This window comes from Ceratotherium simum, chromosome 6 (genome assembly GCF_057802395.1).
Source record: "Ceratotherium simum simum isolate JZ-2026a chromosome 6, ASM5780239v1, whole genome shotgun sequence".
Lineage (NCBI taxonomy): Eukaryota > Metazoa > Chordata > Mammalia > Perissodactyla > Rhinocerotidae > Ceratotherium > Ceratotherium simum.
In genome coordinates this window covers 62,373,444-62,860,006 of record NC_141905.1, presented here as the reverse complement: position 1 = coordinate 62,860,006, position 486,563 = coordinate 62,373,444, and the positions used below count along the sequence as shown (strand labels likewise).

General features: G+C 47.5%; 15 protein-coding genes and 1 pseudogene across 37 annotated transcripts; 7 read left to right on the top strand and 9 right to left on the bottom strand.

Annotated features, from left to right (window-relative positions):
* Positions 1–13,011: 13,011 nt before the first annotated feature.
* On the bottom strand, positions 13,012–27,973 carry TRIM8 (tripartite motif containing 8). The gene is made up of 6 exons (XM_004428013.2): positions 26,416–27,973; positions 16,619–16,714; positions 16,039–16,272; positions 15,201–15,232; positions 14,952–15,067; positions 13,012–14,602 (listed from the first exon to the last, which is right to left on the bottom strand). Exons 1-6 carry the CDS (start codon positions 26,983–26,985, stop codon positions 13,995–13,997), a joined length of 1,656 nt encoding a protein of 551 aa, XP_004428070.1. The 5' UTR covers positions 26,986–27,973; the 3' UTR covers positions 13,012–13,994.
* Positions 27,974–37,382: 9,409 nt separating this feature from the next.
* On the bottom strand, positions 37,383–142,395 carry SUFU (SUFU negative regulator of hedgehog signaling). 2 transcript variants are annotated; one of them, XM_014785696.2, is made up of 12 exons: positions 142,046–142,395; positions 137,729–137,863; positions 108,188–108,324; positions 74,929–75,071; positions 73,893–73,978; positions 73,546–73,618; positions 70,484–70,640; positions 68,518–68,629; positions 53,708–53,842; positions 52,052–52,190; positions 43,109–43,177; positions 37,383–40,674 (listed from the first exon to the last, which is right to left on the bottom strand). In XM_014785696.2, the coding sequence occupies exons 1-12, from the start codon at positions 142,225–142,227 to the stop codon at positions 40,585–40,587; spliced, it is 1,458 nt and encodes a 485-aa protein (XP_014641182.1). In that variant the 5' UTR covers positions 142,228–142,395; the 3' UTR covers positions 37,383–40,584. The 2 variants fall into 2 exon arrangements, with proteins under 2 accessions (XP_014641182.1, XP_004428069.1); XM_004428012.3 differs by having other exon boundaries at positions 70,484–70,637; positions 142,046–142,394.
* A 2,002-nt stretch (positions 142,396–144,397) lies between these two features.
* On the top strand, positions 144,398–161,812 carry ACTR1A (actin related protein 1A). Its single transcript, XM_004428009.3, has 11 exons — positions 144,398–144,534; positions 152,481–152,545; positions 153,472–153,547; positions 154,306–154,431; positions 155,256–155,380; positions 156,790–157,006; positions 157,997–158,089; positions 158,681–158,855; positions 158,959–159,020; positions 159,733–159,773; positions 160,003–161,812. The coding sequence occupies exons 1-11, from the start codon at positions 144,487–144,489 to the stop codon at positions 160,103–160,105; spliced, it is 1,131 nt and encodes a 376-aa protein (XP_004428066.1). The 5' UTR covers positions 144,398–144,486; the 3' UTR covers positions 160,106–161,812.
* A 1,261-nt stretch (positions 161,813–163,073) lies between these two features.
* On the bottom strand, positions 163,074–182,501 carry SLC68A1 (solute carrier family 68 member 1). 2 transcript variants are annotated; one of them, XM_087432514.1, is made up of 9 exons: positions 182,344–182,501; positions 168,507–168,749; positions 167,971–168,053; positions 166,976–167,428; positions 166,699–166,822; positions 165,961–166,057; positions 165,236–165,407; positions 164,967–165,160; positions 163,074–163,903 (listed from the first exon to the last, which is right to left on the bottom strand). In XM_087432514.1, the coding sequence occupies exons 2-9, from the start codon at positions 168,672–168,674 to the stop codon at positions 163,641–163,643; spliced, it is 1,554 nt and encodes a 517-aa protein (XP_087288640.1). In that variant the 5' UTR covers positions 168,675–168,749; positions 182,344–182,501; the 3' UTR covers positions 163,074–163,640. The 2 variants fall into 2 exon arrangements, with proteins under 2 accessions (XP_087288640.1, XP_004428065.1); XM_004428008.3 differs by lacking the exon at positions 182,344–182,501 and having other exon boundaries at positions 168,507–172,035.
* Positions 181,721–183,221, top strand: C6H10orf95 (chromosome 6 C10orf95 homolog). The gene is given in 3 exon segments (XM_087432515.1): positions 181,721–181,784; positions 182,023–182,449; positions 182,452–183,221. Coding segments are annotated over 2 exon segments (612 nt in total). The 5' UTR covers positions 181,721–181,784; positions 182,023–182,088; the 3' UTR covers positions 182,703–183,221.
* A 9,515-nt stretch (positions 183,222–192,736) lies between these two features.
* Positions 192,737–200,246, top strand: CUEDC2 (CUE domain containing 2). Of its 2 annotated transcripts, none has more exons than XM_004428007.3 (9): positions 192,737–192,868; positions 198,281–198,367; positions 198,724–198,867; positions 198,961–199,022; positions 199,111–199,238; positions 199,324–199,506; positions 199,621–199,682; positions 199,768–199,828; positions 199,913–200,246. In XM_004428007.3, exons 2-9 carry the CDS (start codon positions 198,294–198,296, stop codon positions 200,057–200,059), a joined length of 861 nt encoding a protein of 286 aa, XP_004428064.1. In that variant the 5' UTR covers positions 192,737–192,868; positions 198,281–198,293; the 3' UTR covers positions 200,060–200,246. The 2 variants fall into 2 exon arrangements, with proteins under 2 accessions (XP_004428064.1, XP_014641177.1); XM_014785691.2 differs by having other exon boundaries at positions 192,799–192,868; positions 198,284–198,367.
* A 121-nt stretch (positions 200,247–200,367) lies between these two features.
* On the bottom strand, positions 200,368–202,732 carry FBXL15 (F-box and leucine rich repeat protein 15). The gene is made up of 4 exons (XM_004428005.3): positions 202,330–202,732; positions 202,003–202,156; positions 201,169–201,674; positions 200,368–200,699 (listed from the first exon to the last, which is right to left on the bottom strand). Exons 1-4 carry the CDS (start codon positions 202,380–202,382, stop codon positions 200,510–200,512), a joined length of 903 nt encoding a protein of 300 aa, XP_004428062.1. The 5' UTR covers positions 202,383–202,732; the 3' UTR covers positions 200,368–200,509.
* Positions 202,733–205,585: 2,853 nt separating this feature from the next.
* On the top strand, positions 205,586–219,513 carry PSD (pleckstrin and Sec7 domain containing). The gene is made up of 16 exons (XM_014785687.2): positions 205,586–206,837; positions 207,121–207,223; positions 207,712–208,072; positions 208,793–209,233; positions 210,431–210,625; positions 210,792–210,872; positions 211,052–211,164; positions 211,794–211,852; positions 211,966–212,055; positions 215,771–215,814; positions 217,248–217,438; positions 217,522–217,592; positions 217,702–217,859; positions 218,014–218,158; positions 218,441–218,584; positions 219,046–219,513. Exons 1-16 carry the CDS (start codon positions 206,184–206,186, stop codon positions 219,274–219,276), a joined length of 3,081 nt encoding a protein of 1,026 aa, XP_014641173.1. The 5' UTR covers positions 205,586–206,183; the 3' UTR covers positions 219,277–219,513.
* Positions 219,514–219,947: 434 nt separating this feature from the next.
* NFKB2 (nuclear factor kappa B subunit 2) lies at positions 219,948–226,550 on the bottom strand. 4 transcript variants are annotated; one of them, XM_087432512.1, is made up of 22 exons: positions 226,260–226,550; positions 225,904–225,988; positions 225,746–225,786; positions 225,387–225,485; positions 225,156–225,307; positions 224,794–224,900; positions 224,547–224,705; positions 224,160–224,264; positions 223,946–224,031; positions 223,732–223,870; positions 223,367–223,495; positions 223,028–223,237; positions 222,807–222,948; positions 222,304–222,418; positions 221,998–222,211; positions 221,677–221,846; positions 221,450–221,552; positions 221,169–221,320; positions 220,970–221,039; positions 220,565–220,737; positions 220,315–220,426; positions 219,948–220,209 (listed from the first exon to the last, which is right to left on the bottom strand). In XM_087432512.1, exons 1-22 carry the CDS (start codon positions 226,278–226,280, stop codon positions 220,088–220,090), a joined length of 2,706 nt encoding a protein of 901 aa, XP_087288638.1. In that variant the 5' UTR covers positions 226,281–226,550; the 3' UTR covers positions 219,948–220,087. The 4 variants fall into 4 exon arrangements, with proteins under 4 accessions (XP_087288638.1, XP_004428058.1, XP_087288637.1 ...); XM_004428001.3 differs by having other exon boundaries at positions 225,904–225,985; XM_087432511.1 differs by having other exon boundaries at positions 219,948–220,212; positions 226,260–226,549.
* A 7,524-nt stretch (positions 226,551–234,074) lies between these two features.
* GBF1 (golgi brefeldin A resistant guanine nucleotide exchange factor 1) lies at positions 234,075–352,633 on the bottom strand. 9 transcript variants are annotated; one of them, XM_087432506.1, is made up of 42 exons: positions 352,379–352,633; positions 344,862–344,917; positions 341,726–341,851; positions 340,228–340,333; positions 338,527–338,593; positions 264,569–264,700; positions 259,876–259,994; positions 259,239–259,347; positions 258,665–258,725; positions 257,361–257,415; positions 253,530–253,677; positions 252,970–253,193; positions 252,291–252,459; positions 251,638–251,849; positions 251,198–251,296; positions 250,197–250,391; positions 249,770–249,959; positions 248,817–248,957; positions 248,433–248,521; positions 247,268–247,470; positions 246,668–246,791; positions 246,259–246,384; positions 245,907–245,989; positions 245,032–245,268; positions 244,671–244,764; positions 244,131–244,307; positions 243,736–243,800; positions 243,525–243,648; positions 243,252–243,323; positions 243,010–243,104; positions 242,598–242,751; positions 239,336–239,561; positions 238,665–238,825; positions 238,285–238,531; positions 237,955–238,160; positions 236,922–237,072; positions 236,685–236,815; positions 236,379–236,480; positions 235,982–236,095; positions 235,652–235,832; positions 235,375–235,503; positions 234,075–234,906 (listed from the first exon to the last, which is right to left on the bottom strand). In XM_087432506.1, exons 4-42 carry the CDS (start codon positions 340,321–340,323, stop codon positions 234,626–234,628), a joined length of 5,589 nt encoding a protein of 1,862 aa, XP_087288632.1. In that variant the 5' UTR covers positions 340,324–340,333; positions 341,726–341,851; positions 344,862–344,917; positions 352,379–352,633; the 3' UTR covers positions 234,075–234,625. The 9 variants fall into 9 exon arrangements, with proteins under 9 accessions (XP_087288632.1, XP_087288631.1, XP_087288636.1 ...); XM_087432505.1 differs by lacking the exon at positions 341,726–341,851; XM_087432510.1 differs by lacking the exons at positions 341,726–341,851; positions 352,379–352,633 and adding an exon at positions 256,540–256,638 and having other exon boundaries at positions 344,862–344,913.
* A 12,710-nt stretch (positions 352,634–365,343) lies between these two features.
* Positions 365,344–367,308, top strand: PITX3 (paired like homeodomain 3). The gene is made up of 3 exons (XM_014785676.2): positions 365,344–365,477; positions 365,642–365,844; positions 366,373–367,308. The coding sequence occupies exons 1-3, from the start codon at positions 365,360–365,362 to the stop codon at positions 366,958–366,960; spliced, it is 909 nt and encodes a 302-aa protein (XP_014641162.2). The 5' UTR covers positions 365,344–365,359; the 3' UTR covers positions 366,961–367,308.
* A 634-nt stretch (positions 367,309–367,942) lies between these two features.
* On the bottom strand, positions 367,943–371,111 carry ELOVL3 (ELOVL fatty acid elongase 3). Its single transcript, XM_004427998.3, has 4 exons — positions 370,828–371,111; positions 369,756–369,887; positions 368,932–369,083; positions 367,943–368,678 (listed from the first exon to the last, which is right to left on the bottom strand). Exons 1-4 carry the CDS (start codon positions 370,926–370,928, stop codon positions 368,251–368,253), a joined length of 813 nt encoding a protein of 270 aa, XP_004428055.1. The 5' UTR covers positions 370,929–371,111; the 3' UTR covers positions 367,943–368,250.
* Positions 370,984–400,388, top strand: LOC101389360 (vacuolar-sorting protein SNF8 pseudogene; annotated as a pseudogene).
* A 29,660-nt stretch (positions 400,389–430,048) lies between these two features.
* On the bottom strand, positions 430,049–440,697 carry NOLC1 (nucleolar and coiled-body phosphoprotein 1). Of its 2 annotated transcripts, none has more exons than XM_087432502.1 (13): positions 440,385–440,697; positions 437,262–437,317; positions 437,009–437,151; positions 436,772–436,902; positions 435,388–435,559; positions 434,300–434,436; positions 434,037–434,175; positions 433,581–433,709; positions 433,277–433,387; positions 432,551–433,183; positions 432,260–432,366; positions 431,994–432,086; positions 430,049–431,819 (listed from the first exon to the last, which is right to left on the bottom strand). In XM_087432502.1, the coding sequence occupies exons 1-13, from the start codon at positions 440,637–440,639 to the stop codon at positions 431,661–431,663; spliced, it is 2,265 nt and encodes a 754-aa protein (XP_087288628.1). In that variant the 5' UTR covers positions 440,640–440,697; the 3' UTR covers positions 430,049–431,660. The 2 variants fall into 2 exon arrangements, with proteins under 2 accessions (XP_087288628.1, XP_087288630.1); XM_087432504.1 differs by having other exon boundaries at positions 437,009–437,148; positions 440,385–440,694.
* Positions 440,698–442,103: 1,406 nt separating this feature from the next.
* Positions 442,104–456,747, bottom strand: PPRC1 (PPARG related coactivator 1). 6 transcript variants are annotated; one of them, XM_004427994.3, is made up of 14 exons: positions 456,572–456,747; positions 452,493–452,681; positions 451,778–451,924; positions 451,557–451,658; positions 448,550–451,439; positions 448,191–448,244; positions 447,284–447,341; positions 446,434–446,504; positions 444,712–445,435; positions 443,600–443,746; positions 443,423–443,489; positions 443,190–443,311; positions 442,793–442,944; positions 442,104–442,506 (listed from the first exon to the last, which is right to left on the bottom strand). In XM_004427994.3, exons 1-14 carry the CDS (start codon positions 456,722–456,724, stop codon positions 442,403–442,405), a joined length of 4,980 nt encoding a protein of 1,659 aa, XP_004428051.2. In that variant the 5' UTR covers positions 456,725–456,747; the 3' UTR covers positions 442,104–442,402. The 6 variants fall into 6 exon arrangements, with proteins under 6 accessions (XP_004428051.2, XP_014641155.2, XP_014641156.2 ...); XM_014785669.2 differs by having other exon boundaries at positions 446,434–446,501; XM_014785670.2 differs by having other exon boundaries at positions 451,566–451,658.
* Positions 456,748–468,541: 11,794 nt separating this feature from the next.
* On the top strand, positions 468,542–482,083 carry LDB1 (LIM domain binding 1). Of its 3 annotated transcripts, none has more exons than XM_014785668.2 (11): positions 468,542–468,703; positions 476,993–477,095; positions 477,220–477,264; positions 477,375–477,450; positions 477,553–477,655; positions 477,853–478,025; positions 478,508–478,630; positions 478,846–478,929; positions 479,020–479,143; positions 479,347–479,489; positions 480,216–482,083. In XM_014785668.2, exons 1-11 carry the CDS (start codon positions 468,679–468,681, stop codon positions 480,444–480,446), a joined length of 1,230 nt encoding a protein of 409 aa, XP_014641154.1. In that variant the 5' UTR covers positions 468,542–468,678; the 3' UTR covers positions 480,447–482,083. The 3 variants fall into 3 exon arrangements, with proteins under 3 accessions (XP_014641154.1, XP_004428049.1, XP_004428050.1); XM_004427992.3 differs by having other exon boundaries at positions 479,347–479,495; XM_004427993.3 differs by lacking the exon at positions 468,542–468,703 and adding an exon at positions 473,835–474,174 and having other exon boundaries at positions 479,347–479,495.
* The last annotated feature ends 4,480 nt before the right edge of the window (positions 482,084–486,563 follow it).

Sequence of the window (486,563 nt, the reverse complement as noted above, 5' to 3'; positions counted from 1 at the left end):
GTGGGAAAGCAGGCCAGAGCATCACCCAGCTCCTGAGTTGAACTCTGTTCTGGTGCCTGAGCTCAGGGGTTTGCAGAGAGTGAACAAGAGACTGTCCAGTGGCTGGTGGGACCCAGGAGGCCAGCTGCCTTCTCATCCAGGGAGATGGTCCTTCCCAAACCCACCAAGGCATGTGAGCATTGTGAAGGGGCCACTCTAGCCCCTGGCCTTCAGCATCCAGCTATTCAGGACAAAGTTGTGCAGGTGGGGCTGGAGCATGGCCAGCTTCAAAGGCAGTCTGGAGTGAAAATCATTAATAATGCTAGACATGAAAAGGTGCCCTGGGGCTGCTGTGGACAGACCTGTAAGGACTTGCAAAACAAAAGAAGGTGAGATTTTTAAACCACTGAGCTAGCTGCTCCCTGCAACCTTCTCTGGCTTCTCTGTCTCACCCAAGCGCCTCTCTCGCTTTGAACAGAGGCAAAACAGAATTATAGGGAACCAGAAATTCCCCTTCTGTCAGGCTGGAAATGTGGCTCTAGCACTTGAAAATAGTTTTTCCCTCCAAATAGTGCACCAGGGATGCTATCTGAGGGGCAAAATTCCTGCTCTGAGGTCCATAATTTTGGAACACTGTGATATGGAACTTTAACTCTGGCAGTGGATGGTCTGTAAAATGTTTTTGTTCCTTTACTACTAACTTAGGGAAAGAGCCCACCAAGGCCTCGGCCAGTGGGCAGGAGCCTCTTGCCCTCCTCTGGATAACAGCCTCTGTGAATATTCAGAGAGTATGCTCAGCTTTTCAGCTAAAGAGACAGAGACGTTGTGGTTGTCACAAGCTTTTATCTTCCCTTTGAGCCCTACTGAACCCTCCCAGGGCTTATGGAGTACGTGAGTGAAACCTGAAAAATGCAGAGTTTGAAAGTGCCCATTTGTAAAACAAAATTCTTCTAAGGCCCCTTTCCTCTCCCCACCCCCACCCCCGGCCCCTGTGGCCAGGGCCAGAAGACAGAATTTGAAGCCAGGAAAGGGATACGCATTTTCCCATCCTCTCACCCTCCCTGAGTCTTAGGAAGACTTGCTCTGTGCACGAGTGCATCTGAATGTTCCGGGGGAGGGCTGGGCGCCAGAGGGCAGGCAAGGCCCGGGACAGGGGGCCCAGGATGTGTGCTCAAACCAGCTGTGGGAAAAACTCCATCCCTCCCCTCCTCCTGACCTCCCCCTTGTGGCTCCTTCTGGCTGGATTCCCCGAGCCCAGTGCAGCACACCCTTTCCCCTTCACTCTCCCTTGGTTACTATGGAAACAAGGGTGTCATTGATGTGGGCTGAGCAGGGGAACATGTCTGGCGCACAGCTGAAAGTCAGCGATTATGCCGGCGGGTAGAAGTGTGCCGGGGTTAGAGAAGTCTGCAGCTACCAAAACTGCTGGAAGGACACAGTCCTGCCCCTTCCTCCCTCCATCTCTACTTCGCTCTCTCCTGGCTTTTGACAAATTTCTTTATTCCCCTCTGGGCTAAACCGGTGGCTATTTTTGTGCCACTCTGTACCCCACCCTCACTGTCGGCCGCTCCTTATCCGGCCTGGCCTGGAGGGTGACACCATGTCACCCTTGCCAGGACTCGTCCCTTGATTCCCATCAGAGTTTGCTTTGATTTCTCTTTCCTTCTCGGGGGCCAGTTCTTACTTCCTTTTATTTTTAGCCCTGCGCTCCATGTGGTTTTAGGGTTCAGTCTGATCCATCGAAAGGTTCTTTTTTTATAGTCCCTTTTGAAAATGATAATCAAAAGAAAGGACGTGGTATTTGGTCATGTGGAAAATTCAATGTATAATTTAGATGTCTGTCAAAAATCCAACAAATAAAATTTAGCTGAAATGAAGGCAGCCTAGAATGCGTTGTGTTCTTTGCTGAAGCCCGGTGAGGGCCTGAAATGTGTTTGTCCTTTCAGAGGTTAGCATTCCTGAAGGGGCTTTTTTCAGAAGGAGGTAATATTAACACCAACAAAAACAACAATAAAAATAACCCTTTATTCAGCCCCTCCTACATCTCAGGCACTTTACATACATTATGGGGCAGCATTAGTCCCACTTCACAGTTGAGGAGACTGAGGCCCCTGCCTGGGTTAAGGAATTTGCCCAAGATCACAGAGCCATTAGTGTGACTGGGTCCAGGCCCCTGGGTCTGAACCCTGCAGCTGCCACCTCTGGAGGACAAAGAGAATAACAGCCCGTTTCCCAGCAGTCTCAGCCCCTACCCTTCCAAGCCCACACCATGGGTCTCCTCTGAGCAGCACTGCTCCCCTGGGGTTCCCTCTCCCAGGGGCTGGGTGTCCTCCATCCTCACAGCAGCACAAATGTGGATTTTGTACTATCGTTTGCACAGACAGAAGGAGGGAGAAGACATTAGGAATGTTTGTTAGGCTTGGCAAGGGTCCTTGCAATTACCTAGTCCCTGATACCGGGTCTTCCTTTTAGAGAGGGTTCAGAGAGGGGAACAGACTTGCCCAAAGTCACACAGTAGGTGGCAGAGTGGACACTGGTCCAGGGCTCTGCCCTCTGGAGCAGAGGAGCTTGTCTTCCCGTTCAGCAGCCTCCCTTGAGAAGTCTAGAGACGTACCAGCATGGCTGGTCCCAAGGGCCCACCTTTAAAGGCAAGCTGTTGGCAGAATAGAGGGGAGCTCCATGCAGAAGGAAAGAGAAGGTCTAGCATTGCCAAATAAACGACAGGACATTTAATTAAACTTGAATTTCAAATAAAGAATCGTTTTTAATACAAGTACATCCCATAAAATATTTCGGACATACTTATAATACTAAAAATAAAAAGTCATTATTTATCTGAAATTCAAATTTAACTGGCCATCCCTGTTTTTTGTTTTTGTAGTTTTGGTAAATTTGGCAACTCCATCCAGAATGCCCTGCTCAATAAAGGGACAGTGTGTACAATTAAAAAGCATGTTCTCTGGAGTCAGAGACCCAGGGTGCAATCCTTGCCCATCTAAAAATCGGCTCTGTGTTCTTGGGCAAGTTGCTTACTCTCTTGGAGTCCTGCCTCTTCATCTGTGAAATGGGAGTAAAGTGGTAGGGAGACTTAAAAGAGATCAAATGTAAAGAGGGGCCAGCCTGGTGGTGTGGTGGTTAAGTTCACGTGCTCCGCTTTGGCGGTCGGCTCGGGGTTCGCAGATTCGGATCCTGGGTGTGGACATACACACCACTTATCAAGCCATGCTGTGGCAGCATCCCACATATAAAGTAGAGGAAGATGGGCACAGATGTTAGCCCAGGGCCTATCTTCCTCAGCAAAAAAAAAAGAGGAGGATTGGCCAACAGAGTTTAGCTCAGGGCTAATCTTCACAAAAAACAAACAAAATATAAAGAAAGTACCTGGACCTAGGGCGATACCTAGCAGATAGTATGGATGCCCTGTGCCTCAGTTTCTTTGTGTGTGTGTGTGTGTGTGTGTGTGTGTGTGAGGAAGATCAGCCCTGAGCTGACATCCATGCCAATCCTCCCCGTTTTTTTTTGCTGAGGAAGACTGGCCCTGAGCTAACATCCATGCCTATCTTCCTCCACTTTATGTGGGATGCCACCACAGCATGGCCTGACAAGCGGTGCGTCGGTGCGCGCCCAGGATCCAAACCCGGGCCACCAGCAGCAGAGCGCATGGACTTAACCACTATGCCACGGGGCCGGCCCCAATGTGCCTCAGTTTCTTATCTGTAAAATGAGGTAATAATCATCTACCTCCTGAAGTTCTCCAGAGGATTAGATGAAATTATGGATGTCTGGGGCATAATAGGTGCCAATTCATTGGTAGCTTTTATAATAACTGGCAGAAATTCTGGAGTCCAAGCCTTCCCAGGCCCCCAAGACCTCAGCCCTCCCCACCCCCCCACCCCCAGCCTGGCTCTGTAACTTTCAAGGCTACAAGCAAGTGGCCAGCAGCCTTCCCGGAGGTGCTGGCAGCCCCCTCCTCTCCAGGGCTCCCAGGGCCACCCCAGCCACACCTCCGGCAATTAGATTTGTAAGTGGGAACAGGCTCTTGTCAGAGGCTCCTGATTGGCTCCGGGCAAAAACACAGTTTAGCGCTCAGTCAAGCTGCATTTTAGGGCCTCTGTCTCTCTCTCCCCCTTCTCCCCCCTTAGTTGCAATCTGTTCAGTAATTTCCTTTTCCAACACTGCACAACACAGAGAAGCTGCAGCACCAGGAGCCGGGCAGGGAGGAGGGAACAGAGCTCCTGCTCCCTGCAGTGAATCTGCTGGTCCAGCACTGTGTCGGGGTGTGTCTAGGTGTGTGGGTGTGTGGGTGTGTGGGTGTGTGTCCAGAACCAGCCACACACATGGGCATGCAGAGATATGGCCAACAAAGAGGCCCCCACAGGGTCAGACCAGGGCAAACTGTTAAGGGGGAGCCCACTTGTAGCGGGTACTTCACAGTTATTTAATCCTTGCAACAATGTTCTTAACTGTAGGTATTATCACTCAGTTTTGGCATTGGGCTCCCAGAATTTGAATCACTTGCTCAAGATCACACAGGAAGAACAGGGCAGAGTCAGGATTTGAACCCAGGTCTGTTTGACTGCTGGCTCCCAAGTTCATACCATGCTACCTTTTTCCCTTTTGTCTTCTAAGCTCAGAAGAGGAGCTAAGGAATCCTCCTGTACAAAGGAACATGGAGAGGTTTCTTTTCCCAGAGTGTACAGCAGTGCCTCAGGGACAAAAAGCCTTTGCAAAAGAAATGAAATATTAATGACAGAATTGCAGAGTGCAAGCCGAGTCAAGGAGGGGCAGGGTTTATGGGAAAACTTGCTTGGATACCTGAAGCTGAAAGCTACAAGGGTTGGGGGCAGAACTACCATGCAGCTAAGCAAACTGCTCCTTTCTGTGAGTCATTCACTGATCTGATCCTTTGATTAGCCCCACAAGATAACCATTCCTAGCCACATTCCCCAGTTGAGGAGACCAAGGCTCTCAAAGGTTAAGTCACTTGCCTTGACTCATACAACTAGGAAATGGCTTGACGGATTCCTGCCGACGGGAAAGCCCATTTTTCTCCAGGACACCATCTTGACTAAACGCAAGGCCCTGAACTACTGTGAACAGTGGGAGAGTGGGGCTCCAGGAAACAGGGAGGTGGGCCAGAGCACTACCTCTCTCTTTGCCACCCACCTCTTCAGGATCCACAAGACCCTTCCCCAGAGTCCCAGAGGTGGCTGCTGCTCTGGAGGGCACCAGCAGAGGGGACAGGGGGTCCCGGCCTCCCCCTACCCCCCCCCCACCACCACCCCCGACAACAAAGGAAAGAGGCTAGGGAGACTGTTGCTCTTTGGGCCCTGGCCTGGCATCTGCTGCCTCCATTCACAGCTGGGGTTCAGCAGCCCCCCTCCACTGCCCTGGCTCAAAATGGAGGAGAGGAAGTGCTGCAGCGAAAGGGCCAGCAGCCCCTAGAACCCACTAGACCGCTGGAGGGGAAGAAGAAAGGGCCCGCCCACAGTCTTTCTTTGCCTTGTTAACGGAATGCATGTTCCTGAGACTAGACAAGCCTGTCACCTGGGCCACCGCTGACCCCTATGGGAGAGGATGCCCCACACCAAGGTACAAGGCTTGGCACTAGCTGAGGGCCCCTCAGCCGAGCGGCCTTGTGTAGGGCACAAGCTGCTCAGCCATACTTGGTGGCCCTGCCTATTACACCAGCCAGACCCCTCCCTGGGCCTGGCTCTCAACGCTCACTCCCTCAACCTAGTCCCCGGTCCCACCTGGATGACCTGCTTTGGGGAGTTGGAGCCCACCAGCCTCCCTTTCTCAGCCTGCCTTCCTGCCAAGAGGTCAGAATCATGTGAAATCATGCTGGCACACCACCCCCATACCCCTTGCATCCTGTCTGGGGGCACAGAGCAAGCCTGATCTGAGGATTTCGGGTATGAATGGGGCTTCCCTGGGGCCTCCAGATGACAGGGCCAAAGCACTTTTCCTGCCTGGATGCTACAGAGGGCTTTTGGAGAGAAAGGGATAAGGAACTATGGTTTGTAAGCAACAGCCCATTCTGATCCAGGGGACACAATCCAGCCCAATTCTCCCCTCAATTCCCCCAGCTCTGAGGGGGATTCAGCCTGGATTTCACCCTGTCTCTCTCCCCAGGCCCCTTTCCCACCCTGAGACCTCCAGATCTGCCAGAGCGGCAGGTTGGGAGGAAAAAAAATAGGGAGGAAGGGGCATTCAGGGGCTGGGATGCTGATCCAGGCAGGGGGGAGGTGTCTGCACAGCTGCAGGCAGCACCCCCACCCACAGTCTCTGAATGGGCACATTGCCCCCTCCTGCCCCCCTGCCACCACTCCCGAAACAGTTGGTCCTAATGAACGCAAAGCAGGCAGGGCAGCTGTGTGCATTATCCATCTGCATGGGGAAGTGTCTATTTATCCTCGCGTCCCACCCCACCCTGCAGCTGCTGCCATCCCCTATGGGATGGCAGTGGGCACAAGCACCCAGGCTGCTCCCGGGCCCCGGGGCTTCCTCTCCTTCCAGCACTCCCTCCCCAGCCCACACCCACAGCCTTCATTCGACCCATTTTGGAGGCTGAAGTTTGTGAGCTTGTTTGCGAGAGAGAGAGAGAGAGAGAGAGAGAGAGAGAGAGAGAGAGAGAGAGAGTGCACACAGCGTTTCCCCAGTTGGGGCTTTTGATTTCCTCTGAAGTATCTTGATTGGGGACATACAATGGCATCTTGCTGTCAGTGCTCCCTCAGCAGCTTCTGGCTCTGCGCCGCCTCCTCCTCCTCGGGGCTGGGGTTTTCTGCTGACTCCCAGGCCCACGGCTGGCTGGCAGGGAAGGATCTGGTCTTCCATCCCTTGGCCTGAGCAGCAGGGCCTGGAGGCCTAGCCACAGTCCTTCCTGCTCTTTGGGCTGGGGCCAGCCTGCACCCACACCCTACTTCCTGGCTCACTTGGACCTCCTGCTGCCTAACTGGCCACCTTGTCTCCCCTGCCTGGCCGCTCATTCCCTTAGGGCTCAGAGCCATTGGTCTAAACCGCAGTTCTCCTGCTCAGATGACTTCAGAGGCCCTGCTGCTATGGGACACTCAAGGCCAAATTGTTTATCTGTCATTCAAGGCCCCTCTGATCTGACCCCAAACCTTTTTTGTAGACCTGTCAATCACGGACTGTCACACATCCCCTAAGCTTCAGATGAGCTCTCCTCACTGTCACCCAACCCAACCCCACAATTTTATTTCATCCCCTGTGCTCATAGCCACCTCCTCCCTGGGGTGTCTGCCCTCCCTTTTGTGCTTTTCTTATCCCTCCTTAGGGCATGAGTCAAGTTCCGCCTCCCCAGGAAGATGGCCTGGTCCTCTCTAGCCCACAGGCCTCCTCTGTAAAAATCCTAGAGCCCTGACAGCCTAGGCATTTGGCATTCATTCATTCATTCATTCAGCAAATATCTCTTGAGCTGAGGCAAAGTACTTAGAATGCCTGGGTCCTGGCCCTGTTCCCGCATGCCTTTCTGACCTCATCACTCCCTGCTCTGTCTTCACTCACTCTTTCCAGCCACACTCGCCCCCTTGCTGTTCCTGAAACCAGCATCATCTGCCTTGGCCTTTGCGCTTGTTCCTCTGCCTGAACACTCTTGCTCCAGATGTCCCCAGACCTTGACTCCGCACATTCTTGAGTCTCTGTTCCATGTCACCTTCTCAGTAAACCTGTGCCCGATCACCTCCCTATATAAAAACTGCCATGCCCCCTCACCTCTCTGTACTTATCCCCCGTACGGACATGCCCCCGTACTTCTCCCCAACTCACATTTATGGATTTGTTGTTTGTCATCCATCTCTTCCCGCTAACTTATCAGCTCCAAGAGGGCAGAGAGTTTGTTTGTTTTTTCACCAATGTGTCCCCAACATTGAAACAGTGTGCAGCATTCGAAGGTCCTCAATAATTATTTGTTGAATGAATGAATGAAAGAGGCACTGTGCCAGGCTCTGAAAAATCAAAAATGACTAATATTTCATGTTCTCCAGGGACACACAGGCTAGTTGGACATGTGAGCTATGCAGCTGGTATCCTGACATGTAAACCACAATTAGTTAAAAACATGAGAGCACTAAGTGCATGGGAGTGTGGTTGGCCCAAAGGAAGATAAACACTGTGATAGTTATCAAGGCGCGAAGGGGGACTATGCCAACACCAGACCTGGCACTTCACACACATCATTTCATTACTCCTCACACCCCCTCTGGAGAGGGTGGGGAGGAGTGCACAGAGGAGGCGAGACTCTGAGACTGGGTAGACAGTCCAGGCAGAGGGATCAGCAGAGCCACATGGGACCACATGTGCTGTTGGAGGACTGACTCTAAGCGTAGGATTTGATGGGTGGAGCTCGGGGAGCTGCAGCTGGTGGGATGGCATTTGGTGTGGCTGGAGAGTTCCTATCTGTAGGGCCATGAGCTGCCCATTTGCATCTGCGCCCCCTCCCTGCTCAGTGCCCCATAGTAGGCATAGACATGGAGAGTCTCTGATGACAACATCCAGTTCACAACCAGGCAGCCTGGACATCTATATGTCCAATGACTCACTGCCATTTTTTCAGGGTGGACCAGAAGTCCACACCACCCTTAACACTCAGTTCTTGGAAGCCGGCTCCCTCACTCCTTCTTCTTCTTTTTTTTTTTTTTGTGTGAGGAAGATCAGCCCTGAGCTAACATCCGTGCTAATCCTCCTCTTTTTGCTGAGGAAGACCGGCTCTGAGCTAACATCTATTGCCAATCCTCCTCCTTTTTTTCCCCCAAAGCCCCAGTAGATAGTTGTATGTCATAGTTGCACATCCTTCTAGTTGCTGTATGTGGGACGTGGTCTCAGCATGGCCGGAGAAGCGGTGCGTCAGTGCGCGCCCGGGATCCCAACCCGAGCCACCAATAGCAGAGCGCGCGCACTTAACCACTAAGCCACGAGGCTGGCCCAGCCCTCACACCTTCTTACCTGCCATTTTGAGATGTTGGCCTGTGCCACCTCTAACCCCCCATTCTACAAGCTGTTGACAGCTGTGCTGCACACCGCCCCACGCATCACCCTCTTCTTGCCTTAATGTAAAGAATGAAAAATAACCTGTGGCCCTGAGCAGATGGGCTGTCTCTCAAGAAAGCCCCAATTATTGAAGATCTAGTGCAAGCAGAAGTCATAAATATCCCAGTTTGCTGCAGTTGAGAGGAATTAACCACACAGCAGTTAAAGAAAACTGGTCGCTCGTGGAGCAAACATTCAGACTCCCAGTGCAGAACTCTGGGGTAAGTCCACTGCCAAGTCCCTGAGTCATAAATGCCAGGGGCAGGAGATTTTAGGGAAGAAGCCTCAGGCTCTTGAAGGCTTCCCTCACTCAGGGGTGTGATTCCCATATACCGTGGAGAATATGGGAGCGGCCAAATCTCCACCACCACCCTGATTTCTATGTGTTATGTGTAAGGGCTTTCACTGTGGAATCAGGTTGTAAGCTCTCTGTCACTGAAGGAATTCAAGCAGAGAGGGAATACATCCTGCCCTGGAAGAGAAGAAAACCTTTGGGGTGCAGGTGAAAAGGGTAGAGTGTTGGGGGAAGAAAGAGAGAAGGTGAAGGAAGAAGCTGATGTTCTTAAGGCCAGTCCCCCTCAAGGGCCAGGACTATAACCTCTCACCGTGAGCTCCCCAACCCTGGCTGCCTCTGCCCCACACTCTGATCTGCTTCCCATTCCCCTCAGCCTCTAAGGAAGTTTCTGGGATCTGAGCCCTGAATCCCAGGCCCCCCAGCACTTTTGCATAGAGTATAGGGAAGGGGCAATCCCAGAGCGCCCTCGGTTTCATTCCCTGCTACTTTAATTCGAAGAAACAGGTCTCAGAGGGTTTTAGAACCAGACCAGGATCCCAGGTTCTAGAGACCACTGTTTCTAAAGCACCTACAAGAAAGGGTTTTCCAAAACCATACAGGGAGACCCTCACTTTAGAAAAGGAGCTACAATGTAGTGGGGTCATCCAGGGATATCAGGAATCATTTTTCCACGTCCCTTTACCCCACAGTCCCAGTAAGGTCAACATCCCCCCTCTTTGTAGGTCTAGAGCGCTGGGTTGGGAAGGACATGTCCTAGACCCAACCCCCACCCCCCATCCCCAAATTGACAGGACTCAGAGGTGGGGTAGGGAATCCCCCAGGGGGCCAGGTCTGGTCCTGAAAGTGTTCATCAGTTCTCCCCCACCCTCAGGTGGGAGAAAATGAAGGCGTCTGAGGAAAGGGCATGGTGACAAGGACAGGGTCTGAGTGGGTGGGTGTGAACAGGGCTTGGAAGAACCCAGAAGTGAGATTAGACATAGGGTCTTGGCTGCGAGAGGGGCCCGGGGCGCTGACTCAGCGGCGTCGCTGTTCAGGGTGTTCCAGCTGCCCCACCCTCCTCCCCCGCCCCCAGGGTGCCCTTTGAAGCCGGGAGGGGGCTTTGATCCGCAGTCTGCCCGCTCTCAGCTGGCGTGGCCAGATGCGCTGGGGGAGGGGCAGAGGAGCCGGCCATCTCGCCCGGGAGCGCCTCGCCCTCCCCCGGCCCTGCACCCCCTCCTGGGCACCGAGACTGTTTCCGGCTGTTGTAGGGGGCACCCGAGCCTCCTCCCCCAACGCCTTGCAGCTGTTCCCCAGCTGCCCGGCCCCACCCCAAAGACAGCTGGGAGAGAGGCTGGGGGCGGGGAGCGGGGCGCAGCTGCTCGGCTCCGGGGCTGGGACCCGGGAGGGCAGCAACATGAAAGAGCTCGGGCCGGCGGGGGTAGCGGGAGGAGGAAACCCCCCGGCGGTCGCCTCCCCGCGGGCTCCGCACATCTGGGCCGCAGGAGCCGCCGCCCCCCGTCTGTGGGGTGGGGGATGCGCTCCGACACCCAGCCCTTCCCGGAAAGGGGAGGAGTGATGGCCTCTCGCGGAAGGCGAGAGGGCACCGCCTGGGGTGTGAGAGCCGGTATCGCTGAGTCGTTACCGGAGTGAGGCACAGGGTGCGCCTGTGGGTGCCCAGAGGTGTCTGAGGGTGCTCACTAGTGCGGGGGTTGGGGCGCCCCGCGCCTCCTCCGGCCGGCCCTGTGTCCTGGGGCAGGCAGCTCCAGCTCTTTCTAGGCCTCCTCTGCCCCTGACCCTTTTGGGAAGTGGATGACAGCTGCTTCTACAAAGCCAGGGACAGCTGGGTTGCTGGGGACAGCTGGATGGAGTTAACGTCTCCCTGCTTCTCTGGCTGCCCAGGCACCCCCAGGCCACACTACGGGCAGCTGGCTGCTTTGCCTACAGCCTGTGTGGTTGAGTGTGTAAGTGTCTGGAGTGGCCTTTCAAATCTGGGACCTGGTGGGGCTCAAGCCGATCTCACCCCCACCAGAGTCTCCCTCCATATCCTGGTCTGCTTGATGTACCTGGAGAAAGGACCCCTCCCATCAGCGAAAACAAAACTAGGCCAAGTGGGAAAGAAATTGGGCAGCTTTCTATCTTGGCTCTCAACTCTTGGCAGAGAAGATGTCCCAGGGTTCCTGATAACTAGAAAAAGGGACAGCAAGACAGGAGCAGATGTGAGTGGAGTTCAGTGTCTTATCTGTCCACCAGCACCTGCCCCCAAGTGTCCCTCCACCCTGGGCTGGAGGGGCACTGAGCTCCAGCCATCTGCCTCCTCTCTTTAGCCCTGAACAGGTGCAGGGGAAGAGAAGGGGGAAGGCCAGCTGTTGTCAACCTGCTCCTGTCTCTGGCTCCCTGCCAAAGTGGGGAAGGGGGAGCAAAGAAGCAAGGGTCCACCCACCTCACATTGAGTCATTTTCCACTCCCACAGGATGGGAGGACAGAGGCATTTAGCAGGACCAAGACTCTGGTTTGGCCTGGCCAGCCCAACTGTCCAGGGGACATGGCTTGACCAGGTCCTCCAATCTGGGTCCTTATTTTTCTGAGAAGAGGGGTGAGCAGGGGTCGGTGAGGCTGGGACACCTGGCATAGGCCTTACCCATGGCTCCTTTGCTCTGGGCTTCCTGGGCTGGGAGGTTTTTAGGCCCTGATTCTAGCCAGACAAGGGGAAAGAGAACTAGGCACCCAGCAATGCACACTGCTCCTACTAGTATGGAAGGGCACAGGCTGCTTTACGACATAAGAGATCCATGCAAAGTGTTCGACAACAAACGAGAGATCCTTTTTAAATATCAGGCCCACCGCAACAGAGGAGGGCCTTAGTGTGCCCCAACCCCTCCTTCCACCCCAGGGGTCCTTGTAACAAGCAGGACCCTGGCCAGTCCCTCGTGGCAGCACTTCTCAAATCCCAGGATGTGTCAGAATTACCAGGGGGTTAAAAACACAGATTCTTAGGCCCTCCGCAATTCCCACTGAGTCTAAGTGGGGGCCCCAGTTATCAGCCCTTTTAACAAGCTCCCAAGACACGCTAGAGACTTTGAGAAGCTCTGCAAAAAGGGATGGGGGTAGGATGTCCTTTTCACTTTGCTACCCTCTCTCCACACCTCCCAGAGTCAAAGATTTTCCTGCCTGGTCTTCCTCCATGCTCAGGGGCAGGGGCCAGAGCCCAAGTCAACAAAGGAAGTATGGGGCTGAGTGACCCGCCCCCCACACCCACCCCCAACAGGGGCCAAGGCCCAGTTAGACTAAATTCCAAGGCAGGGTCTGCTCTGCTTTCATGCCCAGGGCCCTGCACAGTGCCTGGTGCTTAGCATGTGCTTAATAAATATTTGTGGACTGAAGGAGGTAAGCTTTGCAAGACTCATAGAAAGGTATTTCTTCCTGTGTCTGCCCTAGCTAAGAGCATGTTGGCAGAACCTCAAAGAGATGCCAAGGCCCATGTAGCAGGGGGCTGGGCCTTGGAGGCCCTCAGCAAATATTTGTCAAATGAACCCAAGGCCGAGAGTAGATGTAGATAGTGCCTGACAAATTGACACTCACAGGCCTGGAACAGGCTAGACCCGGGAGAGTCAAGGCAAAGAGGCAGGAGCTTCCGTACCTGGAGGGCCCCCCAACCATGCCTGAAGACCCCAGGCCTGGGGGAGTTGGGGGTAAGAGGCGAGGCAGGGAGCGGGACTGCGCCATTATGTTTATTAGAAGGTTGGATTTCGGTGTGTGCTCTAGACAGATTACAGAATAAATACCTGCGCCTTGAGAACAGGAAGTCCACGATTCATACAAAGTGCTCACTACAGGAAGTTGCTGTGTCAAACTCTAGGCAAGAACCCAACTCAGGGCAGCCCCTCCTCCCCCACTGACCTCCACAAGGGCTGTGCTATGGTTTTTTATTTTATTATTTCTTTTATTTCTCTTTATTATTATTAATATTATTATTATTCACTTTTGCTGTGGTCACTATCATTGGCAAAGTTCCTTTTCCCCTTTCCTGGACATGGGGTTCCTGTCTTTAAGATTCCACTCTGAGGCTGAAGGTGCCAAAAGCTGCTTGAGAAGTGGCCTTTGAACTCCGTCTGGGAGGATGGTGAGAAGCAGGAAGCAGGAGAAATCATTCTTGGTTTTAAAAAAATTAAAAAAAACAAAAACAAAAGCCCCACAATCTACATGTCATTCCTTACTCAGTCCGTGATCAAACCGCCCAAAAGAAAAACAAGAGGAGCTGCAGGCTGGTGGGCACTGGCCCTTCCTCCCACGGCTGGGTGAGGAGGGTTGGACCCTCCTGCCAAGGCTGTAGGGGCAGCTGAGGCTCCTTCCAGCCACAGGGGTGGGAAGGGGAAGGAGTGGAAGAAAAAAGGAGAGACAGAGAGAGAGAGAGCTCAGCGCCTTGAGGTAGACGCTTTCCCAACTCCAGGGCCACCTGTGGCCCCAGCCCAGGCCAGCTCCCACTGTCACCTCTGTGTCCAGGAGATTCATAGTAAAAAAAAAAAATCAAAAACAAAGCCCAAAACAAAACAAAATCCAAAAGGAGCAGACTTGGGGGAATGAATGAGGAAGGGAGGGAGGACAGGAAGGTAGAAGGGCAGGTCTCTGGATGCATAATTCCCAAGCCTGGGGGCTGGGGGGGAAGACTCCCCAGTGCCCCACTGCCCGCGTGGCGTTAGCTCGTCACGTAGTGTTTGGTGGACGGCTGCCCATACACCCTGTAGAAATCCTGGTGGCCAGGCTGCTGGGAGGCGTCGAGCCAGTCTCTGACCGCCAGGCCAGGAAGGGACTGGGGGACGGAGGGTGTGGGCGGGAGTGGGTGTGAGTACTCTTGCGAGGGTACTGTCCAGGGGAAGTGGCCGGAGCGGGGGTAGGGCTGATGGCCGCCATGGTTGGCCACGGAAGAACAGTAACAGTTGTCCACAGAACAGACGAGAATCTTGCGGCCGCCATACTGGGGGAGCATGGGCTGCTGGGCGGCGGAGCCATTGGGATACTGCGATGGGGGGAACACAGGACTTGAGTGTACTGGTTGGGCGCCGCCTGGCAGGGCCACCAAGTGCTGCGTGGAGCTGCAGGGCCCCAGGGGCTGCCCTGACTGGCCCTCGCCGCTGGCTGTGCCCGCTGCCCCATACTGGCCGCCCACAGGGCCCGACGACGTCTCTAGGAAACTGGCCTCAGGGAAGGCCGTTGAGTGCTTGCGCTTTTCCGCCCCAGAGCTGCTCACGCCACAAGGGTACAGGGGGACGCTTTGCAGGAAGGGCACCGGTGTGCTGAAGGGGCCTGTGGAGAGTTTGGGGCAAAAGTCGCCGAAGCTCCCGCCCCAAGCAACCCAAGCCTCCTCTCCCTTGGGGACCTTTTCCATCTCTAGGACCAAGCACATTACATCATGCACCATCTTGGTCCATGCTCACTACTCCATTAGCAAGTAGGTACTATTATTATGCCCACTTTACAGCTGAAGAAACTGAGGCTCAGGGAAGTAATATGGCCTGTCCCAGGTCCCATAGCTAGAAATGGCAAAGCCACAAAGGTCTATCTGACTAGACCATGCTGCCTCTCAGAGGGAAGGTGCTGGCATTTAACCCTGCTCAAAAGGCTCTCTTCCTCCGATTGAGGACCCCACCCTCACCTTCTAGCATCTTCCGCAGCTGCTTCTCCTTCTTGGCCACCTCGTTCAGGAAGAGCTTGGAGTTCAGATGGCCGATCTTAGGGGGAGAAAGGCTGCTGCCCGTGCAGGTCTGTGTCCTGGGGGCAGTGGACGGGGCGTCTGCTGTGAGGAGGTATCACCAGTGAGCCCGCCCTACCTCCCCGCCACAGGCCTGGCCCTCCTGCCCTCCCCCAGACATGTTCCCCTGAGGGCTAGCTGCCATCTGCTCACCTGTCCATTAGGATTTTCACAGACTTGGTGTTCTAGGGGGAGAGAAAATGGTTAGTCAGTGGGAAAGGCAGCATGGGAAAGGGAAAGACAGAAGCTGCCCCATCCTCCCTCTCCCCAGGTGGGGCTGACCCTCTGATTCTGGCCAGAGTGTGGCGAGTTGGGGGGGCGGTAGGGGGAGGAGTGTCTCTGTTTTTAGAAAATAAGAATAGCTAACATTTATTGAGCACTTTCTATGTGACAGACAACATTGTAAGTGCTTTCTATACATCCATCATTTTATCCACACAACTACCCTAGGAGGAACGTTCTGTTAAGCACTCAACTCTTTATCTGAAATCTTTGGGGCCAGATGTGTCCTGGAATTGGGAATTTTTTTGATTTTAGAAGGGAAATACGGTGCCTATACCGTATATTACGGTAGGACACCACAATCTAATACATCAAAGTTTCTGCAGCAAAATGTTTCAATACTCGTACCAAGATAAATAAAGACCATAAATTGCCAACATCAGTTCAGGTCAATTTTTGCTGTTAAATGAGCTGCCAGAATTTTTTTCTTTCAGAGATTTTTAGAATTTGGAATTGTGGATGAAGGATAGTAGATCTATATTATCAGCCCTATTTTATAGGGGAGGGAACTAAGGCAGAGGGAACATACATGACTTGCCCAAGGTCACAAAGCTACAAACAGCAGGGTGGGAGGGTTTTGAATCCGCGCAGGCTGGCTCCAAAGCCGTGAGCACACTGGTGGAAGAGACTGGTCGGGGAGCAAAGGACTGCAGACTTCAATTTAGGAATGTCCCCTGGGTCCCACCAGCCAGTCCCAGGCCCAGCCCACCTTCATGAAGCTGACATCCTCCGTCTTGTCGAACAGCAGCTGCAGGGAGCCCAGGAGTTTCTTGGCCTCCTGCATGCGCTCCCCGAGGTGCAGCGCCTGCGCTGCGTTCTCGCTGCAGAACTTGGCCTGGGCCTTGTCCAGGACCTCCACCGTCTGCCGCAGGTCCTCATCCAGCAGCTGGTGCAGCTTCTCGTACTGCAGCCGCACCTCCTCCTTCAGCTGGCTCACCTTCTCCTGCGGGCACGGGGAGCAAGAGTGGGTGGGCAGCTGAGCACTGGAGATCTCTGGCTACCACAACTGTCTGTCTACGTTCTGGATGGTGGAGTCGGGGACCCAAAACCCCCAGGCTGCCCAGGGCTCCCGAGGGCTAGGTCTGACCTGCCAATTCCCCGCTGATAGCATAGGGCTCTGTGCCAGCTACCCCTGGCACCAGTGGGGGCTCATCCACTGACCACTGAATGACCAAGAGATTCCAGCACAGAGCCCACCACACAATAGACTCTAGCACAGGTAAGGAACCAGCCCAAGGCCCTGAACCCAAGCCGCCCCCACCCCAGACCACGGGCTTGGGCTTAGCTACCTCCACCAGGCGCTTGTCTGACTCGAGTTTGTATAGCTGGTCCTCAATGTCCTGCTCTCGCTCCTCCAGCCGGTCCTGCTGCTTCATCAGCATCTTCTGCAGGGACAGTTGGGGTGGGGGCATCAGTGGGGGCTGCAGCTCCACCCCTCACCAAGGATGGGTGAGCACCACCCTTCCCTCCATAGACCAGACTCGCCCTATACATCCTTTGACCCAGATGACCTAAAATTTCTGCCATCCAACCCCTTCTGGCCCCCATGCAATCCCAGAGGCCTGATGACAGCTGTCTGGCCAGCCTGTTCCCAGGGACAGAAAGCCTGGAATAGCTTCCCACACATATCTAAACATGAGCTTTCTGAGGGCAGGGTCAGGCCAGCCTCTGTTCTAAGCACTTTTCCTGTATAGACTTATCCAATCATCCCAGTAATGCTATGAGATAAGCACTATTATTACCTCATTTCTGAGAAGAGGAAACCAGAGAGGTTAAGTAATTCGCCCCAAGTCACACAGCTAGTAAGTGTCAGAGCTGGGATACAAACCTAGGCAATCTGGCAGTAGGGTCTGTTCTTATCCAAGTCGTGATACCTTTCTCTGGGGAGCCCCATCTCAGGGATGAGTACCCTAAGATGCAGAGGGTCAAACAACCTTCCAAGACACACATGCCCTCTGGCTCAGACCAGAGATCCCACCCTATACTTGCCTCACACTCAGGGGCATCAAGCCAGCCATGCCCTCCCTTGTTCTTGACGCTGAGGCCTAGGCTTCCGAAGTCCTTGCTAGCTCCCTCAGCCCCTCACTTGGACTCAGGTGGAAAGGAGACTCTGGCTCTCCCTACAATCTAAGGCCAGTCTGCTGGAAGGTGCTGGACCAAGCTGCTCTTCTCAGCCCCGAATCTCCTGTCTCCACAACCCCTCTCCTTCCAGCTCTGCCCATCCCAGCTGCTCCATCCATCCTGTCATCCTCCCTTGCCAGACACACCTCTTCAAACAGGGTCTCTCCCCTGCTCAAGAACTCTCAATGACTCCCTTCTTCTAAACACTCTGGCATGGCAATGAAGGCTCTCTTATGACCTGACTCTCCCAGCCAGGTCAGCTGGGATCCTGTCCTCAACACTCTGTGCACATTTGAACTCCCTACACCGTGCTGATGTTTTCCTGCAGGAAAACATCCTGCAGGGGAGGGAGGAGGCACTGTGAGCCTCCTCCCTTCCCTTGTCGAAGGCCCAACTTAAGGCCCCACTCCTCAGGGAAATGTTCTATGGGCCCTGCTCGGAGTTTGTGCAGGCCCCTTCCTGTCCTGGCCACGCAGTGGGGCTTTCACATTCTGCCCTCCCTCTACAGCTGTGCTGTCCAATATGGTAGCCACTAGTCACATGTGGCTATTTAAATTTAACTTAATTAAAAATAAATTGTTTTAATTAATTTTAATTTAAAAATAAATTAAAAATAAATCAGTTCTTCAGTTACACCAGCCTCAGTTTACATGCTCAATAGCTACATGTAACAAGTGGCTCGGGCCGGCCCTGTGGCTTGGTGGTTAAGTGCGCGCGCTGCGATGCTGGCGGCCCGGGTTCGGATCCCAGGTGCGCATTGAGGCACCACTTCTCTGTCCATCCTGGGGCCGAGTCCCACATACAGCAACTAGAAGGGTGTGCAGCTATGACATACAACTATCTACTGGGGCTTTGGGGGCAAAAAATAAAATAAATAAAATCTTTAAAAAAAAAAAAAAAAAAAAGTGGCTAACATACTGGACGCTACAGATACAAAACATTACCATCATCACAGAAAGACCTACAATCTATCTCACAAACTGTGATCTGATCTCCCTACAAAACCCAAGGCCTCTTGAAAATAGGGCTTTGCTGCTGTCTTTTCCCACCTCCTTTCCCAGCCAGCCACACAAAGGCCCCAGCACCCTATAGATGTATAACGTGTTTACTGAATAAACCCAGGGGTTTTGTACATGAACTAAGGTTTGCAAAGCAGACTCTACAGAGCCTAGCTCACAGTAAGTGTCCAATCAACAAGGAGTGGTTCTTTTTCCTTCTCTCTGTGGGCCTCAGAGTGACCCTCAAGCTTGACCCCATGACTCCCACTCCCATCCACACCCAGCTGGCTTCCCAAAGATGAGCTGCCACCAATCCCTTCCTCGCTCCTCCAATCCATCTTACACATATGGAAACCAAAGCCCACAAGAAAGTTCAGTGACCCCATTTCGTGTTGGTGGCTAGCCTGGAAACAAAAAACCAGGACCCCGGGGACAAGAGCAGGTGGGGGGGTGAGGTTCTCAGATTCTAAGCTGAGGAAGCTGGGGCACACCCCAACAACTTGACCTTTCCATGACCCAGGACAGGACCTCTAAGAACCAGCACCAGGAGACTTTGCCCTGCCACCAGCACCTCGCCCTTCCAGCAGGCCCCCACCCCAGCCCAACATGCACAGGGATCTGCTGCCAGCCTGTAAAGAAACATAGCTGGGTGGGGGGCAGGAATAGAGGTAGTTGTGCATCCTCCCTGCCTGTGAAACTGCCCACGGCTGTGTGAAGAGGGCAGGCAGCACCCCGCAGTATCGCCCAGATACGTGCGTACAACTGCTCACACACAAGCACACATCACCACCTGGGCCCTGAGACCACCTTGTGCACACTGTTGCACACAGCTGCACATATACTTGTACCCAGCCCCGTGCACAATGATGGCTGGGCCTCCAGAAGGCCCAAGACAATTGAAGGAGACCTGCCATACAGGCAAGGTGGCCAGGACTTCCCTCTAGGAACATTAGGCCTCTTTACCTCCTCTGTAACAACTGGCCCTCAAATTTTTGCCTGCTGGCTGCCTCGTACCCACACTCAGGAGAACAGGCTCTGCCAGGCGCATCTCAGACTCCAGGTCACTCTTGCCTTCTTAGCCCCCACCCACCCACACACAATCTGTGCACCATGGTCTCCCTGCCCGACTACTTCTCATGACCAAACCCATCAGTGTCAGATTAGGAGCTGAGTCCCAGAGACAGGGCAGGAGAGAAGCAGCCCCAGGTGGGGTCTCACCTCTGTTGCCCTCAGAGGAGAGGAATGGGGCTGTTCCACTCCCACCCTCCAGACCAGTGGGAGCTCCCCACCCCAGCTCTGTCAGGGAGTTCATGGCTGACTTCTCAGGGTAGAGCCAAAGGAGGCACTTCCTGTCTAGTACTGGGGGTGGGGCTCAGCTCCTTCCCTCTTCTTCTAGGCTTTTCTCAGAGCCTTTCCTGGCAGCACATCTACCCTGGGACCCTGCGGTGTCTTCCCTTAGCTTCACAGTCCCAGGTCTTGGTCCCTGTCTGCCCAGAGCCCTCTGGGGTGGGAAGCCAGTCCAGGCCTAGCAAAGGCAGGGGCCACCCTCCCTAGCAGGTGGCTGGGTTTCATTTCCCCTCCCCCAGCTCAGATGCCATTGGACTCCTGCGTCTGCTGCAGGCCGAGGGGAGGGGGCAGGAAGGGGAGGAACCGACCAGAGGTTGCCTCCAGGGAAGGCTGGGAGGGGGGGCCCACACCAGCCAGCTCACTCTGCAGGGACTGCTCTCCCTTGGAGCCACGTGATCTTTTTTTTTTTTTTTTTTTTTTTTTTTTTTTTTTTTCAAAGATTTTATTTATTTTATTTTTTCCCCCCAAAGCCCCAGTAGATAGCTGTATGTCATAGCTGCACATCCTTCTAGTTGCTGTATGTGGGACTCGGCCTCAGGATGGAGGGAGAAGTGGTGCCTCGATGCGCACCCGGGATCCGAACCCGGGCCACCAGCATTGCAGCGCGCGCACTTAACCACCAAGCCACAGGGCCGGCCCTAGAGCCACGTGATCTTAATCCTAGCACAGACAACACCTGGGGGAAGCAGGGGGTTGGGGGGATCACTGGTACCTCAGACACCGGGAAATTGGGGGGAAGGAGGAAAATATCCACTTGCTGCTCTTTCATTACCCCGCACCTCAATTCCACCAAATGTCTGAATCAGGATGCTGAGAAGCTGGAAGATGGAGAGCAGAGGAAGCAATGCCTGGATACCTCCCCTCTACCATCAGCATCCTTCCCATCCCAACCCCCAGGGAACTGCTAAGAGCTGAGGCCCCTTTTCCCACCTGGGAAAAAACTCACAGCTGAGAGATAGGACCAGATTTCTCAGCTTGATTCAGAACAAGAGCTCTCAATGTGTGTGTGTGTGGGGAGGAGGACAGGGGGACACAAATGACTTTACAAACTGCTCCCAGCCCACAGTGAGTCACCTGGACTGTGGCACACCTCAAGTGTGCAGGAGCAGGGAACCATGGTCTAGACCAGAAGCACTTGAGGGACTAGGCCTCCAGCAGGAGGAGGGACAATGTGAGGGCCAGCTCCACTTAGCAGCCCCTGGCCCAGGTGGAACCTGCTCACTCCTGTCCCTGTCCTCGTCCCTTAGGACCTAAGGCCTTCCATGGTCTGCTCCTGGGCCTGTGAGGGCAAAAGCATCAAGAAGACTTGGTGGCACTCCACTCCCATCCCTCCAGGGTCCCCGAACATCCTGCTCCTCATACCTGTCGCCCAATGTTCTAGACTCTGCCTTGAGCTGCTCCTCTATGTGCCCCCCAAATTGGAGAGGGGACAATTGTAAGCCTCTTACATTCCTGCCCCAGGAAAGCCTCATACCCCTTTGGAGCCTGACTGGTCAGGCCCAGCTGGCATTTTTGATGCCAGACTGGACTGGGCAGACAGGGGAGGCCGTGGGGACTCTAGGCTGTATAAAAATTAATAAATAATAATAATAAAACCCACAAGTCAACCTTGAAGAGATGCAAGGTCAGGAGGGAACAGGGCTCCAGGGGCCGAGCCAGAGGCAGGCCTGAGGTTTCAGGCAAGGCCAGGGCTGGGTCCAGCAGCACCTGTGGTGGGGGCAGGAAGAGGGGCTGCTGGAGCACCTCTTCCTGCTCAGACCCCTGCCCAGCTGACTCTCATGCCAGCTCCAGCTCTGGCTGCAGCCCCTGCTCAGAGCTCCCACGTCCTAACCTCTACCCAAGCTGCCAAACCCGCCCCCCACTCTCCCACATAAGCCCATGTCCCAAGAGTACTTTAGTCTCCTCTCTCCCTTGGCCAAAAGCACTCTCCCCTTGTCTCAGAGCAGCTTCTGCCTGCCCTAGACCCCCCTAACTGTGCCTCAGCCCCTGTCTTGTGCTACCGTGAGGACTCCCAGGCTGGGGCAACCACAGACCGAGAGAGAAGAGGCTATAGGACAGGAACCAGGGCAAGGAGAGAGGCAGCATCTCGGAGGCAACCCCAGCAGACCCCAGAGAGGGTTTCCCAGCTGCAGAGTGGAATTAGCTTTTGCCATGCAGAGAGCAGCGCTCTGGGGCAGCAGAACAAAGAGGCGAGAGAGAAAGCCCCCCTTTGTCTGGGTTTGAATGCCAGGCCAGCCGGGAAAGAAGGCTTTCCCAGAGCCAGGGAAGAGGCCAGCCAGGCCTGCCTGCTTAGTCCAGGGCAGGGGCCCAGGCCGGGCTCCCCTTCCTCCTATGCCCACCAAGACTGCCCCCAACACAGCATCCTGCCATCCATCCAGGCTTCTACCTCCAATACTTGCCACAGGCAAAGAGCTCACCCTAAGGTGAATCCCATCTTCCCTTCCCCTCCCCAACACCCCCACCAGCTGAGAAAGTCACACAAGACTCACAACCACCAACCAACCACCGCCCGAGCGGGCAGTCACACACCAGCATCGTCACACTGACAGTCCTGCAGGCACCTCAACTTCAACTCGCAGGTGTACGGCAAGCAGGGCACACAGACACCCTCTTCCCTCTCACAAACACCCTCTTCCCTCTCACAAACACGCACGCGCACGTCTTCCTGACCCTGCAGCCACACGCAAGACAACTACATAATAGTCAGTCACTCACGTTGTACCTTCTCAGAGAGACACACACGAGATACAAAAAATTAGTCACATGTGAGATACACAACCAGACGTGCTGGTTACACACACACACCTGCAGACATGGATGCACAGCCACCCAGAGCTGCAGGAGGCAGAGTAATCGATAGGGCAAGCATGACGGGCGCCTGGCTGTGTCAGCAGGATCCTGGGGTGGAGGCGGGGGCCTGGGCCTCTGCCTGGGGCCCAGGGAGGAGGGCCAAGCCAGGCCGCCCTTCTGTGCAGACTCAGGATGGTCAAGGAAGGGGCAGCTACATGACCCTCACACCTCACTTACACACAGTCACCTCACCCCAGCTCCCAGCCCATCTAAGACCTCAGGAGTATGGGGTGAGGGAGGGGAGAGCAGTGGGGTCTGCCCGGCCTGAGTCGTCTGAGTCCTGAGAGGGCTGGGCCAAGGCAACCCTCACTGCCACAGCCTGAGACAGACACATGGGGCAGAGACATAGGATCTCCTCCAGGGTCCCCATGCAACCCCTCCAGCCAGGGGCAATGTGAGCAGGGTAACCTCACCCCCAGCGGCTGCAGGCCCCAAAGTGGCCCAAGCAGTGGGATCCCCTCCCCAGAGAACATCTTTTCGTACCTCTAAACCTCAGAGAATGTAAGGAACAGGGTCCTGGCAACATTTCCAGCCTTGATCTGGGGTCCTAGGAATGGCACAGAGGTACAACTAGGACCTGAACACACACACACACACCCTTTCCACAGAGCCCCTCATACACATAACTAGGACTTTTGTTGGGTCTTCTTTCCATGTTGAGGGAGGTCATGAGACAGGGGTGCTCCCAGCTCACACCAGTCCCCCATTGATCAAATGAACCCCTAAATATGGGGGCTGGAAGGATGTTTGACCACCTAGGGCTGCTAGACCTGAGCCCACCTGGATATCCCAATCTTGAGCCCTCAGCCTCCCACAGGCCCAAAGGAGAACATATTTGGGGTCTAGGCATGTTCCAGAGAGTAGTCCCTGGGGCCCACCCAGTGAGCACCCAGGCCTCAGAGCAATGCGGCCTACACACTGGCTTCCCAAGGGCAGAGTAGGGCAACAGACTTCGCAGGCCTGACTCTCAGACCCCCTGCTACTCCCCTGGGCTGCCCTGTTTGCCTTCCTGCTGGGTCCCTGCGCTAGGCTGCTGGCCCAGGCACATGTGGGTGCTTGTGAGTATGCAAGTGGGGGTCACAAGGGAGAGCTGATCAGGGTTTCCTATTTCCAGCCAACCGGGCATTTCAGCAGCCCCCGCCCCTCCCCCTGGAGGACAGAAGAGGAAGCACAAGAAGCGGAGCTATATTTTAAGGCATGTGCCAGGTCTCCATGCTTCTGCTCCTACATCCGGGAGAATGCTGTTGCCCTCATCTGCAGCACCAGCACTCTTTAAGAAAGACTTTCTCTAGCAAGGAAGAAGCCCAGGAAACGGCCCCTCTTTCTGGCTGGCCCAGAGAGGATGGAGAGCGCAATGGGTTCTTCCATGCAGGTTCCCCATTGCTCGCCCCCTCCCCCAAGTTGGGGCCCCTCTTCCTCCATATTCAATAAGTCCAACTCATACTGAGTGGCGCTGGGCTATTGAAGGGTTTCCAACTCCAGTGCCGTGGGGCACCAGGAGAATTCAGAGGGCCTGGGGTAGGGGAGCCTGGAGAGGGACAAGGCTCAGGCTGTGGAACACAGATGCTGAGCGCACAGAATTGCACATCTGGCCCTGATGCAACCCACTACTTCTGAGCCTGCCCCACACTGGGTACAGGAACAAACATGAACACGCACGCGCGCGCACACACACACACACGGAGCTGCTGACAAAGTTCAGCGCCTGCTTCCACCCAGTCCCTTCCACGTGTGGGGAGATCAAGGACCTGCTGGTGGGAACCCCAGGGTTTACTCTGCATGCATGGGCCACCCCCCCATCCCCCAACTATACAGACGGGAGACAGGTGCATTTGAGGGCGAAGCAGAAAGCGTCCAAGACACTCGCAAACACAGACACACATCTAAAGACACCCTCCTACTAACCAGTCAGGTACAATTACGTTTTCTCCCCCACCCAAATGAAAGACACTGCCAGCACTCAGACACAGCTAAGGGCAAAATCGAGGGTGTGGGCACACATTCACTCATCACCCCAACTGCTGCCCCCTCCTCTGTTCCTTTCAGCCAAATCTCTGTCTTTCCCCTCCTCTCGCTTTCCACTGCCAATCCCAGGACAGAGAACTGGACAGCCCGTCTTTCTCCTGCCTCTGCACTTTTCCCAGCCTCCTCCCCCAGCCCTTCCATCTTTATTAATAGCAGCAGCTTCCCAATACTGGGGAAAGTCTGGGCCCTGCCCGCCCTGAGTGGGGGGTGGAGTACAACAGGGGCTCGTCTGCTTCCCCAAGGCCTCTGCCTTTTCCAACCCTAGAGGGGGGAGGGGGAACCAGCTCCTTTCTCCATCCCCCACACTTCAAGAAACCAGAGGCCTGGTCCTGGCACAAAAATCCAGAGCTAGCCCATCCGATTGGAAACTAATTATACAGCAAATTTTATTTGTTATCCCTGCCCTCAGCCTGTGGTGCCCCTCCTGCCTTTTGTTAGTTGTATGTGTAGGTTTTTTAATTGCTAAACAGTGACTCATTCTGACTGGTTCCCCCTCCCCACAGGAAACAACCCCCATCTACAACCATCCCCTGCTCAGAGCTTCCTCATACCCAAACTCCCCACTGGCCTCGACTAGCCTCCAGGGGCCCCCACCCACACAAACACTCCCAGTCCTACCAAAGCCCAGCCTCACCCCCGTGATATCACACCCAGGCTCCAAGCTGGGGCTTCTGAGCGGGCTCAGACAGTCTCAGGCCAAGCCCTTCCTTCTGGTATGACTCAACCCTGAAAGCCAGGGGACAAGGGAGGGACCTAGGAGGAGCCCCCCCTCCACTGAAGGGGACGGAAGTATTGCCTCAGTCAGCTCCAAAGCCAGGCCCAGAGGCCTGAGGGGGGAGGCGGTTTTGACATTGGCCGCTGCTGCAGGGTGTATACAATGGGAGGGGACGCAGTTCCGTAATCACCCAGCCGGCAGCCCAGGGGAGCCAGCTGCCTGAAACCAGATTGCAAGGCGGCTCAACCTTAACCCACAGGATTCTTTTTCCGTCTTCCACTTCCCCTCCCCAAATGTGGGAGGGCTGTGATAGAGGGCTGGGCTGGGAGAAAAGGGCTCAGGGTGATGAAGACACATACTTTAAGGTTTGTTCATGCAGATGCGAGCAACACACACAGGCACACAGAGGGCAGTGATTCTCATGGAGAGTGGGCTATCGGGAATAATCCAAATGGCTGAGACACTGTCCATGACGCCACTGGCTGTCCAGGCCTTGTCCAGATAGATACCGGGAGTTCTGCTCTCCCTCCGGAAGCTCCCCTCCACCCCCCAATGTGTTTCCAATAGGGCTTGAAACTAACATGGCTGCTTTTGTTTACTTCCTCATTGGTATGCCAGCATCACGGATCATGTCAGCCACAGCAGCAACACCAGGACACTCATTACATAAACAGCAGCTGGAGAAGCAGGACCTGGGTCACCGCCTTGGTGACTTCCCGTAGGGCCTACAGAAACAAGTCTGGGGGAGGGAGCTGTGCACAAAACAGAAAAGCAACACCCAAACTCTACCCCTGTCAGCCCCACACCTCAATTCTATAAATGACTCACAAGATGGACCCTATGAGCACAGGTGCAGGAATGCATCAAGTAGCGATGGGGGACCCTTCTTCCCAGGACCTTGCCCCCAAACTTTCAGAGTATTAGAGTTTGGAATGGGGCCTCTGGCCTGATGTCACAAGTCAGCCTGTCCGGATGGGTGGTCCCCAGGCGGTAAGGAGTGTGTGTGTGTATGTGTGGGTAGGGTACTTGCCCGGATCTCATTCCTCCGGATCTCCACGTCGCACACCGAGTGTCCCTGATGCGCACCGCTGTAGTAGCAGCAGTACTGGCACACGGCCACCTGCTCGGCCTCGCAGTGGTAGAGGCGGTAGGCGTTGTGCTGCGGGCAGCTCCAGGCCCGCACGTCGTCCGCCTCCACCAGGAGGTGCCCGCGGGCGGTGGAGGGCTGCTGCAGGTGCGTCTGCACGTGGGACTGGCAGCAGGGCGCCTCGCAGCGCAGGCAGACCTTCTGCGCGGGCAGCGGGGGGCCGCGGCGGCAGAACACGCAGTGCAGCGCCGCCGGCGGCTTCTCCACGTGCAGGGCGTTGAACTTCTCCACGATGTTGGTGAGCTTCAGGTTCTTCTCCAGGCCCGGCTTCTGGTTGTAGGCCTGGTTGCACTCCGGGCAGCGCACCAGGCCGCTGTCCTTGGCCCACGCCTCGCCAATGCAGCCCCGGCAGAAGTTGTGTTTGCACGGCAATTGCACCGGCTCCACGAAGACATGCAGGCAGATGGGGCAGATGAGCTCCTCCTCGAAGCAGTTCTTCCAATTCTCTGCCATGGCGGCTGCGGGCAGGGGGCCCGGGGAAGCCTCCCCAACTCCCCAACCCTGAGGGCCCGTCCGGTGCAGCTGTAGGCCCACGGGACCCCAGGCGGCCCTGACAGTCACTCAGTCACCAGCGCCTTCCGCGCGCCGGCCCCCAGAGAAGGGAGCCTCGGTCCTCACGCCGCGCGCGCAGCCGGCTGCGTCTCCTCCTCCTCCCGAGCGCCTAGCGGGAGGCGGCGGACTGCGCCAGGGCCGAGGCCGGGGCACCAGCCCTGGAGGGGAGCGCCGGGGTCCAAATTCCATATAAGAGGCCGCCTCCCCGTCGGTGCGGCTAGGGCAACGGCGGCCCGCGGCCTGCGCTTGGCCCCGCGGCTGACATTGGGGCGCGCCCCACGGCGGACAGAGCCCGGGAGCCGCACACTTCCTCTAGCGACGGCGGAGGCAATGGTGGCTCCCTCCTGGCTCGCCGGCGCCGCGCCTCCCTCGCCTGGACCGGGGTCCGAGAGCCGGGGAGGCGAGTGCGGCCGCGCCGAGGGTTGCTAAATCCGGACCCGGCGGGCGAGGCGACCCGGCTGTCCCCGGGCCGTGGCGCGGGCGTCCCCCGACTGACCGGCCGTCTGCGGGTGCGGGCTGCGGGGCGCAGGCGGGCCGACTCCGGGGCGCTGCGTGCGCGCAGGGGCAGTCATTCAGATGAAATTCCAGTCCCCGGCCAGAGACACCAGCCCGCCTCTGCCTTCCTCCTCCCTTCACAAATAGAAACGGAAGGGGGAGGGAGAGAAGTGGAAAAAAAAAGCCAACCAGAAAGGGAGGGAGGAGAAGCCTCGGCGGTGCTCCGGCCTGACCCCCTCGTCGCTACTTCCGCGCTCCCCCGAGGCCCGGCGCCCCCGCCGCAGAGAGACCCCGCTCTCCGTCTCCGCGCTGGGCGGGCGCCTCGGCTCTGCCGAGGAAAACAAGGATTGATCAAACTAGAAAGGAATTTTTCTCAACTGCTAATGAACAGGAGGCTCGGCTCCCGGCCCTCCCCTCCCCCCCGCCCCGGCCCTCCCCCTTCGCCACCCCGGACTCCCTCCCCCCCACTTTCTTTTCTTCTCGGCCTCTGCTCCGGCCTGGAAGGCTCGGGGCTGCGGTCGGAGCCAGCCTGCGGCGGCGGAGCCGGGCCGAGCCGGCCGGGCCGGGCTTCCTCCTCAGCGCCCAGCCATCTTGGGCTCCTGGCGGCGGCCGCGGTGGCGGCGGCGGCCGGGGGTCCGGGCGCGCTCGCTCGAGGGTCCTGCAGTGTTCTTTCTATCTCTCCCTCTCTCTTTTTTTGGTGGGATTTTTTTTTCAGGGGAGGGCTGGCGGCCTCCCTCAAATTAGGAGAAAGAGGGGAGAAAATGCCAAGTCCCGATTTCTCTCCACCTCTGCTCCACCCACCCCGGTTCTTTCCAAAAAATAAAAAAAGATTAGAATTGGAAGAAGTCGGCAGAAAGGCGAGCGCCCGCGTCCCCCGGCTGCTGCCCAGGCGACGCGTCCGGGGCGGGCCCGCGCCAGTCGCTCCGTCCGTGGGTCCGTTTGTCCGCCCGCAGCTTCTCAACTGAGGGGAGGGCACTCCGGGCAGGGTCTCCGCAGCGGCTGTCGCCTCAGAGCTTTATCCTCAGATCAAAAAAAAAAAAAAAAAGAGGAAGAAAAAAACCCCCAACCCCAACACTCTCATCACAGCCACCTTCAGCCATCTTGCGCGTATTATTATTATTTCAGGAATAATCTGTTTAATTAAAAATAGCTGCGTCTCTAGCCCCCTCCCCCGCATCCTGGGCTCCCCGCCCCCTTTTAATAATAATCTCGATAATAAAAATGATCTGCGGGCCGGGCAGTCCGCGGCTGCCTTTTCCTGCCTTGGCTCGCTCGGGCTCCGGCTCTCCTTCCCCCAGGAAGGGGGCGCGGGGGGGGGGTGCGTCCCTGCTGCCCGCCAGTCGGCCCCCTCCGCCTCTTCAGGGAGGGAAGGGCGCCACCGCCGCTACCGCGCTGTTGCGAGGAGGGCGAGCGAGGGAGGGGCTCCAGCTCGCAGGACCGGCTGGAGGGGCGCACAGGGGTCCCCGATCTTCCCGCCACGGCCGGGCCTCAGAGTCTGCAGCCGGAGAGGGGGCGATACAATGGGCTCGGGGCAGAGGGCCGCCGGCAGGGCGGGGACGCGGGCGGGCAGGGGGCTGCGGTGAGCCGGACTCCCAAGATAGGGCGGAGAGAGGAGGAGGGTGGTGTCCCTACATCAAGGCCGGTCCCGCTACTCGGGAAGGGGGCGGGGTGTCGGGGAGGGGGAGGCGCGGAGAAAACAGCAGCGCAGCGGCTGCACCTTTAATCAGCACCCGCTGGTTCGGCCCACCGGCACTGAAGAAACAAACCGACGGGGGAGGGGAGGAGGCGGGGGCGGGGCGTATTGTCCGGAAGTGCTGGTACAGCGGCCCTGAGGCGCCCGGCTCCTCCCCTTTTCCCTGTCTGGAGTTGGGGGCTGTTCCGAAGGCTGCTCCTGCTATTGGTCCCCAAGCTGAGGCTCCGCCTATTTAAGGCGGGGCAAGCCCTAGAGCCTCACGTGACTCGCACTAACTTCGGTATATTAAACATTGGGCTGGGGGCGGTGGAGTTCCGCGCTTCTTAAAAGGGCGATGATGCCCCTGCGTAGTGGGACCACCTCCTCCTGGGCTTCTACACCCGTAGTTCATTTTACCTGAGGGGTAAAGAAGGGTTTGTCAGTCTGCTCATCTGTCTGATGGAACTGAGCAGGGAATTGGAAAGGTTCATTGTTGGGGGAACAATTTCCCCATGTCCTTAATACTTTCCTCCACATTTATGACGCTTAAAATTACCAAGCAAGAGAGGCATTATTATCCCTCTTCTGTTAATAAGGAAACGGAAGCTTAAAGAACTGAAGTAATCTGCTGGAGGTCAATCGGTCAGTTAACAAATATTTAACAAAAGCCTTTATATGCCAGGAATTTTTCTAGTCCCTGGGAATTCCCTGGAGAACATGTACAAAGAGTTTTTTAAAAATTAAATATGTAGGATAATTTCTGTGATAGAGAATAAGCGGCACACACAGGGCTCTCTGAAAAAGTGACATTTGAGCTGAGACCTGAATGTTCAGGGGGAGTCAGGCAAGTGACAATCTGGGGGAAGAGTGCTGTAGTCAGAAGGAAAAACAAATGTGAAAGCAATCGATTAGGCATGTTCCAGGGCAGAAGGAAGGCCTTGTGGGGAGGGAGAAGACAGTAGGAGCCAGAACACACAGGGCCTTGGCTGTCATGGTGGGGAGTTTGGACTTGAAGCTGGTTGTGAGAAGCTGTCAGATTTGGGATATATTTTCAAATTAGAGCCAAGAGGACTAGATATGGATTAGATACGGGGTGGAGAGGAATCAATACATAATAGTAATAGGGTAGGAATGGGATCAAGATGTGCTTATCACAGTATAGTCTATCCTTCTGAACTTTAAACACATTCTTACCAGGTATATATATATATATTTTTACACCACCCCCCCCCAATGTTTTAAAATGTTTCCTAGGATTTGGGTCTCAACAAGAAGCTGGATAGTGGTGCCATTTACCAAGAAGGAGAGGATTAGATTTGGGTGGGGAGATTTTCAGTAGTTCTAAGTTAAGTTTGAGTTGGCCCAGATATCCCAGTGGAAATCTTGAGGGGACAATTGTGTGTACTGACTTCAGGGCGGGGAGAGGTTTGTACTGGAGATTATGGATTTCGGAGTCATCATTGATTTGTTCTAAATGGTAGAACTGAGATTCAAATCAAGTTCAATATAACCCATGGGTCCCTGAACCTTCCATAAAACCAGAGGTTCTCTCTGCTCCAGGACCTCGATCTCCTTTCCTGATGTGGGGGTTAATATGGGTCCTTCAAGGACAGAGCCTGTGTCTTTTAGCACTTTGCATCTCCTCACCTGGGAGGTCTTATGCTGAACAAATGAATAAATAAATAAATGCATGCATGTCTGAATGAACAAATGAGAAAATGGTGTTCAAGTCCTAATCCTCATTTCCGTGCTCTAAAGATGGTGCAAAGAAACAACATGGTCTAGCTTGGAACACTTGAAAGTAACTTCTGTGGCCTCCTTGCCAATGACCTCCAGGATAATAAATCTAAAGAATTCATTTCATTTCTCACCTTTCTAGACCACTCCCTTTGACTTGTAAGACATCATACTCTTCTGGTTTTCTTCTTATCTTTATAGCCACAGACTTCTCCAATTTCCACGTCAAAAATGTTGGCGGTCCTCAGAGTCCTGCTCTCCATCCTCTTCTCTTACTAATCTACCCCTGCTCCCTGGGGCATCTCATTTACTCCTAAAGCTTTATTACAGTCTGTATACTGATGACTCCCCAGTTAGTGTCTCCAGCCCTAATCCTCACCCTTCTGATTGCAGATCCATGTAGCCAACTGTTTTCCACCCAGATGTCCCACCAGCACCTTGAATTCAATATATTGAAAACTAAACTCTTCATCCTCTTCAATTTCCGGCCTGTTCCCCCTCCACTGTGTTCCCTATCTCAGTCAGTAAACCTGTCACCCACTTAGTTACCAAGCCAAGGATCAGGGAGGCAACATTGACATCTCCCTGTCTCTCACTTCTGTTATCCGTTCACTGAGTCATCAGGTCCTATAGATCGTTCTCTTCGATAGCTCTCAGATCATCCCCACTTGTAGACTAGTTGCTCACTTGACATCTTCACTTGGAGATACAATGAACATTTCAAAACTCAACATGCCCAAAACAGTTGTGATTTCTGCTCCTCCCCTAAACTGCTGCAGTCTTCTGCTTCTCGGTGAACATCCTATAGCCAACTCTTCAGCAGATCTTGACTACTTCTTAACATCTCCATTGCTTCACCATAATCTCTAGCCTGGATTATCTCAATAGGTCCCAACTGGTTTCTCTGCTTCTGCCCTTACCTCCTGAAGTCAATTCTCAACAGAGTAGCCAAAATAATCCTTTTATTATTTATTTTATTTTGTGAGGAAGTTTAGCCCTGAGCTAACATTTGTTGCCAATCCTCCTCTTTTTTGCTGAGGAAGATTGGCCCTGGGCTAACATCTGTGCCTGTGTTCCTCTACTTTATATGGGATGCTGCCACAGCATGGCCTGACAAGCGGTGCATCAGTGCGCACCCGGGATCTGACCCGGCGAACCCTGGGCCGCCGCAGCAGAGCGCGTCCACTTAACAGCTTGCGCCACTTGGCTGGCCCCCCCAGAATAACCCTTTTAAAATATAAATTACATTATGTCAGTTCTCTGCTCAGAATCTTCCAATGGCTTCCTACTTCAACCAGAATAAAAATCAAAGCTTTATACAGTCATGTACTGCATAGCGACCTTTTTTCGGTCAACAACAGACTGCATATACAATGGTGGTCCCATAAGATTATAATGGAGCCGAAAAATTCCTGTCACCTAGTGATGTAGTAGCTGTCGTAACATCATAGCACAACACGTTACTCACGTGTTTGTGGTGATGCTGGTGTAAACAAATCTTCAGTTCCTTCAGGAGGTATTCCAGAAGAAGGCATTGTTATCATAGGAGATGACAGCTCCATGAGTGTTACTGCCCCTGAAGACCTTCCACTAGGACAAAATGTGGAGGTGGAAGACCGTGATATTCATGATCTTGACCCTGTGTAGGCCTAGGCTAATGTGTGTGTTTGTGTCTTAGCTTTTAACAAAAAACTTTAAAAAGTTAAAAAGTTAAAAGTTTTAAAAATGGAAAAAGCTTATAGAATAAGGATATAAAGAAAATATTTTGTACAGCTGTACAATGTGTTTGTGTTTTAAGCTAAGTCTTATTACAAAAGAGTCAAAAAGTTTGAAAACATTAAAAAGTTTATGGGCCAGCCCCGTGGCTTAGCGGCTAAGTGCACACGCTCCGCTGCTGGAGGCTGGGGTTCGGATCCTGGGTGCGCACCGACGCACCACTTCTCTGGCCATGCTGAGGCGGCGTCCCACATACAGCAACTAGAAGGATGTGCAGCTATGACATACAACTATCTACTGGGGCTTTGAGGGGAAAGAAAATAAATAAATAAAATCTTAAAAAAAAAAAGTTTATAAAGTAAAAAAGATACAGTAAGCTAAGGTTAAAAAATATAAAGTTAAAAATATTTATTATAAATTTAGTGTAGTCTAAGTGTCCAGTGTTTGTAAGTCCACAGTATCGTACAGTAATGTCCTAGGCCTCCCCATTCACCCACCACTCACTCACTGACTCACTCAGAGCAACTTCTAGTCCTGCAAACTCCATGCATGGTAAGTGCCCTCTATGGGTGTACCATTTTTTATCTTTGATACTGGATTTTTACCATACCTTTTCTATATTTAGATATGTTTAGATACACAAATACTTGCCATTGTGTTACAATTGCCCACAGTATTCAGTACAGTAACATGCCATACCGGTTTGTAGCCTAGGAGCAATAGGCTATACCATCTAGGTTTGTGTAAGTACACTCTATGATGTTTGCACAACAACGAAATCACCTAACAACGCATTTCTCAGAACATTTCGCCGTGATTAAGTGATGCACGACTGTAATTGCCTGCAAGGTCCTCCACAATCTGGCCTCTGGGTAAGTAATCTGTTATTCCCCTTGTCACATTCTACTCCAGCCACATTGGCTTCCCCTGTTGTCCCTTAAATACACTTGGTGTGTCTCCCCAACACCCCAGGGTCTTGGCGGTTGGTCTTCTCTTTGCCTTCTTTCCCCAGATGTCGCTATTGCACATTTCTTCCTGTCATTGAGATCCTTTGTTCAGATGTCACCTATATAGTGAGGGCTTTCCTGGCCTCCGTATTTAAAAACGCACCACTCCCCCAGCCCTCACTATCTCTCTTCCTCTGCATTATTTTTTCTCCATAGCACATATCTCCATGTAGTATGTATTCTAGTTTTAAAAAATATTATGTATCCTCCATCATTAAAACATAGGATCTGTGGAGGCCGGCCTGGTGGCATAGTGGTTAAGTTCGTGCGCTCCGCTTCTGTGGCCCAGGGTTCGCAGGTTCAGATCCCGGGCGTGGACCTACACACCTCTCATCAAGCCGTGCTGTGGCGGCATCCCACATACAAAACAGAGGAAGATGGGCACGGGTGTTAGCTCAGGGCCAATCTTCCTCACCAAATATATATATGATCTGTGAAAGGAAGGATTTTCTTTCATGCTGTATCTCCAGTGTCTAGAATAGGACCTAGCACATAGGAGGGGCTCAATAAGGATGTGTTGAATCAATGAGTGAGTCCCATTCTCTCCATCTGTATGGCTTCTACGCTGGTCCAGTCTTGACTGGTCCCCTTGCCTCTCGTCTTGCTCTCTTTCAAAATGCTCTCCATCTAGCAGGCAGGGGCACAGTCCTAAAATGAAAGCTCGATGCCTTAAACCATATACTTTGGGCAATTTGAACTCTACAGTTCCCAACAGGAGTTTTGGGGCTTTTGCCCTTGTTGTTCTGTCTGCTTGGAGAGCTTTTGAAAGTAAAGCCCCCTCTTCTTTTGTCCAGTTCGTCCTTAAGCATCCTTCAGGCTTTGACTTAGATGTCACTTCTTTCAAGAAGCCTTTTTTAATCTCCCCAGACTGGGCTGGGCACCTTTTCTGTGTTTACCTATAAAGGGTAAATGCTAATTGAGCAATTTCTATGTGCTAGGCATCTTAGATGTATTATCTCATATAAGACTTGCAAAAACTCTGTGAAGCGAGTATCCCTTTTCAGATGAAGAAAAGGAGGCACAGGTTAGTCAACCTGTCTAAATCACACTGGTAATAAGTGGTGGAGCTGGGGTAGGACAGAAAGCAGCTTACTGGCTTCCTTTTTGTTTTTTTATTTTTATTTTTTGGTGAGGAAGATCAGCCCTGAGCTAACATCCAATGCCAATCCTCCTCTTTTTTTACTGAGGAAGATTGGCCCTGAGCCCACATCTGTGAGATTGGCCCTGAGCTCACATCTGTGCCCATCTTCCTCTACTTTATATGGGACGCCACCACAGCATGGCCTGACCCGTGCGCGCTCGGGATCCGAACCTGCGAACCCCAGGCCACCGAAGAGGAGCGTGCGCACTTAACCGCTGCGCCACCAGGCCGGCCCCCTGGCTTCCTTTTTAAATTGCCCTCTCTTGTAATTGTTTCCTTGTCTGTTTTCCCCCACTGCGCTATGAGTTCCTTAAGGCCAGGCCTGTGTCCAGTCTCTCAGCACATAGCAGAGTGCCTGGCATGTTTGTTGAAAGAACAAATGAATGAACATATTTTCTAGTTCTTACCGTTCCCACAGTGTTATTGTAGAGGCTCAACGATGCAGGTGGCCTTGCTCTGTCTGGTAAACGTTGTGACCCAGAAGCCCCATCCTCCTTTCTTTCAGTGCTCTCTGGACTGAGATGGGGTGTAGGGTGGCAGGGGTGAAATTGGAAAAACAAAGAAATAAGGGGGACTACCCCCAGTTCTCTGGCCCCAATAAGGCCACTACTCTCATCACAACCCCCTCCAAGTCTCCCTTGCCCCTCAAGTTCCTCAGAGAGCTATGCTCACACAAACCATGGACACCCACCAGCACTTTTCTTGCTCCTTCCCCCATCCTGCCGTTAGTTCTCTCCCAAGGACTTCCTGGCACTAAGAAGAGGGGACTGGGTCAGTGTCACCATGCCCTCATGGAAGGGGCCTGGAGATGGTTGCCCCTCCCAGACCACATCCTGACCTGCCCATGCGGTCTTGGGACACATCCCTCCCTTCTCCTGCCCAGCAAATCACTCTTCTCTCCCCTACCCTGGCCTCCCCACCTCCTCCCCCTCTAGTGCCTGGCAGGCTGGGTTGAGTCACTTCCAGCTTGCATTCTCCTTCTTGTCAGGCCAGTTTGGTAAATCTCTCAGGATCCTCAGCCCCATGGCTCTGGAGCCAATGGGCACCCCTCCCCAGGGCCCCTGACAACCCCTCCCCGCAGATGGGGCAGAGCAGACACCTGGAGGAATGTACAGGCCTTTTGGAGGAGACATTAAAGATCACATGGCAGATTTCTCCCCTCCCTAAATCTAGGGATGGGGTCTCTGCTCTAGGCCCAGGAGCCCTTCTCTTTCCAGAAACAACCCCAGCCTAGTCCTGTCTCCTGGAACCACCTAAGCACAGGATCTCGCTATTCTGTACTTTGTGGGGCAAGAACTTCACCCTGACCCTGGGTCCTTCTAGGCTAGTCAGATGAGGAGGATTAGATCCCTGGTCTCCAAGCTCCAAGGAGAAAGGGGTGTGGCCTGGGCCACGCTGGGGTTGTCAGCCTGGCTTCAGACTCTCCCAGCTCCCTTGCTCTGACTGCCAGAGGGACTGAGGGCCCCAGACAGGACTTGCCCCAGGGGACTTTCTCCAGGGCCAGCCACAGGTCAGTAGGAGGTCACAGGGGAAGGAGTGCTGACCTCCTCCAGGGGAAGGTCCTCCAGATACGGCTGGTTCTCATAGAGGACAGGGAGGGGAACAAGAGTCCCTTCACAGGAGCTGACACCGCCGCCCCCCGCCCCCCGGTGATGACTCCAAGACCTCTGCCATCAGCCCTAGCAGAACACCTTGGGTGCTACAGCTCCATCCTGAGGACCAGGAGAAAAGGCCCTGCCACTCTCCAGGACAGACAACCAGGCCTAGCAGGAAGGGAAAGAATGCATGAGGGCTGAGAGCAGTCCTGCAGGTTCTGGGAACCCTGTCTGGGTGTAAATCTCTCCTGCCTGCCTCTAAGGCCGTTGTTGCCTCCTCTCCCCACAGGTATTAGGCTCTGTTTTGCCCCATCAGGCCCTGGAGAGTCAGGAGCTGGGCAATCCAGGGAAGAAAATCCACCTGCCTCCTCACCAGACTAGGACCAAAAGAGTTGACAGGAAGGGTGGGCTGTCTTCTGTGTCACCCAGTGGGTGTGAGGGTTCTGTGGCTGCCCCTCCACCCTGCCCCCTGGCCCTGGATTAGGAGGTTGAATTTAGATGCCTGGTGAAGGGAGTGGCTGTCTCTTGGCCCTAGCTGGAAGGGGATACAAGGACTCCAAACTGGAGGTGAGGAAGGCCCACTTTCCCAAGTTTTGGTTAGAGGAGGGTAGAAGAGGAGTGAAGTGGCAGAGAGGATCTTACCCACCCGTTCCTCTCCCTAGACTGTGTTCCACACTCCTACCCGCTTGACCTTAGAAGAATTCAAGACCAGTGAGAGAGAGCCCGTCCCTGCAAAGTCATTTCTGCATGACTGAAGAGTCACCAGCTGTGTGATCCTGCTCCTTGACACCCCCTCCACTCCTACACAGTCTTGGGGCCTTTCCCCATGCTGGCTTCTTCTAAGCGGCCGAGTCCAACCCACCCCCTCTGCCAGGGCCCCAGGCTTTCCACTCCTTTACTCCAGGCAGCCAGAAAGGAGCACAAGACACAGGCACTTCTGCAAATATGTTTAATGCACTTAGATTACACAGAGGAAAAGGGAGCAAGAAGGAAACGACATCTAAGTGAGTCACCCAAAAATTCTTACAAAAGTCCCAGGCTGGCTGCAGCCCCCAGGAACTGAGTCGCCATTGACATTAGAAACTAATATAAAATTTTACAAAAGTCTGCTCATTGCAGCATTCAGGTACTTGTACAAAAGGAGGCCTCTCTCCACAGGGCTCCTAACTTGTAACAGGGACCCAGGTACCTCACCTGGCATGGAGGACCTGGAAGCCAGAGAGGAAAGACAACCAGATAAAAAAAATACAGTCAAGGGAATTCTCTACTGGTCTGCCCCATAGGGGCACTGACCTTCAGGTTTTTTCCCTGCTCTCAACTCAGTCTCAAAACCCAGTCCCAAGATCCTGTGTTTATTTTTAAAAATGCCCTAGCCCTTTAGACTCTCCCTAAGGCTTCCAAGTCCCTGCCCTGAAGCCTTGCCTTTGGAAGAGGAAGAGAAGGGCAGGAAGAGGCACCAGCTCCCGGCCAGACCTGAGACCTTACATGAGCCTCTTCCCCTCTGAATGACAGCTGGGTCTGTGGTCCTCTTGCAGCCCACACTGAATGTGAGGAGCCACAGGAGTCTGCCTTATGTAGCAGGCAAACAGCACGGGGAAGCCCCTTCCTCTCAGAAGCTTTAGCCATGGGGACCTGGAGGGAGAGGGTAGGACTGAGCAAGCCTCAAAGAAGCCTATGGAAGAGGCAGATTTAGAGAGGGAGGCCTCTTACCTCCCCAGATCACTATGAGGTCAGGGCTCCCAAAAAGCTTCAGGGAGGGAAGGGAGGGGTACATTTAGTGAGCACTCCCATATGCCAGGTGCTGTGCTGGGCCTGCTACACGATCAGTCTCGCTTGAGCCTCAGTGAGGGTCCCCTCTCACCAGCCAGAAGCTCAATGGAGAGTTCTCTCCCCAAGAAACCTCCAGAAGGCACCTCTGCCCAAGGGAAAGGAGGTCTGGTCAGAGATGGCGGATGTGCTGCCACTCCCCCAGAGCCAATGCACTGTAGGGAAAGGAAATGGAGGCCTGGCCCTAGCCGGACCTTGGAGGTTCCTGACATGGTGGGGCAGGAAGGGGCCACAGCCTTCACGGGCTCATCATCTCAGAGCTCACCTGCTTCCCTCCTGCCTCCCATACTGATGACAAAGCTTAGCTCAGAAAATACCCTCCTTCCCACCAGCCAAACCAGGCAGGTGGAGGCAGGTCCCCAGAAAGAGCATTTGTGGAGAGGCAAGTCAGGGTGCCAAGGAAAGGAGGCAAGCTGGTGGCACCTCTCTGGCCATGAAATGTCAGAAGCCAAGAGCTTCAAAGGCAGGGATGCCGTGGTGGGCAAAGGCCAGGAAATGTCCTTTTGGAAAAGTCCTCGGAGCAGAAGGCACAGCTGCTGCCAACATCAGGTCCAGAGGGGCTTCCGTCTTCACTGGTGGGGGTCTGGAGCCCATCTCTTCCAATACTGCAGACTGATCTGCCTTGAAGCTCTGAGTTTGATGGAGTTAACCAGGTAGCCCTGAAGTGTGTGCAGAGAAGGAACCAGGCCCTGGTAGCCCCTTGAAAATTCAAATCCTGCTCCCTGGAGAGCCCAGCCACTGCCCTCATGGCCTCTGGAGGCAGCTCTTTGGCTGGATCTCTCATCAGATCCGGATCTTCTGTGGCACTCCTTGTGGTGGCCGTGTGTGGTGGGTGCAGGCAGGGGCAGTGCATGGTCTTGTGTGGTCCCTGACAGACAAAAGGACTTTGCTTTGGAAAGGCCTGAATGGTGAACTTGAAATAGTGGTCCCTAGAATCTGGGGTAAAAGGGCATGGAAGGGGCTTGTGGGTTCCAGGTCAGAAGGGGGAGATAACCCAAGAGGACCCCCAAACCATAGGCCAGCAATAGGTTGGCTTCTGGGAGGAAGACCATGAGATCTGCAGTATTGGGGCGAGGGACCAAGGACCACGAGAAGCCAGGATGCAGGAAAGGAGACAGGTCAAGGAATGGGGAATGAAAGATGAGAAACGAATGGATGCAGGGAGGATGGGGGGGTGGCAGAGTGCCGTGTCTGCAAAATCAAAGTGAAAGACATGTTGAGAGGTTGATTTTTCCGTTTTTAATAAGCCAGAGTCCTGCAGCCTGGAGGCTGGGAGGCCCAAGGGATGACGACATGGGCCAGGAGTGGTCATAGAGCTGGAGCCCCAGGCCCTGAGTGGCAGGTGGGGATGGTCTGTGAGGTGCCGGGCCTCACCCTCTCCCAGGCAGGGCTGGTTGGGTGGAAAAGGCCTGGAAGATGAGGCTGGGGCCTCAAGTCTCCGAGAGCCTGATGGTCCCTGAACTTTGTGAGGGCCCAGTCCACTTGGGAACCAGCAGCACCCTTTCCTGGCCCCAGCTAAACTGGGCTCAAGGCTGCCTGGGGGAGTGTCTCAGCTTTCGCCCTGCCCAGGCTCCCCTAGGCCCAGCCAGGAAGAAAAGCCTCTCTGTGCAGCTGGTTCCTTGTGCCAGGGCTGGCGGGCGAACACCGGCACCTTCTCTCGTGGCGGCTCAGGGGGAGATGGCCCCCGGCCCCTGTCTGAGACAATGAGAAAGTTCATCTGGGAATAAAGTTGTTTAAAAAACATTATATACACGGCTTCTGGACATCTTTGAAGAACAATAAAATACCATCGGTTTCTACAAAATAAAATGAGGAGGAAGAAAACCAAACATGATCAGAGAAATTGTTCTGAGGCCAGAGAAGCTTGAATACCAAAGGCTTCCCAGAGTTGAGCTGGGCAGTGCCCCCACACGGCCACTCCATCTCCCTTCGGCTGTGCTGTGTGGTGAGGCGTAGCAGGGAATGAGGCCTTTGTCCACCTAAGGGCACAGCAAAGTTCCAGAGGCAAATCTCAAACCAGAACCTGTGGCAGCAGCAGGAGGGGAAGGTTTGCCTTTGCCGGCTCACGGCCTCGTGGGGCCAGGGCCTGGTCACATGGGCTTGGCCGGCTGAGAGGTGAGGCCCCTGAGCTGCAGGTGAGGTGTGGCCTGTGGCCTGTGCACGGCGTCCCACCGGCTGTGGGTGCGGTGGCTGCGCAGTCATCCTCACACTGTCCTTTCATTTGTGGGAATCTCTCGCACGCAGTTGTTTCATTGGAAGTCACCGGGGAGCAGCTGGGCTCTCCCTTGGCCCCTGCAGGGCCCACCCAGGCTAGTGCAGAGGACTGTCGAACACTACGTCGGGTAGGATGGAGACTTTCAGCTTCTTTTCGGGCCAGCTGTACTCTTTGGGAAGTTTGAACTGTGGAGAGAGCAAGCACAGAGCCAGAGGGCAGTTAGCAGGACCCACCGCCTTCTTCCCGGATTGCCTAGAGAGAGGTCAGGATCCTCACCCAGGCCCTATCCCCTGGGTACTGGGGGCAAGACAGGCCCCTGGTTGCCTGGCTTCAATCTCAAATGCTAGACCCAGGTGGATGGCTGGGGTCAAGTGGCTGGAGTTTGATGACCCCTTTTGTCCCCTTGCCCTGCCAATAATTAACCAGGGTTGGAAGAGGCCTGTTTTCTAACTCTTTCTTGACTGTGCTGACCTCCCTCCAGCTCACTTCCTTGGTTCTGCCTCCAGCCACAAGCATGTCAGGAATCTGCTCCCTGAGGCCCTGGGGCTGGAGGATGGGGGGCAGGGGGAGGGTGCAGATGCTACAGGGAAGTGGCTAGAGGTCTGGAACTCTGCGGTCCTGTCCCCACCATGGCTTCTCTTTCAGAGGCTGGTGAGGAAGGACCCTGGAACCTGCCCTCTGTAGCCTTTGCAAAGGCTCGGCCTCAGTGGGGGGTGGAGGAGCAGAGAGTGTGGCTGGAGGTGATTTCTTGGGCTTGGTGCATCCTTGGGAGGCACAAACTCCCATGCTGCTCCCCCTTGTTCATTCTCATCTGCTTCCCAGGGTTAGTAGTCCCAGTGGTGGCCAAGGAGACCCCAAGGCCTTCCTGCCCCACCAGGGGAATCACTGACTTGCTTACAGTTTTGTTTCTCAAGCTTCTCGAGGGGATAGGGGAAGATATCTTATTCCCTCTGTATTCTAGGACCTTGCATGTGGTCTGGCACACAGCTGGTGCTCAATAGATGCTCACTGACTTGGAAACAGGGTCTGCTTTTTATGACTCTCACTGTCCTGGGGCTCAAAGAGAAGTCAGGCCAGGCTGGAAAGGAGGAAGAACAGAGCCCTCTGCCTGCCTAGAGCTGGGGCGGGAAGTGGATAGGCCTGACACTTCCTGGCTGGCTCTGTCTCTCTCCCTCTGATGGGGGAGTGTCCAAGCCAGGACCAAAGTAGAGAATGGGGCAGGGTGTGGGGACAGCCTCTGGACAGGAAAGCAAAAAAAACCCCTCATTTTTAGTGACCTACTTTCCTAAGTGGCCCCTGGCTCTTGTCCCTCCTGCCTGGACTGTCCCCCTCCCATCCCCTCAACACCCAAGCTCAAAGCAGCAGTCTGGCACAGTGCCATTCCAGTGCAACATGGCCTCTCTGGAAGTGCTTCTGGGCAGCTGGCTCCGGTCTAACTGAATGGGAGCCAGGCCTCAGGGACCAGTGATCTGTGGGGGTTGATTGGCTGGCACAGATTGGGTGCTTGGTGATTCTGAATGTATAAATGAGTTAATTTACCAAGCTGCATCCCAGAGGACAGAGAAGACACTATCCTATTAGGGGTGACTTCAGGCTCTGAGGAGTTCCTGGAGACCTGGACAGGACAGTCCCACCCTCTGCACTCTCCTCTACCCTGTGGACGTCAGAGGCCACCGTGTCCTGGCTGACTCGGCCTTGGGAACCCTTGCAGCTGGAAGTTCCAGTGCTGGCTGAAAGCTAGCTGCTGCCTGGCCTCCCTGTGGCTTGAAAGCCTGGCCCCTGGGAGGTAAAGAAGCTCTCCCACAAACACACTTCCCGGCAGACAGGGCGAGAGAAGGGTCTGTCTCTGCCATAGGCAGAGGAGGGCCCAGAAGAGCTTTCTAGAGGCCAGGCCAGCTTGCTAATGTTCCACTAACCTATCAGGCATTGGGGCCAGGAAGGCTCAGATCCTGCTGGGGTGCTGCTTAGTAGGAGGCCGGGGGAGGGGAAGGGACTTTCCAGGATGAGGTAAGTCCCCACAAATGAGGATGCCGGGAACAAGGAAGAAAAACAAAGGGGATTATGGGCTCCATTCCTGTACCCCAGAGGAGTAGCCAGGGAAGGCACAAGCCCCCACCTGGCCTGCCAGCTCCTTGGGCTCTGGGCTAGGGCTGGAAGAGGCAGACCAAGAGGGGAGAGCTTATGGTTGGGGAAGGGAGGAAGGAGAGTGGCTCCTGGGTGGCCTGAGGCGAGAGCAGGAGTCCCTCACTGCCCACCAGAACTCCCCAGTGGAATGTTCTCTGGCAGCAGGCGTGGGCTTTCTGTTCAGAACCTGCCAGGGAACAGCAGGGGCTGGGGAGAACTCGTACTAGCCTGAAGGCCCTGGCTGCCTCTTCAATGAGGTTCTCAGGAGCCGGCAATTCAGACAATTTGCTGGGTGTCCTTACGAGGGCTGGGGGTGGGGCAGGGGGTGGTGGGAAGACAGAAATAAAGATATTTAACATCTCCAGGGTCTCCTTTCCAGCCTATCCCCACACCACACACACACACACACACAGAGGCTCACATGCACACACACACGCACACACACACGCTCCTGGAAACTGGAACCCACTATCAGAGAGAATCAAACAGGCTTACTTCCTCTGGAGAAGTCAAATCTTCTAAGTCCTCCAACATTTTCTCTACAAACTCTCCGGTCAACAGAATCTGGGAAGAAGACACAAGACAGGCTTTTATTTTTTTTAATATATGGTCTTTTTGCCAACTGCCAAGCTATGGACCTTTCTTCTGGCCATGGAGGAGATAGGAGCCACAGTGATCTGTTCTAGGGACAGAGGGAAGTGCCTGAGGCCTATCCCCGATGGTCACCCCCCACCCCCTGCCTGCAATTCTATCAGAGGGACTAAGAGAAGGAAGGGCATCAGAGGACAATGGGGAAGCATGGGGACATCTGGTGGGATGGAAGTGTGGGTCACAGAAGGGACATGGAAATGCGTGGGAATTTACCCTATTTTGGCTGTTCGGGCCTCCTGCATGTTGCAGTGCGGCAGAGGGGAAACAGAAAAACCGAGGGGCAGAGAAGAGCAACTGCCAACATCCTCCGTGCCCAACCAGGCTCATATGTCACCCCCCCCACCCCGACTTGATAGGACAAAAGGAATCTGTTTGGATTTGGAACACAAGCCTTGTCTGGAATCTGGAAATGCCCTGGAAGGTACATCCAAGAATGTCTGAGTTGGAGAATTTGGAGACTGTGCACCAAGCTCTCTCATTTTACAGATGGGAAAGGGAATCTCGACTCCCATTTCCATCAAGGCATCCACATTCTCTCAGGCCGGAAGCTCCCAAACCCCTGCCCTGTAGGCCCCATTCAGCCACTGAGTTCTTCAAAACTTCCTTTGAGAAAACTCTTCTCCAGGTCACCTCCCAGCTGTCCCACTTTGCTGCTCTAGTCCGATGCCTTGTCACTTTATGCTTTGATGTCTGGGACAGCCTGGCTCCGCTATTCGGCTGGCACAACCACCGCCCTTAGCCCCTAAAGAAGTTTTCACAGCTAATGGGAATGTCCAAGGGCACTCAAGCCTTCCTCAATCTGATGGCCTGGTTTCCCAACAGGCTCCTCTGCTCAGGCTGGCTCTGCAGAGCCAGGCCAAGCTCACCCCAGGCCTGTACCATGCTGGGCCCAGGCTGAGGATGTCGTTCCTTTTCCCAGTCTGACCCCTTCCTCTACCCCTCTTCTCCCTGTGCTGGTCCATGGGGCCTTCTGCCCTCTGCACTAGAGCCTTCTGAACCCCTGGCTCTACCTGCCTCTGCTTTGCCTCCTCCAGCAGACTTTGAATGCCCTGGGTGGGGCACAGAGGACGAAAGACAATGGGGTGAAGACCAAGGTGAGGGGCTCCTCTGAGGAAGACCCCCCTATGAGAAGGATGGGGATCAAGAACTTGAGAAAATACCCTGGGAGTTGTCCACTCTATCTGTTCATCTCACAAGCTGACTATATCCCAAATGTTGTCCAAAAGTTTCAACATTTGGAAATAATCAGCTTGTGAGATGAAGTGAAATGGCAGAGAAGAGCAAGCAGGGTTACTAGGGACCTCACAGGATGGAAGACTCCAAAGGAAGGAAGTTGATGGGGTGGAGGTGGGGGCAAGGAATGAGAAAACCACCCAGGTGAGCCGACAAACCACCACCATGCCAGGCACTGTGATAACTGCTCTTATATCTTATCTCCTTCAGTCTCCTTACAGATGAGGAAACTGAGGCACAGAGAGGTTATGTAATTTGCTCAATGTAACAAAGCTTGTGAGCGGCTGAGACAAGACCATACTCCTGGTCATGTCTGGACTCTAAAGTTAGTGCCTGAAGTATTGCTTCCAAACCCTGAATTCTTACTCACATGACATTTACTCATTTATTCATTCTTCCATTCATCTGCCCATCAATCTATTCACTTCCACAGCATTCCCTGGGAGCCTCTGCTAGGCCAGGCCCTGGGTGGAGCCCCAGGGACACAGGCAGGAAGGCAGTCCATTCCCACCTGGACATGCACCCTCCCTTGCTTGACAGGGAGCCAAGGATGTCTCCTTCCCAGGCTGCAACCCCACATCAGGAACAAAACAGCTCTGACCACTGGCCCGGATCTCCACACCAAAGTTTCTGTTTGAGGAGCTCAGGCCTCAAGTGAGGACAGAGACAAGGTTTAGACAGGCAAAGTCGGTACACGGAGATGCCACCTAAGGTGCCGCTTCCCAGCCCCGTTCTTCCTCCACGTTCCCCCAGGAGGGGCTGGCTGACTCCTCTCCCAGACTGCAGTGGCCCTTTCCCAGTCACCCTGATCCTCCCACAGCCTGAGCCCTTGCTCCTCTTCCTCTTATCCCAGGGGTTTTCCCCCCCAAAAAGTCCAGAGTTTCTCTACCAGTTATCACCAGTCTGCTTGAGTAGTATAAAAGTCACATTCATATTTTTGGCATTTCTAGGGCTTGTTGCCATCTCTGCAAATGCTAGCACAAACAAGAGCATACCTAAAACCCAATTATATTACAATGGCTCCAGTCCGGGCCAGGCCAGGCTGATTTCTAACCCACAAATAATTTGAAGGAGGGATTTTCTGCCAGAGAGGTAAATAGGTCTGGGGCTGTAACTAGTGCTGGGGCGGGGGGAGGGTTCACAGGAGCTGTGGCCACCCAGTGAGACTTGAGAGAGCTGTGTCTCAACAATGGGAAAGGTAACCCCACCAACACGGAATTCAGTCCTAAGCCAGTTCCTCTGACAAAGGTCTGGAATTAGTGGTAGAGAGAGGGTGAGTTATGGCGGCTTTTAGTAGAGTAATTACCAAGTGTGTACCATCTGTGTATGGACTCATTTTATACTCAGCTAGGGGAGGGGATGGCAAGATCACAAAAGGGGACAAACCCTAGTCGCCCCTCAATTTTCACTTTTGGTGATTTCCTGGTTCCTGCTGGAAACTTCACATTATTTTAAAAGAATTAAACAGGGAAAATTATACATGAGATCTGCATGATATTAAGGGTGACGTATCCTGCAAAGAAACACGACAGACTGTCATAGCTCCAGGCACCTAATTTAATTTCCTTTGAGAGTTAAACCTTAGAAGCTTGGACTGAACAAACAGGCCCTGTTCTTTGTATATTTCAGACCTGGAACTGAGAATGTTAACAGATCTTATCAACAGGACACTGGAGATAGACAGCTATGATGGAGCGGCTCCTGGGTGCTCTCACAAGTAACAGACTCGCCGTTGTGATGCAAGTGTGGGAAAAGCCTGTGCAATTCTGGGGCTTGAGGCTCTTGAAGCTCGCTGAGTCCCTATGGAGCTGCCTGGCTCTGCCACAAATAATAACAGAAATGGTTATGACAATGACAGCAGTAATGATAACACCACCAATAGTAGGAGCAATGCTGTGTCCATGTGCCAGGCATAAGTGCTTGACAGTATCATTTCACTGAATCCTTATGGTGGTCCTGAGAGGGAGTTAACTAGCATCTCCATTTTGCAGAGGAGAAGGTGTCAAGAGGAGGCAAGTCTCCTCAACTTTAGAAGAGCAGTGATCTGACCTCATGGTGGTAGAGGATGCTCTTTTCCTGTCTGAGGAAAGTACTCTGATTCTAGAAGCCTTGTGTACTCAGTGCTGAGTCCTCTCTCTCCTCTGATGGGGTAGGTGAAGGTGACTTTGCCTTTGACCAATGGCCTAGAAAACCAGCAGTCCCAACCCCAACCAGCCACACATCTCTCGGCCACCTGCTCCACTCAAGGGGCTGGAACCCTGAGTGTCAGAGACACACAACTGCTCAAAAACCAGGTTGGCCACCTGGAAAGGAAGGCAAACCATGCCCAAAGATGGTTTTCAAGGGGGAATAGTGGGGGAAATTTCCAGGCCAGCTTGATGAATGCATACATAAGGCAACAGTTACTCTAGCCCTGAAAACAGTTGTGGAAATAATAATAACAATAAAAATGATAATAGCACTCATTGACGTTGCACTCACCAAGAGCCGGGCATAAAACGCTTACATTTGTGCACAAACAGTCCTTGGAGAGAGGAGACTCTCTAGTGAGAGGGGAAAGCCCCCCAACCAATCTGAGCAGCAAACTCCCCTGGGAAGCTTTTGAAAATATGAAGATGCTAGGACCTATCCAGATCTTCTGAATCTAGACCTTCTGAGGCACAACATCCCAGGCAAAGCCAAGGCATCTGCATTTTTAAAGGGCACCCCAAGAAATCATGGTGGGGGGAGTGCTGGGAAATACTGAGGCTCACAGGGGAAGGGGTTTTGCACATAAGCTGAACCAAGATGGCTGCAGCTCCCCCGCCATCTAATTGGCCAAGCTGTGAGGGGAACAGTGGCTCCCTGCCCCCACCCCCAACCCCCACCTTGGGTCAGGGAGGGGGCTAGGAATCTAGGCCAGCAGCTTACTCCAAGGTGCTCACAACTGGTACCTTAGGACAGCCTGGCTAGTTGGTGACAAGGGAGGATTGTCAACAATCTCCCAATTCCCCAGGCCCCAGCAAGTTCCAGAAGGAACCCAAAAAGTGATGTTTTGTCAGTGCCTGTCCTGGGCAGGCCCGGCTGTGCTGCAGGCAGGAGTGCAGCTGCTGCAGATCGGATTCAAATGTCTGTGGTCAACGATATTTCTGAGTCTGCAAACAGCGCTGACAATGCCCACCCCTTCCCCTTGGTGTGACAATCCACACTTTGTCTGGGACCTTGTTTGCTCTTCCTGTTGACACGGTGTTCTTGCTTCCCAACAAGTTTGGCTTTCTTTTTCCCTCCCTTTCCTTCTCTCAGGGAAGGAAATGTGTTGTTTACAGGGTAGGGCCTGCCAAGGAGCTGCTCTGGCACCCACAATGACAGCGGAGGAGGCAGGGACGAGGAAGCAGTCCAGTCTGCGTCCCACCCCGACAAAAGCCAGAAAACAGCCCAGAGACCCGCCAGGCTTGGGGGCAGAGGCGTGTGTGGCAGGTATGGCTGCAGTGATGGCAGAGTGAGGCCTCACTCATTCCTGTTCTCGGTGAGTGTTGAGAAGTTGGCCTTGGTGGCCAGGAGCAGGCTCAGACTCCTCCTGCTCTGGCTGTTGGCTGGTGAGGGCACAGCAGGCCATCACAGTCCTCTCCTGAAAGGCAGGGTGCTGTACTTCCCTGGGTACAGTGCTGGGACTTAAACCTTAATGGGTGTATCCCTGGACAATGAGGTCCCCGTGACAGCTCAAGCAAAGGTCTCCAGGGAGAACAGGCTGTGGCCAGGTTCACCAGTGGAAGGAGAAAAAGTAGAGGCATCAAAGAGGAGCCACCCAGGGCCTGGGCCAGGGATCGCCAAGCGTCTTCCACACAATGTCCAAATGGGTGGTTGGGGACAGGAGATGGCGGGGCTTGTCCAGAGGATAGTGGTGAGTCAGCCACTGGGCTAGGAGGAGAGCCCAGCAGTTATTCCCCCAGCCTGGCCTGGAGCAGTGGAGCCCACTCGGAACAGCTGCTGGGTGTCTTCTCCCAAGCCTGGGGCCTCCCATCAGGGCTGGTGGGGAATGGCCAGGAATGGGGGCGCCACCTGGGTGAGCTGTCAGACACCACACAGCTGAGAAAGCACTGCAGGGCTTAAAAAAATATTCTCATATTTGGTGACGTGACCCCTATGTGACCTCTGGGGCCGAATTCTCCCCCTTCAGATCAACCCTGGCTGGGGATGGATGAACGACTCATCTCTGGGCTGGGCTCCCGCTCAGAGGACTAACAGCCCGGTGTTGACAAACTGAAGAGAGAGAGGCTTGCTGAAGCCACTGGGATGAGGAATGCTGGGGGAAGGTGTGCAGGAGAGGATGCTGGCAGGCCTCCCTCAGGGTCTAAAGATGCTCCTGCAAAGCTCTGAAGTTGGCTGACAGGCTTTACCATCTCAACCAGGATGAAAACAACAAATGGTAGGGCAGATGGAGTCAAGGTGTCGACCTCTGGAAACTGAAAAGCCTGTGGAATTGGAGCAGGATTCCTGCTTCTCCTGCTCCTCCAGGAAGCAGGAAGTGGCCACTGCACTCACCCTGGGATTGCAGATGGCCCTGCTTTTCTGTATGCTGGGGCCTTGATGTTCCTCGAGCTGGAGAGATGAGGACGGGGTGCTTGGAGGGCAGGTACAGGCCCAGGAGTAGGTAGGTGTGGAGGCCTGTCTGGGGCCACCCCACAAGCTCCGGAAAGGGCCGATTCCCTCACCTGCCTTTTTCTCTCAGCCTCTCCTTTGTCACTCTTCCTCCATGTGGGGTGTCTTTGCCATGCCTTTTCCCCAAGAGGTAAGAGGCCTGGGTTGGTAGCCAGAACAAGGTGCCAAGGCTGGGAGTGAGGGCTTCCAAGGCTGTTGAAGGCTCACGCAAGAAAGTCATCCCAGTTCCTCCCAATTTAGCTGGGACCAATGGGGAATGCTCAATCAGTAGCTAAGAGAACAGAAGTCTGGGTCTCTTCAAGTCCTAGGTCTGCTGCATTCAGCAACTTCCTGTTCCTCTGCCCCCAACAGGCCTGGGCACACAGGGGCCAAGGAGACATCTCCGATCCTGGGAGTAAGAGCAAGAGAGTCCTACAGGGGTGAAGGCAGGCCTCTCTGTGTTGGGATCTCCCTCGAGAGGGGCCTGGGGCTCACTGGTGACTATGAGCCTAACCCTAGGCCTCCAGGAGGTCCTGCAGACTCCCAGAGAGACAGCCAGCCCCAGAGGGAGACACAGAGGTCCACAAGTAATTACAAGCCCAGGTTCCCACAAGCTAGGGAGCTGCCTGTGACCACAGTGGCAAGACCCTAAAGGGGAAGGCAGGCTGGCAGTCAGATGCAGAAAACACTGACTGCTTTGGGGGCGGGGAGGAGGGCTGGTGTGGGTATTGGCTCCACAGCTGAGGACTGGCTGGGCTGGGGGCAGGGGCAGAGGGTTTCCCAGGGCTCCTTGGAAAGGGCCTGAGAAACCCCTTAGTGAGTGAGGGTGCGTGCTTGGGGAGTGGGGCCCCAGCCAACCTTCCTGGGAGCTACCCTGTAAGCTGGCCCGTGTGGTGGACCACACTAATGAGCCCATAACACAGGCCTTTGATTAAGCAGCTCCCAGCACAGCAACTTTACTGAAACATGCCGAGGCCAGCAGCTGGTTCCCACCGCTCCCGGTTCCCAGGGCAACAGCGCACCGGAGGGGACCATGTGCTGGGCGTCCGCAGTGCTGCCCAGTGCTCAAGCTCACTGAGGGGCTGCCAGGGAGGCGAGCGGGAGTGGAGCAGGAGCGGAACATCAGCAGGGTATAAGGGGCTTGGGAACTGGGGTTGAGTCCAGAACTCTGGGGGGCCTAAGGGGCAACATGATATCTGCTGATTCCTCTGGGGGCCAAGGTCCCCTGGCTGCTGAGAATTGGAGATGCTAACCAACCCCTCCTCAGGGTAGGAAGATGGAGATGGCAGGACTCCAAGGACAGGTTCAGAGTTGAGCACGTGAAAGGTAACTGGGTGGAATTTCTTCTTGAGTTTGGGGCGACCCCAATCCCAACTTGCTCAAGAAAATGTGCTTGAACCTTCAATACACACAAATAGCTATCTGAGGACACTTCTGCTGAGACCTGCTGGTACACTGTTGCCTACTTGGAATGATGACCTGTGACCTCTTAGGGGCTGGGGTCTCCTGTACTGTCCCCACCTCCCTGCTCCTTATCAGCTCTGCCCAGGCAAGAGGCCTACTCCCTTCCCTCTCTCCACAGAGGCAGCCTGGCGGCCTGGGGTACGGCTGGGGGTGGGGAAAGGCCCTTTCCACTTCTGCTGGGCTAATTTCAAATGTTACACTTCAGCGCTTTTGCTACAGTAACTACCAACACCACATGGACAGAAATCTAATGTTACCAAGTAGGACTTTTAAAATGTATTTATAACTTTATGGTTCAAAGTAATTTTGTTATGAAACAATGTAATACCAACAGTGGAAAAGGCAAGATAATTTATGGAACACAATATCCCTAAAGCACCAGCTTCCATTTTGACCTTGGCTTATTCTGGGGAGTGTGGTTGGTGTCCTTTGTTTGCTGTTTGTTTTAATTAAGGGTTAGTATTTTGGTGGGGGGGGTAGGAGGGAGCTGGCCTGAAGGAGGAGAAATTCGGCTGCAAGCCGGCACACACACACAAAAAGCATGCCCATGTTAACAGTATACGTGCTTCACAGACCCCCCAGACCGGGTTAAGCCCACAAAACCAGCATAATTCTCTTCCCCTCTACTATAATCCCCCCTGCTCCCATACACCACAAACAAGGCAGGGTCACCTTTTGGACTAGGGTCAGATTCCATTTCTGGATACTCCTGAGAGAGGTAAGGTGGAGAGTTCCTCCTCCCACACCCCCAAGAAACAAGAAAGGATGTTGTTCCTCTAATACATCTGGGAGTATGCTGGACCACGTCGAGCAGCCATTAGAGACCTGGGACAGGGTGAGGGCTGGAAGGAGGCCTATGGCTTTCAGCACCCCCAGCACCCCGCTTGGCAGTGGCTCGGAAGCTGTGCTCCAGCCAGAAGAGCAAAGGAGGGACAAAGTGTTCTGGACAAGCCAGCAGGTTTCTGTGCAGAGAAGCTGGGCTTCCATCAGGAGGAACAGAAGAGCCGTTAGACAAGGGGAGAAGGGGAGGCTCTGTCTGCTGAGGCCTGCCCATCCCAGCCCCAGGTCCAGGTCCAGATGCCCACTTTCTAGGAATTCTGGTGGGATTTCCATATAGCCACTAGAGAGAGGCGTCCACACTTCCTCCCATCCCGTTTCACCCTCGGTTTCCTGTACCTTGGTTTATCCAGGGTACCCAGAGTGCAGAAAAGTCTCAGCTCTCTCAAACCTGGATTTCCATGGCAAACAGATCTACCAATGGTCAGGGCCTGGGAGTAATCACTTGTGTCTCAGGTGATAGGCGGAGAGGCCAGAAAATGCTCCTGAGCTGGTGGGATAGGCAGCAGCATCCATACTCCACATGGCATCTCACAACCAGCCCCTCAGGAAGGGAGCTGCCAAAGGAGATGGAGGGGGCAAGGACGGGACGAGCCCAAGGAAGGGAGGTAGGGAGAAGAAAAAGAGCCTTCTCACTTGTAACCAGGGTCCATGAGCTGCGTAAGGGTGCTCCTCAGTGGCAAAGGCGCCTTCCACTCCCGTGGAGACGAATGTGATGGCCATGTCACCTGTGATACTTTTATATGTAAAGTGCCGTCCATGCAGGAGCCTGCCCCTGGGGATGGGAACACGGAGACAGTGAACAGCAGGCCTAGCCAAGGCTCAGGGTCTGTGGGGGCTATGCTCCCTGGGACAAGGTGCCTGGCAAATGCCCTCCTAACCACTAACCACCTAACCACATGCCCACTCACAGGCGACCATAACCAAGCATGTTCGCTTCAACACCTTCCAAGTTCTCTACTGTCATTCGCCTGAAGTGCTCAAAGCTAGCAGAGACACTAGATCAGCATTCAAAGCGCCTGCAGGGGTAGTGAATCCACCTCCTTCATGTCCTGGTGAGGAAACTGAGGCCAGAGAGGCAGTTAGCAATGTGCCCCAAGGTCATGCCCAGAACTAAAAGGGAGGTCATGTCCCCCTTTGTCTGGAGGGTGGGCGTGAAGTTGTACCTAAACAAATTTCCCTTCCCCTGGATGATAGCGTAGTGCCTTCACAGCACAACCCGTGTCCAGGGCAGAATCTTCCACCTGCTCCTGGGCCCTCCCACAAGATTTAAATGGCTGGCTCCAAGGCCAGGAGCACACCTTAAAAAAAAAAAAAAAAAAAGGCTGAAGCCAAGTGGGGTCACTCTGAGGCAGCCACAAGAAGTTACTGTTAATCCCCAGTCTGGAAATACACCTGGGAGAAGGGCAGGCAGGGGCAACCAGTGGGGCAGAGATGCCAGTCAGCAAAGGAAGCGAAACCTGTTCTCTGCTTTCTCAGGCTGCCTCAGATTAACCCTTCACCAGACTAAAGGCCCTGAGCCTGGGCCAGAGAGGGAGCTGGGAGGAAATGGCTGGGGTCCTGGTGGGGGTGCCCTGCCAGCCCCTATTCATTCTGACCATTGTTGTCTTCGCCCTGTTGCCCAGGGTGGCTGGCCAAGGCTGGTTAGCATTCAAGCTCCTTCCCCAGGCTCTGGGGACTGTGGGGAGGGTCCAAACCAGGGTAACTCCTTTCTTCCTTGTCACTGATGTCTGAGTTGAGTTCTTCTTGTTGCCTTTCCTACTATAAAAGTGCTGGTGGAAACCCTGAGGGCCGTGGAGGAAGCCAGCTGCAACAGATTCAGCCCTTTGCAGCATCCCCAAGCAGAGGGCTGAATCCTGGCCACAGGGCTGGGTTTCTGGCACTGTGGACAGCAGCTGAAGGGACAAGGCTGGGCTTCCAGGTCCCTTAAGGAGTCTGCTGGCCTGGCCACTGGATTTCGAGAACTGAGTGTTTTGCATGGGAAAAGCAGCAAGCAGGAGAAAATAGAACCCAGCCCACCAGAACCCCTGCCCTGCTACCCCAGTGCTACTGGGGACCCTGCCACCCCTGACTCTGGGCTCATGGGATGGCAGGGGCATCCAAGACTCCTAGGTCATTGAACCTTCCTAAGGGAGCAGGACTGAGGGACACTTCTCTGGACAAAGAAGAGGCTCCCCCACAGGCCCAAGATGGAGCTGCCTGACTAGGCCCCAGACTCCACTAGGTGTGGGGGAGATGGCAAGTACAGGCCTGGGGGCTCCTTGAGGCCAAGATGTGTGATGTGGGGCTCACCTTAGGCAGAGAGGAATAAGGGCTCCTGACTCTTGGTTGAATTTCAGATGGACACTCTCGAGTTGCCGGGTGCGGATCAGCTCATGGGGAATAATGGCCGTGGAGCTGTCGCTTTCTAGGCTGTCTTTGCGGCTCCTGCGAAGCAAGCACAGGAACAGGTTCAGCACAAGGTAAAGACTGCAGGGAGGAGCAAGGTAAGAGTTTCTCAGGCTGGGTTCCTGAATAATGACAATGACGGTGACTGATGGTAATAATAACAACAGCCACCATTCACTCTGTGTCTGCCAAGTGCCAGCCACTGTGCAAAGCTCTCTTCACTGACACTACTCCTCACAATGCCGCCATGAGGTGGGCACTATTCTTTTTTTTTTTTTATTGATGTCTTAATAGTTTATAACTGTGAAATTTTGGTTGTACATTATTGTTTGTCAGTCACCATATAAATGTATCCCTTCACCCCTTGTGACCACCCCCCAGCCCCCTTGCCCCTGGTAACCACCATACAGTTCTCTCTGTCCGTGTGTTGGTTTATCTTCTACATATGAGTGAAATCATGCAGTGTTTGTCTTTCTCTCTCTGGCTTATTTCACTTAACATAATACCCTCCAGGTCCATCCATGTTGTTGCAAATGGGACGATTTTGTCTTTTTTTATAGCTGAGTAGTATTCCATTGTATATATATATCACATCTTCTTTATCCAATCATCACGAGGGACATTTGGGTTGCTTCCATGTCTTGGTTATAGTGAATAATGCTGCAATGAACATAGGGGTGCATAAGCCTCTTTGGATTGTTGGTTTCAGGTTCGTTGGATAGATTCCCAATAGTGGGATAGCTGGATCATAGGGTATTTCTATTTTTAATTTTTTAAGGAATCTCCATACTGTTTTTCATAGAGGCTGCAGCAGTTGGCATTCCCACCAGCAGTGAATGAGGGTTCCCATTTCTCCACAGCCTCTCCAACACTTGTTGTTTTTTCTCTTGGTGATTATAGCCATTCTAACAGGTATAAGGTGCTATCTTAGCGTAGTTTTTTTTTTTAAGATTTTATTTATTTATTTTTTCCCCCTCAAAGCCCCAGTAGATAGTTGTATGTCATAGCTGCACATCCTTCTAGTTGCTGTATGTGGGACACGGCCTCAGCATGGCGGGAGAAGCGGCACGTTGGTGCGCGCCCGGGATCCGAACCTGGGCCGCCAGCAGCAGAGCGCGTGCACTTAACTGCTAAGCCACGGGGCCGGCCCTTAGTGTAGTTTTGATTTGCATTTCCCTGATGATTAGTGATGTTGAACATCTTTTCATGCACCTATTGGCCATCTGTATATCTTCCTTGGGAAAGTATCTGTTCATATCCTCTGAGGTGGGCACTATTCTTATATCCCTTTTACACATAAGGACTGGGGATCACGGAGGTTGAGCAACTTGTCCAGGTCGCATAGGCGGGGCATGTGGAGCTGGGATTTGGTTGCAGGTAGGTCTGGTTCTAAAGCCTCATCTTTGGCCAACATATACAAGTTTATGTCACAGTGGCTTGTTCTTCCCTATGAGAGTGGCGGGAGCTTCTGGAAGCCCTTCTTCCCCTGCCCTGAAGCCTCAGACTCCAAGTTCTCCAAGGCTAGTACTCCAAGAGTACCAGGAGATGCGGCTCCAAGAGCTTCCTTCCAGCTGACCCTGAAAAGTCTGTGACATCAGAGCAGGCTCTGAGCACGCACAACCCTACTAACGGCCAGGAGCTGCAGTGACATACATATCCTTCATCTAACCAGGAAATGACACAATCCTCACTGAAGGAGTGGAAACCAGACTCTCAGGACTCAGACCAGTGGGCTTGGCTGGGCAGGAGAACCAGGCCACCACCCTGCTGGGCTTCAAGGCCCTAGGAGCCCTGTGCCAGATTCCTCTAGACTGTGCCCCGGCCACAGTGAGTTGTCACTGCTGCCTCCCATTCCCTCCTGTCCTGCTTCCCACCCACAGCTTGTTCCACAGCTGGGCCACAGGGTCCCTTTGCAATCTAAGATTTGCTCTTTCAAATTCAGCTGCCCCCACTGACAACCTCTCAAATCTGCCTCAGCCGGAAATGAGGGTTACCCACTGATCCTATTCAAAAGGCCGGATCCTGGTTTGGGCTGTGAATCTCAGAACAATTCCCCAAGTGTCCATCAAAATACTGGGTGAGAGGCTCTAGTTATTTATCATTCAAGGGGCAGGAGCCACCTAGGATGTCTGGGCTTGACAGACAGCCGGTGGGGGCACAACCTCCTCACATACTGGGGGACTGAGCACTGGGGCCTGTGGCCAATGAGGCACCTCGACAGGCAGAGCCCCTCCCCAGAGGGAGGGTGTGAGGTCAGCAGGCAAAAGGATGGAAGGTGACATCAGGCAGCACAGGGCTCCGCTGAGGCAGTGGTTTATAAAAGCCCTTGAGGTAATGGGGACCATTCCCACCAGCTGGGTGGATCCACCCAGATGCAACTGCTCTCTCACAAAGCAGTCCCTTCCTCTGGTTTCTCAAAGCCAATTCTGAAACCGCCCTTTGCCCTAGCTTCTCCTTTGACAAACCCTTTCACAAGACCTGTGAAGGAGACAAACGCTATGGCCAAGAGGGTCATGGAATTTCAGGACTGGAAGGAAACTCTGAGATTGTTTAATCTACCTCTTTCCTTTACAAAAGAGAGCCAGTAATGCGTCTAAGGCCACAGAGCTGGTCTGTGGCAGGCCAGCGTGGAAGCCTAGGACCTCGGACCAGCTCTCTTTCTCTTACACCTCGGCTGCTACGCCTCCCTTTCGAGGGGGAGGACACCACCAAGCACCACCTCTTGGCGGGTGCCCGGGGCCCAGACAGGAGCAGAACCCTCCTGTGGCAGGCCCTGACTTTGCTCCCCAGTATAGAGTCCATAGATGCACTCGCTGAGTCCTCACAGCAAGCACCCCAGGCAGCATCTATGGTTAAACATTCTTTTGCAGATGAGGAAACTGAGGCTCAGAGGTGAGGTGACAAGCCTAAGGTTACAGAGTGAGTTTAAGTGGAAGAGCCAGGGTGTAACTCTTACAATCACTTCTGACAAGGGGTCCTCAGGGAGACAGCCCACCACATTCCGAACCGCCTGAGGCCTGGCTGCCAGGCTGGGCCGCTGAGCGTGTGGGGCCTGCTAGAGGATCCCCGCCTCTCTGGCACAGGAGAAAACGCTGATGAATAGCAACTGGGGGTGGGGGTGGAGGCTGGGAGAGAAGAATCAACAGCACACAGGGCTAGAGACGTCTCAAGCTGGAGGGAAAAATAAATTGTTGAAAGTCAGCTAAAGTCACCTTGGTAACTGCTACAGCACACTCACCCGGAACGGGGACATCAAACCCCACTGCAAACAGCTTTAAAGAAATGGAAAAGAACTTAATCATCTGAAGAATTAATGTGACAAGTGCCCACATTTACACCTCCCACCAACCTTCAATCATTTGAAAACGTACTTTAATCTTTTAAGAAAAAAAAACTGCAAAATGCTAGATCTGCAGTCCCGGAGCCTGGGTATTTCCGGCATGCTGCTTCAATGGAAACGCGGCTGCTCCACACACACGCAGGAGCCCAGCTTTTTGCTGATTTGTTTTTTCTGGACATCGATGCAGAAGCATGAATTATTTGTGTGGGCTGGGTGAGGTATTAAATCTGCAGCCGACACAGGTTTGCAATGTTTTGCATGGTTGTCAGCTTAATCTTAGTCATAAAAAAATAAGTAGTGTGCTCGCCAGCGTGGCCTAATTTTTCAGCTGGGCTGTTTTCTCCCTGAGTTCCCAGTGGAAGGGAAGGCAGAGCTTCGGGGGGCTGGAAGGGAGAAGGGCCCACACCCGCTAGGGACTGCTAGGGATATGGGGCCAGGGGATGAAGGACGAGCTATTGTTCCAAGAGGCAGAATGGCTAACAGCATAAGTTCTGGGTTCGAGTCCTGATGACCTTGGGCAAACGACTTAATCTCTCTCTAAGCTTCACCATCCTCTTGATGGGAATAAATAACAATACCCTTTCATTATAAGAATTAAATGAGATGACTCATGTGAAGCACCTAACAGTGCCTGGGATGTAGTAGGTGCTCAAAATATATCTGGAATGCATTAACAGGATGTCAGCTGGCTGCCTCCAGAAGTCTATCTGCTCCTCCTGCAAGAATGTCGATAGCTTAACAGAGACTTATTTGCCTTTACCATGGGCCCAGAATCCAACTGCCTCTGGCCAGGTCAGTTCCCCTTCCGAGCAACGGAGCAACGGTCCTTACACTGAGCTTGGGAGCGAGGACTTCTGAGATGGGGCTTGAAAGGGCTCCTGACTCCCTGAGCAGACACTGTGGGCCGTGGTCAATTGGTGGTGCTCTGGGAAGGCCTGAGCAGAGGCCAACAAAAACCCTTGAGGCTTCTGTTCTGCTGAGAGAGGCACTGGCAAGGCCATCTTCCTTCTACAGAGCACAATCAGCCTTCCTGCAATTCTCATCTACTAGTCCTCAAGTCCCCCAGAAGTCGTTTAAGCCAGGCTCCAAGACAGCCTTTCAAATCCCTGAGGCTGCTCTCACAGTCCAGCAAGTTTCTCTTCTCCAGTATTTGTGGCCCCAACTTTTTTTTTTTTGTGAGGAAGATCAGCCCTGAGCTAACATCCACGCCAATCCTCCTCTTTTTGCTGAGGAAGACTGGCCCTGGGCTAACATCTGTGCCCATCTTCCTCCACTTTATATGGGACGCCACCACAGCATGGCTTGACAAGTGGTGCATCAGTGTGTGCCTGGGATCCGAACCTGCGAACCCTGGGCCACCGCAACAGAGCGCGCGCACTTAACCACTACGTTTGTGGCTCCAACTTTCAACCATATTCTTAAGACAAGGTTCTGAAGTCTTCCACCCATTCAAATCACTCTCCCTTGGATTCACTCTAGCTCGTCAAAGCCAGAGAGTCATAAAGTGCTGTGTGCGGAAATAAATATGGTATGTGGTCTAACCAGTGCAGATCACAGAGGGACTATGAGCTTTCTTGTTTGGGATACTTTATTTCCATTAAAACTGTCTTCAAATTGCCTATTCTTTGTAACCTCTCACACTACCAACTCATACTGCCCTCCTTCTGTCAACGAAATCTCCTTCAGGCTTTCTCTCATGGGCTGAGTTTAGACCTCTTCTCCCCCATCTTATATGTACTATGGATTATTTGGAGCTAAGAGCAAAACTCTGCATTATCTGGCTAGTGTTTCAACCAGTCTGGATATTTCTGAAACCTGACTCTGGCATCCATCATATTGGCATTCCCTCCTGACTACACGTGACTGACAAAACTGATAAACCCGCCATGGATGTTCTCATCCCAGGCTTTGATTAAACAGCGAGGGAGCCGGCCTGGTGGCGCAAGCACTTAAGTGCGTGTGCTCTGCTGCGGCAGCCTGGGGTTCGCCGGTTCGGATCCTGGGCGTGCACCGACGCACTGCTTGGCAGGCCATGCTGTGGCGGCGTCCCACATAAAGTGGAGGAAGATGGGCACGGATGTTAGCCCAGGGCCAGTCTTCCTCAGCAAAAAAAGAGGAAGATTGACAGATGTTTTAGCACAGGGCTGATCTTCCTCACAAAAAAATAAATAAATAAACAGTGAACAGGACAGGGCCAGGCAGACAGGCTGACAGACTGACATCATTACTCTTTGGGTATGCTCATCCAACCAATTATAAATAAACCCAACCATCCCATCACCAAGCCCCTCACCCTCCTGGATGCTCTGTGGACATTTCCCTGTCTTGGCAACAATGATGTCAGAAAACATTCTCAAAACGTGCTGTTAAACCCCACCTATATAAGGTCTACAGCATTTCCTTTGTCTACCAGGTAAAAATACGTAACTATTTCTAAAAAGGCAGTGAGGACTCTTCGTAAATCTATGTTGACTCTCAGGGCTCACTCTTTCCCTTAAAGGGTGTTCACGGCCTACTTGCTGAATAATCTAGTCCAGAATTTTCCCTAGAGTTGACACAAGGCTCACTAGTATAGAAAGTACAAGATGCTCTTTGCATCTTGAAACTTTTGAGTGCTTTCAGTCTGCCAACACTTCTCTCCCATTCCCTTAAAGATTTCCAACACCAGCTTCATGAGTCTCATCTGCCAATTCTCCTGGTATTCTGGGGGAACAATACACGTGGACCAGGAGATCTGAAATCATGGCTTCAATCCTCTTATCAATGCCTGTGCAACCCTTCCTAGTTTGATAACCATTCTTTTTGAGATGGAAGCATAATAGAACTCGAGTAAATTTTACTTTCTCTTCACTACTGATTAACACTACTCTGTCCAAACAATTAGGCATAGGTTTTCTTCTTGTTCCAAACAGAAGTACAAAAAATAAAGTCCTTTTTGCTGATCATAGCACTTTTTTGCAAGACTAAGTTCTTCTTGAGTTTCAGCTTTTCTTGATCCTGTTCCTTACAGTCTGTGCTGGTACATCATACTTCTCCTTCCAGCTTTTGTTCAAATTTCAAAATAAAAATCTGAGTTATATAAAGGATTTTCTACATACCTATACCAGTCTGTGGAGGTATGACACTCCTTTTAGTTTTCAGGGGACTATTCACAATAACAATATTAAGAGGTACCTTTTATTGAGTGCAGATTATGGTGCCAGCCAGGTCCCATGCTAAACTATTTATATACTTTGCTTCCTTTCATTTCCATAACAACCCTATAAATAGATATTATTTTTCCCATTTTACAGACGAAGAAACTGAAACTCCGACTTAAATAACTAGCCCAAATTCACACAATGAGCAAACAAAGGGCTGAGACAAAACCCCCAGGTCTTCCTGATGCTAGCTAAAATGTAACCACAATATTACTCCTCAAGAACCACCCATCCCTTTGAGTGATCCTTCCTTCTGGGGTTTTGAGCCCATGAAGACATCTATTTTTTCCCTGAACTCTTAAAAGAACTGCTTCCTAGAAGCCAGGGCAGGGCTTCCCAAAGGGTATTTGATGGAATTTTAATTTAAGAGAAGCTTCTAAAAAAGCAGATGTGGCAAGGGCTGGATGCAATACGCTGTATCTCAGATTAGAGATTCACAAAAATGTTGGCATTTTGAAGACTCTGAGGAGGACTACAGAGGCCAAACAAACCAGTTTCATTTTGTGTAAGCCAGTATCTTCCAAACCTTAGCCACAGGAACCGCTTTTCACTTAATACCCAACAAAACTCCCAGAAGGCTGAGGCATTGCTCTGACAGGGCCCAGGGTTTTCCCTCCTGAACCCTGCTCTGTCCAAGCTGCTTTCTCCCAAGGCCCAGTCAACCCTAGTCCTACTCATCCTACTCCATCAACTTCCTTGCTGCTCAGAATTAGGTGCACAGCTGAGTGCCCCTCCTCATTTCCTTTACCCCAAGACAGATGAGCTCAGGAGGCCTGTCGGATGGTTACACCCTGCTCACCTTCAGCTCTTAGCCTGATGCTGGGGTAGCTGCAGTTTCTCTGCACTGACCAGGGCTTGCCATGGTGCCAATTTTGTGATTTTTACCTAGAGTGTGTACCTTTCTTTTTACTGGGCAGGGCAAGCTGTAACAGCTCCTACAATATCACTTCTTTGACTTTTTTTACTATTCTTTTTTAAAGTTTAAAGAGTCAAATAGTTCTATAAGGTTCATTATAATAGCCAGCAGTCTTCCCACTCCCCACTCCTTAGAGACAACACTTTCATCTCTGTTAGCTGATTCTTTTGGTATTTTCCTCACTATTTCTAACATACTTTATTTCTACTTCCCGGTATTCCTTTTTCAGCTTTACCTATTGACTTCTCACTACGGAAGATGAGCTTTCAGTTCCCTTCCATCTCACACTGCCACCTTCCCATCTTCCCAGGATAACTGTGTCGTAAGTTTGTTTGGATCAGTACTAAGTGTTTACATTTTTATCCTACACCAATTCTATTTACAACTGAGCCACATAGTATATACTAGGATTACTTTTCCTTTCTGGTGTAATTTTCTATTTTCCTTGGATTTAATAACTGTCTTGGTTTTCTATGTGTTTATCACCAGTTCAATCCTAAACTAACTACCAATGGTCTACAGATTCTCCCAAGACATACAAATACATCAAGTATTTATCAATTTTATCTTCTAAAGACATTTCTTCAGAGGATCCTCCCAAACTACTTCAGTCCCAATTGGTGCACATCTGTCTTCATGGGATCACTCGTCCCTCTAACCCTGATGATTCCTCTTGCCTCTTTCTCATGTTGGACCCCATTTCCTGTGCCCCATATGTCTTCCTCACTCATTTTGATGGAGCATATCCTCTAGCAGATTTCACTTTATTTTGTAAAAAGTATGCTTCTCTCAGCCAAATGGCCCCCTCTGACCTGCCACCCTCCGGGGTTTCCAGGCAAACTAAAATACCAGCTTCACTCTGTGCATTGGTATGTAGACTTCCAAGGCCCTCTTTCCAGTTATTTTTTCCTGTGAATTGGCAGGCACCTCCTCCACTTTTATCCTCTTTTACAGGCAGTACCCAGTGGTGAAGATGCCGGATCTGGAGTCAAATAACCCAAGGTTCAAATCTTGGCTTGGACACTTATTCCAGCTTATTGACCCTAGATAAATTGTATAATCTTATCTAAGCCTCTGTGTTATAATTTGTAAAATGGGGACAACAGCAGCCCTCAACACAGGGCCTGGCACATGGTGATACTCAATAAAAACTGCCTACTCGGCCACAAGAACCTGTCTAGCCCAGGATTCTTTCTGTATTGGGAGCGCTGAGGGGTGGTTTATGGGATGGTTTAGAGGCACACCTCGGTAATTCAGGGATTAAATTTTTCTGTTTATTTCTTCTTTACCATGTCTCTATAACACATTCTCTATTTACACTTCCCACTGCAAAAGGTGACTTTTTAAGTATCCAAAAACACCTTCTCCTTCCAGTGTCAAGATAGACTCCTGATTTCTAGTGCCGTACAGTTTATAGTACATGCCCTGTTCACCCTGCCCACACTTTACAGACTAACAACCTTATCCATGTTTCCTCTCCACTCTGGTCTCTTCAGATTTAAAAGTCTTAATTTTTCCATTTTAGCCCAAAGGAACTGGTCATATTCTATCAATGGCAGCAGGCGTGGAAAGGAGAGGAGCTGAACCACTGAGACTCCTTTTAGCCACAATCCCAGTCCTGTGACAGTGGTGACGTCTGCACTGGCCACATGACTTGGGGCCTTCTCCTTGGGGACGCCCGGGAGCGAGAACCAGGGCATCAGGATTGGCAACTATTCAGATGTGAAGTGGGTCTGGCCTGCTGAGCCCAGCCCAACCTCTGGCTTCTGCTTCTAGCCTAGGAGATCATTCCTTTTGCTTTCAGATTGCTGACGAAAGCTCTGAACTTTCTAGAGAAAGAACCACTTGCAGGTCTCCCCTCAGGGCAGGACTGGAACAAGGTGTGGGTGGGGGTGAGAGTACTGGCTCAAGTCCACAGTTACTGTTAAGCACAAGGCTGTATCACCTGGTCATTCTGACAAATTCTCTCATAGGGAAGATACAAGGAGTAAAAGGTCTCAAAGGTTATTAGTAAACACCAATAACCAAATGATAAAATGCAATCATTTCACTGTGAACATCCCAAGGATAGAATGTAATAATGGAACAGTGGGACAGACTGTGGCTGAAGAAGACAGGGTGAGGAAAACTTGCCTTAAGGTTGTGGACTCCTTAATCAACTCTTAACTCCTCTGGGCAACAGTGCCCTCCATCCCCAGCCCTGCACTCTGACTTGGGTGGGAGATTAGGACCCCTGCTTTCCTGAATGAGCCTGCTCTAGCCAGAGCCCTTGGCTTTCTGTTTTCTGAGATGTTGAGTCATTTCCTCTCTCCAGCTCTCACCTTTGAGCCTTCCTTTTCCCTTCTCTGGAGAAGTGACTCACTGCTAAAGTGTTGGGTGACACTGAGGATCAAGGATGAGCGATAAAAATACTCCTGATTGTGCAACTCGAGGAAGGGGGATGCAGTTTGGACTGAGAATTCAACGTGTGGGCCATGAACTCTGAGGCTGGGGTGTTAACAATGGCCACGGCTTCATCTCTTTGGGGAAGTGGAGCAGAGAATGGAGTTTAAACAGGAATTCACCCGTGCTGGACTTGCTGTGGAGCCCCTTGTCCTGCCCTTTCAAATGTGTACTTCTGAGAAACGCACATAAAGGCAGGCACTTAGCAAGACAAACGTGGATTACAGAGGCCTGGGCCCTTCCTCCCTTCAGCCCTGCGGGGCCTGGCTGGGGCCCTGAGAGCAGAGCTGTTTCTCTCTGGGTTCTCTCTCCAGTGAAAACAGCCGTACTTCCCCAGCGTGGGAGTGGTGAGGGAAGCCAATGTGACAGACGCAGGCTCCAGGCTGGCTGCTGCCCTGATGCACTAGATCCCTTAGAGCAGGGTTACCCAAGACTGCCCTGGGAGCAAGCAGCCATAGCAACAGCCCAGCTGTTTTCCCAGATGGAAACTCACCTTCCTTCACTCATTTCACTGGAGGCAAACTAGAAATATTCTTCTTCTAATTAATCTTCATGGGCCTCATAGGTTGAGCAAAACAAAACACAATTTTCTCTAAAGGATGACTCCCTGGCCAGGTCACAAGCTATTCAAGATGGGAACAGAGGCAGCAAAGTCATCCCATCCAAAAGGCCAAACAGATGGGAACAGAGACACTCCTAAAAGTGGAGAGAAATGTATGTGTCTACTTGTGTGTGTGTTGTGGGGAGGGTGCAGCTGAGAATGTCACAACAGGAGAATTCATGCTACAACACTTTAATTCTCCAGAAAATTAAGGCAAAAAGAAAAAAAAAGGCCTTATAGGTGCTGGTGCAATTCCAGAAGACCGAGAAACTTGGCTCAGCAATGATGGTTAGTTTGCTTTTTAAAGGTGCCTCAACTAAAAAGTGCTTCTCCCACAGTCATGAACCTTCCCCGCGAACATGTGTACATACATGCATGAGCCCTGCTCCTCTTTGGGAGGGTATGCGACCCAGAGAGCTCCCCAAGGTCCCCCAAGCTGAGTCCATGAGTCACTGGCAGAGGGAGGAGGAGGTCCTGGTACACCGATGCAGGTTCCCAGCATCAGAGCAATAGTTTATAGAAATGCAAACCTTTCCATGTGATGCACCTGACCACGCATGGCCTCCAAGTCACTGTGGAGAGGCTGGGGAGCAAAGGCCAGACTCTGTAGAACAGTCCATGTCTAACCAGGCAACCTCAGATAGAGAGGATGCCCAGTGACCGCCACCCCCACCCCCAGGTCCTTACAAATGTTGGCAGGCGCAGTCCTTAAGCCAGGCTCCCAGTGGCACAAAGGAATTGCTTCCCATGCTTCCCAAACTCACCCAGGCAGGCAGTGGGAAGGGAGGCGCCAGCAAGCCGAAGGAGGCTTTTCTCAACTGATCATCTTGGGAAAAGCCAGATACAAATTTCACGGCTGGAATGTAAGGGTTGTGAAATGCTGGAAGAAGCCCCAAAGAGGGCCAAAAACTCTCCTTCCAGGAAGGCAGTGGGAGGAGGGCTGGTAAGGGCGAGTGAGAGAGAAGCAGGTTACCCAGCGGGGCCTGCCTTTCTGGGAAGCAGGAAGTAAGGCCTCAAGAAAGATAGAAAGAAATCCCCTAGCCCTGAGGTGGTGGAGGGGCTGGAGATAGGGTTCGTTTTGTTTCTGAACATGAGGAAAACAAGGCTTTGTGTCAAAAAGTAATTCTGGTATAAATGAGCCAATTATGAAACAGCTTGTTTTCTCTGGGATTTGGAAGCACTGAGGCTGACAGTATGTCCTTCCCTAGAGTTAAATACACACAGTGAGCTTCTAACATAGGACTTTAGCCTTGTCCTCGGTGTCATGTCAGAGGTCTCCATTCATGCTCCAACTAGTTAGATGAGGCCCATCAGTGAGGCCTATTACTACCTCAGAGACACACAGTCACACAGACACACAGTCCAGTGTGTCCCTCACGGGGTCCCTGAGAATGGGGTAAGAAGACCACACCAGGTTAATGGCTGACGGACTGCCCTAAGCTCTACCCTTTTCTAACCTTGGCCAAGTTACTTTCTAGCCTCTCTGCACCTCAGTTTCCTCATCTATAAAAGGGGGATAATAAGATTATCTATTCATTCACAGAGCGACCATGAGGATGAATTAAATTAATATGGAATAAAGTACCTGGAACATTCCCTGGCACATGTTAAGCACCATATAAGTGTTAGTTGCTGTTGAGTTGTGAAAAGAGCAAGTGCCTGACTCTCCCAACTAGGCCAGAGCCCAGCTCTAACGCCCAGGTTCCATCAGCCCTTCTGAACCTCTGGTCTATCTCCATAGCCTCTTCAGACCACGTGTGGACCCATGAAGACCCATGCATCAGAGCGCCCCAGCCCAGAAAGCCTGACTAAAGGAAAATCAGACACAAAGACATAATAAGGCCCGCGCTGGATGCTCCCTGATAGGGAGAGAGCAAACACAGATGACAGCACATTGTGGGTCGGCTTTCTTAGTCGCAATCCATGTGGTTTATCTGAAATGGGGTCAGGTCCCAGAGTGGGCAGCACAGATATTACAATTGTGCTTGCTAATCTGAACTGAGTCCATCGTCATCGATCCTGAGATAACAGGGAGCTGGAGTCTTGAGACTTGAGGGGTGTGTTGGAAAATGTTCTGGGCAAAGGGGGAGGAACCATTTCTCAACCAGTTGCTAACCAGCACCGAGCACCTCAGAGGAGACATTCTGATTCCCCCCAGACTGCAGATTCTGGCACCTTGGAGACGTGACTGGGTACTTGAGCTGCAGGGAGGGGAGACGACCCGGGAGGGCTGGCAGCTCTGATCTATTCCCACCTATCTCTCTGTAGCTCAGCCAACTCAGGCCAAAGGGTGGAGGCTGCAGCCTCTGCCTTGTGACTAAAGATAGCTCGTGGACCAGATCTGATGCCCCACTGCCCAGTTAGAGGGTAGGCTGAGTCTGGGCTGTATGTGTGCATCCAGGAACCCAGAGCCTTGTGCACCCTTACAATGTCTGGGAGGTGTAGCAGCTAGAAGTATGCCCAAGACAGTGGGTGAGACCTCAGGCCCTTCCCAGATATACAAGAGTGCTGGCAAGTGAGGTGTCTCTCCGCAGGAGCCCCTGCCCTTCTGCCCAGAAACCTGGACCTTCCAGAGGTGGGAGGACCATCTGGACTGAAATTGTCTATAAGTTATAGGGCAATCTGCTTGAGCCTTTAAGCCTTCAAGTACCTCCCGGCCTTCTACCAGTACCAATGGGGCCCAGAAGAAGAAGCCAAGCTCAGGGCATGGGAAGGAGTGTGGCCTTGGGACAGGGTCCAGAGTCACAGGTGGAGAGTTTCCAGATGCCCCATGACCCAGCCTGGCCATCTGCTGCTGCCAGGGCAAGATCATGGTGCCTTAAGCCATCTACTTCAAGGCAGCTGGCTGGAGAAACCCATTGTTTGAGTTGAAAGCTGCTCGAAGATGGCCATGGAGGTTTCTCTAGGCTCTTGCCAAAGAGCTCAACTCTCATGGCTTCTGATAGCAGATTCTCTAGGGAGCCATCTTGGGCAGCCGGAATAATTCTCCCTTCTCCACAATCTGCTCCCAGGTTGCAGCCTCAACTTTACCCAACCAGGACGCCCCTGTCTCATCCCGGTCAGCTCCTTCCCTTGCTTGTTAATATTCTAGGGTGCCTTCAAGGTCCATCTCAGGTTCTTCCTCCTCCAAGAAGCCCTCCCTAACTACTCCAGATCATGCTGTCTTGTCTTTTCTGGAGTGCATTAAATCACTACCACTTCTGGGGATCATGGATGAGCAATTGGAGCTAGAATTCAAAGAAGTAGCTATTTCTAACAAATTGTATCTACAGCCAGACTCATGCCAATTAATTAATTCATTCACTGTTTCATCTCACGAACCCCTAAAAGAGCGTACACCACAGGTGGCCGCCTGGCCCTAAGCTTGCCACAGAGCAAGTGTGTAATAAAGACTTCTTAGAAGAAGGATGGATCACCCTGGTCTTGCAGGAGTGGTCTGCCTCCCTTTCAGCCGAGGGCACAGCAACTTCCTCCCTGGCAGGCAAGGTTCCTGCTCTGGGCTGCCAGCTCCCAGGCATCCTCTGCCAGCAGCTACTCCCTAGAGCTGCCCAGGGACTAAAGGCAGAAGGGGTGCCCAGCTCCAGCCCTGCCCACCATTTGTCCCCTATCAGAGAGGAAGAGAGGTCAGCAGGAAGCAGATCTGACCTCTGGGGTGGCCACAGTCTCTCCCAAGGGCTATAAGGGCCCCTGCACAGGCAGCAGAGGCCTGCAAAGGACTTCCCTTCCCTTCCCTAGGCCCCATGGAAGGGAGGCAGGAAGAAGGGCCTCAGCAGCAGGCGTCCAGTATGAGGCTGGCCAGACAGGGAGGCCCCTGGGGTTGCAGCTATCAGCCGGAGACCAGGCTCCAGGAAGGAAGGAAGGGCAACTCTGGCTGAGGCCGAGATAAGGAGGGGAACTGTGCTCAGTACAATGGGCTCCCACAAGGCTGGGAGGCCCCAAGTCAGATTTTGCCCCAACCTGGCCTCCTGTCTGCTCACACAGCCCATGTAAATATTTACTGATGTTTATATTCCTGGTCCGCTGGGTCCCCTCTGAGGCCTTTTCCTATGACCCACAGATCTGTGTGCTCCAGAGACCCTGGGCCCATCCAGCAAGGGCTAGGGGCATTGTTCTCTCTCATGCAAGCCCTTTAGAACAAAACTGCCCCCTCGTCCCGGCTCCGGGACACCGCTGTCAGGAAGCAGTACTAACCCCCTCTACGGGGGGGAAACTTACGGGGCCCGGTCGTGGGTGAGGCCGTTCTGCCGCTGAGGGTTGATTGGCGGAAGGACAGGTTTGCTGTTGATCTCAAGTCCTCTCCTCAGGGTCTCCCGGATCTGCTCTGTGTCTGAAACAACACCACTAAGTTGCATGATGGCCCTTGGGGCTCCCAGCATCCCCCAACTCTGCCCTTGGACCCTGGCTCTGCAGATGTGCTGGGGCAAGGCCCCCATGAAGGCTGGTCCTGAGGCCGCTTAAGGCATCAGCTGTGCGATCTGAGTGAACGCAGAGGGAGGACACAGGGCAGATGAGACACTTCGCTCTCAAGAAATTTTTGGTCTGAAGAGTGCCATTCTTGTAGAACACAAAGCGTGGCCTCCAGACTTCAGAAGGGCACCCTCCAAAGCAGGGCTCTTCTCCACTGTCCTTTCCCTTCCTCATCACAGGTCCTAGATTTACCCTTAACATAGCTCCAGTCAGTGAGTGACAAGGCCTTTGCCACTGCCCAAGACCACCCAGGGATTCTGTCCACGGAAATGGATGCCATTAGGGGCTACACATGCCCTGCCAGGAATGCGCAGATGCCTCTTACACAAGTTTCTGGGTTCTGGGTGGTCAGCTGGTATCTGTCTCTGTCAACTCTTCCCCTTGGGCTGGGTCAGTGAGATGCTGAGGTTGTCTGCCCACCTTGGTCCTATCCCAGGGAACTCTGCCTCTCCATGGGTCTGCCAGGGGCCAGGAGGTGAGAGAGGAGTCCCTTGGAGGGATTATTTCTTTGTGAGGTGCTTTGCTGGTCTTTGGGGTGAAGCTTACTAGTCTGGTCCCCTATATTGAGATTTTGGTCTAAGATTTACTTCCATAAACCACAAACACATACAAAAAAGCAAACTAACGGTGGTTGCTCAAAGGGTGGGCTTAGGGTAGATGATGGAGGTGATTATTAACTTTTCTAACTGTTTGACTTGTTACAGTGGCATGGATTACCTTTATAATTTTTAAAAAATAGCCAATAATGGTTCAAATTTTGGACGAAACTATGAATCCCTCCTTAAATTACCTCTTTTGTCAAAAGCAACTGAATGATTCTATTAACTGTATACTTTCTCTCAGAACCTCCCATGGGTTTGGCACACCATTAAAACAAGCAGGAAGGAAAGAAAGGGGTCAGATATTTGCACTAGGGGTTTAAGTTGTTCTTTACGGAAAAAGAAAAGCTTTTATAAATGCTATCACATGTGAGGTATTTTATTCAGGACTGTAGGTATCTTATTCTTCAAAAAATAAGAGAAGGTAGAGAAATAAAGAAAGGAAGTAGAAAAAGAAACTGTAAACACATGTATATGTAAATGGATGCTTTTCTATTGGAGTGAGTTAGGGATGCCCTTTGTTTTTCTTTGGCCAAGACCAGCATGGTGAGCTTCCAACAAGAGAGCCATACCCTCCTTCCCCAAGGCCCCACCCAGAATGCAGAGGATAAGGTACCCTGCCTATGGCCCCTTACACTGTATCTGCAGGACAGTGGGGTGGGGAAGTTTGCAAACTGGCCTTACGCTCAGGCCTCTCTTGTCTAAGGCCTGGAAAGGCCTGAGGCCAGAGTGATCCTCGGGTCTGGCATGGCTTTCAGGCTAGAGCTGGGCCCTGTGTCAATTCCGTGGGTGGCCGACGCTTGTTCTCTTGCACTTGGGTGGACTATGGCCTTTTCCTGTAACTGTTTTATGGCTTCCACTCACCTCTGTGACCTCAGATTGCAAGGGGCAAACCTAAAACACAATGCCTCTCCTGGTGGTGCATTTGAAATACACAGAGGAAACACGGGAGAAATGGGTCAATAGAGCTCCCTTAATTCCACCCTGCTGGGAGACTTCACTTGCTGTTTAAATCCTGCCAGGAAATAACCTATTGAATGGGCTGTTTTTGTTAGTGACCCATCCTAGAGAGCCCGAAAACCAGGCCTGGGGAAAGGGAAGGGGACAGCTCCTACCTTTGCCAGAAAGCCGCCGGGGCTGCGTGCCAATGCAGATGCTCCGGCTGTCCTCGTCATCCTCAGGGGGCCGACTCAGGTCATCCCAGGCACACTTGGCACTGACACCGCTCAGATTGGAGCCGTCCATCTCGATGCCTTTGTCAACTCTCTCCTGCTTGGAAAGAACCAAAGAGCCAGAGTTCCTTCAGCAAACCGGTGGCCCAAGGTCACCACCACCTTCCAGTATTTACTGAGCCCTTGTTAAGTGCTGAGCATGGGACAGGTGCTGGAAGAGCAGGATCTCTGATCTTACTCTACCTGGTTAGAGTGACCGTCTCGGCCACCAATGGACTCCTCCAGGGGAACCAGGAATTAGGGTAAGCTGGGAAGAAAGAAAATCCCAAGGAAGCTTCTCCTCTAGCATCAACCTTCCAGTAAAATGACCTTCACCCTTGTTTCAGAGCCCTGACTCTGCCCACCCCAGGCTGGCCTGTGAAGCTGATGTGGCAGAGCTGGGAACGACTTCCCTGAGGAAAGTCACAGGCCTTCCTCTCCTCACTGATCATCTAGGTAGAACCCGCCAGGCGATGCTACAGAGGCCAGGCTAGAAGCCTGCCACAGGCGGGAGAAGGCAGGACTCAGCCCAATTCCCGCCCCCCCCACCCCACCCCCCGACTCTACACCTGCAGTTCTCTCTTCTAACAGCAGAGGGTGTGGTCACGCGGTGAAGCGCCACCAGAGAGCAGAAGGGCAGGCTTTCCGCTAGCTGCATCGCTAACTTGTTTGGCAAAGGACTTTGGATGGAGTTTCTTTTCTACTTCTTAGACTGAAATGGCCTCGAGGGCAGTGACCATCTGCAGACCCCACCAGAGGCCCTGCCTTCATGCAGGTCTTGGCACTGTTGAATCCAAACACTCCCCAAATGGCCTCAAGGAAGAGTTGTACCCAAACATCCCTGGGATTTCTGGTAAAACTTACTTCTGTGATGGGCTCTGGATTAAAGGTCATCTGGAAGGCTCTTGCAACCTTGCTCATAAACAGCCATGTGGGCCAAATAAAGCTCCTGAGTGGGCACCTCCATAAGAGTCTGCACCTCCCTGTCTGCCTGACCTTCTCCCCATGGCTCCACAGGTCCAAACCAGCCTGCTACTTGGCTAGGGAGCCTATCTGGGGAAACACAGGGTAAGCTTACATAAGGTCCTTATTTCTTGAGACCCGTCAGCAAGTGGCCCTGCCCTGATGCCTCCTTCCCATCGATCACGCTCCCCTCCTTTCTAGTGCTACCACCAGCCTGGGCAAAGCTGAGGATTCTGAGCAGAGTCAGGGAGAGGCTGATGACAGGGAGCAGTGCTCTAGGCAGGAGCATGTGGGCTCTGGTTTGCTTGGGGTGGAGTCTGAGCTTCTCCCTCTCCACTGCTACCCTGAGGCCCCTCACCTAAGCAAAGAGCTAAGGACACTCTTGGCTCAACTAGTTCAGCTCACTTACTTTATAAGTGAAAAAGAAAGAGTTAAGATCCAGAGAAGTTGAAGGACTTGTTTAGGCATACAGCTGGCTAGTGGTGGAACTGGGAGCAAAGGAACAGGAGCCTGCTCTAAAACGAACAGCCTGCAAGCAGGCCCCAGAAAGGCACAAGAGAGAGTAGAGGAGTTCCCACTTGGTGCACAGAGCCACCAGGAAAGAAAGCTGAACTTTCTCACCAAGGCCCCTTGCTTGCTTTTAAAGACCACTAGGTGCTCTGGGTTCTACTGGCTGGTCTCAGGGGAGGCTGATGACGAGGGAGGAAACTGTTCTTGGCATGCAGGGAAAGGACAGGCTTCTTACCCTACCAGCTCAAAGGATCGGGTTCTTTCTTAGTACTTGGCACTTACAACAGGGGCCAAACAGCAGCCCACAGTGCCCCATGCTGGATCCCAGTGTGGCTGCAGAACAAGGGCTATGGAAACATAGCCTTCGTGGTTCCTGGTTCTTGCATAAGCAGAAGCTACAAGGAAACCAAGTTTAAAGTAGAGGTAACAGGATCCTGGCAGCAATTTGAAAACTTCAGTGTTAAATGCACTAGGAAAATAGAGGAGCATCATCTGTGAATGAGTACAGTTTCTGTCCAAGAACTCACAGGTCTGCAGTCAAGAACCCAAGGACTGCTGGCTCCATATCCACTTGCTACCTCTCCCCTGCCATCTCTTATTCCTCCTAAAGGACACGTAACTCCTGGGAGCTGCCTGTAGCCCACCAGATTTCTACAGAGGCATAAAAGGTTCAGAGACGGCAATGACCTGCAGTTGGCAGGGGGAAAGTAGAAGGAGGCAGACACATGCCAGCCACATTATTAGCTGTCTGCTGTTCCTGCTTTGTGAGCAGCTGGAAGAAAGAATGTTATGCTCTACGTGGCTTTCAAAATTCACCTGCACACAAAAAGAGTGCTGCTTCTAAAAAAACCCAAAGATGACACTGAAATCCTGTACAGGTGGGCCACAGTGAGTGGGCAACTGCAGGCATGTGTATATAAAGACTTCCTTTTACATATCAAGAATGTCAACTTACCCAGGGGAGGAGCCCAGTGTTTGACTGCCCAAGATGAAAAAATGTACCTAAAAGGGGGATGGGATCATTAGACCAATCAGCGTCACCCCTGCAGCCGGGCTGTGGGGTCAATATCATCTATTCTCCTATCTGTTACAGGATGGTGGTGGCGGTGAGGTGGCTCCCTGAAAGAAAGTCTGTGTTCTTCTAAGAAAATGTGGGAGGATGAATACTGGGCAAGCAATATCCACTATCTTGATTTTCTTTTGTTGTTGGTGATCTTATTTTTTAAAGTCAGGTTTATTGATGTATAATTTGCATACAATAAAATTAATCCTTTTTAAATGCAAAAATAAATATGTCTGAGACAAGCTTTCCTGGCCTGAAATCTCTGCTCTCTTATGTGCTCTGCAGAATTCAGGGGACAAGTTCCAAATCATGCCATATTTCTACTCACTCACAAATAAAGCTCCTCCGTTTTCCCAGGATGAAAGCCAGTGTTATTTGGAAGAGGCCTAGGCACAGTGGGCTAGAAAGGTTTTCCTCACTCAAGACATACTTGCAGGTGTGGATCGATCTCAAATATGGTCTCTCCCCTCCGCATGTCAGTTATCAGCCAGGGGCCGCCAGCGCTGTGGACAAGGAAAGGGGACAGGATGGTAACTGAGGGTCTGGGGCTGAGGGCTGGGCGTATAGCCTGCCCTGTTTGTTGTCCCAGGCCTAGAACACAGGGGAGTGGTCAGCAGTCAGGAACCACCAGGGAGAGTCATCAGGAAGCCCTGATGTGAAAAAACCAGCGCCTGAACAACAGTGTAAGGGGGATCCCACATGCGAGGGGAAGGAGGGACTCTCACCCCCAGTCCTAGGGAGCCAGGCCCCCACCTCGTAGGGCAGGGGTATACTCACACGGGCACTGTCCGCAGCAGCTCCAGGATGCCCTGCCCATTCCACTGCTGAGCTGCATGGAGCTCCTCGGTGCAGACACCAACAATCTGAGACCCGGAGACAAGATGCCATTGTGCATTAATGGCCATTCCTCCCACCCATCCAGAAAGTCAGCCACCCAGGCTCTCTCAGTGTCACTTAAGTGGCGGGACTACAGGCAGGATCTATTCTCAAAGGCTGGTGTGTCCCAAATGGGATGGTTCCCTTAGGAGGGAATAGCTGCCTGGCAAGGAGATGGATGAGTCCACAGATGGGGCACTGAGGCCTGACCCTTGCTCTGCTGTGACGGGTCGGGTGTCTGGGTGACACAAAGTTGAGCTCTAGACTGCAGAGGAGAAAAATCAGGGCCCTGCCAACTCAGGGTGGGGCCCCAGCCCCTGTCTCTGGAAGCAGGGGAGGTGCAGGGGGATGTTCCTGCCCAGTCTAGGACCACAGGGAATGTAAACAAGAGATTTCAAGACCCTTCAAGCTCAGAACAACGACCAAAGGGCCCCAGCAGCTTGCAGAGAAGCTCCCTTCCTTATCAGGGGCTGAGCCTTTGAGTAAATCTCAAGAGAAACAACTGAACCTGCACAGACCCCATCATGACCACTTCAAGCCCAGCTGCAGCCAGGGTAGATGCACACCCCTCCTGGTAAGGGCAAGTCCAGCCCCAAGCTGCCCTCCTGCTGGGAGCTCCTATGCCTGTGGCTGTCTCCGTCTTCACTAGTTCACAGAAGTACCCTCCCTGTTGTCCCTCTCAGCTACAGCTGTTCTCTCCTACCCAAATGGCCCTTTCTCCTTCCCCTCCCTTTTCCCCTTCCCCTTCCCCCTTCTCCCATCTCAGCAGGTTAAATCAGACCATCTGAATCTACCTGAAAAACCATCAGAGGGAAGGGAAAACGGAAGAAGATCAAAGGAAATCTCCTATTCCCTTCACTCCCTCTACCCAAGCCTCCTGTCTCCCAGGACTTTTTCCACAGGGAAGGCTCGAGCCCATGTCCAACCTGTGCCTCACCTGGAGGAAGCTAACTACCCCAAACGGTGTCTGCACGGGTTGCATCTGCGGATCCTCTGTCAGCAGCATGTGCTGAATTCTCGACTCACTGTTATCCAAAGGGCTGTGCCAAGACACGTGGTCCCCGCTGCAGAAGGTGTTCTCTGTGGGAGAGACATGAGGGCCCTCAGCGTTTGAGGCCCTGCATCCAGGCCTAGAACCTGACCTGAGATCTGAGAAGCCCAGGTTGAGAGGCTCACCAGCCTTCCAAGGTAGCCCCTGTGAAGGAGGGGAAGCATTCACTTGAATGGTAGCAAAGAGTGTGGATATTTCCCCACTGTTCCTGCTTGCCAGTTCTGCCAGCCTTCAGTAGAAAGGGACAGGCTGCTAGTGTGGATGCTCACTCGGCCTGTAAGTCCAAAGACTTCTGGTACCTTCCCTTCTTTGGAGGGGGGCAGGCAGCCATGATCAGGTCTGCCAAGAAAGAATGAAGTGCTTTACTGAGGGGCCACCTGGTCAGAAGTCCTCGGGGAGGCTGGAGGGCAGTGAAAACCCTTCACCTTGGAAACACAGACCAGGATTTCTGTGCTGCTGAAACAGTGTTCGAAAGGGAACTGCTAACCCTGGAAGGCCTTTGAGATTTGTCACCGGTTTCCCACAGGTAGATAAATACAGGGATTTCTGAGGAATGCTGGAGGCTTCAAGTAAATGGAGGTCTGGATCGTGCCTCACACACCTCAGCAGAGATGGATAGTCTGCAGGGGCAGCTGTTTCCATGAGGACACAGATGTTGTGCTCAGGCTGCCCAAGAGAAACGTGCAAACACAGCCACCTCACAGCCTCACCATTGTACTTCACACAGGCTTCTTAACTTAAAAAAAAAATGTGTTTAAGGTAGCGTAAGCACAAGGAAAAAAACACTCCCATGGCATGAAGTCTCCCATGACCCGACTCTGATCTTGGGTGCTCTGCATGTACCAGCCTATATGCATTTATAGGTTCTCTCCATTTTCTTCCTTCTAATATAAATGGCAACACACTGTTTTGCACATTTCACTTAATTATATATCCTGGAGATCATTTCATATCAGCACATAGAAAACTACCTCATTCTTTAAATGGCTATATGGTAGTTCATTGTGGTCTATCAATTACAATCTGAGAATCTCAACAGCTGAGGTCCCTTCCCTTTTTATCAATGTTTAAGGCAAGGCAGAACATGAACACACACACACACACACACACACACACACACACACACACACCAGCCTGAAGGCTCCCAGGAAGGCCTGAGAAAGCTTCTGCTCTTACTTGTCTTGGTTTGAATACTAACTCCTAACTCCTTCCTGTGTCAGGTGAAGTTATACAGCCAACTTTTACATCCAAGAGACAGGCTAACCTCAAAAGCATTCACTCAGGAGGGAGAAGGAAGACTGCTTCCGCTAAGAGATATGGGCTAGTAAAGGGGAGAGAAGGCATAGCTCCAGTCAGAGCCAACCAGAAACCCCCAAATTTCCCAATTCCTGCTGGGCCCACTCATCTCAGATTCCCTCTTCTTTTACAGAAATGTGTGTCTACAAGCAGTTTGCATGATATACAAGTAAGAAACAATGCAACAAGTAAAAAGATTGAGTTAGTAATTAAAAGCCCCTCCCACACATAAAAGTCCAGGCCCAGATGGCTTCAATGGTAAATTCTATCAAACATTTAGAAAAGAATTAATACCAATTCTTCACAAACTCTTCCAAAAAATAAAAGAAGAGGTACCACTTCCCAATTCATTTTATGAAGTCAATATTACCCTGATACCAAAATCAGACAAAGGCCTTACAAGAAAATAAAGCCATAGACCAATATCGCTTATTTGTACAGACACAAAAATCCTCAACAAAATACTAGCAAACCAACAAAGCAACATATAAAAAGCGTTTACACAATGACCAAGTGGGATTTACCCCCAAATGTAAGGTTGGTTTAACATTAAAAAAAAATCAATTTAATATAATATATCAATAGAATACAGGTAAAAAAAAACACATGATCATCTCAACAGACAGAAAAATCATTTGGCAAAATCCAGTACTCTTTCATGATAAAAATATTCAAACTAGGAATAGATGGGAAAGTCTTCAACCTGTTAGAGGGCATCTACAAAAACCCTACAGCTAACATCATACTTGATGGTAAAAGAAAGGATTAATTCCCCCTAAGATCAGGAACAAGAGAGAGGTGCCCACTCTCACCACTTCTATTCAACATTGTATTAGAGGTTCTAACCCGGGCAATTAGGCAAGAAATACAAATCTAGATAGATTGGAAAGTAAATAAAATTATCCCTATTTGCAGATGACATGATTTTGTACATAGAAACTCTAAGGAATCCACTAAAAACACTATCCGAATAAACAAGTTCAGCAAGGTTGCAGGGTATAAGAGCAATATACAAAAACCACTTGTATTTCTATACACTAGCAGTGAACAATCTGAAAATGATATTAAGAAAACAATTCCATTTATAATAGAATAAAAAAGAATACAATACTTAGGAATAAATTTAACAAAAGAAATGTAAAACTTGTACTCTGAAGACTATAAACATTGTTGAAAGAAATTAGAGAAGACCTACATAAATGGAAAGATATCCAATGATCATGGATCAAAAGACTTAATATTGTCAAGGTGGCAATATTCCCCAAATTGATCTACAGATTCAATGCAATCCCTATCAAAATGTCAGATGCCTTTTTTGCAGAAATCCACAAGCTGATCTTAGAATTCATATGAAAATGCACGGGACCCAGAAGAGCCAACACAATATTGAAAAAGACCAACAAAGTTGAAAGACTTAATTTTCCGATTTCAAAACTTACTGCAAAGCTACAGTTACCAAGACAGTGTGGTACTGGCACAAGGATAGACTTTTGATCAATGTTAACAGAATTTAGAGTCCACAAATAAACCCTCATATTTATGGCCAATTAATTTTCAACAAGAGTGCCAAGACAATTCAATATAGGCAAGAATAGTCTTTTTAGCAAATGGTGCTGGAACTGGATAGTCACATACAAAAGAATCAAGTTGGATCTCTTCCTTACACCGTAAGCAAAAATTAATTCAAAATGGATCACAAACTTAACTGTAATAGTCAAAACTCTAAAACTCTTAGAAGAAACATAAGAGTAAATCTTCTGACCTTGGATTAGGCAAGTTTTTAGACAAACACCAAAAGCACAAGCAACAAAGGATAGATAAACTGGACTTCATTAAAATAAAAACCTGTTGTGCTACAAATAGTACCATCAAGAAAGTGAAAAGAAATGCACAGTGCAACATTTCCCAAACTTTTGAGTCATCCATAACACCTGTCAGGATTTTCGACATATCTGTGTGCCACCTGTATCATTACCCACCTGTATTTTTCCCCCTAAAATTGACTCACTTTTTTAACCTAAACTTATTTTAAAAGGAAACTTAATATCACTATACTAAATAAGGAAAATAAAGGGAAAAAATCAGTGTTGCTTACCATAAAGAGAAAGATAACTTTATAACTTCGAAATAATTCAATGAAAACAAAATATTATGAATTTATAATTGATACTGTTGCCTACCTACCTTTGTTAAAAACTGAAATGAACAAGGGATAAAGAACTGTTAGAGGTTTAAAAAGTCATATCAAATTGACAAAACCAGCAGGATTGAATTAGAGAACTGAAAGGGGAAGAGAGTCGTCACTAATCATTTTATTTAATGTCTTGTCCAGTTACCACCTAAAATCTCCTCTGGCTTTGGTAAACACTGACAGACTGGTTAACTTTGCAGTTGGGAAGGCCCCGCTCCTATCCGCCTCTGCCCCTTACTAGTTGTGACCCTGGGTAACTTGCCCAATCACAATTTCTAAGCTTGCTTCCTCATCTGTAAGCAGGAAACAGTGTGCCTACTCAGCGTGCTTTCCACTGCTGCACGTTATTATTCCTGTACTGGAATACAGTACAGCTACTCTAGTCCCTTTACCAGAAAAGAGGATCGGCCACAGAGCCTGTAGTTAATAGTAAGTGCCAGTAGGTGGCACCATTGCTCATGGTTTAAGAAAGAGCTGGGCCAGTTCCCTCCAGTGCCCCTGTCTAGCTGATGTCCAGTCTGTAGAAATATATACCCCAAACCTGACAGGGATTTAGGCTGGAAAGGTTTGGAGTCATGATCTTTTATTAACCAGAATTGACAATGATTTAAAAATAATCTTGTGCAAACCCAAACTGTTTAAATAAGAATGAACAAAAGGTATTTTGTAGATTTAATTTGGGAAGGGGCTTAATTTAGGCAGCTGGGAGGGGAGACTCTAGGGCAGGCAAGGGAGACAGATCAGTCGCTGCTCCAGGACCAACATACTCCATCCCAAGCGTGCGTGATCAAGAGGGAGTTAAAGAGGGGAGGGGGAGGAGAAGGCATAACCACCCACAGAAAGGTTTTGAGAGCACGATGCTAACAATCTTCCAGCCTGCGGCAGGGTCTTTCTTCCCCAGCCGTGTCTGGTGGGGGAACCGGACTTATTAGCTCTGCTGTGGCCGAGAATCAGTCTTTCTTAACAAAGAAAGAGCCTTGGTCACAGTTTTCAAGCCTAGGACAAAGCCACAATGGGCTCATTCTCAAGTCTGGTCTGGTCTTTATGCCCTGGATGCTCGGCCCCATTCTGTGTGGAGCCACCGCAGGTCTCAGCACTCAGGCCCCAGCGCCCACCCCAGGAAGCTCTCAGCCCCTTCAGAGGGGTTTTCAAATGCTAATGCCTCGGTCAGAGGCCCAGCTGTTCAGTCGAGAGGTTAGAGGAGCTGGCTCCCTGTCCCTTCCTCTCTCTGGATCCCTGATGTGTCCCTACCAGGATATTAGGATGCTAATCCCTGGGACACCCACCCAAACCACACAGCAGAGGGGCCACCTGGGGTCTGAAGGCAGGCCATTCCAGGTGAGGCCTGAATGCTCACTTTCCATTCCCTTCCCTCTTCCTCTGGGCTCTGCCTCCAGGTACCATGAGAAACCTCCCTCAGCTGCTGCCTGTCTGGCAAATTCATTGGAGGGGAAAGACCTCTCCAGGCAGCAAAAAGAGTCCAAACACTGCCAGGTACAGTTCTGCCCCTTGCTTAGTTGAGAGAAAGGTTTCATTACTCTATGTCTCGTTCCCCATTAACAAACAACTCCCTGGTAAGAACTCTTAAAAGTTGGGGAGGCTGTATGGGTGTGCAGATTCTAACTGGGCCCTCAAACTGGCCGTCACTCTACCCCCAGCTCCCAAACATCCAGCTTTAGGCATGGTGGTTTGAAGTTGGACTGTGCCAGATATAAAAAGTTAGTAAAATCTAGGAAAATGGGTTGCAGAAAAAAACAGCTATTGTTTGCAAAATAATTAGTGCTGCCTTTGAAACACTGAGAACCAAATACATTCTTCAAGAGTTCTTAATTCATCCCAACTCTGGAGAATGACTGTCTCCATTCTGTGTGAAAGTACAGGCCTAGCGATGTTTTATACAATAGCTCAGAAAGCAATGCCCCATGCCCCATCTCAGGGGTCAGAATTAATACGCTCAGTCCAAGGAGAACAGGTTAATGTCGTCTTTTGGAGCCCAAGAGAGTGGGTTTCTCATGGCTGAAGCTTGGAGTCCCGAAGTTAAACGCCCTTTTGAGTGCTCTGAGATGGTTACACGTTCCAGGGATGGAGGGCAAGGGCAGGAGACCCAGCTGAACTGTGCCAGGTGTCAAATGAGTGGGTGGTCTGCAAGAGGTGTTTTAGAGAGAGCAGGAAGATGGGAGGTGCCCCAAAGCAGGCTTGAGTTTGTCAACTTTAAGGTCAAACTTCTGAACAATGGGATAGCCATCAGAGCCTCTCAAGAAACAGTCTCCATCCTTCTTGCCTTCTCGGTATTCACAAATCACTTTAACAACCAGGGCCTAAGTGTCCTATATGAAGACACAGAGCTGGTTTAGGAGGGCTTAGCAGTTCTTTCCTAAAATGCCAGATGTGCCTGATATGCTCCCAGATGCTCCCAGCAACACAGACTGCTGACAGGGAAGGGTCAGGTAGCCTATCCTCCTGCCTCCAGAAAGTCCGAGGATGAAGCCAACACACATGGGGAGAATCTGGCAACTGCCTAGCCTCACCCTCCTTCCTCAGAAGGGCCAAGCTGCTGCTGCAGCCACTGAGGGCTGGTCGGCAGAGATGGGCCCAGAGAAGGTGTCCTCTGAAATTGGTGAGAGCCCTTTAAAGTCAACTGAAGGCCCAAGAACTGAAATATATTCATGAGGGCAGAAACACAAGTCTGCAGAGGCCCAGGCAGCCTCATGACCCCCCAGTGAGAGAAGACAACCTGGAGGTTGGCTGAACAAACCAGCCCGGGTGAGGCAGTGGAGGAAGTAAAGTTCAAAGTCAGTCCTGTTGGCCTTTGCCCAGCTCAGATGCTCCTAACTGGGGCCACTTAGTGTGCCCACTGCCCCTGCTGGACCCCTCACATAATCGTATCCCAATTTCTGAAGCCCAGGTGCTTTTTCCTTGCTCTAAGCCAAGCTGGGGGGAAGCGAGTGGGGATGTGTGTGCTTAGTCTATTTGTTTCTTGGTATATTTCCAGAAATGAAGAGCCTACAAAATTTTAGGAGGTCATAGGGTGTAGGACTGATGTCTTGTAATCTGATGTCACTGCCACAGATTACATTTCTGGAGCCTTTAACACACCCATGGGATGCTACACTCATTCTGGGGAACGGGTGACCCCAGGCATTGCATAGAGGGCACTGCCCTCACTATCCTAGCACCCTAGATCCCAGAGCCTCCACCACCTCCAGCTAACAGCAACCCCCGAAGGAAGGGCACAGGCCCTCTTCCCACTGGGGAAGATCAGCACTCCCCTCTTCCCAGTAACAGCAACTCGCCTTCCTCCAGGGATCCACAGAAAGCTGTGAATGAGCACTGCCCTGCCTGCCTGCCCCTACTCCCCATCCCCCAAGCCAAAGCTAAGAGTTCAGTTCAGAGCCTTGCAGCAGTGGTGAGGCAAGGCCCCCTCCAGGAACACTGGATAGCAGTTGAGAGCAATGATGTATGCACATTACACAGGAGCAAAAAATAAAGATGTCCCGGGTAGGTAGGGCCGGCCCCATGGCTTAGCGGTTAAGTGCGCGCGCTCCGCTGTTGGCGCCCTGGGTTCGGATCCCGGGTGCACACCAACGCACTGCTTCTCCGGCCATGCTGAGGCCGCGTCCCACATACAGCAACTAGAAGGATGTGCAGCTATGACATACAACTATCTACTGGGGCTTTGGGGGGAAAAATAAATAATAAAAATTAAAAAAAAAAAAACAGATGTCCCGGGTAATTCCCCTTTAACACTTGAGCGCCGCGAAGAGAGGATAAGAGTGGGCTACTCTGCAGCTTAGGGGCTTCAATTGGTAGAAAACAACAGAATTTGGCACCCTTGCCCTTTTCCACATACATGCACAGCAAACAAGATGCTTATAGAGAAGGAGATTCTGGGAGCATGATGGCACAATAGCCCCACTGCAGGGCTTCAAATCAAACTCCTCCCAAGAAAGGCCAAGACAGAAGCCTTTCTTTAAGAAAGACAAAATAACAATAAAACAAATAAACAGTGTGTGGGGGAGGGAGACATTCTCTGCATGGGTGTTAAGGAGGCTTTGTGGGTAGCAGGCGAAGATCTTCATAGCTGGGTGGGTGGCGTGGATGGTAGCCAGTTGTTGTTCCAACCTGGTCAAGTGGTGGAAGCAAGAATTAAAGCCCTCTCCCACCATTTTAAAGTTCTGAAAGCAGTTTCATGACCTGAAAGTTAATTTGAGTGTTTGGTTAGAGAGCGTCCCTCAACTAGTTCTGTCTGATATTAATTTGGCTAAATGTGGTTGCAAGACACTGTGCGGGAAGTAGACGTGCAGTACCACTTGATTAAATAAAGAGCATGAGAAGACATGTTTGTTCTTACAAAACTGAAAGGAACCATAAAGGATACTCCTTCTAGGTTTTGCCCACAATCAAAGAAATCACCAAGGATTAGAAAGCCAGTCCAAGGAGACTCAAAATTGTTTCCCTATGTATTTTCTTAAAAACCTCTTGCTCTCCAGCTTCCTCTCTCTCCCTTAAAGCCACAATCACAAAGGCAAATACTGAAGTATAAGGAAAATCTCTTTCACAAGCAGAGAAGCTCAGCAAACTGGAATAGGGGTTGCAGCAGGGGAGGTAGGAGGCTGGTGGGCCGCTGAGGCCCTGGGGCTCTCACCCAAAAACGAGTCTCCAGGAGGCTGCAGACCTTTTAGGACCGGCTCACCACCCAGCAAAGGTGTGGTTCTCCCAGAGGCAGTCTGCGGATGCCTGACACTCACCTTGTGTCTGCACACACAGGGCCACAGCAGGACAACCTCTTCTCCCCACGGTGACGGTGAGTACCTCGACCGCAAACAGCTTGGTAGGGGTTTACCCGCCACAGCTTGTGCTGTCACTAGTCAAATCCTATTCATTCATCCACTATGTGCCATGCCCTCCTGTAAGGCATACAGGTCCTCGCTCACCATTTCAAGGGAGCCTTGAGTCCTAAGCTAGCAGGTTCTTTCTCTTTTCTTCTAAAGCAGCTCCATCTGTTTAGACACCTGTCATTATGGGAAGGAAGAGTCTTCTGCCCAGAGGCTTGTAACAGGGGAAAACTTGCCCTTGCTCCTCTCACTCTCCTTAACTGACACAGAGGGCCCACCATCTACATGCAGGTCAGATTCCAAGCTCCTTTGTCCTTAAAGCCAAAGTGACTAAGGGGGTTTTAAACTTGCAGTCCATACACACATTTCAACCCCCCAAAATGCCAGGAGATCCTGTGAAGCTTTAAAATCAAGCATATGATTCCACTCCTTCCATCTTTTTCCTGAAGAGACTAGTTAGTTAAATCTACAATGAAAATCTGTTTAGTTGCTAGGCACATATAAACCAGTACAGTCACTTTGGAGGGCCACACGGTAGAATCTATTAAGATAAAACCTAATCATTCTACTTCTTAGTATCTACACTAGAGCAAAACATGTTCACCAGGAGGAATGAACAAGGATGCTCACAGCACCTGTGCACTGTTGGCAATAGTGGAAAAATGGAAACAACCTAAATGTGCATCACTAAGAGAACAGTTAAATTATGGCTTATCCATACTACAAAACCACAGGCAGCAGTAAAAAAGAATTAGATCAATCTTTATATATTGACACGGAAAGATCTTTAAGATATACTGTTAATTGAAAAACCCAATTGTGAAGGACAGTACAGTTTCACTTACATTAAAGAAGGAAAAAAAATATACAAACCCAAACCGCTTCTATAGGTACCTAGTAGGAGGTGAATACAAAGAAAAAAGTCTAGCAGTTGCAAGGACCCACACCAAACAGATAAAGCAGTTCCCTTTAGGGAAGGGCCTAAGATTGGGTCATGTGATCAAGGAGGACTCTGACTATCTGTAGAGTCTGAATTTTCCACCTCCAAAATGTATTTATGTATTATTGGTATGCTTAAAAAAATAAAATTACAAAGAAAGGGCCGGCCCCGTGGCTTAGCGCTTAAGTGCGCGCGCTCCCCTACTGGCGGCCCGGGTTTGGATCCCGGGCGCGCACTGACGCACGCTTCTCCGGCCATGCTGAGGCCGCGTCCCACATACAGCAACTAGAAGGATGTGCAGCTATGACATACAACTATCTACTGAGGCTTTGGGGGAAAAAAGGAGGAGGATTGGCAATAGATGTTAGCTCAGAGCCAGTCTTCCTCAGCAAAACAAGGAGGATTAGCATGGATGTTAGCTCAGGGCTGATCTTCCTCACAAAAAAAAATAAAATTACAAAGAAGAACTCCTCCTTGATACCTCTGACATGCAGCAGGAAATCCTCTAGCAGCTCCAGCAGCCGACATACTGGCTACCACGCCACTCACTCTGAGTGCAGTCGTACAGATCTGGATGCGCCTGGAATCTACTGCACCATCCTTAGCTCATATCTAAAGTCACCAGCTAAGCTTTTAGGTTCTTAAACAAACGCCCCACCTTCTCCTAAATTAACCAAATGAACGATGCTGGTCCTCTTGCTACAGACTTCAAACTTTTCCCATTTCTTTATTTTTCTTCTTCTCTTAGTGGTTATGGTCAGTTCCCTAAAAACAATCCCCTTTCTCTCCCTTGCAATTTTTGTTCTTAGTCCTATTTCTGTATGCTGTACGTTGTTACTTATTAGTACTTTCAGGATTCTTACTGCTTTGCAGCTCAGGGTTAACACTGCCCTTAAAACATCTAAAATCTAAGATCAAAATGGTAAACATCTATAGACCAACAGTCGGATAGCCTGGTGAAGAGGACTGCACACACCTGCTAGCCCCATTTGTTAGGGGTGGACAGAGCTGATGCCCTTCTGCTCTCGAGCAAAGCTGCATTTGTATCTATAAGCATTCCTGAGTCAAAGAACTTTAGCACTGCTCTCATTTTGCCTAAATTCCAAAGTGAGAGGGCATTTTGCCCCTGTGCAGAAGTCTGGAAATCTGGAGGGATACACTACTCTAGGATAAACTTGCTTGTTTTGCTGTTGCTTTGTGTTTGCTTTGGGAGTGGAGAGAGTTGTGTTCTTGACATTTAAAAGCTAGGGAGGTGCAGACTAAATACGCAACTCTGTTTTTCCTTCAGGAGAGAGGATAATGAGGACAGAATGTGGCTCTGGCACATTTCAGGAGAAGACCATGGTTCTGCCCTGGCCGTATGTACATAAAGCACTCAGTTTCCAATTAATATGAAGAGAGAAACCTTCTGGAGCCAGGTAAGAAGTTAAGTAGATCAAAAAAGAAATTCTTCTCTCAAGTGCTGTCCTGATCACAGAAAACAAGTCTACCCTCATCCAGACTACGAGTTCAAATGTAATCCACAGTGGAACCGTTCAAGGGCAGGCATGGTGTAGCTCAGGGTTTCTACCCCAACACTCTCAGGGAGGAGTCACCAATTTAGTCTGGCAGCAGAGAAAACTGGATGAATTAATCAAACCAAACCAACAAACTTCAATCCTTCTTCCCAGCCACCAACCATACTGAAACAGTCTGAGGAGAAAGGAAAGCACCTCGTGGAGGTGACCTGAGAACAGGAGAACATGGTTTCTAAGGAATTCTTTGTCACTTAATCCACTAGGGCTTGGCCAGCTCACCATACAGCTTTGTACTTCAAACCTCTCCAAAGCACGTTGGAAAAAAATTTTTTCACTCCTGGTCTGAAACTTAGGTATTAGAAACAAGCAAATAGGGGCCGGCCCCATGGCTTAGCGGTTAAGTGCGCGCGCTCCGCTGCTGGTGGCCCGGGTTCGGATCCCGGGCGGGCACCGACGCACCGCTTCTCCGGCCACGATGAGGCCGCGTTCCACATACAGCAACTGGAAGGCTGTGCAACTATGACATACAACTATCTACTGGGGCTTTGGGGGAAAAAAAATAAAATAAAATAAAAATTTAAAAAAAAATAAAAATAAAAATAAAAAAATTAGAAACAAGCAAATAAACAAATAACTTAAGGTGAATTTTCAACCAAAGTAGAGAAAATAATACAATGAACTCCCATATACCCAGCACTTGGCTTCAATAATTATCAACTCATGGACAATCCTGAATCATCTATACCACGCCCACCAACTTCCCACCCTATGCCCACAGGATTATTTTGAAGCAAATCTCAGACATCGTATCATTTCAGCCATAAATATTTTAGTATGAATCTCTAAATGATAAGGACTTTTAAAAAACATAACCACCATTACAAGCAGCATACCTAAAAAATTTGACACTAGTTTCTGAATATTATCCAATATCAAAGTTATTGTTCAAATTGACTTTCCATAAATGTCTTTTACTGGTGGTTTGTTCAAATTACTATCCAAACAAGGATCACAGTGTATTGGCTGGTTTATTTTTTAAGCCTTTTTACTCTACAAGTTTTTCCCTTTTCCTCTTTTTTTTTTTCTTGCTGAAGGAATGAGGTTGTTTGTCCAGTGGAATTTCTCACAGCCTGAATTTTGCTGACTGCATCCCCATGGTGTCATTTAGCATGTTCCTCTGTCCCTTGGTATTTCCCGTAAATACCAAAGGTTTTCAAACTAGAGGTTGGGATGTTAGCAGCCAGTGATGACAACTGCCTAGATCCAGTATTTCGTTAAGAGGTTCCAAAACCGATTCTATCATTCTTTACAATTTTTTAGCTGGAAATCTTCTCTAAAGTTACCCTGAGGTAATTTATATAGGAAAGGCAGATTAAATGTGTGGTCCTTTTCCTTTATTCACCAGTTTCAGAATAATAAATTGTTATATCTTCTAAAGATGATCAGTGAGGTTTTTTTGTTGTTTGCCTCTTTAAGTATTATTATGAACATAGATTTTAATATATATGATGTGTTTCAATCCACTGCAGTTGTGATTGTATTTACTTACATTGTCCCATCTTTGGCTGGTGGAAGTCTCTACAATAGACTCCTGGGTCTGTTGATATGACCCTAGTAATCTTTGGTGGCTTCCTTGTTTTCTGGTATAAAAAGATGGTGTAGGTTCATCTTGTATATTTTCTGTCCCAGATCTGGAATCAGCCATTTCTCCAAAAAGACCTGGTTTCTCTTAATGAGAAATGGTAAATAGCAACCATGATCTGGACCCAGAATTGCCTACTGCTACTGGATTGATTATTGTTTCAAGACTTTTTTGGTGAACAGAGATTAAATACTTTTTTTTAAAAAAGAGAAAACACATCTTGAATTCATCCTGATGTTTCCAATTAAAATTTAAGACTACAGCATTTTGGGCCGGCCAAGTGGCTTAGTGGTTAAGTGCGCGTGCTCTGCTGCTGGCGGCCCGGTTCGGATCCCGGGCGCGCACCGACGCACCACTTCTCCCGCCGTGCTGAGGCCGCGTCCCACATACAGCAACTAGAAGGATGTGCACCTATGACATACAACTATCTACTGGGGCTTTGGGGAAAAAAAAAAGGAGGAGGATTGGCAATAGATATTAGCTCAGAGCTGGTCTTCCTCAGCAAAAAGAGGAGGATTAGCATGGATGTTAGCTCAGGGCTGATCTTCCTCACATAAAAAAAAAAAAAAAAGCATTTAAAAAAAAAAGAATACAGCATTTTTATTTATTTGATTTTTATATTTGTACTTTTTTCTCTTATGCTGAAAAATCTTGGTTTCTAACATAATTTCTTATTTGCTCTATCCTATTATATACATATACTAGTTTCAGAATAATAATATCAATATTATTATTAACAATATGATTACTGAAAACAGGCTTTTTTTTGTCTTTGTGATATGTCTATTAGGGATATACAGTTAAATAAATTACTGTGTTTTAAAATCTATGTGTATTATTATGACATCACATTCATATGCTGTGAATTTCATTTGTTTCATTTTGCTTTTAATATTTAGGAAATGTGGCAGGCCAACTTTAAGGTGGCCCTCCTTATCCCCACCCCCCCAGTGTTCACACCTTGTGTAATTCTCTCCCCTTGAGTGTGGGCGAGACTTATAATTTGCTTCTTGCCAATAGAATATGACAAAAGTAAAGAGATTTTACAGATGTAATTAAGATCCCAAATCAGTTGATTTTTCATTTATTTTTAATTTTTAGTTGTAGTAAAATACACATAACATGAAATTTACCATCTTAACCATCTTTAAGTGCACAGTTCAATAGTGTTAAGTACATCCACATTGTTGTGTGGCCAATCTTCAGAATTCTTTTCTTGCAAAACTGAAACTCTGTACCCATTAAACAATTCCTCATTCCTGCCGCCACCCCCACCCCAGCCCCTGGCAACCACCTCTCTACTTTTTGTCTCTCTGAATTCGACTACTCCAGTTACCACATATAAGTGGAATATTCCAATATTTGTCTTTTTGTGACTGGCTTATTTCATTTACCATGATGTCCTCAAGGTTCATCCATATTGTAGCATCTGTCAAAATTTCCTTCCTTTTTAAGGCTGAATAATTTTCCATTATATGTGTATACTATATTTTGTCTATCCATTCATCTGTTGATGGACACTTGGGTTGCTTCCACCTTTTGGCTATTGTGAATAACGCTGCTATAAGCATGGGTATACAAATATCTCTTTGAGACCCTGCTTTCAATTCTTTCGGATATATACCCAGAAGTAGAATTGTTAGATCATATGGTAATTCTATGTTTAACTTTTTGAGGAACTGCTGTACTGTTTTCCATAGCAGCTGCACTATTTTACATTCCCACCAGCAATGCACAAGGGTTCCAATTTCTCTACATCCTTGCCAGCACTTACTATTTTTTTTTTTGGTGAGGAAGATTAGCCCTGAGTTAACATCCGTTGCCAAGCCTCTTCTTTCTGCTGAGGAAGATTGGCCCTGGGCTAACATCTGTGCCCGTCTTCCTCTACTTTATACGTGGGACGCCGCCCCAGCATGGCTTGATAAGCGGTACGTAGGTCTGCACCTGGGATCCGAACCCGTGAACCTCAGGCCGCAGAAGCAGAGCACGTGAACTTAACCACTACACCACTGGGCTCGCCCCATGTTTTTTTTTTATAGTAGCCATCCTAATGGGTGTGAGGCCAAATCAAATGATTTTGAGATAATTAAAAGGGAGATTATCTTTGGGGGACTTGACTGAATCAGGTGAAAATCCTTTAAAAAAGTACTGTACACACACACATACACACACACGTCAGAGACTCTTTCTCCATTGTTGATTTTGAAGAAGCAAACTGCTTTGAATCCTACAGCTGCAAGGAAAGGAATTCTGCCAACAACCTGAGGGAACTTGGAAGCAGATCCCTCCCCAGTAGAGCCTCCGAATAAGAACACAGCCCAGCAAACATTTTGATTTCAGCCTTGTGAGACCCTGAGCAGAGGACCAAGCAAAGCTGTGCCCAGACTACCGACCCAAAGAAACTGTGAGGTAATACTAAATATGTGTTGTTTTTAAGCCATTAATTTTGTGATAATTTGTTTTATAGCACAGGAAAAATGTTCATGTTCATTTTGACTTAATTTTGTCTTATAATTATATAAAATTTTACATGGTCCCAAAGTCATAAATCTAAAAAACAAAGTATATTCAGAGAAATCTGGTTTCCTGTCCTCCCCATTCTGTTCCCTCCTTCTCCCACAGATCACCATTTAAAAAAATATTATGGTTTATCCTTCCATTTAAAAATATAAAGAAAAACATGTTTTCTTATGTAAATGATAACTCACCACACATACTTTTCTCCACATTGCTTTTTATTTCTTTCTTAAGATTACAATGGCTATAGTTTTATTCTAGTCATGGCACCGCCTTGTATTTGATTCTATATCACTGAATATTCAACAACTTTTAAGGCTGTATGAAAAAGAAAATGTTTTGCATTGATTCATTTGCTTGCCATTTTAAACAACAATTCTGAGGACACTGCACAGACATTCTTTTTTTTTTTTTTAAAGATTTTATTTATTTAATTTTTTCCCCCCAAAGCCCCAGTAGATAGTTGTATGTCATAGCTGCACATCCTTCTAGTTGCTGTATGTGGGACTCGGCCTCAGGATGGACGGAGAAGTGGTGCCTCTATGCGCACCCGGGATCCGAACCCGGGCCACCAGCATTGCAGTGTGCGCACTTAACCACCAAGCCACAGGGCCGGCCCTGCACAGACATTCTTGATGAGGCAGTTTTCCAGTTATCCTCACCAACATTATCATTATTACCATCAAGTCCTTTATGGCACAGATAGAATGATGAGTATTCATATTCCCAAACATACTGCCTAATGTATACTGAAATATCTGAAATACAATAGTTGGGTGTATACATTTTAAGAGACATCTCATTAACCAAGACTGTATTCTATTTATAATATGACCAAGATCAGAGATCTATAAACCGTGCTGTATGAATTACAAGAAAGACTGTAAGTTCCCTGTGATAAACTGATTGCATTAGTAGCCCCAGTTAACATCCTCTCTGAATTCATGCATTTTACCCATATCTTTGTAGTCTCCTCCTTCTCTGACCCTAGGCTTGGCCAAGGGACTTACTTTGGCCAATGGGACAGTAGCAAACACAGGCAGAGGCTTGATAAAGCGGGCACACATTTCCACTTCTTCCCATGCACCCATCGCTGCTGTGAGAAGATGCCTGTGCTGGTCGTTACAAACAGTGCTTCAATTAACGGCCATTTGTGAATGTCTTTTCATATTTTTGCTCATATCTCTGGGATTCCTAGAAGTGGGGTTGCTGTGTCAAAGGGTAAACAGATATCCATTTTTCTAGATACTGATATGTTCTCTTCTACAGAGCACCATTTTGCATCCCTCCCTGAATGGATGAAAGTGCCTGTTCCTCAGAGCTTGACAACAGGGTATGCTATCAAACTTGGATTTCTGCCAATCTGACAAGTGAGAAGTTGTATCTCAGGGCAGTTTAACTTGCATTTCTCTTATTATGAGTGAGACAAACATCTTTCTTTTCATGTGTTTATGGGCCATTTGCTTGAAACATCAACTTTTAACCCAGAGAGCTTTTTAGTTGACCTCATCTCCAACAACCCAAAAAAAGCTAAATTAATAAACCTCTGACTTCTCTTAGCTCTGTCACTGGCCACCATAGTGTAATGCGAGAGCAGCACTTACCAGTGATTAGTTTTCTTCTACCAGATCACGGGGGCAAACAGTCACTCCAAATGTATTATGTTTACCCTCAAGTCCAAGGCAAAAACAGATCCTCAAGTGAAGAGTCTCCATGCAATGGCACTTCTCTTTGCTTTATTCTCAGATTTTTCTTTATTGTGTAATTTTAAATGAGTCACTTAACTTCTCTGTAATCTTTCTTTATGTATCAAAACATGATGATACTGTCTACCTTGCAGGGTAGTTTTTAGAATCAAATATTGCCTTGTGTGATGAAAGTACCCTACAAATTAAGCAACTGTTATGTATTTGAAAGATTCTACCACTGGAAAACATGGCTACCATTTACAAGAAAAAGACTGAAGGCAGAAGGGCGCAGTGGAAAGTGGGACATAGAGTCCATCCACTGGGGCAAAGTAGACAACTTCCTCAGGGAGCCAGGATTCTCGTTTTTGGCTCAGGAAACTAACCCCCCTCCTTCCTTAGTCTACATCAAGAAACACAGCTACAGTATTTATGAGTGTTCTCAGAGATCACCCAGCTGGGTCAGACCCGGAGGAGCCTGGAACAGAAAGCACCAGGAAGGGGAAGGAGGCAGGCTGTTTGCAGGAAGCCACATTGGAGCTCAGGAGAAGTGTGGCTGGATTAGAAGAAAAACAAGCATGTACCAAGTTGCCTCTGGGTTCAGTGGTCTGAGCTCCCAGATCACCAACCCCACCCCCAGCACTTAATGCCCACCTACAAAGGCCTGGGCCAGCAGATGCTCAGACTTCACTAGGACCACTTCAGAGATGGCGAGTTTACTGCCTCCCAAGGCCTGTCCATGTGAGGAAATGCTTTCACATCCCAAAGAATAGTTAACAGCTTTCTAGTTATCTCCTCTGGGTAACACAGAAAAAGTCAAATCCCTCTTCCATATGGCAAGACCTCAAAAATTTTTAAAACACCTGTTATGGGTCATAGTTCACCACTCCCCACACCTCATCCCAAAGTCTTTACTTCTTCAGACCAAAACGTTTCAGTTTCCTCACTTTTAAAGCCATTCCTCACAGACCACAGTTTAGAAAGCTTTATGTCAGTCTGAAAGCCACTCTTCTCTGGGTATGCTCTGAGTTGTCAATTTCCCTGGTAGAATGTGGCACCCAAGAGGGGCTGTTGGGTTGGAGATGGAACATGAAGCAGGCACTTAACTTCTGAATGTATGTGTAAAGACCAGACCCCTACTGTCTGCGTGTCTGCCCATGTGCTTCCAAGGCTCCCTACCACCCAGATACAGGAAGGGGGTTGGGGATAACCAGTTTTGGGTGATCTGGTTATAGGAAGAAGCAGCAATAAATTGTGAGTGATAACATTTTCGTGTTTAGGCCAGACTCCTTGCCAGGATGTTTATTCCTGCTTGGAGGAACGGAGGAGGGACTGAATGGTGAGGGTGAGCTTGGAAAGTGCATTTAGCTGGAGCTTCTGAGAGCCATGGAGCCTGCTCAGCCTATGGGCCTCCAAGCCTCAAAGAATTCCTTGACGTTGGAATGAAGCCAGCCTTGAAGTTATCAAAAGCTGGAAGACTCCTGTGACTCATTTTGTCGACTTGAAAGGCTACACAGTGCTTCCTCGGCGCCTGGGCTGCCAATTGGCCATGACTGCAGGTGAGGGCACAGTAGCAGTCGTGGCTAGGGGCCACCCAGCCTCATGGAATCACTTTCAGGGAGGACAGCTGGGCATAAGTAACAAACTGCAAAATGTGCAGACCTTGTGACCCAGCAACCCCACTTTAGAATTTTCCTCTGAGATAATTGAACATGGTTGCCAAAATGTACATACATGGATGGTCCTTCGAGTGTTGTTTAAAATGAGGAAAACTGGAAACTATCTGAAAGTTCATCAAGAAGGGTCTGTTTATACTGGAGGGGTCTGTTATCTTACTATCTGTGATATAAGAAATATATATTTTGGTCTTTGTCTCTGGCTCCTGGCCAGAGCTCCAAAAACCTCTGTAATTTTCTAAGCAATAAAAGTGCTGGAAGCATCTTTTGTTCTTGGTCTTTGACCTCGGTTCCTGACATAGAGCTCCTAAATCCTTTGGAATTTCCTGGAAGCTGGGGGCATCTTTTGTTCTGAGGCAACTCTTAGCAGGCTCCTAGACAGCTTCAGGATGGGTGCTGGACACCAGAAAGACCAAGCCATGATTAGAAGCTTGGAACATTCAGCCTCACTCCTCATCTTCCAGGGAGAGGAGAGGGGCTGGAGATGCAGGTAATAATCATGCCTATGTGATAAAGCCTTTGTAAGGATCCCTAAAGTATGGGGTTCAGAGAGCTTCTGGGTTGGTGAATATGTGGAGTGCTGGGAGGATGGCACACCTAGAGAAGGCATGGAAGTTCCGCACCCCTTCCCACATACCTTGCCCTACGCATCTCTTCCACCTGGTTGTTCCTGAGTTGTATTCTTTTATAACTAACCAGTAATCTAGTAAGGAAACTGTTTTCCCTAGTTCTGTCAGCTGTTCTAGCAAATTATCAAACCCAAGGAGGGAGTCATGGGAACCCTGATTTATAGCTGGTCGGTCAGAAGTGCAGGTGACAACCTGGGACTTGTGACTGGCACGTCTGAAGTGGGGGCAGTCTTGTGGGACTGAGCCCTTACTTGTGGGATCTGACGCTAACTCCAGGTAGACAGTACCAGAATTGAATTGAATTGGACACCCAGTTGGTATCCGCAGAGAACTGGAGAATTGCTTGGTGTGGAAAAACCCACACACTGGTCACATAAGTGAGTAGAGCAGCAGAGAAAAACAGCGCATTTTCCTTTTGCAATCATACAATGCAACATCATACAACCATTACAGACATTGCTATTGATCTCTATTTACTTAGCTAGAAAGACTTCCAGGACATGATGCTGGGTGAAGAAAGCATATACGTACAATACTAAGTTAGTAAACTTGTCTAGTTATTTTATGCGTAGAGACATGTCTAGAAAGATGGCAACCAAATGTTAAGAGTGGCTGTCTCAGGGGCTGGGATTTAGATAATGCTTATTTTTCATTTTCAATTATATATTTATTTAAAGTACAAAGTAATACAGGATTATTATAAGAAATTCAAACAGACAAGTGTATAAAGTAAAATATGAAACTTTTTTCCCATCAGTCCCATTTCTCAGATATAACCACTGTTAATGTTTGACATGCATTCTTCAAGATTTTCTTAAAAGCATATATAACCAAATTCATGTTTTTTAAAGTAAAAATACAACCCCACTCTACCCATTGTTCTGTGACTTACTTTTTTCACATTTTCAACATTGCATGGATTTTTTTAAACATCATTTTTTTAACTGGAAAAACAATGAGGTTATTTTTATTTGGGAAATAAAAGTGTATCCAGTCAGGACAGAACACAATGTATGTGTAATCTGAGAGGCCCAGTGAAGAGAGGCACAGGACGAAGGCTTCCTGTCTTCAGGTCACCAGACTGGCCAATATGGGTGGGGACCCAGAGAAGCCCAGCTGGCCCAAGAAGTTGATAAGTGTCCTCTTCTCCCTAAATCTTCAAACCCAAAGAGGGACTGCCAGAGCAAGGCCCAGGGCTCAGGAAGGCCCGGCCACTGGGCTGCAGCCTGTCCCAGAGATGCCTCCCCGCCCCAGTGCAATGCCCCAGGCTGCAGCTTCCACTGGACCAAGCAGCGCAAGGCAAAGGAAGACCACCCCACTGCTGTTTTAGATGCCCCCTGCCACATGCCAGCAAAACAACCCATCGCCTAGGCTTGCTGCAATCTCTCCTGAAAAGCACTCCAGTTCTTTTCTTTTCCTCCCCTGGTTCTAGTTTCAATTGTCATATTCTTGGAGAAGGGGCACTGTGAAGGATCAGAAATGCTGCTGGAACCTCATCAGAACTCTGCAGGGAGGGGCAGGCTGGCCTCCCGGCCCCTGAGTTCTGTAGAGAAACCAAACAACCAGCCCATCACCGTGCCTGCCCTGCAAGGCAAGAAGACAGGCTTGCCTGCGGAGACCCATTGCCAGGGGAGCTGCAGCAGAGCTGTGTCTGGCTTAGGGGAGCCACTTACTTCCCACTGAGAGAGCAATGAAGAAAGTGAGCAAGAAAGTAGAACCCCTTGCACTGGCAGATCACTGCATGGTATTCAAAGGTGCTCCAGTAACCGCACCAGAGAGCACACCCTGAGGTGGTATTGGTCCGGGGCTGCTTCTCAGGGCTCACTGTCCTGTCCTCTGGGAAGTTCTTTGAAAAATTCAGTCATGGTTATCCTTTTGGTTTTTCTTTTCTGATAATAAAACCCATACTTTATGCAGAAAATTCTAAAATGGCAGGAAGGTACCAAAAGGAAAATGTCAATGACTCATAACCCTAAGATGGCCTCTGAGTACCTTCTTGAATCTCTTCTAGCCATCTATGTGGATGTGTACATACTGTTAACAGAATTAGGACCCAACTCTATAGGATATTGTAATATGCTTATTTTTTTTTCTTTTAAGCCTGTTTCCGTTTTTTCTGCAACATGTTTCTTAAATGACAACATAAATAATATTAATTGTTTCCATATATTATGTCAAATACTGTACTAGGGTAATTAAATATATTATGAAGTGGATATTACTATTACCCCATTTCATAGATGAAGTAACCAAATCTTGGAGATGTTCAGTTTTAACCCCAGGTCCCACATGGCCAAACTGGCAACCTGCCTCTTGCATTCCTGCGCTGTTGTTCTCTAGCCCTCTTCACTGAACATTCTATATGAGCCACTTCAGGTTACCAAAGGGCTTTACCACCTGCAGAGGTGCTGGGTCTATTCCTAACTCTCCAGCTGCCCTGCTCTACTTGCCAGAGGCCTTTACTGCCCCCTGCAGGGAGCATCCCTGAAATGCAGGTTCTAGAGACAAAGGAGCCACATTCTGCTGAGCCAACCAATTAAGACTCCACAGGGGACCAGCAATGAGAGAACTAGTCTGAGGGTGCATTATCCCAGCTTAATGGCTGTATCCAATACCCCCTTTCTACTGAGAAACTCAAAGCATTTCATGCAGTTCTCCAAGTAAGATACAGACCCATGGAAGCTGAAGGAATTTGTCTCACATCATGTAGCAGCTCAGCAAGAGATGCATTCCCGCCCCAGCTAGGGCGATTCATTTCACAGGGCCTCTGGATATCTCACAGAGATTTAAAGATGGTCACCTCTCCACTTGGGTCATTATTCAGAATGGAAAACACTCTCCAAGTCAGAGGTCAGCAGACTTTTTCAGTCAAAAGCCAGATATCAAATATTTTAGGCTTTGAGGGACACGAGTCTCTGTCATAACTACTCAACTCTGTTGCTGTAGCACAAAAGAAACGATAGATAATACATGATGGGCTGTGGTCCAATAAAATTTTATTTACAAAAACAAGTGGCCATTAGGATTTGGCCCACAAGCTGTACTTTGCCAACTTCTGCTCTTAGGGTTTAAGTCTTCCCCCAAAACACCCAGATTTAGATATTGGCTAGATTTTAATTTACATGCAAACCACTTAAATTTTAGGGCATAAGCTCATTTCTGAGGGGTTGACCTGTTTTTCTTCAGTGGAGTGGGAACACAATCTTTCAACTATTAATCTAAAATCTTGGGAAAGTGCAGAGAAATCAAGGATTGTTTTGCTTTATAGTTGGTCAGTATTACTAACAGATGAAAGAGAAAATATTTTACAGACCCATAGCAACCAGAAAAGAGGATAAATCAGGCTGAGGGAAAGAAAATGTCAGGAAAATAAAAAAGTGTCTGAGGAAGAAAAATGATATTAATATAACCAGGCAGCTCCATTTGGCTTCAGTTAGCTGACTGGGGCAGTGGGCAGCTTATCCAAACCAGGAAACCAGAGAACTCGACAGGTCTCATTGGTAATGATGGAGCATCTCCTTTCAGAAAACTTGACTTGAGGCAAAGATATTAAGATCACGTACACTTGGGACATGCAGAGAGAAGAAAGCCAGGTAAGCTGTTGATGAAAAGCTGAACTGCAGCCCAGCAATATCTCACACCTGGGGACATGCTCTAAGCTCCTCACTCAATCTTCCTGACTTCTTCACTCACCTGCAGAGCAGGGATGAGGAAGCATCTGGAAAGACAGCCCTGTGGTGTGCTGTTGGGCATAGGTATGCAGAGGCTGCTAACATGCCCAAGAGAGAAGAGGGGTCCCCTTCCCGGGCTGGAGAGCCTTGGAAGAGGCAGGTTGGGGGCAGATTTCTACTGAGGTTAGGTCCTGAGGATTAGAATGGCAGAGCTGAGAAGCATGAGCTCCAGGTGCTGCAGCAGCCCCAGCACCTTCTGGGGGAAGAGCCACTCTCAAAATGCAGGCAGAAAATCTCAAATACTTCAAATTCAAGCATGTCTTAATTAAAAAAAAAACAAACAGGTTTTTCACTCCCCAAACTGGTCATTTCACCTTCCTCCTTAAAATGCTTTCATAGCTTTCCACTGCCCTTAGAGTTACATCCCGACTCTTCATCCCGACTTTGAGGGCAAGCGTGAAGCCCAGCACTTTCCCATACCTGCTAAGCCTCCAGCTGTCCCTGAGCCCTTTCCTCTCCCTCACCTCCCTCCAGCCACAGGAGCCTTCCTCCGGTTCCTCATATTTCTCAAGCTCTTTCCCTCCTCAGGGGCCTTATACAGCCATTCCCTCTGCCAGAAAAATTCTTCTCCTCACTCTTTGCCTTTAGTCCTATCCTTGCTCGACTCTACAATCTAAAACGAGTCCACCACTTTATTCTTTTGGAGCACCCCATCTCTCCCTATCAACAATCATGGAATCAAATATTCATTCGCCTGTGTTTTCAGTGTCTTTCTCCCTGAGGGCAGGGATCCTATCTGTTTTTCCATACTGTTTACCCAGAATCTGACAGAGTCCCTGGCATGTAGCAGGTACTTAAATAAAAAACACAACCAATGAAAAAGAGCTCCTTTCCTCCAAGTCCTCTCTCTCCATTTAAATAGATCCTTAGAGGCTTGGAGGCTATAGGATGCAAACCAGCGCTGGTTAGGGTGTCCCAGGCTTGCTCCTGCCACTCACCAGCTGCAGGAAATTCTGCAAGGCCCACCACCTCTCTGAGCTCATTTCCTCATCTGAAAAGTGGCAATATCAGTATCTTCCTCATCAGGCTACCTACCGCAAAGGTTAGATAAGAGAATGTAAGTGTCTAGAATAGCCTGGTGTTCAATATCTACTGTCATCTTACTTTTAATTAAAGTCATCCCTTGGTATCTGTGGGGGATTGGTTTCAATACCCCTGCAGATACCAAAATCTCTGGATGCTCAAGTCCCTCATATAAAATGGTGTTGTATTTGCATATAACCTATGCACATCCTCCGGTACACTTTAAATCACCCCTAGATTACTTATAATACCTAGTACAATGTAGATGCTATGTAAATAGTTGTTATACTGTATTGTTTAGGGGATAATGACAAGAAAAAAAAACTGCACATTCAGCACAGATGCAACCACTGTAGGCCTTTTGATTCGTGGTTGGTTGAATCTGGGGATGCAGACCCTGTGGATATGGAGGGCCAACTGTATAAAAAAGCAGGTTAAAAAAAAAAAAGGCCTCAAGAGGAAAAGACTGAACTGCATGGGTAATTTTAACTTTAGGAAAGGTAGGAGGAGGCAAAACTCAAGAAAACCCCACAATACATTGAGATTCTTTATATAAAACTTGATCTGCTGTCAGTATCTGGAAAAGTCTCTGACTTCAGGCAGCAGGCTGGGTCCCTCACCACTTCCAACTTCAGAGACTGGAAGCATGATGGATGGGTTCTTGTGCTAAATCTAAACTGCATGAGATACTGTATAAGGGCTTGCTCTCTTTCCTAACCCCCCAATGTATGCCATTTAACATGTATTAATGATCTCTCTCAGGCCAAGTAACTTAAGAAAGGGGACCAATTTTCAGGGACTCAGAAGAGTACTCTGTTGCTATAAAAATCATTTTATATAATAACCATTCTGTTGTTTGTTGAAAACAATTACAACATTTACCGGATGATCACAACAGTATTATAATAATATAATCAGGGCCGGCCCCGTGGCTTAGCGGTTAAGTGCGCGCGCTCCGCTGCTGGCGGCCCGGGTTCGGATCCCGGGTGCGCAGGACACACCGCTTCTCCAGCCATGCTGAAGCTGCGTCCCACATACAGCAACTAGAAGAATGTGCAACTATGACATACAACTATCTACTGGGGCTTTGGGGGAAAAAAAATAAAATTATTAAAAAAATAAATAAATAATATAATCATTCATCTGCAATGGCTATTAACATGCAAAATGTTCATTTCCCTTAACCTAGCAATCCTACTTCTAAGAATTTATCCCACAGAAATACTTAGGCAAGAGTGCAAACCCAGATATATACAAGGTTGCTCACTGCAGGTTTGTGGGAGGGAAAAAGTGGAAATCACCCAAATGCCCAACAACAGGAGACTGATTAAATAAAATACAGTATATCTAGATAATAAATAAGTGTAGAGTTAGAAAGAACATACTAACATGGGAAGATGTTCAAATGATATTAAGTGAAAAAAGCAAGTTAAAAAACAGTATGAAAAGTATGGCTCATTTCTATAAAATAATGATAATTCTATATAGATATACACATTGAAAAGAAAATGTGGAAATAGGAACACCAACATTTTCCCAGTGGGGCAATGAATTATGAAGGATTTTCACTTTCTGTGTCATATATTTCTATTTTTCAGTTTTTATAATGAGCAAGTATTTCTTTTATAAACGTGAAACAGAAAGAAAATGTAAAAAAAAAAAAATCTCTGTTAGCGTTAGTCTGTCAATACCACTGAGTTCAATCAGCCGTGAGCTCTGATGGCTCAGGATGCTCATGCAGTGCGCCCATCTCCCTGCTTGGGCCCGAATCACAAATTGAGCTGACTCAGCACATGCCATGAGGTTGCCATTAAACAGCAGCAAGGGAAAGCACTTGAATTTCCACAGTGTCAGTTACCAGGTTGGGGGGCCATGTTTCTCCTAAAACTCAAGTGAAATTGCCTTGGAATTTGTGGTTAAGGCCTACCAACGGCAGAACTAAGAGCAGACAGCCTCTCCAGCAGAATTCTAAAGCGCAGCTCAGAAATCAAGCCCTGCTGAGTTGGGGAATGGTTTCTTTCTAATGAAACCCGGGGGGGGGGGGCAGGGGAGCAGTCACTGGCAATCTGAGAAGAAAGAATAAGCTGATCATAAAATTAAAAGGGAATGGGGAAGTAGGAGAAACTGGCTGCAAAGTAGGAAGGAAGAAGTTGAAGTGTCTACTGGTGAAGTTATTGATGTATTTACTGCAGAACTTTCCAAATGATTCATGCTGGAGGCGGGATTTGGTTCTAAGTCTGCTGTAGCAGGTGAAATGACAGCCACCCTGTCCTTGTGACTGGAACATTCTCTTTCCACATGACACTTCTGTACTGGCCCAGCGTCCTGATCAATAATGAAAGGTTCCTCTGACCCCAGGCAGGGCTGGGGCTTCTTGCGAGTACACATACTGTTTTGCCCACCTGGTGGCCATTCCCCTCCTTACTAACAGAGCCCCAATTTTTTTCCTCTGCTGTTCCTTGGCAATGACCTTCAAGAAACCAGGGCCCATCCCCAGCCCTAGGAAGTGGATATTGACTAGTAAATCAACGTGACTGTCTCACTTTCCTGACATAACTCTAGCCAATGAGATGCAAGGAGAGATCAATAAGAGCAGTCCTGTGGAGGTTTTGATTGGTCTTTAAAAGAGACACAGGACAGAAATGTCTCTTGTACTGTTTGTAGACTCTGTCAAGTGTGATTCCAGGATGCTAGGGATTATGGCAGCCATCTTTGGAACATGAGGAAACCCATTTGAAAAGACAGGCCTTCTTGTGAGGCAGGCACAGCAGGAAGTTAGAAAGAACTCAGGTCCTTAACATCATTTAGCAGATGACAACCAATCCTGGAACTGCCCACCTCCAGGTGACTTGCTATGTAAGACAAGAGCCCTTACTCTTAGGCCATTTCAGTCAGGGTGTTCTATTACTTGTAGTCAAAACCATCCCAACAGATACAAGACAGAACAAAAGTTACCCGCTCCATCTATGCATTCTCCAGTGGTTCGACTTCCAGGCATAACTGCACACCACAATTACTGAGGTAATAGATGCCCCTACGGTCCTGTGAGAGCAACCGATTCTGCGTACCAAGACCTATACCTATTCTTTTTCTGCCAATAGGCACCCTTTGCTTTAGGGGACTTCTCTCCCACTCCATGTGGTTGGAAGTGAGGAGGGGGGAGAACTTTAAACAGAAATCCTGGTGCTCCATCTGGACCATTGCCACCAACCGGGGTGGTCACATGACCCAGGCAGAACTAATCTGAGTCCTTCCCTAGGACTGATATAGGAATGTTGGAAGAAAAAAGCCGTCTGCGTGCTGGGACTACAAATGGAGAGAACCGGAAACTCTGACTGGTGGTGTTCATCTTTCCTGGCACATGGAGAGAGTCAGTCTGCAGTACAAGACCAACACAGGAGTCAGAGCCATGAGGACACTGTTTCAACATACAGATCAAGCCATACCTGAAACCCTGGATGTCCCAGTTACCTGAGCTAATAGCCTGTTATTGTTTAAGGTAGTTTGAGTTGGGTTTCTGTCATTTTCTTTTTTTTTGTTTATTGAGGTAACATTGGTTTATGACATTATATAAATTTCAGGTGTACATCATTGTCATCTTCATATAACTAAAAGCATCCCAATTAAAATAAACACTAACCTGCCCCATCTCCAGATCTCGAATCCTTCACCTTCTCTGGATACTCTGCTTTCCCAGGCCTCTCTCATTTCTACTTCCTTCTCTCTACAGCTCAGCTCCCCACTTCTGAGCACCAACCGAAAGGTAATCATCCTCTGGCAGGTCGGGACTAAGTTACAGGACCCGTCCGAGTCATTCTTCAGAGGCAGTCTCACACAGCCCCACAGCTGGACATGGGCATCACCCCCACCACCACACCCCCACCGAGTCTCGTCGTTCCCCTTTCCCTTGCCTACCACTGCCCTGATGCTACTTCCAAGCCTGGATGGTAAAGCTGTGGATGCTGTTTAGACCTGGAAAAGCAGGTCTAAGCATTCTACTTACTTGATGACACTGCTCGGCATGTTCTCACATGCAAATGGGCGGGGTGCTCCACATAAAGGCACTGAGTTTAAAGTGGACAGCACAGGTGAGGCAAGACCATCAAACAGAATTACGCTGCTAGTTACACATGTAGCTATATCTATGTACACATCAGACATAAAATACGTGTGCTGTACAACAGCATATGCGTAACCCTTGTAGAGTGTAACCACTCGGGGGCAGGGCAATGCCTACACGTCACAACGGAGGTTCTCTGCAGCATCAGGAGAGTGTGTCCTGCTCTGAGAAAACCTGAAAGGCCTAAACCCAGTCTTACAAAACAGTTACAATAAGGGGCAATTATTCACACTGTAAAAAGTTTCTTCACTTTATAAAAGGATTTACCACAAGGTCCCACTAAACTGTATGGGCTCTATTGCATTTAGAATAGGACTTGATTTGTATAAGACTTTACAGGCACTATCAACCACATAAATCAAAGAACCATGTTTGAACTAAATTTGTTTTTTGGTTATACACTATGATGTAGAAAACAAGGTAATTTTATTTGTGTCACTATTATTGATTTTCTGTGTGGGAGAAAGATAATGGCACCAAATGTCATCATATCAGCTGAGGCAGGTATTTGATTCAGGAACAAGCAAGGCATTTCCTTCCTAACAGGGTTTTGCTGTTAAATGGGGTCTTTATTGTCACTGCAAAAAAAGACCAAGGTACCCAACTTCTCAATCCATATAAAGTTTTTAAAGACTGAGTAATAATAATAATTGCAGGTAATACTTATATAGTACTTACTATGTATCAGGCACTGTTCTAAGTGCTCTGTAGATATTAAGTCATTTCATCCTCTCAATAACTTCATGCATAGTTACTATTATTATCCCTGCTTTATAGATGAGCAAATGTGTTGTGTTGTCCAAGATCAGGAGGAGGTAACTGGGAGGGCTAAGATAAGAATACAGGCAGTCTGGGCCCAGGGGCCATGCTCTTAACCATCATACTATGCTGTCCCCTTGATCTTGCAGTCACATGCAGGATGGCAAACAGTACGGGGAAAGGAGTGGAAATGCGGGCTCCTTAGCCTATTACCAACGAGTTTAGGCACATGCTTCTGAGGACCTGTACTATGCAGTGAAATAGAAAAAAAAAAAAAAAAAGAAGGGATGATGACTAAAAGGAGGCACAAGGGAGGTTTCTGGAGAACTAGTCTGTTTCTTGATTTGGCTGCTGGTTATGTGGATGTGTTTGGTTTGTGAATTCTCATCGAGCTGTACTTTTTATATACATATTTTCATAAATAAAAAGTTAAAAGATGAAAGGATGGATTTAAGAGGATTTGGGCAATATGAATGGCTTTTGCCCTCCTTTATTTTCCAAATGTTCCAGAACGCCCAAGCAAGGCATCATGGAGCCTGGAGGCCATGTGCACAAATGTAGCCATCCATGCAGATGATTCTCAAATCTCACTGTCCAGGGCCGGCCCGTGGCTTGGTGGTTAAGTGCGCGCGCTCTGCTGCTGGCGGCCCAGGTTCGGATCCTGGGCGTGCACTGAGGCACCGCTTCTCCCGCCATGCTGAGGCCGAGTCCCACATACAGCAACTAGAAGGATATGCAGCTATGACATACAACTATCTACTGAGGCTTTGGGGGGAAAAAAATAAATAAATAAAATCTTAAAAAAAAAAAAAAAACTCACTGTCCAGCCTGAGCCATCAGCAGCCCAGATGTCAACTGAGCTACAGGCAACATGGCATCACGGTTAAGAGAGCGGCATTAAGAGCTACAACGCCTGGGTTCAGATGTGGCCTTTGCAGCTACTAGATGTGTGATCTTGAATATGCTACTTCACCTCTCCGTATTGTCTTGCTTTCTGCAACTGTAAAGCTGGTATAACATACTGCCTAACTCACAGAGCTTTACTGCATGTTAAATCAGCACTACAATCATGCCTGGCAGAGAGAACACACTACTAAATATTAGCTCTTATCCGCACCATTTAGGCCCATAGCTATGGTTGCCTATCTTACATCAGTTACCCATTATCATTTTCCCATTATTTATTCCCTGCCATGTTCCAAAAAGAATTTCAGGTAAATTTGTTTTAGCTATTATTTAAGTAGTACAATCATATTACAGGAATTCTGGCAAACAGAAAATCAAGTATTATACTTTTAGAAGTATAGTCATCCTGCCGCTACTGTGAAATGCCTGAAGTGGTCGGCAGGCACAAACTGTAGCCATCACATTAGAGGCACCATAAAAGGGGCCACTGGTGCAGAAGGGATTATGGAGCACACGCCAGGCAATGTACACTCAGGAAACAGCCATAACTTTTTATTTTGAGAATTCTCGATCCCATAGAAAAGTTAGAAGGACAGCACGATGAATACCCATATACCCTTCACCTCGATTCACCAGTTGGTGACATTTTGCCACATTTGCTTTCTCTTCTTTCTCTCTCTCTCACACAGACACTTAATTTTTTTGCTGAATCATTCAAAAATTAAGTCACAGACATCATGTCATTTTATTCATAAATTCTTCAGCTTTGATCTCCTAAGAACAAGGACATTATCCTACATAACCATAATACCATATCACACCCAAGGAATTTCAGTTTCACTGTTATCTAAAATACAGTCTATATTTATATTTTTCCAATTGCCCTAAAAATGACTTTTTTTTCATTTCAGGATCCAATCAAGGATCATAAGTGCATTTAAACTGTCATGTTTCCTTTAATGTAGGACAGCCCCCGCCCTCTTCCTTTTTATATCTTTCACAGCACTGACATTTTTGAAGAGTCCAGGCAGCCGTCTTGTGAAATGTCCCACAATATGGACTTGTCTGACTGTTTGCTCATGATTTAATTCAGGTGAAACATTTTTGGAAAAGTGCTACATAGTTGATGTTTTATACTTCACACTGCAATACCTGAGGAAGTACATAATAATAATTTGTTCCATTATTGGTGTTGCTATTTTTGATCATTTGGTTAAGGTGATGTCCACTCAAATCTTTGCATTGTAAAGGTATTCTTTTTCTCTTTGTAATAAAAGTAACCTGTGGGGGATTCTTTGAGAGTCTTCGTGAATATCTTATTCCCCAACAATCTTTTTATCCAATGGTTTTAGCATCTGTTGATAATCTGCCTGAATCAATGGGCACATTAGTGTTGCAAAACAGTCACTAGTGATGCTTACAGTATGGGTGAAATGAACCCTTGCAAATCAAATCCTATTTTTCCAGTCACTTGCATTATTATTTCAGAACTATAATATCAGAACTATTTCAGAAGTTCATCTGCTTGACTCCATCTGACAGTGACTCATAACACCTCTTTTACATTCCTCTGATCTCTATCCACCTGAGCAGGTACATTAAGTAGAAACAAGCATATAAATGCATTGGCTTAAGCAGTGGGCAAGAAGTTACCTATCTATACAAGCAAGAGGCTTCCTAGTCTTTAGAGCCTCCTTTCCCATAACAGATCAAATTCCACACTGAGAAAAGTTTATTTTCCCAAAGACAGTTCTATATTGGAGTCAGCTTCAGGCATCCCAAGAGGGGAGAAAGGGGGACACAAAGGGTTCAGGCAGTAGACTCCTGGAACAATTTTAAAAGATTGTGCAAACCACACTAGGAAAATACCAAATCACATGGGCCAGCTGCTTCAGGCAGCCTGCTTCCCCTGCCCCTGTGAATGTTACTTCTTCCTGGTCAACAGTCTGTTAGAGCCCAAATACCATCCCAGATCAGCTGCATTAGAATCCCCTGGGAAGCTAGTTAAGAAACATGCCCTGGTCCCACCTCTGGCCAACTGAATCAGAGCCCTGCAGAGGGTATTGGGAATCAGTGTGTTGACAAGCTTCCCAGGGGATCTCATGAGCAGCTAGGTTTGGGAACCCTTGCTTAGAGAAGACCCATTGTAGCCTCCAAAAGGGGACTATCCCACAGACACATAATGGTAGATGGTAGCTAAGGAACAGTCTCATTACATGACAGCCACCCTGCCAACATCTGATTCTCAGGGGTCTCGAATGAGGGCAGAAGGGTTCAACTTAGAGGATCTATTGCATTCCCAATTTATAACCTACTCAGGGCTGAAAAAAAAGTCACTGTATTTAGAAAAGCTGCCAGATCTATGGTTCCCCAAATTGAGTCTCTACAAGAAGCATCTGGGAAGATCACCCCAAAGACTCAAAGTCAGAGATCTCCTGTGGGACCCAGGAATATGCGTTTGCAAAGCTCTCTAGGGCCAGCCCCGTGGCTTAGCGGTTAAGTGCGCGCACTCCGCTGCTGGCGGCCCGGGTTCGGATCCCAGGCACGCACCAACGCACCACTTCTCCGGCCATGCTGAGGCCGCGTCCCACATACAGCAACTAGAAGGATGTGCAACTATGACATACAACTATCTACTGGGGCTTTGGGGGAAAAAATAAATAAATAAAATTATAAAAAAAAAAAAAAAAGCTCTCTAGGTGCTTCTGATGCAGGGGGTCCGAGGACCACACTTTGAGGGACCCACCTAGATGTCACTTTGCCCTTGTTTATAGCAGTCAAAGAGCAAAAGAGTTGGATAAAAGTGTCTTGGCCTTCATTTGAAGGCTACTTACCACACCAAAGAAATAAAATCTGAGGTCATATGGGAAATGTTTCTGAGCAATTAATTAGCCACATAAACATTCAGATGATATGAAACCTTCCATAAAAGGTACTAAAAGTTGCTCCAACATTTCATCCCACTGGAGGACTATAGGCAGGCTGAGCCAAGAGTGACAGACCAAGGCTCCCAGCACAAAGCCCCAACTTCAGGTTCCATATTAGCAGTCTCTAGAGGGGCACCAGGAGCACAGGGCCATCCCCTGGTGGGCACTTGAATCATCTGAATCAAACAATATTTCTGACTGTTAAGGTCCTGCCTGATTCCAGCTTCCCCTTGACACTGTGAGGGAGCAAGCTCCTGGCAATCCTTTCTCTCTCTCTCTACCCCACTCTCTACTGTTAATCCAAGGCTCAGCCAAGATTAACACATGTGCTTGTGGCCCCAGAAACAGAGATGGCTTGGCCACCGGGAGCAGGGAGGAAGGACCATGCTAATTATGGGAAATAGGGCAGACAGAGAAAGAGCTTGTCCGCTCCATGCTGAGTTGGCCTTTGGCTCATTGGGAATCAGAAGTATGGCTGGCAGACTGCAACAAGGGCTCAGGGTGTCAGAACAGTAGCAGGGACTCCCACTTGCTGCTGGAGGTCACAGTGACATATCCTTCTCTTCCATGGCCCAGGTACCTTCCCACCCAGGAAACACCAGGCAAAACAAGCCACCATCATGATACAAATGGGGTACAGTACTCTCAGGAAAGGTCACTGTGCAGACATCAAAATATACTGCGAGTTCCCAAAGCCAGTCAGGCTCATGGCAGAAGGACCACCACACCAGCCAGCTCCTGGGGCTCTTACCTGACTGGAACACGTATCTGGCCAAGCCCTGCATTAGCTCTGCTGGCCATGTTGGAGGGGCAGACTCCCCTGTTTCTCTCTTCAGACGAAATGTTAACTCAAAGCCAAAGCCACTAGGTCCGTCTGTTCCTGTAAATCTGAAAGGAATAAAAAGCAAATGTTTTTAGTTCAACTACCTTAGGAAAAACACTGTTTTGAAAGTCTAATTAAATTTCTCCCCTATTTTTGATGGCCCAGCATCCAAACCCCTCATTAGAGGAATCTCTCAGGGTATGAGCCTTGAGGGGAGGAAGGATCTCGATAGCCTGCAGGGAACCAGAACTCCAGCCTCGCCCTCCTGCCAGCCACAGTATACATGTATGACCTTTGTCCAGCCAATCAAATTGCCCTGCTGGCACTCTGAATTATAAGTTCCACATTTTGTGGCTCTGGAACATTCTTTTCTGTGTGATTGAGGCTCCATTACTGAAAATCTTCCTTATTCATGCTCCTTATTCCTTCAAGCTACTAATAAGCACTTATTTAGTTTGCTAAGGATACACGTCCTGGTGTATGATCTGTGAGGACAAGACCGTTTCTCCACTCCCAGCTCCACTCTGCCCCACAAAGGTATAATCCTTGGGCTGAGCTGGCTGGCCCCCAAACTCGGCATTTGTGGATGGGTCCCAAGGCAGATTCCAAATACTGGGAGAGACCACGTTCTTCCTGAAACCTAGCACCCCACATGCACCCATCAATCAGTACACGCTCTTCCTGAAACCTGGCACCCAATGTGCACTTTCAGTCACTGGAACCTTGAGGAAGCACGGTTTGCCCTCCCTCCCCATCCCCAAGTGGCCCAGAATGATGAGGGTTACTGCCTCTGTGGCCATACTCATCATGGTGATGATGAGGCAGCAGAGGAATGCCTGCCTCCCTGACTGCTAGGAAACACTTAGGAGCCCTGAGTCTCCAGGGAAGTCCCTAAAATGGACTTCTGCCAGGGAGGAAAATGGTGCAGGTTAGAGAACAAGGCCTGATTTGGGAGGTGACACCTTCTTGGGTGAGGGAAGCATCCAGGGAGGAGTTCCTGAGAGCTACAGGAGGCTTATCAGCCTGGGAAGGGTTAAAAGTTAAATATGTTTATGATATAATTTTCAGTAATTATATCTTGTAAAAACATGAGCCACAATGATTATACACATGTAAACTCTTCAGCATACAAATACAAACCATGAACTAAGATGACAGCCAATACCTCCTTGCTAGCCAAGCTACCAGAACAGGCGGTCAGAGGGGAGAATACTAAACGGATGATGATGCAGTCAGTGCCCAACCCTGGAGTTCCACATGGAATTTTTCCATCATCCTCATCATCACTCCCAAGAAGGCAGGCCAGGAGACTGGATAGAAGGAGACTCCAGATTGTCAGAAGCTCTGACACCAGTCCTAGCCTTGCTTGTGTGCCTGGGGGAGCTCAGCCCTCAGCACTTGCTGCAGGGGGAGGTCACCTCTGATAAGCTAAGTTCTCTAAAGGACTGAAAAGGAATCCTTAAAATCATCATGGTCATACCCAATTATATTTAAAGGAGATGTCCATAGTTTGCATTTCCTCTGGGTATCTGGCAATGTGGGAAGCAGAATCCATTTTGAGGGTATACACCTAGAATTCTGGGAGAAGATGCTTGAAGAAGGACTAGCCAGGCTAGAAGAAGAGCTTGGCAGCACAAAGTGTAAGCTATTTTCTTTTCTTGTTGACCTGCCCTGTTTGGGGCAATTCTGTGCAGGGAGGCTGAGGTAGAATAGCTAAGCAAACTGAGGCTGGAGGAGCTGCCTCCCTGGGGCTGCAGGCTTGAGAGAGGTGTGAAAACCTGGGGAAATGCAAGACTGCCTCCGAGTTAAAACGCTACAAGAGGAGATGGGTCACTAGGGCAAAGGGAAGACTTCAGCAGCCACCAATTAGAGGCAGCTTTGTAAAATGTATTAGCCCCTTACCCCGGGGCTTTCATCTTGGGCCAAGAAAAATACACGATTTCTAACCGCAAAATACTTGAGAAACAGACTAAAAAAAACACGTTCCTCAGGCTGCACAATGGGGAGAACCCTTAGATGCAGAGAGAGAAATCATACACATCCAAGCAGCACCACCTCTCTAAGAGGGCTGTGTACACAGGCACACGCACGTATGGGTGTACATGCGCACACATGCACGTGTACCCCATCTGCCTCCACACGGGGTGCTTTCTGGGCCAGCTCTGCGGTGGGCAGGCCAGCCCTCACTTGGCTAGCTAGGAGGGACAGGCCTGGCCAGATGGTCTCCACCTGCGTTTGATTACCACCCACCAGGCTGGCTGGATGCAACATCTAAACTCTGAAACACGAGTTTGGAAAGGCCCAGCTTCAGGATAAACACACAACCTGGAGCCTGTCAGAAGGTCTCTTTTTCAAAGCAGACTGCCCACGCAATAGCCAAGTGACAAGGTCATTTAGTCTTTAAAGTCCCCTAGAGGGGCCTGGCTTGGTCTGGACTTCCTCACGTGAGGGCTTCTCCAGCCAAAGCAGTTTTGTCTGACCAGAGGACGAAGCCCCTCCTAGGGAGCGGCTGTCTCTCACATCCTCCAAGAAAGGAAAGCATGAGAGGAAACTGGCATGTGTTGCAGAAGGTGGGATCTGGGTCAGAGCAAAGAATTTTTCTAACACACAAGGCTGCTAAGATATTGGCTGGTGGTAAAGGGGGCCAGTGGAATTTCTTCCTAGAGGGATTTTTAAAGGAATACATTACAGATTCTCCCTAGTCTGGTAGGGAGAGGGTAGGGGTCCTAACTGTCTTGTTGCAGATGGATGGATGAGATAGCCTCTCAAGATTGTTTCCAGCTCAAGAACTTCCGATCCTGTTCACTGAGGTGCCCAGGGGAGAGGCTGGCTTTGTCTCAGCAGTTTGGTGAGCCTAGGGATGGCTGTGTCAGCCTCAAGAGTAACATCAAACCTGCCGACAGGAAGAGCACGTGCCTTGAATCTTAGACACAGTTGCCCGACCGCTGGAAGCTGCCCAAAAGTCTGCCCCAAAGCACCTAAGAAGGTACCAATCAGCCTCGAAGATGCCAAAATGACCACTAACTACAGGCAGAAGATGACTAGGAACCCAGAAGAGACTTTCTGGAGGAAACACAACAGCTGAAGTGGGCAGAAAGAGCTGACCTAAAAGTTGGCAACTCATGCTCAACATCATTAGTTATTAGGGAAATTCAAATCAAAACCTCAATGAGGTACCACTTCACACACTCTAGGATGACTAAAATTAAAGATAGACAATAACAAGTGTTGGCGAGGATGTGGAGAAACTGGAACACTCATACACTGCTGGTGAGAATGTAAAATAGTGGACCTGCTTTGTAAAACAGTTTGGCAGTTCCTCAAAAAGTTAAACATAGAGTTACCATATGACCCAATAGTTCCACTCCTAGGTATGTACCCAAGAGAAATGAAAACATATGTTCACACAAAAACTTGCACACGTGTTCATAGCAGCATTATTCATAATAGCCAAAAAGTGGAAGCAACCCAATGTCATCAATGGATGAATGGCTAAACAAAATGTAGTATATTCACACAACAGAATAAAAAGGAATGATGTACTGATACTTGCTACAACATAGATGAACCCTGAAAACATTATGCTAAGTGAATGAAGCCAGATACAAAAGGCCACATATTGTATGATTTCATTTATATGAAAAGTCTAGAATAAACAAATCCATAGAGACAGAAAGTAGATTAGTGGTTGCCAGAGGATATGGGGAGGAGCGAATGGGGAGTGACTGCTAATGGGTACAGTTTCTTTTTGGAGTGATGGAAATGTTCTGGAATTAAATAGTGATGATGGTTACACAACCTCACGAACATACTAAAAACCACTGAAGTGTACACTTTAAATGGGTGAATTTCATGGTATATGAATTATATCTTACAAAAAAAAAAAAAAGCTGGCATCTCAGGGTCCACCTAAATGCTAGGGGATGCAGGGCCAACCACACCAAGTAAGCCAGGTCCTTACCTGGCCCTACCTATTAAGAACCATTATGATTAACTGAATACCTACTAAATTTGAGGCCCTGGACTAAGCACTTTTCTTATGTCATAGCATTTAATTCTCCAACAACTCTATGACTCAGCCATTGTCATTCTCATTTAACTAAACATATCTGAAAATGACACTTGAGAGAGTTTAAGTAATATTCCATAAGTCACACAGCAAGCAAGCAATAGAGCTCGGACTTGTGGTCTGTCTGACTCCAAAGCCCATCTGCTTATTGCTGTGTGACCTCAGGCAAAATATTTAACCTCTTGGTGCCTCAGTTTCCTCATCTATAAAATGGGGATAATAACTGCAACAGTAACTATTTCAGAGTTGTTATGAGGATTAAATATTTAGAAACTGCCTGGAACTAGAATAGGTAAATCTATAGAGACAGAAAGTAGACTAGGGATTGCCTAAGGCTGGGAAACTGAGGACAAATGTGGAGTGACTGCTAATGCGGGTGGGACTTCTTTTTAGTGTGATGAAAAAGTTCCAAAATTAGATTATGATGATGGTTACACAACTCTGTGAATACACGCCAAACCACTAAATTGTACACTTTAAGTAGATGAACTGTATGGTATGTGAATTATATCTCAATAAAGCTGTTTTTAAAAACTGACGGAAGAAGGTGGCCCCCTGGCTTAGCGGTTAAGTGTGTGCGCCCTGCTACTGGTGGCCCCGGTTCGGATCCCAGGCACGCACGACGTACCACTTCTCTGTCCATGCTGAGGCTGCATCCCACATACAGCAATTAGAAGGATGTGCAACTATGACATACAACTATCTACTGGGGCTTTGGGGAGAAAAAGGGAAAAAAAAAAGGAGGAGGACTGGCAACAGATGTTAACACAGGGCCGGTCTGCCTCAGCAAAAAGAGGAGGCTTGGCATGGATGTTAGCTCAGGGCTGATCTTCCTCAAAAAAAGAAAAAATGGAGGGAAAAAAACCAAAGACTCAGTAGTAAAAAAAATTCAAACTGTAGTTACAGATGTATCTGCCTTAGGCATACAATAAGATGTTTAACCTCAATCATGATAAGAGAAATGCAACTTAAATACAAATTAAGACAACAGTGAGATACCATTCTCACCTATCAGACGGGCAAAAATTAAAAAGGATGATATCACATTCTGTTGGTGAGGATATGGAGAAAGAGGCATTCTCATACGTTGCTGGTAGGGATGCAAAGTAGTACAATCGTTTTTGGAGGGGAAGTTAGCAAGACCTAACAAAATTACATATGTATTTACCTTTTGACCCAGCAATCCCACTTCTGAGAATTTGTAATTGCAAAATATTGGAAACAACCTAAATGCCCATTCGTAGGAGAGTGGTTCAAAGAGTACTATGCAGCTATAAGAAAGAATGAGGAAGAGCTCTACACACTGATATGGATACTGTTAAGTAAAAAAAGGAAAAAGTACTATAATATGCTACCTTTTGAGGAAGAAAGAAGGGCAGATAAGAAAATATACATATATCTGCTCATTTGTGCAAAAAGCAACAGAGGAAGGATAAATCAGAAACTAATAAGATTGGTTCCCTACAGGTGGTAGGTGAGAATGAGAGGGAAAGGACTGCGGGGCAGGGGGTGACATTTCTTTGAATATATATCCTAGTGCATGATAGGTGCTCAGTAAAGACTTAACGAATGAGTTAAGAGGCTCAGGCAGCAGCCCTTTCCATGAAGATCCAGCCTGACCCCAGAGGAAGTGGCCCCTGCTGGCCTCCAGTTCCTCTGATACCCAGTAGAAGTGCTCTGGCAATCCTAGAGTGTAGCTAGCAACAAGTCTTACCCATGTCACGTCACAAATGTGACCGCCCACCTATCTTTTCAAGATGTGTTTGCCCACTGTAAGCCGCAGCCTGGGATGTTGCAACATACTTGAGCTGCAAGGCAAACATTCTTAGCATTGTATAATTACACCCAACTGGGCTCTGGGCTGAGGAGGTGTGCTGCAGGGGAAGGCTGAGGTGACAGCCAGCCCAAATGTCCACGGTTCTTTTACTTCTCTCTCCAAAAATACATAATCTGACCCACTGCTCTGTCTGGGCAGCTTAAATTCCAGAACACCAAGTAGGACCCCTGGTCAGTCTGCCCAGAAACAAATGTGGAGAGGCTAGGAAACAAGAAGTGGATCCCGCCCTTCCCCTCATCCTTCTCCGGGCCATCCAGACTCCATGATCTGGGGAGGCTCCAGCTCTTGACCTAGTTACTAAAAAGACTTCATCGTGGGCCCCAGGACTGGTGTTCCTGAAGTAGGGTGACCAACTTGTCCTTGTTTGACAACGACTTTCCTGGATTTAGAATTACAAGCCGCATGTCCCAAGAAAGCCATTAGCCTCAGACAAATTGGGACAGTTAGTTACCCAACACTGAAGTATCACTATCTGACCCAAACAAAGGAAAATGTTACCACATCTAAAAAGCCCCAAATATGCATCAAGAGCCAGGAAAATGTCAGCAGTGCAGGAGCAGAGTCTCTGGAGCCAGGCTGCGTATGCTCAAGTCCTGGTTCCACCGCTTCCTGGCTGTGTGACCTTAGGCAAATCACTTATGCTCTCTGTGTCTCAATTTCTTCATCTGTAAAAATGGAGATATGAAGAGTGAATCCTAGGGTAAACTATGGACTCTGAGTGATGATGATGTGTCAGTGTAGGTTCATTAACTGTAAGAAATGTACCACTCTGGTGCCAGATGTTGATAGTGGGGAAGGCAGTGCATGTGTGGGGGCAGGCGGTATATGGGAACTCTGTACCTTCCACTCAATTTTGCTGTGAACATAAACTGCTCTGAAAAGTAAGGTCTATTTTAAAAAATGTAGATATGAGCAGCTATCATGTGATAACTACTTAAATGAGTTAATATACATAAAACACTTAGAACAGTGCCTGGAACACAGCAGGCACTATCTAAGTGTCAGCTATTATCTATAGTAGTGGTTCCCAGTTCTAAGAATTTACCCTAAAAGAATAACCTTGTATTTGGAAAAAGTCTTTTGCGTAAATACATTCATTCGTATTTATAAGAGCATAAAATTTAGAAACAATCTAAATGTTCTACAAGTAAAGGTATTATAAGTTCTGGAGCACTGTGTGGTGGGACATTACAGTCTTTAAAAATGAGAGTTCTGAAAGCAGGAGGACTAATCTCTGAGCCTTGAGAGTCAAAGGGCTTTCCACCTCTGGGGAGGAGAAACAGGAAGTTGACGTTAGAATCCCACTCTACAGCCTCTGTTGTTTGCTGTTCACCTATTGTTAACTATAGGATAAAAACATAAATAACTCTTTCTAAAATGGTCACGAAATTGGAACACTTGTGCATTGCTGGTGGGAATGTAAAATGGTGCAGCTGCTGTGGAAAACAGTATGGCAATTCCTCAAAATATTAAACATAGATTTATTATACAATTCAGCAATTCCACTTTTGGATATATGCCCGAAAGAAGCGAAAATGGACTTAAACAGATATTTGTACACCAATGTTCACAGCAGCATTATTCACAATAGCCAAAAGGTGAAAACAACCCAAGTGTCCATAGATGGAGGAATGGATAAGCAAAATGTGATATGTCCACACAATGGAAATTGTTCAGCCTTAAGAAGAAAGGAAACTCTGACACATGCTACAACATGGATGAACCTTGAAGATATTATGCTAAAGGAAATAAGCAAGACACAAAAGGACAAACATTGTATGATTCCACTCATATGAGGTACCTACCATAGCCAAATTTACAGACACATGAAATAGAATGCCGGCTGCCAGAGGTAGGGGGAAGGAGGATTGGGGAGTCATTGTTTAATGGGTACAGAGCTTCAGTTTGGGAAGATGAAAAAGTTCTGGAGATGGATGGTGGTAACAAGCACAGTAATGTGAAAGTACTAAATTTCACTGAACTGTACATCTAAAAATGGTTAAAATGGTAAATTTCATGTTACATATATTTTACTACAAACAAACGGTCATGAAAAAGCATGAAACAAAATTTAATATAAAGTGTGATTCAAAATATGTGTGTATACACACACAAAGTAAAAATACATGAGAAAAAATATATATGAGAAAAAAATAGGAAGAAAATGCAATAATATTATAGTGGCTATCACGTGCAATTTTTCCTTTTCAAATTTATTTGTATTTTCTAAATTTTCTACCATTTATAATCTCCAGTCTAGATTGTAAACCTCACAAGGGCAGGACTGTGTCTTGTTCACTACTATATCTGCAGGTCTTGCCTGCCAGGGTTCTCATAGAATCTGTTGGCTAAGTGTTCATATTGGTGCACCAAGGGTATGACAGGAGAAACTGGTCATGCCTCCTTTCTCTGGGGGTGGCCTAGACACTTCCATTGGTATCTGGAGCAAGGAATGCTGGGCCAGCTAAGGCTGCCACTGACCTTGTGAAGGTGGTACCTCTAAAGTCAGGTCTAGGGACTGTGGCTCAGTCTCAAGCTCAATCCTGGTGTCAGAAGAAAAAGACAAGGGAACCATTTGCTTCAGGAAACATATTGCACAGAAGGCCAGCCCAGGCCAATTCCAGAACCAGGGGGGTAATGTCACGTCATTCCTTACAAAGGGTCCTGTTGTCCCTCCTTCCCTACTCCCTGGTCCCAGGCGGGCTGTAGAAATGGGCACACCAGTCCTTCATCCTAGGGTTGGTCTTCCCTTCCAACCAGCCCTCCTCCTTGGGAATTAGCCTTAGTTCCCTGTCTTGTTGTCGTTAGTGCCTTTCCAGATGATCCAACTCCTAGCAACCCTGTGTACATTAGAGCGGAAGCCTGCCCAGTCTTTTTGTGCCATTGTCTCACCTTCTGGCGCTATATCAGACAATGCTCCACTACTATTCATACAGTTTTCATGGCCAATTTTTTTCAGAAGTGGGTGGTCAGGTTCTTCCCCCTAGTGTGTCTAGTCTGGAAGCACTGCTGAAACCTGTCCATCATGGGTGACCTTGCTGGCATTTGAAATACCAGTGGCATAGCTTTCACCATCACAGCAACATGCAGCTGCCACGGTATGACAACCACTAGACGGGTGGTGTGGTTCTCTGACCAAGAAATGAACCTGGGCTGCGGCAGTGAGAGGGCTGAATCTTAACCACTAGACCACCAGGGCTGGCTAGTTCCCTGCTTTACTGGGTTGGATGTTCACTCCCAGAAAAATGGAGCCTGTAGGTCCTGTCCCAGGGGAACATAAAGCATACCTTTTCCTTCCAAAACCTCCGTCTAAGTGCACACACACATCCTCCATGCACGTCTCTAACAGGCATAGGGCGAATCCTAGCCTTAGCCCCAGCTGGAGCCAGAGATTACAGCAAGTCCTAAACCAAAGACCGCCAGTAGCTCTGGGGCTCTACACAGGAGGCTGCCCACCTCTTCTACAGAAGCTCTCTGTCTCCCAGGGCAATGCCAAGCAATCCCAAGGAGCACTCATCCAAACGCCAGCACATGCTTGGATTGCCAGCTGCCTTTGCCATTTGCACTAAGTTTCTCGAGAAGGTCAGTCTGCTCCAAAGCCCTCAGTGCTGCCCCAAGCCCCATGATGCCCTGGAATTAGACACTGCTCTGCCCCTTACACGTATGCAGAAAATAAACAGCTGCCTGGCAAAGAGAGTGCACCACTGGAAACCACTTCACTAGGGAAAACAGAATGTGAGCATTTCCCCATGCATGGCCTCCACCTGTCCCCTAAAGGACTTCCTAGGTGAAGAAAGAGGGACAAAAGCCAGAACCTTGCTTTCTCCAGGGCTTGGTTCCTGCCACCTCCTTACCACACACACTCTCCCCGGGTAACCTCTTTAAAATGGCTTCAGGCACCACGCCTCTGTTGAGGATTCCCAAATCTATCCCCAAGCAAATGACCAAACCCAGACACCTCAAACTCAGTATATGCAAATCTGAACTCAGTATCTTCCCAAATCTGATCCTTTTCCATCTTTCCCTAATTGAAGAAGAGTACCACTATGGTAGCCTGTACAATGGCTCCCCAAAGACGTCCACATTCTAATCCCTGGAACCTGTATGTGTTACCCTACATGGGAAAAGGGACTTTACTTTGCAGATGTGAGTAAGTTAAGGATCTTGAGATGGGGAGATTATACTGGATTATCTAGGTGAGCTCAATCTAACCACACAAGTCCTTAAAAGCGGAAGAGAGAGGTTGATGAGTAGGTCAGAGAGATGTGACGTGAGGACTTGGCCTGCCGTTGCTGGCTTTGAAGATGGAGGAAGGAGCATAAGCCAAGGAAGGCGCGTGGCCTTTAGAAGCTGGAAAAGGAAATAGATTCTCCCTTAGAGCCTCTAGAATGGAAAGCAGCCCGCCTGACACCTTGATTTTAGCCTAGTGAGACCCACGTCAGACTTCTAACCTCCAGAACTATTAAGATAATAAATATGTGTTGTTTTAAGCCACTAAATGTGTGGTAATTTGTTATGGCAGCAATAGGAAACTAATATGGCCATCAAGCCAGAATCCCAGGAGTCATCCTCCAGTCCTGCCTCGTCCCCCTGTGCAGCCAGGCAGGCAGTCACCGAGTTCTGTTGACTCTTCCTCCTCCCTCCTCAGCAGCTCTCAAATGTGTCCTCCTCTTGCCATCCTAACTGCCACACCATGGTTAGTCTTCTTCATCCTTCACTTGGACGGCCAACAACGTTCTTCGTCACTGATCTCCTGCCTCCTGCCCTATTTATTTATTTTTTTTTAAAGATTTTATTTATTTTATTTTTTCCCCCCAAAGCCCCAGTGGATAGTTGTATGTCGTAGCTGCACATCCTTCTAGTTGCTGTATGCGGGACTCAGCCTCAGGATGAACGGAGAAGTGGTGCCTCGATGCGCACCCGGGATCCGAACCCGGGCCACCAGCATCGCAGCGCACGCACTTAACCACCAAGCCACAGGGCCGGCCCTCTCCTGCCCTATTTAGTTCTTCACTCTGACATTCCCCAAATGGAATGTGATATACCTCTCCCCTGTAAAAAATTCTCCAAAGCCCACTCCCCATAAACCTTTAGGATCAAGTCCAGACTTCTCAGCAAGTCTCACAAGACCACCATGAACTGGGTCCCATTCACCTGCTCTGCCTCACCCTCTAAGCACCAGGCCCAATGAACAGACTGGCAGATCTCTGGACACACTAACAACTTCCTCACCTCTGAGACTCTGCACAGGTTGTTCCCTTTTTCTTTGCCCTTTGCTAATCTTCAGGAAGGCTCAGGTGTTACCTTCTCTGAGCTGAGTGCCCGTGCTGAATATCTTCTGTTTGCCCTTCAGGTCCACCCCCACCGTGGCAGGCAGATCCTGAGGCAGCCCCCACAATCTCTGCCTCCTGATGTTCATACTTGGTAGAATCCCCTCTCCTTGAGTGAGGGCAGGACCTGCAACTTGCTTCTACCAACAGAATACGGCTGGGTGATGGGATATCCCACCACCACTCCCACAATTATGTTACATTATATAAGACCACATCTTGCTAGCAGCTACCATCTCCATTCCTGGCTTTGAAGAAGCGTCCATGACTCCTGCAAGGAAAAGAATTCTGCCAACAATCTGAGGGAGTTGGAAGCAGATACTTCCCCAGTGGAGCATCAGATGAGAATGCAGCCCAGCTGACACTATGATTACGGCATGGTGAGACCCAAAGCAGAACGCTCAGCTGAGTACACCTGGACTCCTGACCCAAAGGAGACATGAAATTATGTATGTTGTTTTAAGCTGCTAAATTTGTGGTAATTTGTTATGCAGCAATAGAAAACCAACACACTCACCTTGCTCTCTGCCCTGAAACGCTGACCTGTGTGGGGCACCTGAGCCCTCTGGCTTCCAAATGGGTTTAGCCAGCGGAAGCTCTGACAGGAAATCAGAGGGAGGGAGGAGAGAGAAGCAAGGGCTCCCTCCCTGCAGCATTGCCTGGGGCTGGTGGTGCCCCTCACCAAAGGTTACTGCTGAAGGTCACTCTAAAGACGGACACTCTACACAACTCTTTCCTTCTAGGTTTTCGAATCTCACTCCCCACTGTGGTCCCTTCAGTGCCAGCCAAGCCAACCATGAGCCCCGTGTCACTGCACTATCCTCTATGGTACCATTCTTTCATAAAGAAACTCTCCTCCAGTTATCCTATTTTGGAGGTGCCAAACTCTTTCTTGTTGGTACCCTGAAAAATATAGGGCACCTACCATCTCTTCCTCACTCCTGTGCAAACCTCCATCACAGAAACCAACTTGCTGCATTATAAAGGCCTTCCTAGCTCCTCTGTTAAAACTGGATTTGCCCCTTTTTGCACCCCTAGTGCCCAGCACAGTACCCAGCACAGTGCCCAGCACAGGAGGGCTCAGTGAAGGCTTGCTGAACACGGGAACAGGCATCAGCCCAGTGAGATAAGTAACCTGCTCGGCAAAGCCAGCTGGGACTATGAAGGCCAGGCCGGGGGGAGTAAGGAATCCGAACCAGTGCCACAACTTAGAACTTCTGACACTGACTTAGAGTCTGACACCTTGGTCAAGACTCTCAAACAAATATTTTTAAAAGTATTGATCTATCAGTTTACACAACAAAGAAATTACTATTTTCTTGGTTCACAAATGAGGGTAAATTTTTCATATTGTGATTTGTTTACCCCATTATGAAAGCAGTATAACTATCATCTATTACAAAAACAGGAAATCATATATGGTCCTTTACTCAACCATTTCTTTCTTGTTGGACATGAGGTTGCTTCCAAAGCTGCACTCTTTTGTGCTTTGACAAACATCTTTATGCATGTGGCTTTTTCCCCACAAAGGATTATTTCCTTGGGTTTAAGAGTCCCAGAATAAGAGATTTTAAAAGTTGGTTTGTGAGTACTTAAGAAAGGAGGTGGTATCACTAGGATCCAGCTGTGTGTGTGTGTGTGTGTGTGTGTGTGTGTGTGTGTCTGTGTGTGTGTGTAACCAAGACTGTATCACGGTATCATCTGTGGCTACCTTCATCCCCCTTTTTGGGTAGGGTCACCGAATTAGTGGGTCAGAGAAATGCGGCAGGCCTGTGCTGTGACCCCCAGCCGACCCTCATTCCCCAAACACATCCCCAACCCCACGCCATGGCTCTGCTGACCCCTCAGCCTGGAAGGCCCTTCTAGTCCAGCCTTACCTTCTGAAGTCCTCTTGTCAAAGCCCTTCTCAAATCACATTACCATGTCTTTAAGTGAAATCATTTTCTTTTCCCACGCCATGTTCTCTCAAAGTACAGTTTTCTCGCTAATATAGTACCTCACGTGGTCTCCCTTACATTTTAAGCAGGGATCTCTCACAGCATAGTGTGGACTCTTGCCATTCTTCTACTTCTTTGTAGTCCCCCAAAGTGACAAACACTGAACACAGAACGACGCTGGGCACTTAGTAGGTGCACAATAGATGTTGAGTGACTGACTACTGGTGACATGCACATGCTGAGACTTAAATGCATGTTTAGTAACTAGACTGAATCCGAGAAAAGGCAAAGTTTTACAAGATTTAGAATAGTGGGTGAGGGGTAAGATGGTAAATGCCAGCCCAAGGTTATGGACTGAAGGTCTCAGGCAGAGTGGTGAGCCTACCAGCAGTGCAGAGAAGCTGGGAAGTGAGGAAGGTAGACATTAGACAATATTAGTCTTGGGTTCCCAGAACTCTTTGGAGGTCCCGGGTGGTACTTAGGGTAGAAACTGCATAAAATTATACCACCCTAGGATCCCAATGAGATGCTAGAGAGGAATGCAGTGACATGGGCAAGAACATAGGCAGTGGAGGTTGCCCCAGCTGACAAACCCCAGCTCCACCACTCTCCAGCTGATCCTTGGGCAAGTTAGCTTCCACATGCCCCGGTTTCCTCATCTGTTAAACTGGGACAAGAATACCTGCTTCACAGGGCAATTGGGAGGCTTGTAATGGTGTGGCACAGGGTCTAGCGTGCAGGAAACTCCCACACATGGAGGCTAGTATTCATCCTTCCTTTGCTTAGTGCTCACTAGAAGCAGTTTCTGCCTCATCATTTCTCCCTAACATTAGAAGATGCCTCTCGCTTCCCTAACTTCTGGACTCTGAAGGTTAATCAGCCCCATCCTTCAAGAGCTGCCCGGTCTTCCAGCTTTGCCCAAGTTCCTGACCTTGGATCCCTCCCAGAAGCCTCAATCCAGGCCCCAGATTCTTCCTGACTGATACCACACTTTGACGGACAGCCATTAAAATAGAATTCAATAAACAACTACTATATAAACATTTGCAAAGATGATGTTTTTATTTTGAACAATTCACAATTGCTGATACTCCATTAGCTGTTTTGAAATGGTGTTTGGTGACTACACAAGTAGTTTACTGGGTAGTAAAACTTTCTAAATTCTTTGGAAATATGTTTATATGGTAATATTCTGATATAACTAAGATTTTTAAAAAAATCTTCCAGCTATCTTATATTAATTTTGTATAATCTTAAAAAAAGAAAGAAAGAAAGAACAAAAGTACATCAGCTGAGACTCTGCTCCCTCACACCGAACTGGGAGTTTGGTGGGCTACAGCACAGGGCAGCTGCCTTTGAGTTTAATTCTGAGTAGTAGATGCTCTTTCCACTACACACCAACCAGCCAGACTCATGGACTGCATTTGCCTCACTCAAGTAGATGCTGCCTGAGATCCCTTGCGGGGAGCCAAGGACCACGTTCCCACAGCATCCCTCAAGTTTAAAAATAGTAGCTCCCAGGACTGATTCGGCTGAAAATCCAGCCAAACTCACCTGGCTCCCAACACTTAGTGTGACTTAACTCTATCTCGGGCTTTCAGTGAGCAAAGAGCTTCCCAGATGGAGACACTGAATCTAAGAAAAGCACCAAGCCAAGAACAGTAGACCCTTCCTCTGCAGGGTGGTGAAAGCTCACAGTTCACCCTCTCCTAGCGGAGACCGACTGCACCTTCTTCATTCTCTACTCCCAACCACCACCAAAGAACCAAAAGGTCAGTCCCCAGGGGGATTCCAAGCCAGCCAAGCACTCTACAGGAATTCTGGGCCGAGGAAGAGCCTGGTACTTGGGTTTCTTGGCATCACTAAGAAAGTTCCCACTCTTGGCTTTGGCTTAAAGCAACATCTATACAAATATCTTTTTAAAAATAAAACAAGACAGGCTAAGCCAATGGTGGCAAGATCACAGTCTAATCTGGGAAGCGAGGTGCCAACTGCACACAGGTGTACAGCTTGGGGGCTTCCTGCAGACCCTAGAGCCAGGGCATTCTGCCCAAAGGCCTTTTGTCCACCCACAATCCTCCAGGACTCTGAGAAGCCAGCTGCCCCAGAAGTAGATCGAGACACTTGAAAGAGGGTAAAGGAAAGAAACAAATCTTTTCAGCATCTCAGTTCCCCAAGAGTGAGGATTATACTTTTTGTGTGTTCTGTACATGGGCACATCATGTCACAGTTGAGCAAATGCCAAATGGTAATAATATTCCCATTGCCATCCAAAGAGATGATCAGGCTGAGACAGTCAATGACAAGCAAGATAAGACAGTATTAAAAAGCACTGAGCCTTCCTCTCAGTCACTATGAAAGTCAGACTCAACTATTTTAACGGCATTTCCTTTGAGCCACTTTTGAAGCTGTTTCCTTTTTAGGAAAATAAAACCCTCACTCAACTCTGTTCTCTTGCCTTCATACCAGGTCTGAGGTCCCACATTACTGGAAGTTTCCTAAAACCCCACTCCTGCCCCCATCACATCATCCCTTTGCTTCCCTCATCAGTCAACAGATAATTTGTTGAATGTCACATTCTTTACATTGCCTTCAAACTCTCCAACCTCATCTTGCTTCACTGTCCTCCTCTCTTACCAAGCCCCAAACATACTGGCCTTCTTTTTGTTCCCTGAAAACCTCAAGGTCCTTCCTACCTCAGGACCTTTGCACTAGCTATTTTCACTGCCTACAATCTTCACATGGTTGCATAACCAGAGCATTGTGTACAACTCTAGGGAGCACCAATTGCATAGAATAATATGAAGAGTGCCCCTAGAGCTCTACAATGGGATGGCCCAGGCAGCCACTTTGTCACTGAGGTCTCAGTTCAAATGTTATATCTTCAAGGAAGCCATGACTGATTACCTGCTAAATGTACCCTCTCCATCCACCTCAACCCCTGCTTCTACCTGGGTTCTCTCCAGCACATCATCCCTGCTTTATTTTCAACATGGCACCTGCATTATCTAAAACTATATATACTTTTACATGGTTCTTCTATTAAAATGTAAGATCCATAAGAGCAGAAACCTTGCCTGTCTCACCCCCATGATACCCCCAGCCTTTAACAGAGCACCAGACATTCAGGCAACATGCACTCAACTCTTTACAAAATCAGTTAAGGGCTGACCATGTACCAAGTGCTGTGTCAGGAGCTGGGGGTACTCCCCACCCCGATAAAGCAAGGTTCAGACACTGTTAACAAAATCACACCCCTCCTCCCAGAAAAAGGCTCTTGTTCCTATGAAAATGCCTGTGGTATGTCAATCCTCCTATGGGAATAGGGGTCCAGGCTGAAGAAAGCCCCCTAAATGAGCTAAATGCTCAGACTTGGTGCTGGCCAGGAGAATTCTTTGCCTCTGGTGTGAGAACGCTTTCCCAACACGTGGAGAAACCTCAAAGCAAGGGCTGCCTCCCCCTTATTTATTTATTTAATACATATTTGTCAATGCACTGAGGAAACATCAATGCATAAAACAGATACACATCCTTACCCTCTGGGAGCTGACATTCCAGGGGGAATCAGGGGAGAGTGACAATAAACAAGGCAAAAAAGTAAAATAAGTTAGATGGTGATAAGTGCTTTAAAGAAGAATCAGGCAGGAAAGGGGGACAGCGCTTCATGGAGAGGGTGCAGGGTTCCCATTTTAAATAAGGAAGTCAAGTAAGGCCTCACTGAGGGTGATATTTAAGGAAATACCTAAGGAGGTGAGGGAGTAAGGCACAGAGCTATCTGAGCATAGGGCTTTCTAGGCATGGGGAGAGCAAGTGCAAAGGCCCTGAGGCAGGAGAGTACCCAGCACTTTGGAGGAACAGCAACGGGACTGCAGTGGGGGCCGCAGAGTAAGGAAGGAGGAGAGCAGCACAGGATGAGGTGGATTCAAGGACCTTGGAGGCTCTGGCCATTGGTTTTTACTCAAGTGAGATGGGAAGCCACTGTATGGTTCTGAGCAGAGGAGTGAGATTCTGTGGGCACTGCCCCTGGCCACAGAGCTAGCACAGAACTAAGAGAGCCATATGAGCAATGCTCCTGCAAAGCTCCAACCCCAAAGGCTCCCTGCTCGGCTACTGCCTTCCTTCTGGGCCCTTTCTCTGTGCAAAACCCTGGCTACAGGAATGAAAAATGGCCAGACTGGCTCCAGGAGGGTGGGAATCCAGCATGTCTGCAACCTGATATACTGGAAAAGCTGAAGCAGGAAGGAGAAGGGGTTAGGGCAAGCCATGGTGTCGTCTGTCGGTTTTCACTACATTTTTTTCCCCTAACCAACCAAGCTTTTCAGAAGCATTTAGGAGGCAAATCCATCACAGGCAGAAAGCACAGCCAGCCAGCTTGACCCTCTGGGACTGGGAGCCTGCGCCAGGCCCCATTCTCTAGTAGTCACCCCTCCCCACCGGCATGGCTCCTGAGCTCCCAACCTCATGTTGAAAAGCTTGAGATCAGAATAAGGGAAACTGGTGGTCAGAGGCAGGTCTCCAAGTGCCCCCAGGTATTCTGTGAGGGTCAGCACTGGAAAAACAAAAACATCTCCTGGATTGGCCTTCTTGTGGCAAAGCTGGTTCTATGACTGGGGACTCAAGAAGCCTGAATAACATGAAGGGAGTAGGAAGGAAAGGGATCTTCGAAGGCCACTATCTCCGACTAACATGCTAATAAAGGGCCTGAGGTCCAGTGAACCATATCTCTTTGAGAAGCTGCTATATAACCCAGATTCTCACTGGCAAATGGGCAACTGGCCCAGCCCCAAACATAGGCCTGGCCATGTTTCTGAGCCTCAGGACGCCTGTTAGCAAAGAGCCCTCCACCAGGCCTCAAGGCATGGACGCAGAAAAGGAGGCTTGATGACCTTAGGCTCCAAGGCTGTATCAGGCCCACCTCCCCACAGTGTTTTCCAGGGGTCTTTCCAAAGACCCTTCAGTCAAAAAGACTGGAGGCTCCATGAAGACCAGGACTAGGAGTCTGCTGTTTACTACAATATACCTTATGCTCAGAACTGTTCCAACAATGACTATCTCTGTAATGAATGAATGGCTGGCTCTCCAAACGAGGCAGAGAGGCCAGTGACTGATGTTGGATGGGAACCAAGTGTGCCCACCCATCACCTGGTAGACCCAGTGCTAGGAGAGGACAGTGGGCCACCCTTTCTCTTAGATCCATTGATGAGATCCTGCTTCAAACATACAGTATCATTATATTATTTGATTCCTATGTATGGCAGAAAGCCTCACAAGCCCTAAATGGTGGCCCATTTATTTCAGGCAATTACCTGAAAAGGCTCTCACCCATTTCTTGGTCTTTGTGCTTGTCTATACTTGTGAATCTTCTGTATACCTTGGGAACAAGGAGCCTGGGGCACTCTGTAAACCCAGTCTCAATCTTCTGTATCCACACAGCCAAGAAAGGGAGAAATAAGGAAGCATATGGTGTTTATTTCCAGGTGACACTGATCACCAAATCTAATCACTGATCACCTTTCTAAAGGGAAAACAACAACAGGAACAACACACTCTTGGGACTACCGCCACCATGCATGGTGATTTGTATTCAAAGGATCGAGGTATTAACTGAGAGGTAGGAGGCCAGCACAGTCGGTACATTTACTACCTAAACTGCTCTTCACTTCTATGAGAAGTCAAGTAGCAAAAAAACGGATGTAGTGAATGCAACATGGCAATGGCGAGGCGCCCTCTTCCCAAGCAAATGGGCTGTTTTCACAATTTGGAAACCCTAGCAGCCATGGGCCAGGTGAATTTAGAAAATAGCAACAGCCAGGTAGTGGGGAAGCCTTGGAAGACGTTAAGTCCCAAACTAAGGGGACTCACACGAGACAGAAGCCCTAGGCACACCTGGGACGGCCATCACTCATGATGGATTGTTTACAGAAATCATCGTGAGAACACATACAGGATCGCAAACAAAAGGTGATAGCATTAGGAATGATTTTTTCTTCCCTTCTCTAATTTCCAACATTTTTGGTAAAATGGTTCAACTGTCTTTATAAAAGAAAAAAGCACATTTATAACTAAAAAGTGACAATAATAATGGATGGAAAGGAAAAGCACAGGCCAGGAAAGTTTTGGATTTTGGAAAGTCTTCTTGATGCTGGTTCAACTAAGACAGTTTGCGGTCTGGCTGGGGCCTCAAAAGCCTGGTGTACTCAATTCTCATCTAAGTCAAGGTTAAGCTCGCTAGGGTCTGGAGTGGACAAGTTTGTACACTGGCCTTCCTACAGTCTCTACTGGAGGGTACAATCAATCTTGAACCTTGGGATTGAGGCTGTAGGCCCCAGTACCAGCTATAGACTTTATGGAAGACATCACCACTGGGGAAAAGAAGATATAGAACTCGTGAGCCAGCCCCAGTTAGAACCAACAGAGACGGAGGAATTCAGATGTGGACCCAGCATCCACTCACAGGAACTAACTCACATAATGGTTGGAGAAGTGACCAAAAGGAAAATATGCCAGAAAACATAATCAGCCCCACTGTATGAACCCATGATGTGAGAAAAAGGGTATATATGGTCAGGGGTGAAGTAGAGAGTGGGAGGAGGTGAGGAACAAAAACGAAGATATGTCACCCAAAGAAGAGATACAGATGGCAGATGAGCATATAAAAAGATGGGAACTGCAAATTAATACAACAATGAGATACCACTCTACGGCTATTAGAATGGCTAAAAAAAAAAACAAAAAACTGACAATACCAAATGCTGGTGAGAACACAGAACAAGAGGAACTCTAATTCACTGCTGGTGAGAATGCAAAATGGTACAGCCCGCTTTGGAAGACAGTTTGCAGTTTCTTACAAAGCTAAACATAGTCTCACCATACGATCCAGCAATTTTACTCAAATGAGTTGAAAACTTATGTCTGCACAAAAACCCACATATGAATGTTTATGGCAGCTTTATTCCAAATAGCCAAAAACTAGAAGCAATCAAGATGTCCTTCAATAAGTGAATAGATAAACTATGGTACATACATACAATGGAATATTACTCAGTGATAAAAGGAAATGAGCTACCAAGCCATAAAAAGACATGAAGGAACCTTAAACGCACACTGCTTAGTGAAAGGAGTCCGTCTGAAAAGGCTACATACTGTATGATTCCAACTGTATGACATTTTGGAAAAGGCAAAACTAAAGAGACAGTGAAACAATCAGCAATTGCCAGGGGTTTGGGAGGAGGGAAGAAAAGATACAGTGGCCAAGCACAGGGCATTCTTGGGCAGGAAACTGTTCTGTATAATACTCTAATGGTGGGTACAGGACAGGTGTTTGTCAAGACCCATAGAATTGTATAACACAAAAAGGGAACCTAAATGTAAACTAGGAACATTAATTAATAATAATGTATCAGTACTGGTTCATCAATGGTAACAAATACACCACACTAATGCAAGATATGAATAATAAGAGAAACTATAAGCAGAGGAGAGAAAGGGTATATGGGACTTCTTTGTACTATCTGTTTAATTTTCTGTAAACCTAAAGCTTCTCTAAAATATAAAGTCTAGGGGCCAGCCCCATGGCATAGTAGTTAAGTTTGGGGCACTCCGCTTCGGTGGCCCAAGTTCATGGGCTGGGATCCCGGGTGGGAACCTACACCACTTGTCAGCCATGGATGTGGCAGCGACCCATATAGAAAATACAGGAAGATGGGCACAGATTTTAGCTCAGGGCTAATTTTCCTCAAGCAAAAAAAGAGGAATATTGGCAACAGATGTTAGCTCAGGGCAAATCTTCCTCAGGAAAAAAAAAAAAAGTCTATTAATTCAAAAAAATCATTATAGAAATTAAACTGTTAAAAAAAATGACAATCTGCATTGATATATGGACAGAGGGAAAAATATCCTCTGCAGGGTGACAATATATCTTTATATCAGAACAGAAATCCTTGGGCCGGCCCTGTGGCTTGGTGGTTAAGTGCACGCGCTGCGATGCTGGTTCGGATCCCGGGTGCGCATCGAGGCACCACTTCTCCGTTCATCCTGAGGCCGAGTCCACATACAGCAACTAGAAGGATGTGCAGCTACGACACACACTATCCACTGGGGCTTTGGGGGGAAAAATAAAATAAAATAAAAAAAAAAAAAAAAAAAAGAACAGAAATCCTTCCCAGATTGGCACTATAGACACCCCAGCTAGATGGCGAGGGTACTCCCAGCTTTGAAGTGTTCCTCATTTCCACCCCCTCTTCCCTCTGAGAGAATGATCAGATAGTCCATACATCCTGGTCAAGACATGCTCTGAGCTGTTGGAATGCTGCACACATCCCTGGCCACACAAGAAGCATGACCATGTGAACTGGATGTCCAAGCTGCAGAAGCCCTGACTTGAGAGATGACCCAGGATCCTGTCACCTACTCTCCTGTTTCACCCTCTTGCCGTTATCTAGCAGGTATCTTCTCTGCAAAACTCCTTCAACATCCAGCTCAACATTGCCCCTACAAAGCACTTCTTGCTTAACTATTCACACTCCATTAATCCAAGATACCTTTGAACTGAGGTGCATAATTGTAATGGAGGTCTCCAGGCCCCGCCCCCTTCTCTCTCTGCACAGGTGAAGGGAAAGGTGAGGACTGCTGTAGCCAGACTGCCTGGGTTTATAGCCCAGCTCCAGCTGGCTGGGCTGGGTGGATAAGTCCCTTAACAACCCTGTGCCTCAGTTTCCTTGTAAAATAAGATTAATAATACCTATCCCACAGAGCTGTTGTGAGGATTAAATGAATTTATATAAAGCACTTAGAATAGTGCCTTGCACACAGTAAGAGCTTTAAGTGTTTGCAATTATTATTACATGTTTTAAGCTTCTTGAAGCATGGACGATCACAGGGTGAGGGCAGACAGCCTCAAAGCCACAGAAGTCAGGCAAAGCCAAAAGCTGCTCCCAGCCCCAATTCTCGTTGTCTCCTTCTTTCCCAGGGACTTTGCCATCTCTTACCAAGCAGATGTTGGGTTTTTCAAGGACAGGGGTAGGTATGACTTCTCATTGTCCCTGCCCCCGCTCATCAGAACACATCATCTTCTCCAGTGTTTGCCTGTACCAGGGACTCAACAGAGCTCTGATAGTGCAGTGTGTTGCACAGCCCAATGCTCTGTGGCAGAGAGCTCGGCAGGCAGGTCAGCGAGCTGCAAAGGTATGTGCAGCGGTGAGGAGACCATTCCTACGGGGCCCAGATCAGGAGGACAGATCACTCCACACATATCTTAGGACCGGACATCAGGACTGAGCTACTGAAACAGGAAACATAGCTGACTGGGATACCCTAGAGGCAGGATGGAGGAATGAACTTAGGAGTCAAAGGCCAAAGTCCAGAGTCAGAACCTCTGAGTCAGAACACTGGGCAAGGGAGATGCTGGCAAACCCAGACCCAGAACATGGCAGGCATGCGGACGAGCACTCAATATGGAAAAAGCCGCAATGTGGAAGATGGGAGCCTAGAAGGGTGGGCAGAACAGGGAATAATCTTGGGATGAGAGATCCGATCATGTCAAACCCATAAAGCCTTCCGAGTCTCTGCAGGAAGAAAAGGAAATCTCTCAGTGTTAACCAGTGCCACTCTGGCCTGGCAGTCCCTCCCCAATGATCAAGCCTCTCAGACGTTCTAAAGTGAGTTTGACTGGGTCAGCTCAACGAATCTCTTCCCAACTCTCCCCTTGCTGCTGGGAGACTCTTTGAATTGGAGAATTTGGAATCCCTACCCCATGAGGAAGAGATAACCCACGCTGCAAATGAAATGTTTTAAAAAGGATGAAGCCATGTACCCAGAGATCTGCTGGGAACCCCACAATGCCTTAGGTCCTCCTGTGGTTACAAAAGAAAAGGAATTCTCAACCTTTCAAAATTCAGAGATCTGGGGCCTGAAATCCAACCCAGAATGGTGGTTTCAGCTTCAGAGAGAGCTCTAGCCCTGCTGCTGGACCTTATTCCCAACCTGGGCCAAGACCAAGGGCGCCCCACTCTTTCTAGGTGGCCCAGATCCCCTGCCCTTAGCAGAGAGCACTACCATTTCACACAAACAGCAATCCTGAAACTAAACACTCTGAGATGAAAGGGAGGGACCAAAGCTTCAGGGAGGCCTGCCTCCAATGAGCCTACAGAGCACTTCTTCAGCCTGCTGTGCCCGCTGGGGGCAGGGTCAGGACCTGCCATCTGTGGGTGGCTTAGAGAAGCATTCCAGTTGTCAGCTTCAGGGGAGCTTTGGGAAGAAAGCAAAGGGCCAACCAGAGGAGGGACCATACTCCCCAGACAGGTGTTATGGCAAAGGCAGGATTTCCACTGGAAACCCCAGGAGATGAAATGGCACATTAAAAAGTTCCTGCAAACCAAGCTTTGAGGAGGGAAAATCAGCATTTCCCAACTGCAGGGGACCAAGGCCACACAAAACAAGAAGTGGAAAAGTTAATCTGTATCCAGTGTTTTAATAAATAACTCATTCGTGCAGAGCCCAGCTGAGAGGAACCTGAAGGGAAAAGGAGGGTCTCTGCCAATCCAGGAGAGGCAGCCACAGAAAACCAGTCCATAGCAGTTCCAGCCCTAAGGGGGGCACGAACAACTCCACACTCCGTGGACATACCCACCAAGAAGCCAGCGTTTGTGCAGCAGAGCCCAGATCGACCGTGGCGGTAGAGGTGAGGTGTGGGCCCTACCCTGTGGAACTGCCAGCCTTCGGGCCAACGCCACACAAAGACTGTCTTTGGAACCAGCCTGATGTGTACAGCAGATGACCAGCCCTGTGGAATCCCACCAGGGAAGGTTGCCTGAGATCACAAACACACTCTGAAACTAGCCGGCCTCTCACACCTTGGTTAGGCCCCCTATAGTTTGGGTCCAGCCAGGGCTGCTGGCAGTACTGCGGGCAGCCAGAAATCCTCATGGAGAGCAGTGCTGAAGCCACCTCTTCCACAGCCCTACAAATCGCCACATTCCAGTCCACAGCTGCCTGGCCATAAAGGCAGGGGCCAGAGCCGCAGGCTTCCGACAAGCACTCGGCAGCTGAAGCTCAGCTGTCTCACACCTCCCAAGTCCAGGGGAAGAGCAACAGGACAGCCTCTGCCATTGAAGTCAGTTGGGGGTAGCCTTGGGGTTCCTAGAAAAGCACTCCATTCTCCCCTGTGGCTGCTCCAAGCTGCAAGTTGTTCCATCTCTCCAACTTCAGAAACAGCCTCCTAAGAACCTTTTAATCCAAACAAGTGCTCTCTTGTCCTGTTTCCTTTAGTGAACGTGAACAGGGAAAGAACTTGGTGGAACCGGCCATCCCAGGGCTCATCCACTCAGCTTGCTCTTCACCCATCTTGGGGCTACCAGGGTGGGGCTCCCCTCCTGCCTCCAAAGCAAGCCTGCCAAGAGCAAGAAGAAATGCAGGGGACCCCTAGGCTTCTGGTTGTCCCTATCCTCAACAAGCTGTGAGGAGAAGGAAAGATCTTAATGGGAGAAGGTACACAGGAGGCATTTAATAAATGCTGTTGACTGATTAAAATGGAAAGGCAATACAGCATAGTAGCTAAGAATACGGGCTTGGCTTCTAATTTACCAGTTAGTGTGGTAAGTTCTCTAAGCCTAAATTTCTTTATCTATAAGCAAGAGGTAATAAGAATTCCTTATGTCACAGAATTACTATGAGGATAATATAAAATGGTAATTTTACATAAAGAACTTAGCACTAACCTGGAATATAGTAAAAACTAAAAAAAAAGGTTGCTTATATTATTATGTTAAAGACAGACAATGCCCCATACATTCCTTTTTCCCAATCATGAGAGAAAGCACAGAATAGTGGGGATGTCAGGAGACCCTGCCGCTCTCATGAACTTGCTGGATGGCCTTCAGCAGCTGTACTTTCCTCAACTGTACAACTGAGGGAGATGGACTAGCTCAGTGCTTCCTATTTGTCTGTGACAATAAAAAATACTGAATCATACTTTAAAAAAAAAGCTCCTCTTTTCAATTCTCTTTCAATTTTTCTAATCATGCCTAGGGTCAGGTTCTATTGGTCTTAACAAATCTTTTTGTGTGTGTGTGAGGAAGATCAGCCCTGAGCTAACATCCGATGCCAATCCTCCTCTTTTTTGCTGAGGAAGATTGGCCCTGGGCCAACATTCGTGCCCATCTTCCTCTATTTTATATGGGACGCCGCCACAGCATGGCTTGACAAGCAGTGCGTTGTTGTGCGCCGAGATCCGAACCTGCAAACCCCCCGGCCTCCGAAGCAGAGCCCCTGCACTTAACTGCTGCACCACTGGGCTGGCCCCAGGATATCTTTTTAACACCTCTCTCATACTAGCTAATCTATCAAACAAAGAGAAAGCTGCCCTCACTCTTAGAATCTTCTGCGACAAGCCACAGTATTAATCTAGAATTTAATAACATTGCTTTGTTATCACTGTGTTTATTTCCATAATTACCTTTAAATTACTGGTTTTCATATATGGTAGTGACTTAACTTTTAAAAATATATTTATACCAGCTTTTAAAAAGGGAGAGAACACAAAGTAGGTAATATACTACAGGTGGCAAAAATTATGCAGGTGGCACCAGAAGTTTTGGAAACACTGGGCTAGAAGATTTTGAAGCCCCTCTCAGTCCTCAAAGTGAATGTTGGTGCCCTAGAGTGGCAGGCTGCAGATTTCACCCCAGCCTCCTTCCTTCAAGGGTCCCCTCGAACTTCACCTCCTCCCTGGAACTTCTTCTGATCCAGCAGCCTGACTAAAAGTCACTCGTTCCACTCTACCCCCAGAACATGTTCCACATCCATGGATTGTAGCATTTATTATGCAGTACTGTAACTGTCTCCTTACATTTATCTCCCCTCTAGAATATGAGCTCCTTGAGGTAAAAATTATGTCTTGGCATTTTATGGCATTTTACATCTATTACAACCTTCTGTGTCTGGTACAAAATAGGTGCTTGATGAATGTATGCTGAATAAATGAACCAATGCTTCTGCCCTTTTCTCACTAACTGAGAAGACAAAAGACAGCAGAAGAACAGTGCCAGAGATTCACTCGTCATAATTCCAATTCAACATCTCCTAGTACTTAAGCTGGATGGTAGAACACTCACCCTTCTGACCTCAGCTTCAAGCACTAAATTAAATGAGAATCCATGAATCTGTTTCAAAGAGGCCTCGCCACATGAAATGTTTGGAAAAGCAAACTTTTCTTCAAGAAACTTACCAGGATTGAGAAGAGACCATTCACACCAGCACAAGGCCAATTACAAAGGTACTTTTGACTTCTGCAATATAGACCAGAACTGGGTAAATATCCAAGAACATTTCTTCCATGTCCTTCTAGTGACAGGATTTAATACCAGAAACACTAGGCTTGAGTGGTGAAGTGAAAGCCCAAATGGAGGTCTCACTGTTGTCATAAATGACATATGAATATCAAAGAGCTTAATCATATAGAAATGATACACATATATGGGGTATGTTAAACAAAGGAAGGCCCTCTTTCAAATTCAGAGGTTGTTCCTTCTGAAATAGAAGGCTTTCTCAATTATGTTCTTTATGTCATTTTGGGCCTTGGACCCATACCTGATAAGCAGGTAGACTGTAAGAATCTTTAAGCCACGTAGGAAATGGTATTCTTTTAACTGGAATAAATTTGTCATCAAGAAGGTACAGGCTAGGGCCGGCCCCGTGGCTTAGCGGTTAAGTGCGTGCGCTCCGATGCAGGCTGCCCGGGCTCGGATCCCGGGCGCGCACAGACGCACTGCTTCTCCGGCCATGCTGAGGCCGCGTCCCACATACAGCAGCTAGAAGAATGTGCAACTATGACTTACAACTATCGCTTGGGGCTTTAGGGGAAAAATAAATAAATTAAAAAAAAAAAAAAAAAAAAAGAAGGTACAGGCTAGCTGCACTAAATACCCTCTGCAGGTTCTTATTAAAAATATAAATTAAAGTCCAGCACAGTCCTTTTACTCTCTGCATCTGTTTGCTATTCTGTCTCCATTATTAACACTGTAATGCAGGGTCCCCATTCAGGCAAGATTAATTCCCTGTTCCCAAAGCCTTCTGTGACACTGCAATGGATACTTCTGGAAGGCTGTAAAGGCAGGCCCAGGCATTGCTCCCCACATGTGATCAGTAAGGAGATGAGGCCTGGGCCTCTGAGCTTAACAAAAGACAAGAGGAAGTTGGGTTGGGCCTGTGATCAGAGAGGTGGTATAGCTCAGTGGTTAAGAGCTCAGACTTTGGACTCAGACAGCTCAATTCAATCCTAGCTCTTTTACAGCCTAGATGTGTGACTTTTCTTTTTTTTTTTTGTGAGGAAGATCAGCACTGAGCTAACATCTGATGCCAATCCTCCTCTTTTTGCTGGGGAAGATTGGCCCTGAGCTAATATCCGTACCCATCTTCCTCTACTTTATATGGGACGCCGCCACAGCATGGCTCTACAAGCAGTGCGTCAGTGCTCGCCCGGGATCCAAACCGGCGAACCCCGGGCCGCTGCAGCGGAGTGTGCGCACTTAACTGCTTGCGCCACCAGGCGGGCCCCTAGATGTGTGACTTTAAGCAATTTATTTAACTCCGTAAGGGACTAGGTTTCCTCATCTATAACACGGAGACAACAAAAGAACCTGATAAGATTGTAAAGCATCTGACACAATGATATGGAAGACAGTAAGAACTAAAACAAAGTGGGGTAGGGAGACTATTATCATCTTCTTCATCTTCAAATCATCATCTCCAGAATCAGCCTCTTATGCTGGGGCAGGCCAGGAAGAGCCCTGCTACTCAACCTACACATGCTAAGCAGCCACCACCCAGATACCAAAAAGATGGTATAAGGGGCAAAAATGATAGGACAAAAGCAAAACACAGAAGAGGATATGATAATAGAAATAGAATCAGTTCTTGATTAACCATGCTAACGAAGAGGAGGGAAGACTACATTTAAATTGAAGAAAAGAACCCCTTCCTCAACAGAGTATAGATGGAAACAAAATGTTTTTTTTTTAATTATTGATAGTAGCTTATTGGAGTACGTGATATAATTGTTTGAGAGACAACAGAGCAGAGTCATGAAGAGTATGGACTCTGGAGCCAGACTGCCTGCATTAGAATCCTGGCTCCACGACTTCCAAGCTGTGTGACCTTAAGCAAGTTATAGAATCTCTTTGTGTCTCAGTTTCCTCATCTGTAAAATGGGGCAAATATTAGTACCTACCAGTATTAGACAGTTGTGATGAAAATAAAACTAGTTAATACATATAAAGTGATTAGAAGAATATCTGGTTCATAATCAATTCTTAATAAATGTTAGCTTTTATTATTATTACTGTTGCTGTTATTGTTTTAGCTGATTTAATACTAAGTTGATTATGTTTAACTTAATATTAAAATTTGTTTAAATTCAGTAATTATAGAGGGAAGTAAGGGAGGCAGGTAGTAGGATTTAGAAGTGTCCAGGGCAGCAAATGGAAGACAGACTAGGGTAAAAAAAATGTACTGTTGGGCTGGCCTGGTGGCGCAGCGGTTAAGTGTGCATGTTCCGCTTTGGTGGCCTGAGATTCGCAGGTTCGGATCCCGGATGCGCACCAACGCACTGTTTGTCAAGCCATGCTGTGGCGGCATCCCACACAAAGTAGAGGAAGATGGGCATGGATGTTAGCCCAGGGCCAATCCTCCTCAGCAAAAAGAGGAGGATTGGCATCGGATGTTAGCTCAGGGCTGGTCTTCCTCACACACACACAAAAAAAAAATGTACTGTGGATAATCTGAGCACAGATAACCGCAGGTTAAAAGGAAGTAGGTAAGATCAACACAGGGATAGATATGCATATATTCATAATAAAGCAAATACAGTAAAATGTTAATGATAGAATCTAGGTAGTGGGTATATGCGTGTTCACTGTAAAATTCTCTCAACTTTGCTTCATATTTAAAATTTTTCATAATAAGCTAGAGGGAAAAAAAGGAGTAGACTTAGAGGCATCAACCCAAGTTCTGGGTCATAGCTATGCTGCCTGTCCTCTGAGCTCAAACACCAGAGCAAGCTTGGAAAAACCTGATGGTTTTGGAACTCTTGCTCATCATTGACATTTTCCTGCACCAGATAAGCAGAACTCAGGTGCTGACCTGGACAGACAGAAGCAGAGAGCAGAAACCCAGAAGTTCCACCTGAGAAGTGCCAACCTCACAGGACTATGACATTATCACCCCTGCTCAGGAAAACCTCAGAAATAAGGCTCAAGGTGAAGGAACGGGGAGGTGGAGGGTGGGCAAGTGGCACACACTCACTCATGGACTCTGCTGTCGCCATAAAGATCACTTAGGCCGAAGCTGATGTAGTGCCAGTGCTCGGGGATGTTGGCAGAAGGGCTCCCCATGTTCCTGTACATGCTGACGTAGTCCAAGGGGTCTGGGCCACCCAACCTGCAAAAGACAAAACAAAAGGGTGAGCCTGAAAGCAGACAATGTGAAGCTAAGGGGCTCTGCCTTACAAAGCTAAAGGCCCCATCCTGGAGGAACCTGGGGCAAAAGATAACTAAAGGGAGGCCACACCTCTCTGGGATAAGACCAAGGGATGGACAGCTGGAGTCTGCCCAATTCCACAAGCACAAGAGGCTCCCTTCTATCCCCAACAGGCAGGCTTCTTTTAGAAATAAAACAGACCAAGTGGTTGCCCCTTTTGCTTCTTCCTGTTTCAAATTACCAATCCCAAATGGGACTGGCAGGGATTATCTCTCCTCCATGGTTCCTGTAAACACACCAAGCATCAAGGCAAGAGGTGCATCAACCAATTGGCCTCTGTTAAAACACCATCCTGAGCATCCCCAATGGGCATTGTTCCTGGGATTAGAAGCTCAGCCCCACTCCTGCCCCTTAGACAGCTAATTCCTGAAAGACTAGATTGTGCCCTATGTTAAATACAGTTTGTTCTAAACAAACCCAATGCCTCCAGACCCCAGCCCACGCCCCATGGACTAAAGCTAGTCTTTTATCACGCGAGTGACAAAGGCCAAACTTAGGCTAGCTCAGCTCTGCACAGAGAACTGCAGCAGGAGCCAGGCTGAGCCCTGTGAGCACCTGCATCCGGAGGATGATCCCAGGAGACTGCCGCCTCAAAGGTAGAGCTGAAACATTAAATGATTTGGGGCCTCTGTGGACCATGTTAAACTTCCCCCATAATTCCAACAGAGAGGCAGCTGAGGAAGAGATTCAGTCATTATTTCACTCTGAGGATTTAATTCAATAAGGGTTCCCTTTAGTAGAGTAATTAGTGCTCTTTAAAAAATATCCTGCTTTTCTTCAGAACGGATAGGGAAACTTGGTAGATTTGAGAAACAGACAAAATGGAAACCATCAGTGGAGGGAAGTCTGCATTTAGCCCACAAACACTCTGCATTTGAGATGCCTTGGCCACATGACTGTTCCACAGACTGCAAAAACTTTGCCTGCCGCTGGGACATTGATGGAGTGTGCTTTGCAATTGGGATCGTATGCTGAAAGGACGTTAACAATCAAATAAAAGACATGTTACATGTGATCCCAGCAAGCATGACAGTACCATGCAATTTAAACACTATTTAAAACCAGTAGGTCTGGTTTCATCCTCTTTTGCCAGAATATTATTTGCCTTTGTAGAAATGCTTATTCTCTGCTAGGAAACGCTAAGTTATTTATAGAACTTGTAAGAAAGTCACTACAAATAGCTTAGAATCTCAACAGAGTGGATTAGGAAAAGGGGCAAATCTCCATGTCTTTCCTTAACTCTGATTTTGCCAAATCATTTGACTAATTCCACAACCAGTTAGATTTAGAAAAGTTTGTCAGGGGAAAGAGGCAAGAAAAGGGAAGCTCTCCCAGGAAGGACCCCATGAAACTGCAGAACTCTGGAAAAGATGGGAGTGACTGCAGGCTTCATATCTGCTCCAGCTTCCTGCTGCATATTCTCAGTCTTGCCCCTCCCTCAGCCGAGGTCCATCCAGCAACAAGTGGCAAAACTATGTCCACTCTTCCATGCTCCATCTGTGACCTCACTGCAGCTCTCTTTCTGGCCAAGTCTCCCAGGAGGTATTGCATCAAGGAGAGAGGCTTTACCTTAAAACCCCACTGCAAAGAATGACCAAGAGTCAGACAAAATTAAGCTAGTCCCCAAGCACAGAGTGTAATATTCTACTTACTCAGAGACCTGACGGGAAGCAGACGAGTATACAGAAAATAATCATATTTTGCACTTAGAGAAAGATGTTATTGAAGGACCCAGAGCATCCCTCAACTTAATTCCTACAACACTTAACTCTGCAGGGCAGGTACAGGACTGGAGTGGCCCCAGAGCACAGGCTCTGCCTCTCTGCTTCTGCTCCCTGCTCACTAAAGTCTCCGCTTTCAGCCAGGATGTCCCTGCTGGCCAAGGACCACTAGCCAAAGAGCCACCCTTCTGTTGCAAGAAAAGGAATCCCAAGGTAACCTGGCCCACAGCCAGACCCAGGCAGCCTCAGTCTGTCATCCTGCCATGAGAACTGAAGAGGCCTTGTGGGACCCCAAATGTGAGGGATATCAATGAATTAATTTCAGGATCTTAATTATGCAACCCCCTTTGAATCTTAGAAAGAATCATTTGCTGAGCTGTCCCCTCTTACGTTTTTCTTCATCTATGCAGCATTTCTAATTTCACAATCCTTTTTAGTCATCATTACATGCTGGCCCATCTCTGGCCTTCATCATTCACCGAGTCTACACCATTAACAAGTTTGCAGCAAGAAGAAGAAAAAAAGTTGCCCAAACCAGTCTTAGTCCTTTGCACGTGCTTCAATACCTTTTACACACAACTCTATCCTTCATGGCCAGTTGGGTGACATAAAAACAGTTGCCCAAGTCCGTGTAGGGATTTCTCCCTACACTCAAATGCAGCCTGAAAAAACAGTATGGCAGAGGCAGGCCCACTTTTCTCATGACACAATCCAACAGAGTTCATCACAATACATATTTAAATATAGAGGTGCAATTAGAATGGGTGATTAAGTTATCAAGAGCTGCTTTTCACTCAGAAGCTCTCTTCAAAAACTCCTCTCAACCAAAGAACAGTGTGCTTGCCAGAAAGAACTGTACCACTGGCCACACCTCCTCCGGCTACCAGACAGAGACAGGCTGCTCCCCGTGGCCCTCCCTAAGCAGCAGGTGGCTGGTCCTCAGGCCCTCCACACTGTCAGCCTCTTCACATCCTCCCATCGACACAGGGAGCTGGCCTCAGCCCTATCCAGCCTAGCTTCTGCCATCTCTGGAGGAAGTAAGAGGTTGTCATGTAGGAGAAAGACTCAGTCTTAAAGGGAAAGGTAATCAGCAAAGACATCCCCTTCATTCACTTCTACCTTGGGTCTACCTACTCCCTCTGCCACAGGCCAAGCAGATACCTGAAAAGTCTTCCAGGATTCAACAAAGGGACCATCTAATACAATGCTTGCATGAATGTGGTTCTGGACAGATTCAACCAATTCTTGTCAACTTTTGGTCCAGAAAGACCATGAAGACAGGCTCTTTTCCAGAGTCCCCAGAACACCTGTTTTGCCCAGAGGCTGCAGGAAGAGACAGGTTGCAAACAGGAATGAGAAACTAGAAAAGACCATTCCTACCCCAAGGGCAGCCCATCTGTAAACAGGTCTAATCCTTAACAGAGCTACTTGAGGGTTACTCTCAGCTTCCCTGAGAAACTGCTGCCTAAATCCTAAAGTTCGTGGCCAGGAAGTTCCTCTTAACATCACACTGCACTTCTTTCCTCTTTGTCTAACTCCCAGGTCTTCATCATTTACCAAGGTCTCCTTCAATCCTGAGCCAAATCATGGATCTCCCTGACCCTGCCTGCCTCTGTTCTAACCAAGGACCTAAAGCAAAGCAGCTGCAGAGCCAGAGGAAGCTCTGCATGGAGAAAGAGAACTGTGCAGAGTAAGCAGAAAGTTTATCAGGAAAAGTTGCCCGGTGAAACTTCAAACGCAAAAGCATTGCACTGATATGATGTCTGAGCTCACTGGGAAGTATCAAAATGAGACCTCCTCCTCATCTCTTCACAAGCACGACGCTCACAGCTTGCTCCCCTCCTAACCCACAGGAGAGCCCGGGTCCCCAGACCGGCCCCAACCCTATGCTGTCTCGTGCCCTCTGAGCTCCTCCAGCCCGGCTCCTCCAAAGCTCTCTCATATGCTCCCCAGGCCCCGCCTCGCCTCCCTCATCCCGCTTCAGCCGCCCCTCCTTGGCTTCCCCTCGCCCACTAATGACCCCCTACAGGCGCCCCCTCCTTTCACCACGTTTACAGTTCCCTCTCTCCTACCGTTCCCCTCTCAGCTCCTACACACACCCCCAATTCACTTTATTCTCCTAATCTCAGTTAACCCTTCAGCCTTCCCTCCTTCGTTAACCCTTCGCTACCCACAGGCTCCGTTAACCCCTTTGTCCCCATTCGCAATTTGAGCCTTAACTCCTTCCCTCGCAGCAGGAAGCCCTCCTTCCAGTGCTTTAACCATTCTCCGTCTCCTCCTCCAACCTTGCAAATTACTTCGCCCCGGCGCTTTAACCCTGCCCAGCCCGCCCCTGTCCGTCTCCCCGCGGCCCAGGGCATACCAGTACTTGACGATAGCGGTAACCTGGAGCGGGTTTGGCTGGTCAGGGTAAAGGCGGCGGCACTCTCCGTAGATGGCGTGCAGTCCCGGGGGGAAGAGCGAGGCGAAGGCCGGGGGGGCAGTAGGGCCAGGGGCCGGGGGCGCGGTGGGGCCGGGGGCGCCACTAGGCCGCAGCTCCGCCATCGGGGCGTGTAGGGCGCTGGGGAAGCCAGGGAAGGCGGACGAGGCGAGAGCACTGACGCGCCAGCGGCGGACTCCGTGGGTGCGACTCCCCGAGGGGACGGGGGCTGCAGCGAGGTGTAGGCTTCGCGCCTGCGCACGGCGCACCGTCCGCCCTGGCAGTCGCCGCCGCAGAGACCGCCAGAGGGTGCCTCGGCGGCCGCGGGGCGCTCAAGGGGGCGGGGCGCCGGCGCGCCCTATCCCAGCATCCATTGGCTAGTGTCTGTGCCAGTCACAGGTAGGGAAGGCGTGACTTGACCATAGGTCCCGCCTCCCTCTTCCTGCGTTTGGGGTGTCCCAAGGCTCTTGGCCTCCCCCTAGTGTTAGGAGGAACCTAGACTTAAATAGAGATGTTGTGGCATGCTTCTGAGGTGCTAGGGTCTCACGAAAGCCGTGGAAAGTGCACCGACGAAAGGCTTCTCACTGTTTTGCTGACACGCTGCTAACAAGGATTTAAATATAAATCTGACAATAGATTGATTCATTCGTCCGTGTGGCATTAGTTTTATTTTATTATTATTTTTTTGTGTGTGTGAGGAAGATCAGCCCTGAGCTAACATCCATGCTAATCCTTCTCTTTTTGCTGAGGAATACCGGCTCTGAGCTAACATCTATTGCCAATCCTCCGCTTTTTTTTTCCCCCCCAAAGCCCCAGTAGATAGTTGTATGTCATAGTTGCACATCCTTCTAGTTGCTGTATGTGGGACGCGGCCTCAGCATGGCCGGAGAAGCGGTGCGTCCGTGTGCGCCCGGGATCCCAACCGGGGCCGCCAGTAGCGGAGCACGCACACTTAACCGCTAAGCCACGGGGCCAGCCCCTGGCATTAGTTTTAATAGATAACAAATCTGAATGTTACCTACCGTCTTTGAATGTCCATTGACTATATCGACTGACACTAACACCGCCAAATTCAGGGGTCATATTTTGAAATACCTATTTTGGAATTCTGTCAGAAAGTAACAAGAGTTAGGTAAACTAGGATCGATTAAAAAGACTTGGTAATTATTTAAAAAATGCTTTTAGTGAAGATGACAATCTCTTTTTTCTTCTGTTTTAGGCAGATGTCTGCAGATTACTTTGAGGAACATCATTATCTACTGTGGCCTGCCCTTCCCCATTACCTTGGCTCTCTGTAACTGGAAAAAAAGTTAATTCCGAAGGCACTGAGTTGGGAATTACTTTCCTGTTTACAATAACTTTTCATATAGTAATGTCTTCCACTCAATGATCTGGAAATTCCAAGAGAAAGGGATAGAAGGGAGTCCTGCTTACCAGTACTATTGACTAAAAGATCCCTGCAGCTTGAAGGCGGGGAGGAAATAATCTAGAGAAGAATGCACTGGGCTCATTTGAAAGCAGTGACACATAACCTCTCTTCACCTCCATTTTCTCGCTCATCAATGTAAATTCTAGCTCCCCATGAAAATTAAAGAGATAGAGCATTTTCTGAAGTTATTAGATGAACGATGTTTTAATAGCCAAAAAATCATCTATACCAGTAGCTTCAAATGCCAGTCTTCGGACCAATGTTAGCCTGTTGCAAAGTTCACACCTACCCAGGAAAAACGCGAAAAGCAACAAAAATGTACCGTTTTTTCTAAAAAGCAAATTTTATGCAATTTAAATTATTTTCTTTTGTTCTGGGAATATGTCCTTTCCCGTGTGTGTGTATTAAAATTTCCTTTAGTCGAGTGTGATGGCGATAGATTTTTATTAATGTCTTATAGACCCAAATAAAAACATGGCAATCTTATATCGTCCAGGGGAAGTGGTGGGGAGTGGCAGGAGTGATCTGTAAAATCCAAATATGCACGAATTACTGACCAATCCAAACCGAACTACAGACACGTACTCAAGAAGACTACTTTCATACAACTTTACATATTTCAGCATGCACTGCTAATCCCTTCAAGCGGATTACAGATCCAAGCAAGCAATACTCCCATCAATCGGCATCCGTGTCTATTATCAATGGAGACTACAAAGCCCAGGGTACTGTGCGTCATAAACGCGACGCCCCGTCTCTTAAAGCAGGCGGGGCTCCGAAGTTGCCTGGCTCGCTAACCCTGGTGCAAGGCATGCTGGGGTTGTAGTTCTTCGGAGGCGAGGTCGGGCCGCTCCCTGCCGCCCTCTACCAGCGGCTAGACTGCGCATGCGTGTCAGTGGCGTTAGCAGCGGACCCGGCTCGCAGTTCCTTCCTCGGAAGGAAAGATTCCTCTGCCATGGAGTCCTACGATGTGATCGCCAACCAACCCGTCGTGATCGACAACGTGAGTTGCGTCTTTCCTATCTCTAAAGGGACGTATGCTCTCCTTCCTGAAGGGATTGCTTCCCGGGTTTCAGCCCGGGCCGCCGGCTCTTTGTCACTGGCCCGGCCTGTCAGGCGGGTTCAGCCGCCGCCGCCTCCGTCCACCCCACCCCCACCCCCCAGTCCGCAGGCAGGGCGGCCGGCCAGCAACCGTGGGATGGAGAACTTTGGGATGGATAGAGGGAAGAGCTGTAGTGCGGGCCGGGTTCTTGGGCCGTTGGCTTGAGGGGCCTTAACCGATGTGAGCGCCCGGCGCCCATCCCCTCCCCGGTTTCCGATAACTCTATTGGCTGCTCTGGCTGTCCATCTTGACTGATGACCCCGCCTCTGGGCCTTGCCGGATAAGGGCAGCCCTCTGCAGTGATTGGCTCGCGCCCCTGCCGTTTTTCCGGGCCGCCATAGTGTGTCCCCTCTCTAAGGGGCGGGGCGATGCATGAGGGTTGTGAGGATTGGTTTCGGGATCTCCCGGTGTAGGGGCCTGACGGGCTAGGGCCTGCCCGCGGGTAGAGAAGGGGTAAGTTTCCCTCTGTCTGCAGCTGGCCGGAGGCTTGGCGGTGTATCTGGGTGGGGCCCGAGAATCTGGTGCGAAAAATAGCCATAGGATTTCAGTTATTTCTGTGATTATAAATTATAACGTGAATAAAGGTCGAGAAGAAAGGAGAGTGACAAAGCAAGCAGGGAGATACCTTCCTCTTCGGAACGCCTAATTGCTGGGGAAAAAAATTACCAAACATAACATTTGCCAGGCGCTCTAGCGCTGACGTGGGTGGGGGGAGTGCACATCCATTCGAGTGGATCCTCACAAAAACTGGGTGAATGGTTAAGGCAGGACGTTTGATCCTCGTTTTACAAATGACAAAACTGAAGCGCGAAGTCTAGTGAGCCCAGGGTCGCAGAGTAGAGGTGCCCTAAATCCAGTGCTTTATCCGTTAGCATCAATAGTGACAAATGGAAAGAATCTAAATACTGCTCTTATTTGGGGCGGAGGGGGACAATTGTAAAACAACTGTTTTACGTTTCTGTCTTCCACTCAAATGTTTGGTCCCACCGAGATTGGTTGATACCTTTTCTGTGCCTCTTCTAAATGGCTCCATGGAGGCAAAACTGCCTATTCCCTGTCCGGAGCTGACTGTCAGATGCCCTCTGTTGACCCAGCCCTTGGGACATCTTAGGCATGTTACAAGGTTGTTTCATTTGCATCACCTCGTTTAAGCGTCCGGTAGGTAGATAGGAATTACTACCCCCAGTTTATGCAGGAAAGTGAAGCTTGGAGAGGTTTAAATAACAGTATTCAAACTACCTGGTTTATGAGTTGAAGAGCCAAGACTTAAATTGAGATTGAGTTCCAAGGTCCTCACTTTTTCCAAGGAAAGGTGCTTTTTTTGTTGTTAGCTTTCCTTCTCTCCAGGGGTATGAGGTTGAGCTCAGTGACACACCTCATTTTGGGGAGGACTTTTTTTGTCTCTCTCACTAGACTATTAAATCTTTGTGGGAAAAGATAGTATTCCTTCGTTTTTCATTACTCTCGTCTTCACCTCACTCTACACACACACTACCTAGGTCCTGGCACCACTATGTGCTCAATAAATGTTTTTTCATTGGATTGATGGGTGAGTGGATGAATGATTGAATAGCTTTATCACATTAACAAAGAAGTCCCTAAATAAAGAGAGGTTGGGGGTGGGGCGGAGGACCCTAGTTTGTTATGGCAGAGGGTTAGGTATAACTGCTGGATCTTGATGTTGAATTTCAGAGAACACCACTATCTCTGTCTTCAACCAGTTTGTGTGTGCTTCATCTGCCTTTTTTGTTTTAAAAAGAAAATACAAATAGAGATTAGCCATTTCCTGTTTTCATCAGCAGTGCAGAAGGAACGGTCTGTCCATCCCACCAGATCCTCTGCTTCTTGAATTGTTTGGAAGGAGTAGTTCCATCTCCAGCCATTTTCTTTAATGTCACTTAAGCAAATGCTTCTTAGTCTCTCCTTCCTCTCTCTTGGTAGTGTATTTTGAAATGCATCAAATCAGTGGTGAATTTTCAGTTTTAAAATTTAAAGAATTGACTTGTTTTTTCTCTGGGACAACATTTTCTTTTTTTTTTTGTGAGGAAGATCAGCCCTGAGCTAACATCCATGCCAATCCTCCTCTTTTTGCTGAGGAAGACCGGCTCTGAGCTACCATCTATTGCCAGTCCTCCTCCTTTTTTTCCCCAAAGCCCCAGTAGATAGTTGTATGTCATAGTTGCACATCCCTCTAGTTGCTGTATGTGGGACGCCACCTCAGCATGGCCGGACAAGTGGTGCGATGGTGCGCGCCCGGGGTCCGAACCCGGGCTGCCAGTAGCAGACCTCGCACACTTAACTGCTAAGCCACGGGGGCCGGCCCCTGGGACAACATTTTCTTTATTATGCCAATAATTCTGCCAAAAGGTAAAGTAGGAGAAACTTAAGTAATTTTCCCATTAGGATTTACTGAGCATCTGCCACATTTTTAGATTTCAGGCCTCAAGTAGTTCTTGCTGTTTGACATTTATAAAGTTTTGTTTTGTTTCAAAGTGAAAAAGGGATAGGAAAAATCATTTGAAATATTTGAGCCAACTTTATATTATAAGAATAATATGTCTCTACCAGATTTAACAGCTCCATAGCTTAACATGTTGCTACAATTTTATTTTCTGGGTTAAGGAGACTGTAATTAAAAGAAAGGAGAACAAAGAAAGCAAGGAAAAGAGGGAAGAGCCCCAATATCAGTCCACTGCCTTTCCCAGTCTTCAGACAGTTGTTGACCATTCCTTTCATCCTGTTCTGGCACCAAACCAATTCTCAGAATTTAATGAGGAAAATGGAGGGGTGTCTGTGCGTGCTTTAATGACAACAATAAAGTGATAGGTATTTTTAAAAACTAAACATAAGTCATTCTTCCCAAAGGCATATCATAGATAGTAATACAAGAAGAGGGCAGCTCCTAAGCCACATTTTGCGGACTATAACACTTTGATCAGAATACTGTGTTTATTCTGAAGCTCAAATCTTTGCTAAGATCCCAAAGCCTAAGTTCTGTCCTAAAATGGATCAATATTCTGGTCAATCTTAAAACTGTCTTTGTGACTATGTGGGCCTAAATACAGAAACAGTATTAGATCTTTACAAGTTCATCAATAAGCTAAGAGTTTCACTCTTTTGGGGGGATGTTATGCTGCTTTAGCCCCCTTTTTAAAAAACAAGATACTTTAAATATACAGAAAAGTTCAGAAAACTATATAATAAGCACCCACGTAGCACGTGTCTACCACCCAGATTTATTTGTTTTGTTTTTGTGAGGAAGATCAGCCCTGAGCTAACATCCATGCCAATCCTCCTCTTTTTGCTGAGGAAGACTGGCCCTGAGCTAACATCCGTGCCCATCTTCCTCCACTTTATGTGGGACGCCGCCACAGCATGGCCGGAGAAGCAGTGCGTCGGCGCGCCAGGGATCCAAACCCGGGCTGCCAGCAGCGGAGTGCGCGCACTTAACAGCTACACCACAGGGCCAGCCCCCACCCAGATTTAATAAATGTTGGCATTTGCCATATTTGCTTCAGATTTTTTGCCGGGGGGAATAAAGCATTACAGATATAAACGAAGCCTCTTTGTACCTCTCTACAATCTCGTCCTTTCATTCTGTTCCAGAAGTAATCCCAGAAGCAAACCATCGTCATGAAATTGATGTGCTCCTTTCCATCCATGATTTTATGGACATACATATTTTAGTGTGTGCGCGCGCGCATGCGCGGGCGCCCGCGCGCACAGTATTGGTGTTTCGAATTTTTACTTAAGTGCTATCATCTTATTCACTAGCTCTTATTCTTTTTATTAGAGAAAATTTCAAATATAAATAACAGGAGAGGGAATAGTATAACAAACATCCACATATCCATCACCTACCTGTAGCAGTTATCAGCTCCTGTCCAATCCTTTTAACCACATTCCCACCCACTTCCTGCTGCCACACCCTTTAAAAAACATAATCAACATACTATTATCAAAACCTAATATAATTAACAATAATTCTTTTTTTTTTTTTTTGTGAGGAAGATTAGCCCTGAGCTAACATCTGCCAATCCTCCTCTTTTTGCTGAGGAAGACTGGCCCTGGGCTAACATCCACTCCCATCTTCTTCCGCTTTATATGCGACGCCGCCACAGCATGGCCTGACAAGCAGTGCGTCGGTGCACGCCCGGGATCCGAACCGGGAACCCCGGGCCGCTACAGCAGAGCGCACGCACTTAACCGCTTGTGCCACCAGGTTGGCCCCCAGTAATTCTTTAATATCATCAAATATCCAGTCAATATTCCAATTTTATTAATTGTCTCAATTTTTTTTTCACAGTTTGCAGCTCTTATAATCTGCTGATTCACTTAAGTTTAAGGGACACTAGAATTAACCGAGGAGATGAAGTCAATATATTTAACACTGTCACTTGCAATGTGACGTTCAGGCTATTTGTACAACTTCAGCAAGAATCCATTCCTAGCTTGATGGAAAGGGTGAAGAGGAGGTGACTTGTAGAGAGAGCTCACTATTCAATTATGTGTATTTTGAGAGCCAAGGATGTGCTTCACACCAAGCTAGGTGCCCTGAGGGTAAGAAAGAAACCAGATGTCATGTGGAAGGAGAAACATCTTGAATTAGTTGCTGGGAATTAGAGGGAGGAAGAGGGTAGCCTTAAAGACAGTGTGAGGAATCTGGAAGATGCATTAAGCATGCCTGACCAAAGGGCCAACTGCTTTTCATTTCCAGCCAGCTGTCCCCATACAAGAATGCAGACCCAGTGTTGCCAGATCTTCTGATTTTTCAAGAGGAATCAGAATTATTAAATGAGTAAATTGTATGGCATATGAATTTTATCTCAATAAAGCTGTTTTTTAAAAAGTACTTTGTGGGCCAAACAAAATATGTCTTTGGGCCAAAATGGGCCACCAGTGTCCTAGACTCTGAGGCTCCACCTCTCAGCTTCCTTTTCCCACTTGTAAAATGGGAGATAACTAGCCTCCTTCCCAGAATGTAAAGAACAATCAAGAGTGCTTAGGATAAAGGTTTCCTAAGCCACAAGGCCGATAGCCAGCAGGTACTGGGAGAGTCTTACGGAGAGATTTGCTATTTGTTTGCCTGCATCAGGAAGAGAATGGTCATTGGTGGCTGGCAGCAGACTTGAGTCCTCAAAAATTAAATGTGTAATGAGACTACTTTTTCAAGAAACCTCTACAAGGCATTTGTTTACTTGGCTTTGCCAGAGTGAATAGCGAAGAGAGTGGCAGCTCATTTGTCAAGTACACAGTTCCTAGTTACAAATACAGTTCAAAAAATTGACATGACCCTTTTATATGCTCTCATGATATGGTGGAGCACAACAGAGGCAGCTCAGCCGCCTCCCCCATCCCCACCCATTCTTCACCCAACTACTGCCCTGGCAGGCCAGCTTGTGGGGCTGCAGGGACAAGCTGGGTCTGGTTCTACCTTGTGCATCATTCTCAATGCTGCCTTCACCTTTCTGGCACCACCTCTGCCTGGGGCTTCTGGAATTCAGCTGCTCATTCAGGTTCCATACTTTAGGCTTCATCTGCCAATTGTTTGAGCTTGATTTTAATTTTAGTCAGTCAGTATCTATTTGAGGACACTGCAAATGCCAGATACTGCTGATCTGCAAAGTCTGACCTCAAGGAACTTGGGCTGAAAAGAGACAAAAATGGAAACCACAAATTCAAATAGCAGAACGAAATGCATGCTACCTAGTGGTACAGGTAATGGTGATTTTGTGAGATGATAGGAAGAGGATAACTAATTCCAGCTGGGGATTATTCTTCAGGAGGAAGGCAGTGATATTTGAATGGAGCTTGTTAGACTCTTGCTGAGAAGGAGAGAGAGGAAGAAATGAACCTGACATGTTAATCTGCCTTGTTACTCAGACTCTAGTCCTTTTGCTAGTAAACTCAAAATGAAATAGCCAGGAAAATCATCTCTTAAAGATATCCAGAGTCTGAAGTACAGGTCTCATCTTTACTTTTCTTGTTTGCAACCTCTACCTGGAGATCCAATTAGTCTGGCAGCATCACCACACCCAGGTGAAGGCAGTGAGCAATTACTGGAAGCTTGAGCTAACAAGTTCTCCCAGTTCTCTTGTACAGTGCTGTTCTCACTATCCATGTCCCTGAGCCCACAGGTTTGCAGTAGGATGGTCCTCCCTCCTTCCCAGTCTTTCAGCTCAGTTTACAGCTGCACCTTTTCCAGGCTCCTTGCTGTTCTGCCCAGGCCGATGAGTTTGCACATTGTCTCTTATATTCTCTCTTTTCTGTTGGCAGAGCTTCCTGCTGTCTTAGAGAACTGGCTTGCCCTGCTCTCCCCACAAACCACTCTCCCTGTTCTTCAACCATTTCTTACGTCCTCCCTCTGTCTTGCCAGAGTCAGGCACCCCACTTCTCCTATAGAAGAACAGGAATGAGAGACAGAGAGGGAACCAGGGGAGTTGCTGGGAAGCCTTTGGTGCAAAATAACCTTGGCTGTTGAGCATCTCCTGATATGTTTACTGCTTGCTGTGTGGGTTCTGGAAATATCACACTCCACCCCAGGAGAAGTGGTTGACAGGCAGCAGGAAAAGGCTTGCCCCAATTACATGTGCAGCTGTAAACCGTGTTGGGGTAGAAGGGTGAAAGTATCAGGTGTGGTGGTAGAAGGACGGTTAAGGAGGAGAACAGGGTGTATCTGCAAGCAGTATCAAGCCTTGACATCTGTCCTGCACAAAGTTGGTATCTGTGTCTCGAGTCAGTGTTTACTTTGGTTGGGCCCTGGGTAGTACCAGAGCTGCTGGAGGAAGAAGTCAGATACTTTGCTGGGCACCTCACCCAGCATACCAAAGATTGGAGTAGCAGGATATAATCTTGGGTCTCTTCCCAGACAATGCTTTAGGGCTTACCTGCTCTTTACCATCAGGAGACCAACGAGTAAAACAAAGCATGGTAAAAACAAAACAAAACAACTACCACAAACACCCTGCAAAGCATAGTGCTGTACCCCTGCAGTAAGAACCAGACAACGTGTGTTCCATCAGAGTCAGCTTCAAGCATGACAATGCTCATGGTGGTGTCTGTCATCGAGGCCCTGGAGGACCGGGAGAGTTCAGGCCTGAGCTGGGAAAGGTTGAAAGCATCCCATGGTGGTGTAACAGAAAGCATCACGCGCCCTTCCCACCTTGGTTATGTTCCTGAACTTGGCTGCTTTGGTGATTTTAGGTACTTTCCTCTTCTCTCCTCAGCTTTCCTCTTTTTCTTCCCTTTTTAATATCATTTTTAATTCCAAAAGCAAAACATGTTCAATGTAGAAAAGTCAAAGAATAAAGAAAAATCAAATAATACTTTAAGTGTACGGTGAAAGTTCTCCTCACTATGCCCAGTCCCACGTCCCTCCCTTTGGCATGCACTGTACGGTGCTTGCGCTATACAAATGTTCAGAGAAATGGATACATTATACACAAATATAAGGTCTCTCTCTTTTTTTTAATGCATCTTTTTTTTTTTTTGCTGAGAAAGAGTTGCTCTGAGCTAACATCTGTTGCCAATCTTCCTCTCTTTTTTTTTTCTCCCCAAAGCCCCAGTCCATAGTTCTATATTCTAGTTGTAAGTCCTTCTTTCTGTGTGAGCCGCCACCACAGTATGGCTACTGACAGACGAGTAGTGTGGTTCTGCACCCAGGAACCAAACCCGGGCTGACCGTGCTGCCGAAGCAGAGCATGCCAAACTTTAACCGCTAGGCCATGAGGGCTGGCTCGTCTCTCTCTTTTTTAAATAAAAATGGAACCTTACTATATGTATTGTATGATATATATCTCCTCTTGTTTTTGTGATACTTCTGACTTCTCTTTCTCCTCTCTCCTCAGGGATCCGGTGTGATTAAAGCTGGTTTTGCTGGTGACCAGATCCCCAAATACTGCTTTCCAAACTAGTAAGTCATTCTGTAGCTTAGTCAGAGCTTGGGAGGCTTGTCAGCTTTGTTACGGAGTCAGACTTCCATCTTTTAGGGAGAAGAGAGCTCTCATTAGGGTCAGCCTTGGTACTCAAAACAACCATGAGCAAGGGACAGCAGCTGGCTTTTGGAGTAAACAAAGGAAACAATTGCCTACATGGTACAATTTAAGAGGCACAGGCAAGAGACCTCTTTTTAAGTTTGATTTTATCTGATGCCAAAAATGTTACCATTGGTGACTCATTGGTTTGGGTGACTGCCTCTTCCTGAAGCCCTCTTTTTAAAATTCTCCTGTCACCTGGGATGGGGTTTAACATTGAACCATACCTACCATCTTCATGAGAATGAGTTTCTCAGTGCTTGCCTCCTAAGGCAGAGAGACTGCCGGCAGGAGAAGGGCACAGGTGCCTGGGGAGGGGGCTTAAAGGGGGAGAAAAAGGAAGAAAGCTATCTATCCCAGTTACAACATCACAGTTTTGCTTAGTGGAAGTCCTGGACAGGGAGCTAAGGAGACTAAAATTTTTTGAGTTAACCATTCATTTAGAAATTCTTGTTTCCTTGTCTCTCTTGGTCCACACATACACTGGGGAAAGAGAAGAACTAGAAATATTGAATCATCTAAAAATTTTTAAAATAACTTATAAAAAATATAAATATAATAAAAATGTGAACTAATATACAGATAGCTTAAAATAACACATGTCCATTGTAGAAATTGTGGGAAATGCAGAAAAGTAGAAAGAAGACAATCAAAGTCAACTGTAATCTCACTCCTCAAAGATAATCACAGTAGAATTGAGTGTATTTCTTCCCGTCTAAGTATGTGTGTCTACACTTCCTTCCTGTGTTCTGTTGTGTGTTCTGTGGTGAAATGAAAAGTGATGGTCCTCCTGACTTTCTTGTAGTGTGGGCAGACCCAAGCATGTTCGAGTCATGGCAGGAGCCCTCGAAGGCGACATTTTCATCGGCCCCAAAGCTGAGGTAATTCCCAGTTCTATTGAAGAAGCCTCAAGCCAGCAGAAGACCTTCATTATTCCTCACATGGGCAGTGTCCCAGCAGTGGGACATAGATATGAGTAAAAGGAGCACTTTCTTCTTCAAGTCTCCCCTTTGGTTCTCTCATCCTAGGCCTAATCAGTTGATTTCTCCCAGGAGCAGCCTGTGGTTTTGGAGAGGAAATATATGAAATCCCACTTTGGGAAACAGAGACCAGTCTAGAAAACAGGGCTGATGCCTTCCTTCTGTATTCTGTCGCTACCTTGCCAATGATCAAATTGACTGGTTTGGTTATTTTTTTGGCAAAAGGGATTTGGAAAGAGATCGTCGCTGGGGTACCCTGGGGATGCGTTAATTAGTACAGTTTGGCAGAGCCCTCCGGCAGCCTCTAGAAGCAGAACAACAGAATCATTGTTGCCAACCTTGGCTTCAAGTGCTGAGGCCCAGAGGTGGGAGCCAGGAGATTGTGTCCTAGGAGGAGGCAATGAGGAGGGTGCCTCCTGTCACTTGCCCTAGGGGCACCCGAAGGTCCATGGAAAGGCAGAAGCCCTCAGCTTTGCCAGCTAATTGGACAGTGAGAGCAGTTTGCAGCATACAGTTTAGAGACTTGGAGAGTGGGTGTCCCCCCTTAGCCCTGGGTGAGGACTGCTAGGTGGGAATTCCTAGTCCTGGAAGAGCAGGGTCCACTGGGCAGCCCGGCTGAAAGGCTGGCTGCTGCTGTAAGTCCTGCTCTCTGCCCCCAGGAACACCGAGGGCTGCTCTCCATCCGCTACCCCATGGAGCACGGCATTGTCAAGGACTGGAACGACATGGAGCGCATCTGGCAATATGTCTATTCTAAGGACCAGCTGCAGACTTTCTCAGAGGAGGTGAGGGCCCTGTGTGCAGGGCACCCCTCTGGGGTGTGCAGAGCTGTGCAGAACCCCTACCCCAGAGATAAGGAGGATGACGATGATAACTGCCAAGAGTATTTGAGTCTCACTACGTGCCAGGCACCGGGTCATGTGCTTCTCAGACATGTTCGCAGTTAATCTTCACACCATTCCTATGAGGTGTAGGTAGTATTATCTCCATTTCACAAACAAGGAAACAGAGGTTCAGAGAAGCCAGTAGTGTTTCCAAGATCACCCAGTGAATAAAGTGGTAGAGCTGGGATTCACACCCATGTCTTTCAGACTTCAGAGCCTATGCTCTTTAACTTGTAAAGAAGTAACTCTCAACTCAGAAACACAAAAGAAGGTGCATACTAGGCACTTCAGAATTTCCATGGGAGGGGTATGTTCCGTTTTTTAAAAGTACATTCAATATTGAAATTTAATATTCTATTTTGAAAATTTTTTAACTATTTTTTTATCATAATAAATCCAAATTTAGAGTTTAGCAAAATATTCTTGACAATTGGAGCTATACAGTAGATACAGGGCCAATACAAGAATCTTGGCGAACAAGGAGTGGGGCGTAAGGGGTAGAGGGGAGGACAGAATGAGACTTTAAAGGGGGCATGAATTTGGAAAGTTGAGAAACTGACTTGGGCAGGGGTAGGTGACAGACCCAGCTTGCCTCTTTTTTGGGGGGAGGCTGACAAAGGTCCCCTCCCTGGGCTCTAGCCAGCCACGCAGGGACTTCTCCTCCAGTACAAATGAGGGGTGGGAATGTGGCCTCGCCCTGATTACCATCTGGGCATCTTTCACAGCATCCGGTGCTTTTGACGGAGGCGCCTTTAAACCCGCGGAAAAACCGAGAACGAGCTGCTGAAGTTTTCTTCGAGACCTTCAATGTGCCAGCCCTTTTCATCTCCATGCAAGCTGTGCTCAGCCTGTGAGTAGCAGCCTGGCTGGCTAGCCTGGCCTTTTGGGAGGGAAAGCAGGTTCTAGACTGCCTCTCCTTTGGGTTGGTTCAGAGCAACTTGAGTACCCCTGCTAGGGAAGGGTTAAAGGTGGTGGGAAGGGGAGTATTGAGACTGTCTCCCAGTCTGGTACTCTCAGCAGGTTTGGTGCCCAAGGCTCTCTGCTCGGCCTGCTGGGAAGGCCCCTGTAAATGTTCAGACATTTATTCAGTGCCCGCTTGTGCCAGGTGCTCTGCGAGGCTGGAGATAGGGTGAAGACACCACCATGGTCTCTGGTCTCACACCCCTGTCATTCCTGTCATGCTCCCAGCCTGCCTCACGCCAGGGTTAGGTCTACTGCCGAGATTATACACTGGTGACCTGCAGATGGGATTTGTTTGACGCCATTAAAAATTGTGAGCTAGCATTTAAAAATTGGTAGATTTCCTGTCAAAATCCAAATTTCTGGCTTCTCTGAGAAAATGGTAAGATGTGGTAATGCTGGGCCTGCATTCCTATAGGGCAAAAATTGGCAAGAGCTGAAATAGCAGCCGCCATTTGAGATAGAGTTTGCAAGCTTAACTTCCCCACAGTCCACTCCATTCCCTGTTGTCCTCCCAACACGAAGGCAGAGTATCAGCTGCTGTTTGTCTAACATGGTGGGTTTTTCCTCTCATATCACAGAAGTACATGTCTGGGGCCGGCCCCGTGGCTTGGCGGTTAAGTGCGCGCACTCTGCTACTGGCGGCCCGGGTTCGGATCCCGGGCGTGCACCGACGCGCCGCTTCTCCGGCCATGCTGAGGCCGCGTCCCACATACAGCAACTGGAAGGATGTGCAACTATGATGTACAACTATCTACTGGGGCTTTGGGGGAAAAAATAAATAAATAAAATTTAAAAAAAAAAAAAAAAAAAAAAAAAAAAGAAGTACATGTCTGTACCCTTGTCTCTACCAAAAGAGAAAAAAACTATGGACAGACCTAGAGGGCCGTGTGGGAAAAAAGCTAGTTTTTTGTGAAAGTGAAAATATTCTTATTTTCCTTTACTCATTTACTTTTCCTGCCTGGCCCCTGTAGGCATTTGGGTTTTTTCCTCTTGTTTAGAGAGTAAAAACTGCCCCTCGGGCTGGGTCCCTGAAGCAGTTTGAAGGCCAGGGCATCTCTTGAGATTGGAAGGCCTGCTCTTCTGGAAGTGGGGGAGGGAGCTTGGAGAGGTTTAGCTCCTTTCATTCAGGTATTTCAAGGCTGGCTTCAATGCTCAGGCTTCCTTAGTACTCAGTCCAGTGTAAGGCCCCTGGAGAAAGGCGGCTTTAGTGTAGCTGACATTGGACTCTAAAAAGAGGTGAATTTCTTCCCAGAGTGAGGCGGCAGGGGTAGTGATGGTTTGCCCCCTTTGCTTCAGTTATGCCACAGGCAGGACCACGGGTGTAGTGCTGGATTCTGGGGATGGCGTTACCCATGCCGTGCCCATTTATGAGGGCTTTGCCATGCCCCACTCAATCATGCGCATCGACATCGCTGGCCGAGACGTCTCTCGCTTCCTTCGCCTCTACCTGCGTAAGGAGGGCTATGATTTCCACTCATCCTCCGAGTTTGAGATTGTCAAGGCCATAAAAGAGGTGGGTGCTGCCCCATGGGCCCAGAGATGGGATAGGGAACGGGAACAGAGCAGCCAGGGTGTCCATGACCTAGAGTGAAGAAAGGCGAAGCTCCTGTCCTGGGGGTCTTGGGTCAGGCTCTGTTCTTCCCAGCCAGGCCTCCTGGCAGCTGTGTGATCCTCCAGCTGCGCCCCTCACATTGACAGATTCACCTTCCTGATGTGCTGCCATCTTGTGGGGGAAAGGGAGCTGTTTCTATTTCTTAACGTGGGTGATAGGTACACCAGTGTTCATTATGGGTTTTTTTTTTGTGTGTGTGTGTGTGTGAGGAAGATCAGCCCTGAGCTAACATCTGTGCCAATCCTCCTCTTTTTTTGCTGAGGAAGACTGGCCCTGGGCTAACATCTGTGCCGATCTTCCTCCACTTTATGTGGGATGCCGCCACAGTATGGCCTGACAAGTGGTGCGTCCGTGTGCACCCAGGATCCGAACCTGGGCCGCCAGCAGCGGAGCACGCACACTTAACTGCTACACCACGGGGCCGGCCCCCATTATGTTTTTTTTATACCTTGTGTACATACATTCTTTTACATCCTTGAAGAAGTCAGAATACATTTTTCTTTTTAAGTAAACTGAATCCTCCTGCCACCTGTGACTCTAGGGAAACCTCTGAGCTCGGCAGGCAGGACCCAGAACCATATGAGTAGTAGAGGAGAAAAATGCCTAAGTCTGAACTAAAGTGAGGTTATGGTCTCAGACCCAGATCCAAAGAGCCAAGTTTCCATGCTTGCCCACCAGGAAGGTGGAACAAGTAGGAACTCATATCCTAAATGCTACCCGGTGAAGGCTGACAGAAACCTCTCTGCTCCTCCCCTGGGGCAGTAGCTCTAATGACCTTTAAGGCAATCACTGTAGTTGTGCAGATTTCTGCAGCAGCACATCATTCCCCTAGGATTCTGACCAGGTAGGTGCCAGGTTTCCTGTCTGCCTGACTTGTGCTTGGTTCCACAGAGAGCCTGCTACCTGTCCATAAACCCCCAGAAGGATGAGACACTAGAGACGGAGAAGGCTCAGTACTACCTGCCCGACGGTAGCACCATTGAGGTAGGCAGCTGGACCTCACCCCTCAGTCCCCTCGGGCCCCCAAAAGCTCTGGGCCCAAACAGAACTCCACAAGGGGAGGCTGGAGTCAGATATACCAGTCATTTTACCCCTCTGCCTGGAGCAGTGTAGCTCTTGAGCAGCACCGTCTCCTACAGAGCAAGGCACCAGGGACTTTGCTTTTCCTGTGTGGGGTGCAGGAGGCACCAGAGGCGTTTTCTTAGGTCAGGAAAGGATTAGGAAGGGGGATGGTTAGTGCTGTCCTAAACCACTTGGGCACAGTATAGGGCAAGTTGCCTCTCCCTGTACCTCCATTTATAGGAAGAAATTTCCACGAATGAATGAATCCATACATTAATGCCAAAGGTCTCTTGGCTGGAAAATGCCAGAGCTAAGATTAAATGTAGGAGCTTCCTCTCTCTAGTTTCCCAGGAGCCCTATCTTTGTACTTTGAGGTCCTTGACGTACAGGGTCTTGCCTGAGCCGAGCCTTCATAGCCACCTGATTACTAAGAGATGGGACCTCTTCCGTTCCCACCCCGAAAGGGACCTCGGCCCCAGTCCCAGCCTCTGAAGCTTGCCCTCCACCCTGCAGATTGGTCCTTCCCGATTCCGGGCACCTGAGCTGCTGTTCAGGCCAGACCTGATTGGCGAAGAGAGTGAGGGCATCCATGAGGTACTGGTGTTTGCCATCCAGAAGTCTGACATGGACCTGCGGCGCACACTTTTCTCTAACATTGTCCTCTCAGGAGGCTCCACCCTGTTCAAAGGTTGGTCTTTGCTCTCGGGTCCCTTCCTGAGGAAGCTTCCAGATCTTGCTGGACCCAGACACCCAGAGAATTGACTCGAGATTCTCCTTCCTTGCCCATTCAGGTTTTGGTGACCGGCTACTGAGCGAAGTGAAGAAACTGGCTCCAAAAGACGTCAAGATCAGGGTAGGAGCATGGCGGGGGCAGGGCTGGGTGGAACTGGGCCTCCAAGGGTCTAGAGCGCCACGTGGTATGGCCTCTCCGCCAGCTTTGCCCAAGCTTTTCGGGCAGCCAAGGCCATAAAGGCACTGCCAGATGGCTCCCTGCTTCTATGCTGACCCTGAGGTCTGCCAGAGGGGAGCACCCATGCTCACTCTCCCTCTTCACAGAAGGATGGCAAGTCTGATACCCAGCTGTGGCAAGGTGCTAGGCAGAGGGGCCCTCGTGTGGTCTTTCAGGGAAACTGTAACATTGACAGGAGATTGGCTTTCGCTGCTCCCCTGTGATACAGTCCAACATCTTTGTCACAGCTGAGGGGAGCTAGCCTGGCTGAGGACAGAGGGATCCTAAATGAAGGAGTATGGCTCCTGCCATGGAGTCCGTTTCCCCTGGCCCCTCACAGAGCCAAATCTTGCTCCCACAGAGCCCCAGCCTCCCTGGGAGCTATGGATACTTAACGGTTGCTGGAAGCCTGCTTCTCCCAATGAGTGTCAGGCTGGTCACAGTACCTCCAGAGAGGCCACAGGGTCCAGCAGGGGCACAACTTAAAGCCTATCCTGTGAAATGTATCCATTTGCCTTGGGCAGTGAGAATTGGCCATAAAGACAACAAGCCTTGGAAGGGAAAGGGAGAAGGGAGGATGCAAGTCTCAGGTTCCTCTTTCTACTCACCCTTGCAGATATCTGCACCTCAGGAGAGACTGTATTCCACATGGATTGGGTGAGTAGCTTTTCTGGGAATAAGAGCGGAACAGGAAGTGAAGGCATTGATTACCCCTCACTACCCCACCCCTTTAAAGAAAAGCCTGATCTAGTTTGGCCCCATGGGGACTGGCTGGCTCCACCAACACTGGAGTTCTCTCGCACGTGCTCTCTCTCTCTCTCTCTCTGTCTCTCTCTCTCTCTCTCTCTCACACACACAATGTTCCTTTGGATTCCCTCCACTCCAGGGGCTCTATCCTCGCCTCCCTGGACACCTTTAAGAAGATGTGGGTCTCAAAGAAGGAGTACGAGGAAGATGGTGCCCGATCTATCCACAGGAAAACCTTCTAATGTTGAGACGTCATCTTCACCTCTCTCTGAAGTTAACTCCACTTTAAAACTCGCTTTCTTGAGTCGGAGTGTTTGCGAGGAACTGCCTGTGTGTATGAGTGTGTGTGTGGGTACGAGTGTGTGTACATACGCGAGTGCCGTGTGGCCCAGGGAGCCCAGGGCCCAGAAAGGACGATGAACTACCCACGATGGCGATGGCCTGAGGCCTGGGGTTGACCACTAACTGGCCCCTGACAGGGAAGAGCGCCGGCAGAGAGCCCCACTCCGTCAGCTGGGCCTTTGGTTGTGTGGGACTATGTTTACTACCATAGAAAGACAGAGAGGGAGGGAAACCCAACCCCCAAGAGACCTTGCTGCTGCCCATCCTAGGCTGGGCTAGCCCCACCCCCACTGCACCCTCAGGGTGCCCTGAGGCCCAAGGCAGCTGCTTCCTCCCTTGCTCATCATTCTGTTCTCAATGCTTCTTGATCATGGACTAAGGACTGGGGCCGGGGTTGAGTTCTGTCTGGTTTTGTTGCAGTTTGGGTTTGGGAGGCTGGAAAAGCACTCCAGGAGTTACTAAGACTCCAGAGTCGGGAGAAGGCAGGATGCCCTCCACTTCACCTGGGGACCAGGACAACACAGGGCATTTGAGAAGGGCAGGAGTAGTGCTACTTCTGATGGCGGTAGAGTCAGTGCTCCAACCCCCAGCCCCATCCAGGGGGTCGCAGGAAAGTTTGAGAAGCCTGTTGGCCCCACGCCCTCTTACTTGCTTTCATCTATCTTTGGGCAATGCCATCTTCAAACAGTTTTATTTATTGAAGTGTTTGTTCAGTATGAGGACTGGAGAGAGGGAGCTCATCGCCTCCTGCCTACCGGTCACCATGTTCACACTAATGTTTACAGCACCTAAGCTTAGCATAGCATCCAGGGCCCCGCCACTCCTTGCTAATGGACAGTATCCATAGGCCTCAGGACCATTTGGGATCGGAGGCTACATTCAAAGGCACTCCCACAGCCTCTTTCTTTCTCCCTCTTCTACTTGCTCACTGCCTGGAATCAACAGGCTGGTTGCTGGTTGGATTTTCTGAAACAGGAGGTAGAATCACTCTTTGGCAGAGGCCCCTAGCAAAAGATGGGTATTGGGGATCCAGCCCCCTTAGGACTGGAGAAAGAGCCGCAATTAACCAAGTTGCCTTTTCCCACTCTAGCTGACCCAGGGGGCTAGATTGTAGAGGCTAAAAGGCCCCCTCTGGGCTGACCTGTGCCATTCTTGACTTTGAACTTGTTTGGTTAGGGAGGGAGGGGGGCAAAACCAGAGTGCCAGGAGCTGATGGGCTCAGGCTCATCTCCTCTGGTCCAGTGGGGCCAGGTGCCTACCCTGGACTGGGCTCGCCTAGCAGTGGTCCAAAGGCTCCTCAGCCCAGATGGTGCAAAGCTGGGGCTAGCAAATCTTCGCTGGCACCCTCATCTGTAACACCAAGACCTGCCCCAGTTCCAGAGTCCAGGCAGTATTCTCCCCCATGCCGTACAACGACCAAAGGCCCTGCCAGGTGTGGGCCGCAGCAGCAGGTGTGTGTGAAAGCTATGTGGCGACCCGCGGACTGCAGTGTGCTTAACCAGCTCACCTCCCTTCTCTTAGCCCAAGCCTGTCCCTTGCACAGCCTCGCACAAACCACGTTGCCTGGTGGGGCCCCGTCTACTTAAATAAAGTCGTTCCAATAGACACATCAGCAGGTCCTCTGTCTGTACACAGTGCTGGGTGGGAAGAGGGAGCTGTGAGCCGTGAATCTGAGGCAGTGGCTGGACCTGGTCTGTCCTCTAGAGGGCACTGTTGCACCAGCCAGACTTAGTCAGACCTTAGCCTAAGTCCCAGCCTGTCATGTGGACGCCAAAAAGATGGTGTTCACCCCAAAGCCCAGGTTCAGGTACTGAGGGTCCCAGGCCTGTGCACACACTCAAGCCCATGGGTGAGATTCCACCCCAAATGAGGGGAGCCACTCTTGACATCCCTGAAGTTAGAGGCTCTTAAAACTTCCATGTGGCTAAGAAGCTTGAGAGCTTATTAAAACGTAGTTCCGATATTGTGATTAGTCAGTTCTCCATTTTAAACCCATATGGGGCGGGGGGGGATTGCCAGGCACTTTACAAATGTTAACCTATTTGAGCCTCCCAACAACCCTATGAAGTGTATTTTTATTATCCACTTTACAGATAAGGAAATAGAGCCACAGAAAGATTATGTCATTTCCCAAAGCTCTGCCCTTTATTAGCTAGAATTTGAACCCAGGCAATATAGCCCTAGAGCCTACATTTTTAGCCATTATGCAGACCCCAAAAAAACCACTGGCCTAGAGCAGTGGTTCCCAAACAAGGTCAATTTTGCCTGCCAGGACACATTTGGCAATGTCTGGAGACGTTTGATTGTCACAACTTGGGGGGAGATGCTACTGGCATCCAGTATGCAGAGGCCAGGGATGCTGCTAAATACCCACAACAAAGAACCATCTGGCTCCAAATGTCTCAGTGCCAAGGCTGAGAAACGCATCCTAGAGCAGAAGTTCTCAGTCCCAGCTGCAGGGTAAAGTCCCCACAGAGCTTTCCAAAACCCCAGTGCCAAGGCCGTACCCCAGACCTAAGAAATCAGAATCTTGGGGAACAGGACTCAGACATCAGCCATTTTGAAAGCTCCCCAGTGACTCCAAGGTTGAGGACCTCTGGCCTAGAAGCGGCTGCTCTTCCTTGCCCACCACATCCAGTGGTGGTACATGGGAAATGCACTGGGGCTGCGGCCCAGGTTTTTGCTACCAAGCGTCCACACAGCTACAGGTCTGCATGCGCTCCCTGCTACCTCAGTGAATCTCATGCGGGTGGCCCCCACTCATCTTTGGAAAAATGCTCTCAGGGTGCTTTTCCTATTAAGTGAAGAATCCTGTTCCCCAGCCCACCACCAACCCACCACTTCCACACACAGCACAGACCTCAGGAATGGGAATAGAAATGACTGACTTTAATCAGTCTGTGATGAGATGAACCTCTTTCAGAGGCCAGGTCGGGGTGGGGGAGCCCTGCAGCAGTGGGGCATGCTACTTCAGGCACAACTGAAGCAGAGAACTCTGAGAGAAACCACTGGAAGGGTGGCAGAAGGGGGTGGGCGGGACTTATAGTCAGCTTCCCCTGACTAGGTGGAAATGGTTCCTGAACCCACAGAGGGCTAGCCCCAGCCATGTAGTGGGATAAGCCTCCACACCCCACAGCTACCCCATGTGACCACAGGGCAGCCCCACCCCTTCTTGGGCCTCTTCTTCCTGCCCCATAGGAAGAAGCAGGTTCCTGAGCACATACGGCCCAGCCCTTGCCCAAGCTGGGCCAGACAGCCAAGCAGGAACTTAGACCTCAGTGACGCTCCTGGCTCAGTCCCAGGAGCTCCCACTCTGCCATCTGTCATCGAGGCAGCACACCAACAAGGCAGAGGAGCAGGACGCTGGGCTGGCAAAAGCAGCTCCTGCCCAGGGCTGCAGGCAGTGTCCTCAGCAGGGTGGCGTTGCCACACCTCTCACACCGTCTTAACATCCAGGGTCTGAGCCTGTGACAGGTTCTGGCGCTGGGCTTTGACCATGTGCAGGCGTCTCCCATGCAGCGTGAACTGAGACCAGGTGAACAGCTGCAGCAGAGCACAGGTGATGGGCACCAGCACCAGCAGGTAGAAGCAGCCCTGGCGGAGCGTCGGGGCCTGTGCCGGAGGTGGGGCCGGGGGCTCTGGCCAGGGCTGGGCACTCCCCACAGGGGTCAGTGGGGGCTGCTGGAAGAGATCATGACCTAGGGTGAGAGCACGAAGAATAGGGTCAGCCCTGGTCTCCTCCCAAGTCCACAGAGCCACATCTCAAACATCAATGTACATGTCCAAACTACACCTCTTCATTCCTCCCCCAAACTTGCTTCTCCCTGTTCTTCCTTCTTGGTGAATGGCACCACCATCCACCCAAGACCTCAAAGTCTTCCTAGATTCCTCAGTCAACTTCACCCTTCCCAACAGCCAATCCTTCACCTCCCCCCAACTTCAAAATACACCCAAACCCAAACACTTCTTCCTAACCCTTGGTACCACCTGCTCCAAGCCTCCACTGCCTCTGCTACAGCCTCCCTGCAATCCAGTCTCCATAGGGCAGTCAGAGCAAACTTTAAAAAATGTAAATCAGACTATGTCACTCCCCTGTGTAAAACCCTCCCAATAGCTTCTCTTTGCACAGAGAAAAATCCAAACCCTGCCCTGATCTACAGAGGCCTCCTCTCCTAACCACTCCTGATACCTCAGGCCTTTGCACTTGCCTCTCCCTTTGTCTAGGATTCACTGAGATCTTTCTAGACCAAATCCTTGCCATTCAGTTCACATCCTGGTGTCACCTCCTTGGAGAGACCTTCCCAGACCACACTAAGTAGCTTCTCAGTCACACGGTCTATTTTTTCCATGGCACTTACCACTATCTACTATTTTCTTGTTTGGCTGTTTATTGCCAACCCTGCCCCTCTCCCGACTAGAATTTGAGCTCCATGATGGCAAAGACCTTGTCTGTCTTATTCATTGTTACCTCCCTAGAGGCACCTAGAGCAGCGCCTGGCAGGGAAGATATTCTAGATATATTTGTTGAATGAACAAAGGAAGTATTGAAAGAACCAAAGAACCTGAGACCCAGTTCCTCTATCCTCATGGGGAGAGGCAAAGAAGGGGTGGCAGCCTGGAGCAGCCCAGGCCCAGCCTCTGTCGGCCAATTGCCATTCACTCTCTTTCACTGGACCTAGAGCCCAGGCTTATCAGCTGGTGCGCCACGTAAGCCGTGCCCCCTGAGCCTTGAGAGCCCCATGCCAGCCCCTGTGCCCTCACCTGTGTAGAAGCACAGCAGCCAGGTGCCCAGAAGTGGGGCGAAGGTCTGGCCTGGCTTGGTCACCAGGGCCACCATGCCAAAGAGAAGCGCCGAGGCTGCCTGCTTGCGGTGGTTCAGCACCAGGTCCTCGTCCACCAGGTCAGTGACCACCAAGGTCAACAGCTTACAGGTGCCCTCAGTGAAGACACGGTTGCTGTGAGCAGAGAGAGAGCGGGCAAGAATGAAGGGGTGGGACAGAGGTGTGAGGGTGAGAGAGGGCAGGGCCTACCTGGCAATGAAGAGGCAGAGCAGGCCAGGGCGATCGGGGCCAGCCAACAGCATGAGCAGGCTCAGGCTCAGCTTGAGCAGGAAGAGCCCCCGCACCACGGCGTAGACCCCCCAGCGCCGGCACAGGGGCAGGAAGTAGAGGTTGTTGAGATGGGGAGCGACATACGAGATGCCTGGGGAGAAGGGGTGCAGCCTTGTCAGGGGACACCGACACAGCTTGCACAATTATCTGCATTTTAACAATCAGAATCAGAGTTTGCATTGATTGAACACTAACAACATGCCAGGCTCTGTGCTAAGAACTTCATATCTTTTTATTGAATCCTCATAACCCTTTAAGGTAAGTACTATTATTATCCCTACTTTACAGATGAGAAATGGAGGCCCAAAGAGATTAAATAAAAACACCCAAGGCCACACAGTGAATAAGCAGTCAAGACACACACTCGGGCCTGTCAGACTGTAATCTTCACTGTTAACCAGTCACTCCAGCACATCACCTCCGGGTGGCACCATTGCCAAGAGGATCACCATAAGAGCAGCCCTACCTCCTAACACCCACAAGAGGCTCCCGATTCTTCCTCCAGAAAACAGAGCTGGGGGCTGGAGGTGCACCCCCACAGCAGATTGTGCCCTCTGCCACCCGGGCCCCAGCTGGAGACATGGCTGTGCCTGCAGCTGGGCTAGGGGTTCTGGGGTGCAAGCCTCTGTCCTTCCAGTACTCACCCAACAGGAAGGAGCCCGTGGAGAGGGAGATGTGGTCTGACAACAGATGCTCCAGGAAGAGGGGGAAGAAGTTGCTGTTGAAGTGGCAGTGAAAGACCTGCAACCCAACAGGGGCAGTGAGGAGGCTGCCGGGAAAGGGCGTGCCAAGAACAGGGTGCAAGCCAACGGGGAAGCAGCAGGAGTAAGAGCAGCCTTTATCCCCATGTCCCTCAACATGGAATGTGCCAGAAAGCCTAAAACCAAATTCCTATTGCTTATCTAATTTTGCTAAAAGTTAGAAGGAATGATAAAATTGTCATTAGAACAAGTAAAAGTTTTTTATTTTTATTGAAAACACCTTAGTAAACCAAGCTTAATGACATAAAAACAATCTATTTCTAAATTTGGCTAGCTTACATACTACATGTGTTTTAGGTGTGGCACTTGCTGTTTTAAAAAGATTGTCACAGAGTCCCCAAAGGGGCACCTCTTTCTTATATCCTCACTTTGCTGATGAAGACGCAGCTGCCCGGAGAGACTGAGACCTGCCTAAGATCACACAGAGAGTTAGGAGCTCAGATGGTGCTAGAATCCAGGTCTTCTAACGACCCAACCTGTGTTCCTGCCATCAAATCACCCAGCAGGCCTCACTCAAGGCCCAGAACTGACTTCCCAGCTTTCAAGGAGCCTGTTCCCTTGAGTGAGACATACCCTAGCCATCCCAGGTGGGAGTGGGGGGTGAGGGGACTGCTCCCATACCTGCACTAGGTCCATGCCCACGAACCACAGGAAGTTCCGGTGGTGTGCCAGCTGCCAGAGGTACTGGCCTAAGGTGATGTTGCCTGCCTCTTCACCGCCTACGAGCAGCTCCTCTCCACACAGGCTATGGGGCACAGGGGAGTCAAGAAGGGCCTACAGCTGGGCCATGGCCACCCCCTACCCTGGGGCAGCCACCCATCAGCCAGGGAACCCAGCGTTGAAATCACACTCGGTAGAGTACTGGTGGGATCCTGGAGAGCTGGGGCTGGCCACTCACCTGCCATCCACAGCCAGGGCTGGGCACCCTGGCTCCCTGCCAGCCGCCTCAACCCGCTGCCTCAGCAGCCGTGTGGCCCCCACAAAGCCCAGCCCAGAGCCAGCGGCCAGGGCCACGCAGAAGGCACGGAAGGAAGAGAAGTCCTCTTTGTTCCAGAAGGCATAGGAGGCAAAGACAGAAAGGGAGCCAGCCGCACTGAAGAGGGAGCAGTAGAAGTTGAGGTGGGTGCGGTCGTGGGCTGAGAGGGCCAGGTCAGCCAGCAATGCGTGATGGTGCAGGTCCACGAGTGTCAGGAAGCCATCATAGAGGCACAGGCACAGCAAGAACTGCAGGCCTGCTGGGGCCCAGGGCACCCAGAATGCCAGGAATGAGAGTGCCAGCAGCGGCCCATGCCAGCCCAGTGCGTGCACCCGTGCCAGCACCACGGCCCTCGAGGAGAGCCCGGTGCCAGACCTGCCAGGGAGAGGAGGGCTATTGGGAGATGCCCTTGCAGCCTTGGCAGGCCCCAGCTCCCCCTGCCCCAGAGGGGGGACAGAGGCCCAGATAGTGGGACTCACACAGGGTGGTGCCACTGAGCCCCAAATCCTCAGCCTCCAATTTAGGAAGCATAAGTCACCAGTGGCTACACTCTCTGCTCCCTTGCCAGCCTGCCAGGGTTGATGGCCAAAGGGTGGGGGGATACCCATTTCTCAGTGTTAGGGGCAGTGATGGGCCCAAGCAGAGATGGGTTAAAGGAATCTGCCAGAAGCAGCACAGCACCCAGTCCTGAGGGCCCAACGAGCCAGGCTGGGGTAGCAAAGCAACAGTTAGTCAAGGCTACTTCTCCATCCTGGACAGAGCCTGCCCTGACCCTGGGGAAGGGAGGAAGCTTGGATAATACCTGAAAATAGTCTCCCTTTCTTTCCCCACCCCAAACACAGGCAGGGGTCCTCCAGCACTGGGGTGGGGTCAGGTGGGACAGGACCAGTTATGAGCCATCCCCAGGGCACACAAACCGAGGCTGGGAGCTGAGGAACTGACGGTCACTCAGCCAGCCGAAGAGGGGGTCGTTGAGGCTGTTCCAGAGAAGAAACACCGTCTGTAGGCAGAGGGGAGACAGGGCAGGTGTCCTTTCCAGGCCTTTCCCTACTCCAGCCTGCTCGCCACCCCTCAAAGATGACTCCAGCTTTCTTGCCTGCAAACCTTTGCTCAGGTCAGTCCCTCTGCTAAAACCCACTCTACCAGTCACTGCCCCCATCAAAGTCCCACCCTTCCAGGGCCCAGCTGGTAAATGCAACCAGCTGATAAATTAATATATGTGAATATACTATATTATATATGTGAATACATGGAACAGTGCCTGGCTCACAGGACAGTGGCCAGGAGAGCTGGTGTAATCCCCACTGAGGAGGAGTCATCAAAGCTTCCAGCTCCAGCTTTTCTTGCTGAGTCTCTGCAGGCAACCTGGCCTGCTCCATGCTCCCGACAGGGCGGGATCCAGCATTGCCATCTGTCCAGCTCCCCTGGGCTGGCCACCCCAGCACTGGCCTACCTCTCCAACCCAGAAGGCAGCTTTGTTGATCTTGTACACTGAGAGAAAGGTGTCCACGTAGTAAAGAAGGAACACGTTGTGCAGGACAGAGATGAAGAGGGCCAGGGAGCCATAGACCACGGCTGTGGGCAGGCCCAACAACCAGGCCTGGGGCCTGCCCAGCCCCATGGCTGCCAGCCCAACCTCAGCCCCAGAAGCACCGAGGAGCACTCATGGCCACAAGCAGTCTGGCCATCCTTGTCCCTGGGGAAGAAAAAGCCAGTTAGCTGCAGGGATCAAAGCCAGCTCTGCTCCTAACCCCAGATCTCTGAGTCATTTAAAAACTCATTTCCACTGGGAGAAAGTTTGTGCGTAAAACAAAGCTGGGGAATCATTAATGACATAGAGCTGAAACAACGCTGGGCTAGATACCACTACCCGGGAGTAACCCAAGGAAGCTGATAAAGGCGTGGGAAGAGAAAGTAGGCATCCAACAAGTGCTGAGCCAGGTCGTCTGCTGGGCGGTGTGCTCAGTATCTTCTTTTATCCACACTATCTGACCTTAACAGTCCAGATGTGACAACCCTGAGGTTGGGCACACGATGTACCTACGGTATAACCTCAGGCAAGCCACTTAACACAAGCCTCAGTTTCCTCTTCTGTAAACGGAAAAAGGGAGGATCAAGGCTTCTCTGCAGAGGAATGTAAGGATTAAATGAGGTAACTCATGGAAAGTGCTCAATAAATGGATGTTGGTGGTGTCATTATTATCTTTATAAAATCCCTACAAAGTTTATAGCACTATTACAATGTTATAGGAGAGCAACCTCAAGCTCAGAGATGTTAAGTAATTTGCCCAATGTCATACAGCAAGAGTATCAGACTAAACCCCGGCCTGTCTGGCTCTAATCAGGTTCCTGTGAACTGCTGGGTGGAATGGAGAAAGCTGCTATGATGTCAGGTTCCAGAAGTTTATAAGAATGATAATATGTGATCAGAGTCCACAACTGTTCACACACTTTGATTCTGGAAATTCCACCTGAAGGAACTAACCCCAAAGGAACGTGTAGAGAGATTTTGTGGCAGCAACATTTATAAACAGCAAAAATTTGGACACAGCCCAAGCACGCAACAAAGGGATTGGCGCAACAAGCCTGATGCTCTCCAGAAAGGGCAAGCACTTGGGTGACCTCCACATATGGGAGAGAAACTCAAGAACACGTTACATGAAAAGAGAGAATGAAGGACAGCAAGGGTGCCTGGCTTCCAACCAGGCAGACTCATGCACAGACTGGTAGGCTAGACTGACCACGGGTGGGGAAGGAAATAAAAAGTCAGATTTTTATTAGAACAGCGCTTCTCAAACCATAATATGCTTTCAAGTCACCTGGGGACTTTGTCAAAATGTAGATTTTGACTCAGTAGGTCTGGGGAGTAATCTGAGATTCTGCATTTCTAACAGGCTCCCAGGTGATGCCAATGTTGCTGGTCCATGACCACACTCTGAGCAGTGAGGCATTAAGTTTATCTGTCTCTTTTTTTAGACTCAAAGCTGCTGTTCTCTTTTCAGAAAAATAATCCCATGTGTGCTTGTCCTCCCCGCAGAGGGAAGCTATGGTGGCTTCCTTCTCTCAAACTCCCTGTTGTGAGTTGAACTGTGTCCCCAAAAAAGTATGTGCAAGTCCTAACCGCTAGTACCTATAAGTGTGACCTTATTTGGAAGTAGGATCTTTGCAGATGTACCCAAGTTAAGATGAGGTCATACTGAATTAGGATGGGCCCTAATCCAATGACTGGTATCCTTATAAGGAGAAGGAAATCTGAACAGAGACAGACATACACAGAGAGGAGAGAAGACAGCCATGTGAAGACGGGGCAGAAACTGGAGTGATGCAGCTACAAGCCAAGGAATGCCAAGGATTGCAGGCAACCACTAGAAGCTAAGAGGCAAGGAAGCATTCTTCCCTAGAGCCTCCAGAGGGAGCATGACCCTGCTGACGTCTTGATTTTGGACTTCTACCCTCCAGAACTATGAGAGAATAATTGGCAGTTTTAAGCCACCTGGTTTGTGGTAACTTGTTACAGCAGCCCTAGGAAACTTATACAAACCTTCAGGGGCTGTGCCTCTGCGAGTCCTTGTGGCCCACGCCTGCCTATGGGCCTCATCTACATGTCTGTGCACACACACTCACACACAAAGCCAAAACTTCTGTTTCCCATCAGGGTCAGGCCCTGGAGAGCTGACTTCAGCCCCAGTCCAAGAGTAATGATCCACAGGACCTGTCCTTGTCCCATGGCTCCCCCTCCCTGCCCAGCCTTCGAGGGCCTCTGCAATCTGGCCTCTCCCAGCCTGTCTAGCCCAGCCTCCCTTGGATTTTCAGCCACCCTCTCCTCTGGCCAGGCCTTTGTTCTTGCTGGTGCCTCCCACCAGAAGCACCTTCCCCATCTCCTCATCTCCATCTCACTCATCCTTCAGGAGCCAGCACTGTATTCAGGAGACCTTCTCCCACTCCTTGGGCGCTCACTGATGCCTCCTGCCCCTGCACAGCAGATGCTCCTGCCTGCCCCCACTCCAACCTGACTGGGGGGTTTTCGAGGGCAGGGCCTAGGTCTTCGCCTTCTATCTCCCTCTCAGGGAGAATGGGCTGGACTTGACCACTCTTGCTGTAGAAGGGACCGGCTGGTAGAGAAAGAGGCTCTGAGGGGAGAATAAGGAGAGAATTTCACTGGGGTCTGTCTCAGGCTCATTGGAAGCTGAGTAGCAATCACTCAAGAGATATCTATGCAGCCCCACCCCCACCCCTCTGCCAACCTTGTGCCAGTCTATGCCTAGTGGTGGGGGAATGAGAGAAGAAGTGGACAAAACTACCTGAAACCAGCTGTTAAAGTCTGTGAGAATACTCCCCAGGCCACAGTGATCCTACATTGTCCCAAAGCAGGAGGATGGCCAGGTGGCCTCTCCCTGGGGCCCTTGAGCCCCTGAAGGAACGCCGGGTGGGAAATGCTTCTCTTTTTTTTTTCACAGCTTTATTGAGGTATAATTGACATACAATAATCTGCACATATTCAAATTGTACAGTCTCATCAGTTTTAACATATGTATACACCTGGGAAACCATCACCACAATTGAGACCATGAACATATCCATTACCCTAAAGCTTCCTCGGCACTTTCTAAGTAACATAGAGGAAAGAAGACACACTGGAGGTCCCCTGAAGTCCTGACTCTACCATTTACTACCTGTGTGACCTGGAGCAATTTGCTTAACCTCTCTATGCCTGTTTCTTGATCTGCAGTATGGGGCCAATCTTCCTAAGGCTACTGTTAGCAGTCAATGAGAAGATACTTTAAAGCTCTTAGCATGGTAAGTGCAATGAGCACTTTAAAGATTATTACTATTGACCTCTCAGGCCTTCCATATCCACCACACAGGGATGGGGCGGGGATTAATTATGTACACAACATAATTGTGTGTGGGGATGATAATACCAACCTCTGTTACTGTCCTTAACTCGTCAATTTCTCTGATTCCCCAGGGCCTTTCAGAACTCCCCTACGTCATCTCCAAAGCCTTTGGCCAAGGAAGTGAAGCCCCACCCCCCTATCCGTCCCCTGCCCCTACCCAGATGTCCAGTGACCTGCCCTGGTTGCTGGAGAAGGTGAACCCTGCAGGCAAAGTCCTCAGCCTCCACCAGCCGGCTCCCTGCACCCACGCTAGGGCAACGGTAGAAGAAAACCTCAAAGAGTGGTGAGATGGAAAGGGTACGACTTTTGCCATCAGAAGGGCCTGGGTTTAAATCCCAACTGCACTTTCTACTACAAACGTAACCTCAGGCAAGTCCCTTAATGCGTCTGAGCTTCAGTTTCCTCACCTGTAAAATGGGGGTAATAATGCCTATCTTTATAGAAGTGCAGGAAGGATTAAACTAATGTCCAGGAAGCCCAGAGCACTGTGCCCATCACATGGAAGATGCTCAGAAACTGCCTTTTTCTTGGGCTCACTTATAACAGATTAAGGTAAGAGCAGGAGAATATCCTGGTAATCATACCCCTGCTTGTGGTAAGGGAGTTCAAGAAAAATGACAGGGCACAAAAGGGAAAGTCAGAAGAGGAGGGCCTGCAAGGAGCAGGAACACATACGATGTTCGGGAGTGCCAGAGACCAACCCCCAATACAGACCAGAGCTGGAGGCAAAGCAACCTGTCCAGGTAGGCCTCTGCCCTGGAGAGGCAGCTGGGGGAGGAGTGTGCAGGGTCACTCCAGCGGTTTCTCTTCCAGATTCCGCTTCTCTATCAGGAAACATCTTCTCCTACTAGCCCTCTCCACCCTCAATCTGCCTCAGCAGAGAACAGCCCTGCCTCTTCCGGGGAGGAAGAGCTTGGAGCCCACACCAGCCTAGTTGTATAATCTGGGTGAGATATCCTGTAACCTGCAACCAGCTCCACCCCCACCTGGTACCTTACAGGAGAGCCTGCTGGAGGCCAGCACAGCCTATCGCTCCCCACTGCTGGTATGGTCCCAGTTGCGTGGCCTTGAGCCAGCCACTCCCTCTCCCTGGGCCTCAGTCTCCTCATCTATAATGTGGGGATGATAATACCAACCTCTCAGATTGCTGTGAGGTTAAAATACAAAAGGTATACAAAGCACCAAGCATAGTACTTGGCACATAGAAGACCTCCAATAAACAGTAGCTATTATTATTATTCCTTTTCATGTCTCTGAGGTCTGGTGTCATGATCTTTAAAGGGTTTTAGTCAGTGTCCCCTTCTGCCAAATCCATGATTGAAGTTGTCTTTCCAGGACCCAACGCTGATGCTTCTCGCTGCCTGGTATATCCCGCCATCCCTTGAGTTCTTTTTTAAATGCCACCTCCACACCTTTGCTCATGCTGTTTCTTCCACCTAAAATACTCTAGATGTAACTACAGTCACGCGTCACTTAAGCAGAGGGGTACGTTCTGAGAAATGTGTTGTTAGGTGATTTTGTTGTTGTATGAACTACATAGAGTGCACTTACACAAACCTAGATGGTAGAGCTTACTACACACCTGGGCTATATGGTACTAATCTTATGGGACCACCATCTTATACGCAGTCCTTCATTGACCAAAATGTCATTATGAGGCGCGTGACTATATATACCATTTCTCACGCATATAGGACATACCTGGCTTTTACATCCATCATCATGAATCTTTACAACTATTTACGTTACTATTTACGTCCTCATTTTATAAATAAAGAAACCAAGGCTCTGAAGGTTAAATAACTGGCCCCAAATCACAGAGCTATTAGGTACTGGAGCCAAGATTCAAAACAGGTGTTTTTGACTAAAAAAACTCAGCATTTCTCACGTCACCATGCCCACCCTCCACCACCATCTTACCAAATCCTGCTGATCCAAGGCCCAGTTCAGTGGCACAAGCCTTCCCCAGTATACCTAGTCAGGTGTTCTTGCCCCTTTTTGGGTCCCTTGGCTCCTATATCAGCATCCAAATGCCCCCCTACCCTTCTCCAGCCCCCAAGCTCCAGAAGGGCAGGGGCAGGCTCATTCACCACACAGTAGGTGCTCAATTAATACCTGCTGGGTCGATTTGCCCCTAAAAGGCCAATATGGACATCCCCAGCCCTAGGGAAGAGCAGCAGCCACAAGAGGAATGTCACCCCCAGATCCCACTGTGCCCCTCAGCACTGCGTTCTGCTTGGCCGTGGGAGTCACAGAGAGGTAACCTGGGGAAGCTTGAGGTGCCCTGCTGAGTAAAACATGTCCAGCAAGGCAACAGGTCTACAAAGAGGAATAGTGATAATAACAAAAAGTAACATTTATTAACCTTTTACCACTGCCCAGCACTGTGCTAAGAAAAACAGAAACAGTATGGGAAGAGAGCTCAGAGCAGGGAGGTAGAAAGACAGCAGATCAGGAAGGGTTTTGTAAACCACACACAAGATTCCATCCTGAGGACAATGAGATGGGGGCCCTGGGGGTGCTGACGTGATAGAATCAGATCTGTTTGGAAGGGGTCTCCTGGCATCATGTAAAAACTCTCCCCTCTTCACCCCATCAGGTTACTGGGAGATGAAGAACTAAAAAGGGATGGAAATAGTAGCATCTCTCTGATTTCTAAGCCAACCTATGGTGGGCGCAGGGCTGATGGATTTGGTGGAGGAAACCAAGAATGCCAGACCCGGCCCCCTAGAGTGAGGAGGCATCAGAAGGAGGGTGGGTGTTTGCTTCCAAGTCCCTTCAGAAGAACTAAAGACTATATGAGAAGCAGTTAGTACAGAGGGAAAAGGCTACTAATAAGCATAATTTGGAGCTGGGAACCCTGGGTCAGGTCTGAAAGTTATCACTAAGTAGCTATGTGAGTTTGTTCCTACATCTGTGAAGCAGGAGAAAATTCCTCTCCCTGCCTGTCCTCAGGGGTATCAAATGCACCTGAAAGGTATACTTTCCTACACAAACATTAGGTGTGTCCTTTTCTCAACAAGCAGCTGACCTCTGAATTGTGTGCTGTTTCCTGTCTCACACCCCAGAGCCTTGTCTTCCTGCCCAGCCTCCCCACAGCAGGGTCCAGCCCACCCTCCATCCCCAATACTAATGGGCCCATCCTCCTCCTCAGGCAAGAAATGAACTTTCACCTTATTGGAGGAGGGACCTTTTCCCTCTCCCTCCTCGGTAGGTTACTACAACAGCACTGGGGGCTCAGCAACTTCACCCTAGGACCAGCCGTTCCTCCCACGCCACTGAGGAGTCTGGGATCAACCCAGGAGCTCTTTACTCAGTAGCTGGCGCTGAAACATGTGTTGGTCCTCCAGCCGATCTGCACATTAAAATCACTTGAGGAGCTGCTGGTATTATTATACCGAGGCCCAGGCCTCACCCCTGACCAATTAAATCAGAATTTCTAGGGGTGGGACCCAACACATCCCTGTTCTTTTAAAGCTCCTCAAGCGGCTGCCCAGTGGCTTAGCGGTTAAGCGCGCTCAGCACCGCTGCTGGCAGCCGGGGTTCGGATCCCAGGCGCGCACTGATGCACCGCTTCTCCGGCCTCATGGCTGCATCCCACATACAGCAACTAGAAGGATGTGCAGCTATGACATACAACTATCTACTGGGGCTTTGGGGGGGGGGAAATAAATAAATAAAATCTTTAAAGCTCCTCAAGTGGTTCTACTACGCCACTAGGGTTAAGAGCCAATATCTTAATGAACTGGATCCCGGCCTGAAGCATCCCACGACCCCAGCCCCAGGGAGCCCTTCTGCAAGGATTCCACCCTCGCCCCTTGAGCTTCTCCCACCCAAAGACTCTCTCAACCCACAACCTGATCACCTCAGGGACCCCCCCGCAGACAGCCCCCAGGACTCCCAGAGAGGACAGCATTCCCGTCCCCCTCGGGTCTGTCCTTCGCGTCTGACAGGCCCGCGGTCCGGCCCGCTCCTGCCCCTCAGCGCCGGCAGCGGACCAGCCCCTCACCGCAATCCTGGCACGCGAAGCCTAATCCCACGGCTGCCCGGAGCCAGATGCAAGCCGGTGCGCCTGCGCGCACGCCGCCGGCCGCTTCCCAGCCCCTCCCTCCGCCCCCGCCCCGCGATTGGCCCCGCGCGCCTCCCAGGACCGCCGCCCCGGCAGGTGCCCGCTCCCGAGGCTGCTGCCGCCATGTTTGTCATGGGCGCTTGCCGTTAGGGACCAAAAAGAGAAAGTGGGTAATAGCAAGAAGCGGGCAAGTTGCCTGGATTCCTGACCGAATCATCCCCTCCCTTTGACCTCCACGAAGGCTTAATGTCATTTCAGTTCAAACCACAAGGTTTTTCTAAGCGCCCCCCTTCCACTCTCCCGTGCCTCATTAATTCAGAGAATGAAGAGAGTTGGGCACCTTCCTTCAAGCCTTGTGGTCTGACTGGATGCACAGCTGAGCCCATAAGGAGATGGCAGTGGCACAACCTGGGACTCGCTGATGCTGCATTGTGAGCCCCACAAGATTGGACAGGCCCAGCTTGAGCTGTGGGCACCAGGGCTCAGGCCACAGGTGCCAGACCCTGAAACAGCAACCATGCAGCCCAACCTCGTCGTATTAGTAATAGTAATAATAAAATATAAGGAGTACTAAGCTCTTACTATGTGCCCAGTACTGTGTTAAGCTCTCTACATGCATTATCTTTTTTTTTTTTTAAGATTTTATTTATTTTTCCCCCCAAAGCCCCAGTAGATAGTTGTATGTCATAGTTGCACATCCTTCTAGTTGCTGTATGTGGGACCCGGCCTCAGCATGGCCAGAGAAGCGGTGCGTCAGTGTGCGCCCAGGATCTGAACCCTGGCCGCCAGCAGCGGAGCACGCGCACTTAACCGCTAAGCCACGGGGCCTGCCCTCTACATGCATTATCTTGTTGAGTCCTCACATCATCCCTGGGAGGTAGGTGCTATTATCCCCATTTTACAGATGAGGAAACTAAGGTTCAGAGAGATTCAGTGACTTTCACACAACGAGCAAGAGGTCCAGACAGCTAGAACCCAGCTCTCCTGACTCCCAGAACAGGAGTCTTTCCTCTTCCTGTCCCTGCCCAGGCCCTCGAAGTTTTGTTTTGCTCAGTCTAGTCTGTTAAGGATGTCCCACGTGTTCTGCCAACAGGTCTGTAAGCCTGGTTAGATTTTCAAACAATCAAATAGGACACACTCCAGACCTGCTCTTTCCCTCCCCTGGGAGATAGGGCAACAAGCATAGCCTTTGGCTACTGGGGGACCTGGGACTCAGTCCCCTAGCTCCACTGCTTCTTTGGTTAAGGGACTCTCCTTTTGTGAGCCTCTGTTTTATGCCTTATAGGAGTTTTGTGGGCATCAAATAAGAAACAGGGGCATAAGAGTTTTGTGAACTTTTGGCCCTTACACCTTTGTTGATTGTTGTCAACAGGAATATTGTTCTCGTCCTCCTTCCTGACAATCTAATAAAGGGCCCACTCACAGCAAATCGCCCACTCAAGAGCCCAGAAGCTAGAGTCTGTTGAACCGGTTCCTGGGGACACCCAAGGAGCCCATGAACCGTACCCCCAGCACCCATCTCCCACCAGTCTATCTCATTTCCTTTCTCCCCAATCCTGCCCCTTCAGACCCTCTTCTTACCTCCTATGTCCCCTCAAGCTGCACACACATCATCTCTCTTCTAGACTTCAAGCAATTGCAGAAACCCTTCCTGCTCTAGAAAGCTCTCATGACTAGAAGGAAGGTGACCATTTCTCCCCCAACCCTACCCCTCACCCTCATCTCTGTGCTTCCTCGGCTCTGAGAATAGAGGGCAAGAAACCCAGCAATCAGCATGGAGTCTGGCGCACTAGGGCCTCTGTAAATTGACTAAAGGAGTCCTCCTGCCTCTCCATCTCTGGCCAGTGTGTGCCTTTATGTCAGAGAAAAGCCTGAGTCTTTACTTAGTCCTTGCTGGATGTCCAGTTGGGGAATGGGAGAATGGGGGAATGGGGAAGGCTGCCAAGGGCCAGAACTGGATGTGACCTAATAGGAAAGATTTTGTCTCCTATGTTGCACTTAATACCCCGTGGTTACACTCTGAGGTCCCTCAGCCCTCTGATTTTACAGACAATGTAACCAGTTACCCTTTTATGTCAGCACCAGGGCTAGACCTTGTATAATTTTATTTATTTGTTTATTTTTTCCCCAAAGCCCCAGTAGATAGTTGTATGTCATAGCTGCACATCCTTCTAGTTGCTGCATGTGGGACGCGGCCTCAGCATGGCCGGAGGAGCGGTGCGTCGGTGCACGCCCGGGATCCGAACCCAGGCCGCCAGTAGCGGAGCGTGCGCACTTAACCGCTAAGCCACGGGGCCGGCCCTAGACCTTGTGATTATCTCTGATTTCCCTTCCCAGCTGCCAAGCACAGACCTAACTGGGAGGGGACACGGGGTGCAACTGGGGTCATATCGCCTGCCTTCTTGAGGTGTATCCGAGTCCCTGGATCATGGGACAGATAGATACACAAGCACTCTCTCTCCTTGAAATTCTCTCCTCCCTTGGCTTCTGACCTCTCTGATTTAGGTTCCACCGTGTTCTCCTCCTAACAACTCCTCTTCAGTCTCCTTCACTGGGGCACTTTTTCCCAGGGCCTTCTAAAGCCCTTGAGGGAGGGTCCCCCAGGTTTCCATTTTCAAGACTCTTGATTTATTCACTCAAAATTGGCAGGCCATAGACTGTATGGGGTAAAAGAGACTTCAAAAACAAGATTGCTGCCCTCAAAAGGCGTGGCACCCAACAAACTGGCAGCCGTGATGACACAGTGTGATTCGGGCCAGGGTAGCAGCTATTCTGGTAACTTCACCTGTTACTTTTCCCTTCATGACTACTCCCCCCATCTCCAGCCTGAATATAAAACTGCTTGCTGGACAGCTCCCCAAACGCCCGATTTGAACCTACCATTCCTTCAACTTCCAATCACCCACTAGTGGTTTTTATCACCAGGATTGCCAGGTGGCCAAGCCAAAAGGATGTGCATCCACCTCTATCCTACCCTCTCCATCCAGGCAGTTATACTGGATCAAGTCCAGGCGAATCCGCTCCCACCTCTTTCCCCTCCCTTGCGCCTGTTTTGATTGTCAGTGTTCCTGGGCTAATGGAGAACTTCCTCTAAGACTGGCTTCCAGCATCTCTCTTTCGCCAATCTATTCTCTACTTTGCCCACAAGTGAGCTCCTGATCAACTCAGGTTACTGAATTTGGAAATTTTGCATAATAAAATGCTGGGAGAAAAATACTCAGGGGTGTATTGTTGATGCAAGCAACAGATGACTCCACTCAAACTAGATTAAGCAAAAAAGGAATTTATTGGCTCATGTAACTTTAAAGTCCAGAACTCAAATGATGTCATCAGGACTCAATTTCTCTCTGTCCCTTGGCTCCACTGCTCCTGTGGCTCCATCTCAGTCATGCCTTCACCTCTCAACCCAGACTGCATTCTTTCAAATTTCTGTCCTGGGGAAAAAGAGCACTTCTTTCCACCCAACAAGAGAACAAAGTCCTGGGATTGGCTCCCATTGGCCCAAGTTGAGTCACATGGCTATCCCAAACCAATCACCATGGCCAGAGGGATGGCAGTGCTGACTGGTTTAGCCCTAAATCACTGGCAACTTAAGGATGGAATAGAACCAACTCTTCCAGAACTGCTTTACTGAGAGTAAATAAGATGTGGCACCTAAAAAAATCAGCAGTGGGGGGTGGGTGGGCTGTAACTGGAATCAGGGTGCATGAATGTGGAGAGACTCACAGCTTAGGCCTTGTTTTTCTCATTTTGCCTGAAAACTTCCTCCCCAGACCAGCAAAGGTCTTCAGCAAGCATGTGGGAACCAATATTAAAATACAGGCTTCTTGGGGCCAGCCTGGTGGCACAGTGGTTAAGTGCGCGCACTCAGCTTCGACGGTCTGGGGTTTGCAGGTTCAGATCCCAGGTGCGCACCGATGCACCGCTTGTCAAGCCACACTGTGGCAGCATCCCATATAAAATAGAGGAAGATAGGCACGGATGTTAGCTCAGGGCCAATCTTCCTCAGAAAAAAAAAAGAGGAGGACTGGCATCGGATGTTAGCTCAGCACTGATCTTCCTCACACACACACACAAAAAATACAGGCTTCTCAACATCCTAGGCTCCAACTTGATCTTGGTCTCACACTCTCCTCACCTCCCCCACAGGTGTGACCAGATCCACCTGGGGGAGCAGGAGCAGGTGGAGAAACGGGCCAGTCCCACAGGGCCCATCATTGAGATCCAGGCTGGGGTGAGGTCAGTCTATAGGTAGCCTTGGACATTCCTCAGGTGCTGGGATTTGGAGGAAGGGCAAAGTGATAAATAGGAGAGGTGTAGTAATTTCCTATTGGTGCTGTCAAAACTTAGTGGTTTAAAACAATACAAATTTATTATCTTACAGTTTTGGAGGTCAGGAGTCTGAAATGGGTCTCATTGATTAAAATCAGTGTTGGCAGGACCGTGTTCCTTTCTGGAGGCTTTAGGGGAGAATCCATTTTCTTGCCTTTTCCAGCTTCCAGAGGCTGCCTCCATTCCTTGGCTCATGACCCCCTTCCATCTTCAAAGCCAGCAATGGCTGGTCGACTCTCATATTACATCACTCTGACTCTTCTGCCTCCCTCTTCTACATTTAAAGACCCTTATAATTATATTGCGTCCACCCAGATAATCCAGAATAATCCTATTTTAAGGTCACCTAATTGGGGCTGGCCCAGTGGCATAGGGGTTAAGTGTGTGTGCTCCACTTCGGCGGCCCGGGGTTTGTAAGTTGGGATCCCGGTGCACCCCAACACACTGCTTGTCAAGCCATACTGTGGCAGCATCCCATATAAAGTAGAAGAAGAACATGGGCACGGATGTTAGTCCAGGGCCAATCTTCCTCAGCAAAAAGAGGAAGATTGGCATCGGACCTTAGCTTAGGGCTAATCTTCCTCACCAGAAAAAAAAAGGTCAGCTAATTAACAATCTTAATACCATCTGCAACCTTAATTCTCCCTTGCCATGTAACATAACAGATTCACAGGTTCCCAGGGATTAGGTCGCAGACATTTTAGGAGTGGGAGGGCACACATTTTTCTGCCTACCACTGGAGGCCTCCCCCAGCAAAGGCAGCCCAGCAGCTGGGAGAGAGTACCAGTTTTAATCATCCAGCAACTACCACCCACCCCACTGGGAAAGAGAGAGGTGGAGGGTTGTGACCTGCAGCAAGAGGGGACTGGAGCTCTTTCTGGATGAAGCAATCTTTCCAGCTTCTGGGCTTTGGAATCAGTTGGACTGCGTTCAAATACCACTGTGCTACTTAAGACTGTGTGACCCTGGGAAAGTGGCTCACCATCTCTGAGTCTCTGGTTCTTTATCTATTAAATGAGAATAATATCACCATGTTCTTCACAGTTAAGAATTAGAAGTTCTTAATGTAACATCCTAAAGCAGAAGGACTGTGAGACAGTCTGAAAGAAGCATGGATTGGTGATAAGGCTACATGGGGTTGAATTCTGCCCTTACCATAACTGGCTGTGTGAATTTGGGCAAGTTGTGGTGAGGGCAACTCTGAGTAAAGGCCTCAGCGTCTAGCTTGGGGCCGGCAGGCTCATCCAGTGTAGACACAGGCTGCCTGGCTCTTGGCCAGCTCCAGGTGTTTCCCTTTGCCTGGAAACCGGGAGGTGTGGCTAAGACAGAGCATGGAGGGCAGTTCAACTAAAAAGTGGTGGAGAACCCCGCTCTGGACCTCTCTGGCTCCCCCAAATTCTGGGGACCAGCTCCCCGGGGCTAAAGGAGACAGGTGAGTGTGGAACTATCTAGGAAGAGCATTTCAGGGCTGAGGGCTTGAAAAAGCCTGGGGTCCTTATTGCCTGCTGGGAGCCTGGGGTTCGGGCCCAGCCCTGGGACATGAGGTAGGAGCTGAACACCTTAAGACGCGTTCCCCAAAGGCACTAGGCACGCGCATGGGCTCCTGGGATGACCCCGAGCCTTGGGTAAGAACCAAGTGTATCCACACACACACCCCCCCCCCACCACAGGTGTGGACCAGGCCCCGGCCCAGGCCCCGGCCCCAGTAAAAATGCCCGCTGCCTGAGCTTCAGACCATGTACTCATACAGCAGCCTGGCTCCCGGAGATGGCGTCTGGCCTTCGCTGCAGCCCCTCACCTACACCTACCTGCCCGCCCCTCTGCTGCTGCCCCCCATCCAGGCCCACAACTTCTGCAGCCGGCCCCGGAGCCTGAGCGCGGGCGAGTGGGGCGCCCCGCGGGAATACCACTGCTTCCACGGCCCGGGCGCGCCCCTGGGGGCCGTGCCGCCCTTGTGGGTCTTTCCGCAGGCCTATGCCGCGCCCTTCTACCTGGGGCCGTCGCTGCATGCGCCCGTGGCGGCGGGGACGGTGGCGGCAGAAAGCTGGGCGCCGTGGCCAGAGGGCGGCAGCCTGCAGGCGGAGCTGCGCTGGGGCCGCGCCTGGAGCTGCCGGACTTCGTGCGCCGGGAGCTGCGGCGCGTGTACGGCACGTACCCGCGCACCGACGTGCGCGTCACCTACAGCGGGGGCGAGTTCCTGCTGCAGGCGGCGCCGCGCGTGCGCGAGCCCGAGCACCGCGTGCAGAGGAGTGTGCTGCGTCCGCCCGCCAGCAGCGGCAGCGGGGACAGCAGCCCAGCGCGGAAAGCGGCGGAGCGCGGCCGAGGGAAGAAGAGGAAAGGCCGGAGCTGAGGGCGCCGCAGGGCCCGGCGGCCAGCCGGGATGCGCACGCGCGGCTCTCATCCCCTGCGCCCGCCGCCGCCAGCCTGCGAGGAGGGAGATCTCAGCTGTGCGCTGCAGGCTAGTGCGCCTGTCACCTGTGGAGTTTTTTTGTCTTTTTTTTTTTTTTTTTAAATGAAGACTGCCCGTTGCCCACCTCCTGCACTTCCTTGATTTCTCTCACGTTATTGCTGGATGGTGGGGGAAGGGCGAGAAGGGATCAAGGACATCCCTGAGTAGGTGTCCTGTTACTCTTCCCTTCTACTTAGGCTTGGGAAGCCTGGGTGTGGGATGAAAGAAGGGCCTAGACCCTTGTTTCCTCTCTCCTCCTCCGCATCGTCTTCCCCTTAGAAGCCTGCCCTGCAATAAGGCCCCATGTTCCCTTTATCCTCTCCTCCCTCTAGCAAAGCTCCCAGGACTCCCCAGCCTGAGGGCCCACCTATTCCCAGCTTGCAAGGAAAAGTGAATAAATGAGTGAAGTCAAATATATGCTGCGAGATCACTTTTATGTTTGGGGGTGGAAGTGTTTCCCCATTTGTGTAATGTTAGCCTTACTTCCCAGCCTAGGGTACAAGGAGTTGGGGGTGTGTGGAGTGGGATTAGAATGGGCCTGGGGGAAAAGTGTGCCTCCTCACTGGCTAGGCCTAGCTCCCCTCTTCACCAGCTCTCCTCCAGTGTGTAGGACAACACCCTCCTAGGTACTGCAGCCCACCACCCACAGAGAGATTATGAGGACATAAGCTTTTGTTGGAGCATGTGTGATAGGCATGGCTGAGGAAGGGATGCCTACGTCATAGATTTAGGGCTGGCTCTGATATTTTCTAGTCATGTAACTAGGCTCTCTGAGCCTGAGTTTCTTCATCTGTAAAAGAAGCATAAAACCTACCCAGCCTACCTGAAAAATTCACGAGGGTGGAAATTTAAGATGAATGTCACTTCTTGTCTCCTGATTCTTGCTAACAGTCTTTAATAGGCTGAATTTGCAATATTCTATGAGTTTGCTGGAGGGTTAGGCCACATATCTGGTTTTAGCTATGGGTCTAGCCAGACCACCAGATCTGATGCCCAGGCTGTGTAAATTTGGCTCTTTATGGAATTGCTCTTCCTGAACTTCCATTTGTAGCTGGCCATCAGCTATCTGGGTATACAGGTATGTTACTGAAGCTGTAGACCACTTGATTGAACAGTGCCTCATGGGAAAGTCCTCTCAAACCTCAGCGCTTGGGAAAGGTGTTTCTCCTGATGAATGGTTTGCTTTTATCTTTGAAGCACCAAGGATCTTATAACTGATCATATTTTTTCTCTCGGCCCTGGTATCTAGAGAGCTCAGAGACAAATTTGCTTAGGATCTTTTGTGTAAAGCCTCGATCCCGAACTGTTACCCCTAGTTTGATCTTATTCTCCTTCCTTTTTTTTTAAGTTATAAAAACACAGGGAGGAGTCTGGCCCAGTGGCGCAGCGGTTAAGTGCGCGCGCTCAGCTTCTGCAGTCCAGGGTTCTGATCCCAGGCGCGCACAGACACACCGCTTGTCAAGCCATGCTGTGGCGGTGTCTCATATAAAGTAGAGGAAGATGGGCATGGATGTTAGCCCAGGGCCAATCTTCCTCAGCAAAAAAGTGGAGGATTGGCATCGGATGTTAGCTCAGGGCTAGTCTTCCTCACAAAATAAATAAATAAATAAAAATAAAAACACAGGGAGGTGGTATAGTGTGATGGGTCTGCTATGTGACCTTAGGTGAATTACTTGATGTCCCTGAACCAATTTCCTCATCGAAAATAGGGATGATGGTATTAGGATATATCTCATAAGATTATTGAGAAGATCCATGAAATCCTGCCCACAAAATGTTTACCACAGTGCCTGGCATGTACTAAGTGCTCAAATGTTAGTGTTTGTTTAAAAAAAAAAATAGTTTGCAATACAGAAATGTATAATATAGGAAGTTAAAATCTTTTCTAATATCCCTCACCCCCACATGATCACTGGGCTCCAATCCATTATTTTTCCTTTTTTTTTTGCTGTGCACTAGTATTAATTACATAAAAGGAATTGGACTGTTTTGCCTGTTGCATTTTACATTAAGTGTATCTTGGACATCATTCCATGCCAGTGCACATACCTCATTCTTGAACAGCCAGCCAATATTCTATAGAATTTGGATTCTTTCCAGTTTTTAGCTATTAAAAGTCCATCCAACAAATTTCTTGAGTGCGTATTATTTGCCAGGAACTGTTCTAGGCCCTGGGGATACCGTAGTGAATGAGATAGCCATGGCAGTCTCTACCTTTATGGAGCTTGCATTTTAGTGGGGAGACAGGGGGATGGGGCAACAGGCAAACAGATAAAGGGAAATTGTTATCAGTACGACAGCCAGAATAAGAGGCTGAAATAGAAAATGCAAGTGAGGTAGTGGAACTTAACTTAGAATAAGGTAATCAAGGAAGGCTTCTCTGAGGAGGTGACATTTAAACTGAGATCTAAAGAATGAGAAGAAGCTAGCCATGCAAAGAGAAGGGTGAGGGGGAAGCCAGGCAGAGGGCATGATGGGTGCAAAAGCCCCAAGGAGTGAAAGTTACCTTCAATCACTCAACAGGCATTTGTGAGTCCGCAATATGCAGTATTCTAGGCATTGGGGCTATGGGAGAAAACCAAACCAGTCCCTTCCCTCAGGGAGCTTACTTTAGAGGTATAATGTAGAGAAATAGAGACTGACAACAGGAAAATGGGTGAATATATGATGTAATGCAGATAGTGATGCATGATAGGGTGCTGTTTTCAATAGGATAGGTAGGGAAGGCTTCTCTGAAAAGGTGACTTGAGTGGAGACCTAATAAAGACCTTTACAACCCATTTGAATACCTCGGGGAGAAAAGCAGGTACAACAATCCTGTGGCTAGAATGTCCTTGTCTTGCGAGCAAGTAGGAAAGTGGTAGTTAATGAGGTTAGAGATGAAGCCAGATCCTGTGGTGCTTGAAGCCATGTTGAGAGTTTTGGATTTTATTCTTAGGGAGTGGAGGGTTGTGAGCAGGGGAGAATGTGATCAGATTTTTAAAAAATTATTATTCTGGATGCTGTGTAGAAAAGACACTGCAGAGGGGCCATTGTGGAAAAAGGGAGACCAGTTAGGAGGCTTTTGAAGTAAAAAAGGCAAAAGAAGATGATGGCTTGGGCTTATTTGGAAATAGTGAGGGTGATGAGAAAATAAATGTCCTTGAATGTGCATCTTTGTTCACATGTATAAGAGTTACATTGTAGAATCTAAAGTCTTAGAACTAGAAATGGAATCATTGAACAATGACACCCTAGTAGCAACAAGCACAGCCAGCACCCAGATCTCTGGTTCTAATTCCGTTCTCCACTAAGAGAAACCAGGCCCCTTGGGAAAATGGCTGATTCCACAGCTGCAGCAGGGAAGATACAAGATGAGCCTGGAACAACTTGTGCCAGAAAATAAAGGACTGCTCAAAAATGTCAAAAGAACGAAAGAGCCAGCTTGAAGGGACTTTCACAGGCCAAATCAAGAACAATTTAAGCATCAAAACAAATTATCACAGTAACAGATTATAACCTACTGAATAGAATAAGGAACCATAAGTCCATACTCATGTTAACTAAGGAAATAAATATGAAGGGAAAGCTTTTCCTTACAGTAAAAGGAGTAATGAAATTGGAAAAATCACCATTCTCAACCATCATAGTAATAATTGATTCAGGTGAGAATCGTTCATGGATACTAAAATTAATGGGTGAAAGTTTGATGAGAAACAGGATATTTATATATAGTTTCAAAGTATGTTCCAATAAAATATTTACTAATTACAAAGTGAAAAATAGTAACCTAGTAGTGTAGTAGGGAAAACTGGTGGATGACACTTTAACCCTATTGCAGCAGTCTTTCTTTTTTTTTTTTTAAACAGTTTTATTTATTTATTTATTTTTTTGTGAGGAAGATCAGCCCTGAGCTAACATCCATGCTAATCCTCCTCTTTTTGCTGAGGAAGACCGGCTCTGAGCTAACATCCATTGCCAATCCTCCTCCTTTTTTTTCCCCCCAAAGCCCCAGTAGATAGTTGTATGTCATAGTTGCACATCCTTCTAGTTGCTGTATGTGGGACACGGCCCGGCATGGCCGGAGAAGCGGTGCGTCGGTGCGCGCCCGGCTCGGAATCCCGGGCCACCAGTAGCGGAGCGCATGCACTTAACCGCTAAGCCACGGGGCCGGCCAGCAGCAGTCTTTCTTTTTTTTTTTTTTTTTTTTTTAAAGATTTTATTTATTTTATTTTTTCCCCCCAAAGCCCCAGTGGATAGTTGTGTGTCGTAGCATCCTTCTAGTTGCTGTATGTGGGACTCAGCCTCAGGATGAACGGAGAAGTGGTGCCTCGATGCGCACCCGGGATCCGAACCCGGGCCACCAGCATCGCAGCGCGCGCACTTAACCACCAAGCCACAGGGCCGGCCCAGCAGCAGTCTTTCTTGAATAGAGTCTTTCTTACCATATTTATCAAGTGTCTTGAAAATTTTTTCTTTAACAGAGACAGATTGACATCATGTACTTTCTGATATGTTAAACTGAGAAAACACAACATCAATTCAGCAGTAATGTATAATTGTGAGGAAACATCAGACAAACCTAAATTGAGAGACAACCCCACTTGTCTTTTTTTTTTGTGAGGAAGATCAGCCCTGAGCTAACATCTGCTAATCCTCCTCTATTTTGCCAAGGAAGACTAGCCCTGGGCTAACATTCATGCCCATCTTCCTCAACTTTATATGGGACGCCGCGACAGCATGGCTTGCCAAGAGGTGCGTCGGTGCACACCTGGGATCCGAACCGGCGAACCCCGGGCCGCAGCAGTGGAGCATGCGCACTTAACCACTTGCACCACAGGGCCGGCCCCGCACTGGTCTTTATTGTTCAAAATGTCAATGTCGTAAAAGACAAAGGACGTCTGAGAAGATGTTTCAGGTCAAAGGAGACTAAAGAGACATGAAAACTAAATGCAATGCAAGATCCTGTTTTGGATCCTGGACCAGAATGAAAATCATTATGAATTACATTATTGGGACAGTTAGCAAGATTTGAATAAGGGCTATAGATTAGAGAAAGCAACATGGCAAAAGGGTAACAGTTGGTGAATCTGGTAGAAGGGTAAGCAAGAATTCTTTGTACTATTCTGGCAACTTTTCTGCAATTTTGAAATAATTTCTAACTAAAAATAAAAATAGTAACAATAAGTAAACTGAATCTCTGGGTCAAAAAGGATACACATTTTAAATGTACTACATATCTATGTCACAGATTTTATGTTTTCATCTTGGAGAATTGTCTGCATGCTGGTAAGCCTCCTCAAATCCTTTTTGGAAACAAGGCCGGTCTCAAGTAAATCATGAGTCTCATACCAAATAAAGTGCGTTCAATATCCCCTTCCCTCTCTATCCTCTGAGTCCAGACCCTTGAAGTCTCTCAACTTCCCCCATCTCTGAGCAACTTCTGCATTGCTTACAGACATTCTTCCCTGAGGCTTCCACTTATGCCCTGGAAATGTTCATAGGTTGCATACAAGTTTACCCCTATCCCCCAGCCCCCATGAGGGAGGAGGGCCCCTGATTACAGGTTTTTTGAAGGAGGTGCTGTCACTCAGCTCAGTCCAGCATGCCACACGGGTACTTCCAACCCCAGAGCTTGCTCTCCAGGCCCTGTGGGTATAAGGGAACCCTGCAGGGAGCTGAGATGCTTCCTTCTTTGATCTTTCCTTTGAACTTAACCCTTAGAAGCTTAGAACTCATAAAACATCTAGGCTGCCGGGGACCTTGCTGTTCACTTGGCCCAACCCCCTCAATTTACATTATGCTGGGAAACCAGAGCCAGCAAGGAGTGACTCACCCAAGGTCACACAGTAGGTGGCAATCCAGAGCTCCTAGATCCCAGCAAGGCTTGGGCCACCACACCCAAGGCTTGGGCCACGATCCTGATGGCCTCCTCCTCCTGGCCTCACCCCAGCCTTACCCAACCCTGGCATCTGATCTGAAGCCCTTCACTCAATAAACCCTGACTGACCAATTTTAAGCCCTATCCTACCTCCCAACTGGGTAGCTCACATTCTACTTAAGGGAGGATAATAAGAATTATAACAACCTCACACACTTAACTGAGAACTTACTAGGTGCAGGCACTGTGCTAAAGCTCTGTACAGAAACTATCAACTCACTGTATGTCGATATAATTAATAATAATAATAATAATAGCTGTAGCTTTAACCTGTAGGCCAAAGTGCCTCATCATACATGAGACACACTCAACAAAATGCAAGGAACATTTATTGAACAGCTACTAGGTGCAGAACACTGGAGTAGACACCATGGGGCTCATGAGTCGAGCCCCATTGGAGAGGAGTGTGGAGGATTTGCAGAAGATTGTATGCACCACTGGGGAGTTGAGAGAGGCTTCTTGGAAGAGGCATCTGAGAGAGGCTTTGAAGGATGTATAGGATTCCACAGAGAGGGAAAGAGGTGTCCCCAGAGGAACTGAGGAGAGATCAGCATGAGTAAAAGCATGGAGGGCAGGTTATGACCAGGGAGCAATGGAAGATCAGGCTTGAAAGCTAAGTGGAGGCCATACTATGAAAGACTTTAATGGCAAGGTAAGGAGTTCTGGGGAGCCACTGAAGTCTTTCAGCAGAAGAGTAGCCCAAATTGAAGTTATTAAAAGATCTGGCCAGTGGCAGGATGGGTGCCTGGAGGAGCACCTCACTGGGACGCTATGAACCTGAGCCAGCAGCTTCCCCGTGGCCTTGGTATGGACGGTGTAGCACAGCCGGGCACCAGAACTGAGTCCCTAGGGCATTTGCTAGAGCTCACAGCCTATGGAATTCAGTTCTCAGAGCCAGGTGGCTGAAGTTCTCTCAGCCTTGATGCTGCCCTCTCATGCTCTCTTCTGTGAATTTCCTCCATTCCCAGGACGAGTCAGATGAGGACCCTGAGATTTCAAGATTCCTCCTATCCCAGGCAGGGCCTGAGCCTGGAGCTGAAAATAGGGCCCCATAGCTAGAGAAAGGGGCAAGGGTTCTCTAAATTCCAAGAGGAACTGATGTAGGATATGAGGGGAGTAGGCTCAGGGCTGTGGTAGGAATTCCATGGGTACTTCAGAGTCAGTCCCATCACCTCCTGCCCAGATGTGCTCCTGGTGGGGCTAGATGTGGAGCTGGAGGGGAAAAGGACTGGAGGAAGAGCCAGAACATATGCACTGAGAAGGGCATCTCTCTAGAGACTGAGGGGCTTCCTGAACCAAAGGGGACCCCCAAAATGTGGATCCCCAACATAGGAGCCCAGGAATCCCAGCTCCCTGAAAATCTCCACACCTGAAGGGAAGAGCTGAAGTACCTGGGATAGGCAAGGCAGTGGAAGAGAAAGATTTCCTGAAACGCACTTTCACTTTCTGGAGAGTTAAACTGAGGGCTGGGGTGCTATTCCCACTCACAAGGCAGAGCTGCAGCCTACCCCTGGAGAGGGAAAGGCAAGCTGGCAGGCTCAGGAGCCACCCTAACCCCACCCTGCTCGAGTTGAGAGAAAGGGGCCTGCACTTACCCATGAAGCCTCCTCTCTCTCTCCTGGGCTGGATCTGCAGTGATGCTCTCCGAGAGTGCTCCTTAAATAGGGCCCCCACTCCGCCCCATCCAACTCCCACCCCCGCCCCATCCTGGTTATTCTGAGAAAGGAGGAAGGTGTGGGAGGGCCGGGCACCCTGCCCAGAGAGCCCTTTCTGACCTCAAGCAAGAGCGGGGACCCCCTTCTAGCCGCCCCCATCCTTCGAAGTGTCCCCTTCCTCACCTCAGTCTTTGACTGAGTCCCTCCCACCCCTTGAAATCAGCCAGCTGGGTTCTTTCTCTGCTCTTAATATCTGGGAAACTTGACCTTTAGGCCTAATTCAAGCCTAATTTCTCACTCTGAGGTTGGATGATGGGGCATTGGTGTGGGAGGGGAAGCCTCAGCACAGGCTTCTAGCTTTTCCCATCAGGTGAGGAGACCCCACCTCCCAAACACCAGCTGCAAACTTCATTTGAGGGGATGGAGAGGGGACACCACTCACTTCCTTTCACCCCGTGTGGCTTCAAGGTGTGGCTTCAAGCAGCACCCAAAGGGCAGGTGGAGTCTGCTCCTGTCTTGGGGAGGGAGAGACTGAGACCCAAGGGGACAGAAAATCAAGGGCTTAAGGTCCAGCCAGCTGCGGAATGCCGAGCAGGACAAGTGTTCCCTGGAGCCCCTGCCTTACAGTCTGCGTGTGTCCTTGTGTCTGTGGTGGTCCCTCTCCTTAGCCCACCCTCTGTCCTCTGACCCCAGAACCTGACCCCTGCTGCACAGAGTTGGGACCCTCCGGAGTTTGAGCTAGGAGTTGAGGGCCTCCCCCTAAGAGTTCTTTCCCATCATCCCTCCCCAAAAACTCAGGAAGTTCGTTCCGATAATGTTATCTAGATAGCTACATCCAACTGCCATCCAAGAAACAGGCAGTGGGGGAGGGGGGAAAGGCACAGCGACAGGGATGGCTGCAGGGGTCTTGGGCCAGGACTAGGGACAGCTCTAGTGAGGAAACTTGAAAGTTCCCATATGAGGGTGGTAGGGAGAGAAGAGTCATCAGTATTGTGCAATGGAGGGGGAGGAGGATGGGGGACTTGGGGCAGGGGTTGGGGGGTGGGGGGTCGGAGAGGGTAGGGACGGTGGCCACGTCTTTAGAGGGCTGGCAGAGGCCTGGGGCTGACTGACCTACCCATCACCCCCTTCCCAGGGGCCTGTCTGGCCAGAGTTCAAAGTGGCTGTCACCCCACCCCTCATTAACCCCAGCAGCGCCAGGCTGGCAGCAGCAGTGTTTTTATGGGAGAAGCGACGCCAAATGTACTCCTTACTTCCTCCCTCCCCTTTCCTGCCTCCTCTCCACAGCAGCCAACGTCTTTCTCTTTTAGAGGCCAGAGAACCCTAGTGGGGATATGGGAGCCTGCAGTGAGGGACAGGGCTGGAGGAGGGAGCAGGGATCCCCTTTTCTCCATATGTTGGCACTGCCTCAGTCCTTAGTGGAGAGGATGGGACTTTCTACCTCGGACTGTGAGCTCCTGGGGGCAGGGACAGTCTCTGGGTCCCCAGCACCCTACAAGAGGACTAGTCCTGAAAAGAGATTCATCCCTGCTGATTGGGGATGAGCTAGCTCATCCTTTAAGGGAACTCTTTCCCTCATGACCCATTGTGGGGTTCCTGGGAAGGGATAGCTGTGGGTTTCCCCACAGGGTAGCACCAGGAAGCTGAGGCAGCAGGAACAGAAAAGAGGAAGCTGAGGCCTGCTAGGTCCTGGAGTTCAGCTGTCCTGTTTTAAATGAGAAGCCCTGCCAACATGGGCGTCAAGGCACTGGGGTAGGCACGACCTGCAGGCCATCCTGGATCTGGGCTCAAGTCAAGCCTCACCCAGATCACCTGCTGCCCTTCCCCCAATCAAACCAGGCTCCATGGTCCCAAGACCCAGACCCTGTAACCCACCTTGATCTTGAGATATCGCTGTTAAGGGAATGCAAAGGGGACAGACAGGGTGGGAAAGTCAGCACCTAAGAGTTGATTGGGTGACTGGGCTTGAACCTGGACTGGAAACGAAGGGGAAAACACACTGGGATTTGGAGAACACCAGGCCTGGGTCCACCAGATCCAACCAGGGAGCCATGGGTCTGTGGAACGACTGGAGACACAAGGAGACGGGGAGAAAGCTACAGGATTTGAGGGCGGAGATTCTGGGGTGAGGAAATAAGGCGGACGGGAAGACACTGGGGTTGAAAGGTTCTCAGTCCCGCGCAGATGACAAGGAAATAGGCGGGGATGCACTCAGCCACTGCGACTCCCCCCACTTGCAGGACCTCCACGCCTAACTCCTCCCTATACGCAACAAAAATGGCCGCCGCGAGAGCCCGTCCAAAACCCGGAGACAAACGAGAGTGGGAGCAGGAGCCCCGCCCAGTTGTGGGCAACTGCCCTTCTCAAAAATGGCTACCGCTGCGCTTCTGGAAGGCAACCGCTCTGGGCTCCGCCTTTGATCTCGTTGGTGGGGCTGGGGGATGAGAGCTGCACCGCGCGGGACAAGTCGCCGGTGGCGCCCGACGGAGCAGGTGATTCCCCCTCCAGCCCCCGACCCAGGGCTAGGAGAGTCGCGGAGAGCGCTGACCCAGGGTACCCGTCCTGTGTGTTCCCCCACGGTACCCCCCGGGGCCCGCCGGACCCCCTTTTCTGATTCTCGCCGTGGCCTGTATCAAGGCACATCCCAGCTTGCTGAGGCCTCCCTCGTCATGTGTCCCCTAGGGCCGCAGCCGCATCCCCGTGCCCTCGGGTCCCCTGTTCTGGCCCCTTACGGGTACCCCGCTAGCTTGTTTAGGGAGCTTCTGCTTCAGGGGTCCGCCATCATCGCGGTGCCACTTCCTGTGTTCCCTCCCCCCGCAGTTTGTGCTCCCGCCTGACTTTGGATGCCTGAATCCCTTGTACCCCTCAGTGTCCTTGGCGCTTCTAAGACCTGACTTGGGGGTCAGGGGACAATGATGTCCTCTGGAACCTGCGTTATGGGACTAGGGCCCCAGGAGCCGGGTTTCACAGGGGCTAGGAGAAGCAGTGAAGACCTCCATGCTAGATCCTCTGAGTGCCCCAGGACTCCTCCCACATGGCCTTCTGCCCTCCCTCCACCTTGAGCACCTCCCCACCCCAAGGGAACAGCATGGTACTCTTAACCCGAGTCTCCCTTAAATTGGTCCAGAGAATCTGTATCAAGCATCTGGAGAGTCCAGGCCTGTGCTTGATCCTGAGGACGCTCTCAGTCCCGCTGGGGGCAGTGAGGATGGGACAGTCAGAGTTGGCTGCAGGAAAGAAGTGAGTCCTGCAGAATGAGAGGCAAAAGGAAAGACGTTCTGAGTAGGGAGAATGGTGTGAGCAAAGATTCTCAGTTAGGCAAAAGGGCCAGCCATGCAAGAGAGGAGGATCAGAATATAAGCTGGAGCCACACCGTTTGCATCATGAGAGGTGGTGTAGTGTAGTGGTTAACAGTAAGGGTTCTGGAGCCAGACTGCCTGAGTGTAAATCTGCCATTAACCTGCTTTGTGACCTTGGGCAAGTTAGTTAACCTCTCAGTGCCTCCATTTCCTTTTAGGTAAAAATGGGATAATATGATAATATTAGTATCTATATTTTAGGGTTATTGTGAGGATTAGGTAAGTTAATACATGTAAAGTGTATGGAACAATCTCTGGCACATTGTAAGCAGTCGGTAAATGCTAACTATTATTACCGTCATCAGAGGTGTTTAAACAGGACTCATGACGGGACAACAGTCACATTTTATGGGTGCCACTAACCAGTGAGCCCTGACTTGGATTCCCCAGGAAGTAATGGAGTTCTGTGGGCTACATCCAGAATTTGAAAAGTCTCTTGGAAATCATGTTTTAACCCTGCAGAAGGCTGGCTGCTCAGGCCGCAGATTCCCTGACTCCGGAACTGTGGAGGAGAAGCCTCTGGGCAGGAAAGAAATGCTGAGGAAGGCTAGGGGGATGGAGAAGGGTGAAAGTAAGAAGTGGCAAGCTTTGAAGGGTGGGTACAGTTTGGGCAGCCCAAGAACAGGAGGAAGGAGGATGTTCCTTTAGGAGACAAGCTAGAGCAAAAGCTCAGGGGAGGAAGACTTTTTCTTTGGGCACAGTGAGGAGTGTCCCAGTAACAACTCCCTGGTCCTAGACCTTGATTAGAAACCTAGAGGCATCAGACACATTCCTGAGAGCTTCTTCCCTAGAAACCTGGCTTTCTTGCAGCATCCATGGCCTTTGTCCCAGCAGAGGTTGCTAGGCAACTGACAGCAACCAGGATTTGATGTAACCCAGGGTGGATGTAGGTCTCCGTAGGGGGCTGATCTCTTGGGAGAGCTGCATGATGGGATCTAGTATGCCTTATCTGAACAGTTCTGCTCCTCCCCAGGGCCCATGCTGGAATCTGGAGCAAGAGGCAGGCATTCCCCTGGTAGGCTAGGGCTTCTCAGTCCTGCTGTCCAAAGTGATCCCTGTGCTGTCACAGCAACTCTCTGTTACCACTGGGGACCAAGGAACTGTGATTATAGATGGTAGCCCTGTCTCAACCCACTTGGAAGTCTTGCTATCCCCCCATCCCCAGAGTAGCCCCTAGAATATACACTCAACTAGGCGACTTGGATTTAAATCTTGACTACCACGGTCAAGCCAGGTGACTTTGGGCAAGTCAGTATACCCACTGAGCTTCAGTTTTTTCATCTGTAAGGTGGGGAGTAACTGTTTATTGATTGTCTACTTTACGGGAGATACGGAGTGTACTTTGATGAATAAGCCTGGGGTGTAGTCCCTGCCCTCGGGAAACAACTAGAGGAAACATGAACATTGCCCAAATAATTATTTAATTGTAACTGTGAAAGGTCCTTCTAAGTAAGGAAGAGTGCAGTCTGCAATGAGGGTGTAGGATGGAAGGGACCAAACCAGTTCTAGAGGGTCAGGGGCAGCATCCTTTGAGGAAAGAAATTTTAAACTGAGACCTGAAAGGTGAGGAGTCAGACAAGTGAAGGGGTGGAGGTGGAAGGTTGGCCAGGCCGAGGAAACAGTTTGCACGAAGGCCTTTACCATGAGAGAGCTTGAGTGTTGGCAAACTGAAAGAAAGGGTGGAGGGGAGTGATCCGGGGAGGGTGTGGTGCGTGGTGAGGCTGGAGAGATGTAGGCAGGGGTAAGGCCTCGAATCAAAGGCCACAGAAAGAATCTGGACTTATCTGAAGGGAAGGGGGAAGATTTTAAACAGGAAAAACATGATTTTTGGTAAAGATCACACAATTATGATCTTTGTGGAGAATAGGTTTTGGGGGGCAAGATGGTAGTGGGGAGAAGGGTTAGGAAGCTCTTGCAGTTAAGGCAAGAGATGGAGCAGAGTGGGAGTAGAGATGGAGACAAGTAGATGTGCTGAGAGAGAATGGTCAGGGCTTGGTGACTAATTGCATTTGGGAAGGCAAGGGGTAGGATGACGTCAAGGATAATTCCCAGACTGTGGCAGGAACAGCTGGGTGCGTGGGCATGAATTTACTGAAGAGGGCCTTGGAAGAGTAAAAGATTTGGGGAGGGTCAGTTTGGGACATGTTAAGTCATCCACATGGAGGTGTTAGAGAGGTCGATGTACAAATGTGTAGCTCAGAGAAGGAGACTGGACTAGAGGATTGGACATTTGGGAATTGATGACATGGAGTTGGTACATAAAGATGTGGGCCCAGATGAGATCTTCTAGAGAGAGAGGGTGCAGAGTGAGGAGAGAGGAGGAGCAGCTTTGAGCCTGAACTTTGCCGCCACATTTAGAGGGCAGTAGAGGAGAGGGGGAAAGAGAAGGGAACCTGGGAAGAAATGGCCAGAGAAGTAGAAGAGAAACAGGAGAGTGTTATGCCTCAGAAACCAACATTGATGCTGCTTGAGAGGGCAGATATTGTGAAACCATAGGAAATTGCCCCTTTCTTCCTTCCTCCCTCCCTCCTTTCCTCTTTCCTTCCACTCCTTCTCCTCCTTCCCTTCCTCCCCTTCCTTCCCCTCCTTCCCTCCTTCCCCTCCCTCCCTCCTTCCTTCCTCCCTCCCTCCCTTTCCTTCCCTCCCTCCTTTCCTCTTTCCTTCCCCTCCTTCCTTCCTTCCTTCCCTCCCCTCCTTCCTCTCCTTCCTTCCTTCCTTCCTTCCTCCCTCCCTCCCTCCCTTCCTCCCTCCCTCCCTCCCTTCCTTCCTTTCTTCTCAAAAGCAGGCAGTATTGGCAAGCTCATTTGGTTTAACCTCATTAGATCAAAACCTGAGAAAGTAACTCTTGACCTTAGCCTGAGAAATTTTGGGAGAGCTTTTGGAGCAGAAGCCAGACTGGAGTTGGAGAGAAGTGGCTAGAATGGAGACTAATAAGGGACTAGAATCTAGGACTTGGTGGGGTTGAGATGGGGCACAATCAAGGGTAATCCCCAAATTTCAGGTTTGGCAGCTGAGTGAGTGAATGGTTGTGTCAGCCGGTGAAACAGCAAGAGGTGCATATTTGGAGGGGGGATGTACACAGATGGGGAGGATATCATGAGTTTGGAGTAGGTGGAATTTGAGGTGCTTCTGAGTCTTCTGAGTGGGTTGATGAGCAGACATTTGGACCTATGGTTCTGGAGCCATTCATTACCACTTACATGTTCCTGACTTCTAAATACAGACTTTTGGGAGTCAAAAGCATGTAGGTGGGAATGAAATAAGTCAATAAATATTTATTGAGCACCTGCTATGTGCAGGCATTTTTCTAGGTGCAAAGGCTATACTGATGAATAAGACAAAGTCCCCCTACCTCTCTCTTCTTGGAGCTTACGTTCTATGGGGGAGGACAGACAATAGGCAAATAAACATCAAATAACATTAAGCTGCAGTAAATGCTAAATAGAAAATAAAGCCAGGGGCCAGCCCGCTGGCACAAGCGATTAAGTGCGCACGCTCTGCTTTGGCGGCCCGGGGTTTGCAGGTTTGGATCCCGGGCACGCACTGACGCCCTGCTTGTCAAGCCATGCTGTGGCAGCATCCCATATAAAGTAGAGGAAGATGGGCACAGATGTTAGCTCAAGGCCAATCTTCCTCAGCAAAAAAAAAAGAAAGAAAATAAAGCAGGGTTAGGGATTAGGGAGTGTGAGGAATACCTATTTTTGGTAGGTTAGTCAGGGAAGGTCTCTCTGAGGAGGCAGCATTTGAGAAGAGCCCTGGAGGAGGTGAGGGGGTGAACATGTAGATATCTGGGGAATAGGTAGGAAGAAGCTGGACAAGTTTGAGGAACCGCAAGGAGGCTGGTGGGGCAGGAGTGGAGTGAGGAGAGAGTGGTGAGGTTGGAGAGGTAGGCAAAGGCCAGATCTTGTAGAGCTCTGTAGACCTTGGGAAGGAGGATGGAAAGTCCTTTGTAGATAGGCCCAACCTGCTGGAAGGGCAAGGATTGGGCAGGAAGAGAGAATTCATGAGAGACTTCCCCTTCTAGCTGGGCCCCAGAGCCAGAAAAGACCCTTTGTGCAGAGGGTGGGTGGCCCATTCTGGGTGGGGGAAGGGCTGTGCTCGGTCCTGAGGCCTGCTCCTTGCGGGGCTGGACAATGGGCCACTTGTGGTTGGACTTGGGGGCTAAGTGGCCCTCTCAATGATGGGATTCCTCAGCCAGGAGGCATGTGACCCCAAGACCTTGCCTTCTTGCCAGAGGGTCTGGGCCTGCTGCTGGGGAATGGGGTGGGGAGCTGGGGAGAGGTCAGGGGGAGGGGCGAGGGGAACCTCCACTCTGGAGGCCTTCTCCTGAGACAGTGCCCTGCCCTGTCTCAGGCTGGAGGAGGTGGAGAGATGGGCAGGGGTCTGTGGCTCTGCTTGAGGGAGTGGGGGAAGGCTGGAAGCTGTGGGCAGGATCAACAAATGGTTTCCATAGCAGGGCGGAGGGAGGAGCTGGCCACCCCTGGGCCTAGTGGGTAGGGGCAAGCAGAAGATGGCTTGACGAACCTACATCTTGTGTCCATTCAGAAGAGGAGAGAGCATGGAGCTGGAGAGGATTGTCAGTGCAGCCCTCCTTGCCTTTGTCCAGACACACCTCCCAGAGGCTGACCTCAGGTAGAAGCAGCTCTCCTAGAAGGATCCTGCTAGGGCCAGGGTTGGAGCTGCTGGGCAGTACTCTGATCTCTGGCCAATGGAAAGAGCGGGGTGGGAAGCACTCTGCCTCATTCCTGAGGTGGGGGAGGGCTGATTATGATTTGCTGGTATGGCCTTTCCTCTTATCCTGTCCCTGTCACTTTTGTTGGACAGATGAGAAACCAAAGCTCTGAGGGAGGGTGGGATACTCGCTGGCCTCAAGGCTTGAGGTCTGGCTCATGGGACCCATGAAGCAGAGGACTGGAGTCTCAGGGTGGGTGGGGGTGCTGGAGGTATCCAGTGTCCTACCCAGGGCTTGTCCTATCTCCTTCCTGCAGCGGCTTGGATGAGGTCATCTTCTCCTATGTGCTCGGGGTCCTGGAGGACCTGGGCCCCTCAGGCCCGTCAGAGGAGAACTTTGACATGGAGGCCTTCACTGAAATGATGGAGGCCTATGTGCCTGGTTTCGCCCACATCCCAAGGTGGGGCCTGGCTGGGGCCAAGAGGAGGAGGGGGCTAGCTGATTGTGGAGGGTGGGCAGAGTTGTCCTCTTACCACCTTCCTTGTCTTTTTAGGGGTACAATAGGGGACATGATGCAGAAGCTCTCAGGGCAGTTGAGTGGTGCGAGGAACAAAGGTGCGTCTGGAGATCGGGCACTTGGGTGACTTGTAACCCCCATTCCCCAAAGCCCTGGCAAACCTGATGCTCTCTCTGCCTCTTCAAGAGAACCTGCAACCGCAGAGCTCTGAGGTCCAAGGTCAGGTGCCCATCTCCCCAGAGCCCCTGCAGCAACCTGAAAAGCTCAAAGAAGAGACTAGGTCTTCTCCTGCTGCTGGGGACACCCAAGATGAGGTAGTGGTAGAGGAGGGTACTGATGGGGGAGCTCGGGGGCAGGAAAGGAGGAAGTACTGCCTTTTGCCAACATTTATGCCCACAGGCAGCCGGCACTGAGGAGGAGCTGCTGCCAGGGGTGGATGTCCTCCTGGAGGTATTCCCTACCTGTTCGGTGGAGCAGGCCCAGTGGGTGCTGGCCAAAGCTCGGGGGGACTTGGAAGAAGCTGTGCAGATGCTGGTAGAGGGGAAGGAGGAGGGGCCTCCAGCCTGGGATTGCCCCAACCAGGTATCCTCTGCCAGACGCCCCCCACCAAAGTGTTAAGCCCCCATCCTGAGCCTATCCCCATCTGCTCCTCCTGCTGGTGCCCTGCAGCCTAGACCAGGCTTCCCCTCTCTGCAGGACCTGCCCAGGCGCCTCAGAGGCCCCCAAAAGGATGAGCTGAAGTCCTTCATCCTGCAGAAGTAAGTCTGGGCTGGGCTGGGCTGGGCTGGGCCTTAGAGGGTCTTCCCAGGGTGGCAGAAGCTTCACCCAGCCAGTTTTTGGCAGGTACATGATGGTGGATAGTGCAGAGGATCAGAAGATTCACCGGCCCATGGCTCCCAGGGAGGTGAGAGGGTTGGGGCTGCTAGGGGTGTGGAGTGGGTGGGACTGTCTCCTGGCTTCTGTGACTCACTGCCTGATTGCCTGACAGGCCCCCAAGAAGCTTATCCGATACATCGACAACCAGGTAGTGAGCACTAAAGGAGAGCGATTCAAAGATGTGCGGAACCCTGAGGCTGAGGAGATGAAGGCCACATACATCAACCTCAAGCCGGCCAGAAAGTACCGCTTCCACTGAGGCATTCACCGGACTCTGTCCGAGCCTTCTAGGCTCAGATCCCAGAGGGATGCAGGAGCCCTACACCCCCACACAGGGCCAGCCCTAATCCTGTCCCCCTTCTCCACCCCCTTCTCTACTTCCTTGCTCCACACTGTTAACCTCCTCTTGGAGCTGCCCATGGACACAGTAAAGGTGGCCCCAAGCAGGTTTGAGTGCATTCTGGTCATTTCTGCCTCAGAGCTGGGGTGCTGGGGTAGTGTGTCTGTCTTACTTTCTCTCCCAACCTCACGTCCCCTGTCTCCAACAGGGCAGCAGCGCCAGGCAAGAAGAGGTAAAAAAGCTCTTTATTTGAAGCTCAGGGTGGGGCAGGGCATTGCCCTCTCACCAGAGGCCCCCACAGTCCAGTTTCCCTACAGTTCATAGCCAGGCACCGCCACACAGTCCAGCTGTGCCCCACTGGCGGGCGGGTCAGACCTGCAGGTTGACAAAGGGTGCAAAGCCCGCCATGTCCTGCAGCAGCACCAAGGCCTGATGCAGCGGCGGCTCCACGTCTATGTCCACGCCGCGCTTCCGCAAGCGGCTCAGGCTGGGCTCGGCCACATGGTGGCAGTGCCGCACCCGCAGCGACCGCAGCGCCGGGCAGTACTCGGCCAGTGTCCTGCGGGAGGAGCGCGGTGAGGCTAGGGGCACGTAGTCGCCAGTAAAGCTCCTGTCTCCCTTCAGCTCCGGGCATATGTTTTCCCTCCACGCACGAGGGAGGGGCCTGGATTGGGGTCATACACTCTGCCTCCAGTGAACCGGAGACTTCCTGTCTTTTAAAGGGGGAACCTGCTGCTCCGCTCCGCCCAGGATTGCAAGGTTCTCCCCTTGTTGAAGAAAAGCCAGAAATCTGACTTTGCATGTGAAATTTCCAAATGTGTAAATAGTGGTTCAAAAAGTTTTTAAACTGCTGGCGCTCTGGCCTACGCAATCCTAGAGGCCTTTCCTGTTCAGAATGGGGGTGCCTTGGTAGCAGAAAAATCCAGAAACCCCAGTTCTGCCTTTTGACGACTACAGCCCGCCCCTACCCTCAGAGGCTAAGCAAGTGATTGCCCTCCTCCCATCCCACCGACTCCAGGCCCAGGCACCTGACGCCGTCGCTTCCAACGCGGAGGCAGCCGGTTAGGTCGAGGTGCTCGAGTTCCGGGCAGTTCCGAGCCAACTCCTGGACGGCGGCGTCCCCCACATTGGCGTTGACTGCCAGCGAGAGGCTGCGGAGGCCCGCGCCGCGCCTCTGCACCAGGTACACGATGGCCTCATCCTTGAGCTGACGGCAGGCGGTGAGGTCCAGCTCCCCAAGGGCCGGACAGCGGTCGGCGAGGCCGCGCAGCGCCAGCCCGTCTACCCAGTCACAGTGTGCGAGCGACAGGCGCTGCAGGCGAGGGCAGCCCTCGGCCAGCGCCCCCAGCGCGCGGCGGCTCAGCTGCCCGCAGCCCGCCAGCGACACAGTCCGCAGCTGCGGATTCCGCGCCAGCACCGGCACCAGATCCTCGTCCGACAGCCATTCGTGACACGGCGCCAGCGCCAGCTCCTGCAGCCCCTCGGCGTCCCGCAGCAGCCAGGCCAATGCAGCCCGCGGGATCTGCGGACCCACCTGCGGGCGGGGAGGCACCTCGACCCTCAGCTGGCCCCGAGGGCCGGGCAGGCGCTGCCTATCCGCCCCTGAGGTCTTTCCTGGCAGCTGTCCGCCCTCGGGACTCGCCACCTGCCCCCCCTCCCCAGGAGAGAACCCGCGCGCCCTCTGAGTTGATACCCGGTACTCGCCCTTTGAGTACTTCTCGCTGGGTGGATGCTTCCCGGGCATTCCTGGAGGCCCAAGGGGGTTCGGAAGCGTAGACAGCGGGGCTGGGGGCTGGGGGCTGGGGGCTGGGCTGGAGGCGGGGTGGGGGCGGTACCCTGACGGGGGCGGGGCTCCGGCTCACCTGAGCGGCGTCGAATCGGCGCAGCCCCGCCAAGTGCAGCTGCACTAGCGCCCGGAAAGCCCGGCTGACGCGCTGCAGCCGGAGCAGCTGGCGCAGCGGCACCCGGCTCAGAATGTATGGGAGCAGCACGTCTTCCCAGGGCAGGTCCAGGAGCCTGCGGGTAAAAGGGCGTTGGCGGCGGCGTCCCCGGGCCGCTGTTACCGGCGAGTCCACCTCCGTTATGCTCCTGCGCCCCGCCTCCTAAAAGCGGCCCCCAGACCCGGCCCCGGTTTAGCTCCCCTCCCCCAAATCCTTCTTCTCTCTCTCGGCCCCTCCGGTGCTCGGTACCTGACGGCTCCTGGCACTTGCTCCCCTCCGGACGGCTCCATCGGTGGCTCCATCGGCTGTCTACTGCGCGTGCGCAGTAAGGTCTTCTCGCTTTGGCCTTGAAGCGGTCGCAGCGAACCCGCCTCCTTGGGCGGTAGAGACAGACCGATTCAATCGAGTGCCATCTCACTGAGGATCCTATCTGAAAGCGTTCGGGATGGATCCCGAAACTGAGGGCGGAACAGACCGGTGGTGTAACGTTAGACCTCTCCTTCTCAGCTGCTACATGGCCCGAGACCCGAGCCTGGAGAACGCGATGGTGCAGCAGAGACTGGCTTCTTTTTTCGTCTTGGGCCAGTGGCCGCCTCTGAGTGAAGTGGTGATGGGAGGAGCAGGCAAAGCCAAACGCAGAAGGGGCGGAGCCAGGACTCCAAGATTCGGGTCCTACCCTCTGCCCTCCGGTCGCGTTTAGCGACTTTGAAAAATGGGGAGAAACTATTGAGGCTCTTACTGTCTGGCACGTAGTAAGTGCCCAATAATTGGTGAATGAATTGAATGGGCGAAACTAGCGTTTTTCTTCTTTCATCAAGCAAACTTGCCCAAATCTCCCATTCCTGGTTAACTGTGAACTACAGGGCTATCCAGTCCCTTCCATTCCCGGACGATTTGGAATGGGTTTACACCTTGGGGAGAGATACGTAGAGGGCGCTAAGAAAGACTATATCTCCAGCCTGGTCCCTTTCCTTTCCCCAGGAGGTCTAGAGTCCTGAGAAGAATGAGTGCTCAGCTTAGCCCGCCAGGAGTTCTGTTTCTCGGTTGGCCTGGGGGTTTAGTTGTGGGGTATGCGGCTAGCCCTTCCTGGGGCAGTGACGCTCCAGAGCTCTGGGCTCAGACTAGGGGCCGCTCTCACCGCGTCCCCAGGTCCTAGTTCCAGGGTCCGCTCCGGGGAACCCCCGGAGCAGTGCTTTTTTCCCCATCATCCATTGGTGGGGAGGGTGTGAAGAACACCGAGGGCTAACCCTGTCGCTGGGAGCTGCCCCAATCCCCACCCCCCCAGCAGGGTTGCACTCTCTTTGGTGCAACTGCTTCACCTGCCTCTTCATAAAGAAAACTGCTTCCCATCCATTATCTCATCAGGGCTTCGGGCACTTCTGCAAGGTGGGCAGGTCTGTCACTTCACTTTAAAGATGAAACCGAGGCCCTGGAGAGGAAGCGCCTTGTCCAGGGTCAAGCGAGTCGGGATAGAGAACTCAGGCATCCTGGTTTTCCCAGAATCCCTTCCATACTCCGCCCCTCCCCCCCAAGGCAGCAAGAAGGGAGAAGCCATTAGCCGGGAAGGACCAAAGAGGGTCAACTTGGGTGATGGACTTGCTCCCTCTTCGCCAGCCAGCTTGGGGAGGGGGTAGCTGGGTAGACCTACCTCTGCTAAGATAGAGCCACAAGGGCGCGCACCACTTCGGGCCGCGCGCCTCCTCCCCCTCTCCGCTTTGTTCGAGCCTCTGCGCCTGCGCAGTGCGACAAATCTGGCGCTGTCCCCTTCAGCACCACGCCGAGCCCGCGCCGCCCCTCCCCGCGGTGAGCCCCGCGCGCCCCCGCCTCGCAAGTCCTCGCGCCCCCTGGCCGCCCGAACAGACCCCTTCCTTCCGAGGTCGCCGCTTGCCTGCCCTGGCATTCCCAAGGAAAGCAGTCGCCATAATAACTCTAGCGGCGCTTTCTTAAAATAGCAGGGCCCTCTTCTACCTTGGCCAAGGGCATAAGGGTTGCCTGTCCCCCACTTCCTCCAGTCCCGCTTCATCCCATCCAACCTCTTACCCCAAGTCGGACAAGAGACCTAAGTCAGGCAACAAGGAAGTTCTTTCTGAAGTCTGACTAACATCCCTCCTGCTGCATCCTGGGCGAATGGTCAGGGTTGGGTCTCCTGGGTCCGAGACTGAGAACCCCGGAGGGTTCGAGGCGGTGTTCCCTAGATCTCTCTTCCATAAGTTAGTCTCCTGGATTTAGGGCGCGGGTCCAGTCTACACCCATACCGTGTGCTTGGCGCGGCCGCGTGCTCGTGGGGGCGGGAGCGCGTGTGGCATGTAACAGGTCATGTGGCAACCTCCTAGGGACACGCGTGGGGTCTGGAGCGGGACACGCGTGTGCAGCTGGGTCCTGCCTGTGGCTCAGGGGGCGGTGGACGAGAGGCACGTGGACACGATTGGGGTGGGGCAAGTGAGGGTCTGGGGAACAGAATCAGGGGTTCCATACGTCCTCCCCCTCGTCAGGGGCGGGTCTCAGGTTGGCGGGAGAGCCCAGCAGGGACCTAGCGTCGAGAAGGGGGGCAGCCTCCGGGGCTCAGGGCCCCAAGAGAGGGCGAGGGGGTGGCTGGGGGGATTAGCTCTGCCTGAGCCGCGCGTAGGGGGGAGGAGGAGGGACTGAGAGGTGGGAGGGCCGGGAGCAAGCAGGAGCAAGCGGGAGCCGCGCTGCCTTCACAGCTAAGCTGGGCCCAGCCTCTCCCCTGCCTCTCCTCGGCCCCAGCTCCGGGCGAGCAGCGGTGAGTACTGAGGCGGCTTGAGTCCGGGCTGCACTGGGGAGGAGGTGGGCCCCGATTGAGCTTCAGGAACCCGCCTGGCAGGGTTGCTGCTCCTGACCTCTGCCCCTACCCTGTGTTGCCACCAGAGGCCCCTTTACCCCTTTATGGTCCCTCCTGGGCTGGATGAGATCTATCATACCCCTGGGGGGTACGGGGGAGAGGGGTCTGGTGCAGCCTTCCCTTCCAGAGACCAGTGACTAGTGGGGGTTGGGGGAGAGAGTGTGTGCTCCTCGAGTATGTGTGTAAGTGTGCATCTGTTTTTTGTGTGTGGTTGTGACCAATAGGTCTCTGTGAATGTCTGATATGCCTGTGTCTCTGTGTGCATTGGAGAATGAGGGCCTGTGTGTATATTTGGGTATCTCTTTGTGTGTTCCTGTTTGATGACAGTGTGTGTGTAAAACAAGCATGTGTCTTTCTGTTACACACATATTTGTTATGACTGTGAGAGTGTATGAGGGTGTGTCTTTGAGCAACGTGTGTGTGCGCCTGTGTCTGTGTGTGCTGGAGGGTGGTTTCTATGAATGTGTTTAACTGTGTACTGACATTGTTTGTCCTTATGTACATGTGTGTGCATGAGTGTGTGTACCTGGATGGAGAAGAAGAATGTTGCTTTCCCATTCAGCATGGATGTATTAGGGGTAGGGGCCTCTGTTCAGGCCTTTCTCCTCCCCTTCACTCTATGCCTCTCAGCCCCTCATGGTCCCTGTATAACACCCCTCCCCCCATTCTTCCTCCCTCTCCTTCCAGGGAGCCTGACTTCTATCTCCCTGAGTGAGGGGCCTTCATAAGAGGGACTGTGGGGGATCCCTGGCTGTATGATGGTGATGGCTAGCTGACACTCCTGGTTCGGAGGGTGGAGTACCAGCCTTCCCCTTCCCCCACCAGAAGTAGTTCCAAAATGCCACAGTGACTCTGGGCTCCCTCAACTTTTGAAATAGCTTCCTCTCTCTTCCCAGGGTGATGCTCAGAGCCCCCAGGCAGAAGGAGAGGAGCCAGGGGCCCATTGAGGGTACAATTCTTTTCTCCTCAGGCCTCCATGGAAGTAGCCCAAGCAGGAGGCCTGATCACCCCCAGGGGTGGGATCAATGATGCCATATACCCAGGGTGGGCTAGGCCCCTGGTGCTCAGCTGCCCCAGCCAGCTTTCCCCTCACCATCTCTGCTCTCCTGCCCATCCAACTCCCTGACAGTTCACCCCCTGCTCCCCTTCCTCTTTTGCAGGCCTGTCTGAAGAGCATGCTGCCCCCTCACTCCCCGCCTGGCCTCGCCATCCCTGCCCCCCCAGCCTGACCCCCGGCACCAGCATGGCCCAGGGTGCCATGCGCTTCTGCTCGGAAGGCGACTGTGCCATCTCCCCGCCACGATGCCCACGCCGCTGGCTCCCCGAAGGCCCGGTGCCCCAGAGCCCCCCAGCCAGCATGTATGGCAGCACAGGCTCCCTGCTACGGCGGGTGGCTGGTCCAAGTCCTCGAGGCCGGGAACTGGGACGTGTGACAGCACCCTGTACACCCCTGCGTGGCCCCCCCTCACCCCGTGTTGCTCCTTCACCCTGGGCACCCTCTTCACCCACTGGGCAGCCCCCACCAGGCGCCCAGAGCTCCGTAGTCATATTCCGCTTTGTGGAGAAGGCCAGTGTGAGGCCATTGAATGGGCTACCTTCTCCTGGAGGCTTGAGTCGGAGCTGGGACCTGGGTGGGATCTCTCCTCCCAGGCCCACCCCAGCCCTTGGGCCTGGCTCCAACCGGAAGTTGCGGCTAGAGGCATCCACATCAGACCCACTCCCAGCCGGAGGAGGCTCACGCCTGCCTGGCAGCCAGGGCCTTTCACATGGTCCACCAGCCCAGCCTCAGGTTGGGGCAGATGGCCTTTACTCCTCTCTCCCCAATGGACTGGGGGGACCCTGTGAGCACCTGGCCACACTATTCCGAGGACCTGCTGACACCGGACTCCTGAACCAGGTATGTCATGACCTCCCTTGGGCTCTCTGGAACCCCAGAGTCCCAGCAATGGGGTAAGGCTTGGCCCCTTGGTGATACTGGGCCTGTTGGCTGTTCACTCTGAATCCTTCAGTCTGTCCTAAATCTCTTTCTTGCACTCTGTTTGTCCCTGTGTCTCTGCACCTCCATCTCGGTCCCTGTGTGTTTTTATTTCTGTGTTTCTGTTTTCTGTCCCATTCTTGTGTCTTTGTATGTCTGGCTTTATCTTTGGGTGCCTGTGTCTATCTCTCCCTCCTTGGCTTAGGGGGACACCTGGTTCTCCCCCCGAGAAGTTTCCTCTCATGCCCAGAGAATCGCTCGAGCCAAATGGGAATTCTTCTATGGCTCCTTGGACCCCCCCAGCTCAGGTGAGGTCCAGAACTGAGGCAAGGGTAACAGGGCAGGGCCTTCTCCACAGCAGCTGAGACGTGGTAGGGAGCCTTCCTTTAAACCTCCCCCAATCCTTTCCTGGGCTCTTGAGTCGGCTCATGCCTCTCCAGGCCTCAGTCTTTCCATCTGTGTTATGATGGGTGTTGCGGGATGGTGGCTGGGTTGGACCTGGAAGAAGCCCGGTGGTGGAGGGAGGGGGTGGCAGGAAATCAAGGGCCATTCCTTGGAGTAGAAAAGAGACTGGTCTCCCTCAGGCCCCTCAAACTTGTTTGACAAGAACTTGATTTGAAATGAGCTCTACTGGCACCAGGAACAAGCTGAATTTGTAGCAGGAGGAATGGTGGCTAGACAGTGAATGAACTTCCTGCCAATATGAGGCAGTGGGGGAGAGTTCCTTCCTAGAACAGAATCAGGACAGGGAGCTGACCTGGATAACCTCCTGACTGGGATACTATGCATACTGCAGGTGCTAAGCCCCCAGAGCAGGCCCCCCCATCTCCACCTGGGGTGGGCTCAGGGCAGGGCTCTGGGGTGGCTGTGGGGCGAGCAGCCAAGTACTCCGAGACGGACCTGGACACGGTGCCCCTGAGGTGCTACCACGAGACCGACATCGATGAGGTGCTGGCTGAGCGGGAGGAGGCTGACTCGGCCATCGAGAGTCAGCCCAGCTCTGAGGGCCTGCCTGGCACTGCCCGTCCACCTGCCCCACGTCCCGGCCCATGCCTTGGCCTTCATTCCAGCCTGGGCAGTGGTAATGAGGACGAGGATGAGGCAGGTGGGGAAGAGGATGTGGACGACGAGGTGTTTGAGGCCTCAGAGGGGGCCCGGTGAGTGGGGGAGTGGGAGAGGAAAGTGACTTGCTCCTTCCCACTGGCTCAGAGGCAGAGCTGGGGTCAAAGGGACTGGAATAGAGACGAGAGTGGGGTGGGAGGGTCAGGGCCAAGCTGGTGGTGCCCTGGGTGGTGGAGCAGGAGAATCTGGACAGAGGCCTGAGGCCTGGGAGAATACTGGGGATGTGGGGGGCATCAGCAAGAACCCAGGAGGGTAGGGGGCAACCTGGACGGAGGAGGAAAGGGGTGCTAGTGAAGAAGAGGGAGCAGAATGAGAGGCCAGAGGCTAGAATCAAGCTGGGGAGGGGAGGGAACATCAATCTGGGTCCTGGATCCTGGTGGGAGAATGGGGAGTGTAGGGGCTTTCCTCTCTGTCTCACACCCCATTGCAGCTTGGAGCCTCATCTCCTTCTCCTAAGATGTTGCCAGAAATAGAAATGGGATGGCAGGAGGGGAGAGGATCAGAGAGAAGGAGGAGAAGGGAGATTAGCAGGGAAGGAGAGAGGAAAGGGATTGGGTGCTGGGGCCAGGTAGGCACTGAAAAGCTTGGCAAACCTGTGGTGGGGACCCCTTACCCAGGTGGCATTTTTTACGGGGGTGGGGGCCTGTGAAAAGGAGATGATAATCCCCTTCACAGAGTCGGTATGAAAGTTCAATGAAATGCTACCCGAGAGTTGTCCTCTGGGCCCCTGATCAGAGATTCTCCCTGCCCTGCAGGCCAGGCACCCGGATGCCTCATCCTGGGCCTCTCAAGTCGCCTGTGCCCTTTCTTCCCGGGACCAGCCCCTCGGCTGATGGGCCTGACTCTTTCAGTTGTGTGTTTGAAGCCATCTTGGAGTCACACCGGGCCAAGGGCACCTCCTACACCAGCCTTGCCTCCCTGGAAGCCCTGGCCTCACCTGGCCCAACCCAGAGCCCCTTCTTCACCTTTGAGCTGCCTCCTCAACCCCCTGCCCCCCGGCCTGACCCACCTGCTCCTGCCCCACTTGCCCCTCTTGAGCCGGATTCTGGTACCAGTTCTGCTGCTGATGGGCCTTGGACACAGAGAAGGGAGGAAGAGGAGGCAGAGGCCGGAGCCAAGCAGGGCCCCGGGAGGGAGCCCCCTAGTCCCTGCCGCTCAGAGGACAGCTTTGGGCTGGGGGCGGCACCCCTGGGCAGGTGAGTGATTCCTTTGGTTCCTTAGAGCTGAGGCCCTCGGGGCCCCAGGAACATTTGCTCCGAGGGCCAGAGCCTAAGTGCGAAGATGTAGGCTGACCCCTCTTAGGGTGGTTAGCGGATGCAGGTGCCTGGTTTCCCATTTGGAGGACTGCTTCCATTGGCTGTGAGGGGGAGCCCCTCACAGCCCGCCCCCTTGGTCTCAGATCCAGTGACTTGAGAAACCATGATTCAGGATTAAAGGGTCCCCAGAGAGCACCCTCCTTTCTCTCCTGGAGGGCCCTTCCCTCCCCAGGTGGAGCCTCTAACCTGCTTAGAATTCTTGTGACCTTATCCCACCCCCCAGCCTGGAGGCTTCTCCCAAAGACGCAGCTGCCAGCTCTCCCATTGCCTCCCTCCCATGTCACCTCCCCACTCCAAGCAAGAGTCTCTCACCCTTCTCCAGGAAGTCCTTTCACCAGTCTAACCTTTCTGCTCTCCCCTCTGCCAGCTACCCTCTAGTCATGGAAGCCATGGCAACAGAAGCAGGTGGCCAAGGAGACAGGGTTGCTTAGCAACCAGGAGTTTCCGGCCTCTGTCTCTGGGGTGACAGGTGGCTTTGCGAGTAGTGCAGCTGGGGTGGGAAGGGAAGGGGAGGAGGAGACAGGGGATGAGGGGGTGCACTCTGACCCCCAATCCCCTCTACCCTAGAGCCTACTTCTTTGTGGCTGGAAGAGAAGGACCAAAGAGGAAGCTCCTCTCCCTAGAAGGCGGGAGGAGGAAAGACATAGGAATGGGAAGGTGTCCCTGCTGCCCTCATATCTTTGTTTGACCCTCCACTGTTCCTCCCTGGGAGCCTATCTATCCCACCTTTGCCCATATTCTCAGAGATACAGGACTAGGTTCTGAGTAGGGCCAGTGTGGGGATGGGGAATCTATGTCTAATAGCAAACTTAGGGATCTTTAGGGAAGCAGCCAGAACTCCCATAGCAGCAAGATGGATGTGGGTTAGATTTGAGGCAGGATTTCCACAGAGAGGTGGTAATGATGGAGTAGGCTGATGGAGGGAACCTGTACAATCTCCTTCTCTGGAGAAAAGAAAACTGCCTTCCCCATGTCGCAATCTCCCCTTCTCTGTCTTCCGGTCTGGAGGCAGAGGAAGAATCTGGATGACCCCCAGAGGGCCTGCCCCACCTCACAGCTGGTGTTCTACCCTGGCAGCGAACCACCCCTGAGCCAGCTGGTGTCCGATTCGGACTCAGAGCTGGACAGCACAGAGCGGCTGGCCCTGGGAAGCACAGACACCTTGTCCAATGGGCAAAAAGCAGACCTGGAGGCCGCGCAGCGCCTAGCTAAGAGGCTGTACCGACTAGACGGCTTCAGGAAGGCTGATGTGGCCAGGCACCTCGGCAAGAAGTAAAGCCACTGGGCTGGGATTGAGAATGGGGGGAGAGGGGATGCATCCTGTGGGCAGCACCTCCACATCCCCTCTATCTGATGCCCCCAGGTCTCTAGGTAACCCCCACCTGGCCCCCTGACACTTCCCCTTGAGACTCCACCTGTCTCTCTGCCCTGCCCACAGCAATGACTTCAGCAAACTTGTGGCTGGCGAGTACCTCAAGTTCTTTGTCTTCACGGGCATGACTCTGGACCAAGCTCTCAGGTGGGTGTTGAGCCTGATGTGTGCAGGGCCTCAGCTATGCCTCCTCTGAGCCCCTGTGCCTCCCCTAAGCTGCCCCAACGTCACCCTTCCCAAGCTGGCTGGGCATGGTCAAGAGCTGGGGCTGCCTGGTAAGGGGACCTTCGGTGGGAGTGACATGCTCCCTCTCCCCTTCTCCCCAGGGTGTTTCTGAAGGAGCTGGCCTTAATGGGTGAGACCCAGGAACGGGAGCGTGTGCTGGCCCACTTCTCCCAGAGATACTTCCAGTGCAATCCTGGAGCCCTGTCCTCAGAGGGTGAGGAGGCCGGGGGCAGGGTTTTCCCAGCTCGTCACTGAGGCAGACGGCACTGCGTGTGTGCATAGGAGCACGAGTGTGTGTGCAGGAGTGAATGAATGCACGAGCTTGCAGGCATGTGAGCGTTTGTGTGTGCAGATAGTGCTGACATCGCTGTGGAAATGTGCATGCCAGCAGGCATATTGCTAGAGTCCAGTGTGTGCTGTAAGAGGCAGGTAGCAGGTATGTTTGCATACCGTTGTTCACATACATGTGCAAGACAGTGCTTGGCTCGAGTGGAGATTCTGTTTGGCTGCACTGGTCTGCATAACTGTGTGGGGCCCACCTACTTATATTTGGCACACAGACACAGAGGCATGTGGGTGCTGGGGGCAAGCAGTGGGCAGCCCCCAGCACCTTAGGGAGCTAGGGAGGGTGACCAGAGAAGAGAGTTTCCTTCTGAGGGGTCTGCTGGAAAAGAGAGGTCTTTGCTTGGGATTGGGGTGTCACTAATGGGGTTCAGGACTTAATGCAATTGTGGGCCAAAGGGGGTCCTGAAAGTTGGCAAGGGATGAACTGGAAGTTGGGGAAGACAACTGTGGAAAGAGCCCTTGGGAGGTAGGCAAGGCTGAACGTCAATTCTCCCCTAGATGGTGCGCACACGCTGACCTGCGCCCTCATGCTACTCAACACCGATCTCCACGGCCACGTGAGTGGGGGGCTGGCGGGAGGGAGCCCGGAAAACAGACCCAGTCCGGAGACTTCAAGGCCTGGGAGGCCAAGGGCCTCCCCAGACTCACAGGCCTCTGTGCCCTCCCTTAGAACATCGGGAAGCGCATGACCTGCGGAGACTTCATCGGGAACCTGGAGGGCCTCAATGAAGGCGGCGACTTCCCCAGGGAGCTGCTCAAGGTGGGCGGCGAGGCAGGGTAGAGGTTGCTAGAGGAGAGGGCTAGGGGACCCGTCGGCGGCGGCATCGGAGGGAGGTGAGGTGAGGGACCTACCAGCCCCCAGCTCCTGCCGCGAGAGCCTGGTCTCTGACTCAGCCTGGCGACCGCCCCCTCCCCCCAGCACCCACACGTAGCCGCTCCTCTCCCGGAACATGCGCACTCGCGTGCAGTCGCGGCCACGCGCAGCGCGCAGCGGGGGAGGGGAGACGGCTGTGGGAAACACGTGATCAGGCGGCCCTGGACCCTGCTTTTGCCTCCATCAGGGCCCCTCCTCCTGTGTTCACTGAGGATAGGAGGGGGTCCTTGCAGGGGGCGGGGGGCACACAGGTACATCGCTTCTCTCCTCCCCTCCACCCCCTGCCCCAGGTTATAAAGCCACAAAGGCCTCCCTGGTACCGCTGCGCGGGAGGAACTGGGAGGTAGAGGGGCCTGAGAGGGACGAAGGCTTTTTCAAGGTCTCCCAGCGAGTTAGCGCCAAGCTGGGATTAGATACTGCGCTTTTGGCTCCCTGTGGGCAGGCCCCCGCGCGCGCCCTGGCATCAGCATTTGAGGGGTCAGCTATACAGGGGCTGGGAGGAGGAGGGAGTGCCCCAGTCACTTGGGTTCACTCCTTTCCCTGATCCGGTGGTGTTTTATCCAGGGAGGCTTGGACTCACTTGAAACCCCCAGGGTTGGCAGGGTCTCTGGGCCACCACATACATGTGACTGCACAGGAGTGTCCTTGGGTGTGTCTGTGAGCTTGGGGTTTGGGAATGTCTCTGAGTGGGGGGTGTCCATTGTGAGTTGAAGGGGGTCAATGAGTTGAGGTGTATGCTGGAGTTGAGTTGCGTATGTATGATTTAGGGTGTTGGTGAGTCAAGGGGGTTTGTCTGATTTGGGGTGTGTTTGTGCTTTAGGGCTTATGATTTAGAGTGTGTCTGAGTTGGGGTGTAGGGTCGGTGTCTATGTATGTTGGGGTGTACATCTACAAATTGGCTATCTGATTTATGACGTGTCCGTGATTAGGGGGTGTATGTTCATTAGGTAAAGACTAAGTTTTGAGGTGTACATCTGAATTTGTAGTGTCTGTGAGTTGGGGTGAATGTGAATTGGTGCATCTGGTTAGCTGGGGTGTGTGTCTGTAAACTGGGGTTTGAGTACGTAAGGTGGGGTATATACACGGGCATTTGAGGTAGCTGAGGGTCGTTAAGTTGGATGAGGCCACTGTGATTCCATGGCTGCCTCCATCCTGCGCCGCCTTCACGCCTCGTGGCCCCTCCTGGCTTCGTAAAAAAGGGCCGCAGAGAGGCGTTCCGACCCTCACTCTCCCCCAACCCTGACGAGCCAGGAGGGAGTTCCAGACCTTACAGGGTCAGCCCACCTCCACAGCCCCAGGCCTAGGGGCTCCCAGCCCAACCTCCTAGCATCCCTAAAGCAGCCCACCCCCACGCAAGTGCCCCCCCACTGGCCTCCTCAGGCCCCTCCCTCCTGGTGGCGGCGCTGCAGGCCCCCGTCTTGGTCGGATGCCTCCAATTTGCGCCGTCCCCGCCCCCAGCCCTCGCCCTCCCCTCCCCGTCGGCGCCCCCCCTCCCGCTCTCGCCGAGCTGCAGAGCAGACAGCGCCGCCGCCGCCGCCGCCGCCGCGCGCGCTCCGTGCGTCGGTGGGAGCCGGGCCGGGCTCGGGCCGGGCCGCTCGCGCCGGCTGTCGGGGGAGCCGTCCGCGGGCCGTCCGGGGCCGAGGGCGGGCGGGGGCATGGCCGGGGGCCGCGGCGCGCCGGCCGGGCCAGTATGATCGGCGTCAACAGCATCCACAGCAGCGCCGGGCGGCTGCGCTCGCGCTCGCTGTGCTCCGTGCGCTACGGGCGCACCCACCGCGGCGCGGAGACTCTATGCTACGGCTGGCCGCAGCGCTCGCGCAGTCTCAAGCCCGTGCTCTACACAGACCTGGTGGTCAGCCGCCTGCAGAGCCGCAAGAAGAAAAAGGCGGTGAGGGCGTTGGGGCCGCGGCCCACGCCAGGCTGGGGGGAGACCGAGTGGGTTGCCGAGGGCGGCTCAACTGGGGGGGTGGCTTGAGGGAGGCACGGAAGGCGGCACGAGCCGAGGGGAACATCAGTGGGTCTGAGGGGGGAGCCCAGCAGCGACAGAGCCCATGGGTAGCCAGGGGTGGGCATGGACTGGAGGGGGAAGGGCAGAGACCCTCGGATCAAGGTGGGCATCTCAAACCAAAGGGTCTTTCGGGTCTTCTAGATAGGAGCGTGACGTAGGACTCACCAGCGGGGTTTAGGACTTTCGAACGAAGATGTGGTTGTGGGCCAAATGGGGTCCTGAGAGAGGGCAGAGGATGAACTGGAAGGCCGGAGGCGAGGATTGCAGGTTGGATCTCAGTGGTCACTTCAGCCTCCTGGCCAGAGAGTTGGAGACTGAGGGTTTAGGGTCTGAGCTCTGCTGGGTTTGGGCTGGGTGTGTGCTGGGAGGGCTATGTGTGTATAAGCATGAGTTGTGCTGTGTGGGAGATGGATGTTGTGGGGTATACCCACCTCCGGACAGGGTGTGCACATGGGGGATGCTTGGCTAGCCTGGAGGCTGGGCATGGCCGTGGGCAGTGAGAGAGTCAGAGACTGTGGTGTGTTGTGGGGGGTGCTGTGTGTGTCCCATCACGGAGAAGGTGCCGACGTCACCACTGCACCCAGCTCACACGCAGGCAGCATCACACGCCACACGCTTAGCCCAACACGCACATGCTGGGGACACACCCACTCACAGACAGGCTGGCAGAAGTGCCCCCACAGTGGGAGGCACTGGTGTAAGACCCATGTTGCGGGCCACTCCCAAGAAGTGGAGTCCCCTATGCCACTCCTGGAGCCCATTCTCTCTTCTGACCACGCCAAGGCCCTCACAGGTCCCTCAGGCCACATGTACAGAGGGGAAGTGACTGGTTTAGGAGCACACAGCGAGTTTGGAGTGTGCAGGGTTTGGAAGCTAAAACTACTGCCTTTTAGACTAGTGTTCACTCCCTAGTAACATGAAGTATGGGAGTGGGCATGGGGGCTGGACCACCCTGGCATTTGGCTTGATGGGGCTGTCTGGGTTGGGGGAAGCTCTCAGCTTGTTCTGGGGTTGGGAGTCATGAGAGTGTGTTCTCCATTAGCTAAGGAAGGGGGTGACATGGTGAGTTCCTGTTCCTAGGCCTCAGTTTCCCCATATGCTCTGTGTGGGTTTATCCTGTGGAAACAGGCCAGAGCACATAGTTGGGGAAAGGAGGGTTTCTTGGGCTGCTCTTTTCCATTCCCTCTAGGGTTGTGCTTCTCCCACCCAGGATCTGAGCAGATGACCCTTAACAATAACAACAACAGTAAAGATAATAATAGCAGCTGCCATTTATTGTGCATCAACCATATACCAGGATGCTCTGTGCTAATTGCTTGCTGGTTGTTAAACACCTGTTACCACATTTGCTCTCCCCATGGATACTTGCCCAAAGTCATGCAGCAAAAGTGGCGGAGCTGGGGCTGGGTTCTCTACTCTGTTCCAGAGCCTGTGTTCTTGGTCATTACACCCTGCTGCCTCCCCCTCCCCAGCCCTGTTCTGTCTTCTCCCCCAAGTTGGGAGGGAGGGCTCTGAACTCCGGCACTGGGGTGCATGGTGCACCTCCTCCCCAGGATTGACCCAGACCTCCCTGATTTGTTCCTCCCTTCCCAGGCCTTGTACAGCTCCATCAAGAATGAAAAGCTGCAGTGGGCCATGTGAGTCTTGGGGCTGTGAGGCGGGGGTGGGGATGGGGTGTGGGGAAGGGGCTGCCTGGAGAGGCCAAGAGTGTGAGGGGTGGGCCCTGTGCGTCCTGGGGCCGTGGGGCAGGGGAGGCGGGCAAGGCCGTGAGAGGCAGTGAGGCTGCCTCACTTCCTTCTTTGGAGATGCCTGCCTGGACTTGGGGTTCTGTCTTGTCTCTAGCTGGGTTGTTATGACAAGCTGGGTTGGGGTGGGTGGCCACTGTCAGCTGGCCTGGGAGGAGGGTGTGGAAACACAAAGAAGAGGTCCCTTGGCAACCCAAGTGGGAAAGCAGAAGTCTCTGGAGGTAGGGCCTAACCAATAGTGTGAGAGCCCCCTCTCGAGTGTCACAGAACAAAGGACCACATTGTCTACTCTTGGCAGCCTCAGTGGAAAGAGAGACTCAGTGTAAGTCTTGGAAGAGTCCAGTCTGAGGGAGGAGGTCCAGTTTTAGCCTTGGGTCCTCCAGTTTGAGGGTAGAGCCTCATCTAAACAGTCAGTAGATCACTCATATTTGCTGTATCTGCTGAGAGTCCAGTCACTGCTCAGTTTAGCTAGGAGCTCCCTGTCTGCAAGAGAGAAGACCTCAGAGGAGGCAGAGCTCAGGCTTGGGGTGCAAGAGGAGATCAGGGAAGGCTTCTTGGAGGATTGAGACTTGGGGCAAGCCTTGAAGGAGGGGGCAAGTATTCGTTTGGAGAGAGAAAGAGGGAAGTTGATATTTGGGAGACAAATGTGTGGTGGCTGAAATGAGTGTAGGGCGGGGAGACCAAGAGGAGGCAGGCCTGGCTGGAAGGGAGAGTGGAAGAAGAAAGAGACACTGTTGGCAGGGATGTAGTATAGGCTCCATGTGGGAGGCAATAGGGAGCTACTGCAGGTTTCTGAGCTAGGGAGTGACAAGATAGATGGTATCTTTAGATGATATCTGACAGAGCCTGCAGATTAGGATGTACTAGGGGACCACTATGAAGGTACTTCTGCCACCATTTAGCCAGCAAGCCATGAGCAAAGCTTGGTGCTAGGTGTGGTTGAGACAGCTGAGTGAGACATGGGTCTGCCCTAGTAGAGAAGGGTGTGAGGGTTGGGGATGTGCATGCAGAAACGGAGAGGATGGGGCTGGTTACATGTAAGGGGAGGAAGGGACAGGCCTGGCCTTACCCTTGGGAGCTCCAATCTGAGAGACCCCTGATCTGAGCAGGGAGACAAAGCTATACCCTAGGGAGACCTGGTCTGAGGCAGTAGATGAGGCTCCAGGAGCCTCAGGTTGACGGGAGCCACACCCTATGAGAGGAGCAGTTCCCCCACCCCCATCTCCACCAACACTGGAGGAGCCTTCCTGGGTGGGCAGAGGCCAGGACTGAAGAGGGGGTTGTGGCTCCACAGCCAGCCCCCTCTGAGGTGATCACACCTGCAGAGACGAGGAGGAGCTGAGACGCTCTCTGTCTGAGTTGGCCGACCCCAACCCCAAGGTCATCAAGAGGGTCAGCGGGGGCGGTGGCAGCGGCTCCAGCCCTTTCCTGGACCTGACTCCTGAGCCTGGGGCCGCAGTCTACAAGCACGGGGCCCTGGTGCGAAAGGTGCACGCAGACCCTGACTGCAGGAAGAGTATGTGGCCGGGCGTGGGGGTCTGGGGGATGGATGGGAGTGGGCCTGTCTCAGGCCCCCCTGACCTGTCTTCCTTCCCCCAGCACCTCGGGGCAAGCGGGGCTGGAAGAGCTTCCACGGGATCCTCAAGGGCATGATCCTCTACCTGCAGAAGGTGCGGGGCCAGCCCAAGGGGTTGGGGCTGAGCTGGCTCAGGGGAGTGCGGGTGGGCTGGGCTGGGCTAGGCTGGGACTGTGGTCAGGACAAGACGGGCACCCCCCTAGGAGGAGTACCAGCCAGGGAAGGCCCTTTCAGAGGCAGAGCTTAAGAATGCCATCAGCATCCACCACGCGCTGGCCACGCGGGCCAGCGACTACAGCAAGAGGCCCCATGTCTTCTACCTGCGCACAGCTGACTGGCGGGTCTTCCTCTTCCAGGCCCCGTGAGTGCCCTCCTCCTGCCCATCCCAGACCCCTTCACCCCTCCCTTGTCCCTGGATTGCCTCGTTCCTTCTCAGGCCACACCCTGAGCCAGGACTGGCATCCCTGGATAGGAACCCTGGGCCCAGGTCTCAAATGGCTGTGCTGTCTCCCCAGGAGCCTGGAGCAGATGCAGTCCTGGATCACTCGCATCAATGTGGTAGCTGCCATGTTCTCTGCACCCCCCTTCCCAGCTGCTGTTAGTTCCCAGAAGAAGTTCAGCCGTCCTCTGCTGCCCAGCGCTGCCACCCGCCTCTCCCAGGTACCCCCTAGCTCCGTCAACCTGGTGCCAGTGGGATGGAGGGGGGAGGTCCAGGCCGACTGCACTCAAGGCTGCGGTGTATGATTACATTTATGCCCACTGCCCCAGGACACTGGCCATGGTGGGTGAATGGAGGCTGTAATCCAGTCTCCACTTCACTTGCCAAACTGTTAACCCAGACGTGGTGCTTTGTTCGTCCAAAGGAAGGGGCACCTTTTTAAAAAACTTACACAAAGGCACCGTATTTGCTAGTGACCCTGACCCGCTCCCCCTGGCCTCCAGGAGGAGCAGGTGCGGACCCACGAGGCCAAGTTGAAGGCCATGGCAAGTGAGTTGCGGGAGCACCGGGCTGCCCAACTGGGTAAGAAGGCCCGGGGCAAGGAGGCTGAGGAACAGCGGCAGAAGGAGGCCTACCTGGAGTTTGAGGTGAGCCTCCCTGCCCAGCATCTCTGTGGCTCCTTTTTCCATCAGCACGACCTCTGTGTCCCCACACACAGGCTCAGACTAGTGGTTAAGGGCACGGCTTCTAAGAGTGGGACTAGCTGGGTGGCCTTGGGCAGGCTGCTTAATCCCTCTGAGCCTCAGTTTCCTCTTCTTTGGGACAGGGGTAACATTCTACACCCCCCAGGGTAATGAAGTGAGATGCTGTCTGTTAAGTGTTTGGTTTTCCCAACTCTGGTAAAGGCTCAGAAACATTAGCTGTTACAATTGGCACCCAGAGAGGGTCACCAACCTACCAGGGGATCATGTCCTTGGGTGCTTTTGGGGCTTCAGAGGTAGGTAAGAACCTGCTATCTCCTAGCCTTGGGCATCTCTCCCCGGTCTGGATGGGGGTGGGATGGGCGGAGGGTGGAGAGCAGGCTCCCAGCCCTGACCCTCTGCCTCAGAAATCCCGCTATGGCACATACGCAACGCTGCTTCGGGTCAAGCTGAAGGCAGGCAGTGAAGAGCTGGATGCAGTAGAGGCAGCACTGGCCCAGGCCGCGAGCATGGAGGATGGACTCCCCCCACCTCATTCCAGTCCTTCCCTGCAGCCCAACACCTCCAGCCAGCCCCGGGCTCAGGGTCATGGCTCAGAGCCTCGGGCAGGCGCAGGCAGCGGGCGGTGGAAGCCCTGAGTTGGAGATGGGAGTGTAGGGGGGTGGTGCCCACTGGGTACCTGCATGACATGGCCCTGCCTAAGCCCGGGCCGGCCTCGGGCCACCTACAAGGGCCCCTCAGCCCAGGGCCCGACCGCGCCGGACGCGGTGTCCGGGGCAGGGCAGGGCTAGGGCATGGGCCTTGGGAGCCTAGGCTGAGGGTCCCTCCGAGATCTCCTTTTTGTGATAATGTTTTGCACTTTTTCGTATGGGGGGCTGGGGTGGGAGGGGCCAGGGCTCCTGGACTTTTGATGCTTTTTTTTTTTTTGTGGGGGAGGCCTGACCTTTCTGCTTTCTGCTGAGACCACTCCCACCCCTGACACCAGCAATCCCCCTCCATCCTGGGGCCCGGCTCAGACAGAGGCCAGGAGTTGGGGCTGAGCTGGTTTTCCCTCCTTCCTCCCTGAGGGTTCACCCTCTCTCTTTCCAGAGGTGGAGGAAGGGCGTCCATGCCGAGGCCCCATACACAGACTGGGGGCAGCATGGCCTTGCTCTCCCTCCGTCAGTGGGCCCTGCCCTTGTACAGCCTCCACTCCCATTAAAACTGCTCTGGACTTGCCGGCTGGGCCTCCTTCTCTCACCGTGTCTGGCTTGGGGCCAGGATAGGCAGCTGGTTCCGGGGACAAGAGTCACATTGGGGCTGCCATAAGTTGGGAATAAGAATCCTTTCCCATGAGAATCCTTTATTTGCCCCAACTGAGGGGTGGGCATGGGGTGTTAAATAAGAACTGGAATAGGCAGGGATGCTGTACAGAGGGGCCCAGGAAGGGGGCTGGTGGGTGGTGGCAGTTCAGTGCACCTGAGGCTGCGGGTGTCCGTGGCAGAGCCCTCCTGGTGGCTCAGGGGGCGGGCCCAGCTTCTCTGCCTCCTGTTCCACTGACTGGCTCCCGTACGCACTGTCCTCCTTCGCCTCTGCTGGGGGAGTGGACACAGGAACGGGGACAGGGAAGAGTCAAGGCCTTACTTAGGCCTCCCACCCTCCAGGCCCAGATCCACCTTCCAGATAGGACCCTTTACCTGTGCTAGGCAGCTTGTCTCGGGCCTCAGGACCCCTCAGCAGCCTCACTCCCTCGTCTAGGCCCATGTCAGACAGGGCGTCCAACAGGCCTGCCAAGTCCCCACCAGCCAGCTGAGGAGAAGGAAGAGGCGTGAGACCTGAGTGATGGTTAGGGTGTGGGGTCAGGAGCCCAGAGGCCAAGGAAGCACCTGGGATCTAGACTGGGGAAAGGAAGCTGAAGTGTGGAGCAGGGGATGGGGACCGACTGACCTTGTAGCTGCGCAGGAGGCTGCCACTGGGCGAGGCCGTCTTTCGATACGTGTCCACCAGACTGCGCAGCCCCAGCCGTTCTGCCAGCTCTGCCCAGCTGCCCTGGGCTTCTGGCCCATCTAGCAGATGCTCCAGGTTCTGCAGGACTGTATCCTCAAGGGGCAGCTCTGGCCCTGAGGGCAACACAAACAGACACATTAGTTACCCCCAGAGATGGGCACAGGCACAGATACTTGGATACCACCTTTCTCCCGTGGTAATCTGACAGACAAGGCAGACAGGGCTATTGGGGCAACGGATGGAGGACAAGGATGGAGAAAGAGAGGCCTGCTTCAGAGGTCCTGAGGGAGAAGAGACCTCTGTGAGCAGGGGTCTGGGGTCTGGCAATGGGTGAAGAGATCTCACCTGCAGGGCTGGGCGGAGTCAGGGGGGGTGCCATGGTGTCCTGAGCAGCATTTAGCAGCAAGGTCTTCACCTGGGGAGACAGCCTCAGCCTTGACTATCTCCCATCCCAGTCTTTAAGCCCAGGTACCAGATACTCTGGACCCCATCCGTAAGCTCAGCTGCCCATTCCCTGGTACTTCCAGTCCGGGGTTGGCCTCACCTTGGTGCTGCGAGTGAGGTCAAGAGGTGTGTGGCCCCGGAAGCTGCTTCGGGTGTCCCTCTCAGGCCCCTCGGAGTCTGAGTCACTATCAGAGGTGGGGGGTGAAGGTAGTGGGCACAAGGGCTCCTCGTTCTCTGCGTGGATGTCGGCACCTGGGGGAGGGAGGAAGTCATGGGGAGGCAAAATGGGAGCGCACATTAAAGACTGCAAAGTGTGGGGACTGGGAGGCACCCCTTTTCCTCCCAGCCCTATGCACATGCCCCCCAGAGGGTGAGACTGACCAGCTTTTAGAAGGAGGCGGGTAAGGGTTGGGGATCCCAGTCCAGCTGCCAGGTGTAGGGGTGTGTTTCCCGCAAAGGTGCGGGCATTCACATTGGCACGGAGCTGTGGGGTGCAAGGGAGTGGTTGATCACAGCACCACTGATTGGCTGCCCCTCCCCTGTACCTTCACCATCCTTGGTCCCTCCACAACCCCTGGCCCCGCCCCTTCCACAATCTTCATTCCCACCTTGGTGACCAGATGGGTGACCAACCCCAGCTCCTCCATCTCTGTGGCCAGATGCAGGGCTGTTCGGCCCCCCTGCCGCTCTGCAGCCTCCACTTCAGCCCCATTGTCCACCAGCAGATCTAGGCACTCAGGGCTCCGTGCACGGACCGCCAGGTGTACTGGGTACAGCCCTAGGGACACAAGATACTCAGCCTACAGCTGTGACCCCAACGTGGCCCCTGACCAGCTGACCTCGACACCTCATGTCCACTCTAGGCACTGACCAGTTACCCCCCTGGTCCCCACCCTTGCCCCCTGGTCCAGATGAATTGATGAACTCACCCTCGAAGTCCGGCACGTGCAACAGTTGGGGCATGGCGGGAACCCCACTCTGCAGCAGGGCACGCAGCAGGTCAGGGGCACCAGCACCCACCCGCAGCGCCAGGTGCACCGCTGAGTCTCCGTGCCGATCCAACAGTGCTGGGTCTGCGCCTACCTGCAGCAGGAAGCTCACCACCCTCGTCTGCCCGGTGATCACTGCCAGGTGCAGGGGTGTCTGTGGACGCAGGCAAAGTGAGCCAGGCCTGCCCCTGGTGGAGACCCACCTGCCTTCCACCCTCTACCCCCTCACCAACAGGTGCCCCTCACCTGGTGCAGGTGGTTGGTGAGATTGACAATGCCCAGGTGCTGGGCATGGTAGATAACGTGGGCTATCTGCTCGATGACACTGGTCTGCCCGTGGATGATGGCCAGGTGTAGCGGCCTGGGGGTTGGGGAGTGAGACTCTAGCCTAGCAAGCCCAGCCACTCAGAGCATCCTCTACCCTCAAAACCCCACTGCCTCCATAATCTTCCTCGCGGGGGCCTGTCGAGCCCAGACGTCTCCAAGGGCATCGCAGCACGTAAACTTAATCCTTCCGAGCACCTTTTGCGGTAGATAAATACTATTATTGTGCCCCTTTAAAGTCGACAAAACTGAAGTGTGGAAAGATTAAGTACGTGAACAGAACTAGTATATAGCGAAGCCGGACTTAAAACTGGGTCTGTCCAACTTCAGAGCCCTGGCTCTTTGCAGGTCCCTTTCCTGCCCCGCACCCCACGATCTTCCATCCACCCTGGGAGCCCCCGTTGTCCACCCTCCCGCCCACCTACGTGTCTCCGTTCTCATCCTGCGCCGTCAGCAGGTGGCGCTGTCCCGCCAGCAGCGCGCGCGCGTCCGCCGTGACGCCGTAGTCGAGCAAGGCTCGGGCGCTGCGCTGCGCCAGGCCGAACAGACGCGCGTTGTACTCCCGGGCTGGGGGCGACAGGCGGCGTGGGCGAGGGCTAGGTTCCCACCCCCAGCGTCCCGTCCGCCCTGATTCTGGAGGCCATACCTCGCTGCAGCAGCTCCGGGGCCTGCGGTTCCTGCTGGGGCATCACGGGGGACGCGCTCGGCTCTGCTGCTTCCTCCCCAGCATCCACGTTAGGCGCCCCGGCGGCCATCTGCGCCCCGCCCCCGCCTCCCGGGTAGCAGCCCATTGGGGCCGCACCGGACTGATAGGGGTTGTAGGCCAAGGAGGAGGAGAAAAAGCCGAGGCTGCCACCTGTAGAGACAGGCAGGGCTGTGGGGAGGGGGCACCAGCCAGGACTCTCCCAGATTTCTTCCCCCACAACCTCTCTCTCCTTTACCCCTCCCTCCTCCATCCCGCTTCCCCCCACAAGCACCCCCTCACCTCCTCCTCCAGCTCCTCCGTAACCCCCAGCTGAGCCCCCGGAGCCTCCACCCATGTGGGAGCCACCCCCGAAGTGCTGGGAGAAGGTGGGCAAGGCTTTCCTCCGCTTCCGCTGCACCTCCTCCTTGTCTGGGGGCAGAGGGAAATGAGATGTTAAAATCCCAACTCATGGGCCTCTAGAGACCTGTCCCAAGTTTGGTAATGGCTCTTCCCCCAAAAGCCCCCAGGCCGGCTCCTAAGACGACCTCTTCCTGGGACCTTCCCCACTCCTGACTTGACTCATGGGTGCCCTGATCTAGTTCTTGGGACCCTCCAGCCCAGCTCCCACCCTCCAGCCCCCCCTGGGATCTTCAGCCCAGCTCCACCTTCTACCAGAGGGTAATAGGTGAACTGTTTGGAGTCAGAGACATCCCCCCCACGCTTGCGTTTCAGTTGCAGGAACACGGTTACAGGACGCTCAATCTTCATCTTGTGATACGGAGGTGTCCTGAACACGATGGCATACTGCGGGAAGGAGAACAAAAGGTGTCATTGAGGCCTCGACCTAGCCTTAGGCCCCCAGCCCTGGCCCTAGGGTACCTGTTTATGAACATCTGTGGGAGAGAAGTCCCCAAAGGCCTGCCATCCATTCTCATCATCCTCGTAGAATCGAACTTCAATGTCATCTACAGGGAAAATTGAAGCTTTGCCACAACTCCTCTTGGAATCTCCAGGGCCATTTGTCCTGGGGCTGCCCTGGCCCCCAATCTTGACAGCCAGCATCCATAGCTCCCAGCCTGGGCTCCAGCCTCACCTTTCTGCACCTTGTCACAAAGCAGATAAACTTCATCTCCACCCCGCACAGAGCCAGCTGTCTTGTCCATTCGAGAAATCTTCAGGTTCGAGGCCCCAGGAGACTCTATGGGGGTGGGATATCAATTACTTGAGATGATATAATAGCCATAGCCCCATTTATGGAGCCAGGTGCTTTGTATTATTGTCTGAGCAACCCCAAGAGGTATAGGAACTGCTAGGATCTTCATTTACTCAAGACAGAAGCCACACTCAGGGGAAATGACTTGCTCAAGATCACTCAGCTCATACGTGGCAGGGCCAAGTTCAAACCCAGACCAATCTGACTCCACAGCTTGAGGTTGCCCCCATTTCCCTGTGGGGCACGCCAGGTGGTCAGGATACTCACTGCTGTCATGGATGGGCTGGGAGATAACTGGCTTCAGGGGCAGGGAGAAGGAGCCGTCGCTGGCTCGAAGGAAGGCGGAGAAGCGCAGTCGCACAATGCTCAGATCCATCACCTTCTTCAGCTCCTTGGCCTCCTGCTCCAGCTCCCGCCGCTCAGTCTCTGGGCAATGGGCACAGACGTGACCCCTGGACTCCTCCTCTACTCCTTCCATGACCACCTCTCATGGCTCCCTCCCTCTCCTCCATACCCGTAAGGCCCTGGGGCCTGGAGCGGAGTCGCTGCCTCTGAAGTTTTTGTATCATAATCTCCATCATGTTCTTCTTCGTCACATGCAGGACGCCCAGGTTGTTAAATCTGGTGGGGGCAGGGGAGTCAGAGGCTTTACAGGCAGTTCTTTCCTCCTAAGGCACCCTCCCCACCACCAGGGCTCAGCTCAGCCCCACTTCCTCTAGGAAGTTTTTCTGGTTTTCAGTTGGGGCCTTGGGTTTTGGGGCCAGCCTAAGTCTCTCCCCTTGGTCAGATGCTAAGCTCACAGAGGTGGGCTGGGGCCTCGGACTGGCAGGCAATGAGGGGGCAAGCCAGTGGGGGCCAGGGGCAGAGGGCACCTACTGGGCAGTCATGTCCTTGGGCCCCACAGACACGGCACAGACCCCCAGCTCCGAGCACTGCTTGCCCACCAGGCTGTGGGCGTGAGCACGAGGCGGGTCACTGTGTGTTACCAGGTCCACCTCGATCTTGGCTGGTCCCTCGTAGTTACAGATCTGAGAGGGGTGAGGGCTGTCAGTAACGCCCCTGGACACACTATCCACTAGCCCACCCTCCAGCACCATCCTGGCTCACCTTGACAGTGGGATAAGTCTTCCGGCCCTTCTCGCTGGAGGCACCTGGCAGTCCCCCGTGGGAGGGGCCTTCACAGCCATATCGAAATCGGAAGCCTCGCTGAAGGTCCCAGGGCAGAGTGACATTGTGACCAGGAGAGACTCCCCCCAAGCCAGCCATACCCCCAGCCAGCAGTGACCATAATGACTGGTAGTGTCGGTCTTGAACCACAACCACACCACTGTGATCAGCAGCAGCCAATCATCCCAACCCAAAGTGGCCTCTGTGGTCAGTGACCCTCCCCATGGCCACCCAGCTACAACTACCCCACTTGCTCCCAAAGCTGAAGCCATCCTACACCATCCCTTCCACTCACTCACCTGCTTAGGCTGTTCCACGATCACCAGGTAGGGACCATCAGCTGGGGACAGAGGGGCCTTGCTAAGCCAGGATCTCTGAGCCCATCCCCAAGGCAGAGGGCACATGCTCCTCCCTCCCCCTCCCTCTAAGACAAGGGGATGTTAGGGGACTTACTAACCTGTCTCTGGGGCCGGCTCCTTGGGCTCTACAATGGATGGGTTGAATTTGAAATCATCATATTCAATGATACCATCCAGACCCTGCTTTGGAGAGAGACAGGTGGCAGCTGATTCTGAGCCACCTCCAGAGCCCTCCACTTCCCAGCTCTCGAAGCCCTTACTAATCACTCCCTCTCCTTCCCAGGCCCATAAGAAAGCTCCTATTGGAAACTTTGCAGACAGACTGATAAGCAGGCTGAGGTAATCCGAGGGCATTACAGGCGTAGGGGAGCAGAGGGGACTCGGACAGACAGGCAGACAAGCAGACAAACACAGGGGGGCAGCCGCCGGCTTCAGGTCAGGTGGCGTGACTCACTGGGTCGTAGCAACTCTCCATGTCTCTGGGCTAGGCCCGGCTCTATCTGGTGGCTCCGGCCGGGTTCTGTTTCCCAGAGTTTCAGGCGCCCGCCTTAGGTGGGGGGGAGTGGCGGGGAGAGAGAGAGATCAGGACGAGAGTGGGGGGAGAAAGGGGGGCCCAGATTTGGGGGAGGGTCCGATCTCCTCCAGCCACCCGTCCGGGTGTGGCGGGCGAGATCCGGTGGAGGGCGAGATCCGGAGCTGGGCTGGGCTGGGCCGGGGAAGGGGCAGGAAAGTTAGAACAGCTTAGGAAAGTCCCGAAAATACCAGCGGGGAGGCGGGGCCGGAGGGGGCGGGCCTGGAAATGACGCCACTGGCCACGCCCCCGCGGCGGGAGGGGCGCGCGGTCGTCTCTGGCCTGCGGGCGCCCGTAGCCTCTCAGTGGGCAGAGGGGCAACCAGACCCCAGGGAAGCCCCCGTGTGGGTTGGGCCCCCTCCTCCCTCCAGGCAGGCGCCGGGGACCAGAGGGTCTTTCATGGCCGGGGGAGGCTTCCAGTCCGGGTCCACGTCTGCCTCCATCCCCTCCCCCGTCCTGGAGCAACCTTGGGATTTTCTACCCCGAGGGAGGCCACGGCTGATTCACCCTGGGGGCTTTTGGGGGGACATTCCTGCTGTAGGAAGGCCTCCTCCCCGAAGGCCTGTAGGCGGGGGCTCTTCCCAGTGGGGGGCCCCGGGGTTCTGCCCCGAGAACCGGACTCTGGGGCCACCGGGCGGGGGGAGGAAAGGTGTCTCTTCCTTGGGATGGGCTCCTCTATTACCTCTCCCCGAAACATCTTAACAGCTGTTGCTTCTCCCACTGCACCTGCTCTGCGTGCCCACGACCCCCGCCCCAGTCCCAGAGCCGTGTGTAATACATGTGTGTCTCTCCATCACAGGTATACCAGTGTGTTTCGGCCCATGTGCTTGCGTGCGTGTTGTGTGTGCATGGCGTCAACATGCGTGTGCCAGTCAGCATGTCTGTGTACAGGTGAGCGTCCTTAAACTTCTCAGTGTGGACACATGCCTGAGCATGTCTTGATATGTAAGGGCACAGGTGAACCTGTCTTTGAGTTTGTACGTGAATAGTATGGGTCCAGACATCTGTGGGAGCATGTTTGCGTGTGCATGTGTGTGCGAGTCGACTGCATGGGCAATGCTATACACACGCTGGCATACGTGTAGGTGTACGTACGGGTCGGCATGTCTTTGTACATGGATGTCGATGTGTATCTGTGTGTCTTGTTCGTGTGTGTGATCTGTGTGTGTGTGTTCGCGCGCGCGCGCGCGTGCATAAGCCGCTCTCCAGCCCCGGGCTCAGAGTCAGGTAAGGGCCCTCTTCCCGCCCTTCCCCGTGTCCCGGGCACCCGGGAGGTCTGGACCTCGCCACTCACCGCGGCGGCGGCTCCGGTTCCGGCTTCTCTCCCGGCCCGACCCACCTCGGACGGGTCGCGACACCTCTCCAGCCACCAGGGCTCCAGCCGGGAAAGCCCCTTTTCCGCCCCCGGGAGGGGGGAATTCCCGTGACGTGTGCGTGCGTCACGCCCCATGCCCTTTTTCATTGGCTGAAAGTTTAACTCCCGGACTCGCGCAGCCAATCGGGAGCGACTCAGGTGCGCCTCTTAGAGGGGAAAAGATTCGCGCAGCGCGGGGAGCCGGGAGTGGGGATGCCTGTCACCCAGCCGTGAGCTCTGGCTGGGGGATCAGCCTGAGGCGGGATCCGCTGACTGACTGTCATTCCCGGGCCGAGGGCCCCGGCTCCGGTCTTCTCACCCACCCAGGCCTGCCCCAGACGGCTGGCAGCCCAGTCTGCTACTTGGCTTATGCTGTGCCTAACGCTTGGCCACCTCTGAAGCTGGGGAACCCCAGGGGGAAGCTGGCGGGCCCCAGCCCTGCGGTGCCCCGCTCGGAGCGGGACCCTGCTGCCAGGAAGAGTTAGGGGAAGAGGAAGGAAGTTGATTTTTCAGTCGGTCGCAGGGCGCCATCTGGCGGCCTTTCTGGAGCCTCACGGAATCTCCGTAATCCTCCCCTGGAAGGGACAATCCCGACCTAAAACCTCTTATATAAATGGCAGGTTCATAGCGAGCCAGACTTTCAGACCCACTTGAGCTCAGGAGCTCATATTAGAATTGAAAATGCGTGCAAAATCTCAATAGGTCAAAATTCTTCCGATGTAGGAAATTGCCTTTTATATATTTCTCAACTTCCTCTTGAACACTAGTGGGCAGCAAGGTCAGTATAGGATTTCACAAAGTACTGACTCCTAGGCTGGACATCTCTGGTTGGTAGAGTTTCTCTTTAGGCGATTCCGTGAGTAATCTCCATTCCTGGAGTCATCCTCCCTTAGGCTCACGGTGGAACACAGGCTGTTGTTTCAGATCTTTCCCGCAATTTATCCCTGCCCTTCTTCCTAATGGAATTACAGGCCCGCACTAGCTCTGCATAAAGGGAGATCATTATGGCCCTTAATTTGGACTCTCTATTTCCTGTTACTTCCCCCTCCTCTTCATCTTGCCGGAAAATGGAATGTGCTAGGTACTGTGTTAAGGTACTTTAGTATAAGTTCTTATTCTTCCTCCCAACAACCCTAGAAGGTAAATGTTACCTTTACTTTACTGATGAATAAATTAATTAATGCTCAGAGAGGTGAAGTAACACAACCAAATACACAGCTAGAAAAGGAAAGAGTGAGAATTCAAACCAGTCTGTTAACTCTAGGACGAAGCTCTTTTCCCCAAATCTGTATAAAACAAAGCAGGCCTTTCCACCCCACTGTGGGCCTCTCAAGTAAATATAAGATACTATCAAACAATTTGCTGAAATCCAGGGATATTGTCCACTATAGGCCCCTGGTAAATCAGATCCTTAACTCTTAACCTGGAATGAGGTTAGTTTGGTATACTCCAACTTTGTGAACCTGTGCTGGTTGCCACTGATCACGACTGTCCTTTCAAAGTGCTCATAAACCACCAGTTGAAATTGGCATGAATTCTTCCAGTCTCCACAACGTCTCTAAAAGTACCCAAAGAGGTAGAGCTATTTTAGTTATAAGATTCTGAGATGTAATTTACCTGAAGATTTTTAAAAAGCAAAACCTTTATTATAGAAAATTTCAAACATATAAAGAGTGGAGAAATAGTATAATGAACCCCTATTTACCCATCAGTCAGCTCCACCAATTCCCAGTGCTGGCCTGGATTTTTTAATTTTTTTATTTTTGTGAGGAAGATCAGCCCTGAGCTAACATCCATGCCAATCCTCCTCTTTTTGCTGAGGAAGACCAGCCCTGAGCTAAAATCTATTGCCAATCCTCCTCCTTTTTCTTCTCCCTTTTTCTCCCCAAAGCCCCAGTACATAGTTGTATGTCATAGTTGCACATCCTTCTTAGTTGCTGTATGTGGGACGCTGCCTCAGCATGGCTGGACAAGCGGTACATCGGTGCGCGCCCGGGATCCGAACCCGGTCCGCCAGTAGCGGAGTGCGTGCACCCAACTGCCAAGCCATGGGGCCGGCCCATGGCCTGGATATTTTAACTGACTTGAAGTTTATTGTCAGTTGCTATAGCCTTTTCTATCTAGGCTTAAGAAACCTCTTCATTGTTGGTTCCACTAATTTCCAACCTAATGATTGTCTCTATTTCTGTGCCCAGCCCTAGCACTAGGCCTAGCCTGGAGCAGAGGCACCATAAATTTAGTCCACTCATTCAACAACAAGCAGTGAGGGCTTACGCTAGAAAACAATGTCCCTGTTTTCAAAAATCAAATGGATGTATAATACGTCAGTTGGTGGTAAGTGCTATGGAGAAAAATAAAGTAGTTTAGGGGATAGAGAGTGACAGGGTTTTCTGTGTGGCAGTCAGGACATTTTCTCTGATGAGGTAACATTTCAATAGTGACTTGAAAAAAGTGAGGGAGTTCTGTGGATATTTGAGGGAAGAGCATTCCAGGTGGAGGGACTAGCAGTGGAAAGGTCTGATATGAATGTGTTTGGTATATTTGAGGAACAGCAAGAAGGTTAGGTAGGTGGGATAAAGTAGGAACTCTGGATTTTATTCTGAATGAGATGGAAAGCCAGTGAAGGGTTTTGAACAGTGGAGTGAAAATGATATGACATGTTTTAAACAGATCCATTTGGCTGCTGTGTGGAGAGTAGAGTATAGAGAGTGTGGAACTAGAATGAAGGAAGGAGACCAGTAGTCCAATAGACCATGGCTTAGACTTGGGTGGTAGTGGGTGAGGATGATGAGAAATAGTCACATTCTAGACAGATAAGAAAGAAGCAACAAGACTTGCTGAGGGATGGGATGTAGGATGTGAGAAAAGGGGGGAGGTTTTTGGCATAAGAACCTGGAAGAATGGAGTTGCCCTGTAGTGATATGGGGCAGACTGGGGGAGGAGCAGATTTGTAGGGGGTGATCAAGAATTTTTCATTCATTCATTCATTCATTTGTTCATTCATTTATTGCGGAAGATTAGCCCTACACTAACATCTGTTGCCAATCTTTCTCTTTTTTCTTTTTCCTCCCCAAAGCCCCAGTACATAGTTGTGTATCATAGTTGTAGAGTTGTAGCTCTTCTATGTGGGATGCCACCTCAGCATGGCTTGATGAGCGGTGAGTAGGTCCGCGCCCAGGATCCCAACTGGCGAACCCTAGGCCGCCGAAATGGAACACGTGAACTTAACCACTAAGCCACCGGGGCAGCCCCAAGAATTTTTCTTCTTAAGTTTTTTTTTTTTAATAATTTTATTTATTTATTTATTTTTCCACCAAAGCCCCAGTAGATAGTTGTATGTCATAGCTGCACATCCTTCTAGTTGCTGTATGTGGGACACGGCCTCAGCATGGCCTGAGAAGCCGTGCGTTGCTGCGCGCCCGGGATCCGAACCCGGGCCGCCAGCAGCGGAGCGCACGCACTTAACCGCTAAGCCACAGGGCCGGCCCTTCTTAAGTTTGTTATATTTGAGAGCCTACACAGCATGCAAGAGATGATGAGGGGTAGTTGGGCATAAAGTCAGTGTAATGGATGGTATTTATTTTTTATTTTTATTTTTTTGTGAGATCAGCCCTGAGCTAACATCCATGCCAATCCTCCTCTTTTTGCTGAGGAAGACCGGCTCTGAGCTAACATCTATTGCCAACCCTCCTCCCTTTTTTTCCCCAAAGCCCCAGTAGATAGCTGTACGTCATAGTTGCACATCCTTCCAGTTGCTGTATGTGGGACGCGATGGCATTTAAAGTCTTGACAGTGGACAACATCACCCAGCAATTGAGTGTAGAGAAAGGATTTGAGGAGAAAGGCTAAGCTCTGTGGCATTCTAATGTTCAGAGGCTGTGGAGATGAGGAGGAGCCAACAAAGGAAATTGAAAAGGCATGGCTAGTGAAGGAGGGGAGAACTAAGAAAAACTAGTGTCTCAGAAGCCGAATGAAGGCTATTTCAAAGAGGGGGTGATGAAATGTTTACTTGAACTAAAGTTCCTTCTCCTCAGCTGAAGCCCAGGGGCCTCTGAGTGGTTCCTGTTTTCTCACAGCCACTATCTCCCAAGCAGTGAGCCCTCAACAAAGGTAAGTACCTAAGGGCTCAAGTAGCCACATTTTTGTTGTTCCTAGCATTTTTTTTTTTTGGTGGGGGGTGGGGAAGGTGTGTGTCCATTGTAGCTAATTCTGTAGTTCATCCTTCCTGATATCATTCTTATGTGCTTGGAAAATTCATTAATTCTTGGTTATGTGCTTCTCTTTCCAGTTTTCTAGTGAACTCTTAGCTCACTAGGTAACAGCCTATTTCTTCAGATGCTCAACCTTTTATTCTTCATGAGAAGCTACAGAAAACGTGTGTAGCTCTGGAGGGTTTCCACACTACCACCACCACTACTTTTGAATTGAGGAAGTGTCATAGGAAAGACCATGAGGTTTAGAGTGAGACAGACCTGGGTTTGAGTCCCAACTCTCTAACTTCCCAGGGACTGGGACTGGGCCTCTCTGAACCTGTTGCCTCCCTTGTAAGAGGAGTAAATACAAGGTTGTGTGAGCAGTGCACTTAATATTTAGACATATAGGTGCTCCCACAATATCACTTCTCCATGTTAGGGTCTTAGGTCTCTAGCTTTCCTCTGGCCTTTTTGAAATCTGCTATCCTAGAGTTCTTACAGGAGATACCATTAAGACCAGTATATCCCTCCAGATTACACTATTACTTTCCCACAAAGTTTTTTGTCACTTCCACATCACCAAGCCATTCTTCCTTGTTGGTCAGAATTAAGGCCTTTATATTAGTTTCTCTTGTAGCTTCCTTTCCCTTCTCAGAGACATTGTCAACAACACAAGTCATGTATGTGTCAGATGATCTTTCTGTAACAGAATGAGACTTCTGACAAATGTTTTTCTTTGCTAAGAAGCCAGGAGAGGGTCAATTTGCAATAACTCCAGCTTCTTTCCCAATATTTGCAGACTGTGGGACAAAGGCTTGTCATATTCCTTTGTTCATAGGATGGCCTTCAGAGTTCTCTGCAGCAGCCAACATTATTTCCCCCACAGGAAAATACGTGGAAGCTTCTAAAGGCAGAGCCTGTGGGGTTCAGATGGGAAAACAGAGACATCATAGCTGAAGCCAAGGGCCCTAGTATCTACCTGACTATAGACCCAGGCTTTTCTGTACCCATTCAGAAAAGTGCAGATCCAGAGTGCAGTCATACTCCTAATTTTCTGAGGGGTAGGGTCAGGTGAGGCTTCTGGTGAGTGTGGAAATCAGTCATGGTCTGGACTACTTGGGGGAGAAGGAAGAGAAGAGAGAGAAATTACTGTAGGAGCTTCAGGTCTCATGTCAGTATTTTTCCACATCAGGCTGTCCCCATTTCCAAGGCGCTCTTTTCTACACCCAAGGGAGGCACTTACAGAGGTCCAAACTCCCAGCAACATCCATGAGCTTGTGCTAAGCAAAGGGAAGCCTGAGGTGCTGAATGATCACATAGCCAGCTGGGCCCAAATGAAGAGGGTGAGTGCCCTTAACTCTCCATGGGGGAGGCCAGCTGGTAGTACAACAGGGTACCACTCCCTGCCTTCCCCTTTCCCCAGAGCAGGAAGGGACCATTGTGGAGAAGGAAGCCAAGATGGTGTAGATGCTTTACTTGGCAAAGCTTAATATATAGCATTCTGCATCCCACCCACAGTACCTCGGCTCTGCAGGAGCCACACTGCCTGCCCCATGCACACTCCCACTTGTCTTACCCTGACACAAAGGGAAAGAAGGGGAGGCGTCCTCCAATCATGCTTCAGTGACTGGGATGGATGGAGGCTGTGGGGCAGGAAGAAATCGTCCCTCCTCAGTTTTGGGCCAAAATGAATGCCCTGTGCCCAGAAACACATGATCACAGCTGTGGACAAGATGGTCCCCCACTCCTAAGCCCCATGGGCTCCTTTGTGCTCCTGGACCACGAGGCACATTTGAAGAAAGACTTCTGAATAACTACAGCTCAGCTCTGGTTCACCTTCCTTTTGACCCCAGCCTAGGCTGTCTCAGGTGTCTCCCTTGGAGCAGTTAGGGAAGCGGACAACTGCCCAAGCCCCTGACACATCTTGAGTGACAAGGGCGCACTGCTGTAGTGGTGGTGGTGGGGGTGGCAGCAGTGGTGAAGGAATCCTGACCCCAGTCCTGGTATCTGGCTGGCTGGTAGCCGGGGGCCACATGGCCAGAATGTTGGTAGGCTCGGCCTCACTTCTGTTGATGCAAGGCTCAAGTCCTGAGTATCCCTTTAACATGGCGCCCTCAAGCTCCAGAAGGAAAACAGAAGGAAAGGCAGTGATGTTGGTACTAAGACATTTATTACATCATAAAAAGTCCATTGTTGTCCTGTTTTTCCATATGTACATGCTCCTGTGGGCAGTCCCCCCATCCAGGCCCACCTGCCCACCCTCTATGGTGCCAATCAACTCTCCAAACTGACCAACTAATTAATAAAAGGAAGAACTGGAGGAGGTGGCCCAGGGCTGATATGAGTGGGAATGGGAGAGGGAAACAAAGTGCAGAGTGGTTGGCTTGGCTCTCAATGCCTGACCACAGGCAGGAGGGGGTGAGGGTGGGCATTGCAGGGCTGGCACAGTGATGCCTCCCCAGAGCTGCCAGACTGCAGATGATACCTGAGTGCACTCTCAGGTTGGATCCCCAGGAATGGAAAGCAGAGGAGGATGAAGGTCCTGCAGTCTGATTGTGGGTCCCAGGAGGGGCTATAAAAGTTCTCTGTTTCAGGTCCCCATCCAAGTAGCAGCGACAGCAGCTTGGGCTGGGCCTGAAGAGTTTGTGGCCTCTGGGACAGCCTGCTAGGAAGTACTGGTCCTGATCTCTGAGGGGCTTGCCTTAGTTGACCTCGGAGGTGGGCATGGGGTCTGTGGGGCGGGGTGTGGCCAGGAGGGGCACTGGTGAGGTGGCCTCGATGAGAGCAGGGTTGAGGATGATGGGCAGAGTCATGGGTGGCACGCCCACCTGCAGTGGGGAGGCCAAGGGCTGCAGGATCAGTGGGGGCTGAGCCAGGGGTGGAGGCCCATCTGGGGTAGGGCTCAGCCTTCTGGGGCTAGACGCCACAGATGATCCAGGGGAGCTGCTGTTCGCAGGTCGGGGGCCCTCGGGCTTCTCAAAGTCTATAGGGAGAGCAAGGTGGCTGCATAAGACTCCTTGCCTCCCATTCCCCAGCCGTTCCTCCTCCCCATTCCTGTGAGCAAAATGACCCCTCTCAGGCTAAATAGTTGGGAGTCTCCCCTCAAAACCCATTCCAATGTCCAGCTACCTTATATTTACCCTCTACTTCCTTTGCTGTACCTCCAGTCAGGTTAATTTTGGTCTGGTCTTTACTAGAATCTCTGCATATTCATTCCAAGTCCCCGATCCAGCCTTCTCCTCCTAAGCCTGAAAATCTCAAGCTGCAGCTCATCATAGCTTATTTGATACTGCCATTTCCCACAGAAGAGCAGGCGAACAGGATTCTCTGGTTCCCTCCTTCCCCCTGGCTCACAGCCCATGTTCAGCAGCAATCCCAAGCTGCCCTGGGCCTCCTCCTAGGCTTCCTACTTCCTGCTTAAAACTGAGCAGGCTAGCCCAAAGGGACTCACCACAGGCCCCCAGCTCAGAGGGCATCTCTGGAAGAGGTGGGTGGCCAGGTGTCCTGGTGTCACCAGCAGCAGGAGTCAAGTGGGCTGAGGCCAGAGGTTTTTGGGCATGAGGCTCCACAGGTATGGGGTCTGGGGAGGGTAGAGAATCCAGATGGCAGCTCTTAGTGCTTTCTGTCAAGCAGAACCCTGGCTCCCCAGCAGTCTTCCCACCCTGCTAGGGCACAGAGAACTAATTAGCTCTGGACTCTTTTTGATGAAGTTGGGCTGAGCCCCTTACCCTGGATGACAGTCTGCTTGAAGAGCTCATCTCGTAGGTGGGGCAGAAAACAGTCAATGCGCTCCCAGGTGATCTCCCAGAGGGCTGAGGGTTTGCCTCCTCGGGCATCTGCACTGTGGAAAATCTCCGCTGTGTCCATCACCAGAAGCATGTTCTTCAGAGACTCAGGGATGGCCTCTGACTGCAGCCAGCAGTGGGACCATGAGAATAGGAAACAGGGCATGGTGGAATATGGTAAGGAGGAGGTAGCCACCAAGGGGAAAACAGCAAGTCTTCCCAACAAGTGGGAGAGGAAGCAGGCAACGGGAGTTGGGCTGACACAGAACGTACTAGTAAGTCGCTGGAGCCTGCGTGCATGTACTTGTCCATGAAGTCCAGGATGGTCAGCCAGAGGGCCGCAAAGGTAGAGAGTGACAGCAGTGGAGACAGGTGCTGCAGGAAGACCTATGGCCCACCAGCCCCTTTCAGCCGAGGGTAGGGTGGGAGCCTTCTGCACCCCTCTCCAAGGCTGGGAGGCAAGCCTACCCTATCTTGCAGGGAAATCTTAGATCAGAGATTCCTCTGAATTTCAGAACCCTCCCAAGTCCCTGGGTCCTGCTGAGTCTCCATAGGTGGGGGTCCTGAGCATCTATACTGCATCTCTAGGTCCTGCCAGAAGCTGTGGCTTCCCTCCTTGGGAAGAGGCAGCTGTAGGGAGAGTGGGTAGGTGCCGGGTGGTAAGCAGTACCTTAGAGAGCAGTGTGGAAGCCCTCATCCGGGTCTCTTCCATCCCGCCCACATCTGCAGGGCTGATGTTCTCCAAGAGCTTGGTCAGTAGAGGAAACAGCACCTGGTGGGTAAAGAGCCAATGTCTCCCTAGTAGAGTCCGTTGGCAGCCTTGCCCCAAGGAAGCCAGGGGCTGGGGTGAATGAATAAAGAGCAGAAAGGAAGGTATGATGCAGGCTGAGGACTGACGTTAGAGGCTCTTCAGGCTGCCTGGCTCTCCTTGTCTTAAGGATTTGAACTGTACCTTAATACCAGAGGGAAGTCCTACCTTGTTAAAACAGGACTCCCATTCCAGGGCGTCTAGCTTTTGCAGATCATGTACCAGTAGTGCTCGCTGCAGATAGGTCAGCGCCTGCATCCGCACCTGGCGCCGGGCGTCACAGCACAGGCAGGCAATGCCTGAGAGCGAGAACAGGCTCAGGATCCTTCAGGCATCCTGATCCTGGTACTTCCCAAGTTTCAGCTCCACCTCTGCCCCTGCCCTGCTTGCTCCCTGGAGGTTTACCCTGCAGTAAAGGGCACCAGCAGCGGGCCCAGAGGGTGCGTGAATCCGCTTCAATCTTCCGGCCACCTGTCTCCAGGTGGCCCTGCTCCTCTGCCCATGAGCTGTAGATAGAGGCTGCCCGCGTGTGCAGGGTGTGCATCAGGTCTAGCAACTGGGGTCACAGGAGGGGCAGGACATGAGTGGGGTTAGGTGTGGTGGAACCACCCCCCCGTCCCCCTCACTGTCCCTGACTGAGTTCTCAAGGGAGCTCCTGGTACCAATCACACCATACTCCACCCCCTCACCACTCTGTTCTCCTCGAACTTTATGAGCTGGTTGCCCCAGTCCTAGCCAGTGTTTCTCAAAGTTGGATATTACTTCTAGTAGAGGAGACTTGAGGAGACATGTGGACTAAGTATTTAATGACGCTGAGTACACAGTGAGAAAGGTACTTTCTTTTCAATTCTTTTTGACACCTTCTGATGACAGATAAAGCCTCATCTTGTTACTCTCATTTTAAAAACAGAAAGCAAACCTCAGGCTCAGAGGCTTTGATGGGCAATAGTGTCTGGCCAGATTTAATAATTTTTTCTTTTCATCATTTTTCTAAAGTCATTCTATTTAAGGCAATTAGTTCTCCATTTATTTAGTGATATAAAGTCTGCTCATAAAATAAATTTTATATGCCTTGAATAGACACAGAATAACTCTGGAAGGATAGAAAACTGGTGGCAGTGGTTGCCTCTGGTGAGGGGAACTTAGTGGCTGGAAACAGGAATGGAATGGGACTTAACTTTTATCTATTTACCCTTTTGTACCTTTTGAACTTTGTACCATGTGCATGTCTTACCTATTCAAAAAATAAACCTGAATTTAAAAATTAAACAAAGACTTGCAAATGGTCTTGCGTAGAGGAACACTGTGGAGGTGGTGGCCAAGGGCCTGGGCTAGAAAATATAGGCCCTTCCTCTCAGCCCTGGCTGTCCCTGGCACTGCCCAGGCTCCCAATGTCAGGCGCGGGGAGAGGAGAGGAAGTAAAGGGTGCCATACTTACGTCCTGACTGACCTGTAAAGACACCGTATGGTAGCTGGCAGGCACGCCTTCATCCTCATCGTCGTCACTGTGCCCGCCCCGAGCAGCATGTTGGCTGGAGGTCCTAGGCCGCCGAAGCACTGAGCCGTCCTTGGATTTCTTCTTGAAGCGGTTCCCTTTGCTGTCATATTTGTGAATCTTGCCACGTTTCTCCTGAGACTTGCACCCTGAGCAGAGCCAGACTGAGGTCACATTTCCACATCCATGGGCAGAAATGACCTGCTTTTTCCTCCCTTTTCCCCATATATTCACATGGCTACTCCCCAACTGCCCCTTCATCAGGTGACCCACCGCCATTCAGACTGGCCTCCACAAAGATGCGGAGAGTCTTGACGCAGAGCTCAAAGTTGTCAGGTGTGATGTGGGCAGCGTCACGCACGATGAAGGACAGTGATTCCACACACTTAAGCAGGGACTTAGTGTCATGTGGCCCAAGGTCCAGCCCCACTGTTAGGCTGTACTGATTGACCAGGGGTGAAGGGCCTGGCCGGCTGGGCGCCGGCCCTGGCTTGGAGTTATCGATGTCATCCTTCCCCACCTGTAAAGTACACAGAGGATCTGGGAACCCAGGCTTCACCCCCATCTTCCCCTAGATGCCCTCTCAGAAGACCAGTATTCTTTCCTATAGGCCAAGGAGGGAAGACTCACTGGCTGCCCATATGCTCACTTACCACTAACCAACCGCTGTTGACGACGTCAGCGTCTGTGGCTGATCGGTGGATCTTGCCAGGCCTGCCATGGTCAGTGTAGACCTCTGAGTCAGAAGTGTACCCTCGGTCCAGGCTTACATCATTTTGATGGTAGGATGGAAGTTCACTGTCTGATTGGGCCCCTGAGCCGGCAGGTAGAAGGGCAAGTGTCAGGGTGGGGATGGGGACATTGGGATGAGGGATAATTTCAGCTCTCAGAAGAAAGGTGCTGAAGCCTGGCCTCCTCTCTCTTGATCTGGCTTAGTTTCAGCCCTGTCACCAGAGGGCTGAAGGATGGCCTGGACAGCTTCTCTCTTGACCAAATGCGGCAGCAGACTAATTTGGGCTCCTGATGGCATCTAGTAGCAGCTGTCAGGGGAGGAGGTGGCAGTGAGGACAGTTTCTGAGAAAACAGTCCTCAGGACAGTAGGAAGCCTGGCTTCATGGCCTTCTCTGTTGCCTACTTGCCTTCCTGCTGTTTAACCTGTGGGTGCTGGGGAGAGTCCAGCGGGCACAGGAAGCTCTGGAAGCAGATGGCAGAAGCCAGGGGTGTTTAATCTGCTGAATGCAATAAACTGTTTTGTTTTTTGTCTCAACCCCTGGGGCCATAACTGTTTATCTGCCAGCGTGGATCTCCCTGGGAAAGGGCTTACCGGCATCAGGTGCATCGGCCCGGGCTGTGGCCTGCAGGGCAGCTGGAGGCTTGACGCCCGAGCCAATGCACTCCAGCAGCGTGAAAAGAGTGGCCCAGTCATCACTTGAGTGGATGTTGGCTGCGTTGGTCTTAAGGAGTTCATGGAGCCCATAGGCTACCTGGTGACTGACTCGGGACAGCACGCTGGGCTTCATTAGTAGCAAAATTCGCAGCGAGAGCAGTACCTGGGGTGGAGGTGGGGAGCAGGAAGTAGGAAGTGGGCACACAGATCCTTGTCTCATCTCCTTCCCCATCAGTCTCCTTAGGCCAGTGAGGACAGTTTGGCTAGGACCCAACTTAGGGTACTGCTGCTGGTTTTCTTTTTTTTTTCCGATTTTTTTTTTATTGAAATTTTTACGGAGATAACTATAGATTCATATGCAGTTGTAAGAACTAATACAAAGAGATCCATTATACACTTTGCCCAGTTTACCCCAATGGTAACATTACATAAAACTATATAGTATAATATCATCACCAGTGATATAATCCACTGATCTTATTCCGATTTCCCCAGTTTTACTTGTAGTCATATGTGTATGCATGTGTGTTAAGTTCTACACAACTGAATCACCTGTGTAGGTTTGTGTATCCACCACTAGTCATGATTCTAAATAGTTCCAACACCACAGGATCCCTTCTATAACCACGTCTGCCTTTTTCCTGTCCCCATCCCTAACCCCTGGCAATCTGTCCACAACTTCTAAAATTTAGTCATTTCAAAAATGTTCTGTGAATGGAATTATATAGTATATAACCTTTTGGGATTGTTTTTTTTCACTCAGCATTATTCCTTAGAGATTCATCTAAGTTGTTGCATGTATCAAGTTTGTTACTTTTAATTGCTGAATAGTATTCCACTGTACATATGTAACAGTCTAACTATTCACCTGTTGAAAATCATCTGGGCTGATTCCACTTTTTGGCTATTACAAATAAAGCTTCTATAACATTCATGTATAGGTTTTTATGAGAAAGTAAGCTTTCATTTCTCTGGAATAAATGCTCAAGAGTGCAATTGTTGGATTGTGCGGTAATTGCATGTTTCGTTTTAAAAGAAACTACCAACAGAGTAGCTGTACCATTTTACATTCCCACCAGCAATGTATGAGGGACCCACATCCTTGCTAGCATTTGGTATTATCACTATTTTTTTTTTTTTTTTTTAGGAAGATTGGCCCTGAGTAACATCTGCCAATCCTCCTCTTTTTGCTGAGGAAGACTGGCCCTGGGCTAACATCCATGCCCATCTTCCTCCACTTTATGTGGGACGCCACCACAGCATGGCTTGACAAGTGGTGCGTCGGTGCGCACCTGGGATCCGAACCGGCGAATCCCGGGCCGCAACAGCAGAGCGCACGCACTTAACCGCCTGCGCCACCGGGCCAGCCCCTATCACTATCTTTTACTTTAGCCATTCTGGTAGGTGGGTAGTGATATCTCATCATGGTTTCAACTTGCATTTCCCTGCTGGCTAATGATGCTAAATGTCATTTAATGTCTTCATGTGCTTATTTGCCATCTGTATGTCTTCTTCAGTAATATGTCTGTTCATATCTTTTGCCCATTTTCTAATTGGATTTTTTTTTACTGTTGTGTTTTGAATTCTTTTATAGTTCAGATATTAGTTTTTTTTCAGATATGTGATTTGCAAACATATGCTCCTTGTCTTTTCATCCTTTTCACATGTGCTCTCATAAAGTCAAAGTTTTTATACTGATGAAATCCAATTTATCAATTTTTCTTTTTATGGATTGTGCTTTTGGTGTCAAGTCTAAGAACTCTGCCTAGCTCCCAAAGGTCTCCTCCTATGTTTCTTCCTAAAAGTTGCATAGTTTTACATTTTACATTTTTTTTTTTTTTTAAGATTTTATTTATTTATTTTTTCCCCCCAAAGCCCCAGTAGATAGTTGTATGTCACAGCTGCACATCCTTCTAGTTGCTGTATGTGGGATGCGGCCTCAGCATGGCCGGAGAAGCAGCGCGTCGGTGCGAGCCCGGGATCCGAACCCGGGTCGCCAGCAGTGGAGCGCGCTCACTTAACCACCAAGCCACGGGGCCGGCCCCTACATTTTACATTTAAATCTATGATTCATTTTGAGTTAATTGTTCTATAACGTATGAGGCTTAGGTCAAGGTTTATTTCTCCCCCACTCTCCCCATGAATTTCAATTTCTCTGGCAATTGAAAAGGGCTATCTTTCCTCCATTGAATTGTTTTTGCACCTTTGTCAAAAGATTAGTGGAGCATCTTTGTGTGGGTCTATTTCTGGGTTCTCTCTTCTGTTCCATTGATCTGTGTGTCTATCCCTCCACAAATACCACACAGTCTTCATTACTGTAGCTATATAGTAAGCCTTAATATCAGATGAGTGATTCCTGCCACTTTCTTCTTTCTCAAGATTTTTGGCTATTCTAAGGCCTTTGCTTTTCCATCTAAATTTTAGAATAAGCTTGTCTATGTCTACAAAAAAACCTTGCTGGGATTTTCATAGGAGTTGCATTAAACTTGTACAACAATTTGGGAAGAACTGACATCTTTAGTATGTTGAGTCTCCCAATCCATAAACATGGTATACCTCTTTCATTTATTTTGGTCTTCTTTGATACCTTTCATTAGCATTTTGTAATTGTCAGCATATAGATCCTATATATGTTTTGTTAGGTGTATATCTAAGTATTTCATTTCCTTTGGAGCACTTGTAAATGGTACTGTGTTTTTGGTTTTATTTTCCATATATTTATTATTAGTATATAGAAATGTGATTAGTTTTTGTGTGTTGATCTTATATCCTATGACCTTGCTGAACTCACTTATTAGTTCTATGCTGGCTGTCTTTTATAGTTGGACCAAGAGATCTCAGGAGGGTCCTAAGCATGAGAGCCAGGAAATCAGGTATAGGGCTGGGACTGCCATAAGGTAGCAGCTGTCCAGCCCTACAGAGCAGATTCAGAGGAGCCTGCAGAGGTGTTGAGTACCAGCTTCATGCCTGAGGCCACACTACCCCCAACGCCACCTGTTAGACTCCCTCAGCCCTGTGGTAGGTTACTGGGTTCATGCTATGGGGCACTAAATGTATACTCTGTCAGAGTATACACTGGAGCTCTTGCCTTGTTATGGTCAACTAGTCTCCTACCAAGAATTACCTCTACCATAGCTTTGGACACTGTCGCTTTGGTCCCCTGCATACCTTCCTGCCTTCCCAGCTGCACTCTCCTTACCTGGCCACTGATCTCTTCTCTCCGGAGTAGCCGAATGGCCAGGCGCAGCAACCCCACTACCGCCCGCTCCACAAGGAAGCAGAAATCCTGTGCCTGGACACACAGGTGGTACAGATGGTCTCGAACAGTCTGCCACACACAGCCCACACGGTCCCTGAGGAACATAAGGGTTGAGGATAGTCTCAGCTGGAGAGGCCACTGGGCAATAACCCTCTCTTTCTGATGCAGGCTAGGCCTTTCAGGGCTTATTGGTATTATACCCTAAGTAGGCAGGTGTAATGAGCAAGCTTGTCCTCCACCGCTCACAGCTTCATGTGCTTCTTGCCCCTAGAGCTCACTCTGCAAGATGGCCCCAGGCTTCCATCCCTTTGGCACAAGCCAGTATGAGGCCTGCCTAGAGACTGCCTTCTACCTGTTCTCTAGCACAATCCTCAGCAGCATCTCCAGGCAGAAAGCAGCATCCTCCTCATCATATGTCTCTTCATCTGGTGTCACTGAGACCAGAGCCTGGAGAACAACAGCAGGAAAGTAGTCATGGAGGAGAAGCTAGCCACTGGCCCTGCCCTGACAGAAATTGAGGCATATACCACTGTCCCTGACTCCCCTCCCAGACCCAACCAGTCCTTTCATCCCTCTTTCCTCTTCATTCTGTACCTTCATGAGTTCCTGCAGTGACTCTAGCTGGAGGAACTTGCTTTCTGTGATCATCTTTTCTGGGTCACATTGCTAGAGGGGGCACAAGAGAGAGGGGGGTGAGTGACAAGGGCTGGAGGGAACAGAATGTTCCCAAGAGCGAGGGAGAGAGGGCAGAAGGACTCAGCTCTGGTCACAAGCCCTGGATAATTCTATTCTTTGGTTCATAGGGTAGCGTCTGTCCAGTAGGGAGGGGTCTAGGCTTGTTCACCAAGGGTAGGCAGGGGTAGTTACCTTGATACAGTCCAAGGCCACTCTCTTGGCCTCTTGGTTCTCAGTGGACGGGCCCCGCACACTAGACTGCTCAGTACCACTTAGTGTCAGCCAGCTCACGAAGCTCAGCACTGTCGACTCTCCTCTGTAGAAAAAAAGTACAACCCCCAGTGAGCTCCAGAGTTTTGACCTTCCCTTCCCCCAAGGCCTTCAGCCTCTGATCTGCCCTCACCGGTTTGATGGTGTCTCCTCCCGCTGTAGAGAGATTTTGCCATTGGGATCCACGAAGTCTTCTACCTGGAAAATCGGTTAAGAATAATTTCTTTCCATAGGCCCTTTGCATTTCCTGCTCCTCCATGCAAAGTTCTCTGGCTTTCTTCCTGTAGCTCTCCGCCCTACACTATTGACTAGGCCCCTTCCAACTGGTGACTGGCAATGGCTTCTACCAGCCTTCCTTTACAGCTATCCCCCCAACCCAAGATCTGTGGTCTTACACTTGAGGTGTTCCTGGTAAGCTTCAGCAGGCATCAGACCCAGTGCTACTCTCAACCAGTTCTATTTACAGACAGCACATAATCTTGGAGCTCTTGCCTTGTTATGGTCGATTAGTCTCCTACCAAGAATTACCTCCACCATAGCTTTGGGCAGCAGTTGGGCTCGGAAGAGCTGTAGCATGGCCTCCATGATATTCTTCCAGCCCTCCCGTAGGATGTCACCATGACGATGGGCCAAATGGAATACTGTCTTGGCTGCAATGTGGGCTTTAGGGTTGCTTCCAAAAACACTGGGCAGGTTCTCAATAGACTGGAAAAGAAGAAACGAAGAAGCTTAGGGCCTGGCAAATGTCTGGAAAAGAGATTCTCTTAGGCCCTTACCTATGTTTCCCTGAGGGTCGTTATGCTGGCTCCGCTTCAATTCCCCTTAATACTAGTGGGAAGGGCTAACCTGGTTAAGGCCTTCCCCACTATTGCATCTTCTCTCCCATCTCCATCACATTGGGATGTCTCCATTTCTGTGCGAGACAGAAATGGCCTAAGCTCTACTGTAGTCTAGGGGGAGTGAGGGAATATGCTGAGGGAAACCAGCTCCACAGATAAGGGTAGATCCATGGCTAAAAGAGAGGTCCTCCTTTGGAACTCCAAATGCATAGTTCCTGCCCCTGCTCACCTCACTGCTGAGAGCTGTGAATTTGCACAGAGAGATGATGAGATTGTCAAACACATCGCTGAGGCCATAGTGGGCGGAGATCATGGCGCATTTCCTGTAATGTCACATCCCAGAAACAGTCACTGGAAGGCTGGGCAGCCCTTCCAAGTCCCTGAGGAGGCTTGCTTGGGATTCTTCCCCAATCAGTCCCAGGAAGAAACCTTTTACTCTTGAGTCTGTCCTAAGCTTTAGCCTCCCTCCAAAAACTCAGGAGGAACCCCATTCTACAGAAAATAAGAGTAGGAGTCAGAGAGGCATGGAGGCAACCATGTTAGCTCAGAGAGGTGGGAGGAGGTCAAGACTAAGGCCAAAGCCAGGTTACCTGAAGCCTGAGATGGCTTTCTGGATGATTGTCTCCTCAACGCTTTTGTCAAAGACATAAGAGAGAGCAGCAATAGTGGGGCCCCAGGTCATGGTGAAGAGGTCAAGATCGTAGCTGCCAGCAGGCACACGCAAGAATATGCCCTCTAGGGTGGCACCTCGATGAAGCAGCACATTCCACACATAGTTTTCCCGAACCAAGCCTGTCTGCTCCTCAGGCATCACAATTTCCTCATTCCTGTAAGGAGGTAAGGGAAGGAGGAGGTGCACTGCTGTGAACCTGACTGGTTCCAAACTAGGACAAGGGGCTTCACCCATACTGGCACTTTCCATCAATGAGAGGTCATCAAAACTGCAGTTCAGTGGTCAGCTTCCCACCCAATAGTGGGACCAGGGAGAAAGAAAGGAAGCGTCCCATAATCCCCAATAATCTCAAAGCCCTGTCTCTAAGTGGGGCCTTTAGTACTATAGTAAGATCTCACATTCTTTCTGGGTATGAGAGGATGAACAATTGTCTCTACCTTTTCTGATTTACAGTAGAAAACTAAGTGTCCCATCTCTAAACTCTGACCCAAACCTCACCCTCCAGCAGCCATCTTGGGTTCTCTACCAGCCCCAGAAGGCTTTGGGTTTGAAAAATGACACTCCACTTCGCAGGGACAGTTTGAAGATTGGCTCAGAATACTAGAGTTCCTGTATTGTTCAGGCTTCTTTAAGGAAGAAAAATGAGTTGGGAGAGAGGAGGCTGCTCAGTTAAGTCCCAAGGCTAAATCCCAGATATGTGAGTCATTGCAGTCTGATGTGACTCTAAAATCTGGAAAAGGAAGCAGTGTGCTTCTCCTTAACAGAGATGCTACATGCTCCACACATACTCACTTGATGGCATGGTACATGTCTTCCAGGATGTCTTGCTCAAAGTCCTTGCCTCCATTCACACCTTTTAGGTTTTTGCGAAACTCCTAGAGACAGGCCAATAAGCTTTTCCCCCCATGTGTCAATGCTGAAGCCCCACCCAAGGAACTCCCGGGTCTGTGGTAAATAGGACTTAGGAAACAGTAAGTGAAAGGACCCACCTCCCTACCCCAGTTTCCCTTCTGGATTGGTCAGCTCTCCCTGATTCCGTTGGACAGAACTCTGTCCACTGTGCCCACTGGAAATCCCATGTCCTTCCTGCTACCTCCAAAGCTGTGCTGAATCTTCTCTGCGTTGGCTGGGAAGCCAAGCTTACCTCCAGGGTCATGGGTGCATTCTGTTTGCGAACATTGTGGTTGTGCTGGTCAGTATTAAGCATGATGACAGCATAGGCCAGAGCAAAGCAGGCATCGCTATTGGCAAATGGGGAGCCATTACAATTCTGAAAAAGCAAAGACCCCACCTGTGTCAATGCCCTGCTCTGGCCAATCAAACCCTCACTACCAACCCACTGGTCAATGCTGGTACAGAAGGGAGGTGCCAGCCAGAAAGCGGCCAACCTCTTGCCAACTCTTTAACAGAAGCTGGCTTCTCTATGGAAAGTTCACTGATGTTGCTCTCAGCCTTCTTAGGAGACAGCAGCTGGGTCCTTCAGTTGGAGCCATAGAAACCCTCAGTCAAATTAACTTGAGATGCTGGGCTCAGCCTCTGCCACTCAAACTCACCCTCCAATGCTCTGTGAATGCCTCCAGCAACCTCTGGATGACTGGTGCTTCCCCAGGCAAGCGGAAGGCTTCCAGATAGAGACGGAGAGCTTCATCCAGTCGTAGACCCTGAAAGCTGAAGGTACTACATGGAAAGGAAGAAGAATGAAGAGGCTGAAGATGTATAAGCTGCAAATGGTGGGCTCTCTATTAGTTACAGTCCCTCTAACCTTCTCCTACTGGAATAGAGGAGGCTTAGGGCTCTGGTAAAGGGAGGTGTCTCCTGGTCATCTCTAACACAGACCAGAATTTACAACTCCTGACCTTAGTACTTTTCACATCAGTGCATTCTTGCCTAGAAACTTCATCCCTCGGAACCCAGAACCCTGTGCTCAGGAACCCTGATCCAACCCTTGCCAACGCTCTCTATGCAGAATGGAATGGCTCTTAAAGCTATCTTGCTGGAGACTGTTTCAGGTCCAACAGATATAAATCATGGGAAGAGGAAGAGTTTGTGACCTGGGTCACCAGCAGGAACTGACTGAGACTGCTTTGAGGGAGGGATGCCGTCCTCTCAGACTGATCACCAACTATGTCCCACATTCCTTGCAGCTTCCTCACCTCACAAAGCTCTCCAACAGGTCAATGTTTTTGCGGTCACTCACAAACTCTCCAATCATTTTCTTGTCCAGCCGAGGGTTCTCTCGGAGCCACTGGGCTACCTCTGTGCTGTCCATTGGGATGGTGAGGAGGCCCTTCTCCTGCAGAAACTGGATCCCTTTCTTTGGTTTCTGGTTGAACTGCTCTGTGCCAGTGATCAGCAGCTGGAGAAGAAATACTAGAGGTGTCACAAGCTGCTCTGCTCCTAAACCAGACAAGGCCAGGCTGGACTCCATAGTCTGCAGCTGGTCACCTAACAGGCTCCTAGGACATGGTTCTAAGTGACTCCAGAACTAAGGCTGGATCATACTGGCCCTAGCTTTCCCCAGTCTTCATGTCTAATTAGAACTGGCTGAGAAGCTCCTTTCCATTCCTTTTCCGAGTTCTCAAGATACATAGGACAGTCCCCTCTCCTCCAACCTCAAGATCAAGAAAAAAAGTAGAGGAAAGGGACTAGAGAAGGTTTTCTTTTCTCCAGTTTTACAGCCATCCCTGGCATCTGTTGACAGCCTAGCTTGGATTCCCCTTTTTTCTTTGGTTTCCTAGCTCTTTAGGCCCTGGGGTTTGAAGGACAAGGTGAGCTAACTGTGATGATAACTCAGCTTTTTGTCTGTCTAGTCACAGCCCTGAAATCAAGGGCACACATAAACCAAAGTCATTCAGCTGGCCCTAAGAGGACGAAAGGGTTAAATAGAAGGTTTTCTTTGTGCTAAGAAAACCAAAAAGCAGTTATCTGAACTTTACTAAAGCACCAGAATAAATGTCAATTCCCTTTTATTGCCAATCATCATGCCACAGCTTGAGATGACCAATAACCTTCAGTGACCTACATGATACCAGCTTCCAGGGCTCCTGTCACCACCAGTAACACCTGGCTCTCCACTAGGGAAGCACTTGCCCAGGGGCACACAACAGGGTACGCCTAACTATTACATGGCTTAGGAGTAAGGGAAGGGCTTCAAAGGAGACTGGGGGGTTGCTGAAGTCTCAATAAACCCAAAGACTAGCCTTAGGAAGCTGTTCAATGAGCTGCTAGACTCTCCCTCATCCTCTGGGACAGAAACCCTACAAAGAATGCCCAGACAGACGTGGGCAGAGGCTGAGCTTTGGGGATATCTGTATATACCTTCTTTTTGTTTTTAATTTCAATCAATTCCCGTGGATCTGGCAGGAGACAGGAAAATCGAAGTGGCCTCCGGGTAAACTTTTTGTCAGCTAGGAATGGGAGGAAGAGAGGGGAAAACCCATAAGACCTCTTTTACCAGGATAATGACTTTTGGAAGGTTGCCGATATACTCTCTAGTGAAGTATATCCTCAGTCTTCCACTTCCCTAGAAGTCCTATCTTCTGGGGATCCAAATGTTTTCTTTCCTCTCTCTGGGTCTGAAGGCATGATGAGCAGCCAAGCTTCACTGAGGTACTGCCCCAAGTGTCTCTGCTCCCCTCCCCTCTGCTTTCCACCAGGCCCTCCAGTTGAAGGGACTTAGGATAAAGGACACCCAGTACCCACCCCCAGAGTCACCAGTTTCCTCCAGATCACTGCATCCTGGCTTCCCATGTTCTGCTGGCAGCCGCCCTCCACCTGGCAGATGCAGGCCTGGGATGTCTGGGGCCATGCCCACAGCTTTCCCATCACTGGCTGCTCTCTCAGCTGGTAAGAGAGAAGAAGATAAATGAAGACTTATGGGGTAGGAAGCCAAGGCAGAGCTGCAGGAGAAGTTGAGTCCCAGGCCAAAGAGACCTGCATGCTTCCACATAGGTCACCAGACTTGAACAGGACAAACCCAAGCCCAAATAAGTAGTCACTGTTCCAGGTCAGCCAAGCATTAGATTCTATAATTTAATAAAGAGATTACCCAGTCACTTTCCTTGATCTTCTGCAACCTCAATCTCAAGGGGAAGTCAGAGAAGATTAGAGTGGAGGCAGATACTGGGGGTGAGGGAAAGTAGGGCCTGGAGCTTTTAGGGACAGAAGTCCTATAGCCTTTTGATTATTTTATTTTATTTTTCTGTGAGGCAGATTGGCCCTGAGCTAACATCTCTGCCCATCTTCCTCTATTTTGTATGTGGGTCACTGCCACAGCATGGCTTGATGAGCAGTGCCTCGGTCCATGCCCAGGATTTGAACCTGTGAACTCTGGGCCACCTAAGCAGAGCATGTGAACTTAACCACTACGCTACCGGGCCGGCCCTCCTATATCCTTTAATCTATGTTCTCTTTTCTCTCCATAAAGAAATAATAATTCTGTAAAAAAGCCCAACTGTGGAGGAGGAGAAAGGGAAAAAATCTATGAGTCCTGCTAACCTGCCTGCCTGGCCTATGATTCAGTCCACCAAACCTCAGAAACACAGAATTGGGAGTGCCCCAGAGGAAGTGATATAAGGGCAAGAGAAAGGATTCAGTGAGTAGAGAAGGGATAAGCATAGAAGCCGGGGATCCTCAAAGAAAGAAATGCCTCTCACTATTGCTGGTTTCTTGGATGCCATCTACTGCCTCGTAGCCAGGTCTGGGTGCCTCTTTCTTCTCTTGCTGGGTAAGATTGTTAAGGACTTTGGCCTGGCAGTGGGCCTCAGTGCTGTCAATCACTGTCAACAAGGCATCAAGAGACAGTAGGTGTGTTGTATACAGCTGACCAGACACAGGGAAGGCATTCTGGAAAGTAAACAGATCCAGTAGACTGGAGGTTAGAATACTTTACACTTGAACTGATCCTTTTCCAAAAATCCTGAAACTTCCTATAATTTCTACATTGCCCTGAGAAAATGCCTTTCTTCTTCCTGTTCACCAACTCTTAAGTATTTCCCTCCTTGTATGTAGCATCCTCACTACCACCAGAGAGACTTCCTTAATAGCCCCTTCATTCTAGAGGCTGGAAATAACGCTCAGCACCTTGGACAGCAGCTTGGTGAGGTCTTCAAAGAGGTTGGAACAGTAGTAGTCACAATCATAGTTGATATAGAGCTCGGTGACAAAGCTGGGGATGTGCCAGAGCTGCACAATAGCCTCCAGTGCCATCTCCTTCATCTCATAAGGCATCTTGGAATTCTCCACAGTGATGATCTCCATGAGCTTTTTGATGTACATCTGGCAATAACCCAGTAATTGCCATTTGGGTGGGGAAAGGATTCAAGGAAGAGACAAATTGGATAGGAAAAACATTAATCAGGAAGAAGCCCAGCCAGGAGGCATGCAGTAAGACACACTTAAAGGTATTCTATCCCCTAAATACATCCCCCTCTTTTGCCTCCATGTTAGGGGAGGCCTGGCTCTCTACCTCACATCTGACCCAAAACAAGTTGCCTATTGCCCTTTTTGTGCTCTCTGTGTGAGCATGGCCTGACCCTACTCAGAGGTCCTTTTTGCAATTTAGTGACAAAGCCAGCTTGGCTTGCCTGCCTGTCTTGCAGAGGAACTGCTAGGTAGAAGAGCTGTACCCACTCATGGTGAGGTTACCTGCCAGTCCTCATATTTGGGTTCTCCCATTTAATAGCCAGCCAGTTTTCTCTGGGGTCTTTTTTTTTTTTTTTTTTTGCTGAGGAAGATTCGCCCTGAGCTAACATCTGTGGCCAATCTTCCACTATTTTGAGTGTGGGGTGCCACCACAGGATGGCTGTAGGACTGCACCTGGGGTTCCAAACCCGTGAACTCAGGCTGCCAAAGCAAAGCATGCTGAACTTAACCACTACACCACTGGGCCAGCCCCCTCTCTGGGCTCCTTTTAACTTCTTCACTAAAGAAGCCAGCCAATGAACCAAACTATGCATGTTAAAAGTACTCTCCTACAGAAGCCCCTAAATCCACCCCCTGAAGCATGACAGAGCTGGGCCCACTGAAGATGCCATACATCTTCCTATTCTTTTTTCTTCTTCTTCCAAGTTCAAGAAACTCACCTCCAGTTGGAACTTGAGGTGCTCCCTCATGCTCTCAAACAGTAGGAAGCATACTCGCAGGGAAGCAGCATAAAGGTTCAATCGCTCTACACTGAGTAGCTGGAGATGAGAGTAGGGTAGGCTATTAGGTTTCTGAATCGGACTATGGCTCAACCAAGAGAAAAGCAGGAGAATAAACTGTGTGAAGTTGCCACTAAGGTCCTGTGCTCTGCGGGAACTCTATACTTAGCCATTCCTATATTTCTCTTTGGCTGCCAGAATCCCTGGAGAACTACTGGAGTCCTCTCAACTACGGCCACTGGCCAACTGGGGAGGGAGGTTCTTTCCTCGGTCCTATACTCTTCGTACAAATCAGCCAAACCTCCCTGTGCTCCCCTGGCCCTTGAGAGACTCTGAAAAACAGCTAGGGGTTTGGAGCCCCTCTAGAAATCCAATCTTACCTGGAATAAGTGGCGGCACATCTCATCCTTGATGAGGCCCAAAAGGGTTTGGCACTGGGCTACAGGAGCTGATTCAAGAGCCACTGTCAGCAAATGCAGTCCCATGTGGATCATAACCTCTGAGTTGTGGCGGTCGTGTGGATTGGTGAGGGAGATGAGGAAGCGGAAGAGCTCGCGAATGCAGGGAAGACCATAGGGGACCAAAGCTGTACCTGGGGAAGGCCAAGAGAGAAGTGAGACTTCTAAGAAACAACTGGCTTGACACCCTGGCCTAGCCTGCCCTGCATTATACAAGACAATTTCAGATAAGTGATTCTCTTCAAGTAAAAAAAAGTTTTTTCTGGGGCAGTAAGGAGACTAGTCTCACTTATTGAAGGGAATCAGAATTGATGATCTTATCTTTTTGTTAAAAGTCTCGAGCTTTCTATTCTTCCCTCTCACTTCCTATTGTCCACCAAACTCCCTCTCTTTATAAGTTAGGGAAGGACTCCATCCATTCCAACAGTCCTCTGGCTTGATTTCCATTTCCTGACTAGAAAATGGCCTACAACTTGGACCAGCAGACACCTTGGGTCCAAGATGGTCTAGGCTCAAGCAGCTTAGTGGGTAGGATACAGAAGGTGAATGGGCAGAGCCTGCTAGAGAGTACTCACCTTCTTTCTGGGAGGACTGTGTGAAGCGCACACCCCGGGGATTGACGTAATCCATGTCATGGACAGAGGCAGAGTCAGAGTGGTCAGCAGGGGATGTGCACTCCTCTAATACTTCAGGGATGGATTCCACGGATGCTGATTGGCCCTTTTCCACATGGGCCCCTTCCTGCTATGAACAAAAAAGGGGATATAGGAATAGGGATGAGGCACGAGCAACTTGGAACTTACTACCCCGAAGAATCTGTCCTCTAAGTGTCTCAGGTGTAGGGCCAGCTCAGTGGGCTATGAATCAATGCAAGATGGCTCAGGACAGGAGTATGATGAAGGACTCAGAAAACATCTCCTAAGGCATCACTGACCTACAGTGACCAGAACCCTAGAGGCAACAGAGGCTCTCATAGGCTTGGGATTTAGATTACTACCTTCCAGAAAAAGCCATGGCCACTCTCTCACCTTTGCCAAGCACACCTGTATGCATAACTTGATAAATCCCATGAGCTACCTTTCACATGAGTCATGCTGTGGGTTTTCTAGGCAGCACAGCTAATTCTAGGAAACAGAGAAGAACCCCCCTACCCTAAACTTCTTTTGAGCAAAGGCCTGGATAAAGGATCCAAAGGATCAAGCCAATTCCCACAGTAGTAGACTAGAGAGGGGCCTTTAGAAAGCAAACCCATACCTGGAGTTCAGGCTGCTCAGGAACCCCTAGCTCGCTGCTGCCAGGCTCTGCAGCTGTGCTGTACCCTGGAGAGCCAGGTTGCTCCAGGTCAGTGAGGTCCTCCTTGGAAGTAGTCTGGGAGGAAAACTCCAGGCCGCTGTCTGTAGAGGGGCTGACCACTGCTGAAGCAGCTTCTGAACTTGCAGAGGAGATGGGAGTGGGCACATCAATGAAGGGCATGCCACCTGCCAAGCAAAGTAAGTGAGGCCTGAAGAAGACAGATTCTGTGGGAAACACATACACTCTATGATACCAGGGCTCTGTTTCCTAGACTGCATACTAATCTCCACACACACTGGTCTCTAAAGTAGTCAGAGTCCCTCTGGAAGGATAACAACCTTAAGTCAAAGCAGAATTGCCAAATGGTTAAAGTCTGATCTGATCTGGAGTTTTCTCTTTTTGCTCTCAGCAGAAAGACCAAAACCCATCAGTCGGTTGGTCTTCAATGTCAAAATCCCTAAGAAAGGAAGGAGCTTTTCTTCTATCTATTCTAATCAGAGGAAGCAGCCTAGGGCACTCACCAGTGAGGTTAGAGGATAAGGTGGTTCCATTGGGGGTGGGTAGCTCTGAACCTGGTGTGACTTTGGTCATATGGCGTGGGGGCCGGGGGGATCTCTTCTGTTTCTTCCACTTGGATGAATCACTCATGCCTCCTGCTCTCATTTTCAGCTGCAAATATCACACCTCATTAGCACTGGTATTCAAATTAATACTCTATTCCTAGAAATCTCCCTTCTCTTAGTCCTACTAGTCCCTAGAAAACAGCCTACACCCCACATCTGTGCCAAAGGAAGAATCTAGACCATCAGAACACATTGCTACCCCTCTAACCTGGCTTCTACTCTTGCCACTTTACAGGTCAGCCTGGCAGCCTCCACGTGGAAGGTGACATTCTGCTTTTAGGCTGGTCATTGATAAGGCCAGCCCTCACACATCACTCTGCTTCCCTGAGTCCTGGGTGGCAATCCCGAGTCCTGTAAATGGTGCCTGACTCTCCTGCAGAAAGGGTAAGGGCAGGGGCTCCTTTGCCCGAAGCTTCAGACCTATAGGTCCTGGACTCCTGGGCTTTCCTCCTCAACTACCTGCAGAGCAGCCTCCTACTCCTAGTTTTTATCCAACTATGAGAGCCTTACTCTCTGGAATTTCTGCATCAAATTGGTCAAAGGCTCATTCCTTGGAGTTAAGGAAGGAGTGGTATCCCAGTTGATTTGTGGAGTTAAGGATGGAGAGTGATGTCACGCTACTGTTCTGCTCTCTACTGCTCTCAATTTTGGTATATCAATGAAACCTCCTGTACTCACTGTTGGTCTTTCTAAATGCAATTTTATGTTTTCAGATGGTAAGGCTACTGATTTTTTGGACTTTTGCTCTATTCCATTTCCCTCTCTCTTGCTGTATTTCTATTTCTCCTATAGCTTCCTTTTAGTCACAGAGGAAAATCTCTATCATCTGTTGACTACTCTAGGATGTAAGTCTTTATGCATTTTCTCCACCCTAGGTTCACAGCTGCTTTGTTTAGTTAGGCCCATTTCATTTTCCTTGTCCTGCTGCCTTCTCAGTTAGCATTTGAACCCAGTCCCTCTACAGAGCTAAAGTAAACTATTCCTAGGCTGATGGACCATTCCTGGATTGGGCAACAGCAATTCTCTTCCAGGAACCATTAGAATGACTCTAAAGAGAGTAGAAGCACTTTTCCTCCCTGCCTCTGTCTAAAGGCTGAATATACCCATATTATCCTTGGCCTGCTCAATTCCTTCTGATATTTGGGGGACATGTCCCCTTCCTCAACCTCCCCCAAGCCCTCCAGAACCTGGGTAACCTTTGATCCCTTGCTTAGAAACCACATAATTCTTCCTTCCCTACCCATAGCTCCACCCATAAAGGAGAGAGGCCCAACAGCTGAGCCTCGCCCCCAGCTCTTAGTAACACAGCAACAGCCTGCATTGGGTTTACACTTCTTGTCCCTCCATCTCCAAAATGCCTGCAGTCATATGCCTAGAATGGAGCTTCAAGTGCTCTGAGCACTGTGGCTGAGCAGGAACCAAGATGCTCTCTCCAGGAACCATTGAAGCTCATCTGGGTCAAGTTCATGGTAAAAAATGTTCTGGGGGTAAGAGTCAGCCAAACATGCAGACAGGCAAGAAGCCCAAGAGACCAATGAGGAAAAATAAGAACCCCCTGGCTTATTGGCAATTGTCACTGAGCTCCAAAAAGTACTAATATCTGGATCCACTTTTGTGAGATATCTCTTCTCTCCAGGCAGCCCCTCAATTTCAGGGAGTCCAGGCAGTCCTACTTCCACTGAGAAGCCAGTCACTCATTGAGATTCTTGCTACACTAGTATCAATCCTTCCTAACTGTTTCCTTCTATATTCTCTGCAAAGCTAGTCCAACCTGATCTTTTCAATGAGTGTTCTCTGCCTCCTGGCTGAAGTAGGGGCTGAGAGCCTGCCATTTCTCACAAAAGTCTCAGCCCTTAAAAAGTATAGCTGTGCTCCCTGTCCTAAGGTCCTAAGGTGGAGGGGCAGTAGGTGTTCATGGAACCCTACACCACATTATCCATATATTTCCAAAGGACAGTATAAACTTTGCAGAGAAAGGGCAGGTCTTAGGTTAAGAATCATGGCAAATTGCTGGATAGCCAGTGAAGCAGCAACTTGAGATTAGGCAAGCACACAAATGAAACTTGAGACAATGCATGCAAAGAGAACACAGGCCTATGGACTGTCTAGCTAGGTCTAGACACACACAGAGTTCTCTTTATCTTCAATGACCTGGATACCTACAACCAAACCTCTAGCACGCACAGTCTTGTGACAGATAACCTAGACAACCCATACCTCCTTTTCTTCCTCCTTTCCCTAAGGCAGGGATATGGGGATTAGAGTAATCTTTAGTTTGGATCCCTCTCCTAAGCTCCCCTACATTTTGACTTTTAAAGGACAGAAGGCATCTTTGCAGATCCCAAAGAATTCCCAGTGTCCTGAGCTATCCTGGTACCTAGCTCCCTTCCATCCATCCAGAGTCCTAAACCTTGAAATGACCCCTTTAATGGTAACCAAGAAAAAAAAGACCCCAACTAGATGGACTACCCTTTCCTTCCAAACCCCGTTAGGTATCCAAATAGAGTCAAGGACTTTGCTGAAGCTCTCTCTGTGAGCTCTGAGACAGGGAGAGCGTAGAGAAGGGAAGGGTCTTGCTTGGAGGTCCTTCATGGTTCCCCTAGAAATGGTAGATATTAAGCGTCCCCACAAGATGTCAGCAGGACCCAAGCTCTCCATCTAGGCTCACTACATGATGTATCACCAGTTCAAGGCTTCCTTCTGGATCCAGGCAAACAGACTCCCCAGGAGGATTCCCAACATCGCAAAGCTATAAACACATGCAACTCTTCCAAAGCCGTGCTGTGTTACTAGGGAGGGGTAAGTTGTGCTCTACACAATGGAAATGTGACCCAGATGTTACATATAAAAAATAAACATTTAAATAAGTAAATAAAAAGGGGGAAAGGAGAGGGAGAGGGAGAGAGACCTTGAGGTTCTTAAAGAGTAGTACCCTCTCTAACTGGTTCAGGGCTTTGGTCTGCTCCCCACTACTTAGCTCCAGTTTGTTGAGGAGACATGGAGAAATCTGTGAAAGACAGTCAAACGAACGATTTAAACAGAGTGAAATAAACTTAGACACACGCCAACAGGGCACAAAGCAGGAATGGGGATGGATGGCAGGGGAGAGGAGAAGGTCAGGTGCATGCACCAAACAGCCAAGGGTCATCTCCATGGGCAGAACCTCTTAGGGCTGCAAGCAGAATCCTCATCAGAGGGCTGTGAAGTCCGGGGCTTCAGTTCAAGATAGAAAGAGGCCGTTCTTCTGACCACCACTCTTCTCCTAGCAGTTTGAGAACCTTCTGATCTGGAGTCAGGCTTGATTTGTCTTGTCAACAGAGACTAGCCCAAGCGAGCCCAGCCTAATCCAGCACTAGGGTGGGATTTGGGGCATAGCTTCTCTAGGCTTCCTACCTGCTGACAAAGCTGGGCCCTGAGGACATGGCAGGACTTTGACTTCTGTCAACATACATATTTAGCCTAGCCTATTGGGCCTCACCCAGTTTCTGTGAAGGACTGGGTCACCAGCTTATGTGTGGTCAACAAAGATAGGCTGGAAAGGAAAGGATGGGGAAGGAGAGGTATCTGGGAAAGAATAAATTTCTCACTAAAAGAGTGATAGCCATATCTAGATACCAAGCAGACCTGTTTAGGCAAAGGCACGTATTTGCTAAGCAAGGGTATCCAGGAAAATCCCCATAGCACTGAAGTTGGGAGATTAAGGTTTGGATGAGGGACAGCAAGTCATACCTTCTTCATGTTGGTCCCCACATAGTTCTTGGGTTCTTCTTTAAACTGAGGTAACCTATAGAATAGAGAGACCCATGGATGTCATTAGGGATAATAACAAACCTCCCCCTCCACACCAGCCACAGCCCAAAGATGCTCTGGGCCAGAGCATACCCTGTCTCTCAGGAAAAGCTAGGAAGAGAAGCAGGCTAATTTCACCATATTCAGGGCTTCATCAAAGAGCCACAGGAACTGGGGGATGCATGACATAGACACTTTCTAAAAAAGAAGGTAGTCATCAGGACAAGGTGACTAAGAGCTACCGGATTGTGAGGGCTCTTCATCCTTAAACGACTCCTTCCTACTTGTGTTCACTTGGCAAGTATTGCTGAAAGCCACGAGATGGGGAGAGTGCAGTCTATCAAAACCCCAGGAGACTGGGGACAGGGTGAGAAGTAAAAGGCAGGTTGAAATTTTGAAACTAGTAAATTTGAGCCTGAGGAGTAAGAAAGTCTTTGCAGCAGGGTCCAGGGGCAGGTCTAGTTTGTAGATAATAAGGATTATTATTTACAGATCTGAAAGCAAAAAGAAATCCCAAGGGGAGCTTTTTTTCTTTAATAGACTATTTTTTAGAGAAATTTTAGGTTCACAGCAAAACTGAGCAGAAGGTACATTGATTCCCCATATAACCCCTGCCCCCAGACATGTATAACCTCCCCCATTATCAATATCCCCTAGAGGAGGCTTTAAAGCCTTTACCTCAGCTCTTCTCAAAATTAGTCTATTGAAAGGAGGTGTAGGAAACAGACAGTTAGGCATAGTATAGAAAGGCCTCCTAGGCCCTAAGTTGAGGGCCTTGATGATGGTTACCAACAGTCTTGGTTTGCCCGAGACTTTCAGTGCCAAAATTGGGACAGTCTGGGCAAACCAGGACTGTTAGTCACCCTAGCCTTGGTCCTTCTTCACAGAAATTTAGCTGAGCTCTGGGAGCTCAGCAACCTATCCAGGGTCCCTTGAGTTTCGCTTCCTCTCTGGGTTCCCTTTCCCAGCTGCTACCTGTACAGAAACAGACACAAGTTTGGCAAGCAGAACGAGGTCTGTCAGCCTAGATCAAATAACCCTCTGTCTCCCCCTGAGGCCAAGCCAGCTCCCTCCTCCTTCTCCCTTGCTCGGCAACCCTGGGCCCAGAGAACTCCCCCCATCCATAATCCCAGTGGCCTCTGATGTGGCTGTGGGGTTGGCCAGGTCCCTGAAGTGGCTGTGTGGAAGCAGGCAGGCTCAGGAGGCTTGGGCAGCCAGGCTGAAGCAAACAGCAGCAGGTTTACCTTGTGAAGAGCAGCTGCACCATGTCTACGAGAGTGTGCTCTGCGGATTTTCTCAATAACTCTGCCCAGGCAAAAACAAATAACACAGGTGTCATTACTTGCTGTGCTATTATCAGGAGGCTTCTCAGAACAGACTCCCCTCCAAACCTTGTTTACTAAGGATTATGCCAAACTTATTAAAACCAGCTCGAGCTCAACCCGGCAGCCATGACTTCACTGACCCACTAGGTGGCACTACTGAGTCAGGAGAAAAAGGGGCGCAAAGATGTGTTCTCAGGGGTTGCAGGCTGGTGTCAATCCCAGAAACCCCAAGGAAGGGAGATTTAGTGCCTGGGCTGAGTCAGTCTGGGATCTATCCCAATTCCTGCCCTGGCACAATGAGCTAAGGTCTCTATTCTAGCTGTACAACAAACAACTAAGTACAGAGACTTCTAGAACCCTATGGCTCCTCAAGGTAGGTGATAGAGTAGTCCTGAGTTTTCCATCCTTCTGGGGTTCAGGGACAGCATCCTGTACACATACTTACAGACACCGTTCCCAGGAATGGTGAAGGGCCCAATATTTAAGTACCTACCACTGAGCCTCATTTCAAAGCAGATCCGGAAACAAGACTGCATAATCTCACACACAGATTCATTGGTTAGGTGGGCACCCACTGGGGTCAGCAACAGAGTCCGCAGCACCTAGCACGAAGAAAGAGGAGATACTGTAATAAACAAGGCAGGCTGGGTGAAGAGGGTACCTGAGGGGAGAGAAGCTGCCTCCTGTTCCTCTAGTCTCCTACGGAAGCACTCGGGTGAGAAGGAGAGGTTAGCCAGAATGTTGACCTCGTTTCAGTTGGTAGGGGGATCTCCCAGGAGCTTGTCTTGGGAACTGTCTTTACTCTGCGTGACCCTGACATAGTTCAGCACTCATTCCAGCCCTAGCCCACAAGCCCAATAGATGATGGCACAGATACAGTCTGCCAGAGGTACAAATGTATTAAGGACTTCCGATATTTGATATCAATTCATTAAAGCTTTTAATTATTTTCCTTAGAAAAAGCTTTTACTTTGGGTACCTGAGCTGCTAGTTTGGAAACAAAGTAGCTCCCTAAGCCCCAGTGGAGTCAAAACACAGCTTCATGCTGCCGACAGACCCGGGTACGGGTAAGTAGAGCTGGCGGCACCAGCTCCTGGCCATTAGCCTAATTGCTCTTCCCCTCCATTTACCTGAAGGATTTTCATCAGGACAACCTCATCGCTGGCAGGATCCGTGCCCACAAAACGGGCGTGTGTGACAGCATCTGCCATGTTTTCCATGCCCTCTGCTGTGCCCTCATGAGTGGGATCTGCTCCAGTGAAAAAGGAAAGACTAAATGATGTGGAGAGAAAAGACAAGACATCCTGTCTAGGGACCGCTTTAAGAGACTTTGGTTTTCTCCTCTCTATTCCCTAACCAGTTGCTCCTTGAGCTACCTGAGAATCTTTGCCCATAACCAGGTTTAATGAGCTCCTTAACACGAACTTCACTGTGTAAAACAGTGGTTCTCAAACTTAAACATACATCAGAATCACTTGGCGGGCTTGTTAAAAATACAAATTGCTGGGCTCACTCCCCAAATTTTTGATTTAGTAGGTCTAGAGCGGGGCCTGAGAATCTGCATTTCTAACAAGATTCCAAATGAAGTTAACAATGCTAGTCAGGGGACCACACTTTGGGAATCACTGGTGTAAAGCTATTCATTTCATAGAGGAAGGGCCTGAAAATATGATTTTGGCCCAAGCAAGGGCCGAATAGGGCCAGAGCTTGGAATGCCAAGGTTGCTGCCTTTCTCTTTTCGTGTTCTTTTTTTTTTTTTTGTGAGATCAGCCCTGTGCCAAGGCCTCCTTTTTTTGTTTTCTTTTTTTTTTTTTGCTGAGGAAGACTGGCCCTGGGCTAACATCCATGCCCATCTTCCTCCACTTTATATGGGAGGCCACCACAGCATGGCTTGACAAGCAGTGCATCAGTGTGTGCCCGGGCTCCGAACCGGCGAACCCCAGGCCGCTGCAGCGGAGCGCGCGCGCTTAACTGCTTGCGCCACCGGGCCAGCCCCTCGGGTGTTCTCTTTTAACACACATCTCTCTCTGGTTGCTTCTGGAATTTTGTGTTCAGATGCAACTGAGGTAGAGGAGTAGGTGGAAGAAAGTCACTGCTGCCAATACTCATCTCTGGGTGCCACATTACAGCAAATCAGAGACCTCTTCCTGCTTTGGTTTCATTCTTATTTAAAACAATATGACACAGAGCAAGAATCCTGTTACCAAGCTTAACTAAACAGGACTGGAGGCTGGCTAACTGAAGGAGGGAGAATTCAGCTGTGAATAAGAAGAGGGGAAAAGGTAGCTCAGACAACCAGAACCATGCTGGAAGCTAACACAAATGCTGCCAAGGGGGAAACTCTGCTCCCATTCATGTGTTAAATATCCACAAGGAGTAGCCAAAGAGGCCTTCATCAAGGCCTGCAAAGGTTCTGCAGAACTGCCTGCATTGTCCTTGAAAGGGGAACATACGTAGGAAAAAAAGGCAGTGACGTGACAAAGCTTTGCGAGTGACAAAGTTGCTCCAGAGGTAGCACAGTGTAATGTAGGAGCACCTAGTTTTAAGTGGTGGGAATTAGAAAAAATTCTTACCATTTTCTCTTTCCTGGTACCTGAAATTAATGGAGTTCCTGAGCCTAAAGCTCATGGGATGGCTAAGAAATCAGAATATTTCTCTTGCAACAATGAGCCAGAAGACTTTCATTAATTGTGAGTGGTTTTCATTTGTTTTCTTCTTTCTCTTCTGTCCTGCTTAGTCTCTGACACCTAGTCAAAGACTCTCTTTGTCCTATTTACAGCATGCTTCTGCTCAGCACCAGGAGTGGCTATTTTAGAAGTCACGCAGAAGGAAGCCAATTTCATGATGATATATAGTACATGGGGTGACGCAGCTCCTTCTATCATGACTCTCCGTGTTTCTCCCAATCAACACAGAAAATCCTATACTCTCAAAGCCCTTGCCTGAGTCCTCTTTCATAGCCCTGCCTGATGGTCCCTATTCAGCTCTCCAGGGTCCATAGCAGGACCTTTCTTTGCACAGGAAATCCAAGTCCTTCTCAGTGTTGTGTAGTGTTTCAGAGCTCAGTGAATGGCAGCCTTGCTCCCACGTCACAAGGCTCCCAGAGGTCCATTTCTTCCTCTCTTTCAGTAATCTCCCTTGTTAGTTTAAGCTCTACTGATCTTTTTGTAGCTCTTATCCTCTGAGCTTGAATGAAGTAGCCAAAGTTAATTTTCTAAAAAGGCAGGTAAGAGTGACAGGTCTTCAGAACCACAGGCAGGGCCTGCCAGCAAGCCAGGCAATCAGTGGCACAAATCCTGGTCTGGCAGCTGTGTGGGGCCAAACAAAAGGCTGGTCCTTGGAGTAGGACCTAAAATAATCCTAGAAGCCTTGGGTCACAGGCTTGAGAGATGGGGGGTAATTTCTTCTAGAAGGGCAGCCTAAACAAAATATTGTTTAGCTTGGGCTCACTTAGCAGACTTTGTCTTTCCCAGGACCCCTTCCTTAGAATGTCTTCCTTTCCTGGCCACTCTGGAGCACACTACAGGGAAATTTGCCAGTCTCATCTCCTTTGCTTTCTGGCTTTCATACACTCCTTCCTGCTTCTTTTCTCATGCCCACTGCAATCACCACCTCCAGCATTCTCTTTTCCCACCACAGGAAACTGCAATGACCAGCTGGTCTGAAGTCTCCAATGACCAGCTTGTCTGCCAAGCCCAGGAAGGGGAGAGAGTAACACTGGCAAGAGAGCAGAGGGAAAAGGCACAGGGGGCAGCTGCTGGAGGCTGTGAAGAGAGATGACCTGCAGGTGGTGCTCAGGGCATGGCTGGAAGCAGCTGGGCCTGAATTTTGCTTAGAAAAACTATGACGCTAGGACTAGGGTACCTGGAGAGGCTGATGCACCTATTCAGAACCTAGCTGGCACCCAAGACTCCTGCTCAGGATCCTGAATGCTTCAGCTAGGCAAATCCAACTTTCTAGAAAGGGTTTTCTTGCCCTGAACCGAAGGCCATTTTCCTTTCTGGCTAGCAACTTTTCTTGTGTCCCTACTTAGAAACAAAGACAGCTGCCTGTTTTCTATGTTCCTCACCCTTGTACATGGGCTGGCAATAGGGGAAAAGGAATTCAGGATCCTGAGTGACAAGACCAACTAAAAAGGAATCCAAAAAAGACACCATAAACAAATTCAGAGATAAATAATAGACTGGATAAAATATTAGGGCTAGATTCAGAGAAAATATTTGTAATACTATGATAGATGATGGGTTAATATTTCCATTATACAAACAACTCCTACAAATTGATAAGAGAAACAAACAAAAAACTCCATAAAATAGGCAAAGGAGAAGAAATTCAAATGTTCAACCTCAAGGAAATAAAAACAACAAAATATCAGTATTCATCCACCAAATTAGCACAAATAAAGAATACTGATAATATTCAGTGCCAGTGACAGGGTGGGGAAATGGAAACTCTCAAACATTACTGTTGAAGTGCAAATGCTGTAATCTTTTGGGAAAGCAAGTTGGTAGTACCTATGAAAATGTAATGTGCACATAGCCTTTAACCTAGAAATTCCAAGTACAGGAATCTATCATACAAAAGGAAACTTAATAAATAAGGACATATGAACAAGGATGCTTATTTGAGTATTATTTATAAAGGCTCAAAATAGGAAACAGCCTAAATATTAATCAATAAGAGAATGACTGAATGAATTGTGTTATATCTATACTATGGAAATTATATGGTTACTACAAAGACAAAAAAATCATACCAGGGGCTGAGGGGAGGGGGAAATGGTATATTATTGCTTAATGGTTAGAGTTTCTTTTTGATGTGATGAAAAAGTTTGGGAAATAGATAGTGGTGATGGTTGCATAACTTTGTGAATGTAATTAATGCCACTGAATTATATACTTAAAAATGACTAAAAAGGCAAATTTTATGTTTTTTACCACAATAAAAAAAGAATACACAAACTTCCACTTATAAGATTAATTAGTTCTGGGGATGTAATGTGCAGCATGACCTATATTTAACAATACTGTATTGTATATCTGAAAGTTGCTATGAGAGTAGATCTTAAAAGTTCTTATAAGAAAAACAAATTTGTGACTATGTGAGGTGATGAATGTTAACTAAACTTATTGTGGTAATCATTTCACAACATACATATATCAAATCACTATGTTGTACACCTTAAACTAATACAATATTATAAGTCAATTATATCTCTAAAATTAGGGGAAAAATAAATCGGATAATTATATCATATACATCTTTCTAAGTTAATATTACTAAGTGAAAAATGAAAATATGTAGCACATAATCCTATTTTTATTTCTTTTTTAAAAAAGTGGTGCTTTGTATATATTTATATACACGTAGAGAAAGGTATAGAAAGACTCAAACCATGCTGTTAACATTATTTACTTAAAGGAGGAGGAGAAGCATTCAGAAAGATAGAGGCGAGACCATTAACTTTTCTTTTAGGCAACTCTTTATTGTTTATCTTCTTAAAATAAGCATGCTTTATATTTGAAAAATAACTAAAAATAAACCAAACCAAACCAAACTTCCAAGGGCACCATACCCTTAACTCCCTCCAAAGCAACAAAAAACCAGAGTCCCAAGGACACCTCCTCTCCCTCTCCATTCTGCACAACCTGAGTCAATTAGCATGATGAGTAACCAATAACAATCCTATTTCTCTTCTACAAGGAAACAGATGCTGGGGAGAAAAACTTTTCAGTATCACCAGCTCACTGCCTAAAGCCTGACCACACCAGGAGAGGGAGTAAATGAAGTGCTGTGGTCATCCAACAAAGCCTGAGCTCTCACCTATGAGCGCATAGGACAGGAACTTGTTGACAGAGGTGAGTGCCAGTCCAGTGATAGGGCCAGTGGTATCTTCAGAGCGAATCACCTCCAGAAATGGACGAAGGAATACATTGGGCTCAATTTCTGCGAGTTCTGCAAGAAAAGAAACAAGAATGAAGAGATGCCATCTAACAAAAAGCTAAACCCTAGAAAAAGGCCCTTCCTATCTATGCCACGGGGCTAGAGTTCTTAGTAGCTGGGTCCATCTTCTTCCCTCTGGATTACCTTGAATCAAATCCCAGACACTATATCATTTTATCTGTAAAATTTTTAGTATGTAGCTCTAAAAAGATTAAGCTTTAAAAACCACACTATTATGTTTAAAAAATTAACTATAAAATGGTTAAGATGGTAAATTTTATGTTATATTTTACCACAATTAAAAAAAATTAACAGTAATTCTTTAATATCATCAAATATTGCTGGGTCAATTTTCCATGTCCATTTCACCACCCTCCCTAGTGATAACAGGTAAACCTCATCTTGAGTACAGCCAACATGGCCAAAGAGATCCTAGGATGAGGTGCTGCTGTCTTTGTCTTTTGCTGTTATGGTCAAGGTCACTTCTCTTAGAGCTAAAGAATGTAGCACATCCCAGGAAGGTGAGGGGAAAACTTGAGGATTATAGTCCTTTGCTGAAAAATAAGCCTAAAAGGAACAAAAGACTGCGCAGTCCCTACTCAAGGAGGTAGTCTGCCATCTTGGAAGGTCCTAAGCATTTTCCAGCCTCCATTCCGCAGAGAGCAAGCAGAGGGCTAACTGCCCTGAGATGAAGGGGCAATTTATAATCTTTATTTTACAGATGAGAAAAATAAGGCTCAGATAAGATACATGACTGGCCCCCAATCACACAGCTAATAAGAAGCAGAGCTGGGATTTGAACCCATTCTTATAGATGGTGCCAAAACTTGTAAAACCATTAGATATTTCTACCTAATTACTAGCACATACTCCTGAATATAGAAGGTTTCATTCCAGGTCTAAGAAGCTACACTACACTGGACTTGCTTCCTACCCGACTCTGCCCAAGGTTTAATTTGTTTTTCTAGAGTCTGCTGTGCTTCCATCTTTCAGAGACCAGCTTCCTAAAAGACTTCTTAAATAGGCCAGAAAGATTTAGGGACATGATCAAGGCTGCGCACCTTTGGACACAAAAGGAAGCTGCGTTTCCTAAGCACTTTCATTTTCATGCAAATACAGGAAGCTTCCCACTCAATTCCTACCACCTCCTTCTCTGGGTAAACATTCCCTGGGCCCGGCTGCTCCTCAGATTAATGCTTTAATTAATTGGCAGATTGGGTAGCATTTTCCAAGCTTGTCTGTACAGCGATTACATCAGCTGTATAAAACCTGCTTCTCATCCCTCATACCCCCACCTAGAGATGTACAATTTGCAGAAAAAATCTAGAGAAACACCTTTGCGTGTACAAGGTGGTAGAGGGTTGAGAAGTAAGGAACAGAAATATTTGGAAAAACTGAAATATATAAAATAATTTTTAAAAGCATATTAAAAAATTTAAAGTCATCTAGTCTTGCTGCTTTAGCAACACAACTGTATCATACACATTTTGGTCTGTCATTTAAAAAATGGTCATGTTTAGGGCTGGCCCCATGGCTTAGCGGTTAAGTGCGCGCGCTCCGCTACTGGCGGCCGGGTTCGGATCCCGGGCGCACACCGACACACCGCTTCTCCGGCCACGCTGAGGCCACGTCCCACATACGGCAACTAGAAGGATGTGCAGCTATGACATACAACTATCTACTGGGGCTTTGGGGGAAAAAAAAAAGGAGGAGGATTGCCAATAGATGTTGGCTCAGAGCCAGTCTTCCTCAGCAAAAAGAGGAGGATTAGCATGGATGTTAACTCAGGGCTGATCTTCCTCACAAAATAAATAAATAATAAAAAATGGTCATGTTTGGTATATTTGAAATATAAAAGACTAGATGGAAAAAAATATTTAATCGAGAGGCAGGACAGGGGACAGATTTTCTGAGCTTTATCCAGTTGCAATAACTATACTTGCTTCATGTCTTCCTTCACGGTGAAAGACTAGGGCAATTTTACAGCCATGGTTTGACACTACCAAGGCCATGTGCATTCTGCCTCTTTTGTTAAATTTTTTAATTTAGTAAAACTGACTCTTTTCTGGTATAGAGTCCTATAAAAATTTTAACACACATGTAGATCCCTGTAATCACTGTGGCAATCAGGATACAGAACAGTTTCATCGCTCCAGAAAACTCCCTCTGTTATCGCTTTGTAGTCACACCCTCTCCATCCCTAACCCCTGTCAACCACTAATCTGTTCTCCACCAACATAGTTTTATCAAAAAGGTCATATAAATGGAGTCATACAGTATGTGACCTTTTGAGACTGGCTTCTTTTACTTAGCATGAAGCCTTTGAGATCTGTCTAAACTATTACATAGATCAATAGTTTGCTCCCTTTTTATTGCTGAGTAGTATTCCATTGCACGTCTGTACCATAGTTTATCCATTCACTAGTTGAAGGATATTTGGCTTCTCCAGCTTGGGGAAATTATGACTAGAGCTGCTATAAATATTTGTGTACAGGCTTTCGTGTGAAGACCATTGGTTTTCATTTCTCTAGGATAAACACCCAGGAGAGGGATTTCTGGGTCAAAGGGTAAGTGTATGTTAGGCTTTATAAGAAACTGCCAACTGTTTTCCAGAATCTCTTTGCCACTTTGCCTTCCCACAAGCAATGAGAATTCTGGTTTATCCACATCCTTCCCAACACATGGTATTTTCAGTATTTTTATTTAAGCCATTCTAGTAGATAGGTAGTGGTATCTCTATGTGGTTCAAATTTGTGTTTCCCTAATGGCTAGTGACATCAGACATCTTTTTTGTGTGCTTATTTGCCATCCATGTATCCTTTTTTAGTGACATATCTGTTCAAGTCTTTTGCCTATTTTTTAATTGAATTGTTGTTTTCTTACTGTTGAGTTTAGGGACTTCTTTATCTATTCTGGACTCAAGTCCTTTATTGGCAATAAAATTATTTACAAATGTTTTCTCCCAGTCTGTAGCTTGTCTTTTCAATCCTTTCCTAGTATCTCTCATAGAGCAGACATTTTTACTTTTTTATTTTAGTTGCATTTTATTTTTTATTTTTCAATTATTTTATTGAGGTCATATTGGTTTATAATGATCACCATTATAGTGATCACTACCAATAGTTTATAGCGAATAGCACCAATAGTCTAATTTTTATCCATCACCATATATATGTGCCCCTTTATCCCTTTCGCCTTCCCTTCTGGTAACAACTAATCTGTTCTCTTTATCCACATGTTTGTTTATTTTCCACATATGAGTGAAATCATATGGTGTTGGTCTTTCTCTGGCTTATTTCGCTTAACAGAATACCCTCAAGGTCCATCCATGTTGTTGCAAATAGGATGATTTTATCTTTTTTTATAGCTGCGTAGTATTCCATTATATATATGTACCACATCTTCTTTATCCATTCATCAGTTGATGGGCACTTGGGCTGCTGCCACATCTTGGCTATTGTGAATAATGCTCCAATGAACATAGGGGTGCATAAGTCTCTTTGAATTGTTGATTTCACGTTCTTTGGATAAATACCCAGTAGTGGGACAGCTGGGTCGTATGGTATTTCTATTTTTAATTTTTTGAGAAATCCTATTTTCCACATACTATTTTCCACAGTGGCTGCACCAGTTTGCATTCCCACCAGCAGTGTATGAGGGTTCCCTTTTCTCTACATCCTCTCCAACATTTGTTATTTTTTGTCTTGGTAATTATGGCCATTCTGACAGGTGTAAGGTGATATCTCATTGTAGTTTTAATTTGCATTTCCCTAGTAATTAGTGATGTTGAACATCTTTTCATGTGCATGTTGGCCATCTGTATATCATTTTTTATTTTTTATTTTATTTTATTTATTTATTTATTTTTTTTTTAAAGATTTTATTTATTTATTTATTTCCCCCCCAAAGCCCCAGTAGATAGTTGTATGTCATAGCTGCACATTCTTCTAGTTGCTGTATGTGGGACGCGGCCTCAGCATGGCCGGAGAAGTGGTGTGTCGGTGCGCACCCGGGATCCGAACCCGGGCCGCCAGCAGTGGAGCGCACGCACTTAACCGCTAAGCCACCGGGCCGGCCCTGTATATCTTTTTTTAGAAAAAAGACATTTTTACTTTGGATGAAGTCCAGAGTATCAATTTTTTTCTTTTGTGCATTGTGTTTTTGGTGTCATATCTAAGTACTCCTTGCCTAATCCCAAGTCACAAAGATTTTTCCTGTTTTCTCCTAAAAGGTATACAGATTTATGCTTTTCATTTACACATATGATCTATTTTGAGTTAATTTTTTGTATAACATGTAAGGTTTAGATTGAGGATTTTTTTTCGCATATGGATGTCTAATTGTTCCAACACCATTTACTGAAGAAAACGATCCTTTCTCCATTGAGTTGTCTTTGCATCTTTGTCAAAAGTCAATTGGCTTTATTTGTGTGAGTCTATTCTAGGTTCTCTATTTTGTTCCTTTTTTTTTTGTGAGGAAGATCAGCCCTGAGCTAACATCCATGCTAATCCTCCTCTTTTTGCTGAGGAAGACTGGCTCTGAGCTAACATCTATTGTCAATCCTCCTCCTTTCTTTTCCCCCAAAGCCCCAGTAGATAGTTGTATGTCATAGTTGCACATCCTTCTTTGCTGTATGTGGAATGCGGCCTCAGCATGGCTGGAGAAGCGGTGCCTCGGTGCGCGCCCGGGGTTCCAAACCCGGGCCACCAGTAGCGGAGCATGCGCACTTAACTGCAAAGCCACCGGCCGGCCCCTATTTTGTTCCATTGATCTGTGGTCTAAATCTCTGACAGTTCTGCACCATCTTGATTCCTATAGCTATATTCTAAGTCTTAAAATCAGGTAGTGTGATTCCTCCAACTTCATTCTTCTTTTTTCAATACTGTTTTCCGTATTCTAGTTCCTTTGCCTTTCCATTTCAATTTTAAGATAAACTTGTCTCTATTTACAAAAAATCTTGTTGGGAGTTTGATAGGAATTACACTGATTCTATAGATCTGTTTGGGGAGAAATAACATCTTTACTATGTTGTGCCTACCAATCCATGCACATGGTATGTCTCTCCATTTATTTAGATCTTCTTGATTTCTTTCATCAGTGTACTGTAGTTTTCAGCATACAAGTTCCGTATATGTTTTGTTAGATTTATACCTACGTATTTAATTTTATTTGGCATGTTTGTAAATGGCATTGTATTTCAATTTCAGTTTCCAGACCTTCATTGTTAGTATATAGAAATGTGATTGATTTGTGTGTTTACTTTGTATCCTTTGACCTTACTAAACTCACTTATTAGTTCTAGGATTTTTTTTGTAGATTTCTTGGGGTTTTCTACATAGACAATTATGTTATCTGCAAATAGTGACAGTTTTATTTCTTTCTTTCCAATTTACATGCCTTTTGTTTCCTTTTATTGTCTCATTGCACTGGCTAGGACTTTCAGTACTATGAAAGTAGACATCTTGCCTTATTCCCAATTTTAGGGTAAACGCATTCAGTGTTTCACTGTAAAGTGTGATGTTAGTCATAAATTTTTTGTAGATGTTCATTATCATGAATGACTATTTTGTCAAGTGCCTTTTCTTCATCAATTGATATAATCATGTGGCTTTTCTTCTTTAGAATGTTAATATGGTAGGTTAATTGGTTTTCAGATATTGAATCAGCCTTGCATTCCCAGGGTAAACCTCACTTAATCTTGGTATATTATTCTTTTGATATATTGCTAGACTTGATTTGCTAATCTTCTGCTTCTTAAGATAAAAGAGTTCAATATGGCATTGAGAGGCTTGGAGGGGGCAGGAGTGATACTATACAGAGGCTTAGACAACGTCCCATGGAGAACTCTCTGGAGGCACATACAGCATACAATCCAGTCAATGGACAAGGGATCATCTGTCTTACTCCTACCAATAGCCAGGCATATGATACTCAAGCTCATCTGTCAAATTAGGTAGTTGGAATCTATGATTGCTAAAATACATTCATTCTAGCACTTCCATTCTGTGAGTCAATGCTTTATAGAAACTTAGTGATGGAAAACTAGAAGGGCAGGACTTTTTAATGAGTCCACCAGGAATCTTCACTAATCACCCTCATTCCCTCACTCCTCTAAAAAAAGAGAATTATGGTATATAAAAGTAACTTGCCCAAAGGAGTTTGGTCTAGGCAGAATTGGAGTTTTGCTCTCTAAGTTCCACTGCTGATTGCTAGGAGCATCAGAGAAACTAAGAGGAACAATTCCTGCAGCTTTTGGTGGTGGGGAGGGGACACGGCAGGGGAGGTTGTGCTCCTAGCAGGGCACCACTAGTAAGGACATTTCTAATTTAAGCAGTACCTCTTTGTAAACACATAATTAAAAAAAAAAACTAGAATTTTGATTCATAATTCTGGTAAGATGTTCAGATGTAGTCCTCTAGAATAGTGCTTCTCAAACTATCCGGGGTGAAGGGCCAGGGTTTTTTTGTGTGTGTACGTGAGGAAGAGTAGCCCTAAGCTAACATCCGTTGCCAATCCTCCTCTTTTTGCTGAGGAAGATTGGCCCTGGGCTAACAACTGTGCCCATCTTCCTCTAACTTTATATGTGGGATACCTGCCACAGCACGGCTTCATAAGCAGCACGTAGGTCCGTGCCCGGGAGCTGAACCCGCGAACCCTGTGCAGAAGCAGAGCGCGCAAACTTAACCACTACAGCACTAGGCTGGCCCCTGTTTGTTTGTTTGTTTTTTTAATGTCAATCCATTGCAGACCCATAGTTTTATAAACTACAATAAAACTAATTACCAGAAAATGAAATTTAAAAAAGATATAATACAAACTCCACTTTTTTATTATTAGAATCAACATACAAAAAATTACTTTGTCAAGATGTTATAAAAATTTCTAAATGCTCTCTCTCAGTTTCTGTATACACCCAGTGTGTACCAACCAAGCAGCAGTTTGTGAACCTAAAACGGTTTACAGATTATACTTTGAGTGATAGTGCTCTACATAAATAAGCCCTAATTTTCAACTAGTCATTTCAGAAAATCCTCCAAATCCTAAGATATTATAGCTAAAACAGGCCCTAAAAATAATTTACAAATGAGGCAGTAATTAAGATTTAGGGAAGTTAAATAATTTCTACACAAAGCCAGTTAGTGTTAGAACCAGGACTAGAAGTTGACAGCACTAGGTAAAAACATGGGCTTTAGAGTAGGGTTCAAATCCCAGTTCTGCAACTTAATGGCTATGTGATAGATACTTAACTTTTCTAAGTCTGATTTTATCACCTATAAAATGGGTGTTAATTAAAATAAATTACATTTAAAAATAAATAACAGCAGGGGCCAGCCCCATGGCATAGTGGTTGGGTTCAGTGTGCTCCACTTCAGCAGCCCAAGGTTCATGGGTTCAGATCCCAAGCAGAGACCTACATCACTCGTCAGCCATGCTGAGGGGGCGACCCACATACAAAATAGAGGAAGACAGGCACAGATGTTAGCTCAGGGCTAATCTTCCTCAAGCAAAAAAAGAGGAAGATTGGCAACAGATGTTAGCTCAGGGTGAATCTTCCTCAGCAAAAAATAAATAAATAAATAAATAAATAACAACGGCTAACATTTATTGAGCATATACTATGTGCCAGGCACTGTGCTCAGCAATTTACATACATTATCTCATTTAATACATGTACAACGTGGTACAATGCATAAAGTAAATGTGCAATAAATATAACTAAGATATTATTATTCAAGTTTTTTTTTTTTGGTGAGGGAAGATTGGCCCTGAGCTAACATCTGGTGCCAATCTTCCTCTTTTGCTGGAGGAAGACTGTCGCTGAGCCAACACCTGTGCCAATCTTCCTCTACCTTATATACTGGACACCACCACAGCATGGCTGGATGAGCAGTGCGTAGGTCCATGCCAGGGATCAGAACCCATGAACCCTGGGCCGCCAAAGCGGAGACCGCGAACTTAACTACTACGCCACTGGGCCGGCCCCTTATTTGAGTTTTTTGGCTCTAGAGTCCCAGTCCAATGTTCTTAATACTATAAGTTTATTTCTTAATATTTAAGTAAATTCAAAAACTTCAAAGGGAAGCCTTCTACCTTTGATTACTAAACCTTAAAAACGATACAAGTTAAGGATAAATACCAAGATAACTGGTGGTTGTTATTTATGTACGGTGCAACTTGGATAGCTCTTTTAATTTCTCAGAGTTTCAGCTTTCTCCAAGGTATACATAGTTATTAGAGAAAGGAATAGGCTTCCTTTTTTTAACGAATGATTGAAATATTTATCCTCCTTTTAGAAGAGATAAAAATAACAATAATAGCAGCTACCATTTATTACCTTGAACCATGTCGTGTGCTAAGCACTTTATATACCTTCTCTATTCATAATTATCCTCATTTTGAAGATGAAAACGAGACTTAGAAAGGATAAGTAGATCCACCCACCAGCTAAGATCATACAATTAGCATGTGGTGGAAATGGGAATCAAATCCAGGTTCACCTGACTCCAAAATCTGTGCTCCTGGCCATTGAACTCTATACTTCCTACGAAGCCAGAACAGAAAAGTTTCTAGTGTTCCACCTACTGGCTCAGCCTGTGTGGGGACTAAGATTCAACTGTCTAGATCTTCTTCAGAAGAGTAAAAGTTGCCTGAGTCCTTCAGGGGAAAGGGGCCATGACGCTGCTCATAGTAAGCAGGCTGAGTAATTTCACAACCAAGGAGATATCTGATACCCCTCCCAAGCAGCCAAAATTCCCACCCTGGCAGGCTGTCAACTTCAAGGCACAAACAGTCCAGTAAACAGAGAGTACAGATCAGGTAGAGGGGTGCTCTAAAGGAGACTGGTTCATGTTCTAAGATGGGAAGAAAAAAAAGGAATGGGTACAAAAAGGAGGGGAAATTCTACTCCCCATTGGAGAAAGAATACTTGGGATCCATCTAGGACTAAGCCACCCACTTCTAAAATGAAATGCAGGTCCAACTTCTGGCTAATCAGTGCTGAATAAGAACAATTACAACAAGAATTATTAAACCATTTCTGGAGAAGCTCATAGGCCACTTCAATATAAAGCAAAGTGAAGCCCTTTGGAGATGTCTTAGTGGTGTTCTGCTCATACTCTACTCAACACCAGTTAGCAGGGAACTCAACTCCCTATATTATGACATTAAAACAGAGAAGTCTCAGTTTGGCCCAATGTCAGTTTGAGAATCTGCAGACATCCCCCAAGTCTCCTGTCTTCTCAGATGACAAGGTGATGTGTCCAACAGGGGATGAATCCTCACACTGTTTTCTCTTTTCATGTCAGAGCTGCCACCCTCTCCAATAATCAATGTCAAAGGCCTCAACATGTGGCATCAAGCACTGCCCTTATTAAAAAGGGAATGCTCTCTTCCTAGCCTACAGGAGAGCAGTCACCATCCTCCCAGGAGGCTTGTGTTCTCCAGCCTGCAACAGCCTTTTCTCATTTGGCCAGCATTGGGTTGGCACATTCCTGAGCCAAAATGCACACATAAGCTGCTTTCCCTGGTAGCGGAGCTCTTCACTCCTGAGTGACTCTTATCAGGGGCCGTTGGGCATTCTCAATTGGATTACGCTGACAAGGAAAAAGGCCTGTGGTATATTATTTCAACACCATTTGGCCTCAGAAATGCCTGTCTCGACTCTTTTGCCCTCAGAGCCTACTTCCCCCTTCTTGCTTTCTAGAGGGTCACCAGCCTGCTCCCATCCTACCTCTTCATCCTGCAAATATTGGCTCATGTTCCTGGAGAGAGAATATCGGCATTCACAAGGTGGATCATGTATAACAGACTAATAAATTAGAGCATGATAAAAGCAGAAGTCTAGTTCATTTATTCCTCTTGACATTTCTGTATCCAGAGACACAGGACAAAATTATTTGAGCATAAAAAGCTTTTTGGTTTTTGGCTTTTCTGTCTATGCCTGCACATTCCATTTTAGGAGAAAGTGTTAGGTCCTCATATTTTACTTTTCTGACTAAGCTATACCTAGGAATATTTATTGTAAAAGTCAAAGTAAGAGATTGAGAACGCTCTGCAAATGGAATTTTTGAGATAGTTGAAGTTCAAGAGGAAGCAGCTGTGCTCTTTTTGGTCAGTAGGGGACATAAAGAGTAGTGGTCCAAAGAATGAAAAAACTAAACTTTGGTGAAGCCAGAAGCCCCTGGAATACCTGCCACACCTGCAATGCCTTTATTTCTAGACCTTGAATGGTCAGGTGGGGATTTAGGCTTGATTTCAGGAACTGACTTGAGAGAAGACTTCCAAAGGGTCGCTCTCAGAGAATGTATTACCTAGTCTGCACTTAAGGGTCAAACCTAGACAAGCCTTTGCAACTCTGTCCTCTACAACAGGAGAAACGGAATAAAGAAATGCACTAGGCCCAGTCTTGGTCTGTCACTATGTGACCTTGGGCAAAATACTTCACTTCTCTGGGCCATAGTTTCCTCATCTAGAGGGTTTTCCTGGGGAAGGTAGTGGTGGTAGTAGTTTAACTAAATTCTTTAAGGCTCCTTTAGATCCCTAAAACTTATTCTAAATGCAAAGAACAATTTGGAAGTAAATGCACATGAATACAGACAGTCTGTTACAAAGGTAGCCCTGGGGGAAAGTAAGCCTAGTCTAAACTCCTGACAGTGGATCCTCTTTTTTCGGCTATCACCCAACAGTTTCTCAGATCTGTTTCCTTTTCTCAAACAATGCTTAGTTTCTCAAGGTGCCTTTAGCCTGGTGGGGTGGTAGGCGGGGAGGAGAGAAATCATCTTTGATATCATGACCCTTTAAGAGACAAAGTATGGTGATGGCTTAATCACTACTGCATCCAGGTACAAAGTGGGTCCATGGGTCCACCTAGGGCCAGCAGTATTGGATAACAGTACCAACCGCCTTACACTAAGAAAGGCAAATTATTTCTAACACTTGATCCTTTAAAAACTCTTTGGGAAGTATTCATTTTTCAGGCTGATCTATCCCTGAAAGGTCAACCAACCTGTTTTTATGACTCAAAAAACCAAATCTTAACTCTCTCTGATTAAACATGAGCAATTTCTGAACTTAGCCATCTTGGGGTTTTACTGAAAGTCTGAAAACCTTAAGGATTAGAAATCACAATTTTATAGTTTCCCCTGAGCTGTCTTTCATAAGTCATTTCTCCCAACCTAAGCCAGAGATGACATAAGAACCTCCTCCTCCCTAGATATCTGGCCCCAAAATGTTCAAGATGGCGTGGAAAGAAAATGGTTTTTGGCATTTACATATGCTCTCTGGCTCAAGCACTTTGTCAGGACTTTGGCCACCTCTCTGTCCCTACAGCAGGTCCACCTCTCCTTAAGGACAGGACAGGAAGAAGATGTATTTTTTTCAGGATTGAAAACCCTGAGAGCATACAGAGCCAATAGCAGGCTGCTTTCAGTAAATCTCTGCTCCTGAAATCTTCACGTTTTCCATCTCCTCCTTATTGAATAGGGCCACCCTGGTCTGCCTGAGGTCAGATGTAGCCTTCACTTTCAGAAGATAATACAGGCACTTAAAGGCAGCATACACAGGGGAAAATACTATACTGCATGACTTTCTCCAATATGATGCATGAATCTTGATTGCAAGAGAAATGTGCATTCCTGCTAAATAGCCAGTTTAGCTTGCTGCTAGGAGCTGCTGTCTACCACACTCACAAGAAGAATCCCATCCCATTGCCCAGGACAACGACCTTAATTTGCCTCAGACATCGACAACAGCTGTAGAGATTATTAAGCACAATTATTATACATAGATTATTTATTTTATCCTCCCAATAACCTTGAGAAATAGTATTACTGTCCCTATTTTATAGATAAGGAAACCAAGGCTCTAAGAGGTTAAGTGTCCAAGGTCACACAATAAGTGGAAGAGGTAGAATTTAAACCCAGGTGTGTTCTGGACTCTGAGTTGATGCTCTTAAACACTGCATTATGTTCTTAAATATTATACCATGCTATTGCTACAGGTTTACTACTAGATATACTAACTACATGACTTGGATGGCAAATAAAAATTTAAAACTCAACTATCCTAGAATTGAAGTTTCTTCTGTACCTTTCCTCCTCCTAACCAATGACTAAAGACTGTTAGTTATTGATTTTAGTACAACCATACAAATTAAGCATCAGGTTTGCCCAGGTTCCCTCCTAATCCAATAGGAAGAATGAGGCCCCTTTAACAAGGTCAGCAGGGCTAAATGAGGCCCACAGGGACTGGCCTCAAAAATATCACAGAGGCCCGAGGATAGACTGATCCATCTGTCTTAGTGAGAGCACAAGTCTGATGCGTATCAACTCTAAACATTAGTTGTCTTCCTTCTAGAGGAAATTGGCACATATTGAAAGGAAAGCAATTAGGTTGTAACACACAGGCAAACCAGAGCTGCTATGGTCCTTTACTCTGCCTTGCCGTTTTCTGCATGCGTTGTACAAGACCAAGCCCAAACTTTAAGCAGGCAATTTGAAAGCCCAGGAGAAATTAAAATATTCTGTGGCTATACTTTAAAAGAGAACAATTCACCCCAGCTTTATGCAGTCATTACACTTGGAGCTACTTTTTCAATCCAAATTCCTCTTGTAGTCTAGTAAAAAATTTCGTTGTTCAATGGCAGCAAGAAGAAAAGACAATTATAGGTTTATTACCAATTATCACCCTGTCAGGACTCCTCTAGGGGCCTGAAGAGAAGTAAAAGGAAATAAAAAAGAACTAAATTCTGAATTGACATTATCAAAGTCTACAGATGATGGAAAAGACTGAAGGGTCAACAGCCAAAGCTTTTGAAAAAGAACCAGAGAATCCCCAAAGAATATCAATTATGGGACTGGTAAGCAACCTCTCCCTGTCCCTTAAGTGCACAGAATCCTACTTATTCACCTTTTTCCAATAGCTGGATATAGTTTCTACAGCAGCATATCATAAATTCTTAGTGACACTAAGACAGAGGAATCTTATTCTGCCTCAGCACCCTTTGTGCTAATGGGCTCAAGAAATTTACGATGAGGGACATTTCCCATTTTACTGATGGGGAAAACAAAGGCATCAAAAATGTAGCCCATAAGGGCCAGGACAAGTACTCTAACCACTTACCATTGCTGCCTCTAAAGACATGTCTTTGAGCTGGAGAATGAACAAATAAAGTCTATGGGAGAAGCAGTACTCTGAGAAGTCACACATTATTTGCTCTGAAAGGTACCCAGAGAACCTTTAAGACAGCTGAATCTGGAAGAGCAATCCTGAAATGGTTGGGGAAAAACCTGAGAAAACATGGGACAGAACCCGAGTTCAGCCAACACCTGTTCCTCCAACAGTATCTATCTGTCTCTCTCTCTCTGTCTCTCATTTTATCCCAACTGCACACAATACAAAAGCTGCATTATTCTGGTAAAGTTGCATTCCAGCCCAGAGTGCACAGCTAATGTTTTTTACAGCCCACATGCCTCCTTGTGATGGATGACCACTTTATAATGAAATACTTTATGCTCAATCAACTTATAAATAGTGCGTGTTCCATTACATGGCTTTAAAAACAAACCCAAATTCAGAAAGACCCAGAAAGAAACAAGGGTGACTCCTGAAAAGAGAGGAGGAACCGAAGAGAGAATCCTAAATCCTTCATTCCTAAAGGAAGAATGAGTCCTAGGGAGAATTTGGTATCTAAAAAGGCACTGATTTCAACAAATAGTGTTAGAACAATTGGACGTCCATATGTAGAAAAAAAGAGCCTGGTGTAAACCTCACACGTTACACAAAAATTAACTCAAAATAGATCATACATGTAAATGAAAAGCATAAATCTGTACACCTTTTAGAAGAAAACATAGGAAAAATCTTTGTGACGAGGGATTAGGCAAAGAGTACTTAGATATGACACCAAAAGCTCAATGCACAAAAGAAAAAAATTGATACACTGGACTTCATCAAAAGTAAAAATGTCTGCTCTATGAGAGATACTGGTAAGAGACTGAAAAGACAAGCTACAGACTGAGAGAAAACATTTGTAAATAATTTTATTGCCAATAAAGGACTTGAATCCAGAATAGATAAAGAAGTCCCTAAACTCAACAGCAAGAAAACAAACAATTCAATTAAAAAATGGGCAAAAGATGGGGTTGGCCCAATGGTGTAGCAGTTAAGTTTGTGTGCTCTGCTTCAGCGGCCTGGGGTTCGCAAGGTCGGATCCCGGGCACGCACCGACGCACCACTTGTCAAGCCATGCTGTGGCGGTGTCCCATATAAAGTAGAGGAAGATGGGCATGGATGTTAGCCCAGGGCCAATCTTCCTCAGCAAAAAGAGGAGGATTGGCAACGGATGTTAGCTCAGGGCTAGTCTTCCTCACCAGAAAAAGAAAAAAGGCAAAAGACTTGAATAGATACATCAGTAAAAAAGGATACGTGGATGGCAAATAAGCACACAAAAAAGATGTCTGATGTCACTAGCCATTAGGGAAATGCAAATTTGAACCACATAGAGATACCACTATCTATCCACTAGAATGGCTTAAATAAAAATACTGAAAATACCAAGTATTGGAAAGGATGTGGATAAACTAGAATTCTCATTGCTCGTGGGAAGGCAAAGTGGCAAAGAGACTCTGGAAAACAGTTTGGCAGTTTCTTATAAAGCCTAACATATACTTACCCTTTGACCTGGAAATCCCTCTCCTGGGTGTTTATCCTAGAGAAATGAAAACCAATGTTCTTCACACAAAAGCCTGTACACAAATGTTTACAGCAGCTCTAGTCATAATTTCCCCAAGCTGGAGAAGCCAAATATCCTTCAACTAGTGAATGGATAAACTATGGTACAGACATCAATGGAATACTACTCAGCAATAAAATGGAAACGGACTATGATCTATGCAATAGTTTAGATGAATCTCAAAGGATTCATGCTAAGTAAAAGAAGCCGGTCTCAAAAGGTCACATACTGTATGACTCCATTTATATGACCTTTTTGATAAAACTGTGTTGGTGGAGAACAGATTAGTGGTTGACAGGAGTTAGGGGTGGAGAGAGGGTGTGACTACAAAGGGATAACAGAGGAAGTTTTCTGGAGCGATGAAACTGTTCTGTATCCTGATTGCCACAGTGCTTACAGGAATCTACATATGTGTTAAAATTCATAGAACTGTACACTAAAAAAAGTCAATTTTACTACAGTCATGTGTGGCATAATGACATTTCAGTCTACGATAGACTGCATATATGATGGTGGTCCCTTAAGATTAGTACCATATAGCCTTGGTGAGTAGTAGGCTATGCCATCTAGGTTTGTGTAAGTACACTCTATGATGTGCGCACAAGGACAAAATGGCCTAATGATACATTTCTCAGAACTTTTCCGCATTGTTAAGCAACACGTGACTGTATATAATTAAAGAAAAAAAGGTATTGAAAGAATCTTAGTCTAAGAATCTCAACCTAGTTTATGCCAAGAATGGCATCCACAAGATGCAGCTCAATACAAGGCCTTGCCTTCCAAGACTGACTGAAGATATACAGATTAGGTTTAAGGGAATGGCCACCTGTAAAGGTGGACCTGAATCCAGAAATGCCCTTTCCCCTCAAGGGTTTGTGGAAAGGCTAGACTGGCACGCAGAGCCTATTTCTTCTCTCCCTGGGCTCTTCTAACCAATATTAGAAAAGATTTGGAACAGGAACCTATTTTTTCGAAATCTTTAGTTGAAGTAGCCCTGTAAAGACAGATCACCCTTCTATCAATTTCAACCCACCGAGCATGGTTAGAGAAACTACTGCTTTGGTACATCAAGTCACTTGGCTTTGGGAGCCCACATCCTAACCTTCAGTTTCTTGCTTTAACCTTTCGCCCATGAGAATTAGTTCCCCAAGGCCTAGGTAAGATAGAGGCATTAAAAATACAGAGAAAGAATTTACCAGGGCATAATTTATCTCCCATAATATTTGACACACAGGATACCAAATCCTACCTGGCTAAAGGCCCTTGGCAATGTTAACGTCACTAAGGGAAGTGCTGACTTCTACTGCACACAGCTTCAAGGGGAATTGGTGGGGGGTAAGAAGCAAGGGTGAGGAGGGGCTTTCATCTGGCACACAGACTACTCCATGCTCAAGAAGCACTTGGGCCACCAAAGGCCCCTCTCCTTCATGAAGATGTTCATTTACCTGCTTTAAATGTACCAAGCCACAGTATATACACTATTATGTAGCCACATCCTGAAAAAGTCTCTAATTCAGCATCCATTAGATTAGGTCTAAATTCTGCTGGCCAAGTCCCAGCCTCTCAGGGGGCTGGCATCAAATAGGGAGGCTGGAGTAGGGTTTCAAACACCTGTTTCAGCTTTTTAAGTGTCCAATTCAGGCCACTGTGCTCTGGCAGCAGGGACCCTGATGATGTGGGTTCTCTTCTCCTGCCAAATCCTCAACTTAAAGAGCCTAGCCCCTCAGAGAAGGAAAAGATAGACTGGGGGGCTACAGCCATTTTGAAGAACTGTTTCCTTTAAAGTTAAACACACATCTACTCTATGATCCAACAATTTCACTCAAGTTTTTATCCAAGAGAAACCAAAACATACGTTCATAAAAAGACTTGTATAGGAATGTTTATAGCAGCCTATTCATAATAGACAAAAACTGGAAACAATGCAAATGTTCTTCAAAAAGAGAATGAGTAAATTCTCTTACAGTTTATCCATAAAATTGAATACTACTCAGTAAAACAAAATGAATCAAAACAAAACAAAACTAGTGATACAGGCAACAACATGGATGAATTCCAAAAACATGCTAAGTTAAAAGAAGATAGATACAAAAGAGTATATCCTATACGATTCCATTTACACGAAATCCAAAAACAAAACTAATCTATGGTAATAGAACACAGAAAGTGGTTTTGTGTAAGTGTGTGGGGGGTAACTTAAAGGGGTCATGAGGAAATTTTCTGGGGTGACGAAACGTTCTGTATCTTTTTTTTTTACAGTTGTTACATGAGTCTATACAATTATCAAAATTTACCAACTGAACACCTAAGGTCTGTGCATTTTATTGTATGTTAATTATATCTCAATTAAAAAAAAAAGAAAAGACAGCTGGGGGTTTGGAGTGAGCCTTCTCTACTTGGCATTATTTGGGAGAATGAAGATATAGAACAGAAGAGACAAATTGCTTCCCAACTCACCATTCTGGGAGCAGAGGCTCAACAGCCAGCTGAGCTGCCACCTCAGTGTCCCTCGGATAATCTTTGGAGAAAGAAGAGATTTTCAGGTGGTAACTGATATACCCTCAATGGGGCCCTGTTGTTCCCCAAAGGAGTGTCATTGAAATGTCTTCAACAGTGTTTACTTCCCCACTACTAAAAGTATAATTGGGGTTCCAACTTAGAAGAAGAAAGTTCAGATATAACAAAAACTAGGCCCTCAGTATTTACAACTCATATGGTCTTCAAAAATTAAACTATAACCATAGTAATAGACAAGTTAAGTCATAGCTTTAGTTCCAGAATTGCCACTACTCTGTCACGAGGCCTTGCACAAGACATGACTTTCTCTAAGCCAGTTCTTGCTCTATAAAATAGACTAGATGAGGGCTGGCCCCGTGGTTTAACGGTTAAGGGCACGCGCTCCGCTGCTGGCGGCCCGGGTTCGGATCCCGGGCGCGCACCGACGCACTGCTTCTCCGGCCATGCTGAGGCCGCGTCCCACATACAGCAACTAGAAGGTTGTGTAACTATGACATACAACTATCTACTGGGCTTTGGGGGAAAAATAAATAAATAAATAAATAATTAAAAAAATAAAATAAAATAAAATAGACTAGATGACCTCTATGTTTCATTTTAGGTCTACCACTGTATGATTTTAACTCTTAAAAGTTGATGTGGCCTCCAGGATCAGATGGGGAAGGCAAGTCTTGTAATCCTTCTTAGCATTGTTACAGAGACTTATCCTTTAGCTTAATGAGGATTTCCAGAGGGATTATGTATATCATGAGAAATGATTTCTCCCCTCTAACACACTTACAGAGTTAGATTCAGGGAGAAAAGCAACAAATCTAAGATGTGAGAAGCTGCTTACACGGCAAACCCAAGGTGGCACAGGATAAAAGAAAAGTAGATATCCTCAAAATCCAGTGGTAAGATTGGGAAGGAAACAAACATGTATCGAGTGTCTACTATGTGCAACGTATGCATTGTACTAGGTACCTTGCACACATTATCTCATTTAATCCTCCCAAGAACCCTGTAAGACAAGTTTTTAATCTTCATTTTACAGATGAAAAATGGAGGTTCAAATAGGTCAAGTAAATGTTCAAGACCACCCAATGGGAGAGATGGGATTTGAACCCAGGTCTATCTAACTCCAAAGTTTATGCTTTTTTCCACAACCATTTGGCAGGAAATAAGTTGGAGATCCTAGATCTCAAAGGGGCCCTGTGAAATCCTAGCATTTTCTCTTCTTGCAAATAACCCATTTCACACATCTCGGGTAGCCCTTGGCACGACATAGAAGAAAGGGTTAAACCTTCAGTTAGGAAGAGGAAATTCTCTGGAAAATTGAAACACATGCTGTGGCTCTGACTAAATTTCACACTCGTTCTGTTGAGCAACATCCATAGTGTGTGAGAAAAAGATTCCTCCCCCCTACCCCCAGCGCCCCCATCCTTTATGCATTCCATCACCTGCTGCCTTCCTTCAGACTAAGCTGAGGGGGAGGAAGGGAGGAAGACTTTACATCTTCGCTTGGTACATATTTAAGCCAGAGGTTAATAAACCCAGGGTAGGAAGAAGTACTATGTGGAAAAAAAAAAGGGATAACACTTTCTCGTTTCTACTTGGACCAGCATAGGAGGGAGCTCTTATGACAAGCCATAATAAGGAAAGGGGCTGGACTTCTGCTGGGGAGGAAAGGGGAAGGCTGTCCTTCCTTGAGAGTAGGCCGAACTCAAAAGAACAAGGTCAATTTACACGTCCCCTTGTCTGGTATTTCATGCTCAAGTGAAATCTGTATTTGTGTCCATGAGAGCTATGCCTCACCTAGGAGAGCAAATGAGAAGGTGGAAACATTATTTTTTTTTTGTCCTCTGCTACCCCCTTCAACCAGATTCCTATTTATAACAATGAATATAGTTACTTGGTACTGGAAGTTGACTGGATAAAAGATGCTTACGGGAGCCTAAGAATCTAGGGTAGCTACTTGGTATAAAAGAAGGAAGAAAAAGAAGAAGGTAAGGACAAATGAACAAATGCCATTATGATAATTAGTCTCCAAAGACAGTCCCATACAATGCCACCCTTCACCTGCCCCTGCTCCAATCAAGAGGTGGAGCTTATGCGTGCTCCCCTTGAATATGGTCTGTGACTGCTTTGACAGATAGAAAGTAGAGGAAGTGACAATCTGGGACTTCCACGCCCAGGCAGTAAAAAGGCTTTGAAGCTTCTAGTTCTTCCATTTTGGAGATCTGTACTGCCACGTACAAAGTCTAAGCTATCCTGTGGGAGAGAGAGATCATGAGGAAAAGCCCTGGAGACTGAGGCATCACATCAAAAGAAGCCACATGGCACCAGACATCCAAGCCACAGCCATAGCTGACTGCAACTGCAGGAGACCCCAAGTGAGACCATTAGAAGAACTACCCAGCTGAGCCCTAGTCAACCCATGGAACTGTGAGATATAATAAAATGGTAGTTGTTTTAAGCCACAAAGTTTTGGAGTGGTTTGTTATGTAGCAATAGATAACTGAAACAGCTGGCTTTTGTTGAAAATGAAGCTAGTAGTTCTTTTGTCCTGGGCATATAACATAAACTGTATTGCAGGAATACAGGAAAAGCTACCAGGTTTTAGTTAAAAAAAAAAAAAAGGTGGGGCCGGCCCCGTGGCTTGGTGGTTAAGTGCACGCGCTCCGATGCTGGTGGCCCGGGTTCGGATCCCGGGCGCGCACCGAGGCACCACTTCTCCGTCCATCCTGAGACCGAGTCCCACATACAGCAACTAGAAGGATGTGCAGCTATGACATACAACTATCTACTGGGGCTTTGGGGGGAAAAAATAAATAAATAAAATCTTTAAAAAAAAAAAAAAAAAAAGGAATTTATAATGGGAGGAAATCCCATTCCTATTAGCAATTAAAAATAAAAAATACAGTAGTCTCCCTTTATCCCCAGTTTTGTTTTCTGCAGTTTGTTACCCGCAGTCAACTGCAATCCAAAAATATTAAATGGAAAATTCCAGAAATAATTCATAAGTTTTAAATTGTGTGCCATTCTAAGTAGCTTGGTGAAATCTTGTGCCATCCCACCCAGGACGTGAATCACCCCTTTGTCCAGTGTATCCACACTGTATAGGCTATCTGCCCATTAATCACTTAGTAGCCATCTCGGTTATCAGATCCACTGTCCTAGTATCACCGTGCTTGTGTTCAAGTAACCCTTATTTTACTTAATAATGGCCCCAAAGTGCAAGAGTAGTGATGCTGGCAATTCAGACAAGCCTAAGAGGAGCCGTAAAGTGCTTCCTTTCAGTGAAAAGGTGAGAGTTCTCGACTTAATAAGGAAAGGAAAAAAATCATATCTTGAGGTTGCTAAGATCTATGGTAACTTTTATATGGTAACTTGTTATAATTGTTCTATTATTAGTTACTGTTGTTAATCTCTTACTGTGCCTAATTTATAAATTAAACTTTATCATAGGTATGTAGGTATAGGAAAAAACATAGTATATATAGGATTTGGTACTATCTACAGTTTTGGGCATCCACTGGAGGTCTTGGAACATATTCCCTGAGGATAACTGGGGACTACTGTACCTAAGAATAAACTTAAGAAATTTATGGCACATAAATGGGGGAAAGAAGAACCTAAAAATTTTACTAGAGTCACAAAAGAAGTCTTGAATAAATGAAGAGGCTATAGCATGTTTCTGGATAGGGACGCCAAATATATTTATAAAGATGTCAACTCTCCCCATATTAACTTATGTTTTTGAATCAAAATCCCAATGGGAATTATAAAAAGAACTTGAGTAAGTGACTCTGTATTTCATGTGAAAGAATAACCAGATGAGGATAGCCCGAATATTTTTAAAACAACTAATGAAAGAAAGTTTGCAGTACTGCAGTTTTAAAATGTACTATAAAGCTATAACAAATAAATAAGTAAATTACTAGCAAAAGAATAGGTAGGACAATATGTGGTATATGACATATGATAAAAGAATATTCAATAAATGGTCCTGTAACACATGGTAAATTATTAGAGGGTAAAAGCTTAATTCCTATTTCATTCCACTTGAAAAAATAAATTCTATTTGACTAAAGAAGATAGCAATTAATTCACTCAACAAATATTTATGAGCATCAACTTTGTGCCAGTCACTGGGCTAGATAATAGAAATATAGTGGTGCACAACGCAATGCAATCTTTGCCCTCATGGGGTTTCCTGTGCAGTGGAACAGACAGCCATCAGGTAAGGGTTCACACAAGTGAAGAAGAAGTGCAAGGTGCTAAGAGTGTTCAAGAGTTAAATATAAAAACTGAAACATATAATAGGTAGAATAAAGTGACCTGAGGTGAAGAGAAAGTGGTAAATGAGATTCATCAACATATTCTTAGCAGAAGAAAAGGAAATGGAAACAGAGCTGAAAAGGCTGGATACCAAGTGTCTTGAGAGATAAGCACCAATGAGAAACAAGCTCTGAAATGGAAGCACCAGGTGGAGGGTGAGAAAATAGGAGGACCAGTTCAGAGAACAGGAAAAAACGGAAGAAGGGGAAATAATTGAAGAACGAATATAAGATCATCTCCCAAAATCAAATGACACGATTTTCTAGATCAAAAGGACCCTCACTAAGAACCTAGCTCAATGAATAAAAAGAGACCCACAACAAATGTTTTAGAATACTGGGAACAAAGAGACTGTAAAAAACTTCTAGTTCTAATACAAAGGATTGAGAATCAATATGGCACCAGACGACTCAAGATCAACACTGGAAATGAGAAGACAAAGAAGCAAAGCCACCACATTCTGAATGAAAATAATTTCCAAACTAGAATTCCTTATCCTGTTCATCTTCAATCGAGTATCAGTACAGAATAAAAATCGTTTCAGATATTCAGAGTCTAAAAAAATTTATATCCCAGGTGTTCTTTCCTAGGGGCCTTTGGAGAATGTTTTTTAAAAAACCAAAATGAGAGAGTAAACCAAGAAACAAACAGACATGGGATTCAGGAAAAAGGAGTCCAGAATGACCGTTGTGCCTGATGCCTAGAGAACAACCAAAGCAAAGTGGAAGAGGTTAGCAGGCTCTGAGAAGGATGTCTCTAGGAAGAGACAAAAATGGAATAGAAGAGCTGAATGTTTGATCATGTAGGAAAATAGTATTCAGAGAGTTTTAAAAACTGTATTCTAGAGCTTGAGAAGAGAGAGTGATAGTAACATAGAAACTAAGCATATTTTTTAAAAAGGGAGGAATACTTGACTTAGTAGTGAATAATACCTAAGATCTTAATAGGGTAAAGACGAGTATTGGTTTACCCAATTGCAGAGATAACTATTTGGGGAGGCTGGAGGGAAGGAAAATGGGAATACTGAGTACTGCAAAAGTGCTATCTCTGCATGTAGGAGTAAGAAGTTAGGGCTGGCCCCGTGGCTTAGCGGTTGAGTGCGTGTGCTCCGCTGCTGGCGGCCCGGGTTCGGATCCCAGGCGCACACCGACGCACCGCTTCTCCAGCCATGCTGAGGCCGTGTCCCACATACAGCAACCAGAAGGCTGTGCAGCTATGACATACAACTATCTACTGGGGCTTTGGGGGAAAAAAATAAATAAATAAAAAATTAAAATTAAAAAAAGTCAATAGATATTGCTTCAAATGTAAAAATTCTATTTTAAAAAAGGTGGTATCAGCATATTATCTAAAAATATAAAAGTAAATATCTGAACAAACAGCTAAAAGTTTAGGGAGGGGACTTTAAAAGGTTGAGGAGGGGCAGTATTGGTTATATGCCTTGTAGCACTATCTGACTTTTCAAACTACGTATTACCTAAATAGAAATAAAAATAATAAAAAGAATCTATCAGAAGGAAATAAGAGTGTTAGGCAAAAAATTTTGTACAAAGATATTTATACTACATTGCTTATAATATTGAAAAACTAGAAATAATCTAAATAACCAATGACAGGAAACTGTTTAAATAAATTTTGAAACATTCATATAATGAATATCATTAGATCTTGTTGTCTAAGAATGTGTAATGATGTGGGAAAATGCCCAAAATATATGATAAAAGAAAAAAGAAAGAGGCAAAAATATATAGAATATGATCCCAATTTTGCTAAAGGGTGTTATTGTGTACATGTACGTGAGTGCATAAAAAAGATAAAATAATAGTTATTTCTAGGTGATTGGACTATGGATGGTATTTATTTCCATCTCTTTATACTCCACTGTATTTTCCAAAATTTTTTACATAGAATATTATTATATAATTATTGAATATTATTTTAAACATTTTTTAAAAAGCTAGTTAGAAAAAAGAGAGAACTTGGAAGCCTAAATCAGAGTCTGATATAACATTATCACTAAATTTTAGTAAAACTGTCACTTAATATGAATACTGATTTTGTTATTCATGAATAGCTAAGAATGAGTTTTTACTATAATCTCTCCATTTTTAGAAAATTTTTAAAAATCATAAAAATGTGGCACTTATAAGATCACTGAAATAATACCGGCCTTTCTGTATTCAAATCCCTCATCCTCTCCTTCAACAAGTACACCTCCCGTGGGCCTGGCCCTATGCTAGACTTTGGAGATACAAAGATGAATAACCCACAGTCCTTGCTTGCAGACTACAGACTACACCAGTGTGTACGACCATAGCCAAACTTCAAATTTTCTGGGTCTTAATTATCAGTTTTTCTGTCTGTGTGTCTGTCTTTAATCTAAAAGGATGGGAACTGGAAATGACTATACAGCTCTAAAATTAATGACTATGATTTCTAATTGTCAGGCATGCCAAGTGTTCCTACTTGTTAAACGGGAATTAAACTTGTTAAATGTTAAATTGTTTAACTCTGTAGCTCACACAGGACCTAAATGGTGGTTCTGTTTCTAACGCTTGTTGAATAGTCACTAATACTAGGAGGAGACAGAGTATGGAGAAAGGGGAAGGGGAAGAGGACAACCGAAATTACGAAGAAATATAAGCAGGCCGTGTCCTCACTTAAACTATTCATTGTTAGTGCCGTCAAGTCAATTCTGATTCCTAGCAACCCTGTGTACAGCAGAGCAGAACTCTGCCTGGTCTTTTTGTGCCATCCTCTCACCTTCCAGTGCTGTATCAGACAACGCTCTGCCGCTATTCATAGGGTTTTCATGGTCAATTTTTTTGGAAGTGGGTGGCCAGGACCTTCTTCCTAGTCTTAGTCTGGAAGCTTTGCTGAAACCTGTCCACCATGAAGGACCCTGCTGATATTCGAAATACCAGTGGCATAGCTTTCAACATCACAGCAATGACAACCGACAGACAGGTGGTGTGGTTCCCTGACCAGGAAACAAACTCAGGCTGCAGTGGTGAGAGAGTGCCAAATCTTAACCATTAGACCACCAGGACTGGCCACCTAAACTATACTCAGTCAAAAACTAGACAAGTAAAGACTCTCAAGAGTATGATCTAAACACAGAGGTAACTGACAAGAAACTATTCTCATCTAATATGAATTGGTATGCCACTTTGAAATAAAGCGGATAAAGGGAATGGCAAAGAAAACTGGGGAGTACAAGTGATGAAGAGGATTACCACTGCCCACCTTGCAATAAAAGTAGGAAGTACTTATTGCCACCATGAAGTGTCAACATCCCTATTCTGGGTTAGTTCTTATCCATTGGTTCGGGGTACACAAGGTCTCTGCTTTGATGACAGTAACAAAACCAAGATCTTTCCAAGAATCTAGGCCTGGCTCTCTCACTACTCACTTTCTCAATTTCAGCAAAGATAACTATCCTTGATTTCCTGCTACCAGAATTGATCTCTTCCTTCTTGGTACTTCTAGAGTGCTATTGCTTTAGTATAGCATACTCTGGTTTATGGAATAGCTAATTGTAGTCTGTAACCCCTGGAAGGCAGAGAGGGACAAGGCTTCTTTGCTTATGTGTTAACTACAGTGTCTAGTAGACGGCCATGAATATAGTAGTGCTCAACCAATGTTTCTGAATTAGCTGAAAAAGGTCACAGGGAAGTACTAAAGAAATTCATACTCCAATATTCCTATCAAAGATTTCTTGTCATTTCCATGAAAAATGGGTAAAAAGTAATGTTTACAAGGAATAGGGCAGCATCTGAACAGAAGGTCCCCCCATATGTGACCGATGGCCGTTGGCCAAGAGTGCGAGTTTAGAAAAGTAACATCTCTGAGAATAGCCTGCCAATAGTGATGGAAAGCAGCCTAAACTTTGAGGTGGCTGTATTGGGAGGGGAGATGGAGGAGAGGCCATTTTGTGCTCTTTGGGGAAAATGTTAATCAGAGGTTTCACAAATGTCAGACTTGCCTGATTAAACGAAGCCAGCTAGGTAGATGTTTTTCATATTAATGCCATCTCTGCTAAAGAGCAAAGAGGGGGAAGAAAAGGAGGTTTGAGAAAGGAAAATGATAAACTTCAATTATTTACAAAAGAAATTATGCTTCTCCTAGCTTGGGCAAGGATATCAAAGAAGAGAACTGTTATCTGGCAGGCTTGGCTGCTCTACCTCCTTGCTCCTTTTAAGAAGAAAAATTTAAGCCCTGAAGCCAGGAGGGGAGATAGATCAGTGCACTCAGTGCCCTGCCTAGGGTGTCTACTGATTAAGAACTCAAAGAATCTAAGCAAGTTAAGTCACAGAGAAAGTTCTATTTGAATAGTTACTCTTAAAACTTAAAGGAAGAAAAAGTAGAGGAGAAGTCATTCAAATAATTGATATGTTTAAGGGATGTCTTCCTCTTTCATTTGGGCCTATCTCTTTAGAGTTTTTATAGTTTGTGCCACCTAAATTAAAGGCTACGAGTGGGCTAATGCTGTTGATTAGAGAGCTCAGCCTCCTTTTGCCCTTGTTTCTCCCCAGCCCAGCCTGCAATTGTGTCCCAATCAACCAGCATTAATACAGATACACAGAGGTATTTATTTGCTGCTGATTCTGCCTGGCTGTATTCAGACTCAATCTCCATGTGTATTTAATAAATCACACTAGTTAGGTGGACAGGATTAGTTCCAAGTCACCTAATGACTATATCATGAACTGCAGTATTAAAGAGATTAATATTAATCTGAGCCGTTGCAGTTCAGTGGGAAAGGCCAGTCCATTCTCCAACAGGAGCTCCGGCCGGCAAGAAATCTGCAACAAGACCAGGAAGATTAATGAGGGCTTCTACATTCTGCCTGCAAATCTTCACCTACCAGGGTGTGCAGTAGTGAATCCCAGCCCAGACTAGCTCATAAATAATCCACAATATCACAAGTATTTGGGGCAGCTGAGCCCCAGCAAGGGAGGGCCAATTAGCCCTCTCCATCTTCTCCTCCTGTAACCCACACCACTGAGATGGCACAAGAATTTTACAGGTCCACACAGCAGCCGGTTTTGTTTTCTTTCATGTAATGGCCTACACCTCATAAATCACTTTCTTATTTCAGGAAAAGAAGAGTACTAACTGCAGTTTGGACTGGTGTGTACTCAGAAAAATATGAAGTTTTTTATTGTAGTGTCACTTCCCTGAATTTGGAAAAATAACCTGGCCTCCACAATACAAGGAACCTATTTTCAAGTCACAAAATTTTTCCTTTGCCCTGCAGCACAATTCCTCTTCATTAGCACCCACAGTATGTTACTCTTGTGTAGGCCTCTGGAGCGCACATTCAGAACTACTTTCTGGTCCTAGTAAAGTGAGCACTCACTAGGAAGGACTACAGTCATGCACTGCATAACGACGTTTCGGTCAATGACGGACCACATATACAATGGTGGTCCCATAAGATTAGTACCATATAGCCTAGGTGTGTAGTAGGCTATGCCATCTAGGTTTGTGTAAGTACACTCTATGATGTTCAAACAATGACAGAATTGCCTAACGACACATTCCTCAGAATGTATCCCCATCGTTAAGTGACACATGACTGTATATCCACAAGATACCATAGGAGACAGCATTTCCTTGTGCTTTGGCCCTAATTTCTCCATTAGGAGACCACCAAGATGAGCCTAGCCAAGCCTCACATCTCCACGGGACAAGGCATATCTTTGCTTTAACTGGCTTAGAAAGCAAACTAATGGTGCCAGTTGAAATGCAGACAAAGAAAGCAATAGGCCACGATTAAACTCAATTCACTGGAAACCTGTTTCTTCCTTAGTGACTCCAGAGGCACTTGAAGAAAACACCTAGAGCAAAGTTTCATTAGCAGAGTTGTTTCTGCTGGAGAAACCAAATTGAAACAGCTGTTTCTACCTTGCAGCATCACAGTTTCAGTTTGGGAACACCAAAAGTATGCGTTTACTCCAACTAAAGACCCTTAAACTGCATAGACAACAGTGGATCAGGTGCCAAAATCCCCTTGCAATGGATGAGACTGCCAACTAGAATAGTTAGGCCCCTACCAACAAAGGTTAATGAACTAAAAGCTAAACTTCAATAGCATTAAAATATAAGTGAACCGAGGGCCTGGTGCCAGGTTATCTGAAGTTTATAAATGCTTGCTAAGCAACCTAAGCACCGAGCTGCCATGGCTGCAGCTGAGCAGAAGGGAAGGGACTCATTAAGCGCATTATACCTCAACTCCACAGTAGAGTGAGGGCAGAGAACAGATTTAACATTTTCTAAGCTTGTAAACATTCCATCATACTTGTAGGAGGGATGTCTGAAAATGGGGCCCACTCAAGCTCTTCATTAAGTAAAGGAGGATCTGACGGAATTGTTAAGGCTGGATCTCTGTTCTCCAGTTTCTTCCTGCAAGGGAAGAAAACTCGCATTTGCTGGGAAAATGCTCTGATAAGCTAGGGAACCTGCAAACTCTCAGTTCTACTGGAGTAGTTCAACTTGAGGAAATTCACAGGGCACAGGAATGGTTGGTTCTACAGCCAACAAAGGCAGTTCACTTAAGTGAGAAAAGAAGAAAATTAGGCCCATATCCACGATTCATATTTTCCTGACAGGCTGGTTAGCATGAAGTTCTCAAGGGATTGATGGAGTTAAGTGACAGGGGCCTTCTTATTACCCTTACCAAACTAAAGCTCTTAAGCTCCTATCAGACATCCAAGCCTCATTCTCCACAAGACAGATACATAGGAATTGCAGCATGAGATCCTCCTGGAGAAAAAGATGGGTACATGAAGCAACCTTCCTTGATGGTTGCAAAAGGCTCAATTCTCTCTCTCCACCTTCATTCCCTGTACCATTTCTCCACCTTCCCATCCCTTGCAGCCTCTCTCCTGGTTCTAAGAAAATTAACCACTCCACACATAGGGTCCAAACCCCTCTCTTCATAGCCGAGTCAGCCCAACTTAAAGCTCAAGCCAGTGGCCTCAGGACAGCTAAGGACATTAATCAGAAGTGTTACCATGCTAAGATCATGTGTATACACCACAGCAATCAGCTTAGAGCTTCAGCCCCAACACAGAGTGACCAGGAGAATTTATAGTACTTAAGAGCTCCTCTGTCTCTTGCCAGACATTGCTGTCCTTCTAACAAGTAAGTCCTCAAACCATCAGAGGAAAGATGCTCCACAGACATAAGGACCCCGTGTTACATAAGTCTATGGGAAGGAGACTTCTGTAAGCAGCAGCAAACTTTTTTTCCTCAAAGCACTCTCTAAAGGAGAGCACTCTGCACACTGCTGAGTCCCCAGGCCATCATGTACACAGGAACAGAGCCATCCAGCAGGATGCATCAGGCTCCAGGAATGCTGAAGTCTACATATTTGCCATTCAACACCAAAATGGCTTTTCAAGTTCAATCAGCTATAAATGTTGCTTTGTTTTAATTTTCCACTGAACTTCCTGGAACCTATTATCCAACTGTCAGGGATGTATATTTAGCAAGAGCAACACGGCCTCTTTGCCACTGCCCCACTGCTCATGTCACCTCTAATAAATAGAAAATCAACCCCTTCCTCAAACCCTCCTCAAACCCCTATGGCTTGGGGCTGATAAGAACAGTCGTGGTATAGAGGTCACAAACTGACCAACCCCCCACAGTTACCTGCAAACCCCAAATCTCTCCTAGGTTACTGCTGCTGCAAGGTTTTCTAACAGTCCTAGGAAAAACCCCTAGTCTTTGTACTCATCAGAATACAAGCATGCATGCATGCATGCCTCTATTTTAGGGGATGCCAGCAGTAGAAATGACCTAACAGAGACCAGAAATCTAACACAGATTAATCAGAATCTCAACCAATATAGGCATAGCAGACTCTGAAATATTCAATGCTAATATAATGTATCATCTTTAATAGGAAAGATTTCAAAAACCAAACTCAGAGCTAAGAAGAATAAGCAGGGCAGATGTACCACTTCAGTTTCATCTCAGGAAGCTAGTTTGAAAATATAAGCTCCTCTAGGTCAACAGAACATGAGGCACGACTTTTTCCACTCTGTCAAGATGCTTTTGCCTTTTCAAGCTACTGACACTTTTTACTCTGACATCAAACAGTAAGAATAGACTAGACTTGAATGAGAAACACGTGTACCCTACCACTTTTCCAATTCACCACTTCTACGAACCACAAATCCACCTAAATCCCATAACTATCCACATGGCCTCTTTCCAGTTCCACAATATCCAATACAGCTCTTTAAGTCCAACAGAAAAGACAAGGCCTACACATTTCCTATATTATACAAATGTAAACCAAGAATCACAAAATGATATTTTTCTATAACCCTGAAACAAAGAGTAAATTAAACTAGAATTGAAAGCAATTTCTAGCACTAACTCAACATCAATAAATTAGCTTCTAATTAAAGCTTTATGACAGCATATCTACAATAGGGATAAAATTGAGGAGAACAAAATATATCTTGCCTTTCAGTCCACAATTAATAATAAATCAAGTTCCAGATCCACAAACATGGACACATAAAAATCATAACTAGAAAGACCAAAAAGAAAAAAAAAAAAAAGACAGCCTAATCTGAACAAATACAGTGCACAAGAGCTGCTTATCAGCCATGGAAGGTGGGCAAGCAATATCTTACTTACAAATAAGGACAGTGAGGCAAAACTAAGAAAAACCACACACTGAGCTGCCTAAAGAGAAAGAGCAAGCTTCACAGTTACAACCCCTGGAGCCCGACTCTGACGGGGAAAAATTAGTATTATCAGGGGAAATAGTAGACCTTCTCTTGCCATTTCATTTTAGTGATCTTATACTCATTTCCCCAAAATCCATCTTACTAGTATTGATGACCAAAATAATATATACCCTTGTGTCCAAAGATTTAACATTTACTATTTCAACTGTTTAAGAGTGACTCTGAAGATCCAAGACAAATCATAATTAATAACTTTTCTGAGACAAAAATTTGAATCCTGCTCTAAGGCTAACTTGTAGCAGTAAGTTATTTAGCCAGTGAGTAAGACTGGCTGATCGCTCAGCATCTGCAAATTTAAGCCCTCCCTCTCCTTTTAAGGAAACTTTCAAAGTACATAACATCATTAAGTGTACAGCTCAATGAATTTTTACAAACTTAACCACCCATCTAACTAGCACCCATATCAAGACACAGAACATTACCAAGACCCAGAAGTCCCAGTCATGACTTTTTCCAGTCACAATCTCTCCAAAGGTAACCATTATCTTAACTTCTAATACCACTGATTTGCTTTGCATAATCAATACAAAGCATTTAATATATAAATGATATCATGTATCATCATGGTATCATCAAAGATATGGACTCCTTTGTGTTTGATTTCTTTTGCTTAATATTACATTGAAAAAATTCATCTGTGTTCTACTATGTATGTTGTAGTTCACTAATTCTCCTTCTGGTATAATACTCCATTGTGAGAATATACCACAGTTTACTTATCCATTTTATTTCTGATGCACATTTGGGTAGTTTCTCCTTTTTTGTCTTCTATGAACAGCACTGCTATAAACATTCTTATACACTTCTTTTGGTGAACATATGTATGAATTCCTATTGGGTATATCCCTAGATATAGAATTGCTGGCTCATAGGGTATGGGCATATTCAGTTCATTTTAGTCATTCTGCTCTATGTTGCAGTAGTATTCCATTGTGGCTCTGAATTTTTCTACTGACTAATGAAGTTGAGCACCTCTTCTTATGTTTACTGACTATTCAGATATCCTCTTGTGAAGTGTCTCTTCAGGTGTTTTGCCTACTTTTCTGTTGGAAAAATCTGCCTTTTTCTTATTGATTATACAAGTTCTTATAGAGACTTTTTATTTGCCAAGTTTGGTGATTTGTAAATATCCCTGATATTCCTCTCAAAAATCAGGAGTTAACTGTATTTCATACGTCTCTATCATTCTCTGGATAAAACTCAACTCCCACTAAGCTCGTATTCCAATTTTTAACCAGCAGTTCCAACCTCTGATTGTGTCATCATGTGGCCCTTGGCATCTAAGAATAGCAGGAAGCACTAAAGTGCCAGGTCCCAATAAGAGCTGCAAATCATCTTCCCAATATAACAGGGACAAAATGTGGGGAAAAAAGAAGAGAGAAAGCAATACTTTTCCTGGGATGAAAGGCCCTATAGCACACAGGCCTGATTAGTAAATAGAAATTCCAGATAGCCTCTGAATAGAATCCTTTTCCACCTTTCAAATAATTTACAGCTTAATGTCAGCTAAACTTAGTAACTTCTCCCATTTGTCCATGGCAAGGAGATTCTTGGCTGGCTTTCCACGGTCATTACAGGCCTTCTCATAGATCCCTGAAATATGATGTGGCCATCAAAGTGTCAGCACTTACCTGCTGCCCACATTCTGGACACAGGGTCGAGCTCTCAGGTCAGTGACTGATAACACGAAGAAACAAGACTAGCTTTAGATCTGATGCAAGAACAGACACCTGATAGTTCCCCTGTTCTTGATAATACAACCTAATAATGATAATGATGGCCAATTCCTTGACCACATCAAGAACTAGCTAAAGTGACAGTTCCAAGCCAGCACTGATGGTCTAGTGGTTAAAGTTTGTTGCTCTCACCACTTTGGTGGCCTGGGTTCGTTTCCTGGTAGCGGAACCACACCACCCATCTGTTCAGTTGTCATGCTGTGGTGGTGGCTCACAGAGAAGAACCAGAAGGACTTATAACTAGGATATACAATCATGCCTTGGGGCTTTGGAGAGAAAAAAAAAAGTGACAGCTCCTCCAGGGCAATCATATAAGGGTGGAAGAAGCAGCATTAATAAATAGGAGCATCCAAGCAGCAAAACAAGCAGTAACACTGCTGAAGAAAACTCCCATGCTCAGAAACTTTCAATGACTTCCCACTTCTAACTGAATTAAGGAGAATAATAGAATTTTAGAGCTGTTAAGAAACAAGCACTCATCTAGCCCATTTCCTATCCCATTTGTGGGGTGTGTGTGTGTGTGTGTGTATGGAACGAAACTGAAATCAAGAGAGGTTAAGTCACTTACCCAAGATCACACACATAATTAAGACAAAGCCCAGGGCCAACCCCATGGCTTAGCGGTTGGGTGCACGCGCTCTGCTACTGGCAGCCCGGGTTCGGATCCCGGGCGTGCACAGACGCACTGCTTCTCCAGCCATGCTGAGGCCGCGTCCCACATACAGCAACTAGAAGGATGTGCAACTATGACATACAACTATCTACTGGGGCTTTAGGGAAAAAAAAAAAATGAGGAAGATTGGCAATAGATATTAGCTCAGAGCCGGTCTTCCTCAGCAAAAACAGGAGAATTAGCATGGATGTTAGCTCAGGGCTGATCTTCCTCACAAAAAAAAAAAAAAAAAAAGACAAAGCCCAGTTTATATCTCAAGTCTTCAGATTTCCGGTTAGGTCTCTTTTCACTATACCTAGTGGCCTTCCTCAGTTGGCAGTTAAGACCCTCCATAACATGAATCCAATCTACCTATCACCCTTCTCTTCCACTGGATTCCTTGCTCTTCCCCAAACCCTAGATTGTCCTATCTTCATCGTTTTGGCAGGAATGCTCTCTTTTTACCCTTTACCTGTCCAGAATAGTACCTGACACTAATAAATACTATTTCACTGAGGTAACCAAGTTTAAAGCTAACACTTCCTCTGGCATGTGGAACCAAGAATGCCAACTCATAGAGAAAAGGAAGTCTTAACACCAGAGTTGGAAGGAAACTAGGGATCACAGGATAGCTCCATCATTTTATAGGTGAAAGAAAATAAACCACAGAAAGGTAAAGTTACTTGCCCAACTTCATGGAGATTTAGAACCTAATAGCTTCCACTGAGATTCTGATGAGATATGGATTTTCTCATATATGTGCATACGCGCGCGCGCATGCGCACACACACACTATTCTGCATATAATTTCAGGGGGTATATTAATCTCCTGAGACCCATTCCTAGACGCCAGATCAGAATGTCTGATCTCAATCCTTCTCTAATCAATCTCTCATATAAAATTTCATAAATTTATTTACAACCACACAAAGAAGAACTTTTTCAGGGCCGGCCCCGTGGCTTAGCGTTTAAGTGCGTGTGCTCTGCTGCTGGCGGCCTGGGTTCGGATCCCGGGGGCGCACCGACGCACCGCTTGTCCGGCCATGCTGAGGCCGTGTCCCACATACAGCAACTAGAAGGATGTGCGGCTATGACATACAACTATCTACTGGGGCTTTGGGGGAAAAAAATAAATAAATAAAAATTATAAAAAAAAAAAAAAAAAAGGAAGAAATTTTTCTCATACCTAATTCCAATTTGAAGATTATGTTCCTGAATTCTAATATTCCAAGACTTAGAACTCCCTTCATTTTATTTTACCCTTCTCTGAATTTTTTCAATTTTTATATATATACACATACACACGTATCTCTCTCTCAGATGCTGTAACCAAAACCACATTTGGTATTCAAGGCGTTGGCATGCTATAAGTTTGTTTTCAAAATCCTGTAGGATGAGGCCCACCATTGTAAGGACCTCTTTAGCTACATGGCAAATAAGAAGCCAATGTATTCAGAGAACAGTCTACATTCCCTTTCTGGGTCAGAAAATAGACTACAAAAGGTCAATGAATCTTAAATATAGTTTAAATTCCCCCCCAAGTATATATTGGCTTAAACTTAAATCTCATGTACCATTTTTTTGTTTGCATCCATTTTTGTAGTTATTTTATTCTTATTAGAAGAACTCAATTTTACATGAAGATGGAGACCTCATTATATGCTTTTTAAAGGCAGTAGCTTTTGGAGTCAAAAAGACCTAGATTCAAATTCCAGTTCTGGTGCAACCATGGCAAATAAACTTCTCTAAGCCTCAATTGCTGCATCTGTAAAATAGAGGTTTAAAAACCCTACCTCATAGGCCTGTTTGAGAATTAAATACAGTATACAATACATTCAGATAAAGAATGGCTAAGAAAATTTTTTAAAAAGCTAGGTACTAAGAGGGTACTCGCTTTGCATATTAAAATGTATCATAAACAACAATAATGTTACACAGAATTCAGAGTACTTGGTAGAGAGTTGGATTAAATGATCATTAAGGTCTTTTACAATTTTAATGCCATACTTTAGCCTGGGGAACCCTAAGGCTACATGACTGCCTAAATATATGACAGGAGGAGGCTTAGAGATACCCTAATTCTTAACCTGTTCTCACTAAGGTGTAGCAGCATCCATATGGAAACACCCTGAGTTATTCCTTAGATAGCTGAAGCAATACAGAGTCACCAAGATTATCTAAGACCTCAGGGAGGCTATGTAAGAGTTTTCTAGGAGAAATCTGTATACATACCAAAGTCATTTTACACCAGGGTCATTTATGGTCAATTGATTTTGACAAGGGTGCCAAGACGATTCAACAGGGAAAGAATAGTCTATTTAACAAATGATGCTGGGACAACTAGCTATCCATGTGAAAAGAATGAAGTTGGATCCCTTCTTCACACCATATACAAAAATTAACTCAAAATGAATCAAAGACCAAAATGTAAGAGCTAAAACTATAAAACTCTTAGAAGAAAACACAGGTGTAAATTTTACACCAGGGGTTCTCAACCTTGCCACTAATAATTGTTTGAGCCAGATTAATTCTTTGTTGTGGAAGGCTATTCTGTGCATTGTAGGATGTTTAGCAGCATCCATCCTGGCCTCTGCCCACTAGATACCAGCAGCACACCTCCTTCCCCAGTGCTGACGACCAAAAATGCCTCAAGATATTGTCAGATTTCCCCTGGGAGGCAAAATCGCCCAGTTGACAATCACTATTTTAGATTAAATGATGCTCCTTATCCTCCTCCCTCGCAAAATTACCAATGTCTATGTCATGACTACCTGAATGGTTATGGTTATTTGCTTAGTAGATGAACTCTTAAGAACTCTTTAGGAAAGTGAATTAATACTCCATAATCCATCATTTTGGGATGGTCTCAGGACCCTGTCTAAGTGCCAAAAGACCCATTTTGAAAAGTTCTTAGTCTAACTCCTTCCATTAAAAGGTCACAGATGATGGGGCCGGCCCAGCGGCACAAGCGGTTAAGTGCACGCGCTCTGCTGCGGCGGCCCAGGGTTCGCCAGTTCGGATCCCGCGCGCGCACCAATGCACCGCTTGTCAGGCCATGCTGTGGCGGCATCCCATATAAAGTGGAGGAAGATGGAAATGGATGTTAGCCCAGAGCCAGCCTTCCTCAGCAAAAAGAGGAGGATTGGCAGATGTTAGCTCAGGGCCGATCTTCCTCACACACACACAAAAAAGTCACAGACGAGTATGATTTTTTTTTGGTATGACACTTTTGGTTTTGGTTTTGGGTAACAGCTTTATTGAGATATAATTCCCATGACATATAATTCACTCCTTTAAAGTGCACAATTCAGGGCCGGCCCCGTGGCTTAGCGGTTAAGTGTGCGTGCTCCGCTGCTGGCGGCCCGGGTTCGGATCCCCTGCGCGCACCGACACACTGCTTCTCTGGTCATGCTGAGGCCGCGTCCCACATACAGCAACTAGAAGGATGTGCAACTATGACATACAACTATCTACTAGGGCTTTGGGGGAAAAAAATAAATGAATAAAAATTAAAAAAAAAAAAAAGAATTACTATCACAAAGATTTAAAAAAAAAATAAAGTGCACAATTCAATGTTTTTTAGTATATTCAGAGTTGTGCAACCAAGCACAACGATTTTTGAAAATACCGATCCTCTTATATTTTAAACCATTGTCCTAACCAACTACTCAGCATAACTACCAGGGAAACCAATTACTCAGCATAACTACCAAGGAACTAAAAACCAAAAGCAAAACAAGAAGCTAGTTACCTTGGCACTGTCTACTCACAATCTAGAAAAGACTAACGTTCCTCACACCAATCAATGACTTAGCAACATATATACAAGACAAGCTATGAGAGAAGCAAATCGAATGACAGAGCTTAGCTTGAAATTTAGTATCATTGCTGTAAAGAAATCAGGAAAAAATAAGTCATTCCTAAACCAAACCTCTATTCCAAGAACCCCAAACATTCCTTTTTTTTTCTGCCTCCTGAATTCCAGTGTCATTATCTAAAATGAATGTAATTCACAGATCAGTAAGTGCTAGTAACACTAGTAAGTAACTAGTAAAGCAGGTATTGTACGGTCAGAATCCTTTTTACTATCAATTCAACTTGTTTTGATTCAGGTTCTGAGCTACTGTACAAGACAACCAACCTACATGATGGAAAGGTCAAGGTTTCACTTGAGAGCCTCTTTTTCAATGCTAGTACAACTACAATGCCACTTTGATCTTAACTTTTTTTTTAGCTCTTGAATAATGCTTGCCCTGCTCTGTCACTGTCTAATCCAGAAACTCTGCCTGGCAGGAGGAAATGGCTCTGGAAGCCACAGTTGTTATATGCACCAGCTACCATCTTCCAAGTATGAGAACCACTTCCAGCTCCTTCTTTGATCAGTTTGCTCAATCAAAATTTTGGATCTAATCCGAAGCCAGTGAAAGGAGTTGCGGCTTCTGAGACCAAAGCTATTTTGTTGAAGAATAATATCAAGGGAACTGTACATGCAGCCAGAAAAGAAGCCAGCTGCAAGATACTCCAGAAATACTAGGCCTAATCTTCCCCTGCCTTCCAGAAGACCTCAAGCCCCTTGCCAAGTCATGTGAAAACACATACTCTATCTGACTCACAGTTACTCATTTTTCTCACTGTTTACTGACTGTACCCAGGCAGATGGTGTGAAAGTTTATTCCATCTTCCTTTCAATGAATGTCACTATATTTAATATCATACTTTTAGTGATAAAAACTACAACCATTTAGTCATTGTGTACTATATACTAGGTACTGTGATAAACACTTTAGTTATATTATCTTATTTTTAATTTTCACAATAACTTTATGAGAAAGGTTTTATTACTATCTCCACTTTTTACATTTATTTTCTAAAATTAACATAAATAAATTGACTTTTTTTTCGGTGTACTGTTCTATGAGTTTTAACATATAAACAGAGTCATATAACCACCACCACAATGAGGATATAGAACAGTTCCATTACCTCAAACATTCCCTCTATTGCCCTTCTTAGTAGTCATACCCTCTCCCCACCTCTAACCCCTGGCAATTATAATCTGTTCCTTGTCTCCATAGTTTTGCCTTTTCCAGAATGTCATATAACTAGAATCATTCACTCAGCATAATGGTTTCAAGATCCATCCAAGTTCGTGTGTGTATTCCTTCTTATTGCTGCCTAGTATTCCATACTGTCCCTGTTTTATAGATAAGGCAGCTGAGGCTCAGAAAGATTAAGTAACTTGCTGAAGGTCACAAAGGTGAGGCCAGTATTCAAACTCAGGTCTGTGTGGTTCTAAAACCCATACTCTTAACCATTATGCTATACTGCCCCCCATTAGCCTACACTCTCAGAAGAGCAGTCCATGATCCTGATTTAAATATGAAGGGCTCTTCTGGAACAACAGAATAAATGAGTTTCATATTTACCAGAAAGGAGGCTGAGAATTGTTTCCCAAGACTTCTGGCAATGACTCCAAAGCTCTTAAGGGAGCATGACATGGAGGTAAAAGAAGGAGCTGTTATCAGTGAAACAGACCTAGGTTTAGAATCCCAGTTCTGCCACTTACTAAGTATGTAACCTTACACAAGTTCCTCACTTTTTAGAACCTCAATTTCCTCTTCTATAAAATGGGGATAATATTATGTTGAAATATTCTCGGAAGGATTAAATAAGATGATATGTAGAAAGTTCCTGACACACAATATTATTGCTACCTACATTGAATAGAACCAATAATGTCATGCTAAACAAAATCCCTACTAAATACATAAGTCAGTATTTATTAAGCTCTGAAAGACATAGAAGGCATGGTCCCTGACTACAAGGAGCATATATTCTAGCTAAGGAAACAACCACTTTCCTAAAAATAGAATCCATGCCATTATATATGATGCTAAATTGTGTGGCTGGATCTATAAATAAAATATAGAGATAAACTCAACTTAATTTTAGTCAATAGCTTTAACGTTCTATTTAATTTTTTTAAAAATCAGAATTAAGATTCAGGTGTGGGGCCGGCCCCGTGGCTTAGCGGTTAGGTGCGTGTGCTCCACTACTGGCGGCCTGGGTTCGGATCCCAGGCGCACACCGATGCACCGCTTCTCTGGCCATGCTGAGGCCGCGTCCCACATACAGCAACTAGGAGGATGTGCAGCTATGACATACAACTATCTACCGGGGGTTTGGGGGAAAAATAAATAAATAAAATTTTTTAAAAAATGTAGTATTAAAAAAAAAAAAAAGATTCAGGTGTGGAATCTATCTGACTTCTAGTCTAGAACATGCCCAAGGTATAGATAAGAACCAAGTCTTTACTAGTCAACATCTAGAACGTATTCTAAAAACTATTGGTTCCAACTCTCATTCCTGGTTTCTGCATCAATTTCAAAATGGTAAATATCTGTCCTAATAATTTTTGAAACTTGAGAGGAAGAAAAATCATAACGGCCCGAGTTCTGTGACACTTGATGAGTGACTGGTTTAATAACACTTTCGGGTTCTTTACAAAAACAGTGTATGCTTCACAAGGGTTATTGAACTAAAGTCTAAAAGAACTAAAAATCTCTGCCCAAAGGAATTTTGTAAGATCATTTCCTCCCTCCTGCCTCTGTCTGGTCTTGGTGGGAAAATATATAAATAAACAGGTGTAGGGTAGGAAGGTAAAAAGAGGAGAATAAGCTGGAATGGTGGAAAGACTACTATCTCTCTACAAGAGTCATTTTACTTTCTTTTGGTGCTTTCTATAACTGATGTTTACTACGTGAATCTTTCCAGTACAGCAATAACTCTTTGTCAGCTCAGGTTTATTAGGCTTTTAAATTAAGCATGTAAAATAAAACATATACAAAATAAGACTGCCCAAAGCCTTATTTTCCAATTTGACCTGGGAGCAAAACATAGTAATAGCTCGATAGCAAAGCACAGACATAGTTGACAAGTCTATACACCTATGCTGCTGGCTTGTGCTTTGGACTTGAAGAAAACAGCTAAAAAAAAATTTTTTAAGGGGGCCAGCCTGGTAGCGTGGCAGTTAAGTTCAGGCGCTCTGCTTCGGCGCCCCGGGGTTCGCAGGTTCGGATCCCGGGCGTGAACTGACACACCACTTGTCAAGCCATGCTGTGGCGGCGTCCCATATAAAGTAGAGGAAGATGGGCATGGATGTTAGCCCAGGGCCAATCCTCCTCAGCAAAAAGAGGAGGATTGGCAATGGATGTTAGCTCAGGGCTAATCTTCCTCAGAAAAAAAAAATTTTTTTAAAGTTAAAGTCCACACAGAAATAGTTTTTAGTGGTAGTGAAATCTCACTTGGGGATCAAATAGAACCAAGGGGTTCATTTTTCCAGTCTTGCCTCAGCTAAAGTTTTATGCTTATAACTTACCTAAGCTCTGCAATTCCTTATCATCCTAAGAAATATCACCATCCCTAGGCTGGATTTCCACCAGACTTCACTGCTGAATCTCTTATGCCTATCACTTTACGAAAAGAGAGAGAAGCCAAATCTCTAGCCAATATCCTAAAAACAAACAGCTAAGGTTAGGAAACAGAAGAAAATGCCAGGCAAAACCATAACCTTTTTTCTTATTTAAGTGAGCTGGGAAATTTTCTCATAAGCAGCAATGGATATGGAATCAGGAGACCTGAGTTCTAGCTTTCCCCACTAATAAGCTGTGTGACCTGGTCAAATCATAATCACTCTGTGCTTTAGTTTCTTCTTCTCTAAAATGAGAAGGATGGAACAGACTTAGGAAACACAAATTGAAGGCCAGGTAAAAATTTGGGCTGGTCCATAGATGTATTTTGTTTGGTGTACACTGTGAGTTTTATTTTTTTGTAACAATGAATGAATTTATCAAGTATAATTGAAACCACATTTTGGAATGACATGTTAAGAATACCCACTACTTAAAATACAAATATTTATTTAACTGGGTATGCAAATAAATATTTAGGGGCTGGCCTGGTGGTGCAAGTGGTTAAGTGTGTGCACTCGCTGCGGCAGCCTGGGGTTCGCCGGTTCGGATCCCAGGCACGCACCCACGCATCGCTTGTCAAGCCATGCTGTGGTGGCGTCCCATATAAAGTAGAGGGAGATGGGCATGGATGTTAGCCCAGGGCCAGTCTTCCTCAGCAAAAAAAGAGGAGGATTGGCAGATGTTAGCTCAGGGCCAATCTTCCTCACCAAAAATAAATAAATAAATATTTAACAGAATATACTAGACAAATGAATATAATAACAAATAGTTATTTAAGTGAACGTATTATTAAGTGTCTGGTGACAACCTTTAAACAATATGGCTAATAGAATTGCCTTTATTTTAGCCTATTCTGGATTCCTTTCCTCCTCATTTTCATACTCCTCTGCTAAGGGGACAAGGTTCTGAACCATATAATTTTTTTTAACATTTATTATGAAAATTTTCAAAATTAAGTAAAAGTAAACAGACTAGTATAATGAACTCCCATGTACCCCAAACCCAACCTCAATAATTAGCAACTCAGGGCTAACCTTGTTTTTTCATTATCCCCTCCCACTCCCATTTTATTTTGAAGCAAATTCTGTACATGGTATCATTTCATCCATCTTGAACATAACCATAATATCATTAACATCACACCTAAAAGAGTAATATTGCTTTAGTATCAAAGTTTTAGTTAGTGCTCAATTTGCAACTACTCAATTTCTATAATTATCATAAACTTTTGTTTTATGTTGTTTGCATGAATCAGGATCCAAATAAGGTCCATATACCGCAAGTGTTTGATACATGGAGTTGAAAACAGAACTGAATGTCTTCAGAGGGGGTAGCCTTCCAGTTTGCCATAGTCCACACTGCTCCCTATTCTTGTGCTCATTTAAGCTACCTGCTACGCCATTGAAGTTTTTTGAGTTTGGGTCTCTGGAGCATTTAAAGTCTCTTCTAGTTCTAAGATAACTTGACTCTTGTAAACATTAACAGAGCGATAAAACAAATAAGTGGAACTTCATGCTCAAAACTGAAAAACCGAGAAGTTGCAATATAAGTTTGTTACTCAGAAATGTAAAAGTAAAATTCAAAAGAATCCACTAAAAGAAATCAAAGGAGTTGCCTCTGGGGACTAGCAAGTAACGGAAAGAATAGGTACTGGGGACTATTCCACATCCTCATGCCTACCTCACTGGATTGTTGTGAGGGTTAACTTCTGCATATATATTAATATATAAAATGTAAGATATTTTAATACGAGTAAAAACTTTAAAATCAAAATAGGACATATTTGCTCAATATTCATGCAATATGAATCCATTTTCAAGAATTATTGAAAATTTTAAGAGATACAAAGATCTTAGAATCATTCACTTGGAAATTATATAACAAGTTTGAGGCACAGTTCATCTGAAAACTGACCTAACTGGATAATAGAAAGACAAAGGGAAATTGTAAAGTTAGACTACCTCAAAACTACATCAAAAGATTATGTATATTTTCTTCTTTAAATTACATTCTGTAATATTTTAACATCAAAATTTTCATTACAAATAAAATGTGATGACTTTCCTGTAGAATAGAATCTCTCTGAAAGTATTTCCAAACTTGCATGAGAAGACAATCAACCCAAAGAATCTTAGGACTTTAGGGACCTTAGAGATCATCTGGTCCACTTCTCTCATTTTAGAGAAGAAACTGAGAGCCCAAAGAGAACACAAGAAACTAAGACCTTAGAAAAAGTTCTAGGAGTCTGGGCCTCTAATTCTCTGCAGGGAGACCAATGAGAATGATTGAGCATGGCAGCCTATAACAGAGGTGAAAAGGAACCTTGCTCAATGATGAGGAGAATGACACATGCTGGGTTACCAGCTCCCCTTTCACGCAGTCAGTCTGTCCTAGGCACGGTGCCAACGGCAAAGGGATACAAGGCCTTTCACCGTTTAGATTTCCACTTTCTTACTTACGAAGCTGGATATCATGTCTAATTAAACAAATTTCCAAACCCAGAGTTTTCACTCAGTCATCTCATTCTAAGAGAAATAAGAAAACAAGAGGCAGAGCTGACCAATATCAGCACTTTTCACTGTTCTGAGAGCTAAAAACCGTAACGTTTTCTCCAAAAATCCGAACGCCTCCTCTTCATGGCCAACCAGTAAATAACTTGGGGAAGACAATAAAAGTGACCTAATTCCTATTTCAAAGTACAAAGCTAACCCTTAGGTTATTTATAGGTCTGGTGTCAGCCTTGTCCTCATCTCCCCTCCTTATACCTTGGATTGCCCGCTCTCCACACAGGGAGGCTCCTGTGCACGCTCATGAGCCAAAGACTCTCATAGGACCTCTCATGTCTATACTTCAAATGCAAATAAACTAGTTGATGCCTAAGCACCTTTCTGTAAGGATCAAAAATACCACTACCTACCTAAGTTTCAAATAGCCCACAGTAACAGGAAAAAAAAAAAGACACTGGCAATACATATGACGAGATAAAAAAGCATTATCCAGATATGAAAGGAACCGATACAAATCTGAAAGGATATTATCCAGTTTCTGTCAAATAAATGGCCAAGAGTTAAGAACAGATAATTCACATAGGAAAAAATCCAAACAGAAAAACACTTGAGAAAATGCTAGTAATTAAAGAAATGTAAAACAAATTATAAAGGTATCACTTTGTCAACTAAATTAGCAAAAATAAAAAGAAGTTAGAAAACTCAATACAGGATACGGTACCACTATAAAACTTAGTCATTCTACTAATGGGACTATTATTTCATGAAACTAATTGGAAAGAAAAACAATGTTATCAGCACGAAGATGATTCAAGTTGCATGATATATAACAAATTAAAAATTTAAAAAGAATAGTTAACCTATGGCATTCTAATTTGATGTATTTTTATAGTGCCATTAAAGATGATAAATATATAGGTGAATGCGTAGAAAATTCTGTATTAAATTATGCTAAATGAATAAAACAAAAATAATATGGCATATTGATTAAACTACTTAAATTACGTGTCTATAATGATAAGGATTAGAGGACGTCAGAAAGTTAGGTAAATAGTGATTTTATGGTGAAAAGTTTTTTTTTTCGTTTGCCTGCTTTGTTACTTTTGTTTATAGTCTTCTATAGAGTTAAACGCAATTTTGGATCCTCTCTGGTTCTGTACAGCCTAAGCTAAAAAAAGCATCCAATGGATTTTCCCAGGTATGAATTTTCTACTAGGCCAATAAATGGCAACAGGAATACAAGGCCAGAATTCATTCACAGCTTCAGGTTGTTTCCTAGGAAGCGAAAGATGCTCTGGAATTTTTGAGCAAGTAAACTAATTCGCTATTTTAACCCCCCAAGAGCTGAACAAGTTCAATTTCACAACAGATATTTTTGCTATCAGGTTTGGGTTTGGTATATACCAAGGTAGGGGAAAGATATCAATGTAACAGCACAGCTCGCATAGTCACTAAGCAGGCAGGACAGTGTCCCTGGTTAGCTTCACGATCAACCTGTGCATTTTTTTTTAAGAGTTTTGGTTTATTTTATTTTATTTTATTTTATTTTATTTATTTATTTTTTGTGTGTGAGGAAGATCAGCCCTGAGCTAACATCCATGCTAATCCTCCTCTTTTTGCTAAGGAAGACCAGCTCTGAGCTAACATCTATTGCCAATCCTCCTCCTTTTTTTCCCCAAAGCCCCAGTAGATAGTTGTATGTCATAGTTGCACATCCTTCTAGTTGCTGTATGTGGGAGGCAGCCTCAGCATGGCCGGAGAAGCAGTGCGTCAGTGCGTGCCCGGGATCCGAACCCGGGCCGCCGGTAGCAGAGCGTGCGCACTTAACTGCTAAGCCACGGGGCCGGCCCAACCTGTGCATTCTTCATCACTGTGACTATAGACCTCCTTGTCCTAGAAAGGTGAAGAAAAGCAAATAACTCTTCAGGCTCTTTTCTGACTGGTATACAAAGGACCAGATAAATCCATCAAGTAACAGACAAGTAATTTAGTTTTTAAATATCTTCCATGCACAAGGCCTTTATCTCCATTTCAGAGCTCCTGGATAGAACTGAAGAAGAGCTCACATCATTACACATCTCAGTCTGGAAGATCCATGATGGCCCCATAAATCTGGTCACTCTAGTCTATCTGCACCAAATTTTAGAGGATCAATGGTAAACGAGTTAAGGAAGCACAAAGGATTACCTGAATCCAACTGAGGGGTTCTGATGAGGAGAGGGTTCCTTGGACTAGCTGCCACAGATGTCCTCTCAAAAGAAAAAGACAGAGAGAGAAGAGAGGGAGAGGGAGGAAGGGAAAGGGAAGCAGCAGAAAAGGGAGAGATCAGGGGGCCGGCCAGGTGGCACAAGTGGTTAAGTGCGCGCGCTCCGCTGCGTCGGTCCGGGGTTCACCGGTTCGGATCCCAGGCGCGCACCAACGCACTGCTTGGCAAGCCATGCTGTGGCGGCGTCCCATATAAAGTGGAGGAAGATGGGCATGGATGTTAGCCCAGGGACCGGTCTTCCTCAGCAAAAAAAGAGGAGGATTGGCAGATGTTAGCTCAGGGCCGATCTTTCTCACAAAAAAAAAAAAAGGGAGAGATCATGCTTATTGGCTTGCTTTAGAAAAAGAGAGGGTTTTTATTAGCACTTAAGGCTGAGGTGGCAATAGAGAGAAAGATTCACATGTGGAAGCAATATTCACATATACATTTGCCATACGCACCCTGGATAATTTCAGAGATATGCGAGTTTGAGAAAAGGCAGAGAGAGGCGGTGTGTGAGGAGAACACAATTTTTCATGGGGAAAAAAATTAATCTTTAAGTCCAAGTGAACATCTGAAATTTTCCATTTAACTTCCTGTGTAGCCAGCCTCCAAGATGATGCCCAGTGACAATGACTAGACACTGTTGTGTAATCTTCTCCCAGATTGTATCAGGGTTGGTCCGGGTGACCAATACAATATGTCATTAGTGATGATACGTACTTCTGAGACTAGGTCAGAAAAGGTAGTGTGGCTTCTGCTCTCGTGTCATTCACCTAGGGGAAGCCAGCTGCCATGTTGTTAGCAACCCTGTGAAGAGGCCAACATTGTGAGGAACTGAGGCCTCTGGACAACAGCCTGTGAGAAACTGAGGCTTCTTACCAATAACCACATTAGTGAGCTTGGATATGGATCCTCCAGCCCAGCCAAGACTTTAAATAACTGCTGCCCTGGCTAACCATCATGAGATAACCTAAGCCAGAACCACTAGCTAAGCAGCTCCCAGATTCCTGACACTCAGAAACTGTGTGAAATAATAAAAAAAAGTTTTAAGTTGCTAAGTTTTAGAGTAATTTGTTACATAGCAATAAATAACATGATAACATAACATCAAACTAAACAAGTTGGATGGGGAACTGTACTATATGGTAACATCATGATTTCATCTACTGGGTGAGGAAAAGAATCATCTTCAAATGAAAAGTGGTCTGCTGCCCAAGGTACCATTAAAAGCTAAATAAGGCTAAAGAAGAGGCTCCATTGGAGGGAATGAATTGTCCTTCTCTTCCAACACTAATCTAAGGATTGTCACAGTCAAAGAGGCCCCATCAGAAGAGTCCAACACAGTTCCCTCGCACTAATTATATTATCTATACTACAGCCATAGACACAGGGTTAGTTAAGGGTACGTTTCACATGAAAGCCACTGTGAGGGTATTGTCCTATATCAGAGCAGACAAAGGTTAAAGTTGAGGCAGCAAACTTATCCCCAAAGATATATGCCTGGCACTAAGCCAAGATTCACAAGATTCTCCCTGAGTTTTCCTTACCTCTAAATGCTGGGATAACTGATGTTCACTGAATGCCGATATTTGTATGAATAGAAATGAAGGGATTTAGCAAATCTTGTTCCTGCACACAGTTGTCAAAAAAAATCTGACCTTTACAACAGGAAAAAGAGGGGGGATTTAAAGATTTAAAGAAGAGGCAGTGACTGTCTGATGTATAACAAACCTTTGAAAAATTATGAAGCAGTGAAAATCCCCTACAGGTCCCAACAAAATGTGTCCAATTTGCATTCCAGCAAATCTTTCCATACATACTATTTGGCTCCTGTGTGTACTTCCAGGCAAATAAATCCCAAGGAATAATCCCACTGGGACCTAAGTCTGATCTCTGATATATTACTGCTCCACAGCTCCACACCAAACTCCACAAACTGCCTTTTTGGTTCCAAATAACTAAATCAAAGTCATCCTGATAAGCTTTGAAAACAGGAATGTGAGGAGTGGTTTAATGAATGTTACAACTCAACCTATTATAGACCACAGTACATTACTGGAAGAGAGAGAGAAAAAAACCCTCATACTTTTACATCCCCAAATCTCTCAAGATCAAATCCAGACATACCTGTCATTCAACTACACCTGACTATAAAGCCTTATTCAAAGCCTGACTTTGATCAAATGGTTAGGATGCATTTGCAAACACAACACCAGTGTGTGTTGGAGGGGGTGTAGAGGGGGTGGGTATAGTAGAGGCTACAATTTTCTGTTTACTTTGAAAACTGGTCCAAACTCATTAAAAGAAAAAGCAACCAAGGGAAGCAATCAACACCGAAATGTACTCTGGTTTAAAATATTACAAGGGGGCCAGCCCCGTGGCTTAGCGGTCAAGTGCGCACGCTCCGCTGCTGGCGGCCCAGGTTCGGATCCCAGGTGCGCACCGACGTACTGCTTCTCTGGCCATTCTGAGGCCGTGTCCCACATACAGCAACTAGAAGGATGTGCAACTATGACATACAACTATCTACTGGGGCTTTGGGGGAAAAAAATAAATAAACAAATAAAAATTTAAAAAAAAATTTTTAAATATTACAAGGAAAAAACACAGCAAACACATTATGGTAGCAAAAAAAAAATTTTTTCTAAAAGTTAGAAAACTCTACCACCCAACACATAAACTGAAGAAAGCAGTTTTAAGGGAAAAAAAACAAAGCTAGATTTATAGAGAAAACTGAGAGAACTAGAAATTCAAGCATCCTAGATCCAAGCATCAATTTTCTCCTTCCACAAGAACAAAGTAGGGGCTGGCCCTGTGGCCGAGTGGTTAAAGTCCCGAGTGCTCCCCTTCAGCAGTGCAGGTTTGGATCCCGGGCGCAGACCTACTCCACTCATCAGCCATGTTGTGAAGGCTTCTCACATACAAAATAGAGGAAGACTGGCACAGATATTAGCCCAAGGCTAATCTTTTGCAAGCAAAAAAAAGAGGAAGATTGGTAATGGATGTTAGCTTAGGGCAAACTTTCCTCACAAGAAAAAAAAAAAAAAAAGAAAGTAATTTTCACAAAAGAAAAACAAATTTAGATAAGACATACTAAAACATTAACCACAGTGACTAATATTAGATAAATCACAAAATATATAGACACAAGAAGTAGAAATTGATGGACTAAAAAAGAGAACGTAGGAAAAAAGCATTTAGGAACTCAATAATTTGATGCAGAAGACACGAAAAGAAACCATCCTACCAGACAGCAAAGAAATGGGAACATTAGAGTTTTAATATCTGTATGTAATCTCATATAAGTAGTAATGGAGTAACAACTGAAATCAGGTTATACAGCCCCTTAAAAAAACTAGTTACTCATCAGGAATTAGAGTTAACCCCCTCTCTAGAAGGTTATTCAGCAAGCAGGAGAATAAGCTGGTAATCTGCAAGCAAACTGAGCCTCTAGTATAGTCAGCAAGACCCAGCCCATTGCCTGGTCCAAGATTCTAATGACAAAGGAAACCAGAATTATGGCCATCTACTCTAGAGACCCAAAGTGTAACCAACACTCTTTTTTTTGGCAAGTCAGATTTCAACTTTGTCTAGGCAATCCGTATCAGCTGTGATCACTGCTTCAGACTTTGGAAGAAAGTCATTCTTTAGCAGAAAAGCTAGAACCTCAATACCTTATTTGGCCTAGAAGAGCCATCCAGTTACTTCAAGAGAAGCATGCCAGGAGATCCATAAGGACTGGAAGGAGTTTTATCATCAAAGTGCTATCCAGTCTCAAAAGATTTTGAAGCTATAATAAAAAAACAACAACAAAAAGGCAAATCCAAGTGTTGGTAACGACACGGAGAAACTGGAACCCCCACACATTGCTGCTGGGACTGTAAAATGGTTCAACCACTGTGGAAAATAGTTTGGCAGTTCCTCAAAAAGTTAAACATAGACTTACCAAATGACCCAGTAATTCCACTCCTAGGTATATATCCAAAAGAATTGAAAACAGGTACTCGGGGCTAGCCCCATGGCTTAGCGGTTAAGTGTGCGCGCTCCACTACCGGCGGCCCAGGTTCTGACCCCCAGCGCGCACCGACGCACCGCTTTTCTGGCCATGCTGAGGCGGCGTCCCACATACGGCAAGTAGAAGGATGTGCAACTATGACATACAACTATCTACTGGGCTTTGGGGAGAAAAAGGGAAAAAAAGGAGGAGGACTGGCAATAGATGTTAGCTCAGGGCCTGTCTTCCTCAGCAAAAAGAGGAGGATTGGCATGGATGTTAGCTCAGGGCTGATCTTCCTCCAAAAAAAAAAAAAAAGGAAAACAGGTACTCAAATACATGTACACACATATTCCTAGCAGCCCTATTCACAACAACCAAAAGGCAGAAACAGTCCAAATTTCCATCAATGGATGAATGGACAAATTGTGGTATATACACACAATGGAATATTATTCAGCCATAATAAGGAATAAAGTACTGATTTATGCTACAACATGGATGAATCTTCAAAACACTATACTAAGTGAAAGAAGCCAGATACAAAAAGTCACATATTATATGATTCTATTTATATTAAATATCCAGAATAGGTAAATCCATAGAGACAGAATATAGACCGGTGGTTGCCAGGAGTTGGAGGGAAGGGAGAAGGGGAAGTAACTGCTTAATGGGTACAGGGTTTCCTTTTGGGGTGATGAAAATGTTTTAGAACTAGATAGAGGTGGTGGTTGTAAAACATTATGAATGTGCTAAACGCCACTGAATTATTCACTTTATTATTTTTTTAATAATTTTATTTATTTATTTTCTTTTCCCCAAAGCCCCAGTAGATAGTTGTATGTCACAGTTGCACATCCTTCTAGTTGCTGTATCTGGGACGCAGCCTCAGCATGGCCGGAGAAGTGGTGTGTCGGTGTGCCACATCCGAACCCGGGCCGCCAGCAGCAGAGCGCAGGCACTTAACCGCTAAGCCACGGGGCCGGCCCTGAATTGTTCACTTTAAAATGGTTTATTTTATGTTATATGAATTTTACCACAATTTTTTTTAAAAGCTCTTGAAAACTAAAGATTCTCTTATCTCTAATTCTACTTTATTTTTCTTTTTTTTTTTTAAAGATTTTATTTATTTTTCCCCCCAAAGTCCCAGCAGATTGTTGTATGTCATAGCTGCACATCCTTCTAGTTGCTGTATGTGGGATGCGGCCTCAGCATGGCCAGAGAAGCGGTGCGTCGGTGCGCGCCCGGGATCCGAACCCGGGCCGCCAGAAGCGGAGCGCGCGCTCTTAACCACTAAGCCACGGGGCCGGCCCACTACTTTATTTTTCTAAAGTGCTTTAACAGGATATGGGCTTCCCTTCTGGGAAACCATAAACAAGTTCCACTTAAAGCCTGTGGTGTCTCCTCTGTAGCTTTTGTAGAGACAAGCAGTCACCTCAGGCCATGGTGTAAAGGGATCACTTTGGATTCTAGCAAAAGTCAAGTACACCTGGTAGCTTTCCACTCACTAAAACTGGTTTCCCTGAAGCAGAAATGTCAGTTAGCCATCTCTGTTTTCTACTGCCACTGAGGCTCACTGAACTGGAGCTTCTTCAGCTGGCCACAAACTCCTTGGAAACTCTACATCTGTTGAGACTTCATGAAGATTTCACATTACGCAAGACAACAATAAGACATTTCTCCCTTCTCCATCAAAGCTCAATGCCGAGTTCTCTGGAAACACATTCTCCTCTCTTGCATTTTGAACAAGAGATCCTCTCCCAGTCTTTTCCCCTGCCTAAGGACAGCTTAAATCTCACCAATGGATGGGATTTTCTAGTAGAAGCACTTTGAATAGTCATTCTTCATATTGTTTTTTGGTTTTTTTTGTGAGGAAGATCAGCCACTGAGCTAACATCTGCCAATCCTCCTCTTTTTTTGCTGAGGAAGACCAGCCCTGGGCCAACATCCGTGCCCATCTTCCTCCACTTTATGTGGGACACCGACACAGCACGGCCCGCTAAGCGGTGGATCAGTGCGTGTCTGGGATCCGAACCAGCGAACCCTGGGCCGCCGCAGCGGAGTGTGCGCACCTAACCGCTTGTGCCACCTGGCTGGCCCCCTTTCTTCATATTGTTACTTTGTCTTTCACATTTTCTCTTTCAAACTGTTGAAGCAAAAGCATTTTCAGAGTACGGGGTTTATCCTATGATGTTTAATACCTGTTGTCATTTTTGCTCTCATCAATAACCTCCTACTCTCCTGGGAGAAGGCCTCAGTTATCCACGCCCTTAATTTAAAGACTCCTATTGGGGCCGGCCCCATGGCGAAGTGGTTAAGTGCGCGTGCTCTGCTGCTGGCGGCCCGGGTTTCAGATCCCAGGCGCATACTGACACACCACTTGTCAGGCCATGCTGTGGTGGCGTCCCACATAAAAGTAGAGGAAGATGGGCATGGATGTTAGCTCAGGGCCAGTCTTCCTCAGCAAAAAGAGGCGGATTGGCATGGATGTTAGCTCAGGGCTGATCTTCCTCACACACACACAAAAAAAGATAAAAAAAAATAAAAAGACTCCTATAATTGGTGGTTTATAATAGCTACCCTGTCTCCAACCCACGCCATGATGCCATGAAGATACACAATATACAAGAACTTCTTGAAGCTCTTCTTCATTGTTTTACTCATTGCTGTTTCCATAGCTTCCTTTTGGAGAAAAAAAAAATCAGGCTTTTCTCAGCCTCAGAATTAACCAAAGAGGGCAAGTCAGTCACTACCAAGGGGTTCCAAACCAGCCTCTATGCTCACAGCTATTTGTCATAAAAGCATAAACTGAGAAGTATCCCCTTCCCATAACTTAAAAGAAACAAACTGCTCTAATAAAAGTTGCCGTTAATGGTATCAATAAACTGCTTACCCTGTCAGCTTAAGTTGGAGCACTTTAAAGAAGTTGCCCTTTAGGATCCAGGTACAATCCTTACGACTACTTCTCTAGGCAAGAAGTGCTATCCTTCCCTTAAGATCTGATGGTTTGTAGCCCCATAGTTTCCATCACCCTGAGATGATCTTTTAATAGTATCTAGAATCATCAGTAACATACTACTTGAGCTCCTCTTACCCCTTCCCGTCACTTATCCCTCTGGGTAGAGCATTCAGAGCCAGTAATTGCCATGTTCTTGTTGGATTTTTTATTTTTCTACTACCTCACAGCACTACAGTTCTGTGACTCTCCTAACCCCAAGCCAGAACTTCAGCCTGCCCAACTAGACACTAGAACTATAAAAAACCCATGTGCTTTATTCCCAGATGGTTATCTCCATACACACCAGAAACAGCCTGCTTCTGTTAGTGCGTTTGCCATGTTTTCAGTGGGCCTTCCTATTGAACCCGGGTGTCTAACAACAGGGACCAGTGAGCAGCCTGAAGTCTGCTGCTAGAGAACAAGGTTGACTGGACAGGCAGCCCAGGATTCCCTGGGATCAGCTCCTTTGGTAGACATAGCAGAATCACAAAGAGAAAAGGTGTTCTCCATGGAATTGTGATTAAAATAATAATGTTAATTTGTATCCAGGTTAGATACGAAGGTCCAGAAACAAGTAAGCTACATTCACCTCTGTCTCTTGTTCTTCTGCAAATGGTCCACCTGAAGTTTAGCTATAGTTCTGCCTTCATCCACATAAAAAACAAAATAGTTACTGCATTGCCTTTTTCCAAATCATAATCACATTTTAATAGTAGATTTACTAACTGTGTAACTTTGAACATATTAGATAACCTTTCTGGAGCCTGAGTTTTATCTGTAAAACAGGGATACAAATAAAGACCCAGTCTATTTTGTGGGTTGTTATGAAACTCAAATGAAAAAAATATACACAAACTGTCACAGCCAAGAAGAGCCTAAGGAGACATGACAACTCAATGTAATGTGGTATCCTGGATGGGATTCTGGGACACAAAAAGCCACTGGGTAAAAACCAAGGAAATTTGAATAAAGTATGGACTTTAGTTAATATAACATATCAATACTGGTTCGTTAATTGTGACAAATGTACCATACTAATGTAAGATGTCAATAAGAGGGGAAACTTGGTGTGCGGTACATGAGAACCTCTTTATAACTTCTCTATAAATCTAAATCTATTCTAAAATAAAAAGGGTATTTTTAAAAAGTAAAAAATATTTGCAAAATCACTTTATAAATTGTAAAGTTCTACTCAATTGTAAAATATCACATAATTTAGTGGATTTAGTCTCTTACACAGATTGTTGGTAGGTAGGCAGTCATTTTAAGTAGCTTAGATAACAGAGATAGCTTGAAGAGTTAAGTTCTGGTGTGGAAGAGTCTAGCCTCCAGAAACATCCCAGCTGTTTCCTGCCAGCTGGTGCCTCATGTCTGACTTTCAATAGAGCTGATTTTCTTTGTATAATTATTTTTGTCTCTCAACCTGTTTTACTAAAAGAATGGTTACTTTTTAAAAGGAGGCTCTATGCAGGTATGTGCTTTAAGACTGTAAAAAGTGAACTTTAAGGCATGGGTATAGCTATTTATTGGGTCCATTTCCTAACTGGCTGAAATAGATCTGATTTCTACTCCCAACTTTAAATGTAGGAACAGACAGACTCCCAGAGATAGAATACAGCAAGTGTACCCAACCCCTGCCAACTCCTGTTCTGCCCTGAAAAAAAAAAAAGAAAGCAAGAGTCCCAGAAGTACAGGAAATTGTTTCTCAGACGAAAGACAACACTTCCTTTCCCAGAACAATCCATCTCCCACACTGACATCCTGCTCCTGCTATATTTACCCAACCCAAATCTGCCGATGATATACTTCCAGCTGCACTCCTGCCACATGGTCCTGTCACTCAGCTGCAGCACTCAGAGGGGAATCTGTCCAGAGGGCAGAGCCTAGAAATCACTACACACTAATCCATGCTTCCTCTATTGGTAGCCTTCACAGTAAAGTGAGACAAAATACGGACAGTATTACTCCTTGTTTATTTTGGAAGTGACTGGAGAGACAAGAGGTACTTCATTTTATATAGTTGCTAATTTTGACTGCTCTCATGGTAGCCAGTGGAGCCTGAACAATGAAGGGACTGAAATGGGAGGTTAAAAATAACTATTAATGATAGCTGCCCAAAATGCATCACTTAGTAGCCTCTTCCACTCCAACCTACTAGGATCAGGCTATCAAGTCAACTTATTACACAGCTTAAAACCCTTCAGTTCTGGGTGGATGGATCCAAGGAGTCAAGGATGGGACCACTTCATTCACCCACCTCTCCCTACCTCGCAGCAAACTCTACTGAAATGGGAAAGCCCAAACACTGGACTGGGTAAGGGTAAATGTTAGAGCTGACACCCATTTTCCTATTTTAACAGCTTGGTATTCTTGGTCCTTCCCTCCTACTCCTGTACCCCCATCACAAGCCCTTTTCCTCTGCTCATTTGTGTTCATTCCTCCTTACTTTCTGCCTCTTTAGTTAGTTACCTATCTATTTTTCCTAACTTATCTCTCTTTTTTAATTTACCATGGGCAAAGTTTCCTCAACAAAACATAACTGATGGCTGATAAGGCTTTCATTACTAATGTCATATCATTAGCCCACTCTCCACAATAGTAACAGCAAAGAACCTGAGACTCAAGAGCAAAACCTTTCTCTCTCTGCCTTTTCTTTTCTTAAGGAGGCTCAGTCATGCATATTGATCAGATCCTTCAAAGGAATGAAAAGAAAGGAGAGGCAAAAGGAAAAATGCAAAGAAAAAAGAGGGAAAGAGAGAAAGAGTGATAGTAAATAAGAATGGGGAAATGCTTTTCCAACCCTTCCTCTCTTAAAGCTCTGGACAATGGGAATTTCCAAACTTCACAGATTTTTAAAAGCTGAAGTAGACGTTCTTAATGAGCCCAATCAGGCTTTTAAAACAGATTTGAGAATAAAAGTTGAAATATGATGATGAATTCATATTGCTATCCCACTTATTAAAGGGAGAGGGAAAGAAAAAAAAGAGAAGAGAATCAGCTTCACATGGCTGTTCCCAGTCCGGCTTAGAGGAGGAAGCATTTATGCTGTTGGTTGAGTGGAGAACAAATTCCACTGGGTGATGTTGCCATATTCTAGGAAATTCCCAAGCCCCTAGTCAACCCTCACTGAGATAAACCTTTTCCCAATTTTCAAAACTCTTTTTAGTCACTAGATATTTTTAAAAAACAGCATCACCAAAGCCACAAAGAAATACAGACCTTTAGGGCATGCAATTGTGTTTCTTAAAAAGAAGAGAAACTCTTAACACAAGCAAGCTAGGAAGACAGTTCACGTCCACACCTAATAACAAGTCCTTTAAGAACAGGTATTTTAAGCAATTACTCAAAATTTACCATCACTGCAACCGGAAAATGGTTCAGACAAAAATCATCAACGTATGATAAATTTTGGGGGGGAAAGTTTAATGAGGAGCAAAATTTGGTCTTAAAGTGTCTCCCCACAGATTGATTATAAGTCCCAGGGGAAAATAGTATCTATCCAGTGGAGAATCAAAGTTACACCTTGACAAGGTGATCAAAATTAATTATCACTAATGAGGGGTACCTCCACGTATGATATCCTGAGAAAGACACTATTATCAGTAGTGGCATATAAAGTCATGCCAGACACATATAACCTGAATCTAACCATGAGGAAACGTCAGACAAACTCCAAAATGTGGACCATTCTCAGAAAGAAAGAGAGAGAGAGAGAGAGAAAGAGAGGGAGAGAGAGAGAGAAAAAGAGGGAGAGAGAAAAGGGAGGGAGGGAGGGAGGGAGGGAGGGAGGGAGGAAGGAAGGAAGGAAAGGGGGAAGGAAGGAAAGGGGGAAGGAAGGCGGGAAAGAAAGAAAAAATTGGCCTGTATTCATAAAAAATGTCAACGCCATGAAGGAAAAAGAAAGGCTGAAGAACTGCTCCAGACTGAAAGAGACTAAAGAAACATGACAACTAAATACAATATGTGATCCTTGACTGAAGGAGAAAAAAAAGAAAACATTAAAAAGTTTATTATTGGGACAATTGACAAATTGGAATACAACTAGTAAAGTATTGTATCAATGTTAAATTTCTTGAATTTGATAACTGTACTAAAGATTATGTAAGAGAATATCCTTGTTCTTAGGAAATATACACTGAAGTATTGAGGGATAAAAGGTTATGATGTATATAACCTACTCGTAAATGGTTTAGAAAAAATTTTATAAACATATGTATATGTGTATGTATAGAGAGGAGAATAATAAAAACAAGTAGCAAAAGGGTATATGGGAGACCTCTGTATTATTCTTACAACATTTCTGTAACTTTAAAATTATTTCAAAATAAAAATTCAAAAAAATTCACCATCAATTGACCTGCTTAAATGTCCTGACACGAATTAGGTAAAGAGGAAATGGAGATGAACTCACAGTCTAGATAGCACTAAAACAACCTCTGGTAGGGAAGCAAGCCAACTTTTTCCCTCCTTTTGGAGCTTTTAGAGGAAGACTACCACCAACATAAATATTTCTCACTCTCTGCCTTCTGTTACTGCATGCACACAACCCAGTTTTGTTGACTCTTGAGCCTGTAGCATACCTAGGACCACTCAAGAGTCTGGCAACATCTCCCATTCTCTAAACACCAAAGAGTTCTACCAAATGCAGCCACTGCTCACTCCCTTCCTTACAGAGAACTTAGAGAACAGAATGAGTCTCTAAAACCTCTGAAATGAGACTAAGACACTAAACTTGGGCTGACCTGGGAGGATTAACGAGCCATACTTGGATTCTGGAAACAGAAATGCATTTTCTCTTGACTATTTTCCTCACAATGCTTCTGTCCAGGTGGGCTGAACCAAGAACTTCTCTTCTTGGGCCAGAGGGAACAAGGATCCTCTGCCAGAGTCACCAGGCCTGGGCACAAAAAGTGTTTGGCTATAGTAGATATTAATGATGTACCTTGGATGTAGACTCATCCCAGAAAAAAGAAGCAAAGGAGAAAGAACTGCATTTTAAATTCAGAACACAATAAGTTATCAAGCAAATGAGAGGTCACAGGTCTTTTTGTGGGATACATTTGTACTCCAACATCCACTCCAACTTTCTCTTTTAGAAAGATCTTAACCACTGTTTAATTGCTTCACTGCCTCACTATCTCTTTCTACTCTTGAAAATCCTACGAATACTCTTCCTAAGGAAAAATGCCTTTTTCTAAAGGGCATTCTCTCTGAGGACCCAAGGTTCCCAAGGCCTACTTTTTTTTTTTTTAAAGATTTTATTTATTTATTTTTCCCCCAAAGCCCCAGTACATAGTTGTCTGTCATAGCTGCACATCCTTCTAGTTGCTGTATGTGGGACGCGGCCCCAGCATGGCCGGAGGAGCGGTGCCTCGGTGCGCACCCGGGACCCGAACCCGGGCCGCTGGCAGCGGAGCGCACGCACCTAACCGCCAAGCCACGGGGCCGGCCCTCAAGGCCTACTTCTAAACAAAGGTGCTTTCTCTGGGATTCAAAAGATAAATATATGATGGGATGTTCCAACTAATTTGAAGGCAAATCCTAGCCAAACTTACATGGGTTTTAACACTTCTTTCCTCACATGAACCCTTTGGGCTGATGGGTTGCTACTAAAAATGCTTATGTTATTTTTGAACTGGGACTATTAGAACTGAGCTATAGAAAACGACTTCCTTCATTCTTTTAGCACCTTAGCTAAACAGCTATTAAATTCTTTGTTTTGTGCCCCTAGACTTCAAAATCCTAACAACTGTATCAGAACCCAAGCCTGAGAGCTGAATTTTATTAGAAAATTTTATTAGAAGCTGAATTTTATTAGAAAGGCAATCAGCCATTAATATCTTATCCTACGGTACGACTTTAGTCAGTTCAGTTCTGAGATGCACAGACTGATTAATCAAAGATGAATATAAATGGACTACTCGAGCCCTAAGACATCCAAGGCTCTAAAGCAGCTAATAAAGCTGCCATGCATTTGGTTACTGCCAGGCAGCCAGGGCTAGGGTAGAGGGTGGGGGTGGGATAGACAATGCAGACGAACACCACTGCTATTCTTCTGACCATCCTAGAACTTCTTTCAGCACATCAGGGCATACAGCAATTTCCTGAGGTCACATGTAGAAGCTGGGCAAACTGCAAACCAGGGCCCAGCTGTCCACTCAAATTCCAGAGCTTCTCAAATCACCAGCCCACTAGACCATAAACTTATGAGGACAGGAACTGTGTCAGTCTCCTTAAAAACTAGGTCCCTAATACCTAGTTCAGTGTCTGGTGCACATTAAGTGCTCAAGAAATATTTGTTGACTGAATATATAAATTGTTTCTGCCAAGAGCAATGTTCCTGGAGAAGATGCTGTTTTAGAGTCTTTCCAGTACAAATGACTCCCTCCTTGACCCACCAAAAGGACTAAAAGGGATGGCCAGGCCATGTCTAACACGAATTGCTATCCCCCTTTCCTTGAACATCAGCTTAACATCACACAAAAGAGATAAGGTACAACGTACAAAGTGACTAGTCAGTCACAATTACATCTACAATCCTTATTTCCTTGGGGAAGAATACTTATTCTAACATTCTCCAGGATTATTATGACTCAAATGGTCTCAATCTCTGCCTTATATATGCTGCATACAAGAGACACAGTTCAGACCTAAAGACACTCACAAACTGAAAGTGAAGGGATGGAAAAAGATACTCCACGCAAATGGCAATGAAAAGAAAGCTGGGGTAGCAGTACTCATATCAGACAAAATAGACTTTAAAACAAAGACTGTAAAAAGAGACAAAGAAGGGCATTACATAATGATCAAGGGAACAATCCAACAAGAGGATATAACACTTGTAAATATGTACGCACCCAATGTAGGTGCACCTAAATATATAAAGAAATTATTAACAGACATAAAAACAGAAATAGACAGTAACACAATAATAGTAGGGGACTTTAACACTCCACTTACACCAACGGATAGATCATCCAAACAGAAGATCAATAAGGAAACATGGGCCTTAAACGACACACTACAACAGATGGACCTAGTAGATATATACAGAGCATTCCATCCAAAAACCGAAGAATACACGTTCTTTTCAAAGGCACATGGAACATTCTCCAGGATTGATCACATATTAGGCCACAAAACAAGTCTCCATAAATTTAAGAAGATTGAAATAATACCAAGCATCTTTTCTGACCACAACGGTATGAAACTAGAAATCAACTATAGGAAGAAAATCAGAAAAGCCACAAATACGTGGAGATTAAACAAAATGCTACTGAACAACGACTGGGTTAACGAAGAAATCAAAGAAGAAATCAAAAATACCTGGAGACAAATGAAAATGAAAATACGACATGCCAGAATTTATGGGATACAGCAAAAGCAGTTCTAAGAGGGAAGTTTATAGCGATACAGGCCTATCTCAACAAACAAGAAAAATCTCAAATAAACAATCTAACAATGCACCTGAAGGAACTGGAAAAAGAAGAACAAACAAAGCCCAAAATCAGTAGAAGAAGGGAAATAATAAAAATCAGAGCAGAAATTAATGAAATAGAGACCAAAAAAACACTAGAAAAAATTAATAAAACCAAGAGCTGGTTCTTTGAAAAGATCAACAAAATTGACAAACCTTTAGCTAGACTCACCAAGAAAAAAAGAGAGAAGGCACAAATAAGTAAAATCAGAAATGAAAGAGGAGAGGTTACAACAGACACCTCAGAAATACAAAAGATTATAAGAGAATACTATGAAAAGCTATATGCCAACCAATTCGACAATCTGGAAGAAATGGATAAATTCTTAGAATCATACAACCTTCCAAAACTGGATCAAGAAGAAGTAGAGAATTTGAATAGACCAATCACCAGTAAGGAGATCGAAACAGTAATCAAAAACCTCCCCAAAAATAAAAGTCCAGGACCAGACGGCTTCCCTGGTGAATTCTACCAAACATTCAAAGAAGACTTAATACCTATCCTTCTCAAACTCTTCCAAAAAATTGAGGAGCGGGGGAAGCTCCCTAACTCATTCTACGAAGCTGACATTACCCTGATACCAAAACCAGACAAGGACAACACAAAAAAAGAAAATTACAGGTCAATATCACTGATGAACATCGATGCAAAAATCCTCAATAAAATACTAGCAAATCGCATACAACAATACGTGAAAAAGATTATACACCATGATCAAGTGGGATTTATTCCAGGGATGCAGGGATGGTTTAACATTCGCAAATCAATCAACGTAATACACCACATTAATAAAATGAAGAATAAAAATCACATGATCATCTCAATAGATGCAGAGAAAGCATTTGACAAGATACAGCATCCATTTATGATAAAAACTCTGAATAAAATGGGTATAGAAGGAAAGTACCTCAACATAATAAAGACCATATATGAGAAACCCACAGCTAATATCATCCTCAATGGTGAAAAACTGAAAGCCATCCCTCTAAGAACAGGAACCAGACAAGGATGCCCACTCTCACCACTCCTATTTAACATAGTACTGGAAGTCCTAGCCAGAGCAATCAGGCAAGAGAAAGAAATAAAAGGGATCCAAATTGGAAAGGAAGAAGTGAAACTGTCACTATTTGCAGATGACATGATTTTATATATAGAAAACCCCAAAGAATCCACCAGAAAACTTTTAGAAGTAATAAACGAATATGGTAAAGTTGCAGGATACAAAATCAACATACAAAAATCAGTTGCATTTCTGTACACTAACAACGAAGTAGCTGAAAGAGAAATTAAGAATACCATCCCATTTACAATTGCAACAAAAAGAATAAAATACCTAGGAATAAACTTAACCAAAGAGGGGAAAGATCTGTACACGAAAACTATAAAACATTTCTGAAAGAAATTGAAGAAGACACAAAGAAATGGAAAGATATTCCGTGCTCTTGGATTGGAAGAATTAACATAGTTAAGATGTCCATACTTCCTAAAGCCATCTATAGATTCAATGCAATCCCTATCAAAGTTCCAACAACATTTTTCACAGAAATAGAACAAAGAATCCTAAAATTTATATGGAACAACAAAAGACCCGAATAGCTAAAGGAATCCTGAGAAAAAGAACAAAGCTGGAGGTATCACACTCCCTGATTTCAAAATATACTACAAAGCTGTAGTAACCAAAACAGCATGGTACTGGCACAAAAACAGACACACAGATCAATGGAATAGAATCGAAAGCCCAGAAATAAACCCACACATCTATGGACAGCTAATCTTTGACAAAGGAGCCAAGAACATACAATGGGGAAAAGAAAGTCTCTTCAACAAATGGTGTTGGGAAAACTGGATAGCCATATGCAAAAAATGAAAGTAGACCCTTACCTTACACCATACACAAAAATTAACTCCAAATGGATTAAAGACTCAATGTAAGACCTGAAACTGTGAAACTTCTAGAAGAAAACATAGGCAGTACGCTCTTTGACATCAGTCTTAGCAACATCTTCTCAAACACCACGTCTGACCGGGCAAGAGAAACAATAGAAAAAATAAACAAATGGGACTACATCAAACTAAAAAGCTTCTGCACAGCAAAGGAAACCATCAACAAAACGAAAAGACAACCTAACAATTGGGAGAAGATATTTGCAAACCATACTTCTGATAAGGGCTTAATCTCCAAAATATATAAAGAACTCATGCATCTTACCAACAAAAAACTACCAACCCAATTAAAAAATGGGCAAAGGACCTGAACAGACATTTCTCCAAAGAAGATATACAGATGGCCAACAGACACATGAAAAGACGTTCAAAATCATTAACTATCAGGGAAATGCAAATCAAAACTACAATGAGATATCACCTGACGCCCGTCAGAATGGCTATAATTAACAAGACAGGAAACAACATGTGTTGGAGAGGATGTGGAGAGAAGGGAACTCTCATACACTGCTGGTGGGAGTGCAAACTGGTGCAGCCACTATGGAAAACAGTATGGAGATTCCTCAAAAAATCAAGGATAGAACTACCATATGATCCAGCCATCCCACTGCTGGGTATTTACCCAAAGAACTTGAAAACACCAATTTGTAAAGGTACATGCACCTATGTGTTCATTGCAGCGTTATTCACAATAGCCAAGACTTGGAAGCAACCTAAGTGCCCATCAAGGGACGAATGGATAAAGAAGCTGTGGTATATATACACAATGGAATACTACTCAGCCATAAGAAACGATGAAATCCAGCCATTTGTGACATCATGGATGGACACTGAGGGTATAATGCAAAGTGAAATAAGTCAGAGGGAGAAGGTCAAATACCGCATGATTTCCTTCATTAAGTAGTAGATAATAACAACAATAAACAAACACATAGGGACAGAGATTGGATCGGTGGTTACCAGAGGGGAAGGGGGGAGGGAGGAGGGTGAAAGGGATAATTCAGTACATGTGTGTGGTGATGGGTTGTAATTAGTATTTTGGTGGTGAACATGATGTAATCTATGCAGAAATAGAAGTACAATGATGTACACCTGAAATTTTTACAATGTTATAAACCAATGTTACTGCAATAAACAAAAAATTTAAAAAAAAAATTTAATTAATTAATTAAAAAAAAATATTACATCCACAATCCTTATTTCCTTGGGGAAGAATACTTATTCTAACATTCTCCAGGATTATTATGACTCAAATGGTCTCAATCTCTGCCTTGCAAAAGCTGATTCCTCCAGAGAAAAACAACCAGATAAACAGAACTGCTTCAGACATAAAAAAGAAGGAAATCCTACCATTTGCAACAACATGGATGGAACTTGACGACATTATGCTAATTGAATAAGTCAGACAGAGAAAGATAAATAATAATGATCTGACTTACATGTGGAATCTGAAAAAAGCCGAATTCACAGAAACAGAGAATAGAATAGTGGTTGCCAAGGGGCTGGGTGGTGGGGAAATGGGGAGATGTCAGTCAAAGGCTATAAACTTCCAGTTTTGAGATGAATAAGTTCTATAGATCTAATATATAGCGTGGTGACTATAGTTAACGATAATGTTTTATATACTTGAAAATTACTAAGAAAGTAGATCTTAAATGTTCTCATCACAAACACACACAGACACACAAATTGTAATTATGTGAGGTGACTGGCTGTGTTAACTAACCTTATTGTGGTAATCATTTCACAATATATACATGTATCAAATCATCACATTGTACACCTTAGACTTAAGCAATGTTATACGTCAATTATGACAATAAAACTGGGGAAAAAAAGAAAATAATATGTAACGTAGAGAAAGGAAGGGAAGAAGAGAGGAAGGGAGGAATTGAGGAAATCAGGATGGAGGGAAGGAGGGAAGGAAGGAAGGAAGGACTGCTTTACTGAAACCAAAGTTGATAGGGATGAAACCCATATGTAATAATACACTAGTTCCCAAAGGTCAAGGGGGCTAAGGCACTTCAGAGACCTTTACAGAATGCCAAGAATATGGTGGAAAAGGCACTCTGACTCAACATCCTCTTGACTCCTTGCCCAAGAAATAATACTGCAGAGAGATAAATTCAAACAACTGCTAGAACAGAAGTAGATCACAAGGCTTTCAAACTTTTTTGACCATGACTTATACAAAGAAATATAGTTTACACTACAACCCAGAACATATACATGTTTCTAACTGAAACAAAAGTTTCCCGAAACAATACTTATCCTTATTATGTGTGATGCACTGATACCTTCTATTATATTCCTTTTTTTTTCTCCCTTAGTGCCTATAGCTTGTACCAGAAAGCAAGGAAGTGTTCAAAGGGATCATATCAAAGGAACAAAGGAACTAGTTTGAAGGAGCTCTCACTGGCCAAACTTGGAATGATTTGAATACCAAAAATAATCATAAATGTAATTAATTGTAAAACATTGAATAAATAAAAACTCACAGGCCCAGAAAAAGGGGGAAAACCCCTCATTTGCCACCATTTGCGGTCTTTATTAACACTAACTCTTTACTTTGAAAATTGGCAATTAAAGGGAAAGAATTAAGCATTTTCCTTGCCTTCCTAGGAGAAACTATGGTCCATCCTAGAGTTTACGAAGGAAAGCTACTCTTTACGGAGAATGCCAGCTAATAAATGTGGAAAAAATGACAGAATTAGAAAATCATCATTCTGTAACCTCCAGTGAAATAAATGATTCTGGCAAAAAATCGTCAGTGGATGATCACTAGGTAAAAGGATATTAGAGAACAGGATATTCACAAAGTGCCAAATTATTACTTCGCAGATTACTCACTAATTGCAAAGAGAAAAATAAATTGATTTTTAAATGAGGAGATATGGCAGTATCCACCAGAAGCTAGTAATCTTAACACCACCAATAGTGGGACAACCTGACAGTATGTGCCTGCTGTGGTGATATAATATGAAGTACACAGTATCACCTTCAGAGTATTCTTGCCAAAAATGTTTAACCTGAATCGAAGTAAGCCTTTAATCCTAACTTCTAGAATACAAGAAATACATGGGATAGAGAAACAAATTAAATAACACCACAAGGACACAGACAAGCCCAGAATGTAAAACATTCTAAAGATAAATGGCCTGATCTCTTCAAAAGTCAATGCCAAGAGGAACAACAAGGGTAAACTGTATTAGACTTTAAAAGTCTAAAGAAATGTAACTACCTAATGAAATGAGAATTTTGCTTGAATTTTGGTATGTAAAACCAGCTACAGTTATGAAAGGCAGTCTGGGGACAAATGAGAAAATTTTAATATGGACTGGATATTAGCTAGTATTGGTAAATTATTGTTACGCTTCTTAGGTGTGATAATGGTACTGTGATTATGTAGGAGAATGTCCTTATTTAGGACGCTTGCTGAAGTATTCAAGGGTGAAATGTCAACATGTCTGCAACTTATTTTCAAACAGCTTATGAAAAAAATAATAGAAATATACATGGATAAAACAAATAAGGCTAAATGTTAATAATTCTGACTCTTGAGTGTGGGATGTGGGTGGTCACTGTGGTATTATTTCAATTTTTGGTATGCTCGAAATTTTTCATAATAAAAAATTGAGGAAAAGATGCTACGTGACCCTTTAAAATGATATGACAATCCACTAATGGAATGCAAACTGCAGTCTGAAAGATACCACTCTAGCCCATGGTAGGGCAGTCATAATAATATCTTAGCTCTCACTTTATTATCAATTTGGAGCCAGTTTTCTTAAAACTGTTGTTTGTCCAAAGAGAAGAATGAACCTTCATGAAAAAGCTCATGTGGAATGAGACTTTCTTATTCTGCAACCCCTTGTTTTTTTGGGTTTTTTTTTTTTTTTTTTTTCAGTGAGGAAGATCAGCCATGAGCTAACATCCAATGCCAATCCTCCTCCTTTTTGCTGAGGATTGGCCCTGGGCTAACATCCGTGCCCATCTTCCTCCACTTTAAATGGGAGGTCGCCACAGCATGGCTTGACAGCGCTGCATTGGTACATGTTCCGAACCTGCGAACCCCGGGCCGCTGCAGTGGAACGCATGCACTTAACCACTGCGCCACCGGGCCAGCCCCTGCAACCCCTTGTCAAGAGTCTCCCAAGTTTTCTATTTTTTCTGCCAATTAATAACTCACTTTACTTGAAAAGGAAAAATAATCAGTGGGAAAATTCCTACCAGTGTCAGGGAAATTTCATTTGTCCCTCTACTTTTTAGAGGATTTTTCCCAATTCAGGGCCCATCACAGATAACACTGAAGTTCTTTTGATTCTTTTCCTCCCCAATTAATGTCCCCAGCTACCCTCAGCCTCCAGTTCCCAAGCTGCTTTCCAGGACACCTGGAAGCAAGCTGCATGCCTGACTGCAGAAAAACCCTTGCTCCCACACTACATCTGGCCCTGCCTTTCCACCAAATCAAATGCCAATTTATTGCCCTCTGATGTACAGTCTATCAGGCCACTTCCTGGATGGCCCAACTTCACACTGGGCCAGAAACCCAAGGCAATAATGTGAGTTCCACAAGTGGGCAAGTAATCGCTCAACAAGCGTGGAACAAGGAAAGGTCAGTTGTGATGTGTGCACATGTGTCAGCCCTTCACAACTCAACCTACAGTGGCAACAGAAGGCTGGTGTTATAGAAGAGGCATGAAATGAGAAGCCAGCCAACAGGCAGCCAGGAGTGCTTGTCCATCTAAGTCCTTCAGGATTTCCAAAGACCAAAATAAAGAAACAAAGGCCTCAAAACTGGTAAGGAGCATCTTATCTCCTGGTTTCCAGAAGCAAAACTGAGTGCTTAAGGTGGTCACTGTTCTCCATCTACCATCGTTTCTTAGTGAGGTGATCTGAGTTGAAATGATCTAATCTCCATTTTGCTCTATACCCAGCTCTATGTTCTAATGGGTGCCAGGAGAAAGACAAACGCATTCACCCTTTCCATAAACATATCCAATATCACTTTAGAAATTGGGATGACCAATTAAGCATCTATGAGCATAGAGAGGAGGTTAGAAGGGGCAATGGTGAGACAAATAACTCTTTACTATCTCCTTTAATCAAAACTGCACATTGAATTTCAAACATTTGGCTTCTTCTGAAACCTTCTTGGCACTTTCCCTGAGTTTGAGTGGGTGGAAAAGAAGAAAGAGACTTTGCCTTCCTCCTTGTTAAAAACAAAGCAGCAGCTGGCTTTCTCTCTTTTTACTCATCTGACTGCTGTCACGGCAAATTGGGCACATACCCAGAGAGTAATTTCAGGCCTCAAGAGATGGCTGTGCTAAAGAGGACAATGGCAATGAGAACAATATCAGAAACTTTGACACCCTTCCCAGACCACACTGTCCCCTAACCTACACTAGAAAGTAAGTTTCTTTGCCTTTGCTTTTGAGAGCCAAGCTATTGAGAATACCCCTTTTGGGTTGGCCCCATGGCTTAGCGGTTAAGTGCGCGAGCTCCGCTACTAGCGGCCTGGGTTCGGATCCCAGGCACGCACCAACGCACCTCTTCTCCGGCCATGCTGAGGCTGCGTCCCACATACAGCAACTGGAAGGATGTGCAACTATGACACACAACTATCTACTGAGGCTTTGGGGGGAAAAAAGGAAGAGGATTGGCAATAGATGTTAGCTCAGGGCCAGTCTTCCTCAGCAAAAAGAGGAGGATTAGCATGGATGTTAGCTCAGGGCTGATCTTACACACACACACACACACACACACAAAAAAAGAATGCCCGTTTTTTCAAAACTCCCTTTCAGATACATGTAGTTGAAAATGTGCCAGCAGACTAGTTCTGATGGGTAAGTGTGTTTGAATATTAGCAAGAGAAAAAGTGAGAGCTGGACACATAAGAAGCCAGACTTGCAGAGATGCTTCTTCTCAAGAAAGTCTTCATTTTCTAATCTCGAGGACAAACAAATGTTTGGAAGAACTTCTTGGTTTAGAAGTGTCAAGTGAAGAGGGCTCGGATCATTTGGGGAAGGCCCCACTAAAAAGAAACGACAAAGTAAAGTCATCAAAATATAGGCCTCTTGGAGCCACTTTATTATATGAATATTCCCCAGGGAAAAAAATATCACAGTACCTTTATTTTCTCTAACTGTGCTGAAATGCCCACAAGTCTGAGGCCACTCAAGTTACCATAATTCTAAGATGCCAAAGTCAGTCTGACTCAAATTCAAGCCACATCCTAATGTGTTGCTCAATAATCTCCAAACTAATATAGTCTTATATTCTATTATGGAACAAGAAAATCAAAAAGGGCACAGGAAATAGATACTTATATAAGTGTGCCCAACTTTGCTGCTTCTAACACTCAGCCCATTACATGAATTTGTCTGCCAAATTTTATCATACTTGGTTCTTTTAGTGTCTACTTAGTCAGGCCTTGAACAATTCACAAGCTCAATTCCAAGTGGGACAAAGCTAATGACTCACTCAACCTTCTTCTCATGCTGATTAATAGTGATATATTGCTTACTCTTCTACTCCCCAAACTACAGGCCCCTATAGAAAAAATGGAAGTATGCATTTAATCAATATGGGAGAAGCCATATCTAGCAAAATTTTTTTTCAAATAATGTACACTTACTCAATATTTTTCCTGACAGTGACCACTAAAATTTCTTTTCCCTACACCTCCCCATCTTCCATCTGAAACAGATTAAACCTGAGGTATGAGGCATCCTTGAACAGTTTTGCTTCTACCTAGAAGGCTGTTTCTAAGGGGCCTAGGCCAGATAGGTGTTAAGTCATAGTTCCTCCCAGGTTGGCTTCCAGACTCTGTTTAAACATTCTCTACAAACCTCTGGAGGTTACATAGATTCAAGCCTCCTAACTCAGACTCTGAATTCACAAAGCTTAAGACAGACAGTACCCTACAGGTGTGTTTGTCCAGGATAAACTATATTTAAATAAACTCCTGATATATCCACTTTCTCCAGGCACCTGCTTCTCCTTCTTAAACTCAAGCCCACCATATCCTGCTGTCCAGGTAAGCTCAGTAAAGAAATATCCTATCCCTCAGAGTTACTCTATGCAACCCACCAATGTCTTTGGGAATATCTGAACTCTGGCCAGAACAGCTTTACATGAAAAAGCCAAATAAGCAAGTGTATAAGCTATAATTTTTGTTTATTTCTTTGCTTGTTTGTTAGCAGGGGAAAGAGCGGGAATAAGAAAAGATGACAACAGATTGCTCCCATTCACCATCATCCATTCCATGCCTGATGGGGAACCCTACGGCATAGAGTAGAGGCCACAAAGGTTAGCCTTGGAATAGTCAGCTAGAGCCGCCAGTCTTATAAAACCAGTGGCTACGAGGGCAGGAAGTCTGAGTGTTTGTTAATGATTATAGACCCAATGCCTAAGTGCCTAAACAAAATGCCTAGCACATAGCAAATATTCAAGAAATATTGGTTAGAAGCAATTCAATAAGCCAGGCCCAGAAGGAATCCAAATTTCGGGGAATCCCAAAAGGTCCAAGAAACTAGAATAGTTCCATAGTTAATACAGGTGCTTACACTGGGCCTCAAGACCACCTTAGTCTATGCTGAATACCCCCAATCCTCATAGGTCCTCAGAATTAAAAGATGCTGGGGTTAAATCTCCAAAGGCAAACTCACTACCCCACCACCACCACCCCTGACACACATACCACTAAGAAGTCTTCCTCAAGCTCTGGCCAGGAAGGCTTGAAAAGTCATTAAGAGGTGATCCCTTAAGAGAAGATTCAGGTTATGATACTTTTAGCCTGTTCCTCTCTCTCTGCTTTAAACTAAAAATTTTCTGGAAAAGAATCTCTTTATAATGATCTAAGGTTAAAGACCAAGGACAAAGGCAACCTAAATCTGGAGGCAAATGACCACAGCCAAACATCACAAATCACAACTAACTACAGCCCTTTCCATGAAGCTATACTGCATACAGGGTACTAAGGCTTGCAAGAACTTGTCTAGTCTGGAAACAAAGAGATTGAAGACCACAGATCATGTCAACTAGAAGGACTCTTCTCAACTGTCTACTCTCTTCAGACCTAAAAGCAAGAGCAGTATCAAGTATCCCGATATTTCACTTTGCCTTCCATCCCCCTATCCAACGCCACAGATCTTACCACACGATCTAGCTGTGAGACTGAAGATAACTCCAGTATGCAAAAGCCCTCATAAGATCACTAGAAGGATAAAAGGAAATGCATCTTTGGAATCTAAATCCATGGCAAGGCTTAGGCAGATGTAAGGAAGAGGCAGTGGTCCTTCTGCCCCTAAGGCCAGGACACCCCAGCCCTGCAGGCAGCACAGAGTTAACTACCCACCCGCTTTGAGAAGCACAAAGGTACATCACTGCAACATGCCTAACATTTACATTGCCTCTCTCTGCTCATTAAACAGGTTTTGGTTAAATAATGAACAAACTGTATTACAGACTCCGATGAGAATTCCAAAATTATAAATCAACTGGGAAAGCCCAAAGGGGCAGACAGACAGGGAGGGGGGAGAAGGATAATATTGACTAATATAAAGGGCGCAGCTTGACAGTGGATATTCCTGCCACACCTGATCAAACACACTCCGTGGGGGGAGGGGAAACAGAGCAAGAGAGGGGAGATGGGACAAGACAGCCTGAAATTTGCATCCGGAAAAGATTAAAACGGATTCTTTGGGGATAGAGAAAATACATAATATATATTACTATAAATGCAAAACTGTACTAAAAGCTAACTCAAATGTCAAAGATTACAGCTTGAATAAATTTAAATATAAAAGCCATGTGCTTCCTTGAGTTAATGAGAGAGACATAAAAGGACAAACTGGGCCAGGAGGCTGAACAGAGTCTTATGCTGCCTTTGCTGGGCAATGGGTTCAAAGCACAGCAGCAGCTACAGTCAGAGGCTTCCCTCCAGAGCTCTGAGCCCAGAGAAATAACTGGCAAATTCCATCACTTTTCGAGCCTACATTCCATTTTTAAAAATTAAGATATAATTCACAAGCCATAAAATTCACCCTTTTAAAGTGTAAAATTCAATGTTTTTTAGTATATTCACAAAGTTGTACAACTATCATTACTATCTAATTCCAGAATATCTTCATCACTCCAAAAAGAAACCCTGTACCTATTAGCAGTCACTCCCCATGCCCCCTCCCAGCCTCTGGCAACCAAATATCTGCTTTAACTCATTCAGAATAACCTCCTAAAATGATTCCTAAGAGAACTTAAAGACCAAATGAGGAGCAGCACTCAAGTCTCAGCAGTGGTGAGCTAAGGCTTTATCCAAAGTAGCAATATGCAAACTTTGCTCTTAGGCACCCCATATCTTCTAAGTGCAACCCTCTCTTAAGATGTGGTATTAGAATATTCTATTACTTTAAATGCTATAGAACATGCAGGCATTATGCAGTCTGGGCAAATACTGACTGCAAACGTGGTCCAAGACACATACCTATGAGAATAACTGGTATAAACTTGGCCAACCTCACTAGAGACAATAGACTTATTCCCTTCGCAACGCTCAGATAATATTCCTGGAGGAGTATGTAGTGCTTTAAAGATCCTCTGATTGTTCACAAGAAAACAAAAAAAATCATTTTGGTTTACTGACAATGTCCAACGAACCACCCATTTCCAACAGTGATATTCATAACCAACCAAGCCAGCAGATAATTTAGAAAAATGCAAATAGAAAGCCTTTGTAAAAAGAGACCAAGCCCAAGCCAGTTTCATGAGTTAAACTGAGTGGAAGTCCTAGAATTCCTGCCATGCCTCCTCCAATCTAAGTGGTACACCATTCCCAGTCATATAGCATGGGCAGTCCCTTCAGTTTCTCTCTCCAAGTTCAAAACCCCTTCCCAGCCTCCTACCATTAACAGGCTTCCAAGAAAGCAGTCCTCCTGACACTGCCAATCAGAAAAATCTGTTTATTTCAGTAAAAGAAACAAGAAATTGGTCATGGATTGCAGAGTCCAGGACCACAGGGGCAGCTGACCCATAAACCTGCTCCTGGAAGCCAGCACTGTGTGGGGGGTCAGAACCAATCAAAAGACCATGAAATGCTCTATTTTGGGTCTACTCTATCATTTTCTCATGAAGATAATATGGTAAAACCCAAGAACTATGGGGCAACCTTGGCAGATACTATTTCAACATCTGCCATAGCTGTTGGCCCCTGGAAAATACTACCACTTTCTTCCTCGCCTCAGGTGAAAGCTCAGCAATGCCTAGCTATGTTCCTAGTACCACTGACAGAACTGGCTCCTCAGAACATTCTGGTTTTATTAGTTTTAAGCAGCAGATAATCTGGAGTCCTAACCCAAGGATATAAGAAAATTAGGCAGCAGACTCAACTTTGGTAGCTCTTGGATAGTCTAGAGACCCCAAGTCTTGGACTGCACCACTTAGCACATATGGTCTCTGAGCTGAAGTTTCAGGAGATATCAGGATGGAGAAAACAAGTGTGGGATATGGACTGGACAGCAAGCAGGAAATGTGGCTCTGTGAGGATAGCAATACCACCTCAGCTCCTCAAGGTCTAGAGAGTGCCGAAAAGGCCTACAAGGCTACTCCAGTCTGATCTCAGCCATTTTAGGGTATTCCCAATCACTTATAACAACAATCCCTCACTGTGTATAAAATGTTTGCCAAATCTTTCCAAATATATTCACTTGTTTAATCCTTTTAACATCTCTTAGAAAGATAGTACTCTGAACTCTGGCCCACCAAAAAGAATTGTAAATATCTACTCACTACATTTTCTTTCTAACTGAGATATGTAAGCTTTATCTGTAAAGTAAAAAGAAAAAAAAAATCTGTGCAAGCCGCCAACTCTCTAAAGCAGCCAAGTCACTTCCAGTGCACGCCATAAAACAAGAACATCCCACCTAGTTGCAGCATTAGCCTTGCTAACTAGCTAACAATCACAAACACCTCCTCTATACTTGATCCTTCTTGGCTAACATTTCCAACACTTCAATTGAGTGAAATTTGCTCCTTTAAAGAAAACATGTAGGGAACCTTTAGATAACTTCAGCCCATAATTAGAAAAGTAAAAAGGAACTTTTCTCCAGATATTCTCTTACATTTCTCAGGAAAGAAGGAAATTTATTTGTTTATTGTTTATTTAATTTGCAGAAGCCTAAAAACTATTTCAATTGTGGTCTTAAATATGTTACTAGCTAAAAGCATTCCAGGATATACACTGCAAAAACTCTTTACAGTCAACAGAGGAACACAGCTCTGAGGCTTTCCCTTTCAGTCTGTATCTCCCCCTTGAAAAACCCAAAGGTGCTGAGACTTGCCTTCTCCCCTGACACATATCTATACATAATATAAGGCACTTCCTGTGTAAATTCTCTTCTAATTGTATGAAGAGAAGCAATGAAGAACAGAGCATTAAACCAGGTGTCAGGGGCCAGAATTCTAGTTTTGACTCCACCTCCTAGGATCAGTGTGACCTCAGCTAAATCACTTAAAATGTCTCTGGGCTTCAACTTTATTCATAAAAAGGAAACAATACCTGCCATGCCTCCCTCACAGGGTTGTATAAAAGTTCAATAAGGTAATATACATGAAAGCAGCTTTGAAAATTCTAAACATATGAATATTACATCAAGTTATTACGATTAGAAAAACAGGGGCAGAAAAAAGGGGCAAAAGATTCTGGGAACGCATGAAGATTGATAGATCTTCATTCCAGAGGGCTAAGGCCCTAAAGGCGACAATGACTTTCTGTAAGAGAAGGGTTTTATTGCAAGTACTAAAAGCTTCACTTGTGCCACCAACTTCCTACCTCATGGCAAGCATGAGGTAGACAAAGAAAGTAGTTAAAACAAAGCCAGGGCCAGCCCCGTGGCTTAGCAGTTAAGTGCGCGCGCTCCGCTGCTTGGCAGCCCAGGTTCGGATCCCGGGCGCGCACCAACGCACCACTTCTCCGGCCATGCTGAGGCTGCGTCCCACATACAGCAACTAGAAGGATGTGCAGCTATGACATACAACCATCTACTGGGGCTTTGGGGGAAAAAAATAAATAAATAAAATTATAAAAAATAATAATAATAATAAATAAACAATGAAGGAAGCTTATAATTGTATGAATGCTGATTCCCCACTAAAGTGGGACACCCTACTGGGAACTCTAGGGAAAGGATCAGCAATACAGTATACCAGGGGCAAACTATACTCATGGGCCAAAGGTGGCTTGCAGTCTGTTTTTTTAAAGAAAATTCTATTTATCGCTCATTCATCTAAGTATTAGCTATGTCTGCTTTTGAGCTACAATGGCAAAGTTGAGTAGTTGCACAGTTGCTATGGCCTGCAAAGCCTAAAATATTTACTATACAGTCGTTTACAGAAAAAGTTTGTCCATCCCTGCAAAAATCAAACACATGTTGTTTTACCAGGATAAGTAATCCTACCTAGAGGTAGGGACTTACCTGTTATATTGTTTAAAACCTCCTTTAGATGACTGAAACTATGCAGCAGAGGATCCCGTTCTTCATCCTGTAACACGTAAGTTTAAAAAAAGTCATTACTGGGACAAAGAGGAAAAAGAAAGTAAAGAACAGATCAAGAGCTCTCTCTCTGAATCCAACCAGGAAATCCAGTAGATTTTCCTTCTGAGGAAAAGAAAGTTAGCCATGGTTTGTTTTTCCAATTCCTTAATCTCTTAATTCACAGAGGTCCTCTGGGCTTACTAAAACAGTAAATCCTGAAGTACTAATCTACACCATGACCACAGCACTCAAGCTACCACAGATTGCCAGGTCCTTTATATATGCTATAGTCTGAATGTTTTTGTCCCCTCAAAACTTATATGTTGAAATCTTAACGCCCAATGTGATGGTACTAGGAGGTGGGGCCTTTAGAAGGTGGGCGATTAGGTCATGAGGGCAGAACCCTAACGAATGGAATTAATGCCCTTATAAAAGAGGCCCAAGAGAGCTCCCTTGCCCCTTCAGCCATGTGAGGATACAATGAGAAGTCTGAGACCCAGAAGAGGGCCCTCACTCGACCATGCTGGCATCCTGATCTCGGACTTCCAACCTCTGGAATTGTGAGAAATAAATTTCTGTTGTTTATAAGACACCCAGCCTGTGGTATTTTGCTACAGCATCCCAAACAGACTAAGACGTGTATTATTCTATCTCTTCTCCTTCTTCACACTCATTATATAATCACACATATTCATTTCAAAGACATTCCTGACTCCACTTTCACTTCTAAAACAATCCATTTTTATAAATAAACATGAGAAATTCCCAAACACCAAATTGGAAATTTCTAAACTTGTTTTTACAATTGTGCCAAAAATTGTTTTATACAACTGTACAAAAATTATCCTTGAACATACATATGCAACAAAGAAAGCCAGCTTTACAACAGGTAAGTTTCTTACTCATCTGATTGGCAAGATGTGGCTTGCTCTATGTATGGACCTTTGCTGAACTCCCAAGGAGTAACATCACCAAGTCATACTCCACGTATCAATAACTAAACTAATTTAATTTTATAGCTAATTACTGCTCTAGGGAATTAGAAAATAAGGAATATTTCTGACATTTTTAGGTATATTAAAGAGGTCCCAAGTACTAGCTTAAGTTGTTTAAAAAAGTAGCTAGAGAGGGCCGGCCCCATGGCTTAGCGGTTAAGTGTGCGTGCGCCGCTACTGTCGGCCTGGGTTTGGATCCCGGGCACGCACCGACGCACTGCTTCTCCGGCCATGCTGAGGCCGCATCCCACATAAAGCAACTAGAAGGATGTGCAACTATGACATACAACTATCTACTGGGGCTTTGGGGGAAAAAAAGGAAGATTGGCAATAGATGTTAGCTCAGAGCCGGTCTTCCTCAGCAAAAAGAGGAGGATTAGCATGGATGTTAGCTCAGGGCTGATCTTCCTCACAAAAAAAAAAAAAAAGTAGCTAGAGGAAGAACAGTATCTTTTGGGTCCCAGAAAAAAAAAGGCAGCCTGTAAATTTGATGCTAGTTGGAATAAAACAGAAGGGTCCTTGATAACAAGAACAACTCTGAATTCCTACTATTTTCATTATTACTAGGAAATTGATTACTCTTTAACCATGCATCAGATCCCCTACAACAATTCAGTGACCAAGTTATCCGCCATTCCCCACTTACCAGTGGAGTATGGGTGCTCCATCGGGCATTTCGTTTGATGGCCCCAACCACAATGTTAATCTCCCCTTGAATGATGTAAATACTCTTATCCACCATCCTGGCAAATCTACCAAAAAAGTTACAAGAAAAGTCTAGTTAATATTTGGTTACCCAGAACATAGCCATGCTTAAATCAGTACCGGGTAAGGTTAGAATTATGATGTAAATTTTCAGTACCAAGATTTCCCACCTGTAATACTAAGATGGGATGAAGTCCATCTTATATTATGAATCCAACTACCTGGCTCTCCTAGAGGTCTCCGGAAGTTCAAGAGACAACTCAAAAAGCATCAGTCCAGAAAATTTCTCAAAAGCACCTCAACAATCTCTAGCAAGCATGTCAAATTCTTCCAAGTCAATTATCCTCAAAATCTCTCCTATGAAGCCTTCAGATATGCAGATACATCTGTGTTGCTAGTTTGTTAAAGAAATATTTCAGGGCTGGCCCCGTGGGGTAGTGATTAAGTGCCTGCGCTCCACTGCTGGTGGCCCAGGTTCGGATCCTGGGCGGGCACCGATGCACCGCTTGTCAGGCCATGTTGTGGCGGCGTCCCATATAAAGTGGAGGAAGATAGGCACAGATGTTAGCCCAGGACCAATCTTCCTCAGCAAAAAGAGGAGGATTGGCATGGATGTTAGCTCAGGGGTGATCTTCCTCACACACATACACAAAAAGAAATATTTCAGAACTTTCTTTTGTTCTTTTTTATCCACTCAATAAAGTAATAATGAAGGTTCAAGTTAAAAGAAAAGAAGGAAGACTGTTAGAAAAACAGCCTTGGTTTGGAACCACAGCTACAATGTCAACTTGTAGACTGCATCCATTTTGCCAAGTCAGCTCCAAAATACTGCACAGCGGCACAGTGATACAACCTTTGAAAAGTTCTGAAAAGTCAAGTTCACTTGCTTATAGCAGGAAATCTCTAATAAGCAGACTGAAAGGTACACTCTTTTTAAAGCTATTTCTATATGAATATCTGAAGTGAAGCTGAAAAACTACTTTAGTATTTTAAGTGCTCCCAACTGAACTACCACAGGATTTTCTTTGCTGCCTCAAACAGCACTTCGAAAGGATATTTAATTCTCTCCCCAGGTAAAAATATGAAAAAAACAGAATTTCTTCTTGGCAGAGAGAAAACCCTAGGAGGATGTAAAACCAAACTTAACCCTTTCCATTACTTAGAAACCCTTCCCAGAAAGACAAAATTTTAAAAAACAGAAAAGGAAAGGGGGGCATACATACAGTTACATAAACATTTAGATCAGGTTCAAGGAAAGTTAAAACAGTAAGGCTATCAGAGTAAGGGAAGAAGGAATTCCAGAAATATTTACTTATTAAGCACCTACTATGCATAATGCATCTTTCAGAGTGCTAAGGATTCAAAGCAAATAAGATACGGAAAGAGCTCTCAGACATATTGTGGAATGAAAAAAAATGTAGTATATGACTATATGTTACCATTTATGTAAAAACCAACCAACAGGGGCTGGCCCCGTGGCGTAGCGGTTAAGTGTGTGCGCTCTGCTGCTGACGGCCCGGGTTCAGATCCTGGGTGCGCACCCATGCACTGCTTGTCAGGCCATGCTGTGGCGGCGTCCCATATAAAGTGGAGGAAGATTGGCACGGATGTTAGCTCAGGGCCAGTCTTCCTCAGCAAAAAGAGGAGGATTGGCATGGATGTTAGCTCAGGACTGATCTTCCTCGCGCGCACACACACACACACAAAATAAATAAATAAATATTAAAAAACCAACCAATAAACCTACCCTACACAAAATATTAGATTGTTTTTCAAATTATGCAATATTTAACATATAGTAAGATATAGAGTAATACAACAGCCAGTATCTAGATTAAGAATAGTACAACTGAGGGGGCCGGCCCCGTGGCTTAGCGGTTAAGTGCACGCGCTCCACTACTGGAGGCCCGGGTTCGGATCCGGGCGCGCACCAATGCACCGCTTGTCGGGCCATGCTGAGGTGGCGTTCCACATACAGCAACTAGAAGGATGTGCAACTATGACATACAACAATCTAGGCTTTGGGGAGAAAAGGGGGAAAAAAATTAAAAAAAAAAAAAGAATAGTACAACTGAAGTCTCTGTGTGCCCCTCCAATCCTATCCTCCTCTTTTCAGCTATAGGTCCCAATATTCTAAACCTGATGTTTATTAAACTTTCACGTTGCTTTATACTTTTACTTCATCGATATGTATCTTTAAACAGTATATAGTATTATTTTGCATATTTTTATATGTTATATAACTAATATCATATTGTATGTATTCATCTGCAATTTGCCCTTTTCCTTTGAAACATTACGTTTGTGAGTCATCCCATGTTGTTAAGTGTACTTAACATATTTTGTACAGGTATATATATAGATACGTAAACACAGAATAAAAGGTCTGGGCAGATGTACCCCAAACTTAATAACCATAGTTAACTCCAGAGAAGGTACTGTGAAATCAGAGGATACTTTAGCCTTATCTATAATGTTTTAATTTTTTACAAGGAAAATGTATTACTATACTATCAATATAGTAATTAAACATTAATGATGAAAGAGATGGAATATAATTTCTCCCCTTGAGGCATTTATAGAATTTAGTGGGGTCTAAAAAAACACTGAGCCAGAGATATAGAGAAAAAAAGTGCACCCTGCAAGTAGCTCCATTTGCATATTTTGCACAACACAGGGCCCCAGAAAATGAAAGGTATGAAAACCACTATGACAAAGGAAAAAAACATGGTACAAATTTTGTCCAGACCCATAACACCTCCCCAGTCCACAAGGGAATCCAACATATGACAACACTTATTTTAATGACAATTTAAAGAAACAACTAGGTTAGTCTCAGAAGACTATCTGCTTTCCAAATGCTCTAGGTGCACACAACAATGTTCTCTCTTGAGATGATTCAAAGATGAGAATATACAACAGTGTTCTCTTCTGAGGAGGAGGAGAACTAAGAAATAGAAGAAAGATAAACAAATTTGAAAACAATTTAAAGTATCAGAAGAGAAAAGATAAAATCTCTAGTATCCCTCCTTCCTTAAATTATTTAAGCAAGATGGATATGCTCCAGATCTCTGGAAGGACTTTTAAGAAACTGCTAACAGAGGTTGCCTCCAGGGAAAGGGATGGGGAACTGGGAAACAGGGGTGAGAGGAAGACTTACTTTTCTCTGTATATTCTTTTGTGCCTTTTGAATTTTGGGTCACATACATATATTATCCATTCCTTTTTTTCTAAATTTAATTAACTGATTTTAAAAAAATGAATAGGTTCTTAGAAAAGTAGTTGTATTATTCCATGTGTAAATGATTAAGAGCAGCAATCAAAGTTAATTAACATTTACTTCAGTCAATTAGACATTACTCAGCACATGCTAAGCAAAATGCTAGGCACAGTCAAACAGAATTGTTCCTATCCACCTACAAGGAATTTATAATCTAGATTAGATAAAACACATAAAAATATACACACAAACCCATATATACCTCCAATACATGAGTGACACAGTGTCATAGTAGTGAAACAAAGAAAATTACTTCTGGCAGAAGGCCATAGAAAGGCAACTGAAAGACAGGATTTTTTACAGTAAAGTCAAAAATATAAGGAGAGAATGGCAAGAGAAAAGCCTTATAGGTGGGAAAACTCAGTATGCATTTAGGGGATCATGATTATTTCAGACTGGCTGGAACAATATTGCTAGGGGAATAATAGGAGGTCAAGCTAGAAAAGCAACTAGGGGGCATATCATGGAGGGCCTTCAACATATAGTCATTATTCGGTACATATACTGAATACCTATCATTGTAAAAAATGTTTTGGGGGCCTGAAAAGGGACACTATAAAATTAAGAATACTTAACTTCTCTTTCAAAGAATGAAGAGAATAAGAGAAAACACCCATACCAAAAACAACATAGAAACAAGTAAACAACAACACTATATTACAAATTGCAAAGAAGAGTGCCAATGGGACTGAGATCTAACAGGATCTACACGCTATTTGGAAGGCTTCTTAGAGGAGATAAATTCTGAACTGGGATTCCACTTGAAGTAATCAATTTGATCAAAATTCATTAGGCATCAAAAGCTAACAAATTGCTAAGATAGCAACGATATAGGCAAAAAATCATTGTCTTAAGCTTCTTTTCTTAGTAAAAAAGAAACACCTAGGGAATGAAGAGGAATTATTTTCAAGGACTATGCAGAGTTGCCTAATCTCCCTCTAGGCCTCTGAGCATTTTGTCTCCTCACCTAGGGAAATCTGTCATTCATCTTCAAATAGGAAGCTCTGATGAACTACTTGCTGCTTGGTAGCCAATGGCCTAGAACCTCTTGTCACAAGGTCACAAAAGCCTGCAGAGACCTCATATAAGTATGGCAGAAAAGAACTTAAGGTTTATCTTGTATCAGAAACAACATGAGAAGGAATAACCAAATACACACCAACTAACATCCCCAGCCAGATAAGCCACTGGCCCAGAGACTCTGAGCAATGTATATCCTTTGAAAGCACTGTCTGTCTGTTTAAAACTAGGTCTATAGTATTCCCCTGGCGCTTTGCAGCATCCCAGTTACTCACCCCAAGAGGATCCAAAGAGAAGGAGTCACTATATCAACTGGCAACTCCCTCCAGATCTAAACAAAAGCAGGAGAAAAACAGAAATAATAAATTGGATCCTTACTTCATGAAATACCAAAAATTCTATTTCAAATGAAGTAAAGACTTAAATGTGAAAAAGCAAAACTTGAAAACGTTTAGAATATATGAAATATTTTTATAATCTCAGCATAGGGAAGAAGCACCTAAACAGGAAACAAAAAGCACAATCCATTAAAAAAAAAAGGTAAATTAAACAATGTTAAAATTAAAGACGTTTGTTTGGCATTACCTTGCAAAGTTGAAGAACTTCATATCCTATATCTCAGCAATTCCACTGCTAAAACTATACCTCAGGGAAACTCACAAAAAATTTAGAATAGAGGCAGGAGGAAGGGGAGATGACTAACAAGGAAAGGCATACATGTGCCCTCAGTTTTGGTGATATTCTGTTTTTAAACTGGGTGGGAGACACTGATGCCCCATATATGTATCTTTATTCTTTGTATGTATAAAATAGACTATCAAAAGTTCCTTTTTTTGGGCCGGCCCCGTGGCTTAGCGGTTAAGTGAGTGCGCTCCGCTGCTGGCGGCCGGGGTTCGGATCCCGGGCGCGCACCGACACACCGCTTCTCCGGCCATGCTGAGGCCGCGTCCCACATACAGCAACTAGAAGGATGTGCAGCTATGACATACAACTATCTACTGGGGCTTTGGGGAAATAAATAAATAAATAAATAAAATTAAAAAAAAAAAAAGTTCCTTTTTTTTTTTTAAGTTTCTTTTTGTTTCAGTGATTTTATTGAGGTCATAATGGTTTATAACATTGTGTAATATCAGGTGTATATTATTATTTATCAGTTTCTGTATAGATTGCATCATGCTCTCCACCAATAGTCTAATTTTTTAAATTTCTCTCTTTTTAAAGTCATGGGCTTTGCTGTCTCTTTGCCTTTGCACGTGCTGTTCCCTTTCTGTTTTGAATATTTGTTCCCACTCGCATCCACCTGGTAAACCTTCATTCTATCCAAAAGTCAATGAGAGTCAGAATACCACAGCAATTATAAGAACAAGCTTCAGAGTCAAGACAGACCTCAGCTCCAGTCCTGACTGTTACTACCTATATATCTTAGCCAAGTTTCTTAGCATCTCCAAGCGCCAATTTACAGTCCTCCATTGCAAAATGGAGATAATATCTCCTCATCCGTTTGTTGTGAGGTCTAAACAAAAAGCCTATAAAGCACCTAGCACAGTAGCAGGGATATTAAAACCCAAAATATGTTAGCTGTTATTATAATGCCTATTCTATGAAGTCTTCCCTCGCTAACCCACTCCCCCAGAGAGTATTAGTACTCCTTTTTTGTCACCCCATAACACTGTACGTAGGTCTATTTAAACACATTTAGTCTGGGGCCGGCCCAGTGGCGCAAGCAGTTAAGTGCTTGCGCTCCACTGTGGCGGCTCAGGGTTCACCGGCTCGGATCCCGGGCGTGCACCGACACACTGCTGGTAGAGCCATGCTGTGGCGGCGTCCCATATAAAGTAGAGGAAGATGGGCACGGATGTTAGCTCAGGGCCAATTTTCCTCAGCAAAAAAAGAGAAGGATTGGCATCAGATGTTAGCTCAGTGCTGATCTTCCTCGCAAAAAAAAAAACAAAAAACACATTTAGTCTGTCTCTCCCATGAGTCTATGAGAATCTCAGGTATAGACTATGATTTATTCACCTTTTTATCCCCAGTGTCTGACACATACTAAGAAAAATGATAAATAAATACTGAATGAACAAATGAATAAATGAATGAACTAACATCAAGACTGACCCTTCAACAGCAGGGCAGTTCACATCCACCTCTTGTAAGAAAAATGACTTCATAGAAGACAAGGACTCTAAGCCATGCAGGCAAAACTTCTTTGCGCATCCCATATTTGTTTCTCTACCAGAAGTTACAAACCTTCCATACAGGCCACCCTACAGACAAAAAGAACCCACATTTACCCACAAGCCAAAACACATAGATGTTCTCACATCTATCTTCCTGAAATCTCATGTGCTATTTGCATGTTCACATTTCTTCTGTGAAATATATAATTCTTTATGTAAATGTCAATTCTTCATATATGTGTAGGATATATGTCTTATTTTCTTTGGTTCTAAATAGCTGTTATTAGTACACCACTGTTTAAGTTATTTTTTCTAATTGCTTTTAAAAGTTGTCCTTATCCAATTAGAAATTAGATTCTCCAAAGGTAAAGACTCAGTTTATTTTTTTCTTTTTCTTGGTGCTTTGGTGTCTAGTACAGAGCTGTGCAAACCAAGAAAACTCTGATGGGCTTTCTGAGAGGGTAGAAGGTACCAGGGAGGTGAATGACCCTCAACTGGCCCTTCTAAGGTTTATCTTCACTCAATCTCTGGAACACAGAAGCACTAAAGATGGAAAGCTTACAAGATTTCCAGAGCTGACCAAGGACCACAGCACAGTTCTGAGCTTTATTGAAAGAACTGACAAGAATTACTGAACAAATAAACAACTTACTGGACTCAAGAAATTTACACAAAGGGTGGAGGTAAGAGAAAGTCAGACCAGGAAAAAAGTTGGTGCCCTGAGAGGGCACGACTGGAAAATCCTCCCAAACCCGATAATCAGGTGACCAGTGTACCTCAGCTATGCTGTGGCACCTCCTCCCTCTGTAGAGACTCTGAGCCTATCCTAAGAACTATATGCAAGGTGAGATGTGTCCACTGAGATGTGTCCAAAGATGTCCTTTCTGCCAGCTTGGAGATGAAAAACAAAAACAAAATAAGGCTTCCCTCTCTCACTCATCTTTTAACCACTCAGGGCACCTAAGGTATAAGGGTGACAGCTGGCAGAGTAGGACAAAGATAAAAAGTTAGTCTGTGTGATTATACACAGAGAACTACAGTGATTAAGTCTCATAAGGCCTGCCCATCATGTATATTAGGCATCATCATCTACTGTCATGGGGCAAAATCCAGTCCACAGACATATTTTGTTCCACCTGTAAAAGGTTTTAAAAAAAAAAATGTAACTAGTTGCCAACAGTTTAAAACACAATGATCTCAACGAAAGCAAAAATAATAAGTGGGACTACATCACACTAACAAGCTTCTGCACAACAAAGGAAACCATCAACAAAATGAAAAGGCAACCTACTGTATCAAGAAAATATCTGCAAATCATATATCTGATAAGGGGCTAATATATCCAACATATATAAAGAACTCATACAACTCAACAGCAAAAACACCTACAATAATCCAATTAAAAAATGGGCAGAAGATCTGAATAGACATTTTTCCAAAAAAAACATACAGATGGCCAACAGGTACATGAAAAGATACTCAACATCATTAATCACCAGGGAAACGTAAATTAAAACCACAATGACATATCACCTCACACCTGTTAGAATGGCTATTATCAGAAAGACAAGAAATAACAAATGTTGGATAGGATGTAGAGAAAAGGGAACCCTTGTGCACTGTTGGTAGGAATGTAGATTGGTGCAGCCACTATGGAAAACAGTATAGAGGTTCCTCAAAAAATTAAGAATAGAACCACCACATGATCCAGCAATTCTACTTTTAGGTATTTATCTGAAGAAAATGAAAACATTAACTCGAAATGATATATGCACCCCCATGTTCATTACAGCATTATTTATAATAGCCAAGATATGGAAACAACCTAAGTGTCCATCAATAGATGAATGGATGAAGAAATCATGGTATATGTATACAACAGAATATTATTCAGCAATAAAAAAGAATGAAATCTTGCCATTTGCAACAACATGGATGGACTTTTTTCTTTTTAATTTTATTTATTTATTTATTTTTCCCCCAAAGCCCCAGTAGATAGTTGTATGTCATAGCTGCACATCCTTCTAGCTGCTGTATGTGGGACGCGGCCTCAGCATGGCGGGAGAAGCAGTGCGTTGGTGCACGCCCGGGATCGGAACCCGGGGGCCGCCAGCAGCGGAGCACACACACTTAACCGCTAAGCCACGGGGCCGGCCCTGGATGGACTTTGAGGATATTATACTAAGTGAAATAAATCAGACACAGAAAGACAAACAGCATATGATCTCTCTTATACGTGGAATCCAAAAAAAAACACAACACAACTCAACAAGCTCATAGATACAGAGAACAGACTGGTAGTTCCCAGAGATGAGGAAAGAAATGGATGAAGAGCGTCAAAATGTAAACAACAACAACACAGTGATCTGAATTTCCAGTTTCTCCTGAAAAATAAGACTAATCAGGGCCGGCCCCGTGGCTTAGCGGTTGAATGCGCGTGCTCCGCTGCTGGCGGCCCGGGTTCGGATCCCGGGTGAGCACCTACGCACCGCTTCTCCGGCCATGCTGAGGCCGCGTCCCACATGCAGCAACTAGAAGGATGTGCAGCTATGACATACAACTATCTACTGGGGCTTTGGGGGAAAAAAAATAAATAAATAAAATCTTTAAAAAAAAAAAAAAAAGACTAATCATACCATGCCCACATTCCAGTACATTAGAGCCCCAATACATCCTAATACATTCCCACCTGGCTCACTTCACTCATTTACATTACCTGCACGATACTCAGGCAATTTGAGCTTGTTAATCCTGGTTTATATGATAGCAACAAATCATTACTTCCATGATCACTTCCACTATAGTTGGGGCTGCAAATCACCACAACTCTCTATTATATTTTCATTTAATTAAACAACTGTTGTTGAACATACTGAAATATAGAAAAAGAGGAACAATAAAAGCTAAACAGCTACCAATTACATTTACACAACTCTTCCAGCCTGCGGGTAAACTGAACCTCTCCTTCTCGCTTCTACTTAATTTCACCATTACCCCAAAAGCAGAATCATTCTAACTAGTCACACTGAACCATAGGGACAGACTGTGATCAATCAACAGAAGTGGCATACAAAGGCTAAGGTGATCCTTCCAGTGAGTACTGTATAAATACAGTGGGTTTCCTCAAAAGCAAAAGCTGTGTCTTTTTCCTCTCTAGCTGCCCAAACTAGCCAATATAAGTACCCTATCAATGCAGTTATTATCTAAAAGTGGCAATCATCCTGCCTTCTGGAACACAGGGAAGTGAAATAGTAGTGGAACTCTGAGAACTGCGAGTTCAACTGGGATTGGTGCCCAGCTACTCATGAGGAGATGCGTCTACCTGAGTTCCCACTGTGCCAAGGAACATCACTGTCAAGAGTAGAATGTACTGTCTGTCTACAGCCACCTTTCAAAAGAAGCTCAAATACAATTCTTGAACAAATTTTCTGATTTGGGGTGGTAGCTGGGGGTGAGGAACTATTCCTATTTAGAAAATGACTTTTTAGTAAAGAAAGGGAAAATCTTTGATGCCTGAGTCACCTCCAGGTCCAACTGAAAAGATGCTGGATTGGTCACACTATCTATCCAAAGACTAGATTGCTTATCATGCAAAGCATATCAACTGAACAGGGCTTATCCACCCAGATGAGCAAGGCAGGCCCAACATGGATACTTCCTGGTCTGACTATGTCATTTCATTAGCCACTTCCAACTACTTTTTTGGAAATTATGCAACTTAGATCAGCAAATTAAAATGCAAATAGTTTCCTGTACCATTTCCCTCCCACTTATTTTAAATCAATAAATACAAACAATAAATACTATATTCACCAACACACACATACACAGAATTTCAGGAGGGCAGAGGGCATTAGACAGGAAGAAACTGAGTTTAGTCACTCTAGATCCTAGATAGTTTTCCCTTCTAACACAATGAGGTTCTGATCCTCCTTGTTACTACCTCATCATGCAAAGGTCCTCATTGCCAGGGCCAGAACTAGGCCACAAGTCAGAATCACATACTAAAGCTAATCCTAGGCACAGATAACATTTACTGAGTGTCCACTACATGCTGAAAGGCATTAGGTTGATGCTGCTTTATCCCTACTATATGCTCTAACGAGGCCAGTGCACACACATGCTACTGCTCTTAAGGAGTGCATAAACTGAGCAATCTCAAAACAGACCTTTCCTTTTGTAACCGCCACAGGGCCCAGAGGAGTGCCTTGTGTACCTGAATTAAAGGTATACAAATTTTTATCTTATGCATTTAAAAACACTATCTACCCTATTCCTCATTTCTTTTTTTATTTTTGTGAGGAAGATCAGCCCTGAGCTAACATCCATGCTAATCCTCCTCTTTTTGCTGAGGAAGACCGGCTCTGAGCCAACATCTATTGCCAATCCTCCTTTTATTTTTTTCCCCCCCAAAGCCCCAATAGATAGTTGTATGTCATGGTTGCACATCCTTCTAGTTGCTGTACGTGGGACACGGCCTCAGCATGGCCGGAGAAGCGGTGCGTCGGTGGGCGCCCGGGATCTGAACCCAGGCCGCCAGTAGCAGAGCGCACGCACTTAACTGCTAAGCCACAGGGCCGGCCCCTATTCCTCATTTCTAAAGGCACTCTTTACCTTTGGGGGACTTGTATAGCTTTACAATACAGCCATTTATCAAAGGTCATCACAGTGCCATAAACTACACTCTTTGAGGTTATGTACCATCATTCTCTCTGCTGTCCTGACCCCATCAGTTCTAAATTGGCTGAACATCTCTCATCACTCTTTTTACCCACTAAAAATAATAGGCCAACAGTACCAAACCTCCCCGGTATTCAAATCCCTCTCTGCTCTTGGCCAAATACGTCATAATAAAGTGGCTTCCTTGTGATTGAACCTCATCTTCTTAGGCCAAGTGAAGAGAAGACCTAAGGGGAAGATACCAACTGAAAACATACACCAAAAGAGAATATCTGTAATATTGTGTAAAGGAAGAAACAGGCTCAGAACATAAATCCAGTGTTTACATACAGACCCAGACTGGTAAATGAACCGCCCTATAAGAGGAAAGCCTTGTCATAGCCCAGGTCCCCACACTGCTCGCCTCAATCCTTCCACACCTCTCCTCACTACCTGAGTCTAGGTTGCACTAACTCATCATCCAGTATTAATGAAGCAGTTCAGTTGTATTAATGAGGCAGTCATACAGAAGCGGATGCTGTACAGAATCTGCAGAGTCTCATGTGTAAGCTCTAAAAATCAACCCTGAACAGTAGATACAATGCTCTTTAGGCTTGCTTTCAGATTTTGAGGACTGGGCTCGTTAGGACGCAGAAAGCTCCGGAACAGAGGAGCTGCAGGCTAGGTTAAGCCTGGGAACACAGGAAGAAGGATTCGGGCACTCGTAAGGGATTTGAAGTCAGAGCTGAAGTCGCCCCTCCTGCGGCAGTGGCCTGACCTTTACCCCCTGCACGCTCCCGGTTTCCTCCCACAACACCCTCTCCCTCGTCTTATTCCTGCCCCTGCGTGCTTAACCCACCCCGGCTCGTCCAACTTAAGGGCCCTCCTCCCCTTATTCCCTATCGCGATGTTAGGGCAGCCTTCACGACACTGGCACTCTAAGAGACTTCGCTGACCTGTCAGCGGATCCAAAATGGCGGGGCCTAGTCCCAGGACCGGCAGCCGCAGCTCATGTCCAGCCCGGGCCCCGAAGGCGCCTCCGAGCGGCTCTCCCGGCTCTGGTGGCAGATGGGAGAAGGGAAGGAGCCCGTTTCCTGGAAGTTGAGGCCGAAGTCAAGCACCGCACAGTCGGCCGGGAAGAGTCGGCCGGAACGGGCGGTGGAGCCGGCTACCTTCCCTGTCAGCTCACTGACGTGGTAACTAGCCTCAGTCTAGCCCGCTGCCTGGTAACTGCGCGAGCCCTGCACGCACAGCAAATCATAGCTTTGCACCGTGAAAAGTGGCATTCCAGTTATCCAATCGAAGAAAGGATCTTGGCTTCGGGAGGCGGGCAGTGCCTAAAGAGGCGAGATTACAAGGGAAAGAAAAGGGTAGGTAGGGGACAACCAACAGCTATGAGAACTCTCTGAGTGACAGTTAAGAAAGCCAATCAAAAATGAGAAAATATGCTGGGCGGTTGGAGAGGTGGAGTTAGGTAGAGTTCGGTTGCAGTGCGCGGCTTGGCAGTGGCTGCTGGGCATTATGGGGAGGAAAGCTACGATTTGCTGGAAAGGGGGCGGCGTCCGTTTTGAGAGCCTGAGCGGACGACCCCGTAATTCCCCAGGTCACTCCTATCAAAGTCAGGTGGGGCAATACCATGTTCCTTGAGGGATCACTTCTTTTCGAGGCAGCTCTGGGTTCCCTCCATCCTAAGACGATTCCTGCTATCTATTCCAACTTCCCCTTCCCCACCCTCCGGTCTGCCTGCGCTGTTTGGCTTCTCATGGATTTGTCTGTCCCATCCAAACTGTTTCTGTGTCTTGTGCCCCATTCCAACATCCAGAGATAGAGAAAATGAGAGTTGGCAGAAACCTTGGATACCTAATTCAGGTCTCCTCATTTTACAGAGCAGGAAACTGAGCCCCAGAGTGGAAAGATAGCCCCCATGTTCGCATAGCTAGTTAATGTCAGAGCAGAGAGACAAACCCAGGTATCTTCACCCCCAGTCCAGCTCTCTTTGCCACTGCCCCTCAATACCTCTTATGCTTTAGTCTATCAGGCTGCGACTCCCAGCTCTGGCCCTCATACTAAGCCTTAGATACTCTTTTTACCTGGAAGAAAGATAATCACATGGGTTAGTCCACATCACCAGTGACAGGAAACTGCAGCCTTTCCTGTTCGCCTTAGAAATGCTAAGAGGCCTGAGGGCTAGATGCCCATCTCAGTCTTCACTCCTGCCCCCAGCTGCCTCTCCCCTTGCAAGAGATGATAGAGGTTGCTAGGATATTTAGAATTATCTAGAAGTGAGAGTATGTAGGAAGAAGACAGGAGGATGGCTTTTCTCCTTGCAGATTGAATAGTGGAATTCCCAGCCTGCCTGCTGGAATAGAGCCCAGGTGTTCCTGCATACCTGGAGAGACTGCTGGGAGGCAGTGAAAAAAGATACAAACTCTCTCCCCATTTCCTCCCATTTATGGATGAACCAAGTCCAGAGAAGCTCCAAACCTCCATAGGAATGTGGTCTCAAAACCAGACATCCAAAGACTATCCATGTGTGCAGATCCTCTAGTTTGAAGAACCCATCAGACTTGACATGAGACCTCAAGAACTCCTCAACAGCTCCCTGCACCTGCACATTGGGCTCCTGGTCTCTGGGTCCAGCTGAAGATTTTGCCTCTTTCACCCAAAGAGAGTCAGGGGAAGAGGCTACAACCACGATAGCACCTCTTTCCACACTACCTCTGAGCCATTTTCCACCTTCATTTGAAAACTGGGATTTGGTCTCCTGGACCTATCTGAGGTCCTGGATAGCTAATTGGAAAATCCTCTAAGTGGGCCAAAACTCCCTATTCCCCCATCTCCACTCCCACACACCTCCAGAAATTAATCAACCTAAAAGCAGGAAAGGGATTGTGTGTTAGAGATGAGGAGGAGAGAGATGACAATGCCCTAACCTCCATCATCTTACCAGGCAGAACATCTCCCTTTTAGATTTCAGTATTGAGTTTCTACATTACGCCTAGGAATAGAAAGATGAGGAAGACATAGTTCTTGCCCTCCTGATCTTAGCATCCTAGAGGACAATACATAAGCTGATCTCTTCAATATGGTGGGTGGGTAATAGACGGTTTACACAGAAGGGTTGTCAGAGCAAGAGGCTAGACATCTGACTAACCTGGGAGTCCAGGAAAGGCTTTCCAGAGAAAATGAATGGAGCTTAGGAGGATGAGGAGGAGTTGGCAAGGTGAAGACTGGAAATATGTTACTGTCAGAAGAAAGGCCAGAGATGTGCAGGAAACCACTAGGAAATTGGAGATTAAGACAGAGTCAGGTCCTGGAAATCTTGTAGGCCAGGTAAGGGAGCTTGGCTTTTATCCTGAGGGCAATCAAGAGTTATTCGAGGGTTTTAAGCAGAGACGTGACTGGTCAGATTTACCTTAGGAGCATATTGTGTGATAGGGCTTAGGGTCCTCAGGGGCACCCAAGCAACCCAGCCTGACTCCATATGCTCCTTGGGACATCTGTCCTATCCCTTGCAACTTCCTAACTAGCAAGCACCAAGTCCACACCTTGCCCACAGGACTGAACCTGGTGTCACTGAGGAGCTAGCCCTGTTAAGGCTGGGAGAGTACAACCTGGGCACGCCAAGAGTGCAAACTGACAGGCAAATTTCCCAAGCCTCTGAGGAGTTCCCAGCCCAAGCCCTGAGATCTAGCAAGAGTCTCCTTTAATTTAGGGTGAGGGGGTGGGGGTGGGGATGGTAGGGGAATGATAGTTAAGCTACTTGTCCAAGGTCACTCAGTGATGGTGGGGTTGGTGGCAGAATCAGAATGCTGCTTTGGTTTGTCTCATTCCAAACTCTGCTTTCTCCACGAAGCCACCTTCCTTGGAGGAGAGGAAAAAAGAGGGAGGGGGCGGGAGACAGTCGAGAAGAGGAAGAGAGAAAGATGTGAGGAAAAAGAGGAGGAGAGAGAAAGAGAAATTAGTCTTTCAAAGTGGCAGAGGAGGTAGGAGAGGGACAAACAGCAGGAGCAAAGCCGTGGAGGAGAAAGAAGAGGAAAGAAAGGCGAGACGTGGGAGGATTGGAGCAGAGACAAAAGGGCGGAGACAGACTGCGACAAGTGGAGAAAATCGCGGAAACTTGAGCAGCAACCGAGTCTGAGCGCTGAAACCCGGCTGCCTCTCCTGGCCCGTGCGCCCTCCCACCCGGCACGCCGACAGCCCTATCCCCCGGCACCGCTCCACTTCGCTCGAGGTGGCGGCCTGGCCCCACCTCACCGCCGGCGGGCCCCAGCTCCGTGGGGCTACACTGCCCACTCCGCGCTGGTCGCCTTCCTTCTGCCAAAGCGTTCTTGCCGGAGCGCGGTTTCAGCCACGTGGGGATGGGCGTGGCCCGGTTGAAGAGGAGAGCCTCCGATTGGCCAGGGGGCGGGGTTCTTGGCGGCGCGCAGACTAGACCACGCCCCTAAGGCGGGGCCTGAAGATTCACAGCTGGAAAGGGTGGAGCCCGGGCAGCGCAGCTGGAAGGGGGTGGGGCTCGACGCAGGAGACTCACCGCTGCGGGTTGGGGGCGCCCTGGGTTGCCATAAAGTGAATGGGCGCGGGAGTTGTGTGGCAGTCCGCGGCGAGGCTCCCTCCCTCCCTCAGCGTGTCCAGGAGCGCCAAGCGGAGCGGCGGCCCGGGCGCAGGGGGGCGGCCCCCAACCCGGCTGGGTGCCCGGCCCCTGGCCCCTGCCTGCCGTCCAGACTGCGGCCGCCGCCGCCGCTGCCAGGAGTCTGCCTGCTGCGGGACTCACTGTGAGTGCTTGACCACGCGGGGGACAGGGACTCACGGGGCCGAGGGGCCATGGCTGGACTTCGGGATCCTAAAACCGGACCTGGGTCGCCTGAACTGGGGAACGGTGCCTGGGGAACGGGTCGAGACTGGGAGGGAGGACTGGAGACCCAGGGCCAGGACTTAGGAAAAGGGAAACTCAGCGTAAGGACTCAGGGGACAGGAGACTCGGGGGATCCGGAGGGAAACCGAAGACATGAAGCCAGGACAGCGGCTCCGCAAAGCAGGGAGTAGAGAGTCGGGAAACCATTACCAGAAAGCGCCCTGGGATCCGAGGGCGCGGGGCAGGCAGCTAGGGAGTGAAAGGGATTGCCGAGGCCCAGGCCGGCTGGGGGAGCTGGTGGCAGCTGCTCAGCATAGGGACAGTTGGCAGCACCCTACACCCCTCGGCCGGGGTTCAGACTCCCGGGGCTGGTAGCAGGGGTGCGTCTGACCGCACACTCCTCTCTTCCCAGCTGCTTCGCAGTTGGGATAGGAGCCGTGTTGTGAGAGCCCGGTCGCTACCGAGTCATATGGCCGATGTGCGGGCGACAGGGCTGAGGCTGGGCAGCCCGAGTGACCAGGCGGCGGGTCTGCCGTGTCTGGCTTGGGGTGTCAGGGCCCGGATGGGTCCCGGCCTGGGGCCGCCACCGAATCGGACGGAATGTCGGCAGCGCGTGGGGCTTAGAGCGGACAGAATGTCCGGGGCGGCGAGGTGGGTCTCTCCGGAGCAGGCACTGCGTGCGTCCGGCAGCGGCGGACAGAATGTCCCTGGCCGAGCGGCATATTCATCTACTGGGCAGCTCCTGCCCAGCTCCTGTGTATGCAGTGGGGTTCGCTGTGGTGGTTTCCCTCGAATCCCAGCTCACACTTTGCTAACTTGTTCTGCTCCTAGGGGCTGTAACGCCGCGAGCAGGGACTGAGAGTGAAGGCTGCAGCCTGGCCTTGGGGTGGAGTGGCACTGGGAGACATGTCCTCTCCATCCCAGACTAGACCCAAGCATCACCCCCAGACTTCTAGAACCCAAATTTGAGGAGAGAAAGCCAATGGTGGGACTGCCAGTGGGAATCAAGACCAGGGAAGGAAGGAATGAACTACAAAGGGCAATGGGAGGGCAAGGAGGAGCCCAGCACAAGCCCCTGACAGCCTCAGTTCCTTCACAAACTCAGGCAACCCCTAATACCAGCACAGCTGACCAGACACCCCTAGACTCATTGCCTGGGTGTCAGCAGGCTGAAGGATCCTTCCCTGCAGGGGACAAGAGCACAGACGGGAAGAGAAAACTGCAGCGGTTTAGCAAAGCGAACCCTGTGGTCTTGTTTCCCTTTTTGCTTCCTCAGCTCTACCACTCCCAACACCACCCTGGTGGCTGAGAAGAGGTAGGAAGAAGACACATGGAATCCAAACTCTGAGGTCAACATGGGGCCTATATGGCCCTCCAAGGCTGTTTGGGAAGGATGTCTCAGCCCTACCCAACTGCCCCATTTGCTTTCCCTGTAGCTGGGGAAAGCCCCTTTGGACCCATACAGTGACCACCCACCCTGACCCCAACTCTTTAACCAGAGCCCAGTTAAGCTGAAGGGAACAGAGTAGAGGGAATATTCCCAGTCTATGTAAGTGAGCAAAACAACCCAGCTGGGGGCTGAGTTTTCATGGGGACAAGTGCAAGGTGATGTGTTTAACAATGAGTAATCTAAACAAGTGGGTCTCAACCTTTCTTACCCTCCACCTATGAGTGGCATACAGTACATATTGCCCACACTCCCACCTCCATGCCTCAATTTTAAAGTTTGCTTATCCCTGGATAGGACATTGTTTCTCAACCTTTTTTGTCCCTTGCCCCCTTTTGATAAATATAGAGTCACACTCCAATACTCCCACCACATTCTTTCCCCCCACCCCCCAAAGCCCCAGTAGATAGTTGTATGTCATAGTTGCACATCCTTCTAGTTGCTGTATGTGGGACGCGGCCTCAGCATGGCCAGAGAAGCGGTGCGTTGATGCGCGCCCGGAATCCGAACCCGGGCCACCAGCAGCGGAGCGCGCACACTTAACCGCTAAGCCACGGGCCGGCCCATCCCACCGCATTCTGATACCCTTCTCAGGGGCTTTTGCTGCCATCACTTTTGAAAATCACTGAAATTATGGGTGAAATGAAAGGCTCTGAGTCAGGAAAGGAATAGAGAAGGCATTACAGATGCTTCCCTGAAGACCTTAATCCAAAGATCTGCTTTTGCCAAAAAGGCCAAAAAGCAATAGCATTATAATGAAGATGACTGGAAACACAAGACAGAACCTTCTCCCATCCTTGCACAAAGCCATGTAACTGAGTGCATGTGTGGTCACTGGCTTTTAGGGAGAATGTCATGGGCCTAGAAAGTGTCAGAGAATGGTCAACATAATGGGGAGCCAGGGTCTGCTGGAGAGCACAGACTTCAAAGTTTAGGCCCCTAGACGGTGAGATAGGATGGAAATCCACAAAATAATTAAAGGTCTAGATAAGCAGAAGACTTGTTTGCTCCCCAATTCCTGAAACCAGAGATGAGGGGGCCTCTTAGAACTGGAGTGATGCAAGCTCAAGATGAATAAGAAAATGTTCCGTGGCACACAGTGGGCAGCAAACTTCCAGAGCTCATTTCCAGAGAGGTGGTAGAGGCAGGAAGTAGAAATGGAATCCTTCAGGGCTTGGGAGGATCAGTGCATGTCAGAGCCACAAATGGCTGCTGGGGTGGAGGGGGCGAGGAGTGGAAAGAGCTCAGTCCCCGGTCTTAGGAGAACTGGATTTGAATCTCTTCAATCTATGTAACCTTGGACAAATTCAGCTTCTTAGTGGTGAAATGGGGATGGTCATTCCTGCCACTCAAGGTGATTGTAAGAGTTCAATGAAATCAACTATATGAAAGCCCTTCGTAAATGGAGAAGTACTACAGAAATAAGAAGCATTATTGCTATTATTTTGCCCAAACTGTAAGTCCCCTGTAACTACAGAATCTTTGTTTGGAAAAGTGGAGTCTCAAGTTTTAGATCAGCCTAATAGCATCCCTGATCCAGCCACAGGAAGATTCTCAATGACAGATGGAACACCCCATCCCAGGCTTCGGATGCCAGCTACTACCACTGCTCCTCTCCAAGAAGAGTTTTAGGGAGCTCCCAAAATGCTTAACTCCTCTACCAGGCCAAATATCCTGATCTGATCCCTGCCTGTGTCCTGCTCAAGGACGTGAATATGGGGCCAGGACCCAGGTCCAGGAAGGAAGGACAGGGGAGACAGGCTGGAGCTGAGTTGGGGGTGGGCATGAAAAAAGGATGGAGCCACCCAAATCTTTTCTTCTCCCTTCACTCTAAATGATGCTTTCTAGAGTGTGGGGGAGGGAGACGGCAGCTAACCTGAAGGATCCATTAGGTCCTGAGCTTTGGGATTATCTAGAGTGTCTAGCCCGTGGTCACCGGCAGTCTATGATAAGACTGATGGTGAGAGAAAGGAAAAGAAGATAGGCAGTGGAATGAGAAAGAGCTGCTTTCAAAATTCTCTCCACTCCTTTTCCATTGTCCTCCCCCGGGGCCTTCTTTACTTTACACCTCTCAGTTAATATTGTTTCTCCTTTCCTATCTCTCCCCTGCCCAATCCATTCTGGTCACCATTGCCCAATAGAGGTCCCAAGATGCTGCTTTTATGTCACTCCCCTGCCTACAAGCCTCCAGTGACTCCCACTGCTTGGAGCAATGTTTCTCAGTAGGGAGGTGGGGTGGGAGAGGGCATACAGGAGCGGGAGGGACTCCCATGATGCTGCAGGCTAAACATGGCCCATCTTCCTGGTGTGGTGATGTCACTGGAAGATGTCACTTGGAGATTTGGAGAGAAAACTTCTTTTTTTTTTGTTAAAATAAACTTAAGTATGGAATAGAATGCAAATTTTGCTTCAGTTTTTAACATAAGGCTGGAGATTTCAAAGAAATTTCATACTGGTGGCAGCTGTTTCAGGTTGTACCCCTGGTTTTCCAGGGTGATAGTCTCTCTTACTAGTCTTTGGGGAGTTTTGATGGAAAAGCTGGAGATGCTGTAGCCTAGGCTGTATCAAACCTGAACTACCACCCCTTACCCCTCATTGGAGACTCCCTCAGCCTGATCCATTTTTCTCTCTGGTGCTCTTGCATTGCCTACACTGAGACCCTCGCCAAGCTAGGCTCCCTGTTGCCCTCTGAACCTGCCAGCTCATTCCCAATACTGCTCTATTACTTAGAAGCCTATGCCCCTTCTCTGCCCCCCCAGTTCCCGGCTCAGCCATGTGCTACCTTCTCTGAGCCCCCAAACTTGATACCACCTTACATGGGCTTCCATCTCTCTGATCTCCCACAATCTGAGAATCAGGCCCATGCAGCCCATCATTCATTCCATCCTGTGCTCTGTTTGCCTTCCCAGACTATAGGCTCCTAGAAGTTAGGGTCTGTGCTTTACCATTCTTGGGGATCTGTTTAAGTGCCTAACACTTGCTGAAGGAAAGAAAGAAGGAAGTGAGGGAAAGGTGTGGAGGCCCATTTCTCTGATCCCTGATTTACCCCTTGATAAATTAAGTGCATTGAATCATTGCTGCCTCCACCTGAGTCTTAGAGTTTCCTCTTGGGACTGTGAGCCTTGTCTACCACTGTCTTCGTTTGCTCCCATTCACTCACTGCAGTTCAGTAGACCACACAGTGTGGGTGCTCAGCATCCCTAAGGAACATGAGGCTGTGTGCACCTAAGGGCCTCACTTCAGTTTCAGGTTTATATGATGGTTCTGTACTAGTTTAGGGCCCTGGTTTACACCTGTTCGCCAACTTTCTGCTTGCTGAGCTGAGCCACAGCATCACAACTCCATCCCTCTTACCTTCCTCTTCATTCAGTCCCTGAAAGAGAAAGTTTTCTCCCATTTCATTTCCAGAGTGTGCCTCCTGCCTTGGACATTATTATTGCAACTACTTGGGGGTTCTCTGGCTGTGGCCCTGGTTTACCCCTTTGGCTTCAAGACAAAAGTGATCACACATGGCAGTTGCCTTCTTGCCATGAATTTTTGTCCCTTGGAAACCATGGCCTCCCCACTAAGGCCTCTCTGGCCTATGATAGTCTCTGCTCTCCACCTTACTATAACTTGGCTGTTTTGTTCTTGCTGCAGTTTATGACAGCTTCCTGTAATTCCAGCCTATACTTCAGAATCAGAGCACACCTGTAGGCCCTCTAGTCTCCCTAGGGCTGGGATTGCCATCCTGACACCAGTAGTGCCTGGGCCCCGCAGGGTGTGTCAGAAAGGCTGGAGGTGGGGCAGGCAGCCTGTCCTAGAACTGGACTCAGCACTACTGTTATCTCTTGACTCTCTTTGGCCCTGCCTGGTATTAACTACCAGCATCAACCAAACCTGAGGCTTCTAGACCTATTGCTTGTCTCTGTCCACTGAGTGAGGCAAAGTCCCTGGCCTCAGTCCCAATTCCCCAGCTTCCTGACCTCCAGCAGTTTGGGGGGAGCTTAATCCTCTGCCAGCCAGTCTCCAGCTCAGACAACAGCTTGGTGCCCCCAGCCTCTGCCTGGCCAGCCCACCCAGACACAAGTCTGCTAGAGGCCTATGCCCCCACCCTCTATCTCTATTGCCTGCCTGGCTATACTGTTCTTGCCTTTTCAGTTTCACAGTCAGGGCCCCTCTCAGCCTCATCCCCTCTCTCTGCTATTACTAACCCATTCAAGAGCCCAAAGGCTTCATTCTTTCCTTTACCAGTCCCTGGTCCCCAAACTGGCTCCCAGCTTGGATCACTCTGCCCGTTTGGCTGTCACCTTATTGACTGGGCCCTCCCTTATGTTTAGGACAGAGCACTCACAGCACACATTGCATCTGTCTCTAAAATGCAGCATACTCACCTTTATTCACCAGAGAAATTCTTCACTGGGAAATAAAGGGTCTAGGGACGAGAACCACTCAAGCAAGGGCAGAGGCGAGGATGAGATCTTATTTACCACTCTATCCTCAGTGCCTTACTCAATGCCCAGCTCATAGAAGGTGCCAAATAAACATCTGTTCAATGAATGAGGAAAAAAAAATACTTGGATAGAGTTTTACCCTTATTCATTTTTACATGTTACATTTTATTTTAACCTTATAAGAATACTGAAGGTAGGTAGGGAAGGGATTATGATCTCCCTTTTAGAGATGAAAAAATATGCCCAGAGAGGTAAAGTAATTTGCCAAGGACACACAGCTAGTAAGCTGGGGAACCAGGACATGAACCCAGATCTTTTGACTCCAAACCTAATTTCTTTGGGCTATACCAGATTACTTTCCTAAGAGGGGCCTGGGAAGTTTCTGCCCCCACTCCCCCCGTCCTCTTCCTCCAGCATTCTCATGACTTCTCGCCACTCAGCCAAACAGGCTCTCCCCAGCAGCCACTGAGTGTAGCCCACTCCCCTGGCCCCTTTGGCCTCCTCCTCCCCCACAGAGTCCTTAGTTCCTGGGACTGATAGCTGAGGTTCAGAGGGGCCAGGAAGGGGAGGAGGGAGGGTACTGGCTAGATCCAAAACAGCCAAGGCAGCTGTCCCTGTCACAGAGAGAGGAGACTGTGTGATGGTGTGTGTCTGTCTGCCTGAATGTGGGAGCGCATGTGTGGGAGAGTGTGTGTTTGTATGCCTCCAGCTCCAAGTCCAAGTGCTTATTTTGTCTGAGTGGGGGCCCATGTGTGTCTGCATGTGTGTCTGTCTGTCTCTGGGAATACACAGCCTGAACTCTGCTTTCTCGGCCTCATCTTTTACTCTGGCCCTTATCTCTCCTCACCCTGCCTCCCTCTGCTGAAATAAAGGGTGAAACCAAGACACACAGGTATGGAATGCTGGGGGAAGGGGAGTTTGGAAAATTGGAAGTCTGGAGCCAAAGCAGACGGGAAGGATGAATGGCAATGGTGGATTTAGCTTTCCCTACAGGCGAACCGAACTGTCCCTCTTTTCCCTGCTCTGTGTTGCTCTCATGGCCTCTGGAGAAGTCAGGGGCGTGTTTGGCATTTTGGTGGTATCTTGGGTATGAAGTAAGAGGAGATTTTAGAGCACCCCTTTTTCAGGCTCTCAGTTCTGAGTCTTCCAAGCTATTTGGGAACAGCTACTAGTCAAGGCTGCCACAGGTCTCTCCCAAGGGCATCTCCCTTCTATCAGAGCATCACTGGGCCAGCCCCAAGCTTCTGGCTCCTGACCTCAGACCTGGAAGGGAAGGTAAGCTGAGCACCCCCACTGCTGGCCTGACTTCTTTCCTTCCTTCCTGGGTTCACTTCAGCTCTGCCTCTCCAACCCTAGGAAAAGGTCCAAGGTCTAGTCCCCTCTGCCTGTGGAAAGAGCAGGGACTGTTTCTCAACCTGCTGCCTTGACCTCTGTCCCACCCCCAATCTCACTTGGGTGGGGGGGCAGCTGTCATCTCTGAGCTGGTTGAGGGGGCATTACCATGTGCAAATATAGGCTGCTGCCCATCTGCGCCTCCCTGAGAAAGTCTCCTAATAAATTCAGAGCAGCCAAATGACATACATCTCAATCTAGGCTAATCCACCACATTAATGCTGCCTTACACAGCCTGTGGCATTAAGTCCCTGTTAATGGGGAGGCAGATGAACCCCTCCCACCCAGCTCTTCACCCCTGTTCTTCTGTTCCTGGCCTCCTTTGATACTCCTCTGACCAAGAGGCATCCAGAGTTCTTGAGCCCCACTAGTGCTGCTTTCCCTTCCTCCCACAAGAGGAGGTCTGGGAGAGTCAGCAGGAAAGGGGACCCTGCAGGGAAGAGTTGGAGAGGGACCCGGGCAGGTGCCTGGGCAATGTCAGGCGAGGTTTGGGAGAGGGAGTAAGTGTAGGAAGGTGGTAATTTTAGAATTTATTTATTTATTTATTTATTTTTCCCCCAAAGCCCCAGTAGATAGTTGTATGTCATAGTTGCACATCCTTCTAGTTGCTGTATGTGGGACGCGGCCTCGGCATGGCCGGAGAAGCGGTGCGTCTGTGCGCGCCCGGGATCCGAACCCGGACTGCCAGCAGCAGAGCGCGCACACTTAACCGCTAAGGCACGGGGCCGGCCCAGGAACGTGGTTTTAAGAAGCCCACATCTGCTGCCTGGGGTGGGCCTGGTAGAGGCTGTGCATGAGAGCGGAACAGTGACTGGTGGGATGCGATGTGTGCCTAGAGGCATAGAAGCAGACAGGATGGGAACGCCTCGTGATTTTCAAACTTGTTTTTGATTCTGGAACCCTTTCTTCAAATGAAATCTCTCCAGAAAGCATAAACAAGACAGACAAAGGCAGGGATGCCCAAGCTGAAGCAGACCCACGCAAGGCCAGGCTAGAGTTCTTCCCTGAGGCTAGCCCCGAGTTCCGGTCCCTGAGGGGGTTTCTGGTAGGTCCCCAAAGAACTCCCCTTGAAAAAGCAAACAAAGAAAAAGCATTTGCTTAGGAGTCTCCCAGACCTGGTTCAGATCCCAGTTCCACTACTTACAAGCTCTGTGACCTTAATCGTTACTTCAAGTCTCAGTTTCCTCACCTGAAAAAGGGTGATAATACGTAAGATTAAGGCATTCTTGTGAGGGGAGAGAGAATGAGGTGAAGGTTCATAGGAAGTACTCATAAATGATAGCAGTGGTTATCCTTATGGGAGAAATATCAGGCCTGGTTTAAAATTAAATCTGTCCCACTGGAGGGTGAATAACTGGTTCCGGCAGCATCTCAGGTGTGATTGGCCAAGGGGTATGTATGAGTTTATAGGGATATTGGGCATTCCGGTGAGAGGGAATTGAACTTTTTGAGGATGTGGTATATGGTATGTGGTGTGCAATAGTGTAGTTTTCATTAATTCAATAAATATCTGTTGAACATCTACTGTGCATCAAGCACAGTTCTAGGTGCCCCGCAGTGAAGAAAACTAAGTCTAGTGTGTATATCTGTGCATAAAACCTGTGAGTGTACACCTTCTTCCCCTTAGGCTGCTGTTTCCCTATTCTATCCTAGGGTACCCCCACACACAGGTAGCTTTACATCAATGGCTAAGAAAGGGGACAGTGAACTTGTGAGGAAACTACAGGGAATCAGATAACCTGGTTAACCCGAAGATTTCATCCCCACTAACCTGGTCTGTATCTTCTCTTCCCTCCAGAGTCCTCCCTCCATGGAGTTTGGCCTGCTCAGCGAGGCGGAGGTCCGGAGCCCGGCCCTCTCGCTGTCAGATGCGGGCACTCCCCACCCCCCACTCCCAGAACACGGCTGCAAGGGCCAAGAGCACAGCGGTGAGCGCTCCCCCTTCTGGTCGTGGGGAAGATAACAGCTCAATCCTTATTGCGGGTGGGACCCGGGAGTGGAAGCGAGTGAGCGGGCGGTGGAGGAGCTCCCCGAGCCGGAGAATCCGCACAAGCCTGGGCGCCCTGTGACCTGCCCCCAACCCGGCCCCCAGACTCGGAGAAGGCCTCAGCTTCGCTGCCCGGCGGCTCCCCGGAAGATGGCTCGCTGAAGAAGAAACAGCGGCGGCAACGCACGCACTTCACCAGCCAGCAGTTGCAGGAGCTGGAGGCGACCTTCCAGAGGAACCGCTACCCCGACATGAGTACGCGTGAAGAGATCGCCGTGTGGACCAACCTCACCGAGGCCCGCGTGCGGGTACGGCCCTCCCAGACCTGCAATCCTCACCCCACCCCGGGCCTCCCTCTCGCGGGCTGCTCGGCGAGTAGCTTCGGAACCAGCGGCCTGTGGTTCTGTTCTGCCTGCCCCATCCACGGACCCAACACCCCAAGTCGCCCGGCCCCGGTGCACTGCCGCACACTCCCTTCTTCCCCACCCTATCACTCCAGGCCGCGCGTGTCTTCTCCCCGACACTGTTTCTCGTTTTCCTCTTCACCCCTCCTTGACCCCATCCTACTGGACCCCTCCCTAGACCTTGTGGCCCCTGACTCAGTCCTGCCGCCCACTGCTTCTGTTCTCAGCTCCCTGACTCCGTGTGCTCCTCCCTTCACGCCGTCGGGCTGCTCCACGACCCCCATTACCGTCTCTAGCCCCCTCATCTTGTTTATCCTCAGCACGGCCTTGGCTTGAACCCCCGTCTGGGTGACCCACCCACCAACCGCGCTGACCCGGTCCGGGAGCCCGGCTCGGCTCCCGGCCCTGACAGCCTTGCTCCCATGCCCGCAGGTGTGGTTCAAGAACCGGCGCGCCAAGTGGCGGAAGCGCGAGCGCAGCCAGCAGGCGGAGCTGTGCAAGGGCGGCTTCGCAGCGCCGCTTGGGGGGCTGGTGCCGCCCTACGAGGAGGTGTATCCCGGCTACTCGTACGGCAACTGGCCACCCAAGGCGCTCGGCCCGCCGCTCGCCGCCAAGACCTTCCCGTTCGCCTTCAACTCGGTCAACGTGGGGCCTCTGGCTTCGCAGCCCGTCTTCTCGCCACCCAACTCCATCGCCGCCTCCATGGTGCCGTCGGCCGCGGCCGCCCCGGGCACCGTGCCAGGGCCCGGGGCCCTTCAGGGCCTGGGCGGGGGGCCCCCCGGGCTGGCTCCGGCCGCAGTGTCCTCCGGGGCAGTGTCCTGCCCTTACGCCTCGGCCGCCGCAGCCGCAGCTGCAGCCGCCTCCTCCCCCTACGTGTATCGGGACCCGTGTAACTCTAGTCTGGCCAGCCTGAGGCTCAAGGCCAAACAGCACGCCTCTTTCAGCTACCCCGCCGTGCCCGGGCCGCCCCCGGCCCCCAACCTCAGTCCGTGCCAGTATGCCGTGGAACGGCCCGTATGAGTGGCCCGGCCCGTGGATCATCCTCGAGGGCGGGGGCAATAATTCATAGCCTCCCGGACCGGGGTCGCCTTGACTGGCTTGCCCCCGCCCCGGGGTCTGAGAGGCGTGCTTGGTGCAGCTGGGGAGAGCGGCCGGCTCAGGAGAGAGCCTCCCCCTCCCAGACCTGAGGGGTGGACTGGGCCCTACACACAGTCCGCGCCCCTGGGACTAAGGCCAGGAACAGGGACCAGTTCCCCGAGGGCCAACTCATCCTTGGCCCATCCCGCCTTCTCCAGACTCTCCCTCCCCCGTTTTCAAAGATAACTGAAATAAACTTGCGCGGACTGTCAAAGGTCTGATGATTCAGAGTTGCGGTTGAGCTCTCTCCTCTCATCCCCGCCTCCCCCTCCCCCATATCTAAAGGAGAGCTGGGTGTACAGGAAAGAGGTAAAGGTCCGGGCTTCCAGGGTTTCAGTCCCCCTCAGCCCCCAACACCAGGATGGGGAAGCCTGGGGATTCCTGGAGCAGAGGGGCGCACGCGTGCGTGCATGTATGTATGTATGGCTTGGAGATTAGCTACTCGGCTGGCATTGGCCAAAGCTGGTACTGCGGCGCCACCTCGTGGTCCATGGAGGATAACTGGAAGATCTGGTCTCGAATGCTTGACTTGCAGGTGTCAATTCTGCAACTTAGGAAGCCTATGACCTTAGATAAGTTACTCTGCCTTTCTGCACCTGTTTCTCACTGTTCCTATGAGGAGCCTGGGCCTCTAACAGCAATAAAATTCTGGTCTGTAACAGACATTTATTAAGTGCCTACCAGGCCTAGGATTTTTATTGAGTGTCTGTGTGTGTCCCTCCCATCCTGCCATACACCCTCTTAGGCTTCTCACCTACTGCTCATCCCACTGCCAGCACCCCTCTCTCATCACAGCAGTCCCCTTCTTCCCTCACATCCCAAAACTCCAAAAATCTTGTTGAAATTTTTAGTTAAAAAAAATAAAGCAAGAAGAAGAAAGATTTATGGATAGAAATATAAATAACTCAACTATGGGGATCCACCTCAGTCCCATTCCCATCCCAGAGCTGGCTTGGCCTTCACATTAAAAACAGAAATATCAAAGTACTAGATCACGCCCCCATCCCAGGGGTTATGCTTCTTGTCTGTCATAACTTTCTACCACCTTGGGGCATACACCCTGTGGAGAAACCATGCAGGGAAGGCATCCTAATCCTCCTCCCAAACCTAAGCTCAGCCCCTTAGTGCCCTGGGGAGGAGAGAGCTTGGGGAGCCTTCTTTTTCTCGAATTCTTCACTGGCTCTTGGTCTTGGCTTTGACCTTCGGCATTATGTAGGTTTGATGGAAGAAGCGGGCAAAGAGGATGAAATAGGTCATATACAAGATGCAGGACCAGAAGAGATGTTCCGATGTGGTGTGGCATCCCTGATCCTGTCTCCAGATGTAATTCAGGATGCTAATAGTGGCTCCCATAAACATCTGCAGGATCTGCAGGCTGGTGATGAGCATGGGAAGCCATCTGGGGGGTGTTACTTTGGCAGCCTTCAGAGTGTAGTAGGTGTACATGATGGCATGCACACCATAGTTCATAGTCATGAACCAGCCACCTGCAGACACTTTGTTCTTGTATCCAAAGCTCGTGTACACTAGCACTGTGCTGTGGTGGTACCAGTGCACAAAGACGAGTGGCCGCTTACGCAGGATGATGAAGGCCGTGTCTCCTGGGAGATGGGGAGTCAAAGCTGGCATACCACCCAGTGTTGAGACCACCCTCAGTATTGGATGTGGGGACATGGGGGAAATTCTCAGAGCGGGGAGAGGGGTCTTTATGGCAGAGAATCTGAAGAGGGGCTTGGGTGAGAGGTGTTGTTAGGACCCAGGGGTGGGGAAGGGACTCTCCATATTATGGCTGAGGGGTTCCTAAGGAGGGATACAGTTGACTGGGCACCAGAGAGACAAAGCCTTGCCACTCACCAAGTTCAACAATCTTGCTGAGAAGAAAGAGGCAGGACCAGAATTTGATTATGGGATCGCTGGCAAAGATGGAGAAGCACACAGTTTGCTTTAGGTTCCCCCTAAGTAGCAGAATCCCCATATGGCTCCACGTCCTCACTGCCCCCAGGATACTGAAATGGGACAGAGGAAAAGGGTGTAAGGATCATCCCTAGGCACCAATCAACCCTCTCCCCTTGGCCTGGTCAGGTCACTGTCCCAAGCTCCACCACCTCCCCACCCTTCTGGGGGGATAGGTCACAGCTTCTGAGACCCTGGGGTCAATCTGGTAGATCCAACCAGTAATCTAGAGGAGATGAGGGCTGGGGAAGGACCAGGGAATGCTGGAGGATAGGAATGAAAGTTGAGCTAGGGAACAGGGTTCTTGGGATGGGTAGAAGCCTAGGAGGAGATGGATGGCAGGATGGGGGAGATTGAAGGAGTTTGGGGGAGGAAATTTGGAAAAGAGGGGCTGGGGAAGTTATTGGAAGGTCTTGGGAGAGAGTGTTAGATGCTGAGAGTATAGAGGCTGAGGAAATTTGTAGGAAGTACACAGACTCCATGAGCACAAGAAGACTCATGAGAGAGAGCAGAGACTGCCAGTTCGGGGCCTGGGGAAGAAGGAAAACAGGGTAACACGGGAGGAGGGTGGAAGCTGGAGAGGGGTGCTGAAAGAATGTGATAGGAAGAATTAGGGGCCAACTTGGGGAGTTGACGCAATTGAGGTTTCCAGAAAGCTTTTAGGGATAAAATGAGGGTCTCTGGTCTACAGGATAGGTGGGAAGTCGGGGGGAGGAGTGTCTTACCTGAAGATTGCAAGGCACAAGGACCAAAAGATGAGAGGCCCCTGCAGGTTGAAGCCGTTCCGTGCCTTCATGTAGTTCTGCCCCACAAAGGTGAGCAGCAGGTAGATCAGAGCTATGAGGAATGAGGTTGCCCTGGCAGGCAGAAGGCAGAGGGTATGGGCTCATGGGTGGGTGCTGGTTAGAGGAATCCCCATCCCCACCTCATCTCTCCAGGTGAGTGCTCTGGGTTGGAGTCCCAGCTCTGCCACTTACTAGCTGTGTGACACTGGAAAACCTACTTAGTTCTCTGAGCCTCAGTTTCCTTATTTGTAAAGGAGGAATAACACTCCTCTCCTGACAATGTTAAGTATATAAAGTACCTAGCACAGGGCAGGGGCTATGTCCAAGGTTTCTGTGATTACTGCTTTCTCAGTGGGGTTGGGAGTGGGTGACAGCTGTTGGCCCAGCCTAAAACCAAGCCAGGCCTGTGGAGTAAGAAGAATGTGGCAATAGCTCTGCCTGGTTGGGTCATGACAAATTGGCTGGAGCACAAAAACAGCCCACAAACACCTCCAAGGAGCTTTAGGGCAAAGCCAGAGAGCCTGGGGAAATCTTGGAAAATCTCCTTGACTTTGCCTCCTTCTCCACAGCAGGGACCATGGAGCATTTGGGGAACAACGTGATAATTGTGAAGGGCAGACTGTCCCTGGGCACCAGCACTATGTAGGCGCGGCCACAAAGGACAGAGGAGAGTCGTTTATAAGGTGGGTGGGAGTAAGAGTTCAGATCAACCCCCACTCAGAGACCAGTTCTCACTACACTCTTTCCCCTTGGTTACCGTCTCCTCCCACATTCCTCACCCCACCCTCCTATTTCTGCCTTTCTTTCTTTCTTCCAGATCTAATTTCTTTGAGGTGCCACACTACTTGCACCTTGCACAGTGGGGATGTGGAGCCAGCGCAGGGGAGCCCGATACCTTTGCTCTTTAAGAAAACCATTGCGGACATTCAGTGCCTCCCCCCCACCACCACCCCAAATAGCAGTCATCAGGGTCGAGCCCCTGGCACGGCCCTTGCCTTTCCGCAGGTCTCACCAGTACTCCTCCAAAAAGGGCCTCATGTCCCGGAACAGCTCAAAGTTGTAGGGCTGTAACAGCTGCTTTGTTTCGTCGGAGACATTCATGGCTGTGACCATTACGTTCTGCAAGTCGAGAGCGAGAGGAGCTGTGAGAGAGGTTATGGGACCGAGGATGAAGCAAATCTTGGGGCAGGACAGAACGATCCTAGGATCAAGGAACTCCGCGGTAAGCCGAGGAGCGTCAGATTCAGGCACGTGCGCTGCAGCCAAGCCCTCTTCCACCACCACCGCCACAGCTACTGCAGTATATAACGCGGAATTGCAAAGCGGCGGGCCCAGGGGGCGCGCGGCCCCCTCCCTGCACCCGGCGGTTATCCAATCTCGACCAAGATGCTCCCCTGTCCCGCCCCTGGGCCGCAGCCCGCCCTCTGATTGGTCATCATCAAGGGAGCCTCCCCTGGGCGCCTCACACGTCCCACCCCAAACGCCCGTCGCAGGGCCTCGCCACGCCTACTTTCCCATCCTTTTCTCCTTCAACACCTCCACTCCCACCTGCTTGGTTGGTTTAGCCCTTTTGGCCTTGCCAGGTATCCGGACAGGCCAGTCTCCCCTGGCACTGCCAGCTATAGCCTTTACTTCGGTTTGCTTTAGTCCTGACCTTTAATCCAGTGAGGAAAGAGTGGAGGTGTCCTCAACCTCTGGTGCCCCCACCCAGAGATAGGGATGTCAGTTTCCCGCCATCCTGAGACCCTGGGATGAGGATGAATCAGGCTGAGGAACGGGCAGCAGAGAGCCTCTCCCATAATCTCATCTGCTTCCTTCAAATCTGTGGTCGTGGGTGGGAGGGAGATGAATTTTAATGTTAAGGTTGCTGATGTTGGTGTTTGGGGAGATGGTTGTTGAGGTTGCTTTGGTTGCTTTACAGTTTCCTGAATTCCTGAACTGCTCCAGCCTGACACCCAGTAATAAGCTTGGGGAGAAAATGGGGTCACCCTCTGGGCTTCTGGGATTACTGTCTTCAGGTTTCCTGCAGGCCTCCTAGGGTTTGTAGGAGGGGAGGTGCGGCGCATCTCCCAGCCCTGCTGTTCTCTCCCCCAGGCTGTGCTTGTCTCATCAAATCTCCTTTTTCCTTGTCTGTTTACCCAGCCCCAAAGAAACAAATAGTTTAAAACTTTTAAGGCCTTACTTGTCTGTCCCTTATTTCTCTCCTAGGCTTTATGACAGTGAGGGAGGAATATAAGGCTTGAAAGCAGTTTGAGATAAGGAGATTTGCAAAACAAGTGCTAAGAGGAATAAATATAAAGTATTTAAAATCAAGATGTGGCTATAAGTGCAGTAAAGCCCACAGGCTCTGGAGCCAGAGGAACCAGGTGGGAATCCCAACTTCACTTCCTTCGCTTCACTTCCTGAGCCATTGTCCAGGGAAGGGTGGAGTGGAAAATCCTGTCTATGCTATCAAAATGACTCTCAAAGTGCATCCCTTTGTCTCTGCACCTCATCACCTCTCACGGGGTCACTACAGCCACTACCTTAGTCATGTTAACTGGTTGCACCACCTCCTTCTCTAATACAGTGCTAGAATCAGAAAATAATTCTTCCCAAACGTGGTTGATCATAAGATTCCTGAACCCCAACCCCAGATATTTTGACCCAGTAGGTGGCCCCAGACCATACTTTGAAAACCACCACTTTCTGTCCTCTCATCTAGAAGAAGGTTCTAAAACCTAAATTGGATCATGCTACTTTCCTTCTTAAAACCCTTCAGTGGCTCTTGATTGCTCCATTCACAGCCTGATGACTCAGAAGGTGATCAGCACGTTTTTTTTGTTGTTTTTTTTTTTTGTATGAGGAAGATCAGCCCTGAGCTAACATCTGATGCCAATCCTCCTCTTTTTTCTGAGGAAGATTGGCCCTGAGCTAACATCTGTGCCCATCTTCCTCTACTTTATATGGGACGCCGCCACAGCATGGCTTGACAAGCGGTGTGTCGGTGAGTGCCCGGGATCCGAACCGGCGAACCCTGGGCTGCTGCAGTGGAGGGCGCACACTTAACCGCTTGCACCACTGGGCTGGCCCCAGATCAGCACATGTTTGATGGATGAATGAATAAATAAAAGAATGAGTATTACAAGAAAAATACCATCTAGATGTTACAAGACCTGGATTCAAATCCCAGCTCCACCATTAAGCAGTCATGTGATTTTAGGCAACTTACCTAACCTCTCTGAGACTCCCATTCGTCATCATTAAAATGTAGATAGTCATATTTGCCTGCCTACCTCACAAGGCTGTGATCAGTATGAAAGTCAGATAATGTCAATGAAAGGATATTGTAAACTAGACACATGGAAATGTCAGGGTGAATCATTTTGGGAGGTTAACAAATGCAAACAGAATATGTATGCTCAGTCCTTGGTTTCTCTCAAATGAAGATATTCTACGTTGTCTTTCCCTGTGAAGTTTAATGGTGAGGCTTGGGGAAGGGGTGTGTGGAAGAGGGAATGGAAAAGAAAAATCTTGAGAAATTACTTCCTAGGGGAAACCTTCCCTGACCCTTGGACTTGGTCTGATACCCATATTACATATGAATTGCTCTCATAGCATGGTATTTCCTTCCTTCAATGAGAGTTTACAGAGGCCGGCCCGGTGGCGCAAGCGGTTAAGTGTGTGTGCTTCGCTGCGGTGGCTGCCGGTTTGGATCCCGGGTGTGCACCAACGCACTGCTTTGCAAGCCATGCTGTGGTGGCGTCCCATATAAAGTAGAGGAAGATGGGCACGGATGTTAGCCCAGGGCCGGTCTTCCTCAGCAAAAAAAAGCGGAGGATTGGCAGATGTTAGCACAGGGCTGATCTCCTCACAAAAAAAAAAAAAGAGAGAGTTTATAGTTATTTTGTTATTTTTATGATTTCTTGATAAATGCCTGTTTCCCCCACTAATCTTTGAGCTCCATAAATGCAGAGAATATGTCTATTTTGCTCAACATCATTCTCCTAACACCGAACACATAGTAGGTAGTCAGGTAATATTTGTTGCACGAGTGACTGAATGGATGAAATCCTCAGCATATAAATCTGGGTGACACTCTTTGTGTCTTCAGGATAAATACACCAATCTTGTTGGGTTTTTTTTATCTCTTGGCCTTAGCTTTCTCATCTGTAAAATGGGGATTATCCACCTCAGAAGGATGTTTATGAGGATCAAATGAGATCATATATGTTAAAGAGCATTATACAATGTAAGGATTGAGCAAACATCAGTAATTATTACCAAACAAAAGTGAATTTGTACAAATTTCAACTTCTTTTTAATAAAACTCAATTAAATTAACTTGAAAGGAAAACCATCTGGTGATTGGTTGCACAACAATGTGAATGTACTTAACACTTCTGAATTGAACACTTAAAAATGGTTAAGATGATAAATTTTATGTTATGTATATTTTACCACAATTTAAAAATTTTTTAAAAGGAAAGCCATGAAATGGGACTATAGTTTTAAGTGGGACAGATAAAGAGTTAATGTGCATACTACATAAAAAGCTTATCCTTAGTCCTATCTCTGACCCTTGGTAAGTGGCTAAGGAAACAGATAGGCTCATCTTATAGAATCCAATGTCCCCAAATCTACCTCTCATTAGCTGCCAGACAGGTCTTTCTAAAACACACATTAGCTCATGTCATTCCTCTTTAAAAACAAAAAAATCTGCAGGACAAAGGTCAAATTCCTGAGGTTAGCCCTGGCCCTTCCTTTCCAGCCAATGTCCCATCATCCCTCAGCCCCAGCATTCCACATTTTAGCTATAACGGAAGAGTCACAACTCCACAACACGAGTACGATATTTTTAGGTTTTTCAACCCCCTTACCTCTCTTCATATTGTTCCCTCTCCCCAGACATCTTTTTCTCACCTGGACAAATCTTACTCATTGCTTGGCCCTAGCTCTAAAGTCACTTGCCTTGCAAAAGCCTAATCTGTTTCAGACAGGGACAACCCGTTCATTCTTGTCTTCCACCCACAGGGCTTTGCCCAAACTGCCTGCCAGTACTGTGCTTCTAACAATGGAGTACAACTAGTCATGTATTTTCTATACTATCCTAGCTCCACCACCCAATCCCAAGTGGTCATTTTGTTAAGTCACTAATCCTTGAGGGAAGCACACAGCACTTGGCACATAGTGGGCACTCAAAATATCTCTGTTGCTTTGAACTGAATAGGCACCTAGGAGGAAATACAAATAAACATATACATACATATATATATATATAAACTCGACCTCCTTAGTAATTAGGGAAATGCAAATTAAAGACTGTATATATAGTATGGTCCCAATTAACAGCCATTAAACTGAGTAAAAATTAAATATCCAATGCTGGTCACAGCTTTGGGAAACAGATACATTCACACCTGGATAGTGGCTAGGTAAGTTGACATAATCCTTCTAAAAGCACACTTAGGTAACACTTAGCAAGAGCCAACTGGTATACTTTGACCCAGTCCCTCATCTAGGAATTTAAAACCCAATAAAATAGGCCAAGAGAAAAAAAAACTGGAAACAACCCACTAATGGATGATTAAATTATTAAATTCCAACATTACAAAACAGTTTGAAGCTATGAAAACATGGAAAAACCTGAAACCATGTTTGTAAAATAATGTGAAAGAAAAACAATATTTAAAACTGTGTCTATCCTATTACCTCAGTTGTCTAAAAGTGATGATGTCCCTAAAGATTGAAGTTGAAAAAAAACACTAAATTGTGGAATCATTTGATGGGGTAGGTAAGATTATAGGAAAAAATTAGAAGTATTTTAAATATTCTTTCATAATATTTTAAAATTGATGTTATAACACTTTGGAATGCTATGCATCCAGAGAATAATTTTAATGACTTAGAATGGCTTTTTAATGGTTTTTAATGACATAGAAAATGCTCAGTATATAATGTTAAGTAAAAAAAATGTAGGATATGAGACTATATGTACAGTATGGTCTCAAATTCGTGGACTAAAAATGTGGAAGAAATATAGATGGAAAGAATATTGTAAACTTTTTATAGAGAAAAAATAGGGAAGAAAACTATGTTGAGAACCAGTATTGGAAGGAAATGCACCAAAATGCTAATAGAGTTTGTCAGGATGGTGGAATAATGGGTGATTTTTAAATTATTTCTTATAATCAGTAAATGTTCAAAACTAATAATAAATGTATTGAAATTTCTTGGATTTAAGTCTTTCTTTTCCATGTTTTCTGTCACTGATTGGCTTCTCTGCTTCTACCTTCCCACCTTAAGATCCTGCATGTCCCTATCAGATTCATCTCCTTTCCCCAGTATGCTTACTGTTTTGGTTTTGCTTCTATATTTCTGCCTGTGCCTTTGCTGCTTCTTATTCCCATACTTTCCACCTCTTTAATGCTGTTGTTTCTTTTTTTCTTTTTTATTTTTTTGTGAGGAAGATTAGCCCTAGGCTAACATCCGTGCTAATCCTCCTCTTTTTGCTGAGGAAGACTGGCTCTGGGCTAACATCTATTGCCAATCCTCTCCTATTTTTTTTTTCTTCCCCTAAGCCCCAGTAGATAGTTGTATGCCATAGTTGCACATCCTTCTAGTTGCTGTATGTGGGACGTGGCCTCAGCATGGCCGGACAAGCAGTGCGTCGGTGCGCGCCCAGGATCGGAACCCGGGGCTGCCAGTAGCGGAGCGCATGCACTTAATCACTAAGCCACGGGGCGGGCCCGATGCTGTTGTTTCTTAAAGTCCTGGCCCTGTCCCTTACTCTTTCTCTCTCTGTACTCTCTTTCCTGGCTAATTCCCTTTCATGACTTTACCTGTTACTTCTATTTGGATGACTCCAAATTACTTATCTTCTGTCTTCACCTCTCTTCTTTATTCTTGCTCACAATTCCAACTTCCCATTGGACTTCTCCACCTGGCTGACTTGAGTTACAGACAGCTCACACTCAGGTATAGAGACCCAGCTCACCTTCTACCCAGACCTGTTCTTTTTGCTCACTTCTCTATTTCTATTAAAGTCGCCACCAGGCTCTTAGGCTCCTAGGCAGGACTGGTTACATAATTTGTGGGGCCCGGTGCAAAATAAAAATGTAAAGCCTCTTGTTCAAAAATTATTAAGAATTTCAAGATGGCAACAGCAGAACACCAAACCAAGCACAGGGCGCTTCCAAGTATGGGCGCCTGTGTGGCTGCGCAGGTTGCACACCCGTGAAGTGGGCCCTGCTCCTAGGCTTAAATCTGGGGGTCATCTTTGACTCCTCTCTTTCCTTTAACCTGGTTTGGTTGACAGGGTAGATATTGCATCCACTCACAAAGATGGGAAACAAAGGAAAGAGGAATACATTTGAATAGTGGTTTGAGAATGGAGATGAGTTCAGTTTGGGCCCAATGAATGCAAGGTGCCAGTGCAACAAGCAGGTCACAGGACCCAATAACCAGTTGTCTAGAACTCAGGCTGACAGTCTGGCTTCAACATTCAGGGTAGAGTATGTCACTGAACTTCCTGGCTGTGGATGAAACTGGGAGAGAAGGTCAAGCAGGGCTTTTCAAAGTGGGGTCCATGGACCATTTACACTGTAATCTCCAGCTTGTTAAAAATGAAGTCTCCTGGGCCCACCCCTGCCCTCTGAAACTGAATATATCTAGAGGTAGGTAGGGCTTGGGAATTATAGTTTTAACAAGCTTCCTAGATGATTCTTATGCTCATTAGAGTTTGAGAACTATTGATGTGAGTGAGAAGACTGAAGAGGCTACAACCCCAGGGGAAATATTAATGTATAGGTTAGTGGCTTTCATAACTTTTTTGACTGAGACACACAAAGAGAAATACATGCTACATTATAATTCTGTACAAACACAGAGTTTTTGTTGTATTTGAAACAAAAGTTTTCAAAACATACATATCCTTACCATGTTGTGTCTGATATTTTTACTCTGTTATATTTCATTATTTTAAAATGCCCAGGGCCGGCCCCGTGGCTTGGTGGTTAAGTGCGCGCGCTCCGATGCTGGCGGCCCGGGTTCGGATCCCGGGCGCGCACCGAGGCACCACCTCTCCGTCCATCCTGAGGCTGAGTCCCACATACAGCAACTAGAAGGATGTGCAGTTATGACATACGACTATCTACTGGGGCTTTGGGGGAAAAAAATAAATAAATAAGAAATCTTTAAAATGCCCATTACAGGGCCGGTCCCATGGCTTAGTGGTTAAGTGTGCCCGCTCCACTGCTGGCGGCCTGGGTTCGGATCCCGGGCGCACACTGACGCACCGTTTCTCCAGCCATGCTGAGGCCGCGTCCCACATACAGCAACTAGAAGGATGTGCAACTATGATGTACAACTATCTACTGGGGCTTTGGGGGAAAAAAATAAATAAATAAAATTTAAAAAAATAAAATAAAATGCCCATCACGACCCACTAATAGGCTGCATGGTGTAATTTGAAAAACTCTGATTAAGGAATTATCAGATGGAGAGGATGTTGCTAGGGGACAGGAAAAAATAAATCTAAACTCTGCACAGGTTCTTCAGAGTCTAAACTACCATATTTCAAAGCTTTTGAGAGCAAGCCTGCATCTGGGTCATCTTCGAAGGACTCTCAGTGCTTCACATGCAGTAACTGTGACTGGATGAATGAATTCATGTAAGCCACAGCTCTGCCAAGAGCCCACAGTGATCCCCGCTGTCCCTGCCACCAGCCGAGGTCACAGGAAGCTATGGAATATGGAGCAGCACTACTAGATGTAGGCACTAAAAGGGACGCTGGAAGTGGCTGGAGAGAAGCTGCCCTGGCTTTAGCTCTGCCAGACGCTCACTAGTCCTGCTAGGATTGTCTTTGTCTTCTGCACGGCATCTGCCTTCCTTCTCAAAGGCCACCTTGACCCTGGCCTGTCCCCCAACCAGCCACTGCCCACATCATCACCCTCTCTGATTAGGGGCCCAAGAAACTTGTTTGAGCCTAAGAAAGAAAAAAAGAGCCTCTGACATCCAGGAACTGGTCTGACACTGATAGCTAACCCTCAGTGTTGTTAGGAGTTGGCCTAACAGCTGGGCCATGTTATTCTGCTAGACAAAAACAATCTCACAGACTATGAATGTCAGATAAAGTCACTCTGAAGCCATGACAGAGTGAGACAAAACAAAGCTACTTCATAATTGTGTCTAAGCACAAAGACAAGGTCACTGTGCAACCACAAAACACTAAACATCCCCCTCTCCCAGCTTATGTGAGTGGCAACTGCCTCCTAACCAGTTACAGCTTTATTCTCACTCTAGTCTGTCCTCCTTATAGATAAGATTTATTTTTTTATTTTTTTATTTTTTTAAAGATTTTATTTATTTATTTTTTCCCCCCAAAGCCCCAGTAGATAGTTGTGTGTCATAGCTGCACATCCTTCTAGTTGCTGTATGTGGGACGCGGCCTCAGCATGGCCGGAGAAGCAGCGCGTCGGTGCGAGCCCGGGATCCGAACCCGGGCCGCCAGCAGTGGAGCGCGCTCACTTAACCACCAAGCCACGGGGCCGGCCCTAGATAAGATTTATTGAGATAATCATAGAATTGTCCTTTTTTCTGTTAGCACCCAATCTACAGGGAACCTCCGCTTCTTTGCCCCCCTCCTCCAAATCACCCAAATCTTATAACAGGTTTCTTTCTAACACCCTCTCCCTGAGACTTCCCACGGTTCTCATGGTATATGTTCTCCCTTGCTGCAACGAGTAATAAACTCAACTTCTTCAACTATAGGTGTGTTCCTGGTGGGCTCCGGCTGGAGGGCAATGACAAGACTATACAGAAACCACAGGACTGCCCCATGTCCCTGTCTCCTCCTTCTCCTCTTCTCTAGCCTGCTCAAGTATTCTAAAGTGACTCTGCTGTGTCTTTTCTCCAGCATCATCCTCTGCCTCCCAACCCCTCTCACCTCAGAACTTACTCTGCATTTGGTATGTTGTGTTTTTGTTTTCATTCATCTCAAAGTATTTTCTAATTTGCCTTATGATTTCTTCTTTGACCCATTGGTTATTTAAGAGTGTGTTGTTTAATTTCCACATATTTGTGAATTTTCCAGTTTTCCCTGTGTTATTGATTTCTAGTTTCATTCCATCGTGGTCAGAGAAGATATTTTGTATGATTTCAATCTTTTTAAATTTATTGAGATTTGCTTTGTGGTCTAACATATAGTGTATCTTGGAGAATGTTCCACATGCAATTGAGAAGAATATGTATTCTGTTGTTGTTGGGTGGAGTGTTCTGTATATGTCTGTTAGGTCTAATTCATTGTTCAAATCCTTTTTTTCGTTATTGATCTTCTGTATAGTTGTTGTAGCCATTTTTGAAAGTGAGGTATTGAAGTCTCCTACTGTCTTATTATAGAACTGTCTATTTCTCTCTTCAATTCTGTACATTTTTGCTTCATATATTTTGGGACTCTGTTGTTATGTGAGTGTATGTTTATAATTGTTATTTCTTTTTGATCGATTGACCCTTATCTATATATAATGTCCTTCTATAATAACGCTTTTGGACTTAAAGTCTATTTTGTCTGATGTTAGTATAGCTACCCCAGCTCTCTTTTGGTTACCATTTTCATGGAATATCTTTTTCCATCCTTTCACTTTCAACCTATTCATGGCTTTGGATCTAAAGTGAGTCTCTTGTAGATGGCATATAGTTGGATCATTTATTAAATCCATTCTGCCAATATTGACTTTTGACCTTTTAATTAGAGAGTTTAACCTATTTACATTTAAAGTAATTACTGACAAGGAAGAACTTATTTCTGCCATTTTTCCATTTGTTTTCTGTATATCTCATGTCTTTTTTATTCCTCAGTTCCTCCATTACTGCCTTTTTTTTTTTTTTTTTGGTGAGGAAGATCAGCCCTGAGCTAACATCCACGCCAATCCTCCTCTTTTTGCTGAGGAAGGCTGGACCTGGGCTAACATCTGTGCCCATCTTCCTCCACTTTATGTGAGACGCCACCACAGCATGGCCTGAAAAGCGGTGCATTGGTGCCCACCTGGGATCCGAACCCCGGCCGCCAGCAGCAGAGCATGTGCACTTAACTGCTATGCCACAGGGCCAGCCCCTGCCTTGTTTTGTTTTTAATTAATTTTTTTTAGTGTACTGTTTGATTCTCTTCTCATTTCTTTTTCTGTATTTATTTATTTATTTTTTAGTTATTTTCTTAGTGGTTACCCTGGGTGTTACAAATAATGCCTTAGATTGATAATAATCTACTTTGAATTGACTCAACTTAGCTTCAGTAGTATACAAAACTCTGCTCCTATGCAGCTCTGTCTTCCCTCCTCTTATGTTGTTATTGTCACAAATTACATCTGCATACATTGTGTGCCCATTAATATAGATTTATAATTATTGTCTTATGCATTTGTCTTATTTTAAATAATATAGGGAAAAAAGAGGAGTTACAAACCAAAAATACAATAATAATGAATTTTATATTTACCTATATAGGTACAAACACTGGTGTTCTTTCTTTCTTTGTATGGCTTCTAGTTACTGTCTAATGTCCTTTCATTTCACTCTGAAAGACACCCTTTAGCATTTCTTGTAGGGCAGGACTACTAGCAATCAACTCTTTCAGCATTTGTTTATCTGGAAATGCCTTAATTTCTCCTTCATTTCTTTTCCACTAATTTTCATTTTTTCTGTTACTCTAAAAGTTCTAAGTATTTGTGTTTTAAAAATGTTAATAACTGTTCTGTGTATTACTCTATATATTTTTTCCAATTTTTTTATTGTGGTAAAATACACATAACATAAAATTTACCATCCCAACCATTTTTCAGTGTACAGTTCAATGGTATTAAGCACATTCATATTGTTATGCAACCATCACCACCATCCATCTCCAGAACTCTTTTCATCTCAGAAAACTGAAACTCTATACCCATTAAACAATAACTCCTCATTCCCTCCGCCACCTCTAGCCCCTGGCAGACACCATTCTACTTTCTTTCTCTGTGATTTTGACTACTCTAGGTACCTCAAATAAGTGGAATCACACAGTATTTGTCTTTTTGTGACCAGCTTATTTCACTTAGCATAATGTCCTCAAGGTTCATTCACGTTGTAGCATATATCAGTGTCTTTCTTTAAGGCTGAATAATATTCCATTGTGTGTGTATATATATACCACATTTTGCTTATCCATACATCTGATGATGGATACTTGGGTTGCGTCCATGTTTTAGCTATTGTGAATAATGCTTCTATGAACATGGATTTACAAACATCTCTTTGAGATCCTGATTTCAATTCTTTTGAGTGGAGTTACCCTTCATTTTGGAAGGATATTTTTGCTAGATATAGAATTCTCGGTTGACAGTTTTTTCTTTTCTTTTCTTTTCTTTTCTTTTCTTTTCTTTTCTTTTCTTTTCTTTTCTTTTGCTGGGAAAGAGTTGCCCTGAGCTAACATCTGTTGCCAATCTTCCTCTCTCTTTTTTTTTTGCCCTCCCCAAAGCCCCAGTATATACTTGTATATTCTAGTTGTAAGTCCTTCTAGTTCTTCTATGTGAGCCACTGCCACAGCATGGCTAGTGACAGATGAGTGGTGTGGTTCCGTGCCTGGGAACCGAACCCAGGCCGCTGAAGTAGAGCATGCCAGACATTAACTGCTGGGCCATCAGGGCTGGCTCAACAATTTTTTCTTTTAACATTTTAAATATGTCATCCCACTGACTTCTGGCCTCCATGGTTTCTTGTGAGAAATTTATTGTTAATCTTATTTTCTAGAGCAAAAAAAAAGAAAAAAAGAGAAAAATACTCTCCCAATCTTTATAGATTGGCTATGTATTGGTGCCAACACTTGGCCAGACAATTTACAATTATTCTACCTTAGCCTTCACTTCCTCTTTGTGCAGAGCCTTAAGGTCAGCCAGAGGTGAAAACTTAGAGTCTTCTCTGGTCTTTTCTAGCATGTGTCTAGCCCTGGGCATGCACAGGGACTTCTACATTCCCTGATATACACAGAAGCTTTTCAAAGTCCTTATTCCTCCATATATCTCCTTCCCTAGCCTCTTTCTTCCCAGGCTTTTCAGTCTATCTGCTGCTTGCCCCGTCTGTTATCCCTTCCCCAGGCAATTGTGCCTAGTATATCTCCCTTTAAATTATTTCAAGAAACATCACCTGGGAACCCACTCTAGCTCTGAGAAAGTTCTGAAACAAAGGCAATCTCCTGAGCCAATCCCAGAGGGAGCCACCAGGCAGGTTAAAACACACAATAATTCTTTAAGAATAAGGTCTATATTGTCCTCTCTGTCACCAGCAAGTCACAGTAAAATGTGGGCCACTATTCCCACAGCTGACACCAAGCTTTACAATTCTCCTTTCCATGTTCAGAAAGTCTTCTAAAATTAATCAGAAGAGAGGACAAATGGTATTTTTTCCATCACAAATACACACACACACACACACACATGCACACAGGAAATTGAAGTGAGTGGTAAAAAAATTAAAAAGAAGCAAAGGTAAAATGAGAACATTAACTGTCTCCCACTCCTACCCTCAGTTCTCTTTCCCAGAGGCAACTGCAATCACCAGTTTCTTATGTATCCTTTCAAATATCATCTACGCATAAAAAGATATGTTTGTATATATCTTCTTAAAGAGTAGCACCTTATATAATATGAAAATTATATAAAATAATAAAATATAATATAAATTATATAAATAAATAAATATAATATAAAATATATTTTTATTATATAAAAATAATAAAATATAATATTTTATATATTGCTTTTTAAATATGTCTTGGGAAGTGTACCATATTAGTACATCTAGAGCTTCCTCAGATCTTTGGATAGCTGTATACTATTTTATTATGTGGATGTGCCATGTTCCTATTACTCAACAAAAACAAAAAGAAAAGCTTGTGGGAGCTGGCCCGGTTGTGTAGTGGTTAAGCTCGTGCATGCCGCTTCAGTGGCCCAGGGTTCAGGGGTCCAGATCCCAGGCATGGATCAACTTATGGCTTATCAAGCCAAGCTGTGGCAGCGTCCCATATAAAGTAGAGCAGGATAGGCATGGATGTTAGCCCAGGGCCAATCTTCCTCAGCAAAGAGAGGAGGATTGGCAACAGATGTTAGCTCAGGGCTAATCTTTCTCACACACACACACAAAAGGAAAGCTTGTGGTTTTTTTCTTTCTGACTCTAAAGGTAGAAATTTTTGAAAACACAAAAAGCCAAAAATCACCTCAAATAGAATTACCACTACATTTTCACATATTACTTTTTAGACTTCTATGTAATCATTTTTTTTTAAAGGCTTGTTCTTTTTTTTTCATTTATTTCTTTATTTTTTTTACCCCCAAAGCCCCAGTAGATAGTTGCACATCCTTCTAGTTGCTGTATGTGGGATGTGGCCTCAGCACGGCCGGAGAAGCGGTGCGTTGGTGTGCGCCCAGGATCCAAACCCGGGCGGCTAGCAGCAGAGCGCACACACTTAACCACTAAGCCACGGGGCCAGCCCCGCAAGTAATCATTTTTAAATAAAACACTTTTTTTTTTCAGGGCAAACCACTGTCCCCAAAACTGGGGAGACAGGCAAATACAGAGGATCACAGCTTATAGGGAGAAGAATCCATTACAGTGAGGAACTGGTAGGAACACATAAACAGTAATTGACAAATTCCTGGAGGCTGAATCTGGACTAGCTTTTTTTTATTGCAGTAACATTGGTTTATAACATTGTATAAATTTCAGGTGTACATCATTATACTTCTGTTTCTGCATGGATTACATCACGTTCTCATGTTCACCACCCAAATACTAATTACAGTCCATCACCTTTCGCCCTCTTCCCTCCCCACTTCCCCTCTGTGAACCACCAATCCAATCCCTGTCTCTATGTGTTTGTTCGTTGTTGTTATTATCTACTTCTTAATGAGTGAGATCATACAGTATTTGACCTTCTCCCTCTGACTTATTTCATTTTGCATAATACTCTCAATCTCCATCCATGTTCTCACAAATGGCTGGATTTCATCATTTCTTATGGCTGAGTAGTATTCCATTGTGTATATATACCACATCTTCTTTATCCATTCATCCCTTGATGGCCACTTAGGTTACTTCCAAGTCTTGCCCAATGTGAATAACATCGCAATGAACACAGGGGTGCATGTATCTTTATGCATTGGTTTTCATGTTCTTTGGATAAATACCCAGCAGTGGAATAGCTAGATCGTACGGTAGTTCTATCCTTAATTTTTTGAGGAATCTCCATACTGTATTCCACAGTGGCTGCACCAGTTTGCACTCCTACCAGCAGTGTATGAGAGTTCCCTTCTCTCCACATCCTCTCCAACACTTGTTGTTTCCTGTCTTGTTAATTATAGCCATTCTGACGGGCGTGAGGTGATATCTCATTGTAGTTTTGATTTGCATTTCCCTGATAGTTAATGGTGTTGAACATCTTTTCATGTGCCTGTTGGCCATCTGTATATCTTCTTTGGAGAAATGTCTGTTCAGGTCTTTTGCCCATTTTTTAATTGGGTTGCTAGTTTTTTTGTTGTTGAGATGCATGAGTTCTTTATATATTTTGGAGATTAACCCCTTATCAGATGTATGGTTTGCAAATATCTTCTCCCAATTGTTAGGTTGTCTTTTCGTTTAGTTGATGGCTTCCTTTGCTGTGAAGAAGCTTTTTAGTTTGATGTAGTCCCATTTGTTTATTTTTTCTATTGTTTCTCTTGCCCCATCAGACATGGTGTTTGAAAATATGTTGCTAAGACGGATGTCAAAGAGTGTACTGCCTATGTTTTCTTCTAGAAGTTTCATAGTTTCAGGTCTTACGTTCAAGTCTTTAATCCATTTTGAGTTAATTTTTATGTATAGCGTAAGGTAATGGTCTACTTTCATTTTTTTTGCATGTGGCTATCCAGTTTTCCCAGCACCATTTGTTGAAGAGACTTTCCTTTCTCCATTGTATGTTCTTGGCTCCTTTGTCAAAGATTAGCTGTCCATAGGTGTGTGGGTTTATGGACTAGCTTGAGAGTTACAAACTCTTGAGGGCCCAGTTGTAATGCGGCCCACACACTTCCATGAGTTTACTTCCAGGACCCCTACCAGGTTCTTATGGTAAAGGTCAGAGAAAAATATCCCATGCTTCTGGCAGGAGAAATGAAAAAAATAGCTGTTTTGAAATACACTCAGAGGGAAAGCAACCATTTTGAAATATGCCCGGAACCTTCTGTCTTACATAACAAAGGTCTGTTGGTAACAAAGGGCAACTACTTTACCAGAGCCCTATCTGACCTAAGGGAAGGGCAATTGAGCAACTCCAGGCCCTTCTAGCCTTCCTGCCTCACATTAGGGGAGGAAAAAAAATAAGAAACTCTTCTGAAGGTCACAGCCCAGGAATTTAGGCCCACTAAATAAGTTGAGATTTAATAATAAGATTATGGAACACTTCCCTTCCCCCAGTACATTTCCACCACATCAACAGGGCTCCACATAATAATAGTGGATTACAACTGGGAGCTGCAAGATACAGACTCTCTTTAGAAGGAATTTCTAGGGAAACCCAAAGATAATAGGAAAGACAAAAACAAGAACAGCAGAAGAAATTGAAGCTTCTGACATCTACAACTACAGCAAGCATTAAAAACAGTCTAACTCCTAGCCGAGAAACGAACAAAAAATCTCACAGTAAAGGCCTACTTGTCTCAGTTCCTATTACCTGATACATCATGTCTGGCTTTCAACAAAAAATTACAAGGCATGCTAAAAGCCAAGAAAAACTACCATCTAAAGAGACAAAGCAAGCTTCAGAACCAGACTCAGATATGACAGATTTGGGAATTATTAGACTAGGAATTTAAAATATCTTGGATTAATATGCTAAAGGTGCTAGTGGAAAAAGTGAACAACATGTAAGAAAAGACAGATAGTGTAAGGAGAGAGATGGAAATATTAGGAAATAATCAAAAGGAAATACTAGGGCCGGCCCTGTGGCTTAGTGGTTAAGTGTGTGCGCTCCGCTGCTGGCAGCCCGGGTTCGGATCCCGGGCGTGCACCAATGCACCGCTTCTCCGGCCATGCTGAGGCCACGTCCCACATACAGCAACTAGAAGGATGTGTAACTATGACATACAACTATCTACTGGGGCTTTGGGGGAAAAATAAATAAATAAATAAAATTAAAAAAAAAAAAAGGAAATGCTAGAAATAAAAAACACTGCGACAGAAATGAAAAGTCCCTTTGATGGGTTCATCAGTTGACTGGACATGGCCAAGAAAAGATTCAGTGAGCTTGAAGATATGTCAATATTTCCAAAATGAAATTCAAAGAGAAAAAAAGAATGAAAAACAAAAGAAACAGAATATCCAAGAATTGTGGGGAAATAGCAAAAGGTGTAACATTCACATAACAAGAATACTAGGAAGAAAAAAAATGAGAGAAAGGAAAAGAAATATTTGAGGTAACAATGGCTGAGAATTTTCCAAAATTAGTGACAGAACCAAACCACAGATCCAGGAAGCTCAGAGAACACCACACAGGATAAATACCAAAAATTCAACACCTGGGCCTATCGTGTTCAAACCACAGAAAACCAAAGATAAAGAAAATCTTGAGAGAAGCCACAGGAAAAAACCCACATTACATACAGAGGAACAAAGATAAGAGTTACATTGAACTTCTCTTCAGAAACCATGCAAGCAAGAAGAAAGTGGAGTGAAATATTTTAAGTGTTGAAAGGAAAAACCCATCAACCTAGAATTCTGTATCCAGCAAAATTATCGTTTAAAAGTGAAGGAGGGGGCCGGCCCTGTGGCTTAGTGGTTAAGTGCTCACGCTCCGCTGCTGGCGGCCCGGGTCCAGATCCCGGGCGCGCACTGACGCACCGCTTGTCTGGCCATGCTGAGGCCACGTCCCACATACAGCAACTAGAAGGATATGCAACTATGACATACAACTATCTACTGGGGCTTTGGGGGAAAAATAAATAAATAAAATTATAAAAAAAAAAAGTGAAGGAGAAATAAAGACTTTCTCAGACAAAACTGAGGGAATTTGTTGTCAGTAGACCTGTTTTGCAAGAAACATTAAAAGATGTTCTTCAGAGAGAAGGAAAATGATATAGGTCAGAAACTTGAATCTACATAAAGAAAGGAAAAGCATAAGAGAAGGAATAAATGAAGATAAAATAAAATCTTTCATTCTAGTGATCTAATTGATAACTGTTCAAAGTAATAATAGCAAAAATTTATTGGGAGATTACAGACTATAGATAAGTGAAATGAATGACAATACATTCTATGGGACAGGAAGGAGGAATTTATAATACTCTTATAAGATACCTGCACTACACATGAAGTGGTATAGTGTATTCGAAAATGGACTTAGTTTAGTTGTAAATATATATTGCAAACTCTAGGGCAACCACTAAAAATTTCAGAAGCAGAGGAGAGAAAATGGAATTATATAAAATGCTCAATTAAAACCAGAGAAGACAGGGGCCAGCCCAGTGGCATAGTGGTTAAGTTCACACGCTCCACTTTGGTGGCCCAGGGTTCACAGGTTCGGATCCCAGGCGCGGACCCATGCACCGCTTATCAAGCCATGCTGTGGCAGACATCCCACATATAAAAAGTAGAAGAAGATGGGCACAGATGTTAGCCCAGGGCCAGTCTTCCTCAGCAAAAAGGGGAGGATTGGCAATGGATGTTAGCTCAGGTCTTATCTTCTTTTTTTTTGTGTGAGGAAGATCAGCCCTGAGCTAACATCCATGCTAATCCTCCTCTTTTTGCTGAGGAAGCCTGGCCCTGAGCTAACATCTATTGCCAATCCTCCTCCTTTTTTTCCCCAAAGCCCCAGTAGATAGTTGTATGTCATAGTTGCACATCCTTCTAGTTGCTGTATGTGGGACACGGCCTCAGCACGGCCAGACAAGCGGTGCGTCAGTGCGCGCCTGGGATCCGAACCCGGGCCGCCATTAGCAGAGCGTGCGCACTTAACCGCTAAGCCACGGGGCCGGCCCAGCTCAGGTCTTATCTTCCTGTCACACACACACATACACACACACAAACCCAGAGAAGACAGAAAAAAAGGAGATAAAAAAAATAACTGCAATGAATAGAAAACAGTTACAAATATGGTAGATATTAATCCAACTTTATCAATAAATTTACATGTGAATTCACATTTAATACATAAAATATATTCACATTTTAAATGTGAATCATTTAAACATATCAATTAAAAGACAGAGTGGATAAAACAAATAAGACCCACCTATATATTGTCTATAAGAAACCTACTTTAAATATATAACATAGATAGATTAAAAGTAAAGGGATGAATAAACAATCCAACTTAAAAAATGGGTAAATGACTTGAATAGACATTTCTCCAAAGAAGATATACAAATGGCCAATAAGCACATGAAAAGATGCTCAACATCATTAGTCATTAGGGAAATGCAAATCAAAACCTCAGTGAGATGCCCGGTTGGTGGGAATGTGAAGAAACTGGAACCCTTTCACAATGCAGAATGTAAATGGTACAACCGCTGTGGAAAACAGTTTGGCAGTTCCTTAAAGAGCTAAACTTTGAATTACTTTATGACCCAGCAATTCCACTCCTAGGTACATACCCAAAAGAATTGAAAGCAGGGTCTCAAAGAGATATTTGTACATCCATGTTCATAGCAGCATTGTTCACAACAGCCAAAAGGTGGAAACAACTGAAGTGTCTATCAACAGATGAACTGATAAGCAAAATGTGGTATATGTATGCAAAGGAATATTATTCAAACATAAAAAGGAATAAAGTTCTGATACATGCTACAAATGGATGAACCTTGAAAATATTATGCTTAGTGAAAGAACCAGACACAAAAGGACAAACATTGTATGATTCCACTTACATGAAATATTTAGAATAGGAAAATTCATGGAGACAGAAGTAGACTAAAGGTTACAAGGGGCTGGGGAGAGGGGGTAATGAGGAGTTATTGCTTAATGAGTACAGAATTTCTGTTTGGGGTGATGAAAAAGTTTTGGAAATAGATAGTGATGATGGTTGCACAACATTGTGAATAATTAATGCCACTGAATTGTACACTTAAAAATGGTTAAAATGGCAAAGTTTATGTCATATATATTTCACCACAATTTTTAAAACTTAATAATGTAATATACCAAAATACATTCAATTGTATGCAGGGGCCAAGGGATGTGGGGAGGGAATCGACTACAAAGAGTCATGAGTGAAATTTTTGGGGTGATAAAAATGTCTATATCATGATTGTAGTGATGGTTACACAACTGTATATGTTTGTCCAAACTCACTGCATAGTATACTTAAAACTGGTGAACTTTATTATATTTTTGTGTGTGTGTGAGGAAGATCAGCCCTGAGCTGACATCTGATGCCAATCCTCCCCCCTCTTTTTTTGTTGGCTGAGGAAGATGGGCCATGAGCTAACATCTGTGCCCATCTTCCTCCACTTTATATGGAACGCCGCCACAGCATGGCTTGACAAGCGATGCGTCGGTGCGTGCCTGGGATCCGAACCGGCGAACCCCAGGCCACCGAAGCGGAGCGCGTGCACTTAACCACTTGTGCCACTGGGCTAGCCCTGGTGAACTTTATTATATATGAACACCCACATAAGTCTGACAAAACATAAAAATATAAAAGCAATCCTCAAATTGAAAGTAAAATGAAATTAAATCAATCTAAAATGTATTGAATGGGTGGTAGAACTATACAAAGAAGGACTATCTTAGTAACTGAAATACGTTAATTTGACTATACATCCATAGCCAAATATGCTCTAAGGACAAAAAGAAACTAAAAAAAATCTCAAGTTGTTTTTAATAATTTTACTGTTGGTTATTATTGTCATTGTTGCTCTGAAACTGTACTGTGGGAGATATCAAATAATAATTATGTTGCTGTTATTGAGAACTAAGATTTTTGATATTGTTGAAAGGAGATGCTGATGTAAGATTGATCACATTAAATTCAAAAGTAATTTTGAATTGGAATTGTCAGTATGAACACATGATGTATTTTATCTTTTTTTAAAAAATTATATTTTCTAGCTCTGTCAGCCGAAAAGACCAATCCAATACCAGTGAGCATCCTTGGCACCCAGATTGTTGTTTTTAAATATCAGTTCCTGTTAAAAGTAACCTGGACTCCTTGGAGATGGCTGATTCTGGGGCAGGTCTGGGGCAGGAATTGTAGAAAATGAACCTAAAATATCTTATCATATCAGGAAGCAGAAAAGTTAACAAAGATAACTGGTGTATCAAAAGGACTCAGGAGCCAATCTAAATTAACTCACACTGGCCAAAAGTTGTATCATTTGAGCATCAATAAGAGTAATAGCTGCAGCGGATTGAAAGTAAATCTGTTTATTCATAATGATACTATAAAACACATTTTATTGGTCACTTTTGAAGGATGGTAGGGAATCAACTCATTATTTTGAAAACTGGTAAAGAAAAAAGAATCAACATTTGTTATGCTTTTCCTATACAAACTGAATATCTCAGGGTAACTGAATAGGTGTTAAGAGAAAGTTTCTCCTTATAGAGGTATTCTAACTAACAAACACAGTAGAAATGATAGAAAGTAAAACAGTAGAAATTAAAACATCACCAATTGGCAACCCCTAATTAATTAATGGATCTAGGAAAAGCTCATCAATAGTTGATAACATTGCAAAAAAAGAGACAAGGAAATTATGTTCCCTCCGATAGAAGCATGCAACATCATTTATTTATTTATTTATTTATTTATTTTTTTTTTTCCCCCCAAAGCCCCAGTAGATAGTTGTATGTCATAGCTGCACATCCTTCTAGTTGCTGTAGGTGGGACACGGCCTCAGCATGGCCGGAGAAGCGGTGCGTCAGTGCGCGCCCAGGATCCGAACCCTGGCCACCAGCAGCGGAGTGCGAGCACTTAACCGCTAAGCCACGGGCCGGCCCATGCAACATCATTTATAACGTAGTCTGTTGGTTTTTTTTTTTTCAGTGAGGAAGATCAGCCCTGAGCTAACAGCCATGCTAATCCTCCTCTTTTTGCTGAGGAAGACCGGCTCTGAGCCAACATCTATTGCCAATCCTCCTCCTTTCCCCCCCACCCAAAGCCCCAGTAGATAGTTGTATGTCATAGTTGCACATCCTTCTAGTTGCTGTATGTGGGACGCGGCCTCAGCATGGCCGGAGAAGTGGTGCGTTGGTGCGCGCTCAGGATCCGAACCCACGCCGCCAGTAGCGGAGCACGCACACTTAACCGCTAAGCCACAGGGCCGGCCCTAAAGTAGTCTTGCTTTAAAATATAAAACCCTGGGCCGGCCCTGTGGCTTGGTGGTTAAGTGCGCGCGCTGCGATGCTCGTGGCCCGGGTTCGGGACCCGGGTGCGCATCGAGGCACCACTTCTCCGTTCACCCTGAGGCCGAGTCCCGCATACAGCAACTAGAAGGATGTGCAGCTACGACATACAAATATCCACTGGGGCTTTGGGGGAAAAAATAAAATAAATAAAATCTTTAAAATATAAAACCCTCAAATCTGAATCTGATCAAGCCTTTAGATGTAACTATCAGTTTAAAGCAAATACAAGGGAAAGAGAAACATGTTAAATGATTCCATGGGGATGTGATCAGCAAAATCTATACTGTGGGAGATTCAGCAAGACAAAGGACTGAAGACGCACATACCTACACATGCACAGATATATTGTTTATGTTATTTTTAACCCTACAGAATTTTTAAATTTTATGTGGTGAAATATAACAGTACTTTTCTTTATTGCTTTTGCATTTTACTTCTTGCTTAGGAATGTCATGCCTATCCCAAATTTACTTAAAAATCATGTATAGTTCTTCTAATATATTAATACTTCTAGTATTTCCTGAATTTATATTTGTAAATGGAATGGAGTAGGACTCCATTAATTTTTTAAATAAATAGTCAAGTCCCATCATCATATATTAACTCATTCTAATTTTAAAACGCCACCTTTGGGCCGGCCCCGTGGCTTAGCGGTTAAGTGCACGTGCTCCGCTGCTGGCGGCCCAGGGTCGGATCCGGGCGCGCACCGACGCACCACTTCTCCCGCCATGCTGAGGCCGCGTCCCACATACAGCAACTAGAAGGATGTGCAGCTATGACATACAACTATCTACTGGGGCTTTGGGGGAAAAATAAATAAATAAAATTAAAAAATAAATAAATAAATAAAATGCCACCTTTATCATAAACTAAATATCCATAGCCACATGAACCTTTTTCTAGACTCTCTGTATGATTTATCTGGGATGTTTTTGTGTGACACTAAACTGTTTATTTTTTTTTCCCTTTTTCTCCCCAAAGCCCTAGTAGATAGTTGTACGTCATAGTTGCACATCCTTCTAGTTGCTGTATGTGGGACGCCGCCTCAGCATGGCCGGAGAAGCAGTGCGTCGGTGCGGGCCCAGGATCCGAACCCTGGCCGCCAGTAGCAGAGCACGCACACTTAACCACTAAGCCACGGGGCCGGCCTCTAAACTATGTTTAAATTACTATCACTTTAGAGGTAGTTTTGATATCTAGTAGGACCCATTCTCCTTTATTGTTCCTTTGCAAAATTGTCTTGGCTCTCCTTACAAATTTTACCTGCCAGATAAACTTTAGAATCAGTCCCATTCCATATAATATGCAATTTAGTTTTTCTCCCAGCTTATTATTTTAAAAAAGTTTTTAATTTAAAGAAAAATGGAAAGAATAGTAAAATGAACATCCATATACTCTTTATCCAGATTCACCAATTGTTAACATTTTCTACATTTGATTTATTGCTCTTTTTGTCCAGCATTTACATTCCAGCTGTTAAAAAGAATAAGGCAAACTAGAACTCCAATACATTGTAGATGAGATTGCAAAATGGTATGGACACTTGGGAAACAGTTTGGCAGTTAAATAAATATACTTTACTTTATGACCCATCAATTCTACTCTTAAGTATTTACCTAAGAACAGATGTGAATATATGCCCACACAAAGACCAATACGCAAATAGCATTATTTATAAGAAGCACAAAGTGGAACAAACCAAATATTTATCGACAGGTAATTGAATAAACAATTTCTATGCAATACTACTCTGCACTAAAAAGAAATGAGATATTGATATGTGCAACAACATGGATGAATCTCAAAAACATTATGCTAAGTGAAAGAAGTCAAAAGAACACATATTGTATGATGCCATTTATATGAAATTCTAGCAAAAGCAAAACTACAGTGGCAGAAAGCAGGTCAGTGGTTGCATAGAGCTAGGTGTTAGGTGAGGGGCCTGATTGGAATGGAGAAAGAGGGAACTTTTTAGGATGATGGAAACATTTTATATATTAATTGTGGTGATGGTTACATGACTATATACAATTGCCAAAATTTATTAAACTGTACAGTTAAAATGGATGAATCTTATTTTATGAAAATCACACCAAATTTACAAATAAATTTGGAGGGAAGCTGAAAAGATAAAGGAAGAATTAGGCAACTCGGTAAGAACTGATTTGAAAAGCTCCCCAAGATATATTGTTATGGCTAGTATTTGTACAAGGAAAAAATGTGTGTGTCTATAATTGCATAGAGTATCTGTTGAAGTCTAAGGAAGAAATTGGTAAGATGGATGTCTGTGGGGAGGTGAAATGGGTGACTGGGAGAAGTAGTGGGCCTTTTTACTTTTTTGGAATTTTTTCTGGGTGCACATAATACCTAATTAAGAAATAAATATGGGCTGGCCCCGTGGCTTAGCGGTTAAGTGCGCGCGCTCCACTGCTGGTGGCCTGGGTTCAGATCCCAGGCGCTCACTGACGCACCACTTCTCCGGCCATGCTGAGGCCGCGTCCCACATACAGCAACTAGAAGGATGTGCGGCTATGACATAAAACTCTCTGCCGGGGCTTTGGGGGAAAAATAAATAAATAAAATTATAAAAAAAAAAAAGAAAGAAAGAAAGAACTAAAATAAAATAAAACAAGTATAAAAATAAACTGAATTTAGACTCAGAATTTTAAAGAGAGAAATGTGACCATGTTTTAGACTCAAGTTTGGTGAAGTGGGTCATACCAGTTACATGAACATAGTGGGTTTTTTTAATATAATAATAACAACAACTAAAATTTACTGAGTTTTGCCAGGTGCCAGGCATTGGCTAAGAACTTAATAAGAACAACTTGAGGCATACAGAAGTTAAGCAATGTCTCTGAAATCATACATCTAGCTGGAAGCTGTGAATGTCTGAAGGATGCCTGGATCCTTGGAGCATGAAAGGGAGTAAGATGAAGTGGATAAGTGCTTCTTGTGGGAATAAAGTAAGTGTGACAAGAAAAAGAGTTTACTGTACTGGGCACACCCACTCAAGGGGCCTTGGTCTGAAAGGCTGAACTGAAACACCTAGCAGGTTCCAGAGGACAGGTCCAGGGGCCCAAGACCTAAAGATCATGTTGTAGGAGTTACACCCCAGAGTTCTCTGTGTTGAATGAAAGTGAAATAAGCCAGGCAGACATTAAGGGTTTCCAGTCTGACCCAGCAAGACCTGAAGTGTGTGGGTAACACCTCCATCTCAGATGCTCTGCCACCTAGCAGGGATGTGGGTTTGAAAGGGCCGGAGAAAGGCATTCAGGGAAAAGAGGGAAAGTGAGGAAATAGTTGGGAGGTATAAATGATGTAGGGTCTGTGATGAGAAACCTCCCCCATTTTGTCCTGTATATGGCTTCAGGCATGGAACAGGCACAGGAGGACAGCTGCTGGATGTAACAGGGTGTTGCTTCATTAACCCTGAGGCCTGAATATCTCCACGATCTGCTGTTCCCATTTATCTCCAGATCACCTGGGTGGGAGGCTGAGCCATTGCAAGCCAGTGTCTGGATCCTAACACTTCACCCAATTGTTTAGACTTTTTCCCAGGATCATTTCCAAGAACCTCTATTTCCACTGCTTCCTTAGGACACCCCACTTTTCTGATTCCTCTGTGGAAAACAACCAACCCCCTCCAATTTCTCTCCTGCAGATCTGAAAGCTTGGAGAAGAGTCAATTCTGTCCCCAAGGCAGGGAGATAGATGGATCAGTGCATTGAGTAGCTGGTTCCAACCATTTTGGAACCTGAGTCTATAGCTAGACTATAATTAGTTGGTATGAGTCTGAATCTTGAGTTTTTTTCTAGACTGTGTGTCCTGTCTCCCCCAAGTTATGAGAACTTTTCTGACAGCCAGGGGCCATGTCTGTCACACCATCCAATCTATCGAAGGTTCAAGGCTCTACCTCCAAATATATCTATTGCTCTCCACACTACACCCACCCTGATCTAAGGCAGGAAACTGATAGCACACTCAAATTGGGTAATTCTAGGGAAATTTAATAAAAGAATTGTTAAACTAATAAACTGGTATAAGAAAATACAAATGCACTAGTGGTGGCCACTATACTCCCAGAAGGAATGAGGGAATGGAGCCATCACTATAATACAGAGACAGAGAGAGCTTTGTGGAGAGGGCTGCCTGACAGGAGCTGTGACCTTTCACCAGGGAATATAGATGCCCAAAGCAACCCTCCAGACTAGGAGCTGGGAGAATACCTTGATCTCACTCTCCTTGCACCCTCTAATCTCTTGCCAGTGCTCTGCATTGGTCAGTGCTCCACATTGGTCAAATTTAACCAGAAGCCAGAGGGCGTAGGAGCTAGTTAATCAGTCCACACAGGTCAGCTTCTTGAAGCACAGAGCAGGATAGAGAAGGAAAGAGTGGACCTGGAAGGGTAAACGGAACATCGTCTTTAACCTGGATTCCTGCAGTAACCTTAACCTATAGTCCGATTTATTTATTTATTTTTTTGTGTGAGGAAGATCAGCCCTGAGCTAACATCCATGCTAATCCTCCTCCTTTTCCTGAGCAAGACTGGCTCTGAGCTAACATCTATTGCCAATCCTCCTCCTTTATTTTTTCCCCAAAGCCCCAGTAGATAGTTGTACATCATAGTTGCACATCCTACTAGTTGCTGTATGTGGGACGTGGCCTCAGCATGGCTGGAGAAGTGGTGCATCGGTGCATGCCCGGGATCCGAACCCAGGCCGCCAGTAGTGGAGCGCACGTACTTAACCGCTAAGCCACGGGGCCGGCCCAATATAGTCTGATTTCTTTACAGCTACCAAAGTAGTCTTTTATTTAACTGTGATGAAATATACCTAACATAAAATTTGGATTTTGACTATTTTTAAGTGTACAATTCAGTGGCATTAACTACATTCACAATGTTCTGCAACCATCACCACTATCGATTTCCAAAACTTTTTTCATAACTCCAAACAGAAACTCTGTATCCATTAAGCAACAATTTCCCATTCCTCCCACCTCCAATCTACTTTCCATCTCTGTGAATTTGCTTATCCTAGATATTTCATACTAGTGGAATCATGCAATATTTATCTGTTTATATCTGTCTTTTTTTTTCACTTAGTGTAATGCTTATGAGATTCATCCATGTTACAGCATGTATCAGAACTTCATTCCTGGGGCCAGCCCCACGGCTTAGCGGTTAAGTGTGCATGCTCCGCTGCTGGCGGCCCGGGTTCGGATCCCAGGCGCGCACCGACGCACCGCTTCTCTGGCCATGCTGAAGCTGCATCCCACATACAGCAACTAGAAGGATGTGCAGCTACGACATACAACTATCTACTGGGGCTTTGGGGGGAAAAATAAATAAAAAGAACTTCATTCCTTTGTATGGCTAACTAATATTCCATTATACGCATGTACCACATTTTGTTTATCCATTCATCTGTTGACGGACACTGGTTGTTTCCACCTTTTGGCTATTGTGTATAATGCTGCAATGAATATTATCATACAAGTATTTGTTTGAATTCCTATTTTCAATTCTTTTCGGTATATACATAAGAGTGAAATTTCTGGGTCACATAATAATTCTGTTTAACTTTTTCAGGAACCCAAATGTAGTCTTTTAATTTTATTTATTTATTTATTTTTCCCCCCAAAGCCCCAGTAGATAGCTGTACATCACAGTTGCACATCCTTCTAGTTGCTGTACGTGGGACGCCGCCTCAGCATGGCCAGAGAAGCGGTGCGTCAGTGCACGCCCGGGATCCAAACCCAGGCCGCCAGTAGCAGAGCGCGCGCACTTAACCGCTAAGCCACGGGGCCGGCCCCTGGTCTTTTAAAAATATAAATTGATGATGTCATTCCCTTCCTTAAAACCCTGTCATGCTTCCCAATTTCAAAACTTATTATAAAGTTACAGTAATCAAGACAGTGTAGTACTGGCCTAAGGATAGACATATATCACTGGAATAGAATTGAGAGGCAGACATAAACCCATACATTTATGGGCAATTATTTCAGATAAGAGTCCAAAGACAATTCAATGGGAAAAGAATAGTCTTTTCAACAAATAGTGCTGGAACATCTGCATATTCACACTCAAAAGAATGAAATTTGACCCCTTACTTACACTTATGCACACAAAAAATTAACTCAGAATGGATTGTAGGCCTAAATGTAAGAGCTAAAAGCATAAAACTCTTAGAAGAAAACACAGGAGTAAATCTTTGTGACTGTGGGTTAGGTAAACCTTCTTAGATATGACACAAAAAGCACAAGCAACCAAAGAAAAAAATAGATAAATCAGACTTCATCAAATTAAAAACTTTTGTGCTTTGAAGAACACCATCAAGAAAGTAAAAAGACAATCCACGGACTACGATAAAATATTTGCAAATCATATATTTGATAAGGGATTTGTAACAAGAATATATAAAGAACTCTTACCACTCAACAATAAAAAACAATCCAGTATGGGCCAGCCCAATGGCATAGCGGTTAAGTTCACGCACTCCACTTCGGCGGCCGGGGGTTCGCTGGTTCGGATCCTGGGCGCGGACCTACTCACCGCTCATCAAGCCATGCTGAGGCGGCGTTCCACATAGAAGAGCTACAACTCTACGACTATGAGATACAACTATGTACTGGGGCTTTGGGGAGAGAAAAAAAAAAAAAGAGGAAGATTGGAAACAGATGTTAGTGCAGGGCCAATCTTCCTCAAAAACAAGAAAAATCCAGTAAAAAAAATGAGCAAAGGATCTGAACAGGTAGTTCTTCAAAGAAGATATACAAGTAGCCAATAAGAACATGAAGAGAGGCTCAACATCATCAGCCATCGAAGAAATACAAATCAAAACCACAATGAGATACCGCTTCACTTGCTCTAGGATGGCTATAATCAAAAAGACAGGTAATAACAAATGTTGGTGAGAATGTGTAGAAATTGGGCTCCTTTTATTTTCTTGATTTAGCTTTTTTTTTAATAAGTTTTTTATTTATTTATTTATTTTTCCCCCCAAAGCCCCAGTAGATAGTTGTACATCATAGTTGCACATCCTTCTAGTTGCTGTATGTGGGACGCGGCCTCAGCATGGCCAGAGAAACACTGCGTCGGTGCGCGCCTGGGATCCGAACCCGGGCCGCCAGCAGCAGAGCACACGCACTTAACCGCTAAGCCACGGGGCGGCCCTTGATTTAACTTAAAGTTATGTAAATACTTGGTTTTTATCTTTCTATTAAATTATAATTTCCTTGAGTACTGGGACTGGATCTTATTTGATTTATCAATCCCTAACTTTTAATAGATTTAAAACTAATATTTCCATGGAAATCAATCAATAGAGGCCAGCGGCAGATCTGCGGATACAGAGACCAGGGGTCCCGGCAGCAGGGTGGCCCACAGCCCAGGGCGGGGATATATCTGTGCAGGGTGGGAGCCAGCATTATCACCCAGAAGAAGCTTGCCAAGGCCAGCCATAAGAAGCAAGGGACTGTCTTGACTGAGGATCACCTGGCCCAGATGTCAAAGCAGTTAGACTTGTTCAAGACCAATCTGGGGCAATTTGCCAGCAAACACAATCCAGAGATCCAGAAGAATCCCAAGTTCCAGGTGCAGTTCCAGGACATCTGTGCCACCACTGGGATGGATCCCCTGACTTCTGGAAAGGGATTTTGGTCTGAGATGCTGGGCATACCGACTATCAAAGATTATCAAAGTATGTTTAATATCAAATAAACATACAGATTATTCAGTATTCCTGAAGCACCAGAATAGAGGTCTGAGAACTTGGGAGGAACTACATGAACAGGTGTTAAAAATAAGGGAAAAATTTGCCCAGGCTGTTAGCCAGGATGACATGATCAAGGCCATCAAGTAACTAAAGGGACCTGACACTGGCTTTGGCATCATCCCTGTGGGTGGCACTTACCTCATTCAGTCTGTTCCAGCTGAGCCAAATATGGGTCACCCTGTGGTGCTGCAGCTGGCAGGGAAAAATAACTATATGGCCATCAGTGAGATCAAAGTTTATCTTAAATGAGAGACAGAGTGAGTATGGAAAGTGTTGCAACACCTGATGAAGAAATGGCTGGCCTGGCTGGACTTGTAGGTAGGGAAGGCACATTATTCCCTGCTAGCTCTCATCACTGACCTCTACTCCCCAGACCTTAAGGCTGAGGAGGCCAAAGAAGTCCTCTCCTGAATCTGGGAGTGTGGAAGGGGGCACCGAATCAGACAGGGAGAAGACAGAGGAGCTATTGGTAAATAAAACCTGAACAATTTTGTTTTAAAAAATAGAAAAACATCAATCAATAAAAACATATCCAGAAACTATAATGATGATGAAACAACCAAACAAGGACATAAAAGCAGCTATTACGAATATGCTCTATATGTTCAAAAAGGTAGAGGAAAACACAACCATGATAACTAGAGAAATGGAAGATATAAGAAAGATGCAAATGAAACTTCTAGATATGAAAAATACAATATCTGAAATGGAAAATACACTGGATGGGATAATAGCAGATGCTGAGGAAAAGATCAGTGATCTGAAGAAATAGCAATAGAACTAACCAAGATGAAGCACAGAGACAAAAAAGAATGAAAAAAATGAACACAGCACCATTTATGTATGGAATAATATTAAGAAGACTGACATATGTATAATATACCATAAGGATCCCATAAGGAAAGAAGATGGGTAAGAATAGGTATTTAGAAAATAGAATATTTAGAAAAAATATTTAAAGACAAATTGGTCAGAAAATTTCCAAATTTGCTGAAAGCTATAAACCCACAGATCCAAGAAACTCAATGAATCCCAAGCAGAATAAACCTAAAGAAAACCACACCAAGTTATTTCATAATGAAATTTCTGAAACCAGTGAAAAAGAGAAAATATTAAAAGCAGCCAGAGCAAAAAGATATATTACTCACAGAAGGATAAATATACGAATGACAATAGACTAATCAGAAACTACAAGAACTAGAAGACAGAAGAAAAATATTTTTAGAGTACTGAAAGACAAAAATTCATCAACCTAAAATTCTTTACCTGGCAAAATTGTCGTTCAAAAATGAAAACACAGGGCCAGCCCCTGTGGCCTAGTGGTTAAGTTTGGTGTGCTCCACTGTAGCAGCCCAGGTTCCATTCCCACTTGTGGACCTACACCATTCATCTGTCAGTGGCTATGCTGTGGCAGTGGCTCACATACAAAAAGAGGAGGATTGGCAACAGATGTTAGCTCAGGGTGAATCTTCTTCAGCAAAAAACAAACAAACAAAAAAAAAATGAAGACAGTTCCTCAAAAAGTTAAACATAGAATTATCATATAACTCACCAATTCCACTCCTAGGTACAAACCCAAAATAATTGAAAATAGCGACTCAAACAGATACTTGTAGGCAAATGTTCATTGCAGCATTATTCACAATAGGCAAAAGGTTGAAACAACCCAAATTGTAGTATATACAAACAATGGGATATTATTCAGCCATACAAAGAAATGAAGTTCTGATACCTGCTACGACATGGATGAACCTTGTAAATATTATGCTAAGTGAAAGAAGCTAGATACAAAAGGATAAATACTGTGTTTCCGCTTAGATGAAATATCTAAAATAGGCAAATTCATAGAGACAGAAAATAGATTAGAGGTTCCTAGGGGCTGAGAGGAGGGGGGAATGGGGAGTTACTGCTTAATGGGTAGAGTTTAGGGTGACAAACAAGTTTTGGAAATAGTGATGATGGTTGTATAACATTGTGGATGTAATTAATGCCACTGAATTACACACAAAAATTGTTAAAATGGCAAATTTTATGCTATGTATATTTTACCACAATAACAAAATGAAGGCAAAATGAACTATGTTTTAGACAAACAAAAGATGAGAAAATTCATCACAAGAATTTTAATGAATGAGAAAAATCATGCTCTACAAGAAATGTTAAAGGAAGTTCTCCAGGCAGAAGGAAATGATACATGTGGAAATTTGGATCTACACAACAGAATGAAGAGTGCAAGAAATAGTAAATATATGGATATATGTAAAAGACATTTCTTTAATCTTTAATCTCTTCAAAATATAATGGGCTCTTTAAAGCAAAAATGACAACAATGTGGTTTATAATACCTGTAAAAGCAAAATGTATGGGCCGGCCCCGTGGCTTAGTGGTTGAGTGCACGCACTCCGCTGCTGGCGGCCCAGGTTCGGATCCTGGGCACGCACCGACGCACCACTTCTCTGGCCATGCTGAGGCCGCATCCCACATGCAGCTGCTAGAAGGATGTGCAGCTATGACATACAACTATGTACTGGGGCTTTGGGGGGAAATAAAAAAAAATAAAATCTTAAAAAAAAAAGCAAAATGTATGACCACAATAGCATAATGGATGAGAGGGAAAAAATGAAAGCATACTACTGTAATGTTCTTATACGACACATGAAGTGATATATTATCTGAAGGTAGTATGATATTTAAAATACATTTTATAAACTGTAGAGCAACAACTAAAGAAATAAAGGAATAACTTTATTTGTGAATCTTGGCAACAAAATGGAATTATGAAAAATATTCAATCCAAAGGAAAGCAAAGAAACAAGAACAAAGGAACAGAGAAGATGGGACAACTAAGAAATAAACAGCAAGATGTCAGCTTCAAACTCAACCATGTTGATAATTACATTAAGTGTAGATATTGTAAACACCCCAATTAAAAGGCAAGGATGGTCAGATTGGGTAAAAAACTAAGACCCAACTGTATGTTGTCTACAAGAAACTCACTTAAATATAAAGAAACAGTTAAAAGTAAAGAGATGGGGAAATGTATACTATACAAATAAGAGTCAAATGAAAGCTGAAGAGGCTAAATTGAAAATAAGAAATAGACAAATCCACAATTATAGTTGGAGATTTTAGCACTTTCCCCTAAGTAACTCATAGGAAAACTAGACAGAAAAATCAGTAATGGTATGGATTAGAAGAATACTATCAAACAATTTGACCTAATTGACATTTATAAACACTCCACTAAACTCCAGAATACACATTCTTGTCAGGTACACATGGAACACTAACAAGATAGACTATATTCTAAGCCATAAAACAAATCTCAATAAATATAAAAGGATTCAAGTCATGCAAATTATGTTCTCTGACCAGAATGAAATTAAACTAGAAATTAATAACAGGAATATATCAGAAAAATCCCTCAAATATTTGGAAATTAAATAACAAACTTCTAAACCCACGGATCAACGATGTCTCAAGGGCAATTATAAAATATTTCAAACCTAAGTGACAATGGAAATATAACATATTAAAATGTGTGGGATGCAGCTAAAGTACTTCCTAGAGGGAAATTTATAGTACTGAATGCTTATAAGTGGTACAGTCACTTTGGAAGACAGTTTGGCAGTTTCTTACAAAACTGAACTTACTCTTACCATACAATCCAAGTGCAATTGCACTCCCGGGTATTTACCCAAATGAGTTGAAAACTTATGTCCACACAAAAACCTGCACACAAATGTTTATAGCAGCTTTATTCATAATTGCCAAAACTTGGAAACAACCAGGATGTCCTTCAATAAGTGAGTGGTACATCCATACAATGGAATATTATTCAGTGATAAAAAGAAATGAGCTATCAAGCCATGAAAAGACATGGAGGAACCTTAAATGCATATTAGTAAGTGAAAGAAGCCAATTTGAAAAGGCTACATACTGTATGATTCAAATTATGTGACACTCTGCAAAAGGCAACACTGTGGAGATAATAAAAGATCAGCGGTTGCCAGAGGTTATGGAGGAGGGAGGGATGAATAGGTGGAACTCAGAGGATTTTTAGGGCAGTCAAACTATTCTGTATGATACTATAATGGTGGATACATGTCATTATACATTTTTCAAAACCCGTAGAATATACAACACCAAGTGTGAACCCTAATGTAAACTATGGACTTTAGGGGATAATGATATGTTAATATAGATTCATCAACTGTAACTAATGTACCATTGTGATGTGGGATGTTGGAAAGGTCTAAACCATGTTTTTCTCCTTTATTTGTTAATTGGTGATTGTATCAAATGGATTTTGAATGTTAAACCAACTTGTGTTTCCTATAAGCAGCATGTAAGTGGGTTTGTTTTTTGTTATTTATATACAGTCTGACATTCTTTTTCATTGGAGCGATTTTTATTGGCGTGCTTAGACTGTTCACATTTAATGTAACTATTGATATAGATGGCCTTAAAACTACCATCTTACTATCTATTTTCTGTTTTTCCTATCTGTTCTTCATGCCTTTATTCTTCCTTTCTCATCTCCTTTTGGATTAATAAAGCTTTTCTTTTTTCTGCTGGGAAACAGTCGCCCTGAGCTAACATCTGTTGCCAATCTTCCTCTTTCTTTTTTTTCCCTCTCCAAAGCCCCAGTACATAGTTGTATATTCTAGTTGTAAGTCCTTCTAGTTCTTCTGCGTGAGCTGCCACCACAGCATGGCTACTGACAGACAAGTGGTGTGGTTCCACCCGTGGGAACCAAACCCCGGGCCGCCAAAGTGGAGCACGCCAAACTTTAACCACTAGGCCATTAGGGCTCGCTCTAGATTAATAAAGTAATTTTCACTCCATTTTTTCCATCCTGTTTGGCTTTTTAATTTTGTTTTCTTTTATTATGCTTCTAGCGATTACTTCAAAGATTTTAATATGCATCATTACAAGAGCTTACTTACCTCCATTTACCCCACCTTTTTTTTATTGAAGTAACATTGGTTTATAACATTATATAAAATTCAGGTATAGGGGCCGGCCCGGTGGCGCAAGTGGTTAAGTGCACGTGCTCCGCTGCAGCGGCCCGGGGTTCGCTGGTTCGGATCCCGGGCGCGCACCGACGCACTGCTTGGCAAGCCATGCTGTGGCGGCGTCCCATATAAAGTGGAGGAAGATGGGCACAGATGTTAGCCCAGGGCCGTCTTCCTCAGCAAAAAAAGAGGAGGATTGGCGGATGTTAGCACAGGGCTGATCTCCTCACAAAAAAAAAAAACTAAAAAAAAAAAAACAAATAAACAACAACAACAAAAAAAAATTATCTATCTAAAATTCAGGTATACATCATTATATTTCAATTTCTGTGTAGACTGCATCATGTTTGACACCCAAAGACTAATTACTATCCATCACCAGACACACGTGCCCAGTCACCCCTTTGGGCCTCCTCACTCCCCCCTTCCCTTCTGGTAACCACCAATCTAATCTCTGTATCTATGTGTTTGTTTGTTATTGTTGTTGTTGTTGTTTTTATCTTCTCTTCATGAGTGAGATCATAAGGTATTTGACTTTCTCCCTCTGACTTATTTCACTTAGCATAATACCCTCAAGGTCCACCCATGTTGTCACAAATGGGAAAATTTCATCTTTTTTGTATGGCTGAGTAGTATTCCATTGTGTATACATACCACATCTTCTTTACCCATTACTCCCTTGATGGGCACTTAAGCTGTTTCCAAGTCTTGGCTATTGTGAATGAACATAGGGGTGCATATATCTTTACTCATTCATGTTTTCATGTTCTTTGGATAAATACCCAGCAGCAGAATAGCTGGATCGTATGGTGGTTCTATTCTTAATTTTTTGAGGAATCTCCATACTGTTTTCCATAGTGGCTGCACCAGTTTGCACTCCTACCAGCACTGTATGAGAATTCCCTTTTCTCCACATCCTCTCCCACACCTGTTATTTCTTGTCTTGTTAATTATAGCCATTCTGACAGGCATGAGGTGATATACCTCATTGTAGTTTTCATTTGCATTTTCCTAATAATTAGTGATATTGAACATCTTTTCATGTTCCTGTTGGCCTTCTGTGTATCTCCTTTGGAAAAATGTCTGTTCAGACCTTTTGTCCATTTTTTAATTGGGTTGTTTGTTTTTGTGCTGTTGAGATGTATGAGTTCTTTATATATTTTGGATATTAAGCACTTATCAGATGTATGGTTTGCAAATATCTTCTCCCAATTGTTAGGTTGTCTTTTTGTTTCATTGATGGTTTCCTTTGCTGTGCAGAAGCTTTTTAGTTTGATGTAGTCCCATTTGTTTATTTTTTCTATTGTTTCAGTTGCCTGGTCAGACATGGATTTGAAAATATGCTGCTAAGACTGATGTCAAAGAGCATACTGCCTTTGTTTTCTTCCAGAAGTTTTATGGTTTCAGATCTTATATTCAAGGCTTTAATCCGTTTTGAGTTAATTTTTGTGTATGGTGTAAGATAATGGTCTACTTCATTCTTTTGCAGTCTTTCGTCCAGTTTTCCCAACATCATTTATTGAAGAGACTTTCCTTTCTCCATTGTATGTTCTTGGCTCCCTTGTCGAAAATTAGTTGCCCATAGATGTGTGGGTTTATTTCTGGGCTCTCGATTCTGCTCCAATGATCTGTGTGTCTGTTTTTGTGTCAGTACCATGCTGTTTTGATTACTATAGCTTTGTAGTAAATTTTGAAATCACAGAGTGTGATGCCTCCAGCTTTGTTCTTTTTTCTCAGGATGTCTTTGTTCCATCTAAATTTTAGGATTCTTTGTTCTATTTCTGTGAAAAATGTCATTGGAACTTTTATAGGGACTGCATTGAATCTGTAGATTGCTTTAGGAAGTACAGACATTTTAACTATGTTAATTATTCCAATCCAAGAGCATGGAATATCTTTCCATTTCTTTGAGTCTTCTTCAATTTCTTTCAACAATGTTTTATAGTTTTCAGTGTACAGGTCTTTCACCTCTTTGGTTAAATTTATTCCTACTTATTTGATTCTTTTGGTTGCAATTGTAAATGGGATTGTATTCTTAATTTCTATTTCTGCTACTTTGTTGTTAGTGTATAGAAACACAAGTGATTTTTGTATTTTGATTTTGCTTCCTGCAACTTTAACATATTCATTTATTATTTCTATAAGTTTTTTGGTGGATTCTTTAGGGTTTTCTAAAGACAAAATCATGTAACCTGCAAATCGTGACATTTTCACTTCTTCCTTTCCAATTTGGATCCTTTTTATTTCTTTTTCTTGCCTGATTGCTCTGGCTAGGACTTCCAATACTATGTTAAATAAGAGTGGTGGAAGTGGGGGCCAGCCCAGTGGCGCAAGCGGTTAAGTGCGCGCGCTCCACTGCGGTGGCCCGGGGTTCGCCAGTTCGGATCCCGGGCGCGCACCAACACACTGCTTGGCAAGCCATGCTGTGGCGGCATCCCATATAAAGTGGAGGAAGATGGGCACAGATGTTAGCCCAGGGCTAGTCTTCCTCAGCAAAAGAAGAGGAGGATTGGCAGATGTTAGCACACGGCTGGTCTCCTCACAAAAAAAAAAGTGGTGAAAGTGGGCATCCTTGTCTGGTTCCTGTTCTTAGAGGGATATCTTTCAGTTTTTCTCCATTGAAGATGATATTAGCTATGCGTTTGTCATATATGGCCTTTATTATATTGAGGTATTTTCCTTCTATACCCATTTTATTGAGAGTTTTTATCATAAATGTATGCTATATCTTGTCAAATGCTTTCTCTGCATCTATTGAGGTGATTATGTGATTTTTATTCTTCATCTTGTTATTGTGGTGTATCATGTTGATTGATTTGTGGATGTTGAACCATCCCTGCATCCGTGGAATAAATCCCACTTGATCATGGTGTATGATCTTTTTCATGTATTGTTGTATTTGATTTGCTAGTTTTGTTGAGGATTTTTGCATCGATGTTCATCAGTGATATTGGCCTGTAATTTTCTTTTTTTGTGCTGTCCTTGTCTGGTTTTGTATCAGGGTAATGTTGGCCTCATAGAATGAGTTAGGAATCTTCCCCTCCTCTTCAATTTTTTGGAAGAGTTTGAGAAGTATAGGTATTAAGTCTTCTTTGAATGTTTGGTAGAATTCACCAGGGAAGCCATCTGGTCCTGGACTTTTATTTTTTGGGAGGTTTTTGGTTACTGTTTTGATCTCCTTACTGATGATTGGTCTATTCAAGTTCTCTATTTCTTCTTGATTCAGTTTTGGAAGGTTATATGATTCTAAGAATTTGTCCATTTCTTCTAGATTATCCAATTTGTTGGCAAATAGCTTTTCGTAGTATTCTCTTATAATCTTTCATATTTCTGAGGTGTCCATTGTAACTTCTCTTCTTTAATTTCTAATTTTATTTATTTGGGACTTCTCTCTTTTTTCCTTGGTGAGTCTGGCTAAAGGTTTGTCAATTTTGTTTATCTTTTCAAAGAATCAGTTCTTAGTTTCATTTATTTTTTTCCATTTTATTTTTAGTCTCTATTTCATTTATTTCTGCTCCAATTTTTATTATTTCCTTCCTTCTACTGATTTTGGACTTTGTTCTTCTTTTTTCAGTTCCTTTAGGTGCACCATTAGATTGTTTATTTGAGATTTTTCTTGTTTGTTGAGGTAGGCCTATATTGCTATAAACTTCCCTCTTAGAACCGCTTTTGCTATATCCTATAAATTTTGGCATGTTGTATTTTCATTTTCATTTGTCTCCAGGTATTTTTTGATTTCTCCTTTGATTTCTTTGTTGACCCAATAGTTATATAGTAGCATTTTGTTTAATCTCCACATATTTGTGGCTTTTCCAATTTTCTTCCTGTAGTTGATTTCTAGTTTCACACCATTGTGGTCAGAAAAAATGCTTGAGGGGCCAGCCCGGTGGTGTAGTGGTTAAGTTCACACACTCCACTTCAGCAGCCTGGGGTTTGTGGTTCAGATCCTGGGCATGGACCTACTCACTGCTCATCACACCATGCTGAGGAGGTGTCCCACATAGAAGAATTAGAAGGACCTACAACTAGGACATACAACTATGTACTGGGGGCTTTGGGGAGAAAAAAAAAGAGGAAGATTGGCCACAGATGTCAGCTCAGGGCCAATCTTCCTCAAAAAAAAAAAAAAGAAGAAGAAAGAAGAAGAGGTATCAAATAAAAGATTCTTTGCAGCCCTGTTCGAAAAGACCATACCAGGTACTTTTAATCAATTCATGCACTGCAGAATCAAAAGGCATAGATCTCATTTAAAAAAGGCTTCTCCACCTGAGTGGGTTTCAGTTCCTATTTCTGATACCCGACTTCAACTGACCAATGCAAATATCTCCAAACCAGGATGAGAAGAAGATGACATCTGTTGTAGACAGCTGTCCCAAGACTCTGGACCAGGCCTGTATTCTCAACCTTATATCTCCTCATTTAAACCTTTGTTATGGGCCGGCCCCGTGGCTTAGCGGTTAAGTGCTTGCGCTCCGCTGCTGGTGGCCTGGGTTCGGATCCCGGGCGCGCACCGACGCACCACTTCTCCGGCCATGCTGAGGCCGCGTCCCACATACAGCAACTAGAAGGATGTGCAACTGTGACATACAACTATCTACTGGGACTTTGGGGGAAAAATAAATAAATAAAATTATAAAAAAATAAAAATAAAAATAAACCTTTGTTATGCTTAAACTGTGTATCTATTTTATAATTATTCCATTTAAGGTTGCGAAATACTATCATCCTTAAAGAAAGCGATTGATTTGGAACAGACTGGTCTTGAAGGCCAGGCATTTATTGAGTGGCTGCTAATGGAACTCAACGGTTATGTGAACAAATCTCTGGTCTTGGCTACTGCCTGGATGGCTAAATCACCGCACCCTGAGTTTCCTTTAGATGCAGGGAAGGAGTCACACTGAACTAACACCTGTTGCCAATCTTCCTCTCTTTAAGGCCAGAGGGGCTCATTCAGTGTTCCACTGGTATGACCACCAAGCAGCTGGCTATATTTGTTCCTTCTTTTGGGCTAGAGGATGTCATACCACATACACATACAGAAGCCCTTAACAGTAGTCAAGCAGGAATAGCCTTATTAGATACTGAAATGTCTTTAATGAGAAAGGCTGTCCTTCAAAATAGAATGGCCTTAGATATTCTTACAGCATCCCAATGTGGTACATATATATCATTCAAACTGAATGCTGTGTTTTTATACCTGATGAATCTTCCAATGTATCATCTCTGCTAAAGCACATGGGAAAAACAGGTGAACGCCTTAAGTGATCCTACACCCAGTCTTGATTTGTTTAGTTGGCTCCCTTCCAGTATTGACTTCCATTTGCAACCCAGATTACAATCCCTATTTCTATTACTCGTTGGAATTCTTGTATTAGTCATAATATTCAAACTAATTACTGTTTTCTTTACTTGGTGTTGTAAGACTGGCATGCAAGCTAGAGTAACGATTGCTCAGTGACTTGAGGTGATTAATCAATCTTACAACCCTGGATGAATCTCCTTTTCTTGTTAAGGCTATGCCTAAGAATTCATTTTTAAGCTAATCACTTCAAGTATTGTATTACCTGTTCTATAATTGTTTTTTTTTTTTTTTGAGGGAGATTGGCCCTTTGCTAACATCTGTTGCCAATTTTCCTCTTTTTTCTCCCTAAAGCCCCAGTACACAATTGTGTATCATAGTTGTAGAGTTGTAGCTCTGCTATGTGGGACGCTGCCTCAGCATGGCGTGATGAGCAGTGAGTAGGTCTGTGCCCGGGATCCGAACCGGCGAACCCCGGGCCAGCGAAGTGGAACACGCAAACCTAACCACTATGCCACCGGGCCAGCCCTATAATTGTTATAAACAATGTAACTATGGGAAGTCATGTAAAAGCACATGTGGAATGTTTGTGCAATAATCTAAAAATAATTGACAAATTACATAACCTATGAAATACTTCCTGTGTTAATATATACCTCTACGCTTGTCCACTATATATGACTATTTCCCCCCAATGTGGATAACTGGGCAACTCAATGAAATAAAAGCCTAACGCTGAGGGACAGGAGGGACCCAGGGCAGGCAGCAACAACCCTGGCACCAAAAGACAATATTTTGATCAGCAATGCTTTCTATTGAAACGTTATTGATCAAAAGGGGAAAATGACAAGAGATTCTCACATATTGAGGTATATGGGGTAACTATTCGGGTTCAAAACTGATTTGGCTTGAAGTAAAAAGACTGACTTATGGCCTATCAAAAATACATTGTACATCTGCTTAACTGTTCAAGTAAAGAATGCACTCTCTTAAAATAAGAATGCATACTTCCCCTCCAACACCCTATTGGTAATGCCCTATTGGTGATGCCCTACTGGTAACGCCCAGATTAGTCCCTTTCCTGACATCATGGTCATGTTGACCTGCTAATCTGCAACTGAATACCTCTTTGAAATTTTGATGAAAATATATCCTGGGTGTGTTTAATGTATGTTCTTTGTTCTAAAAAGATATAAGACCATACTGAAAACCACGCTTCTTCGGAATACTTTCTAAGGCCTTTCCAGGTTATAATCCTGACTCTGGCTCAAGTAAATGCAACTTATTTCTCTTATCTATAGAATGGTTATTGGTTGTTTTGTGTTGACAGTCTTTTGACCTTCATATTAGCTTCATAGGTGGTTGATCTGTTATCTTTACTGTATATTTACCTTTACCAGTGATTTTATTGTTTTGTTTTTGTTTTTGTTTGGTGAGGAAGATTAACTCTGAGCTAACATCTGTGCCCATCTTCCTCTATTTTATATGTGGGACACCTGCCACAGCTTTGCTTGATAATTGGTGTGTAGGTCTGTGCCTGGGATCCAAACCGGGGAAACCCTGGGCACCGATGTGGACAGCATGAACTTAACCACTACACCACTGAGCTGGCCCCTGTTTTGTTTTGTTTTGTTGATAATTTTCTTATTCCTATTTGTGGTCTTTTCTTTTCCACTTAAATAAGTCCCTTTAGCATTTCTTGTAAGGCTGGTTTATTGGTGATAAACTCCTTTAGTTTTTGCTTGTCTAGAACTCTTTATCTCTCCTTCCATTCTGAATGATAACTTTGCCAGGTAGAGTATTCTTGGCTGTAGGTTTTTTCCTTTCAGCACTTTAAATATATGGTGCCACTCCCTTCTAGCCTGTAAGATTTCTGCTGAGAAGTCAGCTGATAGCCTTATAGGGTTTCCTTTGTATGTAACTTTGTTGCCTTCCTCTTGCAACTTTTAGGATTCTCTCTTTAATTCTTGACATTTTAATTATAATGTGTCTTGGTGTGGGCCTCTTTGGGTTCATCTTGTTTGGTGCTCTCCATGCTTCCTGTACCTGGATGTCTGTTTCCTTCCTTAGGTTTTCAGCTATTATTTCTTCAAATAGATTCTCTGCCCCTTTGTCTCTCTCTTTTCCTTCTGGGACACCTATAATATGGATGTTACTATGCTTGATATTGTCCCAGAGGTCCCCTAGACTGTCCTCATTCTTTTTAATTCTTTTTCCTTTTTTCTGTTCAGCTTGGGTGATTTCCTCTAGTCCTTTGTCCAGCTTGCTGATCTATTCTTCTGTATCACCTACTCTGCTATTGATTCCTTCTAGTGAATTTTTCATTTGAAAAATGCATTTCAAATGCAAAATGCAAAATATTGCATTCTTCAGTTCTGATTGGTTCTTTTTTAAATTTTCCAATTCTTTGTTGAAGTTTTCACTGTATTCATTCACTCTTCTTTCAAGATCAGTGAGCATCCTTATAACTATTAGTTTGTACTCTTTATCAGGTAGATTGTTAATCTGTTTCATTTAGTCCTTTTTCTCAGGATTTGTCTTGTTCCCTTATTTGAAACGTATTCCTTTATCTCCTCATTTTACCTCATTCTCTGTGCTTATATCTATGTATTAGGTAGATCAGCTACACCTCCCAATCTTGGAGAAGTGGCCTTATGTAAGAGATGCCTTATGATGCCAGCAGTGTGCTTCCCTCTCGTCACCAGTTCCAAATGTTCTAGGAGTGTCCCCTTTGTGGGCTATGTGTGTCTTTCTGTTGCAGCAGGGTTGCTCTTGCTGCAGGTGCACAGGGGGGCTAGGCTGTCCCTCTGGCTGGCTGTAATGCTCAGCTGCGTGTGGCTGCTACAGTCCCTTCAGTCACTTTATCAGGCGGGGGAAGCCCCAGCACTGTTGGCTGCAAAGTCTAATAGCACACTCCCACTGTAGTTTTTCTGTTGAGTAGGCCCCCAGTGTGGCTGGTTGCTAGGCTCAGGGGCTTACAATTGCTGTAGGCCTCCGGCCTGCAAGGTTGTTGTCAGCTCCCTCAGTAGTGCAGCTGAGTAGGGCCGGCCCCAGGTGTGGCAGCACACAATTGTTTTAGGTGTTAGAAGCCACTATGTGGCTGTTTGAGAAGCACAAGTCTGCTGCAGCTGACAAGCCCCACCACCTGCAGGCCCACATACCCTGTCAATGCAGTCCTGCCCTGTGCACATACCATGCCCCACAGGGGCAGACCCACTCACTCTGCTGCAGAGGTCCCACACACCCCATCTATGTGGGCCCACAAGTTGCCCAAGGGCTTGCTGTTGGGTGGGGCCAGTCCCTAGGGTGGGCTGCCTGCCCTGGCTGAGATGAGTTAAATCAGTGCTGTAGTGAGTGGGGTAGACCCCTGTACTAAGAGGCCAGGGGAAGAACTCCAATGGCATCTGCCAGCGTCTGTGTCAGCATGCCCGTAGTAGGTCACAATAATGGCTGCCGCCAATGTCTCAGTCCCTGGGGAGGTGGTCCCAGCTGCCTCCTGCCTTGCTGAGATGCGCCCAGAGCCTATCAAGTGAGTCCCTTTTCACCAAAGGACTGTGCACTTTTCTTTCTGGTGATTTCAGGTTGCTTTCCAAAACTGGTGAGTATGTGTGTGGGACCCTTAAGAGCAGGCTTTTCTTTCCCTTATGTTCTATAGCTTTCCTGGGGGTATTCCCTGTTGTTAATAGCCAGCAAAGCCAGATATTATGACACTCATCTTGGTTGTGCTGAGTTCAAAAGCTGCTTATTATGGCAAAGCTCTCCTGCTCAGATTCCCCACTCCTCCAAGGAAAGCTTCCTATCTTAAGATTGCTCCTGGCCATGAAGTGCCATGGCTAGAATGTGACTTTTTGCTCTCTGGAAAGGAATTTCTGCCTCATCCACCTCAGTCAGCACTGTGCCTTGTTGTGGGGGTCCTTTTTATCCAATTTCCAGTTCTCTCTCACGGGTAATTTTTCCAAGGGTAGTAGTAAATTTGTTTTGTCCATGGGAGGAGGTGAGTTCAGAGTCCACCTAAGCCACCATCTTTCCAGCAGTCTCCAGTTACCCCTCTTTGATAGTCAGTGTTAGCAGCTTGATGTGTATCCTGCTACATCTTTTTCCTTATTGTATTTGTTTTAAAAGTTGTATCATATTCCATTATATGTGTAATATTATTGAAATAGGACCACAATTCAGAATTTCTGAAACATGACTTTTGGCATTTACTAAGAAATCTGCATGCAGGAAGAAGTGAGAGGAGCTTCCACCAGTCAGAAGCTGGGCAACTATTCCACCACAGCTCTTAACACACTGATTTTATGGGTTCTCTTATACAGAAGTCAAATCAAGACCTGCTGCCTCCCCAATCTTTCCAGAAATTATTTTGGAATACAGAGGTAAAGAAAGCCCTTGTCGGGGCCGGCCTGGTGGTGTAAGCGGTTAAGTGCGCGTGTTCTGCTGCGGCGGCCCGGGGTTCGCCAGTTCGGATCCCGGGCATGCACCAACGCACCGCCTCTCAAGCCATGCTGTGGCGGCGTCCCATATAAAGTGCAGGAAGATGGGCATGGATGTTAGCCCAGGGCCAGTCTTCCTCAGCAAAAAAAAGGAGGATTGGCAGATGTTAGCACAGGGCTGATCTCCTCACAAAAAAAAAAAAAAGAAATCCCTTATCCTCACAAGTAAATAAATTTCAAAAGATTGAAAAGGGATTGTGGTATATATTTTGAAAATAGCAGGAGTTATTAACAGTGATTAAGATAAAATATACATTTGAAAAATGCTCCTAATATACATTTAGAAAACAAGGGGAGTCACAGTAAATGAGATAAATTATACATCTGAAAGGAGATACAAATATTTATTTGAAAAGAAAGGGAGTCTTAGTACTGTATTCAGTGTTTAACTTGTTGAATATGTGACTCAGAGTTCCTTTGATTAGGGGACTGGTAGATTTCCCTCATTAGAGACTAATATATTCATAGGCTTCCCCCGCCATCCTCTGATGGGTCACGTTTATAGCCACACCCAAATCTCCAAGGTCTGATTCCAGGATCTCCCTCTACAGTTATTTCCCTAGGGAGATCCTTAGAGGTGGGGGTGGAGATATTTATTATCCATATAATCAGAACAGCTGCCAACAGCTTTGCAAGCCATCAGCTTTCATTTCAACTGCTGTTGCTGATCTGCTGGCTATTGCTCTGCTGACTGCTGTCCCCCTGCTCCCCACAGGGCAATGCCCACACTGCTGCCAATTAATCATGATGGGGCTCAGGCTGCTGCTGACGTCTTCTTTTCTTCAGTGTCATGGCTCCCTGGCTGGCCACTACCTCAGCAGCTGCAGTTGCTGCCAACCTCCTTTGAACTGCCAACATTTAGTGTTGAAAACCTGCTGGACAAAGGGATAATTCCTCTATCACAACCAGAGGGAATTTCCACAGCAGAGATGTTGAGCTCCTTGAGATTCAGGTCATTCCTTGACACCGCAGATCCCCCCTTTACTGAACATACAGGCTCTCTTGAGAGGCTCTGTCAGAAAGTGGTGAGGATTCCTGACCACCACAGGTCCATAAATCTAGAAACACCAGCAAAGAGACATCATACCATCAAAGACATCTTCAACTGTAAAATAATAAATACTATTATCTATGTTTCCAGACTTTGTGGACATCTCGTATACGGACTGGAACCACTGCTCTTAACGAAATCCAGCTCTGCTGTATGGTCTAGCCTACTCCAGCAGATTCCAGTAGACGATTTATCTTTCAAGGTTTCCAATGATTCCAACTTTTTCAGAAACCCTCAGGCCATCTGGCAGCTCACATTTGAATTCTAAACATGGGCCAGGTTCCAGTTCTCACCTTACAGGACTCCTAGGCCTCCTGCAAACCTCACATTTCAGCGTCTGCCAATATCACATGACCCTTTAAGAAGCGCTGCAGTATTCTGACAGTTGAGAGGCTGGTCTGGAGTAAGCACACTCAGGACCTCTAGTGTATCACTACACTCCAGCCTAACAGTGTCTCATCTCTAACCCAGCCAAAATGCTAGTGTGTAAATTTACTATTACACACATAAGTTAGCAAAAACAATTAACAATGAACACTGTTTCTAAGGCTGGATTGAAAACCCTTTAGAAGCGTTATAACACTGGAAAGATTACAATGCTCCTTCCTATCCCTATATAAAAAATAAAAATAAAAACACTACTAATGCTAAATCAAGTGTAAGAAATTCCACCATAGTTGATTTTTCTCAAGATAATTTACTCAATGCTGTTTTAGAATATCAAATATCAAATTATTTCAAAAAAAGTTTTTTTCTCCTTATTTTGCTACTCTTGCTCTGTTGGTGCACTAAGCAAATACTTAGTGTTCCTTTCTGTCACAGCATTGACTCTTATAAATATATAATTTTGCACTTGTGTAATTCTCTAGAACACTTCTCCCCTGAAATGGAATTATTAGGACAAAGGGCATGAAATTTAAAATTTCAAAAGATATTGCCAAAACTGAACAACAAAAAACAAACAACCCGATCAAAAAATGGGCAGAGGAAATGAACAGACACTTCTCCAAAGAAGACATACAGATGGCCAATAGGCACATGAAAAGATGTTCAACATCACTAATCATCAGGGAAATGCAAAAACAACACTAAGATACCACCTCACGCCCATTAGAATGGCTATAATCACCAAGACAAAAAACAACAAATGTTGGAGAGGATGTGGAGAAACAGGAATCCTCATACACAGCTGGTGGGAATGCAAACTGGTGCGGCCTCTATGGAAAACGGTATGGAGATTCCTCAAAGAATTAAAAATAGAAATACCCTATGATCCAGCTATCCCACTACTGGGAATCTACCCAACGAACCTGAAATCAACAATCCAAAGAGGCTTATGTACTCCTATGTTCACTGCAGCATTATTCACTATAGCCAAGATGTGGAAGCAACCTAAGTGTCCCTTGACTGATGACTGGATCAAGAAGATGTGGTATATATATACCATGGAATACTACTCAGCCATAAAAAAAAGACAAAATCGTCCCATTTGCAACAACATGGATGGGCCTGGAGGGTATTATGTTAAGTGAAATAAGCCAGAAAGAGAAAGACAAACACTGTATGATCTCACTCATATGTGGAATATAAACCAACATATGGACAGAGAAAACTATATTGTGGTTACCAGGGGCAATGGGGGTGAGGGGTGGGCAGAAGGGGTGAAGGGAGACATATATATGGTGATGGACAAACAAAAATGTACAACCCAAAATTTCACAATGCTATAAACTATTAAAACATCAATTAAAAAAAGAAGATATTGCCAAATTGCTCTTCCTAAAAAGTGTACCAATTTGAAGATTTACCAACAATATATAAAAATGCCTATTTCCTCACTCCCTTACTGGGATGCCAAACTAGTAGGTACAAATGACCTCTGCTATACATGTCAATTTCTATTTATTTAAGTATTAGTGTGGTTGACCATCTTTTTATATTGGCTATTTTTATTTCATTTTCTGCAATCTATTCATATCTTTTACCCAACTTTTAATAGGATTTTTTGTTTTATTTTTCTTTTCTTTAAGATTTCTTTGTATGATAGGGAAATGGTCCTTTGCCTATGCCATGTTTTGTGCATATTCTTCCCATGTCTTCTGTCTTTTGACTTTGTTTCTTCTCCCTGGAAAGATGCCCTATATTTTTCTGTAGTGAAACTTTTCGGTCTTTTCTCTCCTCATGGCTTACAGGTTTGATATCATGCTTAGAAAAGCCTTTCCCATTCAAATACTACAAAAATATTTCATGTTTTTACATTTAAATCTTAGCTCCATCTGAGATGTTTATTTTGATGTAAGAAGTGAGGTAGTTCTTCATACCTTGCTGGTGATTCTATAAAGCGGTATGTTAAACAGAGAGTTACCATATGACCCAGCAATTCCACTTCTACGTATGTAACCAAGATAAACGAAAATTTAACAATCTGATCTAGCTCTAGCTCATCACTGGATGGATTACAAAGAATTACAAGAAAATTATAATGTTCATTATCTTGATTGTGGTAATGGTTTCACAGGTGTATGCATTTGTCAAACCTCATAAAATTTACACTTAAAATATGTGCAGTTTATTGTATGTCAGTTATACCTCAATAAAGCTGTGAAAAAGAATAGAGAAAAGATAACTACTTACAGCAAATATAATAACAATGTATTTTTGGTTTTATAACATATGTTCCTTTTTTTTTTTTTTTCTCCTCAAAGCCACAGCGCAGGGTTGTATATACTAGTTGTAAGTCCTTCTAGTTCTCCTCTGTCAGCACGGCAACCGGTTCCACAACTGAGAACCGTATGCAGGCTGCCAAAGCAGGAGCACCGAACTTGAACCACTAGATCATCATGGCTGGCTCTGGTTTTATAACATATGTTGAAGTAAAATGTATGACAACAATAACACAAAGAATGGAGTGGGAGAAATGGAAGGTTTTTATATTATACATGAAGTGTTATATTATATAAAGGTAGACAGTGATAAGTTCAAGTTGCATATTGTATACCCTAGAGCAAACATTAAAAAGTAAAATGAAGAGGCATAGCAAATAAGCCAATAATGGAGATAAAATGGAATAATAAAAAGAAGGCAGAAAAAAAGGAACAGATGGGAAAAACAGGAAATACATAGTAAAAGGATAGACTGACCTATATTGGTAATTACATTAAATATAAATGGTCTAAACACATCAGTTAAAAGGCAGACATTAGCAGACTGGATACAAAAGTGAGACTATGCTGTTTTCAAGAAATCTACTTTAAATATAAAGACATGGGTGAAAAGTAAAAGGATGGAAAGAGATAATACTATTCAAACACCAATCCAAAGAAAGCTGGAATGGCTATGTTAATATCAGACAAAGCAGACTTCAGAACAAGGAATATTATCAAAGATAAAGGGGGATGTTTCATAACAGTATGTTCAAATATGAGATGGATTGACTCCATAAAGGAAGTCATAGGCATGAGTCTGCAGAAGCTGAGTAAGGCTACTGAGGACAGGACATTGTGGACATCACTCATTCAAAGGGTCATCAGGAGTCAAAGCCAACTTGATGGCATGTAACAACAATGTTATATCAAGAAGACATAACCATCTTAAATGTGTCAGTACCCAATAACAGTGCTTCAAAATACATGAAGAAAAAGCTAAGAGAACAGAAAGGAGAAACAGACAAATCCACAATCATAGTTGTTTTAATACTCCTCTCTCAGTAATTGAACGAGTAGACAGAAAATCTGCAATGATCTAGAAGACATGAACAACACTATTGACCAAATTGCCCTAGTTGACATTTATAGAACATTCCACATAACAACAGCAAAGTACACATTCTTTTCAAATGCACATGGAACAATCACAAAGACAGACCACATGCTGGGCCATAAAACAATCTCTATAAATATATAAAGATTGAAAAATCAACATCAGGTAAATTATAGACCTAAACAAGGAAAACAAATAATAAAGCTTTTAGAATACAATATAGAATATCTTCATTACCTCAGGATAAGAAAAAATTTCTTAAACAATATGCAAGAAGCACTAATTTTAAAAGAAAAGATTAATAAATATGATCTAACAGTCAGAAATCCAACAGGGAACAGATGACACACTGAGGGCTGGCCCAGTGGTGTAGTGGTTAAGTTTGCGCACTCCACTTTGGCGGCCGAGGGTTTGTGGGTTCAGATCCCGGGCGCAGACCTACATACCACTCATCAAGCCATGCTGTGGCAGCGTCCAGCATACAAAATAGAGGAAGGTTGGCACAGATGTTAGCTCAGCGACAATCTTCCTCAAGCAAAAAGAGGAAGATTGGCAAAAGATGCTAGCTCAGGGCCAATCTTCCTCACACACACACAAAAAAATATGACATACTCAAATAAAATGGTCTGAGAAAAGGTCCTTCATTAGAAGATTATTTACAGTGTTGTGGGTAAAGGGGGATATAAGGACAGTGCAATGACTGGGAGCTAGTAGCAGCAGGATGTTACTACACTTGGGCAAAAGCAATGACAGTAAGAAGCAGGTTCAGGATCCATGAAGGAAACAGTCTGTAGAGGAGACTGCCTGGAGGGGAGAAGTGATCTTTGATTTGAGGACACAGGAGGTTGGCGCTAGGAAAAATAAATACTTATTCTCACTCTCCACTTTCTGCTGATTTCCTGCTGGGGCACCCCATTGGCCAAAACCCAACCAGAAGCCAACGGGCACAGAGCCTAATGACATAGTTCCTAGAGGTCAACCTCCCCAAGCAGAGAGCCAGTGGAGAAAGGTGGAAAGCGTATACGGAGGGGCAAATGGAAGATACCTGGCATGTCTGACTAAATAAAAAGTAAGCTTTCCATTCATCAAAAAATACAATAAAGAAAGTAAGGCAAGACACCACCGGAGAAAATATTTACACAGCATAAAACCAATAAAGGAATTATATCCAAAATATGTAGACAACTCCTACAAATCAATAAGAGAAAGACAGACAATTCAAAAGAAAAATGGGCAAAAGACTTAAGTAGTCACCTTCAGAAGAGGAAATCCAGTCAATCAATGTATGTGAAAGGTGTTCAACCTCATTAGTAGTCAGGAAAATCCAAATTAAAACCACAATAAGATACCATTCCACACCCAGAAGACTGAGGGGAAATTTGATTTAATGATTTATCTTGTGTTGGGGAGAATGCAGAACAAGGGGAACTCTCTTGAACTGCTGGTGGGAGTGTAAATTAGTAAATACCTTTGGAAAACTGACAGTATCTGGAATATTGAAGATGCACTTACTCTATGACCAGCACTTTCCCTTCTAGATTTAAACTCAGAGAACTCTTGCAAATGTACACCAGTAGACACAGGAATGTTCAGAGCAGCATCGTAAACTGAATGCCTGTCAACAAGTGAATTAATAAAGAAATGGAAGTATACAATGGACTACTACACATCAGTGAAATAAGCAAGTCACAGGAGAATAGACACAGTATGGTACCATTTACATAAAGTTTAAAAATTATGTAAAACATGGGCCGGTCCCGTGGCTTAGCGGTTAAGTGTGAGCGCTCCGCTGCTGGCGGCCCAGGTTCGGATCCCGGGCGTGCACCGACGCACCACTTCTCCGGCCATGCTGAGGTCGAGTCCCACATACAGCAACTAGAAGGATGTGCAGCTATGACATACAACTATCTACTGGGGCTTTGGGGGAGAAAAAATAAATAAATAAATAAATTATGTAAAACAAGACTATATATTCCTTAGGGATATATATACCAAAATTATAAAGAACTGTGCAATGATAAAAACCAAGCTCAGGATACTTCAGAAGATGGGAAGGAGAGGAAAAGACACGATTGGGAAGGGGCAGAGGTAAAAAAAAATTAACTTGAGAGCAAGGTCTTAAGGGCCCCTCTGTGCCAGACATTAACCCTTTATTTGTTGGATTATGGCACAGTTTGGGAGAGGTGGTGTGTATCCCCCCAGACTAGGATTTTGACAGTCCTAGAGAGGAAGTGAGTTGCCCAAAGTTACCTGTGAGTCCAAGGCAGGGCAGGAACTGGAATCCAGGACACCATGCTCCTGCTCTAATGCCCTTCTTACCACACTGCTGTCTCAAAACTATTCACTGATGAGTCCCTATTTTGTATCCTCAGCCCTGACCCCTCCAGTAAGCTCCTGCAGCACAAACCTCCACTGACTTCTCAAGATTTTCAATTAGATGTCTCAAAAGCACCTCAAAGTACCATTTCCCAAGCCAAACTTTTCCAGTGTTCCCCATCCCAATGAATGGCACCACCATTCACCCAGTTCTTGGGAAAAATTATCTAAGAGTCACTCAATACCTCACTGCTCCAATACTCCACCAACCAAGTTCTGTCTAATTTATTTCCTAAATATTTCTCAAATCCATCCACCTCTCTCTGTCTTCTCTATCCTTCCATCACTTTAATTCAGGTGACCAAAATAATCTCTCACCTGGCCTATTTTTTTTTTCTTTTGTGAGGAAGATCAGCTCTGTGCTAACATCTGCCAATCCTCTTTTTGCTGAGGAAGACTGGCCCTGGGCTAACATCCGTGCCCATCTTCCTCCACTTTATATGGGATGCTGCCACAGCATGGCTTGCCAAGCGGTGCGTCAGTGCGCACCCAGGATCCGAACCAGCGAACCCCGGGCCACCGCAGCGGAGCGCACGCACTTAACCGTTGCGCCACCGGGCCGGCCCCTCACCTGGCCTATTGTAGTAACCTGACTGGTTTCAAAATATCAGATCCAGACCCCTTCAGTCTATTCTTACAGCAGCAAGATTAGGCTTTTCAGCATGCAAATCTGATCATGTCACCAGCCTTTAACACCATTCAGCAATACTGACAGAATATTTAATATCAACTGATTACTGTACTGATAATTCTTTTAGATGCAATAATGGAATTGTGCTTATATACTTTTCAAGGCTTGAACCTTTAGAGATACCTATGTAAGTTATTTATGAATGTAAATAAAATCTTGTTTTTACTTCAAAACAATCCAGTGGAAAGGGGGTAGTGAAAGGTATGGGTTGAGGTATTAGAGATGAAACAAGGGCCAGCTCGTGGCTTAGTGGTTAAGTGCGCATGCTCCGCTACTGGCAGCCCGGGTTCGGATCCGGGCGCGCACTGACGCACCGCTTTTCCGGTCATGCTGAGGCCGCGTCCCACATACAGCAACTAGAAGGATGTGTAACTATGACATAAAACTATCTACTGGGGCTTTGGGGAAAAAAAGGAGGAGGATTAACAGTGGATGTTAGCTCAGAGCCGGTCTTCCTCAGCAAAAAGAGAGGAGGATTAGCATGGATGTTAGCTCAGGGCTGATCTTCCTCACAAAAAAAAAAAAAGAAAAAAAGAAAAAGATAGAGATGAAACAAGATAGACCACGGATTGATAAGAGCTGGATGCGAAGATGGGGGTTTATTATACTATTCTCTCTACTTTAGTATATATTTGAAATTTTCCCTAATAAAAAAATTGTTAAGACATATACACTCTCTGTTATGGACTGAATGTTTGTGTCCCCCCCAGAATTCGTATGTTGAAGCCCTAATTCCCAATGTGATGGTATGAGGAGGCAGGGCCTTTGAGAGGTAATTAGGTTCAGATGAGGTCATGAAGGTGGAGCCCCCATGATGGGATTACTGTCCCTATAAAAAGAGACCTGAGCAATTGCTCTCTCTCTCCCTGCCACGTGAAGACACAGCCAAAAGCCATATGCAAGCCAGGAAGAGAGCCCTCACCAGGAAACAAATAGGCCTGCATCTTGATCTTGGCCTTCTCAGCCTCCAGAACTGTGAAATATAAATTTCTGTTGTTTAGGCGCTGGCACCGTGGCTTAGCGGTTAAGTGCGTGTGCTCTGCTGCTGGCGGCCGGGGGTGGGATCCCGGGCGTGCACCGCCGCACCGCTTCTCCGGCTATGCTGAGGCTGCGTCCCACATACAGCAACTAGAAGGATGTGCAGCTATGACATACAACTATCTACTGGGGCTTTGGGGGGAAAAAAATAAATAAATAAAATTATTTAAAAAAAAATAATAAAATAAAATAAATTTCTGTTGTTTAAACCACCCAGTCTATGGTATTTTGTTATAGCAGCCCAAGCTGACTAAGAGACACAAGCTTCCCATTGTCTTCAGAATAAAGACCAAAATCTTAAACATGCCTTACAAAGGCTCTGCATGGTCTGGTCTCTACCTACGTCTCTAGCCTCATCTTCCATTGCTCTCCTCGTCACTCTGCCTTTCAACTGCATAGGTCTCCTTTCAGTTTGGGGTCTCCATCATGCTCCCTCTCACCAAAAGGCTTTTGTACATGCTATTCCCTCTAACTGGAAAAAACACACAGCCCTGCTCATCCCGCACCACTACCTTCACCTAATTTAACTCTCACCTTCAAGTCTCAGCTAAATATCACTTCCTCAGTAAACATTTCTACTACTACAGTGACCACATGTCCCAACTTGCCTAGGATAGTCTCAGTTTATACCTGTTTTTCTCAGCCTAATTATTGCTCTCCCTTTCGCTCTCAAAAGCATCCCAGGGCCGGCCCTGTGGCTTAGCGGTTAAGTGCGCATGCTCCGATGCTGGCGGCCCGGGTTCGGATCCCGGGCGCGCACGGACACACCACTTCTCTGGCCATGCTGAGGTCGCGTCCCACATGCAGCAACTAGAAGGATGTGCAGCTTTGACATACAACTATCTACTGGGGCTTGGGGGGGGGGGGCGAATCAAAAGCGTCCCAGTTTAGATGATAAATTACATGGTCACTCTATCTGTGAGGAAGTGCCACCACCACGTGGGTCAGTTGCCCCTGTTATGTGTTCTCATAGCTCTTTCCACCTTGCCTTCATTGCACTGAAGTTTATTACTTATTCATTATTTGCCAAGATTAATATCTTTATTCCTTATTAGCTTAGATGAACTTTGGTTGCTGCCACTGTCTCTTTTTTCATTCATTCATGATTGTGTTCTCAATCTCTCTCACACAGAATCACATATTATGTGCCTGGCACACAGTGAGCACTCATATTTGCTGAATGGATGAATCTCTGTGTCTGACAGGCTAATCTTTCGAAATACTCTGTACTCCCTCCACCCTCCAACCCACTTTCAAGGTGCAAGCTTGGCATTTGTTCTCCTCAATCCTGAGCTCCATAAGGTGATTATGCTGGAAGAGGAGGGGAGAGGGGAAGATGAGGGAGAGCGCCAGGGCCTCTGAGCTCCCAGGCCTAGGAAGCACACAGGTTGGAAGTTTCCATAAGCAGTGGGGACCTGTGGCTGGCCCCCCTTGTGGGAACCTCAGTGCCCTGCAGGACCTGACGGGAAGGTTGGGAGTTCCATGGTGAACATCAGGGCTCCTCTACAAGCCATGTTGCCTGCCACTGGCTTTCAGGTAACAAGTGACCTCTCATAACCAGGACAGACTAGAGACCAGAAGGGCCTCCCCTCTCTCCTCTCCAGAACCAAGGGTCCTCAAATAAGGGCCTACGTCTTATTCATCTCTGTATCCAAAGGCTCACAGCAGGTTCTCCGAGTCTGTTGAATGTAATTGGAATAAGAACAACATGAAGCTTCAACTCAAGTCTAGTCCAGCTCCCTGAGGTGGGCAAGAGCTCCACCTACTGGCCTCTTGAGTAACTGCAGACAGCTTAAGCAGAACTGGCCTCTTGAGTAACTGCAGACAGCTTAAGCAGGTTCTGCAGGGAGCAGGGGATAACTCATCCGTCAGTAGGAGTTCTGCTTTCATGGCAGCTGTATTAGCACCAGGAGCATTGCATTGGACTATCAATCGCCTGACATACTGAGGTGGACAAAATAAAGTACTAACGCCTCACATGGATACAAAAGGCCATTGCCATTGAACCCTCAGTCAGACTTAGCATTATCTTACCCCTACCTCCCCCTCACCCTCCATCAGATCCATCCTAAAGGCCCTCTTCTCCCCCTGGAAAATTTCCTCTTCCTTGCGTGGTATGTGCCTTCCTCACACCTGGCAAGCTGCTACTCTCCTCAGAATCCCGGGCCTATCCCCTTTGGAGTGCTACTCTGGCCCTTGAAGAGAGGACTCAGCACAGTGTACAGCACCATTCCTATGTCCAAGTTCCCCCCCATTACACTGAGGTCTCAGGGAGTTATATGGCTGGTACATTGTAGGCACTCAAACAATGTTAAATACAGGTGGATCAATTTTCAGACACAGACAGAGACGCGAGCTCTCATCTCAACGTGCCACTAAGTGGCAGTTTTATCAACATTAAGCAAATCATTTGCTACTCAGCTGTGTCCCCAGTGGTTCTCAACCAGGGGCAAATTTGCCTCCCAAGGGATATTTGGCAATATCTGGAGCATTTCTGGTTGTTCAAACTAGGGGATGCTACTGGCATCTAGTGAGCAGAGGCCAGGGATGCTGCTACACATGCTACAACGCACAGGACAGTCCTTCACAAAAAAAGAATTATCTGCCCCAAAATGGCAATGGTGTCGAGATTGAGAAACCCTGATCTAGTTAATACCTGCCTAACAGGGTTGGGTTGTAGTTAGGATATAACTTGTGAAGCATAAACCTGCAAAAGGATGTTGGAGTCTCCTGCCTCATGTCCATATGAGGTAGACTGCAGAGGGGCAGAAGCCCATCATGTGTGCACTTCACTGAACTTGTGGATTTCCGCAACAGTGCCAGAACCCGTCAATAATAGGTGGGAATTCCAGATCCCTCACCTAACTAACGTTTCTAAGAAAGAGGATCAATTCTGCATATATCACTGTTTGGCATCATGAACAAAGATGCTAAACAGACAAGTATCAAACAGCAAAAAACCCTTGCCTGGATATAACCATTAACTTTAAGATATGAGTCAAGTCTTTGTTGAAATGGCATGTTGCACATCACAAGGACACCAAGGAATGCCATTTCCAAAAATCTTTTTATTGTGCAAGTGGCAGTCATGGAGTGCTTACAATGTCCCAGGGATTGTGCTAGTGCTTTAGATAAATTCTCAGTCCTTATAACAGCCCTCTGGGGTAGTCAGATTTTCCAGATGAGATGAGAGAATACTCTCTCATTTTAAATGAGAAAGTAGGGCCGGCTCCGTGGCTTAGCGGTTAAGTGCGCGCGCTCCACTGCTGGCGGCCTGGGCCCGGATCCCGGGCGCGCACTGACGCACCGCTTCTCCGGCCATGCTGAGGCCATGTCCCACATACATCAACTAGAAGGATGTGCAGCTATGACATACAACTATCTACTGGGGCTTTGGGGGGAAAATAAATAAATAAATAAAATCTTTTAATAAATAAATAAATGAGACAGTAGAGTCAGAGAGATTAAGTAATCTTCCTAGTAAATGCTGTTAGACAACTTGCAAAACTGCCTCATTCGTGTAACACACGAGCTGCATATATGTAGCAGGCTCAGCTCTGCAAGGCCTAAGGGGAAAGGTCTGTTAAGTTAAAAAAGCAAACAAGACTGGGAAGGGTTATGTTTATAAAATGCGAAAGAAAAAACAAATAAGCCATAGCTTTAAACACTAAGCTTATAAATTATTCATCTGTTTTAAGGAGAAGAGTTAATGGATGTTAATGGATATTCCATTTTAAGATGAAAATACCTGCGGGCCAGCCCCCTGGCTTAGCAGTTAAGTGCACGCGCTCCACTCCACTACTGGCAGCCCGGGTTTGGATCCCGGGGGCCCACTGATGCACCGCTTCTCCAGCCATGCTGAGGTCGCATCCCACATACAGCAACTAGAAGGACCGGCAACTATGACATACGTCTACTGGGGCTTTGGGGGTAAAAAAAAAAAGGAGGAGGATTGGCAATAGATGTTAGCTCAGAGCCGGTCTTCCTCAGCAAAAAGAGGAGGATTAGCACGGATGTTAGCTCAGGGCTGATCTTCCTCAAAAAAAAAAAAAAAAAAAAAATGAAAATACCTGAGAAACAAATATTTGCAATCTATGATTAAGGCCTAATTTCTTTAATATACCAAGAACACCTATAAATTAAGAAAAAGATAAATAATCCAATTGAAATAGGGGACAGGGTTGGTCATGCTTCATAGAAAAGAAAATACAAATGACTAAATGTGTAAGAGAAATGCAAAATAAAACAAAGAAATGGATAAATAAAATGTGGTATATACATACAATGGAATACTATGCAGCTGTGAAAAAGAAAATCCTGTCACATGCTACAAGATGGATAAATCTTGAGAACATTGTGCTAAGTGGAATAAGCCAGTCTCAAAAGGACAAATACTGCATGATTCTACTCATATGAATTATCTAAAGTAGCCCAAATCATAGAAAGTAGAACGATGGTTGCCAAGGGTTGCGGGGAGGAAAAATTAGTGCTTAAAAGAGATAATTTCAGTTTTGCAAGATGAATAAATTCTAGAGATCTGTTGTACAATAATGTCAATACACTTAACACTACTGAACTGTAGACTTAAAAATGGTTAAGATAGGGGCAGGTCCCATGGCATAGTGGTTAAGTTTGTGCAGTCTATTTTGGCAGACCGGGGTTCGCAGGTTCAGATCCCGGGCATGGACCTGCACACTGCTCATCAGGTCATGCTGTGGTGGCGTCCCATATACAAAGTAGAGGAAGACTGACACACGTCAGCTCAGGGACAATCTTCCTCACAAAAAAAAAAAAAAGGTTAAGATGGTAAATGTAACGTGTTTTTTACCACAATTTAAAAAAAGTGAGACAGAGCATTTTCAATTATCCAAGTGGCAAAGATCAATTTAGTAAGTGTTGGCAAGAGGGCAAGCAAAGGAGCACTTTCATAAGTTGGTGCTGGAACTACAATGGCTTTGGAGGGCAATAACGAACAAAATGTTACATGCACATATACTTTGACTCCACAATCACTTTTAGAATACTTCCTATAAAAATATCCAGAAATACTCAAAGTCTTATGTATAAGAATATCCACTGTGGCACTATTTGCATTAGTGGCACTAATATCCACTGTGGCACAGTATTCGTAATAGCAAACTACTAAAACAACCTAAACATCTACCAATTTTAAAAAACTGGTGCTACTTCCATATAATGGAGTACCACACAGCCATTAAAAATGAGCAGCTGTGTTCTGTTATGAAATGAGCTCCAAAGTTATGAAACACTACATATAGCAAGCTACCCCATTTGTGTAAGGAAAAAGGTGAGAGGATGCACATAGCAGTACACACAGAGAAACTCTTTGGAAGGAGACACAAGAATCAAGTCCCAGGAAACAAAGCTGAGATGAAAACTTAATTTTCACTTTATACTATTTATACTATTAGATTTAACAAGCACATTTGAAAACGGAAGCATGAGAGGAGGAAAGAAAAAAATACCAATTAATTTCTTTTCAAATATTCTTAGATTAGTGGTTTTCAACTCTGGTTGCTCATCAGAATCACCTGGGAGCTTTAAAAAAATCCTAACACCCAGGCCCCACCAGAGAGCACCAGGGTCTGACTGAACGGGTCTGGGGATGCGCCCCTGGGTATCAGTGTTTTTAAAAGTTCCCCAGGGGCCCGCCCCGCGCCATAGCAGTTAAGTGCGTGCACTCTGCTGCTGGCAGCCCCGGTTCGGATCCCAGGCGCGCACTGATGCACCACTTGTCAGGCCATGCTGTGGCGGCCTCCCACATAAAGTGGAGGAAGATCGGCCCGGATGTTCGCTCAGGGCCAGTCTTCCTCAGCAAAAAGAGGATTGGCGTGGATGTTAGCTCAGGGCTGATCTTCGTCACAAAAAAAAAAAAGTTCCCCAGATGATTTTAATGTTCAGTCAGTGTTATGAAATCACTGATTTAGACCAGCGGCTAGCGAACTTTTTCTGTAAAGGACCAGAGAGTAAATATGGTAGGCTTTGTAGGCCACACAAAGTCTGTCACATATTCTTTTTTTTTTAAAGCCCTCTAAAAATGTAAAAACCATTCTTAGCTCCTAAGCAATACAAAAACAAGCCATGGGCAGAATCTGGCCCATTGGCCATTTTGCCAACCCCCAATTTAGACTACGCTCAGGCTGGACTCTTACCTGGAAAAGGCACCAAGAGACAAGGTACGGCCAAGAAGAGCCAGCAAGCTGCTGCCAAGAAGGCTCTGCAGTGAACTCACATGTCTGGACCCCATCCCTCTAACTGGCACCCAAATTGTTCCAATATGAGTAGGATGTGGGAGCGCTGTGGACTCACAATAAAACTCCCAAGACACATTATAAACCAGCCAGTTTATTATTTTGTAGTAAGATGTATAACTTTTACCATGCAGACTGAAATACCTATGTCAGCATGAACAGTGCATTTTCTTCCTAGAGGCAGTTACACAGAAAACCAGGTTATTATCAGGTTACTTGGTGAGTAAGCAATCCAAAAAGGGGAGGCTAATCGTAAGACCTACATCTCATCCATGAAGCTAAGGCCTACTTTCCCACCACAGGAACGGCCCAGCCTCCAGAGAGTTTGTTGACTCTTCCCTCCCCATCTTGCTCTGGCTGAGCACTGCCAACAGTCATCTACTACAGCTTTACAATCAGCCAGCTTGGCCCAGGAGTCCTATCTCTGCTGGCTGGTTTTTATTGTTACCTCCACTGTTACCGAAAGGTAAGGTTCTGAGGGGGCACAACAATTGCTCTCATTTACCAACTACAAGCCACAGTAATCCTGTTAGGATGCCTCCCAACCTCACTCTACTCAAGTTTTACCAGATAAAATGCTTTGCAAAGGTTCTTCCCATCTCCATTAGCACACACATAGGTTAGCTATAAATTCACCTGACTAATGTAACCTAATTCCTACTGAGGATTGAGGTTTTTCATTATAGTTGTTCTTTCACTTTCTTGATCAGTGATTTCCAACCATGTAGGAGTTAATGAAACTAATTTGTGTCACCACTGCTACCAAAACAGAAATACCAAGTGATATGTACTTTTCAGATTAAATTAACGTTACTTTGTTCTCTAAAATGTAAAAAATGAGAAGATGCAGTCCTCAATTTAGTACTCAACACTATTAAGGGTTAAGTCATCAAAAAGTCTTTGAACAATAGAAAAGTTTATGCTTTCAAATTAAAAAACAAAACATGTATTACAAATATTATGTAATAATGATAAAATTACAGAAAACAAATATTCACACTGACCCCACAGCATTCACACCACACCAAAATTTTGTCTGTAACAAAAAAGTAAATTTTATCCCAAAAAGTAGGTAAGTCCATGCTGGCTGAAAACTTCAGTCTGAGACCCCATGAATGAGGATGAACTACATACACAGTGCATGCTTAACAGACATATACATTAACCATTCTTAACTGCGCGTCACCAGGGCTCTGAGGGGTAGGAGGGATGAAATGTGGACATGTGCACTCACACATGCAGAATTCTTCACTTATAAAAATTCATACACATGTGACCTTTACTATGTCTTAGGCAATAGTTAAGATTTTATCTGTGGGAACCCACCTCTGAAAATCACAACAAAAATCAATAGGAAATTATTTAATATAAAATATACAAATTTCTCAGTATGAGGACTTCCACAGAACAGGGAGAAGGGGGACAATAACTAAAATGAATTTTTTTCTTAAAAAAGAACACTCCCTTACCTTGTCCTTGCTACTCAACACTCAAAACCAAATCCATACAAAACCACAAACACAGAAAAAGACCAGAGAGGATGTTACAATGCAAAGTCCTCGGACCTATTCTAAACTGCTGTCCTCACCAAGACCCTCCCCTAATAGAGCTGAGGGTTCCCAGGTTCACTGGGGAAAGTAAGGGGTCTCGGATCATCATCCCTGCTTCGCCACAGATGGCCCCAGGTCACTCGCTGTCAAACTTAATGGAATTGACCTGGACAGAGATGGAGCCTCCCCGGTAGCTGCCCCGCTTCTTCTTGGTTTTCTCATGCCGGAAGGATTTGCCTTTGGTGAACTTCAGAACCTGATTGGCTCGCTCCCCCCAGTCTCCAGCTGCACCTCGCTAGTAAAAAGAGAGAAGTGGTTAACACACAGAAGGACAACACCAGGGCCTTGTCACTTCCTTTCCCCTGCTCAGGCAACCTGAACCCAGAAAGCTTCCCACCAACATGAACCAAAAGCTGTGCTCTCTTCCACCCCACCCTCCTCAAGATTGGTAAACACCCTCTCCCCTCACCTTGGCATCAAAGGAGTTGTCTGCCACTCGAGCATCCACCTCAATTTCCTCCTCCCTGATCCTTCGGAATGGGGACGACGCCCTTTTTTCTCCCTGGAGAAGAATGAAGTAGGAAATTAAAGATGGAATCGTCATGTAACAGAAAAGCCCTCCTGAGCTATACACATGTGCACATGTACCAGGCCAGGCAGAGAGCTGTCAGGATGATCCCAGATATTTCTTTCTACTCTTTAAAGACTAGCTCCTGAGAAAATTAGACAACTTACTTTCTTCCTTTTTGGAAATGTATTGGGGGTCTGGAGCTTTATCTTCTTGGCTTGAGGAGTCTCTACCTCCTTGGAAGCTTCATTCTGCTTCCGCTTCTTTCCTGAACCTACAAAACAAAAAGCCAGACTCAGGAGACCAGTTTCCTCTTCCTCCTCCCAGGTTTTCACACAGGGCCTGCAACCAGAAGCCTAGCCATGGGACTCCTCCCCCCACCACCCTATCCCCCCAAGAGTATATCCCATCCTGATGTGGGAGGACAAACCCTGGGGACAGGTTCTTTGTATACAGACCTGGCTTAGAGACTGCCACTACCACCTTCTTCTTTTCCTCCTCCTCCTCGTTGCCGTCTGCTTTTCCATTCTGGGCAGTCAGCGCAGAGTTGCCACTGGTCTTGGGGGCTTGTGGTCTTGGAGTGCCCTTGCCCTTGGGCTTCTCCTCCTCCTCCTCACTGGAGTCATCAGAGGAAGAACTGCTGTTGCTCTCAGCCTTTGCTTTCTTTGTGGAGGCTGGCTTAGAAGGGACTATAGCTCCTGATGCCTTCTGTGGCTTCTTTTTAACTGGAGATTTAGATGTCTTCTGTTCCTCCTCCTCACTGCTGGAGCTGTCTGAATCAGAGCTGCTGTCCCCATCACCCTGAGAGGCCTGTTTGACAGGCAAAGATGGAGCTGCTTTGGCCGTCACCTTGGACTTAGAGGTGGCCACAGTCGTCTTTGTCTTCTCCTCCTCACTAGAACTGCTCTCCTCCTCACTGGAGCTGCTATCAGCCTTTCTGGTCAGAGGCTTTGGGCCACTGCCTGCAGGCTGCTTGGGAGTTGTGGCTAGTTTAGCTGCAGGCTGCTTGGGAGTGGCAGCTGGCTTACTTGAGGGACTCTTGGTGGTACTGGCTGGCTTTGCAGGAGCTTCATCCTCAGAACTGTCAGAGTCTAGACAGAGAGGATAGGATGAATAGCTCCCCAAAGCAGACTAAGGGGAGACCCTGGAGCTCCTACTGCCCTGAGGGCCTCCATATGCCTTACCCGAGCTGTCTGAAGAGCTCTCTGCTGCCTTCTTTGCTGGAGCTGGTTTAGTGGCTGCTTTAGAGATGACTGCCTTAGCTGGGGGTTTCTTTTCTTCCTCAGAACTTGAATCTGGAGAGAACCTATGGCATTAGGCTGGGTCCAGAGTCCCGACCCAACCAGCAGCAATAAAAAGAAGGATGCAAAGACCTATAGCGAGCCTTAGCCTGTCTTGCTTCAGTGAAAACCAAGAGAGAGAGAACGTTTTTGTCTTCCTTATTCCTCATACACTCCCTAGACCCACTCAGCACCAGTGATGACTCACCAGACTCATCGCTGCTCTCCTCACTGCTCTCCACAGCCTGTTTCTTCTCTGCAGCTTTCTTGGGAGCCTGGGTTCCCAAGGACTTCTTGGGTGAGGGAGCAGAAGGCGGGGGGACTGAACTATAGGGACCTGTTTAAAAGGGACAGTGTGGTGGTTTTAAAATATGTACACAAATTCTTTGATACCACTCCCTTCTAGAAATGGAGCTTAATTCCCCTTCCCTTGAGTGTGGGCTAGAATTAGTGACTCATTTCTAATAAATAGAATATGGCAGAGATGATGGCATGCCATTTCTGAGTAGGTCATAAAAGGCAATGCGGCTTTCTCCTTTCTCTGGGAAAAGCTAGTTGACATGTCAAGCAGCCCTGTGGAGAGCTCTATGTGGTGACTACAGAGGTCCTCCTGCAACTAGGCCCTGGTCACAGTCGTGCAGCTTGACTCCCCATGTACAGTCACCTGGTTTTTTCTTCATGGGTTTTTTCTGCTCCTCCTCCTCATCATCACTGGAGGAGTCCTCACTGCTGGAACTCTTTCGGGTAGGGGCAGCAGCTGCTTTCACTGGGGCCTTGGCCACAACTTGCTTTTTAGGTACAGTCTGCATCATCCAGAGAAAATTAGTTACCACAGGAAAATGTTGACCCAACCAATCCTACAGGAAATGGAGACCCTCCCCCGATGCCCCCGGCCCCTTCTTCCCTGGTAGCAGTTATGGCCCAGACCTTCTTGGAGATGGGTGCTGCCTTCTCCTCCTCTGAGTCATCACTACTACTGCTGCTGCTACTGCTGCTGCTGCTGCTGCTATTACCACTAACTGCTTTGCCATTGGCTACTTTCGGTGCTGCCCGAGCTGGTGTGCCTAAGATGACAAAAGAAATAGTGTAAGGGGTATCAAGGCATTAAAGAATCATAAAAACCTCCTTACTATTAGCTCAGAACTTAGGACTCTATCAATTCTCTTGCCTGTAGAGCAGGTTTGAAGGAGACTGCCATGGTTTACTGTATCAAAGGATGACTTTCCTGCCCAATTTCAGAAAGAAAACTATCTTTAAAAAAATGATATGATGGGGGCCAGCCCGGTGGCGCAAGCAGTTAAGTGTCCGCACTCCGCTGCAGCGGCCTGGGGTTCGCTGGTTCAGATCCCGGATGAACACCGACGCACTGCTTGGCAAGCCATGCTGTGGCGGCGTCCCATATAAAGTGGAGGAAGATGGGCACAGATGTTAGCCCAGGGCCAGTCTTCCTCAGCACAAGAAGAAGAGGATTGGCAGATGTTAGCATAGGGCTGATCTCCTCACACACACACAAAAAAATGATATGATGTAAATAATTTATATATGCCCCCTGAAGTCTTTTACTCCAACTTCTATTCAGAGAAGCTCCTATAAATCATAACCTAATCATCATAGGAAAATTACAAAAGAAAATAAAAATTCTCATTTGTCCCATGGAATGAAAGTACAGGAGAAAAAATGGTAGTGAAAAGGACAAAGAATAGAGGTATAAGCGGTCACAGAAGAATGGGATTTGTGGGAATACAAAATGTCTATGAAATGCCAAACTAAAAAATGCCAAACCGATACCATTTGTTAAAACACATTTTTCCCTTGCTGAAGACTGTCTAGTTACTAGTCCCTAATTATGAAATCTTTTACTTATTAATTAAAAACTTTTTAAAAAAAAGACACTAATCAACATCTCTAGTTCAACTAGGGGTGCCATTTCACCTCTGTGCTGAATGAGCAATTTTACTACCAGTCTCCAGAGCTACCTAGTCCCCAGCTCAGCCTCTTGCGAACAGAAACAGTACCTGGTTTGGCTGGGGCTTTAGCCTGAGTTTTAGCTGCCACAGGTGTCGTCTTTGGCTTCTGGTTCTTTGGTGCCTCATCCTCTGAGCTTGAGTCAGAGTCAGAATCAGAATCAGAGCTCTTGGCCTTCTTAGGAGGAGCTTTAACTGCCTTCGCTTGGGGCTTAACTCCCTTCTGTGAGAAAACACACAACGAGGAGAATAAGCAAGAGCTTCTGGGTATCCAAAGGGCATCCTAAGGCAGAAAGCTTCCTAGGTTCCTTTTATTTTTTAGGGGCTAACGGAGTAGTAAGCCTGCCCTGGTGGTCTAGCAGTTAAGATTTGAAGCTCTCACCACCACAGCCTGGGTTCGTTTCCCAGTCAGTCACGGAACCATACCATGTATCTCTCAGTTGTCATACTGTGGCAGCCGTGTGTTGCTGTGATGCTGGAAGCTATCCCACTGGTATTTCATTTTTTTTTTGCCCCCACTGGTATTTCAAATACCTGCAGGGTCACCCATGGTGAACAGGTTTCAGCGGAGATTCCAGAATAGAAGAAGGACCTAGCCACCCACTTCCAAAAAAATTAGCCATGAAAATCCTACGAATAGAAGCAGACCAGTGTCTGATACAGCTCCGGAAAGCGAGAAGATGGCGCAAAAAGACTGGGCAGGGTTCCGCTCTGCTGTACACAGGGTTGCTAGGAGTCGGAATCAACTCCATGGTACTAACAACAAAATGGAGCAGTGACAGCAAGGGAAAGCTAAGCAGGACAGCATATGGAAAGGGTAACAAACTCTTAATAAGAAATAAAAAGTTCATGTGGCCGGACCTGTGGCTTAGCGGTTAAGTGCGCACACTCCGCTGCTGGCGGCCCGGGGTTCGGATCCCAGGCGTGCACCAACGCACCGCTTCTCCGGCCATGCTGAGGCCGCGTCCCACATACAGCAACTAGAAGGATGTGCAACTATGACATACAACTATCTACCGGGGCTTTGGGGGAAAAAAAATAAACAAAATTATTAAAAAAAAAAAAAGAAAGAAAGAAAGAAAAAGTTCAGCCACTTTATATATTGGCCTTGTCCCTGCTATTCCCTGCCTAGAGATCCCAACACCTATCTACAAAATACCGTCTTACTCTTGGAGTCCTAGACAGTGTCCCAGAGAAATACCAGGGAAGCAGGAGGGGTTGAATTTCCTCTAGATTCAAAGTTCAACTTCAACCTCATATATCTTTTCCAGACCTCATACTTCTATTGCTTCTTTTAGAGTCCCCAGATTTTCTTTCCCATAATCACCTGTTGTATACCCACTACCATCCCTTGGCCAGAAGCTAGAAGCCAAGATTTTAAGTTTTTTCTTTCTAATGCCTTAAGCAAACCCCTTTCCTTCCCAAAGCTGCAGACCTGGACAGGCTTTTTATTTTTGTCTTCCTCCTTATCATCATCACTGGATTCTTCACTGCTGCTGCTCTCTGACTCTTTGGATGCAGCCTTTCCGGGATGCTGAGGCAGACTGATCTGCTTGGCAGGTGCAGCTGAACAAAAGAACACGTCCCAGTAAGAATCAGCCATATGGTACAAGCAGACTACAAATCCTTTTCCTGAAACCACTAGCCCCCCCAACTCCCTGCCTGGCCTTACCAGCTTTCTTAGATGGAGGCCCTTGGGTTTCTTCCTCCTCACTGCTGTCCTCACTGCTGTCACTGGATGAGGTCTTTTTCTTAGCCTTCTTAGTCACTGGTCCATTTGCCTGTAACTTCCGCTTTGGGGCCTTGGTGGACCTGCTGAGGCAGATTAGGCTAACTTCTGGGAGATCAGGACCTCCCAAACCAAGGAACACAGCCCAGCCCATTTAGGGGGAGAAAACAGCCATAGTGGTACAGGGAAGGCTTACTTGAGCCAGAAGCTATAGATGTCCAAGAGGGAAGAGGCATTGGCGTCCTGCTGGGTCTGTAGCAGAAAAGAGAAAGAGCTGAGTAAAGAAATTTTATCCTGGTTATTGTAGGGGAGATTAGATTTTGTGTTATTCTCCCATTAAGAGTGACCTGTTTTATACCTGCTATATTTGGTATAAATGTTACATCATTGTAAGAGTTCTCCTACTTGCATAAATTAGGAGAAAAACATTCTCTTTACGTATTTCCCAATTTTTGGTATCAAAAACTTGAGCTATTCCTGTAGTTTCTGGCACCATCTATCCCCTGCCTACCAATCCTATTTATCAAAGCCTTTAAAAATGTGCATTCTCTTTACTCTAGCAATGTATTATCTAGGAATTTATCCTTACTCACACAACAAGGGCACAAACATTTATACCAAGAGGGTATGTTTGCTGCAATGTGGTTTATAATACCAAACCTTTGGAAACTAGCCTCCAAGAGAAGACTGGTAGAAAGTTATATTATGTATTCAGCACAGAATCGCATTCAGCTATTAACTACACTAACATAAATTATTTTATTATTTTTTTATTATATTTATTTATTTTTTTTTTCCCCCAAAGCCCCGGTAGATAGTTGTATATCATAGTTGCACCTTCTTCTAGTTGCTGTATGTGGGACGCGGCCTCAGCATGGCCGGAGAAGCGGTGCGTCAGTGCGCGCTCGGGATCTGAACCCGGGCCGCCAGCAGCGGAGCGCACGCACTTAACTGCTAAGCCACGGGGCCGACTCCATAAATTATTAATTGATGCAAAAAAAATGGCAAAGCGGGCCGGCCCCGTGGCTTAGCAGTTAAGTGCACACTCTCCGCTACTGGCGGCCCGGGTTCAGATCCCGAGCGCGCACTGACGCACCGCTTCTCCGGCCATGCTGAGGCCGCGTCCCACATACAGCAACTAGAAGAAGGTGCAACTATGACATACAACTATCTACCGGGGCTTTGGGGGAAAAAAAGAAGGAGGATTGGCAACGCATGTTAGCTCAGAGCCGGTCTTCCTCAGCAAAAAGAGGAGGATTAACATGGATGTTAGCTCAGGGCTGATCTTCCTCAAAAAAAAAAAAAAAAAAGGCCAAGCATTACAGTACACGTAAAAGCACAGGCTCAGAGATAGACGAGTATAGATGTAAAACTCACCTTCGCCAATTACTGCATGATCCTAAGCAAATTATTTAATCTTTCTGAGACTATTCTCTATAAAATGAAGATAATACTATACATCTTATTAGGTTGAGAAAATAAGAAATAATGCACATAAAGGGCTTAGTATCTGGAAACAGCATCTGGCCCCTTAGTAAGCCCTCCACAAAGACTAGTTTTTGTCACATGAAAAAGAATCCTGGGGGGCCAGCCCCGTGGCTTAGCGGTTAAGTGCGCGCGCTCCACTACTGGTGGCCCGGGTTCAGATCCCGGGCGCACACCGACGTACCGCTTCTCCGACCATGCTGAGGACGCGTCCCACATACAGCAACTAGACGGCTGTGCAACTATGACATACAACTATCTACTGGGGCTTTGGGGAAAAAAAAAAGGAGGAGGATTGGCAATAGATGTTAGCTCAGAGCCGGTCTTCCTCAGCAAAAAAAAAAAAAGGATTAGCATGGATGTTAGCTCAGAGCTGATCTTCCTCACAAAAAAAAAAAAAGAAAAAGAAAAAGAATCCGGGGGCCCGGCCCCGTGGCGTAGTGGTTAAGTGCATGCGCTCCGCTGCTGGTGGCCAGGGTTCGGATCCCAGGCGCGCACCGATGCACCACTTGTCAGGCCATGCTGTGGCAGCATCCCACATAAAGTAGAGGAAGATGGGCACGGATGTTAGCTCAGGGCCAGTCTTCCTCGGCAAAAAGAGAAGGATTGGCATGGATGTCAGCTCAGGGCTGGTCTTCCTCACAAAAAAGAAAAAGAGAATCCTGATTCTGAAAGGCCCAATTCCATCTAGCCCATTGTGGAAACATTCTTTGCAGCCTCCCTAACAGTCAATTAATTCAAAACAATTTCAACACAAAGGCAGTTCTATCAGATCACATGGCAGGCTGTCCCAGCTTAAGGAAGTCCTTTCCGAGGCTGATCTAATTCTCTCCTTTTGCAGCCTGATTCTGCCACAAAGAACAAGCCTATCTTCTTACTGAAAGGCTGAGACCGCCAAAGACTACCCCTCTACTACTCTAGGCTCTTTCAAGGTGTCTTCCCATGCAATCATGTCTGCTTTTCTTGAGATGTAGTTTCCAAATCTTTCACATTCCTGGTCTTCTTTTACATGTGTTTGGAACATCCTAAATTTCCTTAAGTATGGTAATAGCTTTCACTCATTGATGCCTCCTGGGCACCAGGCACTGGGATTGCCACTTTGCGTGTATCATGTTACTGAAACTCACAAAAATCCTATGAAGCAGAGGATGACATCCCCATAGAAATAGGAACAGACTCCTAGAGGTTAAGCAAGATGCTCGGGTCATACATCTTAAAAGTGGCAGAGCCTGGTCTCAAACCTAGATTTGTTTGATTCCAGATGTCAAAGATCCAAGCCCACCGCTACGCCTGCTTGATAGGGCTTATGATGCTCAATTTCGTTTCAGTACAATTAAAAGCAGAACTCTGCCTCTACTCTCGTTCATTTTCTTCTTTACTAACGAAAACCCCAGCCTTCATTTCTAAAGCATTTCATTTATCTTCGAGTTCCGGGTAAATTCGAGAGTTAAGGTCAAGTCACGCTTTACATCAGCCAACATAAAGCTCAAATAAGGAACCTGGAGCCTCCAATGCTCCCGTGGGACACCGAGATCCCTCCTCGCCGCACTCTGCCGGCCACGTGACCTGGGCCACGAGGGTCCCACGCTGCAGCCGCTGAACCGCTCACCAGGAAAAAGCAACAAAACTCAGCGCTACCTAGTCAGACCACGTGTAAGAGGAGGTGCCGAGACTGCCGGAGTTCTCCGGTCACCGCCGAGAGCTCGGCACAAAGTTCCCGCAGACACTGGGCTGGCGCACCCCACAGATCTCCCTACCCGCAAACCTAAGCATGTCAGGGCCCAGAGCCCTGTGGTCATCCCACCCCAGCCCATGCCCCACGCCCGGGACTCACAGCGCCTGTTGCCTTGGCGAACTTATTGGCCACCTCCGAAAGCTGGTTATCCCGCAAAAAGCCGAGCACGAGGGGATATAGGTCGCTGGGAACCACGCGGCGCAAGCCGGTGTCCGCCATCCTCCGGGCAATACGCGTCACTACCGTTTCCGTCGCACACGACTCAGGAACTCGGGAACCCTGAGGCTGGGGGCGGGCCCGTGTGACGCCATCGCGCCGAGCGGGCGCACAGCGCAAGGGGAGGGCGCACTCCATAGGGCGGTCCCGCCTCCAACTCGGAGGCAGGGTCAAGGCGAAATCTGTAAGCTCTTTCCGGTCCCACGAGCGTCGCCATCTTGGTAAGGGCGGAGCCCGCCGTCCACCACCTTGTGAAGGCGGAGCCCTGACGTCAGAGGTCACGTCCTCGGCCGTGGCGGGAAAACTCTGCACTTCCCGCGCCCCGTCTTTCCGCTGGAGGCACCACTTCTCAGAGCAGCGGTTTCCAGCACCCCAGCTGTGATTCATATTCCAGAGCAATCAGTGGACCGGCGGGCTCGAACTGTTCTTGGACTCTCAGACTTGGTCACAAGATCTCCCAACCGCCCCCATTCGCGCTGCCAGTGGATTCCCACCCTTCATCTTCACTGCCTCCAACACCTAGGGAGGCCCTTTCTCAGAGACCACCTCAGCCTCTGGACTCCCACCTCCACTGCAGAGGATCCTTCAGATTATCCGTGGTAGTAGTGGGGCGTTGATCCCCACAACTCCCCTCCCTCAGTCATGACTTGCCCATGAGACAACCCTTTCCTTCCTTATTTAGCCTTACGTCAGCTCCATGAAGGGAAACGGGGTTGTGCACCAAACCTGAGTGACAACAGCAGCAATTTCTTCAAACCTATAGTCCTGAAAATCACCCTTCTACCTCCTGGGTCACAGTTCACACAGTGAACTCTCCCTGTGGGAGATGCAGAAAACCCCCCCAACTGCCTCTCCCTTTGTTATGAGTACTGAAACATCAATGCCTAGGCCTGCCAAGTTAATTCCAAGTTCTATCATATTTCAGTTCACAGTGGCAGACAGCAATCCCTTCAATTCTACCCACTACCCCTTGACTACTTCCCTTTAATGCCCCTCAGGAAGGTTAAGTAAGGATCCACTTTCTCAGGGGACACACCTCTCCTTTGCCTTTCTCAAAACAGGCATTCCCCTCTCCTAGATAAAACTCCTACATCTCCCTCTTCCCCAGAGGTCTATCCACATACAAGCATTCTTTAAACATCTGAGCACCTGCTGTGTGCCAAGCATTGTGCTCAAGCTAAAATGGTACATGAGACACAAGCCTTAGAAAACCTTTTATTTAAAAACCTCTACTGGGAACAAGTATGAGCTTCCTCTAGGTCCTTGATATTAAAATCCCTTCCTGGACCAGTAGCATCAGCATCCCCTAGTCTGAAATGCAGAATCTCAGGTCTCACCCTTGAAGTCAGCATGTGCATTCTAAAAGATCTCCAGATGATTCAAATGCCCTTTTCAAGTTTGAGAAGCACTGCCCTAGATAAGTGATTTCACTGACAACACACTTGAGGAGCCAAGTTTCAAGTCCAATAGGATTTTGCACTTGACCAAAGAGGGGTCCTAGGAACTCAATGGAGGTAAGCATGTCCCTGATTGTATTCATAGAGGACAAGTGAATATGTCTGGCACCAGCACCATAGAAAGAAGCACAACAGCACTTGGGAGTTCTCTCTAGTCCACGTTTATTAGTCTGAATAGTGACTTAGATCTTCCAAACTTTGGGGGAACCCCTCAACCCCATCCATCTTACATAGGAATGCAAGTTAACTTGTTTCAATGCTTGCTATAAAAAACAAATACCCCTTTAAAAAACCTGATTTAACACATTTTTTATTTCACTTTTTTCCATTTCTTTATAAAACAGTCATCTCCTCACTAGCAGCTCTCTCCCCTAGAGTGGGGGAGGGGGATGGAGGAGGCTGGGCACCTCCAAAGAAAAGGGGGAGGGGGAGAAGGGCCCAGGGTTACCTCCTGAGGTTCTTCTGGGCCTGTTTCAACAATGTGTCAAAGTCAAGAGAATCAAATTTGCTCTTTACAGGAGCAGGGTCAAAGTCTTCCCGGTTGGAGTCTATAGAGGTAGAGAGAGACAAACATCAAGGTCTTTGACCATACTTCCCAACCACAGGGTCCTCAAATGGCCAGCCACCTCCCATCCCAATAATGGATGGAGCTAAAATCACCCTGATTTTACGTCAAAAAAACAGGAGAGCCTCCATTTCTCCTCTCATCCCACCCCTTAGGTTCTTCGTGTGTCAGATGAAGACAAGTCTGCCTAGCCCCACTGTCAAAAGGTTGGGAATCCTTCTGGAGAGGCGATGAAATATATCAAAGCCTCAAGGCCACCCTCTACTCACCAAGATCAGAGTAGCTTCTCTTGCAGAACTGCCTGCGGCCCCCAAAGCAGAGATCAAAGGGCTGCTCATCTGCCTGCCTCAGCTTGTGGCCACTCTCGATGGCTGCAAATGCCTCCTCAGCATAGCGGTAAGTGACGAAGCCATAGTTGTCACTGGTGGGGAGGGTGAGACAGGGGCTGGGATGGCTATCTGGGCACATACCATGGAGAAGAAACAGCTCCCCAGGGTACAGAGAGGGACTGGGGTGGTTCTTCTCATTCCCCAAATGGCCAACCCTCTGTAGAAATGAAGGTGTCCTATACTTCCCAGCACACCAGAGCAAGAGGGAAAGACAAAGAATCATCAAGGTAGATGAATGGGGCAGAAAGGACATCCTGATCTTAGGGCCCAAGCTTACCCTTGGACACGGAAGTGGATGGTGCACTCCTCAATCTCTCCGAAAACAGAGAACCTCTGTTTCAGCTCTGACCGAGTCATGCGGCCAGGTATCTTCCCAATGAAGACCACTCTTCTCTCTTCCTATGTTGGGTCAAGGAAAAATGACACACTGTGAGCCAGGGCCACAGCTGCAGATGGCTCTCCGAGTTCATGGCTCAGGGGCAAGCGTCCTCCTCCTGTTCCCCTACTCACTATTGCACGCTCCTTCTGCAGCACTCTCTGCCTTTGGTAATGGTCATGCGAACGATAAGAGCTGTACCTGACAAAAGAAGAAGGTGCCATCAACCCCCCAGACATAAGACAGCTCAAGTCTCAGAATTCTCAGGCACTTGCATCCCAGATGCACTGACTCCCCGAATACATGCTCACCGCCGCCTCCTGTCACTTCTCCGGCGCGGGGATGGGGAGCGGGACCGGCTTCGGGAACTGGATGATGAGGATGAGGAAGACGAGGAAGATGAGGAGGAGGAAGAGGAAGAGCATCTTCGGGATCGTCCAGAGGAACTGCAACTGGACCTGAAGAATAAATGGAATGCTGGGAGTGATGCAGGTATATTCCACTTACCTCACCTTGGCCCCAGCCCTGTCTCCCTATCAGGAAGCTCAGGACCAAAGGGAAAGCAGAGCAGAAGAGGTCTAAAAGAACTCTTCACAGCTGACCAAATTGAGGCCCTCATGAACTTTAGATGTATCTGGAATGTTTTAGAGTGTTTTGGCACAGACCATACTTATTTTCAGTTATGCAATTAAAAATTGAAAAATATTTAACAAATCAGAAAGAAGAAAAATAAATGGAGACCCAGAGAGATAAAGGGCTAGGCCCTTGGTCTTACAACTAGCTGGCGGGGCCAGGCCTGAGTCTCTGGATTCCTGCTCCCCTAACATGTCTCACAGGAGTACTGTAACCATGGCATAAGGGGAGACTGTGCTAGACCTGTAGTAGAGGCCATTTCTGAAGATATACTTCACTGTCACAAGCCAAGAATTCTTCACTGATTAAATAGGAAAATTTGTGTCTGTTACTGAGAAAAAGGTACTGCTGGAAAACAGATGAGGCCACAGTGACGCCCAAAGGAACTGTCTCAGACTCTTTCCTCAACAGATGATTAAAGGAAGGACTGTTTGCCATTAACAATCCACTATCCCACCTTTCCACATACCACCTCAGAAATGAGGACTGATACAGTATGCAAAGAAATCAACATGGTCAAGATCAAACCCTAGCGGTCTCCCCAAGGCAGGTCTCAAGGAAGCAGGAGACCTCAGGGATACCCTAAACTCCAACAGGGGATAGAAGCTATCTTCTCAAGCTTGGATGACGCTTGCCTCCTCCAACAATCCAGGAAAGGGGGAGAAGAGAGAAATAGAAGCCTTAGTGCCTGAAAGTATTAAACTCAATGTGCAAAAGCTTTTAAAGTAAACCAGAAGAGAGCACATGAACTTCCTAAATGGAGAGGACCTAACAGGCCATCAGAGCTCACCTTCGCCACCTCTTGTGTGGGGGGGAGAGGGACCTGGACCGGGATCGGGATGAGGAAGACGACGATGAGGATGAGGAGGAAGATGCTTCGCTGGTCCGGTTGGACCCAGAGCTGACAGAACGGCTGCTGCGGCCACGGCGGCCCTGCCAGCCCCGGCTTGAGGGGCTGGCTGACCTGCAGGCTTTTCGATAACAGCGCACTGACCGCTGCTTGGCTGAGGGCTCAAGGGGAATCCTAGTGTTCATATCATTCCGGCAGGGCGAAGCCTCAGGGGACAGCAAGGCAGATGGGGCAAGGCAAGGAGCTGGGGGATCTGCCTGCTCGTTGCTAGTCCTGTGATCAAGTGGTTCCTGGGAAGCAGCTGTGCATGGGGGCAGGGGGGCAGCTGGGCCCAGGGACAAGACAGGTTTGATGGTGATATCCTGGTGGCGTTTGACGTTCCATCGGGAGCCCACCTCTGGAATGACTAGGGTAGGTGTCTTTTTTGGGGGGGTCCTGCTCCGAACACAATAGTCATGGTCCCCAGAGCCCACATGGACTGGACTAGGGCCATGGACCCCTTCTTGGAGACGGGCTGCAGGTGGATGTTTGGCCTCTGTAACTCCTTCAGGCTTCAGGGTTCCCTCCTGGGCGGTGGACTTAGGAGATTTGGCTTTGGCCAGCAGTGAGACAGCAGCCAGGGGCTTCCATAACTGGTGGGGAGGGGTAGCTGGAGGGGTGAGCCCTGTGAGGGGAGGGAGGATGGAGATAGCAGGATGAGATCCAATTCTACACTTCTAAACACTGCGTATATAGGCTCCAGAGACCCCCACCTCATCTCACAAAGTACACCAACAATGGTCAACAGCCAAACTTCTTCTACTGTTGCAACTACTCCTTCTCCTGAGTTCCCCATCTTGGGGACCAGCAATAGAAACTCAGCCAGCTAGGATCCTCCTGAACCCCTCAACCTCTCACTACCCAAACCTAGCTGGTGACCACGTCCTGTCTGGTCTACCTCTCCATTTTTAGACCCCCCCCCTCCTCCCAGCACTGCCCAACTTCTGGGCTGCATCTTGCCTGGACTCTTGTAATCATTCAATGATCTCCGACCTCGGGCTTCATACCCGTTCACCTGTCTTCTACATTCCTGCTGGAGGGAGCACCCAAAAACCAATCTAGTAAAGCTTTTTCAATTGCTTCTTCAATGCACAGGATAAAGTCCAAACAGCTTAACATGGCTTTCTAAGGTCCCATAATCTGACCTCCTACTTACCACTCTAGCTTTATTTCTTGCTTTAGCTCTGCCCAGCATCCTGATCAGCCACTACACTCTAGACAAACAGAACCACTTGCAATTCCCCAAAACATACCAGGCTGGTTTTGTTTCTTCAGTTCACTCAAGTCTCTCCGTCTACCTAGAATGACCCATCCCCTAAATCTACCTGATCCGTATCAGTGATTTTCTCAAGCCTCCGCTTTGGGGATTACCTTCTATATACCCCTTCCCTCATTGTCCCCCTTCAGACCCCACTGTAAACCACACAGGCTTCTTTAACATACAACCTCTGATAGGTCAACATGCTCATTTGTTTACACATCTGCCCCCTGGACTGTAAGAACCTCAAGGATAAGATCAGATCTCTGTATCCCCAACACCTACACACACTTGGTGCAGAGCGGGCCCTACAAACATTTGCTAGATAAACTAATCAAAGGCAGAGTTCCCCACCCTGAACCCACCTGCCACGTTGGCCAGTTCTGGGGCTTGTAACCGGTCTAGGGGCCTCTTCTCCTGGGGAGTGTCAACGCTGCTGGCGGGGGAAAAGGGAAAGCCTGGTTCATTGCCTCCTCAACATCTTGTATATCTGCTTCCCTCACAAAGCAATGGGAGAGGGGGTGCGTGCAGAGGAATGGGATGCACAAACTGCCCCTATCATTATCCTCCAGCACAAAAGGGGTCTTAGTGACGAAACTGGAGGTTAGGTTTCAACTCAGCTCTGCCCAATTCCAGGAGGCAGGCCAACTACGACCTTGAATATCCCCCACCTCCTTCAAGCCAGGAACCTTGCCTGCCTGGCTCAAACCAACCCAAAATCAATATGGGGGGAACATGCTTGGCAGAACAGGACAGAGTATCATGAACATGAAAAATGAAAAAAGGCCTCTCAGTGCTGGAAGATTGGGGACAAGGAGGTCCAGGGTGCCTGTGTCCTCCAAGGAGTCAGGGGATCCCTAGCTATGAACATCTTCTCCCACTTTATCTTACACCATCATCAGTGCTGAGCAAGCTTAAAGTTTGTTAAATGAAGGAAAGAAATCCCCAAAGACAAACTTGCAAGAAGATAAAAGGCACTTCCAGGACATTTGGAATCCCAGAATGGAATCAGCCAGAGGATGGTACACATCCTCCTACCTCGCCACCCGAGACAGTGCCCAGTAGTGATGAGCTGAACAGGGGATGGGAAACAGGGAAAGACTCTAAAGCTGACTAAACGTCCCTGCAACAGAGGCATCCAGCTGACAGTCCTGGAGCGCCGGCCGGCTGCTGACCAACAGCTGTAGGGTAACTCACTCAGGTCTCCATACTTACCCTGAGTTTCCTACAGCCAAGCTGTCAGCAGGAGGCGGGGGAGGGCACTCCTTTTTGGCTGCAAAGAAACCATACTAGTTAAAAGCCCAACCAGATGTTCCAGATTGAGGAGGCACAGAACGGCTGGCTTTGAGACCCAAAGGAGGAAAATCCACTTTGCCTACCGATTCCACTGGGTTCTCCCTAGAGATCCATTCTCCTCCAGTGGGTGCCCAGGTACTATTTTTAGTCATGTCTCTTCTCTGCTCAGAAACATCCACACTCCCCACTGAATCTGAGATAGAGTCCAAACTTCTAAACCTAGCATTCAAGGTTCTACATGACCTGCCTAACTAACTTCCTAGTCTCGTAGCCTACTCTTATTCTATACTTATATTTTATATTTTGCTTTGTACTATAGATACCTGTTACCAATTCAAGAGTCATTTCTGGAGATTTTTCTCCCCAATTAGACCACAAGCTCCTTGAGAACAGGACACAGTATCCTCCACAACACCTAGATCCGTGCCTTGTACTGAGAAGGCTGAGCTATCCATTACCTTCCAAATACACCACATGCAATCCTTCCTATACCTCTGCCTTTACTGCCCACCCACTCTATGAAATCCTGTCTTTCAAGGCCCAGCTTGAGAGCTACTTCCCTCTAGAAAATGTCTCCAAACAAACCACCCCACTTGGATCTCCCCAACCATCTACTCTTACAGTTCTTGCCATGCTGTATTACCACACTCTCCCTAGCTTAGATTGTGTCACAGGTGAATCTGGTCTCCTCATTCCAATTAGGGGGCTGCTCTAGTGGCTGAGACTGCTCCTTCCCCCTTACCCCCAGATTAAGCAACTACAGGCCTGGGCCCAAAGGAAAAAGCAACAAAACGGGGTTGAAGCAAAGCTACCCAGGTTCCCCTACCTTCTGATTTCTCAAACTGCTCCAGCAGACTGGATAGGTCGGATGCCTCAATTCCTATGAAAGCACACAAAACAGGATTGGAAACCAGCCCCTATCAACTGAGTACACAGGTCCCAGTAAGTTCCAAATCACCTCACTTCTCCCTTTATGCTCCCCCTGCCCAATGTACTAAGTAAACCAAGGCAGCAACACAAAGCAGGAAGGAATAAAACAAACCCAGAGTTCTGCCTCTCAAGAACCCTCCAAAGAAATCCAACAAAGGCCAGCCCCACCAAGGTGGTTTATCCTGTTCTGTGGAGGACACTCCCCACCCAAGCCCCGTGCCCTTCTTCATACCTGCTGAACCATGTGGCACTCACCAATCTCACTGATGAAAGCCTGCACCACGTCCTCAGGACCCTGGGTATGTGGGGTAGGCAGGAAGGACAGTTTCCTTAGACGGGCTGGGTGGACAGCAGGCAGCTTGGCAACAGTGCCCTGCCTTGGTGTAAGAACAGCCTTGGCAACAGGAGAGGGGGGCTTCTGCCTGGGCCTGGTGTCCTGGGTCTCAGGCTTTAGTCTCTCTGATGCAGGCTCCTCAACAGCCACAGTCTCAGCAGACAGACATGGTAGAGCCTTAATCCGGGGGCTTTGCACCGGGGAGGACACCTTATGTTTCAGATGGGGAGATACAGGCACTGGCTTGACCTCCACCTTGGTGGGCTCTATCTGTGGAGCACCCTGGCCAGCAGACCCAAGACTGAGAGGAGTCATCATCGGTAAAGGAAGTACACTTTCAGGGGGGCCAGCTGGGATGCCACTGGGCTCCACCTTGGGTGAGGGAACACCCCTCCCAACAGGAGTTAGCGGCAAAGGAGGCGGGGGTACAGTAGGCCAGAATGAAGGGTGTTGCAGCCCTGGGCCCCATCCCAAGGGCCCATAGGTACAGCTGGAGCTGTAACGTGGGACTGGGGCAGGAGGGGGCACCCAAGGCACATTGCAAGTGGGGGGCACAGGAAAGACGCCAGGAGTACCAGACACTATCGGCACTGTTGGTGGGGGGGGCAGGCAAGGATAGCCAGAAGGGGACAAAGGGGGATAACAAGGCCAGGGTGGCACAGGGGCATAGTGAGTATAGGGATCAGGTGGCACTGGCCCCAGAGACATCGGAAGACTAGGAGGCTGCAAGGGTGGTGGGGGCAGACTGGGGACCCCTTGCCCACTTGCAGGAAGGGGCAGCATGGGGGTCATGCCCAGCCCACCCGGGGTAAAAGGTAGAGCCGTGGGCATTGTGGGGGACACAGATTGCACAACAGGAGGTGGAGGTCTCGCTGGCAGTGGCATCTCTTGGGATGGCACCTGCTCAGTGGGAGTTGAGGCCATAGGTTTGTTTGCAGGTGGCTCAAGACTAGGAGAAGCAGAGCTGGGACCCAAAAGCACAAAGCAAGCCTCAGAAGGAGCCTCAGGGCTTCTCTGTAGAGCTGTCTTCTTGGCTGGGGCTGGTGGAATGACAAGACAAGGGATGTCTGCCAGTCCTGTGGGGGTTTCTGGGAGACTGGGCCACTTCCCAGCTGGGGGCTGGAGACTCCTCTCTTCTGCCTCTGCTTGGCGCTGTTGCCTTCGTCGCCGGTACTCAGACAGGCTAAGAGGCCGAGGTCTGGCTTCGTGGGTTGTGGCATTGATACCATTTTCCACCTTCAGAGGACCCACAACCTCCTTGACTTCAGGGATGATGGCCTTTGGGGGGTCCAAGGACTCAGACTCCAGGAGGAGCTGGGGGGTTGGACTCCCCTGGGCTGATAATACTGCACCACGTCTGGGATCAGTTGGCCTAGACTTAACTAGCACAGGGTCAACTGGAGCCAGGTCATCAGGAACAGAGTCAACTGGTGCTGGATTGGCCGGGACAGGGTCAACTGGTGGCAGATCCTCAGAGATGGGAACAACCACTGCAGGGTCAACTGCTGCTGAGTCAGCCAGGACTGGGGCAGTGAGCACTGGGTCATCTGGGAGAGGGTCAACCAGCTCTGAGTTAACTGAAGCAAGGTCAACCAGTGCAGGGTCAGCTAGAACAGGGTCAACTGCAGTGGGATCAGCTTCAACAGAGTCAAGTGGCATGCGGTCAGCTTGAGCAGAGTCAACCAATGAGAGATGGGTTGGAACAGGGTCGGTTTGGATGGTGTCAACCACATTGGGGTAGAGGTCTAGAGGACCTTCTTTAGCAGGACTAGCTTGTCCAGCACTACTCTCCAAGTTCCCAGAGGTAGGCTTCTCCAAGGCAGCTGCCCATGCCCGAGCCCAAGCCCGGGGCTTCCCTCTACCACAGGGAGGCGCAACCTCTCTTTGAAGTTCCTCCTGAGGCAAGTTGCCTGCCTGAGAGGTCACATCTGTAGCCACGGTAGACTGCCCACGAGAAGATGACCTCAGCCTCCTGGCATAGCCTTCTGCATAGGCTCCTGGATGCTCCTTGCTCTTCTTCCTCCTGCCCTTTCGAGCTCTCTGGGAACTCTGCATTGCATTGGCTGATGGGTTCTGAGGCCCCTTGGGCACCACTGGCTCCACGACCTCCCTGGGCTCCGACAAGCACGCTGACTCCAGCTTCTCTTCTGAGTCCAGTGACAACCCCTCTTTCTCAGGGCAGAGGGCTTCCTTGGGCACAGCAGCCTCCGTCTCTGACTCTAGTGTAGGCAAGAGCAGCTGCAAGGCTGGACCAGCCTCTAGTGAGTCACCCAAGAGCACAGGCTGGGGTCCAGTAGGGATCTGCCGTACCACAACTGGGATCTCTAGGTCATTGCCAGCTGCGGCCGCCTGACCCACAATCTCCAGCACCACACAATCCTCAGGCAGTGTCAAATCATCTGGCTGCTCCTGAAGCTCATCCTCAAGTGATGTCAGGTGGGTGAGGTTTGGCAAGCAGTATGGGTGCATGGCCCGCACCAGCTCACTCAGGGAGGAGATGCTCTCGTCACCAGCTGCCTGCACTGCCATCTCTGCTGCTGCTGTTTTATCTTCCTCCTCAGGGCAGGCCAGGTGCATGGGAAAGTCTGGGATGCTGCTTACAGAGTTGTCAAGCTCCCCAGCAAGCACCTGGCCACTGAAGGTGGCCACCTCTTCCTCTTCTTCCCCATCACTACGCTGCTGGGGAGGAGGGGATTGGCCCCAGCGGGGTCTCGACCTTGGGGGTCTCCAGCTAGGAAGCTTGGGGGAGGAGGTCTCCAAGAAGGAGGGTGGGGAGAAGTCCCAAGGGGGATCTGGGAGAGACATCTCAACCTGCAGGAGAGAAGAGAAGCAGTAGAAGGAGTTTTCTCCAGGAATATATTTTTCCAGACCTCTCCCCACACACTCCTCCCTCCTGGGAGTCCCTAAGGCTCCCTAGGTCAGGCTTACCGCACTCACTCTACTACTGCCCGTGCTGGGCCCCAATGGGTCAACTGGGGTGATAAGGTCACGTTCTGGGGGTGTCCGAGAGAGGGTGAGCAGCTTGTGTAGCTAAGAGGGAGAAAAAGAACTGAGATGATTTTGTGCCTCAAAACTATTGAGTAGGCCCACAGATGTGGTTCTAACCTTTGCACCAACCACACATCCCCTTCCCCTGGTCCCACACTCACGGAGGAGCCCTCCCGAGGTGACACAAGCAGCTCCGAGTCAGGAATGCTGTCAAACGGAGACAGGTTCTCGGAGTCTGCATTATCCAAGATCTCCGTCAGAGCTGTGAGCAGCGACACTTCATTCTGGTCCTCCAGGGATAACCTGCTCTGCTCCAGAAAGACAACAGGAAGGTCCCACTAACATCCCTAATGACCTACTGGGCCACTGAGAAGGACTGGATGCCAAGAGACTCAGTTTCCCAGGCTCAGTTCAGCTCAATCTGCCAGATTTGAGTACCAGGAGGCATGTGTTCCAATCTCATTTACTACCATCAACCACCTCTCTAGTGTCAACAAAAACCTGTCGGAAGTGAGTCTTAAACTTATATTTCACATGCACCCTCCACTCTCAGGTAAGATGTGGGATACTCAGCAACAACCCTTGGCTAGGCTGGAATTGGGCTCAAAAGAGAGATCAGAACCCTCTGGACACGTTAAGTCAGGGGCTCAGGCAGGGGGAAAGGCCTTGGACTACAGTCCAAGCCTGCCAGGGCATCGTTATGTGGGATATAACCTGGCAGCCTGCAGCCCAGCACTCACCTAGAGACAAACAACACTCTTCAAGGACTCGGGTTGGGTATCTAGGAGCCACGGTTCTGGGAGAGCAGAGCCACTGAGCCATAGCCTCCCACGCAAAGCTCCTGCCTGAAGACCTCCAAGCGCAGTCCCAGCTCACCTCTCCAAGGCTCCCAAAATCCTCAATGAGGGAGATGAGGGAGGCATCCATGTAGCTCTGCATGGTCCCCAGCAGTGTCTCATCCTGCAGCATGAGCTCCTCCATCTCCAGGTCCTTGTCCCTCAGACAGGGGCCCAGCCGAGACAGACTGACAAAGCCAGAATCATCCCCCTCCTCATGCAGCAGCACCTGGGGCAAAAGGGGGGAAGGTCAGAAGGGCATGGTAAAGGCTGCAGGACATGGGCCCTCGGGGCAGCCGACTGATATGCTCAGTAAACCAGGTACCCAGCCCTCCACCAATGGCACCAGACTCAGCAGCAGCCCCACCACAGCCAAACCTCTGGATTTCCTGGGCAGAGAGAAGTACAACCCATGAGCCAAAGCCCCAACCAAGATAGCAGTGTTCAAGGACCTTCTGGGCAAAAAAAAGTTTGGACTCCATCCAGAAACAGTTGGAGCCACAGGAGATTATGAAACTGGGGAGCAGAAACATCAAAAAGATCAAGCAGAGGAGTCAGCTGCTGGTGGTGATGAAGGCAGACAGTCCAAGGGGCACACCAAAGAAGAGGAGGTCAGCAAGGAGGCAATTTCAGCTACAACCACCTTACCTTCCTCAAATCCCACTTAGGCCTCTCTTCTCTGCTTAGCTCAAATCCCACCTTCTTCAAGAAGACATCTCAGACTTCCCCAACCCATGCTGATTTCTAATCACAACCCTGAATTCACAGTTTCTGTACCACTCACTTTTCTGGCAATCACATCCTACCCCGTCCTTACCTCATGACATTCCTTGCATCATTACTCAAACTAGATTCCAAGTTCCTTGGGGGCAAATAACCCTTTGTATTCTATTAGCTTATATTCTTCTTGGCTCTTGGAAAAATTTAAACTCTGTTTATAGTTCCTGGTTATCCATGATGCCTGGCAGTGTCTTATTCACAGTTGATATTCACATGTACTTCACACTTTTATTTTGAAGGCCCTACAGTGTGCCACCCAACCTCTCAATGCTAGTCCCAAGGGAAAAGTCTCTTTCCCTACCCCTACCAGGTGAGAGCAAGAGAAAGCTTGATTCTGTAGATGGAAAAGCCTCACCCCACCACTTCCCTGAGAACTAGCAACATCTTCAGCCTTGTCAGACAGGGAGCCACCCGCCCAGGCCTGTCAAGAGTGTGGGCGTGGGCAGGGCCAGAAGTGACGGGAATGGGGCTGGCAAAGCCAGAGGCCAGAGCCATGGGTATCTCCCCTATAGGAAACAGATGATACAAAGCCTGGAGAACTGGAACAAACATGGACAAGTCAGCCCCCTCTCCCCTTCTGTAGCAAAGGGAAACTCTGCACCTCTTCCAAGAAAAAGAAAAAGCAACAGGTGTGATTATACTCCCACACCCACCCTCCTAACCAAGCTGAGGAGTTCCAATGCCCAAGGAAAGGAAAGGCTAGATAGAGACACTTTAGGAGGCCAGGCCCAGAGATGAAGTGAAAGGTGGCAGGTTTTAGGCACTAACTCCTCCTAGGCCTTTACAATCCTGTAATTACAACCAACAGCTGAATAGCACCTGGCTCAGCAAACACTCCTGGGTTGAGCAAGGAGGCTGCATCTCGACTTGCCCTGCCACCTTCCTGGCCCAGCCACTAGGCCAGAATCTCAAGACAATGTCCAGCTCTACAAACCACTCATCACCACCTCCATCGGGCAGGTACTGGAGCCCCAGCTGCAGACAATCTCACCTTCACCTGACCTCACCCATCCCTCAATCCCCAAACAGCACAGCTCCAAGAGTACCAAGATCATCTAGGGGCTAACGCCAGGCTAAAAGTAAGCTAGTTGCCAGCATCTCTAACTTCAACAACCTCCCAACTGGCTTTCCCACATCCAGTCATGCCCCTGCAGCGTTCAAAACCAGCTATGAACTTTTAAAAATACACATCTGATCACTTCCTGAGACCCTCACTAAACCCCTCCAATGGCATCTCACTGCTCTTAGCATCTGGTTTAAACTCCTTGATATGGCTTACAGGGGTCCTGGTCTTCCCCACCAGACTCTCCTGATCCACTGTGTCCTCTCTCACCACGTTGCCTGTCTCTCTACACACCAGCCACACAGGTCTCTCAGTTTCTCTAATAAGCCATGTTCTCTCCCACCTCAAGACCTTCACATACTATTTCTCTGATGAAAGCTTCCCTACCCCACCCCCCTCACACAGCTTTTGGGTCTCAGCTTAAAATGTCCCTTCCCAGACCCTGCAAAGTAGATTACTACTACTGATTATATAATCCCAAATATGCTGCACTTTCTTTTTGTCCCACTCATTATTTATTGTCTATCTTGATAAAAACACAAGATCCTGGAGGACAGGGACCATGTGTAGTTTAACCACAGTATCCTCCATGTTTGAACATAGTGGTATCTCAATAAATAGCTGGTTGACTGACCAGCTTCCACATACCCATCTTTGGGGGGCAGGGGAGTTTATAATCTTTCCATGAGACCCTCTCCAATCCCAAATGACCACCTAACTTGGATTACAGCTGGATCATGGATCCTTCCTGCCTCTCCCCCAAAGGGTGAGCAGCACCAGGTGCACAAGATGTTAACTCTGAGAAAAGGAGAGAAGAGAGGGTAGGCAGCTCCCAAGTTAGAGCCCTAGAAACCATTTTCCCCTGGGCAAGGGACTGGACTGCCTGCTGGAACTGACACTACCTGAAGCCTGCAGCCCAGCTCCTACTTAGAGACCAAAAAAAAGAAAAAAAACTTTCAAGGACTCAGCTTAATTGCTTAAGAGAGATAATTCAAACTAAGTCTTGCCCACCTCCACTCTGGGTGGGAACTTTAAGAAGCCCTCTGCTGAGAAATGGGACGACAACAGTTTTTAAGTATGGAGAACTGAAGACGAAGGAAAAAAAAAATCCGACAGAAAGAACTTCCCCGGCCAATAAACGTTCAACTAGTGTGGAGTAGTTCTCAAATCGCCTCCAACTTTTCCCATCCCCAGCAAAAAGTTCAGAGAGCCTTAAACACAGACCACGTCAATTTGTATGTGTCACTTCACAAGAGCAGACCTTAGCTGCCTCCTCAAAAGAGATGCTGGAGGAAAAAGTGAGGGAAGGAGAGAGGATTCCCTCTCCCTTAAGCTTGTCTCATGTATATGTTGACACTCCCCATGGCCCTTGAAGCACGAATGAGGCAGGACCGCAGGCAACCAAAACGCCACTGCCCGTGACTCACAACCCACCCCAAGCCGGTCAGACAGAAACCCGCCACAAGCTCACTCCACAGCCCTTCAACCTAAGCCCTCTACTCTCCCCAACACACTCCGCCATCCGCAGGGAACTGACTCCCCGCACATCTGGCAAGTCCTTCACCATCCGCTGTCGAGAGGCGCCGCGGACCAAAGCAGGAGGAAAAAAACTTCTCCAAGGTTCTAGGCAAAGTTGACTCTAGCAGCCCCTACCTTCCTTCCCGGCCGGGGCCCCCAGCCCGGGTCGGAGATGGCGGGACCGGCTGAGACACACCCAGTTCCCGGCAGCGCGGCTCTAGCGCCGATACGAGATGCCGGGCAGCCTGGGGCGGGAGCCACGTGGACATCCCCTCCCCGCCCCCACGTGGACCCGCGGCCCGCGGGCCCCCCCTTACCGGGAGCCCAACCCACGTGGGTGCCGAGGCCGCCTAGAGGGGGAGGGGAAGCAGACAAGTTCTCCCGGGAAAATCGCTCCCCCCACCCCACGTGGCTCCGAAAAGGCACTGCGGCCCGGGGCTAGGGGTACCTCCACTCGGCATCCTTAAAGGAAGGTCTTAGCCCTCCACTCCAAGTCCGAATCCCTGATCCCCCCACCACGGGCCATGTTTCCGACACCCGGCTCTGCCCCTCCAGCATTACGGAGGAATGGCCGAAAAGACCCTGTCTCTGCTCGCGTCCCCCACAGCAAGTGGCCCAGGTCACTCGGCCCAACCTGTCTCCTGCAGCCACCCGGCATCGACTCCAGAGCGCTTCCTTCCTTTCCTGTGGCGTCCACGTGTCACCGCCCGGCACACGCCGCTTTGCTGCCAGCCGCGGGCCTCCCGCCAGCCTCTCACCTGTTCCCCTCCGCTCACAGCGCCCACAGTCCCATATGGCGCTTGGCTCCGACTCCCCCAACCGCTGCCGCGGACTCCACCGCCAGGGTCGGGGCCGGGGCCCCCACTCGGAGGCGGACCGACTCCGTCCCTCCGTCCCCGGCGCGCCGCCATCTTGGCCCCTGAACACCCAGCGCAGCTCTGACCGCCGGCGCCGCCTCGCCCAGCCGCTTGTGTGAAGGGAACTACAACTCCCGAAAGACAGTGCAAAACTACGGACCCCAGGAGGCCGCGCGGCGAGACCCGCTTGACCCGGGAAGAGAGCCTTGGCCTCGCGAGGGAGCCTGGGAATAGTAGTCGCTTTAAAGGGAGCTCAAGTGGCGCGTGCTGTAGGTTTACTGTAATGCTTAGTTTGTGTTGCGCGGGGGACCTAGTTGGGGAGCGCGAGGTAATAAAGGGAGAGTTAACATTTGTGCATCTTTTTATTTTCCTAATTTGTGCAACTGTCGGAACGCCCTCTTTGTCTGACGTTCTACCTGCTGTACTTTCCTTTCACCTTAATCCAAGGAAGCCTATGTTTTGAAACAGCACCCCCTAGTGGGCACCCTCCTTCCATGAGCTAACCGTCACCTAATCTTATACTGCGGCACTACTGCGAGTTTAATCTGAAAATCCCGCATTCCCGGTTTTTCTTTGGGCTCAGAAACCCACGTTGGCGTCTCATTACCAAATTTATTTCCTGCTGCTGCGGATCACCTTGCTGTCCTCCAAAGACACCCGGTGTTCTGCATTTGTGTTTCTGTCCAGAAGACTCGAGCCTCAAAACACCTTTCATGCCCTGTTTTATCCAGGAAAACCTTTTTGATCATCCCAGCCGGCCGTGATCCCACTCTGTATTTCTCCAGTCTATCACTATCTCTACCATTCACTCATTTGCCATTTAGAGGCCACTTCATATTGTTTTCCTATTTTTTTTTTAAGTTTTTTATTACAAAAGTTTAAAAGTCATTTCAGAGTACAATACTATAATGTAAAAGATATACTTGGCCTGCAAATTCCAGTTCTACTCCCCAGGTTTAACCCGTGTCACTTTTGGTGTGCATTCATCCACGCTTTTTCTATGCGTTTAAAAAGATATGGGGGGAGGGTGCTGGCCCTGTGGCACAGCAGTTAAGTTCACACAGTCTGGTTTGGCTCGGGGTTCGCAGGTTCGGATCCTGGGCACAGACCGGCACACCGCTTGTCATACCATGCTGTGGCGGCATCCCATATAAAGTAGAGGAAGATGGGCACAGATGTTAGCCCAGGGTCAATCTTCCTCAGCAAAAAGAGGAGGATTGGCATCGGATGTTAGCTCAGGGCTAATCTTCCCCATAAAAAAAAGGTATAGGGACACATTGATCTCTTCTTCAATCAAAAATGGAACCATTTCATATGTGTGGTTCCACAACTTGCTTTTTTCATGTAACAATACGTTATTCCATTCATTGACCAAATACTGAGATCTTAGTGAGTACCAGTTCCACTATATGAATATATCATTATTTAAATTATGTTTATTTCCAGCTTTTCACTATTACAAATTAAGTTACAGTGACCATTCTTGTACATCTGTAGTTTCCTTGAAGAGATCAAGGATGTATACATTTGATGGGGCCGGCCCGGTGGTGCAAGCAGTTAAGTGCGTGCGCTCCGCTGCGGTGGCCCGGGGTTCACCGGTTCGGATCCCGGGTGCGCACCTGATGCACTGCTTAGCAGGTCATGCCGTGGCGGCGTCCCAGGTCATGCCGTGGCGGCGTCCCATATAAAGTGGAGGAAGACAGGCATGGATGTTAGCCCAGGGCCAGTCTTCCTCAGCAAAAAAAGAGGAGGATTGGCAGATGTTAGCACAGGGCTGATCTCCTCACAAAAAAAAAAAAGGATGTATACATTTGAAATTTTGGTGGATAATGCCAAACTGCCCTTCAGGTGGTTGCATCAATATACATTCCCACAAAAAACTCATGAGAGGAGAGGACCTCTGTTATGGACTGAATTATGTCATTGTTCCCCCCCCCCCCCGCCCCATGGCAAAATTCATATGTTGAAGGGCTTCACACCCAATATGACTGTATTTGGAGATAGAGAGTTTAAGGAGACAATTAAGGTTAAATTACATCATAAAGGTGGGGGCCTAATCCCATAGGACTGGTGTCAAAAGAGGAAGAAACACCTGCAAGCCAGGCACAGCTCTCACCAGAAACCAGCCGTGCCAGGACCTTGATCTTGGACTTCCAGCCTCTAGAGCTCTGAGAAAATAAATTTCTGTTGTTTAAGCCACTTAGGCTGTGGTATTCTGTTATGGCAGCCTGGTCAGACTAATACAACTTCCTTTTATTTAGTTTCTTAATCTTTCAGGTGAATTAGTTTTGTCTCCCCAAATAGGGTTTAAAAGCTACAAATTCAGAAACTGAATCTGTTCACAATTTTCTCTATAAAATAGTCATATGAGGGGCAACAATAAAGTTATTTCCAAAAACTTGGAAAAATTGGGCTGGCCCCGTGGCTTAGCGGTTGGGTGCACGCGCTCCGCTACTGGTGGCCTGGGTTCGGATCCCAGGCGCGCACCGACGCACCGCTTCTTCGGCCATGCTGAGGCCGCGTCCCACATGCAGCAAGTGGAAGGATGTGCAACTATGACATACAACTGTCTACTGGGGCTTTGGGGGAAAAAAATAAAATAAAAATAAAAAATAAAAAAATAAAGTTTCAAAAACTTGGAAATAATTGCCTATGAGAAATCAGTAAGAACCAATACAGGATGACACAATTCTTTCTCTGTGGAAGAAACATACTCTTAGAGATGTTCTGTAAATGCTGGTGATTTGGGCACTAATTATGGTCATTATTATGGTGATTAGCCTTGGGGAAGAAGATTAATGTTAAAGAAAGCAGAAAATTGTGCCTTTTTTTTTTATATATAATTTTATTTTTTCCCCCAAAGCCCCAGTAGATAGTTGTAGGTCATAGCTACACATCCTTCTAGTTGCTGTATGTGGGATGCGGCCAAAGCATGGCCAGAGAAGCGGTGCGTTGGTGTGCGCCAGGGATCTGAACCTGGGCCACCAGCAGCGGAGCGCACACACTTAACCGCTAAGCCACGGGGCTGGCCCCTGTGCCATTTTTTTATTGTGAAATTTTTGTTGTACATTATTGTTTGTCAGTCACCATATAAATGCATCCCTTCACCCCTTGTGCCCACCCCCCAACCCCCTTGCCCCTGGTAACCACCAAACAGTTCTATCTGTCCATGTATTGGTTTATCTTCCACACATGAGTGAAATCATGCAGTATTTGTCTTTCTCTTTCTAGCTTATTTTGCTTAACATGATACCCTCCAGGTCCATCCATGTTGTTGCAAATGGGACGATTTTGTCTTTTTTTATGGCTGAGTAGTATTCCATTGTGTGCAGATATACATCTTCTTTATCCAATCATCAGTCAAGGGACATTTGGGTTGCTTCCATGTCTTGGCTATTGTGAATAATGCTGCAATGAACACAGGGGTGCCTAAGCCTCTTTGGATTGTTGATTTCAGGTTTGTTGGGTAGATACCCAGTAGTTGGATAGCTGGATCATAAGGTATTTCTATTTTTAATTTTTTGAGGAATCTCCATACTGTTTTCCATAGAGACTGCACCGGTTTGCATTCCCACCAGCAGTGAATTAGGGTTCCCATTTCTCCACAGCCTCTCCAGCATTTGTTAGTTTTTGTCTTGGTGATTATAGCCATTCTTAACAGGTGTAAGATGATATCTTAGTGTGGTTATGATTTGCATTTCCCTGATGATTAGTGATGTTGAGCATCTTTTCATGTGAAAATTGTGCCATTTTTGCTTTATTCAGCATCTGACGAAACAATCTATTCACCTAAGTATGGTGTCCGCATGGAATCTACTCAAAAATATAAGAATATATCTCTGGGTGTCCAGTGCCACGTAGACAGGGGTGTCATGGCTACTAGTCTCCTTGGCAGGTACATTCCAAAGGTCCATTAAGGAAAACCTCAGAGACGTAGGCCACCAAACACTGGGAACCTCCAACCATGTGTCCTTGCCTGACTCCATGCTCATCAAAGACTCATCTGATTATAACTGACTTCCCACATCATTTTATATGGAGAGAAAGTGTGTTGACCAAATGAGACAAAGTCCCCAGTTCACATAATACATATTTCTCAGTGAGAATGAACAAATCAGCATTCTCGTTTATTTACTGAGTGAATACTACATGCCAGGCATTGTTTCAGGCACTGGAGATACAGCAATGACAAAACAGACCAAAAAACCCTCCCTAATGCAGCTCACATTCCCGTGGGGAGACAATCTCCAAGTAGACAAAGAGTTAAAATAATTTCAGAGAGCCATAAGTGCTATCAGAAAATAGATGGGGGCCAGCCCCATGGTGTAGTGGTTAAGTTCGTGCACTCCACTTTGGCGGCCTGGGGTTTGTGGGTTCAGATCCCAGGCGTGGACCTACACACTGCTCATCAAGCCATGCTGTGGCAGTGCCCCACATACAAAATAGAGGAAGACTGGCACAGATGTTAGCTCAGGGCCAATCTTCCTCACCAAAAAAAAAAAAAAAAAGAAAGAAAGAAAGAAAGGAAAAAGGGACCGGCCCTGTGGCTTAGCGGTTAAGTGCGCGTGCTCCGCTGCTGGCGGCCCAGGTTCGGATCCAGGGCGCGCACCGGCACACTGCTTTTCTGGCCATGCTGAGGCCGTGTCCCACATACAGCAACTAGAAAGATGTGCAGCTATGACATACAACTATCTACTGGTGCTTTGGGGAGAAAATAAATAAACAAAAAATCTTTAAAAAAAAAAAAAGAAAGAAAAGAAATGGGATATGGGATAGAAAGTGCAAAAGGTAAGAGGGATTAATTTTATATGGTGTGACCAGGTAAGCCCTCTGAGGAGGAGATATTTGAGGTAAGACCTGAATCACAAGAAAGATCTAGCCATTCAAAGAGCATTCTGTGGTAAGAATGATAGCCAGTACATAGGCTCTGGGAACACATTTGTTGACTTCAAAAGGAAGACCGGTTTAACTAAAGAGTTCTAGAAAAGAGGGAGAGTAGTACCAAGATAATGTGTCACGTGTATTTAACTTGTGTGAATTTGATGAATTCTGATCATTGCCTAAATTGAATCTCCAGATCTGCAACACTGAGGACCAGATCTAGTGTGGTTGGACACCCCTAAGATGGCCCCTGGTAATCTCTGCCTCCTATTATTCACACTTTTATGTGCCAGAGTTGGTCTGTGTGACCAATAATATAAGGCAGAAGTGATGATACATCATTTCCAAGATTAGGTTATAAAAAGACTGAGGCTTTCAGTCTAGGGGCTCTTGTTCCCTCTCTCTCTCTATCACTCTCTGGCACATCACTTACTCTAGTGAAAGCAATGTGCCATGTTGTGAACAGCCCTGTGGAGAGCCCCACGTGGCAAAAAATTGAAGGCTCTGTCCAACAGACATGGAAGAACTGAGGCCTGCCACCCACCACCAACCACGAGAATGAACTTAGAAGGAGATTCTCCAGCCCCAGTCAAACCTTGAAATGACTGCAGACCTGCACAACAGCTTGACTACAACCTTGTAAGAGACCCTCAACCAGAACCACCACCTAAGCCACTCCTGGATTCCTGACCCTCAGAAACTGAGTGAGGGCCGGCCCGGTGGCTTTGCGGTTAAGTGCGCACGCTCTGCTACTGGCGGCCCGGGTTTGGACCCCAGGCGCGCACCGACTCACCGCTTCTCCAGCCATGCTGAGACTGCCTCCCACTTACAGCAACTAGAAGGATGTGCAACTATGACATATAACGATCTACTGGGGCTTTGGGGAAAAAAAAGGAGGATTGGCAATAGATGTTAGCTCAGAGCCGGTCTTCCTCAGCAAAAAGAGGAGGATTAGCACGGATGTTAGCTCAGGGATGACCTTTCTCACAAAAAAAAAAAAGAAAAGAAAAGAAACTGAGTAAGATAATAAAAGTTTGTTGTTTTAAGATGCTACGGGGGCTGGCCCCATGGCTTAGCGGTTAAGTGAGCGCGCTCTGCTGCTGGCGGCCCAGGTTTGGATCCCAGGCGCACACCGACGCACCGCTTCTCTGGCCGTGCTGAGGCTGCGTCCCACATACAGCAACTAGAAAGATGTGCAGCTATGACATACAACTATCTACTGGGGCTTTGGTGAAATAAATAAATAAATAAAATTATTTTAAAAAAATAATAATAAAAAAATAAAAAGGGGCCGGCCCCGTGGCTTAGCGGTTAAGTGCGTGCGCTCCACTGCTGGCGGCCCAGGTTCAGATCCTGGGCGCGCACCGACGCACTGCTTCTCTGGCCATGCTGAGGCCGCGTCCCACGTACAGCAACTAGAAGGCTGTGCAACTATAACATACAACTATCTACTGGGGCTTTGGGGGAAAAAAAATAAATAAATAAATAAAAATTATTAAGATGCTACCATTTTGGGGCTGGCCCTGGGGTGTAGTGGTTAAGTTTGCTCACTCTGATTAGGTGGCCCAGGGTTCGCAGGTTCGGATCCCGGGTGTGGACCAACGCACTGCTTGTCAAGCCATGATGTGGCGGCGACCCATATAAAGTAGAGGAAGATGGACATGGGTGTTAGCCCAGGGCCAATTTTCCTCAGTAAAAAGAGGAGGATTGCCATCAGATCTTCCTCACCAAAAAAAAAAAAAAGATGCTAAATTTGAGGGTAACTTGTTACACAGCAATAGATAATTTTTTGTGTGTGTGTGAGGAAGATCAGCCCTGAGCTAACATCCATGCCAATACACCTCTTTTTTTTGCTGAGGAAGACCAGCCCTGAGCTAACATCTATTGCCAATCCTCCTCCTTTTTTTCCCTTTTTCTCCCCAAAGCCCCAGTAGATAGTTGTATGTCATAGGTGCATATCCTTCTAGTTGCTGTATGTGGGAAGCTGCCTCAGCATGGCCAGACAAGTGGTGCATCGGTGTGCGCCTGGGATCTGACTCTGGCTGCCAGTAGCGGAGCGCCTGCACTTAACCACTAAGCCACAGGGCCAGCCCCAGCAATAGATAACTAATATACCTGGATTGCAGTTATTCTACCAGGGAGCTGCAAGCCTTCAGGCAATATCCCTTTTATTGCTTTATTTTTAGCCCCAAACAAGGCACATTTGAGGAACGGTATACAGTCCTCAGCTTGCTGTCACATACCATCAAATCTTTGCAGTATCCCTGAAAGAATCAGAAAAGCAGAGATTACTATCCCCATGCTAATGAGGAAGAAATTGAGGCTAAGGATGAGTTAAACCATTTGCCCGGGGCACACAGCAAGTAGATTATTGTTTTCTTTGGCTCTTTAGTTCCTATGTGGTGTATCCTCCACTGTATGGTGCAATTGCTTATGGAAGGAGAGATGAATGAATAGGTTTCTTCCACTTGGGGAATGCTCTGAAGGGCTGGGATCCTTTCAGAAGAAAGAACTATTCCCAACTATTGGCATGCATAAGAATCACCTGAGGAACTTCTTTAAAATGCAGATTCCTAGATCCTTCTCTTTCTCCAGATATAAGATTTCCTCCATTTGAGGGTGGGGCCTTCTACATACTTAACAGATTTCCTGGGAATTTCTTTTTCTGGGGAGGGGGGAGGATCAGCCCTGAGCTAACATCCATGCCCATCCTCCTTCCACCACAGCATGGCCTGACAAGCGGTGCGTTGGTGCACGCTCGGGGTCCGAACCCAGGCCGCCAGCAGCGGACCACGTGCACTTAACCGCTATGCCACAGGGCAGGTCCTTTCCTGCCCTTTCCTGGGAATTTCTTATATGCTTTAAGACACTGCTTTGACAGAGAAAGGAATGGTGGTGGTAAATGTGATGGTGATGCTGATGGTAAACGGACAAGAGGGGAATGAGTCATGTGTTGGGGTAGGGGAAGATCAATCCTATCAGAATTCTTATAATCATTTAACAAATGTCACAGGACACATATTAGGTTCTAGGCACCCTGTTAGGGGCAGAGCCATCAACAAGACATATATTGTCTACTATCTCTATGGAAAAAGAAGAATCATCCTTGAAAGAAAGAGCAATGCCAATAAGTATTTGAGTAAGTTTTAGGGGTAAGAGAAATGTGGGAGAAAATAGAAAAGGCCAAGGTCAAGGTCAGGAGAGGGAGCTGGATGGGACAGGTTCTAGGAGCTGAGAGAAGCAGGAAGCCCACCTCTCCTGGAGCAAGCCTAGCCAGTTGCTTCTGCTGTCTGCCTCTCTGTGGGGCTCCTCTTCTCTCCCAGTTTCCTTACCTTACCTCTTCTCCTCAGAACCTCCCACTTTGCTTCATCCAGTGTCTAGAGTCCATCTTGCATTACTGACCAGTATGAAAAAATACTGGAATGCCACAGAATTGTTCACTTTAAAATGGTTAATTTGGGGCTGGCCCGGTGGCGCAAGCGGTTAAGTGCGCGCGCTCCGCTGCGGCGGCCCAGGGTTCGCTGGTTCGGATCCCGGGCGCGCACCGACGCACTGCCTTGGCAGGCCATGCTGTGGCGGCGTCCCATATAAAGTGGAGGAAGATGGGCACGGATGTTAGCCCAGGGCTGTCTTCCTCGGCAAAAAAAGAGGAGGATTGGCAGATGTTAGCACAGGGCTGATCTCCTCACAAAAAAAAAAAAAAAAGGTTAATTTATGTCATATGATTTCATCTCAAAAAAAAGAAAAAGAAAAAGAACACTGGGTGCTTGTATTCATCCATGCAAATCAGCTGAGCCTGCCATCCTCCCGGAGGACACTGTCATTAAAGACCTTCCAAGTAGGCTCACCACCTCCACACCACACCCCAGGTCTATCTGCCAGGCATTTGTGACTTCTCTTCCCGTTTTCGCCTGCACCACAATTTCCAGAGCTGCTCCAAGGATGTGTTCTCCTCTCCTTTCCCAGGTCTGGTCCACACTGGAAGTAAGATAGGAAGAAGAGCACTGGGTCAAGTACTTGTTAGCTGTGTGACCTTGGGCAAGTTACTCAACCTCCCTAAGCCCCATCCCTAAACTCCTCAAGGAGCTGAAATCATTTACCTTAATCACCCATTCAACAGTATTGAGATGATATTTCCTTAAAGGAAACAGGGCCACTAGATCTGCTGGGGTGGGAGTGGGAGGAGCATGTTCCCAGAGGAGGTGAAGCTAGAACTGAGGTTTAAAGGAAGCATTAACTAGTGGTAGGCAAAAAAGAAAGAAAAGAATGCTTTACAGACAAGTTCAAATTTATTAATTTCTCTGAACCTCAGTCTTCTTGCTTGTCCAATGGAGGTAAGAGCACCTTCTTCCAAAGGTCCTCATGAAAAGTGAATGAGGTCTCAGATGTGAAACACCTAGCACAGTGCTTGGCACATGGTGTATGCGCAACAAATGCTATGTTTTGTTATTCCTTGCCTTCTACCTTCCACACATGTAATCTGGGATAAGGGAGCCTCAGATTCAAAGGAGGCAAAGTCCCCCACAGGGTGGGTTGTAAGCCCCTTTGTCTACCCAGGTGATTGGTGATCACCATGGAATCTGGCCAAGCCAGCTGTTTGGAATGAGTGGCCTTAGGGGTAAGTGGTCACAGGATTGGGGGAAGGCAAATTCAGGGATAGTAGAGAGTGAAAGGGGTCAAGGCAGATAGTCCCTCTCCTCCACACCACCTCCAATCCTCCAGCCAATCCAGCCTGCTCCTGACACTTGAAAAAAACAGATAACCTCAAAGAAAGCAAAAAGGGGCTCATGTATATTGAGTACTGACTACACGGCTGACATTGGGCTAGGTGACTGGGCAAATTGTCTAGTTTGATTCTCACCAAGGTGGGGAAGTCAGTTGTCCCAGGTCCCAGGTCATTTGCTAGTGAGGGCAAAGCTGCAATTCAAACTTGGGTATCCAAAATTCCCAAGTGCTGACTTCTGCCCTCTAGTGCTGACTTCTGCCTGAGAGAATGTGGGGAGGAGGTGGACACACGCAGGGGATGCTGTCAAGGAAATACTTGTGTAAGTGTGGATGGCTTCCGTCGTGTCCCTCTGCGGCCCCCTGCCACCACCTCCCCGCCCCCGTGGGGGTGGGGGACAACGTGGGTGGGAATGCTGGAGTTAGTGTGTGGCTGTGCTCACAGCTCCCCTCCCCCACCCTCTCCTAAGCACATGGGAGGAGGTCCTCATCCCTCACAGGCCCTCTTTTCAACCCCCAGACTCTGCATTCACCCATCATTTCGTGCTCCCTCAGCAAAAGCTGAGGTGGAGAGAAGGGGTCGTACAAAGACTTAAGCCTCCACATCTGTAACCGGCCCCCAGCCAGTCAAGCCAGCTGTGCAGACTCTGGGCAGGAGTGAGGGAACCTTCGCAAGCAATCAATCCCCCCCTAAGTAACAAAGGGGAGGAGGACCCCCTATCCAGTCTGGGCCAGATGCCCTAGGGAGGGGATACCAGCCCAGGTTTCCAGCGTCTACTTGAGCCTACCCTGAAGCTTCAGGAAAAGAAGCTAGCAGCTGGGGACCCTCCCGCCCCCCCCCCCCCGCAGAAGGGAGGGGGCCAACTCTCTCTTCCAGACGGCTCCCCTCCCCTCCCTCCTCCCTGCTAATAGGTATTTCCTGTTTATGAGGCAGCTGAGGCTGCGCTTTGGGGAAGGGATGGAGAGGGAGCTTCCCTCCTCCTTTCGAGGGCTGGATTGGGGAGTCCTTGAGGAATGCCTGAAGGTTGGGAGGCTCCTCCCTGGGGAAAGAGTGTTCCTTACATTGACCATCCAGATCATCCTCCCTTCCACCCCGTCCCCCCATCATGGCCTCAGCCTCTACGGGTAGGGGGCACTGGAGGGGTCCGCTTCCTGTTCACCCCAGTCTCAGAGGCCCTCAAAGGAGAGCAGCTTCCAGGCGAGGGGCGGTGGGGGAAGGCCGAGACTGGATGGAGAAAGGGGGAAGGGAAGAGAGTGTCTTCACTGATGAGTCAGAGCCTGCAAGGGGGAAGGATGGCCAGTGGATTTCCCCCCTCCCCAGTCCAACCTGGCGGTCATTCTGCTGCCCGCTACCCCCCAGCAAAACGCAGATCCCAGGCCCTTAGGCGGGGGAAGGCGCGGACCCCACCTAATTAACCTTTTTAGCTCTAGTCCCAACTGGTTTAGCAGGGAAGGGAAGGTGGTTCATTTTGTGAGGAGGTGAGTTGAGGGGTTACTACAAGAATTAAGATAATGCTTCTTTCCCCACCCACATTGGGGTGGGGGCGCGTAAAAGGAAGCGTCCAGAGTAAGACTGGGGTCTCAGCAGCGAGCATGGGCGGGGGGTTGGCAGTACCTTTTCCCTCCCTGAGCGCGGCCGGGGGTGGAGAGACAGCTACACCTCACAGCCCACCCCGGCTCCGCCTCCCCCAGTCCCAACTCCCGCTCCGGCTCATCTACGATCCCTACTCGGCTGCACGCGAGGACCGACACCGAGTGTGAGGCTTCCCCTCCTATCCCTTCTCCCCGCCCTCCCTCTCTGGGGTCTCTGCCTCCTTCTCCTTTTTTAAAAGCTGCGTCACATGCATGCCGTTCCCAGAACGCTCCCGGCCCCTCGCCGCCCGCCCGCCGCGCGTCGCACGCACGTCGTCGCTCGCTGCGCGCTCGCCCGGGTCACTTTGACACGGCTATCCCCTCCCACTACCAGGCAATTAGCATATTAATAAAGCCCGGCCCAGCCCGGCTGGGGCTGGAGAGCAGGCGACTACGAGAGCGAAAGGGAGAGGGAGAACGAGAGCGAGAGGGGGACGAGCGGCGGCGGCGGCGGCGGCGGCGGGGAGGGCGGCACGAGCACACAGACACGCACACGCACACGCGCACACACGGACACACACTCCGCGGACGCACACCCGCGCGCACACACGCAGAGGCAGCTCGCCTTCCTGCCTGGCTTCCTTCCTGTCTGCTCCGCGCCTGACAGGCCCCTCGCTGCAGCCAGGGGCCGCCCGCACCGGGCCGAGGCCGGGCCGGGCCGGCGGCGAGGGCAGCGGGGGCCGCGGGCGGCGGCGGCGGCTCATGCCCGGCCTGTCCCCGCGCGGGGCGGGCACCGTGACTCGGCTGAGCCCTCAGCGGCGGGCGATGTGAAGATGTCAGTGGGCTGTGCCTGTCCTGGTGAGTGGGGCGCGCGGCTGCCCGTCCCTTCCCTCCCTGACCCTCCCTGCGGATCCCTCACCCCTTGTTTGGCGAGAACTTGTGTGGGGGGCGTCGATGGCGTGGCGGTGGTCGGGGGCTGTGAGGGGTATGCGGGGCCTCAGTCCGCGGGAGGGTTTCCCCCAACTGTGTAAATACGCAGCAGCCCAGAGGCACGGGGAGGGGGTGCTGGGGGTAGCTTGTTTGTGTGTTTTTTGCGGAGGGGAAGGCTAATTGGGGAGAGGTTTGGGGGGGCTGAAATTCCCAGAATTCCAGGGTGTTAGCCAATCAGAAGTGAGTCTGGACTTTTGACCCCCCCCTCGGGTCATCATAGAGTTGTGATTGGCTGGTTTGGGTTGCCCCCACTTCCCTGGTGCTTATTCCCTCTTACATATCCTGTGACACCCCCTCTAGACTGTTGCTGAGGACCGTGTTTGGGGGTAGAGATTGATTGGAGCCCATCTTGCCCCCCTCCAAATTTTCCTGCCTGTTGCCAGGGAAACTTGGCCCTCCTGAGGGACAGGAGGTACTCTGGGGCGGGGGCAGATAATTGGGCCCTCGGGTCTGGCATTCTCCGCCCTAGTGGGAGGGGGAATGTGGCAGCCCCAGGCAAGCTAGGAAATGGAGTGATTTGTGAGAGTTGAGTTGAGGGGAGCAATGCTTGACCCCAAAGTGAGAACTCAAGAGAGGACTTAGGCTCAGATCCCTGCCTCCCCAAAACACATATCAGCTCTTGCCAGTGACAGCCTGGGTCTTAGTTCTTTCCTGGGGAGGGAAAAGGCTCTACCTTAGTGCCAGGAGGAAAGAGAGAGGCTATGTGACTGGAGAGGTAGTCTTCAGAGGGTTTCAGAACACTGTCTATCCCCATCCCTAGGACTCTGGGTTCTTGAATTATCTGTAGGATCCTCTCCTGTCCCAGGCTGGAGTTAGCTTCCTTCTGAAAATCGTGTATCCCTGAATCTAGCCTGGTTTGGATCCTTTGCCCCTCCAGATGCCCTGTTCTCTGGGAGACCCATACCCCACAACAGGACCCTCCCCCCGCCACACACACAATCCCCAAGGGAAGCTGCCAGTGCAGAAGCTTCCTTGAAAATCATGTGACCCAGGCCAAGCTAGGCTGGGCTGGGCACACAGTTAAAGTGCCTGCTGAGGCTGACGTTTAAGGGGCATGGGGCCCAGAGGGAGGGCTAGTAGAGCCTGAGCGTCCTGGAATATCTGGGTGTGGGAACCCCTGGCTCCAGCTGCAGTGGGTGGGGGAGAGGAGCAGAGGGAAGAGCTTGCCAAGCTGGAATCCTGCCTGGCCCCATCATTCCTCCTCCTACCAGCTTGGTGTGCATGTTTATTTGTGTATTTTCTTCTTTATAATTGCCCCCACGCTGGGTACCCTGTTCAGATCCATCCATGCTCTGAGTCCACCCCATGGCCTTGATCTTCCATCACTACACATAAGCATAGCAGAAACTAAGGCTCTGAACAAGCTAGAGAGCTGAATCTTAAAATTTGATTCTTAGTTCCTACAGGGGATAGGAAGTGGGTTTGGAAGGGTTGTCAGGCTGGAGGTAAGGAAGGTTGGCCCAGAAGTTGGGCAGGGTGCCTGGGTCCGGTAGGAAGAGAGAGTTTCCCCTCAGTCTCTCTCGAAGCAGCATAGGGACAGGAAGAGAACCCATGCAGAGGGGCGTGTGAGGGGGAACAACTTCAGTCAGTGCCCCAAAAGGCATGTTCCTTTTGTGTGTCTGGTGGGCTGGTTGAGGGAGAGGGAGCAAAAGATGGTTAAGAGTGGGCAGTCTTTTTCCTGAATGTCTGAATGTGAAGAAGTCTCATGGATTGATGCCACAGAGGATGGATGGAGGTTAGACTTCAAGGAGAACCACATGGGGAGGGGCTTGAGAGTGGCCTGGGGGTGGGGAATGGTAGGCCTTGGGATAAGGGAGGGGACCAGGCTTACATAGGTGGGTGGGAGCACGTGGTTGAGCACAAGGGCATTGTGGCAGCATGTACAGTCCAGGCCCAAAGACCACCCCCCCTCCAGCACCTGAGCAGCCCTGGGGTGGGGGCCAAGGCGCTCTGGCAGGCTGCCTGCCTGCTGCCTGCCTGCCTGCCTGCCTGCCTGCCTGAGTCTCTCCTTTGTGCTCTGCTGTCTCCCAGCTCCTCCTCCTCCCCCAGCCCGGCAGAGACAGCACATGCCCCACACATGTGACTGAGGGAAGCCAGAGCACACGCAGACCCACACGCATGCACACGCGGAGGGAAACACCACAAGATACACACATACACATACACCCAGCTCCCATAGTGCTCCTGGGGTGGCGAATAGCTTCTGGGGCTTTGGTCATGAGCAGGGAGAAGCTCTGCTAAGGGGCTTCACCCTGGCCAAGGCAGGTTGCTGAGGGAGCCAGGGCCTGTCTGGGGCAGCATGTGGCTCAGAAGGGTTAAGGCAGGGAGGAGTAGGGGGAGGGGAGGAGGCAGTAGTGTTGGCGGCTGGGAGCCAGGAGAGGAGGATGGCAGAGCGCCAGGCCAACGGGGAAGCCGGGCACAGACAAAGGAAGGGGGGCAGGCACACTGGAGGCCTGGGTCAGGGAGCCCCAGGGGCCCGGGCAGGGGGCAGTGCTGGTACCTTATCCTGTGGGCCTGGGCAGGCTACTGCCCTTCTGAGTTCCCACCTCCAGGAGGGGTGCTCTCCCTCTTCTCTCTCTCATCACCTTTGTCATTCTTTGCTGCTCCTTGCTTTCTCCCCACCCACCAATTTTAGGGCCTTCAAACTCAGACTAGGTCTCTTTAGGTGGACCTCTTCTGCCGTTGTACAAGTGGGGGAATTAAGTCGGAACTGAGAGAGGAGCAGACTTGCTAGAGAAGAGGAGCTAAGAGAGGGCTTGATTTGAATGATATGCCAGAATCTTGATACGTCTTGGTATTTAGGGGCCCTTCTCCCTGAAATCTGAGGAGAGAGACTGGGTGGGAGTTCTGAGCTCTAAACTAGGGGCAGAAGCCAGAGCACACGCCCATCCCCCCTCCCCATGTAGACAGTCATTTGGAGGCAGGAGTGGCCATTCCTTGGAGGGGGAAGGGAATAGAAATGGCTACAATGCCCCAGGGCTGGGCTTGTTTGAGTGGGGTTAGAAGTACTGGGTTCCAGCCTCAGGCCCTCCTATCTCACTGTTAGTTAGGATAGTATTTGGCCCTGTATACTGTGAGGATCTCATGAGGTGCTGCCTATGAATGCACTTTGAAAAGTTTAAAGGCATAAAACAAATGACAGGAATTGTCCTGTCAGTGGGGGAAGGGTGTAGTTAACCCAGAGTTGGGCTGTAAATTTGGAATTCAGTGGAAATGTCTAAAGTCCTGGTGGTATACAGTATGTTTCAGGGTCTGGCTGAATGTCATAGATTTCGATGTTTGTGAAAGCTGGGGTGTATCATATGGCCACGCCATGATGGAGAATGGTGTGCAGGTTTCAGGGAGGGTGATTTATGGCGTTAGTTCCTGGGTAACAAATGGTCAGGGTGTGTATGTAATAGTCTGTCACAGGTTCAGGGGATATAATGCAGTTTTGGGGTGTGTATTGGGGTCAGGGGGCATCCGTGTCACAGAGGGCAGTGTGTATGGAAGTCAGGGTCTGACATAGACTGTGTATGTATGTGTGCCCTGGGTTTGGGTTTATTTAATTTGAGGTATATCACAGATTAAAATGTATATCAGGTACTGATTTATATAAAAGTGAGATGTGTTATTTTTGTGTGGAGGATGTTTACAGAGCCAGGTGCAATATTATTATTGCACAGTCAACTGTGGCACAGTCATGAGAAATCCTGTTGTGGGGCTGTGTGAATATGGTTGGGGGGGACAGAGAATAGGGAGCAGAGACTCAAATTGCAAAGAAGTAGGAGGTCCATACGACCCTCCCGCCCCTCCCCCCCGTGGTGTGTGTGTGTGTGTGTGTCTGTGTGTCTGTGTGTGTGTTTGTGAATGAGTGAGTGAGACTTTTTTCCTATCTGTCCAGGTAGTAGGGCTTGGACCACTACCCAAGGTTTAGAAACACCCCTTCTCTTGAGATTCCTCCTTGCATTGGGGAACAGGCCCTACCCCAGTAACCACATACCTTTTTTTTCTGGCGTGGGGGAAGGGACTCAGCAGCAGAGTAGGCCCTGTTCTGGGGACCCTTCGATGGGCAAGTTTGCCTTCCCTAGCTCTGACAGTGCCTCTTTGCCCTGTATCCATGTGTCGGTGGTGGTGGTGGTGGTGGGGAAGGGGGCTTCCTGTTGAGGCAGATCGAAGTTGGGGCTTGGAACTTAGCTGAGTTGGGGGCAGGGAGCCTGGAGTGTTCCCCTCTCCCTCCAGTCAGTGTTTACAGGCAGAAGTCAGAGCGTGTCTCTGTCAAAAATAACCCCCTGGAGCCTCCCCCCAGCTGCTCTGGGATTTCAGCAGGGGCTGAAGCCCAGGGTGGAAGCCCAGGCCAGCCTTCAACCTGAGAGATCACAGGGAAGAGGAAGAGAGATTTGGGGGACGTTTGGGAGGCAGTTTGAAGATACTGGAAGTCTCCAGAGAGGAGAGCACCCTCCTCCATCCCTGCCTGTGGCTTTGGCTCCCCTGCTCACCCCTGAGCAGCAGGCTTGGGGCTGGAGGAGCATTTCAGCTCCTGGCCCCCACAGGCCTCCCCTCAATCCAGATCCCTCCAGGCCCAATCTGTTCTGTCTCCATCTCTCCGTCCCCTGTCTCTCCAAGTCTCTGTCTCTCTTTTGTTTTTCTCAGCAGTCCTCCCTGCCAGCCTCTCTCTCTCCCTCCCTCCCTCTCTCCCTCTTCCTCTTTCCTCCCAGGGAGGGGGCGGGGCCGGTGGGGGCAGCTCCACCCTCCGCCCGCCCTGGGGCCTCATTCTGAGAGAGGCTCCGACAGAGAGAGTGGGGAGGGAGGGAGAGAAAGGGAGAAAAGCAAGGGAGCCGGCGGGAGCTGCGTGTGTCTGTGTGTGTGCGAGTGTGAGTGAGTGTGAGTGCCGGGCCCTGCCTCTCCTAGCGCCCCAGCAGAGGGGCCTGGTGGCTTGGGGAGGGCGGGCGGGCTGCTTGGAGGCAGAGGCAGCGAGAGGCGGCGGCGGGGAGAGCCGAGGAGGAGGAGGAGGAGAGAGGAAAGAGCGGAGCAGCCATTGTTGAGGGAAACCTTGCAAACAAAGAAGGCTCCGGACTCCCCGCGGCCCCCCGCCCCCCAGGCCGGCCCCCTGGCCCCCGGCCCCTGGCGCAGTGGCCATTGTAACTTTCCCCCGGGGCTGTGGCTGCCGCGGGGCGGGCCGAGGCTGTGCGTGCGAGTCTTTGTGCGGCCCGTGGAGTGGAGCTCCCAGCCAGGCCTGCCTGTCCCACTCGGGACATGAGCCGCTGAAGTTGGCCCCCCCTCAGTCCTCACCCCTGCCAGGACCCCTCTGGGCTTCCAGCCGCTCCCGGCACCTCTCCTGGTCCCCTCAGTTCTCCCAGGTAAGTCTGGGCACCCTGCAAGCCTGTTGGGGGTGGGTGGCAGGTCCTTGGTCTGGCCCAGGCCTGGTATGCTGGCTGAGGTGCCCCAGCTCAGAAGCCAGGCCTCTCAGGCTGCTGACCTACGGCCAGCCCCCAAAGGGAGGGGACCTGCCCTCAGGTCAGGCTGGTTACCGTGGAAATGCCCAGCTGGAGGTGCCCCCTCAGCCACTGGATGCAGCTTCCATCCTGAAAAACTTTACTGGTTTTGGCTCTTCCTCTCTCCTCCCCCTTCCTAAGGGCTCCCAGATTGCTAGAGATGCGACCTGGGGCTATGTTTGACTCCATGGCTGCATGACACATCCCCTTCACCCCCACCCCCACCTTGCTCCCTTTACCCCTGCTGCGGGGGACAGGCAGCAACAGGGACAGATGGTCTGGGTGATGTTCCCTCCCCTTCCCTTCTCACTCCCAGGCTCTTGTGCTGGGGCTGCTGGGAGTTGCTCTGGCTCTGGAGAGATGCTGAATTTGTTTGTGTCCATTCACTGGAGGTGTAAATAGAGGCCCCAGAGCTTTGGGGTTTAGCTCCTCAGAACTGTTACCCAGCCCCAGGCAATGCCTGTCAGTTCTCTAGTGAGAGAAATTGAAGCTCTGAAACTTTTTTCAGAATTAGAGAGGAGCCCAGGTCTCCTACCTCCCTTCTCTTTAGGGTCTTGAGCTGACACACTTCTTCAAGTGGCCCTGAAACTGAAGGCAGGGGCAGTGATGCTTTTGGGGAACTGTTGGCCTAATTAGGGGACAAGGGCCAGGTCTGATAATCTAGACTCTTGGGCTCATTGCCCAGGCCTGGCCTCTGGTGAGCTGTGTGAGCTTGCTTCCTACATGGCCTTAGTGTATCTTGTCTGTGGAGTGGGGAGACTTGGGGCTGGGAAGGACTGTCTCTTTCCTGAGGCCACAGTTCCTCATTTCAGTCTAGAGTGGCATGTGAAGGCTGTGTGTGCTGTGCTGGGAGCATGTGGACGTGGCCTGTGAGAGCTCATGCATGGGGCGAGGGCCGCTTGTGGGCACCCTGATCCTGCCTGGGGCTGCTGGGTTCCAGCCCTTGGTAGGCATGTTGGGGCGAGCTGAGGGTGGAAGGCTGCTAGGCAGGATGAGGCACACGCGTGTGCAGGCACACACAGGCTCTGACTTTTGGCACCTTCAGGGACTGTGTGGTGTAGGCCCCCTGGGACCTCCTTTTGCCCATATTATGAGGAGGGGGCCCTGGGGAGAGAATTAAATGACACATGTTGGCACAGGGTCTTGCTTTGTTTCTTCTCCCCGAGGAATAAAATAGATTTTGTATTTAAGTTGGGGAGGGGGTCTCAGATACAGCCAATACAGCTACCCTTCCAAATGCAATCAAGTTTTGGGAACAGGAGGAAGCAACTATGACTGGGGTCAGGACCTTTGGAGCGGTGCCTCAGTTTCCCCTCCTGTCTGGTGGTGTTGGAGAAAATAGTTTGTGGGGGTACCTGGCTCATACTCAGCTATGAATGTAACACTTCTTCCACTCAGGAAACAGTACACCAGAAACTGTGTGCTGCTGGGTGAGGTGGAGAGAGGACACGTGCACATGCACAGATACACACAAGTAGACACCCTTGTCTAGTTACCACTTGCCTCCTAGACTGAGCTCGCTGGAGCCTAGACTCCTTCCCAGAGGTCCTATTTTCCATTGTAAGTAGAGTGAGATCCAATGGAGGTCCATCTACCTCTCTCCCCCACTGCAAGTCTCAGAAGAGAAAAGGGGTTGAGGCTTTGGGTTTCTGGTTTGGAGACAATACTAGACTTGGTGGGTGTGGGGAAGGGGGCTGGGCTGATAAGGGAGTGGCCGTTGGTGGGGGAGGCAGAAGGCCCAACTGGTTATCTGGTGGGCGGCACCCAGCAGGCACCTACCCCCCTTTATCTTTCTATCCCCTCTCTGCCCTCCTGAGACACTGAGGGTGGAGGAGGGGCAGGGAGTTGGCAAAACTCCCATTCCCCCTCCCCCATTTTGATCTCCAGAGGGCAATAGAGGGGTAGAAATACTACAGGAGATGGGAATCAGAAGATCTGGGCTCAAGTCCTAGTTCTGCCAGTTACTAGCTATGATCTTGGCAAGTCTCCTTAAGTTTTCAGTTCTTCATCTTGAAATGGGAATGTTAGAGTTGACCTTGCTACCTACCTCACAAGGTTGTGATGATTGAACAAAATAATGTAGATGAAAAGGGGGGTTATCAAAATGAGATTGTAATGTTTGGATATTTATTTATTCCATGGTATTGACATTTCTTCCCAGCTTCAATTCTATCATCCAGGGCTCAGCCACATGAAGAAATGGGGTCTAGGGTATTAGGGCTGAGTACTTCTAGTTTCTTTCTTTCTTTCTTTCTTTTTTTTTTGTGAGGAAGATCTGCCCTGAGCTAACATCTGACAATCCTCCTCTTTTTGCTGAGGAAGACCGGCCCCGGGCTAACATCTGTGCCCATCCTCCTCCAATCCATATGGGATGCCACCACAGCATGGCTTGACAAGTGGCGCGTCGGTGCCCGCCCGGGATCCAAACCGGCGAACCCTGGGCTGCCACAGCGGAGTGCACGCACCCAACCACTTGCGCCACCGGGCTGGCCCCTCTAGTTTCTTAATAAAACAAGATTGGAGCCAGATTTAGAAGCAGAGATAGGTGCTCCCTAGAGTAGTCCCCCTTGCCTTGTCCGCTCTGGGGGCTCCAGAAGACCAGTCCCTGTCCACACAGTCTAGCAGACTTCCAGGAGAGCTCTCAAGAGGGACTCAGGGGACCCCTTCTTCCTTTCCCTTCCAGGTTGTTCCTCAAAGTCATTCAAGCTGTACTCGCCAAAGGAGCCCCCGAACGGCAACGCCTTTCCCCCCTTCCATCCCGGCACCATGCTAGATCGGGATGTGGGGTGAGTCTCTTATCCACTTCCCATCCTTTCTCCAGATGGGATCCTGCCTGAAAAGGGGAGGGAGTGACACCCCCAATAATTCCTATCTTCCACCCCCATTCTCATAGCCTCTTCCCTTACACAGCCCAACTCCCATGTACCCGCCTACATACCTGGAGCCCGGGATTGGGTAAGTGGAGCCCAGTGGAGAGGGAAGTGCTTTCCATTACATGGGTGAAGGTGGAGGTGGGGGAGTGAAGAGGCTCTGCTCCTACTGACCTCCCTTCTTCACTTCCCCAGGAGGCACACCCCATATGGCAACCAAACTGACTACAGAATATTCGAGCTTAACAAACGGCTTCAAAACTGGACAGAGGTATGGCCAGGGGAAAGGGGCTGGGAGGAGGCGTGCCATCTGGGCACTCCTGTGGGATGTCTTCTGACGCACATACTTAACACCCCTCCCTGTGCTCCTTAGGAGTGTGACAATCTCTGGTGGGATGCTTTCACAACTGAGTTCTTTGAGGATGATGCCATGTTAACCATCACTTTCTGCCTGGAGGATGGACCAAAGAGATATAGTGAGTGGACCAAAGAGATATAGTGAGTGGCCTCTGGGGGGTCCTGCCAGTTCTGCTGCGAGAGTGTATACCTCCTGTGTCCTTCTAAGGTCTGGGAGTGGGTGTTTGTCCCAGGAGGATCTGTCTTGGCAAGGGTGGCGTCTGCTTGACCCCTTTTGAGGTTCTTCTCTTCAGAAAAGTTTGTCCCATCTCTACAGCCATTGGCCGGACCCTGATCCCACGCTACTTCCGCAGCATCTTTGAGGGGGGTGCTACGGAGCTGTACTATGTGCTTAAGCACCCCAAGGAGGCATTCCACAGCAACTTTGTGTCCCTCGACTGTGACCAGGGCAGCATGGTGACCCAACATGGCAAACCCATGTTCACCCAGGTTAGCAACCCAGCTGAATGTGGCACACTGAAGCACCTGGGTTTGATTCCCGTCCTCTCTCCCAAAATGTACTCAGCTATCCCCCATGGAGGCGTAATGGGAAGTGGCAAGATAAGAAGGGAGGGCAGGCATGCTGCACATTTAGCAGACATTTATTGAGTTTGGTTGTGACAGTTTTCTGGGCGACAGGGGTACACCAGTGAACAAGAGCCTGCCCTCGTAGAACTTATAGTGATGAGTGTATCACTAGCTACATGGGGAGAGGACAAGGATTTGATAAGCATTTCTACTGTGTATGTATGTGTATGAAAGGGCTAGCGGTATGACGGGTATATGAGGGGATGGTCTCTGTCGATTATGCACCCAGATTTATATGCATGTGCCAGAAGTGCAGACAGTGGGAGAGCTGTGAACAAATGGGAGAACAGGTGTACTTTCAGGTATGTGGGGAGGGGGCAGAGTTGTGACAAGCTTGTCTCCAGGTGTGTGTGGAGGGCCGGTTATACCTGGAGTTCATGTTTGACGACATGATGCGGATAAAGACGTGGCACTTCAGTATCCGGCAGCACCGAGAACTCATCCCCCGCAGCATCCTTGCCATGCACGTGAGTTGTGGGCAGGACCCAAGACGCAAGGGGGAGGGCAGCCAGCGGGGAGGGTGGAACCAAGTCTGCTATTTCCTGACAGTGACCTTAGACAGGGAGTTAGAGTTTCTCCATCTGAAAAATGGGTTTAATAATATTCCCTCTTCTCTCTCAGGAGTGTCATGAGGCTCAGATGCAACCCAGGTGCTAATATTCTTATCTCTCTCCCCCTGTAGGCCCAGGACCCCCAGATGTTGGATCAGCTCTCCAAAAACATCACCCGGTGTGGGCTGTCCAATTCCACTCTCAACTACCTCCGAGTGAGTTTCTGATCACTAGTTTCTGCCCCATCCTATTTGGTCTCAGCTCCATGTCTCTCCCCTGATAAGCCACCTCCTGGTCTCCTCCAGCTCTGTGTGATACTCGAGCCCATGCAGGAGCTCATGTCCCGCCACAAGACCTACAGCCTCAGCCCCCGCGACTGCCTCAAGACCTGCCTTTTCCAGAAGTGGCAGCGCATGGTAGCACCCCCCGGTGAGTGCCTTGCACCTGCACCTCCTCTTACCAGAATCTGATGCCGCTCCCCAAGGCTGTATCTCTGTCTTCTCGTGAAGCCCCTTCCTCGATCCTGGGTCTGCAAGATTGGGATCAGGGTAGGCTCAGCCTCCTTAGGAGCCAGAATGGGGAACAAGGGGCCCAGGGCCCTGCCCCACCTGAGTCTGCTTTCCCTGGCACAGCGGAGCCCGCACGGCAGCAGCCCAGCAAACGGCGGAAACGGAAGATGTCAGGGGGTAGCACCATGAGCTCGGGGGGCGGCAACACCAACAACAGCAACAGCAAGAAGAAAAGCCCAGCCAGCACCTTCGCCCTCTCCAGCCAGGTACCTGTAAGCATCTCGGCTTTCTTCTCTCTTCTGGGCTGCCCCACTACTGACCCTTGACCCTTGACCCTGTCCCAGCCTGAGCTCACTAGCAGGCATAGAAGCAAAGACAGTTTTTCCCAGTGTACTCTGCCAGTCAGCATGGGCTGACTTCTGTCACTGATGAGAGACCTTGTCAGTCACATGCGTGGTTGTGATCACACAGATTCAGACATAGCATCATAGGACATAAAGGGACAGAGACAGCCATGAGAACATACGGACGTTCAGGACAGACAGCTTGGGGGCACATAGACCATCAGAGAGACACACACTCACACGGATAGAGGGACACACATTAAATGTGTGCAAATCTAGAATACCTACATGTGCACACACTTCCCCCATTGGTGTTTTTGACCTGCCCCCTCTCTCTTAACATGTGGACAGAAGTTTAGGAGCCCCCTAAAATTTTGGGGAAATAGACTAGGGAGCTAGGGGAGTAGATTGGCTTGTCCTCTCAGACTCTAGTGGATGTGGGTTAAAGGCTCTGACGCTCTGCAGTCCTTCAGTGGGAAGGATTCCAGGGGCTGAGGGTGTCAGAGGAGTTGGGGTTTTAAATCTGGGTGTGAGAAAGGGGTGGGGGTGTTGTTTCCTGGGTGGGTAGTGGGGCTCTGGGGGTATCTGCCGCCCTGGGCTGGGCGAGCCCCTGCCCCGATTATGTTTGGGGACCTCCGCCACTCTCAGGATGTGATGGTGGTGGGGGAGCCCACCCTGATGGGCGGGGAGTTCGGGGACGAGGACGAGAGGCTCATCACCCGTCTGGAGAACACCCAGTTTGACGCTGCCAACGGCATTGACGACGAGGACAGCTTTAACAACTCCCCCGCCCTGGGCGCCAACAGCCCCTGGAACAGCAAGCCTCCATCCAGCCAAGAAAGCAAATCGGAGAACCCCACGTCACAGGCCTCCCAGTAAAGGCCTCGCCATGGCCACCCAGCACTCTGCCTGCCCTACCCATTGCAGCCCCAGGGAGCAGAAGACAGAATGAAGAGACTGAGCATCTAAAATGGGCAGCCTCTATCCACCCACTTCAGGGAGGAACTGGACTCGCTGGGGGCAGGTGCCAAGATTTGCCCCCCAGTGGCCCTGGGCTGGGCCTGGCCTCTGCAGAGCCTTTTGGGGGAAGGGGGTACTCATGTGGATGCCTATCTGGACCCTGGGCCTTTGAGAAATGTCCTGACCATCCCCCAGGGCATTTGCCTCCATCCTCACCCCAGGTTTTGGGTTCACCATCCTTCTGACTCCCCTCCTTTCAAGCCTGGGTTGTCTATACCCACAGCCCTTAGGGACTAAAGTTATGGGGCTTGGTTGAGTTCCCCTCCTTCAAGCCCTCCCCCTAGGTGGCCAGTAGTAGAGGAGTAAAGCTCTGGGCTTCTCCTCCTTTCTGCCGCCTATCCCACTCCAAGTTTTTTAAAAAATAATATTATTAAAAATGTAAGTTTAAAAAAACTCACTCATGTCCCCCCTCTTCCCCTTATTAATAAAAGTCCAGGTACCTCCCTACTCCTGTCAGATGGGGGACTTAGGGCCCAGGTGGAGGTGAGCATGGGGGTAGGGAGGTATGTATTACCATTTTATACAGTTTGAGAGCTTCAGACCAAGGAGACACTTTGCCATCTCTCTCCCCTTTTCCTCTGGGGTGACTGGAGTTGGGAAGGCATGGTATGGGGTAGGGGGCTGTTGATGGTCTCACCTTTGTGACAACCCCCTGCTGTTGTCTCTGTCTCCCCATCTCCCAGGACTCTGGCCTGCCCTCCTAGTGCTTGTGATTCCCTCGGGCCCAGTCCCCAACCCCCTCCCCCTGTGGCGTGTATATTCTATAGGAGTCCTCCACTAGAGCAGCTGTCTTGGATGGGGGAGGTGGAGGCTCCCTCCTTTAGGGTGTGTGGAGGGAAGGGAGCAGCCTTGTTTGTCGCTGTGTTTTTTGTTTTGTCTCAGTTGGGCAGGCCTGGGTTGGGAGCGGGATTCATCTGCTCTTACCAGTACTCTCTTCCCGCAGCCCCTCAAACTGCATATCTAGTCCTCCCCTGCCCTCCACAGAGGGGAAGGAGCCATTGAGGATGTGCCAGCTCTAAGCTGACCAGGGAGCCATAGGCCTCTGTCCCCCAGCTGAAGTAGACCGTCTTCATCTCCCAACATCCCCTCCTTCACCTTCCTCATAGAAGGGAGGCGGAGGCAGCCAGGATCCGCAGCTCTGTTTCACAGTTGAACGTGTGGAGGCTCCAGGCCCAGGGTGAGGCCAAGAGTGGTGTCCCACAAGTCTGGGCCCAGCTCTGTGGCTTCGCTGCCTTTTCCTGTGGCTGGTTCCAGAAGTGTTAGCACCACCTCTTTCCCCACTCTTCCTTCTGGATTCTGGGGCCCCCCACACCCTGTTTCGTCCATTCCAGCTGCCACTGTTGGAAGGGTATTGTGTCAGGAGCTGAGGGAAGGGGTAGAGAAGATGGATGTCCCACCGTAACTGTAATGCCGGTTTTTTTTTTTTTTTTTTTTTTTTTTTTGGCCATTTGAGTCATGTATGGTACTGATCAATAAAGAGACTTTTTGGTTTGAGAGTGTCTTGGTTGGTCATTGATGCCTAATGATGACTCAGTCCAAGATGATCTTTTTCCCCTCCTTCCTGTAGTCCCTAAGACCAGTCATTGGGGAGGAGGTATGAATTAGACTTGTCAATTCTCCTTCACTCCCATCTCACATTTCCCATCACTCCTCACTCTTCTGGTGTTGCTCCTCATGTGTCCCAGGCTGGCCCTGTTGTTCCTCACCTCTGTCATGGCTGCCAGGTAGGTAGCCCTCCTGAGGCAGAGTTCCTGGGATAGGCAGCCCGGAATTAGGCTGTTGGGGGAGGGGCGGGGAAGGGGTCCTTGCCTAGGAGGGAGCTTCAGTTGGAGGAGCTTTGGGCAATTAGTATGTCTGGGAGTCTTCTGTTTTTGTCAGTGAGATTCCTGTCCCTCCCCAGCCTCCAGCCTACCAGCCCAGCTGACATCTCTGAACTAGTCTCCCTGGTGTTAGGTCCTTCAGTGGGCAAGTGAGAGAGCAGGATTATTTGTCTCCTTGCTGATTTTGGGTGGGGGCATAGAGGGAGGAGGATGCCCTAAGTGCTGTTGCTACAGGGCATCATCCTGAAGCTCCATAGGAAGACGGAAAGAGGAATAGGGCACTTTAGACTCTTTTCCAGGTAGTTATTCACCCCCAAGTCCCCTCCTTCTCCACCATTTAAGAAGATTGGCAAGATAGGGTGACCCTGCTGTGGGTTGTGGATGGGGTCTTAATATGTACGAAGCCTCCTAGCCAGTCTCATTTTCATCCCAGGCAGTGGAATCTGAGGCCTCAGACTATTCCCTAACTAAGGTCTCTCTGGATCTGAAGTAAGGCCTTTGTCTGTCCTCACCTCTGCAGCTGGCAGGAAGAAACCAGAGGAAAGGACTACATGGTCCACCCCACCCCCTCTCCAGTCCACTCAGTTACCTTGGCCCTGCCCTCCTGCCAGCCCAGCTCCTCTTTATTGCCCCAGTGCCTCAAGATCCCAAGCCTGCAGTTAAACACACATGCCTCACTCCTCCTCTGCAGGCCTGACCTGACTGAAGGACATTTACCAGCCAGCTGCTACCACCAATTCACCCTGAGTGCTAAGTAACACCTACCTGCAGTGCATCTGTGTCTGGCACTAGGTGTACATCTGGCCTTTTTGCCTGAATGTGTGCCGGTGTATGTATGTATGTAACTGCTGAGTTGGGAAAGGGCTTGGATTTGTGTGTGTAACGGAGCATCTACATGTGTGAATATGTATGTCGGCTTGGATTTGCATTTGTTTATGGTATGTGTCTCAGTGGATTTATTCATTCAGCTATTGTTCATTGAGCCATCTCCAGGTGCCAGGCCCAACTCTGGGTGCTAGGGATATGGTACTGAACGAGGCAGAGAAGGCATGACTTCTGGGTGTGAGTGGGAGGCTATAAGTACATAAATGAGGATGTGTTGTTGATTACATGGCTTGGCAGTACAATTCTGTTGGGTTATGGGGCTGCCAGGGCAGCGGTTCTGTGACTAGCTTGGTCATTTGCAGGTTCACATTGTGTGTGTGTGTGTGTGTGTGTGTTTTGGAGGAGGATGGGGGTCAATGGAAAGGATAGATAGCCAGGCTTGGACTCTCGGTTGGTCGTTTGCGGGTTCACATAGTGTGTGTTTTGGAGGAGGTGGGGGTCAAGGGAAGAGACAGATTGCCGGGCTTCAACTCTGTCCCACTTGGGGGAAGGGAGTGGGCCAGAGAGACAGGGGAACCCACTTTTTGAGCTCAGGAAACATAGCGGCCAGCAACTTCCTCTGGAGCCCCAGATCTGGCTCCTCCCTGTTTGCCCCAGCAGTGCCTCTGGGGAAGGCCCTTGGTCAGGAGAAATTGCTGGGATGGGGGAAGGGAGAAGCACTTCAAGGCCCTCATGGCCTCATGCCTTCAGCTGTAGGTGAGGGCCCAGCTGCAGGGCCCAGCGTGACGCTGAAAAACTTGTTTCAGCCCAACTGTGTACCCCAGCCAGGCCCCACTGCAGAGGCATAGGCCCTGAACCCCGAGACCTCCAGCTCAGCCTGAGCCCAGCTCCTTCCCTGTTTCCTGTCCCAGCCCAATCCAGTCTGACCTCCAGCCCCTTTCTTAGGACTGCTAGTCTAGAGCAGCACAACCTCCAGCCCCTCTTTTATACTCCTAGCCCAGTCCAGCTTGACCTCTAACCCCTTCACCAAAGGTAAGAGTCCAGCCAGGCCAGCCCAGCCCAGTTCAATCTGACTTCAAGCCCCATCCCGTAAGGTGAAGAGTTGTAAGCTTCCCTCCCAAGGCCTCTTCACATCCCTTCTTTCACAAAGTAGGGCCTGATCTTGGGGATTGGTAGTAGAAGAAGTAAGAGTATGGGATTAGGAGCTACAGCCTGGATGAAGAAGAGAAGAGCAGGGAAGTCAGGGAGATGAGGGGCAGGAGGTGCTGAGGATGGCCCACGCGTGTTCTGGGCCAGGCTGAAAGGAAGGGTACATGAAACGGGCCGGCCCTGTGGCTTGGTGGTTAAGTGCGCGCGCTGCGATGCTGGTGGCCCGGGTTCGGATCCCGGGTGCGCATCGAGGCACCACTTCTCCGTTCATCCTGAGGCCGAGTCCCGCATACAGCAACTAGAAGGATGTGCAGCTACGACATACAACTATCCACTGGGGCTTTGGGGGGAAAAAATAAAATAAATAAAATCTTTAAAAAAAAAAAAAAAAAAGGGTACATGAAAAAAGAAGCTTTGAGTCTGTGGGCCCCTAGTTCCAAGCTGAATTTCAAAGATGCTGGTTTTGGCCCCTGCTGGTCCCTGCTCCCTGGTACTCAGAATGGTTACCACAAGTATCTGCCCTGTGGCCACAGTCCCATTCTCTCAGGACCCGCCTCTGAGGCTCCTCCCCACCCCCACCCTGAGGTCTTTGATGAGGCTGAACAGGAAAAGGGTGGAAGACAACACATCCTGCAGTTCTTAGCCTGGGGAGTAGGAGAAGCTGAATGGTAATGGAAGCTCACCCACACCTCTAGGTTCCTACTCCAGCCTTGGGAAGGGGCCATTTCCCACCAGTTCCAGGATGCTTTTCCTGAAGTAGCTAAACCCTGGATTACCCCTCTCCCTGCGTCACCTCTGTGCCACCAGCTCACCTCTCCAGGAGGAGAACCTAGAGACAGTCCCTGGAGAAAAGTTCCAGAGAGGATTGGGGAAGAAAAATCTTTTCCCTATCGCCCCCAAACAAGTAAGGCTGCCTGGAGGAGGTAGGCATAATTTCTCTCCCTTTCCTTTAATGGATGTCAGATGTGCAGACTTAGATTAATCATAACCTTGGTTCATGACACACTCTTTGTTGCTCCATGCACAGGAAACATTTATTTACTTATAATACTGTCATAAGAACTTATCAACACGAAAGCTAGGACCTTGGCAATAGCTGAAATCTAACTGGTCTATCCTCATCTCATCCCTCTCCCAAGGATCATTGTTTTTTCCTTTTTATGTATTTATCTTAGTTATACGTATTCCTAAAAATTTATTTTTTACAATTTTTATTTTTTTTCCCCAAAGCCCCAGTAGATAGTTGTATGTCATAGTTGCACATCCTTCTAGTTGCTGTATGTGGGACGCGGCCTCAGCACGGCCAGAGAAGCAGTGCGTCGGTGTGCGCCCGGGATCCGAACCCGGGCCGCCAGTAGCGGAGTGCGCGCACTTAACTGCTAAGCCAGGGGCCGGCCCATATTTTTTACAATTTTAGTTATTTATTTTCTTACCTTATTATAAAGAAATACTGCTGTATTTAATTTTTGGCAGCTTATTATTTTTACCTAGTGTTGTATTACTAAGATTTGTATTGTTACATCTTGCTGTAGTTCATTCGTTTTGAAGGCTGTGTAATACTCCATTGTGTGATTATAGCACAGTTCTTCATTCTTCTGTCACTGGACATTTGGGTTGTTTCTAGGTTTTTGCTATCATGAAGAACACTTCTATGAACATTTTTATTCCTATCTCCTATTGTACACGTGCAGAGGTTTTCTTGCTAATACAGTTAGGTGTGAACTCTGCAAACTCATGTTCCTGTTTCTGAAGCCCAGCTCTGAGTGCTTTTACTATGGCAGAGGATCTAGGGTTAACTTGAATTAATTTCAAACATTTATTGAGTACCTGCTGTATAAACTACTCTACAGTCATTCATTCAGCCAGTCAGGCTACATTTAGTCAGCATCTACAACGTGCCGGGAGCTGCAGGTAGAACGGTGAACAAGAAAACATGGCACAGGGCCGGCCCCGTGGCTTAGTGGTTAAGTGTGCGCGCTCCGCTGCTGGCGGCCCAGGTTCGGTCCCTGGCGCGCACCGACGCACCACTTCTCCGGCCATACTGAGGCTGCGTCCCACATACAGCAACTAGAAGGATGTGCAGCTATGACACACAACTATCTACTGCGGCTTTGGGGGGAAAAAAAATAATAAAATGAAAAAAAAAAAAGAAAACATGGCACAAACAGTTGGGGGGGAATAG

Excerpts from the sequence above, each read along its gene's own strand:
- TRIM8 (XM_004428013.2), bottom strand. The coding sequence starts at position 26,985 with ATGGCAGAGAATTGGAAGAACTGCTTCGAGGAGGAGCTCATCTGCCCC. Across the intron at positions 16,715-26,415 it reads TCCGGAGGAATGAGATCCGG|AAGATGCTGATGAAGCAGCA; the intron begins GCAAGTACCCTA and ends CTGTCCCTGCAG. Across the intron at positions 15,233-16,038 it reads AGGATGTCAGCTTCATGAAG|AACACCAAGTCTGTGAAAAT; the intron begins GTGGGCTGGGCC and ends CTCTCCCCCTAG.
- SUFU (XM_014785696.2), bottom strand. The coding sequence starts at position 142,227 with ATGGCGGAGCTGCGGCCTAGTGGCGCCCCCGGCCCCACCGCGCCCCCG. Across the intron at positions 73,979-74,928 it reads GGGTAGTTAGCTTCCTCCAG|ATTGTTGGTGTCTGCACCGA; the intron begins GTGAGGCACAGG and ends TCCGGGTCTCAG. Across the intron at positions 43,178-52,051 it reads CTCATGGACCCTGGTTACAA|ATTCTGTTGACCGGAGAGTT; the intron begins GTGAGAAGGCTC and ends TCTTCTTCCCAG.
- ACTR1A (XM_004428009.3), top strand. The coding sequence starts at position 144,487 with ATGGAGTCCTACGATGTGATCGCCAACCAACCCGTCGTGATCGACAAC. Across the intron at positions 154,432-155,255 it reads TGCAGACTTTCTCAGAGGAG|CATCCGGTGCTTTTGACGGA; the intron begins GTGAGGGCCCTG and ends CATCTTTCACAG. Across the intron at positions 157,007-157,996 it reads TTGTCAAGGCCATAAAAGAG|AGAGCCTGCTACCTGTCCAT; the intron begins GTGGGTGCTGCC and ends TTGGTTCCACAG.
- SLC68A1 (XM_087432514.1), bottom strand. The coding sequence starts at position 168,674 with ATGGGGCTGGGCAGGCCCCAGGCCTGGTTGTTGGGCCTGCCCACAGCC. Across the intron at positions 168,054-168,506 it reads CTGCCTTCTGGGTTGGAGAG|ACGGTGTTTCTTCTCTGGAA; the intron begins GTAGGCCAGTGC and ends CTCTGCCTACAG. Across the intron at positions 165,161-165,235 it reads CTCTGCCTCTTCATTGCCAG|CAACCGTGTCTTCACTGAGG; the intron begins GTAGGCCCTGCC and ends CTCTGCTCACAG.
- CUEDC2 (XM_004428007.3), top strand. The coding sequence starts at position 198,294 with ATGGAGCTGGAGAGGATTGTCAGTGCAGCCCTCCTTGCCTTTGTCCAG. Across the intron at positions 198,368-198,723 it reads CTCCCAGAGGCTGACCTCAG|CGGCTTGGATGAGGTCATCT; the intron begins GTAGAAGCAGCT and ends TCCTTCCTGCAG. Across the intron at positions 199,829-199,912 it reads GGCCCATGGCTCCCAGGGAG|GCCCCCAAGAAGCTTATCCG; the intron begins GTGAGAGGGTTG and ends ATTGCCTGACAG.
- FBXL15 (XM_004428005.3), bottom strand. The coding sequence starts at position 202,382 with ATGGAGCCACCGATGGAGCCGTCCGGAGGGGAGCAAGTGCCAGGAGCC. Across the intron at positions 201,675-202,002 it reads GCCGATTCGACGCCGCTCAG|GTGGGTCCGCAGATCCCGCG; the intron begins GTGAGCCGGAGC and ends CCCCGCCCGCAG. Across the intron at positions 200,700-201,168 it reads GTTGGAAGCGACGGCGTCAG|GACACTGGCCGAGTACTGCC; the intron begins GTGCCTGGGCCT and ends CTCCTCCCGCAG.
- PSD (XM_014785687.2), top strand. The coding sequence starts at position 206,184 with ATGGCCCAGGGTGCCATGCGCTTCTGCTCGGAAGGCGACTGTGCCATC. Across the intron at positions 211,853-211,965 it reads ACACCGATCTCCACGGCCAC|AACATCGGGAAGCGCATGAC; the intron begins GTGAGTGGGGGG and ends GCCCTCCCTTAG. Across the intron at positions 212,056-215,770 it reads TCCCCAGGGAGCTGCTCAAG|GCCTTGTACAGCTCCATCAA; the intron begins GTGGGCGGCGAG and ends CTCCCTTCCCAG.
- NFKB2 (XM_087432511.1), bottom strand. The coding sequence starts at position 226,280 with ATGGAGAGTTGCTACGACCCA. Across the intron at positions 225,486-225,745 it reads TCGTGGAACAGCCTAAGCAG|CGAGGCTTCCGATTTCGATA; the intron begins GTGAGTGAGTGG and ends TGGGACCTTCAG. Across the intron at positions 221,553-221,676 it reads TCACCCATCTGGTCACCAAG|CTCCGTGCCAATGTGAATGC; the intron begins GTGGGAATGAAG and ends TGCACCCCACAG.
- GBF1 (XM_087432510.1), bottom strand. The coding sequence starts at position 340,323 with ATGGTGGATAAGAGTATTTACATCATTCAAGGGGAGATTAACATTGTG. Across the intron at positions 250,392-251,197 it reads ACCTCAAGTTCCAACTGGAG|ATGTACATCAAAAAGCTCAT; the intron begins GTGAGTTTCTTG and ends GGTTATTGCCAG. Across the intron at positions 249,960-250,196 it reads TCACCAAGCTGCTGTCCAAG|AATGCCTTCCCTGTGTCTGG; the intron begins GTGCTGAGCGTT and ends TTTACTTTCCAG.
- PITX3 (XM_014785676.2), top strand. The coding sequence starts at position 365,360 with ATGGAGTTTGGCCTGCTCAGCGAGGCGGAGGTCCGGAGCCCGGCCCTC. Across the intron at positions 365,478-365,641 it reads CAAGGGCCAAGAGCACAGCG|ACTCGGAGAAGGCCTCAGCT; the intron begins GTGAGCGCTCCC and ends CCCGGCCCCCAG. Across the intron at positions 365,845-366,372 it reads TCACCGAGGCCCGCGTGCGG|GTGTGGTTCAAGAACCGGCG; the intron begins GTACGGCCCTCC and ends CCATGCCCGCAG.
- ELOVL3 (XM_004427998.3), bottom strand. The coding sequence starts at position 370,928 with ATGGTCACAGCCATGAATGTCTCCGACGAAACAAAGCAGCTGTTACAG. Across the intron at positions 369,888-370,827 it reads CCCTTTTTGGAGGAGTACTG|GGCAACCTCATTCCTCATAG; the intron begins GTGAGACCTGCG and ends TCTGCCTGCCAG. Across the intron at positions 369,084-369,755 it reads TTGTGCCTTGCAATCTTCAG|TATCCTGGGGGCAGTGAGGA; the intron begins GTAAGACACTCC and ends GTCCCATTTCAG.
- NOLC1 (XM_087432502.1), bottom strand. The coding sequence starts at position 440,639 with ATGGAGTGCGCCCTCCCCTTGCGCTGTGCGCCCGCTCGGCGCGATGGC. Across the intron at positions 434,176-434,299 it reads CAGCACCCATCTCCAAGAAG|ACTGTACCTAAAAAGCAAGT; the intron begins GTCTGGGCCATA and ends TGGATGATGCAG. Across the intron at positions 432,087-432,259 it reads CATTTCCAAAAAGGAAGAAA|GGAGAAAAAAGGGCGTCGTC; the intron begins GTAAGTTGTCTA and ends ATTCTTCTCCAG.
- PPRC1 (XM_004427994.3), bottom strand. The coding sequence starts at position 456,724 with ATGGCGGCGCGCCGGGGACGGAGGGACGGAGTCGGTCCGCCTCCGAGT. Across the intron at positions 451,659-451,777 it reads CACCTCGGGAGGGCTCCTCC|CTACACAAGCTGCTCACCCT; the intron begins GTGAGTGTGGGA and ends TCTCCCTCTTAG. Across the intron at positions 442,945-443,189 it reads ATCCACTTCCGTGTCCAAGG|TGACAACTATGGCTTCGTCA; the intron begins GTAAGCTTGGGC and ends CCTCCCCACCAG.
- LDB1 (XM_004427992.3), top strand. The coding sequence starts at position 468,679 with ATGTCAGTGGGCTGTGCCTGTCCTG. Across the intron at positions 477,451-477,552 it reads GGCTTCAAAACTGGACAGAG|GAGTGTGACAATCTCTGGTG; the intron begins GTATGGCCAGGG and ends TGTGCTCCTTAG. Across the intron at positions 478,930-479,019 it reads CCACTCTCAACTACCTCCGA|CTCTGTGTGATACTCGAGCC; the intron begins GTGAGTTTCTGA and ends GGTCTCCTCCAG.